General features: G+C 46.0%; 4 protein-coding genes, 1 long non-coding RNA gene, 3 other non-coding genes and 1 pseudogene across 28 annotated transcripts, besides 25 other annotated features; 5 read left to right on the top strand and 4 right to left on the bottom strand.

Annotated features, from left to right (window-relative positions):
* KPNA7 (karyopherin subunit alpha 7) lies at positions 18,580-92,195 on the top strand. 11 transcript variants are annotated; one of them, XM_017012211.2, is made up of 11 exons: positions 27,718-27,784; positions 30,510-30,598; positions 34,759-34,893; positions 41,833-41,915; positions 42,661-42,929; positions 44,898-44,980; positions 49,436-49,699; positions 52,837-53,070; positions 55,934-56,116; positions 59,933-60,079; positions 91,683-92,195. In XM_017012211.2, exons 1-11 carry the CDS (start codon positions 27,727-27,729, stop codon positions 91,704-91,706), a joined length of 1,569 nt encoding a protein of 522 aa, XP_016867700.1. In that variant the 5' UTR covers positions 27,718-27,726; the 3' UTR covers positions 91,707-92,195. The 11 variants fall into 11 exon arrangements, with proteins under 11 accessions (XP_016867702.1, XP_016867700.1, XP_011514517.1 ...); XM_011516215.3 differs by lacking the exon at positions 91,683-92,195 and adding an exon at positions 64,205-64,427; NM_001145715.3 differs by lacking the exons at positions 27,718-27,784; positions 91,683-92,195 and adding exons at positions 29,884-29,971; positions 64,205-64,427.
* Positions 24,419-24,713: a silencer, noted in NCBI's record as "tiled region #10425; K562 Repressive non-DNase unmatched - State 22:ReprW". NCBI's record gives its function as "represses a minimal TATA promoter and a strong SV40 promoter by Sharpr-MPRA in K562 cells {active_cell/tissue: K562}" and the evidence as "EXISTENCE:reporter gene assay evidence [ECO:0000049][PMID:27701403]".
* Positions 24,419-24,713: an enhancer, noted in NCBI's record as "tiled region #10425; HepG2 Activating DNase matched - State 5:Enh". NCBI's record gives its function as "activates a minimal TATA promoter and a strong SV40 promoter by Sharpr-MPRA in HepG2 cells {active_cell/tissue: HepG2}" and the evidence as "EXISTENCE:reporter gene assay evidence [ECO:0000049][PMID:27701403]".
* Positions 46,999-47,293: a silencer, noted in NCBI's record as "tiled region #10979; K562 Repressive non-DNase unmatched - State 21:Repr". NCBI's record gives its function as "represses a minimal TATA promoter and a strong SV40 promoter by Sharpr-MPRA in K562 cells {active_cell/tissue: K562}" and the evidence as "EXISTENCE:reporter gene assay evidence [ECO:0000049][PMID:27701403]".
* Positions 86,126-86,347: a silencer, noted in NCBI's record as "fragment chr7:98749275-98749496 (GRCh37/hg19 assembly coordinates)". NCBI's record gives its function as "represses an EF-1alpha promoter that drives an FKBP-Casp9 reporter gene in an ReSE screen in phorbol 12-myristate 13-acetate-treated (for megakaryocytic differentiation) K562 erythroleukemia cells {active_cell/tissue: K562(+PMA)}" and the evidence as "EXISTENCE:reporter gene assay evidence [ECO:0000049][PMID:32094911]".
* Positions 93,630-94,129: a silencer, noted in NCBI's record as "silent region_18402". NCBI's record gives its function as "represses an Ori minimal core promoter by ATAC-STARR-seq in GM12878 lymphoblastoid cells {active_cell/tissue: GM12878}" and the evidence as "EXISTENCE:reporter gene assay evidence [ECO:0000049][PMID:35858748]".
* Positions 93,891-210,559, top strand: SMURF1 (SMAD specific E3 ubiquitin protein ligase 1). 7 transcript variants are annotated; one of them, XM_047420636.1, is made up of 21 exons: positions 93,891-94,273; positions 116,796-116,853; positions 117,232-117,356; positions 176,162-176,200; positions 177,292-177,400; positions 180,448-180,581; positions 180,729-180,794; positions 183,134-183,209; positions 185,553-185,794; positions 186,558-186,642; positions 187,007-187,084; positions 188,290-188,436; positions 190,117-190,315; positions 192,198-192,301; positions 195,767-195,881; positions 197,443-197,621; positions 199,474-199,611; positions 200,812-200,932; positions 202,283-202,484; positions 204,878-204,962; positions 207,316-210,559. In XM_047420636.1, exons 9-21 carry the CDS (start codon positions 185,599-185,601, stop codon positions 207,413-207,415), a joined length of 1,749 nt encoding a protein of 582 aa, XP_047276592.1. In that variant the 5' UTR covers positions 93,891-94,273; positions 116,796-116,853; positions 117,232-117,356; positions 176,162-176,200; positions 177,292-177,400; positions 180,448-180,581; positions 180,729-180,794; positions 183,134-183,209; positions 185,553-185,598; the 3' UTR covers positions 207,416-210,559. The 7 variants fall into 7 exon arrangements, with proteins under 7 accessions (XP_047276592.1, XP_047276593.1, XP_016867946.1 ...); XM_047420637.1 differs by lacking the exon at positions 117,232-117,356; XM_017012457.2 differs by lacking the exons at positions 116,796-116,853; positions 117,232-117,356 and having other exon boundaries at positions 204,887-204,962.
* Positions 94,270-94,599: a silencer, noted in NCBI's record as "silent region_18401". NCBI's record gives its function as "represses an Ori minimal core promoter by ATAC-STARR-seq in GM12878 lymphoblastoid cells {active_cell/tissue: GM12878}" and the evidence as "EXISTENCE:reporter gene assay evidence [ECO:0000049][PMID:35858748]".
* Positions 94,660-94,709: a silencer, noted in NCBI's record as "silent region_18400". NCBI's record gives its function as "represses an Ori minimal core promoter by ATAC-STARR-seq in GM12878 lymphoblastoid cells {active_cell/tissue: GM12878}" and the evidence as "EXISTENCE:reporter gene assay evidence [ECO:0000049][PMID:35858748]".
* Positions 126,009-126,078: an enhancer, noted in NCBI's record as "active region_26311". NCBI's record gives its function as "activates an Ori minimal core promoter by ATAC-STARR-seq in GM12878 lymphoblastoid cells {active_cell/tissue: GM12878}" and the evidence as "EXISTENCE:reporter gene assay evidence [ECO:0000049][PMID:35858748]".
* Positions 128,630-129,132: an enhancer, noted in NCBI's record as "H3K4me1 hESC enhancer chr7:98706490-98706992 (GRCh37/hg19 assembly coordinates)". NCBI's record gives its function as "activates a minimal SCP1, AML or CMV promoter by ChIP-STARR-seq in naive H9 embryonic stem cells {active_cell/tissue: H9 hESC(naive)}" and the evidence as "EXISTENCE:reporter gene assay evidence [ECO:0000049][PMID:30033119]".
* Positions 134,278-135,477: an enhancer, noted in NCBI's record as "MED14-independent group 3 enhancer chr7:98700145-98701344 (GRCh37/hg19 assembly coordinates)". NCBI's record gives its function as "activates an origin of replication core promoter dependent on BRD2, BRD4, P300/CBP and CDK7 cofactors, and independent of MED14, by STARR-seq in HCT116 cells {active_cell/tissue: HCT116}" and the evidence as "EXISTENCE:reporter gene assay evidence [ECO:0000049][PMID:35650434]".
* Positions 137,919-138,772: an enhancer, noted in NCBI's record as "H3K27ac hESC enhancer chr7:98696850-98697703 (GRCh37/hg19 assembly coordinates)". NCBI's record gives its function as "activates a minimal SCP1, AML or CMV promoter by ChIP-STARR-seq in primed H9 embryonic stem cells {active_cell/tissue: H9 hESC(primed)}" and the evidence as "EXISTENCE:reporter gene assay evidence [ECO:0000049][PMID:30033119]".
* Positions 138,773-139,627: an enhancer, noted in NCBI's record as "H3K27ac hESC enhancer chr7:98695995-98696849 (GRCh37/hg19 assembly coordinates)". NCBI's record gives its function as "activates a minimal SCP1, AML or CMV promoter by ChIP-STARR-seq in naive H9 embryonic stem cells {active_cell/tissue: H9 hESC(naive)}" and the evidence as "EXISTENCE:reporter gene assay evidence [ECO:0000049][PMID:30033119]".
* Positions 182,119-182,413: a silencer, noted in NCBI's record as "tiled region #1794; K562 Repressive non-DNase unmatched - State 16:ElonW". NCBI's record gives its function as "represses a minimal TATA promoter and a strong SV40 promoter by Sharpr-MPRA in K562 cells {active_cell/tissue: K562}" and the evidence as "EXISTENCE:reporter gene assay evidence [ECO:0000049][PMID:27701403]".
* Positions 201,507-224,834, bottom strand: LOC101927550 (uncharacterized). The gene is made up of 6 exons (NR_110102.1): positions 223,044-224,834; positions 207,242-207,404; positions 206,999-207,114; positions 206,534-206,654; positions 204,960-205,105; positions 201,507-202,582 (listed from the first exon to the last, which is right to left on the bottom strand). It is a non-coding gene; the product is annotated as an uncharacterized LOC101927550 (long non-coding RNA).
* Positions 203,363-203,863: an enhancer, noted in NCBI's record as "H3K4me1 hESC enhancer chr7:98631759-98632259 (GRCh37/hg19 assembly coordinates)". NCBI's record gives its function as "activates a minimal SCP1, AML or CMV promoter by ChIP-STARR-seq in naive H9 embryonic stem cells {active_cell/tissue: H9 hESC(naive)}" and the evidence as "EXISTENCE:reporter gene assay evidence [ECO:0000049][PMID:30033119]".
* On the bottom strand, positions 224,758-359,467 carry TRRAP (transformation/transcription domain associated protein). 3 transcript variants are annotated; one of them, NM_001375524.1, is made up of 73 exons: positions 359,362-359,467; positions 356,749-356,909; positions 355,975-356,024; positions 347,554-347,664; positions 345,471-345,575; positions 344,118-344,201; positions 342,179-342,235; positions 340,133-340,258; positions 338,500-338,577; positions 338,232-338,320; positions 337,279-337,375; positions 334,482-334,620; positions 331,744-331,822; positions 329,037-329,271; positions 327,580-327,943; positions 327,392-327,489; positions 326,728-326,922; positions 325,786-325,977; positions 322,111-322,276; positions 320,320-320,576; positions 316,046-316,246; positions 312,736-312,887; positions 310,633-310,832; positions 307,793-308,010; positions 307,169-307,366; positions 306,334-306,594; positions 304,597-304,758; positions 302,324-302,420; positions 300,722-300,843; positions 300,179-300,349; positions 294,982-295,050; positions 292,199-292,252; positions 292,049-292,069; positions 289,659-289,778; positions 289,314-289,433; positions 288,418-288,582; positions 288,158-288,339; positions 287,737-287,935; positions 286,995-287,123; positions 284,566-284,832; positions 282,695-282,901; positions 281,695-281,853; positions 281,466-281,600; positions 279,908-280,018; positions 278,509-278,655; positions 276,525-276,738; positions 275,572-275,697; positions 273,224-273,370; positions 272,104-272,303; positions 270,837-270,958; positions 270,301-270,514; positions 267,708-267,887; positions 266,054-266,200; positions 261,731-261,850; positions 261,229-261,516; positions 260,923-261,060; positions 259,676-259,788; positions 259,095-259,230; positions 256,039-256,230; positions 254,540-254,735; positions 253,641-253,906; positions 252,955-253,055; positions 249,033-249,234; positions 247,380-247,544; positions 245,772-245,862; positions 244,262-244,461; positions 243,151-243,412; positions 233,584-233,809; positions 232,651-232,868; positions 229,438-229,622; positions 226,744-226,947; positions 226,464-226,658; positions 224,758-225,928 (listed from the first exon to the last, which is right to left on the bottom strand). In NM_001375524.1, the coding sequence occupies exons 2-73, from the start codon at positions 356,846-356,848 to the stop codon at positions 225,644-225,646; spliced, it is 11,622 nt and encodes a 3,873-aa protein (NP_001362453.1). In that variant the 5' UTR covers positions 356,849-356,909; positions 359,362-359,467; the 3' UTR covers positions 224,758-225,643. The 3 variants fall into 3 exon arrangements, with proteins under 3 accessions (NP_001362453.1, NP_001231509.1, NP_003487.1); NM_001244580.2 differs by lacking the exon at positions 292,049-292,069 and having other exon boundaries at positions 244,262-244,407; positions 254,507-254,735; NM_003496.4 differs by lacking the exons at positions 292,049-292,069; positions 292,199-292,252 and having other exon boundaries at positions 244,262-244,407.
* On the top strand, positions 238,071-239,658 carry RNF14P3 (RNF14 pseudogene 3; annotated as a pseudogene).
* Positions 276,532-276,696: a silencer, noted in NCBI's record as "fragment chr7:98558926-98559090 (GRCh37/hg19 assembly coordinates)". NCBI's record gives its function as "represses an EF-1alpha promoter that drives an FKBP-Casp9 reporter gene in an ReSE screen in K562 erythroleukemia cells {active_cell/tissue: K562}" and the evidence as "EXISTENCE:reporter gene assay evidence [ECO:0000049][PMID:32094911]".
* Positions 287,178-288,377: an enhancer, noted in NCBI's record as "MED14-independent group 3 enhancer chr7:98547245-98548444 (GRCh37/hg19 assembly coordinates)". NCBI's record gives its function as "activates an origin of replication core promoter dependent on BRD2, BRD4, P300/CBP and CDK7 cofactors, and independent of MED14, by STARR-seq in HCT116 cells {active_cell/tissue: HCT116}" and the evidence as "EXISTENCE:reporter gene assay evidence [ECO:0000049][PMID:35650434]".
* LOC124901832 (small nucleolar RNA U13) lies at positions 352,909-353,009 on the top strand. The gene has a single exon (XR_007060668.1). It is a non-coding gene; the product is annotated as a small nucleolar RNA U13 (small nucleolar RNA).
* SCARNA28 (small Cajal body-specific RNA 28) lies at positions 356,109-356,302 on the bottom strand. The gene has a single exon (NR_132754.1).
* On the bottom strand, positions 356,270-356,349 carry MIR3609 (microRNA 3609). Its single transcript, NR_037403.1, has one exon. It is a non-coding gene; the product is annotated as a microRNA 3609 (primary transcript).
* Positions 358,808-359,077: a silencer, noted in NCBI's record as "silent region_18399". NCBI's record gives its function as "represses an Ori minimal core promoter by ATAC-STARR-seq in GM12878 lymphoblastoid cells {active_cell/tissue: GM12878}" and the evidence as "EXISTENCE:reporter gene assay evidence [ECO:0000049][PMID:35858748]".
* Positions 359,208-359,667: a silencer, noted in NCBI's record as "silent region_18398". NCBI's record gives its function as "represses an Ori minimal core promoter by ATAC-STARR-seq in GM12878 lymphoblastoid cells {active_cell/tissue: GM12878}" and the evidence as "EXISTENCE:reporter gene assay evidence [ECO:0000049][PMID:35858748]".
* Positions 367,915-368,500: an enhancer, noted in NCBI's record as "H3K27ac-H3K4me1 hESC enhancer chr7:98467122-98467707 (GRCh37/hg19 assembly coordinates)". NCBI's record gives its function as "activates a minimal SCP1, AML or CMV promoter by ChIP-STARR-seq in naive and primed H9 embryonic stem cells {active_cell/tissue: H9 hESC(naive and primed)}" and the evidence as "EXISTENCE:reporter gene assay evidence [ECO:0000049][PMID:30033119]".
* On the top strand, positions 367,985-391,509 carry TMEM130 (transmembrane protein 130). Of its 3 annotated transcripts, none has more exons than NM_152913.3 (8): positions 367,985-368,222; positions 374,599-374,904; positions 377,661-377,820; positions 381,816-381,982; positions 382,675-382,759; positions 386,376-386,578; positions 389,304-389,416; positions 389,791-391,509. In NM_152913.3, exons 1-8 carry the CDS (start codon positions 368,138-368,140, stop codon positions 389,941-389,943), a joined length of 1,272 nt encoding a protein of 423 aa, NP_690877.1. In that variant the 5' UTR covers positions 367,985-368,137; the 3' UTR covers positions 389,944-391,509. The 3 variants fall into 3 exon arrangements, with proteins under 3 accessions (NP_690877.1, NP_001127922.1, NP_001127923.1); NM_001134450.2 differs by having other exon boundaries at positions 389,755-391,509; NM_001134451.2 differs by lacking the exon at positions 374,599-374,904.
* Positions 368,501-369,087: an enhancer, noted in NCBI's record as "H3K27ac-H3K4me1 hESC enhancer chr7:98466535-98467121 (GRCh37/hg19 assembly coordinates)". NCBI's record gives its function as "activates a minimal SCP1, AML or CMV promoter by ChIP-STARR-seq in primed H9 embryonic stem cells {active_cell/tissue: H9 hESC(primed)}" and the evidence as "EXISTENCE:reporter gene assay evidence [ECO:0000049][PMID:30033119]".
* Positions 384,200-384,921: an enhancer, noted in NCBI's record as "H3K27ac-H3K4me1 hESC enhancer chr7:98450701-98451422 (GRCh37/hg19 assembly coordinates)". NCBI's record gives its function as "activates a minimal SCP1, AML or CMV promoter by ChIP-STARR-seq in primed H9 embryonic stem cells {active_cell/tissue: H9 hESC(primed)}" and the evidence as "EXISTENCE:reporter gene assay evidence [ECO:0000049][PMID:30033119]".
* Positions 386,518-387,019: an enhancer, noted in NCBI's record as "H3K4me1 hESC enhancer chr7:98448603-98449104 (GRCh37/hg19 assembly coordinates)". NCBI's record gives its function as "activates a minimal SCP1, AML or CMV promoter by ChIP-STARR-seq in naive H9 embryonic stem cells {active_cell/tissue: H9 hESC(naive)}" and the evidence as "EXISTENCE:reporter gene assay evidence [ECO:0000049][PMID:30033119]".
* Positions 389,284-390,483: an enhancer, noted in NCBI's record as "BRD4-independent group 4 enhancer chr7:98445139-98446338 (GRCh37/hg19 assembly coordinates)". NCBI's record gives its function as "activates an origin of replication core promoter dependent on BRD2, P300/CBP, MED14 and CDK7 cofactors, and independent of BRD4, by STARR-seq in HCT116 cells {active_cell/tissue: HCT116}" and the evidence as "EXISTENCE:reporter gene assay evidence [ECO:0000049][PMID:35650434]".
* Positions 396,115-396,164: an enhancer, noted in NCBI's record as "active region_26310". NCBI's record gives its function as "activates an Ori minimal core promoter by ATAC-STARR-seq in GM12878 lymphoblastoid cells {active_cell/tissue: GM12878}" and the evidence as "EXISTENCE:reporter gene assay evidence [ECO:0000049][PMID:35858748]".
* Positions 411,282-411,857: an enhancer, noted in NCBI's record as "H3K27ac-H3K4me1 hESC enhancer chr7:98423765-98424340 (GRCh37/hg19 assembly coordinates)". NCBI's record gives its function as "activates a minimal SCP1, AML or CMV promoter by ChIP-STARR-seq in naive H9 embryonic stem cells {active_cell/tissue: H9 hESC(naive)}" and the evidence as "EXISTENCE:reporter gene assay evidence [ECO:0000049][PMID:30033119]".

Genomic DNA, 433,035 nt, shown 5'->3' with positions numbered 1-433,035 from the left:
GAGGCCATTATTCTAAGTGAATTAACATAGAAACAGAAAACCAAATACCACATGTTTTCACTTATAAGTGGGAGCTAAATATTGGGTACAGACAGATAGAAACAATAGACCCTGGGGACTACTAGATGGGGGAGAGCAGGAGGGAGGCAAGGATTGAAGAATGGCCTATTGGATGCTATGCTCACCACCTGTGTGATGGGATCATTTGGATCCCAAATCCCAGTGTCACTCAATATACCCATATAACAAACCTGCATGTATACCCCTTGAATCTAAAAGTTGAAGTTATATTTAAAAATGAAATAAGCTAATAAATCTTCACAGTTAAGTACCCCCTCACCCCCAACAACACAAATGCTTCTGCCTCTTTCATCTCATATGTTCCTCATACTAAGGCTGTGAGGTAGGGATCAGGAAGCCTATTTTATGGAGGAGAACACTGGGGCATGGAGAGGTTAAAGGTAGGGTTTCTACCCAGGGTCTGTGAAATGGGACAGGAAAACAATTGCCACTTGGTTTTCACTTTCTATCTGATATGAACAGAGGCCACAGACCTCCGTAGCACCACAGCCTCTATTTGCTCCCAGCAAAAATCAAAGCTCTTCACTTCTCGTTAGGGTGGCTGCAGATGTCTCAAAATACTGTTTATCTTCATCTCAACTTTAAAATTATGGTCTCTTTAAGCCCTTGGTTTGATACTGTTCTTTAAATTTTTTAATAAAGAAGGACATTTATTATTGCCTTACTGCCATGTCACAAATTAGTTTTTAATATATTTTTTCTTTTCTTTTTTTTTTTTTTCAGAGGCAGGGTCTTACTCCATCACCCATGCTGGAGTGCAGTGGTGCAATCATAGCTCACTGCAGCCTCCAACTTCTGGGCTCAAGCAATCTTCCCACCTCAGCCTCCCAAAATGCTGGGATTACAGGCATAAGCCACTATGCTCGACTAATTTTAAAATGTTTTATAGAGATGAGGTCTCACCATGTTGCCAAGGCTGATCTCAAACTCTTGGCCTCAAGTGATTCTCCCACCTTGGCCTCCCAAAGTGCTGGGATTACTGGTTTTTGAGCCAGCGCACGCACCCAGCCAGTATTACAATACCATTCGTTTCCTTTGCAGCTCTGTGTATTTTATTTTACCTTTTTTTTTTTTTTTTTTTTTTTTGAGACGGAGTTTTCTTCTGTTGCCCAGGCTGGAGTGCAGTGCTGCAATCTTGGCTCACTACAACCTCTGTCTCCTGGGTTCAAGCAATTCTCCTGCCTTAGCCTCCTGAGTAGCTGGGAGGTGCCCGCTACCACGCCTGGCAAATTTTTTTTTTTTTTTTTTTTTTTTGTATTTTTAGTAGAGACAGGGTTTTACCATGTTGGCCAGGCTGGTTTTGAACTCCTGACCTCAAGTGATCCACCTGCCTCAGCTTCCCAAAGTGCTAGGATTACAGGCATGAGTCACCATGCCCGGCCTATTTTATTCATTTAAAAACACTAATCTGAGCGGAGTCCACAGGCTTCACCAGACATCCAGCGGTCCCTAGTACAAAATGACTGCCTGGGTCAATTATTATCTCTCCTAAAACGAGGACAGTCTGGGTCTCTCAATTCCCAAACCCCAAACAGTTTCACTGAATCCCCAGGAAGGAGGGGAACTGGAGGCTCAAGGGAACAAAGACAGAAATCAGGGGCCTCCCCAGTTCGTCTTGGGGTTGAAGAACCTTCTCGAAGTTTCAGGGAGGGTGTGGTTCTGAGCCTCTTTGCCAGCAATGCATTTCTCAAGGCCAAGGGTACAGCCTCAGCCTTTAGATGAGGGACTCCTAATTGTGCGCTGGGCCCTCGCTGTACTGCGCCTACAGTCTCTCCTGCCAACACCCCCAGTTTTTCCAAAAGAAGCTGAGTCACAACAGGCAAGCCACTGAGGCATAGCCAGGCGCTTTCTCCTCCTCTTGTCTTCCTATGGGGCCTGGCGTAGAGAGTTCTGGCTGGAACTTTTTTTCTGCGTCACCCGCCCCCGCCATCCTAGCCCGGAAAGCTCGGCTGTTGCACAGAAACAAGAAAGGAGAGGAGGTGGGCAGGGGTCTTGTGCCCTCATGGGCCAGGGACCTCTTTGGTTGTCTGGCGATACCTGTGGTCCTATTGGACAAAATGTTTCAAATTCAAGCAATAAAATATGTAGGATTACCAAGGAAATACATGACATTAAAATATAATTAATAAAATATTAAAAATGCATGATCTAGTAATAGATGTGCCTCTTTATAAATGCATCAAATAACATAATCTAGCAGCAGGTCTCACAAGTACTATAGTTTTGGAGCAGCAGTAAGAATTAATTATATTTTGAGATGTCTGCAACTACTGTAATTTGATATGAAAATACCGGTGATTGGCTGGGTGGAGGTGGCTCACGGCTGTAATTCCAGCACTTTAGGAGGCTGAGGCAGGAGGATTGCTCGAGGCCAGGAGTTCAAGACCAGCCTGAGCAACGTACCGAGACCCTGTCTCTATAAAAATTAGAAGGTTAGGCAGGCTGCTGTGGCTCACGCCTGTAATCTCAGCATTTTGGGAGGCCGAGATGGGTGGCTCACTTGAGGCCAGGAGTTCGAGACCAGCCTGGTCAACATGGCAAAAGCCCATCTTTACTAAAAATTCAAAAAAATTAGCCGAGCCTGGTGGTATGTGCCTGTAGTCCCAGCTACTCGGGAGGCTGAGGCATGAGAATCACTTCAACCTTGGAAGCAGAGGTTGCAGTGAGCCGAGATTGTGCCACTGCACTCCAGCCTGGGGGTCAGAGTGAGACTCTGTCTCAAAATAAAATAAAATAAAATTAAAATAAAATAAAATAAAATAAAATAAAATAAAATAAAATAAAATGAAATGAAATGAAATGAAATGAAATGAAATAAAATAAAAATTAGAAAGTTAGCCAGGTGTGGTGGTGTGTGCCTGTGGTTCCAGCTACTTGGGAAACTGAGGCAGGAGGATTGCTTGAACTGGGAAGGTCAAGGCTGTAATGAGCTCTGATTGTGCCTCTGCACTCTAGCCTGGGCAATGGAGCGAGACGCTGTCTCAAGAAAAGAAAAGAAAATTTAAAAATACCAGTGCCTGGCCGGGCGCGGTGGCTCACACCTGTAATCCCAGCACATTGGGAGGCCGAGATGGGTGGATCACGAGGTCAGGAGATCGAGACCATCCTGGCTAATACAGGGAAACCCCATCTCTACTAAAAATACAAAAAATTAGCCGGGCGCGATGGCACGCGCCTGTAGTCCCAGCTACTCCGGAGGCTGAGGCAGGAGAATGGCGAGAACCCGGGAGGCGGAGCTTGCAGTGAGCTGAGATTGCACCACTGTGCTCCAGCCTGGGTGATAGAACAAGACCCTGTCTAACAAGAAAAAAGAAAAGAAAAGAAAAAGAGAAATGCACGTGCCAGCAGTCAGGCGAAGACACATTCGACTTGCCACTAAAACAAAACATCGCCCACATTTGAGAACTGGGTTTCTCAATTGCTCTAATGGGGGTAGGGGAGGCAAGAAAGTTGCCTTTGTTTATACCAATTAGGCTGCTTGACTTTATTTATTTATTTATTTAGAACAGGGTCTCATTCTGTCACCCAGGCTGGAGTGCAGTGATGCAATCATAGCTCCGTGAAGCCTTGAACTCCTGGCCTCAAGCAATCCTACCACCTCGCCCTCCCAAAGTGCTGAATTTGCACGTATAAGCCGCTGTGCCAGGCCCTTGTATTTTTTGTTTGTTTGTTTGTTTGTTTTTTCAGAAGGAGTTTTGCTCTTGTCACCCAGTCTGGAGTACAGTGGCGTGATCTCAGCTCATTGCAACCTCTGCCCCTCCTGGGCTCAAGCAATTCTCCTGCTTCAGTCTCCTGAGTAGCTGGGATTACAGGCGCCCACCACCACACCCAGCTAATTTTTGTATTTTTAGTAGAGACAGGGTTTCACCATGTTGGCCAGGCTGGTCTTGATCTCCTGACCTCAAGTGATCCACCTGCCTTGGCCTCCCAAAGTGCTGGGTTTGCAGGTATAAGCCACTGTGCCAGGCCTTTGTATTGTTTTTTTAATGATGGTTCTGCCGTGAACAGCAAGCTAAGGTATCACTGCTGTTGCGTGGGCCTGGTGGTTTAGGGCACAGGCCCCTCCAGCCAGGAGCTGCCCTGAGGGACGTGCAGGTCTCTGACACCAGGTTCCATCCCTTTTAGTGGCTGCCAGCCTCCTGCTTGCTAATGACTCCCCACTTCCAGGCCTCCCTGAATGCAAAACCCCCCTGTCCCTCCAGGCAATGGCTCTTCTCGGGTATCTTTGATAACCAAGACCGACCTAAATAAATCATGAACCACAAAACATATAGACAATGTAGCTCGTGGAATGCAAAAGCTGAGACTCTTCAGAGGGAAAGATGATGGTTTGCAGACCAAGGGAAGGACAGAGTAGGGATAGAACCCATGAATCCAGCATCACGCACCAAGGAAGGCAGGTGGTGCAGGGGAAGGAGGCTGATCTGGGTTTGAATCCTGGTTTCCCCTGTCTCACTTGTGGATACATGGGAGTCCTAGCAGCTCTCCAGACTAGTCCCCTCAACTGTACATCCAGCGGGCATGCAACACAGATCACTTGGGGGAGGTTTTTGTTTTGTTTTGTTTTGTTTTTGAGACAGGGTCTGACTCTGTGGCCCAGGCTGGAGTAGAGTGGTGCGATCATAGCTCACTGCAGCCTCCAACTCCTGGGCACAAGTGATCCTCCCACCTCAGTCTCCCAAGGAGCTGAGACTACAGGTGCATGCCACCATGCCCTGCTAATTTTTAACGTTTTTGTAGGGACAGTGTCTTGCTATGTTGCCCAGGCTGGTCTTGAACTCCTGGTCTCAAGAGATCCTCCTGCCTCAGCCTCCCAAAATGCTAGGATTACAGGCATGAACCACCACACTGGGCAACTTGGAGGATTAAATGAGATGCTGTCTCTACAGCCCCTGGGGCAGGCAGGTGCTCGCAAAATGCTCATCCCCTCCCCCGCCCAGCTCAGCTCTTATCATCACCTCTACTCTCCTCCCACCAGTTCTCCTCCACTGCAAGCCCTCCCCGTTCCCATCTTCCCCAGCATCCCCTAGGTTCCTACCTGAGACCACACTGGAAGAGACTGGGTGACTGGCCGAGCCTGGCCATCCCCTTTTATACCTGCCTAACAGGTCTGGGTCAGCAAAACCTTAAAAAAGAAGAGAAGCCCTCAGGGGTCCAGGAGCTTAGCTGGCCTCTCCTTCCAGGGCCTGACTGGGCACTCCTGGGTCCCTCAGGGGGCATCTAAGACATTCGCCTTCCTCCCATTACCCTTGTGGGGAAACTGATGACCTCAACCCAGCGGTGAAGGCTGTGGGCAGAAATAGAACAGCTGGGTAATGAGTTTTCCTTTTAAAGCTACAACTGCCTTCATGGAGGGGCCGACGGTCAAGGAAGACCTGGGTTGACTCATACAGAGCCTTTGGCTTGGATGAACTGGGATAACCAATGGGTTGATGACACTGTCCCTTCCACATGTTCAGGCTGGAAGGCCCATGTTAACTTGGACTTTACTATTCTGATCACAGCCATGGGCCCCCTGCAGCCCCCATGGCCATGTAGTGTCATGGCTCAGTGCCAGCCTCAAGCCCTGAAGCCCTCGCTGTAACTCCTCTGTGGCTTCCCATGCGACATGTAGCCTTGGGCAAGTCCCCGCCCTCTCTGGCCTTGACTTTCCCATCTGTAAAGTGGGTGGCTGGGTGGGTGAACCCTAGGAGTCCTTTGTGCTGTCCTTGAGTTCAGAGATGGCCTCTGCATCTAGAGGGAGAAACTGCCTGGAGGACGTGCTTCCTGGCATCCATCATCCCCCTGTCTCCACCCTCTACATCCTCAATTCACTTTTTAAGAATTGACGTGAAATTTACATTTTTATTCACTTGATACCAAGATCATACGTTGTATAAACCTTTTATTTTTATTTTTATTTTTATTTTTTTGAGTCAGAGTCTCACTCTGTCACCCAGGCTGGAATGCAGTGGCACGATCTCAGCTCACTGCAACCTCCACCTCCCGGGTTCAAGCAATTCTCCTGCCTCAGCCTCCCAAGTAGCTGGGATTACAGGTGTGCGCCACCACACCTGGCTAATCTTTTGTATTTTTAGTAGAGACAGGGTTTCATCACGTTGGCCAGGTTGCTCTCGAACTCCTGACCTCGGGTGATCCGCCTGCCTCAGCCTCCCAAAGTGCTGGGATTACAGGTGTGAGCCACCTTGGCTGGCCTGTATAAGCCGTAAAGCTCAACTGTATGTAGTCCTATGACGAAAATGGACTAAACTCCTTCATCAATGATGCATATTTAAATGTCATTGACTTTTTTGAAAGTTATTAAATCTTAACTACGTGTAAATAAATTGAGGTGAAATTTACATAACATAAAATTAACTGCTTTAAGCCAACAATCCAGTGGCATTTAGTGCACTCAGAATGTTGTGCAACTATAGTCTCTATCTAGTTTCAGAACGTCTTCATCAGCCCAAAAGGAAGCCTACTACCCAATAAACAATTTCTCCCCTGGCTCCTGGTTACCACCAATCAGACTTCTGCCTCTGTGGCTTTACCTATTCTAAATATTTCATATGAATGGAATCACACAATGTGTAACCTTTTGCATCTGGCTTCTTTTACTTAACATAACATTTTCAAAGTTCATCCATGCTGTATCTTGTACCAACACTTCATTCCTTCTTAAGGCTGAATAATAATCTGGCCAGGTGCGGTGGCTCATGCCTGTAATCCCAGGCCGAGGCGGGCGGATCACTTGAGGTCAAGAGTTCAAAACCAGCCTGGCCAACACGGTGAAACCCCATGTCTACTAAAAATACAAAAAATTAGCCAGGCGTGGAGGTGGGCGCCTGTAATCTCAGCTACTCAGGAGGCTGAGGCAGGAGAATCGCCTGAACCTGGGAGGCCGAGGCTGCAGTGAGCCGAGGTTGTACCACTGCATTCCAACCTGGGCGACAGGGTGAGACTTTGTCTCAAAAAAAATAAATAGAATGATAATCCATTGTATGGATATACCACAATTTCTTTGTCCATTCATTCATTGATGGACATTTGGTTTGTTTCCACTGTTTGGCTATTGTGAATAATGCTGCTGTGAACATATGTGCACATATATTTTGTGAGTGCCTGTTTTGAATTCTTTTGCATATTTATCTAAGAGTGGACTTTCTAGGTCGTATGATAATTCTACATTTAGCTGTTTGAGGAACTGCCACAAGGGGTCTAATTTCTCCACATTCTCACTGACACGTATTATTTCCATTTGTAAAAATTGTAGTCATCCATGTAATCAACCTAAATGCCCATCAGTGGTAGACTGGACAAAGAAAACGTGGTACATATATACCATGGAATAGACAGGCCGGATGCAGTGACTCACGCCTGTAATCCCAGCACTTTGGGAGGCCGAGGCGGGCGGATCACGAGGTCAGAATATCGGGACCATCCTGGCTAACACGGTGAAACCCCGTCTCTACTAAAAAATACAAAAAAATTAGCCAGGCGTGGTGGCAGGCTCCTGTAGTCCCAGCTACTTGGGAGGCTGAGGCAGGAGAATGGCATGAACCAGGGAGGCAGAGCTAGCAGTGAGCCAAGATCACGCCACTGCACTCCAGCCTGGGCGACAGAGGGAGACTCCGTCTCAAAAAAAAAAAAAAAGTGAGCAAGATCATGTCCTTTGCAGTAACATGGGTGGAGCTGGAGGCCATTATCCTAAGCAAACTAACGCAGGAACAGAAAAACAAATACTGCATATTTTCATTTATAGGTGGGAGCTAAACACTGAGTCCACATAGACACAAAGAAGGAAACAATAGATACCGAGGCCTACCTGAGGGTGGAGGGCGGGAGGAGGGTGCGGTCCAAAAAATAGTACCTATGGTGCCAGGTGCGGTGACTTATTCTTGTAATCCCAGCACTTTGGGAGGCCGAGGCGGGTGGATCACTTGAGGTCAGGAGTTCGAGTCCAGCCTGACCAACATGGTGAAACCCCGTCTCTACTAAAAAAATTACAAAATTAGCCATGCATGGTGGCGCATCCCGGTAATCCCAGCTACTTGGGAGGCTGAGGCAGGAGAATCGCTTGAACCCGGGAGGCGGGGGTTGCAGTGACCTGATATGGTGCCATTGTACTTCAGCCTGGGCGACAGAGGGAGATGCCATCTCAAAAAAAAAAAAAAAAAAGTACCTATGGGGTACTATCCTTATTGCCTGGGTGACAAAATACTCTGTACACCAAACCCCCGTGACACGCAATTTACCTACGTAAGAGACTTGCACATAAACCTCTGAACCTAAAATGAAAGTTATAAATAAAAAAAAGAAATGGGATATGGTACTCCTAAATATTTAGTACGTAGTTGCTTAATAAACATGTTGATTGGACTAAAAAAAAGTCATAGTCATACTAGTGGATGTGAAGTGGCATCTCACTGTGATTTTGATTTGCATTTTCCTAATGACTGATGATGCTGAGGACTTTGCCATGTGCTTGTTGGTACTTGTTTATCTTCCTTGGAGAAATGTCTGTTTAAGTCTTTTGCCATTTATTTATTTATTTATTTTTGAGACATGATCTCACTCGGTTGCCCAGGCTGGAATGCAGTGGCACAATCATGGCTCACGGCAGCCCCTCAACCTTCCAGGCTCAAGCGATCCTCCCATCTCAGACTCCCAAGTAGCTGAGACTACTGTCAGGCACCACAGCACCTCCTTAATTTTTGTATTTTTTGTAGAGATGGGGACTTGCCGTGTTGCCCAGGCTGGTCTCGAACTCCTGGGCTCAGGCAATCCTCCTGCCTCTGCTTCCCAAAGTGCTGGGACTACAGGCACAAGCTTGGCACTGTGCTTGTCTAATTTTTGTATTTTTAGTAGAGACGGGGTTTCGCCATGTTGGACAGGCTGATCTCGAACTCCTGACCTCAGGTGATCTGCCCGCCTCAGCTTCCCAAAGTACTGGGATTACAGACGTGAGCCACCGTGTCTGGCCTTGATAATGTTCTTTGATGCACAAGAGTTAATTTTGCTGAATCCAATCTATCTATTTTTTTCTCTTGTTGTTTGTGCTTCTGGTGTCATCTTTAAAAAAACCATCGCCGTGCTGGTGCGCTGCACCCACTAACTCGTCATCTAGCATTAGGTATATCTCCCAATGCTATCCCTCCCCCCTCCCCCCACCCCACCACAGTCCCCAGAGTGTGATATTCCCCTTCCTGTGTCCATGTGATCTCATTGTTCAGTTCCCACCTATGAGTGAGAATATGCGATGTTTGGTTTTTTGTTCTTGTGATAGTTTACTGAGAATGATGATTTCCAATTTCATCCATGTCCCTGCAAAGGACCAGCACGGCACATGTATACATATGTAACTAACCTGCACAATGTGCACATGTACCCTAAAACTTAAAGTATAATAAAAAAACAAAAACAAAAACAAAAAAACCATCGCCACATTCGAGGTCTTGAAAATTTGCCCCTGTGTTTTCCTCTAAGCGTTGTCCGGTTTTAGCTTTTATATTCGGGTTGTTGATCCCCCAATTCATTCTTAAGAGAGAAAGGAACCTACCTGAGCACAAAGCTGATTTCCTTTTTTAAATCTCTCTAGGTTTGAAAAGCAGCTATTTTGAACCCAGAGAACCTTTTATTAAGTTCATATAGATGTTTTCAAATGCTTCCTATTATCATCTGACCCTGACAACAATCCATTTACAAATGTATTATTGTGTTTTCACAACTGGAATCCAGCAATGAAGAATCGTATTAATAAGCAACCATGAGTTGGATGTGGTGGCTCACGCCTGTAATCCCAGCACTTTGGGAGGCCAAGGCAGGTGGATCACCTGAGGTCAGGAGTTCGAGACCAGCTTGGCCAACATGGTGAAACCCCATCTCTACTAAAAATACAAAAATTAGCTGGTCATGGTGGTGCGCGCCTGTAATCTCAGCTACTCGGGAAGCTGAGGCAGGAGAATTGCTTGAACCGGGGAGGGAGAGGTTGCAGTGAGTCAAGATCGCACCATTGCACTCCAGCCTGAGCAACAGAGCGAGACTTTGTCTCAAAAAAAAAAAAAAAGTAGCAACCATAACATCAACCAACACTGGCTCTGTCAGAATACTTCACAATAGAGGATGAACCTCACTTCTCCCACGCTGGGCCTCAGATTCCCTAAAATTGAAATAAGATTTTGGCTTGGAGGTCTTCCAAACATGGATGCTGCCAGTCTGTGGGCATGGGAAGCCCAGAGCTTTGCCTTCGGATATGTCATTCCCCCAAATCTGACCACCTGACATGTTTGTTTTTATTTTTTTATTATTTTAAAATTAAACTAAATTCAATTTTTGAGACAGAGTCTTGCTCTGTTGCCCAGGCTGGAGGGCAGTGGTGCAATCGTGGCTCACTGCAGCCTTGAACTCCCAGGCTCAAGCAATTCTCCCACCTCAGCCTCCCAAGTAGCTGGGACTACAGGCATGCATGCCACCACACCCAACTAACTTTTTAATTTTTTTTTTTGTAGAGATGTGGGGGGCGGTCACTATGTTGCCCACACTGATCTTGAACTCCTGGCCTCAAGAGATCCTCCTGTCTCAGCCTCCCAAAGTGGTGGGATTACAGGTGTGAACCTCCATGCCTGGCCAGGTCTGTTTTTAATATCTTTAGCAGCAAAGCTTTTAACGGGCAGATTCTTGTGCAGAGTTCTGGTTTGTAAAGAGAAAAAGTGGAGCTCCTCTGGGCAAAGCTGGCGAGGTTAAAATTGAGGTGAAATTTACATTTTTCTCCACCTGATATTAGGATTATGTGTTGTATAAGTCTTTAAGCTCAATTGTTTGCAATCGTACGATGATCCCCATCCCATCCCCTCCTGGGCACTTTCAGGGCAGTGTCCAGAGATTGGGGAGAGGCTGCTGGTGGGAGCCGTCACCTGGCAGCCAGGGCCTGGATCCCATCTATGGGCCACCCTCCCAAGCCTGGGTCCCGAGGTGCTTCTTGCTTATTCCCATGTGATCAGCACGCTCTGGCTGATGGGGGCAGAGGCTGGTGAGAAGAAACGGGCCCCCTGCCCCACAGTGATTTTGGGAAGGTCTGTTCTCTGGCAGGAGGTTATCTTTCTGTCCTAGTCCAGGTCCCAGCAGGAAAGAGCACACTCCAGTGGGGCCACTGCAGAGCGTTTGTTTATTTGTCTGTTTATGAGAGACAGGGTCTTGCTCTGTCACCCAGGCTGGAATGTAGTGGTGCCATCATAGCTCAATGCAGCCTCAATCGCTTGAGCTCAAGTGATCCTCCCGCCTCACACAGCCCCACAAGTAGCTGGGACTACAGGCAGGCACCACCATGCCAGGCTGATTATTTTTTTATTTTTGAGACGGAGTCTTGTCTTGCTCTGTCACCCAGGCTGGAGTGCAGCGGCGTGATCTCAGCTCATTGCAAACTCCGCCTCCTGGGTTCAAGCGATTCTCCTGCCTCAGCCTCCTGAGTAGCTGAGATGACAATCGCCTGCCACCACACCCAGCTAATTTTTGTATTTTTAGTAGAGACGGGGTTTCACTGTGTTGGCCAGGCTGGTGTTGAACTCCTGACCTCATGATCCACATCCACTTGCCTCGGCCTCCCAAAGTGCTGGGATTACGAGCGTGAACCACTGCGCCTGGCCCAGGCTGATTATTTTTATTTTTATTTCTTTAGAGATGGAGGTCAATCTTGCTATGTTGCCCAGGCTGGTCTCGAACTCCTGGGCTTAAGCAATCCGCCCGCCTTGGCCTCCCAAAGTGCTGGGATTACAGGCGTGAGCCGTGGTGCCTGGCCTCACTGCATAGGGTTTAATGAAGAGACAATTTACTGAGGTGGGGCAGAGTTCAAGAAAGACAATAGGTACAGTAAAGCACCGCCTGCTCAGGCCATAGGGGAAGCCCCTGCACCCTGGATGTGGCTGTGGGAGAAGCGTTGGCCCCCAGGGGCACGGAGCAACTCCAGGGGGACAGTGCAACTGCCGCCCGACCAGACCCAGCAGGGCCGGGGGTGCATTCACCTCTCCCCTCCTGCGCACCCATCTCCTCTCAGCATCTCCTGTGGCCAAACCCAACCAGAGCCAGAAAGTAGGAACCCAGGCAGGTACCTGGGGGGTCAGCCTCCTGGACCCAGGATGGGGTGGAAAAGGATGGCAGGTGGATCTGGAGCAAAGGAAGCCATCAGCTCCTGGCCCCGTGCAGCAAGAGCTGCCCCTTGGTCTCTTGTGGTTTGAGCTTCTCATGAGGGTGGGGAGGTTTAATGGTTAATATTCCAGAAAGTTCCATCTCAGATAATGTTGCTTCTCCAGCCTGGGCAATATAACAAGACTCTGTCTCTACAAAAATAAAAAAATAATAAGCTGGGCGTGGTGGCGGGCACCTGTAATCCCAGCTACTCGGGAGGCTGAGGCAGGGGAGCTTGAGGCTACAGTGAGCCGTCTTCACACTACTGCACTTCCAGCCTGGGTGACAGAGTGAGACTCTGTCTCTACAATAAAATAGTCCAGGCGCTGTGGCTCATGCCTGTAATCCCAGCACTTTGGAAGGCCAAGGCGGGTGGATCACCTGAAGTCAGGAGCTCAAGACCAGCCTGGCCAACATGGTGAAACCCCATCTCTACTACAAATACAAAAATTAGCCGGGTGTGGTGGCGGGTGCTGTAATCCCAGCTACTCAGGAGGCTGAGGCAGGAGAATCGCTTGAACCCAGGAGGTGGATCTTGCAGTGAGCTGAGATGCCAGCACTGCACTCCAGCCTGGGTGGCAGAGCCAGACTCCATCTCAAAACAAAATAAACAGATGAAAGAAAGAAAGAAAAAGAGCGAGAGGGAAGGAAGGAAGGAAGGAGGGAAGGAAGGAGAAAGAAAGGAAAGAAAGAGGAAGGAAGGAAGGAAGGAAAAAGAGAAAGAAAGAAAAGAAAGAAAGAAGAAAGAAAGAAAAGAAAGAAAGAGAAAGAAAGAAAGAAGGAAGAGGGAGTTTGCTTTGGGGAAGGCCTCAGGTTAATTTTCAGGTGGCTAGCACTGCCCAAGAGTGAGTGGGCACACAGAGTGCCCTGCCTTTAAAAATGCAGCAAGAAGCGCATTGGATGGAATCATTGGCTCATGGTATCTGGAGAAAGTTTAATGGGTTTTTCTATAGAAATCAAGCGGGCTTAAATCCTCTGGCTGAAAAAAATTCCCCAGAGTCATGGGTTGGCATTGGCACAACAATAAAAACAGACGTCCCCGGAGTCCAAAATCTAATTTTGATCCTTCCAATAGCCTGGGCAGGCGGGTGGGGCAGATGAGTAATGGTCTCTTTTCAGCAGGTGAGCAAATGGGCTCGGAGGGGTGAAGCAGTTTGCCCAAAGATAACACAATGAGTCAGCATCTGAGACATGGCTCCGTTTCTCTCTTTTTTTTTTTTTTTGAGATGCAGTTTCACTCTTGTCACCCAGGTTGGAGTGCAATGGCGCAATCTCGGCTCACTGCAACCTCCTCCTCCTGGGTTCAAGCGATTCTCCTGCCTCAGCCTCCTGAGTAGCTGGAACACCAGGCACATGCCACCATGGCTGGCTAATTTTTTGTGTTTTTAGTAGAGACAGGGTTTCACAGTGTTAGCCAGGCTGGTGTCGAACTCCTGACCTCGTGATCTGCCTGCCTCGGCCTCCCAAGGCGCTTGGATTACAGGCATGAGTCGCTGCGCCTGGCCCTAAATCCCGTTGTTAGAAGAATTAAATGAGTTCATATATGTGAAGTGCCTAGCACCTATTAGATGATGAAGACATATTTATTGAATGAATGATAGCCAGATCTCTGGGATGGGAACGATGACTCCCAAGCACCGTGCTCCATTTGGGGAGTGGTGGAGATGGAGACGTTCTTGGCATGCACATCCAGAAACCCCCGGACTTGACACATGCAGAGGGCTTGGTCCCTGCCCCCCAGACAGCCAGATTTAGGAAATAGGCCCCTAAGTTCCAATCTCTCCCCTCCCTTTTCCTCTTTCATTCTTTTCTTGGTTTCTTGTCGAGTTCTGTGACGGTAGGTGAGCATCACAAAATGCCCCATGAGCTGCATGGCTGTGGGTAAGTAGTCACTTTGCCTCCACATTTCCATCCTTCCTCCCTCCCCCGCTCCCTCCCTCCCCTCCCTCCCTCGCTCCCTCCCTCCCTTCCTTCCTTCCTCCTTTCTTTCCTGCTTGCTTTCTTGCTTGCTTTCCTTCCTTCCTTTTTTTCCCCTTCCTCCCTCTTTCTCTTTCTTTCTTTTTTTTTTTTTTTTTGAGATGGGGTCTCGCTCTGTCATCCAGGCTGGAGAGCAGTGGTGCGATCTTGGCTCACTGCGAGCTCCTCCTGCCGGGTTCGTGACATTCTCCTGTTTCAGCCTCCCAAGTAGCTGGGACTACAGGCGCCTGCCACCATGCCTGGCTAATTTTTTTGTATTTTTAGTAGAAACGGGGTGTCACTATGTTAGCCAGGCTGGTCTCCATCTGACCTCGTGATCTGCCTGCCTTGGCCTCCCAAAGTGCTGGGATTACAGGCGTGAGCCACCGTGCCCGCCCTTCCTTCCTTCCTTCCTTCCTTCCTTCCTTCCTTCCTTCCTTCCTTCCTTCCTTCCTCCCTCCCTCCCTCCCTCCCTTCCTTCCTCTTTCCCTCCCTCTCCCTCTCCTCTTTCTTTTCTTCTCTCTCTCTCTTCTTTTTTTTTGAGACAGGGTCTTACTCTGTCACCCAGGCTGGAGTGCAGTGGTACGATCAAAGCTCACTGCAGCCTCAACCTCCTGGGCTCAAGCCATCCTGCCACCTCAGCCTCCCAAGTAGCTGGGACTACAGGCACGTGCCACCATACCCAGCTAATTTTTTTTTTTTGTAGTGACGTGGTCTCAAACCCCTGGGCTCAAGTGATCCCCCTGCCTTGGCCTCCCAAAGTGCTAGGATTACAGGTGTGAGCCACCATGCCCAGCCCATACAATGGAATATTTAAAAAACTGAGGATGTAAATGTATATATATTTTTAAGGTTCTAGAACAGCTTAACCCCTTTTTTGCAAAATAGGTGCTTCTCTGATCACCAAGATAAGATCAGATCAGATCACGGTGAGTTTATCTGGGTGGTGGGATTTCAGGTGATTTTTTTTTTTTTTTTTGAGACGGAGTCTCACTCTGTCCCCCAGGCTGGAGTGCGGTGGCGCTATCTCGGCTCACTGCAAGCTCCGCCTCCCGGGTTCACGCCATTCTCCTGCCTCAGCCTCCCGAGTAGCTGGGACTACAGGCACCCGCCACCTCGCCCGGCTAATTTTTTGTATTTTTAGTAGAGACGGAGTTTCACCGTGTTAGCCAGGATGGTCTCAATTTCCTGACCTCGTGATCCACCCGCCTCGGCCTCCCAAAGTGCTGGGATTACAGGCATGAGCCACCGCGCCCGGCCCAGGTGATTTTTTTAAACCTTCTTTACATTTATAAGTGTTGCCTGAAGTTTTTTTTTTAGTGAATGAGAATGACTGTTTTTAATCTGAAATCATAATTAGTATTATTTTTGAGACAAGGTCTCCCTTTGTCTCCCAGGCTGGAGTGCAGTGGCATGGTCACAACTCACTGTAGCCTTTACCTCCCAGGCTCAAGCGATCCTCCCGTTTCAGCCTCCTGAGTAGCTGGGACTGCAGGTGTGCACCACCATGCCTGGCTAATTAAAAAAAAATTTTTTTTTGTACAGACGGGGTCTCACTATGTTGCCTAGGCTTGAAATTATTCTTGATGAAAAGGAGGAAATAAATCCCAATCAATGTCAAGAGGCTCCCTTTGGGCCCTCGCCTTGGGGTAGTGAGGGGTGAGGGGAGTCCTTTCCAGCCAGCTTTGGAAGCCGCATTCCCAGCTGTTGTTTGTTGAGGCCTTGGAGGAGGAAGGAGATCTGTGCCCTCCCAAGAGGGTGACGGGATGAAGCCTTGGCAGGTTCACCACGTGCTCCTTGAAGACCAAACATGGACACGGAGCCTGGGCCCAGAAATAGCCCCTTTTGCTCCAGAGACCCTTGGAATTCTGTGGGGTCATCGCAGGGAGGGGAGAGCCTGAGCAGGCTGTTGCCGAAACCTTCCTTGCAGACTCCGAAATGGAAGATGGGACCTGGGACAGGCTCCTCTGAGCACGACACTCCCGAAGTGGGGCAGAGATGAAACTGCGACCTGGACAAAGAGTTCCCTAGAGTCAGCCCAGGCCAGATGCTGTGGCTCATGCTTATAATCCCACCATTTTGGGAGGTGAGGCAGGCAGATTGCTTGAGGCCAGGAGTTTGAGACCACCCTGGCCAACATGGCAAAACCCCATCTCTACAAAAAAAAAAAAAAATTGCAATTAGCTGGATGTGGTGGTGTGTGCCTATAGTACCAGCTACTCAGGAGGCTGAGGAGGGAGGATGGTTTGAGCCCGGGAGGCAGAGGTTGCAGTGAGCTGAGATTGTGCCACTGCACTCCAGCCTGGGTGACAGCATGAGACTCAGACTCTTAAAAAAAAAAAAGTCAGCCCAGCTTGAAGAACTTCTATTTCCAAGCCAACTGGAGATTTCCTAATAAATGTGAATTCTTTTTTGTTTGTTTATGTGAGACAGAGTCTCGCTCTGTCACTCAGGGTGGAGTGCAGTGGCGAGATCTCGGCTCAGTGCAACATCTGCCTCCTGGGTTCAAGCGATTCTCCTGTCTCAGCCTCTAGAGTAGCTGGTATTACAGGCCCCCGCCACCACGCCTGGCTACTTTTTGTATTTTTAATAGAGACTGGGTTTCGCCATGTTGGCCAGGCTGGTCTCGAACTCCTGACCTCAGGTGATCCACCCACCTCAGCCTCCCAAAGTGCTGGGATTACAGGCATGAGCCACTGCACCCAGCACCTAATAAATGTGAATTCTGTGGGATCCCAGAAATATGATATATGGCAGTCCAGGCTGCTGAAGACAGGTTTCTCCAGGGGTCCAGCTGTATTTCTTTCTTTTTTTATACTGTGTTTGGATTTATATCTCAATTTGATTTTATTTGGCGCTAAAGTGACATTTTTATTTTATTATCTTGAAAATATTTCAAAAATCTTTCTGATTGTTCATCCCCCTTCTTCCCTCTCCTTTCCCCCCCTTCATCCATCATTTCTCTTTGTCAAGAAGTATTTAGGCCAGGCTCAGTGGCTCAGGCCTGTATTCCCAGCACTTTGGAAGGCAAAGGTGGGAGGATCACTTGAGCCCAGGAGTTCAAGACCAGCCCGGGAAAGAAAGCAAAACCCAATCTCTACAAAAAATACAAAAATTAAGTGGGTGTGGTGGCATGTGCCAGTGGTCCCAGCTACTCAGGAGGCTGAAGTGGGAGGATCACTTGAGCCCAGGATGTGGAGGCTGCAGTGAGCTGTGATTGCACCACTGCACTCCAGCCTGGGCAACAGAGCAAGACCCTGTCTGAAAACAAGATTTAAAAAAACAGAGAAAACCCATTCTCCTGGGACATGGTAAGTGCTGGCGCTCACTGAGGCCATGTGACACCTGGCCATGCTTCTGCCCATGTCCCTCTCCTCCTTCCCTGCCCCTCTAGGGCAGGCCGCAGCCCCAGGGCTGGGGAGCAGGAGCCCTGGATTGTTCATCTTATTCAAGGCTGAAAAGCTTCAGGAGAACAGCAGGATTGTAAATGACCCGTCTTTTTATTATGATGCTCTGTGAAGTCAGTTTGGGCAAGAAAATCAATTCTGCCTCATCCACCTTCTCAGTCTCATTTATTCTCCACAGATGACAGGACAGAGTGGAATGGCCTGGAGTGATAGAAGCCAGGCCCCGTCACTGTCATCGCAACCCGGGAAGCCTGGTTTACAAGTGCTCCAATTTTCCTTTCTTTCTTTCCTTTATTTCGTCTCGCTCTGTCACCCAGGCTGGAGTGCAGTGGAGCGATCTCTGCTCATTGCAACCTCCGCCTCCTTGGTTCAAGTGAATCTCCTGCCTCAGCCTCCTGAGTAGCTGGGACTACAGGCGTTCACCACCGCTCCCGGCTAATTTTGTATTTTTAGTAGAGATGGAGTTTCACTATGTTGGCCAGTCTGATCTCAAACTTTTGTATTTTTAGTAGAGATGGGGTTTTGCCACGTTGTCCAGGCTGGTTTTGAACTCCTGGCCTCAAGTGATCATCCCGCCTCAGCCTCCCAAAGTGCTGGGATTACAGGTGTGAGCCACTGTGCCCGGCCCTCTCAGCTAATTAATTTTTTTTTTTTTTTGTAGAGACGGGGTCTCACTACATTGCCCAGGCTGGTCTCAAACTCCTGGGCTCAAGCAATCCTCCTGCCTTGGTTTCCCAAAGTGTTGGGATTACAGGCGTGAGCCACTGCACCAGACTACAATTGCCGTCTGGTTTCCACTTTGCTGGGAGGGCAGGGACCAGGTCATTCATTCACTGCTGCTTTGTCAGGGCGTGGCACATGAAGATTAGAGTAGGCAGTCTAAATATTTGCAGAATCAATACCTGAAATGTTCTTATTTTCATTCCAGTATGAAGCAGATCTATTCTCACCTCCATCAAATCTTATTGCCTGCCTTGGGAGTAAACGCTAATTAATTCAACAGCAGCTTTTAAGCCTTCTGTGCAAGTTTAGGAAGAGGCCACTCAACCTAGCTAGATCCTAGGAGCCTTAAACGTCCAGAATGCAAACCCTTCCCTAGAAGGAATTCCCCTCAACCCTCACCCCACTTCACCTTTTGATGGTTTACTCAAGGGCCTCAAAATGCTACAGCTGCAGAGGCTGAAGGTTCTGAACATGAGACTCACCTGGGAGACCCGGGCCTCGCCCCTCAGCCTCCCTGACCAACTCAATCAGCCTCTTGCCCGGGGCGGGCTCAAAACTCCCCAAGTGATTCCAATCTGCGTTCACGCATAAGAACCATCGGCGTGGGGGTAGAATCAGCCCTGTGAGGTGGGGCCAAGGGCTGCGAAACACCTGCCATCAGCTGAGGGCATTTAAGGCTGACCAAGGGGCTGGAGGCTGCGGCTCCTGGCCAGGTGAGTGGTTGGTGGCTTGTCCCTGTGTGAGAAAGTGCGAATGTGTGCACGAGCCCCGGCTCCAGACGTGGCTGAGTCCTTCTGTCTGGGTATTGGCTGATCAGATATCTTGCTCTTGTACGGGTAATGAGCCAGGCAGCTGTTTGGGGGCCCTGAGGAGGCTGCTGTGTCCTTGCTCTCCACCACGGAGGTGCCTCTGGGGGCCCTTTCTGAAGCAGATCTGCCTGCCCATGGGGGCAGCTTGGAGAAGGCCTAGGCTGTTGTCTCTGTTGAAATCAGCCAGTGTCTTTAGAGACACTGTGCTAGGTCGTCTTTGGCTTGTTTTTGAGGGTGGATAAGGAGGAAGTGGTAGGTGCAGGGGTCTGTTTACTCTGCAGAGCCCAGACGCGGGCTTGCGGGGTGTCTGGAGTGAGTCTAACCACATAGTGGGCTGTGACTCCCATGTCCTCGGCCTTGCCATGTGCCCCTCCTTCCTGAAGTACTCCCCGGGATGTTGTCACCTGTGGGACTTGTTCCCGATTCAGCCCCCTCTCAGGAAGCTTGCTTTTATATCTTTCACAGGTAGAGGGCCTGGTCTCTTGCCTCCTTCTTGTGAACAGGAGTTTGAGACCAGCCTGGGCAACAAAGACCCTGTTTCTACAAAAAAAAGAAAAAAAAATTTGAAAAAATCAGCCAGGTATGGCAGTGTGCACCTGTAGTCCTAGCTACTCAGGAGGCTGAAGGGAGAGGATCACTTGAGACCAGAGTAGGCAACATAGCGAGGCCCAGTCTCTACCAAAAAATAAAAAAATTAGCCAGGTGTGATGGTGCATGCCTGTGGTCCTGGCTACTCGGGAGGCTGAGGCAGGAGGATTGCCTGAGCCAGGGAGTTTGAGGCTGCAGTGAGCCGAGATCACTTCAACCTGGGCATGGCCTGCAGCCCCTCTGGCCCCTCTTTCTCAGCATTGAAACTGAAGTCTGGAATCCCCAGGTGCGTCTCATTCATGTTGGTAAAGCCCCTCAGAAAGCTAAAGAGTGGCGAGGTGGGGCCGGGCATGGAGGCTCACGCCTGTAATCCCAGCACTTTGGGAGGCCGAGGTGCGTGGGTTGCTTGAGGCCAGGAGTTCCAGACCAGTCTGGCCAACATGATGAAACTCTGTCTCTAGTAAAAATACAAAAATTAGCTGGGTGTGGTGGTGTGTGACTGTAATCCCAGCTATTTGGGAGGCTGAGGGAGGAGAATTGCTTCAACCCAGGAGGCGGAGGCTGCAGTGAGCCGAGATAGCACCACTACACTCCAGCCTGGGTGACAGAGCAAGACTCTGTCTCAAAAAAAAAAAAAAAAAAAAAAAAAAAAAGGCAAGGTGGAGTCCCCGTTCCTGGGCCTTTTCTCCTCCCTGGCTGTCCTCTCCTGTCCCTGGACACTTTACCTTCCCTCTCCACCCCCAACCCCAGCTAGCCTCAGCTTGTGGACCAATGCATCTTGGGGCATTGAGGCAGAGGCTGCTGGGATCCCTGAACCCCTCCTTCCTGGCAGATAAGTCTCATTGACTCGCTAGCTCGAATCCAACATGTGTTTTTAGCTTAAACAAACCCTACTTTGAAGAACTGGCTGGTAGTGATGCAGATCTGAACATACAGATATCAAATGATGTCCAAGGTACAGATGAAAGAAACACATGTCACAAAATGGCATGTTCAAGATCCCCTCCTCGAATTACCATGTCAGTGCCTGTGCAGCTGCAGCCGGGCTGGGCACACAGAGGGTGGTGAGTTTTTAAAGGTTAACTTGGTGGAGGAGTGGGGTTATTGGAAGCTAACGTTCAATATATTTCTGAAGTATTTATATCCTTTAAGCCCTCACTATGTGTTACTTTGAAATCCAAAAAATGCTATTTTGTAGAAGCCAACTCTTGGATGATGACATGTCTTAATTTAAAATGGTTCTCAGTTCATGAAAGTTGCTCACAGGAAAAACTCAGCTAGATCTAGAAAAGTATAGAAAGCTCAAAAATGGCCTGAAATGCCCCAACCAGAGGAAGCGACTCAATACCGTTAATAAGACCTGGAAGTCCATAATGGTCCCTTACTCAGAAGGATTGAAAGGGTAAGAGGTGGCTGGGCATGGTGGCTCATGCCTGTAATCCCAGCACTTTGGGAGGCCAAGGCGGGCGGATCACCTGAGGTCAGGAGTTCGAGACCAGCCTGGCCAACATGGTGAAACCCTGTCTTCACTAAAAATACAAAAATTAGCTAGGCATGGTGGCGCATGCCCGTAATCCCAGCTACTCAGGGGGCTGAGGCAGGAGAATTGCTTGAATCTGGAAGGTGGAGGTTGCAGTGAGCTGAGATCACGCCACTGCATTCTAGCCTGGGCGACAGAGCCAGACTCCATCTCACAAAAAAAAAGAGGGTGTTGGTAAGAAGCTTGGGAGCCTAGGGGACCTTGGGCATGGTAGGGTTCCTTGGCAGGGCCTCTGGTACCTGTCACACAGGGCAGGGGTCTTACAGTGTATAGGGAGCAGCTGAGCTGGCCTGAGACCCCAGGGATAAATAAAACCCCTAGGTGGATGACATTTGTCTTAATCACTAGTTCGGCTTTCTTGGGATCTCAAACTTGAAGAACCAATGAACAAAGGTACTGACTTGGGCCAGGTGCAGTGGCTCATATCTGTAATCCAAGCACTTTGGGAGGCTGAAGTGGGAGGATCACTTGAGCCCAGGACTTCGAGACAAGCCTGGGCAATGTAGCAAGACACCTGTCTTTCTAAAATGCAAAAAACTTAGCTGGGTGTGGTGGTGTGTGCCTGTAGCCCCAGCTCCTTTGGGAGGCTGAGGTGAGAGGTCATCTGAGCCCAGAAAGTCGAGGCTGTAGTGAGCTGTGATTGTGCCACTGCACTCCAGCCTGGATGGTGGGAGTAAGACCTATCTCAAAACAAAAAGGGGCAGGGTACTGACTTGGACTGTGTATAACTCAGTGCTTTTCTTTTTTTTTTTTTTTTAATTAGAGAAGGGATCTCTTGCCTAGGCTGGAGCGTAGTGGTGCAATCATAACTCGCTGCTGCAGCCTCAACCTACTGGGCTCAAGTGATCCTCCTGCCTTAGCCTCCTGAGTAGCTGGGACTGCAGTTGTACAGCAACCACCTGGCTATATATTTTTTTCATTTATTTGTAGAGATGGGGTCTCACTGTGTTGCCCCAAGTCTTGAACTCCTGGTCTCAAATAATCCTCCCAAACTGCTGGGATTACGGGCATGAGCCTCTGCCTGGCTGTCAACACTTTCTTAAGTAAAGAACGACAGGGCACCCAGCTCTCCTGGTCGCTGCCAACAGCCATGTGAAGGGAAAGAAGCGGAATCCGAGCTGTGACCAGAGAAGCCTGGAGAAGCAACAGGGATCTGCTCTGCCGCTGGGTTTGCAGAATGTCCCTACACGAAGTGATCTGCTAGCTCTATAACCTTCAACCCTCTCCCTAAAGATACCTCAAGGAGTGGGGAGGACCCTGTCTCATCTGCAGCTGAGCTTTCTCGGCTTCAAGCCATTTCCTGTGATATTTGGTTTGAAGGAAGGTGGCAAATGCCTTTTTTTTTTTTTTTTTTTTTTTTTTTGAGACAGTCTCGCTCTGTTGCCCAGGCTGGAGTGCAGTGGCACCATCTCAGCTCACTGCAACCTCTGCCTCCCGGGTTCAAGCGATTCCAGTGCCTCAGCCTCCCGAGTAGCTGAGATTACAGGCGCCCACCACCACGCCCAGCTAATTTTTGTATTTTTAGTAGAGACGGGGTTTCACCATGTTGACCAAGCTGGTCTCGAACTCCTGACCTTGTGATCCACCCACCTCAGCCTCCCAAAGTGCTGGAATTACAGGCATGAGCCACCGCGCCGAGTTTCTAATAGCCATGGCTTCCAGGTTGTGGCAGAAGGATGAGCAGTTCCCTTGGCAATGGTCTTAGAGCTGAGTGCTGTCTTGGGTTTTCCCAGAGGCAGGATTGCAGCCCCTTGTACCAAACTGGCCTCTTCCTCATGCATGCTCAGTCTCATTAACTGAGATAATTGTGCCATTGGCAACATGTGAAGCGTAGCAACAAGGTGGCAGCTAGAGCAGGTATTTCAGAAGTGGCCTCTATTGTTTCTGTTGCATGAAATGGGCTTTCCTCCTTTCTAACATCTCACCCCATGTGTTAAGTGCCACCCATAGTGGTGGCCTGCCTTCCCTCCCTCCCCTCCCCTCCCCTACCTCCCCTCCCCTCCCCTACCTCCCCTCCCCTCCCCTACCTCCCCTCCCCTCCCCTACCTCCCCTCCCCTCCCCTACCTCCCCTCCCCTTCCCTACCTCCCCTCCCCTCTTTCCTTTGAAACAGGGTCTCTCTTTGTTATCCAGGCTGGATTGCAGTGGCGTGATCTCTGCTCACTGCAGCCTCCACCTCCTGGGCTCAAGCGATTCTCCCTCCTCAGCCTCCCAAGTAGCTGGGACTACAGGTGCACACCACCACAACTGGCTAGTTTTTTTGTTTTTGTTTTTGTTTTTTGTTTTTTTTTGAGATAGGGTCTTGCTCTGTCACCCAGACTGGAGTGCAGTGGTGCGATCTCAGCTCACTGTAACCTCTGCCTCCCAGTTTCAAGTGATTCTCCTGCCTCAGCCTCCCAAGTAGCTTGGACTACAGGCACATGCCACCATCCCTGGCTAATTTTTTTTTTTTTTTGTATATTTTTAGTAGAGACGGGGTTTTGCCACATTGGCCAAGGATGATCTCAAACTCCTGACCTCAGAGGATCTGCCCACCTTGGCCTCCCAAGGTGCTGGGATTACAGGTGTGAGCCACTGCACTGGCCATGGTGGTGATCTCATGCTTTCCTAATTAGACCTTGTTACAGATTATTGGCTGCAAAGCTTGGACGCAGGAGTCAAATCTGATGTCCTGGTTCTGATACTTCACAGTTATGGGAACTTTGGGAAATGATGTCTGAGATGGCTCCTTCACCTGCAAAATGGGGATATTTTTACCTTAGTATTAGATGAAACTTCATTTAATCCTAAATGTCTAAAATTCTGGGCACATAATAAATGTTTTGGGCCAGGTGCAGTGGCTCATGTGCATAATTCCAGTGATTTGAGAGGTGGAGGCAGGAGGATCACTTGAGGTCAGGAGTTCAAGAACAGCGTGGGCAACACAGCAAGACCGCATCTCTGAAAAATGAAAACATTAGCTGAGTATGGTGGTGCATATCTGTAGTCCCAGCTACTTGGGGGGCTGAGGTGAGAGGATTGCTTGAGCCCAGTAGTTTGAGGCTGCAGTGAGCTATGATTGTATCACTGCACCCCAACCTGGGTGACAGAGTAAGACCCCATCTCTACAAAAAATTTAAAAAATTAGTGAAGTGTGGTAGCTTGTTCCTGTGGTCCCAGCTACTCAGGAAGCTGAGGTGGGAGGATCATTTGAGCCCAGGAGGTCAAGGCTGCAGTGAGTTATGATTGCTCCGCTGCACTTCAGCCTGGGCAACAATGAGACTCTGTCTCTCTCTCTTTTTTTTTTTTTTTTTTTTTTTTTTTAAAAGGCCAGGTGCAGTGGCTCACACATGTAATCCTAGCACTTTGGGAGGCCAAGACGGTGGATCATGAGGTCAAGAGTTTGAGACCATCCTGGCCAACATGGCAAAACCCCGTCTCTACTAAAAATACAAAAGTTAGCTGGGGGGTGTGGTGGTGTGAGCCTTTAGTTCCAGCTACTTGGGAGGCTGAGACAGGAGAATCACTTGAACCCGGGAGGCGGAGGTTGCAGTGAGCTGGGATCGACCCACTGCACTCCAGCCTGGCAACAGAGTGAGACTCTGTCTCAAAAAAAAAAAAAAATCCCTTTTGGCCATTGCTCCTTAAATAGGCCCATAATTCTTGTCTACTCCAGACTTATAAATGCCCTATGTCTCAACTCTTGGAGACCTAGAAATAGAATCTCATTTAAACCCAAATTTTGGTTCAACTGATGATCCTCTTGACATTGGTTATTCTGGTGACTAGGAATCTAGTTTTCAAGATGTTAAAAGGATACTGTGATCAATAGCAATGATTTTTTCTTTTCTTTTTTTCTTTTCTTTTTGAGACAGGGTCTCTGTCACCCATGCTGGAGTGCAGTGGCACAATCATGGCTCACTGCAGCCTTGATTTCTGGGGCTCAGGCGATCCTCCCACCGAGTATCTGGGACTATAGGTGCCCATCACGATGCCGGATTAATTTTTAATTTTTTTAATCTTTTTTGGTAGAGATAGGGTCTCACCATTTTGCTGAGGCTGGTCTCAAACTCCTGCCTCAAGCTTCTGCCTTGGCCTCCCAAAGCGTTGAGACTATAGGTGTGAGCCACTGTGCCTGGCCAATTTAGTCTTAAAAAGCAACGCTTCCTTATGGGGCAGAATTTGAGATTACTTAAAAGTAAGCCATGCATGGTGGCTCACTCCTGTAATCCCAGCACTTTGGGGGACCGAGGCGGGTGGGCCACCTGAGGTCAGGAGTTTGAGACCAGCTCAGCAATATGATGAAACCCCATCTCTACCAAAAAAAGAAAAAAAATACAAAAATTAGCTGGGCGTGGTGGCAGGTGCCTGTAATCCCAGCTACGTGGGAGGCTGAGGCAGGAGAATTGCTTGAACCGAGAGGTGGAGGTTGCAGTGAGCTGAGATCGCACCACTGCACTCCAGCCTGGGCTACAAGAATGAAACTCTGTCTCAAAAAAAAAAAAAAAAAAAAAAAAAAAAGGACACATGTGGATCGGACACCAGTGTTTCCTAGCCTGATCTCCCAGTGCTGAGGCTGTCTTGCAATGTTGTTCTCTTCCCTTCCCAGGTATACTGAGTTCTGATGTGTTGCTAGGAGTAAAGCTACCTCGAGCTTGAAGTTGTATTGAAGAAATCTAAAGCCTGAGATAGTCTTAAGCCAACTTGTGTGAGGGCTCCCTGGGCAGCAACCAAAGGACTCTGGATTCACTGAGGTCCCTTTGTCCACATTGGTTGGGGAGGAGGTCAACATGACTCACAATGATTGAGAGCTTCGTGAATGTTTAAACCAGGTGTCACCCTCCACCTCTCTGGCTTTGAGATCGGAGAGTGGGAGAGATTGGTCAATTCCAGGAACTAATTTGCATTTCCCAGGATCAGATTTGCAGACAAGGTATATAGGCTATTCTTTCCCAGGCTGTGGAGGAAACTAATGCTTTAAAGCAGGCAGAGCCACCAGGATCTGAAACCCAGAGGGATGGTGTGGGCTGTTGGTTTCCTCTGCTCTGAGGCTCAGCTGACATGCTCTCCTGTAGCTCCTGTCTTGCTGTGGGTGGCTGGAGCTTGATTTTAGGGACTTGTCCCTGGCGCAGTGACTACTGTTGCCAGCAGTGCCTCTGATACTAACTCTGTTGTTCTATCTCCAACTCCCTCCTTTGTCCTGGTTCTTTGCTAATTCTTCATTCTCTCAGGCCCTAATGTGAGCATCCTCAAGACTCGATCCTTGTTCTGATCTTGCATAGAGCTTGTCTCTCTTCTTACAACATCAGTCTTGGCCCTAAATTACTTTTTTTGAGACAGAGTCTCACTCTGTTGCCCAGGCTGGAGTGTAGTGGCTTGATCTAGGCTCACTGCAACCTCTGCCTCCCAGATTCAAGCGATTCTCCTGCCTCGGCCTCTCAAGTAGTTGGGATTACAGGCACATGTGCCACCACACCTGGCTAATCTTTGTATTTTTAGTAGAGACAGGGTTTTGCCATGTTGGCCAGGTTGGTCTCGAACTCCTGACCTCAGGTGATCCACCCGTCTTGGCCTCCCAAAGTGATGGGATTATAGGCATGAGCCACTGTGCCCAGCCAGCTCTAAATTCTCTGATGCAAATCTCCAAGTTGTCTGCACTGCCCCTTTCAAATTGATATGTCTGAATTAGTCTTTTCTACCAAAACTATTCTTGGCTGCTATTCACTGAAGACAAGAGTCAGTTGACTTTCTTTATCCAATTTTCTCTTTTCTATAATGTAGTCTGGACCATCTCGTATGGTCAGAAACAGATGAATATTACATACCTGTAAGAAATATTCCCTGCTGCCTTGTGAACATTCAAAGTTGGGGCCAGGTGCAGTGGCTCATGCCTCTAATCCCAATGCTTTGGGAGGCTGAGGGGGAGGATTGCTTTAGCCCAGGGGTTTGAAACCAGCCTGGGCAACATAGTGAGATCCCATCTCTACAAAAAATACAAATTAGCCAGCCTTGGTGACTTGTGCCTGTAGTCCTAGCTGCTCAGGAGGCTGAGGCAGGAGGATCACTTGAGCTCAAGAGGTTGAGGCTGCAGTAAGCCATGATTACACTATTTATTGCACTCCAGCCTGGGCAACGGAGCAAGACTGTCTCAAAAGCAAAACAAAAACACAAAAGCAAACTCCCTCCAATTTAAAAAAAGTTCAAACTTGGCCTGATTTGAATAACCACCTCTAACTGAGGGCCAACTCCCTGTCTCGTATCACACAGTACCCTCCCTTGACAAATATTTGAGTACCTACTTTGTCATGTGTTGTGAAAGAGGTAAGAAATCCCTGCCTAAGACACAGTACTGTTACCATGGGGAGTAGGAGGAGAGGAAGTTGGACAAACAAGAAAATATCAGGCAGTGGTTAAAGCTGAGAAGAAAATAAGACTGGGAAGACAGTTAAAAGGGCTTTCAGAGATGTTTAAGCAGAGACTGAATGAAGAGGAGCCAAGTGTGCAGAGATCCTGGGCAGAGCAGCTACTTCAAAGGCCCGAGTACAATGAACCTGGAACACTTGATAATGAAGCCCAGGGGTCTAGAACACAATGATCAAGGAAAGAGTTGTTGGAGGTGAAGTGGGCTGGGGCCAGTGCAGAAAGTGAATTTTCTTCTAAACTCATTGGGTAGCCAGGAGAGTTTTTTTAAGCAGGAGAGTTAGATCAGATTCTCCTTGATTTTTTCTTTTTTTTGTTTGTTTGTTTTGGAGACAGGGTCTGGCTCTGCTGTCCAGGCTGGAGTGCAGTGGTGCAATCGTGGCTCACTGCAGCCTTGACTTCCTGGGCTCCAGAAATCCTCCCACCTCAGCCTCAAGTAGCTGGGACTACAGGTATGTGCCACCATGCCCAGCTTATTTTTATATTTTTTGTAGAGACGGGGGTCTTGCTTTGTTGCCCAAGCTGGTCTTGAACACCTGGCCTTAAGCAAGTCTCCACCTTAACCTCTCAAGTTGTTGAGATTACAGGCATGAGCCACTGTGCCTGACTAATCAGATTTTTTTCTTTTTTTTTTTTTTTTTTTTTTTTTTTTGAGTTGGAGTCTCGCTCTGTTGCCCAGGCTGGAGTGTAGTGGTGCGATCTTGGCTCACGGCAACCTCCGCCCCCTGGGTTCAAGCGATTCTCCTGTCTCAGCCTCCTGAGTAGCTGGGACTACAGGTGCCTGCCACTACGCCTGGCTAATTTTGTACTTTTAGTAGAGACAGGGTTTCGCCATGTTGGTCTGGCTGGTCTCGAACTCCTGACCTCAGGTGATCCACAATCACATGTACTCTGTGCAAAGAACAGATTGGAATAAGGCAATGGGAGAAGCAGGGAGACCAGCTGGAAGGCAACTGCAGTAGTGTGGGTAAGAGGTGATAGTGGTCTGGACTGGGGTGGAGGCAGTCTACTGAAGGATTCTCAGTGACTTGTGCTTGAGACTGTCCTGACCCCATGTGCTGGTGCATTGGGTGTGGGGTTTTCCTGTTGCAGCCTTGGCGGGTCTCCTCACCACCCTGTACATATGCCTGATTTATAACTCCTCAGACACACCGTGTGAAAGCCTTCTTTTCTTTTTCTTTTTGAGACGGAATCTTACTCTGTTGCCCAGGCTCGAGTACAGTGGCGCAATCTCAGCTCACTGCAACCTCCGCCTCCCGGATTCAAGTGATCCTCCTGCTTCAGCCTCCCAAATAGCTGGAATTATAGGTGTCCGCCACCATGCCTGACTAATTTTTGTATTTCTAGTAGAGATGGGGTTTCCCCATGTTGCCCAGGCTGATCTCGAACTCCTGGCCTCAAGTGATCCATCTGCCTCAGCCTTCCAAAGTGCTGGGATTATAGGTGTGAGCCACTGCACCTGGCATGAAAGGCTTCTATATATGACAACCAGCCCATCTGCCTCATTTGAGGACCCAGTTGAAGCCAAAGCACTTTTAAAAGCTTTCCTTTACTGCTATGCCCAGCATTGGTGGTCTTGGTGCTCCCACAGTGTTCACAGCCTACTGAGCTGGTGTGGTGATGCTTATAGAAGCTGACTTCAGGTTCATGCCTGTAATCCCAGCACTTTGGGAGGCTGAGGTGGGTGGATCACAAGGTCAGGAGTTCAAGACCAGCCTGGCCAACGTGGTGAAAAGCCGACTCTACAAAAACAAACAAAACCAAAAATAAGCCAGGTGTGGCCGGGCACGGTGGCTCACGCCTGTAATCCCAGCACTTTGGGAGGCCGAGGTGGGTGGATCACGAGGTCAGGAGATAGAGACCATCCTGGCTAACACGGTGAAACCCCGTCTCTACTAAAAATACAAAAAAATTTGCTGAGCGTGGTGGCAGGTGCCTGTAGTCCCAGCTACTCGGGAGGCTGAGGTAGGAGAATGGCGTGAACCCGGGAGGCGGAGCTTGCAGTGAGCCAAGATTGCGCCACCGCACTCCAGCCTGGGTGACAGAGTGAGACTCTGTCTCAAAAAATAAATAAATAAAATAAATAAAAAGTGAGTCATGTGTGGTGGCTCATGCCTGTAGTCCCAGCTACTCAAGAGGCTGAGGTGGGTGAATCACTTGAGTCCAGGAGGTCAAGGTTGCAGTGAGCCGTGATTGTGCCAATGCACTCCAGCCCGGGTGACAGAGTGAGACTCTGATGCCAACAAGCAGGTCTTGCAGAAATAGGACATGGAGCTGAGAAGTCCAGACTGTTGTTCTTGCTGCCAGGTTGAGCCCAAGGGTTGGGGACGGGGAGTCTGTGCTGTGTATATGGGTTCTAACTCTCACTCAGCTTCTCTGGTCCCAAAAAATAAAAAATGCTGGCTGGGAGCGGTGGCTCATGCCTGTAATCCCAGCACTTTGGGAGGCCGAGGTGGGCGGATCACAAGGTCAGGAGTTCAAGACCAGCCTGGCCAACGTGGTGAAACCCCGTCTCTACTAAAAAGACAAAAATTAGCCGGGCGTGGTGGCAGGCGCCTATAGTCCCAGCTACCTGGGAGGCTGAGGCAGGAGAACCACTTGAACCCGGGAGGCGGAGGTTGCAGTGAACTGATATCCCCCCACTGCACTCAAGTCTGGGCAACAGAGCGAGACTCTGTCTCAAAAAAAAAAAAAAAAAAAAAAAAAAAAAAAAAAAAAAAAGCTAGCTTCCTGGGTCTGCCCTTTGCTCCACTGTGAGCCCTTTAAGGGTTAGAGCCTTATGATACTGACATAATAACCCACACAATGGGCACTGAAAATTTCTTTGTTGCTGTCCAACCTGCAGGTAACTTACTACTTCCAGTCAATATGCCGACCTTAGATGCTCCAGAAGAGAGGCGGAGAAAATTTAAGTACCGAGGCAAAGATGTGTCTGTGAGTATGAAGCACCCACCTGCTTCTATTGGGGACCAGTGCAATCTGCATAAAAAGCGGGGTGAAGAGACCAGGCGCGGTGGCTCATGCCTGTAATCCCAACACTTTGAGAGGCTGAGACGGGCAGATCACAAGGTCAGGAGGTTAAGACGATCCTGGCCAACATGGTGTAACCCCGTCTCTACTAAAAATACAAAAATGACCTGGGTGTGGTGGCTTGTACTTGTAATCCCAGCTACTTGGGAGGCTGAGGCAGGAGAATTGCTTGAACCTGGGAGGCAGAGGTTGCAGTGAGCTGAGATCAGGCCACTGCACTCCAGCCTGGGCGACAAGAGAGAAACTCCATCTCAAAAAAAAAATAGCGGGGGGCAGGGAGGTGGTGGAGAGATGGGTTGAAAAGGCAAATATAGCAAAAGATTCTTTAGATAGATGACTAGGTGTTTCCCTGAATTATCCTTCCAACTTTTCTGTATGTTTGCTATTTTCATCATAAAATATTAAAGGTGGAGAAGACAAAAGCATGTGGACTTAGGAGCCAGACAACTGTGGAATCAAATCAAAGTTTCCGTGGAATCTTGCAATTATTTAATTTCAGAACCCCAGTTTCTTCATCCATAAAACAGGGCTGCTTAGCTGGGCATGGTAGCTCATGCCTGTGTTCCCAGTACTTTGGGGGAGGCCAAGGTGGGAGGATCGCTTGAAGATAGGAGTTCTAGACCAGCCTGGGTAACATACCAAGACCTCCAACTCTACAAAAACAAAAAATCGGCCAGGTGTGGTGGTGTGTGCCTGTAGTCTCAGATACTCTGGTGGCTGAGGCAGGAGGATTGCTTGAGCCCAGGAGTTCAAGGCTGCAGTGAACTGTGATTGTGCCACTGCACTCCAATCTGGGTGACAGAGCCAGACCCTGTCTCTAAAACAAAACCAAATAAAAAACCAGGCTGGGCTGGGCATGATGGCTCACACCTGTAATTCCAGCACTTTGGGAGGCCAAAGTGATCACTTGAGGTCAGGAGTTCGAGACCAGCCTGGCCAACATGGTGAAACCCTGTCTGTACTAAGAATACAAAAAATTAGATGTGCATGGTGGCGGGGGCCTGTAATCCCAGCTACTTGGGAGGCTGAAGCAGGAGAACTGCTTGAACCTGGGAGGTGGAGGTTGCAGTGAGTCGAGATTGTGCCACTGCACTCCATCCAGGCGACAGTGTGAGACTTCGTCTGAAAAAAATAAAAAACCAGGCTGCTATTTATCTCCGAGGAGCTGGATTGCTTCCTCAAGGGCCAGTATACAGGTGTTTACAGCTGCTCACGTCAATGAGGCTTACCAAGGAGCTAAAACGTTAGCATATAGGTATGGCCAACAGGCATGCCTTGTAGAAATAGGACTTGGAACTGAGAAGTCCAGGCTGTTCTTGCTTCCAGGTTGAGCCCAAGGGCTGGGGACGGGGGGTGTGTGCTGTGTATATGGATTCTAACATTCACTCGGCTTCTTTGGTCACATAGTTTTGTGTTGCAAGCTCTGTCCTCCATCTCTGTATCTTTTTATTTTTGAGATGAAGACTTGCTTCATAGTCCAGGCTGGAGTGCAGCAGTGTGATCTTGGCTCACTGCAACCTCTGCCTCCCAGGTTCAAGCGATTCTCCTGCCTCAGCCTCCCAAGTAGCTGGGATTACAGGTGTGCACAATTACGCCTGGCTAATTTTTTGTATTTTTAGTGGAGACAGGGTTTTGCCATGTTGGCCAGGCTGGTCTCAAACTCCTGGCCTCAAGTGATCTGCCTGTCTTGGCCTCCCAAAGTGCTGGGATTACTGGCATGAGCCACTGCTCCCAGCCCCCCATCTCTGTATCTTGACTGGCATCGTATAAGTTTAGCTCCACCTTGGGAATCCAGAAGCCTGATTAGGAGAACGAGGGAAGCACAGGGTCACAGCAGCCTGGTTAGGCCACCATCAGGAACAAAATCACTTTTTTTTTTTTTTTTTTTTTTTTTGAGATGGAGTCTTGCTCTGTCACCAGGCTGGAGTGCAATGGCGTGATCTTGGCTCACTGCAACCTCTGCCTCCTGGGTTCAAGCAATTCTCCTGCCTCAGCCTACCATGGTGTGTACCACCATGCCCGGCTAATTTTTTTTTTTGCATTTTGGTAGAGATGGGGTTTCAACATGTTGGCCAGGATGGTCTCGATCTTCTGACCTCATGATCCCCCTGCCTCGGCCTCCCAAAGTGCTGGGATTACAGGCATGAGCCACCGTGCCTGGCCCAGGAACCAAATCACTCTTACAGTAACCTATTCCAACAATGAAGCTGTCCGGCTTCTAGGACCACTGAAAATTAAAGGAAATCAGTGAGAACGAAGGAATTGAGTCTTCACAGCAACAGGAAGGGCCTGCCAAAGAGAAGAGAGAAAGGTACAAAAGTTTTTACAGGCAGGAACTGCCTAGCGATGGGGCAACAGTATGATGGGCTCAATGATTCCCAAATGTGTTCCTACCTTGCCATATAATGCCACCATGACCCTTTTAAATTTTTTCCTTTTATTATTATTTGATACACGGTCTTGCTCTGTCATCCAGGCTGGAGTGCAGTGGCACGATCATAGTTCACTGCAGCCTCTGCCTCCCAGGCTCAAGTGATCCTCCCACCTCAGCCTCCCAAGTAGCACCATGCCTGGCTAATTTTTTATTTCTTTGTAGAGACAGGGTCTCACTATGTTGGCCGGGCTGGTCTTGAACTCCTGAGCTCAAGCAATCCTCCTGCCTTGGTGTCCCAAAGTGCTGAGATTGCAGGTGGGAGCCACGGTGCCCGGCTGATGACCCATTTTCAAGCAAGAATTAAGTAGCTTAAAGAACCAAAAGTATCTAATACATGGTGACTTCTTTATAATTGTTCCTGAAATGTCTTCAGCCCAAACTCAGCTATTTAGAAAGGTTAGGTCATTTCCTCAGGATTCTTAATACTATAAAGTTTGAGTCATTAACTGACATAAGATCGGGGAGGGGAGAGAGAGATTGAGAGAGAGAGAGATTTGTAGAGGCAGGGTCTTGCTCTATTGCCCAGGCTGGAGTGCAGTGGTACAATCGTAGCTCACTGCAGCCTAGACCTCCCTGGCTCAAGGGATCCTCCCACCTCAGACTCCCAAGTAGCTGGGACTACAGGAGCATGCTACCATGCCCAGCTAATTTTTTGGTAGAAACAGGGTCTTGCTATGTTGTCCAGGCTGGTCTAGAATTCCTGGCCTCAATGATCCTCCCACCTTGACCTCCCAAAGTGCTGGGATTATAGGCACGAGATACCATGCCCAGCCTTGTTTTAATTTTGATTTCCCTCAGTATGTAGACTTGGGGATGAAGGCTTTAATGGCTTATAGACAGGTTTCATTAATAGTGGAAATGGGCCATGCACAGTTGCTCAGCCTGTATTCTCAGCACTTTGGGAGACTGAGGCAGGTAGATCACTTGAGCCTAGGAATTCAAGAGCAGCCTGGCCAACATGGAGAAACCCCATCTCTACTAAAAATATAAAACATAGCCGAGTGTGGTGACACATGCCTGTAATCCCAGCTACTTGGGAGGCTGAGGCACAAGAATGGCTTGAACCCCAGAGGCAGAGGTTGTAGTGGGCTGAGATCATGCCACTGCCCTCCAGCCTGGGTGACAGAGTGAGACTCCATCTCAAAAAGAAAACAAATATATAAATATATATATAAATATAGTGGAAATGATCAGGGCATCTAGGACATGGGCAGTCCCCTAATCGTCCCCAACACCATCTATCCTAGCCACCACCGAAAAGGCCTGGGTACATTCAGGAAGCAGCCATATTCTTCAGGAAATCATCAGCATCAATGAAGATGTGTTCAGACTTAGGGCAATGGGATGCTTTGCTGGGGTGTTTTTATAGCTGAGAATCCTGACCTGTCAAGGTTGTGCATGGTCTTGCTTTATTTTGGAGGGAAGATCAAATTATTTTCTAGAAGTGGTATAGCAGAAAACAGAAGAGGAGGTAAACAGAGCTGAGATGATTTACTAACTGTGTGATCTGAACTTTTCCAGCCTATTGTATCTGTAAAAATGAAATTGGATGCTTTGAAACATGTTTGACAGACTAAATGTGACATCCCCACTCCTGGTTCTAAATGCTCCAATTTCTTTTCCTCACTAGCTGAGGCGACAGCAGAGGATGGCGGTCAGTCTGGAGCTCCGAAAGGCCAAGAAAGATGAACAGACCTTAAAGAGAAGGAATATCACGAGCTTCTGCCCTGACACACCTTCTGAAAAAACAGCCAAAGGGGTGGCGGTCAGTATGTAGTGTTTAGAGTAGTCTTGGGCAAAATATGTTCTTAGCAAGTGTCTCTGGCTGGATAATATTTAATAGATTCAGAACTTGCAAACTCTCGTTTTGGGCTTTTAAAGAAAGGAGTGAAGAGATTATGGTTTGAGCTAAACTGCCTTTGTCAAAAGGCTAATGGCCATTACTCCTATGGCTCTGAGTCTGTGGAATCTAGATTCTAGTGGGGGATGGAGAGGATTTTTATTATACTTTTTATTTTTATTTTTTGAGACAGGTCTCACTCTGTCACCCAGGATAGAGTGCTGTGGCACAATCAGAGCTCATTGCAGCCCTAATCTCCCTGGGTTCAAGCGAACCTCCTGCCTCAGCTTCCAGAGTATGTGGGACTACAGGCACTCACCATCATGCCTGGTGAATTTTTTATTTTTTTATAGAGACAGGATTTTGCCATGTTTACCAGGAGGGTCTCGAACCCCTGGACTCAGGTGACCTGCCTGTCTCAGACTCCCAAAGTGCTGGGATTACAGGTGTGAGCCCCTGTACCTGGCCAAAAAGGTGATATTTCTAATTGAAAATTTACTTGCTATCCCTAAGCCTGAAAACCGAGGAAATGAGGGTTGGTGAAGGTTATTTCTCAGTAGAGGCATCTAGTCCCTGGATGGGTGAGGTCTTTCCTAACACTTTGACTTCTGTCCTGTCTTCCCTTCTCCATCTACCCCAACCTTATTAAATGCAGATCCTGGGTTGACTTCAAGGTTAGTCCGGTTTCTGTGAATACCGAATGCCTTGACCAGGAAGTTTTCCTTCTTAGCACCTCAATAATGGTGTCTCTATATTCTTTTGGGGTACACCACTGTCTGTCCTACCTTAACTACCCACATGCACCCTTTTTACCCTGCTTGGTTTAGGTCTCATAGAGGGCAGAGACTGGTTCCATTTTTGTCAAATTGGGTCCAATGATGTGTTCCCATTCATCAATGAAATGTGTACAGTCATTCTGAGTTGCCATAGGAGTCCAAACTATATCTCTAGTTAGCTTCATTTGTTTGGAGCAGTCCCTAGAATCCCCCCATCCAAGGATGGTATAAAACAAAAGGGAAAAAAGGCCAAGCACAGTGGTTCACACCTGTAGTCCTAGCACTTTGGGAGGCCGAGGTGGGTGGATCACCTGAGGTCAGGAGTTCGAGACCAGCCTGGCCAACATGGTGAAACCCCATCTCTACTAAGAATACAAAAATTAGCCGGGTGTGGTAGTGGGTGCCTGTAATCCCAGCTACTCAGGAGGCTGAGCAGGAGAGTTGCTTGAACCTGGGAGGCAGAGGTGGCACTAAGTCAAGATCGTGCCACTGCACTTCAACCCATGGGTGACAGAGTGAGACTCCATCTCACTCCAACAAACAACCCCAAAAAGTTGTTTTTCTTTTGGTCCCATATTAGCTTTTTTTTTTTGAGACAGAGTCTCACTCTGTCGCCCAGGCTGGAGTGCAGTGGCACGATCTTGGCTCACCGCAACTTCCGCCTCCTGGGTTCAAGCAATTCTTCTGCCTCAGCCTCCCGAGTAGCTAGGACTACAGGTGCCCACCACCACACCCAACTAATTTTTTGTATTTTTAGTAGAGACGGTTTTTTACCATGTTAGCCCGAATGGTCTCAACCTCCTGACCTTGTGATCTGTCTGCCTCAGCCTCCCGAAGTGCTGGGTTTACAGGCATGAGCCACTGTGCTTGGCATATTAGCATATTTTTTAAAGAAATGAAGGTATAATTCACATCAAAATTCACTCTTTAAGTGCCTAATCAGTGGTTTCTAGCATAGTCACAAAGTTGTGCAACCATTGCCACTAGCTAATTCCAGAACCTATTCATCACCTCAAATAGAAACTCCAGTCATTCAGGAGTCACTCCCCATTCCTCATCCCCCACCGTCTCTGCAAACACTAGTCTACTTTCTGCCTCTCTGGAATGACCTGTTCTAGACATTCCCTAGAAATGCAATCATATAAACATGTGAGCTTTTGTGTTGAGCTTTTATGTTTTCAAAGTTCATCCATGTTGTAGCATATATCAATACTTCATTCCTTTTGGGCAGAATGATAATCTGTTATATGGAGAGACCACATTTTGTTTATCCATTTATTTGTTTATAAGATGGAGTCTCACTCTGTCACCCAGGCTGGAATGCAATGGCACAATCTCGGCTCACTGCAACTTTTGTCTCCCGGGATCAAGCCATTCTCCTGCCTCAGCCTCCCGAGTAGCTAGGATTACAGGCATGCATCACCTGCTAATTTTATATTTTAGTAGAGATGGGGTTTCACCATGTTGTTCAGGCTGGTCTCGAACTCCTGACCTCAAGCAATTTGCCTGCCTTGGCCTCCTAAAGTGCTGGGATTACAGGTGTGAGCCACCGTGTCTGGCCTTGTTTATTTATTAATTGGGGGACTTTGGGTTGTTTCCACTTTTTGGTTGTTATGATGAATGCTGTTATTAACATCTGTGTACAAGTTTTTGTGTGGAAGGGTGTCTTCAGTTCCACTGAGAATAACTGGGTTATGAACTAAGCCTGTTTCACTCTTTGTGGTAGGCTGTATCGTGGCACCCCAAGTGTCTGCATCTTCTAGTCCCCAAACCTGTGAATATTACTCTATGAGGAAAGGGATGTAGCATATGTGATTAAATTAAGGATTTTGAGATAGAGAGGTGATACTGGATTATCTGGGTGGGCCTGGCATTCGATGATTCTTATAAGAAGAGCAATGTGATGACAAAAGCAGATGCCGGGCATGGTGGCTCATGCCTGTAATCCCAACACATTGGGAGGCTGAGGCAGGAGGATCACTTGAGCTGAGGAGTTCGAGACCAGCCTGGCCAACATGGTGAAACCGCGTCTCTACGAAAAATACGAAAATTAGCCAGGCCTGATGGCTCATGCCTATAATCCCAGCATATTAGGAGGCTGAGGCGGATGGATCACTTGAGGTCAGGAGTTCAAGACCATCCTGGCCAACATGGTGAAACCCTGTCTCTACTAAAAACATAAAAATTAGCTGGGTGTGGTGGCATGCACCTGTAGTCCCAGCTATTAGGAAGGCTGAAGCAGGAGAATAGCTTGAGCAGTGAGCTGAGATTGTGCCACTGCACTCCAGCCTGAGTAAGAGAGCGAGACTGTGTCCCCCCACCAAAAAAAAAATTCCAGCCCTTTGTCCATTTTTAAGTCAAATAAATTATTTTTTATTGAGTTGTAAGAATTCTTTATATATTCTAGATATTAAACCTTAGCAGATATGACTTGCAAATATATTCTGTTCTGTGGGTTGTCTTTTCACTTTCTTGATAGTATCCTTGGAAGCATAAAATTTTTTAATTTTGAAGAAGTCTAGTTTATTTTCTTGGTTGTTTGTGTTTTAGGTATCATATCTAAAAATTCATTGCCTAATCTAAGGTCACAAAGATTTGTGCCTATATTTCTTTCTAAGAGTTCATAATTTTAGCTCTTACTTTTAGGCCTTTGAGCCGTTTGGAGTTAATTTTTGTAAATGGTGAGAATGGGAGTCCAACTTTGTGCTTTTGCATGTGATACATAGTTGTACCAGCACAGTTATTTGAGACTATTTTCTACCCATTGAATTGTCTTGGTACCTTTGTCAAAAAAATCAATTGACCGTGAATGTGAGGGTTCATTTGTGGACTCTCAGTTCTCTTCCATTGATCTATACGTTTATCTTTGTCATCAAACAAAGGTTTGATTACTGTAGCTTTGTGGTAAGTTTCGAAATTGGGAAGTGAGTCTTCCAGCTTTGTTCTTTTTTTCAATATAATTTTGGCTATTCTGGACCCTTTGTATTTCCATATGAATTTTAAAATCAGATTGTCAATTTCTACAATAAGGGCAGCTCCGATTTTCATGGAGATTGCATTGAACCTATAGAATGGAGTCATTGAATTTATAAGGTTGGAGTATTGCCATCTTAACAATGTTAAGTCTTCCAGTCCATGAACATGGGATACCTTTTCATTTCAGTCCTTTTTTTTTTTTTTTTTTTTTTTCAGTTTGCAGCATATAACTCTTGGATTTCTTTCAATAAATTTATTACTAAGCATTTTATTCTTTTTATGTTGTAAATTAAATTGCTTTATTTTGATTTTTGATCACTGCTAGCATGTAAAGATACAATTAATTTTTGTATATCAATTCTGCAACCTAGCTGAATTTTATTAGCTCTAGGCTTTTGGTGTAAATTCCTTAGGATTTTCTACATATAAGATTAAGTCACTTGCAAATAGTTTTATTTCTTCCTTTCCAATCTGGGTGCACTTTATTTGTTGCCTAATTAATGCATCTAGAACTTCCAATGCCATGTTGGATAAAAGTGAAAAGAGCAATATCCTTGTCTTATTCCTGATCTTGGGGGAAATCTTTTAGACTTTCACCATTAAGTATGAGGCTACCTCTGAGTTTTTTGTAGATGCCTTTATCAGAATGAAGAAGTTTCCTTTTATTCCAGTTTGTTGAGTGTTTTTTTTTATTATGGAAGTATGTTGAATTTCATTAAATGTTTTTTCTGCATTGAGATGATCATGTGGGTTCCCCCCCCTTTATTAATACGGGGTACTATGTTGATTTTTTTTCACATGTTAAACCACTCCTGAATTCCTGAGTTAAATCCTAATTCATCATGATGACCAATATGTTGACCATATGTTTCATACGTTTAGGCATTTGGTTTCCTCCTATTTTGTTGAATTTTTGCATCAGTAGTTATAAGGGATATTAGCTTATACTTTTCTTGTAATATCCTTGGTTTGGTATCAGAGTAATACTAGCCTCTAAGAATGAGTGAGAATTTTTTTTTGTAAAGTTGGTAAAGTTTTTTTGTTGTTGTTTTTTTTGAGATGGAGTTTTACTCTTATCACCCAGGCTGGAGTGCAATGCTGCAATCTTGGCTCACTGCACCTCAGCTTTTTGGCCTTGATGCTTTCTGATAAGAAATCAGCTGTTAATCTTATTGAGGCTTTGTACATGAATTGCTTCTCTTTTGCTGGTTTCAATGTTTTTGATTCTGTAGTTTTGGCTTTCAACAGTTAGATTATAATATGTCTGGATCTTGGGATTTATTCCGTTTGGAGCTCATTGAACTTTTCAGATGTGTAGACTAATTATTCTATTGGATTTGGGAATTTCTTTGGCCATTATCTCTTTAAATATACTTTCTGCCTCTTTCCCTCTTCTCCTTCCTATTCTGCATTTGTTGGTATCCTTGATGATGTCCCACAGATCTCTAAAGATCTGTCAATTTTCATCTTCAGTCTCTCTTGTGTGTGTTATCTTCCTCAGACTGGATAATTCCAATTAACCTATCTTCAGCTTCACTGCTGCTTTATTATGTCTGCTTAAATCTGCTGTTAAGCCCCTTTAGTGAATTTTTGTTTCAGTTATTGTATTCTCCAATTCCAGAATTTGTATCTGGCTCCTTCCAATAACTGATATCTGTTCACTGATATTCTCTATTTAGTGTGACAGCATTGTTGCACTTTAGTTCTTTAGTCATGGTTTAGTTCTTTGACTATATTTAAAATCTTTGTCTAGTTCAACATCTGGTCTCCTCAGGGACTATTGCTATTGATTGCTTTTTTCACATATATATGTATATGTGTGTGTCACACTTTCTTTGCTTGTCTCACAATCTTTGTTGAAAACTAGTCATTTAAAATAGTGTGACAACTCTAGAAATCAGATTTTCCATTGCCCCAGGGTTTGCTGTTGTTGCTGGGTGTGCTCGTTTAGTAGTTTGAGCTAATTATCTAAAATCTGTATTTTTTTGTGATGTGTGGCTGCTGCAGTGTCTGCTTGGTTTGCTCAGTGGTCAACTAATAATTAGAGACTTATTTTAACACTTCGAACCACGAAGAAAAGAACACTCAATTTTTGCCAAGAAGCTCTGTGTTGGGGGCATGCGTTCACCACTCAGCCAGGCAGTTGACAATTCTGACGTAAGCCTTCACTTCCTGTTTGCACAGAGCTTCAAAGTCAGTGAGAGGGAAGAGCTGAGGGTCTTAGTTTTGTTGTTGTTGTTGTTGTTGTTGTTGTTGTTTTTAAGCATATGCATAGCCCTATACATGACATTCCCTTTCAAGTTTTTTTGTTAGCCTGTTGTTTATCCCAACTCTTATTCAACCTCTCAGGTAGCTGTGAAGTTAAACAACTTCCTCTGTTTTCAATGAACATTCTTAGGGAAAAGCCTTTTCATACTGACTAAGCTCTGAGTCAAAATAGTCTGTAAGTGGGATCTTTCAGGGAATGACCAGACAGATCAAATAATAATTTTCTGGGAATGAGGCTCCAAAGGAGGACCTACCTATTTTGCCTCTTCTGGTGGTTGGGAGGCTGTTGGTTTTTCACAATGATTGTGGACTGTTGGTTTTCAGGGTTACCATGGAGCTGAGGGTGGGTGGGAATAGGGCAAGTCAAAATGCCACAAAGCTCTCATGCTACTTACTGAGATTCAGCTGTCTTTCTTGGATAAACACTTCCTGGCTTGAATAAAACAATTGGCCGCAAGCCTTTGGTCAATTTCTACAGTGCTGAAAAAGTTGATTCTATTTTTGTCAGTTTTCTCTTTGCCTATGTGGAGGAGAGAATTTTTTGGATGTCCTTAGTCTGCCATTTTGTTTTGTATCCACTAGCACATTCTTACTGCACGGGATAAAAATGTTCTTGGGATCCAACTAATGATAGGAATTACTTCTCCCCTAAGCATGGGAAGGAACACACAGATCTGTGAGATCTGTGGACTATATTCTCCCCTCCCCAAATATAGAACAGCATGCAAGATGGGACATCCTGTTCAAGCCAGGCTGTTTTAATCAGATGGATGATGGCTAGAGTAGGTGATGTTTACAGCTCATTTTGGCAGACAGTCTGACCTGAATGTGTCTCTTCTTGCAGGTCAGCCTCACTCTGGGTGAAATAATCAAAGGTGTGAATAGCTCAGATCCAGTCCTATGTTTCCAGGCCACCCAGACAGCCAGGTATCTCCAAACAGACTTCTGCTGTTGCAGGTTCATAGTTAGCAATGAGCGTCAGTGATGGCTGGAGCGCCGGTGGCCTATTTGGTTTCTTGGCATTGGCAACATGCCCGTAAAACACAGGAAAAGGCTAGCCCATCTAAAAGACGAAATTGCTATTCTACACTGTCCTTGAGGGCAATTTAAAAGCTTCGATGTGTTGTCAGAGATGAATTGCTTAATTTACATTGGCCTCTACAGAAATTTCATCTTGTAGATAACACCTTAAAGGGGAAAATGTTGATTTAATACCGAAAAATGCTATCGGTTGAACACTAGGATCTTAAGTAGCTCCGGCCCAGCTATGTGGCTTATGTATAAAAGGAGGTTCTTTTTTTCTCTTTTGAGATGGAGTCTCACTCTGTCACCCAGGCTGGAGTGCAATGGTATGATCTTAGCTCACTGCAACCTCCGCCTACTGGGTTCAAGTGATTCTCCTGCCTCAAGCCTCCAGAGAAGCTGAGATTACAGGTGTGCACCACCACACCCAGCTAATTTTTATATTCTTAGTAGAGATGGGACGGGGTTTCACCATGTTGGCCAGGCTGGTCTCGAACTCCTGACCTTGCGACCTCAAGTGATCTGCCCGCCTTGGTCTCCCAAAGTGCTGAGATTACAGGTGTGAGCCACCGCACCTGGCCTAAAAGGAGGTCCTTAATACCTCTCTCACTTGACCTCCCCCTCCCCTGCCCTCTCTTTCATTGCATAGGAAAATGCTATCCCAGGAAAAGAACCCCCCTCTGAAACTGGTCATTGAAGCGGGCCTCATTCCCAGGATGGTGGAGTTCCTGAAGTCATCACTTTACCCCTGCTTGCAGTTTGAGGCTGCCTGGGCCCTGACCAACATCGCTTCAGGGACTTCGGAGCAGACTCGTGCCGTGGTAGAAGGGGGAGCCATCCAGCCCTTGATTGAGCTCCTGTCTTCCTCCAACGTGGCTGTGTGTGAACAGGCAGTGTGGGCTCTTGGTAATATAGCCGGTGAGACTCTCCCCTTAGTGGGCTAAGAAAACGGGGCCAGGTGTGTGGGATACTATAAGGTTTCTTTGGGTGGTGGGGTATACTCGATGTCCCAGAACACTTTGCCATGTAAATACCTAGAAGTGCTGGCAAGGGTACAATGAGCTGTTTCCAAACTCAAAGCCAGGCCAGGCACGGTGGCTCACGTCTGTAATCCCAGCATGTTGGGAGGCCAAGGCGGACGGATCACTTGAGGTCAGGAGTTCAAGACCAGCCTGGCCAACATGGTGAAACCCCGTCTCTACTAAATATACAAAAATTAGCCAGGCATGGTGGTGCATGCCCTGTAGTCCCAGCTACTCGGGAGGCTGAGGCAGGAGAATCGCTTGAACCTGGGAGGAGGAAGTTGCAGTGAACCAAGATAACGCCACTGTACTCCAGTGTGGGCAACAGAGGGAGATTCTGTCTCAAAACACCAAAAGCCCTCAAATCCAAGTTTAGAGGCCAAATATTGAAGCTGAAACAGGATGATACAGTGTATACTGAAGCCACAGGCTAACTAGAGACATCTGCCAACACTAAGGTCCTACAGCCTCAGGGCTTCGTGGCTTCAAGAACAAGTCTTTGGCTTATGCAGTGTGGGAGTTTATGATAGACCCTTACATAACTCGGGACCCCAGAAGGACTCTGCCTTCAGTGGAAGTTGCTAAGGGAACGTGCCAAAAACAAAAACAAAACAACAACAACAAAAAAAAACTCCTTGGTTTGGGCTAACAAGCCTTCCCTGAAAGTGGAATCCTCAGACTACCTTTCTGAATGTGGCAATCGATGCTCTTTCCTGCATGGTCTAGTGAATTAGTGCTGTAGGGTCGGAAGCCCCCAGATTCTTGGCTGACATCAATCCAGTGACTTTCTAGGGAAAACTCAATTAGGTCCCTCAGGATTTTGACAAATTAAGATCAGCCGACTATTAGCATTTTCAAGTTCAGAGAAGCAATAACTCCCGTGACTGAGTCAGCAGAAACAGTATGATTAGACCTCCAAGGACTCCACATATTGGAATTAGCAAACAGAATATAAAATAACTGCTAAAAGAAAACAAAAGCTTGCAGAGGCTTGGCGTAGTGACTCATGCCTTTAATCTCAGCACTTTAGGAGGCAGAGGTGGGAGGATGGCTTGAGCCCAGGAGTTTGAGACCAGCCTGGGCAATGTAGTGAGAACTTATCTCTACAAAAAATAAAAATATTCACCAGGCATAGTGGTGTATGCCTATAGTCCCAGCTACTCAGGAGGCTACGGTGGGACAATTGCTTGAGTTCTGGAGGTCGAGGCTGCAGTGAGCTATGATTGCACCACTGCACTCCAGCCAGGGCAATAGAGTGAGATCCTGTATCCCCCTCCCCCGCCAAAAAAAAAAAATAAAAGGCTGCAGGAGGAAAAAGTGCCTATTAGAGAAGTTGTCTCTCATTTTGCTTGGTGCAGTAAAGTAGGCAAGACTGGATGGTACAATGTGATGACTTGCCTTTGATGGTTGACAAATACAAATAGACTTCTAGGGTCTAAAATTGTTATCCTAGCTAAGGTAGCTGATGGCTGGTCACCAGCACCTGCAGATCCCCAGACTTTGTTCTGAGTTGCATTGGAAGTTACTGCCCTGTGCCAAGGTCTTCTGGGAAGACAACTTGGTCTGGACCAGCCTTCGTCTTCCTGAGAACCATGCTGTGAGATGCCAACAGCCCACCTTGGCTGAGTTGGCTGGCTCTGCTTCTAGCAGTTGCTGCTGTGTGATGCCTGCCTGTTACATCAGGACTGTCCACCCACCAGCCATGCCAGACTTCCAGAATTTAGTACGTGGCTCTACTACCTACTTGCTAAACCCGGGAATGAGTTTTTGTCTCTTGCCCTTTGCACACTCTTAAAAAATTAGTCACCCACTTCAGGATTGTCTTTGTTCTCTCTCTAAATGTCACATTCTGCTCTATTTGTAGGTGATGGCCCAGAGTTCAGAGATAACGTCATCACAAGCAATGCCATCCCACATCTCCTAGCCTTGATTTCACCCACCCTGCCGGTAAGTGTCTTTTTCTTTCTCTTTTTTTTTTTTTAAATTAAAATTTTAAAATAATCTTAATAGAGATGGAGCCTCACCATTCTGCCCAGGCTGGTCTTGAACTCCTGGCTTCAAGCAATCCTCCTACCTCTCAAAGTTCTGGGATTATGGACGTGAGCCACAGTACCAGGCCAAGTGGATGTCTTTAAATGAGAGAGAACCTCGTTAGGTAACAAATTCTAATGTTGGGAAATTGGGACATACTTCCAAATCCAATGCTAGATCATGTGGCTGCTGCCTGGCCTCTTAGAACCTCATAAACAAGGCTCAAGACTGGGCATGGTGGCTCATGTCTGTGATTCCAGTGCTTGCTAGGCCAAGACAGAAGGATCACTTGACACCAAGAGTTCAAAACCAGCCTGGGCAACATAGTGAGACCATGCTTCTAAAAATAAAAAAATTAGCTGAGCATGGTAGCGTACACCTGTAGTCTCAGCTACTCAGGAGGCTGAGGTGGAAGGATTGCTTGAGCCCAGGAGAGGGAGGCTGCAGAGAGCCAAGATCACACCACTGCACTCCAGCCTGGGTGACAGGTTGAGACTCTGTCTCTAAATAAACTAATAATAGCAAGGCTTAGGACTGAGTATCATTTTAGGTAAAGATTGACTCAGCTCTGTCTTTAGGGGCCAGTAGCACTGATCCTTCTCTTTGCGGCATTGGAAGAGGCCTACAAGCTTGCCATCTTGCAAAATAGATGACTGAAATCTCCATTCTAGGGTCACAGTTTAGCATATATGCCTGGTGTTCCATTATTGGAACACTAAGCCTGTGGGAGTTATTTATATCCTACTGCTCATGGTCATTACCAAGGTCTGATTTTTCACACAAAAAAATTTGCAACCTCTGGCATAAATGGGTTAATGTCTCACCAGTTCTGTTCATGGGGAACAGGCTCTTCTTTTGAGGCTTAGAGTCAAGGTTGGTTGATTTGTGGTTATTGATTGAAGAGGACTTCTGGTTTAGGAACTGGGTTCTCGATTTGCCTCAAACAAAAATGAAGAGCAGCCAGAGGACTATGTTCAAAACCTTCATCTGGGAACCGTGGCTCACACCTGTAATCCCAACAATTTGGGAAGCTGAGGCGGGTGGATCACCTGAGGTCAGGAGTTTGAGACCAGCCTGACTAATATGGCGAAATCCTATCTCTACTAAAAATACAGAAACTAGCCAGGCATGGTGGCACGTTCCTGTAGTCCCAGCTACTTGGGAGGCTGAGGCAGGAGAATTGATTGAACCTGGGAGGCGAAGGTTGCAGTGAGCCAAGGTTGCGCCACTGTGCCCCAGCCTGGGCAACAGAGCAAGACTCTGTCTCAAAACTCTTCAAGATGGGAGAAAAATCTGACATGGTTGAACCAATAAAAGACTAGCCATGACCGAGAGAGTTTAAGTAGAGAACACTTAAGATGGCAAGCAGGAAAAGGGCTTAGACATCTTCCTGCTAGCAGCAGGGAGGCTTTGGAGGATTTTGAGGCAAGGGAGTAGAGTGGTCTGATCTTTCAGAAAGGCCCTTCTGGTTGCCTGCCGTAGAATTATATAGCAGAGAGAGGCCGGATGCGGTAGCACTTTGGGAGGCCGAGGTGGGCAGATCACGAGGTCAAGAGATCAAGACCATCCTGGCCAACACGGTGAAACCCCGTCTCCTAAAATTACAAAAATTAGCTGGGTGTGGTGGCACGCACCTGTACTCCCAGCTACTCAGGAGGCTGAGGCAGGAGAATCTCTTGAACCTGGGAGGTGGAGGTTGCAGTGAGCCGAGATTGTGCCACTGTACTCCAGCCTGGTGACAGAGCAAGACTCCATCTCAAAAAAAAAAAAAAAATTGTATAGCAGAGGGAGATGGTGAAGCAGGTGGGTCTGGGACATAGCCATTCTAGACGTGAAAGGGAGACAGCAAGAAGCCAGGATGCCCCTAGGTTTCAGGTTAGATTGTTCAGATGATTGTCTTCCTAGAGAAAGGGGAAAAGTGCAGGAAAAAAAGAAATTGGAGCTTGTGTTGCAGGCATGAAGTTGAGGCGAGTTGGAGACACCATTGCAGCAGAGTCGGATTGACAGATGTACCTTGCTAGGTGACATATGTGTATATGTCACCCAGCCAGGCAAGGTCAGCTGGGGCCAGGGGTCACAAACATGACCTGGCTGGCCGCTTGCTTTGTAAATAGTTTTATCAAGCTGGGCATGGTGGCACGTGTCTGTAGTCCCAGCTACTTGGGAAGGCAAGGCGAGAGGATCGCTTGAGTTTGAGGCTGCAGTGAGCTGTGATTGCACCACTGCACTCCAGCCTGGGTGATGGAGTGAGACCCTGTCTCCCCCCAAAAAAAAAAAAAAAGTTTTACTGGCATGCAGCCACACTCATTTACATACTGTCTGGTCTACAAGGACAGTTGTTGTTGCCACAGAAGCCACAGGCTAAAAATGTTTAAGATCTGGCCCTTTACCGAAAAAGTTTTCAACCCCTGACCTAGAGTGTGAGGAGAGCCTGAGACCCAGTCCTGTGGGCTCTAAGGTTCTAAATTCAGGCAGAGCCTGCCAAAAAGACTAAGTAGAAACAGCTAATTTGGCCATAGAAAACCAGGTTTGGTGTCACAGTTGCCAAGAAGAGCTCTTTCTTTTTTTTCTGCTTTTTTTTCTGCTTTTTTTTTTTTTTGAGACAGAGTCTTGCTCTGTCACCAGGCTGGAGTGCAGTGGTGCAATCTCAGCTCACTGCAACCTCCGCCTCCTGGGTTCAAGCGATTCTTCTGCTTCAGCCTCCCGAGTAGCTGGGATTACAGGCACATGCCACCCCGCCTGGCTAATTTTTGTGTTTTTAGTAGAGACGGGGTTTCACCATCTTGGCCAGGCTGGTCTTGAACCCCTGACCTCATGATCCACCTGCCTCGGCCTCCCAAAGTGTTGGGGTTACAGGTGTGAGCCACCACGCCCAGCCGAGAGCTCCTTCAAAAAGAAAGGGCTGACTACTAACCACAGCTGAGAGGGACAGTAACTTTAGGACCAAGAAGCAGCTGCTGTGTTTGGTGACTTGGAAGGAGCTGATTCCCATCCCTAACCCCAAAGAAGGGTTAGAAACATGACTAGAATGGCCTGAAGAACAACTGGAGGCCAGGCGCTTATGTCTGTAATCCCAGCATTTTGGGAGGCCGAGGCAGGAGGATCCCTTGAGCCCAGGAGTTTGAGACCAGCCTGGGCAACATAGCAAGACTTTCCTCTACAAAAAGCATGTCTAGCCACAGCTACTCAGGAGGCAGAAGTAGGAGGATCACTTGGGCCTGGGAGGTTGAGGCTGTAGTGAGCTATGATCACGGCACTGCACTGCAGCCTGGGCAACAGAGTGAGACCCTGTCTCAACAAACAAACAAAAAACCCCAACAATTGGGAATCTGGGAGGTAGACAGTGAATATAGATGCCTCTCTGAGGGTAGACTCTGAAAGACAGAAGTGTGATGATGGCTGAAAGGGGCAGAAGGGGAGGGGCTGACAGTCCCAGGGTATGTTTCCTTACTGGTGGGAGTGATTTGGGGGCAGGGATGATTCTGGGCGGAATCTTTAAAGGCAAAAAGTAAGGGCCAGGTGTGGTGACTCAGGCCTGTCATCACTTTGGGAGGTGGAGGTAGGCAGATCACTTGAGCCCAGGAGTTGAAGTCCAGACTGGGCAACATAGCAAGACCCCTGTCTCTACTAAAACTAAAACTAATAATAAAAGGCCAAAAGGGATGGGATCCAGAGGCAGAGTAGGAAGACTGATTCTCAATTAGAAGATTAGAAATCTGGGGATGACATGCCAGTAGTGTTTTAGACCAGTGGGAAGACCAAGTAACTCCTGCTTGATCTTGTTGTCAGTGAAAAATGAAATTAGGTCATCAATCAAATGGGAAAGGACATTTTGAAAGACAAAGGAAACCTCCATCTAACATTGGAATGTGAAATACGAACCTCGTTCTGTGTCCCTAATACACATCACTGCCTAGAACACATTTCTATTTGAAGTTCAAAAGCTCTCGTTCAGTCGGGCACAATGGCTCACCCCTGTAATCCCAGCACGTTGGGAGGCTGAGGCCGGCAGATCACTTGAGGCCAGGAGTTCAAGACCAGTCTGGGCAACATGGTGAAACCCCATCTCTACTAAAAATACAAAAATTAGCTGGGCGTGTGTGGTGGCGGGCACCTGTAATCCCAGCTACTCAGGAGGCTGAGGGAGGAGAATCACTTGAATCCAGGAGGCAGAGGTTGCAGTGAGCCAAGATTGCATCACTGCACTCCAGCCTGGGTGACAGAGCAAGGCTGTCTGAAAATAATAAATAAAATTTTAAAAAGCTCTGGTTCATGCTGATCTATGGTATTGATTGGAAATGGTAAGAACACACTGCTGTTTGCATTTTCTCTCCTTTGCACCCAATGCTGGAGGCAGTCTCCTTGTTACAGATCACATTTCTGCGGAACATCACGTGGACCTTGTCGAATCTGTGCCGAAACAAGAACCCATACCCTTGCGACACTGCGGTGAAGCAGATACTGCCGGCCCTCCTTCACCTCCTGCAGCACCAGGACAGTGAGGTTCTCTCGGATGCCTGCTGGGCACTGTCCTACCTCACCGACGGCTCCAACAAGCGCATCGGCCAAGTGGTTAACACGGGGGTCCTGCCCAGGCTGGTAGTGCTCATGACCAGCTCAGAACTCAATGTCTTGGTAAATGCAATCCTGGGCCCTGTGGATTCGAGTCCTCGGGTCATAGTCACTTTAGCAGGTTCTGGGGCAAGGTTTGTCATCTGCATTTCCCTGGTCTTTGCTTTTTTTTTTTTTTTTTTTTTTTTGAGACAGAGTCTTGCTCTGTCACCCAGGCTGGAATGCAGTGGCACAATCTCAGCTCATTGCAACCTCTGCCTCCCAGGTTCAAGCGATTCTCCTATCTCAGCCTCCTGGGTAGCTGGGATTATAGATGCCAACGACCACGCCCGGCTCATTTTGTATTTTTAGTAGGGACAGGGTTTTACCATGTTGGCCAGGCTAGTCTCGAACTCCTGACCTCAGGTGATCCTCCTGCCTCGGCCTCCCAAACGACTGGGATTAGAGGTGTGAGCCACTGTGCCTGCCCATCTTTGCTACTCTGTGGCCAAAAGCTTGAATCTATTTTGATGTCAAATCCTAGTGGGTTTTTTTTTTTTTTTTTTTTTTTTTTTTTTTTTTTTAAAAAAAAAGGCCGGGCACGGTGGCTCACAGCTGTAAAAATACAAAAATACAAAAATTTATTTGTAAAACACCAAAGAATTAACTGAGTGTGATGGCGCACAGCTGTAATTCCAGCTACTCGGGAGGCTGAGGCAGGAGAATTCCTTGAACCCAGGAGGTGGAGGTTGCAGTGAGCTGAGATCGTGCCACTGCTCTCCAGCCTGGGTGACAGTGACATTCCATCTCAAAAAAAAAAAAAAAAAATTAGCTGGGTGTGGTGGTGCATACCTGTAGTCTCAGCTACTGGGGAGGCAGAGTTGGGAGAATTTATTGAGCCCAGAAGTTTGAGGATGCAGTGAGCTGTGATGGCACACTGTACTCCAGCCAGAGTGACAGTGAGACTGGGGATTAAAAAAAAAAACAACCCATTATCCTCTCCCCAGTTTGTTCTCTTAGACTAGCTCAGATATAGGCAGAAAGCAAGTAAAACCATTACTAATTGCTTTTCTAGGTTATTATTTTTTTTGTGTGTGAGACGGAGTCTCTCTGTCATCCAGGCTGGAGTGCAGTGGTACAATCTTGGCTCACTGCAACCTCCACCTCCCGACTTCAAGCAATTCTCTTGCCTCAGCCTCCTGAGTAGCTGGGATCACAGGCACCCACTACCATCACGCCCAGCTAATTTTTGTATTTTTAGTAGAGACAGGGTTTCACCAGGTTGGCCAGGCTGGTCCTGAACTCTTGACCTCAGGTGATCTGCCCACCTCAGCCTCCCAAAGTGCTGGGGTTACAGGCATGAGCCACTATGCCCTGCCGCTTTGCTATGTTATTAAACATGTCACCTACATCATATACTGCTTTGAAATGTGGGTGCATTATATTGAAGATGTCTCTATGCTGCCTGCTCTTTATTTTCTTAATATTTTACCTAATATTGCATATTCTGCAGCCTTAGTGATCATCTATTTTGAGATTAGCATAGGACTTCTCAGATGTTGAGTTGGTTTCGGGATAGTGCTAGGGGCATGGAGAGTATGAGATAAGACAAGCCATTTTTGTTGTTGTTGTTGTTGTTTTTTGACAAAGTCTCACTCTGTTGCCAAGGCCGGAGTGTGGTGATACAATCTTGGCTCCCTGCAACCTCTGTCTCCTGGGTTCAAGAAATTTTCCTGCCTCAGCCTCCCAAGTAGCTGGGACTACAGGTGTGCACCACCACACCCAGCTAATTTTTGTATTTTTAGTAGAGACGGTGTTTCCCCATGTTGGCCAGGCTGGTCTCAAACTCCTGGACTCAAGTGATCCATCCGCCTCGGCCTCCCAAAGTGGAGAAGTAAATTCTCTAAGAAGTTGCTTACCCCCGGGTTCTGGGGCCTATTTGGAGCTGCCCTGGTAAGGCCATGACTGGCCTGAAGTACACTTCTACCTCTCACTTTGGTATCAGGTAAGTAGCCTAATAGGCTAGGAAAATTCTAGAACTGTTGCTGGGCTTTACTGGGGCTGCCACTACAGTACAGAGAAATCTGAATAAAGCCATAGTCAGCTATTGTAGGAGAGTTGTTGTTTTGAGCCCAATCGTAGACCTGTCCTGGGGATCTTCTGAGCCATTATGAAGGGCTTCCCAATCACACCAGGAAATGGCATTGAGATCTCATTATCTCCAATTAAATATGCAACACGCTTGACACTGATAAATACTAATTCAGTCATTATACGATAAAGAGTATAGTCACTGGGCGCAGTAGCTCATGCCTATAATCCCAGCACTTTGGGAGGCCGAGGTAGGCAGATCACTTGAGGTCAGGAGTTCAAGACAAGCCTGGGCAACATGGTGAAACCTTGTCTCTACAAAAGATACAAAAATTAGCCAGGCATGGTGGTGCACACCTGTAATCCCAGCTTCTCAGGAGGCTGAGGCAGGAGAATTGCTTGAACCCAGGAGGCAGAGGTTGCAGTGACAACCAAAATCGTACCACTATACTCCAGTCTGGGTGACAGCAAGACCTTGTCTCAAAAAACAAACAAACAAACAAAACACTATCGTCAATTTAGCATTTGATGATGAAACTGAAAGCATATGAAAAGTCCAACAGCATTTCTCGATAAAGGTATTTCTTGGGTATTTCTGTCCCACTTGAGCCAAACAAGTGGGAAGCCAGAAAGTTCCTTTAAGTCACCTTTAAACATCCATGGGCCAGGCACAGTGGCTCATGATTGTAATCCCAGCACTTTGGAAAGCCAAGGCAGGATCACTTGAGACCAGCCTGGACAACATAGCAAGACCCCCGTCTCTACAAAAAACTTAAAAATTAGCCGGGCATGGTGGCACATCCGTATAGTCCCAGATACTTGGGAGGCTGGGGGAGGAGGATCACTTGAGCCCAAGAGTTGAAGGCTGCAGTGAGCTATGATCATGCCACTGCATTCCAGCCTGGGTAACAGTAAAGACCCTGTCTCTTTATAAATAAATAAATAAAAAATAAATTAAAAGGCCATGGATGAATTGAATAATGATCACAGATACAATTCCTGTTCACAGGCTGTCAGACAACCATCGGCTATAGCATGACAATGTTTGGGAGAGAACAGAACTTGGTGTGATTGTTGCCTTCTCCTGGGATAGACTTGAAATACTTAGACTTCTAGCCTTGCTCTTCCAGACTCCTTCTCTCCGCACCGTGGGGAACATTGTCACGGGCACAGATGAGCAGACGCAGATGGCCATTGATGCGGGTATGCTGAACGTGCTCCCCCAGCTCCTGCAACACAACAAGCCCTCCATCCAGAAGGAGGCAGCCTGGGCCCTGAGCAACGTAGCAGCGGGGCCTTGTCACCACATCCAGCAGCTGCTTGCCTACGACGTCTTGCCTCCCTTGGTGGCTCTGCTAAAAAACGTAAGTGGCGCACACAGCAACCATGGCAAAGGACTACTTTCCAATAGCCCTGGGTTGAACTCCTTCAGGAATCCAGACACAGGTGCAGAAGCAAATTGAGATCACAGCAGAGCTCTGAAACCTCAGAGTCCTAGCTTTGCCTGAAAAAAAGGAAGGGGGCGTTCCATTCTGAAGAACCCATTAAAGATTTGGAAGACGGAACAAGCATTATTCAATGACAAGGTGACCCCATGGCTCAAACATCCAGAAAGCTCTTGAGCTAGTAAATATTGGCTTATGTCTAAGCGGTGGTGAAAGAATGTGCCATCTATTCTCTCCCTACCAAAAGAGGGTGGAGCTTTTATTTTTAGGAGGAAAAACATATCATGCTATGGTGATATCATACACTGAAGGAAAGCAAAGTTAAATTGATTAAAGTGGTAATGTCAACAAAATTCAAATCTAAACATAGAAAAACAACAAAGCAGGCTGAGTGCAGTGGCTCACGACTGTAATTCCGACGTTTTGGGAGGCCCAGTCAGGTGGATAGATTGAGTTCAGGCGTTTGAGACCAGCCTGGGCAATGTGGCGAAACTCTTTCTCTACAAAAAATATACGTATACAAAAATTAGCCAGGCTTGGTGGCATATGCCTGTAGTCCCAGCATCTTGGGAGGCTAAGGTAGGAGGATCAATTGAGCCCGGGAGGTCAAGGCTGCTGTGAGCTAAGATCACACCACTGCACTGTAGCCTCTGTGACACAGTGAGACCCTGTCTCAAAAAAAAAAAAAAAAAAGGTTGTGGGCAGGCACAGTGGCTTATGTCCGTAATCCCAGCACTTTGGGAGGCCAAGGCAAGTGGATCACCTGAGATCAGGGGTTCGATACCAGCCTGGCCAACATGGTGAAACCCCATCTCTACTAAAAACACAAAAAATTAGCCAGGTGTGGTGGTGGGTGCCTGTAATCCCAGCTACTTGGGAGGCCTAAGACAGGAGAATCACTTGAACCTGGGAGGGTGGAGGTTGCAGTGAGCCACGATCATGCCACTATACTCCAGCCTGGGCAGCAAGAGTAAAACTGTCGCAAAAAAACAAAAACAAAAAAACATTATTTCTCCTGATTTGTACTCCCCTTTTGCAGGAGCAATGACTATCCTTGGCATTTTTCTTTTTGCCACCTTTAAAGGAATTAGCTATGTTTAAACCATCTATAGTCAGGAGTGGTTACCTTGGGCTGGGGGTGGGGAGGCAGGTGGAGTCTCATGGGGTTGAGGAGAAGCTACTGGCGGTGTTCCTGTTCTCAGGCTGGGTAGTGAGTTCCCAGGATGCACCAGGTATGACAAGCTAGGCAAGAGAGAAAGACCAGGTGTGTTGCCCAAATTATAGCATCTTCCAATCTGTTCAGTACTTGTGGTCCTGCACGCCTCTGTAAATCTGTACATATTCTAGTGAGAAACATCTAGTTATGAATCAAAGGACATTTATATTTCAAGTGGTATCTTTTGAACTATAACTTGCTTGGAGCCATAAGTTATTTGTTTTGTTTTGTTTTTTATGCTGAGGTCAGTTTTCCCCAACCATAAAATGGGAATAAATCCTACCCAGGAATAGAAGAATAGAAGATAAATTCCTCCTGTATCTCTGGCCAAGTGCATTTTATAAATGCAAAGGTTTATTGAGCAATTATTATTATTATTGGAGATGGAGTCTCGCTCTGTCACCCAGACTGGAGTGCAGTGGGACAATTTTGGCTCACTGCAACCTCTGCCTCCTGAGTTCAAGTGATTCTCCTTCCTCAGCCTCCTAACTGGGATTACAGGCACACGCCTCCACACCCGGCTAATTTTTTGTATTTTAATAGAGACAGGGTTTCACCATGTTGCCCAGGCTAGTCTCTAACACCTGAGCTCAGGCAATCTGCCTGCCTCAGCCTCCCAAAGTGCTGGGATTGCAGGTGTGAGCCACCGTGCCCGACCTGAACGATATTTCAATGGTCTTTCTCTGTCACCTCTGGGCTGGCTTGGTCCCTTAGGTTGTATCTGTGTACCCAGGCTTACAGCTTCTTGGCCAAAGCTTTACTAGATCAGAAAGACTAGAAATGCAGACATAGGCCACTGTCATCTAAAACCCCAAGCATAACTCCTAGTCTGTGTAGATTACCTGAATTGGTTAATGTCCGTTTCATTTTTTCCCTGTGGCCTGATGTGGGCAAATGAGCCTATCTGATCTTAGAGCTTCCCTCTAAGACCCCACCTGAGTCTCCTGCCTTCTTGGCTTTCCAAAGATGCCATCTTCTGATCAAGAACTAGAGGCAGGAGCCGGGCAGGGGGTTCATGCCTATAATCCCAACACTTTGGGAGGCCGAGATGGGAGGATCACTTGAGGTCAGGAGTTTGAGACCAGCCTGGCCAACATGGTGAAACCCTGTCTGTACTAAAAATACGAAAATTAGCTGGGTATGGTGGTGAGTGCCTGTAATCCCAGAACTTTGGGAGGCTGAGCGAGACAGGCGCATCATGAGGTCAAGAGATCGAGAACATCCTGGCCAACATGGTGAAACCTGTCTCTACTAAAAATATAAAAAATTAGCTGGGCGTGGTGGCACACACCTGTAGTCCCAGCTACTCAGGAGGCTGAGGCAGGAGAATCGCTTGAACCTGGGAGGCGGAGATTGCAGTGAGCTGAGATTGCGCCACTGCACTCCAGCCTGGGCGACAGAGTGAGGGGGGAAAGAAAGAGCTAGAGGCAGGTAGCCAAGGCATTCTATGTAAATTGTACATGCAGTCCTGGCTGTCACCAGCCTCCCTAGAAAGTGAACCAAGTTGGTGTCCTCTATTTAGGTTCTTGAGGATCTGTAGAGAATGGAAACATTCTTGTTCTGCAGGGAGAATTTAAAGTCCAGAAAGAGGCTGTCTGGATGGTGGCGAACTTTGCAACAGGGGCCACCATGGATCAGCTGATCCAGCTCGTCCACTCTGGGGTCCTGGAGCCACTGGTGAATCTGCTCACTGCCCCAGATGTTAAAATTGTTCTCATCATCCTTGATGTCATCTCTTGCATCCTCCAGGTGAGCCGTTCTGAACAGGTTGGTTTGTAAATAGCTGTCTCCAACTGGATACAAGCATTTAATGTGGCTCTTAAAATTCAAGTTGTACTTTGGGAGGCTGAGACAGGTGGATCACCTGAGGTCAGGAATTTGAGGCCAGCCTGGCCAACATAGTGAAACCCCGTCAAATTAGCCGGGAAAGGTAGTGCATGCCTGTATCCCAGCTACTTGGGAGGCTGAGGTGGGAGAATCGCTTGAAACCCAGGAGGCAGAGGTTGCAGTGAGCCAAGATAGTGCCACTGCACTCCAGCCTGGGCGACAGAGCCAGACTCCGTCTCAAAACAAAACCCAAGTTGGATTATTTCTCTTCCCCCAATACCTCTACCCTCCTCTGTCCATGTGTCCTGTGGATAAACACAAAAAGAGCCATCTCGAAGGACCATGGTCTTCGTTTTCTCAAACAAATGTCTATGTGCCAGATATTTTTTCAGATGCTCAGACTATGACAATGCAAAGTCCCTGCTGTAATGGACATTATGTATGAGGGGAGTGACAGAGAACAGACACATCAGGTAGGGAGTTATGGATAAAGTAAATCGGATAAAGGGGCAGTCACTAATAGTTCAGGGTGGGGAGTGGCTGTAGCTGTCTTTATAGAGACAGAGACAGAGAAAGACAGACGGAGAGAGAGACACAGACGGAGAGAGAGACACAGACGGAGAGAGAGACACAGACGGAGAGAGAGACACAGACGGAGAGAGAGACACAGACGGAGAGAGAGACACAGACGGAGAGAGAGACACAGACGGAGAGAGAGAGAGAGACACAGATGGAGAGAGAGACACAGACGGAGAGAGAGAGAGAGACACACACAGAGAGACACACACACAGAGAGAGAGAGACAGACGGGGAGAGAGAGACACAGACGGGGAGAGAGAGAGATGGGGAGAGAGAGAGACACAGACGGGGAGAGAGAGAGAGACACAGACGGGGAGAGAGAGATGGGGAGAGAGAGAGACACAGACGGGGAGAGAGAGAGAGACACAGACGGGGAGAGAGAGAGAGACAGACGGGGAGAGAGAGAGACACAGACGGGGAGAGAGAGAGAGACACAGACGGGGAGAGAGAGAGAGACACAGACGGGGAGAGAGAGAGAGACACGGGGAGAGAGAGAGACACAGACGGAGAGAGAGAGAGACACAGACAGAGACACAGACGGGGAGAGAGACACACACACAGATGGGGAGAGAGAGACAGAGACGGAGAGAGAGACGGGGAGAGAGAGATGGGGAGAGAGACAGAGACGGAGAGACGGAGAGATGGACAGAGACAGATGGACAGAGACAGAGACAGACGGAGACAGACGGAGACAGAGAGATAGAGACACAGAGAGAGAGAGACAGACAGAGATAGGATCTCTGCTCTGCCACCGAGGTTGGAGTGCTGTGATCCTCGCTCACTGCAGCCTTGATCTCCTGGGCTCAAGCAATCCTCCCACCTCAGCCACCTGAATCACTGGCACTACAGCCAGATGCCACCACACCTGGCCAATGTTTGTATTTTTAGTAGAGACAGGGTCTTGCTATATTGCCCAGGCTGTTCTCTAACTCCTGGGTTCAAGTCATCCTCCCGCCTCAGCCTCCCAAAGTGCTAGGATTACAGGTGTGAGCCACCATGCCTAGCCAAGAGGATTGGCTTCTGAGGAGGCTTACACGATGACCGGGAAGTCACTTGGACACATGGACCTTCTCCATTGGGCTGCCTGAGTGTCCTCACATCACGGCAGCTGGCTTCCTATGAGTAAGGGGTCTAAAAGCAAGGTGAAGGCCTCAGTGTCCTTCATGACGTGACCTTGGAGGTCACATTCTGTCACTTCCACAACATCCTATTGGTTACACAGGTCATCCCCATTCAATGTGGGTGGGGAACTACACAGGGTTTGAGCACCGGGGGTCAGGGATCATCAGGGCAGTTTTGGAGGCTAGCTAGGTTCATTTGGTTAGGGTCCTTTTAAAAAATTACTGTTTTTTGGCTGGGCATGGTGGCTTACACCTGTAATCCAGCACTTTGGGAGGCCGAGGTGTGCAGATCACCTGAGGTCAGGACTTCAAGACAAGCCTGAGCATTGTGAAACCCCATCTCTACAAAAAAATTAGCCAGGCATGGTGGCTCATGCCTGTAATCCCAGCTACTCGGGAGGCTGAGGCATGAGAATCACTTGAACCTGGGTGGTGGAGGTTGCAGTGAGCCAAGATCATGCCACTGCACTCCAGCTTGGGCAACAGAGCAAGAGTCTGTCTCTAAAAATAAATAAAAATATAAATAATATAAATATATATATATATTTTGAAACAGGATCTCACTCTGTCACCCAGGCTAGAATGCAGTGTTGTGATCTCAGCTCACTGCAGCCTCAACTTCCTAGGCTCAGGTGATCCTCCCACCTCAGCCTTCCAAGTAGATGGGATTACAGGCTTGTGCTACCACACCCAGCTAATTTTTGTATTTTAGCAGAGACAGGGTCTTGCTATGTTGCCTACACTGGTCTCAAAGTCCTGGGCTCAAGTGATCCTCTCACCTCGGCCTCCCAAAGTGCTGGGATTACAGGAATGGGCCACTGTGTCCAGCTTAGCTAAGGTTCTTTTATAGGTGACAAAACCATCTGAAAATCTTCAAAGTAACACCAAGGAGCTCCTTTTAGAAGTCCACTTTAAGCATCTTTTTAATGTAATTTTCTTGAATGATCTGAGTCAAGACTAGATTAGAAACTCAACCCCATGATACCCTGAAACTTGAGCAAAAGACACAGATAAAGAATAGATATTTGGGCCAAGTGCATTGGCTCATGCTTGTAATCCCAGCACTTTGGGAGGCTGAGGTGAGAGGACCACCTGAGGTTAGGAGTTCAAGACCAGCCTGGCCAACATGGTGAAACCCCATCTCTACAAAAATACAAAAAAGCCTGGCATGGCATGTACCTGTAGTTTCAGCAACTTGGGAAACTGAGGCAGGAGAATCTCTTGAACCTGGGAGGTGGGGAGAGTAGTGAGCCAAGATTACGCCACTGCACTCCAGCCTGGGCGATAGAGCGAGACTCTTTTTTTTTTTTTTTTTTTTTTTTTTTTTTTTTTTGAGACAAAGATATTTGGGCCAAATGCAGTGGCTCATACCTGTAATCCCAGCACTTTGGGAGGCCAAGGCAGGAAGATTGCTTGAGGCCAGGAGTTGGAGACTAATCTGGGTAATGCAGCAAGATCTTGTCTCTACACAAAATGTTAACAAAATTGTGATACCTTCTGAGTCTTCCCTGTGTATCTTCTTTATTAATTTTTTTTTGAGACTGAGTCTTATGCTGTCATCCAGGCTGGAGTGCAGTGGCGCAATGTCAGATCACTGCAACCTCTGCCTCCTGGTTCAAGCAATTCTTGTGCCTCAGCCTCCTGAGTAGCTGGAATTACAGGCACCTGCCACCACGCCCAACTAATTTTTGTATTTTTAGTAGAGACGAGGTTTCACCATGTTGGCCAGGCTGGTCTCAGACTCCTGACCTCAAGTGATCTGCCTGCCTCAGCCTCCCAAAGTGTTGGATTACAGGCATGAGACACTGCGCCCGGCCCTATATTTATGATATATGTCTATATATCGTGGATACCTAAAGTGGGAGGAAGATCATGTAATTTTCAACCAATTTGGGAAAAGTGAAATTGCAACTATCCATTCTGGAATGGTAGCCTTTGGTCTGCTTCCACTCGGGGCAGCTCCCTTGAGGGCTGACAGAGTCCCTATCCCCCAAAGGCTCCTGCCGGGGGTCTCATGTCCCCTTGTACTTGGTCACAGGCGGCAGAGAAACGGTCTGAGAAGGAAAACCTGTGTCTTCTGATAGAAGAACTTGGTGGGATCGATAGAATTGAGGCTTTACAGCTGCATGAGAACCGTCAAATTGGCCAGTCGGCTTTGAACATCATCGAGAAGCACTTTGGTGAGGTAAGTGACTTAGGAGCGTGGAGGAGTATCCAGGGGTCTTGGTGGGGCAGCTCTGCAGAGGGTCACCCTGCCGGGGCCTGGGCTGTTGCGTGTGGCAGGTGACTGGGCAGGTGGTCTTCACTCCTGCCACATCCTCTGAAGTTAATGTGTCTCGCCTATCCCTGCTGTATCGGGTCATCTTTGAGTAGTGACATCTTGGTGCCTGGAAGCTATTCTAATTCCTTGGGAGCTTGTCTGGCTGCCTCTGGCTTAAAACTTCACTTTACTGGTCTCCTTTTTGGGAGAGGTATGGCAGGGGAGAGGATTTGATGCTGAAGTGACTTTTTTTTTTTTTTTTTTTTTTTTTTGAGATGGTTTCACTCTGTTGCCCAGGCTGGAGGACAGAGGCGCCATCTCAGCTCACTGCAACTTCTGCCTTCCAGATTCAGTTGATTCTTGAGCCTCATTGACCCGAGAAGCTGGGATTAGAGAGATGTACTACGACGCCCAGCTAATCTTTAGTAGAGACAGGGTTTCCCTGTGTTAGCCAGGCTGGTCTCAAACTCCTGGCCTCAAGTGATCCACCCGCCTTGGCGTAATCCCAAAGTGCTGGGATCACAGGCGTGAGCCACCACACCCGGCCCGTCTCCACAACAGTTTTTATCTTCCCAAACTGAAACTCCCTACCCGTTAACTACAAAGTCCCCAACACACCTTTCCCCTAGCCCTTTTAGTAACCATCATTTTGCTTTCTGTCTCTATGAATTTGACTATTCTAGGGACCTCATGAGTGGAATTGTACAGTATTTGTCCTTTTGTGACTGATATATTTCCTCTTGGCATACCATCTTCAAGATTCATCCGTGTTGTAGCATGTCAGGATTGCTTTCCTTTTTAAGGCTAACACTCCATTGAATGTATATGCTGCATTATATATATTCATTTACCTGTCAATCGACATGTGAGTTTCTTCTACCATTTTGCTATGGTGAATACACTGCTATGAACATGGGTGTGTAAGCCTGTTAGAGTCCCTGCTTCCAATTTTTTTTTGTTTGTAAAGACAGGGTCCTGCTCTGTCACCCAGGCTGGAAGGCAATGGCCGCAATGGTTGCTCACTGTAGCCTTGACTTCCCTGGGCTCAAGCAATCCTCCCACCTCAGGCTCCCAAGTAGCTGGGACTACAGGCATGCACCACCATGCCGGCAGCTAACTTTTGTATTTTTTTTGTAGAGATGGGGTTTCACCATGTTGCCTAGGTTGGTCTAAAACTCCTGAGCTCAAGCAAGCCACCCGTCTCGGCCTCCCAAAGTGCCGGAATTACAGGTCTGTGCCACCGCACCTGGCCCAATTCTTTGGAGTATATACCTAGAGTGGAATTGCTAGATTACGTGGTAATTCCATTTTGAATTTTTGAAGAACTACCACGCTCTTTTCCACAGTAGATATACCATTTCACATCCCTACCAACAATGCATGAGGATTCCAATTTCTCCACACCCTTGCCGACACTTGTTATTTTCTAGGTGTTTTGGTAATAGCTAATCTCATGGGTATAAAGTGGTATCTCATTGTGGTTTGATTTGCACTTATATCAGAAATTTTTCTTTTCTTTCTTTCTTTCTTTCTTTTTTTTTTTTTTTGAGACGTAGTCTCGCTCAGCTGCCCAGGCTGGAGTGCAGTGGCGCGATCTTGGCTCACTGCAACCTCCACCTCCTGGGTTCACGTCATTCTCCTGCCTCAGCCTCCCAAGTAGCTGGGATTACAGGCGCCCACCACCATGTCCGGCTAATTTTTTGTACTTTTAGTAGAGACGGGGTTTCACCGTGTTAGCCAGGATGGTCTTGATCTCCTGACCTCGTGATCCGCCTGCCTCGGGCCTCCCAAAGTGCTGGGATTACAGGCGTGAGCCACCACGCCCAGCAGAAATTTTTCATATGAGGAAGGCAACCTCACATTTATTTCATGACCAGATCAACATGGGGCTAGGAGTTTACAGAGTGACACTTCTCTTAGGTGTCAAAGGTGACTTACCAGCAAAATAAAGGACCATACAATCAATATGACCAGGTGGATGGTGTGGTTAGCTGGGGCAGTTAGTCTTGATTTGGGACCAAGATGATGCTCTCGGCTGGGAGCAGTGGTTCATGTCTGTAATCTCAGCACTTTGGGAGGCTGAGGCAGATGGATCACGAGGTTAGGAGTTCAAGACCAGCCTGGCCAACATGGCGAAACCCTGTCTCTACTAAAAATACAAAATTAGTTGGGTGTGGTGGTTTGTGCCCGTAATCCCAGCTACTCAGGAGGCTGAGGCAGGAGAATAGCTTGAACCCCAGAGCAGAGGTTGCAGTGAGCCAAGATGGTGCCACTGTATTCCAGCCTGGGCAACAGAGCAAAACTCCATCTCCAAAATAAATAATAAATAAATAAATAAATAAATAAATAAATAAATAAAGCTCTCAAGCCAGGTGTGGTAGCTCATGCCTATAATTGCAGCACTTTGGGAAGCTAAGACAGGTGGATTGCTTGAGTCCAGGAGCTCCGAGACCAGCCTGGGCAACACAGTGAGAGCCCATATCTACAAAAAATACAAAAATTAGCCAGGTGTAATGGCATGTGCCTGTAATCCCAGTTACTCGGGAGGCTACAGTGGGAGGATTGCTTGAGTTGTGATTGTGCCACTGCTCTCCAACCTGGGCAATAGCACGAGACTGTCTTAAAATAGAAAAAAAATGCTCTCAAAGGAGACCAGACCTAGAATGGTGATAATGGTGATAAGCATTTTCCAGGTTAATGGTTCCTATGAAAACCTCATAAATAAGAAGCTCAGCTGGGTGCAGTGGCTCACACCTGTAATCCCAGCACTTTGGGGGAGGCCAAGGCGGGTGGATCACCTGAGGTCAGGAGTTCGAGACCAGCCTGGCCAACATGGTGAAACTCCATCTCTACTAAAAATACAAAAATTAGCTGGGTGTGGTGACGGGTGCTCATAATCCCAGCTACTCAGGAGGCTGAGGCAGCAGAATCACTTGAACCCAGAAAGCAGAGGTTGTAGTGAGCTGCAATCATGCCACTGTACTCCAGCCTGGGCGACAGAGTAAGACTCCATCTCAAAAAAAAAAAATAATAAATAAGAGACCTCTTTTAAAGGGGGTTTGATCCCTGGGGCTTGATCCAAGAACTCCAGGGTAAAGATTTCTGGACTAGAAGTAGTAACTATACCTATCATTTGCTTACTCATTGTCAGGACGGTGTTCTATGTCTATCAAAACTGCATTTAAAAACAAGCTACTCACAAAAGGACAAATACAATGCGATTCCACTTAGATTTGGTACCTGCAGTCATCAAATCTGTAGAGACAAAGTAGAATGGTGGTTGCCAGGTGCTGGGTGGAGGAGGGAATGAGGAGTGATTAAATACAGTGATCCCAACGTTTTTGACACTAGGGACCAGTTTTTGTGAAAGACAAATTTTCCACAGGCTGGGGGGTGAGGGGATGGTTTCGGGATGATTCAAGAGCATTACATTTATTGTGCACTTTATATTACTACATGGTAATATATAATGAAATAATTATACAGCTCATCGTAATGCAGAATCAGTGGGAACCCTGAGATCTTTTCCTGCAACTAGACGATCCCATCTGGGGGTGATGGGAGACAGTTGACAGATCATCAGGCACTAGATTCTCATAAGGAGCATGCAGCCTGGTTCCCTGGCATGCGCAGTTCACAATAGGGTTTGTGCTGCTATGAGAATCTAATGCTGCTGCTGGTCTGACAGGGAGGCAGAGCTCAGGTGGGAATGCGAGTGATGGGGAGTGGCTGTAAATACAGATGAAGCTTCGCTTGCTGGCCTGCTGCTCACCTTCTGCTGTGTGGCCCAGTTCCTAATAGGCCACGGATGCGGGGTTGGGGACCCCTGATGCAATAGGTACAAAGCTTCAGTTGTGCAAGATGAAAAAGTTCTAGAGGTGGGTGGTGGTGATGGTTGCGCAACAATGCGAATGTACTTAATTGCTACTAAGCTACCTGCTTAAACATGGTTAAGAGGGTCAATTTTGTTACAAGGTGCATCTTGCCAAATGTGCAGTGATAATGTGCTGAGAATCCTGGAGGTATAACAGTGTCTATTCTCTCCTGAAGGAAGAAGATGAGAGCCAAACTTTACTGAGCCAAGTCATAGACCAAGATTATGAATTTATAGATTATGAATGCTTAGCAAAAAAATAGCCAAGCTCCCTACCTCCTAAACCAACAACCCAGTGCTAAAGGATAACTTCTTTAAGAAGCAGCAGTCCTCTATCTTAGTGTAACCCAAATGTGAAGCTTTTAAAACTTGACATTAATAAAATGTTCAACACTTTCACGTTTCTCTATCTGAACTTCAGATAAACGACTTGCATCTTAAAACCATGTGGAATTCATCTCCTAAGAACATTTGTTTAGGCTGGGTGTGGTGGCTCACACCTGTAATCCCAGCACTTTGGGAGGCCAAGGTGGGTGGATCACCTGAGGTCAGGAGTTTGAGACCAGCCTGGCCAACACAGTGAAACTCCGTCTCTATTAAAAATACAAAAAATTAGCCAGGCATGGTGACGCATGCCTGTAATTCCAGCTATTTGGGAGGCTGAGGCAGGAAAATTGCTTGAACCCAGGAGGGCGGAGGTTGCAGTGAACTGAGATGGAGCCATTGTACTCCAGCCTGGGCAACAAGAGTGAAACTCCTTCTCAAAAAAAATAATAAAAAATAAAGAACATTTGTTTAGTAATTGCCTTTTAAAAGGTCTTAAAGCAAAACCTTCAAGACAGAGTAGAATGGTCTTATAGTTATCCGGACAGACTTTTTCTTTTTCTTTTTTTTTTTTTTTTTTTTTTGAGATGGAGTTTCGGTCTTGTCACCCAGGCTGGAGTGCAGTGATGTGATCTAGGCTCACTGCAACCTCCGTCTCCCAGGTTCCAGTGATTTTCCTGCCTCTCCTGCCAAATAGCTGGGACTATAGGTGCCTGCCACCATGCTGGGCTAATTTCTGTATTTTTGGTAGAGACAGGGTTTCACCATGTTGACCAGGCTGGTCTCAAACTCATGACCTCAGGTGATCCACATGTCTCAGCCTCCTAAAGTGCTGGGATTACAGGCGTGAGCCAACATGCCTGGTCTCTACACAGACTTCGACTTGCAGATACAATATCATTGGTTCTTAGTGCTGCAGGGACAGTGTTACTGGCCTTCTTTCCTCTGGCAATTAATATCCTGACACTGACAAGATCTAAGATAATTTTCTCTAGAAACTCAATCTCTCTTATTCTTCCTAGAAAGAAAGAGAGTGCGTGTGTGTTTCTATATTTCAAGGCAGCACCACCACATGCAGCTAACCTTTTAAAGAATTCTGTAGAGATGGGGTCTTACTATGGTCAGGTTAGTCTTGAACTCCTGGCCTCAAATGGTCCTCCCACTTCAGCCTCCCAAAGTGCTGGGATTACAGACATAAGCAACCGCACCTGGCCTACATATTATTTTTGAACCATGACTTTCTTGTATACTTAATTTTTATAACTTAAATGAACTTTGATACAATGTACATATTTTACAGAGCTATAGATATTTAAAGCAAAGGAGGACCCATGCCTCTTCCACCCCATCCCCAGAGGCCAGAACTTTCTACTCTTTGGTCTGTTTATTCTAGTCTATGCTTTTGTAATTCTAAACATTATGCTCATGCTACATCTAAAGACGATGTTCGAATTTACAGAAGAGATAGCCATTTTTTTATACCTCCCTTTCTTCGCATCGTAGATATCTAATTTTTGTTAGCTTGATGTCCAGATTTTATCATAATGATGTAAATTATATTCAGAAGTGTGTTTTCCTTAGTATTAATCCACATCTTCACTCATATGCTTTGTTTTCCTTGGGTTTACCTCATATCAAATTCTTACAGCCTGTGTAAACCTCCTGCTGAATGTAATACGTCAGTAATCTACCAACATGCTTGTCATCCACACCCACTGGAGAGCTCTGTCATGCTCCAGCCTGGAATAGTTGTCCTCATCCTCTGGTACACGTCTATTGTCCTGGGATCGGCTTTTACCATCATTGTGGGGGCTCCACTCACTTTTCCTGGGTCAGTGTCCCTGTTTGCAGGATCTCACACCTGCCTGTGCTTGTTTTCCCCTTTATTTTAGGGACAAGGTCTTACTCTGTCGCCCAGGCTGGAGTGCAGTGGAACCATCACAGCTCAGCTCAGGGCAGCCTTGCTAAAGCAATCCTCCCGCCTCAGCCTCTTGAGTAGCTGGGTCTACAGATGTGTGCCACTATGCCCAGCTAATTGTTTAATTAATTTGGCTTTTAAAATTTTAATTAATTTGGCTTTGGGAAGCCAAGGCGAGAGGATTGCTTGAGCCAGGGAGTTGGAGGCTGCAGTGAGCTATGATGGTGCCACTGCACTCCAGCCTGGGCTATGAAGTGAGACCCCATCTCCAAAACAAACGATCGCATGAGGAGGTAGGCATGGGATCCAGGAAACAGGGAAGCTGACCTTGAATTCCTGGGATCAAGCGATCCTGCTGCCTTGGCTTCTCAAAGTGTTGGGATTACAGGCGTGAGCCACTGAGACCCACTGGCTTTTAATATGTATCTTCTGAGAGAAGGTGCATGGGAGGTTAAATTTCAGACACTGCTCATCCAAAAACATGTACTTTATTTTTTATTTTTATTTTTGAGACAGAGTCTTGCTCTGTTACCCAGACTGGAGTGCAGTGGCACGATCTTGGCTCACTGCAACCTCCACCTCCCGGGTTCAAGCGATTCTCCTGCCTCAGCCTCCCGAGTAGCTGGGATCACGGGCGCCCGCGAACACGCCCAGCTAATTTTTGTATTTTTTTTATTAGTAGAGACGGGGTTTCACCATGTTGAACAGGCTAGTCTTGAACTCCTGACCTCAGTGGGATTGCAGGTGTGAGCCACCGCACCTGGCCTTTGAAAACATGGACTTTGTTTTGACTCCTGGTTGACAATCCAGCTGCAGACAAGTGTTCTAGACTGGAAACTATGACCTTCAGAATGTTGCAAGCATCGATCATTATCTTCTAGTTTTCAGTGTTGGGTTCAAAGTCTTCTACTCTGATTGCCAATTATTTTGTGCATGACTCTCTTCCCCTGTCTCAACTCTACTGACTGAAATTTGTAGGTTGTGTCTCCAGTATTCTTAAATGTGCTGTCCTGAATAGAAACCTATTTTCTGTACATCCAAGTATCAGCCTTGCAGTCTAGAATTGTCCTTTTAATTTTTAAAAAACAGCTTGGAACAGTGGCTCACGCCTATAATTCCAGCACTTTGGGAGGCTGAGGTGGGAGGACCCCTTGAGTCCAGGAGTTTGAGACCAGCCTGGGCAACATAGCAAGACCCCATCTCTAAAAAGAAAAAGAAAAAAATAGAATTATCTCCCCTGCCACCACCATTTTTTTTTCCCACTGAAACGGATCCTCTCATTTTCTTGTCCCATTCTCTATTTTCCATCTTTATTTTTTACTTTCTGGGGTATTCTACTTTATCTCTTCTTCCAGGCTTTTCATTTCTGCAGTCACTTAATTCGAGACACTTTGTTTTCACAGGCTTCCCTTTTCAAGCCTCCTTCTTCATTAGCGCAAGATCCTATCTGTGCTATCGACCTAGCTTTGTTTATGCATTGATTCTTGGGGGGGTGTTTGTTGTTAGTTTGGTGTGCCTATGGCAAAGGCTTCCATCAGATGTCTGATGTCCTTGGATCTCTGCTTGTAATAGAAAGGTCCTCAGGCTGTGAGCGGGGCCTGTCATTGGTGGATATCTGCTGGGTGACCCCACAGAAACCTGGCCATTCCAACAAGTGATCCCAACGATCAGAGCTGCAGATTTTTTTTTGAGACAGTCTTGTTCTGTCACCCAGGCTGGAGTACAGTGGCACAATCTCTGCTCACTGCAACCTCCGCCTCCTGGGTTCAAGTGACTTCTCCTGCCTCAGCCTCCCAAGTAGCTGGGATTACAGGTACAAGCCACCATGCCCGGCTAATTTTTGTATTTTTAGTAGAGACAGGGTTTCACCATGTTGACCAGGATGGTCTTGAATCCCTGACCTGAAGTGATCCGCCCACCTCGGCCTCCCAAAGTGCTGGGATTACAGGCGTGAGCCACTGCGCCTGGCCCAGAGCTGCAGATCTTTTTTCATGGGCTGGTTAGTTTTCCTAAAGAGGAGTCCTTCAACCATTCATTTGTGAGACTTATGCTTCCCTCCTTCCATTCTCTGGGCAGGGCACAGGAACAAGGTCAGGTTATTTATCTATTTTTGAGATGGAATCATGCTCTGTCGCCCAGGCTGGAGTGCAGTGGTGCAATCTCAGCTCACTGCAACCTCCATTCCCAGGTTCAAGCGATTCTCCTGTCGGCCTCCTGAGTGGCTGAGATTACAGGCGTGCCCCACCATGCCTGGCTAATTTTTGTATTTTTAGTACAGATAGGGTTTCACCATGTTGGCCAGGCTGGTCTTGAACTCCTGACCTCAAGTGATCTGCCCACCTCGGCCTCCCAAAGTGTTGGGATTACAGGCGTGAGCCACTGTACCCAGCCAAGGTCAGGTTGTTCAGTAAGCAAAATACTCATTTTTCTCAGTTTTGCTCCCTCAGATGCTGTCCTCCCCAAGTCCAGAGTCCTTACACCTACCTTCTCAGGGACCTGCCAAGCTTTCAGCCTGGGGGCTAAAATTCCAATAAAATTGTTTCAGTTTACATTATTTTAAAAAATTATTTATTTGAGACAGGGAGTCTCTCTGTCGCCAGGCTGGAGTGAAGTGGCGCGATCTCAGCTCACTGCAACCGCCGCCTCCCGGGTAGCTAGGATTACAGGCGTGTGCCACCACGGCCAGGTAATTTTTGTATTTTTGGTAGAGATGGGGTTTCACCATGTTGGCCAGGATGGTCTCAATCTCTTGACCTTGTGATCCACCCACCTTGGCTTGGCCTCCAAAGTGCTGGGATTACAGGTGTGAGCCACCGTGGTTACATTAATGGAGAGTTCAGGATTGGAAGGAAACTAATGTCAAGGGCTAGATGTACTTTAAAGTTCTTTGAAGTGGGTGGCGGTGCCTCCATGTCAAAGGTAAGGAAACACAGCCGGGTGTAGTGGTGTGCACCTGTGGTCCCAGCTACTCAGGAGACCGAGGTGGAAGAATCGTTTGAGGCCAGGAGTTTGAGACCAGCCTAGGCATCATAGCAAGATCCCATCTCTACAAATTTAAAAAAATTAGCTGGATGGGGCAGTCCCTAGCTGCTTGGGAGCCTGAGGTGGGAGGATCACTTGAGCCCAGGAGGTTGAGGCAGCTGTGAGCCATGATCCTGCCACCACACCCCAGCCTGGGGGACAGAGCCAGACCCTATCTCTTAAAAAAGAAAAAATAAGGAAACAAGTCCCAAAGCGGTAAAGATGAACACCAAGTAAGAGCAGGGCCAGGATTTACCCTTCTGGTCTGGAAGCACATGTTTTGTGTATGTGGGAGGGGAGGGGGGTTTTGCTCTGTTGGGGATACTAACCCCCCTATTCCCACATCCCTCAGAGTGCTGGCTATGGCCACTTGTCTGAGAACCATCCAACAACATGGCAAAAATGCAGAATTCTTGCACTTCAAACAGACTCTGGGGGGTAGGACCTAAGTATCAATGTGTTTAACCAGCTTCCCAGGGGCATTTGAGAGGCAAATGCTAAAGCAGATGAAGTTCCTGCCCTCAAGAGGTTTAGATTCTAGTTAGGGAAACAGACAATAAACCAATGTAAGGTAAGTCAAGTTCCAGGAAGAAAAAGCAGGATAAGAAAACATGCCAAGAGTGTTGTTTTAGACTTGGTGCCAAGGCAGTGGTTCCCTTTTGGACACCACGGACTGGTTTTGTGGAAGGCAATTTTTCTACGGATAGAGGGGTGTGGGGGTGGGGGAATGGTTTGGGGATAATTCAAGCACATTCCACTTATTGTGTACTTTATTATCACATTGTAATGGATAATGAAACAATTCTATAACTCACCATCATGTAGAATCAGTGGGAGCCCTGAGCTTGTTTTCCTGCAACTAGGTGGTCCCATCTGGAGGTGATGGGAGATAGTGACAGATCATCAGGCATTAGATTCTCATAAGGAGGCCAGGCACAGTGGCTCATGACTGTAATCCTAGCACTTTGGGAGGCCAAGGTGGGCGGATCACCTGAGGTCAGGAATTCGAGACCAGCCTGGCCAACATGGTGAAACCCTGTCTCTACTAAAAATGCAAAAAAAAAAAAAAAAAAAAAAAAAAAAAAAAAAAAAAAGTTGGGTGTGATGGCATCAGCTTGTAGTCCCAGCTACTTAGGCTGAGGCAGGAGAATTGCTTGAACCCGGGAGGTGGAGGTTGCAGTGAGCCAAGGTTGCGCCAGTATACTCCAGCTTTTTTTGACCCTATCTGAAAAATTCTGAGGAGTATGCAGTCTAGATCCCTTGCATGTACAGTTCACAATAGGGTTCTCTCTCCTATGGGAATCTAATGCTGCCACTGATCTGACAGGAGGCGGAGCTCAGCTTCGCTCACCTGCTGCTCACCTCCTGCTGGGTGGCCCGGTTCCTATCAGGCTACGGACTGGTCTAGGGATTAGAGACTGCTGTGCTAAGGCAAGGCTGGCCCTGAAGGAGGTGAAGAAGGTAGTCTGGTAGATCTCCGGGAAAGGCATCCCAGGCAGAGGAGACAGTGGGGCCAGGGCACAGAGGTGGGAGCTGGCTCCAGGTGTGTGAACAGCAGGCTCCGTGGCTGGAGCGAGGTGGAGTTGGGGTATGAGAGGCTGAGGTTGGAGAGCGTCATATCAGGGAGCCTTGTAAGCTTAGATGCAGACTTTGAATTTTATTCTAAATATTATGGGAATCTCCCAAACACATGTGACATTTGGTCCCCTTCACTTTTCATATAACACCTGTGAATGCAGAACATTCTTCAGAAAAAGCTGTGTGGGCAGTGGTCAAAAGGGGAGTAACTAGACTGGGCATGGTGGCTTACGCCTGTAATCCCAGCACTTTGGGAGGTCGAGGTGGTGGATCACGAGGTCAGGAGTTTGAGACCAGCCTGGCCGACATGGTGAAACCTTGTCTCTACTAAAGATACAAAAAATTAGCTGGGCGTGGTGGCACATGCCTGTAATCCCAGCTACTTGGGAGGGTGAGGTAGGAGAATCACTTGAACCTGGGAGGCAGACCTTGCAGTCAGCCAAGATTATGCCATTGCACTCCAGCCTGGGCAACAGGGTGAAACTTCATCTCAAAAAAAATAAATAAAATAGAAAGGCCGGGCACGGTGGCTCACACCTGTAATCCCAGCAGTTTGGGAGCCTGAGGCAGGTGGATCACTTAAGGTCAGGAGCTCCAGACCAGCCTGGCCAACATGGTGAAACCCCATCTCTACTAAAAATACAAAAATTAGCTGAGCATGGTGGTGCACACCTGTAATCCCAGCTACTCAGGAGGCTAATGCTGGAAAATCACTTGAACGTGGGGGGCAGGGTTGCAGCAAGCCGGGATCACGTCACTGCACTGCAGCCTGGATGACGGAGACCATCTCAAAAAAAGTAACGAGGAAGGAAAGGACCTAGAAACATAGTAGGTGCTAGGCAGTGTGGTCATGGATAGGAGATGTTGAAAGAGGGATTAAACTGGGCATGCTGATGTGTACCTGTAATCCCAGTGTATTAGTCTGTTTTGGCATTGCTATAAATAAATACCTGAGTCTGGGTGGTTTATAAAGAAAAGATGTTTAATTGGCTCATGATTCTGTAGGCTGCACAGGAAGCATGGCTGGGAAGGCCTCAGGAAATTTTCAATCATGGCAGAAGGTGAAGGGGAGGCAGGCACGTCTTACATGGCCAGAGCAGAAGGAAGAGAGAGAAGGGGGAGGTGCTGCACACTTTTAAACAACCAGATCTCATGAGAACCCACTATGACAAGAACAGCAAGGGGGAAATCTGCCTCCATGATCCAATCACCTCCTACCAGGCCCCACCCCCAACGTTGGGGATTACTATTTGACATGAGATTTGGTCAGAGACACAAATCGAAACCCTATCACCCAGTTACCTGAGAAGCTGAAGCTGGAGGATCCCTTGAGCCCAGGAGTTCAAGTCCAGCCTGGACAACATAGCAAGACTCTGTCTCAAAGGGATTGGGCTTGATCTGTACAAGTTGAGTGTAGAGATTAAGCTAAATTTTGGCTCAGAAGTGTCACACCAAAACATCATGCCCAAAGCAGGTCTTTGGTGGCCTTTGATAAATGAAGAGAAACGGTGTTTGGGTGTTAGTCTAAAATACTGCTGGAAGACAGTTCACCTGCACCAACTTCTCATTTAGTGATGACAGCAAGTCTATGATTTAGTGGACATTGGGGCCTGCAATCAGTATCTTCATCTCCTTCTGCAGTGATTATCTGTCCACTGCTGAGAGCTATGCTGAGGGTGGGGTGCTCCTCGAGGGGCTGTGCCATCCCATATGGAGATGGGGGCAACTGGGAGACTCTGTACCCTCTTTCCTCCTCAGCTCAGGATGCCCTAGGTGGCAGATCTTTGGCCAAGCATACTCTTTCTCTGAGCCTTTTTTTTTTTTTTTAAAAAGGCAAGGCCTCGCTCTGTCGCCCAAGCTGGAGTGCAGTGGCTGTGAGTAGGGCCTGTCATTGGTAGACATCTGCTAGGTGACTGCACAGGAACCCGGCCATTCCAACAAGTGATCCCAATGATCAGAGCTGCAGATTTTATTTTATTTTTATTTTTTGAGACAAAGTCGTGTTCTGTCGCCCAGGCTGGAGTGCAGTGGCATGATCTCGGCTCACTGCAACCTCTGCCTCCTAGGCTCAAGTGATCCTCCTGCCTCAGCCTCCTGAGTAGCTGGGATTACAGGCACATGCCACCATGCTCGGCCTCCCTAGTAGCTGGGACTACAGGCGGGTACTGCCATACCCGGCTACTTTTTGTATTTTTAGCAGACGGGGTTTTGCCATGTTGACCAGGCTGGTCTCAAAACTTCTGACCTCAGGTGATCCTCCTGCCTCGGCCTCCCAAAGTGCTGGGATTACAGGCGTGAGCCACCACACCCGGTCTGAGACTTTGAATCTTAAACCCAGGGGCTGGGGACAGAAGAAATAGCTCATGTGTCTTTGATGACTCCAGTGGCAAGCCCTGCTGTGGATGTTTCCAGTGGCTACCTGCATCCTGCCTCTCCAGGCCTCCTTTTTGGTCTTAGGTGCTCTCCCATACTCTTTCGAGAAATTTTTTTTTTTTTTAAATTCTTTAAGTTTTAGGGTACATGTGCACAATGTGCAGGTTAGTTACATATGTATACATGTGCCATGGTGTGCTGCACCCATTAACTCGTCATTTACATTAGGTATACCTCCTAATGCTATCCCTCCCCCTACCCCTACCCCACAACAGTCCCCGGAGTGTGATGTTCCCCTTCCTGTGTCCATGTGTTCTCATTGTTCAATTCCCACCTATGAGTGAGAACATGAGGTGTTTGGTTTTTTGTCCTTGCCATAGTTTGCTGAGAATGATGGTTTCTAGTTTCATCCATGTCCCTACAAAGGACATGAACTCTTCATTTTTTATGGCTGCATAGTATTCCATGGTGTATATGTGCCACATTTTCTTAATCCAGTCTATCATTGTTGGACATTTGGGTTGGTTCCAAGTCTTTGCTATTGTGAATAGTGCCGCAATAAACATACATGTGCATGTGTCTTTATAGCAGCATGATTTATAATCCTTTGGGTATATACCCAGTAATGGGATGGCTGGGTCAAATGGTATTTCCAGTTCTAGATCCCTGAGGAATCACCACACTGACTTCCACAATGGTTGAACTAGTTTACAGTACCACCAACAGTGTAAAAGTGTTCCTATTTCTCCACATCCTCTCTAGCACCTATTGTTTCCTGACTTTTTAATGATCACCATTCTAACTGGTGTGAGATGGTATCTCATTGTGGTTTTGATTTGCATTTTCGAGAAATTCTTTTTAAGTAGCCAGAGTAGGTTCCTGTTGCTTGAGACTGAGGGATCTTAAGTGATGCCCATGAGGAGTAGAAAATGATACCGTAACTCGAGACATTATTTAAATCCAAAAGATTAAGTCCCATTCTGTCAAAATAGAGACAGTATATAACATTTGAATTTTTACATTAAATAATGTTAAATAGGTAATATTTGTTATATATAAAATACACACTAGGCCAGGCGTGGTGGCTTATACCTATAATCCCAGCACTTTGGGAGGCTGAGGTGGGAGAATCACTTGAGGCCATGAGTTCAAGACCAGCCTGGGCAACACAGCATGACTCCATCTCTATAAAAATAAAAAATTAGCTGGGCATGGTAGTGAGGATCTGTAGCCCCAGCTACTCAGGAGGCTGAGGTAGAAGGGCCACTTGAACCCAGGAGTTCAAGGTTACAGTGAGCTACAATTGCACCACTGCACTCCAGCCTGGGCAACAAAGTGAGACCCTGTCTCAAAAAAAAAAAAAAAAAAAAAAATATATATATATATATATATATATACACACACTCATATTTATAGTGCATATATAAAATATGTATATTATATATAAATATATTACAAATTTAATATATTTGTAATTGAAAAAACATATTGAAAAAATGGTCCTATGACTTCAATACAATAATTTTTGTTTGCATTTCTTTTCTAGGTTGAATTTACATACACTTTTTTTTTTCTGAGGCAGAGTTTTGCTCTTGCTGCCCAGGCTGGAGTGCAGTCACGCAGTCTCGGCTCACTGCAACCTCCGCCTCCCAGGTTCAAGTGATCCTCCTGCCTCAGCTTCCCGAGTAGCTGGGATTATAGGAGTGTGCCACCACATCCAGCTAATTTTTGTATTTTTAGTAGAGCTAGGGTTTCTCCATGTTGATCAGGCTGGTCTTGAACTCCCGACCTCAGTTGATCTGCCTGTGTCAGCCTCCCAAAGTGTTGGGATTACAGGCGTGAGCTACCGTGTCCAGCCTTACATATACTTTTTTTCAAAGAATCTGATTGGAATACAGATTCTTTTTCAACATCTTAAAGCATTTTTCCCCCTATTCGTAGATTGTAGTTGAAGGGAGGTGGAAAGGTGAGATGGTTTACAAAGATAGGTCTTTGAGAAAAAATTTTTTTAATTAAAAGAGCTGGAAGCCCTGTTGAGCTTAGTCACTGTTGTCCGAGTGATCTAACCTTGTTGGCTCAAAATACTGTCAACCTCTTTTTTTCCTTCTCTTTGCATGACAAAGCAGCCTTTGTAGTTTGAAGATACTAATACTGACTTGCCTAGCAAGGTTTAAAAAAAGGAGCAATTTGCCTTTGGTATATGGTCTGGGTGCAAAGAGATGGTGTTAGTCACCTTCTGGCTGGGTGCCCACCTGCTTAGACTCGGGGAGTTGGGACGACTGGTGAGGCAACAAAGAGGAAGGAAGGTGTGAATGGCTATAGGTTGGTTTACGGTGTGAACACTGAACTGGAACAACTTTGACCTTTTGCATTTGCCCAGAAATTGTAATGTACCTCAAAGAATGCAATTCTCAGCTGGGCATGGTGGCTCATGCCTGTAATCCCAGCACTTTGGGAGGCCAAGGCAGGTAGATCACCTGAGGTCAGGAGTTCAAGACCAGCCTGGCCAACATAGTGAGACCCTGTCTCTGCTAAAAATACAAAATTAGCTGGGTATGGTGGCACATGCCTGTAATCCCAGTTACTCGGGAGGCAAGGTTGGAGAATCACTTGAACCCAGGAGGTGGAGGTTGTAGTGAGCTGAGATTGCACCACTGCACTCCAGCCTGGGCAACAAGAGCAAAACTCAATCTCAAAAAAAAAAAAAAAAAAAAAAAAATTGCAATCTTGGTTAGCCATGCACACTGCGTAACTTATCTGCTGTTTTTTCCTGAAACATGGACTGTGTTAATGATAATGGCATGCATTATAAGGCAGCACAGTTTGCTTTAAGGCATAAAAGAATAACTTGGAGCCATGAGCCCTGGGGTCAGTTCTACTCTTTTTCTAAATAGCCTAAGCCTGGACATGTCATGTAATTTCACTGTTAAGTGCCTCATTTGTGGATTCTTTTCTGTCAATTCCTTTGGGCTTCAGTTTTTTTCATCTGTAAAAGAAGGGGTTCAAGTGTCAAACAAGGCGATGCAAAAATGGTTATCCTCAATTTCCAAGTAAACTGGAGCTCATAAGGTTAGCCAACTTGCCCTTCATCTTTCAGTAAGTGGCAGACAGGGAATCACTAATAACTAATTCAAAGCCTCATGAATTAGTTACTTGCTATATAACAAATTTCCCAGAAACTTAACAGCTTAAAAAAATTATTATACAGAGTTTCTGTAAGGCAAGAATCTGGGGGACAATTTAGATGGTTCTGGCTCTCAAGGTCTTTTATGAGGTTGGACTTAAGCTGTCAGCCAGAATTGTGGTCTCATTTGAAGACTCAACTGGGAGAGGACCTACTTACAATGGTAGTATGTGGTAGTTAGAGGGTTTCAGTTCTTCAGTGGCTGATGGCTGGATATTTCAGTTCTACGCTACACAGGCTTTCCCTTGGGCTTCCTGAATCTCCAATAACAGGGAAGTTTGCTTCTCCCAGAGCAAGTGATCAGAGAGAGAGAGAGAGAGAGAGAGAGAGAGAGAGAGAGAGAGAGAGAGTTTGTGTACATGGGAGACAGAATCCCCAAGACAGAAGCCATGGTCCTTTATAACCTAATCTTAGAAGGCATGGTGGCTCACGCCTGTAATCCCAGAACTTTGAGAGGCTGAGGTGAGCACGTCACTTGAGGTTAGGAGCTCGAGACCAACCTGGTAAACATGGTGAAACCCTGTCTTTACTAAAATATACGAAAATAAGCCAGGTGTGGTGGCACATGCCTGTAGTCCCAGCTACTCGGGAGGCTGAGGCAGGAGGATAGCTTGAACCTGGGAGGTTGCAGTGAGCTGACATCATGTGACTGCACTCCAGTCTGGGTGACAGAGAAAGACTCTGTCTCAAAAAAAAAAGGTGGCATACAATCACTCTGCTATACGATAACCTTGTAGGATGTGGGAGGAGCTATGCAGAGGTGTGAAGACCAGAAGACAGAGGTCATTGGGAACCATCTTGGAGGCTGGCTTCCCTACTCATCCACTCCACCCTGGAGTGGATCATTTGTTCTCATTTGAAAAGACATCATTTAAATGATAACCTAGGGCCACTGAAGTCTCAGCAAAGAAATAGAAGAGAATCAAATGTAAGTGTTAGAACTGACAAATACTATAACTGGAATTTAAAATTTACTGGATGATGGCTGGGTGCAGTGACTCAAACCTGAATCCCAGCACTTTGGGAGGCCAAGGCAGGAGGATTGCTTGAGCCTAGGAGTTCAAAACCCACCTGGGCAACATAGCGAGACCCTGTCCCTAAAATAAATAAAATTTACTGGATGGGCTTAACAGCAGAATGGAGGAGACAGGAAAGAATCCATGAAGTTGAATATAAAACAATAGGAAGCTGCAATTAAACCCCTAGATGCAACTACCAATTTATAAGAAATACAAAAGACAGAGGAGAGGCCGGGTGCGTGGCTCACGCCTGTAATCCCAGCACTTTGGGAGGCCGAGGCGGGCGGATCACGAGGTCAGGAGATTGAGACCATCCTGGCTAACACGGTGAAACCCCGTCTCTACTAAAAATACAAAAAAAATTAGCCTAGCATGGTGGCGGGCACCTGTAGTCCCAGCTACTCAGGAGGCTGAGGCAGGAGAATGACGTGAACCTGGGAGGCGGAGCTTGCAGTGAGCCAGGATCGTACCACTGCACTCCAACCTGGGCAACAGAGCGAGACACTGTCTCAAAAAAAAAAAAAAAAAAAAAAAAACAAAAACAACAGAGGAGAAACACTAAGCTACACTTCAGAAAAGCAAGCAGCAGACTCCAGACCATGAGAAATCCTGCAGACAAGCTACTTCTTTCCTTCTCTTAATAAATTCCAACTAAAAAATTGCTTGGGGGGAACTTATAAATTTAGACTTAAATGACGTATTGACTAACCAGAGTGGGCCTCATTTGTATTCTGATACCACCAAACAATTGAGAAAATAAAACACATATGACATTTATGAGACAATTGGAAACTTGAGCATTGAATGGAGGTTTGATGATAAAGAATGATTGGCTGTTTTGGTTTAATCATCATATTGGGGCTATGTTAATTAGAAATAAAGTCCTTTTAGAGAAATCGGAATGATCATAGATGAAGTGATGTGATGTTTGGAATTTGTTTCAAAGTAATACGGGAAGAGGGAAGTGACAGATACACACATGGGGTGGAATTGGCAATGTGATCATGGTTACCAGGGCTGGTGATAGGTCCATGGGGAGTTCTGTTCTATTCTTTCTGTGGGTGGTTGAAGTTCTCCATAATGTAAAGTTGGAAAGACAAAAAGCTGTTACATCCCCCTATTCCATGAAGCTGACCAACTGCCCCCTGCCCCACCTGGCAGCGAACTGGAAGTTTATTCCTTTTTTTTTTTTTTTTTTTTTTTTTGAGACAGTGTCTCCCTGTGTCACCCAGGCTGGAGTGAAGTAGCACTATCATAGCTCAGTACAGCCTTGAACTCCTGGGGCTCAAGGAATCCTTCCACCTCAGCCTCCCAAGTAGCTGGGACTACAGGCATGCACTACCATGCCTGGCTAATGACATTGCTTTTATGAAGCAAAACATAGGATGTTGTCGGGCATGGTGGCTCACGCATGTAATCCCAGTGCTTTGGGAGCCTGAGGCGGGCAGATCACCTAAGGTCAGGAGTTCAAGACCAGCCTGACCAACATGGTGAAACCCCGTCTCTACTAAAAATACACAAGTTAGCCGGGCGTCGTGGTGTGCACCTGTAGTCCCAACTACTCGGGAGGCTGAGACAGGAAAATCGCTTGAACCCAGGAGGCGGAGGTTGCAGTAAGCCAAGATTGTACCGCTACACTCCAGTCTGGGTGACAGAGCTAGACTCCCTCTCAAAAGAAAAAAAAAAGATGCTGTTTATGTACATTCCAAGAACAAAAAGGATTATTGGAAATTAGAAATGATAGTAGAACTGGGCTGAGTGTGGTAGCTCACACCTGTAATCCCAGCACTTTGGGAGGCCGAGTTGGGGATCACTTGAAGTCAGGAGTTCGAGACAAGCCTGGCCAACTTGGTGAAGCCCTGTCTTTACTAAAAATACAAAAATTAGCTGGGCATGGTGGTGCACACCTACAGTCCCAGCTACTCAGGAGGGTGAGGCATGAGAATCGCTTGAACTCAGGAGGTGCAGGTTACAGTGAGCCGAGATCGTGCCACTGCACTCCAGCCTGGGCGACAGAGTGAGACTCCATCTAAAATAATAATAATAATAAAAAGATAGTACAAATGAAAACAGAATTGGAAGATGAAATTGAGGATATTTCCCATAAAGTAGAGCAAAATTGCAAAAATAGAAAAGATCAAATTATATAAAGTCCAGAACTGGAGGTCTGAAATCTGAATAGAGGAGTTCTAGAAGTGGAGAAAAAAAACATAGAGGAAAGAAAATTATCAGATAATACCATTTCCCCAAACAGAAGAAAACTGATCCAGTTTAAAGGATCCAGTGAATAGCCCAGAAAAATGGATGAAAGCTGATTTATGCCAAAGCATATCATTGTGAAAATTTAAAACTGATTAAAAAAAAGATCCAGTTGGGTGTGGTGGCTCATTCCTGTAATCCCAGCACTTTGGGAGGCTGAGGTGGGAGGATCGCTTGAGGCCAGGAGTACCAGACCAGCGTGGGCAACATAAGGAGACTCATCTCTATAAAAGTAAAAAATTAGCCAAATGTGGTGGCATGTACCTGTAGTCCCAGCTACTCAGGAGGCCAGGAGTTCAAGACCAGTGTGGGCAACATAAGGAGACCCATCTCTACAAAAAATCAAAAAAAAATTAGCCAGGTGTGGTAGCACCTGCCTGTAGTCTCAGCTACTCAGGAGGCTGAGGTGGGAGGATTGCTTAAGTCCAGGAGGTCGAGGCTGCAGTGAGCTGTGATCACACCACTGCACTCCAGCCTGGGTGACAGTGAGACCCTGTATCAAAAAACAAAAGTTACATCTAGAGTGTAAAAAGAAGTCATATATGAAAGATCAAGAATCACAATGGCTTGCGTTCTTACCTGACAAGAAATTTTAGAATCACATCCATAGGGCATTCAGTTAGCTAATCTATTCATAGGGGAAATCTAACAGGAATACACAGATGTATAGAAGAAATCTAACAGGAATACACAGATGTATAGAAGAAATCTAAATGAGTTGTCCTGAAAAATCAACCTGGGCTCCCATTCTCAAATACAAAAGATCAGACACAAGAAGAAAATCGGGGCTGGGCGCAGTGGCTCATGCCTGTAATCCCAACACTTTGAGAGGCCAAGGCAGGTGGATCACCTGAGGTTGGGAGTTCAAGACCAGCCTGACTAACATGGAGAAACCCTGTTTCTACTAAAAATACAAAATTAGCCGGGTGTGGTGGCGCATGCCTGTAATCTCAGCTACTCAGGAGACTGAGGCAGGAGAATCGCTTGAACCTGGGAGGTGGAGGTTGCAGTCAGCCAAGATTGAGCCATTGCACTCCAGCCTGGGCAACAAGAGCAAAACTCTGTCAAGAAAATTGGCATCATGGAAAAGAAAAAGGCAAATGAACAAAACAACCATTTCCCAGAAGAAACAGTCAGAATCGGGGGGAATTAAAACCAACATCCTCTAATTTATATTCTCAACAGATTTGAGAAGATTCTGTGGCCATAAAACAAAAAGATGCCATGAAAAAGGAACACTCTCAGAAATTAAATGATTACCAGAACAAAAATTCAAGAGAAAGGTTTGAAGATAAATCTTTCAGAATATAGACCAGAAAGTTACAAAGAGATGAAAGTTTGGGGAGAAGAAAAAAAGTCAATTCAGGAGGCTTACCATCTGAGTAACTGAAGTTCTAGAAAAAGACAAAAGAGAAAATATAGGGAAAGACATTAACAAAGAAACCCTAGAAGAAAATTTATCAGAATTGAGGCCAGGCATGTTGGCTCATGCCTGTAATCCCAGCACTGTGGGAGGCCAAGGGGGGTGGATCATTTGAAGTCAGGAGTTTGAGACCAGCTTGGCCAACATGAGGAAACCCTGTCTCTATTAAAAATACAAAAATTTTCTGGGTGTGGTGGTGGGCACCTATAATCCCAGCTACTTTGGAGGCTGAGGCAGGAGAATCACTTGAACCTGGGAGGCGGAGGTTGCAGTGAGCTAAAATTGTGCCATTGCATTCCAGCCTGGGTGACAAGGGCAAAACTCTGTCTCAAACAAAAAAAAAGTATCAGAATTGAAGAAAGTAAATCTCTAGGCTGAAAGGGTTCATTGAATGCCAAGCAGAATAAATAAATAAAAGATCAATCCCTGGATTCAATGCGGTGAAATTTCAGAATACCAAGAATAAACAGAAGACTCTTTCCAGAAACAAAAAATAGATTACCTATAAAAGAATGAGAATCAGACTGGCATCAGATTTCTCTTTGTGGACTCTGAATGATAGAAAAATTCCAAGTTCTGAGGGAAAATTATAACCATAAATTTAGAATCATAAATTATTTAGAACCACATAGCCATATAAGACATCATATTTTCAGATATAAACTCAGAAAGATTACATTTCAAGTACTAAGGAAGTTACTTGAGAATGTACTCCATCAAGAAAGGAAGTAAATTATATACCCCACCTCCCAAAAAGAGAAATATACAAGAAATGATGAAACCAACCCAGAAGTCCACTGAAAAACAATCCCGAGATGAGAATTGAACAGCAAACCTGGAAGCCTGTTTTTTCCATATTAGAACAGACAGGCAGCGAGCTCCAGGTAGACTATCTTCAACAAGAAGAATGAAGTTGATTCGTTCTTGTTGGAAGGATGAAATTGATTCCAAGTAGTAGACAGAATGGCTAAGATGCCAGATGATACTAATGACAAAACATAAATCTGAGCTGGGCACAGTAACTCATGTCTGTAATCCCAGCACTTTGGGAGGCCAAGACAGGCAGACTGCTGGAGCCCAGGAGGTTGAGACCAGCCTGGGCAATATGATGAAAACCCATCTCTATAAAAAATACAAAAAAAAAAAAAATTAGTGTGGTGGCATGCACTGTTAGTTCCAGCTACTCAGGAGGCTGAGGTGGGAGGATCATTTGAGCCCAGGAATTTGAGGCTGCAGTGAGCTGTGATCATGCCACTGCACTCCAGCCTGGGCAACAGAGCGAGATCCTATCTCAAAACCAAGAACAACCCCATAAATCTGTTTCTTCCATCAGTAAAAGGAAGATAAGGCAATGAGGAAACAAGAAAAAAAAATGTGTAAGAAAACTCCAGGTCCAAACATAGCCAACTGAAATGTGGTGTGATTTTGACCTTGATTCTGAAACAATCCATTTATAGAATCAACAGACAAAACAGGGAAGTCAGCAATGCACACAAAAGAGAATGTGACCATTGTCATCCTTGATATTGTCAGTGTTCAGCTGAGAAGGATGAAGGTGGGAGTATAGACTGGAACAGATGGTTCAGTGCCAATATCTTTGTCTAACATGGAGGGGATCATAAGCTACAAGCTGATAGGAAACACAGGTTCAAAAAAATATTTAAAAGTAGAAATAGAAGAACTGAAAATAGTAACTATAAAAATGGAGGCAGGAAGAGGGAAGTGTTAGTCACCTAACTCCTCATCTTTCATAAATGAAGAGCCAACAGATAATGTCCTAAATTGGTGAATCAATAAATATATGTGCATATGTCTATACATATATATAATATACACATATATATAAACTTTTATAAAAAGTATATATGTGTTAGTATAGGTATAGAAAATAATTCTGGAAGCATGTTCACCAAACTGCTGACTTCTGACTAGGAGATAGAATTGAGGGGGTGTGTCAATTTTGTCATTGGTAGCTTTTTAGTGATTTAAAATTTAGGAAAACCTCAAATACATTAAAACTGTGTAATTTCATGGTGTATATTACATGAACATAGATTCAAGACTCACGCCTGTAATCCCAGCACTTTCAGAGGTTGAGGTGGGCGGTTCATGAGGTCAGGAGATCGAGACCAGCTTGGACAACATGGTAAAACCCTGTCTACTAAAAATACGAAAAAAAAAATTAGCCGGGCGTGGTGGCACTCATCTGTAATCCCAGCTACTCAGGAGGCTGAGGCAGGAGAATCGCTTGGAGGTGGAGGTCACAGTGAGCCGAGATTGTGCCATTGCACTCCAGCCTGGGCGACAGAGCGAGACTCCGTCTTGAGAAAAAAAAAAAAAAGACCTAAGTTTCTGAAGCATAACTACATACAGTGAAAGTCTGATAAATGACCTGAAATTCTGATAAATGACCTGGGAGTTACCTGTAATAAAAAAGCATTTTTGCCAGGTGTGGTGGCTTACACATGTAATCCCAGCACTTTGGGAGGCCAAGGTGGGCGGATTGCTTGAGGTCAAGAGTTCAAGACCAGCCTGGTCAACATGGTGAAACCCCATCTCTACTAAAAATACATAAATTAGCCAGGTGTGGTGGCGGGCACCTGTAGTCCTAGCTACTCGGGAGGCTGAGGCATGAGAATCACTTTAACCCAGAAGGCAGAGGTTGCAGTGAGCTGAGATCATGCCACTGCACTCCAGCCTGGGTGACAGAGACTCTGTCTCAAAAAAAAAAAAAAAAGTGTGTGAGCTATTCTCATTTTGGTGAATCATTAATGGGAAAAATATTCTGTATCCCTGATTTACTTGTCTTTCAGAAGTGTGATTATTTAGAAAACATTTAAAGTGTTTTTTGGGAGGGGGAGGGGATCATAACAATTATTAAAAATTATGGAAACTTTTTTTTCTTTTTTTTAGAGACTCTCTGTCACCCAGGCTGAAGTGCAGTAGTGTGATATGATCACACTTGATCTCCTGGGCTCAAATGATCCTCCCACCTCAGCCTCCCAAATAGCAGGGACTACAGGCACGAGCCACCACACCTGGCTGATTTTTATTTTTATTTTTTTTGTAGAGATGAGGTCTTGCTATGGTGCCCAGGCTGGTCTTGAATTCCTGGGCTCAAGCAGTCCTTTCACCTTGGCCCCATAAAGTGCTGGGATTACAGGCATGAGCCACTGCACCCATCTGGAACCTTTATTATTTATAAAGTTCTGGTCACTATCTATGCATTCCATTCAGTAAATATACGAAGGAAACCAAAGTCTGTTTTTGGACACTTGCAGGTTTGCTCAAAGATCAAGAACGATCTTTTTTTTTTTTTTTTGAGACAGTGTCTCGCTCTGTCACCTGGGCTGGAGTGCAATGGTACAATCTTGGCTCACTGCAACCTCTGCCTCCTGGGTTCAAGTGATTCTCCTGCCTCAGCCTCCTGAGTAGCTGGGATTACAGGCACATGCCTGACTAATTTTTTGTATCTTTGTAGAGATGGGGTTTCGCCATGTTGGCCAGGCTGGTCTTGAACTCCTGATCTCAGGTGATCTGTCCGCCTCGGCCTCTTAAAGTGTTGGGATTACAGGCATGAGCCACTGTGTCCAGCCCCAAATACCATATTCTAAGCAACGGTAGGTTTATATCTTTTTAAAGTCATTCACTGTTGGTACCAACCCCCACTCACTTCCTTTCTCCTCCCACTTACATAAAAATTATTCTGCAAAGGATTGCATTTAAGGAGCAGAAACTCCTTCGGGGAAAGATGTGTTAGTCCAACAGATTCCATGAAACATCCTACAATCCTCACCCCGTTTGCGAGGTAAGCATTCTCCTAAGACCAGCCCGTTATTATAAAAATATTCCATTCCGATGCATGGTGGCTTGTCACAATTAACATTTAAACCTTAATTTTTGTCAATGAATTGAGAATTCAACCATAATCTATAAATTCAACTAAAGTAAGTACAGTCTTTCTTTAGTGAAAAATAAAACTGTTTTCCCATTTGATTCTGAGGACTCTCACTTATTAAAGAGAGGCACGGCAGCCCTCATCCTGCACTCAGAGAAGACATCACAGGCCTTGCTCTCTGAGCAGATTGCGATGTCTAAAATGATTATACCTCTAATTGACAACCCGAGATGAAAACTCACAGCAGAAATACATGCGGCTTGTAGAGACAGAACTGCTCAAGCCTTTTAAATAGCAAAGGTTGGGGCTGCCTTACAAGAAATAAAGTTACCAAAGATACGTCCCAAGTATATTTAAATTGGTAAGGTTCCTGAATTAACCACTGTTAATTTTTAAATCTCTTTAGAAACTGTCTAGATAAGCAGCAAAAACACCAAACATGAAGTTACTTTCCGCATATCATCCTGGTGAACCCGCCAAACACTTCCCTTTGTATGCCCATATCCAAGGCATATTGATGTCCACAGAGAAAGGGATGGTTCAGTTGGACCCTTCTGCCTCATTTTTACTTTTTTTTTTCTTTTTCTTTCCTTTTTTTCTTTTTCTTTTTTTTTTTGAGACGGAGTCTCTCTCGCTCTGTCGGGAGTGCAGTGGCACAATCTTGTCTCACGGCAACTTCTGCCTCTGGGGTTCAAGCAATTCTCCTGCCTCAGCCTCCCGTGTAACTGGGATTATAGGCACCTGCCACCACGCCTGGCTAATTTTTGTTGTTGTTGTTGTTTGTTTTTCTGAGACAGAATCTCGCTCTGTCGCCCAGGCTGGGGTGCAGTGGTGTGATCTCGGCTCACTACAACCTCTGCCTCCTGGGTTCAAGTGATATTCCTGCCTCAGCTTCCCGAGTAGCTGGGACTACAGGCGTGTGCCACCATGCCCGGCTAATTTTTTGTATTTTTAGTAGAGATGGGCTTTCACCGTGTTAGCCAGGATGATCTCAATCTCCTGACCTCTAGATCTGCCTGCCTCGGCCTCCCAAAGTGCTGGGATTACAGGCGTGAGCCACCGTGCCCAGCCTATACATTGTTTTAATGATGCATTTATGTGATGGGCTCCATGACTAGAAGTGAACCACAAAATACAGGGACTATATCTTGTTGATCTTTTAAAATTCCTTGCATGTTACCACATTGCCTGATACATAGGAGGTTCTTAATGTTTGTGGCCAGGTGCAGTGGCTCACACCTATAATCCCAGCACTTTGGGAGGCTGAGGCAGGAGGACTGCTTGAGCCCATGGGTTTGAGACCAGCCTGGGCAACATAGGGAGAACCTGTCTCTAGAAAAAAAAATTTTTTTTTTTAATTAGCCAGGCATGATGGTGCACACCTGTGATCTCAGGATTGGGAGCCTGAGGCTGGAGGATCAGTCAAGCCCAGGAAGTGGAGACTGCAGTGAGCTATGATCGCACCACTGCACTCTAGCCTGGGCAACAGGGAAAGACCCTGTCTCAAAAAAAAAACCAAAAACAAACAAACAAAACAGTTTGCTTACTATTCTACAGTACAAAGAGAGGAACAATGAATTAATATTACTAATAGTTGCATACAAATAACAAAATTGTGCTTTCTAGAATATGGTTCCTGGGAAGAAAAAAATCAAAATCTTAAAGCCATTCTATGGACTAAGTCCTAGGTAGGACTAGGTTCAGAGAAGTCCTAGGCAGATAGAGGATTGATGCAGGCTAAACAGACAGACACACAGACGGTGTTGGCTATCAGCACGATGCAGGCACCAGAAAAAAAGGGCAGGAACCTGGATTGGAGATCTCTCTCCTTGAAAAACCTTCGTCATGTTCACTAAGCAGGAATAGTAACTAATAATTACCTAGCATCCCTCCCTCACACAAACCGGATGCCGTTAAACCTCAAATTAATTTAATTTGTTTCTGTGAACGTATTTAAGTAATGAGGTACAGCTCCCCACCCCTTTCTTGGTAGTAGGGGAATCTTTGTCACATTGAACCACATACTTGGTTTTATTTTTGCACAATCAAAGTAAGATTAGAGCCTCGCCAGGACTCAGCAGAAGGATGAGTTTGATTTAAATACTCTGCAGATGCATAGGGCAATGATTTGGTTACGGGTTCTGCACAACTGTACGACTAGAGAATTGGGTCACCTCCTTGCCAGCAGGAACTATGGTGAATATTTGCAAGAGCTGGGCACTCAAATCCCATTCTTCTTGATGAGTACAAGAATGTCTGGCTGGGCGCGATGGCTCATGCCTGTAATCCCAGCAGTTTGGGAGGCTGAGGCTGGCGGATCACTTGAGGTCAGGAGTTCGAGACCAGCCTGGCTAACATGGAGAAAACCCATCTCTACTAAAAAATACAAAAATTAGCCAGGCGTAGTGGTGCATGCCTATATTCCCAACTACTCGGGAGGCTGAGGCAGGAGAATCGCTTGAACCCAGGAGGCGGAGATTGTGGTGAGCTGAGATCGCGCCATTGCACTCCAGCCTGGGCAACAAGAGTGAAACTCCGTCTCAAAAAAAAGAGAAGAATGATTCATGAAGTTTCCAGTTTGTTTAATGTCACTGCGCCTGTAATCCCAGCACTTTAGGGGGCGGCCCAGGTGGGGAGATCACTTGAGGTCAAGAGTTCAAGACCAGTCTGGCCAACATAGTGAAACCCTGTCTCTACTAAAAATATAAAAATTAGCCAGGTTTGGTGGCATGCGCCTGTAATCTCAGCTACTCAGGAGGCTGAGGTGGGAGGATTGCTTGAGCTGAGGAGATCAAGGCTTCCCTGAACTATGATTGCACCACTGCACCCCAGCCTGGGCAACAGAACAAGACCCTGTCTCAAAAACAGAAACAAAGGCCTGGTGCGGTGGCTCATGCCTGTAATCCCAGCACTTTGGGAGGCTGAGGCAGGTGGATCATATGAAGTCAGGAGTTCGAGACCAGCCTGGCCAACATGGTGAAACCCTGTCTCTACTAAAAATACAAAAATTAGCCGGGCATGGTGGCACGTGCCTGCAGTCTGTCTGAGCTACTCGGGAGGCTGAGGCAGGAGAATCGCTTGAACCCAGGAGGCGGAGGTTGCAGGTTGCACGTGAGCCGAGATCGTGCTGCTATACTCCAGCCTGGGTGTCAGAGCAAGACTCCATCTGGAAAACAACAACAACAACAAAAAACAACTTGATGCTCAGATGAAAAGCAAAAGAAGCCTAGATCCTAGACAGAGAAGATTTTAAAGGTTAATATGATCTGGCCACTGGCCTCAGAGGCACCAGCTCAGGAACAGAAATGTGCTCTCAAGAGGCATTCACTATAACTGTCCACTCCCACCAGGGACCCTCTGCACAAAATCCCAGATTTTCTCAGGATAAGAAGCTTCACTAGGAGCTTTTGGAGCCAAGGCAATCACACACATACTAATAAGAACTGCCATTTACCAAGAGCTTGCTGTATTGGAATGCTAAATCTACATTCATGATTTAAGCCTCACCAATAACTTTCAGGGAGAAGTATTATTTCCATTTTACAGATAAGCAAAGCAAGGCTTGGAGAATTTTAGTATCTTGCTTCAGCACCGGCTGGTGATATGGTGGAGGCTGGATAGAGTGTGGGCCTCCGTGGGTCATAGTCTTCCTCTTTTCAGCACACCTGCTACCTTTCAAAAGGGTTGTTATTGTCCTGGATCCTGAACACATACATGCAGGATATGCTCGACATCATTTGCTTGATAATTTCCTTTAGAAAAAATTATTGGGGCCAGGCATGGTGGTTCATGCCTGAAATCACAGCACTTTGGGAGGCAGAGGCAGGCGGATCACTTGAGGTCAGGAGTTCGAGACCAGTCTGGCCAACATGGTGAAATATCATCTCCACTAACTACTAAAAATACAAAACTTAGCTGGGTGTGATGTGGCACGCTTGTAATCCCAGCTACTCGGAAGGCTGAGGCAGGAGAATCGCTTGAATCTGGGAGGTGGAAGTTGCTGTGAGCCGAGACGGTGCCGTTGTACTCCAGCCTGGGCGACACTGCAAGACTCCGTCTCAAAAAAAAAAAAAAAAAACGGTTCTTGGGCTGAGTGCGGTGGCTCATGCCTGTAATCTTAGCCCTTTTGGGAGGCTAAAGCAGGAGGACCACTTGAGGCGACTAGCCTGGCCGACAGAGTGAGACCCTGTGTGTATAAAAAATAAAAAAATTTAGCCAGGTATGTTTGGTGGCACATGCCTGTAGTCCCAGGTACTTGGGAGACTGAGGTGGGAGGATTGCTTGAGCCCAGGAGTTCGAGGCTGAAGTCAGCCATGATGATGGCACTGCCTTCCAGCCTGGGTGACAGAGTGAGACCCTCTCTTTTAAAGAATAAATAAGGAGTTATTAATCTAGGGACTACAGGCCCTTACAGGATTCATAAATTGGTTTCAGGTGATCATAAACCCACTGAAATCAGAGGCAAATTTTGATGTGTATTTGCACATATGAATTTTTCTGGAGGAAGGAGTCCAGAGTTTCCATCAGATTGTCAAAGAGGTTTGGGACTCAGAAACTGGTTAAGAACTACTGCAGTCAGATCCAAAGACAGATTTGCCCACTGGAAAATATTTCAAATGCCCAATAACACTGACTCAGGGAACTGATACATTTCTGGGAAATAAAAGCAGTCAAATGCTACCTAGAAAGCAGGGTCAAAACTGCTCTGTGTAAAGCCATTGCAAAGAGGACACTTGAGGAGGCTCACCGAGTTCCATCTCTGTTTCAGCAGAATTGTTTGACATTTTGCATCTGTTTGTTCCAGATAGCTTTAGAAGATTGTATTTTCGAGGAATGTGATACATGATGAAAGGAAGGGAAGATGATATATCTTAAGTTCAATATGATAGCGTCTGATGATTTTTAAGTGGGCAAATGCTTTTTGTTATTTTTAATCAACTTTTTTTTTTTTTTTAAAGACATGGGGTCTCATTCTGTGATCTAGACTGGAATGCAGTGGCACAATCATAGCTCACTGCAGCCTTGCGCTACTGGGCTCAAGCCATCCTCCCACCTTGGCCTCCTGAGTAGCTGGGACTACAGACATGCACCACCTCACCCAGATAATTTTTAAATTTTTTGTAGAGATGGGGGTCTCGTTATGTTGCCCAGGCTTTTATCAAAAAAAAAAATTTTTTTTTTTGAGATAGAGTCTTGCTCTTATCGCCCAGGCTGGAGGGCAGCAGTGCAATCTCAGCTCACTGCAACCTCCGCCTCCCGGGTTCAAGAGATTCTCCTGCCTCAGCCTCCCGAGTAGCTGGGATTACAGGCGCCTGCCACTACACCCAGGTTATTTTTGTATTTTTAGTAGAGATGGGGTTTCACCATGTTGGCCAGGATGGTCTCAAACTCCTGACCTCAGGTGATCCACCCGCCTTGGTCTCCCAAAATGCTGGGATTACAGGCGTGAGCCACTGTGCCCGGACTTTTATCAACTTTTAATGGAGTAAGTTGTATGGATAGAGTATACAAGCAGCTCCATAAGTACATTTTTATTGAAAATGGTGCTGGAAAATGCCATTCACGTTCATGCCTTTGTGCAGCTGTTCCTTCTATCTATAATGCCCTTCCTCACCACTTTGCCCAGCAAACTTGAACGTTGGCTTTAAGCTCTAGATTAAGATCATCTGTGACTCGAGATGTCTCCATTTCTCTTCTTATGTAGAATTGTTCTGTCATCTATGTTCTAGCCTGCTATACACATCCCCATCACTGTATCATTGTCAGTTGCTCATGTCTGTTTCATCCAGTTAACTGACCCTCTGGAATGCTGAAGCTGTAATAGATTTATTTTGTATTCCTTGTTCCTAGCCACATAGCAGGTGGCCAATGTTTGCCGAATGAGTAAAACATGAGCTTCCAGGTAGGAAGGTCCCCTTTGTGCAGCTGTGGTGAAAGATACTATTGGGTATATCTAGCAATTTCAAATGGTCCCAGTTTATGACGGTTTGACTTACGATTTTTTGATGTTATGGTAGGAAAGCGACACACATTCAGTAGAAACCACACTTCAAATTTCGAATTTTGATTCAAAATTCTTTATAATAACTTTATCGTAAAATAGGCTTTGTGTTAGATGATTTTGCCCCACCGTATGGTAATGAAAGTGTTCTGTGCACATTTAAGGTAGGCTGGGCTAAGCTATAATGGCTGGTAGCTTAGGTGTAGTAAATGCATTTTCCGTTGTTTTTTTTTTTTTTTTTTTTTTTTTTTTTTTTTTTTTAAGACACAGTCTCGCTCTATTGCCCAGGCTGAAGTGCAGTGGCACAATCTCGCCTCACTGCAACCTCTGCCTCCCGAGTTTAAGTGATTTTTGTGCCTCAGCCTCCCGAGTAGCTGGGACTACAGGTGCACACCACCACACCCAGTTAACTTTTGTATTTTTAGTTGACAGGGTTTCACCATGTTAGCCAGGCTGGTCTCGAACTCCTGCTCGCAGGTAATCCCCCCACCTCAGCCTCCTAAAGTGCTGGGATTACAGGCATGAACCACCATGCCCGGCCTCCGCAAATGCATTTTTGACATATTTTCAACATATTATGGGTTTATCAGAATGTAACCCCATTGTACATCAAGGAGCATCTGTACTTGTTAATGAATGAACAAAATGCCTTTCAGAAACCTCCAGAAGCAACCTCCTGACTCAAAGATTAAGGAAACAGTCAAGCCAACGAAGAACCAGCCGTCGGGGCGGGGAGAAAAACAACAAAATTAAGCAATGAAAGGTTTCCAGGTCAGGAACACCTGGGGATAAGAACAGGAGCCTGCACCCAGGTAAGCAGAGAGTGATGTCTGGTTTTGTTTAGAGAGGAGACTCTTTGAATAGGGGGGAAATACTAACGGGATTGGCAGAAGAATGGGGATTACTTGGGAGCATTAGAGACTGGATGGATTAATTCAGACCCAGGCATTCACTCTCTGTGACAATCATCTACAAATGGAAACAGCTGGATTGTGGCTCTACTGCTATTGCTTAAACATTGCTTATATTCTTGGGTCTTTCTTGAGGATAACTGAAAGAGCCGCAAGGTGCCATAGAAATGACCTAGGACCATCCTTTTATTTGACAGATGTGATGCCTTGAATCCTGCCCAGGAGAGACTCTGCTTTCACTAGGGTCATCCGAGGCAGGCAGGCAGGCAGGCAGGCGGGCAGGCAGGCAGGTATGTCTAGGCGCTCTAGGTAGAAGGCTCTGTTCCGAAGACTGTGACCTTAGGACAGGCACAAGGCTGCAGGGGATGGTAGCAATGGCCCAGAGCCTACTTTCCTTGGGACACACACACACACACACACACACACAGTATTAAAAGAATTTGTTCAAGTTGATTGATGAAGAATCAAATAAAAATAAAAAAGAACTTGTACATGAAAATGGGTAGTGGGGTCTGGGAGCGGTGGCTTAGGCCTGAAATCCCAGCACTTTGGGAGGCTGAAGCGGGCAGATCACCTGAGCTCAGAAGTTTGAGACCAGCCTGGCCAAAACAGCGAAACCCCATCTCTACCAAAAATACAAAAATTAGCTGGGTGTGGTGGCTAACGCCTGTAATCCCAGCTATACAGGAGGCTGAGACACGAGAATCACTTGAACCTGGGAGGTGGAGGTTGCAGTGAGCCAAGACCGTGCCACTGCACTCCAGCCTGGGTGACAGAGTGAGACCCTGTCTCAAAAAACAACAACAACAACAACAAGGTAGTGGGTAAAAAACAAGTTTGATAAACCTAGTTTTCCCTCTTTCTAATAATACCAGTTTATTTCTATAACATGCTAACAGAGAGGAGTTTGTTTGCTGGAGAAAGCGCATAATGAGCTTTTTCTGTGTGTGTGTGTGTGTGTGTGTGTGTGTGTTTTGAGACAGTGTCTAGCTCTGTCACCCAGGCTGTAGTGCAGTGGCCTGATCATAGCTCACTGCAGCCATGAACTCTGGGGCTCAAGTGATCCTCCCACCTCAGCCTCCCAGTACCTGGGACTACAGGCGCGCACCACCATGCCCAGCTAATTTTTGTATTTTTTGTAGAGATGGAGTCTCCCTATGTTGCCCAGGCTGGCCTCAAAGTCCTGGGCTCAAGTGATCCGCCCGCCTCGGCCTCCCAAAGTGCTGGGATTACAGGCTACAGCCACCGTACCCAGCCATGAGCTTTTGGTTCTAACCTGCAACCCCGGGAGAAGGGGAAATTTAGCAGAAGACATGGGAACACAAACCACAATGCCACTTTCTTGTTTGGTAAAATTGTATGCAGAATGGATAATAACAAACATCCGCCTCTCAACTTTATCCCTCCCTCTCATCTCGTTTTCCTTGTCCGTATATGGCACTTCTGCGATTCTGGCAACTTTGTTATGGGTCAGTGGAGCACACCCGTTGCACAGAACACACCTAAGGGCTTTGTCTCTTTGAGAAGTCCCTCCCTTGAACTTGCACGATCGAAAGCTCTTAACTGAAAAAAACTGGTATTGCACGCCTGTGTGCAAGGAGCTTGGTGTGGACACAGCCCACGGTTTCATGCAAACCACTCTTCAGTCACTCAGGAGCCCAGAGCCTCGCAGAGACAGGGGTCAAGACAGAGGGCGACCGCGCGCTGGGTCCCGGGGCCAGCTCTGCTCTCCCTTCCCGGGCTCGGGGCCAGACCCTCCCACCCACCGACCACAGGAAGGGTGAAGACCCCAACCCGCGGGATCCGGGCCCCGCGCGCCCGAGGCAGGCGTGCGGGCGACGTAGCAGCGCACCCCGCCCCGCCCCAGCGTACGTGGCGGGGGCGCGCACGCACGCAGGCGCGGGGGCGCGCAGGGCCGGGCCGGCACGGCGGCGGGCGCGCGCGCGGCTCGGAGAGGCGGCGGCAGCGGCGGAAGCGGCGAGGGCGGCGGGCGTCCGGCTCTGAGGTGGTGGAGGCGGCGGAGGCGGCGGCGGAGGCGGCGGCGGCTCGGGACTGGGCTCGGCTGGAAGCAGCGAGGGTCAGAGCGCCGCAGCAAGCGCCGATCTCCCGGCTCGACCATCCGCCTGCCGCCCGGACGCCTGGGCCGCGGAGTTTGTGTCCCGGCTCGGACCCCGGCGCCCAGCCCGGAGCCGTAACCTTGAGGCGGCGGCGGCGGGGCCGGGCCGGGCCGGGCTGGGGGGCGGTGGCGCTGGATCCGCGGCTGCCCGATCGTTGGCGGGAGATGTCGAACCCCGGGACACGCAGGAACGGCTCCAGCATCAAGATCCGTCTGACAGGTACGGCCGGCGGGAGGCCCACCCGCGCCCCGGCGCCCCCTCGCCCGCCCCGGAATTCCCCGCAGGGCGCCCTTGGAAGCGGCCCTCCCCCACGCCGGCCGTTGTCCCAGGACCTCGTCACCCCCTTCGGCGTGCGCCCCTCGCTTCTCCCTCCTGGCCCCGCCCCCTCGCCGTTGCCCGGCCCCGCCCCCTGGCCGCTCGCGCCCCCTCGGTCTCGCGTTCCCTCCCGTTCCCCCGCACCTGCCCCCTCGCATCTCCGTCCTGGCCCCGCCCCTCTCATTTCCATTCATGGCCACGCCCCTTGCATCTCCTTCCCTGGCCCCGCCCCTCGCTTCTCTTTTCCTGGCCCCGCCCCTTGCATCTCCTTCCAGGCCCTTTCCCCTCACCTCTCCCCGGCTCGGCCCCTTGCCTCTCGCTTCCCTTCCTCTCCCTAGCACCTGACCCCTCGCTTCTCCCCCCAGGCCCCGCCCCCTTGCCTTTCACCTCCATCCCTGTGGTCCTTTCTCTTCCCCACCTTTCCTCCCCAAACCTGACCCCGCCCATCTCTCTGGCCCCACCCCCTCGCTCCTCTCTGCTCCCGCCTCCTAACTTTCTGTCCCCGCCCCCTCGCTTCTCCCTGCGTCCAGCTCCCTCGCTTCTCTCTGGTCCCGCCTCCTCACTTCTTTCCTAGCCTGGGCCCTCACTTCTTCCTGGTCCCGCCTCCTCACTTCTTTCCTAGCATCGGCCCTCACTTCTTCCTGGTCCCGCCCCCTTGCTTCTCTCCTTTTTTTCTCCTCCGCCGTTTTTACCCCCTCCCTCCTTCTCCTCGCTTCCCATCCTCTCCGCCCACCTGCCCCCTCGCTTTTCCCTCCTGGCCTTGCCTCTGTTCCCCTGGTCCCATCCCTCACTTCTCACCACTTTCCCATCATCTCTCTTGCTTTCCTGTTTTCCCTCCCACCTGCTCCCTCCCCTCATCCTCCTGGTCTTTCCCACCACTTCCAAGCTATTTTGCTACCTCCCCTTCCACTTGCCCCCTTGCTTCTCCCCTCCTGCCCCCACCCACCCTCTTCTCACTCCCCCATCCTCTTTCGTTTCTCCCTCACCCCCCCACACCGTCCTCCTCCCTTCTTCCCCTAGCCCCGCCCCTCACTTTCAAGCCCCGCCCTCATTCCTGCCTAGCCCCGCCCCCTCGCTGCTGTCTGGCGAGGCCTCCACCCTTTCTTTCCTTCAGCCTGAAATTCCTCAATCCTATCTTGTAGCTGCTCCCAGTCCTGCTCTCTTCACTTCCCCCTGGTCCAGCCCTCTTCAGTCTCAGTCTGGGCCACTTCCTGTCTCTTAGGCCAGACCGCTAGCTACTTTTAACTCTGCTTCTTCAATTTTTACCTTTTCTGCATTTTGTTTCACCATCACCCCCACACTCAGCAACCCAGAGCGCCGTGAGGCTCTGATCCCTACTCCCACACTCACTGGAGGCTTTGGAAGCTGCCCACACGCAGGCTCCTTGATTCATTTTGTCTTCAATGAAAAGTCCGTGTTTCCTGGGTGGCTCTGTAGTGCCACCTTCAAGGGTGAGCGCAACGCTCTGCCGCGGGCCTGCGACTTGGTGGCGCGGATGTGATGCCAACCTGTTTCCCCCCGGGCTCCAGAGGTTCTGGACCAGGCTGCATCCTCGTCTTCCCTTTCTCACTCTCATTGGTACTACTCTCTTTCCAGTTTCAATTCATCCCTAAAGCAGGATGGCCGTGTTGCAAATGCGGCTCTGCTCCGGGACTTTCCAAACTCGAATATTTCCAGCTCTGGAAGGAAACTAAAAAGTTCATTCTAATCCCCGTCAGGGATTTTCCCCTGGATTTTTCTGTTCAGTGGCTCAGTCGGGTGAGAACTCCAAAGTCCTGGTTTGGTCAGGTCCTTTCAAAGAGAGAATGAGCGTTTTGAACACTTTATGGCAGATGCGCAGCCATAAAGTCATCGGTAAAATCCATGCAAACAATAGGTAATTTTTTTAAACTAAAATTTACTTTGAGAGCCCATAGTTGTTGCATGGCCCAACTTTTGTCTTAAGAGAAGGTTTTGTTTTTTTGTATAAAGATATCAAATAATGATTTGGACCCAAACCCAGACCCTGGTTTTGTAACGTAGGAGGTAGTTTCCTCTGGGATCTTTGCTTCTGGGGAAATACATTTCTTTATGCCAGGGCTGATAGGAAACGCTTCTCACTTTGTAGATACAATGTAGATACATTTTTATTTATGTGGTAAGATAAAAGTAACATTTTTGAGATTGTAATACTTGTAAAGCTTTTAACTTGGTTCTGATTTACAGCTCAGTCTGTAATTGACATCAGATTGGTTTCAGTTATCTTGTTAAAAGCGAAAGCAACTGATTTTGTGTTAGAAATATGATGAATGTTTTAGAAGGAATAGGTTTTAATTGAAATGTTTATGTCTGGTGTATGTATATTAATCAATCCTATTTGCCAAGCCTGAGCCTTGAAAGGGAGGACTTGGTTTCTCCTCCTACCAAATTATTTTTGGATTTAGGAATTTAGATTATCGAAGCAAGAATGCTTTGAGGAATTTTTGGATGACATTTGATAGGGAAGGATCAGGTGATGAGTGTTGTTTCTGAAACACCTTTTCCCTTTCCCTTTCCCTTTCAGTAGATGTTATGAATGGTTTGAGAGGATTTGTGAGTGTGATCATCCTTACAATAGGATTGCGGTTTAGCGGTAATGGTACACATGCAATGCCAGTACGTGGAACCTTAGTTTACCTCGAAAGGTTTGAACTAGAAGTTTGTTGACGGTGGAATAGGTTTTAGTCTCATCTTTCTGGTTAAGGGAAGTTTGAATTCTCACTTCTGGGATGTTGAGAAGCAATCTTTCAAAATTTGAATACTTTTGTTACAGGTTTCAGAGTTTATTTCCATGTTTGTTATTTGGAAAAAAAAAAAAGACTGTTAAAAATGAGGGATATTTCAACCAGTCAATGAATAGACACAGAGCGAAATTCAGTGCAAAGATAGTGAAGATGGCCTGGCGCCGTGGCTCACGCCTGAATCCCAGCACTTTGGGAGGCTGAGGCAGATCACGAGGTCAGGAGGTTGAGACCATCCTGGCTAACACGGTGAAACCCCGTCTCTACTAGAAATACAAAAAATTAGCTGGGCGCGGTGGCTCACACCTGTAATCTCAGCACTTTGGGAGGCTGAGGTGGGGCGGATCACGAGGTCAGGAGATTGAGACCATCCTGACTAACACAGTGAAACCTCGTCTCTAGTAGAAATACAAAAAATTAGCTGGGTGTGGTGGCGGGCGCCTGTAGTCCCAGCTACTGGGTAGGCTGAGGCAGGAGAATGGCTTGAACCTGGGAGGTGGAGCTTGCAGTGAACCGAGATTGTGCCACTGCACTTCAGCCTGGGCAACAGAGTGAGACTCTGTCTCAAAAAAAAAAAAAAAAAAAAAAAGGATACTGAAGATACTACATTTAGAACTTTGGGGTCCACGATTCTATTTGGGGGTGAATAGGGCATTAGATTTACAGTTAGGAGACCTAGATTCTAGACAGATTTCTCATTAACTACATGTTACGGAACAAGTTATTTAACCTTTTTGGGTCTCAGTTTCTTTATATATCAAATGAGATTTCAGCTCCATTATAATACTCTTTGATCCTCCTTCTCACAGGATATATCAATTTAGCTACCTACTTATTTCAAATTACTGTTGGGCACTTGGGCTTAGTGGTATTCTTAATCCTGATATTCAGAAAATTGTGTTGGAGTGTAGCACATGTGTTTGATTTATGCCAAGCATTAATTTTGTGTATTGATTACATTTATGACTTTATTTCTTCATGTGGGATTGTTTTTGAAAACTGTTGGGTAATATGTTGAACTGCTTTGGCAACCTGGTCTAAACAGTAGAAGAATATTTGAGCCTTTGTATTTAAAATAATAACATTTTAACGAATGTTTTTGTGGTATTTTAGTAGGAAAATAGTTTTTAAATGGTTTCAGTAGGTTTAGGGGCATAATATATCCAGAATCAAGTGATCTTTTGTTAAAGAGCATTATCTTGTAGTCATTGGAGTTCACTGGCAAATCAAACACTTTAGAAACATTTTGATTGAAAAATCAAGCAGGATTTGCAAAAACTTTGTTCTTATCTGGTACACAAATGAATCCCAGACACATTGTTTAGGCCACTTTGGGTAAAAGAATGGAATTCAGGGTTCTACAATGCTCTTCAAGAAAATTAAATTTTATTGTAATGTCAACCAATTAGTTGAAATACAAGTGCCTAAACTTTTTTGTGCTTTTATGCATTGAAATACTCTCAGATATCCTGGTGTTTTTATATCTTTTGGAGCATGACTGCATATTGTGAAGTAAGAAAAACTCTAATTCCAAACAGAGAGGAACAAAGAGACTTTCCTTGATAGCATGTGGAAATATGAGGTTGTTTTTAAAATTGTAGCTTGTGGGATGTAAGGGTGACTTGTGTTTTGGCATTCAGATGGTGCAACTGTGAGTGAAATAGTTGTGGTAATAGCTGTTGATGATGTTGGTTGATGAATTACAGGTGTCTCAATTGATTCAAAATAGTTAAGTCTCTCAAGAAAGATTAAGAAAATTGTTAAGACTGTTGACTTTGTCAATTTGTACCAGCTAAGAACCTCACTTATGTGAGGCAGGCAAAACTTTTGTTTCAAAAACCATATAACACAGTTGCTGTGATAAGATGGAATAAGTGGTCAGTTTTTAGCTCCCTTTGCATTTACATTTTCCTTAGGGTCTGCCTCAAGTTTAGGAAGATACAGTTAAGGCAGTTCTTTGAGATGAATTATTGGAAGGTGTAGGATGGGTTAGAACAAATGCTGTTGCAAAACTTGAATTGCAATTATACTTTAAGAAGAATCACATTCTGCCAAATAGAGGTTTTTGTCATTGATTTTGTGATTTGATCACATTTGTGTTGCCTTTTAGAACAACTTTCTTTTTTCAAATCCATTTTTTTTTCCTTTTAATCTTCTTGGCCCACCCAACTGACTTTAGACATGAAATCTTTCATATGCTTTATTTCTATCTCCATTTTTACAGTAGTTGTGATTTATCAAACTAGGATTTTTAACTTCAAGTCCATCTGTCAGAGTTTAAAACCTCTAGTCTTGCAGTTACAAAAGTCCTTTCTGAATGTTGGGTTTTTCTTTCTCTTCCACACATTTTCATTTTCTCGGTTCAGTCACAATGTCAGGTTCTAGTGTGGAAAATTGGGTGAAAGAAAGGTTTTGGAGGCTGTGTTATTTATGAAATATTTCCTCATGGATTAAGAAAGAAAAAAAGACAAAACGACAAATAGTGTTTCAATATCACCTCAGTGATCCAGTTAACTAGACTGGCTGTTTTGTACAACATCGTGGGCACTGGTTAACAGTTAAAATAGCTGAATTGTGCGTTTTATTCAGTGGTTCAAAAAAGCCTCAAATGGATGAAATAACTTGATATCTTCGCCATGCTCTGATTTGCTGGGTAAGACAGCTAACTTTTAGGATGCTTATTTGGATCAATTTTTTATAATTTCAAAACCATTTTAGAGGCTAATTTTTTTTTAAACAAGGAATATACAATTTTTTTTTTTTGTCACTGAACAAGTTTTAAATTACTGGTTTGTTATTTTGTAAGTGAATTTGTAAGTGAAAGCCTCCAACTTAAATTAGCTTCTTGTCCAGGGAACTCATTCTGACTGACTAAAGTCCCTAAGGCCTTTCTAGTTAAAGGAAAGCCATGGAGCTATGTTTAAAAAACAAAAGCACATAGCTATGGGGCTTGGGCATATCTTCTTTTTAAAATGTCACTATTACTGTTTTGTCTCCAGATGCAATTTAATCCATTTAGATATTTAAACCAAGTGGAATGTTGTTTCCACATTTCTGGACTAATGGGGGAAAAAACACCCTCATATTGTTTTAAAACAAGGCTTAAATAATGTATAATCAGCGCGTCTGGTGACGCGCCCCACTCTGTAATTCCAGCTGTGTTCACCTCCACTGCAGCTGAAAGGAATTCTAATTGGCTGAGGAATGTCGGCAACATCGTTTATCACTGAGCAGGAACCTATCCTCCTGGCTGCTGGGTGATGCATTTCAGATGTTTTAAGCTCCGGAGCCCAACTTGCAGCTTGCTTTCAGGAGTCTGGAGGAGCATGTCACGAAGCTGCAGATTGTAGATGGCAGCCTGCGTTCTTTGTATGTTGGGCATCCGCTGAGTTCTCTAAAGGGCATGATGCTTTCCTGTGGTTCCAACACTGGACTGGGGATCAGAAGGTCTGAATTTGATTTCTAATTCACACAAGTACCACAATGAAGAAAGGGGAGGGGGTGCATAGGATTATGATCTTTTCATGATTCAGTTTTCCTATCTTTAATGCCAGAGATCTGTCTTTTTAGAGCACAAAAGGACCTGCTAGAGATGGATTAAATATTTTAATGAGTAGTTATGAATTATTTATAGAGTAGCACAGTATTAATACAGTCATAGATTCCTGTTATGTCTTATTCCTAAATAGCCAGGTAAATAATAAAGCTAATAACGTACTTTGACATTGAAGAAAATCTATAGAACCGGTTAATAAACATGGAAAAATAATACAATGAATTGATAAATTATGTATTCAGAAATTCCTTAGAGAAATAGTGTTAGAAGCCAAAACCAGTATTATCTTTATTTTTATTTTATGTTTTTCCCAGGCCAGGTAATGTGCCATCGGACAGTATCATGTTTATTTTTTGTTTTGTTTGGAGATGGGGTCTCACTCTGTTACCCAGACTGGGGTGCAGTGGCACCATAACAGCTCACTGCAGCCTCGACTTCTTGGGCTCCAGTGATCCTCCCACCTCAGCCTCCCGAGTAGCTGAGACCACAGGCATGTGCCACCACGGCTGGCTAATCATTGTAGTTTTGGTAGAGATGGGGTTTCGCCCTGTTGCCCGGCTGGTCTTGAATTCCTGAGCTCAAGCAATCCACCTGCCTCAGCCTCCCAAAGTACGTGGATTACAGGCATGAGCCACTGCACCTAGCCAGCATCATCTTTAAATGATGAAATTGTGGAAACATTCCCATTAAAATCAGGAACAATGCAGGGATGTACACTGTCAAAATAGTTATTATTAATAACTAGAGAAAGACATCAGAAAGCAGGAAACAAAATTGCTGTTATTTATAGACGTTATGATATATCTTTAAAAGCCCAAAAGATCAGCTGAAAAACACTTATAAACAATAAAAAACTTTAGCTGGATGGAAAATTTCTCCATGGCAAAAAATAGGATAAAATCAACATGCAAAGACAAACTAGGAACAACAATCTGTAATGGATACGAAAATGAAAGTCTGGTTTTCCTAATATATAAAGAGCCTTCAAAATCAATTAGGAAAAGGCCAGTACCTAATAGGCAAAGAATATGGACAATTCACAGAAAAGAAAATGGAAATGGATTTGAAACATGTGAAAAGACAACCCTATTTTCTCTCTTCTTCTTTCCTTTTCTTCTTTAGAGATGGGGTCTTGCTCTGTCGCCCAGGCTAGGCTAGAGTACACTGGCGTGATCATAGCTCACTGCAGCCTGGAACTCCTGGGCTCAAGCGATCATCAGCTTCCTGAGTAGCTGGGACTGCAAGTATATGCCGCTGTGCCCTGTTCTCTCTTATGCCCATTTTCTTTCTCTAAAAATTTATTTTTAATTGATAATCAGCCCTATTCATACTAAACAAACTACAAATTAAAAGTAAGAATGAAACAATTTTTCATCTAGAAGAGTGGCAGATCAAAGAGATTGAAAATCTTCTGTGATGAGACAAGAGTGTGGAAAAACAGGTCTTTTACTCTAGTGGTTGAGAATATAAATTGATAGAGTAGGTACCAAGAGCAGTTTGGCACTGTCTATCAGATCATAAATGTTTATGCTCTTTGATCTAGCAATTCTGCATGTAGGACTTTTTTCTTATGGGTGTTTTCACACATTTATGTAAAGTCCGGTGTGTAAAATCATTGCAGCATTGTTTGAAATTATAAAAGACTGAAATCAATGTGAATGTGTATCAGCAGGGACTAGTTAAGTAAATTATCGTGTATTCCCAATGATGTGTAGCTGTAACATAATAAGATAGTGTTTTATATTCTGATATGGAACATTCTCCAAGATATATTATTGAGTGGGGGGAAAAAGCATGATTCAAAACAGAGGCTAGTGTGTGTACTATTTGAATAATAAAACAAGAAATAAAAATAAAGGGGGAAATCTATAGATAGGTCTGTATAGAATACGACTGAAAGATTTTGACTGTTGATTTCCTTTGAAGAGATTCTCCTGTTCTCCTCTTCAGAGGAAAGAGAGAGGAGAGAGGGAGAGAGGAGAGAAAAGAGAGAAGAGAGGGTGACTTTTCATTATATGCCTTTTGTAATATTTAATCTCCTCCCTTTTCTCACCCCCTTGAGCATGTATTGCTTTTCAACAATTAAAAAGATTAAAAAGCTCTTAAATAGATAAGAATTTCTTAGAGCAACTAGTAAGTACACTAACTGCCAATTGTTTTGAAATGTAGACATTCTGAAAAATCAAAATGATTGTGCCGAATGTATTTTAAAAGGCTAAAATATTATAGCATTTCAAAGTACATACTCATATTTATAAGGACTTCCTCACTAGGAAGATTCCTGGGTTCTACAGAATAAAATTCTTGGCTACTTGTCTTATAGCTCTGAACAGACTTATTTTCCCAGAGAGTATGTTTATTATGTAATAGCGAGTTGCCTGACCCCCCAAAAAGCTTGTTCTATCATATTAAAATAAGGCAAAATGATTACTTTCAGATTAAGAAATTTGGACTCTAGATCTTGTTTATATAGTGAGTTCTTTAAAAAACTGAGGTCTTGGTTCTGAATAATAGTGGTTTACATAATTTATTTAGAATGTCATTTGGGGTTATCTCTGACCTATTTTTATAAAATAATCTCATCTTTAAAATAGGAGTAAAATGCTCATTTGCATAAGCCAGTAATAATAATTTAGTATTTTTCCAAGTATTTATAGTCAATGTGTTTGCCATGAACTTTTTTAAGGGATTGTTTTTAATTTTAGAAGTGCTTTAAAAAGCAATATTGGCATCTGGCTCTGTAGAAGTAGAAAACATGGTAACTTCAATGTGATATATTTGCTTTTTTCCCCTCTTAGGTCTTTGGGGTAAAAAAAATCCAAAGTTTACTCAATTTTATTTCTACATATATTACCTACAAATTATAGAGGTGAGACCTGCTTGCTGCCTGTTCATACCTGTCAGTGATACTAATACCTCCCGTCTGTACAGTGTTTCATAGTTTCCAAAGGGTTCTCGCGTGGTTCCTCACTTGAGCCTGGTGAGGAAATACCTGTAAACATGGGTAGAAGTTTTAGTCCCTTGTAAAACTCTGGTATAATATCAAAACCAGGAAATTGTTCACAGATTCTAAGGATTGGGGAAAAGAGAAAAATAAACAAATTGCTCAGGAGTAGAATTTGCAAAAAAAAACGAAACAAAACCAAAAAACTCTGGAAATAAGGCACGTTTAGCCTTACAGAGCGAGACCCTGTCTCAAAAAAAAAAAAAAAAAAAAGTGGGTGGAGAAGCACTTTTCCTGATCTAGATCAAGAAATAGAATATTGCTGGTGCTTGGAATGTCCCTACAATCCTGAAAATAGCTCATTCTCACTTTCTACCTCCCTCAGCCGCACCCCCCTGGCAAAGATAACCACAGTCCTGACTTGTAACAGCCTGTTTTTGAACTTTGTATTAATGGAATCTTACTGCATGCAACTGGTTTCTTTTGTTCAATGTTATTTTTGTGAGATTTATCCGTATTGTTATGTGTGGTTGTACGTCAGTCATTCTCTTTGCTGTTCAATATCCCATTATGGGCATATACCATAATTTATCCCTTTATCTGTTGATGGGCAGAGTCCTTTCTAGTTTTGGCTTTTAAGACTAGTGCTGTTTGGAATTTTCAGGTATATGTCTTTTGGTGAGTATTTGCATACACTTCTGTTGGGTGTATACTCAGGAGTAGAGTCACTGGACTGTGGAATAGGCATATGTTCAACTGTAATGAAACTTGCCAAATGCTTTTCCGAAGTGGTTATACCAATTTACATTTTCCACCAGTGGCGTATGAGAGTTCCAGGTGCTCCTTTGCCAATCTGCGTGTTTTCTTTTTCATTTTAACCCTTTCCTTGAGTGTGGATTGGTGTCACATATTGTGGTTCTACTTTCTTTTTTCTCTAATCTATACCTTAAATGGCAGCCTTAGAGACCTTTTTTTTTTCTTTTTTAATTTTGAAGTAATGATAGATTCACAGGAGATGGGAGAGAAATGTACCGGGAGGTCCTGTGTACCCTTCACTCAGCCTCCCCCAATTTTAGTGTTTTGTATAACTGTGGCATGTCAAAACCAGGAACTTGTTCATGGGTTCTAACGATAGGGAAAAAGTAAGGGCAAAATAATGCAAGCAAAAAGACCCGGGAAACTAACTGTTTACATTGGTGCAATCCAGAGCTTAGTCAGATTTCACTAGCTCCGCGTGCACTGCGTGTGGGTGGGGTGTGTGTGTGTGTAGCAGTCTATGCAGTTTGATCCCATGTACAAATTCATATCACCACCATTGCAATCAAGATGACCAGCTGCACCACCACCCCAGCCTCCTTGGAGCTATCCCTTTCTAGCCGCATCCACCCATCCCCAGTCCCTGGGACCCTGGCAACCACTAAACTGTCACCCCCAAATCTTTTAAGAGCATAAATCAGATCATGTCATTTCCTTCCTTAAAGCCCTCCAGCAGCTCCCTACTCAGAATAAAATCAAACTCCCTCTGTGATCCTGCCATATTCCTCTCTGGCAGCCTCTGTGCCAGGTTCTGCCTTATTCTCCACCCCAGTCCTCAAATGTGGCGAGTTTAATCCTGCTTAAGGGCTTTTGCATGAATTATTCCTCTGTGTGTGTGTGTGTGTGTGTGTGTGTCCGTGTGTCTGTGTGATGTTATAATACTCTTCCTCTTGACTTCTCAATGGCTTCTTCCTGTCATTCAGGCCTTCAGCCTAAATAAATATCATCACCTCAGGGATACCCTCCCTGACCATCCCTTCATAGTCCCTCCCTCACTCACGATCAGGCAGCCTATTCTGCTGTCTTCATAGCACTCACCACTTCATGGTATTTTTGTTTGGTTATTCTCCCATCATCCATCTACCAATGTCCAATCAATTTTTATTTTCTGTCTCTGCTCTTGGTAGTCAAGTTCCGTGAAGCTAGGGTCCTTGCTGTCTGTTTACTTCTGTATCCCCTTCAACACTGCTTGGCACCTGCTGGTGCTCACAAATACCTGGTGAATGAGAGAATTAATGCCCTCCTTGTTTATTGGGTCTCCTGGTCGCCTCTGAGTTGGGCGTCGGAGGACACCTCTCCTGGAGGCAGCATTGCGTTCATAGCCACTTCTTGTTGATATGAGCAGGGATTAGAGATCAAGCAATTACAGGTTGTTGTCAGCCAGGCTTGGGGTTTCTTTGACTATGTGATACCCTAAAAGGCAAGTCTACTCTATCTTGGGCTTCTGGGCCATTCCAGGGGCTTGAACCAAAGCCCGAAATTTTAATTCTGGAATTTGGCCCAGCTTTGTAGCTTTTGGTTTCCAGGTCTTTTCCTTAGCCTCTCCCTCAGGGCTGGCGGGGATAACTGGTTGGGCTGGAGAGACATCATTCATTTGCCCCTTGCCCAAGCTTTGCGGTTGCATCTTGAATAACGTTTCCCATTTTCAGGCTGTGAATACTGGACCTGAGTGCTTGGGAGAGACCTGGGGAAGCCTTCTTTTGCTCACCCTACCCCACAGCCTTATCTCCTGCTAAGTCTTCCCTCCCTTTCTTTCTTCATCCTATCTCTTGGTTCCCCTAGATTGCATTTTGTAGCAGAAAGGGCCTCTTTTCCTCCCTCTTCACTGCATTTTCTTTGAGACAGGATCTTGTTCTGTCGCCCAGGCTGGAGTACAATGGCACAGTCATAGCCCACTGCAGCCTCAAACTCCTGGGCTCAAGTCATCCCCACCTCAGCATGAGCCACCATGCCCAGCTAATTTTTAAACTTTTTGTAGAGACAGGGTCTCACTATATTGCCCAGGCTTGTCCAGAACTCCTGGCTTCAAGCGATCCTCCCATCTTGGTCTCCCAAAGTACTAGGATTACAGGCAAGAACCACCCACCTACCCATTTCCTTGATTCTTTCCTACCAAGTCCCTTAGTGTTCCTTGTAGTCTTGGTGGTTGCATCAGACCACAGTCTGATTGTTTCTTTCCCTGATAATAAAGATAGTTAAATTCTCAGGCCGGGTGAGGAGGGTATTCATTGATTTTTCACCCTGCCTCCTTTCTTCAGCTAATTTCCACATTTTTAATTCTGTCTTTTATGTACAATATCGCACTTCCTAATGTTGTTGTTGTTTAAAAGCAGGATACCTTCAGATGTAAGTAGCAGAAAACCTAGGTTAAATTAGCTCAATAGAGAGAATTTTAGTGACTTCACTGAAAAGCCCAAGTCATTCCAATGGCAAAGCAAGGACCTGGTTTCTCTCTATATCTCAGTGTTTTGACCTCAGCACTATTCATGACCATCTCTTCCCCTTGTGCTCAAAAGCTCCATGGCTGTTTGCTTGCAGCTTTAAATCCAGCAGAAAAGTTAAAAGTCTGCTTCTTCAACAGCTCAGTCCTGGGGTAGAAGGCCTGGAGTTGAATCCTCTTGTCTCATTGGCCTAATTTGGGTCAAGTGTTCATTGCTGAACCAACCGCTGTGGCTGGGATGATGGGATGTGCTCGTTGGACAATTAGGTTCCATCTTTGAATCTAATCAGGGGGTTAGTCCCACCCACAATACAGACTTGGGTTGTTTGGGGGAACAGGAATATGGATGCCAGGTGGGCAATCAATAAATAACTAGATGATACCGATTGTTTTCTTTTAAAATTTATAATGTTAGCTTCATTATGCTGAGTAAAAGGAAGGTACAGCTACCATTTAATGCACTTCTGAAAAAGAAGTATACCTTCTTTGTGGTAGTATGAAGCAAAAGATTTGGTAAAAGTGCCAAGAATTTTTGACCAAGGGTTAGGAGTGGTACCTTTATATGTGAACTTAGCCCCATAAATTTTGTTGTCAATTTGTATTGCAGAATGTTCCTGGATTGTTGTATAATGTTATTTGGGACTTTTTGTTTTTCTTTTTGGAGACGGAGTTTCACTTTTGTCACCCAGGCTGGAGTGCAGTGGTGTGATCTTAGCTCACTGCAATCTCTGCCTTCTGGGTTCAAGTGATTCTCCTGCCTCAGCCTCCCAAGTAGCTGGAACTACAGGCATGTGCCACTGCGCCTGGCTAATTTTTTGTATTTTTAGTAGAGATAGGTTTCACCATGTTGGCCAGGCTGGCCTTGAACTCTTGACCTCAGCTGATTGGCCCGCCTCAGCCTCCCAAAGTGCTGGGATTACAGGTGTGAGCCACTATGCCCAGCCTATTTGGGAGTATTTTTAAACAAAATTCAGGTACAGATTATAGGAATACATTCTTAAATTATTTCTCTAGAGATAACAGAGCAGTTTTAAGAGAGAGAAATACATGCTGATTATCTGTAAATTGAATTCAGGATGTGTAGAAAGAAAAATAATTTAGTTTTTATGCAATAATATGATTTTTATAGGATAGTTGATTATCAGCCCTACCCTATAATAAATTCTTTGAATTAATGTCTGTTCTTGATATCTGGGGCTCTGTATTTTCACTTCTATATTCTTAAAAAGAAAAAAAGTTTTTGTAAGATGCTTCGCTGAAGTTCGAACCTGTGTTCCAGGAATGGTTGAATCCCACAGACCGCCAAGCTCTTCCGTTTGTGGAATCAGCAAGGTGGAATGATGAAGGGCTCGGCTGGAGCCAGCCTGTGCCTTTACACAAATGACATCATTTCTTAGTTTCCTTAGCTATAAAAATGGGGGAAGGCTGGGTACAGTGGCTCACACCCGTAATCCCAATATTTGGGGAGGTTGAGGTGGAAGGATCACTTGAGCCCAGGAGTTTGAGACCAGCTGGGGCAACACAGCAAGACCCTATCTATACAAAAATAGAAAAAAATTAGCTGGGCATAGTGGTGCACACCTGTAGTCCCAGCTACTTGGGAGCTGAGGTGGGAGAATTGTTTGAGCTCAAGAGGTTGAGGCTACAATGAGCTGTGATTGTGCCACTGCACTCTAGCCTGGGTGACAGGGTGAGACCATCTTAAAATAATAACATAACGTAAAAATGGGGAAATAACTGGAATCACTTCAGTGTTGTTGTGGGTAGTAAATGAAATAATCCACATGCACTGTCTGGTACATAATGTGTTCAATATGTGTTAGCTAATAGTAACATGGTCTTATTTCAATGAATCTAAGATGACCGCTTGCAAGTCATACCATTGTTTTATGTACTACGTAAAAAGAAACACAGGTAATTATATTGCAAAATGTGATTCATTTGAAGATTTCAAAACATATGAAAAAATGTGTCTTGAAATCAATGATATATGGTTTTAGGGCTGCCTCTGACTTGGAAGTCCTGGGAATTGTTTGCATACTCATAAATATACACCATCTGTCTTGGTTTAAACATAATAGAGTATGATCTAAAGTTTCTTTTCAATTTTGTTTTTGTTCTAAACTTAACATTGAATTTGGCCTCGTGTTGCAACACTAGAAATTTAATAATCACTCATTTATTCTGTAGGCTTAAATAATGGATTATATAACACCTAAGATTGGCTTGGCAACTTCGGTTATTTACTTTTCTTCAGTGATTTAGAAAAAATATGAGACATGTTTTTGGACATCGTTGCTATTGCTTGAATAAACCTGTTTGGGAGGTAAAGGCAGGTTAAATGGTAGTGCCGGTAACCTCTTAGAGTAGCACGAACTATTGGCAGAAAGCCTGCTTAGGTAAACACCTTTGATACACCCAGCACATTCAGTTTAGAAAGTACAATATTGATATTTGAAAGCAATGCGTGGTAGTTGATTTTCCACTAAAATTTAAATGTGGACAGGGTATTATAGAGCTTGAATGATAGTCACAGGCTATTTAAGGACCAACTTGTAGAGTAAAAAGTTGCTATGTAATACGCTTAGCATAAATTTAGAAGTAAAACCTGCAAGGATAGCATATAGCCTTGTGAGAATGCCATTTCCCTTAGGAGCCTGGTATTTAGAATGTTATGAATGGGATATTTATTATAAGCCTGTTTTTTTTGTAAAGGCTTGCTTTTTGATATTAATATTGAAATGAATTACGGAAGCCGTTTTGGGGACTTGACCTGTTTACTGACTGCGTCATTCATGGCTTAACCTCATCAGCCAAATGTCAGCAGGATTCTGCTTTTAAGACAACCACATGAGAACAGATGAGCCATTCGGTCATCTTGTCATAAGCCCCAGAGGCTATCTCCTGGCACATCTGGCATGTGATGTATTTAAGTATTATTTGAGGGTGTTGAGTATAATTTTGTAAAAGACTGTACCCTGGTACATTCCATATCTTAATGCATTCTGAAACAGCGATATTATTTTTTTTTGGAAACCCCAGAGGGTTTATTTACTGTATTTTGCATAGGGTTCATCTGAACAGTACAAAAAGTACCTTTTTATTTTAGAAAAGGAGTTTTGGTTTAGAAAATGGAACCTGAATTGAAATAAAAGTAAAATTATTCTCAAAAGGAGACAGTTTATCGATTTAAGTACATTTCGTATCGCCTATGTAGTAGCGTTGTTTATATTTAGAATAGACGCAAGCCAGTCCACGATCTCTCAGCAAGACTTGACAAAAGGATATGATTTTGTCACAGTTACTCCCAGTGTTTCATTTCAAGCAGTATGAGTCAAGGATTTGGTGTTTCTCATACTAGAATAAATTGGACTTTATTCAGGAAAAAAACCCAACTTGTTAATTTGAAGTGCATGTCTCAAAGCCTAAACATTATTTTAGTTAGTATTTCTAAGTAGATAATACATACATATGGTATAAAAGGGTGATTGTGAAAAATATGCCTCCTTTCCCCTCTGTCCCTTGTTAACCAGCTTGCCTCCAGAGAAAGAGCTGTTCTTTTTTTTAATTTTATTTTAAATTTTTTTTAGAGATGGGGTCTTGCTATGTTGACCAGGCTGGTTTTGAACTCCTGGCCTCAAGTGATCCTCCCATCTCGGCCTTCCAAACTGCTAGGATTACAGCCGTGAGCCACCAGGCCCGGCCGAGCTTTTCTTACCATGGTATTCTTGTGTTCTTCCAGAGATTTTTTTAAAATGCCTCTTCCTTTTCTCACTCCCTCCCTCTTTTTCTTTTAACACAGATGGGAGCATTGTGTGTGCATTGTTGTATACTTGCTTTTTGCACATACGGATCAGGGATTTCTCTGTTTCCTTACCTCCTGATCTGCCTGCGTGGCAGGAACATTCACTATGCAATGACTATCCCTGTGCTCGTCAACGTTCCCGTGTGACCTTGCAGTTAGGTGGGACCATGTAACTACTTCTGGCTAGCAAACTGTGAGAAGTGAGTTGTCCCACTTCGGGGCTGAAGCACTAGGAACCTCCAGCTCTGCCACAGAAGCTGTGTGTCATGTGGTGGAGCCTCTATCAGCCTAGATCCCTGAGTGATTACGTGAAGCCGAAGCTGGCCCTTCCCCCCGGCCCCTGCTCAGACCCAACCTATGCTGAACACGTAGTTGAGCAAGAAATAAACTTCTGTTATGTTAATTTGTTTCTACATCACACAGCTCCTCTTGATATAGCTGATTTCTTTTTAATAGCTGTGAAATTCATAACACTTTGAATGAACCCAGTTCAGATGATCAAATGCTTAAGAACAAAAAAGCATCTAATTAAAGAATAATAACTTTAAATATACAAATATCAGATCAATGCATCTTATCCCAATGTGTTGCCACGCAAATATCTGTATACATAATTTCTAATTAAACTTTTTAATTTTTTTAAATTTATTTTTCTGAGATGGCGTCTCGCTCTGTCGCCCAGGCTGGAGTGCAATGGCGCAATCTCAGCTCACTGCAACCTCCATCTCCTGGGTTCAAGCAATTCTCCTGCCTCAACCTCCGAGTAGCTGGGACTACAGGCACATGCCACCACGCCCGGCTGATCTTTACATTTTTAATAGAGACAGGGTTTCACCATGTTGGCCAGGCTGGTCTCGAACATCTGACCTCGTGATCCGCCTGCCTCAGCCAACCAAAGTGCTGGGATTACAGGCGTGAACCACTGCACCCAGCCCAGCCCATAATTAAAAAAAAAAAAAAAGGAATATATGCTTATTGAAAAGTATAAAGAAGAAATAAGTACTTTATTATTTGAAATGAGGCTTGATTCTTTAATATTAAGGCTTATAATTTTTGCATTAGAATTTGATATTAATTTTCTCGTCATTCTAAAGGAAGATAAATACCAACGCCATACATGCTCGCTGTTCTCATTGAATACTACAGTCAATAGAGAGGAGTATTGAAAAAGACTGTCTCTACCAGAAACTTAACAGCCATAGGGAAATGGTACATTCGCTAGAAACAGTTAAGTAACAATACAAAGCGCCCCTGAGTCTAGTTGCTGGGGAGGCCAAATGTGAACTGGCTCTAGAAAGATCTGGGTGGGCTGAGAGACCATGTGGTAATAGCATAAGCGAAGACAGAGTGGACATGAGTCTGGCTGCTTTGCAGGTCAGACGGACAGAAGAGGTGCCAGGCAGGTAGAGGGAAGAGAGGACACTTGGCTTCTGTAGAAGTCGTGAGTTGTCGGGGAGATTGGATCAGGAAATGAGATGATAAATTGTAATTTTATAGGCCTGCTGGGTAGAAAGTAGGGACTTTTCCTTTCATGCCCTGAGGATAGCATGGGATCCAGGGACTGGAGTAGCATGGTAACTAAGGGCCAGGTGCTGGAGGCAAGTGGCCTGGGTTCCAGTCCTGGCTTTGCCACCTTCTAGCCGTGGAAAGTGCCAGCAGGGTGCACGGGTAAGTGTATAGGTAATGTGAGCTGTGATGATGACTGCTGTTGTGCTACTTGGGAAGGAACCTGGTGACACAGAGCGACACCTAATGAGGGAATAGATTAGGCCCCATTCACAAAGTGTGTTACTGTGTTTACACAAATGCTGGATGATAGTCTTTCTAGGATGTTTCATAAGCACTCCTTTATTGGGCCCAAAGTTTAGACTAAGTGCTTTACAAAGGTTCTTTAAAACAAAAACAAAAACAGAAACATTTATTGGCTGGGCACAGTGGCTCATGCCTGTAATCCCAGCACTGTGGGAGGCCAAGGTGGGAGGATGGCTTGAACCCAGGAGCTCAAGACCAGCTGGGGCAACATAGTGAGAACCTCCCATCTTTTAAAAAAACAAAAACAAAAAATTAGCCAGGCATGGTGGTGCATGCTTGTAGTTCCAGCTACTTGGGAGGCTGAGGCAGGAGGATCTCTTGAACCCAGGAGTTTGAGGCTGCAGTGAGCCATGATGGTGCTTCTGAACTCCAGCCTGGACAACAGAGTAAGACCCTGTCTCGAATGAATGAATGAATGAATGAATGAATGAATGAATGAAAATTTTTATTGAATAACTACTATGCTCTAGGTTGTCTGGCAAGTGGAGTACTGGATATAATAAACAGGGTAGAGACCAGAGGAAGTAAATACTGTTTATCCATTCTGTACATGGTTACTAAGTTAATGTCAGGTTTCTATTTGGCCCTTGAAAAACCACTCCAAGTAGGTGAGAAGTGTCTGTAAGTAAGTTAAATTTTTGTATGATGACGGATGTCTTGATAAAGCGCAGTGGCATTCAGAGGGAAGTTTAGTTGGCCCTGCCCTGGATGTCCTTGCTTTAGTATCTTGCTGCTTTATTGTAACATGCTTTCTTAAAACCTTCTTAGAAGTACTAGTTGGATCCCAACTGTGGCTCCTCCAGTCAATGGTAAGTTAGTATTTGTGTAGTGACTTTTTTTTTTTTCCTTTTTGACACTGGACCTACTTCCATTTACAGTCAGATACTGCTTAAAACCTTTTTGTGGGCAAAGTAGGTCAAACCTAAAGTGCACAGAAGGGAACTGTTCAGGTAGAGAGGCAGATTCTGTAGAAGCGCCTGTCCCGTTTTCCCTTCCCTGCCGTTGGATCACTTTTGCTAGAGCTGTGCAGCCTTCATGCCCAAAGCTTGGAGTCTCTCCAAAAGTATTCTAGAATGAGATTCTGCCAAGTGCTAGCATTAAAGCTTCAGTATTGGGACTTTGGAGTGCCCCTTCTGCCCTTTGGCCTTTTTAAATGGAAACTGGGCGAGGCTGGTAAGCTATACCTTACTATTCTAAGGTGACCACCACTTGGAGTGTGGGTTTAAGACTGCTGCCAACCTGGATTTCCAGTACAGCTCTGCTGCTTGCTAGTGGGGTGACTTTGGACAATAATAATAAAGCTATTTGTCAATTATTGAAGCTCTTTACTATTTGCCAGGCAGCAATGAGGCCAAGCACTTTTCATGAGTTGTATTTCCTCCTCTTGATAAACTCACAAGATAGGTCGTATTCTTGTCCCTATTTTTGAGACGGTGAGATGCAATGGAGTCAGCCAACCCAGTTCCACCACATACCAGTAGCCTTGGCCAAATCATGTGCTTCATCTTTAAGCCTCAGACAAGACCTACCCCATCAGGTTGTTGTTGCAAGGAACAAGTGAAGTAACCTGGCACCCAGCTGTTGCCCAGCACATGTTAGGGGCTGACTTGCCTAAGGCTGCACTGAGAGTATTTTGCAAGTGGACTAAAGTTGAACTGCTTTGGGAAGATATTTGGCTTCTTACTTTGTAAGTTGGAGTAAAGATTGTTTCTAAATCTAGTTCTTTTCCTTTTTGTCTCTAGATTAAACTCTTACTATATCATTCAGTTAGGAGCTCTCATGTTTAGCCAACGTTCTCAGAAAGTGATCAGTTCAAGGGCTGTGGCATGGAGGGGAAGTGATGCAAGCTTTATTATGATACAGATGAGTAACCATATAAAATGGAAAATAATATTTGTTCTCCCCACATTCCCATCCCCTCTTACCAACCTAATATTTATCTATCTATCTATTTTGAAATATTTGAGGCAGAGTCTCTCTCTGTCACCCAGGCTAGAGTGCAGCGGTGCAATCATAGCTCACTATAGCCTCAACCTCCTGGGCTCAAGCAGATCCTCCCACGTTGGCCTCCTGAGTAGCTGGGACTACAGGTGTGCACTACCATGCCCGGCTAATTGTTTAATTTTTTATAGAGACAGGGTCTCACAATGTTGCCCAGGCTGGTCTCGAACTCCTGGTCTCTAGTGATCCTCTCAGCCTCCCAAAGTGCTGGAATTACAGGCGTAAGCCACCACGCCCTGGCCATAATATTTATTTTTTTATTGCCATTTATAACTTGGCTTACACTGCTACTGGCTATTTACTAAAAATCAGAGCAAACTTTGCCTTATTATTATGTATTGCATATATATTTTTGAAAGGTCACTCTTGCAGTTTTACTAAAAAAAAAATAAATAAAAGTTTCAGTGAATTCCGGAAGTTTGGGAATTCTCGGTTTACGCTAGCCCTGTCCTGTGTTTCTGTTTGGCTCTGTCCTCAGGCCTTGCCACCATTTTCTCTCGGTGAAAGAACTTGGCTTCACATTCTGTTCAGTTTCATGAACCTGCCTGTCACTTTGAGGCAGCGTTTGGGATTCTGCTTCATTAGCCTTTGAACTCATGAACCAAGTTGAGAGGATTTGCTACTATAGACAATTATTTGATCTTCGAGATATTTTGAACAGTTCCCAAGTGCAACACCAGTGGTTGTCCAAAAGACACAGAGAAGTGATGTGAAATTTTAATTATGTAAAAAAAAAAAAAAAAAAAAAAAAGAAAGAAAGAAAAAAGCCCTGTGGCATGGTTGATGTCAGTGCTATGGAGTGAGCCTTTTAGTAGTGCGGTCAAGGACACTACTTTTTTTTTTTTTTTTTTTTGACACGGAATCTCGCTCTGTCACCCAGGCTGGAGTGCAATGGTGCCATCTTGACTCACTGCAACATCTGCCTCCCAGGTTCAAGCAATTCTTCTGCCTCAGCCTCCCAAGTAGCTGGGATTACAGGCGCCCGCCACCACACCTGGCTAATTTTGTATTTTTTAGTAGAGATGAGGTTTCATCATGTTGGCCAGGCTGGTCTTGAACTCCTGACCTTGGGTGATCCACCTGCCTTGGCCTCCCAAAGTGCTGAGATTACAGGTGTGAGCCACTGCGCCCGGCCTTTTTTTTTCTTCTTCTTCTTCTTTTTTTTTTTTGAGACAGAGTCTCACTCTATTGCCCAGGCTGGAGTGCGGTGGCCCGATCTCGGCTTACTGCAACCTCTGCCTCCCGGGTTCAAGCGATTCTCCTGCCTCAGCCTCCTGAGTAACTGGGATCACAGGCATGCGCCACCATGCCCAGATAATTTTGTATTTTTAGTAGAGATGGGGTTTCACCATGTTGCCCAGGCTGGCCTCGAACTCTTGACCTCAGATGATCCACCAGCCTCAGCCTCCCAAAGTGCTGGGATTACAGGCGTGAGCCACCTGCCCGGCCTAACATTTCAAAATGCTAAAAACAGGTTCTTGTAGTCTTTTCCTTGGGTCCAGCATCGTTTGTTGCTGACTATATCAAGCAGCTACCAAGATGGCGCAGTGAAGGTGATGCGCAGTGGAGACTGTTCCCCTCGCCGCTCCCTGGTTCCTGCAGAGAGTCCTGTTGGCAGCTCGTTGGAACAATGGTTTTCCCCTGGAGTTTGAGGAGCTTGTCTTGGGTGTGGTGCATCCCTACACCATGTGTACAGTTTCCAGACTGCTATGATTTTATCTCTCAGCAATGCGCCAAGAGGTTTTAGTGAAAATTTAAAAACCGCCAAATCGCCTATCAAACCGAGTTTGAAAAGAGACCTCTTGGGAAAGGACAAGCTAACTATTCTAAGTGGTCTACGATCCAAAGCATTTCCTGGGCTGAGTGTTTATCAAAGCTGAGCTTTACTTCCAAACTAAGCTTGGGAAGGATCTGGGAGTGTTTCCCAGCTGACTGGGGGCGGGGAGAAGAGGAGGATGCGAGTGTTAAAGAACAGAGAAAATATCACTCTCTTTTCTTTTACACAGTTATCTGCTGAAATCTGTCTATAGATATGGCTTGCAAACTAGGTGTTGTTTTGGAGGAGAGAGAGGATAGGTCTGCTAAGTGTTAATTTAGAAATTATATACAATATCTTAATTTTATTTTGGGAATGGAACATTGGGTAAGATTAGCTTTTAAATGGATCAGCTTTACTCTTCAAGGTTAGAAAAATGCATAGAAAATAGCATTATTTCCCTGTTAATTGTCATTAATCTCAACTCACACTATTTTTTTTTTTTTTTTTTTTTTGCTTTGACTCTTACCATCTCAGAATTCAAGGTCTAAATTGACATATTTGGGAAGAGCAGGGTGTTGGGGAAACAGAACTGGTAAGTAGATGGTTTTCCTCTCCCATCTGACTCAGTGTTAGAGAACTCTGTTGGAGACAGTGTTAATTTCAATATCTTGATGCCCGATTTTATCGTTACAGACATCCTGTTATACAGAATAGCTTATTTGCTCTCTTAATAGAAATCTTGTAAAGAAAATCCATCTTCCTTATTTCACTGTTTCTTTCCCTAAAAGTTTTTGTATACCACCCCTTTATCAAGAATTAAGATGTTGGGGAAAAAAAAAAAACAAATCTTTTTGGGCTAAATAATGCCAGCTTCACTTCCCTCAATGATGACACATTTATCTGTATTTTAAAGTTGTTTTTTTTTTTTTCTCCCTTTCCCACTACACTGCTCTGCATGTGGGTTCCCTAGCTGAGAAGCTGCCATTGATGGTGAAAGACTTTAATCTAAATTTAGATTCTCTTCAGAGGTTTCGTGGAATACTTCCTTAAATTAAGCCACAGACTGCAAAAGCTGCTGCTGAGTGGGGCTTCCAGGTTTGTTTTTTTTTTTTTTCAGCTCTAGAAATAAAGAAGACAGGGCAGGAAGGACTGGCTCTCACTCTCGGCTTCTTTGGGAGATTCTGCCATTGTAGACAGAATCAGTAGCAGCTTCTGTCATGAATTTAAAACTCAGGAGAGAGGATTTGGTGGTAATCTGATGGAAGTGGAAAACAATCACGACTCTGAGGGAGTGTGGGTGAAACAAGTTGCTTTGTTTAGGTTGTGTTGGAGACTGTAGGTAGTAATAGACAATGATAGGACATCTTTTTGTCTGATGCCTGTAAGTGTACCTGGAGACTTTGAAGCCATACTTGTTAGTTCATTCCTGCATTACTATAAAGAAATACCTGAGACTGAGTAATTTACAAAGAAAAGAGGTTTGATTGGCTCACGGTCCTGCAGGCTGTACACAAAGCATGGTGTTGGCATCTGCTTAGCTTCTGGGGAGGCCTCAGGAAGTTTCCAATCATAGCGGAAGACAGAGAGCAGGCATCACATGGTGAGGGAAGGGGTGAGGTGCCAGGCTCCTTAAACAACCAGATCTCATGGGAACTACCAGGGCAAGAACTGACTCATTACCATGGGGATGGCACCAACCCATTCATGAGGGGTCTGTGCCCATGACCCAATATCTCCCAGTAAGCCCCATCTCCAGCACTGGAGGTCACATTTCAGTATGAGATTTGGAGAGGACACATATCCAAACCGTATCACCATGAGTTAAACCAATACATCAAATTTTTAGGGACAGTTGGAAGATCTTCAGAGTCAAGACAAAAGAGTTGAAAATGGGGTGTTGGACTATAACCATGAGTATTTTATACAATCTCTCTTTCTCCTTGAATCATAGAAATGGTGTTTGAAAGCTCCTTTCAATATAGAGAACCCCCTTACCTGTCAGTGCCCAAAGGCCCCCAACTGGGGAGATCTGAAGTGAGAGGAGGAAGCTGCCCAGGTTTTCCTGTCCCTGGAGAGCCATGGGTCCTGAGGATTGGAGCTTATCATTGAGCAGGCTGTTGTCACATACACAGCCTTCCAGCTTCTATTATGATGCATTGTACTGTTTATATAATCTTGTATTTGGGAAATGCCTAATTATATTTTTTAAAATTACTCCAATATCTGTCACTGTTAGATAAACACTTCTAGAATCTCATTCCCAGTGTTTTCTTTCTCCTGGCATGGGTCAACAACCTTCCTGTGAGCATATTTTCATTATATAATGGCCCCTTTATTTACATATTTACTCTTTCTAAAAGGTTAATTTCTTTGTGGGGAGGGAAGGTGATATATACACAGTGTAATATTTAAACTGTACAAGATGGCTTATTTGGAAAGGAAATCTCTTCACGCCTGGCCTTTGCCTTCAAGTTCTCTTCCCCAGAGGCAATCCACTGGTAACAATTCCTTGTATATTTTAGCAAAGATACGCTAGATAAAAATACTTGTACATATATTCTTTCTCTACCTCCCCATCCCCCTTTAAGAAGAAGCACACTATACACTGTTCTTTACTTTGCTTTTTTCCTCAATATATCCTGGAGATCAGGAATTCAAGACCAGGCTGGGCAAAATAGCGAGACCCTGTCTCTAAAAAAAAAAAAAAAAAAAAAAAAAAAAAAAAAAAAAAAAATTGGCATGTTAGCTTCTCAGGAGGCTGAGATGGGACGATCGCTTGAGCCCAGAAGGTTGAGGCTGCAGTGAGCTGTCATTGCATCACGTACTGCAGCCTGGGTACAGGGCAAGACCCTGTCTAAAAATAACAATGCAGAAATAAATAGGAACTATCTTAGAGATCCTCCCATATCAGTATAATATAGAGCTGTCTTTAAAAAAAAGTTGAGGTAAAATTCTTGCAACATAAAATTTACGTGTATAATTAAGTGGCTCTTAGTACATTCCCAGTGTTGTACAACCATCACCACTATCTAACTCTAGAACATTTTCATCACCCCCAAAAGAAACCCAATACTCATTTAGCAGTCACTTTCTGTTCCCCCAACCCTAGGCTTTACAACTACTAATCTGCTTCTGTCCCTATGAATTTGCCTGTTCTACATGTTTCATGAAAATGAAATCATATGTATGTGGCCTTTTGTGTTGGTTTCTTTCACTTGGCATAACGTTTTCAAGGTTCAATCCTGTCGTAACTTGTATCAATACTTCATTCCTTTTTCTTGCTAAGTAATATTTGATTGCATGGATAGACCACATTCTTTTAATTGATTGACATTTGGATTGTTTCTGCTTCTTGGCTATTGGGAATCATGCTGCTATGAACATTTGTGGGCAAGTTTTTGTGTGAACATATGCATATGTTTTTATTCTTGGATATGTACCTAAGAATGGAAATGCTGGGTCATATGGAATTCTGTATTTAAATTTTGAGGGACTGCCAAACCGTTTTCCAGTCACTGCATCATTTTACCATCCCATCAGTGGTGTTCAAGGGTTTCAGTTTCTCCACATCCTAGTTTACACTTGTTATTTTCCATCATCGTTTTGTTTTTTGCTGTTTAGTTATTATTACAGGCATCCTAAAGGGTAGGAAGTAGTATCTTATTGTGGTTTTGATTTGCATTTCCCTAATGACTAATGAGGATGAGCGTATTTTCATGTGCTTATTGGCTACTTGTATATCTTCCTTAGAGAAATGTCCACTATTTATCCATTATTTGTATATCTTCCTTAGAGAAATGTCCAATAATTTTTGTATTTTTAGTAGAGACAGGTTTCAGCATGTTGGTCAGGCTGGTCTTGAACTCCTGACCTCAGGTGGTCCGCCTGCCTTGGCCTCCCAAAGTGCTGGGATTACAGGCGTGAGCCACCACGCTCAGCATATATATTCTTGATATTAGACTCATCAGATATATGATTTCCAAATATTTTCTCCCATTTTATGGGTTATCTTTTTACTTTCTTAACAGTGTTCTTTGCTGCATAAAAGTTTTAAATGATGGAGTTCTTTATTTTTAAATTTTGTTGTGGCCGGGTGCAGTGGCTCACGCCTGTAATCCCAGCACTTTGGGAGGCCGAGGTGGGTGGATCACCTGAGGTCAGGAGTTTGAGACCAGCCTGGCCAACATGGTGAAACCCCGTCTCTACTAAAAATACAAAAAAATTAGCCAAGTGTGGTGGTGGGCGCCTGTAATCCCAGCTACTCTGGAGGCTGAGACAGGAGAATCGCTTGAACCCAGGAGGCGGAGGTTGCAGTGAGCTGAGATCATGCTATCGTACTGAAGCCTGGGCGACAGAGTGAGACTCTGTCTCAAAAACAAAAACAAAACCAAAAAAAGCGTTGTTTGTGCTTTTGGTATCATATTGAAGAAATCATTACCTAATCCAAAGTCATAACTAATTTACCTCTATGTTTTATTCTAAGAGTTTTAGTATTTTAGCTCTTAAATTTAGATCTTTGTTCTATTCTGAATTAATCTTTATATATAGTGTGACATAGGGGGGTCCAGATTTATCCTTTTGCTAGTGGATATCCAGTTGTTCCTGCACCATTTGTTGAAAAGACTGTTGAAAAAGACTTTTCCCCCATTGAATGGTATTGGCACCCTCTTGAAAAAAAAAATTGACTGTAAATATATGGCTTTATTTCTGGACTCTCAATTGTATCCTGTTGATCTATAATGTCTCTCCTTATGCCAGTACCACACTGTTTTGATTACTATTGCTTTGTAGTAAGTTTTAAAATAGGAAGTGTGAGTCCCCCAGCTTTGTTCTTTTTCCAGATCGTTTTTGCTATTTGGGCTCCCCTGTAGTTTTATATGAATTTTAGGATGAGCATATCCATTTCTATAAAAAAGGCACTTGGGGCTTTGATAGAAATTGCTTTGAATCTGTAGGTTAATTTTAGGAATATTGTCATCTAATATTATGTCTTCATATTATTAAGTCTGTGAACACAGGATGTCTAAGTCTTCAGTTTCTTTCAATAATGTAATTTTCAGTGTATGAGTCTTGTATTTTTTTGGTTAAGTTTATTTCTAAGTATTTTATTCTCTTTGATGCTAATGTAGATGGAATTCTCTTCTGAATTTCATTTTTGGATTGTCATTGCTGGTATATTGAAATACAGCTGATTTTAGTATGTTGATCTTGTATTTTGCAGTTCTGCAGAGCTTATTCATTAGCACTAACAGCTTTTGTGTGGATTCTTTAGGGTTTTCTATATATAAGATTATGTCATTTTTCAATAGAGATAGTTTTACTTCTTCCATTCCAATCCAGATACCTTATTTGGCAATTGCAGTCTAGTCTTGTTCCTGTTATTAGTGGGGAAGCCATTTGGTCTTTCACCAGTAAATATGATGTTAAGCAGTGGGTTTTTCATAGATGTCCCTTATCTAGTTGAGGGAGTTTCTATTCCAAGGATGTTGATATTTTTATCATGAATGTTGGAATCTGTCAAAAAAAATGTTCTGCATCAATTTGGATGATATTGTGGTTTTCCCCCTTTATTCGATTAACATGGCATATTACATTGATTGATTTTTGTATGTTGAACCCTTGCATTCCTGGGATAAATCCCTTGATCATGGTGTATAATCCTTTTAATATGCTCTATGTTAAATTTGTGCATATTTCGTTGAGGATTATTTGCATCTGTACTCATAAAGGATATTGGTCTGTAACATCTTTGTCTGACTTTGGTATCTGGGTGATACTGGCCTCACAGAATGAGTTAGGAAATGGCTCCTCTTCTTTTATTTTTGGAAGAATTTATGAAGGGGTTTTGTTAATTTAAAAAAAAAAATGTTTATGGTAAAGCTCACCAGTGAAGCCATCTGGTCTTAGAGTTTTTCTTTTTGGAAGTTCTTTTGGTTATTGAATTAATCTGTTTGTTATAGGTCTATTCATTTTGCTCTTTCTTCTTGAGTCTTTAAAAAATTTTTAATTTTTGTGTTGAGTCAGTTTTTGTAGTATGCATATTTCTAAGAATTTGTCCATTTCATCTGGGTTACCTAATTTGTTGGCATACAATTATTCATAGTATTTTTTTTTAAGTTGAGTAGTAGTGTCCCTAGTTTCTCTTTCTCTCTCTTTCTTTCAAGACAGGGTCTCACTCTGTCAGTGGTATGATCTCAGCTCACTGCAGCTTCAGCCACCCAGGCTCAAGTGATCCCCGCACCTCAGCCTCCCAAGTAGCTGGGATTACAGGTGTGTGTCACCACACCCAGCTAATTTTTGTCTTTTTTGTAGAGACAGGGTTTCACTGTGTTGTCAGGCTAGTCTCAAAACTCCTGAGCTCAGGTGATCCACTCGCTTCAGCCTCGCAAAGTGCTGGGATTACAGACATGAGCCACTGCACTGGCCCGTGTCCCCACTTTCATTTTTTTATTTCTAGTGATTGAAATCTTCTCTCCTTTTTCCTTGGTCAGTCTATCTAAAGATTTGTTAGTTTTATTGATCTTTTCAAAGAACCAACTTTTGATTTTCTTAATTCTCTGTATTGCTGCTTTATTCTCTATTTCACTTATCTGTGCTCTAATCTTTAATATTTCCTTTCTTCTGCTTGCTTTGGGTTGAATTTGCTGTTCTTTTTCTAATTCCTTGAGATGGAAGTTTAGGTTATTGATTTCAGGTCTTCCTATTTCAATATATGCATTTATAGCTATGAATTTTGTTCTCTTCACTGCTTTTGTTATATGCCACACATTTTGATATGTTGTATTTTCATTCTCATTCTTCTCAAAGTATTTTCTAATTTCTCTTGTCATTTTTTTCTTGACCTATTGATTAACAGTGTATAAGTTCACATTTTTGTAAATTCCAAATTTTCTTCTGTTATTGATTTCTAATTTTATTCCAGTATGGATGCAGAAGATACTGTGTATTACTTCATTCTTTTAAAATTTATTAAGACTTGTTTTGTGGCCTAATATGTATCCTAAAGAATGTTCCACATGTGCTTGAGAAGAATACACTTTCTGCTACTGTTGGGTAAACTGTCCTGTATATGTCCGTTAGGTATAGTTGCTTTATAGTATTTTTTAAGTCTTCTGTTTTCTTGTTGATCTTCTGTTTAGTTGTTCTGTTGTTATTGAAAATGGAGTATTGCTGTCTCCAACAATTATTGTAGAGCTATTTCTCCCTCAATTTTGTTAGTTTTTTTCCTCATATATTTGGGGCTCTATTGTTAGGTTCATATATGCTTATAATTGTTGTATCTTCTTGATGGTTTGACTCTTTTATCATTATATAAGGTTTTTCTTTGTCCCTTATAACAATTTTTGTCTTAAAGTCTGTTTTATCCGATATTAATATAGCCACTGCAGTTGGTTACTGTTTGCATGGGTTATCCTTTTCTATCCTTCTATTTTCAACCTATTTGTGTAATTGGATCTAAAAGTAATCTCCTGTTTATGTTAAGTAAATATTTTCTAGTGTATTATTTTAATTCCCTTTAGTACAAATTTAAATAGTATTTTCTTAGTGGTTGCCCCGTGGTTTACAATTAACATCTTAATTTATAACAATCTAGTTTAACTTAATACCAACTTAGTTTCAATGATATATAAAAACTTTGCTCTTATATAGTTCTGTCCACCACTTTATCTTGTTATTGTCACAGATTATATCTTTATACATTATGTGCTCATCAGTGTGTATTTGTAATAATTTTTATGCAGCCATCTGTTAAATCATATTTTAAAAAGAAGAGTTACAAGCCAAAAATAACATTACTATTCCTTTTTTAAATTTGCCTATATATTTTCCTTTATTAGTGTTCTTTATTTCTCAGGTTACTGTCTAATGTTCTTTTTTTTTTTTTTTTTTTTTTTTTTTTAGACGGAGTCTCACTTTGTCACCCAGGCTGGAGTGCAGTGGCATGATCTCGGCTCACTGCAAGCTCCGCCTCCCGGGTTCACGCCATTCTCCTGCCTCAGCCTCCTAAGTAGCTGGGACCACAGGCCCCGCCACCACACCCAGCTACTGTTTTGTATTTTTAGTAGTGACAGGGTTTCACCGTGTTAGCCAGGATGATCTCGATCTCCTGACCTTGTGATCTGCCCGCCTTGGACTCCCAAAGTGCTGGGATTACAGGTGTGAGCCACCGCTCCCAGCCGTCTAATGTTCTTTTGTTTCAGCTTGAAAGACTCCCCTCAGCATTTCTTGTAGAGCAGGTTTACTATCTACAAACTTTCTTGGTTTTTAGCTTTGTAATGTCTTCATTTCTCCTTTGTATTTGAAGGATAGTTCTGGCACATATAGAATTTTTGGTTGACAATGCTTTTCTTTTAGTAATTTGAATATATAATTCCATTGCCTTTGGCTCTATGGTTTCTGATGCGATGTCAGATGTGACTTTTATTGAGGATGCCTTCTACATGATTAGTTGTTTCTCTCTTGCTGTTTTCAGGATTCTCTCTTTGTCTTTGTCATATAACAATTTGATTATAATGTGTTCCTGTGTGTATCCCTTTGAATTTATCTTACTTAAAAGTTTGTTTAGCTTCTTGAATGTGTAGATTCATGTTTTTCATCAAGTTTGGGACACTTGCAGTCATTATTTTTAAAAATAATTTTCCTGCTCCTTTCTCTTCTCTCATTCTGGGATTCCTATTATGCTTATGTTATGCCAGATGGTATTCCACAGACTTCTTAGACTCTCTTTATTTAAAAAAAATTTTTTTTTATTTCTGTTCATCAAGCCAGAAAACCTCAAGTTACCTATTCTCAGGTTTATCTATTCTCATGACTTCATTTTTTACCTGTTCAAATCTGCTGTTGAGCCTCTCGTGAATTTTTAATTTACATTATTGTACTTTTCAAACCCAGAATTTTTATTTGATTGCTTTTTTATAATTTTTGTCACTTTGTTGATATTCTGTATTTGTTGAGACACTGTTCTCATGGTTTCCATTAGTTCTTTAGACCTGGCTTTTGTTTTTGTTTTTAGCTCTTCAAGCATATTTAGGACCATTGATTTAAATAGTCTTTGTCTAGTAAGTCCAGTGACTAGGCTTCCTCAGGGGCAATTTCTGTTAATTTCTTTTTTCTGGGTATAGGCCATAGTTTTTTGTTTATGTCTTGTAATTTTTTTGTTCCAAACTGGATTTTTTGTATATTATAATGTGGTAACTTAGGAAATGAGATGCTCCCCCTCCCTGTGGATTGTTGCTGCTTGTTATAGCTATGCCTTGTTCATTTAGGACTTTTCTGAACTAATTTTGTGAAGTCTGTATCCTTTGTCATGTGTGGCCACAGAGGCCTCTCTTCCACTAGCTTAGTGGTCAGCTGATGAATCACTAGAGATTTATTTACACGTCTGGAATGACAACAACAACAACAGAAACCCCCCAGTCTTTGCAGATGGGCTGTGTGTATGTTGTGAGGCACGCCTTCAAGGTGCAGCCAGGCATTTTACAACTCTGTCTTAGTTTTTACTTCCTGTTTGCAAAGATCCTGAAAGTCAGCCAGAGGTAGGAGCTTAGGGCCCTCTTAGGTCTTTTCTGAGCATGCACCCAGTTGTGGCATGCATGTGACTTTCTTGATTCACAAAAATATGTAGGAGCTCTTCAAATGAAGCCCATATTCCCTAAAGTATCTCATTCCTTAGCCTTTCCTCCCAAGTGTTTACATTAGTCCATTGTTTGTCTCTTGCCCCAGGTAATAGCAATGAGTACATTAAATGTTTTCAACAAATGCATGCCCCTACACCCCACCTCTCCTCCCCTGTAGACCTCTACCACTCCCACACTTCTACCCTTGATATCTACCTTAGCCCTGGGAGAGTTCTGAGTTAGGCAAAAGACAGGCATATCCTTTGAGCCAGTTCTTCAGGGAGCCACTAGACAGGTCAAATCAGTCAACCACAATTCTTTGAGAATAAGATATGTTCTGCTCCCTGTGGTACTAGGTACCTGTACTGGAATGTTAGCTGTTGCCTTCAAGGCTGCTGCTGAACTGGGGAGTGGATGGGACCAGGGTAAATTAAAATTCCATGACTCTCTCTTAGCTGTTTATTTTGTATTAGGTGTTCCCTTGCTTGTAGTAAGCTTTTGATTATTTCCCAGTGTTCTGAAACAGTTGATTCTGGCAGTTTTTGCCAGTTATTCATTGTTTTTAATAGAGTGACAGACTTGGTGTTCTCTACTGTCTTAGTCCATTGTCTGGTGCCATAACAGAATACCATAGACTGGGTAATTTATAAAGAAAATAAATTTATTTAAAATTAATTTAAATTGAAATTTGCTAAATAGCTCTTCATAGAGATTATTTTAGTTTATATGCCTACCAGCAATGTCTGAGAGTGGCTGTTTCTCTATACCATCATCAACACTACTTAGTATCAAATTTCTTGATCTTCACAAATTGATGGATACATGCCATCTCTTTTTGGTTTATTGGTTTTTCTCTTATGATTTTGGATAAACATCTTTTTAGGTGTCATTCGTATTTGGTTTTCCACTGAACTGCCTTTTTGTATCATTGACCTTTATTCCATTATTCTTGGCCTTTAAAATTTATTTATTAGTTATTACCACTACCTCTTGACTAGGGTAATATATTGAACTGGTTCAAAAATCAAAGTGCTATAAAAAGGAGTACTCAGTAAGTCTTGCACCTGCAGTTGGTAGCTATTTTATTAGTTTCTTATTGATCCTTCCATGGTTCTCAACATGCAAATACAAGCAAATGCTAAAATACTTGTTAACTCCCTTTTTACACAAAAGGCGGCACCCTATGTCTACCACTTGTGTATTGTTTTTGTCATGTACTATTTTCCTGGGGACCGCTCTCATCCTTTTTCATGGCTGTGTATTTACCAGAATTTACTCAGTCAGTACTGTGTTGCTGGATCACTTCGGCTTTTTCCAGGCCTTTGTTCCTCAGTGATGTGCTAAGTAGCCCCATGCATGTCATTTCTTTACATGTGCCAGTTTGTCTATGGACGACATTGCCAGAGTAAGATTGCTGAGTTAAACGGCACATGCATTTAAAAAGATATGATAGATATGGCTGGACTTCCCTACGTAGGTGTTGTAACATTTTGCATTTGTTCCAGTCTGTTTCTGCATCATCTTTTCAATAGATTGTCAAACTTGGATTTTTGCCAGTCTGATAGGTGAGAGATGGCATCTTATTGTAGGTTTAATCTGCATCTCTCTTGAGTGAGGTTGAGGGTCCTTTCATATATTCACGGGCTGTTTATGTTTATTTCCTGTGAGCTAGCTCTTGATATCTAGTTCCCTGATTCTTCCCCAAGAAAAATTCCATAAATATTTTCACAGGATTGTGTTAAATTCCTAGATTAATTTGGAAAGAACTGATTTTATGTTGCATCTTTTTATCCAAGAACTTGTTATGTTTCTCCATTTGTTCAACCCTTCATATATAAAACTTTCTTCATATGGTTTTATTTCTAAAGTTTATTTCTAGGAATTTTATCTTTTTTCACTGTTGCTTTAAATGAGATCTTTACCACATCTGTGAACTAAGATTGCCTGTAGATACAAAGGTTGTTGTTTTCAGTATTCTAATTGTGTTCCCAGTTATCTTACTGAATTATTCTTATTCTTTATAATAGTTTTTCAGTATATTTTCCTGATAATCATATCAATGAACAATGTTTCAGGACCTCATTTTTTATTTCTAGCTCTTTTTCTTATTCTGTTGAGTCATTAGTGCATCCCAACACTCTTCTACAGTACAAAGGAGTCTGTGTACTATGTACTATGTGTTGCTGGTTTGAGGGATGTCCTTGTTTGCTCTTGGCTTTGATGGAAATGTGTCTTAATGTTTGTCCATGAAGCGAGATATTAGCTTTTGAATTGAAATATGTATATTTTATCATGTGGAGAAAACATTTATATCTTTTTCTTGTATTAAGTTTAAAAAAATCATACTTGGATGTCGAATTTTATCAAATGCTTTTTCGTTATCTTTGGTGACTCACTCAGAGTCCAGTCAGAAAAACAAACTACTCCAGGCATTTCAGATGGAAGAGATTGAATATGAGGATTGGGTTATATACGAGTTCAAAGGCTGACAAAATACAAAGGAAATGGGGTACTAGGATAGTGCAGACACTGTCACTTCCAGGGCTGGGGAAAAATAAGAGATGGTGTTACCACAGTTTTGGAGCTTGGTGCAGGGCTCCTGTGGGGCTGGTCTCCAGGCCTCCGAGAGAGGCACTGCAGAACTGCTGTACAGATGTTTGAGGGTGTGGGTGCAGCTCAGTGAGTGTTTGAACCCCTAGGGAGGGTTTGTGACCTGGTGGGTGCCAAGTCAACTGAGAGGGCTCCCATCTGGTCAGCGTTTGGGAGCCAGCCAGTGAGGGAGTGAACACAGTATAGCCTGAGGACAACCTGGGGCTAAGCCCTGCGGCTTGCCGGTGTCTGTGAGGGGGTGTGGCGAGGCTGGCACTAAGAGTGACAACGGAAGATGGGGGCTGGAACCACCATCTGCTGCTGCTGGTGGCATACTGACAGAAATAGGAAACTAGGAAGGAAGTCCCTTTTTCTCTCCTGTCATCTTCCATCCTCTCTCTAGGACTTCCTGTTGGCAGAAGTTAACAGGGAGTCAGTCAACAGGGGTCTGGAAAACCTAGGTAAGTTGGTGAAACTCTAGCCCCAGCGTTATAGAGAGAGTATAGCAGAGTAGGCTTGGAGAGGAAAGAACGTGGGTAAATAACTGCACATCAGGAATCATGCTATTCCCTTAACATGTCACTTCTGGGTGTACAGAATGACTTTCAACACGATGCATTAGCTTAATATCATATTAGGAAAACTCAACCTCTTCCAAATTTCCGGTCACGCCACAAATTTGTTACTCTTGTCAATACTGAATTCCATTCTGTTATGCTCAGAAGGTTACTAAGAGCCTTCTTACTAAACTTCTTCCTTGATTTAAAGTGTGCATATTACTTTAGGCTTGCAGCTGTGTGTCTAGTGATGGAATTGAAGAAATGGCTCTGGAAAATGCTCTGCTCATCTAATGGGCAATGCTCCTGTGTCCTTTTCTTTTTTTCTTTCTTTCTTTCTTTTTTTTTTTTTTTTTTTTTTTTGAGACAGAGTTTCTCTCTATTGCCCAGGCTGGAGTGCAGTGGTGCGATCTTGGCTCACTGCAACCTTCACCTCCTGGGTTCAAGCGATCCTCCTGCCTCAGCCTCCCCAGTAGCTAGGATTACAGGCATGCACCACCACGCTCGGTTAATTTTTTTGTATTTTTAGTAGAGACGGGGTTTCACCATATTTGCCAGGCTGGTCTTGAACCCCTGACCTTAGGTAATCTGCCCGCCTCGGCCTCCCAAAGTGCTGGGATTACAAGCGTGAGCCACCATGCCTGGCTGAGAATTGCTTGAACCCAGGTGGCGGAGGTTGCAGTGAGCCAAGATCGCGCCACTGCACTCCAGCCTGGGCGACAGAGCGAGACTCCGTATCAAAACAAAATTGCAAGTCTTTAGTGCAAGGGCGTAACAGGGAATGCCTGGTATGGACCAGTTGTTAAGGCTCTGCACAGCAACAATGGCCAAGTGTTCTTTATGTTGTGAGTAGGTTGTGAATTTCATTACAGTGTGATGAGGTTTGTTCTGTTCGTGGTTTTTGCATACTTTCAAGGGATTTTCTTAAACTTGTGAGTTCAGAGATGTCTGTTATAAATGAGATTTTAAGAAGAATGACTTTTGAAAGGGTTCTCACATAGGCAAATTAGGTCAGCAACTTCACTTTCCATGCTTTTCACACGTTTGGGATACTTGTCACCTAGTTTCTGGGTCAGGTGTGTATATATGCCAACAGGCTGGCTGTTTAGGTGAACAATAAGATGTCTCCATATGCTGGTGGTGTTACTAATGGTCAAAAGATCGATCACGTGTGAGGTTGCATTAAGAGCAACTTCTTTTCTCCGGGAATGCCACTTAATACCACCCTGGGACTGGCTCCGAGAAGCCTGGGAGGAGCTTAATATTTCTTGCTTCCTGTAACTGTATGCTGTTTAGTGCAGGGTAACCCTGCAAATAGGACAGAAAGATCGTTTGCAGTGAGAATGGCTGGAGGTTGACGCTCAACTTTCTCTGTGTTCAAGAATGGTTGTTTCCCATTTGTCAGTTGTGTTAGGTCCGAGCGATTTCTAGGAGCTCCTCATGAGTCTGGATCTTAAGGAATCAATGAAGCCCAATCAGAAATATCTTAATGTCAGTGTCTTTTTTGTTCGTTTGTTTTTGGTGACAATTACAAAAATTTTATTATCTTTTAAAATTTTTGTGGGTACATAGTAGGTGTATATATTTATGAGGTACATGAGATGTTTTGATACAGGCAGGCAATGTGAAATAAGCACATTGTGGAGAATGGAGTATCCATCCCCTGAAGCATTTATCCTTTGAGTTACAAATAATCCACTTATATTCTTTAAGTTATTTTGAAATATACAAAGTTTTCCAGAAAAGAATGCTTTCTATAAGAGGCTCCCCATGGTGAGGGTCCTTTGTAGTGGCAGAAGAATTAATGAGGGTAGATTTCAATTTCACACCCTTGCTACAGAGGTGATGGGAACTCTCTACGTCTGCTATGCAGGTGCTAAGGGCAGTGAGTCATCTTTGTTCAATCTTGTTCCTTCTGGTGACACATGAATGTACTTTTACCAAAAACATCACAGAATCTACGATGTGTTATTTCCATCTGGTTAATAATTATAACTACCTTTGGATTTCTTCCTACATCTTTCCACACTTACTTGGGGAAAATGCAAAAGGAATATTTCATCTTCACCGCAGTAGTGCCTGTGATTAATGCAGTCATGAGCTGCTAACGAAACAAGCAAAGAGCTGCTTAGCTTTGATTCAATCCTTAAATCACTTGGGAAAAACCAACTGAAGGGGGAAAAAAAGAGGTCGGAGAAGGCACTGGAATTCTCTTTTCTGTTTTTTCAAGAGACAAGGTCTCGCTATATTGCCCAGGCTGGATTTGAACTCCCAGGCTCAAGCGATCCTGCCTCTGCCTCCTGAGCGGTTGGGATTACAGGCATACACCACTGCTCCCGGCAACAATGGAATTGTTAAAGACAGAGGCTGGCCACCTGTCTGACTTGCTTGCAGTTAGCACCCACACTGCTTATGAAAGTACTAGCGAGTTTCAGGCCTTTTCCTTGTAGTTCATGTGACCTTGTGTTCCCAGTATTTACCAAATATTTTAAATAGTTTCCCAAAAAATTTCCTCCTTCATTTCACACAGTGTGCACATTCAGACCATAAAAGGACCTACTGGAATAAATGCTGAAATTTCACAAACCACAGTGTATCTTAATGATAGGTTTTTAGATATAGGTTTACAGGGGGGCTTATAGTAGTTTCATGATAGGGTGAATTTTTCTCAATCTTTGATATTTTCCAGTTTGCCTCCTTGGGGTTGCATTTTGGCAGAGAAGGCTTTAACACCCCAATGTTCTTAACTTCAGTAGTTGTTGATTGAACAACTACTTTTGGCAATAACCTTTTTCTGTACTATAGAGGATATCAAATAAAAAGGGAGAATTGACCAGATGTAGTCCCTGCTTTGTAGAATTTTACATTGGGAAGGGAAAGATGGAATGGTGAAGAGAATCACAGAAGTATGGAGAGAGGCAGATTGATTCCAGCTGGAGGGATTTGAGGAAGGTTTGTGTAGGATGTGGCATGTGAACTTGGCCTGGCATGATTGGTTGGAAATAGGCAAAGGGATGACGGATTGGGAGGGCATTTTAAGTAATGCAAATAGATTGAGCAAAGGCTTGGAAGTAGAATAGCACTTGGCAAAATGTGTTGGGAGAAGGGGAATGATAGTCACTCTGTGGACTGGAATTGTAGTCTTAGTGGGATAGGCGATATAGAGAGTCTTCATCCAACTGTGTGATAAATATCCTCTGGCCGTTTAGGCCCCTCTGTGACACACACAGCCAAAATTTAATATATGAGTAGAATGCAAAAATCTGTCATTATAAGAGAAAAATCAAGAAACAGTATATATGGTGGTAAAGAACATAGATTTGAAGCTAGATTGCCTGGGTTCAAATCTTTAATAGCTGTGTTATCTTGGGCAAAGCTACTCAGTCTCTCTGATGCCTCAGTTTTCTCACCTATAACATGGGATAAGACTAGTCCCTATGATAGATTAATTTCAAGAATTAGATTAGAAGATTAACATGAAAAGGGTTTACAACAGTACCTGGCATATAGTATAGAGTAGTGTGTAATTGTTAGTAATTAGTAGTAGTGGTTGTTGTTTTAGTGTTTGTGTTTGGGTATAATGTGTAATTGATTTTTTTTCCTTCGAGAAAGATTAGCCTTTCTGTAGCTTATGTATTCTATATAATTTTGCATTAGTGAAAGTATAGCATCTCAAGCTCGTAAGTGCATGAAGACTCTCACAGTGGAATTTTCGTTGTGATAAAAATGTCTTTCTTTCAGAGAGAATTTGCGCTTTGCATTGTAGCTGTCTAGTTTCACTGGCTGCTTCTTGGGATGTGGCAGATTGTGAAGGTTGGTTGTGTAGCTTATTCACGTGCATGTGCATGTGTACACCTGTGTGTGTATCACAGGTTCTTGTTGAGTCCATTTTGAAATTAATGGGATATATATAGAAGAGAATGATTATCTTTTCTATCAGAAGGGTGTTTTGGTTACAGGCAACAGAAACTGACTTTGGCTCATTTAGGCTTAAGAAAATTAATTGGAAGGCTGCTAGGAGCGCCTAGAAGAGCCAGTGGCTGGGCACCAAACTTGGGAAAAAGCAAGAAGCAAGGTAGCTTGGGTGACCAGGAAACCAGCATCCTGGTCATAGGCAAACAGCCTGGTCTGCGTGAAGCCCCTATTGCTGTCATTGCCACTGTAATGTGGGATCCCCAGCTTCCAATCATTCCTACTCTCCTCATATAACTGCTTGTTGTATAATAGCAGAAAATTGGAAGCAGTTTAAATGCCTAGCACTAGGGATCTTAATACATTATGGAACAGCCATGTATCGGAATAATTGCAGCCCTTAAACATTTTATGTGAGAATATCTAATGACATGGAAACCGTTCACACATTCTATTAAGTGACAGTGGCAGGTAGCAAAACCGTATGGGCAGGATAATTACATTAAAAATCCGATCAAGTAGGTATTACTACTATTCCTATTTTACAGATGATGCATAGAGATTTTGACTCTTGCCCAAGATCACGTGGGTTAGTAAGTGGAAGAGGGGGGTTTCAACCTGGGAGTGAGGCTCCAGAACCAGGCACTTAGCCATTTCACTGTCCTTTCCCTGATAAAGACAGAAAGGCTCTAGAGGAAAAAGTAGTAATAGCAGTTATAGCTGGGTAGTGAGATCATGGATACTTTTATTACTATTTATTTCTTCTGATTTCTATGAGCATATGTTACCTCTATAGTGACCAAAATGATTCTTAAGTTATTGTAAAAATATAACGTTTTAGAATACTTTTCTTCCAGTTGAAAAGTTATGTGTCCCGGCGGGGCACCATGGTTCATGCCCATAATCGCAGCACTTTGGGAGGCCGAGGCAGGCGGATCACTTGAGGTCAGGAGTTCTAGACCAGCCTGGCCAACATTGTGAAACCCCATCTCTACTAAAAATACAAAAATTACCCAGGCGTGGTGACGCACGCATGTAATCCCTTGGGAGGCTGAGGCACGAGAATTGCTTGAACCCGGGAGGCAGAGGCTGCAGTGAGCTGAGATCGCACCACTGCATTCTAGCCTGGGTGACAGACTGAGACTCCATCTCAAAAAAAAAAAAAAAAAAGTTGTGGCCCGGAGATATCCATCACAAATTGCTTTTCATATATGACAAGAAAATTTCAAAAATTGTCTCCATCAATATATGAATTTTCTCTTTGAAGTTTTGTGTCCTACTGTGTGTGTTTATTGTAGACAGGACAAGCAATTTCCATCATTGAAACCAGAAAACATCTTTGGAATTTTAAACTCAGTGTTGCTGTATTTTGGGGATTACATAAAAGCATTGATAAAATAAGTTGTGCTTTAAATGGAAGATTTAAATCTGTGAAGCTTTTTAAGATTGTGTTTGTCACGTCTTGGCACACATTTCTTGTTTGTAGAGTCTGGTTATGAAAAGACTCTGGTTTCCATATGTATATTTAAAATACTCTGAGTCATGGATTCAAATGAGTAATTGACATAATATGTCCATCAGATTCCTGCTTTGTCATACCGTCACATAAGGGGAGTACATTTATTTTAGTAATTGTAATAGTAAACACAGTTAATTAGCAAAATGGTATTCATTTTAAATACCTTTCCCCGGTGTCTTTTATAACTTTCCAGAAATTGCTTTATTGGAATGAAAATGTGTTTGATTTCACAGGAGGCTTAGGAAAAGGGCCACATGTGTATGAACACAGGCGTATGTATACAGTGCTGGGAGTGGTGTATACATAGGTGTTTAGAGATTAGAAGCTCCATGTCTCTATTTCTTCCTCCTTTTTGCTAAGTCTCAACTCAGAATCTGAAACCACATTGATTGTAAGATGTACAATTACATGTGCCACCAAAAAAGAAAAAAAATTGATTGTAACCGGGTGTGGTGGCTCATACGTGTAATCTCAGTACTTTGGGAGGCTGAGGTGGGTGGATCGCTTGACTCAGGAGTTTGAAACCAGCCTGGGCAACATAGTGAGAACCTATTTCCCCTAAAGATAGAAAAATAAGCCAGGCATGATGGCACGCACCTGTGGTCTCAGCTACTTGGGAGGCTGAGGTGGGAGGATCGCTTGAGCCCTGGAGACGCACTGCTGTACTCCAGCCTGGGTGACGGAGTGAGACTGTGTCTCAAAAACAAAAAAACAAAAAAACCAAAAAAATGCAGTTGTAAGATTTACAATTACGTGCACCACCAAAAGAGAAAAAATGCTATGAATCAAATAATGTTGATGCTTTCTAATTATCTATAACCTTTACTTATAACATTGAAAGAGCCACTTATTTAAGTATAGATTTTTTGCATGTGTTATTCTTGTATATACATAATTTAAAAGTATAAGAAAAATAGATTAAGGAATTCTTAACATTTCTTCACAGTCAGTGTCCATCTCTTCTGAATCATCCGTTTGACACAGAATCAACAATATTTGTATTTTCACATAATGAGTAATCAAAGTGTTGACAAGGCAGCTTTTCTGGAAGAGGGCTCTGTAAGTTTTTTTAAACAGCTATATTAAGATAGAATTCACATACCATATAATTTGCCCCTTTAAAGTGTAAATATCAGTGGTTTTGGGTATATTCAGTTATTCATTTTGTAAATTTGGCAAAATACACATTATAAAATTTGCCATTTTAACCATTTTAACTATTGAGTGGATAAATTCTCTTTCAAAACTCTTTAGAGACAGATGCGTAGGATATTAATATGTACAAAGAACAACAAAATATTGAAATAATTTCATCATAATATTAGGGAGATTTTAGAATGTATAAAAATATAAAAATTCCATGTTACTATGTATAGGATCCTATTTTACCTATCTTTTATATATAGTACAAATTTAAGTGGAATCAAAATGTGTAATCCTAGTATGCCCATATAAAAGGGTAGCCAATATACAATGCCTTGTCTTTGAAAATTTCAAATGTGCATCATAATATCACATTAAAAGTCTTTGAATGTGCCTAGACATGGAAATGCAAAATAAGAAAAATGAAATTATTCCCTTGTTTTGTATGTATCTTTTTTTTTTTTTTTGAGACGTGGTCGTGCTCTGTCGCCCAGGCTGGAGTGCAATGGCACAATCTCGGCTCACTGCAACCTCCGCCTCCCTGTTCAAATGATTCTCCTGCCTCAGCCTTCCCAATAGCTTACAGGCGCACACCACCACGCCTGGCTAATTTTTGTGTTTTCAGTAGAGATGGGGTTTCACTACAGTGGCCAGGCTGGTTTCCAACTCCTGACCTCAGGCGATCCGCCTGCCTCGGCCTCCCGAAGTGCTGGGATTACAGGCGTGAGCCACCATGCCCGGCCGTGTGTATCATTTTTTTCCCTTGAGGGTGAGATTAAAATGTCTAGACCTTTAGATGTGGAATTCCCACCTCCATTTACGAAAAGTGATTACACATTGGGCAATAAATTAAATCTATTTATTGTGTTTCAGTTTGAAATTTAATTGTGCATGTCTCTGGTAGGGTATTTTTTTGCTGTTTAAATCTCTGCTCCAAATATGAGCCAGGAACACTGTAGCTCAGTTTTAAAATTAGTAGAAACTGCATGTTACATGAATGGAACATTCTTTTTTGTTGTTGTTCTTTTTGAGACAGGGTCTTGTTCTATCACCCATGCTGGAGTGCAGTGGTGCAATCATAGCTCACTACAGCCTCGAGCTCCTGGGCTCAAGTGATCCTCCCACCTCAGCCTCCTGAGTAGCTGGGACTACAGGCACACACCACTGCACCCAGCTAATTTCTGTATTTTTTTGTAGAGATGGGATTTTGCCATGTTGCCCAGGCCGGGGATGGGACATTCCTTTCACTATTCCCTACCCCCCCATATTTCTTCAGAACTTAATAATAGTTTTGTTCCTTATCAAGAACCAAGTTCATTGGTAGCCTCCCAGAAAACTGGATTCAGTTCTAAAATGAAGAGATGGCTGGAAAACTTATCGAATGCATTTAAAAATTGGTCACCTTTTCCTCCATTTAAGAAAAGTCTCAAAATCACTTCATTATGTATAGTGTTCTTTTCTCCACCTTGCTTATCTCTGAAACACTCTTTCTCGGCTTTGGATTTAAAATTTGGTAAGAATTATTGTATCTCTCTTTGACTCTGAATATTCTTGTTGCTTTGTAAGATGTATATGTCTAAATTTCATCTCTTCACTTCACATCATGAAATCTTCCTTCTCTAGTCTTCTGTTTTAAGTCTCAGTTTGACTGTTGATAGAATGTTTCCAGTATTAACTTATAAGCTATGACTATGAGTTGATAACTGTTGTTTTAACAAAGATACAAAATTTATTCAAATAAATCTGCTTTAGTCTCCTGGGAAAGCTGGATATATATTTCTGTGATGTTGGGCTGAGAATTCTGAACTGCATTTTTATTTTTATTTTTTTATTTTTGTTTATTTTTCAAGATGGAGTTTTGCTCTGTTGCCCAGGCTGGAATGAAGTGGTGCGATCTTGGCTCGCTGCAACCTCTGTCCCCAGGTTAAAGCGATTCTCCTGCCTCAGCCTTCTGAGTAGCTGGGATTATAGGCGCCCGCCACCATGCCCAGCTAATTTTTGTATTTTTAATAGAGACGGGGTTTCACCATGTTGGCCAGGCTGGCCTCTAATTCCTGACCTCAGGAAATCCACACTCCTCGGCCTCCCGAAGTACTAGGATTACAGGCGTGAGCCATTGGGCAGGGCCGGAATGGCGTTTTTAAATTGAAATTAACTGCTGGATGCGTTCTTACTTTCTTACTAGGTAGAGTACAACATCTTTCCTTTTGCTTAGTTTATATTGTTAAAAGTATATATTTGGCATTCTGGGGTCAGAGCATTTTGCTTTGCAGCTTTTTTTTTTTTTTTTTTAACTTTTCCCACTAAAGGTTTTAAGATTACTGTAAATGTGATAAGATGAACACACACAAAAAACCTGTGAGAACCAGGATTCTCCGGGGATTTGACTGTATATTTGGAATGCTGTGAAAGGCACTGGTGGCTGTCCTAGTTCGTTTAGAGTTGCTGTATCAGAATACCTGAAACTGGATAGTTTATAAAGTAAAGAGGTTTATTTAGCACATGATTCTGGGGGTTGGAAAGTTCAGGACTGAGCATTTGCATCTGGGGAGGGCCTTAGACTGTTTTAACTCATGTTGGAAAACAGAAGTGGAAATGATGTGTGCAAAGAAACCACATGGCCAGAGAGAGAAACCAAGGAAGCCAGACTCTTCTGAACAACCCACCCTCTTGGGAATGAATCCATTCCGTGAGAGTGAGAACTCACTCCCGTGGGAAGGCATTAATCTATTCATGAGAGCTCCACCCCCATGACCCAGACACCTCCCAGTAGGCCCATAGGCCCCACCTCCCACCGCTGCCACAGTGGGGATCAAATTTTAACATGAGTTTTGGTGGGGACAGACCAAACCACAGCAGTGGTCTTGCCAGCGTGTACATGATAATGGCATTTCCCCCCCTATCCTGGGAAAGGAATTACTGCACGGACCTTAGAAAGCAGATAAACCACTCTGTAAGAAATTAGGTATTTTCTTCTTAGAATCAATTCAGTTCAGTGTTACTGTTCTCTTTTATGTGTTAGACCCTGTGTTAGATACTGTGGAGTGACAGCAAAGCAATGTAAAACCTCCCTCGACTATTGAAACAGCCACCAAAGAGGTCAACTTCCTGCCTCCTGCCTCTCTCCATTCCTTCTCATTTTCTACTCCCGTGCCAGAGTTTATAGCTTTCCAAAAAAAAAAAAAAAAAAAGTAGTAGTGTTTGGCTCCTCATTGCCTCCAGGGCAAAGTCCAAATTCCTTAACATTGCATAGAAGACCTTTTCTCATCGGGCTCTAGTCTCCTCTTGTTCCTGAACCAAACCTTCCATAGAAACACATTTCCCTGAATGCATTCTGCCTCTCAAACATGTCTTTACACATGTTCTTTCTATAGAATGATCTACTCCCTAGTTACTCCTTCTTGTCTTCCCATCACAGTGTCTTCATAACGCTATTCACATTATTTATTTCCTTGTCTTTGCTGCTGCCAAAGATGAAAGGAGGGATCTCAATCATTTCCATTCCAGGGCCTGGCACAAAGCGCTTATTAAATGTTGTTTTCAGTGAATGATGCAGAGTAACCTCCTTAAAGGATCTTATAATTTAATGAGGAGGGAAGATGATCAGAGGGCCGAAAGTCACTAACATGTGTCTGAATGGAAATAGTGTATTATTCAGCTAAATTCTGCAGTTTCCCTTGACCAGACATAGAACAAATATAAATCTGTCCAGTTTTAGTTGCCCCATAGCTTAGTGTTTGGTGACATTTCTCAGTGCACTGTGGTGCTATTTTGTATGCTGCTGTTCTTTGTCAATGAAGCTCCAAGCAGAGGGCTTGTGAATACGGAGCTAAGGTTTGTTGCAATGGGGAAGAAATATGAGTCAATTAGTGATGAAAATGAGAAAATGCACTGTTCGATATCATAGGCATGATCTTGTCAAATTGAAAAAAGTTCTCTTTACACTGTGAGACCATTCTGTCTTTTGTTATTATATGCATACTTCTCTCTCTTTGATTAGAGTCATTTTTTTTCCCTCCCAGCCAGTTAACATGTTCATAAACAGAGGTCCTTCTAACTCAGTTACCTTTTGTAATGCCCATAGGAAAATGCTCATTTTGGGGTTAAAATCTTATCGTCTCCCCTGCTTCCATCTCAGTTTCTTTACCTTACCAGAAAATTAGGTAATTATCTGTTAGATTTAAAATGTGAGGATCAGATTTAACTCCTGAAATAAGGAGAAGGGTGTAGATGATTTTGTTTATTCTTATAGCAAATTTAGCTTTATTGTAGAATTACTTTATAATAATTTACTAATTGGGATTTTTTTCTCCGTTTTATGTGTTTTCAATAAAAGCAGTTCTTGATGTTGACAGTGAAAATTTTGCTGGTGGCTAACTTGGGTTTTGTCTGTTGAAAAAGATCTTCATTTTTCTCTTGATTCTTAAAAGCTATTTTTGCTGGGTAGAGAATTCTAGGTTAGCAGTTATTTTCTTGAAGATATTTCTGTCTTCAAATCTTCACTGTGGCATTTCAGAAGTTGGTCACTCGTACTTGGAAAGTAATCTTTCCTTTTTCTGTGGCTGCATTCAATATTTTTATCTTTGTATTTCACTTTCTGCAGTTTCACTGTGAAGTAACCAGGTGTGTATTTCTTTTCATTTATCCTGTTTGGGCTTTTTGAAGTGCATTACTGTCTTCGAAGCCATTCATTACTGTCTTTGTTTTGTGTTGCTATAACACAATACCACAGGCTGGGTAACTTATAAATAAAAGAAGTTTATTTCTTACAGTTCTCGAGGCTGGGTAGTCCAATATCAGGGTGCTAGCATCTGGCAAGGGCCTTCTTGTGGCGTCATTCCATAGTGAAAGATGGAAGGGCAAGAGAACATGTGTGAGAGAGAGAGCAAGAGATTGAACTCACAGCCTCGAGCCCTTTTTTAATGTCATCAATCCATTCATGCGAGTAGAGCCTTCATGACCTAAATATCTCCCATGAGGTCCACCTCCCAGCACAGTTGCATTGAAGATGAAGTTTCCAACATTTACTCCTTGGGGTGCACATTCAAGCCACTGCAATCACTGTTGAAAATTCGGAGCCGTGACCTCTTTCACTGTTGTTTTTGCCTCATTCCCTCTCTCTCCCCTCTTTTTGGTACTCAGTGAAGCTCAAGTTAGAGTTTATGATTGCAATGGTTCATTCTGCTTTCCTTTTAAAATTTCTTAAGGTAGAAGCTTAGATGCCTGATTTGCAACTTTTTTCTTTTCTAATAAAAACATTTAATCTTATAAATTTCATTCTAAGTTTAGCTGAATCTCACAAACTTTTTTTTTTTTCTTTCAGTTCAAAATATTCTCTAATTTCCTTTGAGACCTTCCCTGTCACCCATGGATTATTTAGAAGTGTGATGTCTACTATCCAAGTGTTTGAAGATTTTCCTGTTATTTTTTCACATTGCTTTCTAGTTTAATTCCATTATGGTCAGGAACATACATCGTATGACTCTAGTCCCTTTCAGTTTGCTACGATTTCTATTATAAATGTTCCATTTTGTACTTGAAAAGAATATGTACACTGTTGTGGTTGAATGGAGTATTCTATAAATGTCAGTTTGATCCCGTTAGTTAATGGTGTTCAGTTCTTCTATATATATCCTTGCTGACTCTGTCTACTAGCTCTGTCAATTGCTGATTAGAGTTTTTACGTCTCCAGCTGTAATTTTAGATTTGCCTCTTTCAATTCTGTCAGTTTTTGCTTTATGTATTTTGATGCTCTATTGTTAGGTACAAACACATATAGGATTGTTATATCTTCTTGGTGAATTGACCCTTTTATTATTATGTACTGTCTTTCTTTATCTCCCACACTTTTCTTTCTCTGAAGTTGAATATTAATATAGCCATTCAGGCTTTCTTATGATTAGTGTTTGCATGGCATATCTTTTCCTCCCATGTGAGTTGCAATTTCGCTGGTTCTTTATATGCTGAGTAATTTTGGATTTTATCCTTGACATTTTGGTTATTATGTTCTGAGACTCTGTGTCTTGTGTAAATACTGTGGAGAATATTGACGCATTTGTTTAGCAGGCATTGACCTAGTTGAGCTCAGGGCATGTGTTCTGTTCTAACTAGCCTTTTGCGGGTTGTGGTTTCAATGTCACTTGTTTTCAAAACCTTTGCAGTGCTATTTGTTACCTGTCTGTATTTTACCAGGTGGCCACCTGGAGCCTGGTTGGTGGTTTACCCCATGATTTAGGCGTCCTGGTCATTTGTAGGTGAAAGTTGTTCACAGTAGACCAAGGTTTGAGATTTTCTTGGTCACTCAGCTGAGGTGAAGCTGGGCTGCTGTCTGAACTTGTACCCTCAAGGTGCTGCCCCTTTGAAGGTTAGCCCACACTGATAGGTAATGCCCCAGGACCCCATTCTTGGAAGTTAAAGGACTCCAGCCCTCATCCTCCAGACTCTAAAAGGACTCCTTTCAGCAAATGTGACCCTAGGGCCAAAAAAGCAGCTGGACATCTGGGTTTTCTCCAGGCTCAGGCACTGATCTCAGGCTTCTAGACTTCAGAACTGTGAGACGATACATTTCTGTTGTTTAAGCCACTGAGCAGATGGTACTTTGTTATGGCAGCCCTAGCAAACTAATGCTAAGTGCGCAATTCTCATCTCCCCCAGGCCCCCGTGGCTAAGTTGAGATCTTTAAGAAAACATATTCTTTTAGGTCCTTAAATTTAACTTCGAGTACCTAGTCCATTGCCTGTGCATAGGAAGTAGGCACTTGATAAATACTCACTGGTGTTTCTGCTGTGATGGAAAATTTATGTCCCTGAAAAACCATACATTCTGCACAACAATACACTAAAAATAATAAGTGTCTTGTGGGAAAAGTAAGATTATAGCTGGTCTCTCAAAATCATTGCAACTTGGTAACTACTAGCAAAAACCATAATTGCTACCTTAAGAGATTATCTGGACCACCCAAGCAGGCATCTCAGTGTGGCTGGATGTTGCTAAAATGGATACTAAAATATACAAAAAAACAGTCCGCCTGCGGTGGCTCACGCCTGTAATCCCAGCACTTTAGGAGGCTGAGGTGGGTGGATCACCTGAGGTCAGCAGTTCAAGACCAGCCTGGCCAACATGGTGAAACCCCGTCTCTACTAAAAATACAAAAATTAGCCGGACATGGTGGCGCATGCCTGTAATCCCAGCTACTCGGGAGGCTGAGGCAAGAGAATCTCTTGAACCTGGGAGGCGGAGGTTGCAGTGAGCCGAGATCGCGCCATTGCACTCTAGCCTGGGTGACAGAGTGAGACTCCATCTCAAAAGTAAAATAAAATAAAATAAAATAAAATAAACAAAAACAGCAACATGGAAACCTGGCAATGCTTGAATTGGTACATGGGCGGTGGATGTTGAGACAGTGCACACAGAAGTGGAACTCTGAGCCCTGGGCCTCCTGTGATAGTGGCCATTGATGGAGCCAGTGCAGGTAGCCAAACTGAGGGAGCCTCTGGCTGGCTGTGGGTGCGCTGTCTGGGGAGTGGGACCCAGCTGTAGGCTGTTTGACAGCGTGGCATAAAATAATTTTTTGCATGAAACTTTTAGTCATGAAACTGCAAAACTGCTTGGGACTTGGGTGCCATTTCTAAAGGGCTCTGACAATTTGGCAATGATTTAATGTCATTATAGGGTGGTTGCTTTGTTCTTAAAATACAGCTTCTTGCTAAGGCCAAGTTAGGTGACAGTTTTTTTTTTTTTCCTTTTCTTGCCTAAGATTTTCATTTCACTCCCTCCACTTTTTTGCTTAGGAAACTCTCAAATGAATCAGTGTGACTTCCATGCTATAAGATGTCACTGCTACTTACCAATCAAACATGAGCTCATCTGTGTTACAGAAGCAGAACAGAACAGATGGTATTTGAATTAAGTTGAATTCCCTTTTGTACTGCTTATATTCATTTGTTAGTCTCCTGGGCTTATGATAAATTCAAGTGACTTCAGATGTATTGAGTTAGCCAGAGCTGTATATTTAAAATTACCTGTGGAGTTATTTAAAATTACCTGTGGAGTTATTTAAAATTTAAGTTGATATATATTGCCCTAAACTTGTTCAAAATTTGAATTAATTCATTGAAACATTCAAAAATTGAGTGTTTTCAATTAATAGAGACATTCTCTTTGTGATATAGAAAGCTATTCGTTGTTCTTGTTGACTTTTCTTTCTTACAGAAGAGGTTGTTTATAAATTTTTAGTGTGATCCTAATTGTATTTCTAATATTTTTGGTTTGGTTCCCTAAAATAGTTAAGGTCACTTTTAGGTAACAATTAGCGGACTTTAATTTTGACCATATATAGTTACACACACATCACGCACACACACAAATACAGTTTCAAATAATTTCTTTTAATTGATTTCAGTCTTGTTAATCTTGTGCGTAAATTTCAACTGAGCTATTAATGACACCTACGACTGACTTTCATTATTTGTTAGTTTTGAAAATTCAAATTAATATATTACAACATAGAAAGTCTATCAAATCTTGAACATTTAGATTGTAAAGCTTTTTGTTTTAGCAAATTTACTTATGATCAATTTATAATTGAAGAATTGGCTTCTAATCCCATATATAGTTTTTTAAAATTGAAATTATATATATATAGAAAAGTGCATATATAGAGTGCCATACTTTGTCATAGGTTAAGTTTTCTAAATAAGGAAAGTGTCTTAAAGAGAAACTCTTTATACAAGGAGGAAAGTAGTCATAAACTATTCTTAGTTTGGCATAAAATGATTTTTTTTTTTTGCATGGAAATTATAGGCGTAAAACTGCAAAAATTGCTTAGGACTTGGGTGCCATTTCTATAGGACTCTGGCAATTTGGCAATAATGTAATGTCATTATAGAGTGGTTGCTTTGTTGCATTTTATTGACTTTTTAGTGATAAATTCCAGGAGAATCTTTATTTTCCAGGATAAAACTCAATGTGGCGTTAATCCTTTCCATTTTCTCACCTCCTTTGTGTAGCTAGAGCTGAAAGCAAAGTAGGAGAGTGGCTTTGAAAAGGAAGGAAAATAAATTTGACAATGATCAAAAACGCCAGGCTGAAGGCAGCTTTTAATGTGATTAACCAGTTTGTAATTCATTTTTGGGAAACATTTCCAGAATATAACAATTTCAGAGAACACGAAACCTTCTTATAATTCTGGAAGTGGGAAGGAGAGAGGAACAGTGTGTGTTTTTGTGTGTGGCTTGCATTCTCTCCTCCGTTTTTGGAGCAGCGTGAGATTATTGCAATGCTACATTTCCTCCCTCTGCGCCCTCCTACCCCATCAATGTCTCATGGGTGGTGTGATATAGGCTATGGGAGTGAAGACCACTGGTGTTAGTCTGTGTATAGTTCCTGGGGTGTGGCGAGTACCAGCTCTGACAGCGGAAGAGAACTATACTGTTGATTCCCATTATTCTCAGTAGGTGTGTTCTATAAAATTGCTGCGAACACCAAATTAGCGAATCCTGAACCATCGTTCCCAGAGGAATAGGGGGTTAGGGTCCTGTGATCCTCAAGTTGCAACATTGTCTTCGACTGATTAATATGTAACCTTGTTTTATGTGTGCTTCTGTTTAAAGATACCTTACTCACTATATATCGTGGATTCATTAACATTGAACTCACAACGAACAGCACTGCCACTCGTGCCTGAACAAAATTTCCCTAATCCATGCATTTTCTTTGCAAGGCACACTGGATAGCACTTCACCACTTTGCTTGGGGACCATTCTAAACAGCACAGTCACCAACACAAAGCACAGACATGTGAAAAACATGGCACTAAATAGACCATGAAAAGACCATTTGTTGACAGTACGAGGCTGAAACGAGAAGGCGCGTTGTTGCCTGGTTTGACCTCAGCTGGGAACATGCACGTTCGATGACTCAATTTTTTTGTTGTCGTTGTTGCTCTGCAAACATCTGTGAATGACCAGGGAGGTGCCACGAGTATTGATTTTTGGGGTTACAAATACATTTTAGCAAGTAGGTGAATTCACAAATACAGAATCCAGGAATAATGAGAATCAGCCATACTCGAAAGACTAGAATTGGAGTCTGTCTCAGTTTCCATATTTATAAAATGGGTATAAATATGACACACACTGGAAGTTTGTGAATATCAATATGGAAAGGTTAAATGAGTAAAGCTTTCATTGTATTGCCAGACCTTTGAGTCCTCGATAGGTGATAGTGGTGTTAGTAGTAATTATTAAGACAAGTTAAAAATAATAGCAGCTATCTTTATTTGATACCTATATCATTGCTCGCAATAACCCTGAAAAGTAGGAAGTATTATCTGTATGGCACAGATGAGAACATTAAGGACCAGAGAGGTTGAGTAATTTGGCCCATCCATCACCCATCTGGGAAATAGCCAAACCGGACTTTGAACCCAGGATTTGATGACTTCAAAATCCATATCTTTTGGTCTGGTGCAGTGAATAAAGATTATGTCTGGCTTCAGGTCCCAGATGATGAAGTTGGGATTGATATTAGGCTGGTGCAAAAGTAATTGCACCTAATGCATCCAGGTGAGGGCAGAAAGTAGTTAGGGCAAGAGGAAAGCCATGTGGGGAAGGTTAGACTTGCTGCCCAGAGCTGGAGACATTAGGGCAGAGTAATCCAACTGACTAATCTTGGGATGAAAAGACGTTTAAAAAAAAATTATAAGACTAGGGTAGAAGCCAGAGGGGGCTAGAACGAGAATAAAGCTTTAGCTAGGAACCATCTGGAAAGAGGGTCTGGGCAAGGAACATTTTGTTTGTGAGGGAGGTGGTGAATTAGAGGCTCCTTGGTTTCAGATACTCCCGTCCACCATCTTTCTAGCTGTCCACACCTTCCCTTTTCCCCTCTTAACTGTTGTGTAGAGATTATTCTGAGCTAAGGCAGAGCAGTCTTGTGAATGCCCAGACCCTGAGAGAGACATGTAAGTTTCCTATCATTTTTCTACTTGTTATTCTGCACATATTTGTTGGTAGACTACAACGTAGCAATTTCAGAGGAATGCTTCATGGTGTTCTTGTGGAGTGATTATTTCTTACATCTGGTTCAAGTTTCATGGGTATGCATTGCATGAATTTTACCAAATTGTGTGTGTGTGTTTCAGATCCGCATAAATAAATCAGTAGTCAAAAGTAAGGGTAGTGTTTTTGGGAATATATTTTTCTTACTTTTGTGGGTCCCCAAGAAGTCAGTCCACTGATTTTATGTATATATGCACTCACTACTACTGTACATCTGGAGTAGAGGCTGGCAAGCTTCTGAAATGCTCAGATAGTAAATATTTTATGCTTTGCAGGCCATGTGGCCTCTATTACAACTACTCAACTCTGCTGTTGTTGTAGCCATGGATACTGAGTAAACTGATTAGTGTGGCTGTGTTCCAATAAAACTTTATTTACAAACACAGGCAGTAGCTTGCCAACCCCCTAACTAGAGCGTAGCTGTCACTTTGAGACCTGAGTAACTTCTCTGTAGGATTACACCCTTGCAAGAATTCTGCCCGCAGCATTTCCGAGTTTGCATTATAACCTTGTGGGCAGGGCAGTGAAAGTACTGTTATATAGGAAAGTTACCGTCTCCTAGGAATTTTGTTTTAAGAAAAAGATTCTAATACTAAAGTATGACATTTGTTGAATATTTTTTATTGGCAGTAGGAAAGGAAAATTGAAATTACATACAGGAACTCCAAAAGCTTGCTCGTGCTCATTTTTCTTCTATTACAGATTGAACATTTAATGATAAATGTGGGTGGGGGGATTTAATATTTCAGAACAGAAGGCAGAGATTAATTTTATTTTGCCCCCTAAAATGTAATACATTTTCTCTCTCTTCTTGCCCCCTGCCCTGCCCTTTCCCACTCCTCCTCTCTGTCCCTTTGCTGGGATAGGGAAATTGACTGTAAGGGGATTATGGGTCTATGTGGGAGGGAGAGATAAGAGGGTCTCAGCAAAATGCCACCTTCCAACCCTGCTATCGCTGTAAGCAGTAGGGAAAGGAAGGGGTAGGTTTATAGCTCCCAACCCATGATCAACTAGTTCTACTTCCTTGATTGTTTGATCATGGTCAATCTGTAGAGGATCCATTTCTGAAGAGCTTTGTTTAAAACGGCCCCTTCTCTAAACACCTTAGAGTTTTGCACCCAGTGCCCCGGATCACCCGCTGGAGGCCACAGAGGACAAACGCTAGTTGCAGTGTTTGTGAGCTGCCTTTGCTGAACAGTAGTGCGCGTGGGAAGCATCAGCAATTATCCACCTGTTTCTCACCATCCCTTTCCAAACTGACTTTTACTCATTCATGGCCATGGAGATATATTTGCCAGTCTTTGTCAATTCATCAGTTTTTTTCCAGGAAGTCCTTTTCTTTTAAATGCTATCATATGAAGGCTGCCCTTGCTTTAAGCATTTTTGATTGTTCTTATTAAAATGAAGAATAACCCCTTCCTTCTCTCCTACCCCACACTCCTTGGAGGTTTAAGTGAGCAGAAAATGGTAGTACGATAAAAGATCCATGTAGGTGGGTTTGCAGAAAAGTTAATCCAAGATAAGTAACAGATTGAAAATGTAGGCTTCTGACTATGCTAGTGCAAACCGAGTTAAATGGATCGATTAGAGTTTACTTTCCAATATGATTTTGATGAATGGTGTAACATTGTGAAAGGCTTTTTGAAGACAAAACCACTAACCCGTTGTATTGTTTTGTTTTGTTTTGTTTTGTTTTGTTTTAAGAGACAGGGTCTCGCTCTGTTGCCCAGGCTGGAGGGCAATGGTATGATCATGGCTGACTGCAGCCTGGAACTCCTGGGCTCAAGTGATTCTCCCACCTCAGCCTCCTGAGTAGCTGGGATTACAGGCACACACCACCACACCCAGCTAATTTTTGTATTTTTTTTGTAGAGATGAGGTTTCACCATGTTTCCCAGGCTGATCTCGAACTCCTGGGCCCAAGCGATCCTCCTGCCTCGGCCTCCCAAAGTGCTGGGATTACAGGTGTGAGCCACTGTATTTTAAAATACAGTTTTTAAAATAAAAAAACTGTATTTTAAGGATTCAATTTGAATTTGTGTTTAGATCCATGCTAAGGCATGCATGCAATTGACACACGGACCCTGGGATATGCGGTGTCCTGTCTGACTGATTGATTGATTTCTTTCTTTTTTTTTTTTTTGACAGAGTCTCACTAGGTCACCAGGCTGGAGTGCAGTGGCACGATCTTGGCTCACTGCAACCTCCGCCTCCCAGGTTCAAGCGATTCTCCTGCCTCAGCCTCCTGAGTAGCTGGGATTACAGGCGCACGCCACCACGCCTAGCTAATTTTTGTATTTTTGGTAGAAATGGGGTTTCACCATGTTTGCCAGGATGGTCTCAATCTCTTGACCTTGTGATCTGCCCGCCTCAGCCTCCCATAGTGCTAGGATTACAGGCGTGAGCCAGCGCACCCAGCCTTTTTTTGTGTGTGTGTTTTTAGTAGAGATAGGGTTTCACCATGTTGGCCAGGCTGATCTCAAACTCCTGACCTCAGGTGATCCACCCACCTCAGCCTCCCAAAGTGCTGGGATTACAGGCATGAGCCTGATTTACAGGCACTGATTTCTGACAATACATCCTTACTATATATCCAAAACTTACCTGCCCTTTGAAACCCAGCCTGTCTCACCTCTACAAAAACAAACAAACTACCTTCCTAACCATTCCTACGATACTATTCTATTTCTGTGAATTCTTAAAATCTGCTTGAACAGCCCATTTTGACATTTGATTCTCTGTGTCAGTGTTTATTGTCTTAGATTTACCCCCTGCATGCAGAAGTGACTGCATAGTCACTACTTTTAGTGAGTTTGAAATCTGTTTGGAGAGCTATGTAAGTACCAATGGAAAAAAAAAAAGAAGTAGGTAACTTTACAGGACAGTAAAGGACAGATTGAAGAAGGGGGACGGGGGACTTGAACTAGGCCTGGAAGCGCAGGGGTAAAGGAGGTGGAGCATGTTGGTTGCCAGGGGACCCTGAGCAAAGGAGCACTTAAAAAAATGCATGAGGGGAAAGGTCATCAGTGACGTCAGTAGTTCGATCCAAGGGGAGTTTGTACTCTTTTTAATTTTTTTTTTTTTTTGAGACAGAGTCTTGCTCTGTTGCCCAGGCTGCAGTGCAGTGGCACGATCTCGGCTCACTGCAGCCTCCACCTAAGAAGTTCAAGTGATTCTCCTGCCTCAGCCTCCCGAGTAGCTGGGATTACAGGCGCCTGCCACCATGCTTGGCTAATTTTTTGTATTTTTAGTTGAGATGGGGTTTTGCTATGTTGGCCAGGCTGGTCTCGAACTCCTGACCTCAGGTGATCCACCTGCCTCGGCCTCCCAAAGTGCTGGGATTACAGATGTGAGCCACTGCTCCCGGCCAAATACTTTTTTTTTTTAAAGAAATTTTCATTTAGTAAATAATGCTGAGCTCAGAGGTTTATGTGTAGGAGAGTTATACAATGAAAATGTTTTATTCATTTATCCAACAAATAATTATTTCATGATTAAAAGGAATTAGAGAAAAGAGATGCCAGAGCCTATTGTACTCATCCAGACATGAGATAAGAGTTGCCTGGACTTGAGCAGTGGCAGCGGGGCTGGAAAGAATGGACCTAAAAGATAGCACAAAAGATGGATTGATAGCGTCGGAGGAGTCATTTAATGTGCGCGGCAGAAGCGATCAGCCTTGCACTATCGTTGCTTTTCTTGCTGATGCATTTTTGTCTATCTAGCTAAACTCTAAACTCTTATGCCCAGACACTACCTTTTATACTCCTTTTACAATAGGTGCCATTGTCGTTTTATTCTTGTTTAAATAATTTATTTAAAATGTATTGTTCCGCAGAGCATGGCATTTTAAACACCGACTTAACATCCTCTAGTAAGATAATGCTAAGACTTATAAGAAGCAAATGCCACTTCTGTAAGTCTTCAAATCACTCTTGTGTTTAATTTTTTTTGTTTGTTTTAAGACAGGGTCTTTCTCTGTTGCTCAGGCTGGAGAGCAGTGGTGCACTCATAGCTTATTGAAGCTTTGACCTCCTGGGCTCAAGCAGTCCTCCCACCTCAGCCTCCCAAGTAGCTGGGACCATAGGCATATGGCACCATGACTGGCTAATTTTTTTAAAATTAAAATTTTTTTTTTTTGTAGAGATGGGGTCTTGCTATGTTGCCCAGGCTGGTCTCAAACTCCTGAGCTCAAGTGATTCTTCCCCCTTGACCTCCCAAAGTTTTGGGATTATAGGCATGAGCCACTGCACCCAGTACATTTAATTTTTTTTGAGATGAAATTGAAATACCATAAACTTAACCCTTTAAAGTGCATAATTTAGTATTTTCCGTATATCCACAGAATTGTACACCATCACCCTCTAATTTCAGAATAGTTTCATCACCCGAAAAAGAAACCCCACATATTTCAGCAGTCACTCCCTATTCCGCTTATTCTGAGTCCCTGGCAACCACTAATCTACTTTCTTTATATATAGATTTGTCTATTCTGGACATTTCCGATAAATGACATTGTGCATATGTGGTCCTTTGTATGTGACTTCTTTAATTTAGCACATTATGTTCTAGGTGCACTTACGTTGGAGTATGGATTAATACTTCATTCTTTTCATGGCTGAATAATATTCCATTGTGTGGATTTGCTGCGGTTTGTTTATCCATTCATCAGATGATGGACGTTTGGGTTGTTTCTGCATTTTTGCTATTCTGAACAATGCTGCTATGAGCATTCACATGTAAGATTTTGTGTGACCATATGTTGTCACTTTTCTTTGGTATTTTACATAGGGGTAGAATTGCTGGATTTTATGGTAACTCCACGTTCAACATTTTGAACAACTGCCAACTTGTTTTCCAAAGTGGTGGCACCATTTTACATTGCCACCATCAATGTAGGAGTGTTCCAGTTTCTCCATATCCTTGCCCCTCTGTATTTTTTTTTTTTTTTAACTATCTTAGGTGGGAAGTGGTATTTCTTTCTTTCTTTTTTTTTCCTTTTTGAGAGAGTCTCACTCTGTTGCCCAGACTGGAGTGCAATGGTGTGATCTTGGCTCAATGAAACTTCCGTCTCCCAGGTTCAAGTGATTCTCCCACCTCAGCCTCCCGAATAGCTGGGATTACAGGTGTGTGTCACCATGCCTGGCTAATTTTTGTATTTTTAGTAGAGACGGAGTTTCACCATGTTGGCCAGGCTGGTCTCGAACTGCTAACCTCAGGTGATCCACCCACCTCGGCCTCTCAAAATGCTGGGAATACAGGTGTGAACCACCACGCCTGGCCGTGGAAAGTGATATTTCATACTAGTCTTGATTTGCATCTGCCTGATGGCTAATGATGTTGACCATCTTTTATGAGCTTTATTGACCATTTGTTTATCTTCTTTGGAGAAATGTCTGGTCAGATCCTTTGCCTATATTTTAATTGGCTTATTTTGTCTTTTTATTGCTGATTTGTAAGAATTGTAAGTGAAAGAAGTCAATCTGAAAAGGATATATACTATATGATTCCAACTATGTGACATTCTGGAAAAGGCAAAACTGTAGAGACAGTTAAAAGATTGGAAGTTGCCAAGGGGACGGGGAGAATAACGGGTAGAGTACAGAGGATTTTTTAGGGCAGCGAAACTATTCCGTGTGATACTATAAGGGTGGCTACATGTCATTCTACATTTGTCAAAACCTATAGAATGTACTGCACCACGAGTGAACCCTAATGTAAACTATAGACTCTGTATGATAATGATGTGTTCACATAGGTTCATTGAGTATGATAAATGCAGCGCTCTGGTATAAGATATTGATAATGGGTGTATTAGTCTGTTCTTGCACTGCTCTAAAGAAATACCTGAGACTGGGTAATTTATAAAGAAAAGAGGTTTAATTGGCTCATGGTTCCACAGGCTGTACAGGAAGCATGACGGCTTCTGAGGAGGTCCCTCCCAGGAGACTTTCTTTTTCTTTTCTTTTCTTTTCTTTTTTTTTTTTTTTTTTGAGATGGAGTTTCACTCTTGTCACCCAGGCTGGAGTGCAATGGCTTGATCTCGACTCACTGCACTCTCCACCTCCTGGGTTCAAGCGATTCTCCTGCCCTAGCCTCCTGAGTAGCTGGGATTACAGGCACCCACCACCATGCCCAGCTAATTTTTTTGTATTTTTAGTAGAGACGGGGTTTAGCCATGTTGGCCAGGCTGGTCTCGAACTCCTGACCTCAGGTGATCCACCCACCTCGGCCTCCCAAAGTGCTGGGATTATAGGTGTGAGCCACCGTGCCCGGCCACCAGGAAACTTTCAACCATGGTGGAAGGTGAAGGGGAAGCAGGCACGTCTTACATGGCCAGAGCAGGAGGAAGAGAGAGAACGAGGAGGATGCTAGTTGCTACACACTTTGAAACAACCAGATCTTCTGAGAACTCACTATACAGTACCAAGGAGGGTGGTGTTAAATCATTCATGAGAACCCCACCCCCATGATCGAATCACCTCTCACCAGGCCTACTTCCAACACTGGGGATTACAATTTGACATGAGATTTGCGGGGGGACCCATACCCAAACCATATCAGTAAGGGTAGCTGTGCATTTGGTCGGGGAGGGAGTATAGAGGATTTCTGGATACCTTTTGCTCGATTTTGTTGTACTAAAGCTGCTCTAAGAAATAAAGTCGGCTGGGTGCGGTGGCTCACACCTGTAATTCCAGCACTTTGGGAGGCCGAGGTGGGTGGATCATGAGGCCAAGAGATTGAGACTATCCTGGCCATATATTCACGGGCTATTGATGTTTATTTTCTGTGAGCTAGTTCTTGATATCTAGTTCCCTGATTCTTCCCCAAGAAAAATTCCGTAAATATTTTAACAGAATTGCATTAAATTTCTAGATTAATTTGGAAAGAACTGATGTTTATGTTGCATCTTTTTATCCAAGAACTTGTTAGGTTTTTCCATTTGTTCAACCCTCGGGCGGATCACGAGGTCAAGAGTCGGAGGTTGCAGTGAGCTGAGATCGCGCCACTGCACTCCAGCCTGGTGACACAGCAGGACTCCATCTCAAAAATAAATAAATATCAATTAATAAATAAAAAGTCTACTTAAAGAAATAATTCAAGGTAATATAGATTTATGTGTCAAAGGCAGGAAGTACTTAAGCAGTGTAGAGAAAGGAGAATCATTGTTGGCTCTAGACATTGGAGAGGAGATAGGATTTGAGCAGTAACCTGAAGAATGACTAGGATTTCAGAAGTCACTGGACAGTGAGTGGTTCAATGTGTGCAGTCTTGGACAAGTAATCTGTTAGACTGATAGTTTCTTCACACAGTTTGTGGAGGAAATACAGGAGATAATGTAGGGGAAGTGCTTAACACAGAGTCAGGCATACAATATCAAGTGGCGCTCATCAGCAAATATCGATCAAGTGCCTACTATGTGCTGTGCACTCCTGTGGAGCCCACATTCTAGCTGAAATATTGGCTGGATGTTATCGAAAGGGGGCAGCCAACATGCAACACAAAGAAAGACCCAAAAGTAAACATTTCCATGTCCTGGTCTGTGAACCATTAAACAAACCATATTTGAATGATAAGGTTGCCAAAGTAGATCAAGAGAAACTGCATTTTGGGGGGGTTTGAAATCCAAAGAATGCAGTTTGTAGGCAGTCGAGATCCTTGAAAAATCAAGATGGATTTTAATAATGTATTAAGAATAAATTGGATTTGAATCAACACAGGAAACAGGGATTTTACTTAGAGACTACTTCAGTAATTTTGAAATCATTGCCCAAGATTGTAGTTGGTTTGTTTATAATGGGTAGGTTATTTATTTGTGAATCCCAAATGTACTCCATCAACATTCCATTGAATAATTTACAAAAGCAAACAGCAGGGGTTTATGTTTTCTCTTCTCCTAGTTTAATATTGTGGCAGTCATATCATACTTTGTTTTAGACTAATTTAACAGGAGTTAATGTTTCCAAGTAAATCATTATTATCTAAACAGTGTCTTTTTGACATTGGCCTGAGGATGTGGAACTTTTTTCATACGGAGGTAAATGGAACAGTACAAAATGCTAAGAGTTTGTTTTATCTAGTTAACAAGGTTCTCTCTTTCATTTGGTAACATTTTTATTGAGATAACTCACATACTATAAAAGTCACCATTTTAAATGTACCATTCTGTGGTTTTTAGTGTAGTCAGAGTTGTGCAACCGTCACCACAATCAATTATAGAACATTTTCTTTACTCCCAAAAGAAACCATGTATCCCTTAGCTGTTATGCCCAGGTCCCCTTATTTCCTGTCCCCGCCCCACCATCCTATGCAAACCCTAATCTACTGAAAATAAAAAAATTTTAAAAATCTATTTTAAAATAGTATAAAAAAGCATTAATAGGAGTAAATTCAATGAAAGAAGTATAAGACCTGTACACTAAAAACTCTAAAATATCGTGGAAAGAAATGAAAGAGGACCTAACTAAATGGAAAGACAGCCATGTTCATGGATTGAAGGACTTGCTCTTGTCAAGATGGGAGTCCTCCCTAACCAGATCTGCAGATGCAGCACTGTACCTATTAACATCCCAGAAGGTGTTTTCTTGTTGTTTTTTGTTTTGCAGAATTTGACAAGCTGATTAAAATTTATCTGGAAATGCAAGAGATCTAGAATAGCTCAAACAGTCCTGAAAAAACAACAACAAAGTTGGAGACTAGCACTTCTCAATTTCAAAACTTACTACAAAGCTAAAGTAATTACGACAGAATGGTACTGACAGTAGCGTAGATATAGAGGTCAATAGAATAGACTTCGGAATCCAGAAATAAGTCCTCATATTTATGGTCAGTTGATTTTCAACAGTGATGACAAGATAATTTGACAGGGGAAATAATAGTCTTTTCAACAAATGGTCCTGGAACAAGTGGATATACACATGTAAAAGAATGAAATTGAGCTCCTACCTCAAGAACTCCTAGGAGAAAACAGGAATAAATCTTCAATACTTTGGTCTAGACATGGAATCTTAGATATGACAAACAAAGCACAGGCAACAAAAGGAAAACAGATTAATTGGATTTCATCAAAATTCAAAGCTTCTGTGCTTCAAAGGACTCTTGAAGAAAAAGAAAACTCACAGCATGGGAGAAAATGTTTGCAAATTATGTTTGAAAAGGGTCTTGTCTCTAAAATATATAAAGAACCCTTACAACTCCACAATGAAAAACAAATAACTCAGTTTAATACATGGGTAAAGGATCTGAACAGACATTTCTCCAAAGAAGGCTACCAACATGGCCAATAAGCCCATGAAAAGATGCTCAGCATCAAAGTCTCAGAGACATGCCAATCAAAACCGTGGTGAGATACCCCGTAGACTCACTAGATGGCTAAAATTAAAAAATGCGATCAGGCCAGGTGTGGTGGCTCATGCCTGTAATCCCAGCACTTTGGGAGGCCAAGGCAGGTGGATCACCTGAGGTTAGGAGTTCGAGACCAGCCTGGCCAACACGGCAAAACCCCATCTCTACTAAAAATACAAAAATTAGCTGGGCGTGGTGGCAGGCGCCTGTAATCCCAGCTACTCGGGAGGCTGAGGCAGGAGAATAGCTTGAACCTGGGAGGCAGAGATCGCAGTGAGCCTAGATTGCACCACTGCACTCCAGCCTGGGTGACAGAGCAAGACTGTCTCCAAAAAGAACAAAAACAGAAGTGAGATCATAATAAGCGGTGGCTAGAATGTGGTGAAATTGGAACTTTTATGTATTGCTGTTGGGAATGTAAAATTGTGCAGCTACTTTGGAAAACACTTTGACAGTTCCCCAGAATGTTGGACATAGAGTTCCTGTCTGATGTGGCAGTTCTATCTCTAGGCAGAATCCTCAAGAGAATTAAGTATATGTCTACACAAACCCTTGTTACATGAATGTTTATTAGTGACATCCCCGCTTCAGCCTCCCAAGGAGCTGAAACTAACAGATGTGTGTCACCATGCCCAGCTAACTTAAAACAGTATTTTTGGTAAAGATGGAATCTTGCTATGTTGCCTGGGCTGGTCTCAAACTCTTGGCTTCAAGCGATATTCCTGCCTCGGTCTCCCAGACTGCTGCGATTATAGACATGAACCACTGTACCTGACCCAAGATTTATTTTTAATTAAGAAGCAATGTATACATGCATTCTCTTTGTGGAAAGACAAAAATGCTAGGCTAAAGGCCTCCTCGTCCACCTCTTCCAAGCCTGGGATCCTCCCTGCGCCATCCTTCTCCACTCCCGGACCCCTGCCCCAGGTAACTATGATTTAATTTCTGCCCATGTTCATTGTGAGTTGGGGGTCAGGGGGAGCTGTTTTCCACCCAGTCATTCAGATATCAAGGCCGATAGGAGTTCGGTGGCTTCGGGCTTCACTGAGGCTTGGAGATCTCTTACCTGCTCCTCTGTATTGTGGTCCGGAAGTGACACACAGCACTTTTGCTAGAGAGACTCCAGTCATGTGATCCCTTGCAGGGAGCTGGGAAGTGCAGACTTCTGTTTTCCTGGAAGGACAGGAAAAGGAGATGTTGGCAGCACTGGAGGAATCTACCATCGCCTGTAATTTTGCTTGCTTTTGTTGTAGTTTCCTGGTTTCAGTGTCGGTCTCATCAACTCAGTTGGGATGGCTTCTCTTATTATTATTTTGTTAGAAGGTGGGAACAGTTTTTATAAGGTGGGAATTATCTGTACCTTGAAATCTTGATAGAGTTTTCCTGTAAAACTAGGTAGGTTTAGCCGGGCGTGGTGGCTCACGCCTGTAATCCCAGCAGTTTGGGAGGCCGAGGTGGGCTGATCACCTGAGGTTGGGAGTTCAAGACCAGCCTGACCAACATGGAGAAACCCCATCTCTACTAAAAATACAAAGTTAGCCGGGTGTAGTGGTGCATGCTTGTAATCCCAGCTACTCAGGAGGCTGAGGCAGGGGAATCACTTGAACCTGGGAGGCAGAGGTTGCAGTGAGCCGGGATCGCGCCGCTGCACTCCAGCCTCCGCAACAAGAGCGAAACTCCGTCTCAAAAACAAAACAAAACAAAACAAAAAACTTATCTAGGTTTAGTGCTTTGTTTCTTTGGGTAAATTTTTGATTACTGTTTCAACTTACAGCCATTGGTCAGGGTTTCACTACTCTTTGGCCAAATTTGGGCAATTTATACGTTCTTAGAAAATGTTTCATTCTAGCTATTGGTTTAAAGTTGGGCCTCTGTGGTGCACTGTTATGATTTATAAAATTGTTCCTTGTGGTTTTATTTTCTCCTTTTGTCTTTATTTGGGGTATCTGTGCCTTTTTTCTTTTTCTTGAGCTTACTTAAAAAGGTTTGTTCTTTTTTTTTTTTTCTTAACTAATCTTTTAAAAGAACCGGCTTCTGGTTTGACTGACAGTTGTTTCCCCTTTCATTAACCTGCACTATTATCTTTATTAATTCCTTCTTTCTGCTTTATTTATTCATCCTTGAGTTGAAAGTGTAGGTTATTCATTTTCAGTCTTTCTGGGTTTCTAGTGAATGAATAAGTCTGCATTTTAATATACAGTATTTTTTATTTTCATTTGATTGAAACAGTTTCTCATTTCTACTTTGACTTTCTCTTTAATCCAAGAGTTATTTAAAACTGTTTAAAAATTTCCAGATGTGTGGATTTATTTAGGATGTATATTTAGTGCGGATTTTTTTTTGGGGTTACATTTAGTGAATGAATGCAGACTGTTTATCAATTTGGGAGATTTGTTAAAGTCTCTTTTGTAGCTTAGTATGTAGTTAGCTTTTCTAAATTCCATGTGTGTTTGAAACGAGTATGTAGTCTCTGTTTTACGAGGAAACACTTTTATTGAGTTTCTTTCTTTCTTTCATGAGGTGACTTCTTGTAAATGTTGAATGGTTCTTGGTTCTGTGTTCATTCTTGCAGCTGGGATTTCCTGCTTCTCCTTCGAGCTGTGGGGAGGAGCTGGGGAGGAGCTGCAGGAGGGACTCTTATGCTGTGTACCGGACACGCTGTGTTCTTCAGTCACCTGCCAGCCTGCGCAGAACATGGCCCTGTGTCCCAGAGCCAGGCTTCCATACTCTGTCTTGCAGATGGAGAACGAGCCTGGTCATTACCTCCACTGGGGGGTGGGCATGGCCAAGCAATGAGGATTCCAGGCGCAGCTGCTGTGGCCACACGCCCTGCCCGAGGCATCACTCTAGTGGCCTCCTCTGGGCCTCAGCTTCCCGGCTTCCCACCTGGGCATCCCCCAAGGGTTGGTCCCACCTCCTGTAGTGGCAGTTGCCTGAGGGTGGCTGTGTCATCTGTCAATAGCGAAGATTTCCCTCTGCTCCTTTGCTTTCCATCTTTTAGGGCAGTGATCCCCAGCCTTTTTGGCACCAGGGACCAGTTTCATGGAAGACAATTTTTCCGTGGACAGGGGTGGGGGAGATGGTTTTGGGATGATTCAAGCGCATTCCATTTATAGTGCACTTTATTTCTATTATTATTACATTGCAATATATAATAATTCTACAACTCACCATGCAGAGTCAGTGGGAGCCCTGAACTTGTTTTCCTGCAACTAGACAGTCCCATGTGGGGGTGATGGGAGACAGTGACAGATCATCAGGCATTAGATTCTCATAAAAGGGTGCAACCTAGACCCCTCGCATGCGCAGTTCACAACAGGGTTCATGCTCCTATGAGAATCAAATGCTGCCCGGCTGATGTGACAGGAGGCGGAGCTAAGGCAGTAATGCCAGTTGATCAGGAGCGGCTGTAAACACAGATGAAGCTTCGCTTGCTTGCTGGCTGCTCACCTCCTGCTGTGCAGCCTGGGGGATGGGGAGGAGGGTGCAGGGGAGGGGGGGTTGAGGACCCCTGTTTTAAGGATTCCTTTTGTGAGTAGAGCTGTGTATATGTTTATCTTAAATATCTATTCTGTCATTACTATTGGTATAGCAAAGAAGAGGCAGTCCACAGCATGTGTTCAGTCTGTCAGTCTCAAACCTAATTATCTGTCAATTTTATTCAAGTTGGAAGTGTGAAATTAAGCTCTCAATTCGGTGCCACTTTTTTTTTTTTTTTTTCGCCCAGGCTGGAGTGCACTGGTATGATCTCAGCTCAACGCAACCTCTGCCTCCCAGGTTCAAGTGATTCTCCTGCCTCAGCCTCCCGTGTAGCTGGGATTACAGGCACCCACTACCACGCCTGGCTAATTTTTTTGTATTTCTAGTAGAGACGGGGTTTCACCATATTTGGCCAGGCTGGTCTTGAACTCCTGACCTCAGGTGATCCACCTGCCTCGGCCTCCCAAAGTGCTGGGATTATAGGAGTGAGTGACTGTGCCCGGCACTGGTGCCACTATTTTTTTTTTAAATAAAGACATGAAAAGCCACAAGATTTCAGATAACGAAGCAAATAACCGAGTAATAGAATGAGCCCTTTCAGGATTCTGTAAAAGCTGTTTTATTTGTGAATTAATTTTTGAAAAATTTTACCCTGAGTCTTCAAAACTTTGTATTTTTCTGTGGTTACTGACATTAGTGACATTTCTTTTTGATTTGTCCCTGTCTTCTGTAACATATTTATATTATACATCAACCTGGAAAAATTTCATATTCAGCCCTTTAGAGTTGCCTGATGGTGGAAATCACAAATGACATATTAATAATCTGAACAAAGAATAGAAAGTGAACCAGACATAGCACCAGTGCCTGTGCTTAGAAGTGGATTAAGAGGCCAGGCGCAGTGGCTCACACCTGTAATCCCAGCACTTTGGGAGGCTGAGGCAGGTGGATCATGAGGTCAAGAGATCAAGAACATCCTGGCCAACATGTTGAAACCCCATCTCTACTAAAAATACAAAAAGTTAGCCGGGTGTGGTGGTGGGCACCTGTAGTCCCAGCTACTCGAGAGGCTGAGGCAGGAGAATAACTTGAACCCGGGAGGCAGAGGTTGCACTGAGCTGAGATTGCGCCACTGTACTCCAGCCTGGCAACAGAGCGAGACTCCATCTCAAAAAAAAAATAAAAAAAAATAAAAAAAATAAAAAAAAAGAAGTGGATTAAGAATCCTAGCTACTGTCAGTTTAATCCTTTTTTAAAGTCACTAATATTTTAATATAAAAAGTAAGCTTTTACTTTTCCTCATAAATGTTTTTCATATCATCATTCTTTGCAGAAAATTTAAAGATTACAACCAGGTGAAAAGAAGAGAAATAAATTATACCATAATTTATTATTAAAGAAAGATAATTATACTGTATTAGTTGACATCATTCCAGACTCTTAAATACACATTTATCCACATACACACAATTTTACCAAAAAGAGTTTACCTCGTCACTGTTCTGTAACCTTTTTTGTTTTTTTTTTTATTATAGACATTATTTTTTAGAACAATTTTGGACTTATGGAATTATTGCCAAGGTAGGACAGACAGTTCCCATGTTACCCCTTCCGCCCCCACACGCGCACACACGTGCACACACATGCAGGCACACGCACACACATGCACGTGCACACACATACACATGGGCACACGTGCACACATGCACACTTGCACACATGCGCACACACACATGTACATACGCATACACACGTCCAGATTCCCCAATTAACAGCATCTAACATGACTGCAGTACATTTGTTGCAATTAATGAAGCAATTTTAATACACTGTTACTAACTCAAGTCCATGCTTTCACTGTCTTATTTTTTACCTACTGACATGTTCTGTTTCAGGATCCCATCCAGGATATGACATCACATTTAGTTGTCATATTTCCTTAGGTTGCTCTTGGCTGTGACAGTTTCTTAGACTTTCCTTGCTTTTGATGATCTTGACAGCTTTGAGAAGCACTGGTCAGGTATTTGTAGAATGTTCCTCCACTGGAAGTGTTTGATGTTTGTGTCATGATTAGATTGGGATTATGCATTTTAGAGAGGAAGACCACAGAAGTGAAGTACCATTCTCATCGGGTCCTGTCAAAATTTCATGCTCTTAATATCAGCGTGACTTGTCACTGTTGATGTTGACCTTGATCACCTGGCTGAGATGGTGTTCGTCAGGTTTCTCCACTGTAAAGTTACTTTTTTTTCCTCTCTTTCCATACTGGACTCTTTGGAAGGAAGTCACTACACACAGCTCACACTTAAGGAGTAGGGGCTGGGTGTGGGGGCCCACGCCTGTAATCCCAGCACTTCGGTAGGCTGTGGCTGGAGGATCGCTTGAGCCCAGGATTTGAGACCAGGCTGGGCAACATTGCGAGACCCCATCGCTATAAAAAATAAAAAATTAGCCAGGATAAGGTAATGACCTGCAGGACACATGAAGAAGGTGACTGGGGAACTGGCCATGCTCTATTTCCTGACCTGGGTGCTAATTATATACGTGTGTTCAGTTTGTGAGAATTCAGTGAGCTGTACACTCAGATATTTATAAATCAATCATAAACATCAATAGACAGAATAGAAAGTCCAAATATAGACCCATGTCAACTGATGTTCTTCAAAGGTGCCAAGACAATTCGATGATGGGGAAAAAAAGATAGCCTTGTCTAGACTGGAAAATAGGAAATCCAGCCAGAATGAATGGGATATCCTTATGAAAAAAGAATAATAATAAGTCTCAACCCTTACCTCACATCATACACAAAAATTGACCTGTGTGTGATACTCTGAGCTGTTGTTACACATGACACTGATGACACCTAATGTGTGGGTTTTTTTTTTTTTTCCCCACATCAATCCCAATTCTGATGCTAACTGGCTATTCTACAGTTCGATTCAATCCCAACGCTTAATTCCCCAGAATTAGCAAAGACCCCACAGGTTAAGGGCTCAGTCCCACAAGACTACTCCTACCTTATCCATGAGTTGCAAATCAAAGGTTGTCACCTATATTTCTGACTAATAAATAAATCGGGGGTTCCCTTTGCAGGTTCAGTAATTTGCTAGAGGCCTGTAATCCTGTAATCCCAGCACTTTGGGAGGCTGAAGCAGGCAGATCACTTGAGGCCAGGAGTTCAAGCCCAGCCTGAGCAACAGACTGAGATTCCAGCTGTACAAAAAATTAAACAAAATGAGCCAGGCTTGGTGGCGCATGCCTGTAGTCCCAGCTACTTGGGGAGGCTGAGGTGGGAGGATCGCTTGAACCTGGGAGGTTGAGGCTGCAGTGAGCTGTGATTGTGCCACTGCACTCCAGCCTGGGTGACAGAGTGTAGACCCTGTCTCAAAATAATAATAATTTGCTAGAATGTCTCCAGGAGTCAGGAAAACACTACTTACTACTGCTACTTCCACCTCCTTGCTAGCACTTAGTATTGTCAGTCTTTTTAATTTTAGCAATTCTAGTAGGTATGTGGTGGTACCTTACTGTGGTTTTCATGTGCATTGTGCATTGTACCAATGATTATTGATACTGAGCATGTTTTTCTGTGCTTATTGGCCATGTGATGTCTTTTTTGGTAAGGTGTCTATTTAAAAGTTAATTTTAAAAATTTTTATAGAGATAGGGTCTCACTGTTTTGCCCAGGCTGATCTTGAACACCTGGACACAAGTCATCCTCCCACCTTGGCTTCCCAGTGTTGGGATTACAGTTGTGAGCTGCTGTGCTCAGCCAAATATCAATTTTTTAATTGGATTGGGTTTTTTTTTTAAATTGAGTTGTAGAGTTCTTTATTCTAGATGCAGGTCTTTTGTTGGTCATATGGGTTGTTAATATTTTCTCCCAGTCTGTCTCTTGCCCTTTCATTTTCCTAATGGTATCTAGTTTTTACGTTATTGTATTTAATTTTTATGTTTCTGCTCCGTTTGAGGCCAATTTTTGTGTATGATGTGAGGTAAGGGTTGAGACTTATTATTATTCTTTTTTCATAATGATATCCCATTCATTCTGGCTGGATTTCTTATTTTCCAGTCTAGACAAGGCTATCTTTTTTCCCCCATCATCGAATTGTCTTGGCATCTTTGAAGAACATCAGTTGACATGGGTCTATATTTGGACTTTCTATTCTGTCTATTGATGTTTATGATTGATTTATAAATATCTGAGTGTACAGCTCACTGAATTCTCACAAACTGAACACATGTATATAATTAGCATCCAGGTCAGGACATAGAGCATGGCCAGTTCCCCAGTCACCTTCTTCATGCGTCCTTCAGGTCATTACCTTATCCTGCTAAAGGATAATCACTAGCCTAACTTTAACAGCATATATTAGTTCTGTCTGCTTTTGTACTTTATATAAGTGGCATTGTATGAAATGTATTGTCTTGTGGCTTTCATTGAATATTATGTTTGTGAGATTCATTCATAAATGTGTGTGTTGTTAGGATCTGCCATTCTCATTGCTGTATAGTATTCCATTTTGTGATGACCACAACTTTTTTATTGTTTGTATTGTTGATGGACATCTCAATGGTTCTCAGTTCCAAAACTGAGTACAATCAAACAGTACAATCAATAAAAGAACTATTAGGAACTGTGCTACTATTATTTATTATCCTTTTACTACATGGTGAGCATGTATCTGTGCATTTGCATTGAGGACATACCTAAGGGTGAAATTGCTGGGTCATGACCAATTTTTTTTTTTTTTTTGAGATGGAATCTCACTCTGTCACCCAGGCTGGAGTGCAGTGGCATGATTTTGGCTCAGTGCAACCTCAGCCCCCTGGGTTCAAGCGATTGTCCTGCCTTAGCCTCCCAAGTAGCTGGGATTATAGGTGCATGCCACCATACCCAGCTAATTCTTTATATTTTTGGTAGAGACGGGGTTTCACCATGTTGGCCAGGCTGGTCTCGAACTCCTGACCTCATGTGATCCACCTGCCTTGGCCTCCCAAAGTGCTGGGATTACAGGCGTGAGCCACTGTGTCTGGTTGATTTTTTTTTTTTTTAAGTTTTAAATGATCTTATGAATCTATTGTTAGCTACATCGACTGGAAACGTTTAATGTTGTGACAAATTTTTTCTTTTTTTTTTTTTTGAGATGGAGTCTCACTCGTTGCCCAGGCTGGAGTGCAGTTGCGTGATCTGGACTCACTGCAACCCACGCCTCCCAGGTTCAAGCAATTCTCCTGCCTCAGTCTCCCGAGTAGCTGGGATTACAGGTGCCCAACACCAGGCCCAGCTAACTTTTTTTGTATTTTTAGTAGAGACGGGGTTTTACCATTTTGGCCAGGCTGGTCTCGAGCTCCTGACCTTGTGATCCACCCGCCTCGGCCTCCCAGACTGCTGGGATTACAGGCATGAGCCACCAAAATGTTTTCATTCTAATGCTCAGTTGTCTTGATGAAGTAGCGTGAGTCAGTGAATGCTGTGGTTTTCATTGAGGAGATGGATCAGTTCTTATCTCCGTCACTAACTTTGCCAGGTCACCTCGAGCTGTTGCTTAATCTCTCTGAGCTTCTATTTTCCTTCTATGCTCAATCAAGTTGAGCATAATTATTTTACCCTGATTTATACTGTGATGTGAATAATGATTAGCCAAATAATTATAATGGCTTTTATGATAAAACCAGGCAAAATAATACCGTTAAATACTTCAGTGTTATGGAAGTAGCACTATAAAATGATAAATAGGAAAGAAATTATAAGGCACTTTGTTTTAGAAGATTGTGTGTATTTCCTGGGGTTTTCATAGCCACGTGTGGGGTTTTTGCAGTGTATTACCTTGCTAAACTTCATCCTCACCTTCGGATTTTCTTTTCTTTTCTTTTTTTGACATAGAATTTTGCTCTGTCTCCAGGCTGGAGTCCAATGGCAGAATCTTGGCTCACTGCAGCCTTCGTCCCCCAGGTTCAAGTGATTCTTCTGCCTCAACCTCCCCAGTAGCTGGGATTATAGGCTTGCGCCACCACGCCTGGCTAATTTTGTATTTTTAGTAGTGGTAGGGTTTCACTGCGTTGGTCAGGCTGGTCTCAAACTCCTGACCTCAGGTGATCCACCTGCCTTGGCCTCCCAAAGTGCTGGTGAGCCACCACGCCTGGCCGCCTTTGGATTTTCTGTTGATCTTTCTATGTGTCAAATTAATACTGCCTCGGTTGGAAATGTTGACTCACACCTGGAATTCCAGCACTCCGGGAGGCTGAGGCAGAAGGATTGCTGAGACCAAGAGTTTGAGACCAGCCTGGGCAACATAGCAAAATCCTATCTCTATAAAATAATAATACTGCCTCATTTGGTAGAACACAGAGAGAGAAAATACTGACATTGCTTTCTCTTGCTATTACTTATGATTACTTTTTTTTTTCCTTTCTTCTTCTTATTTATTTATTCTTTTAAAGAGACGGCATCTCACTCTGTTGCCCAGGCTGGAGTGCGGTGGTGCAGTCATAGCTTACCGCAGCCTTGAACTCTTGGGTTCAAGCAGTTCTCCTCCCTCAGCCTCCTGAGTAGCTGGTGCTGAGTAGTGCAAACCACTGAACTGGCTAATTTCTATTTTTTTTTTTTTAAGATACAGTGTCTTGTTACGTTGCTCAGGGGTGGTCTCCAACTCCTGGGCTCAAGGAATCTTCCTGCCTCAGCCTCCCAAAGTGCTGGGATTACAGGCATGAGCCGCTGAGTCTGGCCTTGCCCTTGTTCCGCTGTAAAACATTCCACTGGGTTTATTTAAGACAGAAACATTATCTGGAGATAGAAATTGTCCTATATAGATAGACTTTAATGAGACACTTTTCTTACCTTCCAAAGCAAAGGTGTTAGCCTATAATACTTAAGAAAAAACCAAACGAAAGAAAACAATAGCTTTGGCAATTGCTTCCTGTGTGCGACCTGTCTTCTTTCTCCATCCAGGAAGAGCTCCTACTTCAGGGGCTGCAGATTCTGTGAGGGTGTTGGGAAAAATAACATTTTAATGTTAAAAAATAGAGAGTGATCCCCAGTTACCGGTTTTCTTGGAATGTGATGGTGTAACAAATCCTTGAAGATCATTCCTTAAGATGTAAAAATGACGGTTCCTTCATGAGAGCTTTGTTCAAATAAAAAGTTCCGTGTCCCGTTTTTGGCCGGGCGCGGTGGCTCACGCCTGTAATCCCAGCACTTTGTGAGGCCGAGGCGGGTGGATCACCTGAGGTCAGGAGTTCGAGACCAGCCTGGCCAACATGGCGAAACCTCGTCTCTACTAAAAATACAAAAATTAGCCGGGCATGGTGGCACATGCCTGTAATCCCAGCTACTAGGGGGGCTGAGGCAGGAGGATCGCTTGAACCTGGGAGGTGGAGTTTGCAACGAGCTGAGATCGTGCCACTGCACTCCAGCCTGGGCAACAGAGCAAGACTCCATCTCAAAAAAAAAAAAAAAAGTTCCAAATGCCCTCTGGACTTTAGTACTTGTTTTTTGACATGTACTTTATTACTTTATTTCTCCCTCATTATAATAATACTTCTGCTTTGAACCTGCAGAATATATATATATATTTTATTTCCAAAGAATCAGATCTTCCAGGCAGTAGTGTGCAAAGCTTCCAGGCTCTCGACTCCTTGTGAACATGGCATAGGAGTCAGACACATCACATTGTGGCGCTTGCAAAACAGTTGTTTTCATACATTCATTCAAGCAGGCAGTTATCCATTGATTTCAACAAACATTGATCAAGCGCTAATTTCTGCCAGGCCCTGTGCTTCCGTGCTAGGAATGTAATGGTTGAGAAGGCAGCGTCTGCCTTCTTGATGCTTACATTCTAGTGGGTTAACTACACAGTTAAAAAAAAAAAAGTCATTACCTAATACCATTTAACAAATATGTTTAAAGTCAACTGCATGTGCCAGGCACTGTTTCAGCCTCTGGGGAGACAGTGGTTAAGAATAAAAGACACAGTACTTGCTTCAGTGGAGCTAGGCATTAAGAAGAATGCAAATAAAGAAAGGGTTTAATTTCAGGCTCTGCAAAGAGCTATGATGATGCCGCATTAATGTAGAGTGGGATGGGGGTGCAGCAGAGATGCCTTCACCCATGAATTAGGAAAAAAATCCATCTGTCTGTGTGTCCATGTCCCTCATCCTATGAGAATAAGAAGAGAATAGTGTTTCTAGAAGAGCTTTCTGGACTAGAAAGGATCACACAGATAGTATTAATGTTTGGTGCTGGCAGGGAACCCGTGGGGACAGGCAGCAGGTGGCACATCCCCACCTCGTCCTTGGGGCTCAGTTGTGTCTCACAGAAGAGACAGTTTTTGCCACAACAGCTCTGCCTAACCCTGCCACGTTTGGGGTATGATCTGAATTCTGTCACACTTCTGATGGCAAATAGTTCACATGATTTTGTCATTTATTTTTAATTTAGTGCAATTGTAGAAGATGAACTGTAACATCCATATTTTAAGCAAACAGGTGTTTTGAAAACTTACCTCAGGACTGTCACTTTACCAGAGATCTGTTCCCACCTCCAAAGCCAATAGGCATGGCCGGTGGGTGCTAAAGTGTGTTTTGTTAACTTAGACAGTTTTCCCCGCAGGAAGAAATCATTTGATCATTTAATGGTGTCTGAATAGTGGAAACATGTGTGAGTCTTGTGTATGCATAAACTTACTGAGCAAGATTGGAAAGAAGTGTTTGTTTCAGTTGCAGATAATGGAATGGAGTTCAGTTCTCCTGTATGGGCTTAACATTTTTGGCATTTGAATCTGTTGATATAACTGAAATGTGACTTTTTTTCCTTCAATGCAAATTTGAAGATATCCTAAATTTGTATCAGAATTGACAGATCAGTGGCTCTGGTACAGTGGCCTTGGAAGTGGCACAGCACTTGGGGAGGCTGAGGCGGGAGGATTGCTTAAGCTCAGTTTGATACCAGCCTGGGCAACATAGTAAGACCTTGTCCCTACAAGAAATTGAAAAATTAGTCAGGGGTGGTGGTGCATGCCCTGTAGTCCCAGGTACTCAGGAGGCTGTGGTGGGAGCATCACTGGAGCCCAGGAGTTCGAGACTGCAGTGAGCTGTGTTCGTGCCACTGCATTCTAGCCTGGGTGACAGAGCGAAACGCTGGCCCAGAAAATGAATGAATGAATGGATGGATGGATGGTTCCTCCCTCAGAGGGGCCTAACTTAGCTGGGGAACAAAGCCACCTGTATGGGAAGTAATTGAATACTAAACTATATGATTCTTAAATAGGATTAAAAAGAGGGAGCTGATCACTGATGGTTAGAGTTGTAATTCCCAGAGCAGTCGAAACATTTATGTACATGTGGGGATCAGTATAATATTGCCCAGTTTTTATTTTGCTAAGTCACTGCTCTGTCACCGTTTTTTGTTACCTCTTTCATTAAAGAAAGAACATTTTAACATGAAAAAAGCAGGAAAGACATAACATCACAACAAAGAACAGCCACTTAAAATTAGTTTCGTTTTATGAAAACCCCGCTTACATTGTCCTTATTTTTTTGGTTTTGGCACTAGTGAAAATGTCATCACAGACTGACGTTTGGGAAACACTGGCTTGAGTGAGGCTTCACTGACAAAATGCCTGGCCTGGACCCTGAATGTAGGTTAGGGCCCAGCAAGGAGAGAGGGATTGTCTGATGGGTTAAGAAGCAAGAATAAACTCTGGGAGGTAGCTGGGGTGGGTAAAAGGGGCTAATCCAAGCTATACCATGAGGAATAATGGGGAATAAATGTGTTGTTAGGGAATGGGAAATCTTAATACCCAGGGAGAAACTCAGGATTCACAGTAAAATACAGAGTCATTAGAGATTTTTGTTGTTGTTGTTTGTTGTTGTTGATGTTTTTGCATAAGAACATGAAAATGGCATTCAAAAGATTGATCTGGGCCAGGCACAGTGGCTTAGTCCTGTAATCTCAGCACTTGGGGAGGCTGAGGCAGGAGGATCACTTGAGGCCAGGTGTTTGGAGCAGCCTGGGCAACATAGTGAGACCTTGTTTCTACAGAGATTTTTTAAAAATAGGAAAATTAGCTGAGCATAGTGGTGCATGCCTATAGTCCCAGCTACTCAGGAGGCCGAGGTGGGAGGATCACTTGAGCCCAAGAGTCTGAGGCTGCAGTCAGCCATGATTGTGCCCCTGCACTCTAGACTGGGCAGAGAGTGAGATCTTACCTCTACAGATACAAAAAAGATTGATGTAGTGGCTAAATGTCTTGTGGACCAGGGAGGCTTCCATCAGGGAGGGCACAGTTGTGCATAGGTGATGCCAAGAAGAAGAGAGTGGGTATAAAAATACAGAACAGACAAATTCAAGAGACATTCAGAAGAAGATAGTGATAGGACTTGGAGACACAGAAATATAAGAAGAAGAGAGGAATAACATTGCAGTGAAAGTTTCTAGCCACAGGCTAGAGAAATATTAGAAGTATTGACACAAATTAGAAACTTTCTCAAGATTGAATAAAGTACTAAGTTTTTGCTGTAGTTCATTGTTGGAGTGGGTGAAACCACAAGTAGTATTTTTTTGGTGGGGGGGATAGTCTCGTTCTGTCGCCCAGGCTGGAGTGCAGTGGCGTGATCTTGGCTCACTGCAACCTCCACCTCCCAGATTCAAGCAATTTTCCTGGCTCAGTCTGCCGACTAGCTAGGATTACAGGTACCCGCCACCACGCCTGGCTAAATTTTTTGTATTTTTAGTAGAGACAGGATTTCACCATGCTGGCCAGCCTGGTCTGGAACTCCTGGCCTCATGTGATCCACCCGCCTCGGCCTCCCAAAGTGCTGGGATTACAGGCGTGAGCCACTGCGCCCGACCTCAAGTACTATTTTTGTAACCCTATCTTTTGCCAGGTAAAAGAAGCTTGTTTTACTAACTGAATGTACCTCATGTTAGCAAAACACTTCCTTTCCATGTATTCAAATGCTTCGTGAACATTATGTAATTTGCTTTGGCCATATTCCCAACATTAGGAAAACTACGGGATGTGATTAGGAAATTATGGCATGTAAGAGGCATGATCTGGCTAAGGTAGAGGGGTGCTTCAGGGTTGGAACTGAAGAAAACATGCATTGGTCCACACTGAAAAATAAACTCAGTGTTCTGGAAATGTGTCTTTTGTTAATTGCTGTATCCCCAGAACCTCACTGTATTGGTACATAAATGTATTTTTTAAAAAATACTAGATCTAAGCCTGGGCATGGTGGCTCACACCTGTAATCCCAGCACTTTGGGAGGCCGAGGCGGGTGGACCATGAGGTCAAAAGTTCAAGACCAGCCTGACCAATATGGTGAAACCCCGTCTCTACTAAAAATAAAAAAATTAGCCGGGCATGGTGGTGTGTGTGCCTGTAATCCCAGCTACTCAGGAAGCTGAGGCAGGAGAATCACTTGAACCCAGGAGGTGGAGGTTGCAGTGAGCCGAGATCATGCCACTGCACTCCAGTCTGGGTGACAGAGCGAGACTCTGTCTCAAAAAAAAAAAAAAAGAAAAAAAAATCCAAATACAATGAGATTTTATGCTGTCTAATGAATTACCTTTTATCCATATATCTCTAGAGTGGACCAAATTCCATGTCCTGATCACAAAGCTATTTTAGTAGGAGAAATCATATACCATTAACTTAACCACATTCAGAATGACCTGAAATGATCCTTACAGGGAATTGAAGCAAATTTCTTCTTTTCTTTTTTTTTTTTTTTCTTTTTGAGACAGAGTCTCACTGTGTCACCCAGGCTGGAGTGCAGTGGTGTGGTCATAGCTCACTGCAGTCTCGACCTCCCCAGGCTCAGGTGAGCCTCCCATCTCTGCCTTCCAAGTAGCTGGGACTACAGTCGCCTACCACCTTGCCTGGCTAATTTTTGTATTTTTTGTAGAGATGGGATCTTGCCATGTTGCCCAGGCTGGTCTCGAACTCCTGAGCTCAAGCGATCCCACCTGCCTCAGTCTCCCAAAGTACTGGGATTACAGGCATGAGCCATTGTGTCTGGCCAAAGCAAAATTTTCTTTGTGCTAACACTGCTGAGACCTTTCCGCACTTTATGATATAACCAAATTCCACTGGAATGAGCCTTAAACTCAAACATTGTATGAGCAAAGATTAATATTTGTGAGACATGTGACCAGGATTATTCTATTCAGAAGCAATCTAGCACCAGCACCTCCAAAAACCAGGGCCCAGAATTGGTGGCTAATATTTGAGACTGCACAGGGAGGTTGGGAGGGATCGGAGGCTCATAAGGCTAGAGTTCTGCAAGGGGAAGCCACTGGAGAATTTTAAAAGGAAGACAGACATGAGATGTAAGTCTTGAAACGGTCAGTTCATCAGAGCTTGTGTTGGGAGCTTGGACAAGGGTGGAGATGCTAAGAAGGTAACGTATTTGAGATTCAGAGGAAAAAGGGAGAACATGTAGTCTTCTCGCTTGTGCCTTTTTTTTTTTTTGAGACGGAATCTCACTGTGTCATCAGGCTGGAGTACAGTGGCGCGATCTCAGTTCACTGCAACCTCCGCCTCCTGGGTTCAAGCGATTCTCCTGCCTCAACCTCCCAAGTAGCTGCGACTACAGGCACGCACCTCCACACCCAGCTAATTTTTGTATTTTTAGTAGAGACGGGGTTTCACCATGTTGGCCAGGATGGTCTCGATCTCTTGACCTCGTGATCCTCCCACCTCGGCCTCCCAAAGTGCTGGGATTACAGGCGTAAGCCACCGCGCCCAGCCTCGCTTGTGCCTTTGATGGGGGCTGGTAAGGTCTCTGAACTGATGGATCCTGGGAGAGGACTAGGTTTCTAGTCAGACTGGGAAGAACTTCAGTTTTGGACACTTGGAATTTTATATGAGAGCTGTTGAGATATTCCAAGCTTTGGAAAAGAAAAGGAAAACTGAAGCAAACAGAACATTATAGGCCAATGTGAAGAGAGCCCAAATAGATGGGTGATTTCAAATTAATGTGAGAAAACTAATAGCTCGTCTATATCCAAATAACAATGAGAAAATGCAACAAAAGGAAGGATTCCATTCACAATAGTAACAAAAAATACCCGAAGAATCCACCCAAAGAGAAATGTGCAAGACTTTTATGAAATACTTTAAAATCTCAGCTGGATGCAGCAGCTCACGTCTGTAATCCCAGCATTTTGGGAGGCCGAGGCTGGTGGATTGCTTGAACCCAGGAGTTTCAGACCCGCCTGGGCAACATACTGAGACCCCGTTTCTACAAAAAAATTATCCAAGTGTGCTGGTGTTTATCTGCGGTCCCAGTTCCTTGGGAGGCTGTGGTGGGAGGCTCACCTGAGCCTGGGAAGCTCAAGGCTGCAGTGAGCTGTGATCGCACCACTGCACTCCAGCCTGGGCGACAGAGACTCTGTCTCAAAAAAGAAAAAAAAAAAACCCAACTCACTTAAAGGCATCAAAAAACTTAATAAAGGGATAAATATGCTACATTCAAGATACTCTATTGTAAATAGGTAAAAATTTTCCTCATTTACTTATGAAGTCATTTTTTAAAAACTTGCTCAAAATGATTCTAAATGTTAATGGGAAAAATAAGCACATGAGACTAGCCAGGCAAATGCTAGACAAACAGTAATGATGAGGTTTTGGGGCTGTGGATTTTCTATTTTACACATTTCCATATTTTCAAGTATGTATTTTGTAATTAGAGTAACAAGAAATGAAACATCAGCAGGAGGTGTAATTAATAGTGATCTATCCACTAAAAAGACTGAGGTGGAAAGGAAGTATATAAAGATTACATTACTCTGAAGAAGAAATATTACTATTGACTATACAGAAATATTATCAAGGAATACTGATTATCAAGGAATATTACAAACAAGTGTATGCCAACAATTTGATAACATGGGTGAAATCAACAAACATCTACAAAGACACAAACTACTAAGGCTGAAGAAGAAATGCAAAAATCTGAATAGACTTATGAAAAGTGAGGAGATCAACAAACTTCTGGAAATTCACAAACTACCAGGGCTGATTGAAGAAGAAATGGAAAAATCTGACTAGGTCTATAAAAAGTAAAGAGATTGGATTAGTAATTTAAAACACTTCTCACAAAGAAAATGAAAAGCCCAGGCCTAGAGGCCATCACTGGTGAACTCTACCCAACATTAAAGAAGAATTAATACAAATTCTTCCAAAACAAAACAAAAAGACGAGGAGGAGGAGGGAATATTTCCCAGCTCATTTTATGAGGCCAGTATCACTCTGATACCAAAACTAGATAGCCTATGAAGGAAAGGAAAATACAAACCAATATCCCTTATGAATATAGATGTGAAATTCCTCAACAAAATACTAGCAAACTGAATATAGCGACATATTAAAAGGACTGTGTACCGTGACCAAGTTGAGTTTATCTCACAATGCAGGGTTGGTTTAACAACTTAAAATCAATTAATGTCACGCACCGTATCAATAGACAAAGGCCAAACACCAAAACAGCATCTCAACACATGTAGAAAAAGCATTTGACAAAATCTAACACCACTTCGTGATGTCAAGTAATCCGTCCGCCTCGGCCTCCCAAAGTGTGCTGGGTGGCGTGTGCCTGTAATCCTAGCTACTAGGGAGGTTGAGGCAAGAGGATTGCTTGATCCCAGGAGTTCGAGGCTGCAGTGAGCTATGATCATGCCACTGCACTCCAGCCTGGGCAACAGAGCAAGACCCTGTCTCTGAAAAAAAAAAAAAAGTATATTGATAAACCCATCTTAATGTGTTTAAGATTGTTAGTTTAAACTGGGTATGGCCTTTCTTTTTGGGATGATAAAAATGTTCTAAAATTGATTGTAATGATAGTTGTCCCACCCATGAGTATACTAAAAACCACTGTATTGCACACTTTAAATGGATGAATTGTGTGGTATATAAATCGTATCTTGGTTGGGCATGGTGGCCTATCCCTATAATCCCAGCACTTTGTGGGGCGAAGTTGGGAGGATTGCTTGAGGCCAGGAGCTTGGGACCAGCCTGGGCAACATAGTGAGAGCCTGTCTCTTTAAAAAAAGAAGTTAGTTGGGTGTGGTGGTGTGTGCCTGTAGTCCCAGCAACTCGAGAGGCTGAGGCTGGAGGATCCCTAGAGCCCAAGGGTTTGAGGCTACAGTGAGCTATGATTGTGCCACTGTACTCCAGCCTGGGGTGACGGAGTGAGACCCTGTCTCTTTTTATATATATATATATATATATATATATATATATATATATATATATATATATATATATATATATAAATAAATCTTATATATATATATATATCTTGACTATATAAATATATATATCTTGATAAAGCTATAGCTTATCACTTACGACATTATTCACTTAGTTTTATAAAACGAAGTGAAACTTGGCAGAACAATATCTATTATGTGAGCACATTTTTGTAAAATACAAGTGCTTAATAAAACATAATATTCTTAAAATTGAGGACAATTTGTGAAGCAGTACAAAAGACAAAAGCACCTCAGTGTCTCCCTGACACAGTCACTTGCGTTGTGTAGCAAGCAGGTCTGGTGACAAACTCTCTTAACAGTAATTGATACTACCTCATTACTCATTAATAAAATAATAAGAACCTTAATTGCATTCTTTCTATACATCAACACTGTGCTTAGTTCTTTTTTTTGGAGACAGAGTCTCGCTCTGTCACCCAGGCTGGAGTGCAGTGGTGAGATCTTGGCTCACTGCAACCTCTGCCTCCCGGGTTTAAGTGATTCTCCTGCCTCAGCTTCTGGAGTAGCTGGGATTAGAGGCATGCGCTACCACACACAGCTAATTTTTGTATTTTAGTAGAGATGGAGTTTCTCCATGTTGGCCAGGCTGGTCTTGAACTCCTGACCTCAGGTGATCTGCCCACCTCAGCCTCCCAAAGTACTGGGATTACAGGCGTGAGCCACCATGCCCAGCCTGTGCTAAGTTCTTAACGTGCATTTTATCATTTTTTGTTCACACTACCCTGATGATGGCCCCATATTTTTTTTTACCACCTTCCCCTTGCTTACTATTTTCCAACATATCAAAGTTTACATTTACAAAATTGTATTACTTATCAGAATAAAAAATTGCATAGCTTCTTCTGTCATTAGCGGTACCTGTAAGGATAAATACTTCAGGTCTTTATTTGAGTTGGTTTTTATGTGATCATATGCAGTATAAGAGAATATCGGTAGGCTGGGTGCAGTGGCCCTATCTCTACAAAAATAAGAACATTTAGCCAGGCATGGTGGCGTGTGCCTATAATCCTAGCTACTGGGAGGGCTGAGGCAAGAGGATTGCTTGAATCACCCAGGAGTTCGAGGCTGCAATGAGCTATGATCATGCCCCTGCACTCCAGCCTGGGCAAGAGAGCAAGACCTTATCTCTTAAAAAAAAAAAAAGTATATTGATCAACCCATCTGAATGTGTTTAAGATTTTTAGTTTAAAGCATTTTGTATTTGTTATAGCTGATCTTCAGTTTGAGGAGAAAACACTTTTTAGATGGTTGTCCATTTTTTGTTTCATATGATACTAGATTTGAAAGTCAAATCTTCGGCAAAGCTAATTTTTAGAGTCTTTTTGTTCGGGTGTAAATATAGATTAGCTATTATGGAAATCTCGTCTTTAATGCTAACCTGAGTAATTTTTCTTTGTTTTTAGTGTTATGTGCCAAGAACCTTGCAAAGAAAGACTTCTTCAGTAAGTAAACACTTATTTTTTTCCCTCTTATAATGTTATGCATGTATTTCTGAAATTTTAAACTTTAAAAAAAGATTGGGTATATTCTCTTCAAAGTTTTGCCCTTTACTTAATAGAAATCCATGGTTCTCCAAGCTTTATTTCCCGGTTGACTACAACATGGGTAGTTCCTTAGCTGAAATATACAGAACTTATAAATCATACCGCAAAACCTGTCTTTCGTTTCCTATTCTGGTCACACCCAATTTTTTCTGCCTCTCTACCTATTAGAATATTGCTTTCTGCTGGATGATGTATTCTCAGCTCTAATACAAATGAAATACTTTTGTATAAAACAGCTGGATTTGCATACAATTGTTAATCAGATTTTATAAATTAAATCACATTTACAACACCCTATAATTAAAGGAATTGCAAAAATAAGAGACTCCTTTTCTAAAGGAAGGAATCACTCCTTAAGAAAGTCATGCAGTATCTGGTCAGTGCCTGCAGCATTAAATTCTTCACACACTTTCTGATCCTCACAAGACATCTTTCAGTTCTTAAGTGGTATTATTCATGCTTTCAAGATGAAGAAACTTAGGCTCAAAGGCTTTCTCCAGGTAGCCAGGAAGCTCCAGCATGGTGGCTCGTGTCCATCTCTATCTCTGACAACTGTCCACTTTGCCACCTGTCTGATCTAATAAACCTCTCTGATTCATTCTCTAGCATTTAGGGACTTACCGAATTAAGGCCTGGTGAATACTTGCTTCCATAGATAAGATAGGCAAAGATCAGTAAACAAATTTCGGGGCATTATTAATTTTTAGAAAGTCTAAATACAATTACTTTCAGACACTTTTCCCTCCACTTAATTAGCCCCACTTTAATAGAAATTTGAATGTAAGCCTTTTTTTTTTTCAGTCACTTTCTTTTCTACCCTCTAAAAATCTGAGTATGGAGGCATACTAGGCTCTCTTAGAAAGCTCAATAGACATAACTTATTTTGCTGATTGAAATTATCCTGAAATTAGAGAACACGAATTGTGTGTTCTGTGTCACATGGATGGATGTGAGGTCTCATCTAGGTGTGGGTCTCCTCTCTCCTCTAGGGCTCCCTGACCCTTTTGCAAAGATTGTCGTGGATGGGTCTGGGCAGTGCCACTCAACCGACACTGTGAAAAACACATTGGACCCAAAGTGGAACCAGCACTATGATCTGTGAGTTGAATGTTCTGTAAGCCCCATGCGGAGCGGCAGGAAAGCAGGTGTCTACCTTTTACGAGAAACATCCAAGAGAAAAAAAAAAAAAGGATGACTTTTTATTGATAACAAAAGCGGATGGCCAAATGAATGTCTACATTGCCTAATTTTAGAATTCATGTACTTGGAAGTTCTTGCATTTTGTTACTTTCTTTTTTCTTTTTTTTTTTTTTTTTTTGAGACGGAGTCTCACTCTGTCACCCAGGCTGGAGTGCGGTGGCGTGATCTCAGCTCACTGCAACCTCCGCCTCCCGGGTACAAGTGATTCTCCTACCTCAGCCTCCCAAGTAGCTGGGATTATGGACATATGCCACCATGCCCAGCTAATTTTTGTATTTTTTAGTAGAGATGGGGTTTCACCATGTTGGCCAGGCTGGTCTTGAACTCCTGACCTCAAGTGATCTGCCCACCTTAGCCTCCCAAAGTGTTGGGATTACAGGCGTGAGCCACTGCGCCCGACTGCATTTGGCATGTTCATAGATTTTTATGGTTTGGTTTTGTACATGTGATCCTCAAACTTTTCAATCTCCTGGCCATTTTAGCAGAAAAAAAGGCCATAGTTTGTGAACTCCACATGCTACTGTTTTTCAGCAAAACCCTAAACCTAGTTGTAGTTTCTACCTAAAAAATGCATTTTTTTTTTTTTTGAGATGGAGTCTTGCTTTGTCGCCCAGGCTAGAGTGTGCAGTGGCGCGATCTCGGCTCACTGTGACCTCCACCTCCTGGATTCAAGTGATTCTCCTGCCTCAGCCTCCCAAGTAGCTGGAATTACAGGCATCCGCCAGCATGCCCAACTAATTTTTGTATTTTTAGTTGAGACGGGGTTTCACCATCTTGGCCAGGCTGGTCTCGAACTCCTGACCTCATGATCCACCCGCCTCAGCCTCCCAAAGTTCTGGGATTACAGGCGTGAGCCACTGTACCAGGCCTAAAAAATTCATTATTATGACTGTATGTTTCTGTTGACTTTGAAAATTTTTGCTTTTTAGTACATATATATTTTCTGCAAGAGAAAATATAGTTTTATATGATCAAAGCCATCAATTTCTTATAGTCATTCAAAAACTGGATTGTACTTTGAAGACCACTATTTTATTTTATTTTATTTTATTTTATTTTATTTTATTTTATTTTATTTTATTTTATTTTATTTTTTTTTGAGATGGAGTCTTGCTCTGTCGCCCAGGCTGGAGTGCAGTGGCGGGATCTCGGCTCACTGCAAGCTCCGCCTCCCGGGTTCACGCCATTCTCCTGCCTCAGCCTCCCAAGTAGCTAGGACTACAGGCGCCCGCCACTACGCCCGGCTATTTTTTGTAGTTTTAGTAGAGACGGGGTTTCACCGTTTTAGCCGGGATGGTCTCGATCTCCTGACCTCGTGATCCGCCCGCCTCGGCCTCCCAAAGTGCTGGGATTACAGGCGTGAGCCACCGCGCCCGGCCTATTTTATTTTTAAATTAAATTAAATTTTTTTTTCAAACAGAGTCTCGCTCTGTTGCCCAGGCTGGAGCGCAGTGGCGCAATCTTGGCTCACCGCAACCTCCTCCTGCTGGGTTCAAGCGATTCTCGATCTTCAGCCTCCCGAGTAGCTGGGATTACAGGTACCCGCCACCATGCCTGGCTAATTTTTATATTTTTAGTAGAGATGGGTTTCACCATGTTGGCCAGGCTGGTCTTGACCTTCTGACCTCAGGTGATCCACCTTGGCCTCCTGAAGTGCTGGGATTATAGGCGTGAGCCACTGCACCTGGCTGTGAAGACCACTATTTTATATGCACCCATGTTTTCATGTTCCTACTAAGATATTTTCATCAAAGTAATCCTGAAAGATTATTGTCTTTTAGTTAATACAAATTATACTGTATTTGGGTGGGATTTTTAAGAATTATATTCTAAGATTCAGTTTCAGTGACACTGAGGCTGTGTAAGTGGGTTGAGTTCCTCTCTCCGTTGACTTGCAGTGACAGTAAATGGAGGTTTAATGTCTTAGTGTCCTCTTGTGTACTTTGAATAGATCCGTAGGTTTGTAAGTAGTCCCTTGTCGCAAACCAGTATTCTGTATCAAACCTAATTGGTGAGAATTTATGAATCATGTTACTGTCCTATGCGACTATTAAAATATAGTAAATTTGCTGGGTGCAGTGGCTCACACCTGTAATCTAAGCACTTTGGGAGGCCGAGGCAGGAAGATCACCTGAGGTCAGGAGGTTGAGACCAGCCTGGCCAACATGGTGAAACCCCGTCTCTACTAAAAATACAAAAATTAGCCAGGTGTGGTGGCAGGTGCCTGTAATCTCAGCTGCTGGGGAGGCTGAGGCAGGAGAATTCCTTGAACCCAGGAGACAGGTTGCAGTGAGCTAACACTGCGCCATTGCACTCCGGCCTGGGCGACAAGAGCAAAATTCCGTCTCAAAAAAATAAAAAAATAAATAAAAATAAATAAAATATAGTAAGTCTGTTATAAGATTATTATCATCGTGTGGTTATCTACATTTGCCCCTTCCATAAGGAGCAAGGTAGTTCTTCTTCCCAGCTTGTTGAAATTAATGGATACGTATTTATTAAATGCCTGTTACATGTGTAATACAGAGGCAACATTATTTTATAAGGTTTCTTAAAGAGAAAATCTCAATGAGATATCATAATTCAGAAATACAATTAAAAGCTGGGCATAGTAGCTCATGCCTGTAATCCCAGCACTTTGGGAGGCCAAGGCAGGTGGATCACCTGAGGTTAGGAGTTCAAGACCAACCTGGCCACATGGCGAAACCCCATCTCTACTAAAAATACAAAAATTAGCCAGGCATGGTGATGCACGCCTGTAGTCCCAGCTACTCGGGAGGCTGAGGCAGGAGAATCACTTGAACTTGGGAGTTGCAGTGAGCTGAGATCACACAACTGCACTCCAGCCTGGGGGCAACAGAGCAGGATTCTATCTCAAAAAAAAAAAAAAACAAAACAAAAAAAACCAAACACAATTAAAAATGAGTTTTGCACTTTCTTTCCAGATATGTTGGGAAAACGGATTCGATAACCATTAGCGTGTGGAACCATAAGAAAATTCACAAGAAACAGGGAGCTGGCTTCCTGGGCTGTGTGCGGCTGCTCTCCAATGCCATCAGCAGATTAAAAGATACCGGATGTAAGAACCAAACACTTTCCTGCCTCTTAATGCAACCAAAGAAAGCTTAGGAGGCATCGTTTTTTGTTTTGATCGCTGAATACTGAATTCCTGCCTTCCTCCCTAGTTCACGTTCCTTGGGTTAAGTTTTGAATTGTTTGTTTACAGACCAGCGTTTGGATCTATGCAAACTAAACCCCTCAGATACTGATGCAGTTCGTGGCCAGATAGTGGGTAAGAACTTTCTTGTCTGTGTAAAGAGATGCTTTTCCAGAACTTACATTCAACCCTTCATCGCCGAGAACTCACATACAGGCACTGACGATGCTGACGGGCCTCAGAGGACAGACCACGTACGGGGCCTTCTCTTCAGTACTAGGAAGTTTTGTCTTGTGTAGTTTTTATTATTTTATCTAATTCCCTTCTCCTGGCTTTTTTTTTTTTTTGGTTTTTTTTTTTTTGAGATGGAGTGCAGTGGTGAGATCTCAGCTCACCTCAACCTCCGCCTCCCAGGTTCCAGCGATTCTCCTGCCTCAGCCTCCCGAGTACTTGGGACCACAGGTGTGTGCCACCACGCCTGGCTAATTTTTGTATTTTTAGTAGAGGCGGAGTTTCACCATGTTGGCCAGGCTGGTCTCGATTTCCTGACCTCGAGTGATCTGCCCGCCTTGGCCTCCCAAAGTGCTGGGCTTACAGGCGTGAGCCACCATGCCCGGCCCCCTTCTCTTGGCTTTTAAAGTTGAGTAAAAATGACTCGGGTACAGAAAGATTTAGGGTTAGAATTTTAAATGTAATTTTAATCATCACATTTATGGACAATACATTTTTGACCGTATTATCCAAGGGTAGATAATAAGAATGGTGGCCACACATACAGGAGTTGGGAAATAGTTTCTTCTGGAAGCCCCATCATATATGTAAAAAGCATAGAGTTGTGAAGAATTCCATGTAATATGATTTGTACAGTCAGGGGACTGCATTATTTAGAATGAAAAATTAAAGTGTGCTAATGTTACAAAGTGTTGGCTAGAGGCAGTCTGTTGGAAGTGATTTAGCTGTTAAATAACTCATCCTATTATCCACCCACTTGTATTAGTGTTTTAGGGTAACTCAGATATTGACTTGGAAGCACTGCTGCATGGAATAAAAAAAAAAAGGTCTCTCTGCAGCACACTGGAGTGATTCTCACTCCAAATCTTTTAGGTATTGTCCTGTGTAGACCTGACCCAAGATAAATGAATAGTGCAGACATACACCCTGAAATCTACCATCATGAAAAAGTTCTCACCGAATGCTTTCCTGCGTGTAATTTCTTTTTTCTTTGTGGCGGGATGTGCCAGGGAGAAAAATGAGTAACTGAAAACAACTTTATAAAAGTCTTGTTCATAGTAAAGATAGAGAATAAATATTTAGATTCACTTAGACTTTGCAGATACTGAAAGTACTCTCTGTGTCTTTATTCATTTTTTTTTTGACACGGAGTCTTGCTCTGTCGCCCAGGCTGGAGTGCAGTGGCATGATCTTAGCTCACTGCAACCTCCGCCTCCCGCGTTTAAGCGATTCTCCTGCCTCAGCCTCCTGAGTAGCTGGAGTTACAGCTGCTTGCCACCACGCCTGGGTAATTTTTTGTATTTGTAGTGGAGACGGGGTTTTGCCATGTTGGCCAGACTGGTCTGGAACTCCCAGCCTCAGGTGATCCGCCCGCCTTAGCCTCCCAGAGTGCTGGTATTACAGGTGTGAGCCACTGTGCCCGGCCTCTCTGTGTCTTTATTAAACTTAAGTCAGAATGTTCTTAAGAAATAAAAACTGGGCTCAGTGGCACATGCCTGTAGTCTAGCTACTCTGAGGCTGAGGTGGGAGGATTGCTCAAGCCCAGGAGTTTGAGGCCAGCCTGGGCAACACAGTGAGACTTAATCCCCCCCAAAAAAACTTCTTATTTTTATTATTTTTTTTAATTTTTAATTTTTTTTGGAGACAGAGTCTCACTCTGTCACCCCTGCTGCAGTTCAGTGGCGCGATCTTAGCTCACTGTAACCTCCGCCTCCTGGGTTCAAGCAATTCTCCTGCCTCAGCCTCCCAAGTAGCTGGGACTACAAGTGTGTGCCACCATGCCTGGCTCATTTTTGTATTTTTAGTAGAGATGGGGTTTTGCCATGTTGCCCAGGCTGGTCTCAAACTCCTGAGCTCAGGCGATCCTCCCTTCTTGGCCTCCCAAAGTGCTGGGATTACAGGCATGAGCCACCGTGCCTGGCCCAAAAAAAGTCTTCTTAAAAAATAAATCTTCTTGAAAATAACTTAGAGGGACTGAATATTACATTGTTATTTTTATGGAGACCAGGAGAAACATAGCACCCTTTTCTTCACCACATTTACAAGGAATATTCCAAGTAGCATGCAGCTACTGGAGTAAAATGCTTCGTATTGGAAAGCATAGGAATATATGTGTGTATGCATACACATATGCCTCGTTTTTTATGATATTGTACATAAATTCTAAATTAGCAATGACTCACTGTATTATAATTATGTAAACCCCGCTGGGTTTTAACACAAGTCGTTCTTTTCTCTTTTAGTCAGTTTACAGACACGAGACAGAATAGGAACCGGCGGCTCGGTGGTGGACTGCAGAGGACTGTTAGAAAATGAAGGGTACGTATAACCACAGCAAGAGGCGGGCTGAGTTCTCTGCTGCCTTAACCTCTCGGCCTATAGGAAAGCGCCCTTCCCTCCTTAAGTCACTCTGCAGAATGCTTGAGATGCATAAAGGATGTTGGGATAAAACTGTGAACCAGTTTACTTGGCTATAAAGGAAGCTGTAAATACAACTGGAGTTGGCTGGGCGTGGTGGCTCACGCTTATAATCCCAGCAGTTTGGGAGGCCGAGGCAGGTGGATCACGAGGTCAGGAGATTGAGACCATCCTGGCTAATACGGTGAAACCCCATCTCTACTAAATATGCAAAAAATTAGCCAGGCGTGGTGGTGGGCGCCTGTAGTCCCAGCTACTGGGGAGACTGAGGCAGGAGAATTGCTTGAACCCGGGAGGAGGGGGTTGCAGTGAGCCAAGATCATGCCACTGCACTCCAGCCTGGGTGACAGAGCAAGACTCTGTCTCAAAAACAAACAAACAAACAACTGGGGTTGTGCCTGACTCAAAATCCAGTGAAAGAGGCTCCCACGGGCCAAAGATGGGTGAGTTTGAGCATCAATAAGAATTATAACTGCCTGTAATCCCAGCACTTTGGGAGGCCAAGGTGGCCAGAGACTTTGGTCTCGAGTTTGAGACCAGCCAGGGCAACATAGCGAGACTTTGTCTCTACCAAAAAATAAAAAATAACAAATTAGCTGGGCATGGTGGCACGCACCTATAATCCCAGCTGCTAGGGAAGCTGAGGTGGGAGGATTGCTTTGAGTCCAGGAGTTTGAAGTTGCAGTGAACCCTGATCACACCACTGCGCTCCACCTTGGGCGACACAGCAAGACCCTGGCTCAAAGAAAAGAAAAGAATTATAACTGCCATGAATTTGGAACATATCAGATATATTAAAAATCTTTGGGTTCATAATGACGGGGGGAGGAACTCAACACACTAAAAAAATACAACAAACTGCCGAACCGTCATTGGTCACTGTCACAATTTTGCAGTCCCCCATGAATTAATGGACCTGGCCAACAAGCAGTAATTGCTAACAACATCACAAAAGAGAGATGATCCAACATTAACACACCTCTTGGAAATACAGGGAACCAGGAATGTGTCTCACGGCCCCAAGGGAATATAATCAACAAACATCCAGAATGGGGCCTTCTGTAGGACAGACAACCCAGGGTCTTCAACAAATAGACTGCAAGAAAAGCAAAGACAGGAGGGAAGGAGAACCTGTCAACAATTCATATTCAAACAAACTTGAGACATAGCTACACATGCAAGGTGTGGACTTTGGATCCTGATTTATGAGACAATTGGAGAAATCTGAACACCGGTATTTGATTTTTTTAAAAAATTAATGAACATTTTTTAGTCATGATAATGGAAATATTTAAGGATGAAGTCATAAAATGTTGGGGTTGGTGGGGAGGGATTGGAAGAGTGGACATTGGATGATGGTTAGCTGGGAGGGGTGGACACAGGGGGTTCATTGTACTGGTCTCTCATTTTTTATACATATTTGAAATTTTTCAATCTAAGATTTTAAAAGAGTATTTGCTTCTAAGGGACAGTAGCCTATTAAGGTGAATTGTCTTCAAAATTGCTCAGGGGGTGAAGATTGATGTTTAAAAAGTATCTAAAGGCATTTTGGCATTTTATGTAACCAGGAGTTTCATTATAGAGTAAAATAACAAGGAAAATGGAGTATTTGGATATGATTTTATTTTATTTTAAAGATGGAGTCTCGCTCTGTCACCCAGGCTGGAGTACAATGGCACAATCTTGGCTCACTGCAACCTCTGCCTCCTGGGTTCAAGCAATTCTCAGCCTCCCGAGTAGCTGGGACCACAGGCGTGTGCCACCACACCCAGCTAATTTTTGTATTTTTAGTAGAGATGCGGTTTCATCATGTTGGCCAGGCTGGTCTTGAACTCCTGACCTCAAGTGATCTGCCCACTTCGGCGTCCCAAAGTTGGGATTACAGGCGTGAGCCACCGCATCTGGCCTGGATTTGATTTTAAATCAAGAAAAATGAGATCTCATTTCACAAACTCCTCATAGTCTAAGGCTGGTTTCTTCTAATCATTTCAGTCTACCCTATGGTGAAATTGTACAGTTGGCCTTGGGGACACTCCGGCCACCTGTTCCTCTTAGAAGAGTCTGTCTTTCTGTTTGAGTGGCACATGGTGAATTTTACAAAACTAGGCCCTTGGAACACTGGACGTTGTTAAAGGAAAGCAAATCAATTTATGTGACGGTGTCCCCTAGGACACTAGCCCTAAGGCGCTGGTCTTGTGACTCCTCCATGGTGACACCATGCCTGCCTGCTCTCGTCCCTTTCAGAACGGTGTATGAAGACTCCGGGCCTGGGAGGCCGCTCAGCTGCTTCATGGAGGAACCAGCCCCTTACACAGATAGCACCGGTGCTGCTGCTGGAGGAGGGAATTGCAGGTTCGTGGAGTCCCCAAGTCAAGATCAAAGACTTCAGGCACAGCGGCTTCGAAACCCTGATGTGCGAGGTTCACTACAGACGCCCCAGAACCGACCACACGGCCACCAGTCCCCGGAACTGCCCGAAGGCTACGGTGAGAGAATGTATCCTGCTGTGGCCAATGCCATCTGCCCTGTTTCCATGAGTTGACTTTTTTTTTTTTTTTGAGACAAGGTCTTGCTGTCACCCATGCTGGAGTGCAGTGGCATGATCATGGCTCACGGCAGCCTTGACCTCCCTAGCTCAAGCGATCCTCGCGAGTAGCTGGGCTTATAGGCATACACCATCATGCCTGGCTAATTTTTGTATTTTTTGTAGAGAATGGGTCTCGCCATGTTGCCCAGGCTGGTCTCAAACTCCTGGGCTCAAGTGATCCACCTGCCTCAGCCGCCCAAGTGCTGGGATTACAGGTGTGAGCCACTGCATCTGGCCTTTAACCCTTTTTGAGTAGCCTGTGCCATAAGTGCGGATGTTTGCGTGGCTATGCCATTTGATAATTGTGGCAGTGTAAAGACAACTGGAAGACAATGGTCCTAAATCTAGCTAATCATGAATTTTCAGCAATTGCTCCAAATCTCCCAGTTTAGAAATCAAGTGAAAATCTTAGGCAAACGAACACCAAAGCAAACCAAGGTAACATGTAGGCTAGATGAGGGTGTCTGTAGTGCTCTGGAAAGGAGAGCATGGGGCGAGATGGAGAAGAGGGGATTATTCGGCCACCTCAGAGAGAAGAACTGGGATAAGAGGGGAGTGTTATCTAGATTTAGATAATACCAGACGTGAGGGCATCGAGGGTTGGTTACAAACTCTCCCTGGAATTGAACTTGTCTCATTTGGATCTCTAATTTCTTGTGTAGAACAAAGAACAACAGTCCAGGGCCAAGTTTACTTTTTGCATACACAGACTGGAGTTAGCACGTGGCACGACCCCAGGATACCAAGGTAAGCCTCCTGAAATGGACACCCCCCAGCTGTCTTTCCAGCAGTTGACTTGAAAAGCCAATACCTTCCAGATGTGTTGCTCTTGTTTTAAACTAAAAATAGTGATGAATGAGATGATATTGATGTCTGGGATTTCCTTCAGATAAGCTGGGGTGGGGGGAGTAGACAGGGGTACATTTGAAACGTGAGTCATTGTTGACCTTTGAAACAAGGTTGACCATGATCATTGTTGAAGTTGGTTACACAGCAATTCCTTATGATCACTAACTTTTTTATATGCTTAAAATTTTCCATCATAAGTCAAGGAAATATAAAGACTCTGTTACCCTTTCTCTCTTCTACTTTACTGTCCCCATTGCCTCAGTCCCTCGGGGACCATTCCTGGGGGAGATGCAGCTTTTCTATACGAATTCCTTCTACAAGGCCATACATCTGAGCCCAGGTTAGAGAGACCCCCCCCCCACCCCATAACAGAGTTAAGTTTCTTTTTTTCTTTTGCTTTTTATTTCCTTTTAGAATAGCATTACTACCTAATATGATTTTTGGTAATATTTAGTTCCTTTTTATTCATGATTTGTTTCATCTGAGAATAAACTTCCTGTCTGATTTTCCAAGACTATGTTTAATGTATGACTCAGTACCTATAATGAGACTGGAAATATATTACCTGCAAATGAATGAGGTGTCTCTTTTGTACCCCCTGTTAGAAATGACAGGCTTTTGTGTTAATTAGAAACACATCTTGGTCAGTAAAGCTGTGCTCCCTTCTGACTGTAGATTGTGTTGAAATTATTAATCAGGAGAATAATTAATCATTCTTAGAGTGGAAAATACTTGTTGAGCAAAAAGCCCATTTGAAAATGAGAATGCCTCGTCCTGCTGCAACTGTTTAGAATTGCGAGTTTCTGAACGCATGTTCCTGTACCTCCCTTAGCCCTGAAAAGCTTGGTGCTGTCTGGGAACTTTCCAATGAAGAAACCCTTCTGGCCGGGAACATTTAATGACACTTGTGAATTCAGATAGTTTTCTGACAGCACTAAGATACTTCCTACTATTAGGGCCTTCTTTCATATAAGAAATGATATGCCGTGGGGAGCCCCTGTTCCTTATCATGGTTATAAGCTCTGAAACTGCCTATTTTTTTTTTTGGAGATGGAATTTCACTCTTGTTGCCCAGGCTGGAGTGCAATGGCGTGATCTCGGCTCACTGCAACCTCCGCCTCCCAGGTTCAAGCAATTCTCCTGTCTCAGCCTCCCAAGTAGCTGAGATTACAGGCACCCACCACCACACCCAACTAATTTTTGTATTATTAGTAGAGACAGGGTTTCATCATGTTGGCCAGGCTGGTCTCGAATTCCTGACCTCAGGTGATTCACTTGCCTCCCAGAGTGCTGGGATTACAGGCGTGAGCTACCGCGCCCAGCCTGAAAGTTTGGTTTTAAATCTCTCGGATGTTGCTGCTGTTTGCAGCAGAGAGGCCTGGACTGAGTAGAGGTTTGGCGTAAGTAGCACCACGAAGGTCCATCTTAGCAGAGCTGGGACACAGACACCTTGATAAGGAACCTCTGTGGCTTCTGTTGCTGACTTTTGGTCTCATTCCTCCATACTCAGTTGGACAAACCTCTCTGTATCTTCCATTTTGGTAGAGACCTTAACAGTGTGAACTGTGATGAACTTGGACCACTGCCGCCAGGCTGGGAAGTCAGAAGTACAGTTTCTGGGAGGATATATTTTGTAGATCATAATAACCGAACAACCCAGTTTACAGACCCAAGGTTACACCACATCATGAAGTAAGACTTTAAAAATATTTTTTGCTGACCTCTTTCATTGGTAATCGAATGCTTTCTTGGACTGGTATTTTTGTGAATTTATTGACTGTCTTGCTGGTTGGATAATAAGCATGGTCAAAATGATGTTAAATATCTGGCGGATAATTGCATATTTTAAACTCTTAAATTAGCTGTGAAGAGCACTGAAGCCCTATGTTGTTGCTACCCTTTTCTTACTTGCAGCCTACATAAAATTTACCGAGATGGCAGTATTAGGCGGCTGCACGAAGGAAGTTTCCGCACGCAGCGCTCTCATGAGACACGTGGCCCTTAGGTTGAGAAGTAGAGATACGTGCTATCCCCCTAGTGCCTGCACGGTGGGGAACTGGATACCTTGGAACTGGGAATTATCTTGGATCCCATATTTAGTGTTCCAGGCCTGTCGTGTTCTCAGAGCCAAACATTCCACATAGCTCTTTTTTTTTTTTTTTTTGAGACAGAGTCCAGCTCTGTCACCCAGGCTGGAGTGCAGTGGCACAATCTCTGCTCACTGCACCCTCCACCTCCTGGGTTCAAGTGATTCTCCTGCCTCAGCCTCCTGAGTAGCTGGGATTACAGGCGCCCGCCACCATGCCCAGCTAATTATTGTATTTTTAGTAGAGATGGGATTTTGCCATGTTGGCCAGGCTGGTCCCAAATTCCTGACTGCGGGTGATCCGCCTGCCTTGGCCTCCCGAAGTGCTGGGATTATAGGCATGAGCCACTGCGCCTGCCCCCGACATAGCTCTTTTAACCGACAGCTCTGTGTCTCAGTGGCAAAACTTGAACAGGACAAATGCCACTTTGTCACCGTACTAATCCTACTCCTTTTACTGAAATTTTGCTCTCAATGAGCAGGTGTAGAAATCTCTTGGCGGTAAAAATGAGGGATGGTTTTCATTAGATTTCACTCGAGCGGTCTGCTGTTGTGCCTATCATGAGATTTCATTTGAGTTCTCCACTGTTACCTCCTTTAAAATTTTTTCCCATCATCTCCATTTCATTCTAACTGCCAAGGTGCATCTGATGATGCTTTGGTTCATCTCATGGGTGCGTAATAGATGCATAATAAATGACAGCCATTTCCATTTTTATTTGTGGTGGTAATGTGTGAGATAAGTGTTTGCTTGGAATTGTGGTACCTCCTTTTTTTTGAGAGAGAGAGTCTGGCTCTGTCACCCAGGCTGGAGGGCAGTGGCGCAATCTCAGCTCACTGCAACCTCTGCCTCCCGGGTTCAAGCGATTTCCCTGTCTCAGCCTCCTGAGTAGCTGGGATTATAAGTGCCCACCACCACACCTGGCTAATTTTTTGTATTTTTAGTAGAGACCGGGTTTCACCATGTTGTCCAGGCTGGTCTCGAACTCCTGACCTCAGGTGATCCACCCACCTCAGCCTCCCAAAGTGCTGGGATTACAGGCTTGAGCCACCACGCCCGGCCTGGGGTACCTCCTTTATGGTACTGTAGACATACATTTAGGCTAATGTGGCCATCAGCAAGTTTGACACAGCTAGCTAGGTACCTGGTTACGTCATCAGGGAAACAAATTCTCCCTGAAGTTGTGTGCAGCTAGCTCTCTCCTCTGACCCTGTCGCGTACGTGGGTGCTTGCAGCTCCCCTGGCCGGGGCTTCGGAGTGACTTTCTGCATCTCTTCTTCTCAAGTCACCAGTGCCAACTCAAGGAGCCCAGCCAGCCGCTGCCACTGCCCAGTGAGGGCTCTCTGGAGGACGAGGAGCTTCCTGCCCAGAGATACGAAAGAGATCTAGTCCAGAAGCTGAAAGTCCTCAGACACGAACTGTCGCTTCAGCAGCCCCAAGCTGGTCATTGCCGCATCGAAGTGTCCAGAGAAGAAATCTTTGAGGTAGAGAGTTCAGGGCCACTGCCCAGACCCTGTTCAGAAACAAATAAGGCAATTCAGACAAAGGAATCTCAAATGCGATTGTTTTCAAGGGCTGCTTTAAATGAACTGCTTTGTGGGTGATGTCTGCGTTTCAGGGAACCCTTCTTTCTGTTTGGTATTTGAGGTATTGATTTTATTACTAAGGGAAGTGCAGAGTTTGTCAGGACCACAGCCTGTCTAGAGGGAGGGAATGGTATTCATTTCCTCTTATGGTAAAAATGGAAAAACTAAATAGTTTCACCTCTAGGTGAAAACCTAGAGGTGTATACAGAAACTAGCACTAAAAAATAGTGGGAACCGCCTTGTCTACATGATGTGGGTTAAATATTCCTGCAATCTGCAATCTGCGCTTTCCCCAGAGCCAGGTAGTCTCCCTCCTCTCTTCTTGTATGAGATGTCATCTGAGGGCTCTCCTTCTCAGGGCAGCTCAGGGGCTGGGGGCCATCCTGCTTCTCCTGTGGAAATTGGCGAGGAGCAGGTGGCTCTTGGGACAGGCTCTGTCCCTTACACAGCTTCCTGCAGGAGCAGGTCCCTAAACAGACCAGGCCCTTTTCCCAAGAAAGCTGACCATACAGGAAAATCTCCATGGCATTTGGGCCATTTCCTGCCCTCCTTTGTGGAGACACTGTCAGAAATGATCAAAGGAGACTGAGCACAGATTCTCCCTGGGTGACAGCACTAAGGGAGCACTGGGGGGCCGAGGGAGCTGAGCGCCTTCCCCACCGCGAGGGCTGGGCCTGAGTGTTGGATGGGCAGCTTGGCCACAGCGCCCAGCCCTGCCTGCTGCATGTATGCCCTTGTTGCAGGGCTAGAAAAGCGCTGAAGTACTGACTTCACTACCAGCTCGTTTCCTCTTTCCCTCTTGGGTTGCCAGAGTTTATTTGTTTGGGTTTTTTTTTTTTTTTTTTTTTTTGAGACGGAGTCTTGCACTGTTGCCCAGGCTGGAGTGCAGCGGCATGATCTCGGCTCACTGCAACCTCTGACTCCCAGGTTCAAGCGATTCTCCTGTCTCAGCCTCCCGTGTAGCTGGGATTACAGGCGCCCGCCACCAGGCCCAGCTAATTTTTTGTATTTTTAGTAGAGATGGGGGGGTTTCACCATGTTGGCCAGGCTGGTCTTGAACTTCTGACCTCAAGTGATCCGCTCACTTTGGCCTCCCAAAGTACTGGGATTACAGGCGGAGCCACCGCGCCCGGCTGGGTTGCTGGAGTTTGAATTGCGTTAAATTTAAAGCACGAAAAATTTCTTAAGTGCCTCGTTACTGAATCTACATCTATAAACACGTAGCGGCTTCTGCTTCAAGTGCTGAGTGTGAGGGAATAGCAGGCTGATCACATGTGTTCTGTGCTGTGCTTAAGCCACCTTATGTCTTACTTAAAATCTTTTTGCCTTTTGACTCAGTGGGAAATCAAATGTGATTTTTCACTTTAGATATAAAGAGAGGCTCAGAACTCTCTTAGCATTCAGACTTTCTAATGTCTTGATTTTGGTTGCGATGCACAAGTTGTTTATAGTGTGCATTGAAATTAATTTATACAGAGAAGAATCAACCCTAGTGAGTTTTGTCCTTAAGTCCTTGGTGATTCACTGAAAACAGACACGTGTTTCCCTGAAGGTTAGTGTTTCCTGGCATCGTGTTTGTTTTGTTGTTGTCTCAGAGGGAGAAACTGAGAAAAAAGATGATGGAATATACTAGATGCCGAAGAAACATTCTGATGAGGAGCCAGATAAAACTTGAATTGGAATGGATGCGTGTTCTTAACCGGGCTCCATTATCAATGACCTTTCATAACTTTAAGAATAAGAATGTTCTTCTCTCTGAAACTGTGATGTTGCTCTTCAGGAGTCTTACCGCCAGATAATGAAGATGCGACCGAAAGACTTGAAAAAACGGCTGATGGTGAAATTCCGTGGGGAAGAAGGTTTGGATTACGGTGGTGTGGCCAGGTGAGCTGCTTGTTCATTCACCTTCTCTGCTGTGTGGATCTCAGTCTTTTCAAGAGAAGTCATTTGCCCTTCTCCAGTGCTCATCACCAAGCACTCCTGGGCAGGGCTGATGTCTCCTTGGAGCAGTCGGGCCATCATGCACTGGCTTCAGCCACCCTGCGGAGAATAGGAATTCCTCCGAGCATGCTCGTGCCAGCCTCTTGCCATAACCTACCAGAATATCCGTGATTGTCACCACTAATTGACTTCTTGTAAAGCTAGAATTAAACTTTTAAATTCACTCCCTTCTTTTGAAACATGAGGAGCATGCTCCTGAAATTTAACACAGGAGGCAGCCTTGCTCTCCTCTGTAGAGGATTTGCTGCAGGGAGCAGGGCAGGGATTGCATTTGTGCATGTAAATTGCATTTGTGTCAAAGGAATTTTGTAAAATGTTAAAATTTTGGTCAAAATAATTCAAGAAAATGATATTAAAAAACAGAATAGAATGATGAAAAACTGCTATTTCATGTCCTGCTTCTTTTCAGCTTCAAGACAATTTTTTTTTTTTGGTCTTTTTTGAGACGGGGTCTTGCTCTGTTGCCCAGGCTGGAGTGCAGTGGCACAATCATAGCTCACTGCAGCCTCAACCTCCTGGGCTCAAGCGATCCTCCTACCTCAGCCTCCCAAGTAGCTGGAACTACAGGTGTGTGCCACCAGGCCTGGCTAATTTTTAAAAAGTTTTTTGTAGAGATGAGGTCTTACTATGTTGCCCAGGCTGGTCTCAAACTCCTGGGCTCAAGCCACTCTCCCATCTTGGCCTCCCAAAGTGCTGAGATTGCAGGTGTGAACCGCTGTGCTTGGCTAAGACAACTGCTTCTTAACTCTTTTAGCTCTTTTCTTTGAATAGGTATCTTGTTATTTCCGGATTTAATGATTTATGGGCATATACATAAGATAGACTGACTCTAGTTACTCTCATGTTCAATTTAGTAATATGGATCTTTTTAGTTCTTCCATCATTTGTAACTTTATGTCCTGTGCTTTCACCTTTATTTTTTTGATGTATCAACTAGAGACATGATCTCTGGACCTCTCATTTGCATAAGAACAGGATATTCATACTTACAACTTTCTCTTCAGCATTCCTTCTGCCTCTTAAATTCTGTCATCTGTAATATTACTTTTATGTTGTCAAGGTTAAGATTTACATTCTCTTCTGTAACCAAAATTTGGTCAGTCTCCTATGCTTGTCTACCAATTATTTGTAAAGGGATGAAAGTTTATACGGTTTACATTATTATGAATGAAAATATTGTCCATTAAGGGTTTAAATAGTATTCTAGAATTTAACTTTTTGGAACAAATTCTAATTTTTCCAAGAATTTCTTCTTCCCTTTTTTTTCTGGAGACAGCATCTCACTCTATGGCCCAGGCTGGAGTCCACTGGCTGGATCTCGGCTCACTGCTACCTCCACCTCCCAGGTTCAAGTGATTCTCATGCCTCAGCCCCCTGAGTAGCTGGGATTACAGGTGCGAGTCACCATGTCCAGCTAATTTTTATATTTTTAGTAGAGATGGGGTTTCACCATGGTGGCCAGGTGGGTGTTGAACTACTGACCTCAGGTGATCCTCCCGCCTTGGCTTCCCTCCCCAGTAGCTTTCACTGTCTCTACTGCCCCTTGAACTTCAAGTCCTCCAGGATGGTTACACATCATACCTTCTGACAGCCCCCGTGTCTCCTGCAAGGCCTCTGTGCAGCCTGATGGCGATTCTCTTGCTCCTCTGTGCCGTGGTTGTCCTGAGACTTCACTGCTTCCCTGGGTGAGGTCCATTGTCCTGGGCGTCCCATAGCTTCCCCTTTCTTGGCGTCCTCCCTTGTCATGCTGTGACCACCGCATGGTTGTGTGGTGTGATGTTTCTCTTTCTCATCTGCATCTTCCAAGAGAGTCAAACTACATGCAGTCAGGAACTTGTCTTGTTCACAGCTGATCCCCGGTTCCTAGAACAGCACCTAACACACAGCGGAACACTTGTCTCTGTAAATATGTGCCAAATGAATGAATTTTACTTTTTGTTAATTTCTTCGCACATTTTCTTTCTTTGGTCATTCTGAAATGCCTGTTACTCAGCTGTCGGACTCCCTGGTTTGGTCTGGTAGGAGTTACATTCCTTCTGCGTTTTCCGTAGTCATCCAGTCTTCTGCGTGGAGATGGGTCGTTGTGAATTTCCCTTGACTGACATGATGCTGTAGTGGAAAGAGTTGGGAATCTCTGCTCTGCCACCTCCAGTTTGGTCTTGTAGTGTTATTTCACCACTGGAGTCTTCCTCCTAATGGGATGATACTTAGAGAACGGTGGAGAGATTTCAGTTGCATGTGTATTACACATGTGCAGGTGTGTGTTCATTATCCGATCTGTGGGAGTTAGGCTACACTTATCTCCCCAGTATTTAGTCCTGAAGTCCTTTCTGTAGCCTCTCTTTTTGGCCTGTTTAGTTATTGCTTCCCTTACCACTTCCAGAACAGAACTGATTGTATCTTTACGCTGTCCATGGCTCGGTCGGAATGTTTGCTTGTATTTTAATCACTTCCTGTCTAGACAACTGGAGGTCTTTGTCTTTTTCAAAAAAGGTTCTTCCTAAATTGAAACTCCAAAACTTGGGATGAATTCAAATTCAGCAATGTTGCCTTTGTAGTAAAAAGAGACTTTATAGGATTCGGAGTCTCATCTCTTCTGGCAGTTCCTTTCTGTTCTTTTGAGTACAATGAAGAACTGTTTTTGTTTGATATTTTTTGTGTATTCTCACGATTTTCTTGGACAGATTATCTGCATTTGTGTCTGTCCTTCCCTATTCGCTCTCATTTCTGTTTGAAAAAGTAAGAAATTCCAGAATAAAATTTGGAGCTGCTATCTTAATGCGATCCGTTGAAAAGGAGTTTTGAGCAGAATGAATAGAAGACTCTTCGTAGATCTGCCACAGGTGTTTGTCTAAGGGCTGGGCTTAATGCAACCTGAGTGTAGCCACTGAACCATACAATTTCTATTTAAAGTGCCTTTTTTTTGGCTTGACTGTTTTTAACTTTGGGGTTTTTAAAATAATAAAATGATGCAAACATTAAAGAAATTCAGAAAATAACAACTTAGGCTGAGCGTGGTGGCTCACGCCTGTAATCCTGGCACTTTGGGAGGCCGAGATGGGTGGATCATTTGAGGTCAGGAGTTCGAGGCCACCCTGGCCAACATGGTGAAACCCTGTCTCTACTAAAAAATCCAGAAAATAGCCGGGCCTGGTGGCGCATGCCTGTAGTGCCAGCTACTCGGGAGGCAGGAAAATCACTTGGACCAGGAAGGCAGAGGTTGCAGTGAGCCAAGATCATGCCACTGCACTCCAGCCTGGGCGACAGAGTGAGACTCCATCTCAGGGAAAAAAAAAAAATGTAGAAATTTTAGCGCGTCTCAAATGCATTTTTGTTGTTTGCTCCCAGGGAGTGGCTTTACTTGCTGTGCCATGAAATGCTGAATCCTTATTACGGGCTCTTCCAGTATTCTACGGACAATATTTACATGTTGCAAATAAATCCGGATTCTTCAATCAACCCCGTAAGTATGAATGAACAAAGAGGTAGGGAATTGAGTTGGAGAAGTTTTGAGATGGATTTTCAGTTTCATTCTCAGTCCTTGGTCTATTTGTTGTAGACTTAATCAAAGACAGTGGTAAGCAAAACATGGAGAGGTAAAGTGAAAACTGAATTAAGATGGATGATTCCAATCCTGTATTTTCAGAGATCGTGATCACTGGGTGTGCTGTGTTGAAGGAGATGAAGGGTGAAACTGAGCTGTTCATACACTCACACTTTGTGATCATTTGAGGGAACTCTGGTGTGATGATCGTATGTGTTAATGGTGTCATTCTAAGGAGTAGGTTCCGAAGTCCAGCCTCCTCCCGGTCAAAACTGGAATCTTTCCAGAACTAGCTTTTTAAGCCACAAATGCTGCCACCCTTAGCGTGCTGGTTTTAGAGATGAAGAAGTCAGTGCAGTGTTTGCACGCCCAGCTCAAGGGTGGGCAGCCGGCCAGCAGGGGACTCCTCCTGTGGCACCACGGCCTTCACCAGCGTCCTGCACAGGCCACTGAGGCGAAGTCGGGACAGGCTCCGCTTGTGCATTCAAATGTGGAAGAACCTTTTACCAACATGGAAGCAGAGTTTTGATTCATTTTTTGAGGTGAACATAATTCAAACCTGAAAGTAGAGACGTGTGGTTCCTGAGTTAAGACCAGAACGGCTCTGGTTCTAGAATGGTTCTTTTCTTTTTTTTGAGAGAGAGTCTCGCTGTGTCCCCCAGGCTGGAGTGCAGTGGCATGATCTCTGCTCACTGCAACCTCTGCCTCCCAGGTTCAAGCGATTCTCCTGCCTCAGCCTCCCGAGTAGCTGGGATCACAGACCCCTGCCACCAGGCCCAGCTAGTTTTTGTATTTTTAGTAGAGATGGGGTTTTGCCATGTTGGCCAGGCTGGTCTCGAACTCCTGACCTCAGGTGATCTGCCTGCCTCAGCCTCCCAAAGTGTTGAGATTACAGGCGTGAGCAACCATGCCCGGCCTAGGATTGTTATTTGATTTGGCTTACTCATACATATTTTCCTGTGGTCTTTTTCTCCCCCTTAGCATTTCTTCCCTCCCTCCCTCTCTTTCCCTCTCTTCCTTTCGTTCTGGATCGAGGGAGTGGTGGTGGAGGAGGAAGGGAACTTGCCCTTTTCTTTCCTGTGCAGTGGGAGGAAGCACAGGGCTGGCTTCCTGGGTGCGCGTCCAGCATGGTGCCGAGGCCCTGCAGTGTCAAGGCCCTGGGCTTGGTTCGATTCTCTGTTGTCACGAAGGTGAAATTCTCAGTCATTGCTGAACACGGGGCTCCTCTGCCAGTTATATGGCCCTTCTGAGGAGGTGTTGGCCCTGAGAGCATACAAAACGCTGTCCAGCGAATCTAGGCAAATTTCTGCTACACAAGCAGCCTTCTTTCACTTGTTCAGGAGCGGGGCCTGTGAGTCCCTGAGTCAGTAGGTCTGGTTGCCTCTGGGACACTTTTCCCAAGAAGCTTGGGGACAGCACGAGATTCCCACATTGGCCGGCACCATGCTGACAAATTCGTGTTCTCTGGTGCCCCCTACAGGACCACTTGTCTTATTTCCACTTTGTGGGGCGGATCATGGGGCTGGCTGTGTTCCATGGACACTACATCAACGGGGGCTTCACAGTGCCCTTCTACAAGCAGCTGCTGGGGAAGCCCATCCAGCTCTCAGATCTGGAATCTGTGGACCCAGAGCTGCATAAGAGCTTGGTGTGGATCCTGTAAGTATTGACTGACGGCCGGTCACCTGGCTTAGGGCCCACCACCACGTCTATCGTATGTATGCGCGTGCGCGCGCGCGCGCGTGTGTGTGTATTTTGGGGATGTGTGTGAAGCCATTGTATTATAACCTGAAACAAAAAAAGGGGATTTTTTGGAAGGCGGAGGCGGGCAGATCAATTCAGTCCAGGAGTTCGACACCAGCCTGGGCAACACAGTGAGACCCCGTTACTGCAAAAAAATACAAAAAAACCCACCAGATCTAGCAAAAAGTACTCAGTTGACTTATTTTCCTCATGATGTTGGGCAGGTTTCTCTTCATGGACTAGTTTCTTTTGTTTCCTTGAATGAAGAAGGCGCGATCACAGACGTTAACAGGCCACTCCCCAGGCCCGTTGTGGGGTGTGTGTGAGACACTCAGGGCATCTCCAGTTAACCTACACAGGGGCCAAGCAAGTATCAAAACAAAATTAACATTTAGTTACCTCTGCTTTAGAATTATTCTAAACACTCTGTTAAGAGCAGCAGGCAGTGACAAGATGAACCGTGACTATCACGGGTCCTTGCAGATTTCACGGGGACAAAACATCAGGCTCTGACAGATGGAGGGAATGTGGGTGAGTCGGAGTCGGGGCTCCTGGTTGTGTCCCATGTGTCACATGTTCCAACTTGAACAGGGGACTCTGGGGATCAGGTAGAAAATCTTCCACTCAGCTGGGTGCGGTGGCTCATGCCTATTATCCCAGCACTTTGTGGGGCCGAGGTGGGTGGATCACTTGCTCTTTTCACTTGAGGTCAAAGGTTGGAGTTTGAGACCAACCTGGCCAACATGGTGAAATCCCGTCCCTACTAAAATTAAAAAAATTTTAAAAAGCCAGGTGTGGCACATGCCTGTAATCCCAGCTACTCAGGAGGCTGAGGCAGGAAAATTGCTTCAACCCAGGAGGCAGAGGTTGCAGTGAGCTGAGACCACACCACTGCACTCCAGCCTGGATGACAGAGTGAGTCTCTGTCTCAAAAAAAAAGAAAGAAAAAGAAAATCTTCCACTCTGCCTAGGCTCAAGAACGATGGCAGATTCAAGAGCTAGTTTTCACTTTCGAGTACTTTTGTGTTTGAACTGATGCCTTTGGGAAGGCTGCCTCTAAGGGAGGAACAGTATTTTTTTTTTTTTTTTTTTTTTTTTTTGAGACAGAGTCTTGCTCTGTCACCCAGGCTCGAGTGCAGTGGCTCAATTATCGGCTCAACGCAACCTCCACCTCCCAGGTTCAAGCAATTCTCCTGCCTCAGCTTCCTGAGTAGCTGGGACTACAGGCGCCTGCCACCACACCTGGCTAATTTTTTGTGTTTTTAGTAGAGATGGGGTTTCACCATGTTGGCCAGGCTGGTCTCAATCTCCTGACCTCGTAATCCACCCGCCTCGGTATCCCAAAGTGCTGGGATTACAGGTGTAAGCCGCTGTACCTGGCCAGGCACAGTATTTTCTTGGCATGGCTTCATCTCCAGGTCAATTTCCCTTTGACCCTGGTACCTCTTCACGTTCCTGCCTTTTGACTCCCACACTGCTTACAAAGCAGCTGGGTTGTGGGTCCCCTGAAATCACAGGATGGTACAGCAACCTGCTGCCCGCCTTCTATGACTGTGGAAGCCAGGAGCCGGGACATCTGGAAACAGAGCTGTGGTCTCAGGGTCCTCCAGCACCTGTTGCTGTGCCACCCCCACGCAGGTTCTGTGTCTGCCCGAGGCTGTCCTGTCTTGCAGCCCCGGGTTTGGCAGTCGTAAATGTTTTCTGTCTACCCAATGGCCCCGCGTGGTGGCAGAGTTCTAACCTACATCCTTCTGTCTTATTTCAACAGAGAGAACGACATCACGCCTGTACTGGACCACACCTTCTGCGTGGAACACAACGCCTTCGGGCGGATCCTGCAGCATGAACTGAAACCCAATGGCAGAAATGTGCCAGTCACAGAGGAGAATAAGAAAGAATACGTCCGGTAATGCCACCTGTCGGGGACGGCCAGGTGCCTGGGGCGCGGCTGAGCCTGCATTTAGTTGCTGTAGCTCCTTCGCTGTGTGAGGCCTGCATGTCCCTGATGGCTGGTGCTTATGATCAGATCACATGAACAGAGGCGACTTTCAGAAACCGACAGCTCAGCAGCAGCGTCAGGGATCTGCTTGGAGGGGCCCTGATGGGGCCAGGCCTGGCCTGAGGGACAGAGCCCATGTGGGGAAGGACTTTTCAGTGACCACCTAATTCTGGGTGCAAAGGTGGGGGGCAAAGGAGAGAGCAGCAGCTTGGAGGGTCTCTCGTGCTCAGTCCGAGGAAGCCACCCTCTCAGTTTTTTTCCACCCCTAACTTGAGGCAGATCTGTGTTCAGGCCTAGGCACTTGCGGCCTAGGCACTTGCAGCTGAGAACTATGTGGGCACGTCTGTGTGCCACGCTGTCCTGTGCTGTACTTTCAAATGTACTTTTACACATTTAAACAATTTTTAAATTTTTACATGGTCTTGCTATGTTGCCAGGCTGGTCTCGAACCCCTGGCCTCAAGCAATCCTCTTGCTTCCGCCTCCCAAGGGGCTGGCATTGCAGGCGTGAGCCGCCATGCCTGGCCAGAACATGCTTTCACATTGCAGCAATTGATGTGACAGATCAGGTTCAATCCTCCTGTTTTCGCGAGCAAATCGGAATGAATCAGGGCACGTGCTGAGTCATTTTTAACGTGATGCCAAGGTTTGGTACTACTAGCTGGTGGTGTGTTTGTCTGTCTTGGAGAGATCCGGGGAGTGGGGGGCTCAGTGTGTTCCCATGTTTGTCAGACTGTGATATCAGAACCTGCTCACAGGTCGGGCGCAGTGGCTCATGCCTGTAATCCCAACACTTTGGGAGACCGAGGCGGGCGGATCACCTGAGGTCAGGAGCTCGAGACCAGCCATGGCCAACATGGTGAAACCCCATCTCCACTAAAAATACAAAAATTAGCCAGGTGTGGTGGTGGGTGCCTGTAATCCTAGCTACTGGGGAGGGTGAGGCAGAAGAATTGCTTGAACCCAGGAGGCTGAGGTTGCAGTGAGCCGAGATTGAGCCATTGCACTCCAGCCTGGGTGACAGAGTGAGACCCTGTCTCCAAAAAAAACCTGCCCATGGCGGAAAATCCACTTGGTGTTGCATCCAACTTGCGAGTTTTTCTTCCAGGTTGTATGTAAACTGGAGGTTTATGAGAGGAATCGAAGCCCAGTTCTTAGCTCTGCAGAAGGGGTTCAATGAGCTCATCCCTCAACATCTGCTGAAGCCTTTTGACCAGAAGGAACTGGAGGTATGTGCCTGCTGTGCGGAGTCGACCCAGGGCGTCCCTGTGGCTGGCGTCTGCCTGTTTTAAATCCTTGCTGCAGGGGGCAGTGTGTGCCGCTTTCTAGTAAGCCTAGGAGCTGCTGGGGTTCCCAGACTAGAGCCAGGGCTGGAGCAAGAGTGGGGAGTAGAGGGTGTTCATGCCAGTTAGTAACCGGCGAGATGTCTGCTTGGCGGTAGGAAATCTGACTAACTCCCGGGAAACTGTTCAAGGTGGCTGTGGCTTCCCTTGTTTGCAAGATCTCTAGCAGGGGAGATTGCATAGCCCTCTCCTGTCTTGGGAGAACCAGGTTCTCCCACAAGAGCATCTTACTGCTTTTTATTCTGGCTCTTCCTAGCCTAGGAACAAGGGGCTACTGTCTTCTCTAGTCATACTGCATGCACTTGAACACGGTGATTCATTCAGCCCTTATCCATCTCTGGTGCCAAATAGCTCAAGCCGTGTAGATTGTTCTCCAAGTCTTTCTGCTGCCAGTGAGGAGAGCTTGGGAGCCAAGAGCTTGGATGGAGCAGTAGTTCTGGGGTGAACTTTTGTGGTTTTTTTTTTTTTTTTTTTTGAGACACGGTCTCGCTCTGTTGCTCAGGCTGGAGTGCAGTGGTGCGATCATGGCTCACTGCAGCCTCGACCTCCCAGGCTGAAGCCATCCTCCCACCTCCGCCTCCCGAGTAGCTGAGGCTACAGGTGCACGTCATCATGCCTGGCTAATTTTTGTATTTGTTGTAGAGACGGGGTTTTGCCATGTTGCCCAGGCTGGCCTTGAACTCCTGGGCTCAAGTGATCTGCCCAACTTCGGCCCCCACAAAGTGCTGGGACTACAGGCGTGAGCCACTGCACCCAGCAGGGGTTGAACTTTTTAAGCCAATTGCGGAAACATGCCCTATCGGCCCCAGCCCCACCTAACTCTTGCTGAATTCTCCTCTCTTCAGACTTGAAACTCCACATGTCCTTGAGTGTCCTGGAGAGACCCTGGGACGTGCCGTTATTCATGGTTAGCTCTGTTCAGTGTCACCGGTTGGTTCTTTGATACTCCTCACCGATGCAGAGCAAAAACCCCGCTTTGGTTATAAAATAACATCCCATCAACAGCTGTGCACCGCGGTCCTTGGGGTTGGAGACCCGTTTGGAGGAGGCGGACGGAAGCATGTGCCACAGGCCTCCTGTTTGTAGCTTTCTTCCTGTCTCAACATCTGCCTAGTACACAGCTGCTGCTTTGCTTGGGAATCGACTTTTCACTGTTGTGTGTCGGGTACCTAGGAGGCGCATCCTGACGTGGGTTTATGCATTTTGGAAGTAATTCACCTTTCTGCACCTCCTCAGCTGATCATAGGCGGCCTGGATAAAATAGACTTGAACGACTGGAAGTCGAACACGCGGCTGAAGCACTGTGTGGCCGACAGCAACATCGTGCGGTGGTTCTGGCAAGCGGTGGAGACGTTCGATGAAGAAAGGAGGGCCAGGCTCCTGCAGTTTGTGACTGGGTCCACGCGAGTCCCGCTCCAAGGCTTCAAGGCTTTGCAAGGTGACTGACGTGGAGGCAGGGCTATTCGATGACGCGTCTATGTGCGCTGTGGGCAGGAAGAGCTGGAAGGTGGCTGGGATGTTTTTCTGAGATGTGTGCTAGAAAATGGCATAAGGAATGTTCTCCAGTAGCTAATGCTCTGCCCTACAGAGGTGGTTACCTGGCAGGGGCCGTGTGTGAGCAGGTGTGGGGCCCCGCTGAGCAAAGACTGTGGAGCCACTCCAGGGCACCTGGATTCCCCCTCCTCACTGCTTCCAAAAAGCCAAGAGGGTCTGGACAGCAGGGGCCTTCAGAGTGTCTGTGAGGCCAGCTTAGCCAAGATCCCGGGGAGGGAGCTATGGGGGAACCGCCCCCAGTCTCAGTGGCTCCAAAGCTTGGAGCTGCACATGAACCCGTTTAGCCACCAACCACACCGAAAGATGATGTCCTGCTCACTCTGTTTAAGCCACTGAGGTCGCCGGAAGTGGGGTGGAATTCTGTGCGAAAGGTGCCCATCTGCCTGTAGGGCAGGCGGCCTAATGTCTCATCTTTTACACTTAGGGTTTGGAGGGTACGTTGCTGGAAGGAGTGAGGTGAGTGAAGGGTGTCACCATACTGAAATTTAGCTGATTGGACTGTAAATGCTGATAGACACACAGACACATTGTAAACACAGAATATTCCCTCTGCCTCGCTGAGTAAAATGAGGTTAATTCCATTTCAGTCGGCTTTGGCCATCAGGGCACCTGCATCTTTTCCATTGTGACCTCTGCCTATAGATTTGCTGCTGGGGGCCCAGCATGGATAAAAAGGGGTTTGAGGCTGAGCCCCGCTCGTATCTGGGAGCCTCTGTCTGCCTGACCATGACAGCTGCTCCCAGAGCTTGCTGGTGCCTGTCATTTACAAAGCCTTTCTCATTCAGTTCTCCCAACAACCCCGAGAGCCTGGCTGATGGGGATTATTAGCCCCATTCCATGGATGAGGAAGCCGAGACTCACTGAGGTCATGGGATTTATTATCCCCCCGAGGAAAAAAAACAGGAGGTGTGAGTGGGGAGGCAGGGCAGGAATCCAGGCTTCCTGACCAAGTCACTTTTCTCATGGCGCCATTGTCTTGCCCACAGCAGGTCCACATGCTAAACCTTCCTGCTTAGAGATAGTCCCTGTCATTGTAAGGGTCTCATTAGTCCTCCAATAATTGGATAGACTTTAGCCCAGTGTCCTCCAAGTGTCTAGAAGGTGGGTCAGAGGTGACCAGGGTCACAGTCCCGAACAGGGAGTGCTGGTGCTGTGGGAGGGCACTGAATGGTGGCCCGGGCAGAGTGGCCAGGGCCCTGCAGGAGGTCTCTGAAGGCCCTCACCTGGCCCAGCCTGTCCTGACTCCCCAGGAGGCTGGGGCTTGGAGGGTGTGGCCTGTGAGGGGGAGGAGCCAGCTTCCTGTCCCAGGACCCCAGAAACCAGGGGCTGCACACTGAGACCCTCTGCCCAACATAAAGATGGTGTCTCTGCTGGTCCTCATTGCTCCCGGAGTCCTGTCCTGCCACTGACCTTGGCCCAGCTTGAAAGGAGTATCTGTGAATACACAGGAGCAAGGGGCAGCAGAGCCAAGGCCCGTGCCCTCTGCGCCCTCCTTTCCCAGCACCTGGCACCCCTGTCAGCTAGCCGTCTTTGCAGCAGCAGTGGTGGCTGCTGGCCAGCCTGGTGCTCACTTGGGGCTGAGTTTGGAAACACCTGAGCAAGAAGGGGCCTGGTGCCTCTCCCTGCCCTACAGAACTGGTGGGCAAGTCGTCTATTCCAGAGGGTGGGTACAAATAGCTCTGACCCTCAGGGAGCCTGTCTGGAGCAGGCCCATGGTCAGGGTGCACTTTAGGGGGGGCCTTAGCAGTCCTTGCTCTGCCCCCTGCGATATTCTAAAATGTTGGCATCTTGGCTGAGTGTGGTGGCTCACGCCTGTAATCCCAGCACTCTGGGAGGCCGAGGCAGGTGGATCACCTGAGGTGATCCAGGAGTTCCAGACCAGCCTGGGAAACATGGCAAAACCCCGTCTCTACTAAAAATACAACAATTAGCCAGGCGTGGTGGCATGTACCTGTTATCCCAGCTACTCGGGAGGCAGGAGAATTGCTTGAACCCGGCAGTCAGATGTTGCAGTGAGCCGAGACTGCCCCACTGCACTCCAGCCTGAGCAACAGAGTGAGACCCTGTCTCAAAAAAGTGTCTGAATTTTGTCACTTTGATAGCCATTGCAGGCATGTCCTAAAACCAGGCCTGGGAACCTCATGGCCCTCTCACAGGACAGCCTGCCTGGGTGTGGGGGTGGGAATGTGGTCAGGGCCCTGCTCCTGGGGGCTGTGTGGCCGGGAAGCGCCACGGCTGTAACTCTGAAGTACATTAACTAGAATGTTGTCTTGTAAGGTTCTACAGGCGCGGCAGGGCCCCGGCTGTTCACCATCCACCTGATAGACGCGAACACAGACAACCTTCCGAAGGCCCATACCTGGTAAGCACCGCGGCCAGGAAGTCACGGCGTCCTGGGAGCCCCAGAGGATGCTGACGTTCACGTTTTTTTTTTGTTGTTTTTTTTTGAGATGGAGTCTCTGCCAAAATATTTTTGTCATCATCAGAACTCAAAAGCCACAGCACCTGAGACAGAAGGAGAAATTCTAGAGTTGAATGACAATTCTGAAGCCCTCAAGCAAGAGACTTTCCCCCCGACATTACGACACTGTATAGAGCGGCTTTACTGGCCATGTAAAAAAATACCTGTAAGAGGGCCAACATTATTGCTAAACTTAACATACATCTTTCTTACAGTATATATAACCTAAAATTTAAATATAGATTTTCTCTTGATTTAGTTTTTTGTTTTTGAGACAGTCTTGCTTTGTCACTCAGGATGGAGTGCAGTGGCACGATCTCGGCTCACTGCAACCTCTGCCTCCTGGGTTCAAGCAATTCTCATGCCTCAGCCTCCTGAGTAGCTGGGACTACAGGCGCACGCCACCACACTTGGCTAATTTTTGTATTTTTAGTAGAGATGGGGTTTTGCCATGTTGGCCAGGCTAGTCTGGAACTCCTGGCCTCAGGTGATCTGCCCACCTCGGCCTCCCAAAGTGCTGAGATTACAGGCGTGAGCCACCAAGCCCGGCCTCATGTTATTTTTTAAAGCTGTTTTCCGATTTGTAGGACTCTGTTTCATTTATGCCAATTCTCAATGACTGGCAGTAGTGCTTGTGTCAGATGGGACAAGTACTTTGCAGCGTCCCACACAAAGGTTGTCAGAGTCTCTTATGAAACTAATTTTGTTATGAGCCATGTAATTAATTAATATTGGTGTTTCAGTGGAGTGTGGCTACCACTCCAGCAGGCTCAAGTCTTCCTCTCTGCCAGGTCTTATGTACACACACCTGTTGGTAAGGAAAATTGTATAGTTTTTAGTTTGGATGTATTGGGCTTCACTTTATCTGACATTTCTGGGTCCCCATCTTCTTGGAATCCTGCTTATGACACACGTACCTTGTCTATTGCAAATGTTTTCTTCCTAAATTTTAACTTAAAAACGAGTCTCCATAGTAGATTATTTCCTGTATGGTTTACAAATACAATCACTTGCGTACACTTTGTCCTGGAACCATCCATTGAGACGAGTAGCCACATTTCCTTGGGGGAACCAGTTCTAGATGCTGCTGAGATGCCCCGTGAGATGATGGAAGGTTCCTGTCTTGGAACCCAAGGATGCGGGGTCAGATGCTAGCTGTGACACCCTCTGACATGTGATTTGGGGCAAGTGACTTCATATTCTAACTTGGTTTTCCACACCTGTGAAATGGGGTAATGCAGCTGGTCCTGGACCATGGTGGGTGCCAAGGTCCTGCTCCAAGCATGGCTGTGGCGTCCATTACGGGAACGCACCATGTTGGCTGCACACCCTACTCACAAGGCTTTTGTCCTTTAGTAGTTTAGTGCTTGGAGTTAGATGGATGTGGAAAGTATGCTCTGAAGCTCCAGAAAAAAGAGTGCCCGCCCTGGAACCCAGCTCTGTAGAGACAGAAACCATCCTTAATTGCTTACCCTAGAAAGCCAGAAGTCACTGTACATCCTCTGGGTCACAATTTTGTATTTTTTGGTTTGCTACGATAGCTTCTTAAAGGATGTCTTTTTCTTTGCACAAATACTGGAAATGAGCTTCCCCCTGGAAATATCGAGTCAGAAGTTGAATATTCATTTCATCTTTTAAGGATCTGTCATCTTGTTAGTTTTGAGATCTATTTTGTTTTTGCAGGGAATTTTCCAGACTGCCCTGTTTTGGTCTCAGATCAAGTCCCAGAGGAACAGACAGACACGCAGTACATCGTTAGTGGTGACGTTGCCTGACAGCCAGTCTAGGTTACAGGGGCTGCCAAAGAGGCATTCCCAGTACAGAGAAAGAATTTCTCCCAAAGACAGACAAACAGAAAACAAGTGGAGAGCTTTGTCCTGATAGAAGCAGTAAATAGTAACTTGGTTATGTTTTGGTTGTGAAGGCCCAAGACTTACTTTACTGTGTGTTGATTGGGCACAGTGGCTCCCAGCACGTTGAGAGGGCAAGGCAGGAGGTTCACTTGAGGCCAGGAGTTTGAGAGCAGCCTGGGCAACCTAGCGAGACCCTGTCTCTACCAAAAAGCAAAAACAAATTACAAATCTTTGTATTAGAAGCAGAAAAACACAGGGGACATGGAGAACTCATCACCAACCCTGCCCCACCCCCCATTCCTCTCCCCTCCCACATATACTTCTCACTGCCTGTCCTTGGCCTTGAGGTTGGTCCTAGGGCTGGACTGCCCACACGGTGACTCTCTTTTGTCCTTTTTCAGCTTTAACCGGATCGACATTCCACCATATGAGTCCTATGAGAAGCTCTACGAGAAGCTGCTGACAGCCGTGGAGGAGACCTGCGGGTTTGCTGTGGAGTGAAAAGCAACCAAAGGCAACAGAGTCTAGCTCATGGCCACCAGACCAAAAGCATCCAGCTTCTGTGCACCTCCTGCAAAGCTGGCAGAGGCCCTGGAATTCCAGATCACCTGAGGGGAAAGGGTTGTCTCTCTCCTTTCTGTTGGGGGAGGGGGATGGGGGACTTTTGTTGGTGGCTCCCACCCATATATCCCTCCTTTACCATAGTACTCCCACCCACTTCCATCACCCATCCAATAAAATGCAGCCAGGTTTAGCCTTTGGCTTTGGTCACACAGGATATTCTGCTGTGTTGCAACCCATGTGGTGATAAGGCTCACAGCCCTGAGCTCTTTACGGGAGCATCAACTCACAGTTAGGGGACTGGGCGTGGCTGATTGAGGGTTTGGAACTGGTGGCTATGCCAGCTATTCCATCTCAAAACAGCCTTGAGGCCCCTTTTCAATTTGAGCAGCTGCTAGATATCTTATCAGAGCTCAGATTCCAGATTTCACATCCCAGCAGCCGGTTCTGGGTAGCAGATCAATTTCCAACTGGAAAATAACTATATAATGTATGCTTATTGGAATTCTGCCACAGCAGGAAGCTTGAGTCAAAATGTGTTTCCCCTTTGAAAGGAGAAGGAATTGGAGCAGCTTTTCCTGGAGGCCCAGGATATTTCTTTTCTGGGTATCTTGGCTGAAAATTTTGTTTTACATAGAGAAAAACGATCTTTTAAGGGTCCCTTTTGCTGCATTATCTGTCCAGTTTGACTTTTTTTTCAGTGAAAACACCATGTCATGGAGTGTAGGAAAGAGCAGACCAAAATCAGCCCTAGAGCCAACCAGTCAGTCCCAAAGCTGTGACCTCTGTGCCACTGTTGTCCATAGAAGAGCATCGACTGTGTCACTTAAAATATTAGTAAACCATGATGCAGCAACTGCTAAGAGCTAAACTAACAAAATTGTGTCATCATAGCTGCTGGCTTGGTGTGAACTCGCTTAAAAGCAATGGTGAAAGGATAACCTCGATGATGTAAATCCACCCAAAGATACTGTTCTACAAAAAGTAGGGTGTGGACGCAAACCTGTGACAGCAGAGGGGGACGACTTCACACTCACTGCCTCATGTGGCCCCTTTCCCAGTGGCAGCTGGTGACACTAACGATTGCTACTCGGTTCACTTGCCCAGATGTCTTCATATGATGAGCAAGGCCAGAAGCAAGGCTAGATTCGAAGTTTCTGACACCATTTCCAGTTTGCACAAAAGTCAGTATTTTATCTTAAAGTGGCTTGATTTCCAATAGCTGAACTTGGGCAGAAAACAGCAGGCCAATGTTCCTATGTGGTTTCTTTGTTGTTGTTTTTGTTTGGGGTGGGGGCAAGTACAGGGTAATTCATGAGCAAGACATTTCACTGCTGTCGAAGTCTCTGGGATCCCGCTGTGGGTCTGAGATGGCCTGGGAAGGACCTTGTGGACAATGGTTTTATCTGTTCTTTTTGTCACTGTTAATTTCTGGGCTGCTGAGGTTCTAGAATAGAAGGGCTGCCAAATGAGGTTTGCTGCAGGAGGAAAGTTTAATCCCCCATTCCAAAAGTCCAGGCCAAATGGTGGGCTTAGCCTCTTTGAAAAGTTCTGCCTTGCCCCCACAGGTGGGCACATCCTGTGTCTCATTCACCATGATGCTTCCTGAGGGTGTTCTAGAAGCCCGTTCCCCAGTGGCTGTATCCAGCCTTTCCTTGCATCATCTTCCTCTTGAAGGTGAGGAAGTGAAAACTACAGACCTCCCCCGGACAGCCCACTCTCTATCACGAGCCTAACCCGCGGGAGGCGGAAGAGACATCCATTCGAGAACTGAAGCGGCCTCCGGGATGAGGTCAGAGGCCCCACCTGATTTTCCTGGTGGTGGTATCCAAAATCTTCAGTAACTAGGAAGGAAACCAGGGTCTCATGGTTTAAAAGACTTTGAAGCAGGAATGTTGCATTTGACGCCTTTAAAACTACCTTTTTGCTGTTGGGAGGAGTCGGGGGCGAGCCTTAGCAGCTGCACCGCCATCCCCATGCTGGTTGGTGCTGCCCTGCCTCTCGTGCCGGGTGTTGCTTCAGCCCAGAGCCAGAGGGCTGGGTCCCGGGTCCTCCACAGGTGACCCCGGTGGACACACGCGTTCCCATCCTGGCCTCCGTCTCTGCTTTTCCACTTCTACCTGCGTGTGGGTTTGCCGCCTTGTCATCGGTTGTGTGAGTGTCGCAGACCTTTCCAGAGCTCCGGTTCACTCTTTCCAAACAGGCCTCCCTGTCGGTGGCACTGCACTCCTAGAACCTTCAGTTTCTACGATGGTTTGTTTGGTCCTTTTGAACCACCCCAAAGAACTCAACATGGCAAAGCAAATGGTAAAAGCTTCCCGACTGTTCTACTTTGGGTCCGCGCGAAGCCCACTCACGTGTGATCTGTGTTGCCCCTCTCGGTGGTCCCAGGCGATCCAGCCATGCCCCCTGCCCCTCTGCCCAGATGCTTCAGGGGCCCGGCTTTTCAGGCTTGCCCTCACCAGCGGCCGTCAGCCGACACTCAGGGATGTAGCTAACACCACTCCGCCAGTGCTTTCAGTAGGAAGAGCTGAGGCTGCCTGGGAGGCCCGGGGCGACCGGAAAAGGGCTCTCTCAAGTTCTGAAAAGAGAATCTGCCACCAGATCGAATTTCGACCCCTGAGCTTGTTCGGACGTATGGTCCAAATTCAGATTAAGGTGGTCACCCAACCCGAGATGTCAGGAAAGGCCTTCTGCAGAGAAAATGTCCCCCCACCCGCCATCTGCAGCCAGGTGTGTGCCACACGGCAGCCTTCCCGAAACATAGTATGGATTTTAAAAATGTGTTTATTTTTGTTTCTCAACCACTTTATAACGTATTTTTTAATTTATTTTGTAATGTCTTGTTTTGAAGTATTGCTGCTATCCTTGTTATCCTTCCCACTGTTTTTATCACTGATTTATTTTGTGAAAGTTGTACACTAATGTTCTATGTCAAAATCAAAAGTATTTAATGAAATACTAGTTCTATTTAATGTGGTTATGGAACCAGCTGGAAACACAAAACAAACAGTGATTGTACAGCAGGCTGGGCCCAGGAGGTCAGGTTCATTTTGTTACATATGCAATAAACTCACGACTTTACATTTTTGGCGTCTGTTATTTTGGTGTGGAAATGAGATTCTAGTGTCTTTGCAAACCCACAAGAAAGGAAGTGTGTAGGCAGCAGGAATACTGGCAAGGGCCTTCCAAGGAAGAAGGACAGAGATAAGGATAGAATTGTAAGGGAAACTAATGGCAATATGGTAGTGGGCTGAAAGTGCTCTATCGGGAAAAAACATGGGATTGAGAAAATTTAGAATTTCTTTGCGCACCGGTTATCTTTTCGTTTTTTCCTTTTTTTTTTATTTTTTTGAGATGGAGTTTTGCTCTTGTTGCCCAGGCTGGAGTGCAGTGGCGCAATCTCGGCTCACTGCAACCTCCACCTCCCAGGTTCAAGCAATTCTCCTGCCTCAGCCTCCCGAGTAGCTGGGATTACAGGCTTGCGCCACCACGCCCGGCTAATTTTGTATTTTTAGTAGAGATGGGGTTTCTCCATGTTGGTCAAGCTGGTCTCAAACTCCCAACCTCAGGTGATCCGCCCGCCTCGGCCTCCCAAAGTGCCGGGATTACAGGCATGAGCTACTGTGCCCAGCCCTTACTTTTTTAAAAAGTTGTAGTAAAAATACTGTCAGCCCTACATACCAGTGGGTTCCACATATATGGATCCAACTGGGGATCAAAAATATTTTTTTGGCTGGGTGCGGTCAGGAGCTGGAGACCAGTCCCAGCTTCTTGGGAGGCTGAGGCATGAGAATTGCTTGAACCTGGGAGGTGGAGTTTGCAGTGAGCTGAGATCACGCTACTGCACTCCAGCCTAGGCAACACAGCAAGACTGTCTCAAAAAAAAAAAAAAAAAAAATTTTTTTTTTAAATGGATGGTTGCATCAGAACATGAATAGATTTTTTTTTCTTTTCATTATTCCCTAAACCATACAGAATAAAAACTACTTACATGGCATTTATATTGTATTAGAAATTATAAACAATCTAGAGATGATTTAAAGTATACAGGAGGATGACTTTTTTTTTTTTTTTAAAAAAAAGAGTCTCACTCTGTCACCCAGGTTAGAGTGCAGTGACACAATCTTGGCTCACTGCAACCTTCGCCTCCTGGGTTCAAGCGATTCTCCCGCCTCAGCCTCCCGAGTAGCTGGGACTACAGGAATGCGCCAACATGCCCGGCTAATTTTTGTATTTTCAGTAGAGATGAGGTTTTACCATGTTGCCCAGGCTGGTCTCAAACTCCTCCACCCACCTCCACCTTCCACAGTGCTGGGATTACAGGCATGAGCCACTGCACCTGGCATTACTGACATCTTAACAAAGTTAAGTCTTCCAATCTATGAACATGGGATGTCTTTTCAATTTACTTAAGTTTTCTTTAACTTCTTTATACAATATTTTGTTTTCGGCAGACAACTGGCAAGTCTTGCACCTGCATGGTTAGCTTTATTCTTTTAGATGCTATTATAAACATAATTGCTTTCTTAAGCTCTTTTGTGGACATTCATTGCTAGTATATAGAAACATAACTGCATTTGTGTGTCAATCTTGTACCCTAAAACTGCAAAAATTCGTTTCCTGGCTCTAGTGGCTTTCTTGTGAATTCTTTGCAATTTTCTATCTGTAGGAGATAGCTTTACCTTTTCCTTCCAACTTGGATGCCTTTTATTTTTTATCTATTAGCTCTGGCTTATACTTTCCAGTACAATGTTGAATAGCTGTGGTAAAAGTGGGAATTTTTTTCTTGTTCCTGATCTCAGAGGGAATGTTTATAAGTAAAATGCCCTTCTGTATCAGTTGAGATGTACATGTTTTTTTCCCTGTGTTCTATTAATGTGATGTGTTACATTGATTGATTTTTCTTATGTTGGGCCACCTTTCCCTTCCTGGGATAAATTCCACTTGGTTGTGGTGAATAATTCTTTTAATATGGTCTTGGGGCCGGGCGTTGTGGCTCATGCCTGTAACCCCAGCACTTTGGGAGGCCGAGGTGGGTGGATCACGAGGTCAGGAGTTCGAGACCAGCCTGGCCAACACAGTGAAACCTTATCTGTACTAAAAATACAAAAATTAGCCTGGTATGGTGGCACACGACTGTAGTCCCAGCTACTCAGGAGGCTAAGGCAGGAGAATCGCTTAAACCTGGGAGGTGGAGGTTGCAGTGAGCCAAGACTGCGGCACTGTACTCCAGCCTGGGTGACAGATCAAGACTCCGTCTCCAAAAAAAAAAAAATGCTGTTGGATTCAATTTGCTAATATTTTGTTGAGGATTTTTACATCTATATTCATAACAGATATTGGTCTATAGTTTTCTTGTAGTGTTTTTGTCTGGCTTTCAAAAATCACCGTAATGCTAGTCTCATAGAATAAGTTAGGAAGCATTCTTTCCTTTTCAACTATTTGGAAGAGTTTGAGAAAGACTGGCATTAATTCTGCTTTAAATGTTTGCTAGAATTCACCAGTGAAGCCATCTGGTCTTGAGCTTTTCTTTGTTGGGACGTTTTAGATTTTTGATTCAATCTTCTTACTAGTTATCAGTCTATTCAGATTTTGTTTCTTTATGATTCGGTCTTGGTAGGTTGTAGAGTTCTAGGAATCCATTTCATCTAGGTTATTCAATTTGTTGGCATACAGTTGTTCATGATACTCTACGATCCTTTATATTTCTGTAACATTGGTAATAATGTCCCCTCTTTCCTTTTAGCTGATTCTTCCTTCTTAATCATCTAAAGTTTTGTCAATCTTGTTGATCTTTTTGAAGAACCAACTCTTAGCTTCACTGATTTTTGTCATTTGTCTTTTATTTCCTCTGCTATAGTATTTATTTTCTTCTGTTAGCTTTGGGTTTAGTTTGTTCTTTTTTTCCTAATTCCTTCAGGTATAATGTAAGTTGTTCATTTTTAACCTTCTTTTTAATATAAAGATTTACAGCCATAAGTTTCCTTGGTCATGGTGAATAATCCTTCTTAGCACTGCTTTCGCTGCATTCCATAAGTTTTGGTATGTTGTGTTTTCATTTGTCTCAAGATATTTTCTAATTTCCCTTGTGATTTATTCTTTGACCCACTGGTTGTTTGAAAGCATCTTGTTTCATTTCCACATATTTATGAATTTCCCAGTTTCCTTCTGTTACTGATTTTTAGCTTCATTCTGTTGTGGTCAGAGAAAATACTTTGTGTGACTTCAGTCTTCTTAAATTTATTGAGACTTGTTTTATGACCTCTCTGGAGACAGTCTATTCTGGAGAATGAATGTTCCATGTGTATTTGAGAAGAATGTGTACTCTGCTGTTGGGTGGAGTGTTTGTGTATGTCTGTTAGGTCCAGTTGGTCTACAGTGTTGTTCAAGTCCTGTATTTCCTTATTGATCCTCTGTCTAGTTGTTCTATTAATAATTTATTGAAAGTGGGGTATTGGGCTGCGCACAGTGGCTCATGCCTGTAATCCCAGCACTTTGGGAGGCTGAGGCAGGCGTTCACTTGAGGTCAGGAGTTTGAGACCAGCGAAACCCCGTCTCTAATAAAAATACAAAAATTAGCCAAGTGTGGTGGCACATGCCTGCAATCCCAGCTACCCTGGAGGCTGAGGCAGGAGAATCAGTTGAACCTGGAAGGCAGAGGTTGTAGTGAGCCAAGATTGCACCACTGCACTCCAGCCTGGGTGACAGAGCAAGACTCTATCTCAAAAAAAAAAAAAAAAAAAAAGTGGGGTACTGAAGCTTTCTACTATTATAGTGGAGCTATTTCACCCTTCGCCTTTGCTGTGAGCCTCTCTGGGTTTATCCTAGCTGAAATTTGTCAAGCTTCTTAAATTTGTATGTCCATTTCTTTCTTCCAATTTGAGAAAGTTTTGTCCATTATTTTTTCAAATAAGCTCTGTCCTCTTCCTTTCTTCTCTTTCTGGAATTTCCTAAATTGGACCTGTCCTAAATCGGACACCTTGATGTGTTCCATAAATCCCTTGAGCTCTCTTCATTTTTTCTCTTTGCTCGTCCAGTTCAGTGATTTCAAATGATCAGTTTTCTAAGGTGTCTGATTCTTTCTTTTGCCTGTTTGAGTCTGGTGTTGAACCACTGTATTGAATACTTCATTTATTGTATTTTTCAGTGCCAGAATTTGGTTCTTTTAGATAATTTCTATTTTTGGTTGATATTCTCATTTTGTTCATACATCACTATCCTGATCTCCTTTAGGCCTTTGTCGTGTTCTCCCATAGATCTCTGGGCATATTCAAGACAACTGTTTTAAAGTCTTTTCTAACAAGTCTGATGCCTTTGTTTCTTCAGGGATGGTTTCTAGAGATATATTTTGTTCCTTTGAATGGGACATGTTTTCCTGTTTCTTTGTATTCCTTGTGATTTTTTTTTTTTTTTTTAAACTGGGCATTCGCAAAAGCAGTCATCTCTTCCAGTCTTTGAAGAGTGGTGGGGAAAAGCTTCACTAATTCAGAGGGTATATCGTAATAGTTGCTATCAGCCTGAGGCGACAGCTTAAGGTCATCTCAGGTCTTTTAGGGGCCTCTGTTTTTCTTTCGTTTATACCATATACATGGCTGCTTTTCAAAGTCTTAATTTTTAGCCAGGCGCGGTGGCTCACGCCTGTAATCCCAGCACTTTGGGAGGCCGAGGCAGGCAGATCACGAGGTCAGGAGATCGAGACCATCCTGGCTAACACAGTGAAACCCCGTCTCTACTAAAAATACAAAAAATTAACTGGGTGTGGTGGCGGGCGCCTGTAGTCCCAGCTACTCTGGAGGCTGAGGCAGGAGAATGGCACGAACCCGGGAGGTGGAGCTTGCAGTGAGCCAAGATCGCGCCACTGCACTCCTGCCTAGGCAAAAGAGCGAGACTCCGTCTCAAAAAAAAAAAAAAAGTCTTAATTTTTCAAAGGGTCTTAACCCAGCTGCTTCTTAGGAATAAGATGTTCTCTTATATTTTCTGCCCATAATCTCTTGCCCCAGGTATCCACTGTGGTGCCCCTGGCAGATTTTACATGTCGTACCTGCCACTGCCTTCCATGGCTCTTGCCAGCCTGAGATCTGAACTATGCCACCTTCCCTGTTTCACCTCTGAGTCAGATGACATAGAAACCAGTCCTTCAGGTAGCCCAAAGACAGGGCAGAACACTGCAAATCAGTTCTGCTCTGCTCCCTCCGGTGCAAGGGAAGACACTGGAAATTGGGCTGCTTCCTCCCAAACACCCAGTTGTGCCAGGGAGGAATGGGGGAAGGGCAAATAAAAATGACATAAAAACTATTTTCAATGTGGCTTTTTCTTGATTGGGTGTTCAGCTGGTTGCTATAGACCTTTGGCTGGTTCCCAGAGCTCCTAGTGAGTGCCTAGTTGTTTTTTTTTCCCCTCAATGTTTCCTTGGGGAAATGTGGGCCTGGAGCTTCCTGGTCTGCCATCTCCAATCTCTCTTGATTGGAGAATTCAATCCATTTTACATTTAAAGTACTTACTGATAAGAAGGGACTTACTTCTGCCATTTAAACTTTTTTTTTTTTTTGGTTCCTCATTTCCTCCATTACTGCCTTTCGTGTTTAGTTCATTTTTTATAGTGACACGGGGATTACACTTGACATCCTAACATTACAACAACCTAAATCGAATTTATATCAACCTAATTTGAATAACATACAGAACTCTGCTCCTGTACTGCTGTCTCCCTTACTGTTACTGACATCACAAATTACATCTTTATACGTTGTGCACCCAATATTAGCAGTTGTTAATGGATCTGTCTTTTTAATCATGTAGAAAATAAAAAGAGTTACAAACCATCATTAGAATATACTAGATTTTATAACTGTCCATGTATTTACCTTTACTGGAGATCTCTATTTCTTCTTACAACTTCAAGTTGTAAGATGCTTAGTGTTCTTTTAAAGAAGTTTATAGTGTTCAGCGTTTCAACCTGAAAGACTCCTTCTAGCATTTCTTGCAAAGAATGATAATGAACTCCCTCAGCTTTTATCTGGGAAGGTATTAATTTCTTCCTCATTTCTAAAGGACAGTTGTTAGATGTAGAATTCTAACAGGTTTTCTTTCTTTCAGCAGTTTTCATATATGAGCCCATTCTCTTCTGATTCCCAAAGTTTCTGATGAAAAATATGCTGATAATCTTGAGAATCTCTTGTATGTGATAAATTACTTCTCTCTTGCTGCTTTCAAGGTTTTCTTTTGTCTTCAATGAAGTGTCTTGGTGTGTGTTTCCTTGAGCTTATCCTATCCAGAGTTTGTTATGCTAATTGGGTTTGTAGATACATTTTTTTTTTAATCAAATATGAGCAGTTTTCTGTTGAACTTTCTTTAAATATACTTTCTGCCCTTGCCTCTCTACTTCTGGTCTCATTTATGGCATTCCATAGGTAGGTTCCTTAGGTTTTCATTTACTTTCTTCATTTTTTTTCTTTTGATTCCCCAGATTCAACAGTTTCAATTGCCCTATCTTCAAGCTCATTGAGTGGTTCTTCTACCTGCTTAAATATTTTGAACCCTTTAGGGAATTTTTCATTTCAGTTATTGTACTTTTTATAGTTCCAGAATTTGCTTCCTTTATAAAATTTCTATTTATTGATATTCTCATTTTGTTCATATACTGTTCTCCTGTCTTTGTTTTCCTTTAGCTCCTTCAGCATCTTTCAAACAGTTGTTTTAAAGTTACTGTCTAGTAAGTCTGCTGTCAGCGCTTCCTCAGTGATGGTTTCTGTTGATTTGTTTCTTTGAACGTGCCATACTTTTCTATTTCTTTGAGGGTCTTGTGATTGTTTCTTGTTCAAAACTGGACATTTGAATCTTATAACTCTGGAAATCAGATTCTCCTTTTTTCCCCCCCAAGCATTTACTCGTCTCCCCACACCAACTGTTGAGGGTATCTCAGGATCAGCTTGAGGTGAAAGCTTAAAGTCTTCCCAGGTCTCTTCTGAGCCTGCATATTTCTCTAGGTATGTGGAGTGGCTTTCTAAATTGCCCTGTATACACATTTATTTCACAGTTGATTTCTCTGCTCAGGGACTCACAAGGCTGCGATCAAGGTGTCAGCCAGACTGTATTCTCATCTCTCGGCTCAACCAGGGAGAATCTTCTTGCAGGCTCCTCCAGGTTGTTGGCAGAATTCATTTTCATGTGACTTTGTGATGGAGGGACCTGGCATCTTACTGGCTGTTGGCAGGAGGCCCAAGTAAGTTGTCCGCACATGTGCTTTTCAATATCCTCATCCTTAAGTCTGGCTCCCCAAATGGAAAAACAGGTAAGAAGAAAAACAATAGCTCAGGCTGTTCCCTTAAATCCTCTGGAAGCCACTTCAGCCAGTGGGGAATGCAACAATGGCTACCCACCTCTATGTTTGCACTTCTGCAATCAAAACACTGAACCTTGATACGTGGAGGCCAGATCCTTACTTTTCACCCTGGCTCCAGGAAGTCATGCCAGGAACACGGGCATGGCTGCCTACCACAAGACTCAGGATGGGGAGACGCTAATATCCTAAAGGCTGAAATTGACCGAAATTAACTGCAACTTACCAGCCAAGATTTTCCTTGGAAGTTGCAAGCATCCAAATTAGACTCCAGAGTTCCAAAACGGTTACCTCAGACAGATTCTGCCACTCCAATTTTTGTCTCGGTGCGGAGAGAGATTCCTTCCTCTTCTGTCCCCTTGCTGGATGTCACTCTTATATCTTTTTTTATTTCTCACCCTGGCACAGTCACTAGAATGCAGTGTGTGTCTGTAAGCTTAGCCAGCAGACACAGTCCTGCGCTCTGATGTCTGTGAGAGGATGCAGCACTCTAGGTTAGGGAACGTGTGTCTGGCTTGTTGGGGCATTTTCTACTGTCAAAAGTCGGAGTATTTTCAGGTTTTGATCTCAGTGTCATCACTAGGTAGTTGGGGCTTTAAACAAGTTGGTAAGCCTATCTGTGTGCCCACATCTACCGTGTCTACTACCTTGATCACTTTTCTTTTTTTTTGAGACAGGGTTTTGCTCTTGTCGCCCAGGCTGGAGTGCAAATGACATGGTCTCGGCTCACTGCAACCTCCGCCTCCCGGGTTCAATTGATTCTCCTGTCTCAGCCTCCCGAGTAGCTGGGACTACAGGCGCCTGCCACGACGCTTGTCTAATTTTTGTATTTTTAGTAAAGAGGGAGTTTCACCATGGTTGGCCAGGCCGGTCTCGAACTCCTGACCTTAGGTGATCTGCCCGCCTTGGCCTCCAAAAGTGCTGGGATTACAGGCATGGGCCACCGCACCCGGCCAATGACTTTTTTAAAACATGCTCTTTTGAAACTCTCTCGTTTGTTCTTTCATCTTCCCTTCCACCACCATAAGCACTGCAGCTCCCTCAGGAAGCCATAGCATCCTTGTCTTCTGATTTTTACCTGATGATCATATACAGATATATATGTATACATATTTTTTGTGTGTGCCGATTTTTTTCCATGTCTATGCTCTCAAGAGGCAGGATGACTTTGTTGAGAGCAGAGCTAGGATGTAGGATCAAGGCTTTATAACATGACCTTGAATATTACCCTGATACCAAAGCCAGGCACCAGGAGAAAACTACAAACTAATGGCCCCTATGAATACTGATGCAAAGATTTTCAACAAAATACTAGCAAACCAAATCCAACAGCATATTAAAAGGACTATATACCATGATAAATTGGGATTTATTCCTGGGATGTGCAAGGATAATTCAACAAATGAACAGGATAAAGAGGAAAAACCACAAAATCATTTTAACTGATACAGAAAAGCATTTGACAAGATGTATCACCTTTTCAGATAATAACTTCTTCCAGCAAACTAGGAATAGAAGGAAAACACCTCAACATAATAAAGGCCATTATGCAAAACCCAGAGCTAAGATCATACTCAATGGTGAAAGACTGACAGGGCTTCCTCTAAGATAAGGAATGAGACAAAGGTGACCGTTTTTTGCCACTTGTACTCAACACAGAAGTGGAAATTCCAGCCAGAATAATTAGGCAAATGGGGAAAAAAAATCCAAATTGAAAAGGAAGAGGTAAAATTATCTGTTTACAGATGACATGATTATAGAAAAGTCTAACGAAAACAAACTATTAGAATAAACATATTTAGCAAAATTGTAGGATACAAAAATCAACATACAAAAATCAGCTGTGTTTCTATACACTAACAATAAATAATCCAAAGAGGAACTTAAGAAAACAATTCCATTTACAGCGGCATTAAAAAGAATAAACAGGAACACACTTAACCAACAAAGTCAAATACTTGTATACTGAAAACTGTAAATCATTCATTAAAGAAATTATAGAAGACGGGCCGGGCATGGTGGCTCACGCCTGTAATCCCAGCACTTTGGGAGGCCAAGGTGGGCGGATCACGAGGTCAGGAGATCAAGACCATCCTGGCTAACACGGTGAAACCCCGTCTCTACTAAAAATACAAAAAATTAGCCGGGCGTGGTGGCGGGCACCTGTAGTCCCAGCTACTCGGGAGGCTGAGGCAGAATAGCGTGAACCCAGGAGGTGGAGCTTAGAGTGAGCAGAGATCCTGCCACTGCAGCCCAGCCTGGGTGACAGAGCGAGACTCTGTCTCAAAAAAAAAAAAAAAGACATTCCAAGCTTATGGAATAAAAGACATACTATATTGTATTTTTAATTTTTCATTTTTTTTTGAGATGTTCTCCCATCCAGGCTGGAGTACAGTGCTACAATCATAGCTCACTGCAGCCTCCAACTTCTGGGGTCAAGTGATCCTCCTTGCTCAGCCTTCCATGTAGCTGTGACTACAAGCACACACCAACACACCCAGCTAATTTTTATATTTTTGGTAGAGATGAGGTCTCACTATGTTGCCCAGGCTGGTCTCAAGCTCCTGGCCTCAAGCAATCCTCCTGCCTCAGCCTCCCAAAGTGCTGAGATTACAGGTGTGAGCCAACACACCTGGCCAAAATATTGTTAAGATGTCATTACTACTCAAAGTGATCTATAGATGCAATACAATCACTATCAAAATCCCAACATTGGGCTGGGCGCAGTGGCTCACGCCTGCAATCCCGGCACTTTGGGAGGCCAAGGCGGGTGGATCACCTGAGGTCAGGGGTTCAAGACCAGCCTGGCCAACATGGTGAAACTCCATCTCTACAAAAATACAAAAACTAGCTGGGCGTGGTGGCATGCGCCTGTAATCCCAGCTACTTGGGAGGCTGAGGCAGGAGAATCGCTTGAACCCAAGAGGTGGAGGTTGCACTGAGCCGAGATGGCGCCACTGCACTCCAGCCTGGGCGACACAGCAAGACTCCGTCTCAAAAAAAAAAGAAAGAAAGAAAGAAAAAATCCCAACATTTTAGCAGAAACAGAAAAATAAATCCTCAAATTTGTATGAAATTGCAGGGGACCCCAAATCCAGAACAATCTTGAAAGAGAAGCACAAACTAAGAGAACTTACACTTCCTGGTTTCAAATCTTACTAAAAAGCTACAGTAAGCAAAACATTGTAGTGGTGGCATAAAGACAGACAGAGAGACCAACTGAACAGAACAGAGAGCCCAGAAATCAACTCTCCACACCATATGCGTCAACTGATTTTGGGACGCCAACACCCTTTCCAACAGGATCGTCTTCTCAACAAAATTATGTTGGAAAAACCAGATATCCACAAGCAAAAGAATTCAGTTGGGCCCTCAGCTTATAGCATATACACAAATTAACTTCAAAGTGGACCAAAGATCTAAAGTAAGTGTTAAAACTATAAAACTCTTAGAAGACTACATAGGAGAAAAGCTTCATGAGATTAGATTTGGCAATGATTTTTTGACATTACATGAAAGGCAAAGGAAAAATAAATTGAACTGCATCAAAATTAAAAACTTTTGTGCATCAAATGACACTATCGACAGAGTGAAAAGGCAACTCACACAATATTAGACATTATTTGTAAACCATCTATCTCCAAGGGATTACTATCCAGACTATATAAAGAACTGTAACTCAACAACAAAAACAACTCAATTGAAAAACGGGTAACGGACTAGAATTGACACATCTCCAAAGAAGATATATGACTGGCTCACAAGCATATGAAAAGCTGCTCAACTTCACTCATCACTAGGGAAATGCAAATCAAAACCACAGTGAAGTACCACTTCATGCCCATTAGGATGGATGTCATAAAAAAAAAAAAAAAAAAAAAACCCAGCTGGGCGCGGTGGCTCACGCCTGTAATCCCAGCACTCTGGGAGGCCGAGGTGGGCGGATCACACGAGGTCAGGAGATCTAGACCATCCTGGCTAACAAGGTGAAACCCCATCTCTACTAAAAATACAAAAAATTAGCCAGGCGTGGTGGCGGGCACCTGTAGTCCCAGCTACTCGGGAGGCTGAAGCAGGAGAATGGCATGAACCCGGGAGGCAGAGCTTGCAGTGAGCTGAGATCGTGTCACTGCATTCCAGCCTGGGTGACAGAGCGAGACTCCATCTCAAAACAACAACCACCACCACCAAACAAAAAAACAGAACATTGCAAGTGTTGGCAAGAACGTGAAGACACAGAAAACCTTACCTATTGCTGGTGGGAACGTAAAATGATACAGCTGCTATGGAAAACAGCATGGCAGTTCCTCAAATAATGAAAGATAGAATTCCTATATGATCCAGCAAGCCTACTTCTGGGTAGATAACCAAAGAACTAAAAGTAGGAAATTGAACAAATATTTGTATGCCTATGTTCAGAGGAGCATTATTCATAGTGGACAAAAGAGAGAGAAGCCAAGTACCCATCAGCAGATGAACGAACAAACAAAATGTCCACACAGGCAACGCAATGCAATTCAGCCTTAAAAAAGTAAGGAGAGTCTGACACGCTGCAGCATGGATGAACCTTGAGGTCATTATGCTAAGCGAAATAAAACAGTCACAAAAGCCTGGGTGCTGCGGCTCATGCCTGTAATCCCAACACTTTGGGAGGCTGAAGTGGGTGGATCGCCTGAGGTCAGTAGTTCAAGACCAGCCTGGCCAACATGGTGAAACCCTGTCTCTACTAAAAATACAAAAATTAGCCGGGTGTGGTGGCGGGGGCCTGAAATCCCAGTTACTCAGGAAGCTGAGGCAGGAGAATCGCTTGAACCTGGAAGGCGGAGGTTGCGGTGAGCCGAGATCGTGCCACTGCACTCCAGCCTGGGTCACGACAGTGAAACTCCGTCTCAAAACAAAAACAAACAAAAAACAGTCAGAAAAAGACAAATATTGTATGATTCCACTTACATGAGGTCCCTAGAGTCATCAAATTCACAGAGACAGAAATTAGAATGGTAGTTGGCAGGGGCGGAGGGGAGGGCTGATGGGGATTGAGTGTTTAATGAGGACAGATTTTTCCAGATGGGAAGATGTAAAAGTTCTGGAGATGGATGCTGGTGATTGCTGCACAACGAAGGTGCATAATGCCACTCAACTGTGCACTTAAAATTCATCAAAATGGTAAATTTGATGTTATACATATCTTACCCCAAGAATAAAAAGAAGTCTGATCATAGCACTTACCTTGAAATGGTGTTTGGAGAAAAAGGGCATATTGTCTGCATGGTCTGGACCCTCCTCACTCTGGAGCCGGCAGCCTCCCGGGTCCAGCTCCCAGCAATGCTGTGCCGGGTGGACAGAGCTGAGGTTCATGGTCACTGAGTTGCTGCCTGAAGGGCTCCAGACTCCAGATCCTTGATCTTTCCACGTGGAGCTCATGAGAGCTCCTGGATCTTCACCGGGGAGGTGCTATCTCCTGCCTTGGCCATTCCAAGGTTGGTTTTCCCAACAACCAGGGGGAAGGTGTGGGCGAACCTGGCAGCAGGCCGGGCCTCTTCCTCACCAGTAGCACCAGCTCCAGACTCCCATTCTCCAGTGTGAAAGACAAATGTCCCCCAACCCTAACGCCACCCACACATCTGCACAGACACCAGGCTTCATGGAGCGCAAGACGACTCACACAGTGGCCCAGGCCTTGTCACACGCAGTGAGGACAATCAGAGGAGCACGGTCACCGCTCAGGCCTGATGCCAGCAGGACACCCACCAGCTGCCAGATGAGCACGCAATCACTCCTCATTTGCAAAGCACGGCTCCCATCATTCCAGAACCCAAGACACTGTCTCACAAAGACAGCTCTCTGCAAGGAACTGGGAAGTAACTTGAGTCCAGTCAGACCGGCAAAAATCAGTCCCTCGGCCTTGACCTGTGAGCAGCATGTGGGCTTGGAATCAGGCTGGACGGGCTTCCCTCCCAGTTTCTCCACAGCTGCTCCAGGCCTGGGACAAGCTTCTCACCTTCTGTGAGCTGGAAACCCCCTCTCTATAAAGTGGGGAACCACCCCTCTGGGCTGAGGGCTGGAGCCCAGCACAGAGACCTTGATGGTAGCTGCCAGTACCGCCCACTGCAAACCAGCCTGCACCCAGGCCATAACCCAGCAACACAACTGCGATCTCAAGCTGCCAAGGGACATCTTGTCAAGGCCCTTTCATTTGACCCTGTGGTGGGATTTGGGTAAACTCAGCTGTAATCATCATTCCGTGGTAGCCTGGAACAATGGAGGGTAAATGAAAGGCAAGGAGAGTCAAGGGCTGGAGAAGGTTCTGTGGCCTGCGGCAGAGGTCCAGAGAGGGCTCCGTGCTGCCCCCGTCCCCTGGGGCCTGTAAAGGGCCATCTTCCTCGAAGAAGATGTTTCTGACATCATGGCGTGTGCTCCTTGGGGACTGCCCCTCCCACACGAGGGCAGGCCTGGCTGAAGGTACACACTGGATGAAGGACAATGAGGAGGTAGAGCTGGGTACAGAGTGCTTCATGCTGAGCCTCCGGGCATGCTTCGTGTACACTCCGCACACTCTCCACACACACACGTTACATGGCAGCAGTCCTGAAACACATGAAGATAGCTGAGGGCTCCGAGAGTCTGGCATGCCGACCCGCTGCTGAGATCAGGCCGCCATTCTGAGAGTCCCGCACGCCGACCTGCTGCTGAGGTCGGGCCGCCATTCCTCATCAACTTGACTGAATATGCTCTGAGCTGGCTTCCCAGGTGCCAAGTCATGGCCTCCCCTGTGATCACAGCAGCACTGTGCCTGCCCAGGCAGCGCACGCTGTCACCAAGAGGCTACGCTGAGGAGCCCACACTGTCTCTGGGGCCTCTGGTTCCCAAGGGGCTAGGGACATTGAGAGGGAAGAAACCCCTCATGGAAACAAGCATTTTAACATAAACAAGGGACAATAAACCCTTTTATAAAATATTTATTCTAAAAAAAAAAATCACACTGTACAAATTTAGATAGAACATTATCAATGCTCAGATTTATAAAAATGGGAACAGAAAGACTAAAGCTAGCGAAGGAACGTACATTTCTGTTTTGTCTTTTTAAATTAGGAAGGTAAAAGTGATTTTTTCTTCAGGTGCAGTGATAGTAAATGTCTAGAAGACATCCGAAGAGCCAGAAATAAAAAGCACAGGAGCCGCCTGCAGACTCTCAGAGTTCTGTCTTCACCCACTGAATCCGAAGTGGATGCGTGTGGCGCTCCCGCAGGGTGGCCTGGCCCCGTGGATCCACGCCGAACGCTCAACGAGATTCCCAAGGCTGGCTGTGTACAGCCTAAAACTTTGTGCTCAGAGAAAAACCAGCATGATGGGTTCATCAACTCCTGTTTCTCAAACAAAATGAGTTTTCTGTACACTTGTTACAAAGGTCTGTACAAAAGCACGAAGCTGCTGTGAGGTGTTATTTCCGAAAGAGTTAAAAATGGATGGAAGGGAGCTGTTCGTACAGTTCCGCCTGTACATTCACAGAGGGAGGACACCATAAAAAAAGGACTCACTCAGAAATTCCAGACCGGAGAATCCTGGCTTCTTAAAAGATTATTTTGAAAGCTTGGAATAAGTTTCAGCTCTGCCATTTCCAACCGCTTCGCCCAGCATCGTCATAGTTCAGCTTCCTCTAAAACTATATTCTCCCTTTCTTACACGCAAACTACCAGGAAAATAACCGCAACCCAGTGAAACTATGGGGCTTCTGTGAATATAAGGAACGAGGCAGGGAGAAGTCGTAAAAGCTGCGGGCTCAGAGCCCGGAGCGCCCTTCACATTCCGGGTGGCCGTGGCGGCCACAGTCACAGCCAGGGGTGCCAGGCGGGGTCCATGCGGCACAGATTGTCCAGGCTGTTTGCCGCGGCCACCAGGGTGTTCACCTTGCTTTCCCCGCCTTCGAACTGGGCGAGGTTGTGCAGGCGGGTCATGATGGCGGTGACGGCTTTCTGAACCAGGGACACCAGTTGCTGGCTGTCCATGTTCTCTGGCTGCCCGGCGGCCGAGAGAGGAGAGGACGTGTCCTCTTGTGTTTTTTTGTGCCAAGCAATGATCTCGTCCCGGAGAACCGTTTTCAGAATGCCATCCACCTGCGTGAGGGAGAGAACGAGACGACTTGTGTTTAACCAAGAACAGCCCACAGGGGCAGCTTCCTAACAAGGTGGGACTCAACCACAGCGGCCGCTCAGGGCCACCAAGGGCCAGTCGAGTTTCAGCACCAGGCCAGGCTGTGTGCCCTCAGGACGGGCTGGGGAAGCCGCTGGGGGACAAACCCCTTCCTCCACTTGGAGCAGCAGCCAGAAGGCCTCAGTGTTGGGCAGCGCGGACCTAGATGACAAAGGCAGCCATGCTGCGACTGAGGCCCAATCTGTTTATTTGTTCACTTGACACCTTCCGGCATCTGCCGAGTGTCAGGCAGGCCCGTTCCAAGCACTACAGACAAGAGTGAACCAAAGAGAAAACCATCCCTTGCCCTCACAGCAAAGGACATAACACACAGGGGTGCTGGCCACTGTGGAGAGCGCAGAGCCCGTGAGGCACATCAGCAGCTCCTGCAAGGCCGTGACGCGCGGGCATCTGAGTGGCTCTAGCCTGCGCCTGTGATAGGACGACGTGGAGACCCACCTTAAAGTTTGGCTGGGCGAAGCACCGGGCGACCGCAATCATGGACGCTGTCAACGGGCCGGAGACCCCGATGGTGGTCAGAAACTCAGAAATGTTGGGCGTGAGTCGAAATGGGACAGGACGGTTGGCATCCAGGTCTCCAGTCGCGTCGTTTATGTCAAATCGAAAGTAGGCAACATTCAGTTTGCCAGTGTCCTAAATTTCAGAAGGAGACACTTTAGGAACTTCAGCAGAAAGGCGATGTCACGAGGAGAGGATCTGGCTGTTCAAAGCAGGTTACCTGAGCGATCTGTAACATCTCGGGGTTGAGTCTATTTAAATGCAGGACGAATTCCGCGAAGCCTATCAGAGCCAGCTGGATGGTGAACATCTTCCGGAACGTCCAGTAGTCCGTGGCATTGGGGAAGGTGTGCAGCGCCCACTCCTTGAGCATGCTGCGCGGCACCATGTTACTCTGAACCTCCTTGAGGATGTCGCGGAGGACCTGAAACACAGCGCTCCGTGACACTCCCATCTCACTCACTGATTTTTTTTGGAAAAGAAAAATTCTCAAATTGCAATTCCTCTTTAACTTAGCACCAAGAGCAAATTCTGTAAATTCTGGTGACAGATTTAACGCACGCATTGTTAGGAGACTGAAGGCGAGGAGGCACAAGATGGCTGTTTCCCTCCAGGGTTCGCCACTGTCTGCTCTAAAGCACCAATGCGGCTGGTCTGCGTCAAAGCTGCAGTTACCTAATATGCGATACCTGACAAGAATGCAGGTAAATATCTGAACATTTCCACCCTTGCTGACTATGGAATATATCAGGCCAATTAACAGAACACAACAGCTGGACAACAGCAGCACCACTTCCAACCAAGACTTTATACTAATGACAGATGTTTCACAAACTGAAGGAGCTGGTCTAACCACACACACCACACGAGAGACTGAACTCTGTACTAGAGACTCATAGACTACTGCAGACATCACCAACTCAGTAAGAGTTCACTCAGTTAATGGACTTCCCGTTCGACCATCTGGTACAGGCCATCTACGGGGTCTTTTCCCAGCTTAGTCCTACCCACGTGCTCTGTGGGAATGGCTGTGAGAAAGCAGGCCCTTCTGCCGGCAAGAACAAGGGAGGCCACCGGCGACACATGCAGTTTGTTTGTTTCCTCATCCGTCAAATGGGAAGAAGCACTTCTGAGACTGCAAAGGAGTTCCAAAATCTGCTCCTTAAGCAGTGAGAATGCTGGCAAAACCATCAAAATCAACTTTGTCAGAACTCTAGAAATTAAAGGCTTACAACAGTCTGGAGGAGCTTTTTTATTTAGTTAAAAAACAAAACAAAACAAAAAAGCCTGGGCTGGGCGTGGTGGCTCACGCCTGTAATCCCAGCGCTTTGGGAGGCCGAGGTGGGTGGATCACGAGGTCAGGAGTTCAAGACCAGCCTGGCCAACATGGTGAAACCCCATCTCTCCTAAAAATACAAAAATTAGCCAGGTGTGGTCACAGGCACCTATAATCCCAGCTACTCAGGAGGCTGAGGCAGAAGAATCGCTTGAACCCAGGAGGCGGAGGATGCGGTGAGCCGAGATCGCGCCATTGCACTCCAGCCTGGGCAACAACAGCGAAACTCTATCTAAAAAAAAAAAAAAAAAAAAAAAAAGAGAAGAATGAAGGAGTAGAATAAATAACAAAATAAACAAGAGGAGGAAGCGGCTCTGAAGCTGGATTCCTCTGTGCTGTGGGCATCTCCCTCTGCCTATAGGCCCTGGCAGCTGCTAAGCTGGAACAAACTGCCTAGTCGGTCACTCACGCTGTTTAGAAACAGGATGACTCTGAGGTCAGCATGTATTTGTCACTGGCTTCCACGCTGTCGAAAGTTAATGTCGCCTTAAGAATATAATCCATTCCTCTCCTGCAAATACCTCAGAACTGCCCATCATCCACAGAATGACCAGGCCATGGCCTGTGCCACAAAAAAGCCCTGGTGTCAATTCCCAAGAGAGGCCATGAACTCTGTCAACAGAGGCTGATCAGAAACAGGGATCCATGCCTCTGCCTGCACAGAGCTGGAGGCTGCACCTGATGCTGCAGCCTGGAATACCTCGGGCCCTGCCGTGCCCTGGGCCACAGAGTACACCATGGGCTCAACCTTCCTCAACCAAACTAAGTCCTCCAGGAGCCAGGAGAACTGGAACAAGTCCCTGGGTGACTCGGGACAAGGTCACAGCATCCACCTCTGTGGTCTCTCCTTCTTGGGACCCATAGAAAGGACCACGGGGCACCCAGGGAGAGGCCAAAACAGCTGCCCCTGGGTGCCCCACACAATCCCCCAAAAATCTCCCCACCTAAAGCCCATACCTGCCCTGCCTCCTACCAAGGGCAAAAACGTGCAGGTGAATGAGGGGCCTCTGTACCTCCGAGGGGCTGCAGGCCAGGGCCACCCAAGACTCCTGCGGGCACCATGCTCCGGGCTCAGGCAACCGAAACAGCTGGGCCCCATGCACTCCAGAGTCTGTCGCTTTTTGTATTTTAGAAAACAGCACACATGCTGCACATCGCCTAACACCTCCAGCAGCAGACCAGGTGAACAGGAACATGAAGTGGATGAATGAAGCCTATAAACAGCCTCCCATCACCTCAGATCAGGTGTGGCTGTCAAGTGAGCCTGCCAGAAACTTACTTTAAAATTCTAATTTCGGCGCTTCTTTGTAAGTACAGGCAGAGGGCAAGGGGCCTCTCCAAGGTCGAGGACTGACCCGTGTCTGGTCATAACAAACCGTCCACGACAAGTGTCCTCTCACCAAGGTCAATAGCTGTCTCATTTCCACCATCTCATGAGTCTAATAAAGTTACTTTAAATGACAGAGGTGGCCCCCAACAAATGCCTGTTCATCTCCTAAACACCCCTGTCTCCAGGCACTGCCCCACACAGGAGGGCTGCAGGCGGCAGCTCGGCCCCCGGCCCGGCCCCACTGCTACCTGGTGGCTGGCTTGGGTTCCCCGCGCCTGCACCGTAGCCAGCCGGTCATAGTAACGGGAGATGGGGTTGTCATGCTCGATGCCCTTCTTGGCGCAGCGCTGCTTGTAGATCTCCACAAGGGAAAGTGAAGAGGGGTTGTCCTCCACGAGGCGCATCTGTGGGGAAACTGCCACAACCCGGGGCACTGGGGAGAGAGGAAGAGAAACGGGGCAGGCTGAGGGTGACCGCGGGCCAGTGCTCAGCTCCACCGTCAGAGTGCCACTGGGAGCAGAGCTGACCCGGCTCTGTATGCCTTGGGGGCTTAGCTGGAAGAACCCGGTGGTCATGCACCATCCATTTGCTCAACAGATGGCATGAGGCTCTGACGGCACGAACTGATCGTCACCTTGTGTCCACAAACAGAAATGCTTTAGAAGGCAATCTTAAAAAGACATCTTGGCCGGACACAGTGGCTCACGCCTGTAATCACAGCACTTTGGGAGGCCACAGTGGGCGGATCACGAGGTCAGGAGATCGAGACCATCCTGGTCAACATGGTGAAACCTCGTCTCTACTAAAAATACAAAAATTAGCCGGGAGTGGTGGCAGGTGCCTGTAATCCCAACTACTCAGGAGGCTGAGGCAGGAGAATCACCTGAACCAGGGAGTCAGAGGTTGCCTTGAGCCGAGATCACGCCACAGCACTCCAGCCTGGCGACAGAGCGAGACTCCATCTCAAAGAAAAAAAAAAAAAAAAGACATCTTAAAAAAACAAAAAATAAAGGATAGCCTATAGTCCCAGCTACTCGGGAGGCTGAGGTGGGAGAATCGCTTGAGCCCAGGAGTTGGAGGCTGCAGTGAGCTGTGACTGCGCCACTGCACTCCAGTCTGGGTGACAGAGCAGGACCCTGTCTAAAAAATAAGAATAAACATGGCTGGCCATGGTGGCTCACGCCTGTAATCCCAGCACTTTGGGAGGCCAAGGTGGGTGGATCACATGAGGTCAGGAGTTTGAGACCAGCCTGGCCAACATGGCAAAACCCCATCTCTACTAAAAATACAAAAATTAGCCAGGCGTGGTGGTGCGCACCTGTAGTCCCAGCTACTCGGGAGGCTGAGGCAGAAGAATTGCTTGAACCCAGGAGGTGGAGGTGGCAGTGAACTGAGATTGCGCCACTGCACTCCAGCCTGAATGAGAGAGTGAGACTCCGTCTCAAAAAACTAAAAATAAAAAAAAACAGACTCTGCCAAATGCTCACTCTTAGAGGCTTTCCTTAATCAGAGTCTATGGGAAGAGTCCGGCCTTCCTGCTCTGAGACAGCTGCTGTCTAATGATGCAAACTTGTCTTTCAGCACCTAGGACGGCTGTGCCCCATCTTTGGAGGAGGAAAATCATCCCTCAGGTCATCTTCTGTGTTCTGTCCACATAAGGAAAGCAACCAGCATCAACCTGATCGTCTAGCCCCATTAATGTGTAAATCCCTGTCCACACATGGTGACCAGTACTCTGTTCCCAATCACCATTCGGTATTGGAGATGCAGTTAATCTACAACCTGCCAGACAGGATGCTAACCTGCACCGAAACCACTGTGGTCTGAGTCAGCTGGAGGCGGCAGGAGCGCTGGGCGACCACTCCAGAGCCTGTCTCCCCAGTGACGTCACCTTGGGGAGCAGCACCAGACTTGTGTGCAGTTTCTCTTCCAAAAGTGGGATAATAGTACCTACCCCATAGGGTTGTTTGTGGATTAAATGAGATAATACTTTGTGAAGATACTAGGTTCAGGGAATATTCAGATATCTTGTTGCAATGAAGTTGGAGGGAGCTGAAAGATTTCCAGAAGATGGCAGATTAAGCCTGCCCGGTGAGGGTCCCAGTGGCAGCTGTGTCCCAGCCACTGTAACCCCTGACGTGGAGTCAGGGGCATGTGAAGTGCACACAGATGATTCTGACTTCTGTGAACCAAGTGGCTGATTCTGTCTAATGTCAGTTAAGCCACAGCTGATGGCTTGCTGTCCTGGCGTCTACCCATAAAGAAATCCCCAAATGACTCCAGGACACACATTAGGACCACCATTCTGTGCTGACCAAGCATTTGGAAGCAGAGAAATCAATAACCCACAGCTGGAATCAACACTACAGGTCATGTTATATACATGTTAAAACATACACAGCTTTCTGTGATGCATTTTGAGCTTTCTTTAGGCTTTTAAAAAAATCTTATTTTGAGATATAAAAAAATTAAGGGTCAGAGATTTCAGGTCAAAAGGGGCTGATCACAGCTTTGGTGGCAAAAGAAAGTTCCATAAAGGACTAGATAACATACATTGCAGCGGGCTCCCGACTTCAGGGATTACATGCTAAAAAGTCATCAAAGTGGCTCTCTTCTCTGGATAACATTATAAGCATCTCATCTACGTGCCGGTACAATCAGGCCACTCACGATAACTCAGTGACAAAGACTTCATTCAGAGGTTGCTTATCAGCTATTTGTGTCCCCCTGGCAATTTCTGTGGCCTTAACAGGGCAGCTAGACTTTCCCGAGTCCTGCATTTCACCCAGGAATGAAATTCAGGGAGGGCCCAGAGTGCAGCGTGTGAAGCAGCTAGAGGCGCGCTGGAAACCTGATGCATGCTGCTGCCTCGCTGGCGCCCAGGCTCGGCCGGGGTGGTTTCACTTCTCCTCCCAGCAGCCTGGGTTCCCGGGAGGAGAAGCAAAACCGGCAGCACCCACTGAGACGCCCCAGCTCTCCAGGGGCCCACTCCGTAGAGTGCAAAAGACCTTAGAACAGGGATGTCCAATCTTTTGGCTTCCCTGGGCCACATTGGAAGAATTGTCTCAGGCCACACATAAAATACACTGACACGACAGGTGATGAGCTAAAAAAGAAAAAAAAAAAGAAAAAGAAATCTCATAATGTCCTAAGAAAGTTGACGAATTTGTGTCGAACCACATTCAAAGGCATCGTGGGCCCCATGGAGCCCGCAGGTTGGACAAGCTCGCCTTAGAGGAAAGGTGGACACAGCTCTCATCTCTCAGTGAGAAGCCTGAAGGCCTGGAGCTGCTCCTCTTCCTGAGGCCTTCCCTGGTCAGCACAGACTACAACATTCTCTGCTGACGCAGCTGGACCCTCAAAGGCTAACGTGAGCTGCCTGTGCACCCCACGAGGTGTGGCTCTCATCCCCACCTGTGAAGCTGCCTGTGTACCCAGCGAGCTGTGGCTCTCAACCCTACCTGTGAAAAACAAGTGCCTCTTGGTGGTCTCCTTTCTCTTCTCCAAACAGGGGTTCAGCAGACGCAGCAGCTGCAACACACGCTCCTCTCGCCGTGACTCTGTGAGGCAGGCGTCGTTCATGACGAGGTATGGGTAGATCTTGCCATTGTGTCCCCGGATGTACAGCCGCCGGGCTGCGGTGTTGTGCTTCTGCACAATCTCTACCCGGGGCATGAACCTGCCAGAGCGAGAAGCCATGAGGACATGCCCTGCATCTCTGCTACCAGTCCTTGTCTTGAGAAGAAGCTAGGAATGTCCGAACTGTCACGGGAAAACGGACTGTGTAGGCCAGCGGTCGTTTATCAATTTATTTGTACCCTGCCTCACCCTGATGCGGTGTAAATGAGTCACAATATTTTCAATTCAGCAGCCACGGACGGAAGTCAAGGAGGAGGGAGAGCTGGCCAGGACAGGAGCCAGATTTGGAGGAAAGGGCAACTAAACTCTGGACATATAGAAAAGCAGAGCTGTGTCTGGTTCAGAAATAAAGACGAAACACACTTTTTGTTAAAAGAAACCTCTTCAAAGCCCTTTCAGCATTTCAAATGAGATGCAGCACACTCTAGGAAATGCTACAATCATCTGATTCTGCCTCAATACTGTGCTTCGAGGATTTACAAGAGTGGGACACACACTGTTTTGTCAAGTTCTATGGTGACTCGGAAGAAGGTCTGCTGAATGCAAACCCAGACTGCACTCAGGACAGCTAACCAGTCAGCGCGGGCAGAACTTGTAAAGTGCCTGACCACTTACATTCCAGAATCATCTTATGTTCTCCCATGTCAGGGAATCTGTGTCCAAAATTCCCCACAGGGTCCACCCTGGAGCTCCCATGGGGCTCCATGTCCATGGGCGCCGTGGGTTAGTTCCACCTGCCAGGCTGGCCCACTCACCGTGCAATCTTGATGTAATAATGCGTTGGCTTTGGCATCAGAAACTCCCCAGGAATTTCCACTTCAGCTGTCTGTGCCGAGAAATTGCTCAAGAACCGGCACTTTTCCTCTATGAGGAAGAATTTGGGGAGTTGCTTGGTCTTGGCCTCCAAGATTTTGATCCACTTTTTCAACTTAGAAATAAGATTATGAAGCTTCATGGATCCTGGAACGCTGAAGTCAAAATCTTAAAAATAAAACATGATTAAAAACGTTTTTAGTCATCTGGGCCAGTTCTAACACACTGCAAAAAACGCTCAAGCCCCTACCAGCTACGAATTACATGTTTTGTTTGTTTGTTTTGAGATGAAGTTTCACTCTTGTTGCCCTGGCTGGAGTGCAGTGGTGCGATCTCCGCTCACTGCAACGTCCGCCTCCCGGGTTTCAGTGATTCTCCTGCCTCAGCCTCCCGAGTAGCTGGGATTACAGGCACCCGCCACCAGGCTTGGCCAATTTCTTTTTCTTTTGTATTTTTAGTAGAGACAGGGTTTCACCATGTTGGCCAGGCTGGTCTTGAACTCCCGACCTCAGATGATCCGCCCACCTCAGCCTCCCAAAGTGCTGGGATTACAGGCGTGAACCACTATGCCCAGCCGAATTACACGTTTTATACATGGTGTGGAGCAAAACATTTTATGTCCCTTGCTCCCCAAGAGGCTGACAGAACAAGAGAAGCCCCGTCAGGGACCTCCCACCGCGTGGAGAGGAAGAGGAAGAGAGGAACCACCAGCCTGAAACCCCATCCCCAACCCCACAGGCCCTTCCGGGAACAATGCCGTTGAGGCAACGTCTACCTCAGTGTGTGAGGCTGGGGCCCTGGGAGACACAGGAGCCTGAGGGCGGCCTGTGAAACCCAACAACCAGGAGCCCGTGTCACCAGGGCCTGAAGACCAGCATCCAACGGCAACCCCGCCTCTGAGCACAAGTGTCACACGGAGCCCTAGGTCTCGTGTCAAAGCTGATATTGTAATCAAAGTGAGCCTAAGGCAACGGAAACGACCACCCAGGAGATAGATCCTAAATGAGCCATGAGAAGGAACTAATGCAGGATACCAAAATGGCAAAAGCCAAAAACATTTTTCACTGAAGCAATTCAAAAATCCCTGGTTAATATATTTCTCAGGCCACTCATATTAAAATGTCTTTCTGTAGAACGCCTCGACTTCCTCCCAGACGAGCGCCAGTGCTGGAAGGAGCCTCGTCACCCTAACTCACCAGGGCGACTGGAGGTCAGGACGAACCCAACCAAAACTGCAGCAAAGCAGGGGCCCTGGGGGAGCCACGAGGAGGCACCGTCCCCAGGGCTGGCGTCCTGAGCCCAAATGGAATGCTGGCTGAGTCGTGGCGGGAGACATGCCAGCTTAGACCTTGGAGCACGCCGCTGAACCTCTTAGGGCCTCACTTTTCTAACCCGTGGTATAGGAACGGGAATAATTTAACACCTGCCCCGAAAGGATGAAATTAAACGAGGCAGCGCACATGAGGCGCTGGGCATAACACCCAGCTATTCAAGTGGCCTGACCATCCCTGCCCACGCGTGATAACACCCAGCTATACGAGTGGCCTATTCCTGACCATGTCTGAACTTGGCTGTCCACAAATGTCATTGGTTTCATGAAAGCCAATGTATTTTGTGTGTGTGTGTTTTTTTTTCATAGCACTTGTCTGGTTTCCCTTTCATTTTAAGCTCTGTGGCACCTCCCTCCTCTGCATTCCTCACAGTGCCAGGACTCCACACAGGCAGGTGGCTGGACAGGCTGCTGTGCACCAAGGTGAGATCCCCCAGCAGAGCCGCGAGAGACAGAGGCCACCACCAAGGACGCAGGCCACCTCATTGTTCCCTCTCCACGCTGGACCAAGAACGTGCTGCCAAGCTCATGCCTGATCTCTTTTTAACTTTTATTCTGAAATTCCTAGAGATTCACAACAGGATGCAAACAAAATATACAGAAAGTCCCATGTACTCCTAACCCTCTTCCTCCCACACCAGCATCCTATGCAACCCAGTGCGATGCCAACACCAAAAAGTGACATTGGCACAGTCCAAAGAGCTGAAGAGCTGATTCAGACTTCACCAGTTATGTGTGCACGTGTGTGTGCGCACATGTGTGTATGCATGCGCACACCTCTGGTCATGTCACTGTGTGGCCTCGCAGAGCCACCAGCACAATCAGTTGCTGAGCTGCACCATCAGCACGGGATGCCCTTGGCTGCCCTTCACAGCTACCACCCACCCCCACCACCCCACCCCCCCGCCTCTCCCCTGCATCCCGAACACCTGGCCAGCATGAATCCCTTCTCCGTCTCCACTGTGGTATTTCACAATTAAGAATCCCTCAGTACACATCCAAGTTGGCTTTTTGCACTCAGCATGATTTCCTGGAGGTTCACCCACGTTACTGTGTATCAATAATTAACTCCTCATTGCTGAGGTGTTTCTAATGTATTCAATACCTTCTGAAAGGGCATCTGCATGGTTTCCAGTTTTGAGCTATTATAAATAAAGTAACAAAGGCTCTGAATATTTGTGTACCAGTTCCCACATGAATGGAAGTCTTCATTTCTGTGGGATAAATGGAGTGCGCCATTTCTGAGCTTTCTTCCACCTCTTTACAGACATGTGGTTGGCAGCCCACACATGCAGCTCTGCTAGAGAATCGGACTGCATTCCACGAACGGAACACAGACAAAGAGACAGAAACAGCCTCCCCTGTGTACAGGAGAGCGGAAGGTGGATGAGCTCTGGCTGTGCGTGTCTGAGACCCACTGCACTTTGAGATGAGTCAGGAGCCTCATGCTGACTTTTTCCAGTTTTGGTTTTGTGATTTTTTATTTTTTTTTACATCAAAAGCCAGAAGATCTATCCCATTTCTGATTCTCTACTTTTTTGATTTAATAATGTGGACATTTTAAGATAAAAGCATGCTGAATACCACCATTTCTTTCAAGTAAAATATGATTTCCATAAAACTTTCATCTCGGACTCTTCCGTTCTCAGAAGGGTGAAAGACCACACATCACACACACTTCACAATAAGCCTGAGGAGATGAAAGCGCTTCACGTATAGACGGGGAGGACCGGGCTTGCCCTTCACTTTTCAAAGAGCACCTCCCTCAGCTGTGGGTTCACCTAAGGCAAGCCCAACCCACACATCACGAACAGGGAGCTGCGCCCCCAGACTGCCTGGAGCAACTGCAGGGCACACGCCACACTTCAGCTGGATGCAACCTCGATGCAACCCTGGTCACAGCTATGGCTGTTGAGTGTCCTTTCCGATTAAGGAGATGAAGATTTTCTTTTATGTGACTTAATATTAACTGTGTCATCTAGGACACAATGAGTCTTTAGGAGATTCTTTGAATACCACACATGTGAACCACTTAGTCTACGATTTAACCCATCAGTGAAGAAAGAACGTGGCAAAGATCATTACAAAAGCGCTAAGTTGGGCACTGCAGGGCAGCTGGAAGGTATGGTAGGGACCACACTCTGGGTGTGCAAGGCAGAGAAGGGGGCCGGGCCAGAACTGCTCAGTGGGCTTCGATCCCCCAAACTCGAGACAGGGTGCCCCCAGCCCAGCCTGGCCACGACCCTTCAGGGTGCTGATGAGGAAGGGAAAGGTGTGGGCCCTGCTCCTTCAGGACACCCCAGGCTGGCCCATTGCTCACAGGCCCACACAGCGCCCTCTGATCCCAGCGCTGGGGCAGAGAGCTAGGCTGCGGCCTGCCCCACTTGTTGGTCAGTTGCCCAAGTGACGCCGGCTGGCGAGTGCTGGAGACGGCGGCAGTGGCATGCTGAACCCAGACCAGGGCTGGCCCCAAGGCTGGAGTGCGCAGAGTGTGGCCTGGAAGAATGAAAAAGAGTTTCGCAGGCTGGAGGGAAACACTGTGGAGGAGGGGCTTCCCTCACTGGGGTAGCAGTTTCCGGCTTGCCCCACATGGCAGGATTTCCATAGTATATGTAGTATGAGTTCTACATCTTGGCCTGTTACCCGGCTTTGGCAGTCTCATCTCCACCACCTGGAGAATAAATGGGATCTGCACGAACTCCACTCTAAACTGAAATACATGGCCGGGCAGTGACTCACACCTGTAATCCCAGCACTTTGGGAGGTCGAAGTGGGTGGATCATTTGAGGTCAGGAGTTCAAAACCAGCCTGGCCAACGTAGTGAAACCCCACCTGTACTAAAAATCAAAAATTAGCCAGGTGTGGTGGCACGTGCACCTGTAATCCCAGCTACTCGGGAGGCTGAGGCGGGAGAATCACTTGAACCTGGGAGGCAGAGGTGGCGGTGAGCTGAGATCACGCCACTGCACTCCAGCCTGGGCAACAGAGCAAAACTCCACCTTAAAATAAATAAATAAATAAATAAACAAACTGAAATACAGATTGCGGTGCTGACATCCTTTTTTTCTGATTGTTATTAACAATTCCTCATAAAATTAAATGTTGTCAGAAGACTGAGAAGCTCAGGAGGTGAGCTGCTGGCCCTGGCGAGTATTTAAGATGGAGATGAATTCGGAAAAGCAAAGCCTGTCTGAGGTGGAGAAATCAGCATCGATCGGGATTTGCCACAGAACTTCAAGTTATTTGTGAGCGGCAATTCAGATGAGTGCCCCCAGAATAGTAGCTTTGAATATACCATTTGCTTTCTCCCTCCACTTGTGCTGAACTCTGAACTGCCACCAGATTATCCATCCTCCTTCCCACCTTCATTCACACTTAGTGGCAAATTGCTGTCACCAACTCAGCTCTCTGCTCTATGCAAGCACTTAGACAACCTATGGGAAGAACACAGTGGCAGTGGGATCCTGTCTGCCTGGATGCAGTTTCTTAAGCAAGAGACCCTGGTGCACCCCAATATTGTCTCTCCCTCTGAGCTCACGATAAGTTCTCAGGAAAAAGTGCCGAGAAGGATAGCTCAAGCCCCTCCCATCAGAGCTAGATTTTGGAGGAGCTGCTGGATCTCATGTAGATCAAGAGGAAATTGTGGATGAGAGAGCTGTGCAGGATGTGGAATCACTGTCAAGTCTGATCCAGGAAATCTTGGACTTTGATCAAGCTTAGCAGATAAAATGCTTTAATAGTAGACTGTTCCTGTACGACATCTGTTTCTGCGAGAAGCTGGGCAGTGAATGCATGTACTTCTTGGAGTGAAGCCTGTGTACTGCAAAGCCTATCTGAAGGACTGCTTTGAAATCCAGATCAGAGATGGCCAGGTTCAATGCCTCAACTGCTCAGAACCAAAGTGCCCTTCGGTGGCCACTCCTGGCCAGGTCAAAGAGCCAGCGGAAGCAGAGTTCTCTGCCCGTCATGGCTGCCTTCTCCTCCCATCCACCTTGGAGCTGGTGGCAGATGTGGTGTGCTGCCCCCGCCTGTGGGGGCCTGCAGGGCCTGGCTGTACCACGGGCATCTGCTCCAGCTGTAACTTTGCCTTCTGTACCTTGTGCAGACTGACCTACCATGGGGCCTCTCCATGTAAGGTGATGGCAGAGAAATTAACAGACTTACAAAACGAATACCTGCAAGCAGATGAGGCCAAGACAAGATTTCTGTAACAGAGGTAAGGTAAGAGGGTGAGTCAGAGGGCACTGGAAGAGATGGAAAGAAAGGAGTGGCTAGAAGAGAACTCGAAGAGATGCCCATGCTGTGGAATTCACATAGAGAAGTGAGGTGGATGCCATGTACTGGCTGCAGGCTCTATTTCTATTGGGTCGGCATGGGTTCTCTCTCTAGCAACCCCTTACAAACATTTCGCCAACCCTACTTCACCGTGTTGTAACCGGCTGTTTCATGCTTGGATATGAATGGAGACATTGGGGAAGATGAGATTGAAGACTAGTTAACTACTGCTCGAGCTATGGAAGTGGATTGGTTTTCCCTAATCTTTCGTCAAGTACACAAAGTAACCTCACAGGATATTTACAGTACTATTCATTCACTCTTCCTGTGTAGAAGAGATGGAAGAACATGGCTTATATTTTCATCTGGTGAAGGAGCATTCATACTTTTTTTTAATGTAAGTTGAGAAAAAAATTCTAAGCCAAAGGTTCAGAAAATGAAGCTACAGAATATTAAATATTATAATGTGCTCAAAGCTCTGAAAAGTTAAAAATTAAATATTTATTTTCTTCCCCAAGCTTTAGGTAAGGAGAAGAGGGGTCAAGAGTTAAACTTAGAGCCCTTCTGTCTCTGGGAAGCACCCCTGTAAGACACTGTGTTGGAGCTCCCTCAGTACTACTCCCTACAACTGGGGTGGGTAGAAAAGCCTTACGGAAATTATACTGAGAGCCTGATGTACTTCATGTTACTCACATTCCTTCCAGCCTAGGTTTCTGCCAAGTCAGTCCTCTTTGGAGGGAGCCGTTTAGTCTGTAACCGACTGGATGGTGCAGCATCATTTTGATCTACTGCTTTTCAGAATATAAACTTATAATAATTAAAAAAATGTAATACCACAAACACTGTGGATCACTTGGTATTTATTAGTGGTGTATGTGGTCCACTGGTTTCAGGCCAAATCTAGAATTTAGTGATAATGACTCAGGAAGAATTTAAGTTCGATTCAATTTTCCTGGGCAGTAGAGCCTAGACTTAAGGTGACTTGTCTTTGCTACGTTTGTTCCACATTCTCTTTCTTTACCTTCTGCGTGTGGGGACAATTTTAATATTAATTCCAGCAACACATGATTTTATTTCCTCTGCTGGACTAGGAGAAAGCCTAATATATTTCCAAGCTGAATGTTCCTGAATTATCTGCATTTTGAGCCTGTCTATACCACTGTAGTTCCACTCTTAACTTTCTGAATTCTTTTAAAAGATCTTCTCTAACAAGCTATGGGAATTCGGCTTCCTACTCTAATTTTTTTTTTTTTTTTTTTTTTTTTTTTTGCAACAGCAGTGTTTTGGGTGATAATTTTGGACTGATACCTACTCCTTTTTCTGGATTTTGTTGCCTTTTTGAAAAACTGTCTTTCCTTATAGTTAGGTGAGTGGCTTGGTAGTAAAGTAAGATTTTTTGGAAAAGGGGACAGAAAAACTGAACTGCAGCTTGAGAACATATTCTTTTTTGAGACAGAGTCTCACTGTTGCCCAGGCTGGAGTGCAGTGGCGTGATTTTGGCTCACTGCAACCTCCGTCTCCCAAGTTCCAGCGATCCTCCCACCTAAGCCTCCTGAGTAGCTGGGATTACAGGCGCACGCCACCACGACAGGCTAATTTTTGTATTTTTAGTAGAGATGGGGTTTCACCATGTTGGTCAGGCTGGTCTCGAACTCCTGACCTCAAGTGACCCGCCCACCTCGGCCTCTGAAAGTGCTGGGATTACAGACGTGAGCCACCGTGCCCACCAAGAACATACTCTTTTTTTGTACTTTGTCATTGAAAATTGAGGAATCCTTTTTAACTGTTTTAGGTGTGTGTCCACAGAGTCAGCAAAGACTATGTTTCTGGATTGTCAAAGAGGATACTTAATCTTAAAAATAAAATTTAAAATCATCTTATAATTAGAACAGAGTTGCTGCTATTTATTCTGTCACCAAGGCAACTAATCACATTTTTAAACTGTTCGGCATATAACATATTATTAAGAGGAAAAAGGTCACAGAATAGCATCTCTTCTTTTTACCTGGGCTAGTGACTGAGCTTAGGTTTGAAGGCCCATATTTTGTTTTAACCAGATAGTTTCATGCACTTCCATTCAGGACATTTTGTATAAAAATTGAAGTTAATTTAAAGAATAAGTTGAAGATAAGAAATGAAAATTAAAATGATTTGTTCTACAATTTTAAAAATGCAGTAATTAAGCTTTTAAATGTGAATGATTTAATCTTTCTTTCATCTCTGGGAAACTGTACCAGACAAATCTCGTTTTCACACAGCAATCACTCATGTGCTGCAATCACTCATGTGCTGACACTTGAGAGATGAAGGCTTGGGGAAGTTACTCAGGCAGCTGAAGCCACATCCTGGGACCAGGAGCTCTCAGTGAGAACCTGGCAAGAGAGCCCGCCACGCGCTTCTCTACTAGGGAGCCCGCAGGTAAGTGGGATGGAGGCTGAATGAGGAGTAAGAAGCAACGTGTTCCAGACAGCACGAGAAGCAGCTGTGCCTGTGCGCACCGCGGTGGATGTGGGTGTGCACAATGGGATGTGGATGCGCAGATGTGATGTGGGTGTGTAGATGGGACACAGTGCATACGCGGGGACACGCGTGTGTAAATGGGATGTAGGTGTGTATGATGGGATGAGGGTAAGTAGATGGGACGTTGGTGTGTAGATGGGACATGAGGATGAGGGGACGCAGGTAAGTGGATGGGGTGTGTGGACTAGACGGGGGAGTGTGAATGGGACAGGGGTGAGTAGATGGGACGGGGGTGCATGGATGGGATGGGGGTATGAGGATGGGATGGGGATGCGAGGATGGGACGGGAGTGTGAGGACGGGATGGGGATGCGAGGATGGGACGCGGGTGTGTAGATGGGACAGGGGTGTGTATGATGGGACATGCGTGTGTAAATGGGATGTAGGTGTCTATGATGGGACAAGAGTAAGTAGATGGGACGCGGGTGTGTAGATGGGACATGGGAGTGATGGGATGCAGGTGATAGGATACAGGTGAGTGGATGGGGTGCATGGACGGGACGTGGGTGCGTAGATGGGACATGTGTGTGTATGATGGGATGGGGGTGCAAGGATGGAACAGGGGTGTGTAGATGGTGGGGGGGGGATACTGTGGGGTGAGGATCCCTGTTTGACAGAGGAAGAAACCTGGGCTGAAGGAAATTGGACTCCTTTCCTCACATCACAACATAAGAGGCAGAGCCAGGAGTTAAGCTGTGAGCCTAGGAAAACGCATTAATCTGAACTACAGACAAGCATTGAAAATACATCTCCCTATTACGATGCCCAGAATCCACAGTGAGCTTGCACTTAGCTCGTCGCTGCAGGCCCTGCCCCTATAAATCCTACTGGCTCACCCGGCGCCATCTCCCACCGGCGCACCCAGACCCAGTCTTCCATGGGCCCACCGGACCCTGTCTCCCACTGGCCCGCCAGACGCTGTCTCCTACTGGCTCACTAACACCATCTCCCACCATCCCACCTGGTGCCATCTCCTACCGGCTCACCCGGCCCCATCTCCCACCGGCTCACCAGGACTCTGTCTCCTACTGGTTCACACTAACAATGTCTCCCACCACCCCACCCTACCCTGTTTCCCACCAAAAACAAGTGAAGGAAGGGTCTCAGGAAGGCAGGAGGGCAGGAGGGCAGTGTGGCCTGAAACCATGCATTTTCTACCCCGTCTTGGATCCTGGCAGCTCCTGCTCCAAACCTTGACCCCTCCCTGGGAGAAAAACATGTGGTCTCAGCTATGCACTCTGAAGTCTGCACTGTAAACAGAGTGTAACCAGTGTGCCCCGTGCAGTGATCAGAAAACCAAGGATCCAATCAGCTTCAACACTAAAGCCGGAGGAAATCAGCGTGCACAATTCTCCCTATGGAAGGGAAGGAAAATGGAGACTCACCCGTCGTGAACTGGCCTTTCAGCTTCTGAAAGACAGGGTCTTGTGCAGTGGCCTGCGCCCGCCGGGCCAGAGACTCAGAGGCTGCGCTGGAGAACATGGTCGAGACGTTGGACACATTCTCCAGGCCCACCCCAAACGTGCTCACCAACTTCTTCACAAAATTGAGAGTGTGGGGGGTGATTTTAGCATCGGACACCGCTCCACTTTTCTCAAACGCCACGGAGTAACATTTCGCCAGGCCCTGTTGGAGCTGCCTGAGAACCTGGTAGAAAAGAGCCAGAGACAACTGACAAACACAGCCCTCCACTCCAGAACCAGCAGCCAAAAGCGCCTATTGAGTGCGGCCCTCCCAGCCCAGGGTCATCTCTGCACTCCCCGGCAGGACCCACACACAGCAGGCATGAAATCGGCGTGTGCAAGAAACGGGACGCCTGTGCATGCCACATGGGAGCAGGCGCTTTTGACCTTGGGGAGTAAGGGACCTGAACATTCAAAAAGCGAAAACAGAAAAGCCCCACTTTTTTGGATCATACACCCGTCTGCGATTAGCCACAAAACCCCTGCATTTTCAGGCAGCTGTACTGTTCCCACCGCGTGTCTGCGTGCACTGTGCACACACGAGACTTCACAGCAGTAAGGAGCTGGCCCCGGGGCTCAACCAGGTAAGCATCTGGGCAGTGAGGCGTGGACTATTCTGTCATCAGCTTAAGCCAACGTTATTAAGGAAGTGGTCTGACTGCTGAAAAGACCCCACATCCCTACAATTTCCCATCTATGGAAATTATAACCCTGTTACTCATGCCACTGCTCCTGCTCACACCTGGTTAACAGTGGCACTCAGGTCACTGAGCTCAGGGACATGAGCACGGCCAGCATTTTAACAGCAAGAAGTGGCTTCCTCAATTCCACCCTCTTTCATGTCTTGTACTTTGAATCTTTAAGGCTGTACTAGTGTGCAGAGATAGCTATTTGCCTGGTCCATGGTTAAGTTCAACAACAAATATATAAAAGGACCGGCAACTAAAGCTCAAGGGAAGAGAGCCACAGAAGCATACAGAACACCACGTCCCCTCTACAAGGAGCCACCATGTGCAAGATCAGAGCCAAATACCTCTTCATGCCAATTTTCTCTGAACCAGACCATCTGATCGACGATGCCTTCCAGGGAAGACAGAAGGGTGGGGTGGAGCTCTCGCTGCATGTGCATGATTCGGCTGCAGCGCCACATGGGTGCTGTTGCTCTTATGGGCCCTGGATCTGATGCAGAATGGGACTGGTTACCCACTGAACTTGGCTGCTGCTGTCCAGAATCTGAGAGCAACACACACAACGCCAGTGTCAGCGCAAAACCGACAGACGCCAGGGCTCGGAGCGCTGCAGGACCCATGGGCCAAAGGAGCGCTGGTTCCTGCCGGCGTGTGAATCCCTACAAGACCGCTTCCCCAAGGACTGCGTGGGAGAAGGCCCTGGTTCTAGGCGCAGGTGCGCTGAGGGACGCGGGGAGGGACAGCGCAGTTGTCTACAATGCGGCTTCAATCCATTCCATTAAATAAACCCGTGTATGTGTTTTAGGAGGATGCAGATGTGACAACACGCCGCCTGGTGAGTCCAGGTGAGGGCGCACAAGAGTTCCCTGAGAACTCCTTTTAACGTTTCTGTTACGTCTGATCATCCTAAACATAAATGTTTGGAAAAATATCTCACAATCTGTTACACGTTCCTTGCTACTATAAACTCAGAGAATCTAAAAGCAGTTAATAGGAAACTGGTTTGGAAAGCCAAGCCAATTGCAAAATACTGCTTTTGAAAAATACGGTCATTTTTCCCTGTGAGATACATTGCAGAGCCTTTAATGACCATTTTTTTCTGAATTTACCTCTCTACACTTAGTCTTAAAACTAAAAAACCTTAATTTTCAAATGACCAAGACATGAAGCCACCTAGGCAGACTGACTCCCCAGAGGTTAGAGCTGAAATGTGCCATGCAGCCCTCATCCACCGCCTCTCACCAACCACACACGGCCCACGGCCCTTAGGAGACTCAGCATTGAAAACAAGGGGCAGTAAACGGTCGTCTCATTATTTAAAGCACCCTGCCTAGTGGGTAACTGAAGCCATCAAATCAGTTGTTGCTTTGCATACAAGGGCTATTCAATATAGATTAAAAGTCTTACACTGTGAGTGAAATTTCACCAACATCTGGTAAGACTGACTTCAATGCTGATTCTTCTCACAGCTGAAGATACTCCTCATAACTTAAACACACACACACACACACACACACACACGGCAGCTGGCATCTGCTGTGTATTGGGATGCACTTACTACTAAGGAGAAAGGTAAACTTTACAGTTTTCTGAAGCTGAAAATTTCACATATTTTCTCTACCTATAGATCAAATCACTCGGATAAATGAACGCTTATTACATCCTGGCAAAAGAGAGACTGTACTCAGATCAGACTTTGCTTCCTGCCCTACGGTGCTGCCCACTGAGGAGAGATTGGCCACGGCTATGAGTGAGCTGCAGGGCAGGGGTGGCTGCGGTGGTCTGTCTGGATGTGGGGCACCCCCTGGAATGAGCCCTTCCCGGCCTGGCCTACCGGCCCCACCCGAGACGTACCGCTCTTGTAGCGTTCCCGCTGTTCTATTTTCAGGGTCAGGTACAGGGTCCGGATGGGAAAGTAGACCGCTTGGGGATACACGCGTCCAACCTGCTCAGAGACAAGATGTTATAAACAGTGCTGCTCTCTGCTGAGCTCTGGATAAAGATAATTTGTACTGAAAATAACCAATGTCAAGTCAGAAACAGGTGTCTGATCTGCCTTTGGACCAAGGAAGCAAATACTGCAGCACTGATCTGACGCACAAGGCCAGGTTCAACAGCAGGCAAAATATTTAATTCACTTTAAAAGAGCCAAGACACATCAACACATGCATTTCATCAACTCCACCCAGGAACTGTGAGTGACAGGGAAACCACGCTTTCCTTCCAGGCAGTAAATCTGAGGAAGGCAAAATACATGTGTCCCCAGATCTCACTGAAGCAAATAAAAAAACAAACAAATACCAGCTAATCTGTCAGGCACAATTCACTGTGGATTGTGAACTAATTCCATTATCAAATAACTTTATTCTGCCTAACTGCAGCTGGGAGGAGATGGAGGGATGTCCGTTTCAGTTAAGAAACTCCCATTTGATTGAACTGGAGTTCTGTGGCTGACAGGACAGTACCATGTCACTTGAATCTTTCAGAATGTGCCCATGAAAGGAAGAAAGGAATAACATCTAAGCCGTCACAGGCAGAGGCGGCTGCTCTTGAACCTGAGATGCTCCAGAAGTGATGAGACCAAGTAGGTCGGACCTGCATCCTGAGGATAAGTGCTACACAGAATGCTGGGACTCAAAAACACAGCTGCCTCCTCAAGGAAAACCAGGGCATCGCTCAGGGCCCACATAGCACAGGTGCTGCGTGCAGGAAGGAGCCAGAGGAATGGGTGGGCAGAACGCGCGGGCCCAGCTCCTTCCTGAACACCTTCACGGACTCCTGCGGTGCTTCGTGATTTTACAAAAGCAACCACAAAGGCGCTGTGTCCCAAACCTCACTGTAGCCACGCTTCCGCCGTTTCTGGTCCTTCCTCTATGCCTGGGTCTTTTCACGGGAGAGGGACATCCTGGAATCATTCTCAAGAGATGGTTATGAGAGCCTTTCCATAGGGCCCTGGGCTGTCCGCTTCCCCGGCCTGGCCCCACTGCCCTTGAGAACCATGGGTTCCTTATGATGCAGCTCAACTGTCGAAAGGGCGACAGCCACAATTGGGCATGTTTTAGTTTAAGGGCAGCTCCGAAGAGCTCCCAGCATATGACAAAAAATCAGAGGAAAACTACCAATCAGATTCAGGGCTCACTGTCATTCTCAGGGTACCCACTGGCAATTGTATGTTTTACTACAAGTTTATTTTACTTACATTATATATGGGAAAATGTTTAAGAAATTAGAATTTTAACACTGAACTGCTTTATTAGCTATTTCATTTCAACTCTGATATATTCTTTAATAACTTTTAATTATGCTTTATATTAAATAATATCTACATGATTATATCTTCCCATCTCTTTAACTTGTTTTTAATACTTTGAACACTCAAATTTACTTTCTGGGAGAAAAAAGAACGCAAAATGAAGACACAATGTTTTGTGCACGTGAACAAGGCCACCCTGCTCTTCCCACCTGGCTAATGAGGTTCAAGAGCAGCTTTCCCTCCGAGCCAACCAGGCAGGTGAGCAGCTGTGGGATCCAGGCCAGCCACTGGATGGGTGGCACACCAATGCAGTACTTGTCGACGGCATCTGCCAAAGTGTTTTTGTCATCATCAAAACTCAAAAGCCACAGCACCTGAGACAGAAGGAGAAATTCTAGAGTAGAATGACAATTCTGAAGCCCTCAAGCAAGAGACTTTTTCCCCAACATTACAACACTGTATAGAGCGGCTTTACTGGCCATGTAAAAAAAGTATCTATAAGCAGGCCAACATTATTGCTAAACTTAATGTAAATCTTACAGTATATAAAACCTAAAATTTAAAAATAGATTTTCTCTTTAGTTTTTTTGTGTTTTGTTTTTGAGACAGTCTTGCTTTGTCACCCAGGACTGGAGTGCCGTGGTGCGATCTTGGCTCACTGCAACCTCCACCTCCCGGGTTCAAGCAATTCTCCTGCCTCAGCCTCCCCAGTAGCTGGGACTACAGGCACACACCACCACGCCTGGCTAATTTTTGTATTTTTAGTAGAGATGGGGTTTTGCCATGTCGGCCAGGCTGGTCTTGAACTCCTGACATCAAGTGATCCACCCACCTTGGCCTCCCAAAGTGCTGGGTTTACAAGCGTGAGCCACCACTCCCGGCCTTTTGATTTAGTTTTAATGACAATTACTCGCTGATCTAATCCACTGACTAGCACTGACCAGTGACCGACTGCAAGACAGCAACAGGAAGATGCCTGGGGCCTGCCCACCCGTTAACCTACACTCATGATCTCATCCAAACAAAATGAACTTTTGCTAAAACTCTCAGATGCTCATCACCCCGGCAACAGGTAGGCCACAGGCTGGCAGCCAGGTGTCCATGGACGACTGAAACAATTACATCTGGGTGTAAGCAACCCGGAGCCAGGCACTGAAGCAGTGCGTGTAGCTGTCTCTGTAGTCGGCTTTAACTGCCATGTGCTGGTGTACATTCCAAATTTTTATGTTAAATCAAGGAATTCTAAAAAATCCAAACCTTTAATGGACAAAATAGGAAAGGGAACAATTTATTCTTGGGTTTCCTGCTGGAATTAATTCTGGGTTTTATTTGTCTGCTTCTTGGGGGAAGACAGGAAGCCACATGAAGGGGGAACCTGAGTGTCAAGTGCACATCCTTCAGTGAGCACGTGGGTGACACCCACCCTGAGCTCAGGGCTGCTGGGGGGCACGGTGCAGAGAGAAACCCACAACCACCCCAGCACGCCAGCTCTGTGGCTGTGCTGACAACAGCCCTGCAGGGGAGGGATGACAACCTAACGGGCGTCTAGGAGGGAAGTTCTAGCTCCACATCCCCTCCTCAGCCCTCTGTTTCGTGTGAGCTCCCACAGGCAGTGCTAGACTTGGGCTCTACGTGAGGCTTTGCCACTTGGAAGTTCTGGGGCCCTAAGAGTGTCCAGGCCTCAGTTTTCTCAGCTTTGAAATGGAACTGTGAAAGATACTTCGAACAGTGATGAGGATTAAGAGTTAAGGCATGAAATCATGCCTCACACCCGGCACGGATGAGTAAACTATAGCTAAATTTCTGTCCAAATCTGAAGGTGACAGATGGCCTCTGGTCAAAGCTCGTTTTTTCGGTCTCACCTTGGCTAAGTATTTCCTCGATTTGCTCTCGTTCTGATGCCGGCAGGCGTGCAGGTAGCAGGTGATGGCAGACACGCCCAGGTGCAGCTGCCGCTCCTTCACAAAGATGTTCTCCAGGTAGTCGCCCCACATGGCCCAGGCTTTCACCAGCACATCGTGCATCTGCACAGCTGCAGAGAAGGCTTTGTTTGCCTCCTCGGACCTGTGAGGAGACAGAAAACCAAAACGTGTATGGTTTTCAATTGAAGCGAGCTTCACGTAATCTGAAATTAACCATTATAAAATGAACACTGCGGGGCATTTGGTCCATTCACAATGTTGTGCAACCGCCCCATAAGCAGTCGCTCTGAACCCCTCCCACCTCCAGCCCCTGGGAACCTGCAGTCTGCCTTCTGTCTCTGTGGATTGACCGGTTCTGTACATTTCATATAAATTGAATCATACACCATGTGATCTTTTGAATCTGGCTTCTTTCACCTAGCACAGTGTTTTCGAGGTTTATCCATGTTGAAGCCTGTGTCAGTGCTTCATTCTCTTTAACAAGTGAATAACATTCCATTGCACACATAGAACATAAACATTTTGTTTATCTGTTCATTTGTGTTGTTTCCACATCTTGATTATTGCAAATAGTCCTGCTACAAACATTCCCGAACAGGTATCTGTTTGTTTCAACACTTCTGGGTGTATACCAGGGAGTGGAAATGCTGGTCACGTGGGAACTCTATGCTTACTTTTTGTGGAACCGTCAAACTGTTTCCACAGCAGTTATACCGCTTCACTATTACACCAGCAATGTACCAGACATAGCAAGGGAACTTCAGACCCAGGTGCTTTATGATACAGACGCAAACATCCTCGACAAAAATGAGCAACCCAACTCCAGCAGCGGATTAAAAGGATTATCCATCATGACCAAGTGGGATTTATCCCAGCAATAAGGGTGGTTCAACACAGAAAACAAAAAAGTCAATATAAATAAAACCAATCAATGTGATATACCACATTAAAACAATGAAGGAAAAAAAACACAATCATCTCAGAGGACACAGAAAAAGCCATTTGAAAAAAGTCCAACAACATCTCATGATAAAAATACCCAGCAAATTTAGAACAGAAGGGAAGTTCCTCAAGCTTATAAAAGGCATCTACAGAACACCCACAGCTAACATCATACTCAAGGCTGAAAGACTGAATGGCTTTCCCCAAGATCAAGAAAAAGACAAGGATCTCATCTCTTTAATTCAGCACTGTACTTGAGGTTCTAGTCAGGGCAATTGGGAAGAAAAAGAAATAAAAGGCATCCTTATTGGAAGAGAAGATGTCAGTCCATCTCTACCTGCAGTTGACACGATCTTATACACAGAAAAGAAGAATCCCCAAAAAGCTATTAGAGCAAATACACTCAGCAAGGTTGAGAAATCTAAGATCAATATACAAAACCCTGGTATTTCCAAATGTTAGCAATGAGCAATGTGAAAATGAAGAAAATGGCTCCATTCACGTGACAATATTGAGGAATAAATTTAACATAAGTGCAAGACTTGTACACTAAAAACTAAAAAACATTGTTGAATTAAACTAAAGAAGACCTAAACTAGTGGAAAGACATCTCGTGTTCACAAACTGGAAAACTTGCTTCAGATGGCAAAATGCTCACAAACTGATCTACAGATTCAATGCAATCTCTGTCGTAATTCCAACTGTTTTGGCAGAAATACATGAAAATAACCTAAAATTCATATGGAAATATGAGACTCTACATAGCAGATCAATGGAATAGAAGTGAGAGTCCAGAAATAAGCCCACAAAAAATGGTCAACGGATTTTTGTTTTTTGGGTTTTGGAAATGGGGGTCTCCACTATATTGTCCAGGTTGGTCTCAAACTCCTGGGCTCAAGTGATCCTCCCACCTCAGCCTCCCAAAGTGCTAGGATTACAGGTGTGAGCCACTGGGCCTGGCCTCAACTGATTTTTGATGAGGGTGTCAAGACCATTCAATGGAGAAAGACTAGACTTTTCAGCAAATGGTGCTGGGACAACCGTATATCCACATGCAGCATAATAAATATAGACCCCTACCTCACACCACATAAAAAATTATTCAAAATGGATCAGAGACCCAAATGTAAGAGCTAAATCTATGAAATGCTTAGAAGAAAACATAAGAATAAATGCTTCTGATCCTGGATTAGGGTATGGTTTCTTAGAAGACGTGAAAAGTATGAGCAACAAAAGAAAAAAATACATGAATTGGACTTCATCAAAATTAAAAACTTGTACATTAAAGGACACTATCAAAAAAGTGAAAAGACAGCCCACAGAACGTGACAAAATACTTGGAAATCATATATCTGCAAGAGACTTTTATCCAGACCTATAAAGAATTACAAACTAACAATCAAAACCAAGAAAAGAAGCTCAGCATCAACAGTCATTAGGAAAATGCAATTCAAAACCACAATGAAATATATTTTATACTCATTAGGATGGCTATAATCAGATAAATAATAAGAAAATAACAAGTGCTGGTGAGGATATGGAGAAATTAAAACCTTAAACATTGCTGGTGGGAATGTAAAAATGGTACGGCCAACTGTGGAAGATTGACAATGTCTCAAAAAGATAAACAGAGAAGTACAATATGACCCAGATATTCTGTCCCCAGGTATATAACCAAGAGAACTCAAACATGCTCACACAAAGACACATATTCAGTGTTTACACCAGCATTACTCATGTAGCTAAAAAGTAGGAACAACCCACACATCCATCAACTGCTGCATGGATAAACAAAATGTATGGATATCCAATGGAATATTATTCAGCCATGAAAAAGAACAGGTTACTGATACATGACAGCACATGGATGAAGCTTGAAAACATCCTGCTAAGTGAAAGAAGACAGTCACAAAAGGCCACACAGTGTATGCTTCTATTTATATGAATGTTCAGAATAAGCAAATCCATAGAGGCAGAAAGTACATTAGTAGTTGTCAAGAGAAAGGGGGAGGGGAGAAAGGAGAGTGACTACTAACAGATACAGGGTTTACTTGGGGGATGATGGAAATATTCTAGAATTAGCTAGTGGTAATGGTTGTGTAACACTGTAAATATACTAAAACCCACTAAATTGTACACTTTGGAATGGTTGTGTCTGTCACATGAATTTAAAACATTACACAAAAAGATAAAACCTTTTTATGTTGACAAAACTGCTTCCTAATTTAAAAATAAGCTAAACATGCAAGCCCCACAGACTGAAGATGTGAAAAGCAGGCACTGGAGCCTACACAAGGCAACAGGCAGCATCTTGTGAGTCTACCTCATTTGCATGATATTTACAAAATCTCCTCTGACGTTTACTTCTCTAAACCAGGGTTTGGCAACCTTTCCTGCGATGGGCTAGACAGCAAATGGTTTAGGCTCTGCAGACCATACGATTCCTATCACAACTCCTCAACTCTGCAGTAAAGCGAAAGCAGTCACAGGCAACATCAGTGGGGAGGGATGTGTTCCAATATCACTTCACTGACAAAAACAGGGCAGTGGCTGGATGTGGCTGGCCCCCAGGCCATCCTTTACTGACCCCTGGTCTAAAGCAGGAATCATCTCCACAAAACGAACCAGCTCTGTAAATGGCGGACTGAGGAAATGGGGAAATGAATCCATGTTATCAGCAGTTCTGTGATCCAGTAGCTCATTTGAGAAAAGCTTTTAAAATACTACACATCAAATAGGCTTATCAATTTGTCACAAGTTACTCTTTTTGCAGAGGTGCAGTACCTAAAAAATCCTACCTAATGACTGTCACCAAATCATACCCATTTCTAGCTTGAGCTTCACATTGGCTTCAGGTTATAAATAACTTTAAATAATCTGATGCATTTTTTCTCTTATCCTTTCAATATAACATACATACTTGTTGATCTGAGCCAAGAACATTCCCTTCAGTGCATAAAATTCGGCTGTCATCTCTTTTGTGAAGTATTTTAAATTTGTAGATTCAATAACTTCAAGGCCCTGTTCAAAAAAAATGAGCAGAAAAAAAGTTCTTGAAATTTCTAAACAATATGAAAACCTCATAAAATACTAATCTAGGCAGTAAGTCCTATGAGTCATTGACCAATGTACTTTAAATTGACAAAAGATTTGCCTACCATGAATATTTATTGATTGACGTTCAGAATTTAAACTGAATTACTAAAGCTAACTTTAAGTATTTAATCCTAAATACTTAGGGGTCTTATTTTCTCCAAAGCTTTATAGGTCTGGTCGGTTTTATTGTTCTTATCAAGATTCCTCTGAAAATAGTCAAAATCTATCTTAGATCCTCATAATTCTGTAGTGTGTAATTTTTTTCTTTCCTTAAACACATTAACTAAGTATATAGTAGGACAGAGACCACAAGAGACTGTAATTCACAGTCAAGTAGCTTCCTTTCCCTTTTGTGTTTTGGAAGGACTGTTTCCCCCTTACTGAGGCTGTATTTGTGGAAAGTTCGAGTCCACCTTCCTTATATTCTGAACCAGGAGACCCCACATTGCCTCATTCTCCACCTGGCCTCAATCTCCACCTGGCCTCATTCTTCAAGTGTCCTGTCCGCACCTGCATGCACTCGTTTTTGCCCATGACGCCTGCCAGCTGGAGGTAGCATTTAACTTGCTGTCGAATCTTCTGGAAGCAATCCACGATAGGAACAGTTGGAATAGTATGAATCCGACTTAATATATCCAGAGCTACATTGACCAGTCCTTGTTTCCGGGCGATTTTTCCATACTGGATGATCGCTGAAGCTGATGCATGAACCCCAAGCATAGCGTTATTTGAACTGGGATCATGCTGAGAGCTATTCTCATAGGCAGTTACAATCGCTAGAGGGCAAAGAAAGGAATCATTAGCCCACACCGATCCTCTTTCAAAGCACTTCACAACAAGGCTTAAATAAAAAATGAAACACACACACACATGGCTTATGAAAATGGGCAGCTCTGTGATAAACCCTCGTTACTTTGTATTTTATGCCATAAGCAACTTTTAAAAGGTGCTAATTCTTGAGTGGAGTGTTACCATCTTGGCTAACCAAATCATAAAATGACAAAGGCTGCTCTAAACACGTGGATGCCTGACAGGTTTAGGGGATAAGAGGGGGACCAGGAAAACCAGAAAAGGCCACGCAGAGCCACCTGAGCACAACTCGTCCTGGGATGGGACCTTCAACGCAGAGTGCCATGGCTCAGAGCATTGATCCCCCCGGCCTGTACGATTCTGCCCCAACTAGAAAAATGTAACAGGTACAGAAACAAAAAACAAAACTTTACTTCTTCTACCACCTTCATCTTTCCCTGTACCATTACCACCCCGACCTGTCATTCCCTACCCCAAAATAGAAAACCTGGGGGAAAAAAAAACCAAACCAAACCAAACCAAAACACAGAGACGAAACCAGAACCGTGGGGCGTCTGGAAAATTACATGATGAATGCATGCCGGACCAGGTCGGTTTACCCTGGTAATGATGCTGCCTCCACATGAAGATGCTGCTCCAGTGGGACAAGTCGTCAGACACGATGGGCAGTCGGTTCCTCCAGGTCTTCACCACCGTCTTCATGTCGTGCAGGCTGTTGTTCCTTCCCAGGTTGGTTGGCTGTAAGCCTGCGTTGATTTGTGCAGCTTCCTGGAGTTCGATGATTTGCTGGGCTGCCTGATGGGACCAGCATAAGAGACTCTGCGGTAAATGTCAGTAAAGATCAAACGGGAAAAACACACCAGAGTCCATTGGGGACATGATTATCGCAAAGATCTTATGATGCAATTACCAAAGGAAGCACTCTCATTTACACCACAGACACCTGAGATCCCACATTTCATTTACTGTTCACCCCAAACACTACTTTCCTTATGGTGTCTCCAATTTTAAAACCTCAGCTTGTGGCTCCTGAGAGACAGGAGACTGGGAGAACGATGGTACAGACACCAAACCTAGCTAATGGGCAGTCCTCAAAACTCCTCCTCCTGCTGTCCATGCCCTTTGCCACCCTCCCTGCCCGGCTCTTTGTCCAGCAATGCCTAAGGTCGGGACAGCCTGGCATCCCTGCTGCAGGCGTGCCTTTTCCCAACGTGCCTGCTAAACCCCACAGCCACACTAAGCACCTGCAAACGTGGTTCTCATGACCTCTTTGGACCCATAAAATGTAAACACATTTTTGAGTCACCGTCCTATGAGCCTGGGAGGTAGACTACCCTTAAATTCCAGATGCGCTGTTGGCACCAAACTTCTGATACCACCTTCTCACCTGGAAGGCCCTGGCCACAATCCTCAGCCTATCCAAATTCTGTCCTTGGCTTCTATGGCGCACACGATATCTTCCTTCCCTCGATCCTCATTATCCTGATTTTCTGTCTGATGAGCATGGCTCTGAATCACAGTCTCCCTCCAAATGTAAATTTGTTTCTATGGCTATGCCCGCTGTCTCAGGTTCAATGCTCCTTTGAGGCAGAATCTATTGTTTTAAAATGTTTTTTAATCTCCTAAACATAACACTTAGTTCAATACTCTGTATCTTGGTTGACAGTAATTTTTGAAATTGCCTAGAACAATCTGTGCTTTCTGTTTATATTTCAAATTTAACTCATTACATTCAGATTTCGGAAAACATTTCCTAACCCTGTCCCTCCAGCTCCCGCCAAAAGCTTGCTGAAAACAGAGCGATGGACTCTGTAACTGAGGGTGGCACAGTGGGCACTGAAAACAATCCCTCAGGCAAAATTCAAAACCAGAATCACTGTGAGGATGTCTTCAATCCCGCAGAAACACCGACATGTTTTTCTCAACGTTTTAACTGTGGCCTTCCTTTCCTGAGGACGCGTATAAGTGGGAGAGGACAAGACAAGCAGAAGGAGTTTCATCTCTGCTGTCCGGAGCAGTCTGCAGACCTAAGCCTGGACACCGGCGCTTGGCTGCGACAGGCCACAGGCCTGTGCTCGCATGGGGGCACCGCACGCACCTGTAGGAGAGGCGTGTGCACGTGGGACACTACGTGGGGCAGCCGCCGCCACTCGCGGATGGCCAGGCTGCTGGCCATCTCCACCAGGCGCTCGATGAAGCTGAGCTGCTGCTCCTCGGGGTGGCAGATGGCCAGGTATCCGCGGTACATGTTCACCTTCCAGGCCATCTCCTTCGGACAGCTCACTTCCACCTGGCAGTGAAAGAACGTGACACAGGACGTGAGGGGCCTTCTTTCCCTCAGTGTAAAGTGTCAAACAGGAAAAAGATCACTTTTTTTGGTCACTAGGTATGCAAGGCAATACACAGAAATTAGGCTATAGAAATGTATTTTCTTTAGAGAAGTCATGCGTTTACACAGTCTTTTCTGGATACTCTCCTTTTCTAAATTCCAGTGAGCGGCCAATCTCTCTAGCTATGAAAGCATACCACAGGCTTCTGGCTTTAAGGTCATCAGTTGTTCCAAAGAAAAGAAACTGATCAATGCTGTTATGACAGATCAGATGAAAAATCACACAGTCTGCTAACAAGTCAGCCGGCATTATTATTATTATTTTTTTGAGACGGAATCTTGCTCTGTTGCCCAGCCTGCAGAGCAGTGGTGTGATCGTGGCTCACTGCAACCTCTGCCTCCCAGGTTCAAGCTATTCTCCTGCCTCAGCCTCCTGAGCAGCTGGGATTACAGGCGTGTGCCACCATGCCCAGATAATTTCTTGTGTTTTTAGTAGAGATGGGTTTCACCATGTTGGTCAGGCTGGTCTTGAACTCCTGACCTCAGGTGATCTGCCTGCCTCAGCCTCCCAAAGTGCTGGGATTACAGGCATGAGCCACCGTGCCTGGCCAATCAGCACATTTTAAGCTGTTATATATATATTAATCTCCAGTATGATAAACATCAGTGTGATTTTTTTTGAGACAGGGTCCCCCTCTGTCGTTCAAGCTAGACTGCAGGGTCATGCTCATAGCACACTACAGCCCCTCCAGGGCTCAAGTGATCTTCCTGCCTCAGTGTCCCAAGCAGCTGGAACTACAGGCATGTACCCCACACCAGGCTAATTTTTGTTTATTTTTTGTAGAAACGGGGGTCTTGCTGTTACCCAGGCTGGTCTCAAACTCCTGGGCTCAAGTGATCTGCCTGCCTTGGCCTCCCAAAGCGTTGGGATCACAGGCGTGAGCCACCACGCCCGGCCACATGGGTGTAATTTTGAATTGCTTCCAATTCATATTGTTATCCTGGGAAATTAAACCGTTCAGGTGTTAATTCAGGTTTACATGAACATGAGGGAACATGTGCAAATTTTACTGTCATTTTAAAGCCACACTTTCTTGCCTACTATAAAATGTCCCCCAGATTTCCTGCACTCCAGCGTCAGTTCCATGGAGCAGCCGATGAGCCTGGGCCAACCGCTCCTCAGCCAGGTGGAGACCATGTGTTCCTTTCTGCCCTAAAAGGCCTTTTCTTTTTTTTTTGGCTCATTACCTTCTGAAGAAAGCACTGGAACGCCTCACATTTTGTTAATCTCATTTAAAAATATTTAAAAAATTTTTTTCATGAAAGTTTTCAAACATCTCTGTGATTAGAAAGATGGAAGGACATCTCTATGATGGGAAGTTTACAGGAATTGCTGTAGCAAGATCAATAAACATTCCTCTTTGGAAAACAATAAATAACAATAAAAGGGACACACATGAGTGCCATGATGGTATCTGTCCCAAGGACTGCATGCAATAATGGTAATAATGACACCACCCCACAATTATATGACACTGTGGCTTGTTTTTGACATCTTACTCTTCCAAAGCACATTCATGGTACCTCTTAGTTCTCGATAACCCACTGAAGAAGAAATTCAGGAAGGCAAACAAGACTACAGCAGCTTCCAACATTACCCTCCACATTGGCACCAATGTCACAGGGTCTGGACTCGAACATTAGTTGAGATAGATTTTTGCCAATTACAACACCTACCCTCAGTTACACTAAGAAAAACGGCATCTCTTCTATTTTCCCCACTGAAAAAAAGCTAACCCACTTACTAAATGAAACCAAGAAACTACCCTAGGAAGCACAGAAACAGACAGAAGTAATTTGCTGAATCCTTTTCAAGACTATTTGAAATTAATTTAGTGCAGATTACCCAGGATGTTTACTCACATATTTGAGTTTTTTTCTAAGCAGTGAGTAATTTACAAGTTTTATAAAATGATCAAGAATCTATGAAAGAAGAAATGCATCTGTGAGACCTCGGGACCATGTGACGCTGCATATATCCAGCTAAGGGAAACTTTGGGAAGGAGAAAGAAGGGAACGTTAAGGTGAGCTACAAATACTTATTCAATTTTATGTTTTGTCAGAGTAAAGAAGGAATAAGCATCGTAAATGCATTCTGACAGCAAAATATATACAACTGGTCCTCCATATGTGTGGATTTGACCAACTGTGGATGGAAAATATTTGGGGGAAAAAAAACTGCATCTGTACTAAGCATGTACAGAGCTTTTTCTTGTCATTCCCTAAAAACTACAGTGTAACAAAACAACTGTGTAAGTAGCAATTACACTGTATTAGGTACTGTAAGTAACCTAGACAGGATTTAAAGAACCCAGGCGGCTGTGCAGAGATTACATGCAATACTACACCGTTTTATATCAGGGACTTGAGTGTCCGTGGATTTTGGTACCGCTGGGGTGTCCTGGATACTGAGGGAAGAATGTATTTTTACTGATATAAATGACTGGTTATTTCTCTAAGGAACACAAACTCCCTGCATCCAATGAGTCATTTCCCAGGTCCCAAACCAGAAGTCAACACCTGGCCTCGATTCCATCTTCTAGTTCATAGTTTGTGACTATTTCTAATCTTCAATTTCTCATTTTGTAAAAGTGTCATTACTCAAATTCAGGAAAGGTGTTAGACAATCAAAAGGAACCTTTCCTTCCCAAAAGCTGTCTTTCCACTGCCAAAATGCTTGTTCTAAGGGAAATCTCCCAAGAGACACCTGCAGCTTCAGGAAAAGGGACCCAGGCAGCGGCAGGGATGCCCCCGGGGCGTCTCACCTGCACCAGCGCCTCCTTCATGGCAGTCCAGTTGGACACCCGCCAGGCGCACTCCAGGACGAGGTAGGGGTTGATGTGGCCTTTGGACTGACCGTACTCCGTCAGGGCTTCCCACTGGTTCAATTCCTTGGAGCATCTAGAAGACCACAGATCCCAGAGCAAAAGCTCAATCACCAGCACACTCATGAATTCACAAAGGCAGGGACAGGGTTTTAAGGAGCAAATTTCCATTCTACAGAAGAACAACACAGTAAGAGTGGACTTCTGTGGGACATGGAGGTGTGCTCCATTGTGGGGAGAGCCCCCTGCCCACCCTGGACACCACAAACCACCTGCTATTCAGCAGACAGCCCAGAGCACTGGAGCCAGGGGAGATGCAGGGACAGTTTACTGCTTCTCCAGTTGACTTGTTTAATTACTCAAGGCTTTAAATGCTGGTTTTGGGTTTCTATTTGTTCTTTATGTGGCCATAAAGTAGCAAAGCTTTCTTTAAAAAACGCTCATTACAAGAAAAGGTCAGAGATTTTTCCCTGGTTCCCTTAACTGATTCATGCACACGTCAAGCACTGTGTTTGGCTTACCGAATCCAGTGGTCTTCCCAGAGCTGGTATTCAGGGAAAATAGCAGGGGAGGCGTTACTCCTCTCATGTTCTTTTTTGGCTTTATCCATTGCCTTTTCATAGGATTCTTGTGCCTAAAAAAAGTTAATGTTTTTAAATCACTGTTTAACTAGAAACACACCTTTTCTTTCTTTTTAAATTTAAAACTTAGAACTAAGTTTTTTGAGATGAGGTTTTGCTATGTTGCCAAAGCTGGACTCAAACTCTTAATTCCTAGGCTCAAGGGACCCTCCTGCCTCAGACTCCCTGAGTAGCTGGGCTACAGGTGCCTGCCTGCACCTGGCTAAGAAACACAGCCTTTTCACTGCCATGGCCCAGTTGTCTAGAGCAGGCTGAATCACAGACCTGGGAGCACATGGAGCTCTTCTCCAGGAGCACTAAATGCCCGCAGCTCTCTGTTCAGAGACAGAAGACAGTGGGATTCCCTGAACAGAATGGAAGGAGGAGAGGCTGTCCAGACGTGGGATTACTTTCTCCATCCTTTAGTAATCGGAGCAGGAGCCGCAAGGCCACATCTGCTTCTGGAGCTTCCGCGGCACAGCACCCTACACAGTGCTAGGAATTGCACCCTGAAATGGTGGCCTGAGCCACACTGAAGGGCAGACACAGGGAGTAAAACGTAAGCAAAAACAAAACCTATCACTTCCAACAGGACCAACGACGGGAGGGAAAAAGCATCCACGCTGGCATCTAATGCAAAGGACTTATCAGGACTGTGCTTTAGCTCATGTCATATACGTAGGTATCTCTTAAATGCAGACTTCAGTCATAGAGCCTTTACGTGCGGGACTGAAATGCTTTAAAACGTATTTAAATGTGAACTATGGGCCAGGCGCAGTGGCTCATACCTGTAATCCTAGCACTTTGGGAGGCCGAGGTGGGCGGATCTTAGGTCAGGAGTTCGAGACCAGCACGGCCAACATGGCAAAACCCCGTCTCTACTAAAAATACAAAGATTAGCTGGGCATGGTGGTGGGCGCCTGTAATCCCAGCTACTTGGGAGGCTGAGGCAGGAGAATCGCTTGAACCTGGGAGGTGGAGGTTGCAGTGAGCCGAGATTGTGCCACTGCACTCCAGGCTGGGCGACAGAGCAAGACTCCATCTCAAAAAAAGAGAACGTGAACTCCGACTTGAGGACATTTTATTAAAGAACCGTTATAAATGACCTCTCATTACACACCCAAGACCGTCAGTGGTCTGAGGTTTACCTGCTCAAAGAACCCGTGCTGCTCGTAAGCAATCGCAGTCGCTGTCTCCGAGTACTTGCACCGCTTCTGCCACAGACCAGCCCACATATCTTCCTCTTGTAACAGGGAGTAAAGCTCCGCAAGGGAATCCAGTATCTCCTGAAAACACAAAGTAAGGTTCCTGAGTGCTTGAGACAGAGACTTTTTTTCCCCCCTAAAAATAGTTTCACTGTGCTGTCATTTGAAATCATTTGGGAGGAGTATTTATTTAAAGTGTGAAGTCACTGGCAGGGAAGAGGTAATTAACAAACTGAGGCGCACCCTCACCTGCTGCGGCGGGGTGATGCTCTCCTGCTCATAAAACTCCGTTGTTTGCTTCGGCTTAATCTGAAGACTCAGACCCTTTTCAAAAGCCTGGTGCTCCAACATCAGCGTGGACCGGAACCAGAGGTTGTGTGTCTTCCCCAGGTACTTCAGGACGCAGGGTCGGATGGGGATTGGCGGCACGCACTGGGACATGGCTTCCACAAAGCAGTTCAGCGCGCTGGGCTGGCAGTCCCGCTGCACCTGGTGACTGCCGCTGCACAGAAATGGACTTATCTCACCCGCGAGTGCCTGAAACCAAAGCACATGTCATTTAGGCCTTCATTCAAAAATCGGCAAGTCTTGCTGTCTCTCTCGATGCAAGAATACCTTTCCTAATTCGCTCGAGTGACAGCCAGCGGTTCCCTCATTTTCTGAAACTTGTTCGAGACTGTGTTCTTTTATGAATACTTACCAAAAGCTAAAACTACAATTTTCCAAAACAGGATTTTAAAGATACACTCACATGCTGCTGTCTGTCAGAGAGGATCTTCCACAATCTGGGGAAAAGCTGGACCCACGTCTTCTCTGCCAGCGTCGTGGAAATGTGGCACAGCTGAACGAAAGCGCTGAGCAGCGCTCCAGTCTATGAACAGAAAGACAACAGGCTGAGATGGCCACGGGCTGGGGGTGCCTCGCACAACCACGCTCAGAAGACACCCATGATCTGTCTCATACATTACCGATGCTCCTCCACTTTCAAAGTTTCAAAGATCTGAGAAAATGCCATGTTAGAGTAAAAGCCCACAGATCCTGAGTGGTGGGAAGCCATGGTGCACTTAGCAGCCAAGCCCAGGCATCCCGAGAGGCTCAGCAATGGCGCCTGCATTTGTCCTTAGTTTTTAAGGGGGTTTCTTAACACTACTGATCCCACCATATCCAAGAAGGACAAAAACACTGACAAGACTGAAAGAGTAACTTAGAAGGACACAGATGTCACCGAGGCCCAGGCCACTGAAAATAGGAAAGTGAAAACACACGTATATGACATAAACTATTTGCCAACAGGTATTATTCTGAAGAACAAATCAAGAACTGAAAGTTCAGTCTCTGCAATCTGCAGTGGACAAGAGGCAGGAGAAAATGACCGAGACGGACTGAAACAGAACAGAAGAGAATGGAACGGACTGGAACGGAACGCCTGGACAACTAGAGCCCGAAGTCGAAACTGAGGGCCTGGAGGGCACAGCAAATTCACAGTTGTGTTTATCTCATCCCAGCCCTCTTGTTTTTGAAGATCTGATCTGAATTAGCTGCCAACATTCCTTATTAACAGCCAGGTTTCTAGGTCTGCCTGAGGCTGCTCTAGCCCACAGGAGACACCCTACATGGCATCAGGCAGTGGCGCAACAGGGCTGGGGCACATGCTGACAGCCACACTGTCCCTGCTGCCCTGGCACGGTGGCAGAGTGCCAGGGACATGATTATGCTTTCATTTGTCCTGCAGCAAACCCAAGGGGGAAACCATGGGCACATTCACGTTTCTACTAAAAACAGACACCAAGGATACAAATCTTTCAAGGAAAATGGGTGAAAACATTTAGGTAAAGAACGCTCCTAAGTATCTGTCATCAGGCTGCCCTGTGAGGACTGTGATGAAGTAAGCACAGTTTCCCTCACATGGCCACACACTTCACCCTGACCAGCCCATCAGGGGCTCTCAGCTCCACGTCAGTTTAGCGGAGACCAAGAGCTGGGGAGAATTGAAGAGCCCAGCAAGGTCACTGACCTGCTGATAAAGCTGCTCAACTCCAACCGTGGGGGTTTGGATCAGAATCCCAAAAGACACAATTCTATACACCCTAACCCCAAGTGTCGAAATCCTCAAAGATCAAAATCCCTGAAAAAATCATCATCACAGCACAGCTGCATCAGGTTAGAAACTATTACATGTTACTGTCTGCATGGTTTAAGGAGATGCCTATGGGTGCCATGTTTACAGCATCAACTTGACTGGACTAAGGAATACCTGGAAACCTACCTAGTAAAGTATTATTTGGGGTATCTCTGTGTATGTTTTAAAGAATTTTTAAATTGTTTTTTTCCAGCATTATATTTTCGGGATTTGAGAGGTTAGAAATTTTGATCTTTAGGGATTTCAACATCCGGGATTATGATGTTCAGGGTTTTGTGTCTCAGGATTACAGTCCGCTCCTGCTCCCCAAGTCCATGGCTTGTTCTGATGTACACACTGTCCCAAAGAGGTGCAGGGGTGAGGACCCCGTGGTGGCCCCACAGTGTCAAAAGAGCCCAGCGAGGGGTTGCTGCCTCCACAGAATTCCCACAGGGAACAATGGCCAGACCTGGGAAATGAGGTGAAAGAGAAAGAGCCTGTGTGCCTGGGGTGAGGACCGCCCTCTCCACATTTAGAATCCAAGAGTCTAAGAAGAGCTGGTGGCACCTGACCACTTCACAGGGTAGAGGAGCTCCAGGAAGGAGAACATCAGGGTGGAAACAACAAACACAATGATTTGTAACCCCATCTTGCTCCATGAAAAATCTCAACTCCCATAAATACACAGAAGATGAAATAACACGACACCACCCTCTCCAACCCCACCAGCCCTGGCTGCTTTACCCCGGCACCCATCTCGCCTCCTGAGGGATTAGCACTTCTTTCTGTTCATTATTTCCCCTCACTAGAACATACACCCTACTGAGGACCAGCTACCACTGTGTTTCCAGTGTCCAGAACATCACCTGACACAGAGCAGGCTCTCAGTAAAAAGATGCTGAAATGATGAAATGAGATCAAATGTAAAAGGTGAACGAGGAAAATGGGACACAAAAGAACCCAAGGAGAAGGGAAGAATTAAATCACACCCAAGTACCCTGAGAACCACACCCTGCTAAGAGGCGGGCACAGGTCTGCCAGAGCGGCCCAAGGACATGCAGCAAGTGGGCGGCACACCAGGCTCAGGGGTGATGGTGTGCCCACCTGTGCTGGGCACTGAGTTCGAGGGTCTCCTCTGTGACACGCATCTGGGAACAGTATGGCTGACGTCTGCAGCTCCGGCCTGAGCAATCCTCTTACAAAGGGTGACACAGATGGGCCCTGAGACTCAGGCTATGAAGCCTCAGATCAAGAGAAGACCATGGGGACATCTGTGGGCAAGATTTTCTGTGAGATCTGCCGAGATTTCAGCCACGTCTGGTCTAGCCCAGCCGCCATCCAGAGAGCAGCCATGGCCCCACAGAGGACGTGGAGGTGTACAGCTGTGACCAACTGAGCCAAGACAAAAATATTGTTGAGTAAAACCAAATATCCTGACCCCTCGCACAACATACTGCTAGAACTTCCTCTCCTGATGGCACTCGCACCAGGAGCTGAGGCTAAAACTGAGGCCCAGGCACCTGATGACGTGGTGATGTGTCATGGTGACCATCAGCCAAAGGAGGCCTTGGGCTTCAGGACATGGACTTATAGCCCTTTTTTCTGGTGGTGGCGGCAGTAGGGACATGGGTCTATTAAGATGCCTGTAATCCCAGCACTTTGGGAGGCCGAGGCAGGCAGATCACCTGAGGTCAGGAGTTCAAGATCAGCCTGGCCAACATGGTGAAACCCTGTCTCTACTAAAAATACAAAAATTGGCCAGGTGTGGTGGTGTGTGCCTGTAATCCCAGCTACTCAGGAGGCTGAGGCAGGAGAATCGCTAGAACCTGGGAGATGGAGGTTGCTGTGAGCCGAGATTGCACCACTATACTCCAGCCTGAGCAACAGAGTGAGACCCTGTCTCACACAAACAAACAAACAAACAAAAGAAGTGCCTGGCCCATAACATGAGAGCTATCACTCACATGTATCAGGCTGCTCTGCTTCCCGCTCCATCCCACAGAAAAGCATTTTATCCTTATCCAAGATGACAATGGTGTCACTTGGGTATAAGTTCAAAGACTGATCCAGTGCACAAGTTCAACATAGGTCACCAAAAGATTTTAACGTAAAAATCACTTGCGAAAAGTAGTTTGTGCTTTTTTCCCACCTAGCTCCTGATATGAACAGAATAATCAGAATCATCACCCAGCTCCTGAAAGAACAGAAAAATACCTCCTCATCAAAAGCAACCTGGTACACGGAGCTTCAACCAGTCTTTCAAGGTCAGGACATAAAAACAGACTTATAATTTACCTGAGAGTTTGCAGAAGCCAGAGAGTTTCTACCTGGCTAGATTCAAACACAGATGCACCTGGAGGCCCCCAGTTCCACAAAGTGGGCTTGATTTAGCAAATTAACTCATTTATCATTTTCTCCTCTTTTAGTGCACTTGAAAAATAATCCAACATTATTATGTCTCCTCACACATTTTTTGTACACGGTTTTACCGTTTCTTTCAAGAGATGGTGGTGGAGAAATTAACTTTTTTCCTATTTTCTCCTATAAGACACTGTGACACTCCAAATCTCTGCTTCACGCCTATAATCCCAGCACTTTGGGAGGCCAAGGTGGGTGGATCACTTGAGTCCAGGAATCCAAGACCAGTCTGAGCAACATATCAAGACCCTGTATCTACTAAAAAATTAACAAATTAGCTGGGTGTGGCAGCCTATGTCTGTGGTCCCAGCTACCTGGGAGGCTGAGGTGGGAGGATCGCTTGGCCCAGGAGACTGAGGCCGCAGTGAGGTGCGACTGCGCCACTAGACTGCAGGCTGGGTGACAAAGCAACATCCCATCTCAAAAAGAAAAAGAAAAGAAACAGAAAAAGTTACACTGCTGTGGAATGATCCTGATTTAGGCTTTGAACTGTCCATGGGAGGAAAGCAACGAATCCTTTCCAAGCTGCGTACAGACCTTCACCTCTCGGAGAGTGTCCAGAAACTTGTCGTGCCTGTTGGTTAGCATGTGCAGCTGGTTTCCAATGTCCTTTTCTGAAAGTTCTTTGGTTTTGGGCGTGCTGGTCTGATCCCCAGGAGCTAGTTCGATGTCTATCTCTACATCCTAAGAAACAAAGCAGCAAGCAAAACCAAAAGGTCAAAGGCTTCAAGAAAACCCAACAAACACACCTCCTGTAGGCTTCTTGTTACAATTTTGGTAAAATTCGTGTTCGTTTCCTGGAAGTGTGTAAGTATTTAAATAATCTTCAATCCTAAAATAAACAAAACCTGGATTAACTAGACCAGATCGCTCTCTTTTTAAAAATGACTATAAAGAAGCCACCAGTGTGCTTTCACATTTGGGTTTTTTGTCAAAAGCACAATTTAAAAGAATAAACTTTAAACGTAAAAATAATAAAGATTAATGGAATCATAGTCTATCATTACTCAAAATGCAATACAGTCGCCCAGCTGCCTGGCTTGCTCCGACTGAGAATCCCTTCAGGGCCACGGCGGAGCATGTTGCTGGTGCAATGTTTTATATGACCATTCCCAAAGAGGAATACACCTTATTTCTGTCTGAAGGTTTGGAGAAGTCAGTCAACAATCAAACTACTCCTTGAAGTCAGGTATCGACAATTTGGTGTGTGCCCTTGAAAATGAAGAACTTCAGACTTGGCAATTTATTTCACACAGGAAGATTACAGAAAGAAAAGACCAAATGACCAGGTAATCTAGTGTTTTAGCAACAGTAAAAAAAGGAAAAAAATTTTAATTCGAAATTATTAATGAGTAGACATCCTGCACATGGAAGAGGGGACGCACCACCCCTTTTAGAGCAAAGAAGGTGCCATGCCCGCCTGCAGCACGGGGTGACTGTCTCCTAAGACGCAACGCTCCACACAGGCTGAGCCTCCAAAAACCAACGACCTTAAGGAGATACAGCCTACAAAAATCCCTGCCAGGAACAGCGGCAGCCACTACTTCATGGAGGACAGAAAGCCACCAAGCCTAAGGCATCAACCTTCGTACAGGTTCTCGGAGGAGCAAAGGCTCCCTGCTGCCCGTCCCGGGACTAGGCAGAGACATGGGTTCTGAGCAGGCTGCTGGAGGAACCAACTAGAGCCCCAGCCCCTGTGTGGCAGGCAGCATTCCCCCAGGCAGCGCTTTCTGTAATGAACACGGGCTTTTCTCACCAGGAGAGAAAAATCACGGCACAGGGAAATGTTCTGTTCTCAGCAGTACTAGCTCATGGTAACGTGATTCATCTCAAAACCGAATGGGAGTGCAAGATGCTTCTCAATTCTAACTAAAAAAAAAAAAAATCTAGCTGAACTTAGGTACCACATTCAGAGCTTTCAGGTAGACAGGTTTTTATACCTTGTTCATGCCCAAAACAAATCTAAAGCTGATACAAAAACTTCTTCCGCAGGACCAAGGATTCTGCCCGTGGGGCGCGGGGCCTCACCTCCACTCCTCTGGGATTCTGCCCGTGGGGCGCGGGGCCTCACCTCCTCTCTGGGATTCTGCCCGTGGGGCACGGGGTCTCACCTCCTCTCTGGGATTCTGCCCGTGGGGTGTGGGGCCTCACCTCCTCTCTGGGATTCTGCCTGTGGGGTGCAGGGCCTCACCTCCTCTTTGGACTCGCTGTTCTCCCGCTCCCGGGGCTCCTGCTTGACATGTGTGACCATGGCGAAGGCGGCACGGTCGTGGCTATCGGCCAGGTTGATGACGTTGGTGATGGACGGGAGCATGGCTCCTTGGCAGCTGGTGCCAATGGGGGTGCTCTTCTCACACACGGCCAGAAGCAGCTGCAAGGGGTGCGGAAAGGAGACAGACCCAAGGCATGCGCGTGGCATTCAGGGCATCTGGACTTCTCTCCCAGATGCCCCTCACTCAGGCACCTCTGACTCTGCAGGTCCAAGTATGAGCTCAGCACCCTTTCCCACCTGTCCCCAACCAGACGGGCTTCCTCTCCTCCAACCCCTCCAAGGCATCGTCCACATACAGAAGACCTCTGGTTCACTCATAGCACACACCAGGTCCTGCCACTCTTAACTCCTGAACACCTAGGCGGTTCCTGCTCCCACCTGGGTGGAACCTCCCACCTCACCCCCAGACTCGTCCTCCTGAACCCATCTCTTTCCACACAGTGGCCCTTTACCCCGGCCCACCCACCCATAGCTTCCCGCAGCCTCAGGCGACAGTGTAGGCTTCCCCGTGTGAGTTGCGAGCCCCTCCGTGATGTACTGAAGCCCCTGCCTGCCTCTGCAGTTGGGCCACTCGCCACCACACCGTTCTTCCCCACAGGCCGTGCACAAGCTGCCTGGCCACGACACTCTTGCCATCTTGGGCGAATATTCCCTGAGCACCCACTGGGTGCCATGGGGGCCCTGCAGACTCATCTGTTGACTGCACAGAGATAGTGTCCCCTGCCTCAAGGAGCTGAAGTGTCAGGGGGAAGGACACAGCCAGGCATGTGCTCACTGTGGTAACATGGCCAGGAAACAGGGTGGACTGACAGAATTAAAAGGAGCTGCACATTAGCCTGAGTGGCAAGAGTGAGGCAAGATCAAGAATATGGAAGGCCAGCACACTGGAGACTGATGCTGGAGGGAGAGGGATGAGATGGGGATGCAGAGAGAGGCAGGGGGCCAGTCACCTGGCAGAGAGAGGCTATGGGGACCATAGCCTGGAGGCTGGATTTTATGCCACGCACAATGGAAAGAGTATTGTTATCTGCTTTATTAAGAATAATTTTGTAACGACAGAGAAAACTTATCAGTAGGAGGGGAGGTGGTTGAACACTACGGAAATGGTTCCATCGTCCTAATGAGAGATGGCGGTGGCCAGTGGGCCCTGAACTGTCACCCGCAGTGAGGGAGCAGATACTCAGGGGCAAAGGAAGGAGGGAGTCGAGGACTCTTGGCTTGTGCCCTTCCCCTGACCGATTCACATGGACCTGCCACAGCCAATATGTCGTCTGTCTTTGTCTTTTTAGCACCTGACCCAGTGCCTGGCAACTAACCAGCAGTCGAAAGGTCTCCTGAACGAGTGATGGAAGAGCAGGGAACTCTGCCCAGGTGTGGCCATAGGCAAAATTCCAAACGCACGCTGCACACGCGCCAAGAGAACGCCCATCCGGCACGAACAGGAAACATGCTAGCAGGCTCTCCTGAGACCCAGCACCACAACTCACTCCCTTCTTCTCATCAAAGAGAACTAATCCACCTTCTGTCCCAGCTGTCTCAGGAGACATAGTACGTGGTGACCTGGTTTCATTCACTCCAGGTAAATGGACGAGAACTACCTGCACAGCACTGGTAACCTGCCACAGCAAACTCAAGCTGATGAGTGAGCCACAGGCTGAAACTCTAGCAAGCTAGAAGCTTACCACAATCCTGCTGGAAACTCAAAGAACATCTGACTTGCCTTCCATGAAAAGTCAATTCTACTCTAGGTCTGGACCTCGCTTTCATAACACTGAGCATGTTAAACACGCTTGTGTTGCCAGCACCCGACTCCTCACACTAAGGAACCAAAACCGACAGCGTGGTCAGGCCCTGGCCCGGCTGCTCCATCTTTCTGCTTAAGGAATGATGGGGGCCAGGCATGGTGCCTCATGCCTGTAATCACAGCATTTTGGGAGGCCGAGGAAGTCAGATCACTTGAGCTTGGGAGTTTGTGACCAGCCCGGGCAACATGGTGAAACCCCATCTCTACTAAAAATACAAAAATCAGCCGGGTGTGGTTACATGGGCCTATAATCCCAGCTACCGGGGAGGCTGGGGCACAACAATTGCTTAAACCTGGAAGGCAGAGGTTGCAGTGAGCTGAGATCATACCACTTCACTCCAACCTGGGCAACAGAGCAGGACTCTGTCTCAAAAAAAAAAAAGAACAATGGGAGTTGACAAGTCCACAGTTTTATTTTCTAGGGCACGCAGACAGAATTCAAACTTTTTTATATTTGAAGAAAAAATGAATCTTCACCTACAAAAATATACTATTCAACTTTCTGACACAGGATTTTAAATCAGCCCAAAAACGCTTTAGATGAACGCTTGCCCTGAAGTCTTTATTTTCTTCCTGGAGATCAGAAGCAGGTTTGTGCTGGAGATTTCCAATTCATCTCAGTGTGTGTGAACACCTCCTGGCTTTGGAGCCCCAACTCAGAAAACCCACAGCTGCCCCCGGCCACAGATGTGAGCCGAGTCTTCCTACCTCAATGCACTGCTTGATCCAGAAGTGGTTCCCCATGGCTTCCCAGTTCTGCGAACAGGTCACATAGAGCAAGCGCTCGTAGACACGACGTTTCATGGAGTTGTCAAAAACCTCGAAAAACTTTGCCCTGATGAGTGGCTGGGCACAGCGCAGCCCAGAGAGAAAGGCAGGCTCAAGTTTCGCCGTCAGCTCGCTGCCAGAGAGGGTCTCATCCCTGTAACACCAAGTCAGAGACAGGCAAGACGATGGACTCCCCAAGTCATATGCAAACAAGCAGAAACAGGTGAACGTGGATGTGAACTTGCTGAAATGCCACTATGAAAACCAAGAGTATGTTATAAATCGTGGCAGGCTCATGCAGCATTACAACACAAGGTCCTTTAATGACACCAAAGTAGGTCACACAATTTAGCATTTAAATGAATATTTTAAACTTAGGTATGAGTAAAAGATTAAAATCATGGCTGCATGGCTGGCTGGCCGGGGAGCACATTAAGGACCAATATATGTAGTACTTGATTAATTGCTGTAATTACCTGTAGACATAGTTAACAAGATCTAAAAACTGGGCATTTAATTCAAGGTCTTCCGGAAAGCGTTTTTCTATGTAAGTCATCATCTTCACAAGCAAAATGGACTTCTCCCGGAGTGTAGGTGTCTGTATGAAATTTGAGAAAAGACGCAGTTAAAAGTATTTCAACCATCTGCTCTAGTATTTTTTAAGCTCCTACAATTTTATCAAGCACAATAAGACAAGGTCATTCCTAAACAGTAAGGCAAAGATGGCTTTATCTTTGGATGCTTAAAATCAAGACATGCCAATGTAATTTTCGTAGGGGCTACAACTCATTTTAGAGAGAAAGCAACTGTAAATTATAAAACAAATCAGAAGTTTGCAAGCATCTAAGTGAAATGATAGTCTCTATTATTACTTTTACTTTAAGTATTATTTGTCTTATCTTTATCGCCATAAAAAGGTTAACAAGGTTCATTTAACAACTTTTTTTTTTTTCTAAGACAGTGTCTCGCCGTGATGCCCAGACTGGAGTACAGTGGTGTGATCTTGGCTTACTGCAACCTCTGCCTCCTGGATTCAAGCGATTCTCTGGCCTCAGCATCCTGAGCAGCCGGGATTACAGGCATGCGCCACCATACCTGACTAATTTTTGTATTTTTAGTAGAGACGGGGTTTCACCATGTTGGCCAGGCTGGTCTCAAACTCCTGACCTCAAGTGATCCACCTGCCTCGGTCTCCCAAAGTGCTGGGATGACAGGAGTGAGTCTTCATTTAACATTTTAAGAGGAGCAAAGCCACATTAAGATGAGCAACTCAGTTTCTATTTAACATCTGTTAAGTGCACTGAAAAAAATCCATCTTTCTTTTTTTTTTTCCAAGACAGAGTCTTGCTCTGTCGCCCAGGCTGGAGTGCAATGGCGTGATCTCAGCTCACCGCAAGCTCCACCTCCTGGGTTCACGCCATTCTCCTGCCTCAGCCTCCCGAGTAGCTGGGACTGCAGGCGCCCGCCACCATGCCTGGCTAATTTTTTGTATTTTTAGTAGAGACGGGGTTTCACCGTGTTAGCCAGGACGGTCTCAATCTCCTGACCTTGTGATCTGTCCACCTCAGCCTCCCAAAGTGCTGAGATTACAGACAAAAATCCATCTTAATTAAGAAAAGATGCTGTGAGTGCAATTACAGCAGAAAAAAATGTTTTGCTTCAAGTTTCAGAAAGACCAAGATGTTGAGGCTTGAATTTTCTTTTATTGAAAGGGAGATCACATGGCACACCGTCCCAGCTCACCTGATTGGCTGCCATTGGGGAGTTATTCTTGACCCATTCTTCCACGATTTTGACCACAGCCCGGAGGATTTTGGCATCTGGTGATTTTTCGATGAGGGATGTCAGGATGGCCTGGATGAAGTTCTTCCGCATCTCCATGCTCATCACTGCCAGGCGCGTCTTCACCAGCTCCAGACTCAGCATCACCAGCTCGCTTGTACCTGCTCGCCCCAATTAAGAACAAACCCACGGGTCTCTAAACGTTGATTTAAACAGGCAGCCACTAAGCCTTGCCTGGCATGCTGGGTTCTGCCCATTTTCCCCCTCAATGTTTTTTCCTGCAACTAGAGCTCTGGGATTTGAAGCACTCATATGTTCTTACGTGCATCTTGGAAATGTAGCCCTCTCTGCAGGGAGAGGGATGAGGGAGCTGACGGACCAGTGCAGGTGGCTCCGGCCTCTCCACACCCAGCTGTGAAGTCCTAATCATGGCCCCTGTACTCTGAGGTGCACCCAGAAGCCATGCCCACCACAGCCCCTGCCAGGCAGCCCCACACCCCCACACAGCATCCAGATTCCAGGAGCCCACTGCTCAGCTCTGGAGCCTGTGACTTAACTCTTCAGAACCAGCAACTCTGATTAAGCAGTATCTGTTTCACAGTAAGCACTGGTAAGTCTCAGTGGTGAATGCAGCATCTAAAAGTCCAACTATTTTAAAATTTCTGCATTCTTACACTCACAGACTTTAAAAGCAGGTGTGTGTGTGTGTGCACATGCACACGCATGCACACGTGAGAGAGAGTCTCAATCTGTTGCAGACTGAGTGCAGTGGATATTCACAGGCGTGATCACAGCTCACAGCAGCCTCCAACTCTGGGCCTCATGCAATCCTCTTGCCTCAGCCCGCTGAGGAGCTGGGACCACAGGCGTGCCACCGTACCCAGCTTAATAACAGTCCATTTTTAACAATGAGTTGTTTTTTAAACCCCTACATTGAAGAGCAAATGGTAACGATTTACGACCAAACAACAGGACTTGGTGAATGCACATTCCCTTTAGAGTTCAGCCCCAGCCTGCACAACAGAGTCTGTTCTCTGTTCAACAGAGTCTGAGGAAAGGCCCCCGGTGGCCAGCACATCACCTGAGGTGGCTTCGGTGCTTCCTGACGCTGCCTGAGGGTTTAAATGCTCCCGGACCATCTTCTGCAGGGAGCGCATAAAGACGGAGATCAGCCTGTCTATGTAGCTGGGGTTGTTGCTGCAGGCAGACTTGAGGATCATAAGGGTCCCTAAAATGTAGAAATTGCCAAGTGTTTCACAGAAAAGTAACAACCACGAAAAACAGAGTGAAAGCAACACATTATTCAAAACAATGTATTCTGACAAAAGCATAGTTAATCCCAGTGTCAACACTGTGAGCTTTTACATGGCTCACGCTACATTCTGAATGAAACACTGTATTTCCACTCCTAATTCTCAACTAGATCAAATCATCATGAATGAGAACTGATTTTTGTGCTTCAGTAGAAACAACGTTCTTACCTTCAGTTCTGCATTTTATTTTTGGGTGATGGCAAATTACCCTAAGTTTTTACTCCTATAATAGGTTTGGGAAAAATAAGAAAAAGAGGAAGAAAAATCTAGTCTATCTAAAGGACATGCCAAATATCTTTGAATTCAATTTGCACTTCATTCTGAGAAACAGCCTAAGATCAATAAAAATCAGCAAAGCCAATACTAGAACAGAAACACTGAGTAGAATTATCTTTCATATTTGGCATTGTGACAATCACCTTGATTTCAACCTACCCATTAAACTTTTTTTTTTTTTTTTTTTAATGTCGAGTCTTGCTCTATCACCCAGGCTGGAGTGCAGTGGCGTAATCTCGGCTCACTGCAACCTCTGCCTCCAGGATTCAAGCAATTCTCCTGCCTCAGCCTCCCGAGTAGGTGGGATTACAGGCACCTGCCACCACGCCCGGCTAATTTTTGTATTTTTAGTAGAGACGGGGTTTCACCATGTTGGCCAGGCTGGTCTCAAACTCCTGACCTCAAGTAATCCGCCTGCCTCAGCCTCCCAAAGTGCTGGGATTATAGGCGTGAGTTACTGCACCTGGCCCTACTCGTTAAATTTTAAATCTGTATTCACGGATCAACCAAAGAGTGTTTGCCAGTTATGAGGTGATTTCAGGCTAGCTTTGTTAAAAGACCAATTCTTAACAGAGCAGTCAACAAAAGACCAGTCTGGTTGTAACCCAGGCAACCCATGACACTTGATGACAGTGATGGAAATGGGGTGTACTCTGTGGTTCCCGAGTGCTATGCTCTCCTCTATGGAGCAGACGGCTGAGACTACACCCCAGATCCGGCATGGGGACGACGGTGTGGCCAACTTCCTAGGCCCACCTCACCCCGAGGCTGCCCCGGCCTTCGACACCCCACAGAGGAGGGAGGCAGGGCCCATGAGGTCAGCCCTTCTCAACAAGAGTCCTCCAGAGAATGAGCAGCGGGAGGAGATACTTGTGCTGCCCTGTGATGGAAGCTGGCATCTTCTGCAGGGTGACTCCACTTAAAAAAAGACCCAGAAGCACTCCTCACTCTCCGCACCCAGCTGCTGCCTGAAGAGAGACAGCAAGCTAAGAGAGCAAGGGACACCATGTTAACCAAATTCTCCTAGCTCCTGGCAAGTTTGGAGAGCAAGGAACTCATCCAAATATATTCAGTTGGCAAATTCAGAAAAGCGTTTGCCTAACAAGGGCTATCTATATAGGTATTTGTATACGTGTGTATAGAATATGATAATCACTCTAAAATACTGGGACTGATTGCTATTGGGAAGAGAGCCTGACAGGTGACTTCTACTTAGTATTCCTTCATTTGTATTTTCAAAGTTTCACCCAATGAATATGCAATAAAGGAGAAAATAAATTTTGAGGCACTAATCCAAAGTCTAGGATCAAAGACATGTGTCTGCCACAAAACTGAGGGCACATCTATAAATCTGACTCCTGCGTACCTGGGGCCAGAGTGACCCAGCTGCCCTGATCACCTAAGGAGGGAGGCAGTTTCCGTCTCACCTGGGCCAGCCAGAGCCTCAGCAATAAGACGGGACAAGTTCTCATCTTGTGAGTGGCTGACTCACAGGCAGGCTGGTGGTGAAAGGCAGAGTCCACACATTGTCATGTAGCTCTTGCGGTGCCTGTTTAGTGTGACACTGGGGTGGCAGGACACATGCACCCTGGCAACATCCCTCACACCAAAGCCTGTGCTGGAAGCTGAGGAGGGAGCACAGAGCAAGCATCGGCGAAGGGGGATGCAGTCTACAGGAGACGGCGGCCTTGAGGGCCCCAGGCAACAGACACCTGAACAACGCAGCGGCTCAAAGCTCTGCCCAACAACCGGAGCCCTTTCCCAAAGGGAAGCACGTCCAGTGAGCGGGGAAAGAGGCCAAACTGAGCCACCACGAACACCAGGACAGACACACACTCACCGAAGAGCTGGGAGGGATTGGCATTGGTGGCCTTCTCGTAGTTGGTGAGCCCTTCATAGATGACCTTTCCGACGGCTGCGTAGAGGCACTCCAGCTCTTCATATTTGGAGGCCACACTGGAAGTACCTACAACAGGGCAGGGACCCAGGCACTGTGGTTATGGCTCTTGGGCCCACCAGTGCTGATGCCAGGGACTGAGTGCTGGCTGCTTGGGTATCAGGAGGGATTGGCACGGGCACTTCTCTCCCTGCAGGACAGTGTGGGCCTCACCTCTGGGCTGGTTCCCGTTCTACACAGCTATATGCAGAATACTCAAAAAAGCTAACAGAATCTCCTTGAAATATACTTATTTATAACATGCTAAAATTTGATCCTGCCAAATGTTCAACATTTGAATACTTTTAATACTTCTCTTTAGTAGCTTAAAAAAATAATATTCAACTGATGAAGAACTGAATTTCCAAAGCAGACAACATTCAGTGAGAGCTGCCATTCTATGCTTTTTTTGAGATGGAGTTTTGCTCTTGTTGCCCAGGCTGGATTGCAATGGCACGATCTCGGCTCACCGCAACCTCTGGCCTCCTGGGTTCAAGCGATTCTCCTGCCTCAGCCTCCCGAGTAGCTGGGATTACAGGTGCGTGCCACCACACCCAGCTAAATTTGTATTTTTAGTAGAGATGGGGTTTCTCCACGTTGGTCAGGCTGGTCTTGAATTCCTGACCTCAGGTGATCCGCCCGCCTCGGCCTCCCAAAGTGCTGGGATTACAGGCGTGAGCCACCACACCCGGCCCATTCTATGTTTCCATGTCAGTTTTTAAAAGAAAGTTTGCAAGTAGAAAGGAAAGTGATAACAAAGCGCTCGACACAATAACTGGAGGACAAGCGCTCTCATAGCAAGCTCCGCGCCCACCGTCCACTTTGAAAGAAAAGCACCGGTGGGAAAGGTCACATACTCGGCTCTGTTGGGAAAATGCTCATCAGGCGCGAGAGAAGGCTGTGGACGGCTCGCAACACCTTGGTGTTTCCACATGTCATGCAGGCGGCAATTCCACGCTGCAGAGGTTTGAAGCTACTGAGGATGGCTGGGGACTGGAGGACAGTTAGCAGGAAGCTCAGCACTTCTAGGCCCGTGCAGATATTCCCATAGTTCACTTGGTTTGGCTGCTCCTGCAATGGACAACACAGGCCACTCACAGAGGAAACAAACACTCAATGACAACAAATTCTAGAAACAAGAGTCTGGCAAAATCTAGCACTGGATTAATTATTTGGAGACTAAGTAAAAAAAACCACTAGAGAATGACAATCGTATTTCACAAGAATGATTACTTTATAAAATCACTTTAAATAACTACTCAAACTCTTTTTTAAAAATACTTACTAAAATATTAATATTCGATAATAAACAATATTAATATTTTGAAATTGGTAAAATTCTAAAAAAGTTCCTGCAATGAATTTTGCTTTTCTCTTCCCATTTTCTTAAGATACAAAAATACAAATATCCTTCCAGGCCAGGCGCAGTGGTTACGCCTGTAATCCCAGCACTTTGGGAGGCTGAAGTGGATGGATCACTTGAGGCCAGGAATTTGAGGCTGGCCTGGTCAACATGGTGAAACCCCGTCTCTACTAAAAATACACACACACACACACACACACACACACACAAAAAGCCAGGCATGGTGGCATACGCCTGTAGTCTCAGCTACTTGGGAGGTTGAGGCATGAGAATCGCTTGAACCCGGGAGGTGGAGGTTGCAGTGAGCCAAGACTGTGCCACTGCAATCCAGCCTGGGCGACAGAGTGAGACTGTCTCAAAAAAACGAAACAAAAACAAAAAACAAATATCCTTCCAAAGACAAGCATCTTTCAAACTATGTATCATGGAATCAACTAACAGATGATGGAAGCACTAAAAATTAATAAAAACAAACCAAAGAAACAGAATAAAATAGAAGACAGAGTTCGTGGTTCATAGCAGAGGTCAAATAGAAGCAACATGGCCTTTGCAGTCCAGAATAACAAGTGCTTGCAATAGGTTTTATAATCTCAATAGCAAAAGTTTCCAAATCCTGTCAAGAACTAGAAAAACCAAATGTGGATAAGGCAAGAAAATAGCTTTTGCTGCCACCAGAAAAGCACAGGATCATGGTTTTTATAAGCAAAAAAACAGCCACCAAAATAAGATAATTAGCATTTTGGGACTAGCTCCTTGTTACCTAAGTGCTACATGGTACTTGATAACAAATTATAGCTCCATCATTAAATCTGTTTTAAAAATCCAAAGCTCATCTTAAAGGTTGTTGCAACAGTCAATTAAAAATGCTTATCCCAAGCCAACTGGTAGGTAAGTTTTAGAAACGAGTCCACAAAATGCAAGAGAACTGTATTAAGGTTAAACACTCCTACGTGTAGTTGGGGCCAGCATGAAAGCTCAAGTCCCAAAGCCATTCTTTCTTTTCTTTTCTTTTTCTTTTTTTTTTTTTTTTTTAAGAGACCAGGTCTTGCTTGCTCTGTCTCCCAAGCTGTAGTGCAGTGGCACCAATCATAGCTCACTGCAGCCTCAACCTCCCAGGTTCAGCCAACCCTCCTGCTTTAGGCTCTTCTAAGTAGCTGGGACTACAAGCTCACACCATCATGCCCAGCTAATTTTCTGTCTTCTCTTTTGTAGAATTGGGATCTCACTATGCTGCCCAGACTGGTCTCGAACTCCTAAAGCCTCAAGAGCAAAGCCATTATCAATTAGTCAAACTCTCTCCCTGGAGAGAGCAGTGGAGGCCAATGTGGGAGAGGCCATGACTGGCAAAGGGGACAGGAGATTTGGGGTTTAGGCATAAGGGTCAGAGTGATCCACAAATGTCCAGTCCCTGCCCAGGTGACAGTATCTGCTAGTGGCCTCGGTGGCGCTGCCCTGGCCCTTCAGACACTCGCACTCACCACAGTCATCAGCAGCTTGTCGAACCACTGCAGCTTGAGTTCGGACTTGGGCCACATGTCTGGCCGCAACGCAGTCTTCAGAAGGTTCACACACCGGCGAGAGAGCACCTCCCCAGGGGACCCCGCTGTGTTGGTGTTGTCATTAACCTAGGAATTCATCCGAGTTACAGCCGGCATTTCACTGCATCCGAGTTTACAGTCATTCCAGTGACAGCACGTCTCAACTGTGCCCTGGCCCTTACACCTGTCTCAGATCTTCACCTCACAGCCACCTCTCTTCCGCCTGACCTCCACACAGCTGGACACCTTCCCCAACCAGCCTGACTCATGACCCCTCACGGCCCCCTCCTCTGCAGCGCATCCGTGGTGACCTGCAATGGCTTGTGGGCCCTGCTGGCTCCCCACAGGACCTCCCTGCACACTGCAGGGAGGCAAGGAATTATCTACTGGTTAGGTACTTAGCAGATCCTTTTCAGTACTTGGAAATTCCCAACAGAACTGTAAGATATACTATTTTGTTTAACAGGAATAAGAACTTAAAATTTAGGAAAATTTCATTTACAATGGTTCTTTGAAATATAAAGTTTCAGAAATGAATTTCCAAAAATTCTATTAAGATATAGATTGATATGAATGATAAATAAACTCAAGTTATCAAAGCACTAAAACTGCTAAATGTCCCTTCCTTCTGTAGGTTGGATCATCTCACCCTTTACTGAGCTGTGTACCGTTCCCATCTTAAGGATGCAAAAAGAACACCTGGAAGTTAAATGATCAGCCGAGATCATGTCCCACCATAATCCACCAATGTTAACATGCTGTCAACTAGAAGGCACATCATTATTTTATTACCACTGAAAGAGTGAAATGCTTTTTAAAAAAATCCTATCAGGCCAGGCACGGTGGCTCATGCCTGCAATCCCAGCACTTTGGGAGGCCAAGGTGGGTGGATCACTTGAGGTCAGGAGCTCGAGACCAGCCTGGCCAACATGGTGAAACCCCATCTCTACCAAAAATACAAAAACTAGCTGGGTGTGGTGGCACGCGCCTGTAATCCCAGCAACTCAGGAGGCTGAGGGACGAGAATCGCTTGAACCTGAGTTGAAGCTGCAGTGAGCCAAGATCGCACCACTGCACTCCAGCCTGGGCAACAAAGCGAGACTCCATCTCAAAAAAAAAAACCAAAAAAATTAGATCAATTATAAGACACAGGTAGATTTTGGAAATGTTAACCTGCCACAAAATCAAGTGCAGTTGATACGAAAATGACAGAACCAGCTGGCAGACCTTGGTTTGTCTGTATCTTTTTTGATGAAATTGCCACAGATAACCTCCTGGGGTGTTAGTCAGTAGCCTCTGGTCTGCAGAAGCCCTAACGCAGGGCACTTGGATCCCGTACCTGACAGGCCACGCGGATAAGGAAGTTCACCACAGTGTCTGTGTGCTGCTTGTCAATGGGCTTGGCGAGGAGAGAGTCTGCTCCAGGTAGCGACTGGCTCCTCCCAAAGACCTGGAAAAGGACCTCCTTTCAGGCAGGAAGAGAATCGCAACACTAATTTCCAACCCAGGCTTGACTTTTCACCCAGCTAATGGGTATGCGGTACCTCCCGGGGACAGAGGCAGCTCTGGGCGCTGGGGATACCAAAGACAGATGTGGTCTGTGCCCTGGTGAAGTCGACACAGCCAGCAGGAGGGCAGATGGCTAGTCAACAAAATAGTGGCTCATGTGATGGGGAACAAAAGTGCGAGGCCCAAGACGACATCAAGGGAGGTCTTTAGGTTGAGACGAAGCGGGCCATGAGAAAAAAGAAGAGAGACAGCTCCCAGTGGAGGGAAAAGGCCAGGGGACACATCCTGAGTGAGCACAGGGCCAGAACCAGGGGTGCATTGAGAGCAGAGGGATGGCCCGCATGGCTGAGCACTGAGACGGTGCTGGGGGCCAAGAGCCATCAGCAGGGCCTGGTCACCCGGGCCCTGGAGGCCACAGTCAATGCGAGGGCTCAAGCAAGGGGAATGGCAACCTGACTTGATTCAACTTTTTACTTCCAAAGGATTGTAAGATCCACAAGAGATTTCTACAAAAACACTGTAGAGGTCTCACGTACCCTTCACCCAGCTTCCCCTGATTCAAGATGCAAAAGGAAACTTTTGTGGAAGTCTGACTGCTTTGTGAAAAATAAAGAGGGAATAAAAGTGGAGGCGGAGAGAGGAACAGCGAAAGAGAGAACAGGGAGGCAGTTGAGCAGCTCCCATCTGGTTACTTCGAGGGGTGACAGAGACTGGGACCACAGTGTGAAGGCAGGGATGAGTTATTTGCGGCAGAGTGAGACTTGCTCCGGACCAGATGTGTGGAGCGAGGCCAATGGACAAAGTGCAGACAGTGCCAGGTTTCTAATAGAAGCCGAGGGCAGACATGGGTGCCACATAAGATGGGGGATGGTGAGGGTGGGAGAAGAGCTCAGCCTCAGGCCTACGAAGCCAGAAGTAGGGTGGCCAGGCCTGCGTCCACAAGCCAGCAGGTCCATGACACCAGCTGGGGTCAGACTCAGGGCTCCTAGGGCCACCACTCCACAAGGGGCAATACCCAGGACCCTCTTGGTGGCTGCCTCGTGAAACAGAACACATGTCCTTCTCAGAAACTGATCTCAGTATGGGCACATGTTCTTAATCAACTCCTTACTTCAAAGAGTTTCTCTAGATGCCTTTCTGCAAGTAATCAACCATCATCAACAGAACTTTAATGGTATGAACTGAACGCATGAGGCAAGCATGTCTGGTGACCTGGGAACCCCTTGCATGAGTGACATGTCCTGGAGTTTCAATCTGGTGACCGTGGCTGTTCCCAGCTTCCTCTCCTGAATGCAGCTGAGCACCGAGCTCACATTCTAAATATAGGGAATAAACGAACCAACTCCCAGCAGAATGCGCAGCACCCATACAGAGGCACATGATCTTACTGCACTGATGGCTCCGGTGGCCGTCCTAAAGCGTTTCACTTCCTGGGCAGAATCCACGGACAGGCCTCTCTTAATGGAGGATGAGACAGAATTGACTCCTTCTCCACTGGAATTTGGGTCCATATCTGAATCCGGCTTAAAAACACACAGGCGCTTGGTTTTACTGACTGATTTCTAGGGAGAAGTCAAAGGAAGACGATCGGGGCACCCCTGAGGCTGACACCCCTACCTGCTGGTCCTTGATCCTCTGCAGCTCCCACTTGATGACGACTTCAGACAGGTCCACGGCCAGCCGCCTCTGCTCGATGGTGACACTGGGCGTGAAGCCCAGCCTCTGCATGGCGCTCACCATGTGCTGCACCAAGTGGTGCCGTACCGGGTAGTACACCTGCGGACGCAGGGCCAGCATCACGCCGGAACATGGGAGCTTGGTCCCACAGTGCATGCACGTGTGCGCACGTGCACACACACACCCCCGACATGCCTCTCAGCCCCAACATACACACACAGCCCAACTTGATGCTCAAGAATTCTGAATCCTAACCTGAGCGAGGAAATTCTCACTGCCTTATGTATGTGTTTATCACCCTCCCCCACCCCAACTACATCCCATTACATCCCATTACAATAGTATACTTCAGTCTTGAAAAATCAAATTCTCTTCAGACAGGAAGGTGAGTCTAATCACATGTATCAAACTTCAGAACTTGACATTGTAAAAGTTTAAGACATACCCAAAAGCAAAGTTCCTCTAAGAGGTGACTATAAAAGAATTTGCTTTCAACTCAATCCTTTCTCTTCTACCCCAAATCTACAAGAAACATTTACATATAAATAAATCCCACAAAAAGGGTAATTTGGCCAGAGAAGGAGGTGCCAGCAACATGAATAACTTTCCAAGGCAGGTGATGGAAATCTAGAGTCAATGAGGACTATCTCCCACCTTAAGGTGCAAACTTAGCAGCATACAAGGGTTAACTGGGCACAGTACTTACAACAGAAATGTAGCCTCAGACGCAAAGACACACACACCTGTGACATATTCTCTATATTACAGCAATTTCCATGCTGATAAAGCCATACACACATACACAAACTAATCAATGAACCAGAAGTAGCCTTACTAAAAGATGAACGACCACCTGATTATTGCAGAACAAGACAAGGTAAAGGTTCAAAGTGAATGCCTGAAGACGCGCGCCCCGCAGCCCACCGTCCCTCCTACACACCTTGAAGTGTTGCACTATCAGGTGCAGAATGTGGACCAGCTGCGGGACGGTGTGCCCCTCCTCCACAATGATCTTCCGGGTCCAGTGGGTCAGCATCTGGTGCCCGTCCTCCATCCTGGCCGGCACCGCCGGGGTCAGAATGGCCATCGCCTGTCTGACGATCGCTCGAGCTTCCATTGCGTGAGCCTTGAGGAGACTATGAAAAACCTAAAACAGGGAAGAGACGTTTATGGAGGATGAGAAGGAAGGCTTTAAGAAATAAGAAGACAATCCCTTGGTGTCAAGACATGCTACTTTTCCAAAACAATTTTTTAAAAACTTCTTAGGACTTTCTTATTAGGAAACAACTTAGTTGCTTTCTGTTAAGTTTTGACCAATGAATACATTCATTCTAGTATTTATAATGCACCTACTACGTGCCCGTGCTGAACTAGGCCAGGACATGCAGACAGGTAAGACCAAGCTCCCTGCAGGGATCCCATGTCCCGCCTAACCAGCAGCGAGTTAGGGAGGTACATGGCTCATCTCCCTCCGACTGCAGGATGGGAAATAAAGTGAACAGGGCCAACAAGAGAGGCGCTGAGAAGCGGCAGCTGCAGTCACTCAAGTGAGAGGTGAGGCCCCGATGTGAGGTCATGGGAACACAGAGAAGACCAGTTCTGAGGGTAGAGGGGACGGGGTGGGTGTTAGAAGCTGCAGAACCTGCTGGTGCCTGGGCAGTGGGGAGGAGCAGAGAAGGTCACAGAGTTCTCGAGTGTTTGTGTCTGAGACAACTGGGGGAGGGCAGGGCAGCCCCGAGGCTGGAGTTCTAGCTCAACGACCCATGGGAGGGGATGTGAGAGACCTCTGGCTTGATTGGGGTGCAGAGTTCAACACCACAGAGGTTCACAAGAGAAAGATGTCAGGGGAAAGCTGTCAAAGACGGTCTCACAGAAGAACTATCAGTGATTAAATAATGCCGCATGCTCGAGTGGAGTATTACATTTAATTCTCACACGGAGACATTAACTTGCCAAAGGGCATGGACCGTGTGAGCGGAAGAAACAACACTCAAACCCGGGGTGCCCAACCTCAGAGCCCAAACCACTGAGGGACTCCAGGAAGAAGCGCTCAATACCAGCCTCAAACCCGGGGTGCCCAACCTCAGAGCCCAAACCACCGAGGTACTCCAGGAAGAGGCGCTCAATACCAGCTGCACAGCAACAAGCTCATGAGATACGGATCCAAAAGTACCTATTGTCTTTGGCTAAGAGAAGTGGGCTGGGGCCCTTGAATATTATAACATCTGCCATGGAATGTCAGAGTCAGAAGCCAGAATGCAATGGACAGAGAAGCTTGAGATGGAAAAGGGTGACCTTTCCTTTTAAAAGCAAAGCTGTTGAGGAACGAGAGAGCAGAGTGGGAATGGGGGAGGAAGGGAGAACGTGGACAGTCATGGGAGGGCTCACAGTGTGGGGTGTTTTCCCCACAAATTTCCTTTCACTGTGGTAAAGCACACATAACACAGAATGTACCATCTTACCCATTTTTGGGTGCACAGCCCAGTGGCGCTCGGCACCTTCACACTGTGTGCAGCCATGAGCCCCATCATCTCCGGAATGTTTGCATCTTCCCAGGCAGAAACTCCGCACCATTCAATACTCGCTCCCCACCCCCTCTCCCCAACCCCCGCAATCTCTATTCTACTTTCTGTCTCTCTGAATTTGAGTGCCCTATGGTCTTCTAAGTGGAATCATACAGTGTCTGTGTTTTCATGGTTTTTATTGGTTTTGGGAGAAGACAACAGGAGAGGCTGAGACTGCACCAGGGAGCCAAGTGCACCATGTGAGATTCACGCTGATGTCGGCGGACAGGAGGGGCTTGCAAAATACCTGCAGGACGATCTTCTTGTGTATGGCGAATTTGGCGATAATGTGCGCCAGGAGCAAGTGTCCGCTGTACTTGCAGGCTGGGTCCACGCAGGCCTTGGAGAGCAGGCAGGGCCAGGCGAAGGTCATGAGGCGGCGCAGCTTGCTGTTGCGGTTCTTGTTGTTGTCATGGATGTGGTGGGGGGCGTGCTCCACCAGCAGCGTGGCGTACTGCAGCAGGTAGATCCGCAGCGAGTCCAGCATGTCCGCCTGCTTCTCGGGGTCCAGGACCTGTGCAGGGACAGCAGGAAGGACTCATTTCCAGTTGTGAACTGGGTTACTGACTGAGGGTCATACGACAGGTTTAAGCCTTAAAAACACACACACACACACACACACACACACACACACACACACACACACACAATGTAACATGAAGTTTTACAAGGAGGTTATCAATAACATCCTATCCATTTTCCTTCACATATATGTGAAAGGAGAAAAAAACCCCAGGACCCCAATTTGCTCTGCCCAGTGGAAAAAAATTAAGCTGAAAGCTGAGTCATGCAAGAAACTGGCTCCTTTCGTTCCTAAGGAGAGCTACAGATGAAAGGTTAACGATCTGCACAGGTGACGGCCCCACGTTCACCTTATCTTACGTAAAGTGCTGACTTACCGAGCATGAGATGAACACAGAACTGACTCTTCCCCTACCTGGTCCCCTTCTTTGGCAACGTGTGGATGACCACACCTTCCCCCGTTCCCCTTCAGCCCACTCTTCCCCTTCAAATACTGAAGCCCTCAAAACCATTTTTAGAGAAAGGCACAAATGTCTCTCCCGGACACATCCTTAACTTTGGCAAAATAAATTTCTAAATTGATTGAGATCCGTCTCAGATACTTTTTGGTTTACAAATGGATTAGAAATTCACCAAATTCAACATTTAAAATAGGGCAGGCTTAAGAGTCAGGATGCAGGGGCTGGAGGAGGGTGAGGTGGAAAAGAAGACCTCTTTGATTCGAGGTGATTTAGGACTGAGTTTCTTAATTTCCAAGTAGTTGAGATGTTTTTTCCTGGTCAACTTTTGTCTACTCCTCATTTTTCTGCATTATGATCAGAAAATGTGACCTGGAAAAATGTCTACGTTCAAAAAATTGTTGCAGTTTTGAAAGCATCTGACAGATTTTTTAAGTGTTTCATTGACATAAGAAAAAAATGTGCCTTCTTTGAGGAATATTCTACGCATCTCTATTAAATCAAGTATAATGGCAGCATCATTCAATTCAACTAAGTATCCTAACCGCTGTCTGTCTACCAGGTCTTAATAATTCTGAAAAACAGACAGACTGAAGTCTTCCACTATAATCATGTTTTTATCAAGGTCCCTTTTAGCCCCAAGGTCCTCTCTTCCCCAGATGTACTGCTTCTTGGCAGGCCCACACCTGCATCCACAGCCTCCAGCCTGCCAGCTCCTTTTCTCCTCATCCTGACGTTCAAAATCCCCACAGCAGCATCTGACCCAGGAGACACAGCCTGGAGAAGGTAACAAAGGGGAAGGGGTCCTGTCTGGACCCCATCTCCCTACACTTGCCCAGAATAAGGCAAATATCAGTACGGGGACCAAGAATAAACCCTTGGGCTCACTCTGATCATAGGGTGGAATGTCAACACTTCAGGAAGGAGGCCCAGCTGAAAGGACAAAGACTATGTAAGGTCCAAGAATCTGCCAATGGAAACAACAGTCCCCTCTGCCTTGATCTCAGGACAAAATGGATAAGAAAACCAGCAATCTGTATTTCTGATGAGGAACGCCATCACTCAGCATTCCAACAAACACTCAGTGTGAGAATCTCAGGGCAAACACGGCCTTTAACAGTGAAGATCAATACAGTAAACCTTGGGGAAATAACATGATGCAGGCATTTAATTCAAAAAGCCCTCTCTAACACAAACTGTAAAGCACAGAGATATTAAAACCGAGCTCATTTCAGACTGGACTACGGCCACCACAGGGTTTCATTCACTGGAAAAGGAGGAGTCACAGCAGCTACTGCAGGCAGTCTCATATGCTCACTGGCTGTTAGGAGAGTCTTTTGTAAAACTGAAGATGAAAATGGAACACAGAAACTCTGCTGACCGGCAACAGGGGTTTTCACAAAATAACTGCTATATGAATTTTCATTGAGATCTATTCCATTTCTGACTAAATCTATTAATGTGGGAAAGTTAATTCATTCGAAAGTAAGGCTGCCTTCAAAAACTCACTAACAAGAATCGTTAAGGTGACGGTCTGCTAAAAACTAACACAATCATGAAAAATAAACGTGTTGGCGGAACAAACTTATTTCAATGAACCCCCTTAACACACACACACACACACACACACACACACACACAGATGTTCATCCACATGCCAGGCTACTTCTCACACCCACACACATAGTGATACCACCTTGGTAATAAACACACTGGTGATGCTTTCTGGGTTATCTCCTTCTGGATTGGGAGGTCCCAAGAGCTGCTCTCCTTCCCCCTTCTCAAAGCTGTACAAGAAAGCAGGATTCAAGATATGCTGCAGAACCTACAAAAAAAATTTAAATAAAGAAGGAGAAAAACAAAGCCATGCTGTTTGTTTCTTAAGACGGGAAGAACAGCTAGTCTTGGCCTTAGCACACCATCAAGTTGGAACTCAACCCAGGGTGTGACTACCAACCTTGACTCCTATGCAAAGAGCAACTAGAAAGGTAGGTTAAAAACTTGTGGAAAAGAGATGTCAGCCTGGTTTATTCTTTTCATGTCAAACAAGCCATTTTCTAAAAACAAGGCAATTAACAAACCACCCTTCAACACTGGGTCACTCCTGCATGCACCTGACGCTCCTGAGCAACGGCACTTTCTCACCTACAGCCCAGCCCACTAATTTTATTTTTTTCTTGAGACAGAGTCTCATTGTGTCACCCATGCTGGGATGCAGTGGTGTGATTATAGCTCGGTGCAGCCTCCAACTCCTGAGCTCAAGCAATCCTCCCGCTGTGGCCTCCTGAGTACCTGGGATTACAGGCACATGCCACAGCACCTGGCTCACTCTACTATTTATTCAAGAGTGACACAGCAAAAAAAGAAAAGGGCCCAAAGTTCCCTAGAAAACCAGACCAAATACCCATACCCTTCTACAGCATAAGAGTGGGACTCACTTTAGCTTTTAATTCATCTCCGAAGTTGGGGTCGTTGAAGTCTACAAAGCGAAAGAACAGGGCACGTTTCTGAGCGATGCTGTAATTTTTGGGAATCTCTTCCTCCATATACTCTTTTAAGAATGTCATGTTGCAGAGAAAACGACCAGTAAAGGCTCGGAGCAGCTGGAACAGCAATTCTATATCTCCGTAATTCCTTCTGGAGGGTCAAAAGAAGAAGACAGGTTAACTTAGAGCAAATTTCATTAACAACTACGCCTCTGACTTGCCTTTAAACAGCTCAGAGACACAGCCCATTCTCCACAACCAATCTGACTGCACGCATCCAATGACCACAGCCTTGTACAGAGTAGAAGGAGGCTCTGGCTGAGCTTTTGGGACAGAGCCAGTCCCGCGGGGCAGGGCGGGAGGAGGCACCCACTTGCAGTAGTTCAGCAGGCAGTAGGCCAGCAGCTTGGGCTCCTTCCAGTTGGTGGCTGCCATGTTCTCCTTGCGGTGCCTCTCTTGGAAGTTCTCACTCACCCACACACGTCGCAACTGGCTCACCAGAGAGTGCTGGCTGGCCAGCCAGGAGTCATCGTTTTTCACTATAATGCTTATGATCTGTCAAAGAAGAGATAATTAGGGAACCGTGTCTCGATTAAACCCCTGGGCATTGGGGGCTGGAGGAAGGGGCGCTACCTTGATGGCCTGGAACTGGAGGTCCAGGCGCATGGTGCTGGTGCTGGGCGAACCGGGGCGCACAGCCGTCTGGGCACCCCCCGGCAGCAGCAGGGTGATGAACCTGTTGGGGTTGGCAGCCAGCACATCCCGCAGAGGTCTGGCGTCTTTGTGTTTTAAAAAACTCTGAAAGCAAAACAAATAGAAAAGCCGTTTTAAGCTAATCAAACTCACAGAAAGTTAGAGGATATGAATGTTAAATCTTTCTAAATCTTTTAAAAATCTTTCTAAATCTCTCAAAGAAGGCTTACCAAAAAAGCACCACACGCATGCTTTTTAAAAAGATGCTTTTTTTTTTTCTTTTTAAAAAGAGACAGAGTCTTGGGTCTATTGCCCAGGCTGAAGTGCAGTGGTAAAATCATAGCTCACTGCAGCCTCCAACTCCGAACTCAAGCAATCCTCCCACCTCAAGCTCCTGAGGAGCTGGGACTACAGGCATGTGCCACCGTGCCCGGCTAATTTTCATATTTTTTGTAAAGACAAGGTCTCACTCTGTTGCCCATGCTGGTCTCAAACTCCTGGGCTCAAGTAAACCACCTGCCTCAGTTTCCCGAAGTGCTGGGATTACAGGTGTGGGCCCTTAGAAAATACTTTTAAATAATAATCATACTTTATGATTTTATAATCCTGGCAGAACATTTATTTGCTACCACCACCAAAGTCCTATAAAGAGTGGTTCCTAGACCTGCACATTTCACAGACACAACCAAACAGCAATGCTGTTTCCAATATTCAAATGGATCTGAAAAAAAAGCAGCCAGGACACTGAATAGTGAAATATGAACTGAACATTTCAGAGCACGACAGCTCACAAGCATTTGAAGGGACCCCTGACTCCAGCTGCTCACAGCTCTTACCATAAACATTCTGCTCCACTGGGGATCGTTCAGTGTGGCTTCCATCATGAACAGCTCCACTGTCTGCGAGGGATGTCGAGTCAGGAACTTGATCAGGGGCTCTCGGAATGGACTCCCCGCCTGCAAAACATGTGGGAATGCTGCATCTCACAACTTCCTCTTCTCAGAGCTTGAGGCTGTCTACCTAACAAGGTCCCTTGTTACTGGAGTGCATGAACACCCACAAGCAAATGTTGACATCGAACGTCTTTATGCTGTTCCGTCCATTGAAAATACGATCAAGTGAGGACGCTATAAGCACCGGAGGGTGGCAGAGCGAGAAGCAGCCTTCAGTATGGCCCTTACCTCGATCAGCATCGCCCGCTCCGTTTTCATGACAACCTCTAGCAAAGGCTTCACCAGTGTCTGAGGAGCAGCCGGGATCAGATGAAAAAGGTTTATAATTGCTGAGCAAATCTTCATTTCCTGATCAAGAAAACCAGAAATTATAAACAGGTCGATTAATTTTGCAAGTGACAGAGGTCAACGTCACTACAGACCCTACTATAGTCTAACTATGTTGGCAAGGCTAGGCAGTGAAGCGAAGGGTTCACATGTAAAAGCCACAACTTACTAGCCTTAGGTTCTAACTGTGCTGTGTCCTAAGGAAACTGACTGCCCGTGGCCTTCAGCATTCCTGTCCATTGTAGGGGTGTGGAGGGGCCGACGGTGTACACCCGATGTGATCGTGCTGTTTGCTGTCATGCGTGCTCACAAGTGGTAAAGGTGACCTTACCAGGCTGCCATAATAGTCCCCTCACAGAAGCAGGGATGATTCCACCTGGGGCCAGAGCAGTGTGAGGATGCCCTACTTTGCCAAGGTATCACGAGGTCCTCTCAACACACTAAGTTCTAAGGGCACAGATGTCTTTTGCCCTCAAAACCTAGCAGTGGCCAGTGTGGTAGCTCATGCCTGTAATCCCAGCACTTTGGGAGGCTGAGGCGGGTGGATCACCTGAGGTCAGGAGTTCGAGACCAGCCTGGCCAACATGGCGAAACCCCGTCTCTACTAAAAATACAAAAGTTAGCCGAGCGTGGTGGCGGGCGCCTGTAGTCCCAGCTACTCCAGAGGCTGAGGCAGGAGAACTGCTTGAACCCAGGAGGCGGAGGTTACAGTGAGCTGAGATCGTGCCACTGCACTCCAGCCTGGGCAACAGAATGAGACCCGGTCTCAAAAAAAAAGAAAAGAAAAAAAAAACCACACAAACAAAAAAAACCCTAGCAGAGAAAGTTCTTCAAAAAATTAACTATTTACCCTGGAAATTAAATATCAATGTATATAAACAACTGATCCTGGTACTAAGTATTTGTCAACCAGGCCTAAAAATAAAGCTGACAAACTGCTCCGCTGAATTAAATCAAAGATGTGTGAAATGCCAAGGGTGCTGCATGTTCTACTGTCTCACAGCTCAGGGGTGGGCTGCTGTTGCTCCAGCTTTCCCTTCTCACTTTCCAGTTTTGCTCCTGTCATTCAAAGGAATTCTCCATGGCCACAAGGGAGGGACACGTTCCAATGTGCCGTGCTGCGCTGTGCGCGCTGCGATCCTCGGGGTAAGAAGGGGATGATAGCACGGATCAGGAAGGGCCCCACTCCCAGCAGCACCTGAGAGACTTTTCAGAATTTCTCTTTACACCAAAAGGCAAAGCAGGAGATGGAGACAAAATGAGGAAAATGGGCTCAAGGCCAGCTCCATGCCCCCTACAATTCTCTTCCCCAGAATCTGCAAGACTTAGGAAGAGTAAGTTCTATCCTGAAATTATAACATTCTAAAATGGTACTTTTACAATCTGCTTTTTCATTTTCAAAGCACTGTCACAGAAACCACTTCTTTGGGTCTTTGCAACACCACTGGGAGGCAGGAGTAACAGATGCCATCATCCCCATTTTACACAAGAGGGAAAGCTCGGGGTGTGTGCAATGCTGCACAATGTTGTGAGTGCATCAGTGTGTGTGTGCATGTGTGGTATGTGTGCATGTGTGTTGTGTGTGCATGTGTGTTGTCAGTGCATTGTGGTGTGTGTGCATGTGTGGTGTGTGTGCATATGTGTTGTGTGCATATGTGGTGTGTGCGCGTGTGGTGTGTGTGCATGTGTGGTGTGAGTGCATGTATGTTGTGAGTGCACTGGTGTGTGTGCATGTGTGGTGTGTGTGCATGTGTGGTGTGAGTGCACGTGTGGTCTGTGTGCACGCGTGTTGTGAGTGCATCGGTGTGTGTGCATGTGTGGTGTGTGTGCACGCAAGAGGGAGATGAAGGGGACTGGGTGGGTGAGTGGGACAAGCTGTAAGGTTTTAAATTCAGGGCAGTCAGTAGTGTGAAAGAACATGTAATTCCTCCCACTTCTAGCAGGCACAATATACTCTGTGTGAGTTTCCTCTCAGGAGGTTGCTAGCTATGTGTATTCAGATAGAGGTTACGAACACAAAATCTAATTCAATCTTGAATATAATTGAGACATTGCAATTCTCACACGAACTTAAGAGTCTTGCTTAAAACATCCTAATAGAAAACATGCTTGGCATCAGACAGTTCACAGCAATGATACTGATACAACTCTGCCACAGACAGACAATACAGGTCACTGCACTCAAGGGCACAACGCACTCTGTCCAGTACAGAACCACGACACAGCTAACGAGTCACAGCAAAACCAGCAACGACAACAACCCCCTCCTGTAGCTCCGCTCAAGTTCTCACCTCTACCCCTTCCATGGCAGGCTGAACCAAAACAAAAATTACAGCATGAAAAAAGGCAACAGAAAGGTAAAAAGAAAAGAAAAGAAAAGAAAAGGTAAACTTTTCTTCACATTGCAAGTCAGAAACTGACTGTTAATAGGTTGTTCTCACCTCAAACTGACAGAATGGAGACAAGGGACATCTCCCGCACTCGGAAATGCTTTCCTGAGGATGGGGAGGAAAATCATCTTTTTTCTATTTATGTTATTTACATAAAAACTTCCCACATACTCAAACACAGTAAGGGTTATTGGGGTTAACAAGACAGTAAAGACACAAATTATCAGAAAGCACACAGTAATTAACAAATGCTCAACAGCAAAAAGCACACTTTCACCTTCGATGTCAAAACACGGCCCATCTGACAGAGAGTGTCTAACAGTGGAATTCTTCCCTACAGCACGTTTTCAAAATAGGGTTTCAGGATTCTTGTGAAAGGGGAGAAACTGGAAGACCTTGTTGTATGCAAGTACATTTTTAAAAAGTCTTTTGTAGAGTGAACAAATTTTATATGAAGGGCTAAGATAATAAAAAATAACAAAAACCTCTTTCCCGGCTACAGTCAGAAGAGGTCCAGGTGGTTTAGGCCATCACCGCACCCAATGGACAGCTGGGTTATCATGTAAAGTAAGCAGTCTTCCTAAAACTAGCTCTGTGTGGGTGTGTGTGTGCACGCATGTATGTGTGCATACACATAACAAGTGGTCACGCGTTCTCCCCTGCAAGCTCATGGTTAAAAAGGGAAGCTTCCTAAACACAGTGATGGGGCAGAACTCTGATCAAAGGGGTATCCAAAGCTTCAGGGCAGGCTGGCCACTGTCACTCACGCCTGTAATCCCAGCACTTTGGGAGGCGAAAGCAGGTGGATCACCTGAGGTCAGGAGTTCAAGACCAGCCTGGCCAACAAAGTGAAACCCCATCTCTACTAAACATAGAAAAATGAGCTGGATGTGGTGTCAGGCGCCTGTAATCCCAGCTACTTGGGAGGCTGAGGCAGGAGAATAGCTTGAACCCAGGAGGTGGAGGCTCCAGTGAGCCAAGACTGTGCTATTGCACTCCAGGCTGGGTGACAGAGGCTCCGTCTCAAAGAAAAAAAAAAATGCTCGAGGGCAGCTTTGACTTATTTCTTTAGTCAACGATCTAGCATATCTTCAATTATAGTGTCTCAACGGAACACTGTCATTTGGGGATTCCACCAAACAGGAACTAACTACTTTCCAAGATTAAAATATGGTCAGAGTTCAAGAGCTGAACAGTGGCCTGGCCCCAGGCTTAGGTGATGAAGCCATGGCCCTGTTGTCTCTGGGCCCCCAAACACCATGGCCTCTGAGTTTCAGACAAGCCCCCAAACACCATAGCCTCTGAGTTTCAGACAAGCGGCCAACCTCACAGAGCTGGACCCTCCCTGGATGGTCAGGTAACACAATCACAGGATAAAAATGTTCCAGGAGGAGCTCAAGGACTTCCCAGTATCCACGACTCCATCCCCTATACAACTGCACCCCCACCTCCAAATAATCTGCTAACTTTTATGAAATATTTTATTTTTTTTTACTAGGCTACATTAAGGACTTTATATTAAATCTTTTTGATTCAAATGAGGTTGAATCTACCCACTAGGTTTTTTTTTAAATGTTTATTCTAGAACTGACTGAGTTCCAGAAAATTAATAGCTTACTATAAAAACAAATATAAAATGTAAAGCAAAAGTACCTAACAGATGAGAGAGGGAGAGCAGCACACAGACACCTGCACCTCATCCCAGGAGCCTGGGCTCATTAATATACTCTGCTCTCCTCCACGAAGAGTTCCTGATTCTCTTCCACATATATAAACAGCAAACCTTTAACAGGGTCATGCGTGGCATATCACTTCTTTAAAAAAATCCTGGTTTAGTTTTGCTTACTTGGCTGTTTAGAAGCAGTAGGAAACAAGACTTACATAAACAAAACACCTTGACACACAATGGTCAAAACAAAGCATAATAAAGCCAGAAAAGAAAAATCCAAGTTAGGATGGAACACATCCAGCAAAGGCACACGAGGACAAAAAGCCACGTTAATTATGCCTCTGAAGAACTATAAGGAAGTCCCTAATAGGAATACTGCTGTCATGTTTCACTGGGATTATGAAACTCATGGAAAAGGCAATTCCACTGCGAGGACAGCAAGTTAAAAACAAAAACTGTAAAAAATAAACATATACAAATAATATTAGATTTAAAACAGCAGAAAGCATGCATTCTTAAGAGACAAAGTCTTTAATGACCCACAATAGACACTTTAAAAGATTTAGCTGAAGCGGTTTTCCTTTAAAACCATACAAATGTGCTTTGAAGGGCCAGTCATATAACTGGGCAAACAATTGGGGTGGATGACGCAGACCTTGAAAACACACGTGCCAGTATTTATGGGATTCCTTTTTACATTCCCCTCAAAGCTTTCAGTCCCAAAAACCAGTTGGTTTTATCAGGCAATAATGATTAAACACATTTACCGACCACCCCGTGATGGAAAGCAATGGAAACAATAGCTGAGGAACGCACCACCATGTAGACAGCAGCTGCCAAGGACAGGCTAGAAAATACACTGTTTAAAGCAGAGCTGGTAAAATTGAAATACTAACATTCAAGCCCCCCAGAATTCTCAACAGAAGAGTCATATTAAAGTGAACCAAAGGGGAGATTTTAAAGAAACATAAAAAGGAATGTTTAGCAATTAAGAGAAAAGATAGGCAAAACAGAATACCAATCAAATGTGTTTAACAATTTACAAGGACTACAATCACGTCAAACTAGGTTTCTGACCGGCATTTTAATGAAAGCACTGTCCCGGCATTAGCACTGACCCAGCATGGCGGCTGGTGCCCTTCCCAGAAACAAACAAGTCACTCACGTTTCCGTCGCTCCTCTGGCCCCCTTTGTGGGTGATCACCACCACTTCCATCCACTTGCGCAGATGTTGCTGTTGGAAAAACACATCCTGAGACACAACTTCACAGTAGGTGCATTCCACTGGTGGAAACTACTATGTAATCATTCATTTCCATCGTGTTTAGTGTGAGAACTGCAGTGTTTCCATTATTAAAACAGCGCAACCATCTAACTAGTGATGAGAATAACTGGCATTTGTTCATGTTTCAAAATAAAAAGCCTGCCTTGCTCTGACACAGAAGGAAACGCCCTGACTCCCGGGTGTTCCAATACCATGCCCTGCCATTTTACTTCCTGTTAACTTGTTTCCTAGCTGTTCACTGAGTGCTTGGAAGTGTCGGCTCCCACACTGGGTGTCACAGTAGAGACATGAACGGCCGACATCATCCCTGTCATGATGTCCCTCTCCTTGCGGAGCCCGTGGTCTGATGAGGAAAAAGGTAAACATAAAGGTGCCTGCTGTGTGTAGCTACAATTACAGTGTTGTAAGAGGAAGACAGGAACCAGCTCTGGATGAGAAAGGAGGGGGTCGGGGTCCTCCTGCTGAGGATGGGACTAGAGAAGGCAGGAATGCCAGAAGCAGAAGGGCAGAGAGAAGAGGAGGGCAAAGGCCCTGACAGCACAGAAGGAACGGTGGCCACGCGGGGGAGCAGTGGGCACAATGGGGACCCTAGGGAAGGGGCTGGTGAGATAGATGTGGACCCCACTTGGTCAGGAACTGTGCAAGTGAGTGCCATAGGGCCACAATTCCCTCTGCAGAATGAGGGCCATGCTTCAGCAAGAGACTCTGCATTTAAGTGTATGGGAAGAGACCCCAGACTTTAGCTTAACCCAGGCACCTGGTAGCCAGGCTCCAGCCTCTGTGTCCAGCAAAACCAGGCAGACAAATGCCCGGGCCTTAAAGCTAAAACCACAAGAAGAGCATTCAATAACAGTTGCATATTTATTACCCTGCGTTGTTCAAACCTGCCCTTCACAACACCGAAGTCCTACAGGAAGTTAGCAAGCTGCTTTAAAAAGGTTTCCATAGTAAAACAGGAATGGGGAACAATGGTTTGGACACCTTAAAAACTCTTCTCTAAGACAAGCCTTCTCTGAGCCTTTAATGTCCTTACAGTCCATGTCAAACTTTGAGAAGCCGCGTTTCCCAACCTTACGTGGCCAATGAACTGGTCTTCATGAAACACCGACATCGTGCGGAGTCAGTGTTCCAGGGAACACTGGCATTGAGAAATGCATACAATAATACACATTTCTTCAAAGCACTCAACATTTTACCAACAACATTCCCTGAAAGATATTAATCACCAGAACAGAAATTCATGAACCCTACTCCTTACCAGAATGGCTCCTTACACAAAGATGTAAATGAGAGTAACAGAATTAAAGGGGTAGACAACAGCCAGCCACATCACCATTCTTTTTTTCCCAAAGGAATAAAATGACACTAATGGGTATATAAAATTCATCTTTAGTTTGATGAGGAAATATTCAAGCCAATCAAGCACATGGCCAGGCGCGGTAGCTCACTCCTGTAATCCCAGCACTTTGGGAGGTGTACAGATCAACTGAGGTCAGAAGTTTTAGATCAGCCAGGCCAACATGGTGTGACCTGGTCTCTACTAAAAACGCAAAAACTAGCCGGGCACGGTGGCGCATGCCTGTAATCTCAGCTGCTGAGGAGGCTGAGGTGGGAGGATTGCTTGAACCCAGGAGATGGAGGTTGCAGTGAGCTATGATCACGCCACTGCACTCCAGCCTGGGACACAGAGCAAGGCCCTGTCTCAAACAAACAGAAAAACCAACGAACCACATAAAAGACTTAATAATCATATGTCAGGTAACTCAATCTTAAGGAAACTGAACATCATATGCAAAAGAATGAAGTTGGACCATTATCTAATGCCATATACAAAAATGAACTCAAAATGGGCCAAAGACCTAAATGTAAGAGCTAAAACTCTAAAACTCTTAAAGAAAGGTAAATTTTCAGGGTTGTTTTCATGAATGCACACCCTAAAAGTAAGGTGCCTTGGCTCTTAAAATTCTGCTGATGGCTTGAGCTATTAAACTCGAAGGCTTATGAGGGAAAACAAGAGCTCCAGCAGTGACTGAACTTGGTTCTGAAGAACATGATTAAGTAGGGAAAAGTGTGTCCCTTACCACTGCCTCTGGCAGAGCACAGCAGGCAGGTGTAATTCAGGAAGACCTCTGCCACTAAGCGCAAAGGCACCGTCAACGTTAAGTCCAGGTGGATGCTGGATGAAAACGTCTGGATGCAAACTCCTCCAGTTTGAACCACTCAGAGAGCAGAAAAGGGAGGAAAAAATTCACCTAAATGAACCATTAACACAAAACCCATGTGATTTATTTTAGGCAGAAAGAACACTGGCCTTGGTCAGAAACTACAGACATTAAGGCAGCTGTCTTCGTACTGCACTAAAAAAAAATCTGGGTAACAATGTTCACTGAATGAATTCCCAGCTCACAGCAGGTCTGAAGGGTTAGACTGGGGACTAAAAATAAACAGGCTGGGCCAGGCGCAGTGGTTCACATGAGGTCAGGAGTTTAAGACCAGCCTGGCCAACATGACGAAGCCCCGTCTCTACTAAAAATACAAAAAATTAGCTGGGCGTGGCGGCAGGTGCCTATAATCCCAGCTACTTGGGAGGCTGAGGCAGGAGAATCACTTGAGCCCAGGTGGCAGAGGTTCCAGTGAGCCGAGATCGCGCCACTGTACTCCAGTCTGGGTGACAGAGTGAGACTCTGTCTCATAAACAAATAAACAAACAAACAGGCCAGGCACAATGGCTCACATCTGTAATCCCAGCACTTCAGGAAGTCAAGGCAGGTGGATCACTTGAGGTCAGGAGTTCAACACCAGCCTGGCCAACACGGTGAAAACCCAGTCTCTATTAAAAATACAAAAAATTAGCTGGGTGTGGTGGCAGACACCTGTAATCCCAGTTACTTGGGAGGCTGAGGCAGGAGAATCACTTGAACCCGGGAGGCAGAGGTAGGAATGAGACGAGATCACACCACTGCACTCCAGCCTGGGCAACAGAGCCATACTCTGTCTCAAAAATAAAAATAAAAATAAACAAACAAACCAAAGCTGCTTCAGGCAAGCATACAAAGGCAGCAAAAAATGACAGACGACTTTTCAAGAGGAGACATACACAAAAGCATTAGGACATTTGGACACATGCATAGAGCTCATGGGCCTCATGTGTGAAAGCACCTCAGCCGTAATACAGGATGTAAGATAAAGTGTTTATTGGATGAGCTCTGATTAGGAAGTGATGTAACTTTATATATTTATTTTAGCCACTCTTGTGAATATATGGAATATATGGAAACTGATAGGTGTGTATGTGTATTACATATATTTGGAAGCTTAAGGTGAAAGTCCCCAATTTGGAAAATTCACTTCCATATTATACTTTGTTTTTCAATTATAATGTATTATTAGGGCATAACTTACAATTTTAGTATTTGGGTCATTATTATTTAGGTACTTGTAGATATGAAGAAACTAGCATATAGATGAGGTAAAAAGCTACGTGTCTTTCATATATGAGAGATTTCTCTACATTCCATGTGTAGATAAATACAATGTATCTGTGCACTGTGATACACTGTATCACACACAATGTATCCATACCTGCAATATCTCTCTCTACATAATGCAATCTCTACCTTATCTGTCCATCAGTAGATATAAACTCCTGTTTATAGTTGGGGGAAAGGTACACCAAAAATAAAAAAGTAGCTCCAGTATCTTAAAACGTCAAATGGTCAAAGGCTACTTGGGAAACATAAGCATGAAAAATACATTCATGTTTGCAGTGGTGGACCATTAAATCCTGTTTATTATTTATAAATCCATTTACCAGAAGCAAAATTGAATGCAAAAGAAAGCTAACAGATGAAATCCTCCATCCGCTTACATTTCAATTTTAAACACTGTCAAATGGGTTTTTTCCTGCATAATTATTTCTCTGGTAATTCTAAAAACCCAAAGGACTTCCAATGTTCTCACCCAAGACTGTATGAAAGAAGGCACACTTATCTATTTTGTAGGAGTGTATATTGGTAAAAATTTCTTTGGAGAGCAATTTGACAAGGTGTTGAAAGATTAAAATGCATACATTCTTTTGATCCAGAAATTCTACAACTAGAAATGTACACCACAGATAAAAGCATGTGAAATTATGAACAAGTCTTTCAGTGCATCATGGTATATAATGAAAAGGCTGGGAACAATCTAAATGTTCACCAGTGAGGCCATGGTTAAATAAATTATGGCAAGTTCATGTCATGAGGTATTCTGCAGCCATAAAGCAGAATGAAGTACTTCAGGTACTGACATGAAATGATGGCTGTTAAATGGGAAAAGCAAGGACTGTGTATATATATATTGTACCCCCTTTTATAGGAAAAAATATATACACATATGTCCTCTTACATATATAAAACATCTCTAAAAGGATACACAACAAAGTCTTAACCCTGGCTGTCTCAGGGAGGGGACTGGGTAGCTGGAGGACAGGGTGGGAGGGAGGCTTTCTGCAGTACATCCTTTTACACCTTTTCAATTTTAAGCCATCTGAATGCATTGTTTTTATTTATTTATTTTTTGAGGCAGGGTCTTGCTCTGTCACCCAGACTGGGGTGCAGTGATGCCATCTCGGCTCACTGCAACCTTTGCCTCCCATGCTCAGGTGATCCTCCCACCTCAGCCTCCAAGCCAAGAAGCTGGGACCACAGGCACGTGCCACTAAGCCTGGCTAATTTTCTTTTTTTGAGATGGAGTTTCACTCGTTGCCCAGGCTGGAGTGCAGTGGCACAATCTTGGCTCACTGCGACCTCTGTCTCCCAGATTCAAGTGATTCTCCTGCCTCAGCCTCCCTAAGTAGCTGGGATTACAGATGCACGCTGCCACACCAGGCTAATTTGTGTATTTTTAGTAGAGAGGGGTTTCACCATGTTGGCCAGTCTGGTCTCGAACTCCCAACTGCAAGCGATCCACCCACCTCGGCCTCCCAAAGTGCTGGGATTACAGGCGTGAACCACTGTGCCCAGCTGCATTATTTATTTTTAAAATAATTTAATTTTTTGAAAGTTTGTTACAGAGCGTTTAAATGCATTTGGCTTACCATCATCTGATCACAAAATTTATCATTGAAGGAATTTGGGAAGAGCCTCGTGACCGAAGTCAGGCGATTCACAACATTCAGCGTCAAGCTCCGGTAATCTCCCAGCATCATCAGCAAAGGTCGCATATGTGTGTGGATTTGATCGACTTCTATGGTAGCACCTTCTAAAAACTATTAAAAAAGAAAAGTTGTAAAGAAAAATAGACAACTGAGGACACTTCATAATAGAACAGAACTCATCTTCAACCTTAGCTGCAAGTTTCCGTTCTCCTTTAGGAAGATGGAATATTAATCATATACTATTTCAGAAATTTATGACGAAATGATGGAGACTTATCTTTACTGTTTAATATTTTAAAAAACTCAGTATGACTATGAAACAGGTATATTCTTATTACAGTTTAGTGTGTAATAACCACATGCATAAAGCCTTTTAGGCATACACTGTTTATATAGCAATAAACAGGAAGAACTCTTAATGCAGAGTACACACACATGTGTGTGCACACACGCGTGCGCATACACGCACGCACACACACTCACCTTTCTCATACAGGCTTCTCCGGCCTCTTGGAGCTCACTATTGGTGGAATTCAGGGCTTTGAAGAGTGCAGCGATGATTTTCTCCCTGGACTGAGGAAGGTAATTGCAGGCAGCAAGTGCATCTTCAGGGAGAGAAATCAAGACAATTCCATTATTAACTGGAAAGATGCCCAAATAATTTTCTTCTCTGTATTTATTTATTATTATTATTTGGTAGAGAAGGTGTCTTGCTATGTTGCCCAGGTTCATCTCTAACTCCTGGCCTCAAGGGATTCTCCTGCCCTGGCCTCCCCAGTGCTAGGATTACAGCTGTGAGCCACTGCCCCCGGCTGAATTTTCTTTCCCAAAGGCTCCTACCAACCAGCAAAAAATATGAACCACGAGCCCTCTTTCCTAGTGTTTGGCCCTGAGAAAGACAAAAGTACACATGGTCTTCCATCCACATGTTGAGTATAATCTAAGAGTGAAGTCCAGCCTGCCAGAAAAGCCATGATAAATCTTACGTCTTCAGATGAGAAGAAGAAAGCTTGAGGGGGAAGAAGAGAGACCCCACTGACACCCCTATCCCAGGACACCTTCATAGGGTAATGGGGTGGCTGGATCCAGGACAGGCCCATCTGAACAAGGCTGATGGCACGGTCTCTGGTCCTCCAGTGACAGGCAATGCAGGGGACAGACACACACAGCCCAGCCTTTCTTCACTACCCAGCTTTGAGGGTAAAAGGCTTTAAGACTTTCAAAAGGCAAATATTCTTAGGGAAGGAGACACACCTCAACCTTCTATGTCAGGTGACAGGTAACATTCATTCTAGCAAAAGTAGCACCCACAATGGCTAACAGGAAGGAGGCACAGGAGAGTTCCCCAAAGAAGGGACCCCAAGAGAAGAAGAAAGCTGCCAGTCACCCCTGGTCCCCCTGTTGGCTTTGGCTTGCACTGTCTGGAACACTCCACCCCATCTTCTAGCTCAGGTATTATGGTCTGCCTCTAAGCTCTCCACCTCTAACTCAAGAAAGATTCTGGAAATATGTTATTAAGAGCATAAAAATCAACAAAGCAGGAGAGAGTCAACCAAAAAAGTTTGTATTGGGTATTCACCTTCACTCCCCACTAGAAAGAAAATGATTGTTTCTATCTCAGCCAATACAGATCTAGTCTATTTTCCTACACTTTGCATCATTCCTGTGCTTGACAATGATAACTGAGGTTTCCCAGTGAAAAGCTAGAGACTGCAGGATTAACAAATGCTTGAGTCATTGAAAAGCTTCTAAGGCTGTCATGTCCCTTACTATATATACACTCTGATTCTGGCACCATATGAATGATACGACAATCCTTTTAAACCAGAACGTCTGATTCATAAAACAACAACAGACTTTACTATAAAGCACAAAATTACTTCAATCCTAACAACACATGTAATTTTATGGCATCTCATTACACAGTTTGATAAACATACAAAAATAATTTTTTGATCCCATCTTAAAAAGACTACAAAAAGTCATAAAAATTAGACAACAACAAAAGGCCACTTTTTTTTTCTATAGACCTCCTGTGGTCAGTCTCCTTTCACTTTTATACCCCGTAGATTTTCATTAACTTACTTAATGCCGCAATTCGTAAAGGTACGAGTGACGGAAGGCTTTTATAACAGGGCAGCTTTGTTAAAGCTGAATCTTCAGCCTCACACAAATTCAACAGCTGCAAAAGATAAAACAATTTCATTTAGCCCACTCTTCCTGTGAAGACATAATAACCTTGCAAATAACAGAACACAGCAATCTTCCACACACTGCAACACAATTAACAACTGACAAACTAAGCTCAAATCCTAAAGATTTTAAGTATCAAAGTATGACTGAGCCTCTTTAAGGCAAAACTCAGTTTACTTCATTAGTGGAAAGAATTCTTAGACACTTTCTCACCCACTCTGATACCACCATGTTTTTTTCTCACCCACTCTGATACCATCACGTTTTTTTTTCTCCTCAAAACAGGGGGTTACTTTATCTAACTGCAAATCCCATGATGGCAGGGCCGTGTCTTCCTGGTTCAGATCAGCCTCCCCAGGGCCTCAGACAAGTGTTCAAGAAACAGATGGGCTATAATTCAAATATTTAAGTGAACACACTTTTTTTTTTCAAGTACAGAAAAGCATAAAGTAGGAAGCTGAACATCACTGGGAATTCCAGTGGCTATCCTTCCAGATATTTTACCACACAAGTAGATATTTCTCTATCTGTTATCTAAATAACAGATATCGTGCTCTATCACTATTTCCCCCTTCTCTTCATTCACATCCTGGAAAACTAGTATAGGCTAATATCATTTTTCCCCCTTAAAAGATTCCAACCTGGTAAAAGACTTAAAACAGCAGAAAAGGATACAGAGTGAAAAGCACTTCAAGCCACCCACCCCATTCCACTGCCCAGAGGAAACCACTGTTGCTAGGGCCTTGTATGACCTTCAAAAATACTCTCCTCACATATAAGGGCATGCGTGTATATATGCGTGCAGGTATGGAGAGAGAGAAGTCAACTACAAAACAAAACCCCAACACAGCCACACAGCATCACCTGGGAAGCTTTCAGACAGTGGATTCCCAGGTCTCACCCAAATGGACTGAACCTGAATCTCCAAGGAAAGGACTCGAGTCCATGCTTTTCAAAAGATCCGCACGTGTTCTGATGCAGCCAGGCACTGAGAGACATCTGGAAAACCAGTTTCATGCCCTCAATACTGCCAGGCTCTGGTCTTAAGTGCAGTGAGGAGTTTTCCATGCAGGTTAAAATACATCTGTCTCTAGATCAGCCAAGGGAAGTTATGCATTTCCTAAAGGTCTTGACCTTCTGTCAAGCCTTACAAATGATAAGGTATAAAGATCAGAGCCAGATCATATGATCCTATAACCATATGTCCAAGCAAAAACAGGACCTTAAAATGTCAAGAGGTAAATTTTCATAATCAGAAATTCAGACAGTATGGACCTGGAAGAATTTGCTTTCTTCTGATTTTTGCCGCGGTATACTCTGACAATGCCTCTGCAAGTGTGATTCATGTCCCATAAAAATTTTAAATTTTATCTGATCACCAGACCACTACTGTATTCTAAAGATGTTGCTTATAATTTGGCAACACCCACAGTTTCATTCCTGTTTGTCAGACTAATAGCACCCCACACTGGAATGTTTACAGTGACAAATACTCATAAGATGCCATCTGCCAGGGTCCGTGTTTGGGTCAAGGGACAAATCAAGTCCACTAAAAAAAATAAGAACTCGGCTGGACAGTGCAGTGATTAGGAATCATGCTCTAAATAACAGTCCTGGCTTAAATTCAAGCTCTCCAGCTCACCTGCCCTGTGGCTTTGGGTAATCAGCAAACTCTAAGCCTCAGTTTCCACACCTTCAAAGTAAGAACAAACAGCTCAACCCCTACACTTCAGGGGGTGCTGTCAGAACTTAGGGCACTTGTGTGATGTTCTCAACAGCACATGGCACATTTCAGTGATTAATGAATGCAATAAATTGGCACTTGTGCCGGGCCAGCTGATCTAAGAATGATTAAAGCAACTGGGTGCAGCTTCATCTTTAAAATACAACCTTGAGGCCCTAAATTCAAGCAAAGATTCCTGTTGGGGCTAACAGAGTTCTGAGAACTCACAAGACATCAGCGTCTCTGCTGGCCATACCTCCCTTCCGCCCGAGCCCAGACGCAACATACCTGCTCAGGTTGCTGTGCCAGGTGTCAGTGGGTTACCTGCAGGTCCCCGCCCGAGCCTTCTCTGAATGCTGCCTGACCAGTCTTCGCGTACAAAGACAGGCTAGCAGACACACGTCATCACCATCCACACCACTCCGCACCACCACCCCCCTACCTCTGTGTAGAACACCTTATGCTCCACCACGTTAAGGTCCATTGTGAAGAGCCTGGGCTGCAACGTGGTACAGAACGTGTTCCCCTCCATCAGGCCAATCTGTGCGTTGGCAGGCTGGTGTCGGAGCAGGTGCTTCTTAGGGGGGACCATATCCTGCAGGACCTGGGGAAGCCAAGGAGGAGGCACCACTCACCAGCTGCCCCTTGAGACACAAACACTTTTTAAAAATGTGAAAACCATGTTTGAGATCCAAAGTTATTACAGATATCTTCTCATTAGGGAACGGGAGATACATTTCATGTGCAAAACCTCGGTCGTGGAGAGGCATGTAAGATGTTAGTTCCTAAAGGTACAGCGTAACCTCTCTCTCTTTAAAAATTAAAAAAAAAAAAAATCCAAAACAAAAGACAAAACCACAACAAAACAAGAATAAAACTACCAGACTGTGCTATAGCCTCAGGAATGCTACCCTCTACTCTCTTGAAGTACACTGTTTTTTGCAAATCTCAAGTCATAAAGAGCAGGCACAACGGTAGAGCTAGCCCTCTGTGTCTGTGGTTCTGCATCCTCAGATGCTACCAAGCAAGGAGAAAACATACTTGAGGAAAAAATAAAAAATAACGTGACAAGAAAAAACAAACTATTAAAGTGTAACTATTTACATAGCATTTACATTGTATTAGGTATTATAAGTAATCTAGAACTAATTTAAAGTATATGGGAGATTATACAAATTTTCATGTACCCATAAAAATTTAAGGATAGGCACGGTGGCTCACGCCTGTAATCCCAACACTTTGGGAAGCTGAAATGGGAGGACTGCTCGACCCCAGGAGTTCAAGGCCAGACTGGGCAACATAGTGAGAGCCCATCTTTATAAAAAAAAATAGCTGGAAAAAAATTTTTTAATTACAAAGAAGAAAATGACATTTTGGGCTGGATGATAATTTCCTTAAAGAAAAGAAATAATTTTAAAAGTTAAAAAAAATAGGCTGGGCGCAGTGGCTCATGCCTGTAATCCCAGCACTTTGGGAGGCCAAAGCAGGCGGATCATGAGGTCAGAAGACCGAGACCACCCTAGCTAACACTGTGAAACCCCATCTCTACTAAAAATACAAAAAATTAGCCGGGTGTGGTGGTGGGCACCTGTAGTCCCAGCTACTTGGGAGGCTGAGGCAGGAGAATGGCGTGAACCTGGGAGGCAGAGCTTGCAGTGAGCCAAGATCATGCCACTGCACTCCAGCCTGAGCAACAGCGAGACTCTGTCTCAAAATAAATAATTAAATAAATAAATAAAAGTTAAAAAAAAATAAAAAATAAACTAGCCAGGCGTGGTGGTGTGTGTCTGTAGTCCCAGCTACTTAGGAGGCTGAGGCAGGAGGATCACTTGAGCCCAGGAGTTCCAGGCTGCAGTGAGCTAGGATTGCACTCCAGCCTGGGCAACAGAGTGAGACTGTCTCAAAAAAAAAATGAAAATAAAAAAGCTTTAAAAAAGAAAAAATAAATCAATAAATAAAGTACACAGAATATGTGCATAAGTTATATACAAATATCACACCATTTTACATCAGATATTTGAGCATCCCAGATTTTGGTACCCACGCAGGGTCCTGGAACCAAGGCCCCACAGATACCAAGACACAAAATTATAAACGGAGTATCACCTCAACTCAAATTTAAAAAAAAGGCTCAAAAGTTTTGTTGAAATTACCTTGGTTCTGGTGACAGAAATCTCACCTCTTTGTGGGGTTCCATGATCACCGTGACACTCTTCCCAGTGACCTGGGCCAACACCTGCAGCGAATGCATGGCCTGCTTCCTCACAGTGGAGTTTGGAGAGGTGACTTCTCGAACCAAGTCGTGTGTCACATGGTGGAAAGACTTTTCCTGGGCGGCCACGATCTCTTCGGCTCTCTCCTCGTCTTTTAAAGGCGTTGCGCACCGCATCAGAAGCTGCTCCAGCGTGGTCTTTGCCATAGCGACTGCCCCATTGGAAACCTGCAAGTCAGGGATGTCTTAGAATGAAAGCAGGGCGATGCCACCCACTGCAACTGCCGTCTCCTGCACACCTGTCTGCCATAAAGACTGTCACTGGGGTCCATGCCCTTCTCGCCAGCTGCTTTAATGAGGTGACTTCACGGCACCCACTTGGTGCTTTAGTCCCTAAGTCACCTAATCAGAAAATGTGGATCCAAATGTGACCCCTGCATTCACCAGATAAGCTGGCAATGCCCATCATGTTCTACTGGTGTGAGTCATATCTGCATAGGTTTAAGAATGCAGCTCCTCCGGAAACAGCACATGAGAAGCAGAATTCCCCTTTTCAGACACACTGTGGTAAACACTGTGGCCTGTAACTGTTCTTTATCAAAGCAAACAGGTATTTAGATACCCACAGAAGGCCTATGGGAGCTCTGAGCTGTCCTTTTAGTGAAGATGCTGAAATGAAATCTGAGTATCAAAGTCACCATGCTGCTAGGAGAGCATATTTGCAGAAGGATCTTATAGTATTCTTCAGGAAACCACCATTTCAAAAACAGCATGGTTAGGTTTGGGGCCACCCATCACCTACCTCTCCAGTTAAGTCCATCATGACAAAGAGAAGTGCTTTCAGGAATGTCTGCTGGTTCTGGAGAACCCAAGTGAGAGGCAGCCGCTCCATGAGAAACTTAATAGACACCACACCCCCCAGCTTTGCATACCACGCCTGTTCATAACAACATGCACACAGGCGCTCCACGATGTAAGAAAACAGGGGCAGCTGGCAGGCCTGGAGAGGAAAATGAACAAACCACAACACGTTACTGCAATTCTTGTTTTTTTTGAGACAGAGTTTCGCTCTTATTGCCCAGGCCGGAGTGCAATGGTGTGATCTCGGCTCACCGCAACCTCCATCTCCCAGGTTCAAGTGATTCTCCTGCCTTAGCCTCCCGAGTAGCTGGGATTACAGGCATGCGCCACCACGCCTGGCTAATTTTTTTTATTTTTAGTAGAGACGGGGTTTCTCCATGTTGGTCAGGCTGGTCTCGAACTCCCAACCTCAGGTGAGCCGCCCGCCTTGGCCTCTCAAAGTGCTGGGATTACAGGCGTGAGCCACTGCGTCTGGCCGCAATTCTTAAACTATCAGTTTCTAGAAGGACCACTCTCAGGTACAGACACCCTCCAAATCAGAAGACACTCCTCAACCCTTCCTTACCCTCTCCTTGGAGCCCAGGATGATACTTGCAACATCAAATATCACAGCTAGGGCCACCTCCCCGATTTTGCAAAGCTCCTTTTCTTCATATGCCATACAAATAGCAATTGCATCAATGAGAACCAAAGGATCCATTCCTTTCGAGCCATTTTCTTCACTGTGAAACATGGCTGTGCTGGGCTGGCTGCCCACCTGGTAGCAAGGCAGCAAGAAAGGGCCTAAAAGGAGAGATGGGAAGGCACGTGAGAACAGTCTTGTCCCTCAAACTGCAGAACTCCCCAATGTTTTCCTTGAAGTTAGAAACTCCATAAAAAGCAGGGCACGGCGGCTCACACCCGTAATCCCAGCACTCTGGGAGGCCGAGGCAGGAGGATCACTTGACATAGAAGTTTGAGACCAGCCTAGTCCAACATGGTGAAACCCCATCTCTACTAAAAATACAAAAATTAGCCAGGCATGGTGGCAGGCGCCTGTAATCCCAGCTACTCAGGAGGCTGAGGCGGGAGAATCACTTGAACCCAGGAGACGGAGGTTGCAGATCACACCACTGCACTCCAGCCTGGCCGCCAGAGTGAGACTCCGTCTCAAAAAAAAAATAAATTAAAAAAAAAAGAAACTCCATAAAAAGCCACCACTGAGATTTCAAGCCAACTTCTGTTAAACTGCAATTATGTGTAAATTAAGTGGTCTGATATGCCTTTAGGCTGTATTTTTCTGAACGTTTTCTATGATACACTGTGTTATTTTCATGTATCTCAATCATAACTCAAAAATATATTAGTTCAAAATGAGAACCACAGTGGCTCATGCCACTTTGCCACTTTCATAATCTTTTACAATTAAATAAGCCCAGTACTTTGGGAAGCCAAGGCAGGGGAATCACTTGAGGCCAGGAGTTCAAGACCAGCCTGAGCAACATAATGAGATGCATCTCCATAAAAATTTTTTTAAAAATTAGCTGGGCGTGGGCTGGGTGTGGTGGCTCACACCTGTTATCCCAGCACTTTGGGAGGCCGAGGCGGGTGGATCATGAGGTCAGGAGTATGAGACCAGCCTGACCAATGTGGTGAAACCCCGTCTCTACTAAAAATACCAAAAAAATTACCCGGGCGTGGTGGTAGGTGCCTGTAATCCCAGCTACTCAGGAGGGGTGAGGGAGGAGAATCACTTCAACCCGGGAGGCAGAGGTTGCAGTGAGCTGAGATCGCACCACTGCACTCCAGCCTGGGCGACAGAGCAAGACCCCGTCTGAAAAAAAAAAAAAAATTAGCCGGGCGTGGTGTTACATGCCTGTAGTCCCAGCTACTCAAGAGGATGAGGCAGGAGGATCACTTGAGCTCAGCAGGTAGAGGCTGCAGTGAGCCATGACCACGCCACTGCACTCCAGCCTGGGCAACAAAGTGAGACTCTGTATCTAAAAAGCAAAACAAAACAAAAATTAAAAAAAAAATAAAGAAAACCACAATGGGGTAACATTTTTTAAAAAAATTATTAAATAGGCCAAGGGGCAGAATATGGGAATGACCATGGGTTATGCTCCGGATATTCCTAACATACAACAACAAAAAGCAACGGCATCCAGCTATGGCAGAGAACAGTCGGCCACAGCATTATTAGGTAATGCCTCGGAGGTACCCAGGTCCAAGGTGGAAGTTACTGAGAAGCTTAGTTTTGCCAGAAAGACAATGTTAACAAAGAACAAACACTGAGAAACAATCAAAGTGCTAAATTGTACAGTATTGACCCGTCAGGCCAAGAAAAGTTAAAGGGGAAAATTCTATGTGCTCTGCTGGTTGATCTTAAGGGTGAGGGGCTTTGAGGACACCAACTGGGCAGTGCTACTCCAGTGCGGTCTGCAGACGAACTGTGACTGGTCTGGGAGGAGATGCTGAAATTGACAGTAGGTTTTCAGAAACTTATGTAGCAACTGGCAGTGGCATGACATTTTTTTTGTCTTTTTTTTTCTTTTTGAGACGGAGTTTCGCTCTTGTTGCCCAGGCTGGAACAATGGCACGATCTCTGCTCACCACAACCTCCGCCTCCCAGGTTCAAGCGATTCTCCTGCCTCAGCCTCCCGAGTAGCTGGGATTACAGGCATGCACCACCATGCCCAGCTAATTTGGTATTTTTAGTAGAGACGGGATTTCTCCATGTTGGTCAGGCTGGTTTCGAACTCCCGACCTCAGGTGATCCGCCCACCTCGGCCTCCCAAAGTGCTGGGATTATAGGCGTGAGCCACCGTGCCTGGCCATTTTTATTGTCTTTTACAAAGACATCACCTACAATGGATCGGAAATAAAAGTGAACAAATACAAGTGGCCCTTCACCACCAAGAGTGTGAGAGCCACTGAAACGGAGGTGAGCAGCCGTTCCAGGCAGGAGGAACAGCAGAATGAGGATCCTGGGAGCAGAAACGGGCATCGCAGGGGAGACTGCGAGGCATGGGTTGGAGAGCAGGGAGCAGGTGATGGAGAAGTTTCTGGAGGGCAAGACTGGCCTTGGAAAACACAGCCAGGCAGAGGAAGGTGAGCAGTGAGTATGAACACAAACTGTCTGTTTCACAGGCAGCTTGTCCCAAAGCACTTGGACACAGAAGTATTATTAAATTGGGTCTATCTTACAAACAAAACTTGGTAGGTAGTAACTTTCAAGCTGATATAGTGCCCACCACTGAAATACCAATTATCAATGTCGTAAATGGAAAATTGGAAAATAAAAGCCGAAAATCAATCAGCCAAACTCAGCTTTTTCTAGAACAACAAAATGTCCTGAGCAAGTTTTTAAAGCACCTATAAAAGTCAAAGAACCAATCCCGTGCCCCACCGTGCCCCCGTGCTCACCACACTGCTGGGCGACTGCCACCATCGTATAGTGGCGGATCAAGCTGGCGACAAAGGGCAGGGCGCTGGGCCGCAGGTCCTTAATGACAGCAGACATGAAGGCGCCTGTCAGGGCCTGCTCAAAAGTCTTCCGGGCTGGAGTGTCCTGGGCTTTGTAGCGATGTGAGATGATAACATTGGGGATGGTCTTTTCTGTAAAGCTGAAAGGCAAAATCAGATCTGGTGTCACGACACCCAACTCCTGAGCTGATGACTCCACTAGGACTTCTTTTCAAATTTTTAATCTGCTTGCTTCCCTCTTATTCAGACAGGCCTGGGTAATTTATCTGCTTTAATTTCAGCAACACCTGGATGGAGTCTCGCTCTGTCACCCAGGCTGGGGTGCAATGGCGCGATCCTGGCTCACTGCAACCTCTACCTCCCAGGTTCATGCGATTCTCCTGCCTCAGCCTCCCAAGTAGCTGGGATTACAGGTGCCCACCACCACGCCCAGCTAATTTTTTTTGTATTTTTAGTAGAGATGGGACTTCACCATATTGGCCAGGCTGGTCTCGATGGTCTTGAACTCCTGACCTCAGGTGACCCACCCCCGCCTCAGCCTCCCAAAGTGCTGGGATTACAGCACGTTTTTTCAGGCTGTAAGTTTCCCTCTGAGTGTCACTTTAGCTGCATCCCATTTAGATTTGGTCACGAATTATCATTTTCTTGGCTCTTTTTCCTTCCCTCATCCTCAATCTTCCATGGAGGAACTTTCTGTCTGAATGAACATCCTTTAGAATGTTCTTTGCTGAAGATGTGCTGGTGGCAGATTTCTGTTTTTATCTGAAAACATCTTTATTTCATCCTTATTCATGGGTCATACTGCACCAGATATATGACTCTAAGTTGGCAATTCTTTTTTCAAACTAAAGGTTTATTCCACAGTTCAGTGGCTTTCACAGCTTCCAAGTGATCATTCATTTGAATGTCATCTTTTTGTTCTGCCATCTTTTAAGATTTTCCCTTTGTTTCTGATTTGTAGTTGTTTCACTATAGTTTGTCTCTGTGGATTTCTTTTTATTTATCCTGCTTTGGATTCACTCAACATCTCGGATCTGCACACTGTTTAATTTTTTCATCAGTTCTGGGAAATTCTCAGTCATTATGTCTCTCTGCTCTTTTTGAGGGGTTAAAAGTAAATGATGCTACTTCCCTCTACTCTTCATGTCTCTTACTCTCTCTTGAATTTTCCATCTTTTCTCTCTCTGCATGTGTTCTGGATAAGTATTCGACAACTTCTTAAAGGTTCTCTCTAAGTTTTTGGGCAATTTTTATAGGTTTCTGTTTCTTGGAGGTATTTTCCAGTTTGTCTTTCATTAATTTAAACATTCTAAGCATAGTTACAACCTAGTTCTGATAATCCTAACACCTGAAGCCTGTGTGGGTCTATTTCTGCCTTCCATTGATTCTGCTGGCTCTTACTCATGTTGCTTTACTTCCTTGTGCATTTGGTTACCTTGACTCCTCTCTCTTCAATGTCCTTTAAACAACTGAGCACCTACTATATACTCAGCATCACTTCTGATGCAGTGAAGAATGTGAAAATATATAGGAAAAATCCATCCCCTGAAACTTACAATGCAGAAAAATGGTATGTGTGTGTTACCTCAAAAGATCATTACATTAAGGTCATGCACAGTCTCAAGAGGTAAGAGCAAGATACAGACATCACATGAGAAATATCTGGAGAAAGATCACTGTGAAATGAAAATGCAGAGGGTCCACTGCATGCCTTTCAGGCGCCAGCTGCTGTGGACAGAATGGTGAGACAAAGGGAGGGAGAAGGGACATGACCCTTGATTTCTTCACACTTACAAACTAATGGAGGAGGTGACAAGACACAATAAAGGCAGGCGACAACTGTGATCCCTTCTAATTCTCAAGCACCCAGTTCTCCTTTCCATTTTCTCTAAGGCCCCAACAAGAAGGAGTAGGTAGATAATATGGCATCTGCTGGACTTCAAGGAGCCTGCTCCTAGCACCAGGAAACCTGGGAGGCCCTCTGCAGCCCCAATTCCTAAAACAGGATCCACCCAACCACACAGAAGGAAGTGGCCGACATACTTGGGGTGTGCCAGGAGCTGGTAGAGTGCGTGCTTGTTGTCCTCCAGGCTCATCATGGCCACCAGGAAGCATTTGATCACTTCCCACGCCTGCCTCCGGTAGTAGGGCTCAGTGTTGGCGCTTTTCAGGCAGTCCAGAGCAGTTTCAATGGCCTACAACCAAGACACAAAGAAACTACAGTTTGTGCTGAAATTACATGATTGTGAAAAGCTTTCACTGAAAGCATCTGCAGCACCCAGAAGAATCTTTTTTTTTTTTTGAGACGGAGTCTCGCTCTGTCGCCTGGGCTGGAGTGCAGTGGCGCGTATCTCAGGTCACTGCAAGCTCTGCCTCCCGGGTTCACGCCATTCTCCTGCTTCAGCCTCCCAAGTAGCTGGGACTACAGGTGCCCGCCACCACGCCCAGCTAAGTTTTTTGTATTTTTAGTAGAGTCGGGGTTTCACTGTGTTAGCCAGGATGGTCTCGATCTCCTGACCTCGTGATCTGCCCGCCTCGGCCTCCCAAAGTGCTGGGATAACAGGCATGAGCCACCGCGCCCAGCCACACCCAGAAGAACCTTTTTTTTTTTTTTTTTTGAGACGGAGTCTTGCTCTGTCGCCCAGGCTGGAGTGCAGTGGTGCCATCTCCGCTCACTGCAAGCTCTGCCTCCCGGGTTCACGCCATTCTCCTGCCTCAGCCTCCCGAGTAGCTGGGACCACAGGTGCCAGCCACCACACCCGGCTAATTTTTTTTGTATTTTTAGTAGAGACGGGGTTTCACTGTGTTAGCCAGGATGGTCTCAATCACCCAGAAGAATCTTAATGCACATTTCTAGACAGGCGCCTTAACCAACTAAGCCACGGCACCAGTCTCATGCATATTTTCTTTTGAAGAGAGCACAGTGGGTACACACTTTACAGCTTTAATACAATACAGCTTTAATACAGCTTTAATAGGTATTCACCTGGTGAAGCTTCCAAAAGAGGCGGTGGAAGTATTACAAAACAAGGAATTGCACAGTTCAAATTAAAATGCCAAGATGGAGTTTAACAATTTCATGTTCAAATAGCCAATGGCAGATTACAGGAACTAAGTGAGCTCGGAGAGCCTCTTGTGGAAGATTTGCTGGGTTAAACCAGATTCTGCCTCACCTACATGCTCTTCAAGATCCTAACAAGAATAATAATGAACTTTCTGCAAAGCAGACTTTCCTGTGCCTAGGTTCAAAACTGAAAGATGGCTTTCTTAAGCTTTTACTAAACTCATTCTTTAAGAAAGAAAAAGGTTGACATCATTTTTTTCAGAAAGCCTACATAGCTACATGCACACATTTTTATTCTATTCATTCTCATGGGGTTGACTGAGATAGTGGCGAAGACACAACCACACACAAAAGTAATCTGAAGCCTTTAACAGCCAAGACATTCACCTTAACAATAATTATGTACATATAAATCAAATAACTAATCTTTGTTAAAAATTTACCCAGGCCCTGTGTGAGGAACCAGGAGAGGGTGATGACAGGGACAGAGGCCCTCCCCACCAGCCCCTGCCAGGCTTAGAGACACGCAGTGCACACAAGCATGACAACAGCTCCTCCCCGGATGAACCCCAGCTTGAGTGTCCGTGCTCTTCGAGGGTATTGCGGAACTGCATGTGATCTGATCAGTAGCAGTTGTAAATGGTGGTACTTTCTAAAATTTTATTTTTCAGAATCAATATAACATATGAGCCAATTACCTGCCAAAAAGAATCAAGGACTGCCAAGTGTGCCAAAAGCAGAATGGTTTAATGGAAACTCACTGGCACTTGGCTTAGCCACGCTCATCTTTCCCTTTACCTCATGGGCTCCTTAGCTATGAGCTATACCAGGTGTGCTGCAGCCAGTGCCGGCAGGATGGCGTCCTGCTCAGAAAGAATGCCTTGACAGGCACCATGGTGAGCCTCTGTAAGGGGGCCCAGACCTTTACGATCCTACCTCTGCAAAACCTGATTTCTTCCAGACTTCAGCTGCTTTGGGGCAAAACTACTTCTAAAGGGAATTTTTTGGGGGTGGGGGGAGCTTTTTGTCTATACAGAGTCAAATAAAATACGCAAAAGACAGAATTTTAGCCATCCAATTCTCTTAGGAGAGTAGCATTCATTTGGAAAGTATGTGGATGAAGGTTTGGGTTAGAAGCTGAGACTGCACCCACCCTGAGGCTGGAGAGGGAACAGTGCTTCATAAGGCAGGAGTTGGGGAGGGCTGGGGATGAGGCATAGGCTTGAGGAAGTTGCGGGGGACAGGCTGACTGAGATGATGACAGAAAACAACTCCAGAGTGACGCTTATCTGTACCAGCTTCTCCCTCCCCAATGTTTACTTATGGACACAGAAGCCACTACATGGGCACACGTCTTCTACAAAGGTAAACACACCCAGTACTACACAATGATGCAACAGGGCAGGGAGGAGTTAGCCAGAGCAAAGGGAGGGCCTGGAGCAGTTCCAGGCCACACGATGCTGGCTGAAGATCAGATCTGCAAGAGGCTCAGGACCCCAGCAGGCAGCCAGCTTACTGAAATGCCCAACTCACGTGGATCCGCTCAAACATTACGATAATATCCTTAAAAAAATACCCAATACACAACAGCTAGATGATGTCCTGCAAAGACATGGAAACAAATGCTGCCACCATGTGGGGAAGGACTGGTGACAGAGTCAGAGGGAAAAGCCAACGTGACGATGGAATGATGCTGACACAGAACTAGGACAGGGAGCAGAAAAGTCAGCAGGGCAGGGAGGAGAGACGGTGGGTGTTCAACACAGACAGGGCAAAGGCAGCAGGCAGGACACTCCAGCAGGGTGCGGGGGCACTGTCTGCTTTTTACACAGTAAAAACGAGGATCTCTAAAGGGCCTAACAGAGACCCAGGAGCTGTTGGCAGTGGGATGAGAGCCAGGAATGAGACAGTGCGAGCTGCGTTTGGATAGAGAATGGGAGAAAGCGAGGCACTGCGTGTGGCTGCGAAGACAGACAGGCATGGACTCAACTCAGGTTCTCAGTAAGCCTGCCAGGCATCAGAATGGAAGGAGTTCACGGCGGGATGGGCTGGCATCTCCTCTTGGTCACCAGGAGAGGGGGCTGCTCCAGAGTACCAAGTTCTCAGGTGACACCCCTCCACTGGTCTCCTGGCATTAGGAAAGCCCCTGTGCCAACCAGGCCGATCACCTGATACAACTGGTTCTACTCAGAGATTGCCTAAGACACAGGTCTAATTAACATTTCACATAGACTGAAACATAGTATCTTCACAAGGCTTAAAACGAAACGACATTGTCACAGAGCTTACCTTCTCCATGGGGAGCTGGAGAGAAGCTTTGCAGTCGGAAAACTCCACAGTGATGCTGGGGCCCTGAACCTCGGTCACAACGTAGTGCAGCTTCTGCGACTCCTTCAGCATCTTCCTGTTACTGCCGCCAAACTTACCGAGCACACGGTAGGCCACGTGGGAGATGCTGTCAGCAGGGTTGCGTAAGGTGCGCCACAGAGCCTGAAAATCAGCGTGCTTTCATTAAGGTCCTCTTAAGGTAATGCCTTCACGAGGTTCGGATCAAAACTCAAAAGGGAGGCCAGGCGTAGTGGCTCATGCCTGTAATCCCAGAACTTTGGGAGGCTAAGGCGGGTAGATCACCTGACGTCAGGAGTTCAAGACCAGCCTGGTCAACAGGGCAAAACCCCACCTCTACTAAATATACAAAAATTAGCCAGGCGTGGTGGCAGGCTGTTGTAATCCCAGCTATTTGGGATGCTGAGGTGGGAGAATCACTTGAACCCAGAAGGCGAAGGTTGTAGTGAGCTGAGATCACACCACTGCACTCCAGCCCGGGTGACAAGGGCGAGACTCCATGTCAAAAAAAACCCTCAAAGTGATGGAACACTGCTTGGCAACAATCCTTCCTCCCACCTCTGTTACCCAAACACACCGTTCTCCCTTCTTTGGAGAAACCAATGTTATTAGTCTTGCATGTTCTTCCAAGGAAGTTTTATGTCTTTATAAAGAAAGTACCTGTGTAAACATAAATGTTCATCCATGCTCCTGGAATATAAATAGCAGCATATTATAAGTGCTGCAGAGCTCCAAAACAAGAAAACTAAGCAGTATCTTGTTTAGGCACATGCTGCTCACGCCTGTAATCCCAGCACTTTGGGAGGCTGAGGTGGGCGGATCACCTGAAGTCGGTAGTTCGAGACCAGCCTGACCAACATGGAGTAACCCCATCTACTAAAAACACAAAATTAGCTGGGCGTGGTGGCACATGCCTGTAATCCCAGCTACTGGGGAGGCTGAGGCAGAAGAATCACTTGAACCCAGGAGGCGGAGGTTTTGGTGAGCCAAGATTGCGCCACTGCACTCCAGCCTGGGCAACAAGAGCGAAACTTCATCTCAAAAAAAAAAATGGGTGGGGAGGAGCACGCAGGTGGATGCGACTTAGCAGTGAGGTTCCAGTCCTGGGTGGGATGGCAACTTCTCAGGTTTTTAAGTCTATTTATTAGGCTTTATAACTTACAAACATGACATAAATTGTCTCATACACTTCAAATCTTACATTAGAAAGGGTGGCAAAGGAAAAACACAGATCACGAAGGCACCTCCATTACAGGACTATGGAAAAGAATTAAGTTAATGTGGACTCCGCATTTAAGAAATATCCGCACTCAACTGTCGCAAAAAACTGTAAATTTCCCCCCATTTTTTGTCTGAATTATCAGAGGTCCTAAAAATTACTACAGGTCACTATGTAAGTCTATTTTCTTTTCTTTTTTTTTTTTTTGGAGACGGAGTCTCGCTCTGTCAACCAGGCTGGAGTGCAGTGGTGCAATCTCGGCTCACTGCAACCACTACTTCCCAGGTCCAAGCAAGCAATCCTCCCACCTCAGCCTCCTGAGCAGCTAAGATTACAGGCATGCACCACCATGCCCAGCTAATTTTTTTTAGTGCAGATAGGGTTTCACCTTGTTGGCCAGGCTGGTCTTGAACTCCTCACCTCCAGTGATCCACCCGCCTCAGCCTCCCAAAGTGCTGGGATTACAGGCGTGAGCCACCGCACCCGGCCATAAATCTATTTTCTTAAATCACCTTCCATTTAACAATGCCAAATATTCATGTCTAGCAATACTCCTTAACATAAAATCTTGGTACTTTTCTCTAAACCAAGCAAAATTCCAATTTCTCTTACGTTCCCGTAGATTCAAACAGGCTTCTTAATAATTGTCAGAAAAGTAGTCTAAGACCTCTCACCTCATCTACCCTCCACCAGGCCCACCCAACCCTTGGGTGTCCTCAGGAGGGGGCAGCCCTGGGAACAAGCATGCCCTCCTGCTGTGCTCGCATGGCCTTAGCTGGTTGATGGGACTGGGAGAGGCTGACCCTGTGCCATTCATCTGGAGGCCTGTGGTGGTTCCTGTGGCCTTGAGCCTGTGTGTGTCTCTTTTGGGCTATCTGCCTCATGGATGGTAAGAAGGCCTAAGAACCACCTCCTCCTCCTCTCCCACAAGCTGCTCATGCACCCTGGGTCAGCCGCAGGGTTTGCCTTGTAGAACCAATACTACTGTTCTAAAGGCAGGCTCTCATCAATCCTCCAGGTGACCAGCAGGGACTCTGACCCACGGCCTATGCCATCTTTATCTTTTGGTTTTTTTTGAAACAGGGTCTTGTTCTGTCACTCAGCTTGCAGTGCAGTGGTTCAATCATGTCTCACTGTAGCCTCAACCTCTTGAGTTCAACGGATTCTTCCACCTCAAACTCGTGAGTAGCTGGGACTACAGGCATGTACCACCACATCCAGCTAATTTTCTGTATTTTTAGTAGAGATGGGATTTCACCATGTTGCCTAGGCTGATCTGGAACTCCTAGGCTCAAGCAATGCTCCTGCCTCGGCCTCCCAAAGTGCTGGGATTACAGGTGTGAGCCACCACACCTGGCCCCTACGCCATCTTCTTCCAGCCTAGATGAAGCCCAAGATCTAAATCTCAGGACAGGGAGGGAAAATATCCCAACCTCAAACTCAGTCCTAGCTGCAGTCTCCAATCTAATTTGAACAGAGACTCCTAGGAGTAACTGAGCCTCCATCATCTAAAGCTCATACTCTGACTCCTATCTGGGGCCAACTACCTGCTATTAAAGGGGCAGATGCTTTGAGACACACACCCTAACCCTCCAACAATTACCAACCAGATCACAAATCAGTAACAACAGCAAAATATGTAGGAAAAACTAACTTTAACATATCAACCTTTTTTTCTTTTTTTTTTTTTTTTGAGACAGTTTAAGCGATTCTCCTGCTCAGCCTCCTGAGTAGCTGGGATTACAGGGGGCTTGCTACCATGCCTGGCTAATTTTTGTATTTTTAGTAGAGACAGGGTTTCGCCATGTTGGCCAGGCTGGTTTCAAACTCCAGGACTCAAGTGATCTGCCTGTCTCAGCCTCCCATAGTGCTGGGATTACAGGCGTGAGCCACAGTGCCTGGCCAACATATGAACTTTAATAAACAAATATACAAGTGTTTTCAAAACAACCTCCTTTATTATCTGCTTCTTTTTCCCTTTGGGTAGGGTGGAGCAAACACCTATATCTTTCCTTTAGAGTCAATATCCCTTTACTATGCAACTGAAGATCTTTCCTGGATAGAGAGGTTCTCACTGGAAGCAATGGTGGCCGTATAGTAACCATAACACCTGCCTTAATCAGTCATCAACTTATTAAGAATATAACCCTCGCCAGGCACGGTGACTCGCGGCTGTAATCCCAGCACTTTGGGAGGCTGAGGTGGGCGGATCATGAGGTCAGGAGTTTGAGACCAGCCTGGCCAATATGGTGAAACCCCATCTCTACTAAAATACAAAAATTAGCCAGGCATGGTGGTACGCGTCTGTAGTCCCAGCTACTCAGGAGGCTGAGACAGAAGAATTGCTTGAACCCGGGAGGCGGAGGTTGCAGTGAGCCGAGATCGCGCCTCTGCACTCCAGCCTGGGAGACAGAGCAAGACTCTATCACAAAAAAAAAAAAAAAAAAAAAGAATATAACCCTCGTGAAGGCTCTCTGAAAAACAGGCAAGGCTGCAAAATAATGTCCATTCAGTACCAACAGTATTTCTTTACACATTTCCTCTTTTTTTTTTTTTTGAGACAGGGTCTGATTTTGTCACCCAGGCTGGAGTACAGCAGTGTGATCATGCCTCGCTGCAGCCTCAACCTCCCTGGGCTCAGGTGATCCCCCTGCCTCAGCCTCAAGTAGCTGGGATTACAGGTGTCGGCCACCATGCTTGGCTAATTTTTGTATTTTTTGTAGAGATGGGTTTTCACCATGTTGCCCAGGCTGGTCTCCAACTCCTGGGCTCAAGTGATCCACCCTCCTCGGCCTCCCAAAGTGCTGGGATCACAGTCAGGAGACACCGTGCCCGGCCTTCTTTACATATTTCAATCCACCAGAAGACTCACGAAGATGAATTAAACAGAGAGCTGCACTGGTCCATCTTGCAGAGCCCACTCTTGAGTACAGAGAACCCAATGACGGCCCACTGCTTCCAGGGAAGCAGCCAGCTAACAACCTCACTAAAATCCTACCTGCATGAGCTCTGCGCGCACCGGCTGGATGTGGTCGTAGAGGAAGTCGGGCTGCAGGTTGTCCACACACAGCTCCAGCGTCCTGAGGCCTTGGCTGACCAATGTCTGAGACCCATTGAGTGCAGACACCAAGGGATCCATAAGCATGGGCAGGTACGGCAAAAGCGAGCTCAGCCGCACAGGGACGGTGAGACACAGCTCCACAAAGAGGTCCTTCATGTGCTGCTTGTGCAGGCCACTCTGAAGCATGTTCAGCCCTAGGGAAGGGGGTGCAGCTATCAGAGAGGGAAGACGCTCCCCAGACTCGGGCCCAGGTGAAACACACAAAAGAACTGCCCCTCCTTCTCTTGTGCACATCAGCACAACTGCAGGGAGACCTCTGTGCCCTTAGACTCCACCCTGTTACATCTGTCCAATAATTGCACTCATGACCCCTTCTGAGTGGTAACAGTAGGCCGTATGTAACTGTTATAAATTATAATTTAAATTATAATCATAGTACTATATCCTTTTAATATCATAAATTATTTTTTAATTATGTTGTACTATCAGACTTTAGTAAACCACAGTTGAGGTCTATTCTCTAAACAGTTTTTAAAACTAATTTTTTTGTATTATAAATGGCGAGGAGCCTCTTTCTGATAAAGTCCCCCTCCCCACCACTCACGAGGACAGTTAAGGATTTACTGACCCCATTCCTGAGACAGTGCCACTGAGAGCTGAGGCTGGCTAGAAAGAGAAAGGCGTGTGGCAGTGGACCCAAGAAAAGGCACGTCCTGCACGGCACAGGAAGGCAGGATGAAGGACGAGAACTCAGGGAGAAGAGAAGCCATCAGGGATGGCCTCACGGGGCAGCAGAACCAGGTCCCAAATCCAAAGGATGAGGAGGATAGAGGAGGGCAAGGGGCTGAGTTCCCAGCACAGGGTCAGCTTGAATGAGACCGGGAGGGAGGAACACCCCTTGGGGGACAGCTGAGAGCCCAGGAAATCAGACTGTGTGAACAGGGGCTCCAGCAGGGATTAACTAGAGACAGGGTTAAATCCGGACATGGAGCCAGGTTATGGTCCACTCCCATGGCAGATTCATCACCATTTCAGTCAACAGTAAAGGATGTCCCTGCTGCCTCCTGGGTAGCCTATGTCACTTCTCTAAGGAAGTTAAGGAAATACATGAGAAGGGTCAATCCCTTGCCAAGAGCTCACCATACCAAGAAGTGTAATGAATTCCTGGGACAGTGTTTCCAATCAGCACACACCCCAAAAGCATTCAATGAACCCAGATCCCTGTTAACTATGTACCTTGAGAGCATTCCTAATTATACAGGAATTACAGGATTCTGGCTATGTAAATCAGAAGCTAAATGAAAATATAAACTAACTGTAAGTCAACTCTGTCTCAACTTTGTCACCTGCTTTTTCTTTTTTTGTTCTGATTCTCTTTCAGTCTAGGGATCTCTGATCTTACTAAACCACTAGAAATCATTTTCTAGACTTGCTTACCAAACACTATAAAAATGCAACCAAGCCCTAGCCAGGACAACTAACACCTAAATCCCATTCAATGCTGAGGAGGGAGGGGAAGGGCCCATCCCTGAAGGCAGCGCCCTTCAAAGTCCCAGTAGATGACCAGGGCCAGGGGAGGGGGGCAGGGGGGCGGCGGATGTGCCACATCCCATCCCACCAACCATGACACTCACCAGTTACAGAGGATGAAACCCAGCAATCAGGATGGCTAGACACATGACTACATGACACACAAGACTAAAAGGCAACCAAAGTCACTGCTCTGACCTTGCAGGAGGTTTGGAAGGAGAGGCAAGAACTCCTGATACAAGAGATCGTGGCTACCTCCACCAATAGAGCGAAACAGCGCCCGTAGCAGCAAGAAGTAGTTGTAGGGTTCCTTGGCAGTCTGCGCGAGCTCCATAGAGCTGTTCACAATCTTGTGCAAGTGAGGCTGCGGGGTGGAGAAGACGCAGATTAGTGGCATCTAAATGAGGAGGGTCTATACCCTCCAGACTCTAAAGTGTCACTGTAATCCGACAGCAATGGAAGGCAATTCTGATGTGTTTACTCCAAAGGGAAAAAACCAAACAAGCATATTCCAATCTTTATTTAACTCAAAATAGTTTATCTTAAAGTATATGTTGGTATCTGTAACAAATGAAATGCAAAAATAACCTACAGGGGCCAGGCAAGGTGGCTCCGGCCTGTAATCCCAGCACTTTGGGAGGCCAAGGCAGGCAGATTACCTCAGATTAGGAGTACGAGATCAGCCTGGCCAACATGGTGAAACCCCGTCTCTACTAAAAATACAAAATTAGCCAGCTGTGGTGGCACACGCTGGTAATCCCAGCTATTAGGGAGGCTGAGGCAAGAGAATTGCTTGAGCCCAGGAGGCAGAGGTTGCAGTGAGCCGAGATGGCACCATCACACTCCAGCCTGGACAACAAGAGTGAAATTCGGTCTCAAAAAAAAAAGTAACCTACAGGAACTGAAATTGTACTACCAATCAAATAAGATGTATGCAAAGTGTAAAAAAATCTCAAAAGACATTGAAGACTATAGCGTTTTGGAAGACTTAATTGGAAAATATTTTTGTATAAATCTTTCTTTTAAAAAAACCACTCTACTAGATCATACTAGCTTTAATCAAAATTTTAAACCATATTAACTTTTTATTTTGTTTTGTCAAATCCTGGTTTTGATATGTCACATGCTAAGTTTAACATGAAAATTTTTTGCATGTGTATTTAAATAATTATAAATTCTTGGTATAGTCACTGATATGGTTCCAAATTTATTATGGTATATGGCAGAATATATTTATTTATTTATTTTACAAAACTGTATGTATTATTCTGGACAAAAAGTTCTATGAAAATTGTTCCTTGAATACTTTTCTTAAACATTCCAACATTCTTTTTCTGTCTTTTTTTTTTTTTTTTTTTTTTTTTTTTTGAGACAGGGTCTCACTCTGTCTCCCAGGCTGGAGTATAGTCAGTGGCACAATCTTGGCTCACTGTGACCTCCGCCTCCCAGGTTCAAGCAATTCTCCTGTCTCAGCCTCCTGAGTAGCTGAGATTACAGGCATGAGCCACCATGCCCAGCCACATTCCAACATTCGATTTGTCCCGATAGGTTTTATTCTGGGCTTTTTTGCTGTTGTTCTGCATAGTCATATCTAATGCTGGCAAAAAAATGAATTATTTGAGGATAATGAATTATATGAGGACACAGATTATAATTATTTTATATCTTTAAATTTAAAAATAAGTATTTTCCCTTCTGTTTTGGAGACAGGATCTCACTCGGTCACCTAAGCTGAAGTGCACTGCAGCCTCAACCTCCTGGCTCATTCAAACGATCCTCTCTCTTCGGCTTCCTGAGTAGCTGGGACTACAGGTGCACACCACCACATCCAGCTAATTTTTTTTTAAATTATTTTGTAGAGATAGGGTCTCACTATGCTGCCCAGGCTGGTCTTGAACTCTTGGGCTCAAGCAATCCTCCTGCCTCAGCCTCCGGAAGTGCTAGAATTATAAGATTATAGGTGTAAGCTACCACGCCTGACTAGTACTCTCCTATATTAACACAAAAGTTAAGGTTGTTGATAAGTAATTACTATAGAACTGTGAAAAGAAAACAAGGAAAGCACAGGTTACTGGAGCTCTGTGTCACCATCTGTGCAATTACTCCAAATGCACACATCTTATTTACATCTTCAGATTTTCCCAAGAAAGCATCTCTTTTGACATATTCAATTTTCTATAGAAATTAAGATATTTTGCCACAAGAGGGAGTGCATTTTTATAAGGTTTTTATTCTACCACCTGCTGCTTTTAGTAATATAACTATGGATGGGTTTTACCCATTTGCTAGACTCAAATAACAGATGAGATCCAATTACATAGGATTAGTCATCCATAAAAATGTATGATGGGACATCTTCTCTAAGATGTTCTTAATAAAGAAGCACAGACTGATCAGAATTTTTTATTTAAAGGGGAAAAAGAAAGAAATAGTCCTGAAATGTGTCATTTACATATTGCCAAGACTGTTAACACAGAGAAAACACAAAACCTGAGTGAAGGCCAGGTGCAGTGGCTCACACCTGTAATCCCAGCACTTTGAGAGGCCAAGGCAGACGATCACCTGAGGTCAGGAGTTTGAGACCAGCTTGGCCAACATGGTGAAACCCCATCTCCACTAAAAATACAAAAATTAGCCAAACGTGGTGGCATGCACCTATAATCCCAGTTACTGGCGAAGCTGAGGCAGGAGAATTGCTTGACCCGGGAGGCAGAGGTTGCAGTGAGCCAAGATCACTCCACTGCACTCCAGCCTGGGTGACAGACTCAAAAAAAAAACCCAAAAAAACAAAAAAAGCAAAAACAAAACCTGAGTGAAGTGGACAACTGTTGATGTAACTGTAACCGCAGAACCAGTTCAAACTGGTTCAGCTTCGTCTGAGTTGATTTCAGTTGCAACAGACCCCAAGACTGCAAGTAGCAAACATGCGCAGGTGAACAAGGCACACGGGATTAGTGACTCTGGGGCGGGCTGGAAGGAAAAGTTAACCACAGATGGAACCCAAGTACCTGGACCAAGCAACGAGGACCAAATTAAGAACAAGGGAGCCCTGTTTTGTTGCAATAGGAACTTAAGAGCAAAAGACCCAGCACTGCCTCACTGCAGAGCTCAATCAAATCATGCCTCACTGCATTTTTCCGTCTCCCTCACAGTTACTCTTCCTATAAAACCCACCACAAGACCCCAGCTCTGGGAGAACGGAGTCTCCTGTCTCCTTGTCAAACAACCTTGCAATAAAGATGTTTTTTTTTCCCTGAAAAGCTGGTACCATTGTATTGGCTTCAGTGTGCATCCAGGAGTGAGACCACTGCTTGGTAACAATCGGCACTGTCACACCATATTTGAGAGGTAGGTGAAGACATTTTTTTCCTTCTAATAAGTTCGTTTGCATCACTGAAATTTTTAAAAATAGAACCATCTGCTCCTATTTGTGTAATCCAAAAAAAGAAAATAGGTTTAAAAAAGAAAATCAGTGGTGTCAATACTAATACCACCACACTTGCTTACCGTAAGAGTTCTGGATTTTTCATTTTAAGTTACTAGATAGACAAATTAGTTACTGCTTAGACATACACGGAATGATTTTCACACTTGGCCCTTATTTGTTGCAAATATTTACTACTTCGAAGAGTACTTTATAAATATAAAGAGTCACTATAGTTTGTTTAAAAGTGAAAATAAGAATTAAAAAAAAAAAAAGCCAGGCACACTCACAGTGGTGAGTGCCTATAGTCCCAAAAACTGGGGAGATCAAGGCAGGTGGATTGCTTGAGTCCAGAACGCTGACCAGCCTGGACACCACCGTGAGGCCCTGTCTCTAACAACAATAAAAAACCCTGAACAGAAGCACTACTTAGATTAAATGGACTTTACCTTCAGCATTTGTTCATTTTCAGCTGCAAAGAGGGAGACAGAGCCAAAGACCAGCTTGAACAGCTTGAGGTACAGGTTGGAGAGCTCCACGTTGGAGCCCATTTCTGGCAGGCGATCAAGGAGATATTCCACCAGAATCGTAGCAAACAGAGCAGAGGTAGTAGGATTTGCCAAGAAGGAATTGGCAACAATCTGTCAATACAAGAAACACATGTGAAAAATTAATCCCTTCCCCAAAGCAGTTTTAAGACAAAGTAGTAAGCTTTCAAAAAACATAAAACCAAGCCTGTATCACACATTCCAAGAAATTTAATTATCCACCAAAGGAAAAAAATGAAACGGGTTTACTGAGCACTGAGCAGGGCAGTTCACTTCAATGATGTAATCTGTTATTTCATCCTCATCATCAAATACATTTAATGCATTTTTTTTTTTTTTTGAGATTTTGAGATGGGGGTCTCGCTCTGTCACCCAGGCTGGAGTGCAGCGGTGCGATCTCAGCTCACTGCAGCCTCAACCTCCTGGGCTCAAACAATCCTCCTGCCTCAACCTCCCAAGTAACTAAGACTACAGGTGTGTGCCACCACACCCAGCTAATTTTTGTATTTTTTGTAGAGATGGGTTTCACCATTGTTGCCCAGGCTGATCTCAAACTCCTGGGCTCAAGCAATCCCCGGCCTCCTAAAGTGCTGGGATTACAGGCATGAGCCATTGCACCTGGCCCACATATTTATTTCTACTAACGAAAGGAACTGATCCAAAGCATTTGAATCTTTTAAGAATTGTTTCAAGACATTATGGCCTAATATTTCTTTAAATTTTGAGCTATAAGCACATCCTTGGCTACATTATTTTTAAAATCCTTGAAATAAATGAAAAAGTATTTAAGACATAAACAAAGAATTGTAATGTTCAAACAACATAAAAAAAGGAGTTTTATACCTGAAGAGCATAATTTTTTGAGATTCTCTCCACCATATAAGGGACCGTAGTTTGGAAGATTTCTTTGAACGTTAAGGGGTTCATCATTGTGAACACACCAGCGAAATGCTCCAATACCTCCTTCTCCTCTTTCATTCTCACAGTCTGGCAGTTGGCCACACGGATGTATGTCTGTCCATTTCCTGCTATCTGGACCTAATACAGGGGAAAAAAGCCGCCCACAGGCATTAAAACTGAACCTCTCTGAATATGTTCCATTATGTAACCAGATCAGCTGCATACTTAAAATAGAGCACTTAAATTAGATAACAAATGTCCCCCTCCAAAACCTTTTAAATTCTCCTTTCTCACCTTAATTTTGGCAAAGAATTAAAAAAAAAAAACCTCTAGGTGTTCAGACCATGAAAAAAATTATTAAACTTAAGTCTTATATTTTTATTGCATTCCGTTTACACTATCTGCCCCTCAAAAATGCACAGACTCTTATAAATAAGAATTCCCACATAAACGCAGTGCTATGTTGTGGAACAAAACACATCTGGGTATACAAATACTGTGGACCATCCAAATACTAACAGCTCTCACTGCCACCCCACCACTATGACCTCTAATACTAAGAGGTACTTTCCATATGCGAAAGCCTGGCTGGAGGGCACTTCCTTACCTGATAAATATCTAAAGCTTGCATTGCATATTTCACAAGTTTGATGTAAATCTGTGTCTCTTTGGGTTGTAACTGCTTGTTGGGAATGAACTGAGCTTCTGGAAAAGAGAAAGTATATTAAGTTAACTTGAATAAAACTCACTTTATGAAAACTATTGTTTGTCTACATAACTGAAGAGCAGAATTACCACCAGGTGCTTTGCATGATGTTATGCCCCACGTGATTGTCTTGACACCACACACCAAGGTTTTGACCAAACTTCGACAGTCTGTGACTTGGAATGTCTGCTTGTCTTCCTTGTCCTTTTCTCCTTGCTTCTCGAAGGGAGGCACGGGGGCCGGGGTCACAGGGGTGGCAGGTGGGGGTGGGGGCGGGGGTGGAGGTGGGGCAGGGACAGGGGCTGGGGAGGGAGCAGGGCCAGGAGCTGCAGGGGCAGTGGGCACCCCAGGCAGAGCTGCTTCCACGGCTCCAAGTTCTGACTGAGGCTTACACTTCTTAAAAATGGCAGAGAGCTGGTACCGAGCAATTGTGTGGAATTTGAGAACGAAAACCTAACGGGAAGAGAAATTCAAGAGGGAAGACAGAATTATTCTTCTTCAACAGGCCAAATACTGCTCAGATCACAGTAAAATAAGATGGGACTGACACCAGCTGCTCAAGTCATGCTGCTTTTCTATGAGGTTGGTGTCAAAGGAATTGCAGTTTTTGCCATTACTTCTGATGAAACTGCAGTTACTTTCGCACCAACCCAACAAAACTGGTGGAAGGCTGGTAACATCTGGGCACCTCCTTTGTGCCACGTGTAAAGGAAAAGGTGCCGATTTACTCCCAATACCATATCCGTTTTGCATGTGCAGAGTCTGGCTCAGGAAGGCTGAGTGACTGGCCTGACAAGCAGGGCCTGGATTTCATCCAGGACTACAGGCCTCGTCCCAACAGGGCCCCGCCACCACCCCTGGGGCTCAGGAATCACATCCCTCACACTCTGGGTGTCTCCCCAGAGAGGTCCACAGCCAGTCTAGCACTTGGGTACTATGCCCCCAGAAAATAACTCTCCTAATTACTTGCCAGGAAGTGTGCTAAGAGCTTTCAAGCGCTGCCTGATTTAACTCCCACAGCGATCCTATGAGGCAGATATCATCACCCCAAGTGAAAAGATGAAAAAACTGGTGCACAGAAGTGAAGCATCTGGGGAGCCTGGGTCTGAACCTAGGTGGTCTAACTCCTGGGATCAAGCCTAGCGATCAAGCCGCCCCTACAGCACTGGTTCAAGTTTGGCCACAAGTCCGGCATGGTGGCTCACGCCTGTAATCCCAGCACTTTGGGAGGCTGAGGCAGGAGGATCACTTGAGGCCAGGAGTTCGAGACCAGCCTGGTCAACATGGGAAAACCCTGTCTCTACTAAAATACAAAATGTTAGTTGGGCATGATGGTGCATGCCTATAATCCCAGCTACCTGGGAGGCTGAGGCATGAGAATCACTTGAACCCAGGAGGCAGAGGTTGCAGTGAGCTGAGATCACGCCACTGCACTTCAGCCTAGGCAACAGAACAAGGATCTGTCTCAAAAAAAAAAAAAAAAAAAAAATTTAGCCACAAACAGGATAGAGTGCAGGATGGATGATACTCTCAGAAGAGCTGGTACCTCCAGCATCCGCATCAGGACGTCTCTCCCATTGCCACTCTCCTGCTCGCTCTTGGAACGGATGCAGTCCACCAGGTTCAGCAGGAGCTTGCAGGACATGGTCTGGATGCTGCTGGGCAGGGACTCATCGTCGATGTTCTTGGCGAAGAGCTGGACGGCGAGGGAGAGGTCGCTGAGGGGCAGGTGCTGGCGGACATGGTGCACGAGGTCGGCCAGCGTGCTGTAGGCGAGGGGCCTGCGGGCAGAGACCTCGACTAGTGCTCATTCCCACGTGGCCATGCCTGCTGCAGCAGGCCACCAAGGATATCACCATCTGCCCCAGGAACACCACCCCTGGGTCGGCACACTTACATGGCCCATTTTCACCACATTACTCTCTCCCAGATACATGACAGAAGAGGGCTCAAGTTTTGTACTGATACCTCCATCTTTACCTTCCAAGCTAAAAGGTTAACTTTGTGCACGTCATAAAGTTACTAATAGATGCTGGCACATACAGCTAAGCCAAGGAGGAATATTACCAGCTTGATCATGCACTGAATGGGTTTTGTTGCTCAAAAATAAATAGGACGGGTCAATCAATCTTTATATATGATGACCACTTTACAGAGACACAGTAAGAATTTTCAGGCTACTAGTTTTTTCCCTCACTAAACACAAGGACACCTGTCATGTGCCAGATCCTGGGCCTGCCAGGGACACCCCAGTGACCCAAGTAGAGCCCCAGTCCTCAGGAAGCTTACTTACAGCAGAGAACACACAAGTAAAGAAATAAGCTACACAAGTTAGTAAGTGCTAGCGGGGATGTGAAAAGGGCACATGAGAAAGATGAGTGGGGCAAGCTATTCTTAAACAGGGTTCCAGGGACAGTTCCTTTGAGGTGGCACTGAAGTTGAGATCTTAAGGACAAAAAGGGGCCATAAGGCAAAAATCCAGGGAAATTTCCAGATGGAAGAAACAGGAAAGATAAAGGCCCAGAGGTGGTAACTGCCTGAAGTAGCCAAGAAGCTATAGGGGCCAGTGTGGCTGCAGCACATCAGGGAGGGCAGCTGTAGGGGCCAGCATGGCTACAGCAGGTCAGAGAGGGGAGCTATAGGGGCCAGCATGGCTGAAGCAGGTCAGGGAGGGGAGCTGTAGGGGCCAGCATGGCTGAAGCAGGTCAGGGATGGGGGCTGTAGGGGGCGGCGTGCTGCAGCAGATTGGAGAGGGGAGCTGCAGGGGCCAGTGTGGCTGCAACAAGTCAGAGAGGAAGGACCAACACAAGATGTAGAACAGGTGGACAGAGCCAAATCACGCAGAGACTCAAATGCTATGGTCAAGAGTTTGGGTTTTCTCTAAGAACTACAGAAAGCCACTGGAGGGCTTCGAGCAGGAGTAACATAATCTAACGTCCAATTCTAGGCAAGTTCAACCCCAAGTTACAAAAAATGTCTTAATATTTTATAACATTGTCTATAGAAAACAGTGAGAAAACTGCATCATATTCAAAGGAACCTAAACATTTTTTAAAAGATCCATCACGCCTTCCTTATTGGAAGTAAAATATGACAAACATTGATTCATTTTATAATGTAAAGATGATTAAATGTTAATTTTCTGCTTTAGAAATAGTAACCATTATCACTACTTTTTTTTTTTTGAGACAGAGTTTCACTCTTATTGCCCAGGCTGGATTGCAATGGCATGATCTCAGCTCACTGCAACCTCTACCTCCTGGGTTCAAGCGATTCCCCTGCCTCAGCCTCCCGACTAGTTGGGATTACAGGCACGCGCCACCACGCCTGGCTAATTTTGTATTTTTAGTAGAGAAGGGGTTTCTTCATGTTGGTCAGGCTGGTCTCAAACTCCCGACCTCAGGTGATCTGCCCGCCTCGGCCTCCCAAAGTGCTGGGATTACAGGCGTGAGCCACCGTGCCTGGCCACAACTACTTTTTTTTTTTTTTTAAGTGTAAGAAACAAAGATTATACGGACATACATTAAGATATTAGCAACATTACTCCATCTCCCTGTGCAGGACCAGAAGGTTTTCTTCCCTTCTATCTTCCTGGTAGGTTATAAAAAAAAATTTCTTTTTAACAAAAAAAGATGCATTATACAAAAAGCAAAAAACAATAATAAAGTCAGATAAAGTTTTACCTAAAATTAAATCAAGATGATTACTCTGATTTCTTCCTTTAAGCTAGAGCACAAAAAGTAATCTAAGGGCTTTCCAAAAATCCTGCAATTCTTGGCTGGGCACAGTACCTCACGCCTGTAATCCCAGCACTGTGGGAGGCTGAGGCAGGCAGATCACCTGAGGTCAGGAGTTCAAGACCAGCCTGGCCAACATGGCGAAACCCCATCTCTACTAAAAATACAAAAATTAGCCAGGCATGGTGGTAGGCACCTGTAATCCCAGCTACTCGGGCAGCTGAGGCAGGGAGAATTGCTTGAACCCAGGAGGCAGAGTTGCAGTGAGCCAAGATTGCACTGCTATACTCCAGCCCGGGTGACAGAGTGAGACTCGGCCTCAAAATAAATAAATAAATAAATAAATAAATAAATAAATAAATAAATAAAACAAAAACAAAAATCCTGCACTTGCTAACCTAACAGGTGTGTCAAGGCTCAACAGCCGGTGTTCATTGAAACACTTGTAACATGAAGTGCCAGTAACTGATGCTCCTGGCATTTAACCAACCAGATATCACTGGTTTAATCTCATACCTTAGAGTCTCTCTGGCAGTATATCCTGAGCCAATTAGTATGGATTCATCAAACAGCTTGTCCATGCAAGGAATGAACTCTAGAAGACAAACATCCATTGCACAGATCACTAACAAAACCAATTACACACATTAAATTACTTTACAGTGCTTTCGAAGTAGCCAGCCCGCCAGTCTGATATGCAATCCAGACCTGAAAAGGGACAGAGAGGAGACCAGAAAGGCACAAGTGCTATTTCAGTCTAACATAGCAGCTCTGCTGGGCCACACCAGCCACCTGCTGTCAAAGATGCAGTCAGGGTCACGTTCAGGGTCAGAGATCAAATTAAGAATAAATCAGCTTGGTGTCCCCTGGCAGAGATCCCACCTCTGATACTTAACTGTGGGCACATCCCACCATCCTTAAACATTGTCACCACCCTCCCAACCAGTTTGGACAAGGGAACAGGATCTCCTAAATGCCCCTTTACTACCCTGAAGCATATTGAGAAGACCTAACGATGTTTCTCTATGTAAATTACAAAGGTCCAGGCGTTTTTACAATGTTCTCACAGGCATGAGTCCCAGGTTACGGTTCTGCATTCCCTGGATGATGCTCATCAGAATCCCCACCGGGGTTCCTCTCTTGCTCTATTCCTGCAGGTGGAACCACCCCTAAACTTACTCTCTGCGTCCTTGCAGGCCTGAACCTAACCAGGGTTCTATAGAAACAACCGGTCACCACTCAGGGACAATTCAGGCTTCTGAGGATGTGCAGATGGGGCAGCGACAGCATGTCCACACTTCCCCTGGGGAGTTCTATTAATACAATCATCCCAAAGGGTGTTCAGGTTCTGGAATAAGCCTGACATAAAGCCAGCTGCAGTAAGTCAAATAAAGTACATTTCCCACCAGCTCGTAGCTATTGAGGGTCAAAGGCATAAAAGAAATGCAGACACTGAAATGTGCAAGATGCACATCTCTAGGTAACTGCACAGCCAGGCAGCACACGGAGGAACAGCCAAATGGAAACAGCCACAAGCAGGCCCCTCTGAGGTCAGAGGATGCAACAGGCCAGGCAGGCTGCAGTGAAGTGGCCAAGATGAAGGAGGCACAGAGGGATGCAAAGGGCTCAGCCGTGACATGGAGAACTGGCTGGGGAGGTGGGAACACCTCCAGCAGAGGGAGGAGTGATAGGAGATGAAATTGCGTGACCACTACTTTCCAGATCCTTTCCATGACCCAGAACCAGAATCTCTAGGAAAATGCTGAACTTGTTAAAATGGCAGGTTTTCTCAAACCACTGGCTCTTCAGAATGAGTGAAAATGAGTTACCACTTGATAACGTTGCAGGTGCCAAAAAAGTAAGGTGAAGAGAAAATGTTGGTGGAAGTGGACGTTTTAACTGTAACACACAGTTAACATTTAACATGATTCTCTACATGTTTCTTTCCACCAAAACTTTGAGATGTGATGCTAATGTCTATTTAAGTCTCAGGAACTACTAAAAGGCTTCAAAATAAAGCATCCTATAATATCTTGTTAAAAACAAAATCAAGCCAACTAGTAAACGGAGTTTTAAAAAAGGGAAGACTAAAAGCTGAACCCCGAAAGTCTAATGTGATCAACCCCTGCAGGGCAGCAGCTTGGGAAGCCAGCAATTCTGGCTAGCAGCTGTGAACACTGATTAAAACCAAGCTTTATGCCTTCAGAAGGGGCTAGCTTGTACAGTAACGGGAAGGAGGTGACCTGGTAAGCATGAAAAGTATTTTTTTTTTTTTTTTTTTTTTTTTTGAGACAGAGTCTTGCTCTGTCGCCCAGGCTGGAGTACAGTGGCGCCATCTTGGCTCACTGCAAACTCTGCCTTCCTGGGTTCACACCATTCTCCTGCCTCAGCCTCCCAAGCAGCTGGGACTACAGGTGCCCGCCACCACGCCTGGCTAATTTTTTGTATTTTTAGTAGAGACGGTGTTTCACCGTGTCAGCCAGGATGGTCAGGATCTCCTGACCTCGTGATCCGCTCGCCTCGGCCTCCCTAAGTGCTGGGATTACAGACGTGAGCCACCACACCCAGCTGAATCTGTCAGCAGATCTACAAGAATCCTTGTGCTACAAAGGTCCCCAACACACCTCCAAAATTCTTACTCATGGCAGGAGTACTGGAAAGAGGTTGGGTGCAGTGGCTCACACCAGTAGTCCCAGCACTTTGGAAGGCTGAGGCAGGCACATCACTTGAGGTCAGGAGTTCGAGACCAGCCTGGCCAACATGGTGAAATCCCATCTCTACTAAAAATAAAAAAATTAACCGGGCGTGGTGGTGGATGCCTGTAATTTCTGCTACTTGGGAGGCTGAGGCACGAGAACCGTGCCCGGCTAAGATCTGATGGTTTTAAAAAGGGGAGTTTCCCTGCACAAGCTCTCTCTTTGCGGGCCACCATCCACGTAAGATGTGACTTGCTCGTCCTTGCCTTCTGCCATGACTGTGAGGCCTCCCCAGCCACGTGGAACTGTAAGTCCATAAAACCTCTTTTTCTTGTAAATTGCCCAGTCTCGGGTATGTCTTTATCAGCAGCGTGAAAACAGACTAATACAGGGAGGCAGAGAGGGAGAGAAAAGAGGGGAAAGAATGAACCCAAGACAGCAATGAAGGAAGCAAGGATACATGGAAACCTCACAGCACAACTATGGAATGTCAGCCGAGTCCCCAAAGATGGCCACAGGACTAGCATCAGCATTCAAGACAAGACAGGCTGGACGTACGGTTTCTCAGCTCTGTGGTGAGGATGTGTTTGGCAGCAATCAGAAGCTCCTTTCTGAGGTGTGCAGTCTCTGCTGGACAATTTGAAAGTAACTGGAGCATTCCTTTCACCATCTGCTGAGAATACTTAGTCACCAACTCCTGTAAGAACAGAGTGAGATGACACAGTTACAGGGATAGGAGAGTGTTAAGAAAAATTCAAATGTTATCAGCTTCTTAAAAATTCAGTAAGACCTTTGGGAGGCCGAGGTGGGTGGGTCACATGAGGTCAGGAGATCAAGACTAGCCTGGCCAACATGGTGAAACCCCATCTCTACTAAAAATACAAAAATTAGCTGGGTGTGATGGCACATGCCTGTAATCCCAGCTACTTGGGAGGCTGAGGCAGAACAATCACTTGAACCTGGGAGGAGAAGGTTGCAGTGAGGCAAGATCAAGCCACTGCACTCCAGCATGAAAGAGTGAGACTCGTCTCCAAAAAAAAAACCGTTAAGACTAAGCTTGACTCAAGTGACCCTCGACTTCCTGGGCTCACGCCATCCTCCCACCTCAGTAGCTGGGACTAAGGGTGCATACCACCATGCCTAATTTTCTTTTTTTTTTTTTTTTTTAGAAATGGGGGTCTTGCTATGTTACCCGAGCTGGCCTCCAACTCCTGGGCTCAAGCAATCCTCCCACCTGCTGGGATTATAGGCATGAGCCACCATGCCAGGCTTCTAAGATTTTTTTTAAGGTAATTACTTGTTTACTTAGTCATCCCATTAATGTAAGTTGTGAACAACAGTGGAGTCAACTTGAGCCAACTCAGAACAGGCTCTAACCACAATCTTCTTTTGCGGTGTCAGCAGAAGGCCACTCACCAAGATAACGCAAGCTGACTAAAATGTCAAGGGGTACCTAATTTGACTTTTTACACCAAATGTTCCATTTTCTTCATGTAAGCTATCATTATCTAATCATATGCATTAAAATTAAGGGGGAAAAGATTACAAATGCTTTCAAAAGTAGTTTTTATTCTAAACAATTCAGCTCTTTAATTTTTATTTTTCTGAAATAAAAGCCATACAAAAAGCATAAATTATAATCCAATTCCATTGATATAGATCAGTACTGAATTTATTCCATACTATAGAACAATCATATAAGAATTCTTTTCAAAAACACTAAAAGGAGATAAGGTATTTTTTCCTTCAAGTTCTCATGATTTAAATAAGAACACAACTATGCATGAAAAAATGAAACAAAAATCCACCATACAGTCTCCTCAGAAAAGCACCCAGAACTTCTTCATCAGTTTTACTGATAACGCCTTTTAAATTCCAATCTCTCTCACACCTAGCTGCCACAACACACAACTTCTAACAGCAGCAAAAGTCAATGAACCAAATATGTCCATACAAAAATCTGCATGTAAATGTGCATAGTTGCTTTATTAATAATGGCCAAAAATGAAACAGGCAAATCCGTAAAGACAGAAAGTACAATCGTGGTTGCCAAGAGCACATAGTCAAGGAAGGCTGCTGATGGGACAGGGTTTCTTTTTGGGATGATGACGTTATTCTAAAATTGGATGGTGGTAATGGTACAAATCTGTGGCTAAACTAAAAACCACTTAATTGTACACTTAAAGAGGGGGAACTTTATGATACATAAACTATATCTCAATAACGCTGTTTTTAGGCCTGGCTCATGCCGGTAATCCCAGCACCATGGGAGGCTGAGGTGGGCAGATCACTTGAGGCCAGGGGTTCAAGACCAGCCTGGGCAACATGGCCAAACCTCACCTCTACAAAAAATACAAATATTAGCCAGGCATGGTAGTGCATGCCTGTAATCCTAGCTACTCGAGTGGCTGAGGCACAAGAATAGCTTGAACCAGTGAGGCAGAGGCTACAGTGAGTTGAGATTGTGCCACTGCACTCCACCCTGGGCAACAGAGTGAGATTCTATCTCAAAAAATAGTAAGTAAATAATAAAGCTGTTTTCAAAAACATTAGAAATAATCTGAATACTCATCAGTTGGTGAATGGATAAACACACACCATGATACATCCACACAATGGGATTCTACTGCTGTGGATTGAGCTGCATCCCCTTAAAATTCCCATGTGAAAGCCCTAACTCCATATGTGACTGTATCTGGACACAGAGTCTTCAGGAGGGGATGAAAGTTCAGTGAGGTCATACGGCTGCAGCCGTTATCTGGCAGGACGGTGGCCGTGTAAGAGGAGGAGAGAACTCTCCCTCTCTGTTCGCCATTGTGAGGACACAGCAGAAGGCAGCTGTCTGCAAGGCAGGAAGAAAGCCCTCACCAGAAACCAGAACCTTGATCTCAGACTTCCAGCCTCCAGAACTGTGAGACAATTGCTACCGTGTAAGCAACCTAGCCTATGGGATTTTTTGTTAAGGCTGCCAAGCAAAGACAACTACACAGCAATAAAAAGTAATCAGTAAAACAAGGTCCTATCTCCACATTACTGCTAAGTGAAAGAAGCCAGACTCAAAAGGTTGCAGAGACTAGACACTGGACATTTCCATTTAGATGACATTCTAGAAAGGACAAAACTATGGGGACCAAATAAATCGGTGTGTATGCCAAGGAATGGAGGTGGTGGGAAGAAACTGACAACAAATATATAACAATGGAATTTTGGAGGTTGATGGAAATGTACCGTATTTTGATGTGTTAGTAATGATTACCAATATTTGTCAATTCCTAGAACTGTACACCCACAAAAGGTGAATTTTATTGTATGTAAACTATCTCAATAAACCTGACATAAAAGTCAATGACCTTACCTGGTAAATCCTGATAATGTAAGCTAAAAATGACAATGTTTTAATCTGAGCAGCAATGAAGTCAGCATACAACTCCTTGTTGTAAAGCTTATGTTGCCTGAATAAGAAGAGAACAAAAATATTACCTCTCAATTATGAGTGATGTTAGTATTAATTAAAAGCCTGTAACCATTACTAAACCCAAAAGATTGATTTCCACACAGACCCAAACAACACAGCAACAATAGCAAAGGTGTCTACACCTTTCGTGCAATTCCAAATAACATAAAAGTTTTAAGGAAACACACCAACCAGTTCTCCAGCCCATTCCATAGCAGTTACAATGTGAATCCCACAAAGCCAGTGCCAGGCCGTTCTACTCAATCCGCAGAAAGAATTCGAGTAACATCTGCTCAGTGCAAGACCCCAACTAGGGCCGTGGCGATGGCCAAAGAAGATTCCTCCTCAGATGCTGCCCTCAAATGACACAGCCAGACGGGCTCCAAGTCAGGAGGGTGCATGAAGACAGTCTCAGGAGGAACGTCCTTAGGTTTGAGAAAAGGCTTCACCGAGAGGCTTCAAAGGATGAACACAGCCTATCTGGAGATGAAGGCTGATGGGGAACTGAGGGTGTAAAGAACATTCTAGCACTCAAGCTGAACAATCAGCAAGAACAAAGTCTTGAAGGTGAGCAAGGCTTGGACATGCCATAGCTGTCATTGAGCACGGTAATGCCTGACGACATTTTTAATTTACAACGCACCAGAATACGAGCTATTATCTCATCTTTCCAAATTAAGAACGAAAATAGCTACAACTGTCATCCCTGAAACACAGGTGCAGAAAGTCAACAGTGCATATAATTTTACCAAAATTTTATCACTCATAATTTTCATGTCTTAAGAATGACAACAGCAAGTGTATTTTTACTTGGAATCCAGGCACTGTGGCAGCCGGCTACAGTGACGCCTCACCTCGCTTGTGCAGACACCTGAATGGCAATGGTGTTCATGATCAAGGGCACAAACTCAGCAACAACATTGTGGATGTTCAGTTTGTAGAGCTAAAAGCAAACATACCAGATTTTCATACATTGACACTCTGCTATGGCGACAAAATCTGGCATACCGAAGAATCATCACATTATTTAGCATGTGTGTATTATACACATCTTTTGGCCCCAGATGCCAATTTTCTTATAAGAAGCCCAAAACCCAAGAGACTAATGAGCAATACACATACCTGATACATTAAAACAACAATAATGGGCAATTCTGCCAACACTTTCAGAGAAAGTGATCCCCTCGGAATGATGGAATGCTGGAAGACAGAAATGGGTAGGACCCGGGTTACCATTGTGGCATTTAAAATAGCCCCCACCAGTGCCCACTGAGCATCACCCACTGAAAGAGAGAGAACGGAAAACAGTGACACCTCTTTGTAAATATTTGTGATGAAAGATCCAAACTGATGAAAGATCCAAACTATGTTGAAAACAAAGTATGCAGAACTATCATTTAATACAATTCAATATGAAGGTTTTCTTTTTTTTTGAGATGGAGTCTTGCTCTTGTCACCAGGCTGGAATGCAGTGGTGCGATCTTGGCTCACTACAGCCTCCACCTCCTGGGTTCAAGCCATTCTCCTGCCTCAGCCTCCTGAGTAGCTGGGATTACAGGCATGAACCACCACGTCCAGCTAATTTTTGTGTTTTTTAGTAGAGATGCGGTTTTGCCATGTTGGCCAGGCTGGTCTCAAACTCCTGACCTCAGGTGATCTGCCCACCTTGGTCTCCCGAAGTGCTGGGATTACAGGTGTGTGCTACCGTGCCCGGCCTAAAGGTTTGCATATTTTTCTACATAATCATTTGTAAAAAGTTCAGGAAACTATGTCCAAACTTGGAGATTCAAATCATCTGAGAAATTTTTAAAATGAATGCCTATGACTTCACTTATTTAAAAGAACAGCACAAAGTACAATTTACTCAGCAGTTTTATTCAAAGATATTTATAAACAGAAAATGCTTACAATATACAAAAGTTCAACAGTCCTAATATATAAGGACTCATGAAACAAGGAAAATGTCAGGCTCAAAATACAGATGGGCAATGGATATCAACAGACAAGGAAAAAAGAAAATACAAAGGAATGATACTCAGAAAACAAATTTCTAACTAAGAACAACAAAAGGAGGAAAGCGTTACTCAAAGTTTCTTGTTCATCCTAGCACAACTGAAACACTCTGCACAACCATTTCAGAAAAACAAACATGGATAATAATTCAATCACAAAAATTGTCATAGTAAGTGCTCAAAACATGTTACCTATGTGGCAGACACCACAAATATACGATACATTACCTGCGGACCATGCCAGCATTACCTTCACAAAGTCCGTGAGACAGGTTTTTCAGATAATGAGAGGAAAAATAAGGTCAGAACGCAGGTTCATTAACTTTCTTGGAGTCAGAAAACCCCAGTGGGGCCAGGACATTGTACTGGAGCTCTCTGTCCTAGAGCCCACACTCTCAGTCACTGAGCTATATGCTTTTATCTATAGTTTAAGGGACTTTATTAATGTCAAAAGACTCAAAGCTAAGGGACAGAACAGACACCCCACACCTGGTCTGCTGCTCTTCCCAGCAGGGTGATTCTGGGTTTCAACAACAACCTTATCTTTCTAGCCTGGCATCAATGACACCCAAAAGGTCACTTTCACCCCTCCCAGGCTGCAGAGAAGGACCAGTGATGCTTTGCCAGGCACACACGTTTGTCTTAAATGCCTCCAAGTATTTAAGAGAAAAAAAAATGGTTTAACAGGCCAGTATCCGAAACTACAGGAGCCACGGGTAGAAATAACTCAGCGAAACACTTACTGTTCGAGTCTCACTGTCCTCACGCTCCGGGTTGACTTTCACAGCAATCGTTGTTATCATACCAACCATTTCTGGGGGAGGCACTGTGTTCTCGGGGATCACTTGAGGGTTCTCAAAGTAGCGGTTCTACATAAAAGTCATAAAAATATTTTTTCCTAAAGTCAAACCCAATATTCATTCAAAAACAAAACAAAACAAAACAAAACAAAAAGACGCTTGACTCTTTGGTGGAAAAAAACAGTATGTTCTACATTTTTATGCTGCACCAACTCCACAGTATTTAGGCTCAGCCATTCATTTTCCAATGCCCCTTAAAGCCTAAACCAACACACACTAGACGTTTACTCTTCCCACAGGACCATAAAGATAACACGACAGGGACCATGTTCTCCATCTTCAACAACAGAAGACAAAGCTTGCCTAAAAGTATTTTCTACTCTTTTTGCCCTGGCTAATAAATGATTAAATACAAACCCTATTACATTCCTACCACAGTGAGGCAGGAAAGAAAGCACTCCATCCCTTCTGGGAAGAAACTACGAGCTGGCAGTCCCCACTGATTAATTTTTCACTCTCTAAATAGACATCAAAGAGGGAACAAGCAAAACACAGGACATTTTTTCTTCTTTCTTGAGACAGAGTCTCGCTCTGTTGCCCAGGCTGGAGTGCAGTGGTACGATCTTGGCTCACTGCAACTTCCACCTCCCGGGTTCAAGTGATTCTCCCGCCTCAGCCTCCCAAGTAGCTGAGATTACTAGCGCGCACCACCATGCTTGGCTAATTTTTGTATTTTTAGTAGAGACGGGGTTTCACCACGTTGGCCAAGCTGGTCTCGAACTCCCAGCATCAGGTGATCCACCCACCTGGGCCTCCCAAAGTACTGGGATTGCAGGGGTGAGCCACTGCCCCTGGCCAAAACACAGGACATTTTTAAAAGCCAGGACCTCACTGCCAACCTTCGCTCTCAGTGGATTTGGGGTTTCACGTTCAACAAGGCAGCTGCCTATGAAAAGCAGCGCTCGGGCTTTGACAGGAGGGCAGGTGGCAGGACTTGACAACTCAAAGTCACTAATTTTAAGTTTTATACATTCTCCCCAGACTGAAATCCTTTAAATGCCAAAAAGAGTCAATTTTATCCTATATCAATTTAAAAACTTTTTAAAGATTAAAAAAGAAATCTTTAGGCTGGGTGCAGTGGCTCACGCCTGTAATCCCAGCACTCTGGGAGGCTGAGGTGGGTGGATCACCTGAGGTCAGGAGTTCAAGACCAGCCTCTACTAAAAATACAAAATTAGCTGGGTGGGTGCCGCACGCCTGTAATCCCAGCTACTTGGGAGGCTGAGGCAGGAGAATTGCTTGAACTCAGAAGGTGGAGGCTGCGGTGAGCAGAGATCACGCCACTATACTCCAGCCTGGGCAGACAGAGACCCCGTACCCCCGCACCCCCAGCCAAAAAAAAAGAAAGAATTATGATTCCCAGAAGAAGAGTCTGGAAGAAGCTATTCCAAACTGGCAAGAGTGTTTACTTCTAATAAGCAGGAAGGAGATGAGGAGATTTTCCTCCTCTACTCCACAAACCTGTATATTGTGGCACTGCTTATAAAGAGTTCTTAATGAGATCGAAAAAAAAGTTAGTAAAATTTAAAAAAAAACTGAAAATATACACCACCTCCCCAAAAAGTCTTCGAGCCTGTAAACTCAACCGTCTTTAAAATGCACAAAGTGAAAACCAAAAGCAAAACCTCCATGTCAATGGTTGCTTACCAGTAAATGAATTATGACAATTATTTTTCCAAAATTTCTACAATAAAAACATATTGCCTTTATGTACAAAAAAAGTACTTAAGTGAAACAGAAAAACTAAAAAAGCTACTTTTTTGAATGGCTGACTTATCAACCCAGTTTTTAACCATTGCTAAACATTCCCCATTCTAAAATAGTAAACCCTCCCCACACACTATTTCTGCAACCCAACTGTTCTAAAGTCTTTTTGGAATAAGGAAGTATAAACAAATGTAACTAATTAAAACCAAAGTAAAAACATACCACTACTTTTGGAAGCTCCTTGTAAATCTGTTTCACAAAATCCAGAAAATGATGAATCTAAAAAAAGCAGACACTTTCGTTATAGGAAGATATTCATAAACAGAAAATACCCATAATAAATAAGAAAAGTTGTAATTGTCTTACTACGTAAGAACTCATAAGAGAGGTAAGGAAAATGGTGGGCTCAAGATACAAATAGGCAATGGATGTAAACAAACAAAAAAATAAGTAAATATAAAGGACTGATAAACAGATAACAAGTTTCTGATTCAGGAAGAGCAAAGAGTTGAAAATTAAAATAAATGCCAGTTTTTGCCTTTCACAAAATAGTAATACACAATGCCTGATAGGATGGAACGAGAGAAAGACTCTCATATACTGTGGGGCCGTAAACCACTGAAACCTTCCTAGAAATCAGCTTAACACAGGAGCATTAACACTTCAATGCCTTTGCCTCGGTAATTCTCCTACAAAGCTAGTCTATGAAATAATTTGAACAGTAAACAAAGGTATTCCATAATAACCATTAAAATAAGAAATTTGAAATACCTTCAATATCCAGAAATAAGGACACCCATAAGAAAGAATACTATGTACCCATTAAAAAATAATTGTGGATGGGCACAGTGGCTCATGCCTACAATCCTGACACTTCGGGAGGCCAAGACTAGAGGATCACTTGAGGCCAGGAGTTTGAGACCAGCCTGGGCAACATAGACAGACTCTGTCTCTACAAAAATTTTTTTAAAAATTGTATACAGAATTTTTTATGACTGTGAAAATGCTTACACTTAACATGATCAAGCTATAAGATGTTATATACAGTATTACCACAATTATGTAGAAAATATACAAAAACATTAACGTGAGAAAAAGGAAAGAACAGGCCAGGCATGGCGGTTCATGCCTGTAATCCCAGCACTTTGGGAGGCTGAGGCAGGCGGATCACATGAGGTCAGGAGTTACAGACCAGCTTGGCAACATGGTGAAACCCCATCTCTACTAAAAATACAAAAAAAAAAAAAAAAAAAAAAAAACCATTAGCTGGGTGTGGTGGCATAAGCCTGTAGTCCCAGCTACTTGGGGAGGCTGAGACAGGAGAATCGCTTGAATCCGGGAGGCAGAGGTTGCAGTGAGCCAAGATTGCGCCACTGCACTCCAGCCTGAGCAACAGAGGAAGACTCATCTAAAAAAAAACAACAAAAGAAAAGAGAAAGGAAAGGAAAGAAAATCACCAAGACATAAAATCCTGTTTTTGAGATGGTAGGAATCCTATTTCATCTTTATGCTTTTAATTTCTATTTTAAGTTATTTAATTCAATAAATAATTTTTAATTTTAATAAATAATTTAATTTCTACCTTAAATCATCTATAACAGGCACTTATTTAGGTTATCACCAGAGAAGATATAATTATGGTAAATGTATACTTGCTGCTTACTGTATAGGTAGATGCCAATCACTGTGCTAATAACTTTAAACTTTATGTCTAATTCCTCAAATGACATTTTAAGGACATACTATGATTATTGTCACTTTACAGAAAAATCTCCAAAAGGTTACAAACTTAACCAATGTCACACAGCTACTGAATTGCAGAGGTGAGATTCAAACCCGGCTCTGGCTTCAGAGCCCACATCTTAATCCCTGTACAACATACAATGACTTGTACATCATACGCATAAATACCAGAACAGCCCAAATAACCTGTCAGTTTGGTCATTTAATACATTTCAACTACTGAACCAATTTAGCAAAGTATTGATAATAACATTTTTTTAAGTCACTGTTAAACTCATAAAGAATTGCCCCAAACTTAGGCTGTATTTCTACACTTGAAAACAGTATGTGTTCAGCCAACTTTGAGACAGCAAAAAATTTCACAGAAGGAACATGTTGACACACTTTATAAATGCTATAAGGATTTTAAACAACTTACTTCTTGTGTGATCGGTGGCCTGAACTGTTTGTGTAGCTCAATAATTATTCTTAGACAAATAAGAACATTTTCTTCATTTTCCGTCTAAAAAAAAGCATTTAATGAAAGTTATACTTCTGAAGACTCACTTTAAAGGCTAATTTTCTCAGCAGTTTCTGCACACACACTTTCCATCAACCAACTATTGGATTTGCTGAAAATTCATCAGCTCACAGAACACAGTTGTCCCAGACAGAAAGCTTCAGTGCACCACCAGAAGGGAATCCCACCAGCCAGCTCTGCATGAGTAACCTGGACAGGGGCTTCACTGGCCTTTGTGGAAAGTGGCACCAGGAGCTAAGGACTTCATGGCCCAAATGACACTTTCCATTGTTGGACAATATTGTGAAAAGACCAGGAAAGAATTATTGGGCAAGTGCCAAGGACTGGACCCTGTGCTAAGCACCTTACAAATGCTCTGTGAGGATGGGGTTCCATCTACATCTGACCTGTGAGGGCATGATATCTCAGGGGTTAAGCACTGTGGCTGACATGACACAGCAACAAAGCGCCCCAGCCAAGACAGAATCCAAGCTCATCTTTCCAATAGGCCCAGAAACACGACTGAAATCTAACTGCATCAAGATTAGGAGGGCTGGGCGAGGTGGCTCACGCCTGTAATCCGAGCACTTTGGGAGGCCAAAGCGGGTGGATCACAAGGTCAGGAGTTCAAGACAAGCCTGACCAACATGGCGAAACCCCATCTCTACTAAAAATACAAAAATCAGCTAGGCATGGTGGCAAGGGCCTGTAATCCCAGCTACTCGGGAGGTTGAGGCATGACAATCACTTGAACCCAGGAGGTGGAGGATGCAGTGAACCAAGATCACACCACTGCACTCCAGCCTGGGCCAAGACTTCATCTCAAAAAAGAAAAAAAAAAAGAAAGACTAAGAGAAGCAAGAAAACAATTTGGAGGTACCAGATGGATTCACCCCAAGGATGTGAGATACTCTTTATGAGCATGTACTAGGTGTGATGCGCCACACTGGAGATACACACGGAAAGAACAATGCAAGTGAGCCACTCACTGGGCGTCTGCGGGCCCGCACCCGGCTCACCATCCGCAACTGTTTCAAAGGTACCTACTATGTCTGGCCAATTCCTCAGTAACTCAAACAATGATTTTCAATTAAGTAATCTTTCTGAGTGGAGGAAATGGGGGAAAAGGGACATTAAGAAAAATTTTTACTCATGTGACTTGGAATTTGGGAGAAAGATAAAACAGTTGTATAATGCTGAAATTTACCATAAGAAAAATCAGTGAAAGTTTTACATACGGCTATACGACAAGAATTAATTCTCAAAACTTACCTCTAAAAAGCGAAACATCACAGACAAAACATTTTTTGTGTGAGGACGAAGATGTTCGTTGGTTGGTATTCTATGAATTATTTCAAGTACGAGCTTCCGCAGTTGCTGGCAAGAAAAAATAAATAAATGTAAGGATAAAAATACTTCCAAGGGTTCCAAATTAATTATCTCACACTCTGCAAGTGTCACACAGCTGTTTACACCCAGCACTAGGAATGAACCACCATCCTACAAAATGGACCCAGTTTTTCAAGCAGTCCTAGAAACTACTTAAATGTAACCCAAAGTAAGTACTGCAGATGATCATTTTCAGTATTTCTACAACTCTGTACCAAATCGACTAAGCCAATTTCTCCCCTTCCACGGCTTATCAGTAAGTCCAACGGACACTGGTGTACGAACATGGAGTTCATTGAAGATAAAAAGAGCAAAACACAAACTGAACATAGTTTGGGATCTCCCCTTACCATCTCGCATTAGCTCCCATAATGCTATCGCCAACTACCTTGGGCCCAAGGACTAGTTATATCATGAGCTGTACTAAGCTTCTGTGATTCTGTCTGTGGAGCTGACAACTAAAAGGTCAAATATGTAAGGTCTCACACTGGCATGATATAAAAATACTTTATTTACTAATAAGCTGGTATTATGGGAACGTTTTTTAAAAGTTATTTTTAAGAGCTACATGCTGGGCCGGGCGCGGTGGCTCACGCCTGTAATCCCAGCACTTTGGGAGGACGAGGTGGGCAGATCACGAGGTCAGGAGATCGAGACCATCCTGGCTAACATGGTGAAACCCTGTCTCTACTAAAAAAAATACAAAAAATTAGCTGGGTGTGGTGGCAGGCGCCTGTAGTCCCAGCTACTCGGGAGGCTGAGGCAGGAGAATGGTGTGAACCCGGGAGGCGGAGCTCGCAGTGAGCCGAGACTGCGCCACTGCACTTCAGCCTGGGAAACAGAGCGAGACTCCATCTCAAAAAAAAAAAAAAAAAGAGCTACATGCTGAAATATTTATAGAAAAAGTGGTAGGCCGGGCGCAGTGGCTCACGCCTGTAGTCTCGGCACTTTGGGAGGCCGAGGTGGGCGGATCACCTGAGGTCAGGAGTTCACGACCAGCCTGGCCAACATGGTCTCTATTAAAGTACAAAAACTAGCTGGGCATGGTGGCATGCACCTGTAATCCCAGCTGCTTGGGAGGCTGAGGCAGGAGAATTGTTTGAACCTGGGAGGCAGAGGTTGCAGTGAGCTGAGTTCGTGCCACTGCACTCCAGCCTGGGTGACAGAGCGAGACTCCGTCTCCCAAAAAAAAAAAAAAAAAAAAAAAATATATATATATGGACTATTTCTAAATGATCAAGGTAGGGAGGTATGAACAGTGTGTTGGGGGCGTGTCGATAAAACAAAATTGACCATAGCTATAAGAACTGACACTAGGCTAGGCGTAGTGGCTCACACCTGTAATACCAGAATTTTGGGAAGCTGAGGAAGGAGGATCTATTGAGCTCAAGAGTTCAAGACCAGCCTGGGCAACACAGCAAGACCCCCATTCTCTACAGAAAATTTTTTAAAAATTAGCCAGGCATTGTGGCGCACACCAGTAGTCCCAGCTACTGGGGAGACTGAGGTGGGAAGATCACCTGATCCCAAGAAGTCAAGGCTGCAGTGAGCTACGATTGGCACCACTGCACTCCAGACTGGGTGACAGAGTGAGACCTTGTCTTTTAAAAAAAAAAAAAAAAAAAAAAAAGAACTGACATTAATAAGACAGTAAGATTGGAGCTAGGCAATAGGTATGGGGGGTAGTCATTCCTTCTTCTGTATACATTTGCACTGGTCTATAGTAAACAGTGTACACACATGTCATCAGTTGGCAAATGTGAATAATTTAAATTGTAAAAGGGACGTCCTAGACAAAAATCAAACCAAGACATGTAACTGAGGAGGCAGCGGTCTTGAACAAAGTTATCCTTATGTGACAAAACCTCTTTCGTTTTTAAGTGGAACCGTAAGTTTTCTGAGTTAATTCGTAACTGGTCACAATCCCACAGCACCCTTGTCTTCTCATGTTATTTTTTTACATTACCTGTGCTGGTTTCTCCTGAAGAAACTGAACTTCTCCATCTTGGAGAAATGTAAGGAATCGAGGGATGATATGTTCTAGGAATGTAGAATACTGAGGAGATGACGTGACATTCTAATTGTGCAAAAATAAAAGACCCCATTCAGTTATGTGTATGTATTTTCATTTCAAATTTACACATTATAATAACTGCAAAGGAATATAAAACATTTTAGCCAAAAGCAAATTTGTGCTACTTGTATTATTTAGTAATAACATAATTTTAAATTAGGATGATTGTATTTCTGAAATCCAATTCAGGAAAACTAAATGCTAACTTTTCCTATTAAAATTAGAAATACCAATCCTTTGGGAAATGCTGAACCTGGAACCTGTACTAGCTTGTCTCTGCCACGATCTAAGTATGAAACCTCTATGAAGTTATTTAGCTTCTAGGTCTCAGTTTCTTGATCTGGAAAACAAAGAGCCTGAGCAAACCAATGTATTAGTTAGATGTATATTCATTATGTGCTAATTAGATGTATACTAATTATATTATAATCTAATCTAATCCATTATTGATCCTAGTACTGATTTTAAAAGTAGAATAGGAAGGGCTGGGCACTGTAGCTCATGCCGGTAATCCCACCACTTTGGGAGGCCGAGGCAGGAGGATCCCTTGAGCCCAGAAGTTCAAGACCAGCCTGGGCAACAGAGCAAGACTCCATCTCTACAAAAAATTTTTTTTAAAAAGCTGGGCATTGTGGCACGTGCCTATGCTGTGGTCTTAGCTACTCAGAGGGCTGAAGTAAAAGGATCACTTCAGACTGGGAGTTCAAGGCAGCAGTGAGCTATGATGATGCCACTGCACACCAGCCTAGGCAACAGCATGAGATCCTGTCTCTATTTTTTTTAAAAAAAAAAAAAAAAAGGAGAATAGGAAATAAAACTACAGCATGAAGATACTAGGGCAGTTTCTGGGTCCCACTTAGGAAGTAGAAACTTTGGACAGTTACCTAAACTCTGGGGATATTATTTCCCGCCTTCCTTATAGGACTATTGTGAAGACTGCATGAGTTAATATATGCAAAGTTTATGAAGTTTCTAACACTGCCTACAGGAAATGCTCGGAAGTGTTGTGTTGTTATTTACAGAGCACTTACATGTCAAATACTGTGCTGTGTACCTTTTAGTCTTTCTCATTTAGTCTGAGATGGGTATTATCTCTAAGATAGGTATTATCTCCATTTCACAGATAAGGAAAGAGGATCTAAGAGGTTAAGTTTTGAAAATGGGCACACTAGCTGGTCTGTAGTACCAGCTACTCAGGAGGCTGAAGTGGGAGGATCACTGGAGCCCAGGAATTCGAGGCCAGCCTGGGCAATATAGCAAGACCTCATATCAAAAAAAAAAAAAAAAAAAAAGTAAAGTTTTGGAAGTGGATTCAAATCAAGTATATCTAACACCCAAATCCTTTTTCTTGTTTAATGCTTCACTTATTCATTCAACAAATATTTTCTAAACTCCTATCATGTGCTCAAAAGGGATAAAATAATGAACAGAACACATAATATTCATGCCCTCAGAGATGGGGGAGGCAGCAGCAGAAGGAAGACAGATATCAAACAAAAAGACTAAGGATACAGAACCATGAGGGGGGATATGCCAACAACTAAGGGAACATATAACTGTGAGACATCATTTACTAAATGTAACCAAGGGCGGAGGACACCTTCCTGAAGTGACATTTACACTAAAACTTGAAAGGCAAGTAGGAGCTACCCATGAAAAGGTAGAAAAGAAGATTCTAAGAAAAGCACATGCAAAGGCACAAAATCAAGAGAAAGCACGAGTGTAAAAGGCATATCAACAGAGTTCAGCATGATGGAGAAGGAAGCATAAGAGAAAGGAGTTCAACTTTTAAGTTTTTTTTGAGACGGAGTCTCACTCTGTCGCCCAGGCTGGAGTGCAATGGCGTGATCTTGGCTCACTGCAAACTCTGCCTCCAGGATCCAAGTGATTCTCCTGCCTCAGCCTCTCGAGTAGCTGGGACTACAGGCATAAGCCACCACGCCTGGCTAACTTTTTTTTTTTAAGTGGAGATAGGGTTTCACCATGTTGGTCAGGCTGGTCTTGAATTCCTGATCTCAGGTGATCCACCTGCTTTGGCCTCCCAAAGTGCTGGAATTACAGGCATGAGCCGCCACATCTGGACTGGAGTTCAACTTTTTTTTTTTTTTGAGATGGAGTCTCGCTCTGTCACCCAGGCTGGAGTGCAGTGGCGTGATCTCGGCTCACTGCAAGCTCTGCCTCCTAGGTTCACGCCATTCTCCTGCCTCAGCCTCCCAAGTAGCTGGGACTACAGGCGCCCGCCACCAGGCCCGGCTAATTTTTTGTATTTTTGGTAGAGACGGGGTTTCACCGTGTTAGCCAAGATGGTCTCGATCTCCTGACCTCGTGATCTGCTGCCTCAGCCTCCCAAAGTGTTGGGATTACAGGCGGGAGCCACCGCACCTGTCCTGGAGTTCAACTTTTACTATCAGGAGTCTGACAAGCTGGTGAGACCAGACACCTGGGCAGTTAAATATGGGGCTAAAGAGAAAGATCTGGAGTTGTCTATAACATAATGTAACTTCAGAAGAGGGGTCTATAAAGGAAGGACAGTGAAACAGTCAAAAATCAGAAAGCAGTATGGAACAAGGAAAGAAAACCATTGCAGTTTTTTTTTTTTTTTTTTTTTGAGACGGAGTTTCACTCTTGTCACCAGGCTGGAGTGCAATGGTACAATCTCGGCTCACTGCAACCTCCGCCTCCAGGTTCAAGTGATTCTCCTGCCTCAGCCTCCAGAGTAGCTGGGATTACAGAGCCCACCACCACGACCAGCTAACACACCTGAGCACCTGTCTCCTGGGCCAACTCGGTGCAGATTTCTGGGGCCTCCACTCACACAGAACACTGTATGGGAGGCGGCCCCAGGAGCTGTGCAGGAATCAAATAGCTTCTCTCCAAGCAGACAGTGCATTTGTGGGGCAGAAGAACTGTGTTTGGCACCTTTCACCCTTAAAGGTTAAGACTTTTTATGAAACACCCACAACCAAGGATTCAAGGAAAAGAGGGAGAAGATTCATGCTGCAACACTGAACTAACTGCCAGGTTATCAAGAAGTCAAACATATTTGCATGTAAGTCCATATTAACTACTGATTATACAGCTTTCAAATATCTGCATTTCAAATGTCTCTAGTAGGGCTGGGCACAGTGACTCACACCTGTAATCCTAGCACTTTATTTAGGAAGACAAGGTGGGACTATTGCTTGGGCCCAGGAGTTCAAGACCAGCTGGGGCAACATAACAAGACCATGTCTAAAAAAAAGAGAATTTCTCCAGTTAAAAAGATTCACTCAAGCTGAGCATGGTGGTGCATGCCTGTAGTCCCTGCTACTTGGGGGCCGAAGCAGGAAGATCATTTGAGCCCAGGAGTTCAATGCTGTGGTGTGCTATGATGGCGCCTGTGAATAGGTACTATACTCCATAGCAAGACGTTGTCTCTAAAAAAATTTTTTATAATTAAAAGAAGATTCATTCAACAAGCTGCCTGGTTATTCTGCAACTATCTCAACTCAGCCACCAGTTTTTTGATCCAGATAAATTGTTCATGTGATTCCTAACCTGAGGGTTTATTTTGTCTTGAAAGATGGCCCATTTAATAATGAATCTGTAAGACTCCTGAAATCACTGGGAGTTTTTAAATTTCACTCACTTCATTTAAACATTTTTCTGGGTGGTAGTAATTTAGAGAACTGCTTCTTGATGGTCATTCTAGTATTTAATTCTTTGAAGAATTCAGTCATCTGAATTTCATTTAAGGTAAATGTTGATACACAGATTGCAAAAGTCATTACTTGGAAAAGCCCTAACTATACTGCTATATACTATCTCTCTAGATATCTATATCTCTCTAGATATCCATATCTCTCTAGATATCTATATCTATCTCTATCTCTCTAGATATCTATATCTATCTAGATATCTATATCTCTCTAGATATCCATATCTCTCTAGATATCTATATCTATCTCTATCTCTCTAGATATCTATATCTATCTCTATCTATATAGATATCTATATCTATCTATATCTATCTCTATCTATATAGATATCTATATCTATGATAGATAGATATAGATATAGATATATTGTTGCCCAGGCTGGAGTGCAATGGCATGATCTCCGCTCACTGCAACCTCTATCTCCCAGGTTCAAGTGATTCTCTGCCTCAGCCTTCCCAGTAGCTGGGACTACAGGCCAGGCATGTGCCACCATGCTCGGCTAGATTTTTGTATTTGGAGTAGAGACAGAGTTTCACCATGTTGGCCAGGTTGGTCTCGAACTCCTGGCCTCAAGTGATCCACCCGCCTCGGCCTCCCAAAGTTCTGGGATTACAGGCGTCAGCCACCACACCCAGACTTGCCCCACTAACTTTTAGTTGCTGATCAATGCATCTGAGACCAAAAGCCAGGAAGGAGGTAACCTGCTAATTGCAAATACTAAAAAGGAGAATAAAGTCTCAAAACCTCAAAAGGGTCAGATATTTACAGATATTTAATCCAGATAGCCGTATGTCCACACTTGGTGCCCTGACTCACTGGCTTGTTCCTGCAGGTTCACAGACTGCCTATGATTTCAGCCTCTCCAACAAACCTGCCAAGACTATGGTTCTCTCAGATCAGTTCTTCCAATAAAATGCAGAATGCAGGGTATACTCTTCTGCCTCTCACCTCTTCATATATATATATATATATTTTAAACAGCTTGTTTTAGCAGCTTGAGCAGAAGAGAAAGCTCTTTAGCTAGATCTCTAAATATCTCAAGTTTTTTTTCTAGCTCAGCTCAAGGCAACAAGTCCTTGAAAATGTCTATTAAAAAAAAGCTAAAATACTATCCATTGCTACAGATAGTAGGGTATTTGATTCAACCCCACTAACATGTATTTAATGTTTATTAATACAAAAGACCTTACGGAAGCTAGGGAATATTTTCCCTATTGTTCTTAAGACTATTATCCTCATATTAAAAAAAAGAAATGTTGGCTGGGCACAGCGGGTTACACCTGTAATACCAGCACCTTGGGAAGCCAAAGCAGGAGGATCGCTTGAGCCCAGAGTTCAACCAGACTGGGTAACATAGCAAGACCCTGTCTCTAAAAAAAAAAAAATTAGCCAAGCATAGTGTCTTGCATCTGTAGTCCCAGCTACTCAGGAGGACCACTTGAGCCCAGGAGTTCAAGGCTGCAGTGAGCTGTGACTGCACCACTGTACAGCAAGACCCTATCTCTTAAAATTTTTTTTAATCTAATAAACAATAAAAATCGGAAACGTGATCCTTTTGTAGTTTGTAAGGGTGATGATTGGGGTTTCATGCTTATATGTGAGACATGCCTCCCTCAAACCTTGTTATGTCAGCACATTACCCATCTGATGTGAAAAAAATAAGTAACAAATGTGACTTTCTCATCTGTCTATGAGACTAACTGGTACCCAGGTAAACCAAAAAGTTGTGCAAAATACGAGATAACTTTTTTCAGGTGTTGGATTAGGGCCAGTACCGGAGCATGACTCCCAGGAGAAGGGAAATTTACATGCTTAGCCCCATGACCACCATGGCCCTCTGCCTAGGTACAATTTTCCAACTGGGGTTCAGCAAGCTGGGTCCAAGCAGGGGTCAGGGCCTGCTGAGCTGAGGAGTAAAATCCTCAGTGTTCAGGAGAGCTAAAGTGGCTGGAATCTGCAGGGCACAGCACCAGAGAAAAGCAAACCACAGAGCAAGGGAATGGGGAGTGTCTCCAGTGAGGACAGCTGAGGGCTGGACTGCACACACACAGGGTGACACTGCCTGAAGCTCACCACAATGTACCTGCTTTAAGACTGAGAGATGCGGCTGGGCATGGTGGCTCACGTTTGTAATCCTAGCACTTTGGGAGGCTGAGGTGGGTGGATCGCTTAAGGTCAGGAGTTCCTGACCAGCCTGGGCAACAAGGCGAAACCCCATCTCTACTAAAAATACAAAAATTAGTGGGGCATGGTGGTGCACACCTGTGGTCCCAGCTACTCCAGAGGCTGAGGTGGGCCCAGGAAGTTGAGACTGCAGTGAGCTGTGACCACACCACTGTACTCCAGCCTGGGTGACAGAGGGAGACCCTATCTTAAAAACAAACAAACAAAAAAAACAAAAAGATTGCAAGATGAATGAAGATACCATACATCTAGCAATGTTAGAGGATGCTGGATTTCAAGCCTAGCCAGCGTGCAAAGACCTACTTAACATCTTAATAACCTCCCAGACCTCACGCATCCAGCTAGACCATGTCCTAGAATAAGGCCTATTCTAGACCAACTGCAACAAAGCCTAAAATCAACCTCTGATGAGATCCACAGGCAGAATTTGAGGTTGAATCCCACCAAGGAAAGACCCTGGGCTATCCACAGATCCTCCCCAAAGCATAAAACCAAGCCTACGCAAATTCAGTGGCATCAGCTGGTAACTGAACTGCCTACTACGACAAAACGTCGACATTCTTCCGAGGGAGATAATAGGATCTAGAGTCCCTATGATGTCTCACAAGTAATGTCCACTGTACAGTAAAAAAATTACTAGACGGTTGGGCACAGTGGCTCACATCCATAATCCCAGCACTTTGGGAGGCCGAGGTGGGTGGATCCTTTGAGTCCAGGAGTTTGAGACCAGCCTGGGCAACATGGTGAAACTGCATCTCTACAAAATATACAAAAATTAGCCAGGCGTGGTAGTGCATGCCTGTAGTCCCAGCTACTTAACAGGCTGAGTGGGAGGCTCACCTGAGCCCAAGAGGTTGAGGATGCTGTGAGCTGAAATTGTACCACTGCACTCCAGCCTGGATGACAGTAAGACCTTGTCTCCAAATATATAAATTACTAGACAAAGAAACAGGATAACATGGCCCACAGCCAATAGAAATTGACCTTCATATATCCCAAATGTTGGCTTTAATACTAGAAGACTTTAAAGCAGCCCTCATACAGTAAATATGTTCAAAACATAAGAGAAGAATATGGTCTTAATAAACAAAGATGGGGAATCTGCAGATAAATGAAATGTATGAAGAACCAAATGGAAATTCTAGAACTGAAACCACAATAACTAAAATTTAAAAAAATACAAAAAATAAACTGAAATTCTAAGAAAAACCCAGCAAGTTGCAGATAATAAAAAAATTCTCAGAAGATCAGAAATTATCCAATCTAAAGGACAAAAAGAAAAAAGACTGAAGAAAAATGAAAAGTGTCTGAGGGACATGCAGGACAATATACAATTGTAGGATGTGAGGTCCACAATAGAGAAAGTTCTTGCTTGATCAAGGTCACAGATGTTCTAATTAGCAGAACCAGAAATGACATCCAGATCTCATTGCATAAGAATACACCATCAAATTACCTGAACATAACAAATTCACAACATAAATCTGAGTGCATCTCGGCCGGGCACAGTGGCCCATGCCTGTAATCCCAGCACTATGGGAGGCCAAGGCAGGAGGATCACCTGAAGTAAGGAGTTCAAGGCCAGCCTGGCCAACATGGTGAAACCCGGTCTCTACTAAAAATGCAAAAATCAGCCGGGTGTGGTGCACACCTGTAATCCCAACTACTTGGGAGGCTACGGCAGGAGAATCGCTTGAATCCGGGAGGTGGAGGTTGCAGTGAGCCAAGATCACGCCACTGCACTCTAGCCTGGGTGACACAGCCAGACTCTGCCTCAAAAAAGACAATAAACAGGCCAGGTGAGGTGGCTCACGCCTGTAATGCTATCACCTTGAGAGGCTGAGGCAGGTAGATCACCTGAGGTCAGGAGTTCAAGGCCAGCCTGACCAACATGGTGAAACCCCGTCTCTACTAAAAATACAAAAATTACCCAGGCATGGTAGCAGGCACCTATAGTCTCAGCTACCCTGAAGGCTGAGTCAGGAGAATTGCTTGAACCCGGAAGGCAGAGGTTACAGTGAGCCAAGATGACGCCACTGCACCCCAGCCTGGGCGACAAGAGCGAAACTCCATCTCAAAAAAAAAAAAAAAAGAAAGAAAAGAAAGAAAGAAAAGTACAAGAATAAATCTGAGTGCATCCCAACAGGCATGGTAGCCTAAAAGAGCTACCATATTTTAAAATGAAAAAATGTTTTTAAACCAACCAAAACAAAACTGACAATCCTCAACATGGTATGGGGTTCGCTATCACCAGCGTGAAGATGGAAAACGCTGTGTACAAAGTTTCAGATTTCAGTTTCGAAATATACTAAATTACTTGAACAAAGACAATGATCTTTGAGTTGCTAGTAAAAAGACTGACAAAGCAGGACAGGAAAGTGAATAAGAATATTTACCTCAAAATGAAAAATAGAAAATATAATGCTCATACCTCAAAATTTTCACTAACTTCTTGCATCATTTTCAACTTTGTTTCATCAGCTGTGAACGGCAAAACAAGCATCAGGTAATTGAAATTATGTTAAGGAAATTATGTTAATGCAAAACTTGGATTTAGTAATTTAAGAGAAGCAATCAGATCTTATCAGTTTGACTGTCATGGCCTAATAGAAGGCACATAGCTAGTTCCCTACAACCAGTCGCACCCATTTGTACTCCCAGACATACACGTGCATGCACTGACAAGCATATACACACACACACAAACACACACACGTGCCTCTTTGGGGCTCCAGCCAGTATTACTCATCACTTTGCTTCTCTACAAGGTAGAGAAAAGGAAAATGAGAATAAAAGTTACTGTTACGATTAATCTCAAAGTACACAACATCTGAGCTGAGATAAATGTGTCATATTTATGCATTTCTCTTTTTTTTTTTTTTTTGAGAGGGAGTCTCGCTCTGTCACCCAGGCTGGAGTGCAGTGGTGCGATCTCAGCTCACTGCAACCTCTGCCTCCTGGGTTCAAGCGATCCTCCTGCCTCAGCCTCCCAAGTAGCTGGGACTACAGGCGTGAGCCACCACACCTGGCTAATTTTTGTATTTTAGTAGAGACGTGGTTTCACCATGTTGGCCAGGCTAGTCCCAAACTCCTGACATCAGGTGATCCACCCGCCTCGGCCTCCCAAAGTGCTGGGATTACAGACGTGAGCCACCGCATCCGGCCTTATTTATGCATTTCTTAATGATAAAAAGGATCAACTCACGTGTATTCACATCTGTGAGAGCTGCCACAAACTGAAGGTACTTTTTCATCAAAGTGGTCTGGTCAACCACCGTGGCCCCCTGTGTTGCAACAAACGCCATTTTTCTTTTGGGCTGGTTTGCTTCTCAAGAGAAAAGTATCAGGTCCATGAGTTCAACCAGCCTATGAAAAGAAGCATAGAGTTAGTCAATTTATGGAGGGCACAGGATCACAATCTCTGTGAAAATCTTACCTAAAGGCCTACATAATCGATACGCTTTCATCTTAATCCAGAATCTAACACTATTCCTTCTGGTTTTTTTAATATGAAGTTTACCCAACTCCAATTTTGTCTATTAATTTTGAAACATGATTTTTGTATGCAGATACTGTTCCTTCCTACGGTATTTTCTCTTTCTCTGAGTCAGGGGTTGGCAAACATTTTCTGTAAAGAGCCACATAGTAGATATTTTAATCTTTGTGGCCACGCAGTCTGTCACAACTACTCAGCGCTGCTATAACCAGAAAGCAGTCACAGACAGACAACATGTAAATAAATGAGGCTGTGTTCCAATAAAACTTTATTTATGGACACTGAAATCTGAATTTCATATAACTCTCATTTACCATGAAATATCCTTCCTCTTTTCCCCAGCCATTTAAAAATATAAAACCATTCTTAGCTCATGGGCGGTATAAAATCATGCAGCAGGCCAGGCGCAGTGGCTCACGCCTGGAATCCCAGCACTTTGGAAGGCGAAGGCAGGGAGATCACGAGGTCAGGAGTTCCAGACCAGCGTAGCCAACATGATGAAACCCCATCTCTACTAAAAATACAAAAATTAGCCAGGCGTGGTAGTGGGCACCTGTAATCCCAGCTACTCAGGAGGCTGAAGCAGGAGAATCACTTGAACCCAGGAGGTGGAGATTGCAGTGAGCCAAGATTGTGCCACTGCACTCCATCCTGGGCAATAGAGCAAGGTTCAGTCTCGGAAAAAAAAAAAAAAAAACAACAACAACAACAAAACGCAGGCAGCAGGCTGGATTGGGGCAACCTTGGTCGTACGTGTGACTGGTTTCCAAACTTCAGCGGACATCAAAATCCCCAAGTGCCAAAGGTGGGCTCCCAAGCAGCACCCCTCCAGACTGTGGTTACGTGACGGGCACGGGAAACTATAAATTCTGTTTGTAGCTGCCAGGCAGCAGGCACTCAGTGGCTGCTCCCAGCTGACACACAGATGGAGACTTGGTTTCTATTTTAACAGGTGTCACAAAGTATCCCGAGAAGCTGGTGAAATAAGTTGCTTTCACCCCTCCTCCTTGCATAATCCTGCTCTGCACTAACAGGTGGTTTCATGGCTTCGTTTTCTTTCAACAGACACACCAGGACCTCCTTTGCAGGCCTACCGGATACACTGCTTTGCAGCTGACACAGGTGACACTAGAGAGCTCCTTCCGGCCACTCTCTCCTAGACACCAAAAACCCTTCTTCCATGCAGAGAGCATGCCCACAGGTGTCCCACAACAAGCCCACCAGAAGCCCCAGCCCTCTGGCTCCGGGTAGGAAAAGCCAAGAAGGAAACCAAGGCGGGGGAGTTTGTCAAGCCCTGCTAGGGGACCTGGCAACTGCCTGTTTCAGGTGACACCCCCTTCCCCATCTCCATCGGCCCAAGGCATGGGGGTCACGGACTCTCCCTGCCCATCCCCATCCGAGGGGACCCAGGACTCGGGATCACGGTCTCTCCCTATCCATCCCCATCCGAGGGGACCCAAGACTCGGGGTTACGGTCTCTCCTTGCCCATCCCCATCCCAGGGTACCCAAGACTCGGAAGTCACGGCCTCTCCCTGCCCATCCCCATCCCAGGGGACCCAAGACTCGGGGTCACGGCCTCTCCCTGCCTAAGAACCTCCCTAGTCCTGTCCAAACTTCCCCCTTCCCACGGAAGTCGTCAACTCTTCCATTTCCCGGGGTCCCGCGGAGCCTGGGGGGCCCTGGCCGGGGGGAAACGCCCCCATTCTGCGTGTCTGAGGAAAAGCAACTTCACCACCCCGGACGCCGAAGGCCCAGGCCGGGCTGGCGCCGGGCCTGCTCCTACTCCTGGGGACAAACTGCCCCGCCGCCCCCAGACCCCGCCAAGCCCGGCCTGAGGCGGCGCCGCCGGGCCAGAGGGGGCGCTGTGGTCGCCGCTACCTTCGCTCCCCGCGCCGGGCCTAACGAGTCCAGTGCCGGCGTAGAGGCCCGGAGGTGCCAGGTTGGCCGGGGGGCGCCTCCGGAGGGACAGGCCCCCAACGTCCCACCCGACCTCTCAGCTCACAAACGGCCCTCCGGTTCCCTCCTTTGGTCGCCGTCCCGGGCGCTCCGTGACCGCGTCCCAGGCCGAGCTACGGCGAGCGCCGAGCGCCAATTCCCGCGCCCGCGAGCGCTGCGCCTCCCACAGCTTCCTCTCAGCTCGGCCGCAAACGCCATCGGCCCCGCAGCCCCAGGTGGGCTCTGGCTGGGGCCTAGGGGATCCCGGGGCGCTCGGAGCCCCCAGCTCCATCCCTCCGCGGAGCCGCCGCGCCGCAGAGGCCTCCCCGCGCCTGAGGGCCGCGCGCACCTCCCGGGGCCGTTCGGACGCCCGCCCGCCAACTTACCCCGACCTCGGCGGCCCGGCTCCTGCAGGCCCGGCCCGCGACCCCGGCGACCCCCAGCCGAGCCCTCGTCGCAACCGCTCGGCCGCGCGCAGTCCCGCCCCCGCTTAAAGCGGCAGCACCCGCCGACCGAGCACCAGGCCCCGGCGCGCCGCCCCCAAGTGGGTGCGGCCTGCGCGGGCACGGGGAGGGGCGTCCGCCGTCCGGGTGGGTCCCGGCCCTTTAAATCCCCGACAGCCTTGACGGGGCCGGGCCGGCGCCCAGGTTCTAGGAGCTCCTTTTTCCCTGAGTCTCCTCCCAGGAGCCAGGCCTCGGGGAATGCCCGGGTACCCTGGGGGCGGTGGGCACCTGGGGGGGGGCGCGGCTTCCCGAGTTGGCAGCTATGGGGTCCAGGTATTGTCCACCACTGGACTGAAGGTGGCAGGCAGGGTAGGGTTTGCCACCCCCACTCCTCGCTCCCGGTCCCCGCTGCTCTCCTGGGGTTCTTCTCGGCCCGCAGAATGGAGAGGAGGCCAGGAGGGTCTTTGGGAAGGTGACGGCTGGAGATGGACCGAGACCCTGTTAGTAAAAGAAAGTCCGGGTGGGCTTTCTGGAAGTGGCCGCCCAGGTGCAGAAAGGCCCCATTGATTCTGCAGCTGCTTTACCTCCGAGGCTGGATCCACATGGCAGGCAGAGCTACCTCCATCAAAACTGGATGGAGAGAGGCCTCAGGCCAGGCCAGAGCAATGAAGGGATAGAGTGGGATGGAGCCAGGGGAGGTGGCATGGGCCGGACCAAAAGGTGTCTCCAAGGGAAAGGTACAGTCAGGCGCCATGGTTACCATGTTACAGGGACAGAGTGTGGAAGCATGACATGAACTTGGCCACCTCCAGGCCCTGGTTCCACCTCCTACACCTTCCTTCACCTACCCCCCACCCTCACCCCATTTATCACTAACCCACCAAGATCATTATGTTCCCTTCCTAGACACATTTCACACCCTGCAATAAATAAATGTTTCAGTGCCCGTGGATACCCTGGAGGGGAGGTGCTCTTTTCTGAAACAAGCTCCTTGCTCGTTTAATGTTGCCACTCGAGAACAAGGCCACAGCTGAAATGCTGGGATTGTGAATGGATGTTTTTAGTACCAGTTAATTCTGCCCCAGGAGAAACAAAATGGCTCAGAATAGCCCTTCCATCACGGAAGAGGTTGCCTGTTTGCAAGCAAAATCTGCTATTGTCTTACCTCCACTGCCCCCAAAAAAGTGGGAGGTCCAAGCCGGCTGTGGTGGCTCATGCCTGTAATCCCAGCATTTCAGGAGGCCAAGGTGGGAGGACTGTTTGAGTTCAGGAGTTCATGACCAGCCTGGGCAACATAGCGAGACCTCGTCTTAGCAAAAAATACAAAAATTAGTCGGGCTTAGTGGCAGGCATCTGTGGTCCCAGCTACTGGGGAGGCTGAGGTGGGAGCGAGACTTTGTCACAGAAGATAAAAAAAAATAAGAGGTCCAAAGTTGAAGACTGAAATATTTGAGGGCTGAAATTAGTGTGCTAAACGATTGTTTAATATTGTTTTTTGAGGGGAGTTAGGAAAACAGCTGTAGACGCTTTTTTAAAATAAGTTTTGGCTCAATTGCATATGATAAAGACCTACAGTCAAGCCTGGCCCTAACATTGGCAAAATCCCTGCACTTTCAGGTGGCCTAAGCGTCTTATCAAATTAGTCATCACACTTTCATGATTTTTGCCTGTTTTCTCATCTGTCTCCTGAATTAGAGGTGAGGGACAGTGTCAACTTCATCCTGATCAGGTAAATTAGATCACATTCACTCCTCTGCTTAAAATCCTTCAGGATTTTTGGAGATTTTTTCGGAATCCCAGCTATTCAGGAGGCTGAGGTGGGAGGATTGCTTCAGGCCAGGAATTCGAGACCAGCTTGGGCAACACAGCGAGACCCTCATCTCTAAAAAATATTTAAAAAATTAGCAGGGCATGGTGGCATGCACCTGAAGTCCCAGCTACTCGGGAGGCTAAGGCAGGAGGATCGCTTAAGCCCAGGAGTTCTACTCTGCAGTGAGCTATGATCATGCCACTGCACTCCAGCCTAGGCGACAGGGAGAGGCCCTATCTCTAAAAAACAAAGGAATAGGCCGGGCGCGGTGGCTCACACCTGTAATCCCAACACTTTGGGAGGCTGAGGCGGGCAGATCACTTGAGGCCAGGAGTTTGAGACCAGCCTAGCCAACATGGTGAAACCCTATCTCTACTAAAAATACAAAAATTAGCCAGGCGTGGTGGTAGGTACCTGTAATCCCAGCTATTTGGGAGGCTGAGGCAGGAGAATCGCTTGAACCCAGGAGGTGGAGGTTGCAGTGAGCCAAGATGGCACCACTGCACTCCAGCCTGGACGACAGAGCAAGACTCTATCTCAAAAAAAAAAAAAAAAAAAGGATATCCCCGAACTCATTTTGCTCCCTCCAAGCTACTCCAGGATTTAGCCCCAAATGCTTCTCCCAGGAGCTGATTCTGAGTCATTGTTACCTGCCCAGCGGCCCCCCACCTCCCATAGTTAATTTCCAATGCAGGACAACGAGGATGTGTGGTAGGGATACGGACCCTAGGGCTGCTGCCCTCGAATGACCAAAGATTTGATTATACCACCTTGCTAGGGCCAACAGACCAACTAACACTAACTTGCTTTAGAAAGAGTTTCATCAACAAGAATTGACACCAAAGAAGTGTGAACTTTTCATTACCCAGAAAAATTTAATTAACCAAAACAGGCCACCGTCCCTCCCCCACCGCCCCCCCAGAGCCAGGCGAATGAGGTCTGACTGTTCACAACATCTGATCTGTCCCCAGGTCCCAGACCCTTACCTGTGGCTACTGTTCTGGACGTTTGGCCCCAGGCATTGCCTGTTAAGGCTGCCCTCAGTGTCTGTTCTGACCGATGCTCACCTCGCCAGGGGAGAGAATGTCCCCTCTGTGCTGCCTTGTGATCATATGAGATGGTGTCTGTGAAAGCAGTCCAAGGTCAGTCCAGAGAAGGCACCGACAAATGGTTTCCAACACCGAGTCATGTTCAAGGCTTTGGGGGCGTTATCAAGGGGAGGCCTCATCTTATTCTTTCAGCCATTCCACAAGCATCTACTTTGCACCAAACTACATGCTAAGTACCAGACACGCAGACACATGGCATAGGCGAGGATGCTGGGAGGAGGGTCAAAGTCACCCCGGTAAGAGGTATTTGTGGCCCCTATAGGCTAGACTGGGAGAATTTGTGGGAAAAAAAAAATGACTCTTGAGGCCGAACACAGTGGCTTATGCCTGTAATCCCAGTACTTTGGGAGGCTGAGGCAGGAGGATCACTTGAGACTAGGAGCTCAAGACCAGCCTGGGCAACATAGTGAGACCCCCATCTCTACCAAAAATCTAAAAAATTAGCTGAGCTACTTGGGAGGCTGAGGTGGGAGGATCATTTGACCCTAAGAGTTAGAGGGTGCAGTGACCTGTGAGTCACAATTGTGTCACTGCACTTCACACTGGGCAACAGGGGGAGAACCTGTCTCAAAAAAAAAAAAAAAAAAAAAAAGGAGGATGACCAGGAAGACTCTTGGGATGGTCAGACGCATTTGTACCCAGGCAACTTAGTGCTGTGCTTTCCACTTCAGTAGCCACTAGCCCCATGTGCAGTGTGGCCCATCTGAATGGAGATGAAATCTCAGCGTAAAATGCACACGAGATGGTGAACCCTTACAACAACAACAACAACAACAACAAAAAGGCTAGAGTGCAGTGGCACGATCTTGGCTCACTGCAACCTATGCCCCTCAGGTTGAAGAGATTCCTGTACCTCAGCCTCCAGAGTAGCTGGGATTACAGCACCTGCCACTGGGGTTCCCCGTGTTGGCCAGGCTGGTCTCAAACTCTTGGCCTCCTCTGCCTCGGCCTCCCACAGTGTTGAGATTATAGGCGTGAGCCACTGCTCCCGGGTTATTGATCATTTTTACGTTGATTATGTGTTGAGATGATATTTTGAATATGTTGAGTTTTGTAACAGCATTAAAATTGATTTCACTTATTTCTTTTTCTTTTTTGAATTGTGGCTACTTGAAAATTTAAAATTACATACATGGCTCCAATTCTGTTTCTAGCCAAGAACATTAATTTAGGAAAGCCAAGCTGCACTTGGTGGTGCACACCTGTAATCCTTGCTACTCTGGAGGCCGAGGTGGGAGGATTGCTTGTGGTCAGGAGTCTGAGACTAACCTGGGCAACATATAAAGAGACCCCTCTCTGAAAGAAAAGAAAAGAAAAAATAAAAGAAAAGCTAGCTCTATGGACTGGGCACAGTGGCTCACGCCTGTAATCCTAGCACTTTGGGAGGCAGAGGCGGCAGATCACTTGAGGCCAGGAGTTCGAGGCCAGCCTGGCCAACATGGTGAAACCCCATCTCTACTAAGAAATACCAAAATTAGCTGGGCATGGTGGTGCATGCCTGTAATCCCAGCTACTCAGGAGGCTGAGGCAGGAGAGTCGCTTGAATCCAGGAGGCAGAGGTTGCAGTGAGCCAAGATCGTGCCACTGCACTCCAGCCTAGGCAACATTTTTGAGACTCCATCTCAAAAAATAAAAGGAAAAGAAAAAAATGAAAAGGAAACCTAGCCTTCTGAGAGGATTTCCTGCCCCTCCCTTATCAGATACTCCCTGGAAGAGTGAAGCTTCCCAGTCTGCTATGGGATGGAGCAGAGATGGGTACTGTGAGGGTGGTGGTGGTGGTGATGGGATAAGAGTAACGCCTATGGAAAATCCTGGCCGGGCGCGGTGGCTTATGCCTGTAATCCCAGCACTTTGAGAGGCCAAAGCGGGTGGGTCACCTGAGGTCTAGCGTTCGAGACCAGCTTGGCCAACGTGGCGAAACCCCATCTCTACTAAAAAAAAAAAAAAAAAAAAAAAAAAAAATACAAAAAATTAGCCAGGCGTGGTGGCGGGTGTGTGTAATCCCAGCTGCTTGGGAGTCTGAGGCAGAAGAATTGCTTGAACCTGGGAGCCAGAGGTTGCAGTGAGCCGAGATCACACCACTGCGCTGTAGCCTGGGTGACAGAGCAAGACTCCGTCAAAAAAAAAAAAAAAAAGGAAAGAAAATCCTGGGTGGCAAACAGGAATTAGCCAAAGGGCTGGCCGGGTGCGGTGGCTCACGCCTGTAATCCCAGCACTTTGGGAGGCAGAGGCGGGCGGATCACGAGGTCAGCGGATCGAGACCATCCTGGCTAACACGGTGAAACCCCGTTTCTACTAAAAATACAAAAAAATTAGCCAGGCGTGGTGGCAGGCGCCTGTAGTCCCAGCTACTTGGGAGGCTGAGGCAGGAGAATGTCGTGAACCCAGGAGGCGGAGCTTGCAGTGAGCCGAGATCGCACCACTGCACTCCAGCCTGGGTGACAGAGAGAGACTCCATCTCAAAAAAAAAAAAAAAGGAATTAGCCAAAGGGTGGCATCAGCATCAATTTCAGGGTGGCCTTGAAGGTGGCTTCTGTAACACTGTGGCTACTGTAAAATTATTACTCAGTGAAATAAAGTTACACATTTTAGAAACAATACATCTTATGCTATTTGATACATTTTTAAAAAGCAGGAACGACCTGGCCTTCCAATTATGTTAAACCGTCTTAAAGATTTGCAACTCTGCAAGCTTGACTGTTTTCTTCTCAAGTGCTTCAAAGTCCTGCTGAACAAGCCAATTCCTCCCAAGTCCTTCAGCAATTCCCATTTGACACCCAACACTGATTGAACCCTTTACTATGTCCTAAGCTGTGTTCTACGTGTTAATTCCTTTTATCCTTATAATAGTCTCATGGTGTTGGGACTATTATTATGCCCATTTTAAAGAAAAAGGGGGACTGACATGGTGGCTCATGCCTGTAGTCCCAGCTACTCTGGAGGCTGAAGCAGGAGGATCGCTTGAGCTCAGGAGTTTGAGACCAGTCTGAGCAACCTAGCAAGATCCCATCTCTGTAAAAAATAATTTTTAAAACATTAGCAGGGAGGAAAGTGACTTCTCCAAGGTCCTGTAACTCTCAGGGAGAACCCAAAGTCCCCTTGTTCCTAGGCCTGGTATTTATCACCACCGTGACAGTTGATGCCACTAGGGGGTGACATCCGTCTAGCACTTTTTTTTTTTTTTTTTTGAGATGGAGTCTCATTCTGTTTCCCAGGCTGGAGTGCAGTGGTGCAATCTCAGCTCACTCAAGCTCTGCCTCCTGGGTTCACACCATACTCCTGCCTCAGCCTCCCGAGTAGCTGGGACTACACGCCCGGCTAATTTTTTGTATTTTTTTTAAGTAGAGACGGGGTTTCACTGTGTTAGCCAGGATGGTCTCGATCTCCTGACCTCATGATCTGCCCGCTTTGGCCTCCCAAAGTGCTGGGATTACAGGCGTGAGCCACCGCAACCGACCCCCCCAACTTTTTTTTTTTTTTGAGACGGAGTCTTGCTCTGTTGCCCAGGCTGGAGTACAGTGGTGCAATCTTGGCTCACTGCAAACTCCGCCTCCAGGTTCAAGCAATTCTCCTTCCTCAGGCTCCCAAGTAGCTGGGATTACAGGCGCCTGCCACCGAGTCTGGCTAATTTGTGTATTTTTAGTAGAGACGGGGTTTCACCATCTTGGTTAGGCTGGTCTCGAACTCCTGACCTCGTGATCCACCCGCCTCGGCCTCCCAAAGCGCTGGGATTACAGGTGTGAGTCACCATGCCCTGCCCTGTCTAGCCCTTTTAACTTTTCATAGGGGCTCACTCAAATCTATTCTCCCTCCATTCCCTGAACATAGCAGTGGGGCCAGTGGGGCCCATTCTTAGGGAAGCTCACAGCTGTCCCAGAGCCAGGGGCCCTTTAGACCAGTAGTCCCCAACCTTTTTGGCACCAAAGACAATGTTTCCACGAATGAGGGGTTGGAGGGATGGTTTCGGGATGATTCAAGCGCATTACTTTTATTGTATACTTTATTTCTATTATGATTACATACTCACCATCATGTAGAATCAGTGGGAGCCCTGAGCTTGCTTTCTTGCAACTAGATGGTCCCATCTGGGGATGATGGGAAACAGTGACAGAACATCAGGCATTAGATTCTCATAAGGAGCACGCAACCTTGATCCCTCACGTGAGCAGTTCACAGTAGGGTTTGCGCTCCTATGAGAATCTAATGCCCTGCTGATCTGCCAGGAGGTGGAGCTCAGCGTGGCTCACAGGCCCTGCTCACCTCCTGCTGTGCAGCCAGTTCCTAACAGGCTATGGACTGGTACTGGCGGCCAGGGGCTTGGAGACCCCTGCTTTAGACGCCTTGATGTCAATGCACTGGGTGGTGCAGTGATGGTCCATCCGTGCTCCACGGGCCAGAGAGGAGGTCAAAGGCCCTCACTGTGTGGGAGGATCCCTCGCCCAGGTAGCCGTAGCAAAGCGGAAGCATAGCTGGGACCAGAACCCACCGGGCTTCCAGCGTTTAAGGCCAGCCAGGCCCCTCCAGCTTCTAGGAGAGCCCAGCCCTGCTCCTCTAAGGCAAATGGCAGTAACTGTGTAGGCTGGTCACCCCTCACCGCAGTAGCCTGACTCCCACAAGGCCCTCAGTGACAAAGAAGTTGCCCTGGGCCCAGATACGAGCAGGAGCCCCATCTTAACAGCAGCTGTGAGAGGGTAAACCGGGGGATGACATCAAGCCCACGGCAGGGGCCGGGTGCTCAGGCCCCTCTATCAAGAAGGGGCAAGAGGCTGGGCACAGTGGCTTACACCTGTAATCCCAACATTTTGGGAGGCTGAGGCGAGAGGATCACTTGAGGCCAGGAGTTTGAGACCAACCTGGCCAACATGGTGAAACCCCGTCTCTACTAAAAATACAAAAATTAGCCAGGCCTGGTGGCGGGCACCTGTAATCCCATCTTACTAGGGAGGCTGAGGCAGGAGAATCGCTTGAACCCGGGAGGCGGAGGTTGCAGTGAGCCGAGATCGCGCCATTCTGGGACAGAGCGAGACTCTGTCTCAAGATTAAAAAAAAAAAAAAAAGAAAAGAGGAAGCAGCAGCAGCAGCAGCAGCAAGAGGAATTTCGAGGCCTTTCGCCCAACGCCTGGCGCACCTTAAGCTCTCAACAGTTCTTGAATGAGGAGTAGCATCTCGGAGCCACGAGCGTGCAGAGAGAAGGCACCTGGAGGAGAGCCCCAAGGGACCTGCAGGCGGCTTGCAGCGCAGCGCACGCCCCTGGGGACGCTGAGTCAGAGCCGGCGGCATCGGATCCAGGGCGGGGAGGGGCTCGGGGGAAGGGAAAAATGCGGGTGCGGGGGGCGTGGTTTCGGGTAGTGGAGGGGAAGGATGCGGCCGGGGGTGGATTTGGGGTGGGGAGGGATGCGGGGAGGAGCCAGGGCGCAGGAAGGGAGCTCTGGAACCCCTAGAGGGGAAGCAAGCTGGGAGGGGCGATCGTGGACTCCAGGAGGGCAGGGGGCGCGGCCGTGGGAAGAGACCCGGAGAGGGAGGACGCGGCCGTGGAGAGGGACGCGGGAGCAAGGGGCGGCGGGAGGAGGAGGAGGGCGCGCGGCGCGGCTGACGTGGGCCGGGGTCGCGCAGCGGGCTGTGGGCGGCGGCGGCGGCGCGCAGCGACAGAGCGTCCCCCGGCGAGGACGAGCGAGCACGGCGCCCGCACCTCCCCGCACCGCCCGCGCTGCGCGCCCGGAGGAGCGACCGCCGCAGTTCTCGAGCTCCAGCTGCATTCCCTCCGCGTCCGCCCCACGCTTCTCCCGCTCCGGGCCCCGCAATGGCCCAGGCAGTGTGGTCGCGCCTCGGCCGCATCCTCTGGCTTGCCTGCCTCCTGCCCTGGGCCCCGGCAGGGGTGGCCGCAGGTAAGGCGCTGGGCAATCCGGCCTCCCTGCAGCCGCAGCCCGCCCGGGGCCTGGAACCGTCTCAGCGGGCGAGTGGGCCCGGGAGCAGGGATTGCGGAGGTGGCACCGTGCGCCCTGCGCGCATCTCCCTCCTCGGCTGAGGCCACTGCAGCGCCCTTTCCCCTCTCCTTTCATCCTTGTTCCCCAAAGTCGCCTGGGCACTGGAGGGGGCTCCCCGCACCCCCTGGATTCCTGCTTCCACCCCCCCAGGCTGGCCCTGCCCTGGAAACCGCGCGGGGGTGGCCGGCGCATCCGTCGATGCCTGGGGACCATGCACCCGCTAAGGGAGGGGAGGACGAGGCAGGGAGGCGGGGATGCGCCAGGGTCCGTCATCGCGCCACAATTCCCCAGTCCCCCAGGGAGCACGGGATGGGCAACGTTTTTGCCTTAAAATGTCGCCTCATCTAGAGGGGTTTCCCACCGTGTTGGTGCTGGCTTTGGGGAGATGCGAATTTAGAGCCCAGGAGGCCAGGCTGCCATTTCCTCTCTGGTGGTGATTTCCAAAATGGACCCGGAGCTGACAGGTTCCTGGGGTGTGTGTGTGGGTGGGGGAGTGGGGGAAGCAGGGTTGTGTGTCTACTGCCCCCACTTCCCCACCGCCAGAAAGCCAGCACCCACCTCTCTGCCACATTTTGGGAACCATAAAAGGACCCAGATTTAAGACTATTCGAGGGACAGATGGGACGTGGGCAGCTAAGAAGGTTGAATACTATCCACCACTTTTCACCCCCTCCCCCCTCATAAAAGAGCGGTGGAGAGAGAGAGCAAGGGATCTAATGAAAATTTGTGAAAGAAAAACCATGAGGTCAAAGAAAACCTGCAACTCAGGGATGAATTAGACGAATTTTATGGGAATTGCACTTGGACAAGATTACCTATTTCCTCCTGGAAATACAGGAAAGGGGTCTCTTGTCCATCAGGTTGATTTGTGTCAGAGATTTTCAATGTGTCCTAAATTGCAAAAGAAAAAGAAAATAATAACAAAAGTGAATTAATTATTTGGAAATCATGTGTGGTTCCCATTCTAGCCAATTGCACCCTTGATGTGGTCAAAATCACAGTGGCTAAGAGTGGAGTTGGGAAACATCTTCTCCCTCACCCGTCGGGGAGACTTTTCTACCCTTCCCCTTTCTGGAGTCCATGAATCAGGGATTTGTAAGTCAGAAGTCCATGTACTGGACTATTAATTAATTCTGGGTTGTGTTATCCAGACTTTAGAGGTACTCTTTGGAAGTGTTTTGGGTAGTCTGCATATTCTGTGTGAAAGGACTGGTGTAGCCATTTTCTAGAATGTTCAGGGCTGCACATGCTGTGTTGCTGGAAAAGGTAGGTGTTTCTTCCATGGGCCAAGCTTTGGGGTGAGTGCCCCATCTCTTTTTGCTTTTGCCCCTTGAGCTCTGGGTGACTTGGGGGGCCCTTGGAGTCCCCTAAACCTCTGCCTTGGCTGCTCCATACCCCAACTCCATGTCACATGGACTCCCAAACATGGAAAGATGAATTTGTTTGTTTGAGATGCAGTCTTGCTCTGTCACCCAGGCTGGAGTGCAGTGGCACAATCTTGGCTCACTGCAACCTCCACCTTCTGGGTTCAAGAAATTCTCCTGCCTCAGCCTCCCAAGTAGCTGGGATTACAGGCGCCTGCCACCACACCTGGCTAATTTTTGTATTTTTAGTAGAGATAGGGCTTCGCCATGTTGGCCAGGCTGGTCTCGAACCTCTGGCCTCAGGTGATCCACCTGTCTCAGCCTCCCAAAGTGCTGGGATTACAGGTGTGAGCCACCACGCCGGCCTGGAAAGATGAATTTGGTGGGTAGAGCACCAGGCCCTGTGATTGGTTCCTTCAGCCACATTTGGCAAAGGCTTCCTGGTCCATTTCCACCCTGGATGTCCTGGCCATCCCTGAGACCCCTGAGGAACAGGGGCAGCATCACCCAGGGGCTGTGACACACCTGATTTTGAAAAAACAGACTGAGAAAAAGTGTCCTTGGAGCTGGCAGGTGGTGGTGGGGGAGTCGGCGGGCTCCCATGAGCTGGGCCAGTGTCTGCAGCAATGTCTGCAGCAGACACAGCCCCTCCCTGCCCCCCATCCCCCCTCCCAGTCCCAGCTGGCTGCCCTCCTGATCCATTCCCCTGGCAACCGATCTGCGTGATAACATGCGTCTGTCTCACTGCAGATGCTGTTTGGCCATTAGCATGCAGCCGAATGTCCCTGCTACCTGCCAGCCTCGCTCAGGCCCACGCTTCTCAGCTGGGGTGGCAGGGAGGGGATGGGGAGGAGAGGGGTGCCAGGAGTTAGGGGGATAAGGGAGGAGGTGGTCTCTCATCCATGCACCTCTCTGTCCACAGCCTGGCCAAATGCTGCCTCCCAGCCAAAGTGGGGAGGGAGAGCAAAGCCCAACCAGGGTAGTACAGACTGGTTGGGTGGCCTCAGGCAGCAGCAGTGACCCATGCGGGCTTCAGGTCCCTCAATATCATATACCCACTCTGTTTGCGTGGAAAAGCTCCCATCACAGCTTCTGGATTTCCCTCTTTGGGGTTAAGACACTGCAGGTCCCCTTTTCAATGCCAGCATTCCCTTGGAAGTGACCAGCTCTCGGCATCTTGACTCAAATGACTTGATTTTTATTTATTTATTTTTGTAGAAAGGGTCTCTCACTTTGTTGCCCAGGCTGAAGGGCAGGGGCGCCATCATAGCTCACTGCAACTTCAAACCCCTGGGCTCAAGAGATCCTCCTGCCTCAGCCTTCCAAGTAGCTGGGGCAACAGGTGCACGCTACCATGCCTGGCTAATTTTTAAATTTTTTTTTTTGTAGAGAATGGGTGTCGCTGTGTTGTTCAGGCTGATCTAAAACTCCTGGGCTCAAGTGACCCTCTGGCTTCAAAGCGCTGTGATTACAGGTGTGAGCTGACTGGGCCCGGCCTCAAATGCCTTTATAATTTAAGAAATGGCTCTGAAAAAAAAGGAAATACGTGATGTGGGCCAAAGCAGCGAACGTGTGAGGTGGGCCTGAGGAAAGGTCGGAGCTGGAGTCCCCCACAGGGACAGGTGATGTTGCTTTGAAGTGAATGAGATGCGTCTGAAAAAAATAATCTCAGAGTTGCCTGGGCACTAGAAGGGGCTTCCCTTGCCCCCTCGATTCCTGCTTCTACTCCCCGGGCTGGCCCTGCCCTGGAAACCACACGAGGGTGGCCCACGCATCCGTCAGATGTCTGGGGACCATGTACCTGCTAAGGGAGGGGAGGACGAGGCAGGGACATGGGGATGTATCAGGGTCAGTCATCGTGCCACAACCCCCAGCCCCCAGGGAACACGGGATGGGCAGCATTTTTACTTTAAAATGTTGCCTCATCTAGAGGGGTTTTCCACCCTGTTGGTGCTGGCTTTGGGGAGATATGATTTTATTTGATTTATGTATTTATTTATTTGAGATGGAATTTCGCTCTTTTTGCCCAGGCTGGAGTGCAGTGGCGCAATCTCGGCTCACGGCAACCACCATCTCCCAGGTTCAAGTAATTCTCCGGCCTCAGCCTCCCGAGTAGCTGAGATTACAGGCGTTCGCCACCACACCCGGCTAATTTTGTATTGTTAGTAGAGACGGGGTTTCGCCATGTTGGCCAGGCCGGTCTCAAACGCCTGACCTCAGGTGATCCACCCACCTCGGCCTCCCAAAGTGCTGGAATTACAGGCATGAGCCACCGTGCCTGACCGAGATGCAATTTTAGAGCCCAGGAGGCCAGGCTGCTATTTCTTCCAGGAGTGATTTCCCAAAATGGACCTGGAGCTGACAGGTTCCTGGGGGGACTTGTGGGGGGACCTTGTGCCCACTCGGTCGTGCATCTACTGTCCCCACATCCCCATCGCCAGAAGGCCAGCACCCACCTTTCTGCCACATTTTGGGAACCATAAAAGGACCCAGATTGGAGACTTGTTGAGGGACAGGTGGGACGTGGGCAGCTAACGGGGTTGAATATTATCCAACAGTTTTCATCCCCCTCCCCCCTCATAATAGAGTGGCAGAGAGAGGGTAAGGGATCTAATGAAAATTTGTGAAAGAAAAACAAGGTAAAATAGTTGAAATAGTTGAAAACCACAAGGTCAAATAGTTGGCCTTTCTTTTTTTAAATTTTTTTGAGACAGTTTCGCTCTTGTCGTCCAGGCTGGAGTGCAGTGGCGCAATCTTGGCTCACTGCAACCTCTGCCTTCCGGGTTCAAGCAATTCTCCTGCCTCAGTCTCCCGAGTAGCTGTGATTACAGGCGCATGCCACCACACCTGGTTAATTTTGTATTTTTAGTAGAAACGGGGGTTTCTCCATGTTGGTCAGGCTGATCTGGAACTCCTGACCTCAGGTGATCCGCCCGCCTCGGCCTCCCAAAGTGCTGGAATTACAGGTGTGAGCCACCACGCCTGGCCAGCCTTTCTTGTTGAAAGCCCAGCAGGTCTCCTGTGAGGTCCCTCCAGGGAGGGGCTTGTTCTGTATTTCTGGATCCTCCCAACACGGTAGGGATGGGGTCCATGGAAGGGACTCAGTCAGTGCCACCTGGGTGAACAGTCTCCTGGGGCAGGGCCAGGTGGGCTGGTCCCTCTGCTGCACCTGCTCTCCGGGTGCCCCTTGGCAACAGCAGTACCAAACACCTGCTATGTGCCAAGCGTTGTGCTGGTCACAGGGATGATGGAAATGACCCCTGCTCTAAACGAGTTTGAAGCATAGCAGGAAAGGCAAAGAAACTTTCATTTCCACATGGAGTTGTGACAACAGTGGACTCAGCTGTCGGGAAAGAGCTGAGGGGGTGAGAGGTACAGGGAAGTGTTTTTATTGTTTGTTTTCTTTTGTTTTTGAGACGGAGTCTCACTCTTGTTGCCCAGGCTGGAATGCAGTGGCTCGATGTCGGCTCATTGCAATCTCTGCCTCTTGGGTTCCAGCGATTCCCCTGCCTCAGCCTCCTGAGTAGCTGGGATTACAGTCATGCACCACCACACCCAGCTAATTTTTTGTATTTTTAGTGGAGACAGGGTTTCACCATGTTGGCCAGGCTGGTCTCGAACTCCTGACTTCAAGTAATCCGCTTACCTCGGCCTCCCAAAGTGCTGGGGTTACAGGCATGAGCCATGATGCCTGGCCAACAGCTGGATCCTTTAACCCTGACAGAGAGAGAGGAGTGAGGAGAGGAGGAATCCAGAGGCATGAGACCAGCACTGTCCAGTAGATCTTTGGACAATGTGGTTGAGGACGCTGGCTCATGCCTGTAATCCCAGCACTTTGGGAGGCTAAGGCAGGAGGAGTGGTTGAAGCCAGGAGTTCGAGACCAGGCTGGGCAACATAGTGAGATCCTGTCTCTACAAAAAAAAAAAAAAAAGAAAAAAATCAGCCAAGCGTGGTGACTTGGACCTACAAGTCACAGCTACTTGGCAGGCTGAGGTGGGAGGATCACTTGAGCCCAGGAGTTTGAGGCTGCAGTGAGCTATGATCATGCCACTACACCCCAGCCTGGATGACAGAGGGAGATCTTGTCTCAAAACAAAACCAAAAGAATTCTGGGGAATGGTAGAAATGTTCTCTGTGTGGCCTGTCCAGAAGAGTAGCCACTAACCAAGGCCCTGCCCGGCTGGCAGGAAAAACAAAATATAATTTGGGCAGCCTGGGCAACATAGACCCCCATCTCTACAAAAAATAAAAAATTAGCTGGGTGTGGTGGTGTGTGCCTATAGTTTCAGTTATTTGGGAGGCTGAGGCAGGAAGATCTCTTGATCCTAGAAGGTGGAGGCTGCAGCGAACTGTGATGATTGTACTCCAGTCTGGGTTACAGAGTGAGATCCAGAGAACGAAAGGGAGAGAGAGAGAGTGAGAGAGAGAGAGAGAGGAAGAAAGGAAGAAAGAAAGAAGGAAGAAGAAAGAAAAGGAAGGAAGGAAGGGAGAAAAAAAGAAAGAAGAGAAAGAAAGAAAAAAGAGAGGAGGGAGGGAGAGAGGAAGGAAGGAAGGAGAGAGAAAAGAAAAGAGAAAGGAAGGAAAGGAAAGAAAAAGAAAGGAAGGAAGAAAAGAAAGAGAAGCAGGGAAGGAGGAAGGAAGGAGGGAAGGAGGAAGGAGGGAAGGAAGAAGGAGGGAGGGAGGGAGGGAAGGAAGGAAGGGGAAATAAGACTGAAAAGACTGTGATTTGGAGTCAGTGGGACCCAGGTTTGATGTCGAATTGGCTGAGTGACCCTTGGGCAAGTCACTTGAGCTGCCTGAGCCTCAGTTTCTCCACCTGGGAAATAGAATAGTTGATGCCAGCCCAGAGGTGGCTGTGGGGCTCCTTGCCACACACCATTCTGAAACACAGTCTTTGTTTCTGGGCTCCTAGGCCTGTATGAACTCAATCTCACCACCGATAGCCCTGCCACCACGGGAGCGGTGGTGACCATCTCGGCCAGCCTGGTGGCCAAGGACAACGGCAGCCTGGCCCTGCCCGCTGACGCCCACCTCTACCGCTTCCACTGGATCCACACCCCGCTGGTGCTTACTGGCAAGATGGAGAAGGGTCTCAGCTCCACCATCCGTGTGGTCGGCCACGTGCCCGGGGAATTCCCGGTCTCTGTCTGGGTCACTGCCGCTGACTGCTGGATGTGCCAGCCTGTGGCCAGGGGCTTTGTGGTCCTCCCCATCACAGGTGAGGGTCGCTCCCATTTGCTAGTTTGCCTTCAAACCCTTGGTGCAGAGAAAAACATCAAGCTTCGCTAGGAATCAGATCAATGCAGATTAGGCCCGTAGGTTCTGGGGGATTAGGCCCGTAGGTTCCTTCCCCGGGTCAGTCGAGTTAGAAAGGATCTGAAAATGGCAGTGATTGCCCCCAGGAGGTATTGTGCTAAAAGGGACGCCTATTGCTGCTGAGGGTATACATTAATACAACCCTGTGGAGAGCGACTGGTCAATAGGTACTGTTGGTTAGAAATTATTGTAGTCTCAGCTGGGCGCGGTGGCTCACGCTTGTAATCCCAGCACTTCGGGAGGCCGAGGCAGGTGGATCGCCTGAGATCAGGAGTTTGAGAGCCATCTGGCCAGCATGACAAAACCCCGTCTCCACTAAAAATACAAAAATTAGTGGGGGCATGGTGGTGGGCACCTATAATCCCAGCTGTATAAGAGGCTGAAGCAGGAGAATCGCTTGAACCTGGGGGGCAGAGGTTGCAGTGAGCCGAGAACGTGCCACTGCACTCCAGCCTCGGGGACAGGGTGAGACTGCATCTCAAAAAAAAAAAAAAAAAAAAAAAAAAAAAGAAATTATTGTAGTCTTGGGGCCAGTCATTCACTGGTTCTTTCTCCCCTCTTTCTCCCCTTTCTTTTCTGTCTCTCTCTGTCCTTCTCTCTGTTCTATCTCTGTCTGTCTCTTTCTGTCTCTCTCTGTCCCTTCTCTCTCTGTTTTCCCTTTCTATCTTGCTCTTTCTGTTCTCTGTCTCTTTGTCTCTTTCTGTCTCTGTCTCTTTGTCTCTGTCTCTTTATCTCTGTCTCTATGTCTCTTTGTCTCTCTCTCTCTCTCTCATTCCAAGAGAAGATGCCCCTTTGCCCCTTTAGACTTTCCAGTCTAATAATGAATTTATCTTCAGGAAATAAACCTGCATTTGGGTCATGCCTTTTGCATTAAGGTGTTCATTGCAATAGTGTTTATAATAGCAAAAGAAGAGATAAACAAGCTAAGTGAGCAACCATGAGGAGATTGGCTAAATATAATAAAATCATTTATACCACTATTAACAGTGACCCTTACAATGAGTTTGTAAGGCCATGGGTAAATACACATGCATGTAAAATTACATATTAAAAAAGCAAAGCACAGAATTGTCTAACCCAATAATCTGTATTTAATGTATGTGTATATTAAACACTGAAGCAAATACTTTGTCATACTTCAAAATGGCAACAGTGGTTGAGGTGAATGTTAGTTAGCTTCTTTTCTTCTTATTTTATGTTTGAACATTTTCCAAATGAGCTCTATTGAGCATGCCTTTTTCTTTCCACTTTTACTAATTTTAATTAATTTATTATTACTATTTTTGAGTCAGAGTCTCCTTCTGTTGCCCAGGCTGGAGTGGTGCTGTGATCTTGGCTCACTGCAACCTCCACCTCCCAGTTCAAGCGATTCTCGTGCCTTCGCCTCCCAAGTAGCTGGGACTACAGGTGCTGGCCACCACACCCAGCTAATTTTTGTATTTTTAGTAGAGACAGGGTTTCGCTATGTTGGCCAGGCTGGTCTCAAACTCCTGGCCTCAAGTGATCTGCCCACCTCAGTCTCCCAAAGTGCTGGGATTACAGGTGTGAGCCACCGTGCCCCACCAATTTTTTTTCTTTTTAGAGAAGTAGACATAGGACAGTGGTCCCAACGTGTGAAGCTGTGATCAGTGGAACTGCTAATTTTTCTTTTTTCTTTTTGAGACGGAGTCTTGCTCTGTCACCCAGGCTGGAGTGCAGTGGCGCGATCTCGACTCACTGCAAGCTCTGCCTCCCGGATTCACACCATTCTCCCGCCTCAGCCTCCCAAGTAGCTGGGACTACAGGTGCCCGCTACCATGCCTGGCTAATTTTGTTTTTGTATTTTTAATAGAGACAGGGTTTCACTGTGTTAGTCAGGTTGGTCTTGATCTCCTGACCTCGTGATCTGCCCGTGTTGGCCTCCCAAAGTGTTGGGATTATAGGTGTGAGCCACCGTGCCTGGTCATTGGAACTGCTAATTTTTCTAGGGTCACCTGACATTCTGAAATATTTCTCAAAAGTTCCTTTCAAAGCTTATGCATTTCCTTCTTCTTTTTTTTTTTTTTTTTTTTTTTGAGACAGAGTCTTGCTCTGTCGCCCAGGCTGGAGTGCAGTGGCGCGATCTTGGCTCACTGCAACCTCCGCCTCCCAGGTTCAAGCGATTCTCCTCCCTCAGCCTCCCAAATAGCTGTGACTACAGGTGTGTGCCACCACACCTGGCTAATTTTTGTGTTTTTAGTAGTGACGGGGTTTCACCATCTTGGCCAGGCTGGTCTTGAACTCTTGACCTTGTGATCCACCAACCTCGGCCTCCCAAAGTGCTGGGATTACAGGTGTGAGCCACCGCACCCAGCCATGCATTTCCTTCTGACCTTGGGCATCTTTTGTGCCAGAAAGTTCAGGGTCCTTGTGAGAGGGGACAGGAGAGAAAACAGTGAATGTGACAGAGTCCTCCGGTGTTCAGCAGTGTTCATGCAGCAGGGGGAGGGTGCAGATGCCTCTGTGTTCAGGGGTCTTTGGGGAGTTGTAGGGGGGTGTCCCCTCTCCCTGCCTAGCTCTGACAGCCAGAAGGTCCGGGCAGGGAAGTGGTGGCTTTGACAGCTGCCCATGAAGTCTCTACCTGGTTTCCTGATCCCTGAATCTCCAAGACTCACCCTCCCGTGTCTCTCTCTCTCCCAGAGTTCCTCGTGGGGGACCTTGTTGTCACCCAGAACACTTCCCTACCCTGGCCCAGCTCCTATCTCACTAAGACCGTCCTGAAAGTCTCCTTCCTCCTCCACGACCCGAGCAACTTCCTCAAGACCGCCTTGTTTCTCTACAGCTGGGACTTCGGGGACGGGTAGGTCCTTACCCCTCTGCAGGCCCTACAGCTGTCACTGGTGCCCCACTGTCCCGCGCACTGTGCAGGGTACTCCGAATCTCTTCACCTTTAATTTTTTTTTTTTTTTTGAGATGCAGTCTTGTTCTGTCATCCAGGCTGGAGTGCAGTAGTACCATCTTGGCTCACTGCAACCTCTTCCTCCTGGGTTCAAGTGATTCTCCTGCCTCAGCCTCCCCAGTAACTGGAACTGCAGGCTTGCGCCACCACACCTGGCTAATTTTTGTATTTTTTTTATTTTTATTTTTTTTAGTAGAGATGGGGTTTCACCATGTTGGCCAGGCTAGTCTCAAACTCCTGGCCTCAAGTGATGTGCCTGTCTTGGCCTCCCAAAGTGCTAGGATTACAGGTGTGAGCCACCATGCCTGGCTAATTTTCATATTAAATTTAATTAATTAATTAATTAATTTATTTATTTATATTTTTTAGTAGAGACTGGGTTTCACCATGTTGGCCAGGCTGGTCTTGAACTCCTGACCTCAAGTGATCCTCCCACCTTGGCCTCCCAAAATACTGGGACTACAGGTGTGAACCACTGCACCCACCTGAAGCTCCTCTCCTTTCCCTGCTCACCCTGTCTCCTTTCAAACATCCTTCAAGCACCTCCTCTCTGCCACGACTGGGGGTCCCGGAGAACACTGGTGAATCAGCCACTAGCCCTGCCTTTGTGGTGTCTTCACCTAATAGAGGAGGCCATTGGTGCCCAAAACAGCCATTTAAGGAAGGTAAAGGTACATGAGATTTTTTCCCATTTGACCTCGAAGGGTACCCAGCCAACCCTTGGTGGATACGAGGTAGAACCCAGGTGCTCTGGCTTCGTTTCTCTTTATTGCTCCTTTTTAACTTTTTGTCTTTTTTCCCCTTTTTGGTGGAGGAGAACAGGGTCTTGCTATGTTGCCAAGGCTGGTCTTGAACTCCTGGGCTCAAGTGATCCTCCTGCCTCTGCCTCCCTAAGTGCTGGGGTTACAAGTGGGAGCCACCATGCTTGGCCCTACTCCCTTCCTCCCTCCCTCCCTCCCTCCCTTCCTTTCTTCCTTCTTTTTCTTCCTTTCCTTTCTTTCCTTTCCTTTTTCTTTTTTCTTTCTTCTTTCTCCCTTCCTTTCTTCCTTCCTTCCTTCCTTCCCCCTTCCTCTCCTCTCCCCTCCCTCCCTCTCTCCCTCCCTGTCTTCCTTCCTACCCTCCCCTCCCCTTCCCTCCCTCCCTTCCTCCTCCCAAAGTGTTGGGATTACAGGGGTGAGCCACTGTGCCCAGCAAAACTCAGAATGTGGATTTCCTAACTCTTGGTGACAAAAGCAACCTGTGGTCAGACACTCAGGCTAGAGTACAGTGGTGTGATTATAGATCACTGCCGCCTTGACCTCCCAGCCTCAAGCACTCATCCCACCTCTGCCTCCTGAGTGGCTGGGATTACAGGCATGCACCACTACACCCAGCTAATTTTAAAATATTTTTGTAGAGACAGGATCTTACTATGTTGCCCAGGCTGGTCTCGACCTCCTGGGCTCAAGAGATCCTCCCATCTCAGCTTCTCAAAGCATTGGGATTACAGGTGTGAACCACTGTGCTTGGCTTTCCTCACCCCCCGCCCTCCATTTTTAGAGACAAGGTCTTGCTCTGTCACCCAGGCTAGAGTGCAGTGGCACAAATCTGACTCACTGCAGCCTCAATCTCCTGTGTTCAAGGAATCCTCTTGCCTCGACCTCTCGAGTAGCTGGGACCACAGGCATGTACCACCACATCTGACTATTTTTTAAAATGTTTTGTAGAGATGGGGTCTCACTATGTTGGCCAGGCTGGTCTTGAGCTCCTGGCCTCAAGCCATCCTCCCGCCTCAGCCTCCCAAAGCACTGGGATGACAGGTGTGAGCCACCGTGCCTGGCCAGATCATCTCTTTAGATGCCAAAAAAGCGTTAGTATGAACAGAAACGAACATTCAATGTAATATCAATAAACTAGAAAAAGAAGTTGCTGGAACTAACAACTAACATTATACAGAAATGAACATTCAATGTAATATAAATAAACTAGAAAAAGAAGTTGCTGGAACTAACAACTAACATTATACTGAGTGGAGAACTTAGAATATGTTTTTGTTTTTGGCCGGGTGCAGTAGCTCACTTCTGTAATCCCAGCACTTTGGGAGGCTGAGGTGGATGGATCACTTGAGGTCAGGAGTTTGAGACCAGCCTGGCCAAAATGGCAAAACCCCGTCTGTACTAAAAATGCAAAACAAACAAACAAACAAAAATTAGCCAGGCATGGTGGTGTGCGCCTGTATTCCCAGCTACTTGGGAGGCTGAGGCAGGAGAATCGTTTGAACCGGGTAGGAGGAGGTTGCAGTGAGCTGAGATCATGCCACTGCACTTCAGCCTGGGTGACAGAATGAGACTCCCTCTCAAAAAAAAAAAAAAAAAAAGGATGTGTTTTTGTTTCTGTTTTTGAGACAGGGTCTCGCTCTGTTGCCCAGGCTGGAGTGCAGTGGCGTGATCACTGCTCACTGCAACCTCCGCCTCCTGGCCTCAAGTGATCCTCCCACCTCAGCCTCTTGAATAGCTGGAACCACAGGCCTGTAACATTACGACTGGCTAATTTTTGTATTTTTTGTAGAGACAGGGTTTTGCCAAATTGCCCAGGCTGGTCTCGAACTTCTGGGCTCAAGCAGTCCTCCCACCTTGGCTTCCCAAAGTGTTGGTATTACAGGGGTGAGCCATCGTGCCTGGCAAAACGTGGAATGTGGATTCTCTAACTCTTGGTGACAAAAGTGACCTGTGGTCAAATACCTCTGGGGAGTCGTTGCATTGAGATGTTGGGGGAACCTGGCTCTAGATGCAGGAATAAGACAAGGGTGCTCCTTATCAGGGTCCATCGATATTATCCTGAAAGTTCTAACTTACTTAGGAAAGTCAAGAAAATAAGTGCGGGCCTATGGTGGCTCACACCTGTCATTCCAGTGCTTTGAGAGGCCAAGAGGGTGGGGAAAGCTTGAGCCCAGGAATTCGAGACTAGGGTGGGTAACATAGTGATACCTCGTCTCTACAAAGAATACAAAAATTAGCCAGGGATGGTGGCACGTGCCTGTAGTCCCAGCTACTCGGGAGGCTGAGGTGGGAGGACTGCTTGAGCCTAAGAGTTCAGAGACTGCAGTGAGCTATGATTGCACCACAGCACTCCAGCCAGGGCAACAGAGCAGAACCTTATCTCTAAAAAGGAAAATAAAAAATAAAAAAAAAAGGGAGAGAGAGATAAAAAGTACAGTATAAATATTGGAAAGCAGACAATTTGCAGGAAAGACCATTTACTTGAAAAATCTGGATGGCAGCTTTGTCCAACAGAACCCTCGGCTTGGCTGGCACAGTGGCTCATGCCTATAATCCCAGCACTTTAGGAGGCTGAGGTCAGAGGATCACTTGAGCGCAGGAGTTCAAGACCAGCCTGGGCAACATAGTAAGACCTTGTCTCTACAAAAAATCATGTATTAGCCTGGCACAGTGGTACACGCCTGTGATCCCTGCTACTTGGGAGGCTGACACAGGTGGACTGCTCAAGCCCAGGAATTCAAGGCTGCAGTGAGCCATGATTGTGCCACTGGGTGACAGAGTGAGACCCTGTCTCAAAAAACAAAAACAACAAAAACAAAAAATTTTTGACAAAAAATTCTTCTGTCTTCACCACGTGGGGCTGTTGAGCCCTTGAACTTTGGCTAATGTGAGAAATTTGTAATTTTCCTGAATTTTAGGCCTTCTCTGGCCTCGGTTTGCTCATCTGGAAAATGGGCCAGCTGACCTGGAGCCCTGGCTGGCTCTAGGCTGTGATGACAGGTGTGCTCACTGGTAGCTGGGAGTATCACTGTACAGCCTCCCCTGACTCTGGCAAGTCCCATGAATCACTTCTGAGTTACAGGAAGGGGAAGCAACCGTCTGCTGTCTTCCTCCTCTCTCCTCCCTGTCTCCTAACAGGACCCAGATGGTGACTGAAGACTCCGTGGTCTATTATAACTATTCCATCATCGGGACCTTCACCGTGAAGCTCAAAGTGGTGGCGGAGTGGGAAGAGGTGGAGCCGGATGCCACGAGGGCTGTGAAGCAGAAGACCGGGGACTTCTCCGCCTCGCTGAAGCTGCAGGGTGGGTGTCCAGGCAGGCTGATGCAGTCTGGGCGTTCCAGAGTGGGGTCACCGTACGCACAGATCACAGTGGCTCTGGGCTGGACTCACGCCCTGTCTTCTGGAGCCCCACAGACCTCTGAGGAGCGTCTATCATTAACCCTGCTTCAGACAGAGCGCTGCAGGCCACGGATGGGATCATGTGGCTGTGCAGTGGCTGAGCGGCCCTTGTGCCCCGGGCTGCCTGCTCCCAGAGCCTGAGCCGGTGACCAGGTGTCTGCTGTGAATTGGCCAGTCCATGCCATTCCCTGTTCCCCGGCCCCATCGGCCTCCCACCGAGGCTCACCCTGGGGTGGGAGGGTCTCTATCTCTCCCTGGCTTTGGTGAGAGGGAGCCCTTGGGCAGCTGCAGAAGATGTCTTGGTTCTTGCTGACGGGATGGTGCTCTCCTGTGTGACACAGACGATGACTTGGCAATGGGCAGGACAATTGTGTGTTTGCCTGCCTTTCCTACTTTCCTCCCTCTGAGCAGGCTTCAGCACCTGCCACTGACAGGGGAGGGCAGGACCCAGAGGAACCCCGCACAGACCTGTGGCCTGCTCTTAGGAGAGGGACGGAGGGGAGGACAGGGTGGCAGTCGCACCACCCTGTGCCCTGGGAGCCTCGACAGCAATCCTTAGCCACCAGGTCTAACGGGGTTCTCTCTGCCTTACAGAAACCCTTCGAGGCATCCAAGTGTTGGGGCCCACCCTAATTCAGACCTTCCAAAAGATGACCGTGACCTTGAACTTCCTGGGGAGGTAAGTGAGCTCCAGAGCGCACTGGGGGTGCCCCGTGGGCTCTGCACATCCCCCTTCACGATGACCCCAAGTCTGTTCTGCTCTGTGACAGGCCTCAGGTCTGGGACCTCATGGAAGGGCAGTGCCACTTTGTCTTGAGGCTGGGCCATGGGGAGAGCATGGGCTCAGCTCCAGTATTTTATTTTATTATTTATTTATTTATTTGAGACGGAGTCTCGCTCTTTCGCCCAGGCTGGAGTGCAGTGGCGCAATCTTGGCTCACTGCGACCTCTGCCTCCCTGGTTCAAGCGATTATCCTGACTCAGCCTCCCGACTAGCTGGGATTACAGGTGCACTCCACGATGCCCGGCTAATTTTTGTATTTTTAGTAGAGATGGGGTTTCACCATGTTGCCCAGGCTGGTCTCCAACTCCTGACCTCAAGTGATCCATCCGCCTTGGCCTCCTAAAGTGCTGAGATTACAGGTGTGAGCCACTGCGTCTGGCCTTTATTTGCATTTTTTAGAGACAGAGTTTCACCCTGTCACCCAGGTTGGAGTGCAGTGGCACCATCACAGCTCAATGTAGCCTTGACCTCCTGGGCTTAAATGATTCTCCTGCCTCAGCCTCCTGGGTGGCTGGAACTACAGGTGGGCACCACCATGCCTGGCCAATTTTTAATTTTTGTAGAGATGGGTTCTCACTATGTTGCTCAAGCTAGTCTCAGTCTCCTGAGCTCAAGTGATCCTCCCAGCTTGGCCTCCCCAAGTGCTGGGATTACAGGCATGAGCCACCACACCTAGCCCTCAGCTCAATTCTTGAGGTCCCAGGGAGGGAGGACCTGCCTTTTGGGGCTGTATTCACCATGGGCATGGAGACAAAGGTTGGGAGGGATCCCTCCTGTTGAGAAGCCCTCTGTGTATGACGTGGCCTATTTTCCAGCCCCCAGATCTTTGCCCATGTGGTTCTTTCAGGGTTCTCTTCTCTCCCTTCACATGTCCAGATGTTTCTTATTCTTCTAAGCCCCTTGGAATGCCTGCCTTCAAAAGCCTTTTCTGAGGCCGGGTGCTGTGACTCATGCCTGTAATTCGAGCTACTCGGGAGGCTGAGGCAGGGGAATTGCTTGAACCTGGGAGATGGAGGTTGCAGTGAGCCGAGATCCCGCCATTGCACTCCAGCCTGGGCGACAGAGCAAGACTCTGTCCAAAAAAAAAAAAAACAAAAAAAAACCAAAAAACAAAAAAAGCAAATCTGTTCTGCCCTCCAGTCTGCACAGGGGAGCTTGCACCAGCAGGCAAAAGTTGCTTGAGCATCTGCTTTGGACAAGATGCTATTCTGGAAGCTTCTAGACCAGAGTAGACAAGATTTCCAAGGATTCTGTGTGCAGGGTGGGGCACCCCGCATGACACGGAAGCAGATCATTCCAGGGGATTCTCATCAGTCAGTCTAATCAAGGCAGCCTGACCCAGGCTCCTGGCAAGAACAGCATCAGGCTGAGTGTTTAGTAGGTGAGGAGACACAGATGCCGAGTGCATTCTGTCCATGAGGATGCCCCTCCCTGGGGCCACTGGGATGGATAGAGCCGCAGACATCAGTGGTCAGGGCCCAGGCGTTAAAGGACTCTTTCTTTTTTTCAGACAGAGACTCGCTTTGTTGCCCAGGCTTGAGTGCAGTGGTGCAATCTCAGCTCACTGCAACCTCCGCCTCCCGGGTTCAAGCGATTCTCCTGCCTCAGCCTCCCGAGTAGCTGGGATTACAGGTGCGTGCCACCACGCTGGGCTAATTTTTGTATTTTTTGTAAAGACAGGGTTTCATCATGTCGGCCAGGCTGGTTTCAAACTCCTGACCTCAAGTGATCCACCCACCTCGGCCTCCCAAAGTGCTGGTATTACAGGCGTGAGCCACCGTGCCCGACCCGCCCTTGAAGGACTCTTGTGCCCACACAGAGACACATGAGAGGGATGCTAGGCCAGACAGAGAGTGAGCAATGCAGGCCAGGGGAAGAGGAAGATGAACTGTGAATAATTTAGGGGTTGGAGGTAGTTTTCACGGGGCTTTGGAGGCAGGAGCTTAGCATGGGGAGAATGGGAAGCCCTGTGGGTTTAGCAGCCCTGATATTTGAGGTGGCATGAGTGCATGGCTTTTCCTGCGGACCTAGTGTTGTGTGGAATTGGAATGCTCATTTCACATTCCTTGGATGGACCTGCATTTTCCAGCTTCTGAGCCTATGCTTGTGGAATGTGGATAACTTGGAATGCCCTTATCCTTTCTCACCCATCAAACGTTCATTTATCCATTCAGATCTGCTCAAATGCCACCTCCTCCAGGAAGCCTTCTCTGGCTACCTCATTAAGAATGCTCTCATGGTCAGGGACGGTAGCTCATGTCTGCAATCCTAGCACTTTCAGAGGCTGAGGTGGGTGGATCACTTGAGGTCAGGAGTTAAAGATTAGCCTGGCCAACATGGTGAAACCCTGGTCTCTACCAAAAAATACAAAAATTAGCCAGGCACGGTGGTGCATGCCTGTAATCCCAGCTACTTGGGAGGCTGAGGTGGAAGACTCACTTGAACCCAGGAGGCAAAGGTTGCAGTGAGCGGAGATCGCACCACTGCACTCCAGCCTGGGTGACAGAGTGAGACTCTGTCAAAAAAACCCCACAAAAACAAAAACAAAACAAACAAACAAAAAACAACTCTCTCATGCTGGTTGCAGTGGCTCATGCCTGTAATCCCAGCACTTCAGGAGGCTGGGGCAGGAGAATACTTGAGGCTAGGAGTTGGAGACCACCCTGGGCAATATAGTCCCATCGCTATTAAAAAATTAAAAAATTGGCCAGGCGCAGTGGCTCACGCCTGTAATACCAGCACTTTGGGAGGCCGAGGCGGGCGGGTCACCTGAGGTCAGGAGTTTGAGACCAGCCTAGCCAACATGGCGAAACCCTGTCTTTACTAAAAATACAAAAATTAGCCAGGCATGGTTGTGTGTGCCTGTAGTCCCAGTTACTTGGGAGGCTGAGGCTCGAACCCGGGAGGTGAAGGTTGCAGTGAGTCAAGATCGCGCCATTGCACTCCAGCCTGGGCAACAGAGTGAGACACCATCTCTAAATAAATAATTAATAAAAAATTAAATTAAATTAAATTAAAAAATTAGTTGGGCATGGTGGCTGGTGCCTGTAGCCCCAGCTACTCGGGAGGCTGAGGCAGGAAGATCGCTTGAGCTCAGGAGCTGGAGGCTGCAGTGAGCTATGATTGAGCCACTGCACTTCAGCCTGGGTAATAGAGTGAGTCCCTGTCTCGTAAAATGCAAAACACAAAAAGGGGGATGTGCTTATTATTCCCCTGGGCTTCTATGGTACACCATGTGTGCCATCAGACCGCTCATCCTGCCTCCAGTGAGCAGTCTATGCGTATCTCTGTTGGCCTTATTCACTTGGAATTCTCTTGGGGGTCCGGGACCATCTCTTTTGCACCATAGTGTCCCCTGGTCTGGAATGCATGAAGCTGAGTCCAGGACGGCTTGATGTCCTGTCCTGGAAAGGACACTGAAGTTCCTGCCCACCTGGCCTGTCTTGGACTTGGTCTGTGCTGACATGCTTTGCTGAGCCTTTTCTTAAAAACCGCCCCCATTTCCCTGCAGCCCTCCTCTGACTGTGTGCTGGCGTCTCAAGCCTGAGTGCCTCCCGCTGGAGGAAGGGGAGTGCCACCCTGTGTCCGTGGCCAGCACAGCGTACAACCTGACCCACACCTTCAGGGACCCTGGGGACTACTGCTTCAGCATCCGGGCCGAGAATATCATCAGCAAGACACATCAGTACCACAAGATCCAGGTGTGGCCCTCCAGTAAGTGACACCTCGCCTTCTGCTCCAGTGCCACATGGGCAGCACAAGCCTGTCCATCCTGCCACCACCACCAATACGCTCCTACCAGCCAGCCTTACCAAGGTCCTCAGCAACAAAGCCCGCTAGCATCAGCACCATCCATAACCCCACTGACTCCAGTGACCGCCAACATCAGCGCTGGCCAACTGCCAATACCACCACCACCAAACTCTCCAATCCCACCAGCAACCAACTCTGTCAACCCCAATATGGCACCCATCGATTCTACCAGCACCACCATCAACACCAGCACCACTAACAACTGTAACCAACTCAGCTACCACCATTACCATATGCTTTCCTGACAACTCTTCCAGGACCACCATTGCCACCACTAACGACTCTATAAGCATTCTCACCAAGTCACCTCAATGACCCCGACCCTACCCACATCTATAAGCCCATGCCACCACCTGCCCCAATGCCAGCTTTGTGGACCGAAAGCAACCATGCCAATGTCTTCTCCCACATATTTCCAAGACCACACGTCCCCAGCACAAACACTTTTGCGCCAAATGAGCCACCATGATTGCAGTGTTCCCTCCCTCATCACCATCACCCCTGCCCCAGCAGTTGCCACTGCTAAAACCAGCATCCCCAACAGTAACTCTACTCAACTCACAGTGTTGTAGTGAGTCTTGCAGGGAGAAGGCATTGCATATTGTTAATAAGGATGCCTGGGCTAGGCATGGTGGCTCCCAGGACTCTGGGAGGCTGAGGCGGGTGGACTGATTGAACCCAGGAGTCTGAGACCAGCCTGGGCAACGTGGCAAAACTCTGTCTCTACAAAAGATATAAAAATAGGACAGATGCGGTGGCTCGTGCCTGTAATTGCAGCACTTTGAGAGGCCGAGGTGGGTGGATCACTTGAGGCCAAGAGTTTGAGACCAGCCTGGCCAACATGGCAAAACCTGTCTCTACTAAAAATACCAAAAAGTTAGCTGGGTGTGGTGGTGGGAGTCTGTAATCCCAGCTACGCAGGAGGTGGAGGCATGAGAATCCCTTGAACCTGGGAGGTGGAGGTTGCAGTGAGCTGAGATTGAGCTGCTGCACTCCAGCCTGGGCCACAGAGAGGCTCTTGTCTCAAAAAATTAAAAAAAAAAAAAAATATATATATATATATATATATATGAGAGAGACAGAGAGAGAGAGAGGGATTGAGAGAGAGAGAGAGTGGCGTGTGCCTGTAGGTCTCTGCTATGCTACTCGGGAAGCTGATGTGGTAGATCACTTGAGCCCAGGAGGTTGAGGCTGCAATGAGCCAAGATCACACCACAGCACTCCAGCCTGAGCGACAGAGTGAGACCCTGTCTCCAGAAAAATAAATAAAAAATAAAAAAGAGAAAAGGATGCCCAACCTTCTTTCTTGAAATACCTTTCCAAAACTATCATCGGCCCAGCCCCTGGCTTACGATTGTGGGCTTTGCTGATGACAGCATTGGGTTCTACACTTCATTTTTATGGAGGACTCTGGGAGCCCCAGAGAAGTACTTCCTTACATAGAGTAGGATCTCAGGTCCTGAAGGCACTGTCTTTCAGATGCCCAACCTACTTCTACCTTTGATGCTACAAAAGGGGAAACTAAGGCACAGGGAGGCAACAAGACTGGATGTCAGCCTGAGCCTGAGCCAGGGTTTCAGATTCCTGGTCCTGGGGTAGGAGTTAGTTCTTCCCAGTGCTCCCAAGCTCATGCCAAACCCTGCCAGCTGCACTTGTCTTCAAGGTTGGTCCTATGGATGCACCTGAAGCTGTCACTGTCCCCTCCAGTTTCCCCAATCCCACTCTGGGCCCCTGAGAGGATGCTACACTCAATCTTGGCCCTGGCTTACTTTGTGGGCATCATCAGGTCACTTGAGCCCTGCATCTCTCAGCACCCTCTGGGGACCAAGTTCCAATCAGGAACCCCCTGAATTCTGCAGAGAAGACAGCAGTACAGGTAATCAATGACAACTTTTCTTTGGAAACAGACCCTCATGGCAGAGGGTGAGGGAAAAGGGAGAGGGAACCCACACTTCCTGATCACCTACCACATGCCACACACATCAACACCCCTCTTCTTGTTGCATCTCCTTAGCAGTCTTGCAGGTCAGCATTAGCATGAGGTAGCCTATTCAGAGCTAGGATTTGAACCCAGGACTGTTCAACTTCAGACACTGGACTCTTTCTACCATACCATTTCATAGCAACAGGTTTATTGGGTGAGCCTGCAGTTGCCAGAGCGTGAGAAGCTGAAGCAGGGGACACAGTGCTGATTGGGTGACCTCACAACATGGCTGCCCTTCCCAAAAGTGTGTCACCCGAGAGAGCAAAGAGGGAGCTGTGGTGTCTCTTATGGCTTAGACTCAGGAGTCATGCACTGTCACTCCTTTCATCTGCTGTACACTAGGAGCTGGTCGCTGAGTCCAGCCCTCACTCAAGGTGTGAGGAATTTAGCTGCCCCTCTTGGAAGTTGCTACCAAGTAACTTGTGGATGTATGCTGAAAGCCCCCTACCCAGACCCCAGTTTATTTTTTGTGAAGTCCTGGATTTACCTATTGGGGTTGCCCAGTTGGGATGCATGTACATGAGGGTAAAAAAAATCACTGGTGGGGCTTGACCATTCCCTCCTTTGTTGTGCTTGCTTCCTGAGAACCAGCACTGTAGTACCAGCTACCCAGTCCTGTAATGTTACTTCTTTCATTCCCAGGAATCCAGCCGGCTGTCTTTGCTTTCCCATGTGCTACACTTATCACTGTGATGTTGGCCTTCATCATGTACATGACCCTGCGGAATGCCACTCAGCAAAAGGACATGGTGGAGGTGGGTACTCAGTGGGGTGGGGGCTGGACTACTGGGCCTTGCCTAGAGAGGATGTTTAGAGAGGGTATGGGGGCCAGGCCAGGATGCCTGGAGGGGGTCTTGATATTACAGCGAGGCTCCGGGACTTGGGGTGATGTGCCCAAGAGGCATCTGTAGACCAGGAAAAATTGCTAAGTTGGTGTCCCATCTGATTTATCTCCTATATCCATCTCTTGCATCTGTGTGGTGCCAGAAAGGTGTTTCTGTGCACTCTGCCACCAGGCAGCTGAGCTCATAAGGCCACCTGATGGGGCTCCTGGTGGGTGGGTGATTGACCCGTGGGATTTTGTTCATCATAGGTGGCTGATTTTGACTTTTCCCCCATGTCTGACAAGAACCCGGAGCCACCCTCTGGGGTCAGGTGCTGCTGCCAGATGTGCTGTGGGCCTTTCTTGCTGGAGACTCCATCTGAGTACCTGGAAATTGTTCGTGAGAACCACGGGCTGCTCCCGCCCCTCTATAAGTCTGTCAAAACTTACACCGTGTGAGCACTCCCCCTCCCCACCCCATCTCAGTGTTAACTGACTGCTGACTTGGAGTTTCCAGCAGGGTGGTGTGCACCACTGACCAGGAGGGGTTCATTTGCGTGGGGCTGTTGGCCTGGATCATCCATCCATCTGTACAGTTCAGCCACTGCCACAAGCCCCTCCCTCTCTGTCACCCCTGACCCCAGCCATTCACCCATCTGTACAGTCCAGCCACTGACATAAGCCCCACTCGGTTACCACCCCCTTGACCCCCTACCTTTGAAGAGGCTTCGTGCAGGACTTTGATGCTTGGGGTGTTCCGTGTTGACTCCCAGGTGGGCCTGGCTGCCCACTGCCCATTCCTCTCATATTGGCACATCTGCTGTCCATTGGGGGTTCTCAGTTTCCTCCCCCAGACAGCCCTACCTGTGCCAGAGAGCTAGAAAGAAGGTCATAAAGGGTTAAAAATCCATAACTAAAGGTTGTACACATAGATGGGCACACTCACAGAGAGAAGTGTGCATGTACACACACCACACACACACACACACACACACACACACACACACACAGAAATATAAACACATGCGTCACATGGGCATTTCAGATGATCAGCTCTGTATCTGGTTAAGTCGGTTGCTGGGATGCACCCTGCACTAGAGCTGAAAGGAAATTTGACCTCCAAGCAGCCCTGACAGGTTCTGGGCCCGGGCCCTCCCTTTGTGCTTTGTCTCTGCAGTTCTTGCGCCCTTTATAAGGCCATCCTAGTCCCTGCTGGCTGGCAGGGGGCTGGATGGGGGGCAGGACTAATACTGAGTGATTGCAGAGTGCTTTATAAATATCACCTTATTTTATCGAAACCCATCTGTGAAACTTTCACTGAGGAAAAGGCCTTGCAGCGGTAGAAGAGGTTGAGTCAAGGCCGGGCGCGGTGGCTCACGCCTGTAATCCCAGCACTTTGGGAGGCCGAGGCGGGTGGATCACGAGATCAGGAGATCGAGACCACCCTGGCTAACACGGTGAAACCCCGTCTCTACTAAAAAAATACAAAAAGTTAGCCGGGCGTGGTGGTGGGTGCCTGTAGTCCCAGCTACTCGGGAGGCTGAGGCAGGAGAATGGTGCGAACCCGGGAGGCGGAGCTTGCAGTGAGCCCAGATGGCGCCACTGCACTCCAGCCTGAGTGACAGAGCGAGACTCTGTCTCCAAAAAAAAAAAAAGAAGAGGTTGAGTCAGCAGGGACTTGGGTTCCCTGTGTGTGAGGGGGGCATTCTTGCCTGCCAGCTGCTCCCGAGGTGGCCTTGAGAAGGAAGAAGCAGGATGACAGAGCCTGAGCAGCGGAACCAGCCTGCACCCTCCCTTCTGGCCCAGCGACCTGGGCTGTGGCTGAGACAATAATGAGGCCAGAAGTAGCCGGAGCCTGTCAGGAAGGGCAGGGGAGGACTGTGGGGTCTGGGCTCTGTCGCTGTAACCATCTGCTCCCAGGCTGTGTGCAGAAAATGGCATTTACACTATTGTGCAGCTCATTCTCATGAAATACTGCCATTGTTGCTAAATAAAGCTTGTGTGCTCTGAATATAGCCAAGCATAGACGGTGTGGCCAGAGTCTCTCTTTTGTGCATGGACGTTTTTGCCTTGCAGACAGCAACGGCAGTGCTGTGACGCAGCAGGACATCCCACTTGTCCTCTGTGGTGAAGACAACTGAAGGGAGCCAGTTCAGGTCCCTGGAGGTGGGGAGAGCTGTCCCCAGGTGACTTGGACATGCATCCCTGTCTGAGACCTCAGGGGGATTCTAGAGCCAGAGGAGGAACGTGGACCACACCTGGGGACGTGTTGGAAATGCAGACCCTTGGGCTCGACCTGATACCTGAAGCAGTGCCTGGGTAGGGGGGCAGCCACCTGTTTTCACAAGCCCTCTGCGATTCTGGTGCATATCAGGTATGAGAACCACTAGTCTCTAGCAGGCTTCTTAAACTTTGAGGTTCATGAGAATTGCTAGAGATCTTGGTAAACAAGAATTTTCATTTTGGAGGTCTGGAGTGGGGCCTGGGATTCTGCGTTTCTTTTATTTCTTTTTATTAATTTATTTTGAGATGGAGTCTCACTCTGTCGCCAGGCTGGAGTGCGGTGGCGTGATCTCGGCTCACTGCAACCTCTGACTCCCTAGTTCAAGCAATTCTCCTGCCTCAGCCTCTCAAGTAGCGGGGATTACAAGCACGTGCCACCATGCCCGGCTAATTTTTGTATGTTTAGTAGAGATGGGGTTTCACCATCTTTGGCCAGGATGGTCTTGATCTCCTGACCTTGTGATCTGCCCTCCTCGGCCTCCCAAAGTGCTGGGATTACAGGTGTGAGCCACCACACCTGGCCTTATTTATTTTTATTTACTTATTATTTCTTTTAGACAGAGTCTCTCTGTCATCCAGGCTGGAGTGCAGTGGCACGATCATAGCTCACTGCAGCCTCGACCTCCTGGGCTCAAGTGATTCTCCCACCTCAGCCTCCTGAGTAGCTGGGACTATAGGTGCATGCCACCATCCATGGCTAATTTTCTGCTTATTTTTTGTAGAGATGAGGCTCCACTATCTTGCCCAGGCTGGTCTCAAACTCCTGAGCTCAAGTTATCCTCCTGCCTTGGCCTCCCAAAATGTTGGGGTTACAGGCGTGAGCCACCGCACCCAGCCCTGAGTTTTTTGTTTTGTTTTGTTGAGACAGAGTCTTGCTCCAAGGCTGGAGTGCAGTGGCACGATCTCGGCTGTCTACAATCTCTGCCTCCCGGGTTCAAGCGATTCTCCTGCCTCAGCCTCCTGAGTAGTTGAGACTACAGACACCCACCACCCCACCCGGCTAATTTTTGTATTTTTAGTAGAGATGGGGTTTCACCATGTTGGCAAGGCTGGTCTTGAACTCCTGACCTCGCATGATCCACCCGCCTCGGCCTCCCAAAGTGCTGGGATTACAGGTGTGAACCACCGCGCCTGGTCCCGTTGCTGTTGTTTTAAGCCACCTAGTTCGTGGTACTTTGTTTCGGCAGCCCCAGGAAACAGACTTCCCCACGTCATTTTCGGCAGCTCCGTCTCTCACATTTCATATCCATCCTGTGAGAAATCCTTCAACTGAGATCCAGAATCTGACCGCTGCTCCCTCCTCCCCTGCTGCCACCACCCTGGTCCCTGGCAGGGCTCTCATAATGCCTGGCAGCTCCTGCTCACCCCTCACTGAGCCAGAAGTTTGTCCACAAAACTGCTCCAAGACCACATCTTCCTCTGCCCCAAACCCTTCAGTGTCTCCCTTCTCAGAGCAAACCCCAAATCCTTCTGGTGGCCTCCCAAATCCCTGTCCAACCTGGCCTGTGACCTTGTCACCCCCAGCCCCTGCTGCTTGTCTGGCTGGGTCTTTCCCGAGTTGTTCCCTTTGCCGGGCAGGATGCTGTTTCCTGGACACGTGTGGGGTTCCCTCTCTGCTCCTTCACGGCTGTTCAAACATCACCTTCATCTGTGAGGTCAACTTGGCACTCTCCTCTCCTACCTGCCCTTATACTCATGGCATATGTCACCTTCTAACATACTATTTATTTATTTATTTATTTTTTTGAGATGGAGTCTTGCTCTGTCGCCCAGGCTGGAGTGCAGTGGTGCGATCTTGGCTCACTGCAACCTCTGCCTCTCAGAGTCAAGTGATTCTCCTGCCTCAGCCTCCCAAGTGGCTGGAATTACAGGCACCCACCACCAGGCCTGGCTAATTTTTTTGTAATTTTAGTAGAGACAGGGTTTTGCCATGTTGGCCAGGCTGGTCTCAAGTGATCTGCCCGCCTCGGCCTCCTAAAGTGCTGGGATTACAGGCATGAGCCACCACGCTTTGCCTAACATACTATTAATTTATTTATTTTAAAATTTATTTGTACTTTTTTTTTTATAGAGACAGGGTCTTACTCTGTCACCCAGGCTGGAGTGCAGTGGTGTAATCATAGCTCACTGCAGCCCCAGCCTCCCTGGCTCAAGCAATCCTCCCATCTCAGCCTCCCAAGTAGCTGAGACCGCAGGAGCCCACCCCCATGCCCAGCTAATTTTCAAAAATTTTTCGTAGAGATGGGGTCTTGCTATGTTGCTGAGGCTAGTCTGGAACCCTTGGTCTCCAGGGATCCTCCTACCTCGGCCTCCCAAAGTGCTGGGATTACAGGCATGACCCACTGCAGCTGGCCTTAACTTATTTATTTAATCTGAGCCTTACATGGTATATAAACTTGAAGAAAGAAAGGATTTTGCCTATTTTGTTCACTATTTCTACTTCTAACACCCAGAATACTACCCAGCACATAGCAGGTGTTCATTAAATATTGTTGAAAGGAAAGAGGGATGGCGTGAGGAAGGGAGAAAGGGTTACTTCCTCACACTTGTGTTGTAACCTCACAATGACTGGAATTAGGGGAGGGAACACAAGACTCTAAGGAACAAACTCAATGTCTGTCCAGACTGTCCAGAAGACCCCATAGGTCAGGACAAATGGCCCGGAAGCCCTGGTGTGAGACGTGGTGATGTCCAGGTGTCAGGAGGCAGGGGCCTCCCTCCCTGAATCCTGGAGAGAGGGACTGCGGTGTGGGCCCCTTCTGGCATGGCGGCCTCTTGGACATCAGATCGGGCAATTATCCATCCTTGGAGCAGAAAGCCACTGGCCTGGCTTCTGAGAGTGGTGCCTTGTTCTGTGTTGAGGAGGAAAGGTCAGAGGCTGGAGGCTGGGAGAGCAGGTGGGCTGTAGACAGTGTGGCAGGGGCTGAGGGAGCAAGCTAAGCTGGGTCCCATGTGGTAGTGGGCCAACGGGCCGAGGAGGCTCCAGGGTCATCAGGCAGGGAATGGGTCAGAGTCTCTTAAACTGAGCTACCCTAATCCCCAAGGGATCCATGGAGAGCATTGAGGTACTTGGATGGGAAAAATTACATCTTTATTTATGTATTTGTTTAGAGACAGGGTCTTGCTCTGTCCCCCAGGCTGGAGTGCAGTAGTGTGATCACAGCTCACTGCAGCCTCGAACTCCTGGGCTCAAGCGATCCTCCCACCTCAGCCTCCCAAGTAGCTGGTACCACAGGTGTCCATTGCCACACCCAGCTGACTTTTAAATTTTCTGTTGAGACGGGGTCTTGCTATGTTGCCCAGGCTGGTCTCAAACTCTTGGCCTCAAGCAATCCTCCTGCCTTGGCCTCTCAAAGTGCTGAGATTATAGGTGGCTAATTTTTTAAGAAAGTTTTTGTAGAGATAGGGGTCTTGCTGTGTTGCCCAGACTGGTCTTGAACTCCTGGCCTCAAGTGATCCTCCTGCCTTGGCCTCCCAAAGTGCTAGGATCACAGGTATAAGTCACCACACCTGGCTAATTAAAAAAAATTTTTTTTGTAAAGATGGGGTCTTGCTGTGTTGCCCAGGTTTGTCTCGAACTCCTGGCCTCAGGTGATCCTCTTGCCTCAGCCTCCTGAAGTGCTGGGATTATAGGTGTGAGCCAGTGTGTCCAGCACTATTTTATATTATGCTTTTGAAAACATTATTCTGAGAAGAGGGCTTGACTTGACTTAAAGGGGTTCATAGTGCCAAAAATTTCATCAGTAGGTGTTTTCCTTTATATAAAATTTCATCAGTAGGTGTTTTCCTTTATATATATATATATGTATGTATGTATGTGTGTGTGTGTATATATATATATATATTTATTTATTTATTTGTTGAGACGGAGTCTTGCTCAGTCACCCAGGCTGGAGCGCAATGGCGCGATCTCAGCTCACTACAACCTCTGCCTCCCGGGTTCAAGAAATTCTCCTGCCTCAACCTCCCAAGTAGCTGGGATTACAGGCACCCGCCACCATGCCCGGCTAATTTTTATATTTTTAGTAGAGACAGGGTTTCACTGTGTTAGCCAGGCTGGTCTTGAACTCCTGAGCTCAGGGTGATCCGCCCGCCTTGGCCTCCCAAAGTGCTGGGATTACAGGCCTCCCAAAGTGCTGAGATTACACCCTGTAAGTGTTTTCTAGAGAGGCCCACATAGGCAATGAGGGGTGATGGAGGACACTACTTTCTGGGGGCCTTAGAAGATCTAGGAGATGAAGTGCCAGGGCCCCAAGCCATCTGCATGCTGTGCCCAGTATGTCCAGCAGGTGGCAGTGTCTGACCGGCTATGCTTTCTGCAGGCTCCCAGCCTCTGCCAGGTGCACCGGGGGGCATGGCGGGCAGAGGGGCATGGATGGGCAGGGTCCTGGCATTGCAGCACCTGCCGACACACCTGCATGAACACACAGGCACACTGTACGCACACACATATACTCACATTCACATTGGTGAAACAGCCAAGCTGGCAACCAACTTCTAGAACCTTCAGCCCCTTCCAGGACAGAAGACATTCCTGGGACTCTGGCCCTTGAGAAATCTTTTCAGAAGAGGAGGTCACTTTTGTTTTGCCTCTTCTTTTTCTTGCCCAATAGCTTTTCCGAGAAATCTACAGGTCAGCATGAGTCAACAGCTACAGCCACAAGATAGTTTGACTGTGGGTTGAGGAAATGGAGATCTGTGTTCCAGCCTGGCTCTGTGACCTTGGGCCAGCCACTGAATCTGTCCAAGCTTTTGTTTTTTCATGTTGTACCATGTGGATAAAGAGGGAACTCGCTGTAATCTCAGCACTTTGAGAGGCCAAAGTGGGAGGATCGTTTGAGGCCAGGAATGTGAGACACAGCCTGGGCAGCACAGCGAGACCCCATCTCTACAAAAAATAAAATTAAAAAAATTAGCTGGGCATGATGGTGGGTGCCTGTAGTCGCAACTACTAGGGAGGCTGAGGTAGGAGGATTGCTTGAGCCCAGGAGTTGGAGGCTGCAGTGACCTAGGATCACACCACCGCACTCCAGCCTAGGTGGCAGAGCAAGACCCTGTGTCTTTAAAAAAAAAGAGAGAGAGAGAGAAAAAGAGGGAAAGGGTGCGTTGGTGTGTTTTTCTAGGCATTCATTCAGGAAACATTGTGGAGGCATCCACAGCTCGCTGCCCTCGGGACCCAGCAGAGCCTAGATACCTGCCCATTTTTTCCCAGCTTGTTGACCATCATGAATCACACAACTCAGCAATTAAAAGATAACCCACTTTAAAAAAAAATGGGCAAAGGACTTGAATAGACATCTAGCCAAAGAAAATATACAAATGGCCAATAAGCCCATGGAAAGATGCACGATGTCATTGGTCATTAAGGAAATGCAAATCCAAACCACAATGAGACACCACTTCATACCTCCTAGGGCTGTTGATTCTATAGGAAGAAGTGTGAAGAGAGACTGAGGGAGCGGCCCACCTCCTCCCTGACCCCCTTTCCAGACTGTGCTGTATTTTCCAGCTGGGAATGGAAGATTCTATAGGAAGAGGTGTGAAGAGAGACTGAGGGAGCTGCCCACCTCCTCCCTGACCCCCTCTCCAGACTGTGCTGTATTTTCCAGCTTCTCACCGGCTCTACATGTGACCCACAGCAACCCTTGCCCTATAGTCTCCCGAGCTGAGCTTCTCACTGGGGAGGGGAAGCTCCTAAGTGAACTCCTCCCTCTGCAGGCATCTTTCTGACCTGTTTTCTGCTGGGCATTGGGGACAGTGGCTCAGAGGCGTGCAAGTCCCGGCTGCCACTCCCTTCCATCAGATGATGGGGATCAGCTGCTTCAGGGCCCCGGAGCAGGGTTGTGGTGGGGAGATGAAGGAGGGAGGGAGCAGAGGCCACCAGCTGGACCCCTGCATGAGATCCTGGGGAGAGCAGGGAGGCCTTTGGGGATCCCGGGTGCATTAACCACTTGGTGCCACTGTCGCCACCTCGGCTCTGGACAGCTGCTCATTCCGGGGCTGCCACCACTGTGGACGGCGTGATCAGTCCACCTGTTTCTCCCGCTTCTACTATCCCCCTGTGTCTGCTCTTCTCTGTAAACTGCACACTGTACATGTATGCATCATGTGTGTGTGCATGAGTGTGTGTACGTGTGTGGGGGCATCTGAATGATAGGTACTTTCCTTCCTTTCTTCCTTTTCCTGAGACAGAGTCTCACTCTGTTGACCAGACTGGAGTGCAGTAGCACCAACATGGCTCACTGCAGCCTCAACCCCATGGGCTCAAGGGATCCTCCCACCTCAGCCTCCTCAGTAGCTGGGACTATAGGCATGCATGACCATGCCGGCTAATTTTTGTATTTTCATAGAGATGGGGTCTCTCTGTGTTGCCCAGGCTGGTCTCAAACTCCTGAAACCAAGCAATCTCTCCACCGCAGCCTCCCAAAATGCTGGGATTACAGGCGTGAGCCACCACACCAGGCTCGTTTTTGTATTTCTGTTTTTTTTTTTTGAGACGGAGTCTCGCTCTGTTGCCCAGGCTGGAGTCCAGTGGCGCGATCTCGGCTCACTGCAAGCTCCGCCCCCCGGGTTCACGCCATTCTCCAGCCTCAGCCTCCTGAGTAGCTGGGACTACAGGTGCCCACCACCACGCCTGGCTAATTTTTTATATTTTTAGTAGAGATGGGGTTTCACCGTGTTAGCCAGGATGGTCTCGATCTCCTGACCTCGTAATCCATCTGCCTCGGCCTCCCAAAGTGCTGGGATTACAGGCGTGAGCCACCGCGCCTGGCCCATTTATGTATTTTTTTTGGAGAGACAGAGTCTCACTGCGCTGCCCAGGCTGGCCTCAAACTCCTGAAACCAAACGATACCCTCAACCACAGCCTCCCAAAGTGCTGGGATCACAGGTGTGAGCCACTGTGCCTGGCTCAATGCTGGGTGCATTTTAAAGTCACGAGAGAGTGTGTGTTGAGTTAACATTTTGGAGACTGTGATCAGCAAACAGTCCCCAGCGCAGACACCCTCTCTGGTGGGGTTTGGGTTTTGCTGCCTTTTAATTTTCTTCCAGCTGCCTCCAAAGCACCTTTGTGCTCCTAGGAACAAGCACTGGGTGTTGGGGGCGGGGTGGGGGGGCGGGGTTGCTATAAGCTCTTCTGAGAGGAAGCCTCAGGGAGCAAGGTCCCAATGGCCAGGCTTCCCTTTAAGACAAGGTTGTCCTGCTGAAACCAGGTCCTCAACTCCTAGGTCCCCAAAGGGCATTTGACCCGACACTGGGCTGCTGCAGGCTTGGTCCTGGGGGAGACTGGGGGTGTGTAGCAGGAAGTGCTTCTCTCAAGCAGAGACCACAGCTTGTGTCTCTGGGCCACACACTGGAGCGTTATTTTCCAAACTGCCGCTGGGTCAGCTCACTCTCCCACTCCAAACCCTCAGGGATTCCCCATAACATTGAGCCCCAGGTCCAAACACTTAAGGATTATCATCCCAGCTGCTACCCTCCAGCTCATTTGCTACATCTTTCACACTTTGCTTGTTTGTTTGTTTTGTTTTTGTTTTTGAGACAAGATCTAGCTTTGTTGCCCAGGCTGGAGTGCAGTGGCATGATCATAGCTCACTGCAGCCCCCAACTTCTGGGCTCAAGTGATCCTCCCACCTCAGCCTCCCAAGTAGCTGGGACCACAGGCGTGCACCACCACGCCCAGCTAGTTTTAAAATTTTCTGTCGAGATGGGGTCTCACTATGTTGCCCAGGCTGGTCTCAAACTCCTGGCCTCAAGTCATCCTCCCCCCTTGGCCTCCCAAAATGCTGGGCTCACAGGCATGAACGACAGTGGCATCTGGTCCCCCGATTCTGCCTTTGTTTATTCCTTTCTATTAAAACAATTTTTTTTGCTGGGCGCGGTGGCTCACGCCTGTAATCCCAGCACTCTGGGAGGCCGAGGTGTGTGGATCACAAGGTCAGGAGATCGAGACCATCCTGGCTAACACGGTGAAACCCCGTCTCTACTAAAAATACAAAAAATTAGCCGGGCATGGTGGTGGGTGCCTGTAGTCCCAGCTACTAGGGAGGCTGAGGCAGGAGAACGGTGTGAACCCGGGAGGTGGAGCTTGCAGTGAGCCGAGATTGCACCACTGCACTCCAGCCTGGGCGACAGAGCGAGACTCCGTATCAAAAAAAAAAAAAAATTTACTATTGAGCAGCTTGCAGACTTTAAGATCAGAGTGTTGTCTCTCTTGCAATAAATGCTTTCCTCCTTTTTTTTTTTTTTTTTTTGAGATGGGGTCTTGCTCTGTCACCAGGCTGGAGTACAGTGGCACAATCATAGCCCACTATAGCCTCAACTTCTTAGGCTCAGGGGATCCGCCTGCTTCAGCCTTCCAAGTAGCTAGGACTACAGGTGTGTGCCATCGCACCTGGCTAATTAAACTTTTTTTTTTTTTGTAGAGATGGGGGTCGCCCTATGTTGCCCAGGCTGGTCTTGAACTCTTGGGCTCAAGGGGTCCTCCTGTTTTGGCCTCCCAAATTACTGGGATTACAGGCATGAGCCTCCACACGCGGCACCTTTTCCTCCTTTGCAATAGCCCTTTTGAAGAAAGTCTCTCCTTACTAAGCCTGGATTTATTTTTATTTGACACTCTTGAGAGATGGTTGTTAGTGACTGGGCTCAAATTTCAGGAGACTCAGCAGGAAGCCTTCCCTCCTGTTCCCTGGGATGTGTGGGCCCTACCGGAGGCTCTAAACAGGGCCCCACAATTGGTGGGGAAAATGCTTTCATGTGCGAAGGAGCAAAACCACACGATTTTAGCCCCAAGTCTATTACAACACACAGACAGGGTTAGACTCCCCCAGCCACCCTCTCCCCACACAGCCCAGCGTCATCCCCCACTAGTTCAGCATTCACAATAAAAGCCAGGAAACAAAAGACGGTCTCATGCAAAGACCTGGAGACCTGATCTGTTCTTGGAACCAGGAAGGGGAAAATGCACCAAGAACAAAACAGAAATTAATCTCTCAGTGATTCCTCCTACCTGAGCACCTCACCGAGGTCACAGAGCTGGGGGCCGCAGAGCTGGGATTTGAGGTCCTGGGCTGCTGGATGGATCACCACCCTCCTGGGCATCTCAGCAGGTGCTTCTTAGACTTTCTGACAGCTGACCTGCCCGAGGCCCACCTATCCCAGAGTGACCAGGTGGAGGTTGGACCAGGAAGATGGGAGCTGAGCCGCAGGAGTTGCTGTGACCATCAGGGGGCGCCCAGACTCCAGAGGAACAGGAGGAGTTTAGGGCCCAACTCAGAGGGTTCAAGACCCTGTCTGGCTCAAATCCTTGCAAGCTGCATGATAGAAATAAGCAGAAAATAAGCTGGCTTTTCTGAGTCTCATTTTCCTTATCTCAATTGAGGGAAATAATAGCACCCACCTAGGGAACCCTGTGCCATGTGCTGCATAGGGAGGACTTAGAAAATATTAACTACACGACCACTGTCAACCCCAATCTACAGTTGGGAAATCGGAGCCCAGAGAGCTGGGGCTACTTGCACATAAAAACTAGAGAAATGTCCCCACCCAGTTCTTAATAAAAATCCAGTTGAGGCCGGGCACGGTGGCTCACGCCTGTAATCCCAGCACTTTGGGAGGCAGAGGCGGGCAGATCACTTGAGGCCAGGAGTTCGAGACCAGCCTGGTCAACATGGTGAAACTCTGTCTCTACTAAAAATACAAAAATTAGCCGCACATGGTGAAGTGCACCTGTAATCCCAGCTACTCGGGAGGCTGAGGCAGGAGAATCGCTTGAACCTGGGAGGTGGAGGCTGCAGTGAGCCGAGAGCATGCCACTGCACTTCAGCCTGGGAGACAGAGCAAGACTCCGTCTCAAAAAAAAAATGAAGTTGGCAGCATGGCTCAGGCATGCCTTCACACCAGGTTCCAGAATCTTCTAGTGCCCCTGGAACAGAGATCTTTATTTTTGTTGTTGTTTTTGTTTTTTGAGACAGAGACTATTCTGTTATCCAGGCTGGAGAGCAGTGGCATGATCTTGGCTCATTGCAACCTCCACCTCCTGGGTTCAAGTGATTCCCGTGCCTCAGCCTCCTGTGTAGCTGGGATTACAGGCATGCGCCACCACACCTGGCTAATTTTTGTGTTTCTAGTAGAGACGGAGTTTCATCATGTTGGCCAGGCTGGTCTCAGCCTCCTGGCCTCAAGTGATCCGCCCGTCTCTGTCTCCCAAAGTGCTGGGATTACAGGCGTGAGCCACTGCGCCCGGCTGTAACATAGATTTGTATTGGAATAGGTAGCTCCCTGCAGTGGATAATGCTGGGACCACCATGGGGACAGAGAGAGCCCCAGGTCTGAGCCCCAGCTTGGCCACAGGCAGCCACACTGACCTCTTTGAGCCTCAGTTTCCCCCAGAGATAATGCTTGGAAGTGGTTGGAAATTAGGTGTGGGGATGTTGTGGAAATGCTTTGTTTCCAGGAAAATTGGCCCCAGTTTGGAACCCCTTGAGGGCAGGGTCGGTGGCCAACCGCTTCCCGGTGAGGATACCAGGGACGAGGGGACCAAGGCTAAAGGATCACAAAATCTCTCCGCCTAAGGGACCGGGCTAGGGCCACTGCAGAGGATGGAGGGACACCATTGTCCTGAGTGTCCTGGGGTAGCCAGGGAAGGAGAGCTTGTCCCAGGAGCCTTGTCCACCGCCTGGGTCTTCTGACTGCGGAATATTTGTCCACGGGGCACCTCACCAACAATGGATTTTTCCCTCAATGCCCTGACCTTGAGGAGAGCACTCTCTGTGATTTTCCTCACAGCCTAGCCTGCAGCTCCATCTTTAAAAATAGTTGCAGAAAAACCCATTGCTTATTCAATGAGCTCTTTTGTTAAAAAAAAGAATACCCTGCAGCTTCAGTTTGTTTAGTTCCTAAAAAACACACTGCAGTTATCAAAGAGCTGGCTCATTAAAGAAAATAGGATGATGGGAAGGAGGAAGAGGGGGTAGGGCTGGGGACGGCGTTGGAGCAGAGCTGGGCTGGGCTGGGCCATGGCTGGAGGGCCAGGCTCAGACGCAAACTTCCAGTCCCTTCTGCAAATCTGGGACAATCATTCTACCTCTTTGGGCCTCAGTTTTCTCATCTGTATGTTGGGGATAATAATGATGATGATGATGATGATAGGGGCCAGGTGCGTGGTGGCTGTTTTCCCAGCACTTTGGGAAGCTGAGGTAGGAGGATCGCTTGAGCCCAGGAGGTCAAGACCAGCCTGGGCGACATAGCGAGACCCTCGTCTCTACAAAAAATTTAAAGAAAAATTAGCCAGGCCTGGTGACACACACCTGTAGTGCCAGCTACTTGGGAGGTTGAGGCGGGAGGACCACTTGAGCCCAGGAGTCGGAGGCTACAGTGAGCTATGATTGCACCACTGTACTTCAGCCAGGATGACAGAGTGAGACCCTGACTCTAATAATAATGATGATGATGATGTTGGGTGCCGGAATTCAGGGCTGAGTAGGGCACTGTTCCTCCTTCCACTTCCCCTCGCCTCCCCAGGCAAACTTCTGGAGAGAATGACTCCTTCCTGTCTGCCCACTGCTCAATGGGACCTGGCCTCTTCACTCCTGTCTCCTCGGAAATTGCTGTTAACAAAGATATCGAGAATGTTCACGTGGCCGAATCCACCTTATTCAAGAAATAGGCCAGGCGCAGTGGCTCACTCCTGTAATCCCAGCACTTTGGGAGGCTGAGGCAGGTGGATTACTTGAGGTCAGGAGTTTGAGATCAGCCTGGCCAACATGAAGAAACCCCATCTCTACTAAAAATACAAAAATCAGCCAGGTGTGGTGGTGCATGCCTGTAATCCCAGCTACTCAGGAGGCTGAGGCAGGAGAATCACTTGAACCCGGGAGGCGGAGGTTGCAGTGAGCTGGGATCGTGCCATTGCTTTCCAGCCTGGGTGAGAGAGTGAGACTCCATATCAAAAAAAAAAAAAAAAAAAAAAAAAAAAGAAAGAAAAGAAAGAAAGAAAAAAAAAGAAAAGAAAATAAATATGTGTTGATCACCTCCTGTAAGCCAGGGAGTGATCTCTACAAAAATTTGTTTGTAGAGACAGGGGTCTCACTATGTTGCCCAGGCTGGTCCTACACAGCTTCCAGCCTCATCCTGCCTGGAGCTTGGAGGGGTGCTAGGTCCTGGGCCCCAGCCCTTCCCTCCAAAACCCTGTGTTCTCCTGGTTTCCCTTCTGCCCGCTAGTCGGGGTTTCCCTCCTTTTTCCTGACTTTCTCTCTAATGTTGTATCTCAGAGCTCAGTGCTGGGAACCCTGCTGTGTCACCTGTCCCTAAAGGATCTCTCTCTCTCCAGGAGGTCACCTTGCCAGTAAGCAGCTCAGGAGAGCTGCGGCCACCTCTCACCTCCACAGCAGAGCTCTCTGAGGTGGCACCTGTCCATGTCTCGGCTGTCGGTCCCTCCAAGACTCAGAGCCACCTACCCAGAACCCACTGTGCCATGCCTGAGCTTACTCATCATTCACTCTCCCTAGGATAGGGTCCTAATTTTGTCCCGGAGAGCCATGGACCCAACTAAACTATATTTTCCAGTCCCCCATATGGCTAGGGGTGGCTGATGAGATTAAAGCAGAAGTTTTGGGTGAAATTTCTATGAAATTTCCTTAAAAGACAGGCAGCTTTTTCCATCCCTGGCACCTGTAGTGCCAGCTACCTGAGGCTGAGGCAGGAGGACTGCTTGAACCCAGGAGTTGGGGGCTACAGTGAGCTATGGTCACACCACTGTACTCCAGTCTGACAATAGAGTGAGACCCTGTCTTTAATAATAATGATGATAATGATGTTGGGGCCACCATCCTAACCCAAGCCCCTCTCTTGTCTGGTGAGCTTGATGACAATGGTTTCCCAACTGGCTTCCCTCCTCCCTCCATCCTCCCCAAAGCTGCCAGAGGCATAAGTATCTGACTTTCCAGGCATAAGTATCCAGGCATAAATACTTTCCAGGCATAAGCGTCTGACCCTGTCATTGCCGTGCTCCAACACCTGCTGTGGCTCCCCATTACCCAGGAAGAAGTTCAAGCTCCCCATTGAGTTTATGAGAATTCCAGACCTCTCCATGTCCCTTTCTGCCCTCTTCCTCCCCATCTAAGCCCTAGTCCCATCCTGTTCCATAGAAATATAATGTGAGCCACATATGTAATTTTTTTTTGAGATGGAGCTTCACTCTGTTGCCCAGTCTGGAGTGCAGTGGTGTGATCTTGGCTCACTGCAACCTCCAACTCCTGGGCTCTAGCGATTTTCCTGCCTCAGCCTCCTGAGAAGCTGGGATTACAGGCCTGCATCATCATACCCAGCTAATTTTGTATTTTTAGTAGAGATGGACTTCCACCATGTTGGCCAGGCTGGTCTTGACCTCCTGACCTCAAGTGATCTGCCTGCCTTGGCCTCCCAAAGTGCTAGGATTACAGGCATGAGCCACCACGCCAGGCCCCACATTTTAATAATATATTTTTAGTACACTCCTTCTAAAATATTATCATCTCACTATGCAATCAATATAACATTTAGTAATAACATATTTTACCTTCTTTTTTTCTTTGTTCTATGTCTTCACCGTCTGGTGTGCGTACTTTCCTTTTATAGAGCATTTCAACATGATCTGTGTTTAGATTTTGTAAAATGTACAGTTTAAAAAATAGATATACATATTCGAGTTGTACCAAACATAATTAAAAGTCTTCCAGTGACTGAATTAAAGATCCGTGTTTAAATTTTAATTTTAACTAATTAAAATAAAATAAAATTTAAAATTCAGCTCCTTGGTGGCACTAGCCTATTTCAAGTGCCCAGCAGCCGCCTGTGGCTGGTGGCTGTGGCATTGGATGGCACAGCTCGGCCTCTTGACCGGCACTGACCACGCTTACCTTTCCTCGATGATGGAAGCCTTCTGTGCTTGCATCGCGCAATGGTGTGTGGCGTTTGAGCACTGAGGAACTTAATTTTTAATTCTGTTTACTTTTCACTGATTTAAATTTAGGCTGGGTATGGTGGCTCATGCCTTTAATCCTGGCACTTTGCAAGGCCTAGATGGGAGGATAGCCTGAGCCCAGGAGTTTGAGAGCAGCCTGGGGAACACAGCGAGACCCTGTCTCTACAAAACAACAACAACAACAACAACAACAACAACAAAACCAAGTTAGCTGGGTGTGGTGGTGGGGACCTGTAGTCCCTGCTACTTAGGAGGCTGAGGCAGGAGGATTGTTTGAGCCCAGGAAGTTGAGGCCGCAGTGAGTGGTGATTGCACCACTGCACTCTAGCCTGGGCAACACAACAAGATCCTGCCTCTGAAAACAAAGAAAGAAAGAAATGAAATAAAATGAAAATCAGCTTAAATGGCCACATCTGGTCAGTGGCGCCCCCTGCTGGAGAGAGCAGGCCTTGTCATACTGAGCTTCTGGCATTCCCCACACACGTAGTGGCCCTCTCGCCTCTGACCGAAACATTCGAACCTCACCCTAGTCTTTCTCTTGGCTGAGTCGCAAACATCAATTAGCTGTTAGGGGATGGCCCAGCTTGCCTCTGTAGTTCCCCATTCCAATAATTACATGTTTATTATAATAAATTGTTTAATTTATCTTCCCAGGTAGAGGGTGAGCGCCGTGAGGGCACAGACCAAGGCCATCTTGTTTATCACTGTCTCTCCAGTGTTTTGGGAGGAGTACACAGTGGGCATTCCAGAAGACTTATTGAATGAATGAATGAATGAGTGAATAGCCATGAATGGACAAATGAATATTCATAAAGGAATACATATTCATGAATGATCAAATGAATATCCATGAAGAAATGAATAATCATGAATGAGTGAATGAATGTGAATGAATGAATGAATGTGAATGAATGAATGTTCATGAATGAATGAAGTGCCACACTGCCTGGGACCCCACTGTGAGACAGTGTTCTTTGTGGTTGAGCATTGCCTTTCTCTTCTTTCTCTTCTTCCTCCCTTTTCAGGCCAGCAAATTCCCAACACCATAGTGATAGCTGCTATTTATGGAGCACTTAGAATGTGCTAGGAGCAATGTTTAGAACACTTGATGTCCATTAGCTTATTTCATCCCCATATCAATCCTGTAATGAGGGTAGGATTATTCACGGCATTTTAAAGGTGAAGGAGCTGAGGCACAGAGAGGTTTAGTAACTTGTTCAAGGTCACACACCCAATAATTGACAGAACCAGAGCTAGGCAACCTGGCTCCAGAGGCCACGGTCAAACCAACTACAAGAAGTGATTTTCCAGCTGTTTGGATCATACAGTAAGAAGTACGTTTTACATTCAGCACATTACCTCCCCACCCACGCCTGAAAAAAGTTTATAAAGTATTGCTTACATTATCACATGGAAAGAATCCTGGTGTGTTCTATTCTAGACTGTTCTTTTTTAAAAAAAAAAAATTATAGATGGGATCTCACTATGTGGCCCAGGCTGGAGTGCAGTGCTGTGATCATAGCTCACTGCAGCCCCAACCTGCTGGGCTTAAGCCATCCTCCCACCTCAGCCTCCTGAGTAGCTGGGACTACAGGTGCACGCCACCATGATCGACTAATCTTTAAAATTGTCTATAGAGATGTGGGGGGTGGGTGGGGGGGGTCTTGCTATGTTGCCCAGGCAGGTCTCGAACTTCTGGCCTCAAACGATCCTCCTGCCTTGGCCTTCCAAAGTTCTGGGATTACAGGCATGAGTCACCACACCGGACTTAGATGGTTCTATTTTATTCTATCTCATTTAAGAAGATGCTGGTTCTGACCCCACCAAAGCTATTTCATGACCCATTCCACTATACTATTTTTACAAACCTTCTAGTAGAGAACATTTCAAACACACAAACGTGGAGGGAAAATAGAGGCCTCCTCCCATGTGACCTTATCACTCACCAGCAATTTTCAGCATGTTTTTGTTTTTTGTTTGTTTTTTGAGATGGAGTCTTGCTCTGTCACCCAGGCTGGAGTGCAATGGCGCGATCTCGGCTCACTGCAACCTCCGCCTCCCGGGTTCAAGCGATTCTCCTGCCTCACCCTCCCAAGTAGCTGGGATTACAGGTGTGCACCACCATGCTCGGCTGATTTTTGTATTTTTAGTAGAGATGGGGTTTCACCATGTTGGCTAGGCTAGTCTCACACTCCTGACCGCAAGTGATCCGCCCGACTCAGCCTCCCAAAGTGTTGGGATTACAGGGGTGAGCCAACTTGCCCTGCCAATTTTCAGCTTGTGGTCAATCCTGTTTCTTGCTAACCCTGCACACTTCCCCACCTGTGAGTTTTGCAGCATCTCCCAGACTTGATATCATTGAATCTGTAAATGTTTCAATCCTTGTCTTAGTGTGCAGGAACTGCCGTAACAAAATACCATAGACTGGGCAGCTTAAAAAGCAAACACTTGGCCGGGTGTGGTGGCTCACGCTTGTAATCCCCGGCATTTTGGGAGGCCAAGGCGGGTGGATCACAAGTTCAGAAGTTTGAGACCAGCCTGGCCAACACAGTGAAAGCTCATCTCTACTAAAAACACAAAAATCAGCTGGGTGTGGTGGTGGGCGCCTGCAATCCCAGCTACGCGGGAGGCTGAGGCAGGAGAATTGCTTGAACCTGGGAGGCGGAGGTTGCAGTGAGCTGCGATTGCACCACTGCACTCCAGCCTGGGTGATAGAAATAGACTCCATATCAAAAAAAAAAAAAAAAAAAGGCAGACACTTATCTTCTCACAGTTCTGGAGGCTGGACATCCAAGATCAAGGTTCTGCTAAGACTGATTTCTTTTTTTTTTTTTTTTGAGACAGAGTCTTGCTCTTGTTGCCCAGGCTGGAGTTCAGTGGCACCATCTTGGCTCACTGCAACCTCTGCCTCCTGGGTTCAAGTGATTCTCCTGCCTTAGCCTCCCGAGTAGCTGGGATTACAGGCACGTGCCACCACGCCAGCCTTTTTGTATTTTTAGTAGAAATGGGGTTTTGCCGTGTTGGCCAGGCTGGTCTTGAACTCCTGACCTCAAGTGATCCATCCACCTTGGCCCCCGAAAAAGAGCTGGGATTACAGGCATGAGCCACTGAGCCCAGCCCTTCTAGGGTTGATTTTTCTTTCCCTTCCCCACTTCCACCTCCCCTCCCCTTCCCTCTCCTCCCCTCCCCTTTCTCCCTTCTTTTAGGAGACAGGGTCTTGCTCTGTCACCCAGGCTGGAGTGCAGAGGCACAATCATAGCTTACTGCAGCCTCAACTTCCCAAGCTCAAGGGCCGCTTCTCGCTATGTCCTCACACGACTTTCCTTGGTGCCTGTGTGCAGAGGCGCACTGGCATCCTCTTCCTTTTATAAGGACACCAATCCTATCAGATCAGGACCCCACACTCATGACCTCATTTACCTGAATTACCTCCTTATAGATCTCATCTCCGAATACAGCCACACTAGGGGTCAGGCTTCAACATATGAATTCAACTTACTGAATGTCTGGACACAAACATTCAGCCTGTAATGGTCTGTACCAGTTTTAGCAAAGATGTCCTCCCTCAGTGGGGAGAAGATGGGGATATCAGGTACTTAGAGGGCTGGAGTGAAGAGGACAGACAGAAAGGTGCTAGGGTCTGGCCATGCATGGTGGCTTATGCCTGTCATCCCAGCACTTTCGGAGGCTGAGATAGGAGGATCGCTTCAAGCAAGGAATTTGAGACCAGACTGGGCAACATAGTCAGACCCCATGTCTACAAAAAGTTTAAAAATAAGCCGAGGACGGGCTCGGTGGCTCACACCTGTAGTCCCAGCACTTTGGGAGGCCGAGGTGGGTGGATCACGAGGTCAAGAGATAGAGACCATCCTGGCCAACATGGTGAAACCCGGTCTCTACTAAAAATACAAAAATTAGCTGGGCATGGTGGCGCATGCCTGTAGTCCCAGCTACTCAGGAGGCTGAGGCAGGAGAACCGCTTGAACGCAGGAGGCAGAGGTTGCCGAAAGCGTCGTGCCACTGCACTCCAGCCTGGCAACAGAGTGAGACTCCGTCTAAAAAAAAAAAAAAAAAAGCCGGGCATAGTGGCATGCACCTGTAGTCCCACCTACTAAGGAGGCTGAGGCGGGAGGATCACTTGAGTCCAGGAGTTCCAGGCTGTAGTGAGCTATGATCGCACCAGTGCACTGCAGCCTGGGCTACAGAGTAAGACCCTGTCTCTAAAAGAAAAAAGGTGCTAAGGTCTGCTCACGAAGGTCTGGTACACCTGGAGAGGAGGAGAGGGAGGCAGGGGAGGTAACAGGCCCTGTCTGTAACGCCAGCTGTAACAGAGAGCTGTCTGCGGAGCATTCTGGGGTGTTAAGGGCCCCTGTGCTTTGTGCCTGAGAGGGACTGTACTCATGGGCTGGAATGAAGACCTCAGGAGACCTGAGCTCCTGTTCCCCAGGATCACCACATGGCTTAGGCAAGCTGATTGTCTTTCTGACCTCAGTTTCCCCTCCGTAAAACCAGAAGTTTCAGATCAGCATGCCCAGCTCATCGATTCCTGGATTTCCACCACTGCGGCTCAAGATCAGGGCTTGCACACAGGCAAATGCCAGCAGGTCTCTCCAGGTTGTGCGTTTTTATTTTTTTAGAGACAGTACCTCACTGCAGCCTTGACCTCCCAGCCTCAAGGGATCCTCCTGCCTTAGCCTCCCAAGTAGCTAGGACTACAGGTGCATGCAACGATGTCTGGGTACATTTATTTTTCTTTTTTGTAGAGATGGGTGGGGGAGGGTCTCACTATGTTGCCCAGGCTGGTCTTGAACTCTTGGCCTCAAATGATCCTTCTGCCTTGGCCTCCCAAAGCACTGGGATTATAGGCATGAGCCATTATGCCAGGCCCTCTGGGTTGTTTCTGGGAGGATGGAGGGATCCAGTGTCTTAGGGGAGGAAGTTGAGGGCCACCTGGAGCAGGGCTGGAAGGGGGCATAGTCCTTGCTGATGGGGAAGATTACGTTAGAGATGGGGGTGGGGAGTGGGGGAGGGGGTTAGCAACCCCCTGATGGGCCATTCTGATGAAAAGTGGAGTGTTAAGACCAGGTCCTGAGGGGGTAGGAGAAGGGGTCAGGGACAGCTCTCAGAGGCAGGATTGGCTGAGGGACGTCCAGGGCCAGGTGGCCTTGTTTCAGTTTAAAGGTGTCCAGGGCTGTGCTGGAGCCCGGAAAAAGCCGCCTACAGGCAGCGTTGAGTCCCTGAAGCTCTGTGGATGTGACGTCTGGCCGAGAAGGACGGCTGGCACAGGGCACTCCCTGTAGCAGGGCAGATGGAGAATTCAGCGAGAGCCAGAACTGAGTGCCAGATGGGCCTGGAGCCGTGTCAGCCTGCTGAGAATCCCCGGAGAGCCGACGGGCACCAAGCCCAGTGTTGTTGAAATGTGGCAGGACAAGGTGACCCCAGATGGCCGGCAGGCTTGAGGGTGAGGAAGAGGCTGGCAGATGGGCCAATGGTGGGAGAAAGTCTGTGCTGTGATTTCAGCTGGGTTCCCCAAACTCGCCCCCGTGCTTGCACACGGCCAGCAGGTACGCACACCTGTGTAGGTGTGCACACCACGGTGCGACCGCAGACACGCAGACACCTGGGGCGGCAGGCCTGCCTCCGCCTCCAGCTCTCACCACCGACATCCTCTGTTCCTAGAGGTGTGTTGTCCTAGAAATCCCTTTGCCGTTCGAGGATTTCTTGGATGCTGCGGCCAATTTTCATTCCTGCCACGAAGCTTCTCCGCAGACCCTGCCAGGAACATCTCTTTTTCATTTATTTCGGGCACAGGAGAAGCAGCAAGAGGAAGAACCCTGCAGACGTCTCCGTGGTATTTTCATCAACACGGCAGCCTCCTGAGCACGTACACCCTGAAGCCAGGGCCTGGCTCCAAAGAGCGGTGGGACCAGAGCCCCTCGCGGGGAGGCAGGGAAGCTGTGTGGAGGGGAGCACACCTCCCTCCCTCCCTCTCTCCTTCCCTCCCTCCCAGATCTGGCCCTTAGCACCTGCCTGACTCCCATGTCTTCTGTCCTGTGGGGGCAGGGGCCATGACTGGGTGCTCCACCTTTGTAGCTCCAGTGCCTAGGATGGAACCTGGCCCACTGGGTTGTGTTAGTTCAGGTCCTTTGGAATCAGAAGTCAAGAGAGATTTTATTTGGGGAATCACCTATATAGTGAATTAAATAATGTCCTTCTCAAAAGTTTATGTCCACCCAGATCTCAGAATGTAACTATTTGGAAACAGGGTTGTATTAATCCATTCTTCCCCCTACTTTTTTTTTTTTTTTTTTTTTTTTTTTTGAGATGGAATCTTGCTCTGTCACCCAGGCTGGAGTGCGATGGCGCCAACTCGGCTCACTGCAAGCCCTGCCTCCTGGGTTCAAGGGATTCCCTGCCTCAGCCTCCCAAGTAGCTGGGACTACAGGCACCCCCACCACACCCGGCTAGTTTTTTGTATTTTTAGTAGAGACAGGAGTTCACCATCTTGGCCAGGCTGGTCTTGAACTCCTGACCTCGTGATCCACCCACCTCGGCCTCCCAAAGTGCTGGGATTACAGGCATGAGCCACCACGCCTGGCCTGTATTAGTCCATTTTGTTTTGCTATATGGGAATACTTGAGGTTGGGTCATTTATGAAGAAAAGAGGTTTATTTGGCTCACGGCTCTGTGGGTTGTGCAAGCACAGCACTGGTGTCTGCTTCTTGTAAGAACCTCAGGAAGCCTCCAATCATGGCAGAAGGCAAAGTGGGAGCAGCCAGGTCACATGGCGAGAGAGGGAACAAGAGAGTGAGGAGGAGGTGCCAGGCTCTTTTTACCAATCAGATCTCACAGTAATTAATAGAGCAAGAATTCACTCATGACCATAGGGTGGGCACCAAGCCATTCATGAGGAACCCACTCCCACGACCCAAACACCTCCCACCAGGCCCCACCTTCAACATGGGGAATCATGTTTCAACATGAGATTTGGAGGTGACAAACATCCAAACTATACAACGGTCTGTGCAGGTATAATTAGTTAAGAATCTCAAGGTGAAATTATCTTGGATTTAGGGAAGACTCTAAGACCAATGACAGGTGTCCTTAGAAGAAGAGCTTAGAACACTGACATGCACAGAGAACAAAGCCATATGACAAGACAGACAGGGATTGGAGCAATGGGTCAACAAGCCAAAGAACACAAGGATTTGCCAGCAGTCACTAGAAGCTAGAAGAGACAGCCAGGCATGGTGGTGGCACATGCTTGTAGTCCCAGCTACTCGGGAGGCTGAGGCAGGAGAATCTCTGGAACCTGGGAGGCGGAGGTTGCAGTGAGCCGAGATTACACCAAGATTGCACTCCAGCCTGGACATCAAAGCGAGTCTCCATCTCAAAAAATAAAATAAAATAAAATAAATTTAAAAATAGGCCAGGCACGGTGGCTCACGCCTGTGATCCCAGCATTCTGGGAGGCCGAGGCGGGTGGATCACCAGGTCAGGAGATCGAGACCATCCAGGCTAACATGGTGAAACCCCGTCTCTACTAAAAATACAAAAAAACAAAATTAGCCGGGCATGGTGGCGGGCACCTGTAGTCCCAGCTACTCGGGAGGCTGAGGCAGGAGAAAGGCATGAACCCGGGAGGTGGAGCTTGCAGTGAGCCGAGATCACGCCATTGCTCTCCAGCCTGGGCGACAGAGTGAGACTCTGTCTCAAAAAAAAAAAAAAAAAAAATCAGCGCAGGGAAAGGATGCAGGGGGCAGAGTCCAGGAGGATTCAGCACATGGAGTTTCCAGTTGTCCCGTCCTTTGGAGTCATGGCTAGCATTCCCAACAATGATGCGTGACGACGTGCATGGAGTATTGCTAACCAGGGCAGCTCACCTGAGCCTTGGTGTCCAGTTTTTACTGGGGCTTGGTCATATAGACATGGCTGATGCCTGATGTGGCTGACAATCCCCATCCCCTCTGGAGGTCAAGCTGATGCTGTGTAGCCCAAAGCCTCCACCATAAGTCATGTACGTTGTTAGATTGCATAGCCCCAGGCCCCCAGGTAAACGAAGACATTCTTACCAGACAGGATGTTCTAAGGGCTTAGAGCTCACCTCCCGGGAGCTGGTGGTAAAAGCCATACCACTCTTTGGATAAAGTTAATTCTTTTTTTATTTTTATTTTTTATTTTAATTAATTAATTAATTTTTGACACAGAGTCTCGCTCTGTCACCCAGGTTGGAGTGCAGTGGTGCAATCTTGGCTCACTGCAGCCTCCACCTCCCAGGCTTAAGCAATCCTCCCACCTCAGTCTCCTGAGTAGCTGGGATTACAGGCACCCGTGACCACGCCCGGCTAATCTTTGTATTTTTAGTACAGACAGGGTTTCACCCTGTTGACCAGGTTGGTCTCGAACTCCTGGCCTCAAGTGATCCACCTGCCTCGGCCTCCCAAAGTGCTGGGATTACAGGCGTGAGCCACCGTGCCTGGCCATCTTTTATTTTTATTTTTAAATTAATTGTTTATTTTTTGAGATGGAGTCTCACTCTGTCACCCAGGCTGGAGTACAGTGGTGTGATCAGAGCTCACTGCAGCCTCCAACTCCTGGGCTCAAGCAATCCTCCTGCCTCAGCCTCCTGGGTAGCTGGGACTACAGGTCCACCACCATGTCTGACTGATTTTTAAATTTTTTTTGTAGTGATGATATCTTGCTATGTTGCCTAGGCTGGTCTCAAACTCCTGGCCTCAAGTAATCCTCCCACCTTGGCCTCCCAAAATGCTGGGATTCCAGGCGTAAGCCACTGCACCTGGCCTAGGATAAGGTTAATTCTTTACTACACACAAGTCAAGGGACCTCAAACAAGATACTAAAACCTCTCAGCACCTCAGTGTCCACATCTGCAAAATGGGCATGTGAGCACCTTCCTTCTAGTATTGTCAGGAGGGGGATTATGCAAAAGAGCATCTAGGAAAGGTTCCAGTCCAGGGCCTGCCATACAGCAGGCACTCAATGCACTCTTTTTTTTTTTAACGGAGCCTCATTCCGTCGCACAGGCAGGAGTGCAGTGGTGCAATCTCGGTTCACTGCAATCTCTGCCTCCCGGGTTCAAGCGATTCTTGTGCCTCAGCCTCTTGACTAGCTGGGATTACAGCCGCCCACCACCACACCTGGCTTATTTTTGTATTTTTAGTAGAGACATATTTTTGTGATGTTGGCCAGGCTGGTCTTGAACTCCTGACCTCAGGTGATCTGCCCGCCTCGGCCTCCCAAAGTGCTGGGATTACAGGCATGAGACACCACACCCGGCCAATAAACTCTTGTTCAATGAACGAATGAAGGAAGGTAGGGAAGCCCCCAGCCTGGCCCCTTACACAGGCTAGTCCTTTGGAAGGGAAGGCGGCCCCTGGAGAGCAGTGCTGGCTCAGCCTGCTGCCTGATTCACAGGTGACTCATCCCCAGCTTTAGGACAAGATCTAAGGGGCCTTGGCTGGGTGCGGGGTTCTTAAAAGGTGAGCTGACGTCCCAGTTGCAGAGTAAGAACTGAGCTCATTACGTGTGGCCTTTTTGATGAATTATAAAAAGCCTGAGCCTCATGCTGAGAACGCAGAGAAGGGATGTGAGGCCACCAGCAGATGTATACATTTTATTTCTGAAGTGAGAGGAATTCTGGCTTTACTGGGAGAAGTAAACTTTGTGCAGAATGACTGAGCAGGCTGAGGGCTGAGAGGTGCCATGCCACAGTCAGGGCCCCGTCAAGGAGAAGGCAGTGGGGCCAGGTGTCATTGTGCCTTTTAGGAGACAAGTCCAGGGCTGTGTCATCTGCTGGCAGTGAGAAGTCAGCTCTGAGCTCCTCCCCGAAGGTGGTTTTTCCTTTTTCTACTTTGAGAAATGTGCTGGCAGGCATGGATTTTTTTTTTTTTTTCTAGACGGAGTCTCGCTCTGTCACCCAGGCTGGAGTGCAGTGGCATGATCTCAGCTCACTGCAACCTCTGCCTCTCGGGTTCAAGTGATTCTCCTGCCTCAGCCTCCTGAGTAGCTGGGATTACAGGCACGTGCCACCACGCCCGGCTAATTTTTGTGTTTTTAGTAGAGACAGGGTTTTGCCACATTGGCCAGGCTGGTCTCGAACTCCTGACCTCAGGTGCTCTGCCTGCCTCAGCCTCCCAAAGTGCTGGGATTACAGGCGTGAGCCAGCTTGCCCAGCAGGATTCAAAGATTTTCTATTTGTGATTGGTTAAGGAGGCAAGGCTTTGTCTAAAAAATTGTGGACAGGGCCTGACATGGTGGCTCATGCCTATAATCCCAGCACTTTGGGAGGCCGAGGTGGGCAGATCACTTGAGGTCAGGAATTCAAGACCAGCCTAGCCAACGCAGCGAAACCCCATCTCTACTAAAAATACAAAAATTAGCCGGGCGTAGTGGCACGCACCCATAATCCCAACTACTCAGGAGGCTGAGGCAGGAGAATCACTCAAACCCAAGAGGTGGAGGTTGCAGTGAGCCGAGATCACGCCACTGCACCCCAGCCTGGGTGACAGAGCGAGACTCCATCTCAACAACAACAACAAAAAAGAAAATTGGGGAGAGTAGAAAAGAATGTTAGCTCTGGTCTGTGGGTATGACCTTCTCCAGGCCCCTCAGGAAGAAATTTAGAACAAAGAACTGTCAGAGTTCAGTGCTCAGTTCCCCCTTATCTGAGGTCTACCTGCCAGCAGCAGGTCCATTTGGCAGGAGCCCAGGTTTCTGAAAAACTCAAGGACATCTTTGGTTCCCATCAGGAACTAAACATCTTGTGATTTCCTTGGCTATTGCTTTAAGCTACTATTACCTTTTTGGTTATCAAGTTGCTCATTTACTGCTCAGGACTAGCTAGGTGCCTGAACTTTCCCTTGAAGGAACTCAAGATTTTCCTTTATTTCCATGCTTGGAGGGGGAGGGTGCCCACCAGGCCCCTAATAGGGCCTCTGCTTTATCGCATCTTCAGGGAGGGCTTTCTAGTGGGCCCGTAGCCAGGAGGACAGGTCCTCCACGACCCACCCTCAAAGTCCATGCCTGGCCTGGCATGTTAGCTCATGCCTGTAATCCCAGCACTGTGGGAGGCTGAGGCGGGCAGATCACCTGAGGTCAGGAGTTCAAGACCAGCCTGGCCAACATGGCAAAACCCCGTCTCTACTAAAAATACAAAAATTAGCCGGGTGTGGTGGCACATGCCTTTTAATCCCAAGAATTGCTTGAGCCCGGGAGGTGGAGGTTGTAGTGAGCCGAGACTGCGCTACTGCACTTCAGCCTGGGCAACAGAGCAAGACTCTGTCTCAAAAAAAAAAAAAAAAAAAAAGTGAAGGTTGCCAATAGGATTTGTGAATAGATTGAAGGTGAGGTTTGAGAAAACATGAGAGAGGTCGAGAGGTCGAGAGGTCCAGGGTCTCCCTGAGGTTTGGCCTGAGACACCAGAAAAGTGGAGTTGCCATCAACAGAGATGGGAAGGCTGGAATGAGGAGGTGCGAGGGAACAAAGCTGGAAGACCAGTGGGTCCACAGGTGCCTATGGGGAGACGTTTCAGGAAATAGGAAGAGGAAGTGGAAGATCCAGTGATCACCACCACCCACTGCCCACTACCATCCTTCTCTGAGCTTGTCTTGTTACCAAACCAAATTGAGATCCTCTCACCCAGCACAGTAACGCTAAACATCCACACCACAGTTTGCAGTGGGAGAAGTGAAGGCATTCATTGCGGGGCTCCAAGCAAGGAGAGGGAGGTTACAGTCAAAGCTGTCAATCAATACATGGAAGTTATACCTTGGTTTCACCTAAAAAGGTGAGACATCTCAAAGCAGGAGCCCACAGGCCATAGGAGGATTCAAAGATCTTCTTTTTTTTTGTTTTTTCTTTTTTGAGCTGGAGTCTCACTCTGTCACCCATGCTGGAGTGCAGTGACGCGATCTCAGCTCACTGCAACATCCGGCTCCCAGGTTCAAGTGATTCTCCTGCCTCAGCTTCCTGAGTAGCTGGGATTACAGGCCCACCACCACGGCTGGCTAATTTTTGTATTTTTAGTAGAGATGGGGTTTCATCATGTTGGCCAGGCTGGTCTCAAACTCCTGACCTCAGGTGATCCGGCAGCCTTGGCCTCCCAAAGTGCTGGGATTCCAGGCGTGAGCCACCACGCCCAGCCAACCTTCACAATTTATCCAGAATCTACTCATTTTTTTCCACCTCTACTGCTCTCACCTGGTCTGAGTCATCACCATCTCTTGCCTGAATGATTGCTGTTGTTTCTGCCCTTGTGCTCACCGTCTAGTTTCAGCACAGCAGCCTATTAAGACCTAGGTTGATTAGGCCACACCCCTGCCCCAAATCCTCCAGGTCTCCCAGTCTCACTTAAGGTCCCTGACCTGCTCCTGTCCGACTCCTTGACTTCACTGCTTGTTCACTGTGGCAAGGGGACCTTATAGGCAGCAGGGGGTCCAGAATGTGGGAAGTCCTGTCATGCTAGAGATGCCCATCCTGAAATCAGACGCCAGAGTAGGGATCTGGGCTTGAGGTACAAGGTGGTGTGGGATATAATGAGGTTTCTCGTCAAATAATCTGATCAATCTTTTATCCTTTATCCATAGTACCCGCCCCCCCCCCCACCTTTTTCTCCTTTTTTTCCTTTTTGCCTTTGTTAGATGTCCAGGCAGGCCACAGTACCAGGCGTTATCAGTACCAGCTCACATTCCTTTCCTTATTTGGAAAGAAGACTAACTTTCTTTTCTTTTTTTTTTTTTTTTTTTTGAGATGGAGTCTCGCTGTCGCCCAGGCTGGAGTGCAGTGGCGCGATCTCGGCTCACTGCAAGCTCCGCCTCCCGGGTTCACGCCATTCTCCTGCTTCAGCCTCCTGAGTAGCTGGGACTACAGGCGCCTGCAACCACACCCACCCGGCTAATTTTTTTCTATTTTTAGTAGAGACGGGGTTTCACTGTGTTAGCCAGGATGGTGTCGATCTCCTGACCTCGTGATCCGCTCGCCTCGGCCTCCCAAAGTGCTGGAATTACAGAGTGAGCCGCCGCGCCCGGCCAAAAAAGACTAACTTTCCAGATCATTACAGACACCTCTTCCCCTTCCTGTCCACTTTCTTTTACGTGCCCACCTTATCCAGAAAAAAAAAAAAAATCAAATGTCTAGTCAACCGGGATTAGTTTAGATTGTACGACCCAACCCCGGCCAATGGCAAAAGGGTGCAGGGGCAGGACTTGCCTCAGGAATAAAGGCTCTCGTGCCCCTTTGTTCAGGTGCGCTCTCGTGGCGACTGGCCAAGGAGGCACCCCTCTGCACAAAAGCAAAATTGCTTTGCTAAGGATCCTTTGTTCGAGTGTTCAATTTCCTTAAGATTTTGAGCGTTATTCCTAACAGTGGGACTCCACTCCGGAGGCGGGGCTCAAACACCACACCAAATTGAGGACTAGCTAAAAAAGGACTTCGGTGGAAGCAGCTTTCCATAAGACACGCCCACCAGTGTGCTATGTCAGTTTACCATTGCTGTGGCAACGCTCAGAAGTTACCGCTCCTGGCCGGGCGCGGTGGCTCACGCCTGTAATCCCAGCACTTTGGGAGGCCGAGGCGGGCGGATCACGAGGTCAGGAGATCGAGACCATCTTGGCTAACACGGTGAAACCCTGTCTCTAATAAAAAAATACAAAAAGATTAGCTGGGCGTGGTGGCGGGCACTTGTAGTCCCAGCTACTCAGGAGGCTGAGGCAGGACAATGGCGTGAATCCAGGAGGCAGAGCTTGCAGTGAGCCGAGTTCGCGCCACTGCACTCCAGCCTGGGCGACAGAGCAAGACTCCATCTCAAAAAAAAAAAAAAAAAGAAGTTACCGCTCCTTTCCGTGGCAATGACCCAATGATCCACAAGTTAGCACCCTTTTCCTAGAAATTTCTGCATAAACTGCTCCTTAATTTGCCTATAATTAAACGTGGGTGGTATAAATATGACTGCGGAATTGCCTCCAGGCTGCTGCTCTGGGTTCACCGCCTAAGGGTAGCCCTGCTTTGCAAGGAGCAATACCTCTGCTGCTGGCTGTGCACTGCCACTTTAATAAAAGTTGTTGTCTAGGCCAGGTGCAGTGGCTCATGTCTGTAATCCCAGTACTTTGGGAGGCTGAGGCTGGCGGATCACCTGAGGTCAGGAGTTCGAGACCAGCCTGGCCATGGTGAAACCCTGTCTCTACTAAAAATACAAAAATTAGCCAGGCGTGGTGGTGCACGCCTGTAGTCCCAGCCACTTGGGAGGCTGAGGCAGAAGAATTGCTTGAACCTGGGAGGTGAAGGTTGCAGTGAGCTGAGATCACACTACTGCACTCCAGCCTGGGCAACAGAGTGAGACTCCACCTCAAAAAAAAAAAAAAAAAAGTTGCTGTCTAACACCAGCGACTTGCCCTCGAATTCTTTCCTGAAGGAAGCCATGAACTATCCCAGACTAAGCCCCAATTTGGGGGCTTTCCTGTACTGCATTAGGCTCAGGAGGTGAGCAGGCTCCACCACTGCCAGTGCAGGAAACTCCCTATGAATAACTAGAGATCTTCCCATGGGAAATATAACACCACCATCTTGTTTCATGATGGCAGCCAGAAGCCCAAAGAAAACCCTCCCTGAATATGCATGCATGTGTGCACACACACACAGACACACACAAACACACACACACAGAGACATACACACACAGACATACACACACAGACACAGACACACAGACACACACACATACACAGACACACAGACACACACAGACACAGACACAGACATACACACACAGAGAGACACACACACACACACACATACAGACACACACAGACATACACACACAGACATACACACAGACACGCAGACACACACAGACACACACACAGACATACACACATAGACATGGACACACAGACAACACACACAGACACACACAGACACACACACACAAACACACCCACATACCCACAGACAGACAGACACACACAGACATACACAGAGACACACACACAGACACACACACACACACACTCACTGACTCCATTCGGCTCTAGGTCTTTAAATGAGATTTGATTCATTTAATCCTTACAATGACCCAGGAGACAGGTTACTACTATTATTTCCAGATGTGTGGGGTTTTATTATATTCTTTTTTGCAACATTGCAATTATTGTCAACAACAGTTCATTATTTGAAAATTCTTCCTGGGACAGGCAGACAAATGTGAAACCCAAGACAGTTGGGATGGAACAGAACTCCTGGTTTGTTTGGTGAATAGGAGCTCGGTAGGAATGAGCTTGGAAGAGTTGATGTCTCATTCTTTTTACTCCAGTTGAGTGTGGTGTGGAACCATTGGCAACTCTACAAGCCCTAACATTTGGCCATCGTGGGAGACTATGTTAATTCTAATACTAAAGCCAATGTGAGTTCTGTTCCCACCATGTACCAGGCCCCTTGAGGAATGCTTTGTTCACCCTGTCAATAACCCAGCATCATGGAGGGTGGGGACTTCATTGTACAAATGAGGAGACTGAGGCTCAGAGAGGCTAAGTAACTTGCTCCTCAGCAAAGCTGTGTAGCCAGCTCCAATCCCGGGAGATTCACTTTGATCTCTGTTTCCACTGGTCTCCACGAGGGCCTTCTATCCATGGCAGAGAAGACATGCAAACTCATGGGTAAGTCAGGGATGTTTCCTACCTCTCTCTGTGCCTGGTGAGAGGCACAGACTCTCTTCTCTGGGACTCTTGGCTGCTTAGCAACTCTCACTGTGTCTGGCCTCTTGTTCTCTTCTCATTTATACTTTTCACCAACTGCCAAGCCCTGTGCTCCCAGAGCCGCCTGTCATAATATTCCGGCAGCCTGGCCACCCCTTATCCAGACTCTCCAGGCTGTACCCAGGGACTGGTTTCCAAAAATACACATTGGCTTCAGCACGAGGCTGAAGGGCAGGGCAGCCGGGAATTGGGGGGGCTGGCACTGCAAGAGAGTCAGCCAGTAGCACTCTGGGATGGAAAATTTTACCCAAACTCATGGGGATATGGCAAGGATCAACTCTAGACTCTGGGGCTTATGAATGAGAATGGGCATCTTTGACATCAGGCATCCCAGTGTCTCACCTGCAACCTCTATTGGGCCTGAGCGGTGATGAGGAGGCTCTTTGCCATTGTGTAGGCACATCTGTGCATGGGGCCATAAAACCTAACGCATTTGCCTGCTGAGAAGACATTTTAATAAGGGCCACTGTGCACCGTTTTCAAGACAGGCTTCTCTGATGAATAGCTTAGATGAGCCTAATAAAGTTATAGGTGAATGGAAATTAGGTCTTTAATAGGTCCAGTGGCAGCTGGGGATTGTTCACATTGCCTTGTTTTATGAGATCAGGATAGAACATCCCCACCCCGGCCTTTCATTCCTTCAATCCCACCTTGGAGCAAAGGTCCTCATGGCTGAGACCTGTTCTGTTAACCTCTCCCAATCCTCTGATCTTCCATCTCCTATCTATCTATCTGTCTGTCTGTCTGTCTGTCTATCTATCTATCATCTATCTCTGTCTGTCTCTATCATCTATCTATCTATCTCTGTCTGTCTCTATCTATCTATCATCTATCTCTGTCTCTATTATCTATCTATCATCTATCATCTGTCTCTGTCTATCATCTATCTTTCTGCCTGCCCATCTTATCTATTTATCTATCTATCATCTATCATCTGTCTGCCTGCCTTATCTATCTATGTATCTATCTATCTATCATCTGTCTTTCTGCCTGCCTGCCTGTTTTCTACCTATCTATCTATCTATCTAATATCTGTCTCTATTATCTATCTATCTATCTATCTATCTATCTATCTATCTGTATCTTTTGTTAAAGACTGGGTCTTCCTTTGTCGCCCAGGCTGGAGTGCAGTGGTCTAACCACAGGTCACTGCAGCCTTGAACTCCTGGGCTCAAGTGATCCTCCTGCCTCAGCTTCCCAAGTAGCTGGAACCACAGGCATGTGTTACCATGCCTGGCTAATTTTTTTTTTAATTTATTTTTCGTAGAGAACTGAGTCTTTCTATGTTGCCCAGGCTGTTCAAACTCTTGACCTCAAGCAATCCCTCAGCCTTGGCCTCCCAAAGTGTTGGGATTACAGGCATGAGCCACCGTGCCTGGCCATCCATATCTTTTTGGACCAGATGGGCCAAGGGAGGTGTAGGTTGTCCCAGTCTGCCTCCGACCTGGGTAGAACAGAGACCTAGCTTTGCACCCACAGCATCTACTAGTGGTAACCAAACCAGGAATGAGACAAGAGTGGGCCTGCCTAGTGCAAAGGAGGGGCAAATCTGCATCTGTGAGAGCTGATTCCACTTGACAAATTTGTCCTGAGTTGGACTCAAACTTGTCTGGGGACAAACTTGTCCCCCATGTTCCTGGCTGGGCCACACATTCCAAGACAGACACTTGGGGAAAAGACACAGGACTGATGGACACAGCGAGGCAAGAGGGTGAGGGTTCCATTGTGGACTTCAGAGCCACAACCATCACCACCATCAGGTGACAGCTCCGAGGCAGGTCCAAGAGGATCTCCAGCACCAATATGGAAGACGCCATCTGTTTTCAAAAAGCTCCCAGTGCAACGTTGATCCCAGCTGGGCTTTCCATATTACAATCCAGCCCCTCCATGCTCTCTTCATCCTCCTCCATGCCTCCTTCTTCCACAGAAGGCAGGCCTGGGTCATGCACTATGTTTGCAAATGTCCTGGACAGTGGAGCCTCTTGCACCATCATGGAGTCCCCTTCAGTGGCTGCTGTCTGCACTGTGTCCCCCAAGTAGCACACGAAGTTTATTGCACGTGGAGATTCATCAGATCCCAGGCAGCTCTGAAGAAGGATGGGTGTCTGTGTGTATGCTGAGGGGTTGCTCCAAGCCATAGATCCAGTAAGTCGCACAATCAGAGTTGGGAACTCAAGTTTTCCGCCCTCTGCATCCCTTCCCCAACATTGCTGCACATCACGTCTTGGAATAATTTTTTCTTTTTTTTGAAATGGAGTCTCTCTGTGTCACCCAGGCTGGAGTGCAGTGGCACGATATCGGCTTACTGCAGCCTCTGCCTCCTGGGTTCAAGCAATTCTCCTGCCTCAGCCTCCCGAGTAGCTAGAATTAGAGGCATGCGCCACCATGCCCGGCTAATTTTTGTATTTTTAGTATAGACAGGGTTTCATCAGATAGGCCAGGCTGGTTTTGAACTCCTGACCTCAAGTGATCTGCCCACCTCGGCCTCCCAAAGTGCTGGGATTACAGGCGTGAGCCACCGCACCCAGACTGGAATAAGTTTGTTTTGATGATAGGAGCCCTGTTGCTGCCTTCAGGAATTTATACATCCTTTGAGTCATAGCATAGAAATCTGTGGTGTTGGGTGGCATTGTGGCTGTTTACTGTCTTTTGAAGACCCATACACATTTTGTGTAAATTAGGATAAAGAATAGTGGTGGAAATTTTTCCTAAAATGAAGGTCACTACAAACAACTTTTCCGAGTGCAAATGTCCACAGGGCTTCGCTTCTCCCAAAGGCAGAGGGTTTCAAAGCTTCTTCAACTGTGATGTAAGATGGTCAGGATGAATGAACGTCACAATGAATCAAAGCTCTCAGTAGCGATGTCTCAGCCTGTCACATTCATTTCTCAAGTTCATCTGATTGTCATTCTCATAACTGCTGCTGGCTCAGGCAAGCTGCAGTATTCATCCATCCTCCAGGAACGCATGCTGGGGACTCTGGTTTTGAGGATGAGTTAGACGTGGAGTTCACAGCCAAGGGTGGGAGGAAGAGGTGACACGAACTCAGATACTCTGGGCCTGGGAACTCAGGACCCAGGATGAGGAGTACAGCCAGGAGGGGACCTGGGCAGCACAGAGCAGAGAGATGAAACCTACAGGGGGATCTGGGTTGAGCAGGAGGTGACTTGGCAAAGGCTGCTCAGAAGGGCAACATTGGATATTCTCTCCACTCATTGAAAATGGATCATTTAGATTTGACCTTGGAACCCTCTATGAAGAGACAGTCTGCCAAGCAAGTGATTGGTAGAGACAAGGTTGCAGGGAGAAGGTTCATAAATTACATATTTGTATTTCACCAGTGTAGCTAAAACTGGATGCAATTTCCTCCTTTCTCCATTTTTTTGGCTTAATGAATATCAATCATTCAATATATATATTTTATATATTTTATATATATATACAGACAAACGTGTCATACTGACTAAGATTCATTAAGCCTATATATGATATATAATTGATATATACATGATACATACAATGATATATACATTGATATATGTACATGATATATACAATGTCTATATCACTGCCTATACATATATATAGGCAATGAAAGACAGGGCATTTGGGAGGCCCTGTGTATATGTATACTATATATATATATAGCCTATACAGGTATGCATATACATACATACAAACATATATACATATATAGGCTATATATATACACACACACATACATACATAATTTTTAGAGATGAGATCTCGCTCTGTTGCTCAGGCTGGAGTGCGGTGGCCCACTCATAGCTCACTGCAGCCTTGAATTCTTGGGCTCAAGCGATCCTCTGCCTTAGTTTACTGAGTAGCTGGGACTGCAGGCGTACACCACCACACCTGGCTAATTTTAAAATTTTTTTGGAGAGGTGGGGTCTCACTATGTTGCCCAGGATTGGTCTTGAACTCCTGGAGTTAAGCGATCCTCCTACCCTGGCTTTCCAAAGTGTTGGGATTACAGGCATGAGCCACCGTGCCTAGCTGAAATCTTTATACTATATGTTCTACCTCTTAAGAATAAATGTGGGCTGGGTGTGGTGGCTCACGCCTGTAATCCCAGCACTTTGGGAGGCCGAGGTGGGAGGATCACAAGGTCAGGAGATCAAGACCATCCTGGCTAACACAGTGAAACCCTGTCTCTACTAAAAATACAAAAATTAGCCGGGCTTGGTGGCGGGCGCCTGTAGTCCCAGCTACCTGGGAGGCTGAGGCAGGAGAATGGTGTGAACCCGAGAGGTGGAGCTTGCAGTGAGCCGAGGTTGCGCCACTGCACTCCATCCAGCCTGGGCGACAGAGCGAGACTCTGTCTCAAAAAAAAAAAAAAAAAAAGAAAAAGAAAAAGAAAGAACAAATGTGGCCGGGCATGGTGGCTCATGCCTGTAATTCCAGAACTTTGGGAAGCCGAGGTGGGCAGATTGTTTGAGGCCAGGAGTTCAACACCAGCCTGGACAACATGGTGAAAACCTGTCTCTACTAAAAATACAAAAATTAGCTGGGCGTGGTGGCACGAACCTGTAATCCCACCTACTCTGGAGGCCGAGGCAGGAGAATCGCTTGAACCCAGGAGGTGGAGGTTGCAGTGAGCTGACATTGAGCCACTGTACTCCAGCCTGGGCAACAGAGCAGGACTCCATCTCAAAAATAAATAAATAAATAAATGTACATTGAATCTTAATGTTTAAAAAATCAGTTTTCAAATACCATCAGGAATTTTTGAAGCAGATAAATCAAGCTGGCCAGGGAGTGGGTCAGCAATGACCAGGAGGCAGCACAGCAGCCCTGACTGCCCAGCAGAATCCCCTGGACTTCGCCAAAACCTCAGTGCTGCAGCCACCACCACCAACACCACCATTACCAACCACCACCACCACCACCACCACCACCACCACCACCACCACCAACCATCACCACCATCACCACCACCACCACCACCCACTACCATCACCACCACCATCACCACTACCAACCACTACCACCACCACCACCATTACCACTATCACCACTACCAACCACCACCACTACCACCATCACCACTATCACCACTACCAACCACCACCACTACCACCATCACCACTACCAACCACCACCACTACCACCACCACCACCATCACCACCACTACTACCACCACCACCACCATCACCACCACCACTACCACCACCACCACCACCATCACCATCACCACCACCACCACCACCACTATCACCACCACCATCACCACTACCAACCACTACCAACCACTACCACCACCACCACCATTACCACTATCACCACTATCAACCACCACCACTACCACCATCACCGTCACCACCACCACCACTATCACCACTACCAACCACCACCACCACCACCACTACCACCATCACCACTACCAACAACCACCACCACCGCCACCTCCACCACCTCTGCCAACCACCACCACCTCCACCACCCACCACCACCAGCCACCACCACCACCCACCACCACACCACCACCACCACTGCCAGACACTCTGATTTCTTTGGTGTTGGGTGAGACCTGGGCAGGGGGATTTAAGAAAATCTCACTAGATGATTTCACTGGAAAAGTAACAGTAGGCTGGTCTGGAAGTTAGGACAGCTGAATCTGCCTCCAGCTCTGCCCTGCCTTGTTGGGTGACATTGAAGCCACCTGGTTTCCTTTCTGAGCCTCAGTTTCTCTATATTTTCCTGCCTGGAGGCAGAGCTCCATACACTATAATCTGTTCCGCATTGTTACGGATGCTGGTGGTCAGTCACCCCTGGTTAGCAGAGATAGGCATTCACGTCTGCAGAAAAGCCACCCAGGAGGCAAGGATTCCTTTCTTTCTTTCTCCACCCTGGAGACGGCATCCCCCACAGCTCTCTGGGATCCTCTTGTCTGCTCCTGGCTCCCACAGCTTACAGCTGTTTTCACACAAAGCCTAAGACCTCCTTAGGCTTCTGGTCCTTGCAAGAGCCTTTTGTGGTGCATTGGGAAGTGGGAGAGGAGGCAGAGGGTGTACAGATGGGATGCGTACGCTTTGGCCTATTTTCCCAGCTTTCTCTGGCTCTGGCTGCTCCCCAGGGGCCTAGGGAGCTTGTGATCCATTTGGTGCCACAAGCCACGTTTTTGGCCTGTGTCCCAGTTTCTCCAGCCTGTGGGTTTCAGCTGTTCTCCTGCGGCCTGTAAAGCTGGAATTCACTGACCCCCCTCTCTGGGGGGTGGGTTTGGTTGCCATGGAGATGATTTGCCTCTCAGCATCTTACATCTTCCCAGGATGGGGCAGAGATCTGCGTTCAGATGTGGTCTCTGCAGGGAAGGGAGTCCAGCACAGCAACAATAGCATTAATAGCCGCAGTGACCCAAACGGGTTGAGTGCTTCCCCCAGCCCAGGCTCTCTGTGGCACCAGCCCTGAGCAGTCACTGCTGTGGACAGCCGTGGGGTATGGTGCTTGAGCACATTCAACAACCCAAGTGATGTTTTGTGTCTTTTTCTGTTTTCTGTGGCTATAACAGAAAACACAGACTGGGTGATTTACAAAGAAAAGATGTTTATTTAGCTCATGGTTCTGAAGGCTGGGAATTCCAAGAGCATGGCACCAGCATCTGGTGAGGACCTTCCTGCTGCATCATGACATGGTGAAAGGTGTCACATTGGGAGAGGGCAAGAGTGTGTCAGCTCAGGTTTCTCTTCCTCCTAGAAAGCCACCAGTTCCATCACGGGGGCCCCTCACCCTGATGGTATTATCTAATCCTATTGAGACAGGGTCTTGCTCAGCTGTCACCCAGGCTGGAGGGCAGTGGCGCAATCTTGGCTCACTGCAATCTCCGCCTCCCAGGTTCAAGTGATTCTCCTGCCTCAACCTCTCAAGTAGCTGGGATTACAGCTGCCTGCCACCACACCTGGCTAATTTTTTTTTATTTTTAGTAGAGGCAGGGTTTCACCATGTTGTCCAGGCTGGTCTCGAACTCCTGACCTCAAGTGATCCACCTGCCTCGGCCTCCCAAAGTGCTGGGGTTACAGGCATGAGCCACTGTACCTGGACCCCAGCACATTTTGAGCCTTTGCCACGCTTGCATTGGCTCACATTCCCCTTGGCAGGGTCACCTGGCTGAGCCCAACATCAATGGGGCTGGAGAGTTGTAAGTACATGCTCAATAACCCAACTGAGCCCAGCCACTTAGCAGTTGGGCAGACTGGGGCACATCCCCTGCTGTCTGCCATCCTCAGCTCCTGCCTCCCTAAAGTGGGAAAACATGCACAGCACCTGCTGGCTGTGAACATGAGTGCAGGTAAGGCCCAGTGCGTGACTGTGACCAGTCACCTGGGCCAGGTGTCACAGAGGGCAGTGCTGATGCTCTGTAAATCCCAGGATTTCTGTTCTCAGCTTGAGTGGGGAGACTTTCTTCTCCACGTTCTAAACAATTAGATATCAGCGTGGCCACCTAAAGCCCTGGTGGTCCACTCAGGCTTGCAACTGGGACACAGGCCAAGTCCTGACAGTAAGCATTTCCAAGGGGGACAAGAGGGATTTTCCTGGTTTGCTCCCCTGAGAGTTGTTCCTTGCTTTTATGTCCTTTCCGTGATGACTGTAATGAATCCTGACTCTGGTTTATATATTGTTTTTCTTTGTTTGTTTTTTGTAGAAACATGATCTCGCTATGTTGCCCAGGCTGGTCTCAAACTCCTGGCCTCAAGCGATCCTCCTGCCTCAGCCTCCCAGAGTGCTGGGATTATAGACCACTGGTTTATATTTACCGAGGACTGAGTTCTCTATTCTCTGCTCTTGTGCAGAAATTCCACGTGCAGGTAACGTCCGTTGCAACAATTTCAATCACCACAGTCGATCCTTACTGCCCCACACATCGCAACCCCCACAAAACTCACCTGTTCCTGATACTTCCACAGGACCTTCTTCCTCTTTCAAGAGCACTGGGAGGAAGGTATTGATCCACCTGGTGTTATTCTACACATATTTGCAGCTCAAAACCTACAGACACCATTGGATGCTTGCTGTGTATCAAGTCCTGGCTAGGTACTGGGGACCCAGCATTATCTGACGTGTCCCCAGTCAGGTGGGGGACACCTGGCTGTTGAGGGACTGACCTAACCTGTATCATGTCATTGGAATGATCTGTATATATTTCCTTTCTTTTCTTTTTTTTTTTTTTTTTTTTTTGAGACGGAGTCCAGCTGTCGCCCAGGCTGGAGTGCAATGGTGAGATCTCGGCTCACTGCAACCTCCGCCTCCCAGGTTCAAGTGATTCTCCTGCCTCAGCCTCCCAAGTAGCTAGGATTACAGGCGTGCACCACCATGCCTGGCTAATTTTTGTATTTTTAGTAGAGACGGGGTTTTGCCATGTTGACCAGGCTGGTCTTGAACTCCTGACCTCAAGTGATCCGCCCGCCTTGGCCTCCCAAAGTGCTGGTATTACAGGCATGAGCCACCATGCCTGGTCTCTGTATATATTTCTGCCTCCCCGGCCAGTGGGTAGGGCCCACATCGCACCCAACCTTCTCATATCCTTGGTAAACAGTTGACATCAGTGAGGGATGCAGGCTGGGGCTGAGTTGCAGTTTTCCTACAACATCACTGCTGCCTCCAGGGAAAGTTCTGGGTCCTTGGCAGCCTCCTCAGCATGCCCAGAAAACCTCCGTTTCATAACCAGAGTGGTCACCAGGAACCTCATGCCCTATGGGCCTCAGTCTTCCGTGGGCTGGAAAACCAGAAGTCTGCTTTTTTTTTTTTTTTTAAAGTTCTGCTGACAGCCCAAGAATCTTGTGATTTATACGATTAATATGAGAAGCAACATCATTATTCTGTTAATATATTATTCATTTCACTAGTGATCTATTGTCTCCACACCCAGCTCCATGAGTCAACTTTCCCTCCCTGCTATTTTAACAGAGCTGCATTTTAAATGGCGAGAACAGTACATTAAACATGTATAAGATGTAATCTCATTTGGAATGCGCTCTTCCAGCTGATCTGCCTCATAAGCATAAAAACAACAATGCTGCCTGGTGTTATCGGGCCCCACACGGCTGGGCAGCTGAGAACAAAATCAGGCTCTAATTAAGGAATATGTTAAAACTTCTGATTTGCACCTTCTCTTTGCCGGTAAGAGGAGGCAGCTCTGTCCCCATGCTGCCTAGTTTTCAGAGGCCCCAATCTTGAAGTGCCCCTGCTATTCCCCATCCTTGCTAACCACACCCCTGATAAAGCACATGTGGGGAAAGAGCAAAGGTGGGGCTGCTCTCTGTACAGTGGTGCACTCCTGTAATCCCAGTGCTTTGGGAGGCCGAGGCAGGAGGCTCACTTGAGGCCAGGAGTTCCAGACCAGCCTGGGCAACATGGTGAGACCCCCCTCTCTACAAAAAATAAAAAATTGGCTGGGCATGGTGGTGCATGCCTGTAGTGCCAGCTACTCAGCAGGCTGAGGCAGGAGGATTGCTTGAGCCCAGGAGTTGGAGGCTGCAGTGAGCTATGATCATGCCACTGCACTCCAGCCTGGGCAGCAGAGTGAGACCCTGTCTTAAAAAAAAAAAAAAAAGAAGCAACAGGTAATGGTTGAGATTAAATGATTGTCTCAGAGGAGGATGAGAGCTTATCTCAGTTTGGGTTGCCCAAGAAGTAGACCCTGAGACAAGGAGTCAGAGGCACATAGTTTATTTGGAGGTGGCCTTCTCCAGGAAGAGGGGGGATGGAGTGAGGCTGGACATAGAAAGCAGCCAATAAAGAGCAAATTATCAAGGAAGTTACTGCTATGGGCAGCTGGAGCTCAAAGCTGCCAGGAAGCTCTGGGAGACAGCATAGACACACACTTCAGAGTTATCTACTCCAGGGGTGAGGGAGCTGGGGTACTGATACTCCAACAGTCTCAGCCAGCATTGATTGAGGACAAAAAAACAAACAAACAAAAACAATATATAAACCTGAATCAGGATTTGTTAGAGTCATCATGGAGAGGACATAAAAGCAAGGAATAGTTCTTAGGGGAGCAAACCAGGAAAATCCCTCTTGTCCCCCTTGGAAATGCTTACTCTCAGGACTTGGCCTGTGTCCCAATTGCAACTGATACTCCAACACCCCTTGAGGGCTTTTGGGCAGTCATGTGTTCAAGCACAGGCAAGCAGGCACTGGTGGTCAGAGAAAGCCATCAGGCCACAAGGTATGCAGGCTGGCAGTTGGAAGCCCAGTGGCCTGCATGGAAGTGGTAAGGCCAAAGGGAATATGAATGTGATTCCGGCAGCATCTGCCATGAAGCTTCATCCATCTGAAGGAAGTACAAGTGCATGGCCACGAAGATGGAACCTCAGACATGAGCTGGGGGTGCATGTTCGGCCCTGTCCAGTCCTGTCTGTGGCTTGGCTACTACAAAACTCTTTTCCTCTGGGGACTGGCCCAGCACAACTGGCCAGGATGACACATCTCTCTCCCCTCTGATTCCAACTCCCACTGCCTCCTTTGATCATTCATTCAGCTTGCCAGGAGGCTCCATTCCAGGAAAGGGGGTCCCAGATAGTAAACATGAGTATTGGGTCTGTGGGAAAAGATAATGCTTGTGAACCACCTGGAGATGTTTCCCATCTTCCTCCCATGAGTCAGCTTCCAAGAGATGTGGTTTGCTCTGTGCCCCAATAGTTCCCAGTATTTGGGTCACATTCTGGGGACCAGCCAGGCTGCTTTCTGAAAGATGCCTCGCTGCTCCCTTTCAGGCAGCAGCAGACTTAGGGCTGCCTCATCTTCCTCTTAGTTCTCCCTTTCTCTGTCTGCTGCCTTCACTGGCATGAGCTCCTTGGAGCATGGACTGTGCATAAGAAGTTCTGGTGAGCACCATAGGACAGGGTGAGAAAAAATGAATGAAAAAGAAGGTTCTGGTTTCAGTGCTCAGCCCAGGGGCCCATCATGGAGCATCAAATGAGCAATGGCTGGTGGCCTCCCCCCAAGATGCAACCCCATGCATTGACTAGACCACATATTCTCAATGGAGGTGACATTACCCCAAGGGGCCAAAATTGGTTCTTGGAGGAGGTGCTGAAAAAGTCTTAGCTATTATGGCCAGGTGTGATGGCTCATGCCTGTAATCCCAGCACTTTGGAAGGCCGAGGAGGGCAGATGACATGAGGCCAGGAGTTGGAGACCAGCCTGGTCAACATGGTGAAACCCCATCTGTACTAAAAATACAAAAATTAGCTGGGTGTGGTAGTACACATCTGTGATCCCAGCTACTTGGGAGGCTAAGGCAGGAAAATTGCTTGAACCTGAGAGGCAGAGGTTGCAGTGAGCCAAGATTGCGCCACTGCACTCCAGCCTGGGCGACAGAATAAGACTGTTTCAAAAACAAAACAAAACAAAAAATAAAAACAAATAAAAAACACAAACCACCACCACCACCAACAAAGTCTTAGCTATTACAATGATTTGTGGTCATGCAAAGTTTAACACTATCGAACTCAGTCTTATTCCTTAGTATTTAATTTCATGAGCAGTGGAGAGATTAGTTTAAAAATGTCCACAAATT

The sequence above is a fragment of the Homo sapiens genome, chromosome 7 (assembly GCF_000001405.40).
Source record: "Homo sapiens chromosome 7, GRCh38.p14 Primary Assembly".
NCBI lineage: Eukaryota > Metazoa > Chordata > Mammalia > Primates > Hominidae > Homo > Homo sapiens.
The sequence above is the reverse complement of the archived record's forward strand: the minus strand, read 5'-3'. Positions and strand labels throughout refer to the sequence as shown.

What these genes read in the sequence shown, in the direction of transcription:
- KPNA7 (XM_017012208.2), top strand. Translation starts at nt 27,727, where the DNA reads ATGAAGAGGAGCCAAGTGTGCAGAGATCCTGGGCAGAGCAGCTACTTC. An exon ending in TGGTGGCTCTGCTAAAAAAC is followed by an intron (nt 53,071 to 55,933) that starts GTAAGTGGCGCA and finishes CTTGTTCTGCAG; the next exon opens with GGAGAATTTAAAGTCCAGAA. An exon ending in TCATCTCTTGCATCCTCCAG is followed by an intron (nt 56,117 to 59,932) that starts GTGAGCCGTTCT and finishes ACTTGGTCACAG; the next exon opens with GCGGCAGAGAAACGGTCTGA.
- SMURF1 (NM_020429.3), top strand. Translation starts at nt 94,219, where the DNA reads ATGTCGAACCCCGGGACACGCAGGAACGGCTCCAGCATCAAGATCCGT. An exon ending in CATCAAGATCCGTCTGACAG is followed by an intron (nt 94,274 to 176,161) that starts GTACGGCCGGCG and finishes CTTTGTTTTTAG; the next exon opens with TGTTATGTGCCAAGAACCTT. An exon ending in AGTTCGTGGCCAGATAGTGG is followed by an intron (nt 180,795 to 183,133) that starts GTAAGAACTTTC and finishes TTTCTCTTTTAG; the next exon opens with TCAGTTTACAGACACGAGAC.
- TRRAP (NM_001375524.1), bottom strand. Translation starts at nt 356,848, where the DNA reads ATGGCGTTTGTTGCAACACAGGGGGCCACGGTGGTTGACCAGACCACT. An exon ending in CCTTCCAAACCTCCTGCAAG is followed by an intron (nt 320,577 to 322,110) that starts GTCAGAGCAGTG and finishes CCCCTTCCCTAG; the next exon opens with GGCTGAACATGCTTCAGAGT. An exon ending in AATTTTGTGATCAGATGATG is followed by an intron (nt 295,051 to 300,178) that starts GTAAGCCAAATG and finishes TTTTTCCAACAG; the next exon opens with CAACATCTGCGCAAGTGGAT.
- TMEM130 (NM_001134450.2), top strand. Translation starts at nt 368,138, where the DNA reads ATGGCCCAGGCAGTGTGGTCGCGCCTCGGCCGCATCCTCTGGCTTGCC. An exon ending in AGCTGGGACTTCGGGGACGG is followed by an intron (nt 377,821 to 381,815) that starts GTAGGTCCTTAC and finishes GTCTCCTAACAG; the next exon opens with GACCCAGATGGTGACTGAAG. An exon ending in GATCCAGGTGTGGCCCTCCA is followed by an intron (nt 386,579 to 389,303) that starts GTAAGTGACACC and finishes TTTCATTCCCAG; the next exon opens with GAATCCAGCCGGCTGTCTTT.